General features: G+C 40.3%; 15 protein-coding genes and 4 long non-coding RNA genes across 40 annotated transcripts in view; 6 read left to right on the top strand and 13 right to left on the bottom strand.

The window, feature by feature from the left end:
- The window catches only part of LOC309688873 (exostosin-1), a 368,281-nt gene extending 281,281 nt beyond the window's left edge, over positions 1 to 87,000 (bottom strand). Inside the window, exons 1-4 of one of the 2 annotated variants that reach the window (XM_082504935.1) lie at positions 86,047 to 87,000; positions 84,801 to 85,403; positions 83,349 to 83,768; positions 83,017 to 83,261 (exon numbers count right to left, since the gene is read on the bottom strand). In XM_082504935.1, the coding sequence (XP_082361061.1) occupies positions 83,017 to 83,261; positions 83,349 to 83,768; positions 84,801 to 85,097 (962 nt within the window). In that variant the 5' untranslated portion in view covers positions 85,098 to 85,403; positions 86,047 to 87,000. Of the gene's footprint in view, positions 1 to 83,016; positions 83,769 to 84,800; positions 85,404 to 86,046 lie in introns of both variants that reach the window. The other variant, XM_082504934.1, reaches the window with a different exon arrangement.
- Positions 1,821 to 61,816, top strand: LOC309688890. Its single transcript, XR_014271185.1, has 4 exons — positions 1,821 to 2,008; positions 42,172 to 42,386; positions 42,685 to 42,835; positions 61,800 to 61,816. It is a non-coding gene; the product is annotated as an uncharacterized lncRNA (long non-coding RNA).
- Positions 12,922 to 16,232, bottom strand: LOC309689412. 4 transcript variants are annotated; one of them, XR_014271356.1, is made up of 5 exons: positions 16,194 to 16,232; positions 15,455 to 16,072; positions 14,934 to 15,086; positions 14,485 to 14,572; positions 12,922 to 13,902 (listed from the first exon to the last, which is right to left on the bottom strand). It is a non-coding gene; the product is annotated as an uncharacterized lncRNA (long non-coding RNA). The 4 variants fall into 4 exon arrangements; XR_014271357.1 differs by having other exon boundaries at positions 12,925 to 13,902; positions 15,455 to 15,518; positions 15,940 to 16,229; XR_014271358.1 differs by having other exon boundaries at positions 12,925 to 13,902; positions 15,455 to 15,490; positions 15,940 to 16,229.
- A 21,473-nt stretch (positions 87,001 to 108,473) lies between the features above and the next one.
- On the top strand, positions 108,474 to 109,583 carry LOC309688891. Its single transcript, XR_014271186.1, has 3 exons — positions 108,474 to 108,615; positions 109,294 to 109,385; positions 109,483 to 109,583. It is a non-coding gene; the product is annotated as an uncharacterized lncRNA (long non-coding RNA).
- A 9,772-nt stretch (positions 109,584 to 119,355) lies between these two features.
- On the bottom strand, positions 119,356 to 125,530 carry LOC309688728 (sterile alpha motif domain-containing protein 12-like). 2 transcript variants are annotated; one of them, XM_082504660.1, is made up of 5 exons: positions 125,434 to 125,530; positions 121,406 to 121,489; positions 120,819 to 120,945; positions 120,542 to 120,682; positions 119,356 to 120,278 (listed from the first exon to the last, which is right to left on the bottom strand). In XM_082504660.1, the coding sequence occupies exons 3-5, from the start codon at positions 120,937 to 120,939 to the stop codon at positions 120,262 to 120,264; spliced, it is 279 nt and encodes a 92-aa protein (XP_082360786.1). In that variant the 5' UTR covers positions 120,940 to 120,945; positions 121,406 to 121,489; positions 125,434 to 125,530; the 3' UTR covers positions 119,356 to 120,261. The 2 variants fall into 2 exon arrangements, with proteins under 2 accessions (XP_082360786.1, XP_082360785.1); XM_082504659.1 differs by lacking the exon at positions 121,406 to 121,489.
- Positions 125,531 to 136,461: 10,931 nt separating this feature from the next.
- On the top strand, positions 136,462 to 239,754 carry scara5 (scavenger receptor class A, member 5 (putative)). The gene is made up of 12 exons (XM_082504953.1): positions 136,462 to 136,698; positions 141,960 to 142,077; positions 151,955 to 152,083; positions 180,057 to 180,256; positions 180,961 to 181,139; positions 181,222 to 181,348; positions 181,436 to 181,604; positions 196,028 to 196,108; positions 201,853 to 201,960; positions 209,701 to 209,766; positions 219,420 to 219,608; positions 234,422 to 239,754. The coding sequence occupies exons 2-12, from the start codon at positions 141,966 to 141,968 to the stop codon at positions 234,553 to 234,555; spliced, it is 1,494 nt and encodes a 497-aa protein (XP_082361079.1). The 5' UTR covers positions 136,462 to 136,698; positions 141,960 to 141,965; the 3' UTR covers positions 234,556 to 239,754.
- Positions 239,755 to 253,765: 14,011 nt separating this feature from the next.
- On the top strand, positions 253,766 to 260,049 carry pbk (PDZ binding kinase). Its single transcript, XM_082504878.1, has 7 exons — positions 253,766 to 253,874; positions 254,437 to 254,604; positions 255,805 to 255,944; positions 256,312 to 256,481; positions 257,337 to 257,466; positions 258,579 to 258,755; positions 259,354 to 260,049. The coding sequence occupies exons 2-7, from the start codon at positions 254,438 to 254,440 to the stop codon at positions 259,590 to 259,592; spliced, it is 1,023 nt and encodes a 340-aa protein (XP_082361004.1). The 5' UTR covers positions 253,766 to 253,874; position 254,437; the 3' UTR covers positions 259,593 to 260,049.
- Positions 260,050 to 261,298: 1,249 nt separating this feature from the next.
- On the bottom strand, positions 261,299 to 395,843 carry esco2 (establishment of sister chromatid cohesion N-acetyltransferase 2; the record flags this gene model as incomplete). 7 transcript variants are annotated; one of them, XM_082504944.1, is made up of 15 exons in its annotated part: positions 261,299 to 262,108; positions 262,638 to 262,822; positions 263,025 to 263,168; positions 263,350 to 263,439; positions 265,072 to 265,203; positions 265,457 to 265,601; positions 265,742 to 265,784; positions 265,916 to 266,003; positions 266,742 to 266,856; positions 267,056 to 267,177; positions 267,647 to 267,935; positions 268,033 to 268,345; positions 268,519 to 268,661; positions 269,226 to 269,278; positions 395,836 to 395,843. In XM_082504944.1, the coding sequence occupies 14 exons, from the start codon at positions 269,276 to 269,278 to the stop codon at positions 261,976 to 261,978; spliced, it is 1,995 nt and encodes a 664-aa protein (XP_082361070.1). In that variant the 3' UTR covers positions 261,299 to 261,975. The 7 variants fall into 7 exon arrangements, with proteins under 7 accessions (XP_082361070.1, XP_082361072.1, XP_082361068.1 ...); XM_082504946.1 differs by lacking the exon at positions 395,836 to 395,843 and adding an exon at positions 270,306 to 270,400 and having other exon boundaries at positions 267,647 to 267,893; XM_082504942.1 differs by lacking the exon at positions 395,836 to 395,843 and adding an exon at positions 270,306 to 270,399.
- Positions 270,656 to 276,574, top strand: ccdc25 (coiled-coil domain containing 25). Its single transcript, XM_082504963.1, has 9 exons — positions 270,656 to 270,852; positions 270,989 to 271,036; positions 271,200 to 271,239; positions 273,756 to 273,807; positions 274,043 to 274,118; positions 274,244 to 274,347; positions 274,469 to 274,671; positions 275,093 to 275,138; positions 275,287 to 276,574. The coding sequence occupies exons 1-9, from the start codon at positions 270,828 to 270,830 to the stop codon at positions 275,314 to 275,316; spliced, it is 624 nt and encodes a 207-aa protein (XP_082361089.1). The 5' UTR covers positions 270,656 to 270,827; the 3' UTR covers positions 275,317 to 276,574.
- Positions 277,764 to 299,906, bottom strand: LOC309688861 (up-regulator of cell proliferation-like). Of its 2 annotated transcripts, XM_082504902.1 has the most exons (4): positions 299,830 to 299,906; positions 298,966 to 299,077; positions 284,883 to 284,952; positions 277,764 to 283,702 (listed from the first exon to the last, which is right to left on the bottom strand). In XM_082504902.1, the coding sequence occupies exons 3-4, from the start codon at positions 284,908 to 284,910 to the stop codon at positions 279,048 to 279,050; spliced, it is 4,683 nt and encodes a 1,560-aa protein (XP_082361028.1). In that variant the 5' UTR covers positions 284,911 to 284,952; positions 298,966 to 299,077; positions 299,830 to 299,906; the 3' UTR covers positions 277,764 to 279,047. The 2 variants fall into 2 exon arrangements, with proteins under 2 accessions (XP_082361028.1, XP_082361029.1); XM_082504903.1 differs by lacking the exons at positions 298,966 to 299,077; positions 299,830 to 299,906 and adding an exon at positions 290,932 to 290,950.
- LOC309688862 (up-regulator of cell proliferation-like) lies at positions 310,821 to 330,761 on the bottom strand. Its single transcript, XM_082504904.1, has 3 exons — positions 330,678 to 330,761; positions 319,479 to 319,548; positions 310,821 to 317,628 (listed from the first exon to the last, which is right to left on the bottom strand). The coding sequence occupies exons 2-3, from the start codon at positions 319,504 to 319,506 to the stop codon at positions 312,974 to 312,976; spliced, it is 4,683 nt and encodes a 1,560-aa protein (XP_082361030.1). The 5' UTR covers positions 319,507 to 319,548; positions 330,678 to 330,761; the 3' UTR covers positions 310,821 to 312,973.
- Positions 346,447 to 347,049, bottom strand: LOC309689800 (interferon-induced very large GTPase 1-like; the record flags this gene model as incomplete). Its single annotated transcript, XM_082506462.1, has 1 exon — positions 346,447 to 347,049. A coding segment is annotated over one exon (498 nt), but the record flags the coding sequence as incomplete, so codon positions are not given.
- Positions 348,569 to 356,044, bottom strand: LOC309688870 (up-regulator of cell proliferation-like). Its single transcript, XM_082504927.1, has 3 exons — positions 355,766 to 356,044; positions 355,172 to 355,239; positions 348,569 to 351,839 (listed from the first exon to the last, which is right to left on the bottom strand). The coding sequence occupies exons 2-3, from the start codon at positions 355,197 to 355,199 to the stop codon at positions 348,820 to 348,822; spliced, it is 3,048 nt and encodes a 1,015-aa protein (XP_082361053.1). The 5' UTR covers positions 355,200 to 355,239; positions 355,766 to 356,044; the 3' UTR covers positions 348,569 to 348,819.
- A 1,757-nt stretch (positions 395,844 to 397,600) lies between the features above and the next one.
- On the bottom strand, positions 397,601 to 413,129 carry tmem214 (transmembrane protein 214). Its single transcript, XM_082506324.1, has 17 exons — positions 412,850 to 413,129; positions 404,863 to 405,056; positions 404,503 to 404,653; positions 404,273 to 404,407; positions 403,335 to 403,417; positions 402,979 to 403,084; positions 402,464 to 402,545; positions 402,201 to 402,302; positions 401,919 to 402,060; positions 401,633 to 401,724; positions 401,463 to 401,511; positions 401,177 to 401,284; positions 400,547 to 400,664; positions 400,368 to 400,464; positions 399,887 to 400,055; positions 399,472 to 399,623; positions 397,601 to 398,629 (listed from the first exon to the last, which is right to left on the bottom strand). Exons 1-17 carry the CDS (start codon positions 413,001 to 413,003, stop codon positions 398,500 to 398,502), a joined length of 2,064 nt encoding a protein of 687 aa, XP_082362450.1. The 5' UTR covers positions 413,004 to 413,129; the 3' UTR covers positions 397,601 to 398,499.
- A 2,182-nt stretch (positions 413,130 to 415,311) lies between these two features.
- LOC309689475 (microtubule-associated protein RP/EB family member 3-like) lies at positions 415,312 to 428,002 on the bottom strand. Of its 4 annotated transcripts, none has more exons than XM_082505908.1 (8): positions 427,900 to 428,002; positions 423,465 to 423,531; positions 421,592 to 421,719; positions 421,364 to 421,509; positions 420,667 to 420,826; positions 418,926 to 419,056; positions 418,022 to 418,168; positions 415,312 to 416,825 (listed from the first exon to the last, which is right to left on the bottom strand). In XM_082505908.1, the coding sequence occupies exons 3-8, from the start codon at positions 421,710 to 421,712 to the stop codon at positions 416,757 to 416,759; spliced, it is 774 nt and encodes a 257-aa protein (XP_082362034.1). In that variant the 5' UTR covers positions 421,713 to 421,719; positions 423,465 to 423,531; positions 427,900 to 428,002; the 3' UTR covers positions 415,312 to 416,756. The 4 variants fall into 4 exon arrangements, with proteins under 4 accessions (XP_082362034.1, XP_082362037.1, XP_082362035.1 ...); XM_082505911.1 differs by having other exon boundaries at positions 421,592 to 421,716; XM_082505909.1 differs by having other exon boundaries at positions 427,774 to 427,985.
- A 4,256-nt stretch (positions 428,003 to 432,258) lies between these two features.
- On the bottom strand, positions 432,259 to 435,348 carry LOC309689653. Its single transcript, XR_014271486.1, has 3 exons — positions 435,291 to 435,348; positions 433,871 to 433,949; positions 432,259 to 433,435 (listed from the first exon to the last, which is right to left on the bottom strand). It is a non-coding gene; the product is annotated as an uncharacterized lncRNA (long non-coding RNA).
- A 1,210-nt stretch (positions 435,349 to 436,558) lies between these two features.
- On the bottom strand, positions 436,559 to 468,337 carry LOC309689942 (dihydropyrimidinase-related protein 5-like). Its single transcript, XM_082506678.1, has 14 exons — positions 468,260 to 468,337; positions 453,045 to 453,159; positions 450,828 to 450,977; positions 444,424 to 444,582; positions 442,635 to 442,814; positions 442,484 to 442,552; positions 441,966 to 442,010; positions 441,807 to 441,882; positions 441,559 to 441,715; positions 441,278 to 441,419; positions 440,456 to 440,598; positions 440,149 to 440,356; positions 439,236 to 439,413; positions 436,559 to 439,144 (listed from the first exon to the last, which is right to left on the bottom strand). The coding sequence occupies exons 2-14, from the start codon at positions 453,153 to 453,155 to the stop codon at positions 439,059 to 439,061; spliced, it is 1,704 nt and encodes a 567-aa protein (XP_082362804.1). The 5' UTR covers positions 453,156 to 453,159; positions 468,260 to 468,337; the 3' UTR covers positions 436,559 to 439,058.
- A 1,953-nt stretch (positions 468,338 to 470,290) lies between these two features.
- On the bottom strand, positions 470,291 to 574,985 carry LOC309689940 (DNA (cytosine-5)-methyltransferase 3A-like). 7 transcript variants are annotated; one of them, XM_082506669.1, is made up of 23 exons: positions 573,425 to 574,985; positions 564,724 to 564,946; positions 535,938 to 536,045; positions 525,154 to 525,277; positions 524,799 to 524,836; positions 524,577 to 524,693; positions 499,679 to 499,882; positions 492,897 to 493,055; positions 491,087 to 491,194; positions 490,457 to 490,604; positions 487,987 to 488,130; positions 487,730 to 487,774; positions 486,988 to 487,067; positions 485,794 to 485,906; positions 484,655 to 484,838; positions 482,303 to 482,387; positions 480,775 to 480,920; positions 480,578 to 480,668; positions 480,344 to 480,492; positions 480,060 to 480,145; positions 479,455 to 479,548; positions 479,160 to 479,230; positions 470,291 to 476,780 (listed from the first exon to the last, which is right to left on the bottom strand). In XM_082506669.1, the coding sequence occupies exons 2-23, from the start codon at positions 564,790 to 564,792 to the stop codon at positions 476,639 to 476,641; spliced, it is 2,505 nt and encodes an 834-aa protein (XP_082362795.1). In that variant the 5' UTR covers positions 564,793 to 564,946; positions 573,425 to 574,985; the 3' UTR covers positions 470,291 to 476,638. The 7 variants fall into 7 exon arrangements, with proteins under 7 accessions (XP_082362795.1, XP_082362793.1, XP_082362794.1 ...); XM_082506667.1 differs by having other exon boundaries at positions 479,160 to 479,278; positions 573,425 to 574,984; XM_082506668.1 differs by having other exon boundaries at positions 479,160 to 479,278; positions 479,455 to 479,524; positions 573,425 to 574,982.
- On the top strand, positions 556,807 to 562,003 carry LOC309689730 (uncharacterized protein; the record flags this gene model as incomplete). The annotated part of the gene is made up of 3 exons (XM_082506353.1): positions 556,807 to 558,058; positions 558,176 to 558,686; positions 561,914 to 562,003. The coding sequence occupies exons 1-3, from the start codon at positions 557,202 to 557,204 to the stop codon at positions 562,001 to 562,003; spliced, it is 1,458 nt and encodes a 485-aa protein (XP_082362479.1). The 5' UTR covers positions 556,807 to 557,201.
- Positions 574,986 to 576,716: the final 1,731 nt, after the last annotated feature.

Genomic DNA, 576,716 nt, shown 5'->3' with positions numbered 1-576,716 from the left:
TACAAAAAAGTTGCAAAAATAGTTTCCCACCACAGGAAATTTATTTTGAGTGTCTTCGTAGTTTTATTTTGGAGATACAGCAATTTTTATATACTCCAGGAAAAACGAAAAAACAATCCTATGATGCAAATTTGCAAAGAAAACAGCATGTGCATCAAAATAAAATATTTCCAGCAGCGCAATTTGAGTTCTAACACAGCAAATCCAGCATGTCCAAATTAACACTGTCGGATTTGATTTCAACACTATTAAAGTGTCTATATGGGTCCACACCAGAGAGTGTTAATTTAACTCTTTTTGGAGAGTTGGTACGTTAACTCTGATTTAGTGTTAAACACCAAATCTGTCTGGAGTTGATAATTTAACACTTGGTGTTAAGAATTTATATATTAACTCTCAAAGAGTATTTTAGTTTAACTACGTAAGAGTTATCTTCTAATTCATTCTAAAAAGCGGGAATTTTACTGTTCTGAACTTCTAGAAATTTCTTTTGGAAATAAACATTTACTAAAAAGATGCAATGGTTTTTGAAAAACATTTATTCTGAACTGTGCACCACAATTTCAAAACATTTTCTGAAAGATGTAACAGTATACATGTTCTCACTTTCATTAGAATTTTGTTTATCAAAAGGTCTGAAATGGTAAATGCAAATAACAGCATTCTCATCACTTATTTCTTCAATACAATATGCATGTCCTTCATTCATCCCTTTGTGGAACTTCAACGCACATCTGCTCTCCCCCATATTCCATCTGCACAAGCATATCCTGTGCGGAGATTGAATAAAAATTAGTTGACACTAATTAACGGCACAAATAATCCAGTAAACAATTGCAGCACAGTAAAAAAAAAAGGAATCCTCTTTGAGCCATTACTTGTGTAAAGTATTTTCCCAAAAGACAAAGACACAGGCAACAGGTAATACTGAACTAAATGTAAAACCTCAACCTTTTTAATTTTTACCTAAACCGTGTGCACAAAACTCTGGAGGGATCTATGCTAACGTAGAATCCAGTCAGGACGTCAGCTACTGCTGTTTGGTCGTGTTTTTTTTTTTGTTTTTTTTTATGGGCGATCGTTTTCAGGCTTCAAGTAGCACCATTATACCAACATTTCACATTCTAGACATTGTTTTAGGTGTATTTGACCAAAAGTTTGACTGAAAATTCACATGCAAGCTTTTTTTCAAGGCTGTAGTATTTGCCCGCAAACAATACCTTTCAGCTAGCTAAAACAGAATATTATGCTATCAGCGAGCAACATGGCTAATGCCTTTCACACAGCTTTGTCTCAACTCCAAAGAGCCACAGAAGTAAAAGCTCATAATAATAATTGAAACAATCTTTGAAAAAATGACTTACCAAGCATGGCAAACAATTCAAATATGTAGAGCAAAATGTTCTGAAACGGCTTCACTTCAGCTTCGATTGGAGCCGTGCTGGGGGCGGAGTCTGTGAATTCACTCTATTGGTGTCATAGCCCCTCTAGGAGTTAAGAGGTCAAGAGTTAATGTTTCCATTGTAACACCTCCAGATTTGACAGAGAAACACTCATTTTTAACACTCGATTTTAACTACTATCATTTTACACCTCAGAGTTACATTAAAAGAATGTGACTCTGCTTAGAGTAAAATTAACTCTACTTTTGCAAGAAGACTATTAACACCAAAACATTTAACACTTTTGAATTTGCTGTGAAGCATCCACAGAAATCTATTCAGAAAAGTCAAACATGACCAGTATAGGCTTTTAAGGCCAACAAGTAAAAAACTACATTTTCCGCTAAAATGACGTCACTTCCGGTTTTGGGCAGGAAATGGCGGACATGCGATAGTTCGCGCTGACGTCTGTTTCAATGTGGGAAGTGTTACGAACAGCTGATCAGATCGGCGAAACATGTTTCTGGAATATTATGTTTTTGTTCCTGCAAGCGCTTTTTATGCAATTTTTGCAAAGCTATATGTGGAAGGAAACCGTGACCGAGGACAAGCTGATGTCATAAGATGTAAGTACAACTCCTCCGGTTTCATATGCAAAACAAATTATTGCGCTAGCTTACGCGGTTCAGGTTCTACAGGGATTTAAAAATAGTTACACAAAACGGAGCGTGCTGCTCTGACCGGCTTTAAAGGGTTAACAATGACTTTAAAAAATAATATAAAATAGTGTGCAACACCACTGAAGTTTTTTTTTACCTCTCTTTTCAACCAACGGCAGTCACTCTCCTCTCCGAATAACTTCTGCTTAGCTTTCCGAGCTTCCCTCGGGTCCTCTTAATCAGCAGTCCTCAACCTTTTTTGCGCCACGGACCGGTTTATGCCCGACAATATTTTCACGGACTGGCCTTTAAGGTGTCGCGGATAAATGAGGGAGGGGCTAATAATCGGCTCAGTCATTTTTAATGATCGTTGAAAGCCCAGATCGTAATCGTGATTAAAATTCGATTAATTGAGCAGCCCTATTGTAGAGGTGTGATAGGTTTGTAACGTAAACCTATTCGCTGGAACGTTAAGGACAATTTGCTACGCAGCAAAAAGCAAGACACACGTCACCAAAGTTCTTTGGGTCACTCATGCATGAGGGAGACCTACCTGGAGCCAAGTGTCGTTCCACCCACTTAACCTCCGTCAGACTCTCAGCCAGGTTCCCCATAGCACTCCTTTTATTGTGGTTACATGAATATGCATAGGGTCTTACATAGGTATACATCTTACATAGGTATACACGTGAACAAAGAATACTGTGTGTGTGTGTGTGTGTGTGTGTGTGTGTGTGTGTGTGTGTGCGCGTGCGTGCGTGGTCAGAGTGTATGGAACGCCAGGACTGCCATAATGAATGAATTAAATACACCATTAAATAATTAATTAAATGTGGCAATAATTAATTAAAATTGGAATTAATTAATAAAATAAATAGTTATGACACATGTAATTAATTAATTATTGACACATTTAATTAATTATTTATGTATTTCACATTTTAATTAATTATTGACACATTTAATTAATTAATTATTGACACATTTAATTAATTATTTATGTATTTCACATTTTAATTAATTATTGACACATTTAATTAATTATTGACACATTTAATTAATTATTTAATGATATATTTATTTATTTCATTTTGGCAGTCCTGACGCCTGGCTCTCGTCATGAAATAATTTTATCTGTCAGCCTCACCCATCAAACTCAGGGGGCGGGGTTAACGCTGCCCATGCAGCTTCTCTAACATTTGATTGGTTGCCGTGCAAAGTAAGTCAAAACAGGTCGATCCTAGAAAATCGATTGCTTGTGTAGACTTGGGGCAGCCAGTTATCCCAGAATGCAGATCAAATCACAGGCAGCAATGGTGGTGGTGTAGTTTTAAAATACCCCGTTTTTCTGTCACCAGCTACACTTTTAACAGTGTTTTAGCCGCGAATGTCGCGACGTATGTCTGGTCAGGTTGTCAACATAGAACATGTTTGCAAAAGTGCTCAGATGTTTTCAGAGATTTCACTAGCTCTGCTAACAGTTAGCATGCAGAGTGCACCGAGGGGGTTACGTTAACCGGTTTGTTTACATATTCCACTCTCCGTGTTCCACATGTTGCATTCGCAGATTCTCATTTTCACCGAACGATCGTCTCTTTCCGCCTGGTCTTGTGTCTCTGTGCTTCTGTAACATAAAGAACGAGCTGACATTTTTCTCACGAAACCAGCGATCAGCTCAACAGACCCTCAGTTTACCTGCATGCATCCTCCTCCTCATCTGTCAGCTGTTTAACACCTGCTGCTAATTCAGTAAACACGCCTAGTTACCTGGTGATAGTCACAGTTTAACTGGGCAGCCGGTGCTCGATATAACGCAATGTCAGCGCATTTTTCTGCACAAGATAAGTAAATATAGTGTTTTCCCCGAGCGCAGAGCTGCTGGAGCTCGTTTCCTTACAGAGCACTTTATAGGCGAACAGCTTTATCAGCGGCTGATGTCCAATCACCGGCACACAGCTTTCAAACCTCAGCTGAGTTTTAGCTCTCAGTGGTTAAACGCTGGACTTCATTCACTCAGGTTCTGTCTGTCGGGTCACGTTTACTTCGCTGTTTTATTTACAACTGAGCAAATCGGTTTGGCTGAGGTTAAAGTTACGTTTCATAACTGCATAGTTTCACAGACGTTTAATGGTTCACTGGCACATGTGTTAGACTGAACTATCATCTAAATATCATCTGTTTTTTAATAGTTATTCAACTGTATTCTAAGCACCAGCTGTCTGTTAGAATGTGATTTTTTTTCTCTCTCTGTTGGCAGAGGTATAAAAATGCGCAGGAAAATCTGACGTGCATGGCGAACTTCACCGACGATATTTAGGGAGGAATAAACACACATCAAACATAAATGAACCATTTGTCTGTCTCCATAATTGAGAGAATTTTCTCTTCTTATGTCAACACTCTCTCTCTTTTTTTTTTTTTTTTTTTTGCTTTTTCGGTCATGTTATGTTTACCTGTCAAAGGCTTGTTACAAACTATGAAACACATTGTGCAGACTTCTGGATGTTAGAAGAAAACGAATACTGCTCATGAATGAGACTAAAGGCAGGAAGGTGTCCTTTAAAACTAAACATGTTAATAGGACCTCCCTGTTTATATCATAGTTTAAGATATAGCATGTGTATTTCAGTAATAGCCTGCTGAGGCCACTATACGTGCTGGCCTCATATCAAATGTGAAGGCAGACTGAGTCTATGTTTGACGTTTTTTATATCTAATCTTCCTTTTCAAACATTTAAACAGCAGCGAGTCTGCAGCTGAGGGAATACAAATTCAAATTGTCGGAACAGGTTTGCTCGTTTCTTGGATTCATTTGGTGATTTATTAAATGTATAACTGTTATTCTAATCTGCTGCTGAGTCTCTTACACTTTTCTTTATGCTGTATATTTTCACGTCTCTGGAATAGTTGGCAGTTAGATAGTCAGCTGGGAAACTTTGTGTTAACTCATGGAGCTGAGGATATCGTGGATATGTTGACCTCGCTGCGTGGTGTACAGAGCGAGGTCAGCATGATTAATATTCACAATAAAAATATTAGCCGAACATCATGAAGTCTGTATGTGTTTCATAGTGTCGAACAACCTTTGTACAGTTAAAGCCAGCAGTTACTACATGACGGAAACACCAACGTTATCTCTTTTATGTGTTTATACACAGGTCACGCTGATTACTGAACAAAAACCCAAAGATCAGATGTTAAACAGATTTATTTGCTCTCTCTCCTCCTTAAACATGTTTTTAATGTTAGTTATAATTCAGAATTGGCGACTGAAACACGTAGGACACATAAGAACATCAGGAAATAAAACATCGATAAATATAACCTCAGTAAAAGAAGTCAGCGGGGGTTACTACAGCTGTGTACCGGGGCCTGCGCTTTGTCGGTGGGATTGCTTGCGAGGCGAGCGGGTCTATCCCACGCTTTGCCGTGAGACTGGGCAGACATCTCCGAAATCATCGAAACACTTTTGCAAAGAGGCTGTATCTTGACAAACCGACCAGACACATGAAGATTAAACCACTACATTCTCGGCTAAAAAAATATTAAAACGGTATTTGGTGACACACAAACAGGGTTTTTCAAAGCTCAGTTCTGTTAGCTTCCACATGCCGGTTGTTGTGTGCTAGAAACAATGGCCACCAGGCCAAAATGAAATAAATAAATATATCATTAAATAATTAATTAAATGTGTCAATAATTAATGAAATGTGTCAATAATTAATTAAAATGTGAAATACATAAATAATTAATTAAATGTGTCAATAATTAATTAATTACATGTGTCATAACCATTTATTTAATTAATTAATTCCAATTTTAATTAATTATTGCCACATTTAATTAATTATTTAATGGTGTATTTAATTAATTCATTATGGCAGTCCTGGCGTTCCATAAGAGTGTGACCCTATAAAGACTTCCCTAAACCTGCTGGTCTGGAAGTCCAGCAGTTCATCTAAACAAAAGGCACTTAGACTAAAATAGATATAGCTACGTTTATCCTACCATAAAACAATAAGACAAGGTACGACCTCTTCCCATGCTCCCAGGATGTTCTGGAATGCACACCAAGCCTTTGCAGACTGCTAAAGATCACACATCCTATCACTACACAATTGATTATACACCTCTAAGCATATATGGTTAAATATTTCCTAATACAAATGACAATAATAAAATCTAAACCTATCAAGGTGTGTCAACCAATACAGCCCTACAACATCCAGAGCCTTCCACAACTCAGGGCAAATCTCATCCACGCCAGAGGGCCTGCCTCAGTGACCTCACCGCCAGAGATAGACAAGTCATCTACCTTGTACCAGAGTTGAAGTATTCCTTCCACCACCCGACAGTGTCCTCAGTTGAAGTCAGCAACATTCCTCCTGCACTATACACAGTACAGGTAGAGCATCGCTTTCTCCTTCTGAGTTGCCTGACAGTTTGCCAGAATCTGTTCAAGGCAGTGCAAAAGTATTTTTTAATGACCTCTCCTAACTCCTTCCACACCTGAGTTATTGCTTTAGCCACTGCCTGAGCCGTGTTCCCTTTGGCCTGTCGGTACCTATTGGCTGCCTGCAAAGTTCCACAGGGTAACCAAGCCCAATAGGATTCCTTCTTCAGCCCAATGGTTACCTTCACCTCTGGTGTCCACCATCTACTTCAGGGATTACCACCATGAGAGGCACCAACCACCTTGCAACTGCAGCTCAGTGCAGCAGCTTCAGCAATGGACATGGTCCATTCAGACTCAATAACCCCAAGTCATGTAGCATAATTTTGATACATTTTAGCATATTATATTGGACTTATGTAGATCAGGTTGTGGTATTCACAATCACTCTTAGCACTCTTGTTCTGAGACTGTGGTTTAAATTTGCTCAAATATTGCACTGATGATATGCACCTTTATTTAAGCTAAATTTGTCTAATTTCTTTTACTGATTGTTATCCCAATTAACTAAAATTTGACAATGTGTGACAACTTTAAGAGGGCTGCTGTTCAGGCAGTTGATTGGCACCTCCATGTCATTTTTACTGGCTGTCATCCGAGTCCTTGGCGACCCCATAAATGTCAGGTCAACTCAACGTCACTTCTCTAACATCCACTCTGGTGCGAGAGGACGTTTTCTCTGGTGAACTTGTCAGCTTTATAAGGCTGTTAAAATGATCAAAGTCCCTTTTAGAAACCCTGAGAGAGAAACGGAGATGGAAAGAGAGAGAGAGGAAGAGCTGAAAGAGTGCAGAGCGGGAAGCATGCAGACATACAGTCAGACAGGAGGTGATGGGGAATAAACACAGAAGCAGACTGAGTCGAAGCGTACAAAATGCAATAAGAACACATATTAGTCCTCTGAGAATGACATGACATGGTAATCAAGCCAGGCCCAAGTTGTTGCATTTCATACTAATTGCACTTTGTACCAAATCTTAAGTCACACGCTCGAAGTGATAATGAGCCCTGCTAAAACAAACATGATGTAATCTACAACCTCAAATTGGCAACAGCAAAGAGGATAGCAAGCAGGTGATGGAGTAACTCATTGAAGTCAGAGAGAAAGCTAGAAAGAACCACTAAAGAGCTATTGATGAAAAGCTTTTTGAAGAACACACAAGTTTAAACAGACTGCGCAACAAAATAAGGGCAATATGGTTCAAAGTACCGTATTTCCCGGACTACAAAGCGCACCTGAATATTAGCCGCACAAGCTAAAATCAGGGGAAAATTCTGTTTTGTACATACATTAGCCGCACCTGACTAAAAGCCGCAGGTGTTTCAATGTTGACTTATCATATGTAAGAGAATATGCACAAAGGGAATTGTCAGGAAAGACAAACAAAACCAAACAAATCCTCATTGTCAGTTTCAGAGTCGAACACCCTCTGAAGGGCAATGGCGGTGTCCTCCTCTCCATCATGCAGCAGTCCAGCCCTTCGAAATCCGTTGGTGATCATGGATGTTTTCACACTTTTCCACGCTGTCAGAATCCACTGGTGGAGTTGAGCATAACTTGTTTTTCGCAAGTTTATCGCCGCTTGTCATCCACGACTCCCGCTGAACGCGTAGCGCTACTTTGAAGTTTGTTTTTCGCGCTACTTGTACGGCACTATGTTGCCTGGCAGATGGACACGTGACCAACATACCACTCTTGAACCCCGATACTGTGTGTCTGATCACATGCCCTTCCGCCAGGCAACGTAGTGCCGTACAACAGTGGAACAAACAAAACAAATTGTCTTACGATATGACAAAAATCATGGACAATCCATAGAAAAGCCGCACCTGACTAAAAGCCGCAGGGTTCAAAGCTTGTGCAAAAAGTAGCGGCTTATAGCCCGACAATTACGGTATTAAGATAAATTTTACTGTCGAATAGCTACATTAGTTCTTTATACACATCTGCTAAAAACTACCAAAGAATTGTATCTTTTTTGTTATCCATTTATACTCAGTCTGTTTTTTTCTTATTAATCAAAGTGAAGGAAGCTTTAGGTAGTCATAATGAAAATAAATAATAACATTTTAAATTTTACTGGTCTAAAAACAATACTTTTGTATCAACTGGTAATTTCACATTGGCTCCATTTATAGTTTTAGTTTTTGATTTTTTTTACAGTGATTTAAGTTACACAATTTTAACTTGTATGTCAGTTTGTTGAGAAACACATCATTAACATTTTGAAATGTTTGAATAACAACTCAACACAATGTCTGGACTTTTAACTATTTCCCACCATAATTGTTTTACCATGTTTATCCTGAAAACAAACCAGGCGATACCAGACACATGTTAAAGTATAACTGTGTGAGTTTAGCTCAAAAGGAAACACAGTGACTGAGCTTAAAAATGTATGAGGTATTTGCTTTTCCATTTGTACTGCACGTCTGTCTCTTTATGTAGGAACTAACAGTGGTCAGTCATCATGCTTACATTGGATTTTCACTGATACTGGTTTTCCATCACTTTTATGTCCTGATGAAATCTTACCCCATGTTGAAATAGGTCGGATTTGGTGGAACAAAGTTAAGATGAGAATGAGTGAGGAAGTGCATCTTCAGTGACATTCTGGCGATCATTAGCTGATATGCTTTCAACATATAATCCACAAGCTCAGAATAATTATCTGCTTTGTTCTTGCCATGAAAATTCTGGACAACCTGCATGAATGCTTCCCATGCTGCTGATTCAGTTGGCTTCAATTTCCTTTTAAACTCATGGTCAAGCATCAGTTCACAGATGCCAGGTGAAACACATCAAACCTTCCTTTATTTTAGATTCAGTTTTCTTATCTTATTTCTTTAATGCTCAAACACATTTCAGTCCAGTTATTCAAGTTGGACCTGCACTTCAATCATAACTATAAAAACAGGGCATGTTAAAATGAAATCTATTAAAGTACATACAAAAGAATCACAGAAGCAAAATGCCTGTTGACCAGTGTTATCATTTGACATGAATCAAGTGTGTTGTTCTAATAAAGTAATATAAATAACATCCAGAGATGCATGAATCTTAGACTATTTTTTTTACAACTTTTTGTTATTTCAGTGACTACATCAAAATGTTTACAAAACTGCCATCATTTTTATTCTCCTGTTAGTTTTTAGAATGAGTTCTAAAAATTAAAAATAACCACTAAACACCTTTGTATATGTTTCAGTGGCATTACATGTTCAAAATGCACTATAGGAGTTTTAATTTGTAGAGATGGCATAATAGCAATAATATGTGATAACAAACTGAATTATATTTATCACTAATATTACACAATATATTTTCCTTGTTTGATTTGTAGTTTTAAAGTCTGTGTCAACAACAATAAACAATTTAAATTGTTGTGATAATCCAGTTTACCTGTAAAGTTAATGTAGTCTAATTTAATCTAATCAAGCCAAATTAGATTAGAGTATATCAATGTAAATTAGAGCAGTTTCAGTTTCAATTTTATTTTTATAGCACATTTAAAAGACCCAGGTACATCAAAGTGCTTCACAGATGAGCCGCATTTGCGGGGTTACAGCAGTAAAGGAGCAGGAAAATACTGTTATCAGCAAAAGAAAGTACATTTATAAATTGGTGAAGTGGCAACAAGCATGAACCGGGGAAAAGTTAAAAACTAAGTTGTTTGGAAGGCAAGCTTAAACAGGTGGGTTTTTAAACGTGATTTAAAGGATTGGATTAAGTAGCTGGGTGACAGGTTATTTAAAATTTTAAAAGTGTATAAAAGGATTTTAAAAACGATACGCTATTTGACGGGGAGCCAATGAAGGTTGGTGAGGGTGGTTGGGATATGGTCATGTCTTCTGGTGCCGCTTAAAAGGCGTGCTGTGGCATTCTGGACTAGTTGCAGGCATTGGATGAGGGAAAGTTGGAGGCCTAAATAAAGAGAATTACAGTAGTCCAATCTTGAAGTAACAAGAGCATGAATGAGCTTTTCAAGGTCATTATGTCGTAAGTAGGGCATTGCCTTGGAAATTTGACGTAGTTGGTAGAAGCTGGTTTTCATCACTGCAGCCACTTGCTTGTCTAATTTGAGGGAACTATCCAGCACTACTCCAAGGTTTCTGACAGTAAACGAAAGATCGCAGCAAAAGAATTTTCTGGCACAACTTCACCTGCTTCCAAGGTGCATGGAGAGGATAAAAGAATTCACAAAGCAGGAACTCCAGCAACACTTGAGGGAAGATGAACAACTTTAATAATAGACCAACGCGTTTCGGCTTGTGGCCTTCATCAGGGTCATCATCAGCAAGCAAAAGATGACTGGCATAGGATCCCAAGGTATCCGATAGCTGTTTCAAGGGCATGTGACTGTCAAAAATGATATTTTCTGTTTTCTTTTTCATTAAGGGTGAGAGAGTTGTGCAGTAGCCAGTCTCTAACATCACCCAGGCAGTTTAGCAATGGCAATAGCGGGGACTGGAGATCCAAATCCAGAGGAAAATAGATTTGGATATCATCCGCATAACAATGGAAAGAAATATTATCATTTCTGAAAATTTGTCCCAGGGGTAGCAGATACAAAGAGAACAGCGTAGGACTTAACACAGACCCCTGGGGCACACCACAACAGAAGGGTGCGGAGGAGGAAGAATGATTCCCCATAGAGACAGAGAAAGTCCTCTCAGCTAAGTATGATTTAAACCATGAAAGTACTTTAAGACCAACTACATGTTCAAGCCTTGAAAGGAGGATATCGTGGTCAACCGTATCGAAGGCAGAAGAGAAGTCTAAAAGAACTAAAACCACAGGACGCCCTGCCTCAACAGTTACAAGGAGGTCATTAAAAACTCTCAGTAGGGCTGTCTCGGTGCTGTGGTGAGGTTTAAAACCAGAGCAGATCAGAGGAAATTTGCTAGTGCTTTTCACATGTCAAAAGCAAGAGAAGAGATAAAGGGATAAAATTATCACAAAACAGGAAAAGGAAGGGACAAATAACAAAATGGAGAGATCTAAGCACTTTAATTATTTGTTCTCTCTGATGTTATCTGCTTTAAGTCTATGTGATTTATTCAAAGAGTTCAGAAAAATTAGTAAATAAATTACCAAGTCTTGACTTTTCCTCAGTGGGAGCATCACTCTCTCGCAGGGCATTTGCGGGACTCCATTTTTAATGAAGAATTTTTACTTTCTCTGTTTATTATGTGCAAAAAGGCCTGTCTGCAAACCAGTAGTGTGAAAAGCAGTAGTCTGATAGAGAGGCAAAACTGCTACATCACGAACTATAGGGCAGGTAGAATTATATGCATGATGGTACTTGCAAAAGTGGTGCTCTAGTATATTTCTCTACACAAGGATATGTTTGTACAGCAGATATATACCTTTTCATAGAAGAGAAAGAGAGAGAAATGTAATTTATTCAAAAGAATCAAAAGCCTGGTCCCTGTACTGGTCAATGTAAAATAACTATGCACAAACACATAAAAAAAAAAAAAACTTTTTCTTTTGTTCAAAATAATTCTCCATATAAAAACCATGTAAACATTAACAGTAACATCCAACCCATGAATCCATGAGATGAGTGCAATTACTTTACTTATTGATCAACCTTCCTTTTAAACTGCACAAGCAACCAGCTGTGCAGGTTTCTCAGCTATTGTCAGATTGTTTTCTCTCTATTACCAGATTTATAGGGTTTTAGATAGGTTAGCTTGGCATTATTGTCATAACAACAGAGCCAGTGTTGGGAAAAAGCAAAGCCCATGTTAAAGGTAAATCAAGCTACAGTATGAGCCAGGCTGTTCAAAGGTCACAACACAACACACATGGTTGTGTCGGGTCCTTTGGGTTACAGTGGTGGCGAAACCCAGGCTCCCACACTGAAAAAAATATGTTGTTGGATTTACTTAATTCAATGGTGGACATTTGTTGCACACAGATGTTTTGCTTTGGCAGCAACTTAAACAATTGAGTTAAATTAACACAATTTATTCATGTTCAATAAACCTGTGCAATTTGTGTTGATAAAATGTGACTTAAACATGTTTTGATGAAGTAATTTGAGCTCTTGAAATATTTTAATCCTTCACAATTTTCTCACTTTATCCCAACACCATTCAATAACTTTTACCCAATACTACTTGGTCACTTAAATACTACATGTTATCTTCAAATTACATTTTGCTATTATATTCTAGTATCAAATACACAATTTTCAAATGGAGGCCTTATAACAGATTATATTGTTCTCTTCCAAGATGGTTGCTGGCATCCACCAGTAACCTTTCAAAACAAAATGTCTAATTTCACTGCATTGACAGTAGGTAAAGAATTAAACTGACATTACTCCACTACTGAATCTATATAAACCAACAGTTAAATAATGTCAGTTCTTCCGTGTTCTCTGCAATCAATCACAGCAAAGAAATTAGACTCTTTCTTTTGAAAAATGTTGGGAAAGAACAATACAAAACATTCTATTTAAGGCCTCTGACGTCAAGATTCAGTTAAACAACAATTATAACTAAACAATTTGAGGTAATGTTAGTTTCCATTAACATTAAATTAGGTTACTGAATTGGCAAACACCTTCCTATTAACATTACCCATTTTACCCCAATAACTAAAGAAATTAGCACTTGCAGGTCAAAACCTTTATTCAAGAGATGCAAAAATAACATTGATACAGTGACTGTCAAAAATTACGGCACTGATCATACTGTGACATCTTGGTTCAAAACAGCAAGCTTAGAAATATTCAACGTTCTTTACTTCAACTGAATGAAACTGAAAATACCATTTCACACGGCCCATATGGGATATTTAGACTGCATAACTGTTCATGCTACATCTCTTCACTAGTAAAAGAAAGAAAAAATACAAAGAGAAATTTAAAAATGCTGCCAAACAGACAGAGAACTTGTACAGAGCAAAAGGAAAAACAAACAACAACAACAACAAAAAAACGGCTCGTCCTCATGGCAGTTGCAGTGTATATAAAAATGAACCCTGCGATCTGTTCCTGGAATTGAGCTTCAAAAATGCAGCAGAACAAGTGTGAGATTTAAATGTCTTCTCACCTAGAGCTGGTCACCTCACATGCATAACAGTGAGCTTCGTTGCAGGAGCAGTTTTGTCTTAGTTGTGAGCTTTTCTTGAGAGCTGAGTTGCTTCCAACTCCATTACCACCCTTTGAATCACCTCAAAAGTGTAGCAGAGTTGTGATGGGTAACTCATATTGAAGGAATAAAAAAGGTCCAAACAGCATGGCTACTGCAAAGGTCACGTTATCCAGATCTTGAAGAACTACTATACCCTCGATGATGATGCCAACGTCAGAAAAGTCATTGCCTGGTGCATCCTCTGGAGACAGATGTTCATTGTGGTTTTCTCAATCTGTGCAGTGGCCTCAGTCAAGTCCTGGTTAAAAACAAAACATTTCTTTAAGATTCCTTTTTAAACTCATCTCTTTTGAATCTACCAGTTCTAATGTTAGAGTAATTTAAACCAATGCAAGCAACATAGTAAATAGCTATAGCCAAAGAGTGGCCTGCCATGCTGCCATTCATGGTCTAACAGAGTTTCTAAGAGAGGGTGAAAAACATAATTTCAAATGCTTTACATTAGTTTTTCTTAGAAAGACACCGGCCCATCAGAAATCCAGGTTTTGTCACTCAGAAGATGTTAGAATTTAGACTTTCAGCCCCACAATTTGGTTAGCTGTTGGTCTTTTTTTTTTTTCAAACAAAAGCTAATGTAAATATTGGTGGGATTTTCCTTTGTTCACTAGAATGACAAATTTAAAGTTTTTTCACACTGATGTGACCCCTAATACAGGGGTGGGGCCTCAAGGGCCGGCGGCTGAGTTCACTACCAGGCCTCATGTGAACTTCAAATTATTAAAGAGGACTACTGGTCCTAACTGGTCCAATGAGGATCAAGTGGATAACTAAATGCATTTTTAAATGTTGCAAAGCCACAATCTACTCATAAAACACTCACCATGAACTCCTGCACCAAGATGTTGCAATTGTCTTTCACACAGATGCGGAGCACTTTGATGAGACTCCCTTTGAGCATTAATGTCATCCTAAAGTATTATAACAAAGAAAACAGAGATTTGTGAACTTTTCAGTAGCACAGAAGAAAATGATCCCAGACCAAAACTTAAACCAGTCAACATGCAACACCAGCATCTACAAAGCAATATCAAAAGTTCCTGTTTGACATCCACTTTATGGATATATAGTTTCCAGAACATTTATTTTTTTAAAAAGATCAATTTTTCTCAGTGGGCCAGTAAATGCATGACGAAAATTATGGCATCCTTTCGGTGGAATCAGTACTCACAGGTAATAGTTGACTGTTTCAATGGATGCAGCATAAAAATCTTTTACTGACCTAATGCAATACATATACACTTTGTAGTTAAAGAATTTTAAAGTTCTTACTGTCATCATGGCAGCTACATCCTTTAGCTTTGTGCCCTGTTCCCCCGATCACTTTGCAAACACTTTCAGCAGACTGTCAGAGAGAAACTCAGCTCCGTCAGAAACCTTGACTGTAAAGGCATGGTTGGGATGCACTGGAATGCTGCATTTCATCTGAAATGACATAAAATTATTTTGAAATAACAGCAGGCACTGTGCTTGGTTAATAATCAGTAATGTTTTGTTGAATAAAAACTGTGTTTCCAGATCTTATGGGATTAAAAAAATGTTTATTTCTGATTTGCAACCCAAGAACCCACAAGTTACAACCTCATTTTAGTTCAAGTGTGCATTAATGTGAGTCCAGTAATCACCTTTCTGACAATACATACAGGTATAAGTTAAACCTATGGCAGATTTTGGATTTCTCAGTTGTATTAATAGGGTGGTCTATTTGAGTATGCATGCACCTAATAATTATAAAAAACCTATTATAATTAAGTTACAGAAACCTTAAGCGAAAATAGAATATACTTTCTTACCATAACACCTTGAACCCACAATCCATCAGCTGACTCCTGGTGAAATGCAGAATAGATGTGGTCTCTCAATGTGCATCAACAAAAACAAAAACAAAAACAAAAGGACAGCAGGTGAGGGCAGGAGGGGTAGGGATGTAAGCTAGCATAATGCCGCTGATGATATTAGCTAAAGCTGTTCAATGTCCAAAATCTCACTAACACCACGGTGCAGTAAATACACAATGTAACTGAAGAGTCAGTTGACAAATCTATTCACACAGAAAACCAAATTATGTTATGAGTGCCTCGTAATTAGGTTTAATGTGATATTACGGCTCTTGTGCCAAAGACAAATTCAAATGAAAAAGCGCCAATTCTTTGACAACAGATAAAACAGCAAATAAGCTAACGGCTCTTTTTTTAGCATGTTACATGGCGGCACTTTAGACGTTTAACTACATTTGGCTGAAATATGGTAAATATTAATTCAAAAAATCAAGACATACCAAAAAACGTAGAGTTGGCTGCTCGACTTGACTGAGATGGATGCATTTTTTAAACCACGATCCAAAGCCCGCGAGATGAAATCACGCGTGGTTTCACGAGATTTAACGTTGCTATCTTATTGACTTACTTCACCTGAACATGATATAAACAATTTAATACACCCTTTCTGCATATCATGTAGTTTTTACACTATATAGTTACATTTATCTTTAAAACATGAGGCAATTGTGTTAAATACATGCAAGATGCTTACATAAATCCAAGAGATGGCCAGTCCCTTTTTTTCAGTGCAGTATGTCAGAGCCCCGACCCGCGCAGCCAGTAAAGGCACTGGCTCAGATGGTAGCTGAGCTGGCTGGGATGCATAAAGACCAGCCGGCCATGCATCGGAAGCAGCTTAAGGAGCTGCAGCCACTTACCGAGGGGCAAACAAAGGTCTTGGAAAACCTTGTCACTCGGTCTGGCTCATAGCCGGTGACGCTACATCACATGGCAGGGGCTTCATGGAGGTGTTCTAGGCTACCACAGAGGAGTGCCGGTGGCAGTCCAAGGAATGGGCTCTCCAGCTGCTGTCCGGGGAAGCCCAGGTAGCACTGCTGAACACTGTGGTGCTGGAGCAGTTTGTGGAGGGGCTCCCAGTCAGGATGGTGGAGTGGGTCCACTACGACCAGGCGGCGAGCCTTTAGGCTGCAGTGACACTGGCTGAGGACCACCTTGCAGCCCACATTGCACAGACCCTGGTCCACCAAACCCTGGTTCACCCAGGACAAATTGCTGGAGGCAGAGTGGTGGAGGTGTAGTCTGTGAATGGGAACATTCAGAAATATCCCTTGGTGCCGGTGGAAATTGGATAATGGGAAAAAACTCACTGAGTCACTCATTCAGACTGAAGGACGTGGTTAGTTTGCGCCTGACACACCCCTTAATTTTGGGGACAGATTAGTGTGATGGTGCGGTCACGGCCCTACAGGTTATCAGAGGACAAAAGACCAATTGTGCAAAAAGAAAATAATGGAAATTTTAAAGCTGGGAGTAATAGAAGAGTCACATAGTGATTTGTATAGCCCCACAGGACTACAGGATTTTTCCCTTGTCTGCATAGTCCAAAGGAAAAAAACGGTGTTCTGCACTCCATACAATTTGCACCAATTTGTCACACTTCCCCCTGCCACTTTCCAGTATCTGACTGAACGGGTGCTGCGTCCGCACGCTGCATACGCTGACACCTACCTGGATAATGTCATCAACCATAGTGACACCTGGGCGGAGCATGTGCAGCGGGTTGCCGTGGTCCTGGAGTCCCTGAGACGGACAGGGCTTAAGGCCAACCCGAAGTAGTGTTCGGTTGGCTACCTGGCCTAAGTTGGGTGGTGAGGGTGTGTGATGGGGTGTGGTTGGTGGCTCAGCTGCAGGGGAGGAGTGGAGCAGTGGGTTCAGGGTGTGGTGTCGTGAGGCTGGTCTGTCACAGCTGGCGAGCATCTTCTAATCATGCCTTTTCTATTTTCTAAACACAACACACAGAGTCGTGTGGGGTCTTTTGGGTTACACAGGCCATCTGCATACCATTCTCTCTCACGCTCACGCTTTTACTGTCAAATAAAGACTGTAAAAGCCAAAAATAAATCTTTAAAACAACAAAAATAAAAAAGCATTAAATTTGTGTTGACCCAAAGTGACACACAAAGGAGCCTAATAACCAATTTATTAATAATAATCTATATAAGTAATTACATAGGGTACATACACGAATCACAGCACTGAAAACATGTAGTAGATTATTTTGTCACACTGAGCTGTGGATAAACTGCAAATTTATTTGGTTTTCTTAAAATGTACCACTACACTACAGCTTTTAATTTGAAAGTGACCTGTCAATGCGTTTTTGTCACTTGATTCAGAGAGTTTAATTTTCATTGCATTGAGTCTCCCCTTAAGATTTTATCTTATCTTAATCTATAACCACCATAATTTAAAAAGATCTTAAACTAAAAAAAAAATAACACGAGGTTCAGACACCTCAATTTAATCAGTAGGCCAATACATACAACATGTAAGCGTTAGATCTGTTTTAATCATTCCGCACACGATACAAATGATCTCACCACCACATTGTTACACTGACTATATAAAGTCTACTGTATATTTACAGCAAGAGTATGGCCCAGGACCTGTATTGTTCTCAAATCAATGGCTGATTGATTTGTGAAACAAATAAATGATATTTGAATTCATTGCTATTACTAGCTCCGCACACTCTGTCCCTGAAAGTTTCCTTTCTTCCCATTTTTTTTTCCAGGCACTAAAGTATTTATTTCAATTTTAATTTATTTTCATAACAGTCATTGCCTTGTTTCCATTAGCTTAATTGGAGAGTCAAAACAAAAAAAGTTAATTATATTAGCAGGAAACTAATCCAATAGCTCACAAATTGCTTAGGAGGAAAAGTGTTGCTATTTCTGTTATTAATACAATAAATCATGTGTTTAACATTTTAAACTAATAGAAAATATAAAACTGTAGCTCAGCCATCCACTGGCGGCCCCCTTGTCCACATCTCTCTCAACATATCATCATATATTATGAAGGTGATACTGTCTGTCAGTATGATTTGGAGAATATAATATATTGTCATTTTAATATGTTTGTCTTGAACAGGTCTCTTGAACAGTTAAAGAGTCAAGAGGAATCAAAGAAAACTAAAACTGTATGTTAAAGGTTACCAGAAGCTATCATTCCACTGTTGTTTCATTGGCAGAGAATCTGAACAAGCGTGGTGTAACTGTATGCCTCTTCGACGTGGTAATAATTAAATGTAAGACTTGTTTGTGTTCTCCAGGAGAAAACCCTTGTGTATTAAATTGGTATCAATATTTTGTGTTAAAATTCTACAAACAGCATGGCAGAGCAGAAGTCACATGCCACTCTCAAACAAAGGCAATCCCCTCCTGGAAGAGTTTCCACTCTCTCTTTTCCTGGGTTAAAGTCCCAGCAGGACTCTCTGTGTGCTTCCTCTCATTTGTATCCCACCATAATCCTTCCCTCAGCTGTTGAAGCCAATAAATAGTGCTGTCAGGGAGAAAGCACAGGCAGGGGAGTGAAAATGTTCACTCTCAATGAGGAAAAACACTGCCCATGGTAGTTAAGCCAACAATGAATTGCTGGTTGAAGTTTTTGGTTGGCAACGCAAGCAGGATAAGGAGGAAGGGAGGGAGAAACACACACTCACACATACACATAGCATTTACGGCAAAACAATCAACCATGAACAGTAAACATCAGCAAAGAGCAAGCATCAGCCTAATATGCATAAACAAAGCCCCAACAAAAATCCCCTCAGTGAAATATGAATTATGAATTAATATGAATTATAGCCCTGCAGGACTGCAGTCTCTGCTCATTAATCAGTGTTTTCAGTGGAAAGGGAGAAATATACCCGATTCCTGAGTCAACTCAACTCAGAACAGGTATGCACACATACAAATTTGCAATCACGTGAATCTATGAGAGCAAGCAAATTAGATTTGAAATCACTTAACTGCTTTCAGTCAGTGTGGTCGTTTACCTGCAAACAATGCTAACAATGCTACCACTGAGGTTTGTTTTCTCTATTTATAATATTCTGAATCAAAGCTTTACATACCATCATAATAGTCATTCATACATTGCAAAGTACATGTTCCAATATGAAATGTATAAGTGCAATAACTGCTCTGTTGTATTGTATAAGGTTGTAATTATGTCTATAACATGTGCAGGCACCTCTAGGATTGTTGTGAATATTGTTATACTCAGTCAACAAATCTAAAGTAGGAATCTGCTCGGTGTGGTAAATTGATAAATTGCACATTGGTTGCATATTCTTATGATATGCAATAAATAGCAGGAGATTGTACTTCACATACTGTTTTCCTTTGAATATTACTGATAACTGATTTTGCATCATTTTGCTTCTTACACTTGATAATGTTAATGTTTGAGTGCTCGCAACAAAACTTTTGACATTAAAAGTTTTGATTGTATATATCATGGACAGAAGTTTGCCTTTAAAAATGATCTGTTATTGTCACAATAACTCGTGGATACGTTTATGTTTATGCTCTGCCCGACTCAGATCAACTGGTTGTCATGTCTGTGGCAATCTAAACATGTGTTGCCAACAAGTTATAGATTGTCATCTGGTGCACAAACTATGCAAAATCAACACTAATAACATGGTTAAACGGTGTTTCTTCCATCATTTCTTTACCAAATACTACTAATACTAAATACTATAATAATACTACTGATTGCTTTGGTTTGTTTCCCTCCCCTCAGCCACAACCGGTCATGGCAGATGGCTTCCCCTCTCTGAGTCTGGTTCTGCCAGAGCTTTCTTCCTGTTATAAGGGAGTTCTTCCTTCTCACTGTTGCCAAGCTTTTGCTAACAGTGGGTGGTCTGAATGTTAGGGTTTTCTCTGTATTTTTTGTAGGGTCTTAACCTTAAAATTAAAAGCCCATTGAGGCAACTGTTGTAGTGATTTGGAGCTATATAAAATAATTATAAATGCATTTTAATTGAATTGAAGTGAACTGAAATTCTCTTTTCATCTTTGGTTGCTTTGGTTGTCTTAATCATGCGTACCATGGAAGTTCAAAGCTCTCTCTTTTAAATTCTGTTACCTTCAGATCACGGGGCTATGATCTCATTAACTTGACTTATCAAATTGATCGTTTTGCCGAGGGCGTCTGTCAGTGCTCCCAGTGTGCAGAAAGACTTAAGTGCGATTGACAGTATGAGAAGCAACTGATCAACACGTCCAGAAATTGCTTGCACAGGCAAACAAAAATTTGTGACCTTAGTTGTTCTGTTGTATCTTTTGTTGGGAAAATCCATTCTGGACAAGAAAAGCGAGGAAAATGAACTGTTGCCCAGGGTTAAAATTAAATAAGCTTTAATTTTACTGCTCAGCTAAATATAACAATAGGTTCACAAAAATCATTCCCTGATTTAAACACTGGCCCCATTTTCTGAGTCATGAGCATACCACAAGCACTCACAGATTCCTCTTTAGCTCATGTCCTCCAGAAAGTCCCAGCTGGGGTCTTAAGTGCTCTTCCATTACTGTGATAACTCAGGTGAACGTCTTAAAATAGACCCAGCAAGCACCACAAGGAAGTCAACAATGATCTAAACTCCAAGAGCCCATTTTGCCCAGAATTCAGTGTGATCATTCATCATTACCTGAGCACAATAAACTGTTGTGTGGCATGCAGTGCATAAAGAACACTACAAGTTCTGCAAGCAAAGACTATCAGTCCCTTGGAATTCAAGCAAGTTGCAAGATGTGTGGCATTGTGATCATGCACTATGGGAGTAAAGAGGTCAAGAAGAACCTGTGGAGTCGCTCAAAAGAAAAAAAAAAAGCCAACTTTGCACTTGGATGGTTGATGAAACTAGAAAAACAGCTGGGGGGCTTGAGCAATGAAAGCCACAGTGACTGTCTGTAGTTTCATCAAGGACGCCATCTTTATCAGATAAATAAATAATCTCACCTTTTCTCACAACAGATATTTTAATGTGTCAGAACACACAGCCAGCACAAGGATTAGTTAAAGATTAACAAGGAATCTATTCTATTTAAATACATTGCTGTGCAAAAGTCTTCAGAAACCCCTCATTTCTCAATATTTTGCTTTCAAGCAGCCAGTCGTTGTAATTTTTTAATGAACCCTTGCCCAATAGTTCTCTTTAGGACTTTCACAGTTTTTCTTTGGGAATTGGCTGCTTTGTCGTTCATTTTCAGTCCAGTCTGCACTTGGCTCATGTCCTAAAAATGTGAGCAAACTGGACAAATGTCAGACAATAGTCATGCCCTGAGAAGAAGAGGGTAAGATATGCCAAATTAAAAAGGACTGGAATAAAAATCAATGGCAACAGGTCTAAAGAAGTGGTAAATCCAAATGTGAAATTCTTGGTCAAACTGTCTTCAATATGTGCGAAGTAAGTCAGGAGAGAAGGACAAAACATCTGTATACACAGTTGCATTTCACCCAGCTGTGCTGGAGACCTTGTCAAAACTGACTGAAGTAGTATTTTCATATTGACATTGACTTTCAAGCTTGTTTGAATTGTAAAAACTCAGTTTTTTAATCTCATATGATGTACTTTTATATATTTTTGTGTATTTCATTAAATGATGGGTGGCTCAAGACTTTTGCACAGTACTGTACCATACTCCACCCAGGCAAATACTGTGTCAACATATCTTGCTTGCTCTTATCTCAGTCCTCACTGTGTTCATCCTCTACATACAATCAACATGATGACTTGACTCAGATTTTTCATCTTGATGTAGGTTTTTAGCAGATGCACGGTAGAACATTTGTGTCTCTTACAGGGAAACGAGTTTGTCTTCTAGTTTCACCCTACTGTTGCTCCATCTAAAATTTCTGTTCTAACAGAAAAGCTGTTTTACTTCTCGCAAATGTAATTTGGACAGAAAACTAGGGCTTTGCAGTCTGTTCTGTGTTTTGTGGCATGTTTGTTAGTGTTTGCTTCTGCACTTACAAAAGCGCACAGAGGTGTTACTTGGCACTGAAATACATGAAATCACACCACAGAACATCTCAAACTGTTCGACATGCGACCAAACTTCCTTCCAGAAATCCAAAATAACACCATTCATGATTATTGTTTGCTTTAGGGATTAATCTGGCATTAACACCACCGCAACTACAGACGTGGCAAATATTCAACCCAAGCCTAATATCAGCCTGGAGCATTCAATTCTGGGCTAAAACTGGGCAAAATAGGTACAGTGTCTGCCCAGCTTTAGTCATGAGGTACAGTGAGCCAGCATGCACCATACTTGCACTCTGAAAATGAATCAGCTAAATTTTATTATATCTAATTTTCTGAAGTCTTTTGTAAAAATCGATAGTTGGCAAGAAACTCAGAAAAAGAGCCTGTTCTAAATGCTAGAAGTTGAATGGTAACAGGTGTGAAACGATGTGAAAATTAAGTGTTTACTGGGGGCAGGAAATGGCATGCAAAAGTGAGCATCTGGCAACAAATGACTGGGACAATGATGCAAGAGATGAAAAACTAGTTGTAGTCAGTATGTGTTGTTTTGGGGTAATTTTTGGTAATGAATGAATTTAATCTTCTTTTCCTTAGTAGGAACACAATTGTTAAACCCCTGGCCACAGCTTACTGCATTTCTGATGTTGTCACTGAAAAAGTAATTTTAAAAATACAATTTGTCCTCAGAAAAAAACATTAGCAGTGTATAAATATTTCAAAGTTCATAACACAACAATAAACGTCAAAGCTAATTAGCTTCAACTGTTCCAATTAATTTTAGATTTCATTTTTCTTTGCATTACTTAACACCCTGATTTTAGAACATACATCATAAAAGGTGTTAGGATTCCTATCATTAACCTATTTAGATCCATATTAATTAAATAGATGTGTTGCTAGAACCACAAAGATGTAATACGATGTGTACAGCATCTTCTTACCTGTTAATGCAAACCTGCAGCAGCTCTGTTGTGTGTTCCATATCGCCTGCTATGACTAATACAGATACAGAAACTGCCTGTAGACAACATCAACAGCCTGCATATAAGTATCCTGCTCCATGTGGCATATGGAAAAGGATGGCAGGAATGAGATTAAGGAATGAGAGGAGGAAGAGAGAGGTGAGAGGTGGACAGGGAGTGTTAGAGGTGGATGAAGGGAGGGCAGGAGAAGTTGCAGGAGGATGGTGGGCTGACAGCACAGGCTGTACTGCTGCTGCCGTTGCTGTAAGAGGCTCACATCACAGTTCTGCCATCTTCCCCACGTCTCCTCCTATCTATCTGGCCGTCTTCGTGCTTGTCGCTTCTCATCAGTTAGAGAGAGCGAACAACAAGAAGAGAGGCGGCGAGAATGGAGAGAGAGACCTGCTCGGTTTTGTTAAGGAAAAATAACAAAAAGTCTGGCTTGGATGGCAGGGTCAGCGTACTGAAATAAGGGTCCACCATTTAGATGGATCAAAGTGGTTAAAGTACCCTAATTTTATGGGGAGCAAATAAGACTGGCTTTGTCCTTGTAGGTTATGGTGTTAATAAAGACATAACAGGAAAAAACAATCAAATACACCCTCAAGGGAGGAGCCTTACCTAGAAATACACTCGTTTCATTTGGCAGCGTGCACTTTTGCACAGTACTGCAACTTCGTGCAAACTTTTGTTAGCTATTTGAAGTTGCACTGCTCATTATCTGCCAATTACATAAATTCATATTTAAAAAGGAATTGTGAGTCTACAATGCCTGCAATGATGAGCTTTAAGTTGTTCAAACTGTTTTTAGAAAAGTATACTACATTAATGAGGAATTGTTGTATTATGAAATAAATTCTTAACAGGATAAGTAGTAATCTGTGATCTAATACATTTAAAAAGAGACCCTCCCAGACACACACAAAGAGCCTAATCTTCTTATAATTTCAGCTTGAGTGTTTGTGGACGCTGATGACTCTCATGCTCATTTGCAGAAACCTAATTTCATAGTAGTCAGCATTTATCTTTGGGGTTTTTTTTAATATTTAAATCACTACTGTACATCTGTGTGTATATTTGTGACCTCATCATGCACTGCTGCAGTTTTCTTATACAGGCAAAGAAACACCGACATACAAATGTACTCAAAACTGTCTTTAGTATTTCCCCCACAGTAGGTGTCTCCAGAACCACACTTTGCTTTGATGAGACATGGGCAGACATGCAGACAAACTCACAAGTGTGTTCATCACATCATAAATATGGATATTGTTGACACTACTACTAAATATGCCGCACAACCCATTGCTTTTCTTCAGTATTGTCATAATTTTGTTATTTAAGCACAAGGAGTTGATACTGTTTTGACATATAAGGCCAATGAACAGTGCAGAGTGAGGAAGCAGAAAAAAAAAATCACTTTTGTGCCCTGATATGAAGTCATGAAATACAAAAAAAATCTGAGTTTACAGATGGATGCCGGGTGTGAATGAACTGGCAGCAGCAGCAGAGAAGGAGCAGTACGTCTGACAGCTTAAATAGACCACCCAATATAAGACGGCAATTACTCGAGGTCAGCTGACATACCAGCTAATCCAGTGCTACTCAAGCTGTCTGCCTGAAACAAGCATCACTTCATAAAGACACGGTAGTGACATAAAGCGGCTTCAAAAGTTTGTTTTTTTTCTTTTATTATCAATGCAGTTAAAAAGAAATCAGAATTGAGGAAAATAAAATGCCTCTGCTGCACTGTTGTCACTTCCTACAGATAAGCGCTTCTTTCTACTCTAAGCTGAGGGAAAGGGCCATTATTAATACGCATGGGGGAAATAGTTCATGTTAGGGCTGCTCGATTATGGCAAAAATGATAATCACGATTATTTTCACTGAAATTGAGATCACGATTATTTGACGATATTTATTTAACCCTTTAAGACCTACTATAGAACCAAGTCCGCCAAAGCTTATATTATTTTTTTTACATGCTGTAGTGCCATTTGTGGGAGCATTTCAAGTTGCTATACATCAATACAACTGTTATAGCCCATATTTTAATAATATGTATGCATTAAGTCCATAGTAACAACATTAATTGCAAACAAGTGCAATAAACTACAAAAAAATTGAAAATCGTTTTTGTTTTTTTACATATATTTCTACTTGGAGAAATTTAAGAGGCTTATCCCTCAAAACTTTAAATACAAAAAAAGTTGCAAAAAATAGTTTACAACAACAGGAAATTTATTTTGAGTGTCTTCATAGTTTTATTTTGGAGATACAGCAATTTTTATATACTGCAGGAAAAACAAAAAAACAATCCTATGATGCAAATTTGCAAAGAAAACAGCAGGTGCATCAAAATAAACTATTTCCAGCAGTGCAATATGAGTCCTAAGCATCCCGGCAACTATTCAGAAAAGTCAAACATGACTTATAAAAACACTAGTATAGGCTTTTAAGGCCTACAAGTAAAAAACTAGATTTTCTGCGAAAATGACGTCACTTCTGGTTTCGGGCAGGAAATGCGATAGTTCCCGTTGACGTCTTTTTCAAAGTGGGAAGTGTTAAGAACAGCTGATAGGAACGGCAAAGCGTGTTTCTGGAATATTATGTTTTTGTTGCTGCAAGTGCTTTTTATGCAATTTTTGCAAAGCTATATGTGGAAGGAAACCATGACCGAGGACAAGCTGATGGCATAAGATGCAAGTACAACTCCTCCGGTTTCATATGCAAAACAAATTATTGCGCTAGCTTACACGGTTCAGGTTCTACAGGGATTTAAAAATGGTTAGGCAAAACGGAGCGTGCTGCTCTGTCCGGATTTAAAGGGTTAACAATAACAATGTATTGAATAATGACTTTAAAAAATAATATAAAATAGTGTGCAAATACTGATAACAGTGCAAATGTTTGCAATATAAGAAATAAATGAAAAATGTAAACATCTATGTTTAGTGAACTTTGCAGTGTTGCTCTGTGGTGCAGCTACTACATCCTAGCAAAGTTTACACACTGTGTCTACTTGATCCACGTCTGACTCCGTGAACCCATAATGTTTCCACACCACTGAAGTTTTGGTTTTTTTTACCTCTCTTTTCAACCAACGGCAGTCACTCTCCTCTCCAAATAACTTCCGCTTAGCTTTCCGAGCTTCCCTCGGGTCCTCTTAATTGTTGTGACGCGTGTTCGAAATGGAGAGCGGTGCGCTCGATTTACCACACGGAGCAGCGCGAGAGTAAAGTACGAGGGAGGTGCTAATAATCGGCTCAGTCATTTTTAATGATCGTTGAAAGCCCAGATCGTAATCGTGATTAAAATTCGATTAATTGAGCAGCCCTAGTTCATGTTGTAATTCTTGTTGCGTTAGGTGCCAAAGACATCTTTACATAATGAAGCATGTAGCTGTTGACTGTGGGCTTTCACTCATTCAGACACCCTGGCTGTAAAGACACTGCTGACAAGCACAGTTCCAGATAAAATTTGTCTTGGCACCATCAACTTTATCTGGATGTTTTGCCCTTCGGATATACTCCATATGAAAACGCCTCAGTTACTGTCAACATCTGTCAGCCCTTCAACACAGAGATTTATCCTACTGACAGACCGTCAAACCCAACAAGGCCAAACCATGAATCCTCTCAGATGATGACAACCAAGGAGTGGAGTATGACAGTTTAATCGGCTGCACTAAAGATGTTGGTGAAGCGCTTTGTCTCCATCTTCAATCCAAGCTCTCACTCTCGTATGGTAATTCTCTCTAACATGTCACTCTCTGGTATCCTATATTGACATAGTTAAATTATACATTGCTTCTTCCTCTGTACCAGCAGCATTTGGAAGATGGTGGCATTAATTAATGAAAAAATTATGAATTCATTAATGACAAAACCTGTTCAAAACATGATATGTCCTTAGCATAAATGTGAAAGAGCAAGTGAGTTTTTTCTATCATTAATAACATTTGTGAAAACTACAACAGAAAATAAGAAAGCTCACAACAGATAATTTAATACAGTGGGAACAAACACAAGTTACTGACTAAGAAAGTGAAGGCTCAAACTAAAGATTAATACATGTTAGGGCTGTGCTATATGACCAAAATCTCATATCCTGATATAAGAATTCTATCGTCCGATAACGATATAAATCACAAAATGTAACATTTTTTGTAAATTCTGTGAATCTCGGGCAGCTCGTCTTGCGTGAAGTGTTTCCAGCTGTGCGTCATGTAGCTGGAGTCGAGTGTTTTAACCGATGCATGAAACGATACATTTTTAGACATAAGTTGTAACGGCCGCCGTTTTCTTCCGTTGTACATAGCTTGTACTCACTACAGGCTGTACATAGTTATAGAATATTCACAACATACTTCATACCGTGTACATTATAACATACCATAATAGACCCATTTCTGTAATATACTTACATATCTATATTATTGCTAATATATATTTGTAATATATCTATATCGCTAAAGCACTTCTGGATAGATGCAAACTGCATTTCGTTGCCCTGTATGTGCAATGACAATAAAGTTGAATTCTATTCTGAATTCTATTCTATTCTTTGTGAGTATTTATTACACGGCGTGCTGCGGGGAAAAAAAGCCTGTTCTAGCTTTTGAGTCTAAGGTTTATTTTTTAGCGCCTGGCGGCTCTTTTTTACTTCTCATCCATAAATAATCTGCTCTTTCATGTGATTCAGTTTATTTTGAAAAGTCTCAACAGGATCTTGAGCTTTATTGTGAAAGGTTTATGTGGAACATAAACAAGCGGACACGCGATGCTGTTACCGTGGTTGTTGCTAACCACAACGCATAAAAAAACAGGCGCTTAGTGTGTGTGCATCTGTAGTGTGGTTATATTAAATATAAGAGAAAGAGAGAACTTAAATTAATATAGCCACTACAGTGACCATCAAAACGATGAGAAAATATTGCCGTAAACAGTTTATTTTGCGACACCACGAAACAAACGATAGCATAAAATGAAACGATAGATGTTTTTATATCGTCATCCGATATATATCGTTATATCGAACAGCCCTACTACATGTAAACTTTTCTCATGCAGCATTTTCTAACTGGCAACAAATCCTGTTTAATTTGAACCAGAACCTGAAGTCACATTCACTTGTTCCACTGAGAACCATATTTTCAGATAAAAAATATTCCAAGATGTTAACATAATCAGCCAAGATGTTATAGCTCCTCATATACACTTATCAAAGTCTTTGAGTACTCTTATAATCAAGAGTTTAGCTTTATTGGGTTTTCCATTTAACTTTGTCATTGCTTTATAGCCACATGTTGATGTGTGCCTCTGTCCCTTTTAGGTTCTTCTTGGCTCAGTCTTGCTCTTTTTGTTAACAAATTTGAGTATTACTACAAGCTTTCCTTTTTTGCCCTTTCGGGGTAGAGCATGGCAGGTTGCTACATTGTGCAGTTAATTTTAATGTTCTTGCTTTCAAGAAACTTAATGGCTTGCTGTTCCAGGGTTTGTGGCTTCTCTTTCAAAGGGGTTCTTTCCATCTCTATCTCCAATCTTTGCACTTGCGTAAATACGATGTTTGGTGTCCAGGCCACTGATGATTACATCTTCCATTCTTGTATATTGTTCTAAGTCATCAGCTGTTTGCTCAGTAATTATCTTTTCTTTTTCCTTGACAAGGTTCTTCAGCTATTTGATTTCATCCATCAGTTCAAGTAGCACACTTTGTTGTTTACCCACTTTTCTAAGCTGGTCTGACATAAAGTTCGCAAATCTCCTCCAGCTTTTCTTAACTGAATTACTAACTTTCTTTGGTGATGATTTCATTTGTTTTCAACTTTTTTTAGTATTCTTTTCCATTTTCTTTAAATTTATGTATATAAACTATTAATGGATATTAAGATACCAACTGTGCATAAGAGGAAAAGAGAGATACTTTGCCCCATCATCCAGTAACAGGGGACTATGCCAGCTTAACCCATTGATGGTGTATAAGCACCACTGAGGATGTGGTAGCTGCTGGTAATTTTTTGAATAAGGTGACTAAGCTACAAATTACGGTGTCAAGGGAAAAGAACAGTGAAAAGAGCAACTAATAAGGGTAATAAGCTGTAGTAGTCTAGTAAAACATATTTTCCAATATGTAGAAAAAAAAAGCTGTTTCCATAAATCTGTTGTAGTGTCTACTAATCCAGATTTTTTTTAGTACCTGACAGATAGACCAAAGGAAAACTTTCCATTAGAGAATATAAAGTGAAAATACAAAGTTTTAAAAATCCTAGGAATGTACATAAGGCAACCCAGCACAGGCACAATGATTTGTCACTAATTCAACTTGAAGGCTGGTTAATATTATCGCATGATGACTGGCCACGTAAATAAAACAGTGACTGAGTGCTCTCATGTGTCCAGGGATTTCTACTTACAGTAGGGCTGCCCTGCTGTCAGGTACATCACCATAACCTTAGAAAGTATTCTCCACAATCCCTTTGAAGGATGTCCAATCTGATTGTGCACTAAAGCTCAGGAGGATGGGATGGGACAGCTGGTCCCTGTGTTAGGAGTCTACAGGCTATATGCCTTCAGTGGCAGTGATTTTAGCACTATGCTTTCTTAACAGACAGACCCAAGCCCAATGCGCTAAACTCTCACAGATAAGTCATTTAAATGCGAGAGGGTGCAAGGGTCTGACAATTAATTGTTTTTGGAATGTGACTGCTGGGGAGTCCAGCAAAACGCTGTTATTATTATGTTAACATCTTTGGACCCACTGCTGTTTCCATTCAGGCCAAATCTGGGAAAGCATGATGCAACCATCTACATGCTGCAAAGAGTTTACGCTTGCCTAGATAGCAACAGCTGCATAATGGGGATCACCTTTGATTTCTCAAGACTACTTAACACGATTCACCTGCTGCTACTGAGAGAGAAGCTACGGAAAAACATCAGTAAACAGGTTAACTACCACACGGTTTACTGACTAGCTGACACACAGGCTGCAGTATGTGAGACAGGGCAGTGTAATTTGGTGCAGTACAGGAGCTCCACGGGGGACTGTGCTGTCTCCATTCCTGCTCACCTTGCACTCCTCAGAATTTCAATAGTTCTGTGTCATTTGTCCACCAGCCTCAATTTTTTAGATTTTATTTTCAGTGGTGAATTGCTCCTCCACTGTGCACTTTTGCACTGCGCTGCAAACATTTAAAAAAATGTAAAAGCATTTGTAAAGAAAAATACTATAATTATGCAATCTGACTGCTTTGTGTAACATATTTTCTAATTGTTTTTGGCTGAAACAATGCAGGAGCAAAAGTCTGCTGAAAATCAGATCAGATTTGTGTTTCAACAAAACAAACATGAAAAATGAAAACATGCTTTGAATAAAAATGGAAAAAGAGGTTTAGTATAAGGCAAAAATCTTACATTCATTTCTTGCTCATCTGATAAACGAGTGCAGATTATTGAAGATAAAAATAAAACTAATTAGAAGATGATGAAAATTGCAGAAACACAATGAAAGCTTACTATCAGCTTTATCTATACTTTTTCTATCAATTGGATTTTGTTAAAACCCCATTAGATGTGCTGATAATCAGTTTAACACTGCTTCTGAAAAACTGTCACTGAGCATTTGCAACATAATACAGACTAACATTAGCTAACATGTTTGTTTGTTTGTTTGTTTGTTTGTTTGTTTGCTTTTTTCCCCCTGTTTGTATGTTTTTGTTTTTGTTTTTTACAGAACAAAAAATAAATATAACGAGTGCACACTTTACATTAGCTTAAACATTAGTGTCAGTTTCACTGGTGCACGTTTAAATAGACAGATGAAATATACACACTCTCAAAGCATCACACAAGTGCAAGTTAAAGTAGCAATGATAAAACACACACACGCAACTATAGCTGAAACTTGATCATGTTTTAGTAAATGTGAAACTTTTCCTTCATAAATGGCAGAGAAAGAAAAGAGCTGACTTTTCACCTGTGAGTGCCCTTTTTTCCTCCTTTTTTTGTTACAAGAAGTTGCATTGTTGCTGGGGAAAGCAAAGTTTTGACAGCAAAGGGAAAGAGAGATGCAACAAAAGTTTCTTTCCTGTCAAAGAGGATTTGGTTTGAAGTGTGCCATGCTATTTCTAAAATTTCAGCTTTTTCTCTCTATGTATCCAGACAACAATGTAAGCAAGGATATTTTCTACCAGGATTAATGGTATGTATTTAAAATGAGTAGTTATGGGGAAAAGCTATGAGGCTTGTGGACTGTATACATTTTCTCTTTGTGTTTATTCTCTATGAATCCATATACAGACCTGTATGTATAATGAAGTTAACTTGTTAACATAAGTTCATGTATCGAGCATCAACAAGCTTTATATAGTTCATAAGACACAATGATGTCATCTATCAAGTTTATATCATGTTTACATTATTTTATATTCATTATTTCTTGATCACCATGAGGTTTATATTTACTTGTGCACTGATAAAATCAAATGAACCTATTAGATATAGACACATTCAGATTAATTGATTATTTGACTGACATATTCACTTTATATTAGAGAAGTGACTCGCTTATAATTTTGACTTTGACCATTTTTCTTTGTGTTTTCTGTGCAGATGCTCATTGTTATTAAATGTCCCTACCTGCATGGTAGATTTTCATTTTTTTTTAATTATACACTTGGGATATTGTCCAGACCTTCAACTTCAGCAAAAATAGACTTCAAATAAGGTGAGAATTTTAGCTATTTATAAGTGGATTTTTCCCCACAGCAACTGTTCCTTCCTTACTGTACAAACAAACCACTGAAATGGTCTTTTTCTGTGTGCAAATCACAGAAAAACAGTATTTCATTCTATTCTATTCAGCCCTATTCGTTGAAGCTGTAGTTTGATATGTGCTCCTGTCAGACTCCACTTATCCAGTAACAAAGAGCCTGAAGCTTTGCCTCATTAGTAACCATGCAAACGAGATCGCTATTGATATCTTTTAACGAACTGCCACCTCGTCAGTTCGATTTCCTGTTAGCACACTCTGGACAACGTAAATCAACATCCAGCAATTAGTTTCAGGGCAAGGGGATCAGTCTGCAGGGGTTGGATACTGTTGGGTGTAGCTGTTCAATGCACTAAATGGGGTCTGCCTCACTGTTCTTTGGTGTCACTTGCCTGATTGAAATCTGATTAAAAGAAAAAAGTTTATTTTTAAAATTCGATCTATGTAATTGTACATACTGATTTGGGTTAAAGGGGTCACTTTTCTCATGAGTTTAGGTTTTAGTACTAATTAGGGTGTAATGTTTATGTTTAAAAGCTTTAATTGATAGCTAGAATCACAGTGAAACTTGCATATCTCTGAGAACGGTAGCTAGAGTAGGGATGCTGAGAGGAAATACAGCACTTATTTTCTCTAACCACAACTGTCTCTTTCAAACCGACACAATAATGTGTTTCTCGGTAGACTGGACTAACCAGCATACAGAATCTAAAGCGCTGTCATTCTTTTTCAGTAAATTAGATGTGTGTTTTGTAAGCTAATCAGTAAATTAACATCCTTAGCCAACGAAAATGAGCAGCAGTTAGCTATCAGAGGAAAAACTCAATGGATCCGCAGTGAGGCTATTTTCACTTTAGAAAATAAGTATTTAATTTACAGTGATTGGTGGAAGTGTAGGAGTGTAGGGTGGCACAGGGCGATGTTTAACACTGTCACCTCACAGGAAGAAGGTCAGAGTGTATGTTCTCCTCGTGTCTGCATGTATTTTCTTCAGGTAGTTTGTCTTCCTTACAATGTCTGGCAAGCATGGGGTTAGATTAATTGGTGATTTTTAAATGGCCAGGTGTGACTGTGAGTGTGAATGCTATCTGTGTGTGCTAGCCCAGTGACAGATTGGCAACCTATCTAAAGTGTACCTTGCTTCTTGCCCTATGACAGCTGGGATAGGCTTCTGAATTGGATAAGTGGAAGAAGATGGATGGAAGGGTGGTTGAATGGTCACTTATTCCATAATCCATGTGTATGATACAATAAATGCAAAGTACACTTTGTAAACTAGCCACACTGGCAGCTTTGACAAAGCAGTATTAATTGGCACCCGAGGGACAAGAATGGATGAGAAACACTCAAGCAGTAGCATTATGGCTAAGAAAACAGAGTTCTCTAAAATACTTCAAGGAACTTTTCCAATAAGGTCTAACTAGTCCTTTAAGCCACAGTATATAAGGAGAGTTCATGCTTCTGTCTGACATACTGTGAAATTTGATTTAGCCGGATTTCAAATGACCGCTCTCTACCTACCTAAGCCAAATCTCTACTCTCGCCCTCCAGTACTGGCCAGGAAGTGATTTTTCTGTGTAATAGTGTAATATTCATGACATGCCTCTACCTTTTAGTAGCACTGCCTCTCTCTGTCATGTTCTATCTCATAATGGTGCTGCAGTGGAAATGACAAGCTACAAGAGCCGAGACCTTTTTTCGTAGCTATGTATCTTTCTTTTCCTATTCAAGTGAAGGGAAAGGAGGATAAAATGCACACCAATGCTAAAGGAATATGAAGAGACGAACGACATACTGTAAGAAATAATGGAAGTTTTTACCAAGAATGACCTTCTTTTTCTCTTTCAAAAAGTGTTTTATTACTCTATGCATTAAACAGCTGTCATCCCGACACTATAATAACACCAATTTCACACTGAAAAACAGGCCATTTCACTTCAAGCTTCAGTCTGCATTTCTGCAACCAGCAGTTGAAAAAGAGGAAAAAAGAGGGGACCCAAAAGCTGTTTAGCCATTTTCCTTGCTGCTCGTTTCTTATTTTCTACCTTCACTCAATTTTTCTCCTGATCCTTTCTTAAACTAATGAAAATAATAACCTATTTCTGTCACAAATATACTGGCCTCAGCAGAGAGAGTAATGACAAGAGGGAGAGAAATCATTTGATATACTAAACAGGCTGTGAGCAGAAACTCAGACTACAGTCTCGGTGCATTAATTGGAGTGCCATTAGCTGGACAGCTTACTTTAAAAACAAAAAAACCACTCTCAGCAGTAACAAAGGTGACTAATTTTTGCCTCCGTCAAGCCACCGCCACCCTCTTCCCACAGGCATAAACTCACACCCTGACAAACTCTCACACACAGTCATTTCCATTACTGCGGCTTGGGTCGATTGCATGTGGTGGGTCGATGCTGGTCCACGGATATTCACCATCTCGGGTCTCAGATATGCTAAACAGGATCGTTTATCAGCTGGAGCAGGACCAGAGAATCAGTTTAGAACTTCTGAATAGAGGGCTGACTAAGACCATACATAAATACTGACCATACATAAAGCCTGTTCAAACTGTTGCATATTCTGAAGTGAAATTATGATAACATGTAGCTGAGATTTTTAATGGTGAAGACATACTATGAAAGGACAAGCCCCTGCGATTCTCTACATAAGAACAAGACACCCAGACTTGATGATAAAATTATTGCCAACAGAGGTTTTCCTCTTTATACCATCTTATTTTTCCACTGTGGTCTTTAAGCATCTTTATCTGGTGTTTTTTTCCTAATTAGTCTTTTTGTTTCTGTTCCCTTCTCTTTATTGTTATTTAGCATCTATATGTGGTAGTTTTGCCTAAATTATGTGGCCAAAAATTTGTCTTTTTTGCGGCTTACTTCTCTTCGTGGCTGGCTGATGTGTCATGTTTGGTCTGGTCTGTCAAGTAATTTGACTGACTTTCCAACAAGAAGCATTAATACTCACTTTTGACAGATGCTCTGCTGGAAGTCCTAAATAGACTACCCACTTTATCTGCCTCTCTAATAACCCCCCTTTTTTCCCCCTACCTTCTGTTTTGCCTTTCTTTCTAAGTCCAACAACTGCTAAAGGAAAACAGAGAGGCCGGAATATTGAAAGAATGAGGACAGTGTATTTGTCATGGTGGAATAAAAATTCAGTATAATACCATGACTGACTAAATCTTTTCACATGGCGATAAAAACCTCTCAGCGATATGAAACAATGCAGAGCCTCAGTGGCTTCAGCAATCCGCCAAAAAACTCAAAAACTGAACAAAAAACGTGAATATATGAACCACTTTCAAATTAGCTTTAAAAAGTGTTAATCTAGTTTCTTAAGTACTGTGCATCACATATTTCTAAAAGATGGGGGATAATGACAGTCCTTATATTGTTGGTAAGGAGCCAAATTACCATCAATCCAGTGTGTTTAAAAAAGAAAAACATGCCAAGAGGACATGTCTAGTTATATCTTTCTGGAGTTTTTCTCCAGAGTGTTGTGTTGTCTCCAGACTGTTGTGTTGTCTCCAGACTGTTGTGTTGTCTCCAGACTGTTGTGTTGTCCTTCTGCTTTTTAACCCTCAGCTGTAGAAGGCTGCTGGGCTTTGTCAGCACCCTGCCAGGCCGGCTGACAGGCAATGTGAACACCCAAGTTTTTGAAAGCGGTAAATCGCCCACAAAGTGTCGATGCAGGTAAAAATTGATAACATAGGTGTATCTACTAAAAATCTCAGATGAGTTGGAATCTCGGTGACCTCGACCTTAAGGTCAGAGGTCAAGTTTTCTAAAAATCTTGTGAATGTGATAACTTGAGTATAAAGTGAGGTAGGATTATCAAATTGATAACGTAGGTGTATTTTTCCTCTCTGTGCTCACCAGGATCCCCTTGATGTACAGTTGAGGTCATACATAGCCCAGAGCTACACACCGTGTGCCTATGTGGGAAGCCTTGTCTTTTACTGTTCTTTCCATCTCTTGAAAAAAAAAAAACTGTGTGTGGCTATTTGTAATTTCTCCACTTTTCCTTTCACTAACAGAGTCACAAGCCTCAAGGTTTAGTCCTTTGCCTTTACTATCTTCTATTTATATTACCACAAAGATCTTACAGAAGAAGCATAACAATTTTTATCCTTATGCTGATGACTCGAAATCTGTTCTCTTGCTCCTCAAAAAAAAAAAAAAAGGAAAAAAAAACATAATCGAGTCTTGCAGACATAAAACTCTTGTTCTTAAATCTCCTTTAACTAAAACTGTGCTCTCTATCCTTCTACAGTAAAACCACATACCTGACTCGGGGTGCCAGACTTAATTTTGCCTATAAGAGAAGTTCAGAGAAAAGATAAAAAACTAGTTATTTTTTTAAAACTACTTGGTATGTCGTGTTTTCATTGCATGGCAGACTACTTTATTAGCTATGTTCATGTCACATGATCCTAATTTTAGTCCATATAGGTCGTGTCCAAATTCATGGGCTGCATCCTCCTGAGGCCGCATTTGTAGACCGATGACGTCACAGCGACGCGCCGAAGGCTGTCTAAATTCGTAGACTCCTCCGAATGCAGCCGACAAATGGCGGCCGCTACTAAGTTTTAAAATTACTCTTACCAATCTTTCTGGGTCACAAAATTAACTTTTAACATATTTTCAGGCGAGAAAGTAGCTGTGTAAACATCAAATATCTGCTAGGTTTATCAAGATATCGCATATTTGCAAAAGTGCTTTGACGTTTTCGGAGACGTCTGCTACCCACCAGCTCGGTGGTCACTGATGCCACTGAGAACGGCACAACTCCCGGCACATCATTTTCACATCACCGTGGACTTTCGCTACTCGGATTTGTTACACCCCGGCCTAGGCAACCGGAGTGCAACACGAAAAAAAGTAAAAATAAAGAAAAAAAAAAACACACACAAAAAACCCCACTAAAGCTCACCACCAAAATCCCAAAACGAAAGTATCGACAACTGTTTCTTCAAAGCAAAATACGATATTTATTTACATCAAAATACAAAACGTCAAACTATTTACAACGGGGGGGAAGATCGCGACCATGACATACAGAAACACAGGGCTTAAATACATAGAAGGAGCAATTAGGGAATGGACCACAGGAGGGAAACACAGCTGGGGCAAATTAGACCTGACGAGACAAGGAAACGTAAACTGAACACTAAGATAACACAGACTTTCAAAGTAAAACAGGAAACACATGACAGTCACGCAAAAACAAAACACTGACAACACCGAAACGTAACATTTCCCCCCACCCAAAAATCAAACATGTAACCCCAAGTGAAATGTTTGATCAAAAGCGGATGAAGGCTGGTGGAGGCTGGAGCGGTCCCACGGACCCTCCAGCAGACGACGAAGGCTGGGGCGGTCCCACGGACCCTCCAGCGAAGGCGGATGAAGGCTGGAGCGGTCCCACGGACCCTCCAGCGAAGGCAGACGAGCAGCCCACCAGCTGCACACACGGACACGCAGCCCACCAGCTGCACACACGGACACGCAGCCCACCAGCTGCAGAAGGCTGGAGCGGTCCCTCGGATCCTCCAGCGAAGGCGGATGAAGGCTGGAGCGGTCCCACGGACCCTCCAGCAGACGACGAAGGCTGAGGCGGTCCCTCGGACCCCCCAGCGAAGGCAAATGAAGACTGAAGCGGTCCCACGGACCCTCCAGCGGAGGCAGATGAAACTGATGGAGGCCGGAGCGGTCCCCCTGACCCTCCAGCAGACGACGAAGGCTGGAGTGGTCCCACGGACCCTCCAGCGAAGACAGACGGCCGAAGCGGTCCCCGGGCCCTCCAGCGACGGCGAACGGCTGAAGCGGCCCCCGGGCCCTCCAGCGAAGACAGACGGCTGAAGCGGTCCCTCCCTCGGACCCTCCAGCGAGGACAGACGGAGGCCGAAGCGGTCCCTCCCTCGGACCCTCCAGCAACGGCGAACGGCTGAAGCGGCCCCCGGACCCGTCAGCGAAGGCGAATGAAGGCTGGAGCGGTCCCTCGGATCCTCCAGCGAAGGCGAATGAAGGCTGGAGCGGTCCCTCGGATCCCCCAGCGAAGACAGAAGGCCGAAGCTGTCCCCCCTTCGGACCCTCCAGCGATCCCGGACCCTCCAGCGATTGGACGAGCCCCCATATGTTACACCCCGGCCTAGGCAACCGGAGTGCAACACGAAAAAAAAGTAAAAATAAAGAAAAAAAAACACACACAAAAAAACCCCACTAAAGCTCACCACCAAAATCCCAAAACGAAAGTATCGACAACTGTTTCTTCAAAGCAAAATACGATATTTATTTACATCAAAATACAAAACGTCAAACTATTTACAACGGGGGGGAAGATCGCGACCATGACATACAGAAACACAGGGCTTAAATACATAGAAGGAGCAATTAGGGAATGGACCACAGGAGGGAAACACAGCTGGGGCAAATTAGACCTGACGAGACAAGGAAACGTAAACTGAACACTAAGATAACACAGACTTTCAAAGTAAAACAGGAAACACATGACAGTCACGCAAAAACAAAACACTGACAACACCGAAACGTAACAGATTAAACATAATATACAAGTCACTTAGACAACCTAAAAATTTTATTGTTGGGCTTTTTTCAGTGTTTTGTTTGTTCGTGAGTAAATCGGTTTGGCTGAGATTAAAGTTATTAGATTAGATAAAATAAAACTTTATTAATCCCCCGGGTGGGTTCCTCCTTGGTTTTCACACAGCTGACAAAACGTCAAACAGAAAACTGATTAAACAGAAGTATGAGACGGACGAGAATTTACGCCAGTGTCTGGTTATATTTTAGATAGCAAGGAGCAGACGGCTGAGTTTATTAAACTCCACCGAGACAGCGGTGACGCTAATCAGAAGGCTAGACCGTCCAATTTCACGGCCGTTTACTTCCGGCCTACTCGACCTTCTGAGGACCCGGCCCACGTAGACCGCGGAGGCCGGGTCCTCAGGAGGATGCAGCCCATGAATTTGGGCACGACCATACAGGGAGTGCAGAATTATTAGGCAAATGAGTATTTTGTCCACATCATCCTCTTCATGCATGTTGTCTTACTCCAAGCTGTATAGGTTTGAAAGCCTACTACCAATTAAGCATATTAGGTGATGTGCATCTCTGTAATGAGAAGGGGTGTGGTCTAATGACATCAACACCCTATATCAGGTGTGCATAATTATTTGGCAACTTCCTTTCCTTTGGCAAAATGGGTCAAAAGGACTTGACAGGCTCAGAAAAGTCAAAAATAGTGAGATATCTTGCAGAGGGATGCAGCAGCCTCAAAATTGCAAAGCTTCTGAAGCGTGATCATCGAACCATCAAGCGTTTCATTCAAAATAGTCAACAGGGTCGCAAGAAGCGTGTGGAAAAACCAAGGTGCAAAATAACTGCCCATGAACTGAGAAAAGTCAAGCGTGCAGCTGCCAAGATGCCACTTGCCACCAGTTTGGCCATATTTCAGAGCTGCAACATCACTGGAGTGCCCAAAAGCACAAGGTGTGCAATACTCAGAGACATGGCCAAGGTAAGAAAGGCTGAAAGACGACCACCACTGAACAAGACACACAAGCTGAAACGTCAATACTGGGCCAAGAAATATCTCAAGACTGGTTTTTCTAAGGTTTTATGGACTGATGAAATGAGAGTGAGTCTTGATGGGCCAGATGGATGGGCCCGTGGCTGGATTGGTAAAGGGCAGAGAGCTCCAGTCCGACTCAGACGCCAGCAAGGTGGAGGTGGAGTACTGGTTTGGGCTGGTATCATCAAAGATGAGCTTGTGGGGCCTTTTCGGGTTGAGGATGGAGTCAAGCTCAACTCCCAGTCCTACTGCCAGTTTCTGGAAGACACCTTCTTCAAGCAGTGGTACAGGAAGAAGTCTGCATCCTTCAAGAAAAACATGATTTTCATGCAGGACAATGCTCCATCACACGCGTCCAAGTACTCCACAGCGTGGCTGGCAAGAAAGGGTATAAAAGAAGAAAAACCAATGACATGGCCTCCTTGTTTACCTGATCTGAACCCCATTGAGAACCTGTGGTCCATCATCAAATGTGAGATTTACAAGGAGGGAAAACAGTACACCTCTCTGAACAGTGTCTGGGAGGCTGTGGTTGCTGCTGCACGCAATGTTGATGGTGAACAGATCAAAACACTGACAGAATCCATGGATGGCAGGCTTTTGAGTGTCCTTGCAAAGAAAGGTGGCTATATTGGTCGCTGATTTGTTTTTGTTTTGTTTTTGAATGTCAGAAATGTATATTTGTGAATGTGGAGATGTTATATTGGTTTCACTGGTAAAAATAAATAATTGAAATGGGTATATATTTGTTTTTTGTTAAGTTGCCTAATAATTATGCACAGTAATAGTCACCTGCACACACAGATATCCCCCTAAAATAGCTCAAACTAAAAACAAACTAAAAACTACTTCCAAAAACATTCAGCTTTGATATTAATGGGTTTTTGGGTTCATTGAGAACATGGTTGTTGTTCAATAATAAAATTATTCCTCAAAAATACAACTTGCCTAATAATTCTGCACTCCCTGTAGTGTCTAACTTTAGGAGTCAGGTACATTTTTATTCTTACTCGGGGCTTGTTGTAGCTAATATCACACAAGCCTGAATTTGTCTTGTGATCCTCACAGAACAGTTATTTTTGTAGAAGTGTTACTGTTATTTAAAGCATAAGATATTTGTCTTTGTTTTTCCTTGTAATGTTTATGACACACTTTGAACTTGTTTTTGAAATCTGCTACACAATTAAAGTTTTGATAATTGTGAAATTGTGAAACTATATGCTTTGCCTCAGTGCAGCAAAGCAAGAGGTAATAGCAAAGTTAGAAATAAACAGTTATGCTAGTATTAATGCAGCTAATTGTTAGGTACTTTATTTATCACTAATTAGCTATTTCTGAAGTCATTGCTACTGAAATAACACTTAATAATTTTAAGCACTGTTTTTATTATTATCAGTTAATCACATGCATGTTCAAGCACAAGTTTCTTTTTAAGAGAAAACACTAGATTTGTACATGTACAATAAGAAAACCACCATTTTTTATATTGATTGTACTGATTTATTTCTACAAAAGCTTTTTAAGGACATTTCCTCTGTTTTATATAACATGAGCCCAATGTGTAGGCTGTAAATTAAACCGCAACAAATGCATGAAGCATTCATCAAGCTGTAAGGACTGACTCATGTATGGAAGCATTACAGCCAGTAACAGCAGCAGTCTTTATCCATGAAAACAGGATTCGGCACTTCCATTTGCAACAATCATTATTTCAGCCATTAGCTACTGTATTAGCCACCAGAGGCATTTCTAAATCAGCAACATATAGATTTACAAACACACACACACACACACACACACACACACACACACACACACGCACGGCGCTGAGTCCATTAAGGCCTCTGCATCAAACAGGAAATACAAACCCTCACGCTCCATCACTGAAAATGAATATATGCAAAACAAATGAGCTGCTCTGGCTTTTAAAACATCAATCACACAATAATCCTGAATTAAGAAATGGGATACAAGAGGCAGGATGTTAACAAGTAAACAGAGACAGCAGTTAAAGACACACAAGGTCAAACATCCTGAAATAGATTGAATCCATTAGTCTATTTAAGCCTTTACTCCTACATTAAAGAGTGATCATGCAGAATGAAATGTCTTTAGTCCATACATAATTGAAATAGTTATGCTGTTCCAGAAACAGATGTGACAAACTTATTATATATGTCCTATACAGTAGAGCATTAAATACACACTTACCTATTTCCATTTCAGCTGTATTGTGCAACACACTACTCTCCACAGACATTCCTGACACATTGTTTCTGAGCGACTCGGAAACTCTGTCTTCTCATCTTTGTCTCTGTCTTTTGCTTCCAGGACATAAAAGTGGTGCTTTCACTTTCAGGCAGCTCTTAGAAAGCCTGTTAGGTATCTGACTAGAGACAAGCAAGTCAAACGGAGAGAGGAGAAAGAAGGATCCGAATAAATGAACTTCAGAGACTATTGGCATCACGGGGAAAGACAGTGGAAGCAAGCACAGAAGGCAGACATGGAGAGCCTGCAGGATGGAGGCAGGCTAAAATAAGACGAAGGTGGGTGTGAGACGGTGCAAGACAGACAGAGCTGTCTCACAGCCAAATGCTCACCTTTTAACCTTCTTATTGTTATGCTTTCTTCAATATGCATTTTATTTATACTGCTAACTACCTGGTCCAGCTTTTTTGTTTGTTTGTTTATTTTTTTAAGATGTTGCTGCAGAATGTCTGTTATTATTTCTATAGCTGAGTCAGACCTGCTGCAAGAACCTGATCAGTTCACTCACGCTCATGATGGACCTGATATCCTCGTGTTGGTTTTGTTCCCACATCATCATAATTACTGTTGCTCCAGGTTCAACATTGCAAGGGACCAATCACATTGTTGTGATGTCATAGCTTTGCAACTTCGAAAAAAAACCCGCCTTGACAAAAGAAGAACCTGTACTACATCCAGCAACTGGAATTATCTACCCTTAAGAAGGTCACACATTTCAGGATAAATGGTAAGCATTATACATTTTTTGTTTAATTTTTTGGGGGGGGGAACATTGGCATTTCATATATGAATTCATCGTTTGGCTTGCTATTTGTTTGCTAGTGATAGGCTACTTGATGACAGCATTACCTAGCCAATGTTCTCTATACAGAGCATTTTATAATATATCATAATACATTGACATTAAAGTACAGGTAACTATAGCTGTCATAAAAATGTGGTCAGGCAAAATTGCAGTAGCTTCCCTGATCATTTTACTAACATAAGTAAAGTGAAAAGGATCTAAATAGCCTAGCCTAATGGTTGTGTGCTGAATTAATGAATAAAAAGAATCAACTGTAAATATAATAAACTGGCCCATCGGTTTGGAAATTGACTTGAATTGTCTGTCGAGATTAACTTTAATTTAAAAAAGAGCAAAATTTGTCCTGGGCAGTCATAAGAAAGCTTGTCCTGGGCTGATGTGGAAACAACACCAACACGAAGATAACAGATCGTGTGTAAAATAATCACATATCGTGGGAGACATTTCCACTTTCATTGATAGGATTGACACCAAACATTCACTTATGGTCTAATTTGATAACTTTGCTGAACTTGGCTGCAACATCAGCACCACATCATAGTGACAATATTAGCACAAACCTTTGCTGTGGCCATGTAGGGTGATAATGAAATGCTGGCCAAATAAAAAAAAAAAGCACTTACTGTAGGAGATGTTTGCTTTCAGAGCTTTTAGTTTTCCTACACGCAGTTAAAACTGTCAAACCACTGCATGAAAATAATGCTTTTTTTAAAACAACAAACTTTGTCTTTTTTCTTAACATAGCCTAACTTAATTTGTCATGTTGGTTAAAGAGAAAGAATAAACATTTTCTGAATTGACCTGCCTGCTATTCAGACCTTTCACCAGCTAAAAACCTGGTTAGCTCACAGGTTGACCGAGCGACCACTTGCCACAAGGCCAAATACAGCAGCCCTTCGCCATTCTCTCTCTCTCCAGACTTTCCTGTCTAACCTTCAGTGCGCTAATGAGTAAACCAAGAAAACAACAAAAGAGTCTGCTTGTTCCCAGTTGATCATATTTGGATTTCCTGACTGTAATCATCCACAAATGTGTCAGAAAGCATGGAAAAAATAACTTTGTGAATTTGTGAAATAACAAAGTGCTACAATATTTGACACCTACTAGTAATACATAAAGGTTTTCTCAATTCATAAACAACATTAAAAGCCATTTTCACAGGTTATTTTGCATTTGATTTATTGCACTGAATATTTACTAGCAGAATTCAAAAAGTTATAATCCAGTTAAACTAAACAGCTGCACTATTGCAGTACTGGAAATACCAAAAGCCTACCTGGGTAGCCATTAAGAACCCATGTGTCATAAATTAATGGTCTCTACAGAGTCAAACAGATCAGATAGAGATGTGTAAAAATATAGATTTTAGGGCTTGGCATGCGTTAGCACACACAAACACACGCACACAGAGACACATTTAACCTCTCTGCTGTTTAAAATCATCAAATGAAAGTGATAGCTTCTATTAAAGGATAGTTCATATTTACAGTAAGCTTTTAGAGACTCAGTCTTCTTTTTTATGAGGTGATATCCTGCAACTAGGCAGATGCTGCAGATGTTTTACGTACAAAAAAAGTCTCCCGGCAGGATAGAAAGAAAATAACCTGTTGCCATCTTGAGGACCAAGTAATTTATGTAATTTATAAACAAGACAATGAAGAAAATTATTTGTTTGATTTCATTTGGCTGAAGGTGAACATGAAACACACAACAGCTAAAGAACATGTTTGCATTCTGTAAGAAGAGCTGTCTAAGATGGGATTCCCATGTGAACAAACCTGTGTAAGCAGAGTTTATGATGAGCTTGTTAGGTTAAAAAAAAAAGGCTGAGCTGGTCAGTGTAGCATCTCTTCTAAAAAGCCTAGGCTGACTGGTGTTTGTACGTATCATGTAGAAATCTTCTACCCTGGTGTCCATTCACAGCTGTAGGGTCCACTTACACAGGTTTTTATAAAACTAAATATTGTAACAAATTCATGTCACAGGATTCATTTGCAGGACTTCATTAGATCTTTTTTTTTTCAAATTCTTTTGCCTCAGGTTCAGAAACTATATCTATATTCATCTGTCTATTTTACAATTTTATTTTATTAGCACAACATCTAAAACTTCTTCCATAAGAAGGCAGCAGTTTAACCTTCTACCTGTAAAAGTACCACTTTTAATTTCACGCTATGATCTCACTCCACTAGAGACCAACTTTACTAACTGCAGAGAAAGTACAGAAGTGTCTCCAAAAGAAAAAACAAGCATGAATGTCTCATCACACTGCGGATGTGGATGATAAAGGCAGTATGGCACAATTTAATAGATACTGTATTAGGCTTGTGGGAAACATACTCAGATACTAAAATATACTTCTGGACTTGATACTCATATGGGTCCATCTCAAATCATAACATTTTTTTTCATTTCCAAGTCCAACCATTTCCAAGTTGTATAAAAATTGTATGGCCCAAAGCTTGGACATATATATATATAATGAATGCAATTAAACTTTTGTTTAATTTATCAAATAATCAAGATATTTTTGAAAAGTGTTCTGCCTCTCACGTTCAGCATGCTTTTAATGCCTCGTTGTAAATTTAGTATATTGTTCTGATTGATGTTACTGTTTGTGTTGTTTTAATCTTCGTCTTTTTACTCAGTGGAAAACACTGTTACATTTAAAGTATTTTTCTTTAAACCCTTTTGTGTTATTACACTGAAAGTGCTGCTGATTTGTGTGCAAGGTGCTGGGGCTTCACAACTGAATCAATTTAAAAATTGATCATGACTTTGGTGAATAAGCAAAATCGGGTGCTTCTAAGATCGCTACCTGGCGACATGCCTGACATGAAGAAATTACAAGGTAAGATTGTGGCAGAGTCATGTCTGCACCGCAAAGCTACACAAATTATTCAACTGCCTAAAAACATACCGCAAACTGCAGTATGATGAATGCATTGAGGACGGTAAAATAATGCATCCAACGTCAACGCAATGTATCTGCATTAACCATCCAGCTTACAAAGATGCAGCTGCATCCATTGCATCCAAAGAGAAATGTCCACTGAACGAAGGCATCAAGAAAATCAAAGTACCAGACAAAACAAGCCTGCTCTGTAATTTCCCAAAGTGAAGAACATCACAGGGGAATTAAAGAGGAATTGAATACGTTGCTACGGGATTTATTCACATCCATCGTTCAGGTACAATGAATAGAATGAAAGACAACTTATTTGTCTCCAAATAGGTTTTAATTAAAAGAAATGTAACCCAGCGTAAAGGTGAAAGCAGTGGTCTGTTGATTTATTGTGTGTTAAGTTTGGGTTTTTTAAATTACTATTTTTATTTTTCCTCCTAGATGAATTTAAGACCAGTTTTGTTTACACATGTGAAAATGTTAACGCAGTATTTTCTTTATATGACAATGCAACAACATTTTTAACACACAAATAAATAAATATTTGTGATAAATGATTGTTATCCTAATATTGATCAATTGTGCAGCACTATGTACTGAAATGTACATAGAAATCCATAAACATTAGATACTATTTTTGTTAATGTTTATTGATTAGGGCTGTGGGGCTCAAATATCAGCAGCACAGGAAGATAAACTACTGCAGACCTGATTGACATAAAAATGAATCTCTCACATTGTTGCATTCTTTTCTACACAACAAGTGCCAATTCTCACCTCTTTATTACTCTTGATAAATCACGTGCAAATCTCAGAACAAGAAGACATCTGAAAGAGACTGTTTGATTTAGAAAATACTTTAATGCTATTTAAAGAGAATTAAATCAAATCGATCAATAAAGCACTTCAATGATGCAGAAGAGTAAAACATTAGAAGAACAGCATTGTGCCGACATATTAAAGCCTTAAAACTTTGCAGCATTGCACAAAAATGTGTCCGTTTCACATGCTGCATTTATCAGTTTTTGTATTGCTATAAATGTAAGTCAGCATAGCCAGAAAAACAAGATCTTGTCATCTCTCGTGAGCACAAACCTTGACTAAGCCTTTCTATTTTCATCTCACATGCATCCACAAACAGAAGCTGTGCACACACTCGTGTCCCTGGTCGCCAGCATTAATCACTGAAATGTTCAAATTGCTGTTAAATTGTCCGTGGTGCAAAGTAAACCTTAAGCCTGAAATAGAGACGGGAATGACACTAGATTTAAGCTCTGCGCTCTTAGAGAGTGGCTCTATATGAATGCGTGTATGAATGTTTTATCATCTCTGAGATTCATACACAGCGTCTGCCTCTTCGCAGAGCTCTGATTAATTATACAATATCTGACCTCTTAATGTTCACTTTGTTAAACTCTCTCCAGCTCCCGTTCTGTTCCTCTTAATCTCTTTTGATCTCCTATTCCTCCTCTCAGCTCTGATCCTGCGTAGAAACGCAGAAAGAAAGTGCACGTTTGTTCCTTTCGTACTGTGCATACCATGACCTTTTAGTCTCGTTTCAATAAAGCGCAAACTGGCACTTTTAGTAGAAAATGTGGGACATAAATATTTTCTGCATGACAGAAGGAAGAATCCCAATAAGTGTTTTCTCTTTTATTGGTAACGATTTTCTAGGTGACCTCCAAGCTGAAATGATTGGTTGCCCCATGTTTTGGTGGATCAGTTTCATGAGAATTGACTGTATGGGGTTGTGACAGATGAATGGCCTGGTGACACCTTGTGCTGCGCAAATACTATTAAAGCATGATCAGGATTCAATTTAAATGGTTCCGAGCTATTATTTCCTAACATTTAGCAAATGTCTTTGGAGCCTTTACCAGATGCCGCTTGGTAAAGATTAGGAAATAACTGCAGGTAGTCATTTCTGGTTCCGTGTTTTTAGTTGGTGTTGGCTCTTCAGGATTTCAAAGGGCTCTGAGTTGGTTCAACCTTACCGTAAAGCCTTTAAACATGTTTTACTTGTCAGGAGTTGACCTTGCAGGGATAATAAAGTACTGATGACATGCATTTTACAGATTCATTCATTGCTTGAAGTTTTCTAATACATTTTGATTTTGGAGACAGTGCTCATTTTTCTCTTTGACACGTACAAGGAATAGATCCTCGAGATCAAACATTGCCTTTATTAAGAGAATGTTTCAAGAATAGTGTTTTTGAATTTTCTCCTTTTTGTGTTTGACACACATTTACTAATGCAATCCCACTGGCATGCTCAACTAAGCATTTGCCTTTCTGTTACTATTCAAACATATATAGATTCAGACAAAGATCTATAGGAGCTTCATGTTTTCATCTCCTTGACCAAGTTGCCAAATTGGTTATGAAATGCTATCCACACATTATGTGCAGTAGGTAAAGCTTATATTTATTATTCACTCACCAGCTGTGTACACCATCTGTCAGTTCTTACAGTTAAACAATAGAGACATCATAGCAGACAGGCAGCAGAATTACAACAATGTTTTGAGAATAGCTTAACCTTTAATGACTTGCCATATCTGTCCACATAAAGACAGTATAGCTGCAGTAGCTACAAGCTGACATATCGACAAATATATCATTTTCTTCTTGTTATTTTGCTTCATCTGGAACGTTTAATGATACTGTGCTATTATGAGCACACCCATGCTTTCCCTACTGTGTCTGCAGTGAAAATAGTTTGTTAGGATCTTCTAGAAAAATGTGCTTTTGGGTACAAAAGACTGCATACGAATATGAACCTTTTAAGAGACAATGCGATGGATATTGAACTATGGATAGAGTCATCAGGAATGGTCACCTTTGGACACATGTATTTTTCTTATGTATGTGTGTGTTTTATTTTTCTTGGGGGGGGGGGCTTGTCTGCTTGTTTTGTTGGATTTTCAAAGATAATAAACTGGACTAAATGAAAGAGAACTAAGTTTAGGATTCTGGGAACACAGACTAGTCTGGTGGCATACCATTTAATAGAAACATTCCCATTTCCATTCATGAATACATATACATTTAAAATTACCTAACAAAAACATAACTTATGATCACAGAGAAGCCCATTTTTATACAATGCATTTCAGCAACTCCAATCCCCCTTTTGCTCTCTACTGTACAGTATGTGCATTGTTTACTAACCTGTAATCCAAACCTGCTATAACATGATTGGCCTATAGAGCTCCTACTACAACAAACAGAAACCACAAGATTATATAGATTAAAAGGGTTTGTTCTTTGGAAGGTTAGAAATCAAAATCCCAGTATCAGGAGCTATATGGAGACAGTGGAAGGTGCATTTGTGCAGTAACACAAAAAAGTGTGCTTGCCGTCAGAGTGATCTCTTACGCTCGGTTAATGCTACTCTTGTCCTTGAGCTACAAATGCAAATGACAGCTAGCTCCATTTTCCCCAACACACAGCTGGAGAAGCATTTTAAAGCATCACTTTCCACCTCTTTTCACCTCCTCTGTTGTTCCCAAACATACTCAACATTTACACTGTAGGAGTGTTTCTGCTGTCTAGGGCAGTAATGACGCATAGCTCACACGCATTAAAACTTTCCACCTCTGCCCCTCACACTACAGAAGCATGTCATTTTCAGACAGGAAGGCCACAACCTTGACTTGATTTATTTACCTCTCTTCTCCACATTCTGCTCTCCTAGTGTCTGTTTTTAACCATTTTCTTCTGCATGTTTGTCTCAGTGCCACAACTTCTCTCTTTAAGGGTTAGGAAACACTCCTTGCTTCTACAGGCATTTAAAAAGTCAGGCTGGTGAGAGGTGAGAGGGACGATCTTGATGCAGAACCCTGATGGATGGTCCTGACCTTGTGCTGCCGGCGAGAATGTGAATGTGTGCGCGCTTGTGTACTCACATAAGCAACCTTTTGCAGAGACATGACAAGGCCATTGATTCTGGCCTATAATTGGATGGCATCACTGTAGACGCATCCAGAGCAGGCCTTGCATGCGTATGTGTCATCACTTTAACAGGAAGTATTTACTGAGCTCTGCTTCAGAAATCGATTCACATTCAAAATGCGGGACTTTGGATCTGTAAGTGTTTGAAAGTTATCTTGCATCTCAAACTATGAAATCCTAGGATATTTTAGCAGTATTCTTGGGTTGGGTTAGTTTATTTATATGACAATTTTTTGTATATGGTATTTGCTGAAATTTGCATAGTTGCATTCAAAAGTAAACCACTCAAATTTAAGTATGTCAGACACAACCATTCGGAGAGAAACCATTGGCATTACAGAAACACACATGACATGCCTTATTGTGCTAATACTGAACCCTATTACTTTCCCCAGGAAGTCTGGTGGAAAGGGGAAAGTAAAGAAAGGGGAAGAACTGTACAAAATAAAATGATTTTTATAAACAATTAAACTCAAAGAGACAGCAGAGCTGCTATTATTATTAAACACACACACACACACACACACACACACACACACACACACCAAAACTTAGAAGATAGTTAAAAATTAAAGTAAGCCAAACAGTCAAAACAGAATGATTAAAAGAGAAAGAGCAGTTGTTCACAAACACACAGGCCATATGCTGTAAGAACAAAAGCACTCTGACATCGGCTGTGTCCTCTCCTTCAGCTGAAGAACAAGAGCTGATTTCTGAATGGAGCCAGGTCAGTTTGTGTTTAAGCTTTGTTTTTTGTGCTATTTTACTTTGTTTTCAGTCTTTGATAAGTTAGTTTTGGACGTCAAAGCTACTCAAATAAACCACTTCATAAGATTACTACGTCATATAAATGGTAAATGGTAAATGGCCTGTATTTATATAGCGCTTTACTAGTCCCTAAGGACCCCAAAGCGCTTTACATATCCAGTCATCCACCCATTCACACATATGAAAAGATTCCTTTCTGACATGAAGATGTGGGAGTGAGGCTGGTCTCTCTACTGCCATAGGAGGTGTGTCATAGCATTGTTGCCAGAGAACACTTTATGTACTCACTGTGATGTCTGTGAGTGTTTCCACTTAAAAGGACCAACATATTCCAATGAACGCTGTCTTTCTCCACTTTTAAACTGAAGTTTAGTTAAGATTCAGAAGCAAAGTCAGTTACTTTCTAGCGTGTTTCACTTCCAAATATACATGTTAATATCTATCCATCTAGTGATCTTCTTAGCCACTTTTCCTATTCAGGTATCCCAGTGTTCATATGGTAAAAGCTAAGGTACAACCTGGACAGTTCACCAATCTATCACATAGAGACAGACTACCATTCAAGCTCATATTTACACCTATGGCCCATTGAGAATTGCCAATCAATTTTTGGATGGTGGAATAAAACTGGAGAACCCGAGGAGAATGCACAGGCAGAAAGTGCAAACTCCCCAGAGCTGGTTGCTAGCTAATGGATTTGAACCCAGGACTGTCATGCTGTGAAGCAACAGTGCTAACCACTACGCCAATGTGAAGGAGACCACATCATAGGCTTTTATGATGCTATATTCAGTTATATGAGAAAAATTCATTGGGCATATTCTGCAATCAATGTAGGGCATAAAATTACATCTTTGATTATGAAATTACAAAAAAAGAAAATATGGAGAAGACACTTGGCAGGTGAAGGTGAATGCAGTGAATGTAAGATTTGAATATTGAATTATTCAAATATTTGAAAAATTGACTACAGGACTGTACAAAGCATATCTTTATTACAATTACTGATTCATTTTCTAGCCATGTTATTTATGTATTTTACGCACTACTGCTGTTAGTGCTCATCAGTAAATCACCAAATAGTTTTGAATTTATTTACTTCTCACTCTGTGTAAATAGGTTTATAAACTTGTGTTCAGTATTTTGTCCAGTCTGGTTTACTGTACTAAAATGTGAATATGATGCTGTGATTCATGTAGGATGCACGTTATTTTCTTCTTTTTGGCTGAACAGCACTCAGTCAGAGACAATCTGCTGTGCAGTAACATATGAATGAACATCTGGAAAGATACAGCCCACTGAAACTAATTATTTTTCTAGCTGCCACACCAGTGCAACAGCATTTATTTAGTAAAGTATGACATAATCTTCTCTTAATAATGTCCTTCATGTTTATGTCTATGTTTGTGCAGTGTGTTATCTCAGTTAGATATATAAACAAGTGTTATTACCCAGAAACCAGTGCTGATTAGTATTTCGGTTGGTGGCTGCCAGGCAGCCAGTCAGTCTAGGGCAACCACCTCATTTTAGTGGATCTGTCCGTCCAAGACTGTGTTCAGCCATTCTGAACTTTGACCGAATGTTTAACAGCATTTTTCACAGAAAGCTTTTATAGCTTTCAGCTAAAAAGGACAATCAACTCTTAACCTCTCCCCTGTGCTTTTTTCACTGTCACTTTTTTTCTCTTTTGAGTCGCCAAATGCACATTTTGTGCTTTCATTGGGAAAGCTCCAACTTGGCAGTCTTTTCACATTGACTATATAGAAAATAGGCTTTCTGGATTCTCACAGTAACTGCTCCAACTTTACTCTGAATTAGAAGTTGCTCAGTAGAATGAGTAGAACCACAGTGCTCCACTGGTCGCAGCTTTTAGTTGATGCTATATTGTCCTCAGCATGAAAGTAACGACAGATGAAAAAAAAATCACATTCACACTGTTTGAGCTGTATGTGTGTATGCATGTAAATATAACACAAGTGCTGACCCTGATGCTTTATACTTTTCATGTCATGCCTCTGTACTCCTGTGCAGCACTTCTCACAACTTTAACCTGCTAAACTTTGATATCTGTGAAACCGCAGGGTCAGACTGTGTACTTACAGCACATACTGTATCAACAGAGGCGGAACAGCACAGAAATGTTTTAAAATGCATTCACAGGATTTAAAAGTCCATCTGCATCCCATCCGATTCCCATTAGGTGGTTTCATAACTAAAGTCTGGGACACACTGGTGGAGTAACGTGTAAACATAATTGTTTAAATGAAAAATTGTGAAGCTTTGTTGGCACCAAAGCTCATCCAGCTGATGAAAAGCCTTTTTCAACTCAGCATTAAAAAAAGAAGAAAAAGGAACATGAAATCACAAAACATGTTTCACATCCACCATTCACAACAATCTGTGCAGGTGTCGACTGCTGTGTGCGCGCGTGTGAGATCAACAAGACGAGGCTAAAGAAATGTTTCGGTGAAGAAACTGTTGCTGCCGTTTCCACACGTTACATATTAGATGCCTGCTGAGTTTACCAGCTTGTTTGGAGTCACGCTGTGTTTGCAGGATGTGTGCTATAGTTGCTACATGGCGTGAACTAACTTACATAATTTGTACATTCACCTCAAAGATAAACTGACGCAAAAAGCTTTGCATACAAAAATGTTCAAATGTGTAGATTCTTACCAGTATTTCATTTTACTTTTTATATGTGTACTAATTAAATGCATACTTTTTCATGTGTATGAAACCTTTTACTTTAGTTTTACATGAGCTTTCAGCTTGCATGACTCAGAGAAATAGCAGACCTCAACTGCATCTCCACAACTAGTAGTGGAAAGACTGCAGAGTCCCCATACATGCCATACATTAGTGCTATGATGCAAATAGGCTTTTAGCAGGTAAGCACTTAAAAAATCTGAAATCTCACACAGAGTAAAATGAATGCAGATATAACTTATATTAAAGTAATATAAAAGAAAAGCATGAACAATTTAACACTAAAAGCAATGAGCTAATCTGCTGTTAGAGATTAGCTTCTCCTTGAGGTGGTTCGACTTTACCGTTAGGAGTAGTGAGTCAAAATGTTTCCACTTGGTGCTGTGCCATTTCCAGTTATTCTAAGTACCCCAAAATAATTAATGCAAATAGTTGCTATAAATTTATGTAAAAGGATTTTCTAATTTAACCATATGGTGAAAGCATTTAGGTTTTATTGGGTTAGGTTTATTTCTATTTCATGTGCGTTACTGTGTGTTTTACATCCAACACACAGCCATAAGCAGTGTATTTGTCCACATGAACCCTGTTCTCTTCCCTTTGGCTCACAGACCTGAAATCCCCATCGATGAATCCTCCAGTCAGATTATTTTCCAGAAATACTGAACATTCTATTTAGTTCTCTACATAAAACACTGAGCTAAAGGCTCCCCGTGCACTATTTCCATTTGTGTAAAAAGGTTTCTGATCCAATAGAGACCCAACAGTCTGTGCAGCCTTCAGCTCACTGTTGGACCTAAGTGTCGCTCACTACTCGCCCCACGGGAAACTGTGGGCAAAGCTTTCAACACACAAACTCTACGCAGTGTATTTAGAGCCAAATGGCAGAGATGGGATAAACAAGTGTCTGTTAAAGAGATGCAAACATCTAACAAACTAAAGACAGCCAAGCACTTTCCCATGGATTTGAAAAAACTACATGCGAGCTGAGCAATATCTGTGCAATCAGAGCTGGATCACAGTTATTGTGGAATCTCACTGTTTTTCTCCACATTATATGAAACAACACTGAGAAAAACTGATGTGAACAGTATTCATGTCCAAGTTTATTTTATTTCAGCTTATACCTAAAACATATACGTTTCTGGACTTCTTCCAGAGGGGATGTTATTTTTAGATTACTCTTTAGATACCTGTATAACCACTTACATGTACGTATGAGCATGTAGCATGTCGCCACAGACCTCATGCTTATATGGAAGCAGGAATTAACGTCTGTGTCAAATTAACTTTGCATAAGGAGAAAGGAGTAAGGTGCTTGTCTTTTTTAACAGATGTGTGGAGCATGAAAAACTCTTCCAAAATCAAACTCTTAAAGAAAAGTTCTACGGTAACATTCAGAGACATCTAAGGATGAGAATTTGTCAGAAACAATCTATATTGTAGTATGTGCAATTGTGCCATTGTGTGCACAGTGCTTTAAAAACAACGTTTGTGGGCCTCACCAAGTTATCCTTCTCACCAGATTTAGCTGTCAACAATTTGTCCCCATCCGTAGAATAAAACCAGTAGTCACATGTAGACAGAATGCTGGAAGCTGCCCAGATTTGAACAAGAAACACACTGAAGTAGCCAAAATTAATTTAGGTAGGATTTTTATAAAGCAAAACTTTTGATCACACCTCTTACAGTTATGTGAAAAAGAAAATCTTCACAAGGCCTCTGAGCAGTCCTTTGAAAAATTAAGTTCTGCTTCCGCAAGAATTAGGAGAGCATGTAGCAGCTCAATGCTGCTAATCAAATGCACTTGATTAACCTATCATCAGTAAATGTGAGCACATCTATAAAAGCAGAACTTTTGGCAGTTTGCTGGTCTGGACCATTCAGGTGCGTGTTACCACAATGTCAAGGTTTTAAGGCCATTTCCAAACGATCTGAAGCATCGTTCTACAATTATAAAAATTACCGTAAGTTTCGGGCTATAAGCCGCTAGTTTTTGCACAAGCTTTGAACCCTGTGGCTTTTAGTCAGGTGCGGCTTTTCTATGGATTGTCCATGATTTTTGTGATATCGTAAGAGGATTTTTTTTGGTTGTTCTGCAGTTGTACTGCACTACGTTGCCTGGCGGAAGGGCATGTGATCAGACACACAAGAGTGCAAGGGTATAAGAGTGGTATGCTGGGCACATGTCCGTCCGCCAGGCAACGTAGTGCTGTACAAAGCAGCGTGAAAAACAAACTTGATAAGCAAGAGCAAGAGGAGTATTACAGGAGCAAAGGAAGCTTTCATTCACAAACCCTCAGTATGGCAAACAAAAGAAATGCATATGATGCAGCTTTCAAATTAAAGGCAGTAGATTTGGCTCTTAGCAAGGAAAATAGAGCTGCTGCACGTACCCTTGGTATAAACGAATCAATGGTGAGACGTTGGAGACACCAGCGTGATGAACTGGCTCAGTGCAAAAAGACGAAAAAAAGCTTTCAGAGGAAATAAGAGCAGATGGCCCAAACTTGAAGACTGTATTGAAGACTGGGTGAACACACAGAGAGCAAACGGGCGAGGTGTTTCAACTGTGCAGATCCGACTAAAAGCCAAGACAGTCGCCAACGAAATGAAGATAGAAAATTTCAGAGGTGGGCCATCCTGGTGTCACAGATTTATGAAATGAAAAGGACTGTCCATCAGGGCGCGGGCGACTGTGTGTCATCAACTCCCTCCCGACTATGCAGAGAAAATAAGAAAACTTCCGCAATTTCACACAAAGAAAGATAAACAAATATTCCGTCGGACTGGACGAGATCATAAATATGGATGAAGTGCCGTTGACGTTTGACCTGCCCCTCACTAGGACTGTTAACAAGCAAGGTGAATCAACAAGCAAGGTGAATCAACCATCACTGTGAGAACCACTGCCCATGACAGAACGAATTTCACTTGTGTGCTGGGCTGCACAGCATCAGGGTTTAAACTTCCACCAACGGTGATTTTTAAGTGGATGACTATGTCAAGAGAAGAGATCCCGAGCGACATCTCTGTTAAAGTCAACAAGAAAGGGTGAATGGTGGAAAGCGTAATGAAGGAATGGCTGCAAGAGTGCTATGGGAAGCGACCTGGAGGATTATTTTGCCAAAGAAAGCGTTGCTTTTTTTGGACAGCATGAGGGCCCATATCACAGATTCTGTGAAAGCAGCCATTAAGAGCACAAACTCGATTCCAGCTGTGATTCCTGGAGGCACAACGAAGCACCTGCAGCCACTCGACATCAGTGTGAATCGTGTGTTCAACGTAGCACTACCCGTGCAGTGGGAGGCGTGGATGACAGTCAGTGCGCCCCAGGGTGGCTGTGGCTACAATGTAGCTTGCCATCACCAGTGTGTGAATGTGAGTGTGAATGGGTGAATGACTGGATATGTAAAGCGCTTTGGGGTCCTTAGGGACTAGTAAAGCGCTATATAAATACAGGCCATTTACCATGACGAGCGGCGATAAATCATTCACCAAAACTGGTCGCATGTGAAGAGCAAGTTTTGCCCAAGTCTGCCAGATTCTGACAGCGTGGGGAAGTGTGAAAACATCCACAATCACCAACGGATTTCGAAGGGCTGGACTGCTGCGTGATGGAGAGGAGGACACCGCCACGGCCCTGCAGAGGGTGTTCGACTCCGACACTGACAGCGAGGATTTCTTTGGTTTTGAAAGCGACAACGAAGGAGAGAAGCGGAGAGTGGATGACGAAGCCATCCTGAGCCTGTTCGTTTCCGACACTGGAGAAGAGGACTTTGGTGGTTTTAGTGCACAGGAAGAAGAGAAAGATGGTGGTGAATGACTGGCTTTTCTTCTTGTTAAAGCCGTGTCACTGCACCTGAGCCTAAAAGGTAGTCTGAATCTATTTTTCTGGTGTGCTGTAGGTTATTGTTATACACTACATTTGTTACTCATTTATGAAGCACAGTACATGTTTCGTACTTATAATTACCGGTACTTATACATATACATAAAAAGTTATGCAAATATGTACCGGTAACTTGTTTTTCAAAATATTAATACAAGGGATGTGTTCCCAAATAGCCATCTCTTTCCTGACAATCCCCCTTGTGCATATTCTCGTACATATGGTAAGTAAACATTAAAACACCTTTAACAAGCAGGAAAAGCGAGATTAAACAAATAGGTTTTTAACCGTGATTTAAATGATTGGATAAGGTTAGACCGTGCAATGCTCAGAGAAACTACAGGACCTGCATCTCAGACACTATAGTCCTATTAAAACCTGTAAATATTAATATTAAGGTAATAACAGTACTTCTTCTTTGGAAGGGTTGACAGGTGAAAATACCCATAAATGACCACAGCTGCACAGCTTGGGTTTGCAAAATTGCATCTGATGGTTGCTCCAAAGCAGTGGTGTCCAACTCCAGTCCTCGAGAGCTACTATCCTGCAGCTTTTCAATGCATCCTTGTTCCGACACACCTGAATCAAATGAACAGCTTGTTACCGGGCCTTTGCCGAACTCGATGGCATGCTGAAGAGGTTTATCCAAACCTTTAATTCAGCTGTGTTGGAGTAGGAAAGTATCTCTCAAGTACTGGAGTAGAACACCTCAGACTAAAGTGGAAATGTTTGGCTATAATGCACAGCACCATGTTTGGTGAAAACAAAAGGCAACATATTAGCAAAACCATCAGTGTCAAATATCAGTGTTCTGTTCATCTGGAAGTAACGTTTTCAGTGAGAGAAACATTTCGTCAGTCATCTAAGTGACTTCTTCAGTCTAGCTGAGACTGAAGAAGTCATTTGGATGAGTGATGAAACATTTCTCCTAATCAATCTAAATGGTGGTGGTGGTGGTGAGGGGGGGGGTGACGATTTGGGCTTGTTTTGCAGTCATAGGTCCTGGGTACCTTGCAGTCAATGAGTCATCCATGAACTCCTTTTATATATCAAAGTATTCTAGATTTAGATGTGAGGCCTTCATCTCAGCAGCTAAAGCTAGGCCAAAATTGAGTCGTGCAACAGATCAGTAGTTCCAAGGACAGCAGCAAATCTACAACTGAAGACCGTCAAAACAAAATACTTTAGCATTAAAATGGTCAAAAAAAAAAAAAAAGTTCAGATCACAGCCTGATGGCGAGCTGTGCATAAAAAAAATGTACATAAACCTCAATAAACTGAAGCGTAAAGAGGAGTGGAACAACATCTACAACAATGTGAGAAACTGAAAGTCACACAAAAAACATTTACTTCAAGTTATTGCTGCACAGTTTTCTAAAGTCTTGTATCACACAATTCCACCTCCCATACAGCAAGTTATTAAAAAGGACTTCTTTGCAGACATCCAAAGACATCTACACCCTCCTTTTCTGACAGCCATCTAAATGCATTTAGTAACAGGTAGCCAACACCCTTTCATGCTGTTCCTTAAGTAAAAGATTATGGAAACAGATAAAAAGATGAGCTTGCCACTGAAAAATAAAATCAAACAAGTATTGTCAGACTACAGAGCATAGGTGGTGCAAAACAAAATGACATGTGCAGAAAAATATTTCAGGCTATAAGTAATGATAAAAACAATGATAATTATGACAATAACATATAGCATAAATTTAAAATAAATGAATAATTCATTTGGAAAAAGAGGAAGCCCAGTGACTGCACGAGTGTGAACACCCCTCTGAGCTGTGAGTATCTGTGACACACACACACACACACACACACACACACACACACACACACACACAGTCAGAAGGAGAAGTAGGAGGTAATAAGAATGGAGATTAGACTTTCGATTAAACTGCTTTCTTATTCCGCAGCCCTCCAACAGCTTTGACACGCAGCGTCTTAGAAGCAGCCGTGGCCAATTCGCCTTCAGCGTTTACAAACAGAAATGACTTTGAACGCTTACTTCTGAGAGTGTGTCTGAGTTTCCAATCGGCAGCCATAGCACTCAAAGGGGAATGTGTCATCGCTTGTGCAGGGGAGTTGCAGAAAATTGCATTTGTGTGTGTGCGCGCGTTTGCTCATGCATATGCATATGGAACAAATACATGGCGACGTGAAATAAACAAAACAACAAGGAAGCTGTCAGCAGATTGCAGACAGGGTCACATGAGAGGGTGGTGATGGTGCATGCTCATGCTTGTACACAAACAAATACTCATATTCTCACACAAAGCAGGTCACAGCTAGAAATGAAGTTGGATAAAAAGACCAACTGCTGTCACAAGATAGCAGACATATGAGCCTCTGTGAGATTCACAAGTTTCCTTTCAAAACAAATGATGGAAATTTACCGCTGCACATTTTAGCTGACGTGTAACACGTTTGATAAACTTTCCGTTTAGATACCAGGGTAGAAAGGGTTGTGTAGCCAGAAATCCTGTTACAGTATATACTGTGACAGTGGTGGATGATCACAGAGCCAATGTTTTAAATATTGAGGTCAATGTAGCAGGCTGATTTTTTTTCCACATTGTGCCTATGTATGATATTGGTGAGAACAGATTTTCCCAGAAAGATCATCTCAGGCGCTCTCCCCCACCCACATGTTGTTTAAAGCCATTTGCGAGAGACAGGAAGTCAGAAGAAAGCTGGTTTCAGTGGAAGGTTGGGCTTAAAACAGAGGGATTAAATGACTTGATTCAAACAGAGGTTGAACTCAAGGCCCCCCAAACTGTGTAAAACATAAATAGGGATTATTTTGAAGTATAAATTATTTTAAAGTAGAGCTGCATACTCTTCTAAGACTGCATTCAGGCTAGCCTGAGAGCAGTACAGGCAATTCATTCTGCCAGTCCTATTTAGCAGTGAGTGGATCATCATAAGCTGAATCTGTCTTAACTTGACTGAGACTGAGGAGGAGCTTCTTCCCGCAGGTAATACGGTCTCTGAATCACACCACCACACAGTACTGACCCACACATACAGTTCTTACACACACACTGGACATTCTGGACATTGTTTTCACTTCATCACTTAAATCACTTTAAGCATATTTGCACTGCAGAAGACATAATGTGGATTGCACAACACTGGACATTATATTCTTCATTTCCAGTTAATACTTGTACAGCTGCTGTTATTGTGTATATATATTTATTTATATTTCTTCATACATTCTTATATAGTTCTATATTGTGTATTTTGTTGTACAGTTATTTTATTTTCAACTTTAATTTATATATTTTATCTTATTCTTTCCCAGTTAAATTTACCCTTCATTCTAATTTGTGTTGTACAGTTATTTCCTACGGAGCCCCCCAGGGGACATGGGAGAAAAAAAAATTAGGGAGGAAAAAAAAAAAAAAAATTAGAGAGGAAAAAAAAAATTAGGGAGAAAAAAAAAAATTAAGACGGACTTTTGCGAGATCTCGCAAAAGTATTGCGAGCGCTCGCAAAAGTATTGCGAGCGCTCGCAAAACAAACTCGGGATCTCGCAAAAGTATTGCGAGATCTCGCAAAAGTTTTAGCCGCATTCTTCGGAGGCCGCCAGCTCGAAGCCGACCGGGAGGTCGAGGCACGATGTGCCGGGAAAGCGGTGTTCCTCCCGGCTGTAGTAGGTCTCGACCTCCCGTTAGCTTCGAGCCAGTGGGTGTCAGATCTCCAAAAACGTCGGAGCACTTTTGCAAATATGTGATGTCTTGTAAACCGAGCAGGTATCTGACGTTTACACAACTACATTCACGCCTCAAAATATCTTAAAAGTGTATTTTGTGACCCAGAAAGAGTAATATTACAACTAAGTAGCTGCCGCCATTGTTGGACTTTTGCGAGCGCTCGCAATACTTTTGCGAGATCTCGCAATACTTTTGCGAGATCTCGCAAAAGTCCGTCTTAATTTTTTTTTCCTCCCTAATTTTTTTTTTTCCTCCCTAATTTTTTTTTTTTCCTCCCTAATTTTTTTTTCTCCCATGTCCCCTGGGTGGCTCCATAATTTCCTTTTTAACCTTAATTTATATTTTATTCCTTCCTAGTAAAATTTACCCTTTTTAATTTTTCATATTTATTTCCCTTTTTAATTTTTCATATTTATTTCCTATCTTATTCATAGCCTTTTCCTTTTTTGTTTTCTTTAGGTCACGAGCAGTTGTCCAAGCATTTCACTGCATATCGTACTGTGTATGACTGTGTACGTGACAAATAAAATTTGAATTTGAATTTGAACTTTGGTTGTAATGCAACACGAGGTCAAATAATGCACTGTCCAATCAAACACAAAATACTAGATCTTTAGTATATGACACTTTATGGAGTCAGCTGGCATTTCTTCCATGTTTCAAAGTTCTGAACTTTTTATAACATTTTTTACAGTAAAATAGAGGGCAAAGGAGCTCTTTTTCATTGATTGCTTTTGATCCAGCCATGCACTTTTGTAATTGCGTATCCAATTCGGGTTGATGTGAGGGCTGGTGAGGTGGGACACACAATAGATAGGTTACCAGTCCATCACGGGGCTAACGCAGAGAGAGAAACACACCCTACAGTAGATCTGAAATGAACAGTTTACTTAACATTCATGTCTTTGAAATGTGGGATGAACCTGGATTTTCCAGATGGAGCTCACGCAGGGACAACATGCACACGCCCCAGAGGCCTCACTGATTTGAACCTGCAACTTTCTCCCACAGAAGCAACAGGCCTAAACTGCTCCTCCATCAGGTTGGATTTTATTATTCATTCTTCATATTTTATAACCACAGAAATTAAGCACAACACATCTGTTAAAAAAAAATAAAAAATAAATCTTCCTGTAAGTGTCTGAACCATCTTCAGATTGTCTCTCATTGAGTCAGATTAAATCAGTGTGAATTGACTATTAATGTTGCTTTAAAGTAATTTCAATTTCTTTTGCATAGACTACCAACAAGGTGTTTGACAAAAGAGTTTCCAATTCTGGATGTAAGTTTTAAAAATAACATTGTAATTTGAAAATTAATGATATACTGATTTCATTTATGATAATGATTTATGATATTATATACTCACATAGGTCCACCTGTTGTGGGTATTTATGCTTTTTCATAAATCTGCTGTCTCTTACTATTTAACCCTCCTGTTATGTTGCGGGTTAGATTGACCCAGAACAGAAGAGATGTCACATTTGTTTATTTGTTTATTTATAAGGAACCTCATTAGCTTCCACAACAGTGGATGCAGATGACATTACACATGTCATCTGCATCACTACAGAAAACGAAAAAATCAAAATCATAAAAGAAAATTGTAAAATAATTAATGCCAGTGTTTCTGGCGCTTTTGGATGAGTAAATTTGCCCCGGGTCAAATTAACCCAGGAGCATAATTGGTGTTCCTGGAAACCAACATAACAGGAGGGTTAATTTAGTTAGGACTTTTTTATAAGTATTAACTGAATTATATAAACTACATCACTTAAAGACTGAGTGACACACTAGCGCACTGATCCTAATAGCACTAAAATGGTTCATTTGTCAGGCCCCATCACAGAATATGAGGTCTTTTTTTCAGGTTTGTTCTTTTCTGAACAGCATTAAAAGTGGATATATAGAGAAACAAAAAGGTACCAACACCAACACGAAATATCCAGAGGAAATCTTGACAAGGTGTCAAACAGCAGCAGTGCAGTTTGTGTTTGATGTGTTCCTGTGTGCCACAGTCAGCAGGAACAACATATGGGCCCATTAAAAATAACACAAGTCAATTACTAGAACAGGTTAGATGTGCCAACACAGCGGCGCAACCACCGATAGTAATACCTTACTTTTATGAGTCAGCCCATGGAACAAAAGTGAACCAGATTATACAATAAATCCTGACGCAGATTAAAGCACACTGGGCTGTTTTTGTTTGAGTGAGAAAAAGCACATAAACTGCTCATATTCAAATGAATGTTTAGCTCTTTTGGACAACAAACATGAAAACTGCATACCATCTGCTTTGCAAAAATAAGAAATCGAATGATTCTGTACGTTGTACTCTTCTGTAGTCCTTTAAATTAGTATCACTTGGGATCGTAAAGGTTCTGAAGCTGATCCTAAAAATCAAAGCACAAACCTCCTGCTCTTATGTAGTAGTTCTGTCTTTCCATGTCACATTATCTGACTTTTACAAGTCAAGGACCACAACTCATTGTATAACTGTGGACACAGGATTGTGTTACACCCTTCCCCTGAAAGAATTTTGTCCATTTTAGCCTGCTACTGTTGCAACGTGTCTCTGCTTTGTGAGAGCTTAGCCACACGTGCATATTTTACTTTTGAGAAGGAAATACAGCATGCAAATGTAGAAAATGATCCAAATGCACAGTTTTAACACATAAAAAGACATTATTCACACAACATTTTGACGTGCAATTGACCCAGACAGTCAGACCATATGTATTCACTTCTTTTTATTCTCGCTATCAAGTGTTTAAAAGGCCCAAATGTCTTCTGTAGAAAACATTATTTCAGTAATTGGATTTCTTGTTTAACTAAACTGAATAATTCTGAATCAGAACCTTCTGTAGATTAAAATCACTCAGGTTGGTCACACAGATTGGCATCAGGACAGCCATCCGTCAGAATAAATCACTTAAATTTTTTGTAAATAAAATTGCATTGTTCCTTCATAATTTTGGCTAAAGCACACTGGAGCTCCATATTATTCTAGGGAAATTGCATCCATATTATAAAGGGCTACGCACGTGTTAAGTGTGCACACACGTGTTTTCCCAGTTTAAGACAAATTTATTAAAGAAGTGTTACAACTCAAATAAATAGATCAAATAAATAACCGTACAAATTGACTAAAATCAACAAAATATTTAGACATTTATTGCGATGACATAAAACAATCATTTAAAGGGGTCAGTGTGAATTATCTGAACACACACAGCACTTATATTACAGAGAAAACAGCAGACAGACTAGAAATGGTTTGTTACGATTCTGTTGTCAAGAGTCAAAGAGCCTCGCACCATTTTCACCTCACCAACCCTGAGGGTATCTCCCTCTGTATTTATGACCGACTCTGTTTGCGTGTGTGTCTGTATCTCGCCTCAGGCACATCAAACTCTCAGCATGTAAGGATGAACTAACAGGCATCAAGCCGACACACACATTATCATCACAACGCCTTATTTTTGGTCTGATCCCAACCTTGAAATGCTCTGATGTCAACCTGCTGTCACGCTACAAGATTGGCACCAGACCTCACACTGTGACAGAGACACGGAGACGTGAGGAGAAAAATATCAAATGAGCAGGTGAGTAAATGAGGAGGGGAATGGAAGAAAAGAGAAAAGCCAGGTAGAGTAGAGAAAGGATTAGGGGAACAATCAAGAGACGAAATTAAATTAAAGGGGAGTCTGGAAATACGAGAGGATGTCAAACGTAAACCTGGAGTAGGCTTGTGGGTAAAAGCAAAGGAGAGGAAAGGAAAAAAGCAAGTAATGACACAAGAAAGAAGTAAAGATGGGAGGAGAGGAGGAGCAGACTGCTGGGTTGTTGAGTGTGTAAGCATGTGATAAGCAGCAACTATCCAGCTGTATCTGCCTGAGGAGAGACACAGATAAGACTTAATCTGTTCTGATTATATTTAAACAAACACTTTGCTCTTTTTCAGTCTTAGTTTTACAGGGTCAGGGTCATTTTTGGCATAAACGATAATATATTCTATATTTGTAAGTTAGTAAGAAAAGGCAGCAAAATGAAGATGACAAATCTGAGCTTTGTAAAATGATGAATAGATGGTCTGGAAAAAAATAGAATTTAATTGAAGATAAATTACTGAACTAGTCATAAACCAAAAAAACTACATACACATATACACACACACACACACACACACAAATAAATATAAAAATATATATATATATATATATATATATATATATGTGTATAAATATATCAATGTGTTTTGCAGTTATCCACATCAATAAGTTTGGATCATTTAAAGGGGCATTACATCCAAACTCTGTCTTTTAAATGAGTGCAATTTAAATGTCTCGTTTTCTAATAAACGTGTCAGTTGCTGATAGGATGCATGCAGGAGCGTTTCCGCAGGTCCTTCCTCCCTGCAGCTGTCAGATTGTACAATCAAAACTGCTCCCAACAAACATAGATGTTTACATCAGCGCTGTAAGTTCCACTATTTTATCAACCGATTCACACTACAACCTGGGTTTGCCTCTTATCTGTATTTAATTTTAATAATGTTTCTCTTCTGTGTCCTGTTTGTTTGTATGTGTTTTTCCTGCTGCTGTTACAACCAAATTTCCCCTTGTGGGACAATTAAAGGATTACTCTATTCTAGTCAAGAGGTTAGGTTTAGGTTCACATTAACTGCAGACAATTTAATGCATCGCATATGCCCCCCCCCACACACACACACTCCACACTACACCACCCCACACACACACACACACACACACACACACACACACACACACACACACACACACACACACGTCAAAATGATCCTGTCTAATAAAGGGTAAATGCAAAAGATATCAAACTGGGAAAAGCTGGAGCCTGATGAAGATGACTCAGATACACAGTTATTAGTCTCATAATTAAAAATAGAAGCAACATAAATGCAGAAATGTTTGTAGTCCTGCTTCTTTCTTATAGATACACACACACATACTAAACATAGTAGATACATATTTGGGTCAAAAAGGAACTAAACTTCTTGCTGGTAACTGTCTTCATACAACTAAATGTTAATAGGAAGTAAATTGTATCATTTTTATTACTATTGATGATGTGATGTATGTTTTTTTAAAGAGGAAAATGCCAAATAAACCATATTGTAAAAACTGATGTCTTTTCACCTCTGTGCACCTGCAGGATGAGGATGAGGCTGCTGGCTGCTTCCCTCCGCCTGTAAACCATGACACTGCAGAAGTCTATAGGCCAAGAATAGCCGCAGGGCTTCAAAGTGCAATATCACATTTTCATAATGAGAACCAATGAGCTGTAAATCCCTGCTGACACGGTTATGGAGCGAGAAGAGCTTATGGCAGCGATACTGAAACTATTAAACAGTTGCCTTCCTCTGGTGCTAGGTATAGTGTGTGTCTCTGTGTGTGTGAGAATGTGAACATGTAAATGTATGTGTGTGTTTGTCAGCGGTAATAAGAAACAGTTGCATGTGCCTTTTCAGGAATAAATTCCCAGTGTGATACTTAGGAACATATTGTTTAAAGGCTGTACTTTTTTATTTATTATTAACCAAATCCCACATTGCCTTGGTCTAGGGGTGTGTGTGTGTGCATGTGTGTGTGTATAGGAGCTTATATGAGCTGGACAAGTTTGTTTTGTGAAACTGAATCTTTCATGGGTTTTCATTATTTCCCAGAATCAGTGCTGTAAAAGCTCTACACGTACAATAAATACATTACTAAAAGAAACACTGATAACTTTGTATTTCTTTATTATTGAATCTTTTCTGTCATTTCCCATATATTCATCCGTTTCCTTAACATCTATCCAGTTCAGGGTCATGGGAGGGCTGAAGCCTATCCCACCTCACACCCAGGCAGATAACCACTCACTCTCATATTCTAGCTTACAACCAATTTAGAATCCAATCTAATGTAAATCAAACATACTGTCTTTGGACTGAAGGAGAAAACCTGTTCACAAAGAATCCACAATAGCCCAGGGAGGAAACGCAAACTCAACACACAAAGGCCGGCAACAATCTGATCCAAGGCCTTCTCGCTGTGTGGCACTGAACCAGCATCCTTTCTGTAATCTTTAAAAACAATTAAAAATACGTAACATGTGTAAGAACGTAACAGATGAAAATATGAAACTGTGCAGGTACATTGTTTTGCCAAAAATACAGTACATTACTGTTATGGTTAGGTTATTATTCATTTAAATCTAAAAGACCTTCTTTATTGTCTGGCAATAGAATATTTTTTTTTCATGTATTGGATTTTTAAGAGCTCTTATTAAAGAAGAAAATAGAGAGACTGAAGGAGAATGAGGGGCATCTGCTTAAAGATGTTCCACAAAGCAGTAGTCGTTTTTGTTTGACCCCTTCCATGTATTTTCGATCATTTTTTCCTGCTACCTCATACTAGTTCATAAAATAAAAATTGACACTGAAAACAAAAGCTGTGGAAGTAAATTTGTGAGAAGTCAAAATAATGGTTATTAATCGATCCTTGAATTCACCATGGTGCTGTCAGAGATCAAAAGCTTTTTATTCAAGGACACTCCAGCTTTTGCTCTGGGAAAAATATTTTTCCTCTATGTTGTCTTGCCTGCAGAAAATTGTAATAAATGCAAATGCTTAAAACAAATTAATTGCAAAGTTTTTGCTGGTTACGCCTATAGTAGGATGTACTGTTGTGTCTGCTTATGAGAACTGGCAGAGTGTAGTGTATGAGCTGGAAGGCACTCGTGCTTGTTTTTACAAATAATCAATTTTTCTTTTTACATCTCTTTTTTCATATCTCAAACAAATAAGCAAACCCCCTGACACTGAATCAAGACAGCCTTTGCTGTGGCATGGGTCATTATCCTGTTGGTGGTAGCCATTAGAAGATTGGGGCATAAAGGGAGGCATATGGTCAGCAACAACATTCAGAACTGATTGGTACTGAGGGCCCAAAGTGTGCCAAGAAACCATTACACCACCACCAGCAGTCTGCACTACAAACCAGTATAAAGGGCATGCTGATAGCAACAAATTCTAGACATGTACAACTGAGAGACAACAAAAATCCAGATTCTATGTGCTGGGACAAATTTTTCCAGAGTTCAACCATGTCTGCTGCTACCAAACATGCTGATATCTGATACAAACTTAACTAAAACTCCAGGCCTTAATATGTAGGATGATTAGCTGATTATTGCAGAAATAATCAAGGTGCATCTATTCGATGTGTAGTAACAGCAAAATCAAACTCCAAAAGATACTCTGGAGCAAAAGCAAGGATGTGCATGTGCCCATGTTCCATGCAAGACAACTCATATTCCTGTTTAGTATCCACGTCTCACTTTGTAATAAATCATAAAGGCTGCTGATATGAATTGTTAATAAAGAGATTTTCATCCAGTTTGCCTGCAGAGTATCCAGTTGCAAAGTATCCAGTCCAATCTTCCCCTCATGTAAGAAATCGGAGCAGTTTTCACTGAGCTGGAGAATCAACAATACAGCAGAAAATGCTTTAGGGAGTCATAATACAAAAAATACTTGATACTAAATCAACAACAGCTAAAATTGTCCCACAGTATATGGATTTCGGGAAGTAGAAAAGAGAAAAAGATGGACACTTCTGCTGTAATATGTGTGTGTTCAGGGATCTGTGGCTGCAAATGTTTGTGAAACCAAGCAGTAGAGAAAACTGTTCGGCTTTTTGGACCATTTGTTTCCGCTCAGAAAAAACAAATACACAGGGTGACATGCAGCAAATGAAAAAATCATACAAGAGCAACACTTTCTTGTTTCCTCTCTGATAAAGTTTCCTCTCTTTCCTGTTGCTGTGCACGTGTGTGTGTTTGAAACGTGATGGATTCACACTGCAATCCATCCTGCCAGGCAGTGGTTCCACTATTTTACCACCTCTCTAATTCCGTCCTCCTGGTCTTTCTCGGTGAGGATGGATGGCAAACATCCTGTTAAGCTCCCACACACCTTTACTTCAACTCAACTGATTGTCACTGCTCACCACACTAATGCACAGAGAGAAAAAGAAGACGAAATAAAGACAGCAAACTTTGGCAAAGAAATCAGAGTTAGGAAGAAAGGTTGAATGGAGATGGCAAAAGAGAAGAGAAAAAAAAAAAAATACTGTGATTGAGTCGAATTGTGTTCCTGGCTCATTTTCTGGGTACATAAGGAAAGAAAGTGATGTGCAGTCGAGTGAGAGGGCTGGCAACATTTCATGCTGCTGCAGAAAATGACATCCTTTCTGCAGACAGACAGCATAGCATCACATATACCCAGACAAAGACATTTTTTCAGCATGTATTGTTACTGTCAAACTGATGTGACGAAGAGTGGGCACTCACCGTTTGTTCGAGAAAAGCGAGACATAAATTGAGTTTTATTCTGGTATAAAGTGTAAAGTTCAAGCATATTTACAGAAAACCCGCATTCAGAAGGTTTACCGTTTTCCAAGTTTACTTTTAAGGAAACTTAGGAGACGCCCTGACAATTCCGAGTGCAGCCATCAAACCGGTCTCCTTAAGAGTTTAAGGTAGAAATTTCGTTACCCAACTACATCCTAAAGAAGAACAAAACTGCCTTGCTCATGAGCAGCTGCAATGTTTATACCATAAAAGTTGTAGCAAGTTGATTCACATTGTGAGTCATAGTACATTAAGGCAAAAGCACAGTTGTTGCTACAGTTGGTTGGAGAATGTGATTTCATTTACGTTAATGGAGTGCATGCTGTCAAGTGTTTTCCAGGCACAAAGGGAAAAGTATGTTATTTTCCACAGTTGTTGTGTTTGAAAACAATAGATAAATAAATAAAATCAATTTTAAGAATTTATAATAAAAAGTTTAGTAGCATAACATTTTGTTATTTTAATATACAGTTATTATATTTTACCATTTTATTCATTTTAAACTATATTATATTAGGCAGTATTAAGGCACTTAGTTCTTCACGATTTCACACCTAACTCGTTTGGTCCAGTAAACAATGGGAAATGCAAATAGGTGAAGCAACAAAGCACATGTGAGTTATTTTATGTTCTTTCTTACAGTGAACACTAGTAAATTTGTAAGTTTACTCACTTCCAAAGAAATGAACAGCCTCTTATTTTCATGGTAGTTTCCTAGAAAGAATATTAACCAAAAAATCCAGAAAAACACACACACACACACACACACACACACACACACTATATAATTATTTGCATGTAGCATGTTTGTCAGTAGGTTAGGAAGTGCAGTCACAAGTTTGAGAATCGATGGGAGGGACCCGATTCGTCTTCTCTCAACTTTCTTACACTTTACACAATAATGTCTTTTTTACTTTGGAAGGAATTCCAGGAGGTGGAGACATTAATTCTCAAGTCATTCACTTTAGATTTTTTTTATCCAAGACGAGACATTGAAAAAACAGCTAACAGCCATTCAGCATGACAAAGTCTGCCAGGAAAGGTCAGGTGCAAATTTAATGCTGATTGCAGTTTACTTTAAACTTGCAAATTCAGTCAAGAGCTCAGACAAAAACTTAAGTCAATCAATCAGACAAATGTTTAAACTCACACAGTTTGCTGGCTTGTGTTCCTCACAGTGACCATTTGGCCTCTGATACTTTAACTTGTTCTTCCCAATAAGACTGACAGTGGGTCAAGTAAAATAAATGCCAAGGCCCCGTTGCACTAAATGCCAATCTATATTTGGATTTCACACAGCAAGAACTATTAACCTCTATTCATCTTCTGATTGGCTGCAGTAGTGAAGTCAAAGCTGATCAATAGAGTTTCCTTTTACCCTCCAACCAGCCTTGGCAGAAGCCTTCAATGCATTGACAAGTTCAGCTGTTCTTGTCTGCTGGCTGAGAAATCTGCAGCCATTTAATGGCCCCTAGAAACTCTCAAAGAGCCAGTAAAGAATCGTGTCTCCACAACTTTTATTAGTCTGAGTTAGGAGGAAATAAGAAGAGGATATTGTTTGTCAAAATGAATTATTTTTCATCTGTATTTACGGTTTGTTATGATTGTTTTTCAGAAGTTCTAATAAGATTTTATATTGATTTCTTATTACTGTATTCATCGGCCAGCTGTGGCCAAAGGAGGTCATTATTTACGCAGCACATTTGCAGCCAATTTCTTTCCCCTATCGGAAGAGAAGAAACGTACAGAAAGAAAAAACACCTGTTTAGAAATAATAAATAAACTACATAAGGTGTCACCAAAAAAGGAAACTGTCAGTTATCCATCAGACTCTGAATACACAAGATGAAATCATTTATTTCACTATATTCTTTCACACGCCTGTTGCCAAAAAGTTTCAAAAAGTCCGAATTTATATATTGAACATATCAAAATTCACACAATCCATCAGACAGGCTGGCTGACAGAGGCATTATCAAAAAGATTAGGGACCTTTTCAGTTTATATTTAGTGTGACTTGAAGGTTTTATTTTGACTCTTTGGACACATTTAAGAGAGAAAACAATTGTGGTTTGAGTTAAAATAGACCGTTTAAAGACACCAACCACATTAGACGGATGTTGATTACAAGCAATTTAACTGCAAATCAAAATGCAATTTAGTTGAACGGGGATGCGATTTTCAAGAGACAGGGCTCAGATTGTGTTGCTCGGGATCACCAGGTTTCTTTGACTTTATTCTAACAGTTTTAATCTTTTCTGTCATTCTTGTTGGGTAACTGAACCTCATTTTGATAGATATTAAAGATTTCATTAATTACTTAAACTGTTTATTTGGTTCATTTTCATGTACTTTACTGCAGCGACTGTTATTGAAAGAGTTTATTTTCTGAATGTTTGCAAGTGCATCGTTACAAACGGGCCGGTTTAGCCACCTTTTTGTTGCTTTAATTAGGTTTCTAATGTGGTCACACATGAAGTGTCTTAGAAGTCCTTAACTTGTCTCTCTCCTTCACTGAAACTGACAGAGTTTGTTGTTATTCTTCACGGAGCTCTTCATCATGACTTGCATCAAAGATGCACTAAGACAGCAGTAAACCCTTTTCCATGGGTTACTTTAGCTCAGCAGTCGAAGCAGGAAGATGTGAGGAAAAGAGCAAGAGGCAGAGGAGTGAGGAAGAGTACAGATAAGGGGAATAAAGGAGAGAACAGGAGAGGAATGGAAAATGGAGGAGAAGATGAGAAGAATGAGAGGTGAAGAGGATGGTGAGGAGTAAGGAAGATAAGCAGCAACAAGGGAAGAGGGCTTTAGCTTTTGATGTGTTTTAACAGAACAACTCACAACAAGCCCAGCAAGAAATAACTAAAAAGAAACGCAGTGACAGCAGGCCACCCACATGACCACCGCTGACATTTCAATTAATACAGTCAGACACTTTTCTCCCATCATACATATTGGATACTGCAGCTGCCAGAGATTCACAGATGTGACAGCAGCTGTGTTTCCATCTGAATATATTTATGCATACTTGGACGCATCAAATTAAAAACACTGAACAGTGAGAGCCCATTATAATTAATTCATTTAGAATCTTTACTTTCTTTTGAAGAAATAATTAGTGATGAAAGCACATTTGGTGAATGATGACAGAGTATCATGCGAATGCTTGGGGTCAAATATTTGTCCATTACGAGCTTTTAGAGATGCTGCTTGTGTGTCTTTATCAGCTTGTCAGGATATGTCATTTCACTTCTTTAGTACATGCAAATTCTGCAGAAAAGGGACATTTTCATGACATGTGATCTCTTCAGACCTTGACTACTACCTACTCTACAGTACTGTGAAAAAGTCTCGTTTCTCAATATTTTCCCAGCAAATTAGGAAGAACTTACAGCAATTTACTGAAATAAACATGCAAACATGAACGGAAATAAATGCATAGTTGTATACAAGTTTGTTTTTGACCTTAATAAATGCAGAGTTTGTACATTTAAGTTTTAAAGTCAGCAATTTCTATGACCGCCTTTGTTCTTCAACATAGCTCTCTTAGGCAAGGTTTATTGGGAATTCTTTAAGTACTTTTCAGGACTTGTCCTTCAGGCTTCTTGAAGGACATTTAAAGCTCTTCCTCTTCTTTTGCCCCCTTTTCTTCTGTTCTCTGTCGAGATGATCCTTCTCTGCTTCAAACATTATTGAAGTCCTGAAAAATAAAGCTATTGCCAGTCAGACTTTCCAAATGGCATTGCATTGTGGAAAAAATCTGATGGCTTTTCTTCGTTCATAAATTCATCAGTTTTGACAAGATCCCCAAGCTGAAAGCCCCAAACTGTGACAGAGGTTCCACTATGTCTTACAGATTCAATTCAAATCAACTCAATTTATATAGTGCCAAATCACAATGGCAGTTGCCTCAAGATACTACATATTGTAAGGTAAAGGTAAAAACTCCTGACCCCCTTGGTTTAAATTTGGATTCATCGCTTCATAAGACCTGCTCCCACTGATTTTCAGTCCAGTTATTGTGTAATTTGGCTTACCACGTAGATATACCTGACACTTCTTTTTTTTGTCGTCCTGCCAGTTTCCTGAAATATTTTCAGAACACTGCACACCATAAGAAGACAAGCCAGGTTTTTGTCTAATAGCTGTTTGAGAATCACCTCGTTGGTACAAAAATACTATTTCATGCCTGTCAAACTGTCTTAAAAAAATTAGAACAAACGGTGTTTTTGCAACAGGCTGCCAGTACCACAGTGCGTAAAGACACCATTTAAAAGTGTTCAATTAAATTAAATAAAATTGCTAAATTGTCTCATATGTGTAGAAACAAAACTGGTTTATCCCTCGAGTTAAGTGCCTTCTTTATGCTTGAATGATTTATAGATCTGTGTAAAGTAGATTAACAAACACCTTTCCTCTTAAAATGATTAGGTACATGGACTGGACTGAAAACGTGGAAAAAATTATGTGATGTATTAAAAATACAAGGGTGTTACACCAAACTTGGCCAATCAATTCACATCGGCGCATGCCTGGTTGGTGGTTTAACTTTGCTTTGCTGAATGTTTTGTGAGAGTTCATCCCAAAGCTCTTACATTCCTCCTCCATTCAGGCTACACATTATCAGCACAATAAAAGCTTGATTCAAACAACTTAAGGGGGCCAGAACTAAAAGTGATGCTGCACTTTGGACACTTTGTGACATCTAGACAATAGCCTGTCAGAGTGGCCTGCTCGGACAAATATGGAAATGTGTGGTATAAGCACTATGAGCTTAGAAAAGGAAAAGAGAGGCTAATGGATAGACAACACACTCTTTTCTTGTGAGACCAACAAATTAATCAGTTGTCAGGTTTTTTTTTTAATTTTCCATGTTTTTGTGAATACAAGACAGAGTCGCTCACAGCACTTTGGTCAGTACATCTGTTTGTACAACAACACAGGTCATGAAAAATGTCAAATTATGATTGGACCAACAGGTCTCTCAAGTCTGTTGGCTAAATTTCTTTAATAACACATGACTCTACATTCACTCATAATCTGGTGCAACCATAAAGAAATCCTTCAGTCTTAACATGGCATTACACATTTTATTCTAGATAGTGTAAATAAAATATTTAGTCTGTTAAGTTCAATTCAACAATGTTTTTATGTGTTTTCTACCCTCACTACAAGTGTAGGTGTACAGTTATAAAGCAAGCAGAGGATACCTCCAAAAAAGGTGAAGACCTGAGTTGGCCTATGAAATCTTTACTGAAAGATTTACTGAAGCTGTAAAATGATGCATTCGGTGAAACCTTCAGGAGGGTAATTACAGTTCAATTCCAAAGAGAGACCAAGCATGGTGACAAAAACCTGAATTCACAAGCGTGCAGGCTACTAGCTAAACCAATTACATTGTGCAAAAAGTGGAAAACTTGTATATCCAATTCATTTATGGCACATTTAGCTCAGAGTTGCGTGCCAGCTGCTGTTTCATGTTATTGCCAGTTTAGCACCATGAAACGGGTCTTAACTAGCTTCACACCTTTTCTGTTGTTGCCTCACTTATTATGACTTGATCAATCTTTGCTATTAGCTGAAAATGAAGGATACTGACAGCTTACAACATGCTGGTAAATTTACTGTCTTTATATCCAATTCAAATTCTAATTATACTGTTCTGACCAAATTTATTAGAACACCTGTCATTAAAACAAGAAGAAATATTTTAAAGATCTGTCAAAAAGTTATTTATAACTAGAATTTATATTGGTATTTAACAGAAAAAAAACCTAATTAGCATCAATTTTTATACACAAATTTAAGACAACAGTCTGGACGTCTATGAGATGTCAAATAATTAAGCATAATATTCAGGCAAATAACATTTTTCTGTTTAGGACTAGCAAATAATTCTAAATTGGCATCTTAATTTTAAAAAAAAAGAATTTTTTTAATAAAAACTGTAAATCTGTAAATTTGTGCATAACAACAATCAGATTTTTATTTTAGCAATAAAAACACAATTTTGATAAAAGAACTTATTGGTGGATTAAACATTATGGAAACATTAATCATTTAGGGCAGCTGTGGCATAAACCTTGACCTGAGTGGTTTATGAGTCTAATAAATTTGTTAAGCACTGTAAATACACTCTCCTATAAATAATCGCTTCATTTACAGCAAAGATGGAATATTTTTTGTGTGTGTGTGTGTGTGTATAAAAATGCATCCGTTGGCATTTAAAGGCCATCGATAACTGAACTGCCACAGAAAGCTGAGATGGGGCCAGAAAGAAAAACGGAGCTTATCCTTGTCAGTGTGTTGTCAGTCTAAAATGCATTGACAGCACATACTGTGATTTAAAACAGATCCTGGTTAGTTATACAAAAACACAATTGCTGGCAAGTTATGCAAATATTTAAAATTGCAGAAGTAAATGATAAAGAAAAAAACTATTCAGGTAGGGGGAAAAACAATTAACTTAATTTAGAAGAAAAAAGTTTTATTGGCCTCATTTTTTATATTTTCTTGTAAAAATAACTCTAATTCCTTTAGAGAAACATGGGATCCCACAGTTTCAGCACTTTTAATTAATGAGAAAATAAAACGTAACTGGCAGTTTAACACTTCAGCATATACTGTGTATTTTTTTGTGTGCTCCAGCCTGGCATTCCTCTCGGCCGGTGCAATCCTCATATTCAACAAATCATACAGAAATGCCAGCCCACAGTCCCTCCCCCGAACTCAACATTTTCCAATTCTCATCCATTCTTCACTGTGTTAATCTGCACAGATGATAAATTTGTGGTTGCAGTAGGCCAATTCTCACCAAACACACACACTTACACACACACACACAACCTGTTTAATGTGCAGCTTGGCCACTGATTTAGCTAGGTGTATTTAAGAGTTTAAAAATATGTTGTCACAATGTCAGATTTCTTCATTCAAAGATAAAAATGATGGAGTAGACAGAAGCAGAGGAAATGTGATAATTCTGTTCATAAACTGAAACTCAGACTTGAAGAAATTCAACAAACTGAATCTGTACGTGATATTTTTGACAGTAAGTTAACCATTTATGATTTTTTTTAAGCTTGTGTGAGATTACTAGACAGTTAAAACATGTGCACGTTGCATAGTTTGCAGTGTTGTGATAAAATTTTGAATAATGGACTAATGTAGCCTGATGGAGAGAGCCTATGCTGTCCTTGTTCACTGAAAGGTTAAAGTATCACTTATCAATTTGAATTAAAGATAAAATATTCCCAAGTGTCTCTTAGCAAGTTCCACTTTCATGCTATAGGTAGACATAGGGAAAAAAAACAAAAACAAAAAAACACCCATGCTAGCACGGTAGATTTAACAGTTAAATGTGCAAGAGCAGTAAACCAGCATTTGAACAGGTCATGTGATAACTTAGTCTGTCCTCAATGAAAACAAGCCCACTGGAGCTCACAATACAATCAATTTTGGAGTTACTTTTAAGGTGAGTCATTCTTTCTTTTTTCAGCACTACGCTGGATTTCAAGGTTTCCCAAACTGCCAATTTCAACTTTTACCACCGCCAATCGAGACAAAACAAGAGAGGAGGTTATGAGCAGGAAGAAAAAAAATGAAACAACATATTTATGGCTTGAACAGGACACCTCGCATCACATCTGGCTAGCCTCCACACTACTCTTTCTTTCCTTTCCTGTTTTGATCCTGTAAGCTATCATCAAAGATGTGACAGTGATCTGGATTAAACATTTAATCTGCTTTTCTGTAAATTAAGCCTGAGCCTATGATATCAAATTGTCTTTGGGGAGACTCTTCTGTATAGCAAAGCTCTAATTGGTTCAGCTGGCTGTTATCTATGTACAGTAAAACAGCGTGAGTTCAATTTGGTGCCTCTCAGAGGGAGGTGAGATTTCTATCTATCTATCCCCTTCATTCACAGCTTAATTCAATTGGAGGGCAATTATCGACCGCCCCAAGGCTTCAAGATCCTCATTGGTTTCTGTTCCCATCAGGGAGTCTCGCAGTGTAGGATCCCCCCTGACTGCACTGGGTGATGTCTGTATCGATGTGCTGTGTGTAAGACACCAGAGGAAGCAGCAGCAAACAGGCAGGAAGGCGCTCTCAGTCACAACCTCGAGAATCAAAAGATTCTTAAGCTGGATTCATCTGACTTGTTTAACAGCATGAAGCTTTAAACAGCAAACTTTTATCCTTTTGGAATAAGAATCATCAAACTTACCACATGACAGATTTTGCCACAGACACCCAGAAAATAAAAACAAGCTCAAAAATTCATTAAACAAAAATCTTAATATCAACAAAACCAACTAGCCTACAGTTAATTATTTCGTTCCCATTTTGTTTTCTTCAGTGAGCCAGAAATCGGAGCCATGTTTTTAGTTAACATGATCTGGAATGGCACCTGTAACAATGAAAAGTGATGAAATTTGGCCCATTTACCCTCTGACTTCATGTTTTTGTGCATCCCTGGACTAGTTTCAGCACTGCTGCTGTTGACTCATTGCTCAAGACCGCAAACAACCACAAACATAAACATCTGTGTCAAACTGACCTGCCTTATCAATTTAGTCCTCTGGGTCAGACTGTCGCTAAATGCAGAGTTCGACATCCTCTCAAAAATAAAACTGAGCAAAAACATTGAAGTGGCACTGGTGATTTACTTTTTGGACAAAATATTCTTAATGCAAACTTTGCACACCTTAGGTCTGACTCGCACAGGCACAGAGACCTGCTGCAAACCCCATGGAAACCTATGGTTCCAAGGGACAAATGTTGGCGGGTACTTTGAGAAGAATTTGGAAATAAAACCAAATTCTAAACCTGCATATCGATTGCAATAGAAGGTCCCAGCTTCTGTAAAAATCTGCTAGTTAACTATGAAAATTTAAAAAGTGTGATGCAAATTACAAACTAAGAGCTCTTTTTTTTTTTCCTTTACTTTTTTGGAGTTTCACAAGTGATTCGTAAGTAGTCCTGCAGTTTGTATTAATGAGACAGTACAGGACAGCAAGCCCTCACCAACGAGTCAGGCAATTCACATTTTTACCAAGGAACCAGTAGTTACCACCGGTCCAGAAGTCCAAAAGACGACCACATTGAAGGGTGGATTTGCCAAATTTTAGTCAGACATATTTATTCTTATGGGTGTAGTCCTAAACTCTTTGATCACACCTTGCATTTTTGAATATTTTGGCTAACTGGATCCATTTAAAAAGAGAACCGTGTGAATATGGTCATTTATACAAGAGAAATGGTGTTATTAACACAAAATCTAATGTTCACATTAGGGCTGTGCGATATGACCAAAATCTCATATCCCGATATCAAGACATCTATCGTCCGATAACGATATAAATCACAAAAATGTAACATTTTCTGTAAATTCTGTGAATCTCGGGCAGCTCGACTTGCGTGAAGTGTTTCCAGCTGCGCGTCGTGTACCTGGAGTCCAGTGTTTTAACCGATACATGAAACTATACATTTTTAGACGTAAGTCGTAACGGCCGCCGTTTTCTTTGTGAGTATTTATTACACAAAAAAAAACCTGTTCTAATGTTTGAGTCTAAGGTTTATTTTTTAGCACCTGACGGCTCTTTTTTGCTTCTCATCCGTAAATACTTTGCATTTTTCACGTGATTCTGTTTATTTTGAAAAGTCTCAACAGGATCTTGAGCTTTATTGTGAAAGGTTTATGTGGAAAATAAACGAGTGGACACGCGGTGGTTTTACCGTCGCTGTTGCTAACGACAACGCATAAAAACAAGCGCTTGTCTGTCTGTAGTGTGATTATATTAAATATAAGAGAAAGAGAGAACTTTAAGAAATTAATATAGCCACTACAGTGACCATCAAAATAATGAAAAAATATTGCTGTAAACAGTTTATTTTGCGACACCACGAAACAAACGATAGCGTAACATGAAACGATAGATGTTTTTATATCGTCATCCGATATATATCGTTATATCGAACAGCCCTAGTTCACAACCTTGCATTCAGATCTCAGTCTACAAAAAGTATGGACACATTTCTTTACTAAAGTTTGAGTTTCTCCAGCTTTAAATAAAAATGGAAGTATTTAGAATTTTTGCATGATCAAAATAATTATCAGTTCTGTAATATTTGCTGGATTAAGCCAATTTAGGTTACGTAACACACCTTTATTCAAACCCTTTGTTTGTTGTATTTAAGTCTGTGCTCCATATGTTTTTCACTAATGAGACAAAAGTCTCTAAATGCGTTGTTGTCAATTATTAGTCCAAGTGCTCAGTCTGGATAGTCTTAAATAATTTCTGCACAGAAAAAAAAAACAAAAAACAACAGTGGCTAAACAGACTGTACAAGCTGCATACTTGTAGTTTTCCCACAGCGTGCTAGAATTTACCATCAACCATCAATTTCTTAAACAGCAAAGCACACATGAAGCAGAGCTCTACATACCATCTCATGTGTCTCATCTGACAAAGTAAGTTCCCCTTCACACTTAATCACTTTTATTATTAGTAAGACAGACACCAAGCTTTAAAGTTCCTTAAAATGTCTTGTTAAGTCAAATTACGAGAAAGAAGAACAAAAGAGCACCTTAGAGCAGAACATTTGGTATTTAATAACAGCCTGATATCACACCGAGACTGAGAAAATGATTAATGTACTATTTAATTAGTGAGGCAGGCTTATAAGCACTTTCTGTTCAGGAGCATATGGATTATTGCCTTTTGTGCTTTATTCAGCATTGAGTACATGGTGGATTTCTTTTCGAGTACCTTTAACATACATTATGTTGGTTTTTTTTCTTCCCTAAAAGCTGCTCATAAAGCCACTAGTTTTACCAGCCAGCTTCATTAAATCAACACATTTTCATGAACAAGTTCAAGTTAAATAAAAGTCTTAATGTACTCTTGTATTGTATTGTCTAGATTCGTCTGAAGCAACAATCCTCCTACCACACAACACACCTACAGGAAAATGTTCCAATACATAATAAATGAAGTGACTATTAAAGACAAACGGGGCTTTCAGCGAACACAGTGGTCACGTATACCATTTCCAATTTGTTATTCTTATTTTCTGAGATAGTTTTATATTTTGTCTGCATTCTAGAGACATGAGCTCTCAGCATGCCGTCAGCTGCTGATAAAGTATTGGTACCGGCCTGTGAAGCAACAAGAAATGCGATCCTGTACCACTGATTACAGTCATTGCACCTTCAGAAACACACCGCAGTCCATTAGCAGTGGGACACTGACAGATTTTTCTTTTGCTGTGCTGGCTTTGTACTGCAGCACATTCGATTTGAAATGAAAGAGAAACCGAGGGGTTCATCTATTGACTTTTCATATACAACCTCCAACTTCAGATAGTGAAATGTTTCCAGTAAATAAAAATATACCAAGCGATGTCAACAGTGAATGTTTTAGAGGATTTTTATGCTGGATCAGAGGACCACACACACACTCCATGGAGAAAAGGACTGAGCCACCTAAACATTACATCTGCAGGAGCTGCTCAGCAATAGAAACTCATGACATGAAGGTCCCAGCTTTTTTATTATATGTTATATATGTTAATGGCAGTTAATCTGCAGCTTATTCTATTGCAGTACCTTGCTTGTATTCAGTGAGCTCTTTCGACTCACTCTTTCACAAATGTTTGTGAAAGCAGACTGCATGGAGAGATGCTTGATTTTATATATCTGTAGCAACGGGATTAAGAACACCTGAGTTCAGAGATTAAGAGGTGTGGCCTTATAATTTTGCCCAATATAATATATATAGGATCATTGGTGGTGACAAAGACGCATCAAATTATTGCCCTCTTTCTCCATTTGTGTTTTAGCATCTTTCACCGTGTTGTTTGGATTTTAAACAGCAAACAGCTTAACAGGTTTGCTACAGAAGATGTCCATTTTCCAGCAAAGTCAGTAGTCACCTTTGTAGCATTAAACTCCAATTAGATGTTTGAAAGTAGCTCCTGAACATAGGAGAGCATGTAGCTGCTAAAGACACTTATTATTTTGAGAGTCCCAGCAAATTTATACTTAAATGTATGCCGTTGATACGTTGTAACAGCAAACCCCTCTAAATTAACCCGTGTTACAACCTGTCTGGAAATGTAACTTGTGATTGGCCTGTTCAATACCTCTGATTGCTCCTGTGCATTTCCCGATAATGTTTTGGTGTCGTTTTGGAAGATCAGTGAGAAAACAACAATCATTGCTTCAATGTAAGGACTCACTGATGTCAGCATTTTATTCGTTTCCATCTTAGCTGGGACTGCATAAAAAGCACCAAGAGACAATCACAAGTTAATTAACACATAAAACACCATGCATGAATGCTGGCAAGCGTGTCAGCCACTTACATCGATTACAGAGTAGGCTCTGCGAACACTCACAACAGAAGTCGAAATCAGCCGTTAGGCCACAGTGAAACCACATCTAAAAACAATTCAGTTGTTAGACTTCTCGCTGTGACTGTGAAACTTGTTTCTGTTCTCACTAAGTGGCCAAAACATATCAGTAATGTATTGATGATCTTACAAGCGAAGTATTAGCAGATTTCCCAGAAGTGGATTCAAAGTAGTCCTAATGAAGGCCACTGAATAAAGTTTATAGTCTGCAAGAAACCCCGAATTCACTATGAGTGAAATCAGATTTTCAGACCAAGTTTCAACATTAAACCCATTACAACCTTAACTGTATGTGAGGGACCATTGGAACATTTTATTTAAGAAAAGAAAAAGTCCAAACTACTGTTCTTGATTGAACAATGTCTCAGATGCAATATTTGCTGACTCCTCTGTATGCAGATTCTTACTGTAAAATTTAAGCTGCTGTTTGACAGCACTGAGCTTTCCTTCGGACCTCGACAATTTCTAAACCTAAAATATGCAACAGATGACTCGGACTAACAAAGTGAGACGAGTCAAGAATGGTGCGTCTGTTTCACTCTAAGTGCAATGGAGTCTCTTCTTTCAGCTGTCAGCTCAAGCTAAAACTTTCAAAAGGTGAACTTCTCGGCTCAGATCGCTTTTCTCTCGACCAACTGCTGAGCTGACAAAAACTTTCCATCTTTCAGCCGATGCTTCTCTGCTCTCCTGCTCCTCTCTCTCTCCTTCACACACGCACATTACACAAACCTGCACAAATACCCTCACTTTTCTGTACCATTTTGTCTCATGAGCACAGCGACACTGAAGCTCAACTCCCATGGCAATTGTGAAGTATGTGCATGAAAGCATCCAACCTGTTTAATTCAAATAAAGAAGAAGTGCTTCAGGCACAGCAGCCCCCAATGCTCAACATTGTGAAGAAGGAGAGTTTGCAGCCAGTAAACCAAATTTGTAAAGATTGACAGTACTAACATGCAAACTCCAACACAACAAGCACTTGTGAGGAGTTGTAATGATCCACAAACTCGCTGCATTTGAAATAACCAGCAGCAAGAAGCAGCTGATAATGAGATCGCATCACAACTTACTTCTTCTAAAGTGTGTGCTAGCTGATCTGTTTCAAAACACAATAAGCACTGCATTAACAGATGAAAATATCCAAGTCTGCAAGGACATTACAGTTTAAAGGTGAGAACCTCTTTGCATGGAATGCTAATGCACGGAGCACGAAAAGCATTCAGACCAAGAAATCGACTTTTAAAGATTTCAAAGCCACTTAAAACTACAAAAAGGTGAAAGAAACATCACAAATCAATCTTACTTTGAGTAGTCTTCATTATCTCTGTCACAGCGTGAGTCCTTATGTTTCTCCCAGTCTTTGCCATGTTTACATGTCGTCAGCAGAATAATATCTTCCCCATTGTGGATGTGATACAAAGCATTCCTGGTCTCCGAACCTATACCAGTTAAGTACCTTTTCCCTTTGAAAACCAGCTGGTACTTCCTGGAAGGTGGTGCATCGTTAAGTGTCAGATAACCTATGCCCCCTCCTTTTAGCGGATGATCCTTTGAGAATAGAGGGATGGAAATATCATAGTTAGGTCGGAAGTTGACAACATCTGCACTGGCCTTGGCCAGCATGGCCTGTCCCACCTCAAAGCCCAAATCCTCAGTGTAGTCCGGCCAAGTCCCAGAGTAAAGGTTGAATATGAGGTGATTCCTGCCATCGTTCCACGTGGGTAGGTTCTGGATACGCGATCTAATGTTTTGGACGTACTGCACTGAGAGCTGGTCCCTGTCCAATGTGTCCACAGCTAAAATAAAGAGACAGGCCCTCAAAGGGTCTGTGGTGTGGAACCGGGACTCTTCAATGGAGGTCAAGATCTTCTTGTAGGTCTCTGAGATCTCGCTGCCTCTCTGTTGAGGGTAGATGTAAACCTTGAATCCCGACTGGCAGCGAGCAAAGTCAAAGCAGGTTTCCATGCGGCAGCGCTTGTTCTTGTAGATGTTGTCACGGATCGCCCGTCGTTCACGAGGGGAGGTGTGCTGATGATGGAGCTGAGGGGTGTCCTCCTGTATCCACAGAAACAAATGTATCTATTAACATCACACCAATGTTTGTGCAGTACAGTCAACTCTCCATTAAAACAAATTCCAAAAAAACCCCAGAAACGAATAAATAGTTTGCACTCAAAACTGCATCTCTGACCTAATGGGATTTCTAGATAGTGACGCTTTTAAAAGTTGTCTCCTGCTGAAAACTGCTTTTGAAAATTCATGGCTGGAAACTGCTCCCTCATCATTACTGACTGGCCTGTTGCATTACTTGCAATCCTGAATTCTTCAGCTGGTAATTTGTGCTTGATTTCCCCAAAGCAATGGTGCTTAGCCATCTATGCTTGTAATCCCTTAAAGCAAACTAATGTCTATGCACAAGAACTTGCATATCTGCTTAGACAGCAGTATGTGAAAAGAAACAAAGTAAAGCAGTGTAGTTGGATATGCAGAAAAGCCACAACGTGACACGCTGCATTGATGCCATGAATTGGTACTCACTTTGCAATATCCACAGCATTTTCCCCTTAATTCTGAATATCGCTGTAACTTCCTTGAATTTAAAATTCTTTTTAAAGTGTTTTTGCCTTCCTAAAAGTTTCCTCTCTCTTCACTTCTTTCTATAACACCTACCACCGCCAACGCTTAACACTAGGCTATTTTCAGCATGAATGCCTGGTAAGAGCTCAGCCAAACAGAGATGTTTCGTTTGCAGATATTTTGATTTGAATGAAAGAATCTTTTTTCACTGGTAGAGAAAATACTAAAAAAAAAAAACAACAACATCATAGTGTTATCATCATCATCATTACATAATTCCCCATAGAGATCAATAAAGTATTGTGATTCTGATCTTGTGACCCCCCCCCTTACAGCTTACAATCACAAAAGCTTTGAAACCATCCTCCTTAACTCAGTTTTACTGTTCTGTCCTGTTGTTGGACTTTCATTTTGATCACTAAACACTTATAAATTGGACTTTTTCACTTCTTTTTGTTTTTACTTAAAGAGCTTTCATTGTTTCTTTTCTTATAAATCATTCCAGTCTACCTCCTGCTCTCCTCCCTCCAAATACGGCTCCAGCAGCTTGGTCGACTCCGGCCAGTGTCTGGGTGGTCTGGATGGATTTCTCTGGGGCAATGGCTGGGGCTGGTAGTACACTTCCTTACTTTGGCGGTAGTACTGGTATTCTTGTTGGTGGTACTGATGATACAGGGGGTACTGGGGAAACTGATGATACTGGTATGGCTGCTGTTGGAACTCCCCAATTTGCAGACCCCACAGATATATGAGGAAGAGAAGACCGGCCCCCACAGACACAAGCAGGTACCTCTTCTTGGCCTGCATGTGTGCTGTAGGGGGAGGAAAAGGAGGAGGTGGTGGGTCTGGGGAGGGAAGAGAGGAGAATAGGGTGGAGGTTCACAATAAAACGAGGTGGGCAGCAGGTGTGAGAATAGTGATGGAGCTGAAAACGGATCAACTTAGAGATTAAAATAAAACAAGTATTAATAAAAGGGAGTAAAAGCGTTGACAAAAGGATGCCAAAAGAAAGCAGGGAAACGGGAACGAGGAAATGACGAGGAGAGGGGTTGCAGGGAGGTAGATGCAGGTCGGCTCTCTACCCACAACTCGGCATTTTGGGTTTTGGCGTCACTAAAAGAAAACATAAATAGAAAATTATCAATGAAATAAGATATCGGAGTTTCTGAGACAAACATTTTTTTAAATAAATAATTGATACAATATTGCACGGAAAAAAATCAGAATAACAGCGTAGAAGCTCTGTGAAAAATGTTAAACCATATCTGAGCACCTTTACTCAACACAATACATGTCATAAATACACAAAAATGTGCCTAAAGACACGGCATTAAAATAATAAAAGCCCAAGCTGATTTGTACACGTTAATTTTGTTTTGATATTTAACTTTTTCAAAAAGTTTTTGTTTTTTGCTAAATGTGACATGGACGGCTCAGTAGCGCTTCTGACTTTCTTAAATAGTATGCAGAGCCCGGTGTTCGCTTAAAAACTGAATTGCCTGATAACGGTGGCTGTTTCGACATCATCGTCACAGCGCAGGGTGTCTCGTTAGGGGCGAAAGAGTGTCGCTTGATGACAGGTTCGCCACTAAAATGCAGCATTTCTGAAGGGAGTTTGCAGCGAGCTACGCGTTCAACACATGGGCTGTTTTTGCCAGGAAAACCACCTCTATTATTAACTCTTTAGGAATTTCCACCTTACAAATTATATTTCATAACTCTTTAGTAAGCGTAATTCCTAATTGAATCCTCTCACCTGTTTGTATAGAACACCTGTGGTTCCAGGAAGTGTCCGCTGCTCTCCCCTCCAGCTCGTGGAGGAATATCCACTTCTCAAACACATTCTTCATGAACCCTCGAACTGTAAATCCATTAGCAAATGACACGCTATGTTGAAACCACGTGCGGAAGGAAATTCACAGAGCTCACAGAGATCCACTGTGCGCTGCCTTCATGTTCCGCCGCGTCCCAGTCACAAACTTTCCGCGAGACAGGACCACAGTCCCGGCGGAAAACACAACACAGCGAGCTGTGAACGCGATAGGTTCCCACAGTGAGAATTCAAATGCACACTCATCTGCCAGAAGAGCCGCGATCACAGCGACAGCATCCATCCAGAATTAAGTCGGTTAAACAAGGCGCGTGCATCTCCAATCAGCATAAGCCATGCCCCCCTCTCTCAGAAACCCACAGCAAGAGAAGACCCAAACTTTGAAATTGAAATCCACATCCCCCCCTCTGTGCGCTGCCGCTCACAGTCAGAAATGAGCAGAAATCATCATCATCCCAGGTAAGTTAAGGAGACGCCGGCGCACCTGATCTGGAGAGATGCGTATCAATAAAATCCTTTCAGGAGCGTCTTCGACCGGCGGGAGCGTTTCTCTATGGAGTAAAGCAAATGGATCAAATAAGCATCACAAGAGAACACTGATGTTCTTCTGGGCTATCAAAACGAGAATACGGGGTTCCAGTAGCATTTCCATCCTCACGTTTCCATCCTGAAATCCTCAACTGGATCCGAGCTGCTGCACCGTACAGCATCCAGCAGCAGCAGCAGCAGCGCTGATAAGCCAGACAGTAGCAGGCTGGCAGACTTGGGGGGGGGATCGGAGTATGCACGGGGAGTCTGTTTGCTCCGATAAGGTGCAGGAGCCCGCCATAATTCAGGATCTCCCAGTTTGCATTTGTAAATGTGTTTGTATCTGGTTAATGGAGCGTGCAACAAAAACACAAGACGTCCCAAGAAATTACTGAAATCACAGATCACGGGGAAGTCCCAGAGGTGCACTCACAGGTCCTCTGGGTCATTCCTGCTTTCATTTTACAAATCAAACTCCATTCAGAAAACTGCAAATGTTGGACTTTAAAAAGTTGTAAAACACGACTTGTTGCAATAGTACAGTTTAACCATGTGGGATGCATGTCTTTTACATCTTGTAGCTGTTTCAGCCAACGTCACTGAGTTCTGTTTAGCGCTCATTTATTATATTTTGACGACACGCTGAAATTGCAGGCAGTAATTTGAGGAGTCTGTGCGAGTTTACGCTATACCTGTGCATCTTAAGGTTAAGATGGCGTATAAAAATCGCGCAGGGATTAGTTACGTCTCGGTGTTTTGCAAACATGAGAACTTTTAATTAACTCGTGGAATCGCTCAGTGAGTCCAATATTGGGCCCAATTATTCAACTTTGACCATCTGGTCCACTAATCTATGTGTCTGGCGCTTAATTCATGTAGCTGCTTAAATTTGTATTGATGCAACTGATGGAATAAAATTAATTTGCAAAGGATCTAAATAGATGTCATTATCTCATAAATTAGGGTTATACAGATGTTGTGAAGCCGCAACGCCACAAATGGTTGGTGCAGCAAACAGCGCCATCTTGTGGCAATTTATTTCAGCCTACATTTTTAAAAGCAGCTCCAGGTCTGTGTTATTCATATAAATCTGGCAAAAATGTAGAACTTTGTAATGATAAAAACCAAATAACTGGATCTTCTCGGGACCAAACAGTACTGGAAGGCAAGTGAGCTTTTTACAGTGAGGCATGTCAAACAGGTTTTTCAAAATAACAGCTCAAACTATTGCCGTTTTGGAACATAAATGGACCGTGTTGAAAGGAGCATCCACGCTGCAGAGGCTCTGCATACCGATTTTCAAAGCTGTGCCAGACTCCTTCAGGCAGGAAGAGGCACATGTCTGACAAATAATTTAGCTATAACTGCATATGGCACTTTAATATTAATCCACACTCCCTCTGATGCTGAGCGGTGATAGAGACATTTATGTAGAAGTCGTGGAAGAACAGAGAGAGCATAATGCAGTAAACATCTCTCTCTTGCATCTTCTGCTGTGCATGCTGCAATATGCATCAGGTATTCAGACTTTTACTTTTCATTTCTTTGGTAAATTTATATTTCTTAGCTCTTACATTCTCTTAAAGTGCTCAAAGTTTAGTGGTCAGAGTGGTTTGCGGATTTTACTCTTCATGTACCGCATTAATTGAAGTGTATAGAAAAATTCAGATGAGCCCCTTTTTTCTCTCAACAGCCTCTAAAGCCGTCACTAAACACCTTGTCATTGATGCACCTTTATGGGATTTTCCTGCTCTGTGGACCCTTGCCATGACTTGTGAGCTGTATGAATCCTGGATCTCAAATGTGCAGAGAATGGGCAACCCTTTCAGGTGGTAACTTATTTGAGAACTTGAAAAATAATACGAAAGAATTTCTAACCTCTAATCTGCAAACTGTTAATCTTTGGATGTTCGTGTAAAACACCGCCAGATGCACCAGCCTCTTTCTGAATGACAGAGTTTGCCTCTAATTTATTGGAAATGCGATAACTCTGAAGCATTCGCTGGTGCTGATGGCTTCATGGTCCATTAGGGGATGATAAATTTGAAGAGGTCCTGCTGGTGTTCGCAGAGAGAGCCAACTTTGATTTCTTTCCAGTCTCAGTCCATCGCTTCACTTCCTTCACTTCTTCATTTTTAGTATTAATCCTGGGATGGTTCAGCTGTACTGAAGTCTCTTTACTCACCTGTGCCAACAGTTGGAGAAGAGACTGTGATCCAGCTTTTGAATAAATCTGTTTTGAAGCTTCTCTTTGGCTACCACGCACACAGCATGTCTTCTCTAAATATTCAGTTTTTGCACAGTTTTGATGAAGTAAATCTGACTTTTTCTGTCTGTATTTGTATTTTGGTTCATGTGTTTCATGTGGATTTTCTCACACATATACAGAGGCTTTGTTCTTATTGTATTGTATTATCATATATACACACTATATTGCCAGTAAGTATTCACTTGTCTGACTTCTCATGCGTATAAATTTGAGTGATGTCTCTCTCTTGATCCATAGGTTTTAAGATTGTTATTCCAACCTTTGCAACTATATTAGCTTCAACTCTTCTGCGAAGGCTTTCCACAAAGTTTAGGAGAATGTTTATGGGAATTTCTGAACATTGTTCCAGAAGTACTTTGGTGAGGTGAGACACTGATATTGGTTGAGGTCTGGTGTGCAGTCTCCATTCTAATTCATCCAAAAGTTCTTCTATCAGGTCAGGATTCTGCAGGCCAGTCAAGTTCTTCCACACCAAACTAACACATCCATGTCTCTGTTATTTACATTAAAAGATCTTCATTCTGTTCTTCTGTGTCTATGATATTAAATTGCAACACTTTTAAATAAGAGCTTGTTTCCATTTTATTCTTGAGTAGTATTGGCAGATATTCCTCTCAGGCTGTTTGCAAGTTTCACATCGTTGATCATACAGTAAGCCTGCATGTAGCCTGGCATGTGAAGCCCACAGCAGTAAAATAACTGCACCAGTAGAAGCTGATCTGCAGTTAGTAGTTACTCTAATGAGTGTATCAACATTTTTTACACTCAGTTTCTGTCATCGGCCCATGGAGAGAAAAGCGTTTAGCAAGAAAAGCTAAGACAGCAAAAAAAAAGGACAAAATGTACAAAAGTGTAATGTCTGGTTTTGTCCATCCACCAGTTTTACTAAACAAAAATACATGTATGTCCAACTTCTTCACTAAAAAGATCAAAAAATCTAATCTAAATGAAATTTGCAGCAGTAACATTTATATATATTTTTAATCTTGGCAAAATGGCAGCAGAAGGAAGATGTCGTTCCAGCTTTGTCTGATGTTTCTCACCGATATTCAGCTTTGAAAATGGTAGTAATAGGTTTACCCCAGAATATTTTTTAGATCCCTTTCTGATGAACTCGTATCTGCATGACAAAGAGGTCCAGCACTGTGGTCAATGTGTGTTTCTGCTTCATTTTACATTTCTGATGGGTGGAATCCTTTTTATTTCCTTTGACTGTGATAGTTTACTAAATATGTTTTTTAAGTGTTTTATTGTATTATTTACTTTTCGGTCTTTTTACATTGTCCTATAAATTACTTTCAATTGAAAGTTTGTAAAAAAAAGATGATGTACAAAAGTATTAATAAAATACGTTAATGATGACGGTTCAGCATGTTAAGCAGACGTCTTTCATTCGTTCTTAGGTGTTTTATGTTTGGTTCCATTGTCTTAATGGACTTTCTCTTTGTTACTGTTGTCCGTACTGCTTTTCTTTATCCTTTCTGTGCTCGTCTGTATTCCAGTAAAAAAACAATTTGTGTGGGGTTTTTTCTACTTTTAGTGAATATATTTAGCTTTGAGTTTCTGTTGCAGTATTTAGAATTTGAATTTCTGCTTTGTATTCCTGTTATTGTGACCTTGTTTTGTTATTGTTTATTTAATGTTTAGCTGGAGATTTGGTTAGTTCGTTGTGCTTTCCGGTGTTTAGTATTTGTAGCTTTGCTGTGAACCTCCTCCCACTGCCTCGCTTCTTTTGTGTTTCCTTGTTTGTCATGCATTTATATCGAGGCCCATCTTAAATCCTTTGCTTGTTTCCTGTTTTACTTTGTGTTTTGTTTTCTGCATGTCCTGTTTCAGGTTTACTTCCCATCTTCCCTTGATTCCCTGAGTGTGTTAACCTGCTCTTTACTGAGTTCAGTCGCGTCTACTTTCTGCATTCAGTCCCCTATCAGTATGTGTTTGTATAAACATTCCTGTCATCTCTTTTTTCAGTGGCTGTGTAGTCCCCGTGTTCCTGGTTTCATGCTTGGATTTTAAGATTTCCAGGCTTTTAAATACTCATCTTTGTGTGGATTCAAAGATTTTGGACTGAGTTTTTTTTTCTTTTTTTTCAGACAATGAGGAATAAACACTGACTTTATGATTATGTGTCTCTGTATCCTGCACTTGGCTCCTCAAAAACACAGAGGTTTGCAATAATACTGAATGTTATTGAATAAAAGCATAAAAATTGATTTCTTACTTTCTACTCACATTAATTCCAGGAAGATAAACTTAGCAGTTGTATGTATTTTCGGTACCTCATCAATGATCTGTCTAGGTTTTCAATCATCCAGCTCATGGAGGTCTTGCATACATAAAGAGAAGGCAACTGGACTTCTTTAGGTTCTAAGGAAGTCCAGTTGCCTTCTGATTAGGAAATCCAGAATTTGTGTGCAGATTAATATTGAGTTTAGATTAATTATTTTATGCAGCCTGCCTGCCACTGAGAGACAAGAAGCTGTTTAAAGTTTTAAATCTCACTGCGGTTTGTTCCTGAAGACCCAAGAGAAGTCATTCCTGAGTGTGTGCAAAAATGTTTTAAGAATGTGGACTGAGTCACACCATCGTCTGAGAGCACATCGACCATCCCCACGCACAAAATTGTAAAATCCAGTGGGTCTGTCCTGCCATGTGATTGTTTTTTTTTTAAATTTAATGGCTAAAGCTAACTCATAATGTAACAAACACACACACACACACACACACACACACACAAAGCCAGCTGTGCTGCTTCAACGTAGTCCCATTCTGTTCACTCGACACTCGAGCTCATGGTTTGAAGCTGCAACGCAATTTACAAACAATCCACATTTTCAGATCATCTGGTGCCACACAAAACACAAAGCGAGGCTGAGCTGCTGTAATTATTCTCCATATGAGAATCATAACAAACCAACAGAACAACTGGAGCTTTCTACACCCAGAGAAGCGGGTGAAAAAACACTACTGCCTTCCTGTCGTGAAACCAAACATAGTGCTTTCAACTGAATTACATTTTGATGGGGGTTATTTTGGAGGGACAGACTGCTTCATGTTTAAGAAGTTTTGATACTGAAATTAGAGTAAAAGATTTTTTATTTTAATTAATATCAATAACATGACGAGGGCAAGAACATAAAGCATATTAGTGTCTGAAATCAGAAGTTTATTTTAGTTGTTTTTCTTGGAGTAAATAGAAACAACAATGTTTTGTTTGTTTTTTTAACTGCAACTTGTATTATTTTTGTGACAGTAAATCAATGTTGCTTTTTGAGCTGGTCAAAGTGAGCGACTCCGGCCAACTTTGAATTGGAATTTGTGTGAAAGTTTCTGTTAACATTTGTTGGAGATTCCTGTGTTGAAAAAAAATCAATGAGTTGTTACTTTATTCTTTGTAGTGCAAAATGTCAGAATAACTTACATGCGGTCTGGAGTGTGGGGCCTCCCTGCTGCTGCGGAGTCGGGGCGGTCTGCCTCTCCCCACCGCAGGGAAAAGGGTAACACCACCTGGGTCTGGGTGCAGTTCCCCCCTCCAGGGGCAAGGGTACCTAGACCCGGTTCGTAGAGTACGCTTGGGGAGTGTGATTGTGTGTACAGCGTCTCTTTATGTCTGTCTCCACGTTGGTTGAGTGTGGAGTAAGTGCATATGAGAGCATGAGGGTGGGAATGGATGTTTGTATCTGTGTGTGCCTGTATTTCTGTGTCTATATGTCAGGTTGGGTATCAGACGCCACCTCTCTGGGGACACCTCAGGCCCTCCAAGGTTTGGAGGCCTATCTCCCCCCACCATCACTTCTCCTGCCAGTGGCGGACTCCCTCAGACATCGGTGCGTTGGTGGTTCTTTGTGTCTGGGGATGGGCGTCCGGGTACACACTGGCTCACTCCTTGGCGGCCGCTTATCGGGGCCTGGAGCCTGGGGCTCGCTCGGGCCACTTCGGAGGTGGGGTGCCCCCGGCCTCTCGGCCTGGGGCTCAGTCACCCAGGCACAGCTGGCTGCTGGTGGAGCTCACGGGCGCGTCACTGCAACTCCCCCTGGCTTCTGCTCGGTGGCTGCTGAGTGAACCCTCATCTGAGACTCTCCTCAGCTCTTTCTGGGACAGTGGCGCGGCTGCCCCTCTGTTGGTCTTCCTTGGTCTCTTGTGTTCTGGGGGCCTCTGGATGTCTGGAGTTTTGATCTCCTCCATACCTGCTTCATACCATGGAGGACGGGGCTGTGGCTCCCCCACACTCCCTAGCAGATCATTACATGGAGAAACCTTTGGAATGCAAGCATGCTGATCCACACAGGTGTACACACAGGTGTACACACGGGTATTCACAGACGCGGACTACAGCTTTCTTGGCTGCTGCCTCAAAGCACATTGTGCGCTGTCTATCTTGCGTGCTGCACAATATCGTTTATTATTTAGTATCTACTGATATCTACTGCTAGCTAGTTTATTGTGATGGTGCCGTTCTTTTTTTTATTATGTTGCTCTTTGTTGTTTGCTTTCTCTTCTGTTTTTTTTCTCCATACAGGTGACCCAGGTGTTTTGTTGTTGGTTTTTTTTTTTTCTTCCCCCCCTTCTCACCGTCTCTTCTCCCCTTTGGTTTTCTTTCTCTCCCTCTCTTTCTTTCATTCTTTCTCCCTGTCCTATCCCCCAGTCATGTCTGTCCCGTTTGTAGCAACTGAAAATAAAATAAATTCATAATTATAATAAAGGTCAATCAAATGGACCAATATGGCAAGGCCATGATGATCCACTTGGTAAAATAAATCCGCTTGGCATCTTTCTTGGCCTTAAGACAACAATTCTGATGGCTAAAGATCCAAACGGGACACAAAAAAAAAAAGAAAAAAAAAAAAAGAATAACTTACATGAAATAAACTTTTCTTTTATTATTAAATCAATTGAAATATATGGTGGTGGTTAGGGAAAGAGGGGCATTTGGGCATTTCTGCCTCAAATGCTGCCCTTGCAACATCAAACAAGTGGATGGACAGACAGATGGACACATGGATGGACGGATGGGATATCTTAATTTTAAATACATAAATGTCAAGCCATATTTTATATACATAGATGGCTGACTGGGAGTTGGCATTTGCTCACATTCAATGTCATTAATAACGGCCAGTTCATCGTGAAGCTGTTTTAGCCATGTAATGGAATTTGGGTGTAAACCTCTTGTCAGGTTCACGGCCCTCCATCTCTGTCTATCGCTCTCACACACATGGCTGAGACACATCCACACACAATAGCCTCTAATCCCATTAAAAGAGGAAATAAAGTCTTATTTTGTGGTGTAGATGATAAACTACCATACATCCATCTGTGTTTACTAAAAAACTGAAACAGTCAAATAGTCAAAAGAAAAATTCTATCCACTCAACAAAGAAAGACCAAATGACAGAAACAAAGTAAAAGACGTATAAAACGTAATGTGGAAGAAAAAAGCAGAGTTATATACACATGCAGCTCTGATACTCATTCCTGAAGAAATATCCGACAGCTATTCCTGCACATTTTTTTTCCTAGGGAAAGCAACAGACTTGCTGTTATCAGTGGTATGACATATATCCCATCTCCACAGTGCGCCGTCTAAAAAAGGAAAGACATAGAGCAGTGGGAGAGGGAATAAATCCCCACAGGGGCAACTCCTCAGTCTGTTACATGTCATATTATCCCAGTGGTCAAATAGGATTTCCGTTATGTGAAGGAACATATTAAGAACTTCAATTTGAGATAAGCTACAGAAGCTTTGTCGAAGGAGCAGTGCCATGAACATTTCCTAACAATGATACTTAATCATGTCAGTCAGGATTACAGCTCAAATCTCACACAATCAAAGCAAAGTTCTCGACAAGGTTTTTATTATTTATTTAACACGGAGGTTCCTAACCCTTTAAATTACAACTTTTTATAGGGTTTTCTTGTAACATAGACATCAATCAATTTATTTATAAGCACATTTTTAAAAAATGCAGGTTGACCAAAGTGCTGTACAAAGTAAAAAGTAAAACGTGTTTTTGCCATAACACAGCGACACATTATGCATTGTTTCTTGTTTTTCATTTAGACCAAAAGCTCTAGATATTGTGGAAGTGGTTAAAGTCTAAAAAACACTCTTTCCAGCACTCTCTTCGGTCACAAATGCAACTTGGGGAAGGTTAAATAAAATAAACTGTTGTAGCCCAGGAAATGTGTAGCCTCACAGGACACAAGTATTGGGGCTCTTAATCTGCAGTCTTTTATTGTCAGGAAGACAGAATAAACACAAATGTCTTTTTTCTCTTTACTTTTGTCCAACAACAGGAATATGGACTTGTACCTGACTTTGGCAACAAGAGACGACATGTGGCAAATGAACAGAATAAAAAATCAATTAAACAAAAAATGCAGCAGAGGAATACAAAAGATAAAAGAAATATGGCAATTTACTTTGGATTCCCCAACAATATCTTATCAACTTACAACTTATCCTCTACACGCAGGAAAGAACCACCATGTGCTGCACATGCAGGTCTTCAATTTCTTGCCAAAAATATCACCTCGTGATAACGTTTCACATCCGAGCATCCAAGCATAGACAACAGGAAGATGCATTTGTGCGAAGTGTCGTGAAACTGCAGTCAACTCCTGAGCAATGCCCTCTGGTGATCAAAATTTGCAACTACACCAAACAACGCAATGAACATATTGACGTGCACAAAACACGCAGATAACAAACAAAACAGCACAAACAATAAGATGAAAATTACTCAATAACTTGCAGTAACATACACAGTAATCAAAACTTTAAGAACTCTTTTTAGAAATTAAAGTGATATTTATTTCACTAAAGTGGAAAATGTCATTATAAATTTACCGCTCGGCTACACTATGATGGTCAGTGTTTCTCACTCAGCCAGAAAATTCTCACCAAACCTGTGAGCGTGATGCAGTCTCTATAACAACAGCCTGTTCTTTCCTGATGAGCTGACATTATTAGTATCCTCTGACATTTTGCTGTTCGGGCAAAAGGTCATGAGTCCCGGGCTAGAGAAGAAAACAAAGAAGTGCAGAAGGAGAAGAAACAGATGGACAAGGAGGTACAGTAAGAGAGTCTGGAAGTCTTGGAAGTCATTCTGAGTCCAGGTGACTCTGCGTTTTATTGATTGACCCTAATATGTTTGCTAGTTCTTCTACATACACTGTCACTGCACACACAAACCTACAGAGTAACACACACACACACACACACACTGACAGTGAGCAGCAGTGACATGAAAAATCAATTTGCACTGCAGATGCACAGAGGCAGAGCACAGAGTTCACCTCGCAGCTTTCTGTGACACTAAAACTGACTGATCCAAGAATACACCATGAAGACAGTAAAGACATCATAAGTCAAGACTCATTTGGGATAGCTAGTAAAACCTGTATTGACGGCTATATTATTAGGAAACATGCTGGGATTTAAAATAGCAGCCAAACCAAATTTATAATGAAATAATACTGAAACTCTTACATGAATAGGAAAAATGGCTAAAAAATGGACACCAACCACTTTCAACAAAAACAGAACTTTATACACTAGCCACTTCTTTAGGTACACCTGTTCAACTGCTCAAGCTAGTAAAATGGTCAAGATCACCTGAAGTTCAAACCAAACATTAGAATGGGAAATATGGTGATTTAACTGACGGAATATGGCATGGTTGCTCAATATTTCAGAAACTGCTGATCTACTGAGATTTACCCCACAACCATCGCTATGGTTTACAGAAAACAGTTTGAAAAACTATGACTATCAAAGAAATCTGCGAGCTAGAAACTGCCATATACTGATGCACTGACAACGAGCAGAAAAAATGATTTTGTTGTTGGTGAAGGGACTCTTTAATTCGCCATGGATGATAGTTTTGCATAATTCAGAAGAATGAAATTCTTCCCACAGCTGTGTTATTGTCTTTGCGAGAAGTACTGTTCACGTCATGTGACATTTTGTTCCTTTTTTGTTGTTTTTGTGACAAAGCTCAGTGCTAGAATGAAGTGCTGCTGTCTGCAGAGTGTTAGACTATTTGACAAGATGTAATTATTCTGTCTCTCTGCCAGTTTTCGTCTGATATGGCCATTGTAACCCAATGCAGCTTTAACCTTGTGCACATGTCACTATTGTCAGTGAAGATTTTGCATCTTAAACATGTTTTACTGCCACGCAGCAGCTTACAAAATTAATGTAACCACAGGCTCAGCAGAGCAGCTGACATCTGACATGGGTGACTCTGGTTCCAGACAAAGGATTTTCTAATTTGTGAAGAAACATTTCAGCAGAGTCCCACATAAAGCCTTTTCACCCTGAACTGCAGTAACTAGCATCAGATATATAATAATAGAAAAAAAATGCTAGGATAAAAATGTGAGAAATTAACCCATGACATCTGGAAAAGTTCATTCTGACTGAAACTTTTGGATCTTCATCATGATTTTTCTGTGCCTGCAGTGAACTGTGCTGTCTTTTTAAATGGACTCTTAAAACAGTGTTACTGGTATATTTTTGTTTCCATTATCCCTTAAATATCCACAAAAGTATTATCAGAGATATATCATTATCCAGATAGGCCAGGTAGGAAAAAAAACTTTAATACATGTGTCTTTATATTAACCTTGAACAGTATTTCCCGTGTGTATTGCAGTATAAAAACAGTACAAGAAACTATTAATTTTCTTGCTCTTAGTTCCTGTGAAAACTGAAGCTATAGGCGTACATCAATCTGACGGCAGCAGCAAAAAACAGTTTTTTTCTTACAGAGGTTGACGCAAACAGGGGACTGAAGAAGCTCACAAAATGCACCTAGCGGCACATCTATACCTACACTGATAGTATGCCCTATTTGTTGAAGTGTAGAACCTACACTGGTTTTTTGAGTCCAAGCTGACTGACCTCGGAAGATGACATTGATCTTCCTCGCTTGTTCTAGATCTTGCCAACTAGAGTGTCTTCAGCGACATTATAGTCAACATCAGCAGATACTTTTTAAAGACAAAATGTTTGTGACTATCGTGACTATCCAGAGTTGGGACAGGAAGCAGAGTTGTAATCTTACATGCCTTTCTGCAGCTTTTCTCCCCCTGTTATCCTCCCCAAACCCCATCCCCTTTAGAGACCGTGTCAGCTCCCAAACAGACAAAAACAAAGTGAAAATCGACAAAAAATGACTTTGACATAAAAAATAACAAAGAAGGAACAATACAGTATCCACATCTGCCCCAAAGAGTAAAAGAGTGAAATGCAGATTATTAAACTTTAGGTCTCTTTTCCAAGTCTCTATTAGCTCATTATTTAAAAATTGACTAACAAATCGATTTACTCTGCCTTACAGAAACCTGGTTACAGCAGGATGATTATGTTAGTTTGAATGAATCAACACCCCCGAGTCATACTATCAGAATCCTCGAAGCACAGGCCGAGGGGGCGCTGTTGCAGCAATTTTCCAAACCACCAGTTTTAATTCATTTGAAAGTCTGATGCTTAACCTTTAATGGATTACACAACAGTGGAGAGTATATTTCATCACAGTAGATGTTTTTCTGAAATTGCTGTAACTAAGTTTAAGAACATTATACACCTATTGTTATCATCTCTCATGTCTCATACATACACCACATACAGCAGGGAAGCTACCTGAACACTATTCCAACAGAGGTTGACTATCGCATTGTCTTACTGTAGCTCCTGTACAAAAGAGAGCCTCAAATCAGAGGTACTTGACTTCCTGGTATAACTTTGAAATGCACACCTTAAAGCAGATGACTCGTAAACTGGAAAGGAAATGGCATGTCAAAAATTTAGAAGATCATCATTTAAGAAGAAGAAGAAGAAGAAGAATCCTTTCATTGTCCCACAAGGGGAAATTTGGTTGTAACAGCAGCAAGAAAGACACATATACAAACAAACAGTACACAAGACACAGAACAGAAACATACACAATTTTTACATATTTACATCAAGGAAAATTTAGCCTAGAAAAATAGTTTGCTGCAGTGGTTTGTATAATATCTGTCTAATAGACTCCAAATTATTCATGTAAATGGACAGTCCTCTTCAAATACTAATGTTAATTATGGAGTTCCGCCTGGTTCAGTATTAGGGCCAATTCTGTTTACATTATACATGCTTCTCTTAGGCAATATCATCAATATATTGATGAGGGATTTTTTTTGAGACCTGTTAACACCATAATCTTATTTAGATTTTAGGATGTACTTAAACTGTCTAATTGTGGAAGTTTGGCTGCTTTAGTTACATTTCTTGCAGTCTTTTGTGTCTTGCCACACCTCTTACGCTTTGAATTCGGGTGGCTTTAGTCCCATTGCCACAGGCATGTTTGTGAAAGAAACTTTAGAATGACACATTCTTTAGAATCTAAAGCATTTAGGAACCACAGCAACTCAGCCATAAAGCTGAAAACCAGGTAAAGTTACACAGCAGTGTCGCAGAGGGCAATAGTGCGTAAACGTTGCCAACACACTGACTCAACTGAAGAGTTCCAACTCTGCCAATAAAATCAGCACAAACACTTCGCAACAGCAGCCCAAATGTTATGTAAAAGCTTATTTCAGCTTTATTTATGAACCACCAAAACACAAAAACATGGCAGATCAACAGGATCAACTACTCTCTTCAGCTCTTTTGAAAGTGAAAGCAGGGAACTAACATTAAGCCAGTAAATGTATAAACATGACCAGTGTCACTCTCATGCATATGAACTCCATTTTTTTTTATAATTATTCCTTCGTAAACAAATACTGTGATCTTTAAACTATTCAATTTAGTTCAAGGATCATAAGAATATATACATATCCAATTAACATTTTGAAGTATACATCATGCTGATGTCTGCTAAATAATGCTCCCACTGCTTTGCCTATGTCATATTTATGTGGTAACTGCAGGTGATGTTGTATCTCTATTGTATAGACTCATGGGAAATTAGGCAAGTTGCGCAAGAAGATACCATATTCTGAAATTTATCTTAGATCACTCTGTAACACAACATGGACACTGACACCAGACTTCAGGGATTTACTTCAGTTAATGCATGTGGTAAGATAGGAACTAGGGGGATGTGTCACACCTTTTTAGGCATGAAAAGGCAATTAAGCCCATACCCCATCCATATACTCTAGCTAGTCTTACGCTATAGGAGTTGTCAAGACCATGTTCTGCTTTTAGAGAAAATCTTTGTTTAAACAGAGCTACAGGTACAAGTGATGCAAATCCCCTGCCTTTTTCTGCCATGTCTGAGTGAATGCACTGAGACCTCGTTTCTTTCGACTTTGAGGTGACTGTTAAGTTGAATATTTTCTCAGATAAATGAATCCCCTCACTGCTTCCTCATAAAATATTTTCAACATTAATGGCTTGTGATGGAAGTTGTAAATTCAAGTTAAAATGAAGCAGCCATCTTGAGGTTTTGGCATTTCAATTATCCACAACACCCTGCGCAGTACACTCTGTCATTCTGTCAACTTTAATGTTTTAATATTCTGTTTTAAAGCCTGCTCACAAACACACACACAAGCACCAATGCAATGCATACATATAGTGCACGTACTGCACCAACACAAATATTGATTTATACTCACAGCTATGCCTCAGCGACTAACCAGACTAAAATATTTATGTGAAGTCAAATGAGTGACGGTCTCATACATTTTCAAGTGAGTCTGAGAAGAGGGATAATTTAGTAGGTAATCCATTTGAGGAGCAAGCAGGCATTTGGAGGCCATGCATCACAATACTGATGTTAACTATAATGTTGGATCAGCTTGATCAACACAAGAGCTACAATTACACTACTTTCATTTCACACTATTATTAGTTGTTCTTTTTACATTTTCTTTATCCAAACTATGACAAAAAAAAGAGTATTAACAGTAACCAGAGCATTTGGCTTCCACATATGATTAAAAGCATAAGCATAAAGTTTAGGCAGCTGGATAGTGTAGTGGTAACAGTAGCACCTTTAGGCTTAATAGGCTGGGGTTCAAATCCTAAACTTGAATTTACATAGCGGTTACTTATGCCTTCACTCATGATATTTGAACTACTTCAAGTATCATTGGTTAAGTGACCAAAATGATACAGTGAACACTCTTGAAGTTGTGGTTCAGAGTTCGGATTTTTAATTGTAGCACTGCTTGACACATAGCATTTCAGTACAGTACATATATGTTTTTACCTTTACATTTTTTAATATATTTTTTGAGCTGACTGAAATGAAATTAAAGTGTTTGGGGGCATATTTAGGGTTTAAACTATATAAATAGACATTTAAATACATTTTTTAACCACATTCGAAAATCAAGGTTTTTCACAATTCGCAGGCGCTCTAGGAAACTTTTGGGGTCGGCAGTACAGGGGGACCCTAGTCCTTTCTAATATAAATATAAACTACATAATAAAAAAACCTAACTGCTTCTGTGTTCGTCACATAGGAAGAAAATATGCATTTATGCGAGAGAATCCATCACATATGATGGCATTCATTCCTAGAAATCTAATTCAAATAAGAAAAGCAGAAAAAGTATCGACCAGTGAGCAGAACATAATAACTAAAGCCACAGGAGGTAACCAGAAATAAATGAGCATAAACACAATACATCTCCACTCTCAGCCCCCTCCAACCATAAATTAGTCTTAAAAACAAATGAGCATCGGTTCCAGCCAAGAAACACTTATTTAACTTCCACTCACCGTAATTAGCTTACTCCTCATGTTCTCTTTCATTTCCTTTCTCAATGTTTTCTCAGTTTTCTCACCAGCATCAAACTTTGCAGTATGTTGTTTGAAAGCTAAGGGCTGATTGATTGCTAGCCAAAGCTATAACTTTAGCTACTATACAGTCAGGCAACTTTAACAAAAACACTGATCACAAGTGAAAAGACTATAAGATACTGTTACCTGATAATAGGCAGGTAACAGTATCTGTGGTGGATGTGGAAACTTTTTTGTGTGGAGTCTGCATGCTCATCCTGTGCCCAGTCCACAGTATAAAACCATGCAGGGATTGATTTATGATTATAAATTGTAAATTTGAGCTTAACTTGTTGTAGGTATCTTTGAGATGTTCTTGTGATGGACTGATCACCTGATCATTCTCGCACTGTGACAGATGGGATAGACTTTCTCAACCCTTAATGAAGAAATTGGCTTGATGCTTTATATTCATTTCTGTTTTTGTTAGCCTTCTCTCCTTAATAACTGTCTTCACCGCTCTCATCACTATTACCTTCGGGGCGATCGTGGCTCAAGAGTTAGGTGTTTGTCTCATAATTGGAAGATTACCGGTTCGAGCCCCGGCTCCGACAGTCTCGGTCGTTGTGTCCTTGGGCAAGACACTTCACCCGTTGCCTACTGGTGGTGGTCAGAGGGCCAAGTTCAAAATGACAGAAACCACAGGCCAAGTCATTAAGTTTCTGGCTCAAACATTTGAGATAATAATCCCACATTTTGACTCATGGATAGCAAAAATGTTGTTTTTCTGGGGCAGAAACAAGCATCCCTACTGAACTTAATGTACTTGTTTTTAAATCAGAAATTATGCTGTTGGTAGCATAGCTGTTGGAATAATTTTGGTTGTAGATTCCTGTTAAAAAACACCCGGGACAGGTCCCTTCAGAGGATCAAAAGATAAATGTTTGTACTAAAATGCACCCCAGATGATGGAGAGCCACCATCTGTCATTCTGAGAACAGTTTTTTGCATTTACTGTTTGATTTTTTTTTGTTCTGATCAGAATCGCCCCTATGTAAGGTTCATTTAGTGAAACATTTATGCTCTTTCTGTGGTTATTCGCACAAAACGTAAAGGCAGCAGGAGTCCATCCTCCCCACTTTCATTGCCCTCCCTCCCTTTTTCACTCCATTGCTTCCAATACAGAGAAGATAAATCAAGTGCCACGAGTCCATTGATGTGAGGGGAAATAGATGGGCCATTTGTTGACAAAACTCATTTTCCCACTTCCAGGTAATAAAGTACACTGTGTTACTTTTTTCTGGCTCTAGCTGGAGGTTTGCCACCCCATCCGCCTTTCTTCCTGTGTCACTCGTTTGTCTTGACAAATGAGTGTGTTCGGTAGCAAGCGGTCATGCTGACTGAACTTGTGCACACACACAAACACACACACACACATCCAAACATTTATGTTCTGTCTGGCCATGTCTGAGGCACCTGGTGTAGCTGGTGAACAGGTGCGCTCTGCTAATAAACTCCAACACACCAGTGAATCTGCTTTTATTTTGCTGTCTCTATTATCCTACTACCTATTTCTCTCCCTCTTTGTTTATTCTTAACCAGAGGCATTCAAACTCTAAGCCAAAGATTTGATTCCCATTCCTCCATAATTAACTCCAGAGTTTCCAAAATCACATCTGAATCACAACATGATTTAGCTGTTACAAATACCAGTGTAATTAGAACAAACATTAGCATCCATCAGTGTCAGTACATTTCAACAGTGTATACGAGGCGTACATAGGAAATGTCATCCTGCTCCTCCTGCCTTAACACTATTCTTTGTTTTGTTTTGTTGTTGTTTGTTTGTTTTTTGTCCATGCATATCCATTGTCACCTGGAGGGGTGGTTTGAATGAATGTGTAGACAGTTTACTGGTTACAAGCCAATGATCACTGCTGAAATACAAAAAGTCTCAGGAGGGGGAAGCTTGGAGGGGGATGTCTCTCTTTCTGCTGTAATTCGATTGCTAAGAACACAAGTTTGAATCCAGAGGAAAACAAATCACTATGAGGGCCACAGCGGAATAAAATTAAAGTTGTTTATGTATGTGCATGCATATCAATAATAAACATCAAGCGCCACGAGAGTGCAAACCTCCACCAAGGCAGCTCTCTCTCTGGGCAGTAGTTCTATATTAATTCATATATTAATTATATATGTTAATCTTTAAAGTACTTTAAAAAATTTGCAGTAAAAATCAAACAAAGGTAGGATGACAGATGTTTACTCTAATTATATAAACATTATGTAGGAGTAGGAAATGGATAATAGGTACCGATTTGTAAATATCAACATGAATAACTTGAGCTTATTATATAAAATTATACTGTAGTATATTTCTAACTAGCTAGGAAGCTCATTCTGTTTAGCCTGACAATACTTTCTTTAACAGTGTAACACATTCTTGGGTCAACTTGTAAAATGTAAACATGAAGTCAGAGCTCAAATATTACATCATATTTGGATGCCACTGATAATGTGATATCCCCATATGAATGATTTCCTAAATGTTGTCAATACAAATAAAGACAGCAAAATTGTATGCATAGTTTAAAAAATAAAAGACATTTTATGAATGTTTGACCTCATTTGAACATGAACATGAGGTCAGAGATCCAAAGCAACGTGACATTTAACATTCCCATATATCATTCCCCACATGCCTGCATGTTGTCAGTGCAAACAATGGCAGTATGAAACATAGTTTTAAATAGCTCTGTATAGCCTAATTATAATTTGACCTTCAGATCAATATAATGGCCCGAAGAAGAAGAGGTCAGAGGTTAAATGTGACATGATCTTTTAAATCTTTATAATGATGCAATCATATCAATTTTGGACCAACAAATCATGAAGTTAAGACCTCAGTGGATGTAAGCCAGGTTTTAATAGACTATTAACATGACCCCACTCTACACCCCTACAAAGTTTTATCAGAATTAATTCAAAGTATTTTAGTTATTTTCTTTACTAACAGAATGATGACATACAAGCAACCACTACCAAAAACATAACTTCCTTGGTGGAGGTAAAAACTTTACAGGGTCAAATGTTTCTAATCCAATCTCTGATTAGAGTGTATACTTAATAGAAATGTTCTTTTGCTTTGATATCTGGGGAACCACACTGGGCTTTCAAGTCCACAGTTTGCTGAGAAGATTAATACTAGTCCCATGTCTGTGTGCTAAATATGAAGCTGGAGCCAGAAGGGGATTAACTGGAGACTGGAATCAAGGGGAAGGAGGTTAGCAGCCATAGTTTTGGCAGTGCAGCACCAACCAAGGGGATTGTCCAGATACGGTTTGCATTGAATAGCTCCAGTTTTTGTGCTATAGTTCAGTTTGAATAAACAATTAAGAAAGATGTAAAAATCTCGGCTTTTATAGTGCAACTTTAGTAATTGTAATATTACAATTCAGGCAGAAAATAGGCTAATAGGTTAATTCCTTGTTTTTTTAAGCAGATAGGCTGAGCTGACCTTCATATGGCTCTGGCTCCATTTCTCTACTAAAGGAAAATCAAATCAAATGCATAATCAAAATTCCCTAAATGTCAAACTGTTGCTGTAATAAAAATAACTTTTGGGTCTTCCTAATGTTATTGTCTTCTCCAGGGTAGGGTCAGCTCTGCTGCAGCCTCCCCCTTATAGCTGGTAGAAATAGTTGTGCTTAACAACTTCGTATCAGGATTTGACACCTCTGGGAGCTAAAGCCTCACTTTCCAAAGTTACTCCACCACCTACGCATTCTGCACTCTCACTGGAGAGAGGCAACAAATAAATGTATATTTGAAAGCAGATATTTGTCAGGCATCATGTTTCACTTTTTGTAGCTCTACGGTTGTTTTCCTGGAGGCTGTTGTGGCCAAGTAGTAACCTTATAGGCAAACACAAACTGAGGGAATATTTAACAAATGTGATGTGGTGTTTTGTTGCTGTCAAGTGATAGTTCCACTTTTATTGTAGAAAAAAGCTGCATGAGCACGAAGCAGTCCTACACACACCGGGCAAGATGTTTGGATATATGCACACTTACTGCTCAGATGCATATTTTCATTTACATATGCCAGAGTGTGTAAACAGAAAGCAAAAGGTGGTGTTTTTGTGCAAAATTTCAGAAGAGCAGCCGTTCTGGTTTTTACTCTCAGGTAACCATGCAGTCCTTTATGTTCTTGATAATTCAGAAAGGTTTTTTTTTTATATGAGAGTACAGTTTCTCCACAATATTTGTACAATATTATTCACAGTCAAGCATAACTAATAACACTAGCCAGATAGTATGGAAATGATGCCTTAATTTGCACAAGTTAAAAGCAAAAATCAGAAAAGCAAAGTCAGTATTTTACACAGGGAATATATAACGTATGTTCCCAATGTCCCGCACTGATCAAACCACCCATACATGTACCCTGCATATATACAATGAGACAGGGTTTGGTGGCTGCACTGACAGCTTGAGCGTTTGTCAAAGCCAGAGTTTTAACCCACAGTTGGTTTACCCTGGAAGGATACCAAACATCATTCTGCTTGGGTAGGCCAACACTGCCTATGCCACTGAGGGGTTGTAGCTTCATGAGTGGGCGTGGCAACATGTAGGTTGGCAACAATGTTGAGATGAGTCAAACATTTACATAAATATCAGAGAATTCCCATCAGAACTTTGCAACTGCATATAAAATAGTAAACTGACACAGTTACAGTGGGGCAAAAAAGTATTTAGTCAGCCACCGATTGTGCAAGTTCCCCCACTTAAAATGATGACAGAGGTCAGTAATTTGCACCAGAGGTACACTTCAACTGTGAGAGACAGAATGTGAAAAAAAAAAATCCATGAATCCACATGGTAGGATTTGTAAAGAATTTATTCGTAAATTAGGGTGGAAAATAAGTATTTGGTCACCTCAAACAAGGAAAATCTCTGGCTCTCACAGACCTGTAACGTCTTCTGTAAGACGCTTTTCTGTCCCCCACTCGTTACCTGTATGAATGGCACCTGTTTGAACTCATCATCTGTATAAAAGACACCTGTCCACAGCCTCAAACAGTCAGACTCCAAACTCCGGCATGGCCAAGACCAAAGAGCTTTCGAAGGACACCAGGAAAAGTATTGTAGACCTGCACCAGACTGGGAAGAGTGAATCTACAATAGGCAAGCAGCTTGGTGTGAAAAAATCAACTGTGGGAGCAATCATCAGAAAATGGAAGACATACAAGACCACTGATAATCTCCCTCGATCTGGGGCTCCACGCAAGATCTCATCCCGTGGGGTCAAAATGATCATGAGAACGGTGAGCAAAGATCCCAGAACCACACGGGGGGACCTGGTGAATGACCTGCAGAGAGCTGGGACCAAAGTAACAAAGGTCACCATCAGTAACACACTACAACGGCAGGGAATCAAATCCCGCAGTGCCAGACGTGTTCCGCTGCTGAAGCCAGTGCATGTCCAGGCCCGTCTGAAGTTTGCCAGAGAGCACATGGATGATACAGCAGAGGATTGGGAGAATGTCATGTGGTCAGATGAAACCAAAGTAGAACTTTTTGGTATAAACTCAACTCGTCGTGTTTGGAGGAAGAAGAATACTGAGTTGCATCCCAAGAACACCATACCTACTGTGAAGCATGGGGGTGGAAACATCATGCTATGGGGCTGTTTTTCTGCCAAGGGGACAGGACGACTGATCCGTGTTAAGGACAGAATGAATGGGGCCATGTATCGTGAGATTTTGAGCCAAAACCTCCTTCCATCAGTGAGAACTTTGAAGATGAAACGAGGCTGGGTCTTCCAACATGACAATGATCCAAAACACACCGCCCGGGCAACAAAGGAGTGGCTCCGTAAGAAGCATTTGAAAGTCCTGGAGTGGCCTAGCCAGTCTCCAGACCTCAACCCCATAGAAAATCTGTGGCGGGAGTTGAAAGTCCGTGTTGCTCGGCGACAGCCCCAAAACATCACTGCTCTCGAGAAGATCTGCATGGAGGAATGGGCCAAAATACCAGCTACTGTGTGTGCAAACCTGGTAAAGACCTATAGTAAACGTTTGACCTCTGTTATTGCCAACAAAGGTTATGTTACAAAGTATTGAGTTGTATTTTTGTTATTGACCAAATACTTATTTTCCACCCTGATTTACGAATAAATTCTTTACAAATCCTACCATGTGGATTCATGGATTTTTTTTTTTCACATTCTGTCTCTCACAGTTGAAGTGTACCTCTGGTGCAAATTACTGACCTCTGTCATCATTTTAAGTGGGGGAACTTGCACAATCGGTGGCTGACTAAATACTTTTTTGCCCCACTGTATAATCTGCATAGATTGCAGCGGGAGTTACCTCTAGGAATAAATTAGTTAAAGCTGATGATAACACCATTGTTTTATGACTTTTCTACTGAGCAAACATGTTGTATATTGTCTCTTTGAATTGTATGAGTTTAATGTCAATTAGGTTAGCTTTTGCTAGTAGCTAACAGCTCAATTCCACTACTGTTGACTGTTTTGGCTGATAGCTAAAACGAAAGAATAAATAACTCTCTTATCCATAAATTGTTCACAAAAAAGTAGGCTGATGTTTAAAGATATGTTGAATGCCAGTTTTCATAGCATAAGACAAACATAATATGACAAATCACTTGTCTCAGGGCGTCATACTTAGAGCTGGTAATGCTGGCTTCTGAATTATTGCTGTTTGTATCTCAGCACTGCTGTGAAGTGAGCAGCAGATTTCTGTCATGACCCTCTGAACTTACAGTGAACTTCTCTCTTTTTCTTCCTGTCCGAGTGGCCTGCTGCTAACTCATTTTTCTCTCACAAAGTATTGATCTTTCTCTACCCGCTGCAGCTATGAATAAATCACACAAACGTGACAAAGGGACTGCTGTGGCTGGCAGACGCTGAAGGACTGAAGAGTAGGAGGAGGCTCTCAGCTATAGTAAGTTTAAACTGGGCTGTTTGAAGCAAGAGACACCCGGTCGCCATAACAGCTGCAGTGTTGGCTTGGTTAGATGGAACAATGGGGGAAAACATTAGACATTTTTTAATATAACAGCTGTGCTTGAATGAGGGTTAATTTCTTGTGGTGCTTCTCTGTAAAAGAAACCATCACCAAGTGCTAGTAAATCAATTCAAGCAGGCGTTTTCACATTTTTACTTTTCTCAGCATGTTTCATGGGAATAAAATCCAACTGGATTTATCTATAGATGAGGTGGGATGACTTTGACATCAGTGACTTTATTCCTGCCTGAAACACATAGAAGGGTAATCTTTCGTGCATATTATTACAGCTGCAACTTCTCTACTTTTTCTCTATGATTATTTTATATTTTGACACCATAAGTCATTTTTAAAAGCAAATGTCTAAGTAATAAAATAGGAAAAAAAAGCCACCCAGACAGCAAGATCTCATAGTTTTTACGCCATAGGCCTGGGAGCTTGACAGCAGTATCTTTGCTGTTCCTAGAGCTTCTGGGCAGACATCTTGGATATCATTCCGGAATTCCTCTTCTTTTTTCTTGTGTTTCTGCTGTCTGAGATATTCACTAAGCGCATAATCAGTTGTGCCCATCTTCCTGATATACTAATGGATCTTTGCCATTTCATCCTGAATAGTGGTTCTGACACTCACTAGTCCTTGACCTCCTTCTTCCTGCCCAGCGTACAGTCTCAGGGTGCTGGACTTAGGGTGAAACCCTCTGTGTATGGTGAGGAGCTGTCTCATTTTGATGATGATTTCTTGATTGCCCAGATCTTGTTCTTCCCATTCAGCTGACTCCTCAGGACTTGTCTTATTCTCTGCAGGTATTTGATGGTTGCGGCTTTCCTAGCGTCCTCTTCATGGTTTCTATTTGCCTGTGGGATTCCCAGGTGCTTGGAGCTGTCTGCAATGTCTGCAATGTTGCGTTCTGGTAGTTCAATCCCCTCAGTTCTGACTACCTTCCTTCCACTTATCATCAATATCTGGAGCATCATCTGAAGCTTCAACAAGACTGGATATGGGTACTGATATATATCAGTATTACCCACAACAAAAAAACACGATGATAAATATGTGTAAACACGGAAATTGCGATTTAATTTGAAAAAGGTATACAAATCAGATTATTTTACCTGCTTTATCAAACATATATAAGAATATAAGTAGATTCTTTAAAAAAAAAAAGATTTTGCATTTTGATATTTTCCACCAGACTTCTCATTTTGGTGGCCCTGTCACCGGGGTCAGCTGTGTTGTTTATCATCTGCTTCAGTCTAGCAGAGAGGTGGATTTATGTTTGTGCTGAGTAAGCACTTCCACAGCCACGCCCTGCCAAATCAAATGTCACACCATCTCCTGGGGTATTAATCACACTCCGACACACAAACACACACTGTCGGGCCCAGTGTTAGGTATTTTAGTACCATGGTAGCATTTACTGGATATTGTTTTATAGTGACATTATGCAGGAAAACTCTGTCATTCAATAAGGCCCCTTTGTTTTAGTTATTTTTCTCTCTGACCCAAGAATTGATGTGTAAGACTCACAAGCTGGTACCCCAAGGTCGAAAATACCACAGAGATGAGACCACTTCCTTACTCCCATCCTCCCTTTTTCTTTATCTCCTGGAAAAGGCTCGTTAAAGGCTAGGTGGTTTGTTTCAGAATTCACTAATGAAAGAACTCTGTATTTTATGTCTAGGAGTGTATTTTGCTGGGATGATCATAAATTATAGCTGAACTGATAAACTGCACAAGGGATACTTTGCTCACAAGGCAGGAAGACGTTTCCTTATTTGGTCTGTACCGGTTTGAACTGGGAAAGCTGACACACGAACCTTTTTTTCTTTATATAAACTGCTGTGTATCAAATAAACCTTTGAGTTGATTCTGGGAAAGCAATCTGAACAGTTTCTGTATCACTTTGTTCTCCTAGCTGCTCCCGATATCGTAACTAACCCCGCTGAACGGCATACCTGAGTGTTACTTTGAATAATTAGGAGTCTTATAAGGAAAGGACAAACTCTGCTTATCGCTCACGCCACGGAGGAAACCCGGGAAGGCAATTTCCTTCAATTTTGGTGTCAGAAGTGGGATTCCTGACAGAAGGTAAATATGCGTCTTTCATATTTATATAAAGACCTATTATACCTCTCTCAGTGATTGATCCATAAAGAAACGGGATATGCTGACGAAGTTTCACTTAGTGATCCAGAGAGATACACTGACGACTTCCTCAGTCCCCGAATAAAGTAAATTAACCCTTGTGTGGTGTTGGAATATTTTAATTTTGTTTAAAAAATAATAATAATTAATTGTTTAATTAAACGTACGTTAAAAAGTGAGAAGTTGCTCACTTAGAAAAGTGACACAGAAAGTTGCCTGTTGTCTTAAATACTTCTCGTTAAGTGAGAAGTTGCTCACCAAAGAGTGACACAGGGAGTTGCCTGTTATCTTGAAACGTACGTTAAAAAGTGAGAAGTTGCTCACTCACAGAAAGCTAGTAAATAATTAAATTTAATTTTGTTAAAAAAAAAAAAAAACGAAAGAAAACTGAAAACGGGTCTCACAGACCCGATTACCATACAAGGGTTAAAAGCAGTAAATTAAAAGCAGAAAGACACAGGAAGTTGCCTGTTGTTTAAGCGAGAAGTTGCTCGCTAAGTGAGAGTTGCTCACACAAACAAAAAATTGCTAGCAATAAATTTAAAGTAACCTCAGCTGTGCCGCAGCGAAAATACTAACATAAATCCTTCAAGCGTGTAAACCCCTCTGGAAATCACTGAACATGGGTCAGAATAATTCAAAAACCACAGACAAGTCCGATAAAAAATCAAAATTACCTGTAAAACCAACAAAAATTAAATTTAAAGCCTCAAACAACAGATCAGTACGACTCCCATTTCCGGTTACGTGTAACCCACGTCCACGAATCGGCGAAGACTTCCATGATTACGTATCCAGAACATGCGGGAGTGCTTATGTGACTGACTTTGTTTACAACTTACGGACTATAAGTTCAATGCATTCTAATTTATTTCCGGAGCCTTATCCCGAACGATTATCGCCAGAAAACAGGTCAGTAGAAATGTTGAATATCATTTGTGATAAGAAAAGTAGTCTGCTTAAAAAGTCCTGTAGAAAATATATGATAGAATGCCGCGACGTGATGCATCAAATGTTACCGCTATGGACAAAAGGAGGGTAAATAATGACAAAGTCGCCGATTTCTTTAAGAATCTAAAGAAATTCCTGCTAACAATGTCCAGAGACAAAAGTGACTTAAATGCAGTAACTATGTGTAAACAGAAGCCTGATGAATCTATCCTAGTATTCATAAAACGCTTTATGCACTGTTGGACAAGCTAGAGGTGCAAATTTAGCTCAGTTTTCCAGCAGCCGCAGACACCCAAAGCAAAAATGAATTTGTGTATTTAATTTAACACAAAGGGTGAAATGTTTGCTGACACTGATAACAGCTTATGTTTTCTCTGCCCTATGTACCGACATGATGGAGAAGGAACATCCTCTGTGTCAGCTGGACCCTCAGCAGAGAATGAACTCAACATCCTTTTTGTCCGGTACTCTATGTCACACACTGTGCCAAAAAAAAAAAAAACGTGTACAGACGCCACTACCAGGTAATCCCATGACTGGGAGCCACACTTTTGTTTCTCTCACACTGTTCAACAACATGATAACTGCTCACACAAGTGAAGGTCAAACAGTGATTTTGTCACATAACTCAGACATAGGTTATGACATAACTACACCATGTCGTCACATAGATCTAACCTATCCTATCCACTGTACTATTTCTGCACTTACGTTGCCAGCTGAATACCAGAATATGACATTGTGGTCTAAAGGTGAGAATGATGTAGGATTTATTGACTGTATACCTTATCACGCACAGCTAAAAAACAACACGCCAGTATATGTCAAGCAGTATCCCATTTCTGTCGAAAAAGCCTCAGCCCTAGATGTCATCATAGGAGATTTATTGACTACAGGAGTGATAAAGCCTACAGTATCTCCATATAATACTCCTGTCAATCCTGTGCCAAAGCCTAACAAACCTGGCGTATGGCGTTTTACACAAGACTTAAGACAAATTAATGCAGTCATTATCCCTTTGCCACCTCTGGTTCCAGACGTCCCCAGCATATTGACATGTATTCCATCCACAGCCACACATTTTACCGTGGTGGATTTATGCTCTGCCTTTTTCTCAGTGCCTGTGCATGTAGATACACAGCCGTTATTTGCATTTACACATAGAAATAAGCAGTACACTTGGACTCGTCTGCCTCAAGGCATGATAGACAGCCCTGCTGCTTTCTCAATGGTGATCCGTGCTACCCTGGACAGCTTCGCTCCTCCTGAGGGCTGTACTCTGATCCAGTATGTGGACGATCTCCTCCTCTGTGCTCCGAGTGAGGAATTGTGTCAAACTGCTACACACATGCTTCTCCAGCACCTCCAAAAGACTGGCCACAAAGCATCTGCAAAGAAAATGCAGTACTGTCAGACTTCTGTTCAATATTTGGGATTCACACTGTCTCACGGAAAACGTTCCATGACTGCAGACAGGGTCAAAGCTGTGACCTCCGTCCCTCGGCCTACTACACAGAAGGAAATGCTGTCCTTCTTAGGCATGGTGAACTATTGCAGACAGTGGATACCAGACTGTTCTTTTCATGACCACATTCTGCGTGAATGCTGCAAAAAAGACAAGCTTCCTCGAATACTGTGGTCCACAGAAATGACTGCCTCTTTCAATGCATTGAAGGGAGCGCTGACCTCCGCCCCTTGTTTGGGTCTGCCTGACTACCACTTACCTTTCCATCTGTACGTTACAGAGAACGGCACGACCTGCACAGGTGTACTGGCCCAAGAGCATGGCAGTGGCTACCGTCCAGTAGCCTTCTATTCAAAGGTATTGCCAGCAGTAGTTCAGGGGATGCCGGCCTGCCTGAGAGCAGTAGCAGCTTGCTCTATCATGATAAGGGACTGCGAGAAGCTTACACTCTCACATGACACTATTCTACACACCAATCACCAGGTCACGACCATTCTAGCAAACATAACTACACAACACATGACCGCACAACGCCGCTCAGGTTATGAAGCTACACTGACCTCCACAGCAAACCTCACCATAAAAGCGAGCAGCACACCCAATTCGCCAGCACATTTATTGATCCATATGCTGTGTTCTTCTGACCGACAGGATGGCTCAGACATGCTTGATCATCATGACTGCATGACACGAATACAGGAATCCACAGCACCACGTCCAGATTTAGAGCAAACACCTATCCCAGACTCAGCCACGGTTTATGTGGACGGGTCCTGTTCAAGGCCGAATGACAACTCATTTCTTTGTGGCTATTCAGTGGTGACATTGCCTGACATCATACTAGAGGCTCACTCATTACCATTTCACTCAGCACAAAAAGCAGAGCTCATGGCTTTAATACGCGCCTGTGAGCTCCACTTGGATAAGCGTGTGACAATTTACACAGACAGCCGCTATGCGTTTGGCGTCGTACATGACTTTGACACATTGTGGAGACAAAGAGGATTTAGATCTGCTGATGGAAAACCGATTGCTAATTCTGATCTTGTGCAGAGACTTTTGCAGGCTATACAGCTGCCATCGGCCGTTGCAGTTGTAAAAACGAAAGGACACAGTACAGCTGACACAGACGAAGCAACAGGTAATGCCTTAGCAGACGTGACAGCCAAGGCTGCAGCTGCATCACAGCTCCCACCTCCGCAGGAAGTATTATCTGTGCCCCTACAGCTGCCACTTGTTACACTCCCAGACTATTTAGAAACAAATGTTGATTTAAAATTGATACAAGAGCAAGCCTCTGCATGTGATTACACCTATTGGGAGAATAATGACTGTACCTTAGATGACAGAGATGGCCTATACAAAATCTTAAGGGTTTGATTGCCCTCCCATATTCCCTGATGCCAGTCCTTGCCCGACATTTTCACTGTGTGAGTCATGTCGGACAAAGAGGGGTAATAGGGGCAATAAAATCAAGATTTGTAATTGAGAAAACATCACATGCAGTAAAAAGCATATTAGCAACCTGTCTAACATGTGCGCGAACTAATGTAGGTAGCTCAAAAGCAAAACATCAGCATTTACCACAACCAGATTTTCCATTTCATACATTACAAATTGATTTCACACATATGCCAGCACAAGGAAGCATCAAGTACTTACTGGTAATAGTGGATCAATTTAGTAAATGAGTAGAAGCTTATCCAACCTCAAAAGAAACTGCAGAAGTAGTCTATCAAAAGTTGTGCAATGAAATAATACCCAGATTTGGAATACCTCACCAAATTAACAGTGATAGAGGACCTTCATTTACATCAGAAGTAATTCAAAAGTGTACTAAAACTCTAGGAATAGACTGGAAATATCATGTGCCATACCATCCTCAGAGTTCAGGAGTTGTAGAAAGAATGAATAGGACCATAAAAAATCGCCTGACTAAAGCAATGATAGAAACAGGAATGACCTGGATCAAACTACTTCCTCAAATCCTCTGCGAGATTAGAATGACTCCATCCGCAGCAACCAAATTATCTCCATTTGAAATAATCATGGGAAGACCATTTCCAACACCATGGTCAGCTTCCAGAGGGGCACCGCTATTGGAAGGGGACATAGACACTGCATTGTCCGACTATGTCCACAATCTGGTAGAAACACTGAATAATAACTATCAGAAAGTTTGTCTCTCCCAGCCTCTCCCCTCCACAGATCCAACCCACAAGTGGAGACCAGGGGACGCGGTGTTAGTGAAGTCACTAAAACCAAGAACACTCGGGGAGGCCGCGTTTTCCAGCCCCCAGACTGTACTGGCAGTGACGAGAACCAGCATCCTTACGGACGGACAACCTCAGTGGATTCATGCCAGCAGGGTTAAGACCAGCCCAATCGGACCATCTCAGGCGTCGGATCAAGCAGACGACATCTCCGGCGAGCCAGCGCCCGGAACTAGAGCAAATAAACACACACGGGTAGATGACATCTCAGGCGAGCCAGCGCCCGGATCCAGTGCACACACGCAATCACTGATTAACACACAACGTCTGAAAGAGCCACAGCAAGGTACTCGAACATCCAGCAGGAATAGAAAGCCAAAAGTACCACATGATGTCTAACCTGATAAAGCTAGACTCATTTCATCCTGATAATGGAGAAAATGAAATGCCCATTGTCATCATACGACGCTTATTCTATGTCTCTCGAACCTGGGACCAGGCCAGAAGACGACTGAAGAACTGTTTTTCTTATATACTTTCTTATATATTTAGGTTATTTATCATATCTATCGCATTAACCTTAGGATTTCTCTTTGCTATTTTGTATTGTAAACTGCAACCATGTTCACATTTCTGCAGGTCATATTTTGCTGACTATACCTCATGCTCCATTTTGCAAGACACCTACTTAATGCACTCCTCACGCTCCCTAAAATCAGTAAATAGCAACATAGACGCCACTAATAAACCATTTTATGCACCCTCTAGAACAGGAGCTAACGCCTGGTATGAAAATGCCAGAACAGCCGCTCGTGATTTAGGAAACAGTAACTGTTATGTCTGTTCAAAGGCTAATCCAGAACAGGTAATAGTAGGATACCCCATATCCGGTTTCCCCCTCACTGAGGGACTAGAGAAAATCGGCAGAGATAATGCTCTCTTTAAAGACACTTTACAGTTGACTCTGAGCCCTCTCGACTGCCTACTTAGACACACACACACACACCAACTAACCCTGAGACTCCATTGGGCGAATTATTGAAGTTATCTAATGACACCGCAGGGACCTGCGCCCCAATGAAACGCCCCAAGAATAGGTTAAAGCCCTCACTACCCTTAGGACAGATCCCTCTCCATTTTAATACTAGTATGATATGCCTGCGCAGACTAAAGTTAACTGGCCCAGACACACACATAGATTATACAAAGGATAACTACACATTCTTCTCTGACTCCCCAGGTGCACGCTGTAATGAGACATGGCTAGCTGTCTCTATGGCTGAAGTTTTATCCTATCTGGAGGAACACACACACAGTTCAAGTTCGAGCGGAGACTCGATCATTGTTCCCCCAGACGGTGTATTAAATGACACTGACTGGGGGGAGTTAGTTAAATCACACATGGTCACGCGCCTGACCAGACCAATCCCACATGCTTATTGGTTGTGCAATAATACCCTTAGATTAGCTTTACCTGTTAATTGGACCGGTACCTGTGGTCTAGTAACCGTTGATGTATGCTGTACTTTCATTCCCAATAACACCGCCCCTAACGGTTCATTCACACAAGCTATGAATAAACTTGAAGCATTGCAGATAGAACTAAGAGCCAATGCAGGTCACGGTCAGTGGATAGACAAGTGGCTGCAGGACACGTTTGGAAAATGGAAGGAACTAATTGTAGCTTTTGTAACCATTGTAGCATGTATTATTTTGTTTTTGATGATTATTGCCTGTTGTGTGGTACCCTGTGTACGTTCAATGATAACCCGTATAGCTGCTAGTACAGCTACTTCAATGTATTTGCAATTGGCACAAATTGACCCAGATTATGTGTCAGATGTTACCAATGATGTTCCTGATGTGTATATTGAACATTAGGTTGTGAACTATTACATTTTATGATTTGCTTTTTATATTATGTTATTACATTTGTGATTTTTCCTTTCTATTTGAGTTATTATTTTTAAAAATAATAAAAGAGGGGAACTGTTAGGTATTTTAGTACCATGGTAGCATTTACTGGATATTGTTTTATAGTGACATTATGCAGGAAAACTCTGTCATTCAATAAGGCCCCTTTGTTTTAGTTATTTTTCTCTCTGACCCAAGAATTGATGTGTAAGACTCACAAGCTGGTACCCCAAGGTCGAAAATACCACAGAGATGAGACCACTTCCTTACTCCCATCCTCCCTTTTTCTTTATCTCCTGGAAAAGGCTCGTTAAAGGCTAGGTGGTTTGTTTCAGAATTCACTAATGAAAGAACTCTGTATTTTATGTCTAGGAGTGTATTTTGCTGGGATGATCATAAATTATAGCTGAACTGATAAACTGCACAAGGGATACTTTGCTCACAAGGCAGGAAGACGTTTCCTTATTTGGTCTGTACCGGTTTGAACTGGGAAAGCTGACACACGAACCTTTTTTTCTTTATATAAACTGCTGTGTATCAAATAAACCTTTGAGTTGATTCTGGGAAAGCAATCTGAACAGTTTCTGTATCACTTTGTTCTCCTAGCTGCTCCCGATATCGTAACTAACCCCGCTGAACGGCATACCTGAGTGTTACTTTGAATAATTAGGAGTCTTATAAGGAAAGGACAAACTCTGCTTATCGCTCACGCCACGGAGGAAACCCGGGAAGGCAATTTCCTTCACCCAGAAACATAAAGAAAGAGAGAGGAAAGGTCACACGAGCCCTCAAGTTTTCATAAGCATTTCATGCCTTTAAGAGTAGTATTCAGTCTTTGCATTCCAGTGTATGAGTGTATACGTGTAATTACATACATACTGTGATGCTGAAGTCTATACAATGCTATCATCTTTTTGACTTTTAACTGATTTTTTTTATTTTTACTTTTTTAAACTAAGATTTTTACTTTCAGTTAATTAAAAAATTATGCATAATTGTGTTTAAAACAAGGTTTCGTTGACAGTCTTACGTTAAGGGACTGTGTGCTTTGCCTTACTGCCCTTTCAAATCCAGCGTATACAATTTCAAAGCCTATATTATATCTTTCTTCAGGTGAGAAACAATCCTACCTCCCAAATGATGTTTTTATTCTGGAATTTTGATTGACATTTTTTTCTTTCCATTAAAAGTAAACTACCATAAAAATGTTAGACTGTTCATTTCTTTGTAGCTCCCCTTCCTGGCAGTGTGGTATCTGCTTTAATCAGCTCAGTAGGTTATAATATTAGATAATAATACTAATATAATACATAATATTAGCATCCTGGATTTGATCTTAGATCAGGTCACAGTTTCGTTAAATCACACAGCTGCTGAAGGAATCATAAGATATTAAACAGGACTGATTTAAAGTCTTGGCTGCCTTCATCCCCCCCATTTCTATGCGAAAAACTATATATAGCCTAGCTGCAAGCAGTAGCCTATTACTATCAATGCACTTTCAGATGCTCAAGGAAAATGCGCAACTGCCAAGCAGTGAGAGGTACAACCACACTGCTGCGATATGTAGAGAGGAGCCTGCTTGCAACAATTATTTTCAAATGTGTTAATGCGTGACTGCAATTACAGATCAATAGATTCCAGCTAATCATAATATATCCAGGTTATACCCATGAAGGTGACACACCTATGATTATAGCCTTTAGTTTTAACAGTCCTGGCTCTTTCACAGCGATCTGTCATAGAGGGATTTTCCACACAGTAAAAAGAAGATTTTTAGGAGGAACATGGATATTAACAGGCTGCAGCTGTAAAAACAGAAATTCCTTACTATGTTTACACCATAGTAGTCTTTACCAAAAAGAGAAATGATTAACAAAAACACTTTAAATTCAGTGCACCAAACAACAAAGAGATGGTCAGAAGTAGGAAACTTGTGCAGTCTTAGCGATGCCTACAATACACATTTAAAGGAGGCAATCTCAAAGTGGCAGTCGCTTGAAACAGATTTAATGAAACTGCATCATCACAATCAAATCCAGACAAACTGACAGTTCACTTCAAAAAACAATGAACTTGAAAGGAAACAGCAGCACACCAACATCTGGTTTGTGAAAAGCAATTTTAGTCAGAGAGAAAAGCAAACAACATGACAAAGTTTTACAGCTTTGACTCAGCTCTTCTGATCAGACGTGTGAAATGTTTAACCTTTCCACCCAGGAAATACTGAGGATAAGCAGTATCTGTTATTAAAATACAATCTGTTCCTATTTTGAGAGCAAGCTACCTATTACAATACTAGTAGGATGAAAATGTGTTTAGGATTTGATATTTGTCACGGGGTCAAGAAGGTAAGTAAAAAATCTCTCATAAATCCACTTAAATTTCCTGAAAAACTGCAGTCAAAAACACAAATTTAAACCAACAAACTCAGCAGAATGCATCCCCTGGGAAAATCGGTGAGCAGATTGTTTCATTTTGGCTTTAAATGATCTGCTGATTGGCTTATATCCTAAACCTCTACACATACTGCGACTGCATATTTGGTCCATAAAAACTTTTGTTCGTATGTTTTATAATGCCATGGTTGGCAAACCCAGTGCAGGGACAGAAAAAACACGGAGATTAATGGACAGTAGGATCAGAAAAAGCCACTCAGACAGAAACTAATCTCATCCATCTGCACAGGTCAGATTTCACACCGGAAATGGGTTTCCTTCTCTCTTCATTCCTCATCGATCCTTCTTTCTATTCACTTCTTGTTATTTCCATCAATTCCACCTTTCTGTCTCCTTCACGTGGATGAATGGATGGTTGGGAAATTCAAAAAAATAACAAAAAGTCAGCCATGGTTCTGTTTTTTTCTTTGGCTTTCTGAAGATTTTCACTGTGATTCATGGAGAAAGAAACTCTGGAGAGTATATAAGAAAGCAAATAAAACAAAAATTAGGAACTATTTTCAGGAATTAAAATGGTAATACTCTTAATTCTTTTTTTCTTTGAACAAACTTAAATTTATGACTTAGTTTTAATTAAAATGAATCCTGCACCATTGTTTCTATGCATAATTGTTGCATTCCAACAAATATGCCCTTATCAATGCAACTTTATGACTTTTTTATTACATATATAGTTCAGCCGTGAACTGAAGATGAAGTCATTTGGCAGGCTCACCAGAGCAGATGTCACTAAGTTCACTGATTTCTTCCTGAACTTTGAGAAGAAGGAGGTCCTGCAAAATTTCCTGCTGCTGCTTCTCATCTTCCACCCCAAGAAGCTTCAGCTGATAGTCCTTTAGTCTCAGCAACACACGGCCTGCAGATTTAAACAGGATCCCAGTGATTTGTTCAAGTATATAAAAAGAGATTCAAAATAATGCGAGGAAAGCTAATAATGACTTGGCCTGTTAAATTCCTGCCACTGAAGCAGGAATACCATGCATGTGTTGTACCTGTTATGTCATGTTTGATTACGGCTTTGTGGAGTAGGGTCATCTTAGTCGGATACTGTTCCTGAATCCACTCCAGCACTTCTTCCACTGACCATGATGATGGCCCCTTTGATAGTCCCATCGCCCTCTGATCAATAAAACATAAGAAGAGAAATTAAGAGAAGTGCAGAAAAAGTAAATGTTTAGCTTTTTGTCTTACAGTACAAAATAATTCACTGTACCAAATGCAGTTAAATTCAGTCTTCACACTGAAGAAAGAGACAAATGCATGCTTGATATTACAGCAACATCTCTGTCTGGCACTAACCTTTACCAATTTGTGAGGCAACATTTGGGCTCCATTACATTACAGATTGGATTTTATATTTGTATTTTATATTTATTTACGTTTATATACGGTACCCAGTTCTCAGGTTATCTTGTTCTTGTTCTTGTTGTTGTGGTATCAATTTGAAAATCTTACATCACCTCATTCTCGAGTTCACAAACTTGGGTGTCCACACCGCCCACCTGCTTGGCAGGGCAATGACAATACCCTATCAACCTTTTATGGCTGAGTGGTAAAAAATCTTAAAAACAGAGTTTACCTTAAAATATGATGTGGTGAGGGCTCGTGTACGTGGATTTGTTTGTCACAATAGGCTGCAAATGTTCACACACGCTCTGAATGACTGAGAATGAAAAGAAATGAGGGGATTTTCTTAAAATTGTGTGGGCCCCTAGACACACTGGTGACACATAATTACTCTAAAAAAATGAAAATGGATTTGACATGTCTCCTTTAAAAGCAGAAAATAAGCTCAGCAAGTCAGCTGCCATCACTGAGGACATGCAGACAACCCTTAACAACAGCTCAATGAAGTTTTGCTCCTGGCACATTAGCTGAGGACATTTTTGTCTGCAGTAGACCTTCAAATGTGAGAAAATGTTATTTTCTCTTGATATTTGACGCTCTGGATCACCTACTGGCTTCACATAAGCCTATTTTCCGGTGATTAATTCAACAACCCCCTGAACATGATGACAAATAGTTTTGAATGGCCGATGGATTCTTGTACTGCAAGGTGAAATCAACCGAGTATGACACTAAGAGGTCAAAAAGCTGCCTTCTGTTCATTTGGCTTTTTTCCTAGCCATATCCTCCTGGGCTGCAATGTAATAGGGCAAAAATTGCTAAACAGTTGATGTGACCTTTTCAGCAGGCCAGTCTAGTTATTAGGTTGTAAATATAGGAATGTAATTTCCTGAGTTAATTAAGAGGGATGCGTGATTGGCTGAGGCGGTAACGAGATCCCAGTGGAGTAATTGACATACAGAGAGTGACCGAGGTAAAAAGACAGCAAAGTTCCCTTCAGCGCCAGAGTGAGCTGAGAGTAAAGAAATCTAACTGAGGACAATAATGTGGGTTTTATGCCTGAAGACAGCAGCTCTTAAGCCACACAGCTCCTGAATTGGGCCCCAGTGGTTAGATTTTATAGTGGCATAAAATGACTGTATATACAGCTTGTCTTATTTGCTCTGAACCATTTCATTTAGTTTCATACTGCCAAGTTACAGCTAAACCAGGACCTGTAAACAAAAGCAATATGCAGTGACAAGCAAGGTGGAAAATTGGATTTTTGTAAATTACTGATTGTGTGCAAGACTTTTTTTCTCTCTCTCTAGCTGACCAGATATTTTTTATTATTCAGCTCCCGGCTTTTGCATCTAGTATCACCATTTCATTGAGCTTCAGTTTAACATTGTTAAACAATGTGGACCGTATGGCTCGATCCAAGGTCCAGATCAACATCTCATGCGCTGTGACAGGTGTCTGCTGTTTTAAGAATATAAGATTCATACACGGATTATCTACTATAAATACTTTTATAGACCTGTCATGTCTTTTTTTGTCCTGCACTTGTTCAGTTTTCACAAGGTTTTTGCAAGATTTTTTAAGGATTGCACACCATGCTGAGACATGCCAAGTTTTTGGAAATTACATAATGATGAAGGAGACTTTTTATACGGACTCACTGTTCATCCTTTGATTTAGGTGTCTGAATTATTCATAAGTCAGAGTTCAGCAGCTTAACAAAGAAAAAACATTCTTCTGAAATGAGGTACAAAAGCAGCCAATGTCCAAAGAAAACTTTGAAAGACTTGAGAACTGTATCCTGGAGAACTGCTGCACAATATTACAAGAATGTCTGGCTCCTTTAAAAGAAAACTGTAAAAAAATGAGAGACAAGTCAGGACTTTTGCACAGTCGTGTATAGCCAGAATTTAAAGGCACACAAACAACAGCCTCTATGCCATCTGACATATTATCAGTGTCACCTTATCAAACACTTTCACACAATCTAACATATACTCCTGCTGCCTCGGGTTCAGACTTTTTTAAAGTAGGTCAAGATTCTCTCCAAAGGATTTGTTTGATTTCCAAGTGCCTCTTTAGCTCACTATGCCCCATATTAGCAATACCCAACTTCTCCCAACAGACAGTTTACTCAGGCGCAGCGCTGATTGTAGATCATGTGCACTGGTAGTTAATTATAGTTTGCTCCAGACAAAAAAACTGAATCACTTTCACCCTTATTAACCTTTCATTTGAGGCCTTTGATGTGTCATGCTGTCATAATTCCCATTGTTGAGGAACTTCACAGATGGACTGAAGTTTCCTTTGACCATCTGAGGTTTTTTAGTATTTCTTAGGGGAAATGAGTGTGTATGAAATACAGAATGACTAAATATTAGATTAAAAATTACAAATTGCAATCATAATGTAACATCACTGGACTCACAGATTTAACTGTTTAAGTAACACCCATGAAAATCCTAAACTCTGTAAAACTCCCATTAGTACCCTGTTATGTGACAGCTTAGCTTTGAGCAGTGCAAGTGAGGTTTGCTCTCTAGCTGTATGCCCTCACTGATCTGCGAACACAAGCCCGTGTGCCGAACTCAGCTCAGGTGAAGCTAGTTCTCATGTAGCCTCAGTTTGTTAGCTTTTCAGACAGTACTGAATGGTCTTGTTACTCGGTAAGTTAGTCAGCACTTTGGTCAACCTGTGTTGTTTTTAAATGTCCTCATAAATAAATAGATTGAATTGATTGATAGATCATTGCCTATTTGATGTCCATAGTCCATATTAGTGTTAATAGTTGTTTTACGTTTTGTTATGGTGTAACATGTATGGGAGTCCTAGACGTTTTGTTTGTTTTATACTGTAATAGTCATACTGCAATAATTACACTGACATTATTAAAGCGAAACAATTTTAATTGCATGAGTTTACAGCTAATGTAGTCTACAGCATAACATGTGGGGAGAATAATCAAGCATATTGTTTTGTGTTGTACTATTTCACATGCATCATGTTAACTGAGTACTTGGCTCTTATTCCCAAATAGGTGTGCATCACACAAAACCTAACTCAGCATATACTCTATACATCCAGACTCACTCTACCAATCCTCCAAAGAAAATATTTTTCCAGCCTAATTCTATAGCTTTAACTCACTGCAATTAGTGCATGTTTAATTTCCTCACTCTGTCTTGAGTGTTGATATCTTCCCAACCCACAATGGCATGCAGGAGATCTTGAACTGTAAATTGATGGACGACTATTATCTATATCTTTAGTTATTTTTTGGTGTCTGGAAATTGGCTTAATATATAACAGGATTTCATAATATATCAGAGTTGATCTTAAATTTTAGACAGACAATCTTTACATTCAACATACTAATGGTCAGAAAACGATTGCCTATTAGTATCTATATGCATACATTATGTTTCTCTGTATTTCTTCTTGGAAAGAGAGCCTGCAGATTTATGCCAGACCTATGATATTATGATCAAATACAGCAAGGAATAAAGAAAACGTCAATGGTCAAACACACATACACAAGCTGCAGGCTGCAGCATCCTTCATACATTGTAAATATAATCCTACCACCTTGTGGTGTCTTGCAGAAGTACATCTTCTCCTGAACAAGCTTTAAAGTTTGTTTTAGGAAGAAATAAGTGGTCCAACTTTTCCATAACCTAGTTCACAGAGATTTCAGCTCTCTAATCCGCAGCTTTGCTCCATTTACATTATGCAATGCAGCCGTTTCGGTTCTTTATTCAAACAGTTGGCGCTTTATTGTGTGTTTTCTTTCAGCAAATGGTAAAGCATGCCCTAAAAACGCACTGAGAGTTTTGCACAGCATTGCACAGATTCATTATGCATCACCTTGCCAAAAAATATTTACCGCTGCAGTTTTTCTCAGCTGTGTTAAAGCTCAGCAGAATACGCAGACTGGTTACAGTGTTAAAATTTTTACTTGTTTTAGGCGCCTTTTCTTGTTGACAGGCTGATGCCGAATTAAAGCAGTGTACCTAAAGGTTATGTACTAATTTGTACCAGCTTGGTATGTATGTCTGAATTTAAGAGACCTCAATTAAGCGTATATGAATATTTTGAGTAGAATTTGGGCTGTTGTACAGGACTGAGCCCAACCCATCGACAACAACTGTCTTTCAACAACGTCAAATAGCTACAACAATACTGTAGGTAAGCCGCTTTAACACTTGGTTATCTACACAAACTTTATGTAGGTGTTTAGTTCAGTAGGAAGTTGATATTTACCTCCAGCCCGCTCCCGTTCGTAACGTTTAAATGGCGACCCTATTCGTACCTTTACTGAAGTGTTACAGTAGGTAAGTTCATTTCACAGGCCCCGCCCATTACCCCTGCCACGTGATGCATTCAGGTGCCGTGGTAACATGTGTTTGGTACATAATGCTGCATACTATTAATGAAGTCTGTAGTATTTCCAGGTACACTGGTATCTGTGCATTAAAAAGAAAACATGTATACCTAGCCCATTTATTTATATTATGTACCGGTATGGAGTTAATATGGTTCACAGACAATTAGCTGTGAGGCCACCTGTCCTGCAAATCCATATTTGTTAACTTAATCCACTGCACAGAAGTGTATTCATCTATTTGCAGAATATAATTTAATAGTGATAGTATAAAAACTACATTGCGGTGGAGAAAAGGACAAAAGAGGGCCTCATAAGCAGTCTGAGATCCAGGTCTTAGATTTTTGAGTGTACAAGTGCTCCAAATTTTCGCAAATTACCGCACAGTAACTGTCATTAAAATTCATCTTAATCTAGAAATAAAGATGTATACAGCTGCAGTTTGTGGCTGCACATTTTGGTATGTAAAATGTGCTTAACATGACATTCTTTACCTAACTGATAAGTTCCCCCGACCTTCCCCTATTTGTCCAAATACTCCTTTTTTATTTATAGAACTATTATTATTATTATTGTTATTTTATATACGTTACATAATTAAGCTTGTTATATTATACTCTAAGAAATTACAAAAAATAATTATGTTTTATTAACTGCTTCCAACAGATGGCGCTCGTCTACAGCAGGTGGGAGTCATCTTCAGCTCGGAGCTTCCCAACTTTAGGTGGAGCAGCCTTGTGGTCACGTGACGTTGTTACGGGTATATTACTAATTTGAGTGTAGGTTATTTTATTAGTTTGCTCTGCTCTACAGATCTGCTAACTCTTTTCATATCACTGGCAGAGGCTGGGCAATTTCGCCATTACTTTTTTGTAGTTTTAATGATACTCTAAATGAAGAAAATTTCACTTGAATCTGCATCTGGCTCATCTGTCATTCCCTTGAAAAGGGACGTTATGTAACATGTATATACAGAGGATCCCTAGTATGACGCACATGATTGTATAATTAGTGTGATAATAAGTTAATGCCATTTCTCCCTTACCTGTAGAACTAACTAACTATGACTTTTCGACGTTGCATGTGTTTAATTTTTATTGCTATTAGGTTGAATGACAGTTTAATTGCTGCATACAATTAATTAGAGTGCAGTGCCACAAACGGACAGGAAACCCACACATAAAGGAACTCATCCATCAGAAAATCGTTGCTTTGTGTTTCTGCTGTTATGGAAGTATCTCTGCTTTTAATTTGCCCACAAAAATGGGCTTATGTTTCACGCAGTTGGCTGAACAATGGCATGGGATGTTTGCCTACTATGATGCTTTCAAGGGCTCCAAGTTCAGACTTTATCAAATAAAATAAGCTGTGAGCTTTTATTTCCATTAATAAATACCATAGGGGATGTTTCTGTTCATAGTGTTTTGTGTTTAATTGTAAAATGAGTGGAAGGATGTGAAAAATAAATTATGTTTCAGTCAAAAACTTCGGGCGAGCTTTTGTATTTAAGTAACAAACAAAGTATTTCTTTGTTGCTCAGATGAGAACAAAGTAAAGATGTTTGGCCATAATCCACAGCACCATGTTTTGGTGAAAACCAAACACAGCATGTCAGCATAACTGTCAAGCACAGTGATGGAGGGACGATGTTTAGGCTTGTTTTGCAACAACAGGACCTTGGTACCTTTAAGACATTGAGTTAACCATGAACTCAAAGCTTGGCTTAAAATGGTTCATGCAAGAGGAAAATGACTTATTTTAACATCTTCTGATAACCCGTGGAATTCGGAATTCTATGTTAATGGGGAAAAAAATCCAAGAATTGCAGTCAAACATTTGGAGAGTAACCCCACCAAAACAGCTTTGGGAAATATATGACTAATCCTAAAACCAAAACTGTCATTCATTGAGCTTCTTTCTTTATTGAAAGCACCACTGAGTTGTTAGTAAAGTGCATTGTACCCCTTACAGGACTTCTGTATAACAATTTTCACAATATAATTTGTGCTGCATGTTATAGCACCATAGCCAGCCAGCCGAACATCTGAAAATACTGTTAAGCAAGCAACACGCATAACAGGAAATCTCCTATATCTCCTATATCCTATATATAGAGAGAAACTATGCCTCCCTATTTTTCCATACAAAAACATTCTGAACTCATTACTAATTGTGTCAAACTTTTTTTGCATGACAGCATTATCATTTTTTGTTTTTATAAAAGTCATGCTCACAAACAACCAAAGAAAATGTGAGTTACAAAGATGTTATTGCACTTGTGTAATATCCAACAACATCATTACTGAACATAAAAAAGTCCCATATTTGGATACACATGTTTGTACAGAGCAGAGTTTTGCAACTCAGTCAACATCAAAGGTTACAGTACCACAACACAACAGGTTGCACTCAACACACAACACGCCATGTTATTACTTCAGTAAATGAGACCTCCCATGATTATTCTGAAAATAAATAAATATGGATTTTAGTTTGCACTTAGTCTTGGGATATGGTATCAGAGTTTTTATTGAAGTCCCAAATCCCAATAAAATGTATTGACCTTTTTAATGCATTACGGGATTCCAGTATTGCAGTTTCCAACATGACTCAATTTTGGGAGGAGAATGCTGAAGAGGATGAGGAGGGGAGTATTATAATATTGTCCGGCTCCTAGTTGGCTCAGAAACTGCTCATAGGGTGGTTTGTAAATTATTTGTAGAGATACCTGGCTGTCTCAAGCAAACATCTCAGTCACTGTGTGGAAAGATTCTACAGGAAACCTGGTATCTGCAATTGTAAATGCATGTAATGCATCAGTAAATCTTGACATACATGGTGGAGACAACCCACATGAATTTTTCAGCTTTGCAAGTTTGAAGAGTAGGAACCAGCTGTCGGGTCCGTGGCTGTCTTTTCCCCCCCTTTTCTCTCCATGTCACTCTAATTAGTCAGAGGCATGCGAAATTTCAACAGAATTAGGATTGCTTCCTAAATGTATGCCTGTTTTTTACATTATGGATGAAGGTGAGAATTTGCTCTTCAGTACACATGCACATGTAATTAATCAATAATTGAATAATGTCGTAATGGTGGCAACAGTCTGTTGGAGCTCTTTACAAAAAATTTACAGGGAAGCTCATTAAATAATCTCACAACAGTAAAAAAAAAGGAAAAAAAAAAGATGCAAACATAACCTAGGTCAAATTCAAATTCAGATTTTATTTGTCACATACACCATCATACACAGTATGACATGCAGTGAAATGCTTGTTGCTGTGCAATGCCCAACCATAAAACTACAGTAAAAATTTACAAAAAAAACAGCAATAATAGTTACATAATAGATTTTAAAAAATGAACATCAAAGAAAGGTCTAAAAGATATAAGGAATAAATTAAGAATTTAGCCTAAGAAGTAAAGTCTGGACTAAGAATTAGAGTTAAATTTTAAAATAAAGTGTGCAAATAAACAGTGTGCAAAGGTCAAGACAGAAAGTTGTTTTCCCGTTTACTTCTATACTATAGGAATGAAGTCTTTTTTAGAACTACAGCTATCGCCATCTGGTGGCCTTCAGATAGAATAGAGATTTAAGGCACTTTCACATTGGCTAAATTTTTCCAACCTGACTGCTTTATCCATGTTTTGTGAGTGTTTTCTCATATAGCAAAATAAGTATATGTGCTTGCAGAGTAATGCTTGTTACATTGCAAGTAAATTGTATAAATTAGCATTAATAGCTTGACAGTGCAGTTGCAGTTTTCATCAGTTAACAAAAAAAGTATTGTTACCTCCAAATGTTTCCATTAGACAGACCATGTTTATTTTAGAAACAATGCTCAGATCAAGCAGACTCTTTCTTTATTAGGTGTTAATGGTGTAAGGGCTAAGTTCTATGCTTTTAATCATTTAGTCATCATTATTATCAGCTTCATTTAGCACTGTCTTGCTTTTTCCTTTTCCTCTTTTTTCACTCCCAGAAGGACAACTCCTCTTCATTTTTGCTGAGTGGTTTTTGGTTTTCTTGGTTTTCTTCTTGCTTGATGGGACCAAACCACTTCTGATATGTTCTACCTTAGTATTTAAAATTGAAAAAACACTGAATTACATTTTTATTTTATAGCAATCTTCCCTGGGTAATTTCCTGTTTACTTGCACTATTGTCATATAGAAGAGGAGGATTCAAAACCTGGACTGGATTTTCCAACAACTAATTTACCATGATTTCCAAAGAAGGAAGCAACACACAAATGATGTTGCTCCTCTCTGTGCTGAACTTAGTAACATTGTGTGTCTCTAATGAACTGGATCTATGAATTATGTGCAGTGATGTTTAATTCTATTGCATGCCATGGATCATGCACATCCAATGGGACTCATGGGATTAAGTCTTTAGCTGTGCCCATATTCTTCTACTTTGTGGATTTTTAGTTTTCCTTAAACAGACCCAGTGATTTTATCCTTATTGTTCATCCCAAATTTGAGTGATGGTGAAGGCTGTTGTGACTATATCATTAAATGGGCAACACTTCAACACTTCGTTCAGGAACACATGTATGCACTGAAATATTAAGTCCTAAATGTCATGTGACTGGTTGTTTTTCCTTTTCCTCAAGCGGACATACACTTTGACTGTAGAGGCCTGGGACTGGGACAACAACACACACAACAGTAAGTCAAAACTTCACATACATCCAATGCAGTTTCTCAATAAGATTTGCTTATGACCAACACTAAAACATTCATCTGAGCTTGTCAGCCATGTCCACTCACTTATCTACATTTTTGGTTTAAAATGTGAAACGACCTCCAAACTGATGACCCATTCCTATGGCACAAATAGACACAAAAACCTTCTGTGAGATTTAATTTATAGAAACAGTTTCTAGAACCCAAACATTTTATTTAGTACGTCTTGATGCATTCTCAATCATCCAAGTGACTTCTTCAGTCTCAGCTGACTGACCTGCAGTCAGCTGAGACGGAAGAAGTCACTTGGATGAGTGACGAAACGTTTCTCCCACAAAACACTACATCTAGATGAACAGAATCAACTTTTGGAGATTTTATTTAGTAAGACACATGGACAAAAAGAAAGGATCACAATGTTGATATTTATCTTTATTTTTTAATAACCTACAGATTTGTTTGAGATGTTCTGCTGTGAGCTTCTGAGAAGTCATTTAAAAGCTTTGTCAATCAAAAAAGAAACACTAAAGAGGGTTTATTTACCTCTGTTATCGGTTAGCTGCTATTCTGGATCACGATCATGTGGAAGTAAGTGAGGAAAAATAAACACCAGATACAGAGCATTAGAACAAAGAAGAGATTTTAAGGCGATGACAAAGGGAATGTATTCATAGTTACATATTTGTGTTCGGCAGATGCAATTATGGCTGGCAGGGAGAACTTTGTAACGAATGTTTGACTTACCCTGGATGTGTCCATGGAACTTGCAACATGCCCTGGCAGTGCAACTGTGAGATGAACTGGACAGGTCTGTTTTGCAACAGAGGTATGACTAAAAATTTCTTACATTTTAATCACTTCTCTGCCAAAACAGTATGGTCCCTGCTTATTCAGTACTCGTAGTAAAATAACAATGAAAAATAACCAGTAAGTCAGTTGATATCCACTAAAACAAAATGGAATGTCTTCAGAGGAGAAAAGGGTAGGATAACTCAGGGAATACTATTACAAAAGTACAAAAGAAAGTTACAAATAACAATTCAACACTGTGATTGGCAGGCATTGCATCTTTTTTAAAGAAAAAAAGATTTCTGTGGGTATATCATGCAATTTGACCAGATTAAAGACCCTTAGAGAAAAAGGTTCCAGTTCTCCAGTTCATGCAAATGCATAGAGGTGGCATGCTTTACATCACTCCATCCAAGGCTTTGCACTGCACTTGATAGTTTAAGGTTTGGATACAGCTGCTCGGACATTGAAACCCATTCCATGAAGCTCTCTACGTATTGTTTTTGAGCTAATTTGATGGTTACATGAAGTTTAAGGGGCTATAGCAATTGACTGCAGAAAGTTAATGACCTCTGTGCACTAAGCATCTGCTGAACCCACTCTGTGATTTTACATAGCCTACAATTTCACTGTTGAGTTGCTGTCATTTTCAGTTGCTTCCACTTTGTTATATTTAATCCCCTTTTGTATTTCCTATTCTGCCCTTCCATTCTTGTCTCTTTGTTATCTGATGTGTTTGTGTCAAGAGTTCAGTTTGACCCCCTTTGACAGATTTTGTTTACACAATAACAATCAGCTGTCTCAGGTCATTTAACATGGTTGCATTTCCTGAATCACGATCACGTCTACAAGGCTGACATCCAGTTATTTGAGCAGATCAGTTGCAGAACTATGTTACTGACACAAATGGGTGCCAATCCAGTCAGTGGGTTTCATTAAAGCTCTTTATTTTTGCTCAAAACATTGCATTTAGTATGGAATGGGGATTTTGTTTTCTCTCTCTGCTGCTCCATTTAAAGATGCTGATCAGCTCCAAGTGCTCTAAACACGTGTTAATTATTGAGATAATATTGGGATAAATAAGCATGTTTATACATGTTTTCGTGTTTTAGAGTTTGAATTCAATCTAGGAGAATAAGACTTGAGGAGGAGGAAAAGAGTGGCATTTTAAGACTGTCTCCTTCTTTCCTGTCTTAGACACATTTTAGAAATGCATTTAATATCAACTGTTTGGAAAGTATTTTCTATTGAAGAGTATTTTGTACTTACATGCTTTTTCCTTTCACTATTTCAGCAGCGGTTTCACCTGACTCAGCTTAAAATCTATAAATCAGCTCCAGACTGTGCAGCCAGCAGACCAAGTGACAAGTGAGCACATTGTGCTAGTTTAATCCTTTTTCCGTAGTCTCCCATGATTTCAAATCCTTTAAAATTTGTCTTTTAAATCCTTATAGCATCTCCATTAATTACACATATCTTATTCATGTATAAGCCAGATATTCACGTCTTTATTTCTCCTGGGAAGAAGCTAGTCTTATTGCTCATTCTTGAAGTGTACATAACTATTGCAGTGCACCTTTGCATGTGTTACCCCACACCTCTACACAGCAATTTAAATATAGCAATATGAGAGAACAATAAAGTGTATGAAGTGATTTATGATTGAGCAGAAGCTTTGTTTTCTTCAGGACTTTGATGGTTTTTTTGAGTGTACATATTTTTCTGAGGTTTCCATATATCATAATTTGAGTTTTTCTTAAAAAGTGATCATTTGTTTTTTTCAGACCATCTTTTTAGTTTTGTCATTTCTTGTGTCGTGACCTGCAAAAGCTGTTGCAAATTCTCTCCATGACAAAGAATATATGTATCATCCGCAAATAAAAATGAACTTCGACATATCTGCTGCTCTGCATGTATCATTTGCATATAAGATGAAGAGTCTGAATGTTGAAGAGTCCCTGCTCTCTAAATGCTTTTCACCCAGTCTAGCGCCACCCCTCTAATACGAGGTCTTTCCATTGTATCATTTAACATCTTGTCATCAAATGTGTCAGAGGTTGTTTTCAAGTTAAAAACTCCTGCCGCTTACTTTGTTTCATTGACACAATTTGTAACTTCTTTAAATAATTCAGTTAATGCCATGGATGCTGATCTGTTTGATCTAAATCCGAAAAATCCTGGTAATATTTTGTTTAGTTATAAATGTACACCGTCTATTAAGTATTTTTGAATAATTGTGGGAGTAGAGAAATGGGTCTGTAATTTGTGAACAACAACATATATGTGCTGTTACTGAATATTTACTTATTACCTATGACTTATCAAAGTTTTGACTCTCACAGGCTGCCAGAGATTCCTGCAGGCTTTCGTGCCCTCCACCAGTATGGCCTTGAGAGGTGCAGGTGCTATTAGTCTTCCACCATCCTCACGCCAAAAATAAGAAAAATCTCAGTCATTTCTCAGTGAACAGAACATACATAGACTGAAACATACACAGATTGAAAGCCAGAATGTGTGTCTCTGGCATTGGAGCTGAATGCTTTTTATGTCCAGCATCCACACCAACTAGCTGACTCTGATGCAGTTCATCAATACAGGATTTAATTCATTTTAAAAGTTTAATTAATATTGCAAAAACAATTTAGCTACACAGAAATGTAACTTATGTAAAAGAAAAGCAATATTATGGACAATGGAAAATCCTATAATCTATGATTATATACTTCACATATATTAGAAAACAAGAGGGAAAGAAAATACATTGTTTTAGCCCTCCGAGTGTTAGCAAGGGATACAAATTGTGTTTATTGGAGAATTGTTCAATATGAACATTTCTCAGCAAACTATGCATGTCTTTACAAAACTATTTAAACTAATTCAGCACTCGCAGACCCTCTAACTCTAAAACAGAAACTGAATTTGGTTTGGATTCCAAAATTGACCGACATAGATGGAAGTGAGGCAGAAAATAAAATACCAAACTGGAGAAACTTTAAAAAAGCTTGTTTGCAGCTAAAATTACACAGTTTTTTGTTTTGTCTATATCATGTTAGTATACATGCAGTCACTTTTTAATATCTATAACACTTTAAGACACAAACTCAAATGGTAATTGTGTGTATAACACTGTTGTTCATGTGTTAAAAACTGAGAAAGACCTAACAATGTAACAATGTAATGTATGAATATTATTCTTAAGTTCAGCTAAGGAAACCCTGTGTCGCAAAATGTTTGATGCATGTGAGTCAAACCCCAGAGACGAATCCAATATTACTCTGATTTTGAATGCTTGATGTAGCAGTTGAAGAAAAAGAAGCCAGTCCCTGACTGATTTTAGGATATAGTTCAGTCTTATCGGCATTTAAAACAAGGAGTCTCTTGAGCAAATGCAGTTTTCTCTGTCCTTTCTTAAAGTTCTCTTCCATTATATGACCAGTTCAGCTTATTATTAAAAGAACCCCCAGGCACTTCTCAGAATTCATCTCAGTGTCTCTTCACTGGATGTTCTCTGGTAAAGGAGAAGGTTTGTACCTGCAGCAGTCGTCCACCAACTTTTCCCAGCACTGATCTGGAGATGGTACTTCTGGCACCAGTTCACAAACTCAGTTTCAGTACTGAAAGCAAAGAGAATACAGGTAAACACAATGCAGTTTCTAAAAAAAGTGAGTGCCCCCTAAACTTAGTAACTGGTTGGACCACCTTTAGCAGTAACAACTGCAGTCAGGCATTTGTGATGACTGGCAATGAGTGTTTTACAGTGCTGTGGAAGAATTTTGGCCCACTCATGCAGCCATATTCAAGGGTTTTTGAGCATGAACCAGCTTTTTAAGGTCATGCCACAGCATCTCAATCTGATTCAGGTCAGGAGTTTTACTAGACTTGAAAATCTTCATTTTGCTTTTCTTAAGTCATTGAGAGGTGTATTTCTGGTGTATTTTGGATCATTTGGATCAGAGGCCAAGTACGCTTCAGCTTGAGGTCACAAGCAGATGGCTGGACATTCTCCTTCAGGATGTTTTGGTAGACAGCAGACTGCTGTTACCCTTATGCCAGATGTAATGACACACACGCCTTCCAAAAAGCTCAACTTTGTCTCGTCAGTCAGTTTTTTCCCAAAATCTTAAGGAACATCAAGATTTTTTTCAGCAAACCTAAGATTTACATTTCAGTTCCTTATACTCAGCAATGGTTTTTGTATTGCAACTCTGCCACGCAGGCCATTTTTTCCCAGTCTCTTTCTTATGGTGGAGTCATGAACAATAACCTTAACTGAGGCAAGTGAGGCCTGCAGTTCTTTGGATGTTATTCGGAGGTCTTTGTGACTTCTTTGGTTAATTTTGGTCAGCCAGCCAATCCTGGGAAGGTTCACCACTGTTCCATGTTTTTGCCATTTGTGAATAATGACTCTCGCTGTGGTTCGCTGGAGTCCTGCAACTTTAGAAATAGCTTTATAACCTTTTCCAGACTCAGAGATGTCACTTACTTTGGTTCTCATTTCTTCCTAAATTTCCTTGGATTGCAGCATGATGTCTGACTTGCAGGTTCTATTTAAGTTTAAGATTTATGATTGAGAGCAGGTGTGCCAGTAATCAGGCCTGGGTGTTGCTAGAGAAATTGAATTCAGATTTCCAAATATGGGATACGCCAGTTAATTTATGCTAAAATTATGGGTGTTGGGGTGGGGGGTCACTTTTCCACACAGGGCCATGTAGGTTTGGATTTTTTCCCCTACTACTACTTTTAGAAACTGCATTTTATGTTTACTTGTGTTATATTTCTCTAATATTTAAATTGTTTTGTTGATCTGAAACATTTAAGTGTGACAAACATACAAAAAATGTGAAATCAAGTGAGCAAACACTTTTATTATCACTGCATTTGTTCATTCAGACATAAAATGTTTTATGTATTTAGTGTTGAAACGAGGCAACTCATCCATGGTGCTAACTTCTGTCTCCAAACCACTCAACATGAGTGGCTTGAGTTGTTTACAAAGTTATAGGGGCATGACAGCAATGGTTTGGACATGTACAGAGGAGGTATTGTGAATAGCAGCTCCATATTCAGCATACAAAAGATGCTGAATATGGAGCTGCTAGTCAGGAGAAAAAGAGGTAGACTGCAGATATGAACGATGATGTAGTGAAGGGGGACATACAGAAGGCTGGTGTGCCAGATGAGGATGCAGGAGATGGAAGACAGAGGAGATGAAAGCAGGTGATTTGCTGTGGCGACCCCTAAAGGAAGCAACCAAAAGTGGAAGAAGATGGGACACAAACTCACTTTGTTTTATTACCTCCATCCCACAGAGGGCGCTCGTGTACAACAGGTGAGTGTCATCATCTTCACCTCGCAGCCTCTGTCCCAGCTGCTCGGCAACTTCAGCTGGAGTTTAGTGATGGTCACATGACGTTGTTATGGGTATATTACCCCAAAATGTCACAGTTTGCGCTCCACTACAGAGCTGCTGCCTGTCTCCGCAGCACTGACAGAGGCTGTGCATGTCCCTGTACTATTAGAAACTTTACCGATTACTTTTTGTTTTGTAGTTTTCATTATTTTTTTGAGAGCTGAGCCACTGAAAAAAGGAAGCGAGAGCAGAATTTTGAGGGCAATTATGAAAAACGCGGAGCAGTGAATTTTATTTCCCGTTGACAGCTGAAAAGGTGAGACAGGAGGACTCGTGCTGCTTCTCTCCTTCAGGATGTCGCACAGGCTTAGCATTATCTGAGAAAATATGTAACGAATTTTGACTTAAATATGCATCTGTCTGGTCTGTCATGCATTTGAAAAAGGGTATCATGCAATGTGTACACACAGAGGATCCCTAGTATAAATCACATAAGTAGGCTCTCGGGAAATCTGCGTAAGAGTAACAGATTTACCAAGGCTTGGTAATTTAATTAGTGCGTTCATAGGTTAATGACGTTTGTCCCTCACCTTTGTAGAGTTGCTGATTTATTGACATGTGTTCCACTTTTATTGCTATTAGACTATTAGGCTGAATTGCTGCATACAATTTATTGGAGCTCAGCGCTACACAAGGACAGGAAACCCACACTTAATGGAACTCATCCTCAGAAAATTGTTGCTTTGTGTTTCCGCGGTCATGGATGAAGTATCTCTGCTAATTAACCGAGAAAAATGGGTTAATGTTGCACACGGATGACTGAACAATGGCGTGGAGTGTTTGCCTTACTGTGACGCTTTCAAGGGATCCAAGCTCAGATTTTATGGAACAAACTGAGCTGTGAGCTTTTGTTTTGATCACAGGGATTGTTTTTGATTGTAGTGATTATTTATTGCGTATTGAAAAGCAGTTTGACATTGGGTGTTATGTAATGTTTTGAAAATATATATTTATTCCAATTACACATGCACTCATTCATCTCTGTCGATGTACTTAGACTGTCAGGAGAGACCACACGCGTCGTGTCCCTCTGACCTCGCAGATGATCAGATTCTCTGCTGAGGGCAAATCTCACAGAGCGACAGTGCATGACAAGATAATTGCTTCCTCTTATGCTACTAGAATTGAGAGTGGTCCGCCTGCTGTGCTGAGTGAATTCCCATTCACTCTTTGTGCATTCATCTTCAGTGAAGTTGACCAGAGCAGATATTATAAGAGACACACAGAGAATCCTGGATTGAAATCTATGGAAAATCAGCAAAAATAAGAAATATAAATTCCACAGGTTCAAGTCAGTAAATGCTTTAAGTGGTGCTTATCATGTTATTTGAATGGTGATTCAATACAAATCACAAAACACTTGAAAAAAGGTAATTAATTAAACAGTAAAGATAATTTATGTGTTGTTTCAAAATAAATGTCCAAATAAATCCCCTGGCTGTTGCGGAGACAGTCATGATGGCAAGGTAACTAGATTTGTTTCTATTACTTTTATCAGACCCAACAATTTGCTATTAACAGCAAAGCTTTTCATTTTCTTTTCATTCAAACTGTGGCCAGTAGGCATGTAATTAGTGGTCTCTTTACATTTTGTTGCCAGGTGCATTATAGACCAAGAGCCAAAATACAATATAGACATACTATAGTGATTATGACAAAACAAATGTGCTTTGGAATCTGCCCTGCAACCAATCACTTAAGCAGGTACTGGTCACTGTTATGACACTACGAAGACATTTTTTTTTTTGTATTGGTTGAAAGAACTTGCTGGATTTTAGATTTTTTTTTTTAATGCAAAAGTGCTTGTCTAAAGTGGATTTACAAGATCTTTGTAGTTCAAAATGAAAAGCAGTATGATTATCCTGTGGGAGCTAACATCTTTTCCCCCAATATATATCTACTTAAATGTAAGATGATTCCCAAAACAAGCCTTTTCACTCATAATTGTGGATGGTGTTAGGAGGATCAAGTATGTGTATTGAGTAGATGTGCCCCTGATCCCAATCTCATGGAGCAACAACATGGCATGACCTGGTTACTACTTGAATTTTCTCCTTTTGGGTTAGATCTGAGCCCTGCCTCAGCAGAATGTGCAACAGGAAGTAGACAGGATACCAATGTGCTTTGCTACTGTATTAATTCGCCAACAAGTACCCGCACTGTTCTCACATGGACATCAGACATCAAACAGACTGCAATTTGGAGCTAACAACAGGAGGGCCGCGACAACGGCCATTTTTGACGTTAGGAAATTCTCACATAAATCTCTATTTAGGATTCTTTGATTGCTGTTTCTCTGCTCTAATTTCTCTGTAATTACCTTGTATGTGTACCACAGAACTCTGAAAATTTGTCTTTTATATTACTATAATACACAAAATCTTTGTTGGTTTGCATATACAAGAATGTCAGGAATCAACCAATCAAAACTGGCAAACAGGCATGTTTTAGGCCACTGAAGGTTCTCATCTATATCAGATATGATGTCATCACACTTTCTAGCAACCACCTATAAATGAACACCTTATGAAAGCATTGTAGCCTTTGAATTTCACAACACTAACATCTTAATTTGTATCCACTGCAACGTGCATGTTTATATTATAGCATCATTTTGTTGCCTAGCAACCACATAATCAGCGATTAAAACACACACAGTAAACAAAACTGTAGTATGGGCATGTGTGTAGCTATCTCATTCATTTCATGCTTAAAATTCTCTAATATTCATGTGGTGTTTATTTTAATTAATTTTTTATGATCAAATCCAGAAAAAACAAAGGTCTGTAGTTGCAGAGCTGGAGAGGTAAAACACTAACTGCTTGGCTTTCCCACCATCCTCTGTTGGCACTGAGCGATTAAAAGTGTTATATCCCACCAGACGCAGTGTAATTAGAAGATAACTCTCCCCACACGCACAAACACATGTATGGGAGTGTGGAGTTTTTAGTGGAGTCACCTAGCAACCCTAATGGCTTCTGCCTAGTCTTAGTCTAAATGTCAACCTGACCCCCTATCCTATCTTTAATGAGAGACTTGACTGAACGCTTTTTAATGACTTTCTCAAATACTCACAGATCTGCCACTAGGGTTTGTGGAAGTTTAAAACCCACGACTCCGTACTACAGCAGATTTCATTTTATCCCTCCGAGGTGTCTGACATAACCTCTCTATCCCTGTCTTATTTGTCCTGTGTTTCCTTTTATATTATTCATATTTGGTTTGCCTTATGCATACTGTGGGAAACCCTGCCCAAGCTAGAAAAGTAAACATGCTCGACGTAAAGTAAACAGTCTGGTGAACGAGTTCATGCTATTAGAACCTAAACATGCATGCTAATAAGTTCCTCGTTTTATTTAAGTCCTTAAGACTTAAATAAAATGTAAACCTCTGTGTGCTTTTATTAAAACTGAGTTACACAAGAGGTCATGTAACTCAGCTGCTTGATGACACTGTCAACCTGGTGCTCAAGGTGGGATTACTGCTTCCAAGAGAAGGATCTACTGGAATCCATAAATAAATCTGTTAAAATGCTCTGCATTCCTCACCTTGGGTATTTGAGAGAAAATAGAAAGTCAAACAAAATGCAGTAATGAATTTTGCTAATATAATTTTTTACATTTCACAGTGTTAGAATTTTTTTCTTCGCATTTTCTTCTTTAGTTCCACCAATATATTTGGAAATATTGAGCAGTCTGCCGGATTCTAGTTGTTCAAGCTCAAAGATACACTTGAGCTAATGATTAATTAAATCATTTATTTTTAATGTTATCATAAGTTATTACTCTTCAAATTATTGCTGGAATCTCAAATTAGAAATGGTAGTGTTCATATGATGCTAAACTGGCTGTAATCCCCAGCTTAGTTACTGGTAATTAAGTCATGTTTTCAATCAAGGGTTAAATTGGAATTACAACATGGATCCTTCTCATTCCAAGTACTTGTGTTTACCTAGGTGTCTGGAAAAAATGCGTAATTAAACAGTGATTATTTACTGGTTACAGTATTAACATGTAAGTGAAAACTTAATTGTCTAATACAATCTAACACAGTACATTCCCATGTTTAAAACTTGCGTTGTCACATGTTTAAAGATATGAAAACAGCATATGTGTAAACTGGAAATCTCTCAACAGTAGTATCCCATCTAACCAAAAATCCAACATCCAGAAAGTACAGAGCAAAAACTGCTTTTTATTTTTGTGGGCAAAATTTCTTATTCTGCTGCCACTGCAGACTCAATATATTTCAGAAAGTGGTTGTTAATTAGATACACTGTTCATCAGATAATTTATAAAATTGAGTATGGCTACCAGCTCTATATTTACTCACTTACCATTTCCACTTGGGCTGACATTCAAATACTCCACCATGTTTTGGAAAACTGGCACAGAAGTTAAACCAAATTGCTTGAGAAGCAGAAGCCACTTCCACACACTGCTCACTGCCAGTTGGTATGAAAGGTGAATAACTCCTTTTCTCATGGCCTATGACTGACCTTTCATAATGTTTTATGTGTTTTCATTCATACCTTTTCTAAATGTTGCTTTCTTAAAGCAAAAAGACTAATGTAATTGGGCTGAAACATGACTTCTCTCCATCTCTGCTGGCTGAGGAAACAAATCGCATAACACTGGCTTAAAGACTGCCATATCATAAGCGTTTCCTTCTGTTTAGCTTGGAAATGTGTGTTTATTGTTGTTTAAAGCTGATCAGCGCTCCCACAGCTGCTCTACCTCATTCGCAGTAATAGAAGGCAGTAGCTCACACTTACTTTTTAAGGACCACCTGTACTTGTGAGATGCTGACAGTGTGGACTGTGTAGAAAGAAAGATGGAAGTTAAAGTCAGATTGTGGAAATCTATGGGGGGAAAAATGTCGACTCCTTTGATTCATGCCCTCAGTAGACAGTTTGCTGTTTACTTGTAGTCAAAAGGTATGATAAAGAATGGTCTGGTTTTGTGCATGCCTACCTTGTGATTGACAAATCAATCCTGTATGAGCATGGCTCTTTTAGTTTCCTACTAGCAGAAATGCACTCTGGTTTCAACACACAAAGGTGGCAACAGAAAAAGCTTCCCACTGGGACTTCAATAACCAAAAGGTGACTCTAAGGTGGCTGTGCCCATATTTTGCATATAGACAGTGGTTGACAGTCACTGAAAAAGTACATTCAATAACTGCAACCATTGCAGTCACAACGTAAGTAGTGAAAACTGTACATTTAATCTTCAGTTAACATCACATGCTGTTTTTAGGATGAAGAAGCTGTGTCTCTGCTTGAACATTGTATAACAGCATGGTTTCTGAGCAGATCATTTTAAATATTAGCATTTGAGGCTAACCAAAATAAAATACTGAAATGTAGCTAATATACAGGAAGCGGACTGATCCAGATTTTGGTTTCCATGTGCGTGTAAACTCACTCAACATTAGATTAAACTTTCAAATATTTATTTTGGTTTTAGACAGATTACAATCCTAAAATAAGCATATGTATTTTCTCTGTTCTCTCAGGAGGAGATGGAGAACAAGGCCATGTATCTGAGCACAAATGAAGAGAGAGAGAACGTCTCGCTTTATGAAGAGGCCTATGATGGACACAACTTGTCCAAACTCAACCTGTGTGATGAAGGTAGGAGGAATAACTGAGCTGTGAAAGTGCTGAGTTGAACCCAAGGCTTGCTGCTTTAGTTCTTTTAACTAAAATGCAGGCTTTTTCCAAAGGAACAACCTCGATTTAACCTCCCAGCGCACCCACTGCATGTCCTGCTGCAATAAGTAGGTGATCACAGATGTTTGTAGTGAAGGGTGTTCTCTAATGACAAGGGCAGCTCTGAAAACTTACCGGAAAAAGCAGGAAACAAAATGGAAAAATAACTGATTTTCAGGACCTTTTATTCATATATATACAAAAGCCACCCACACGCTGATAACAAAGACCGGATCTGTCAAGTGCGCTAACACACAGGCACAATGCTGTCACCCTTTGGCTCTCACGCTGCTCTCACTGTGGTCATCTATAGAAGCCAGAAATATCCAGGAGCAACATCTGTATATGTGTGTAAATGCAGGTGCAGCTGAATGAATCCGCAGTTGACCCTGTGGTGGTCTCAGGTTTCAGTGCAGGAACGGCCAGTTTGTTGGGAAAGACTTATTAAATGTCAACTTAAGAATTTGTTGACATTTTAATGGAAAGTGGACAATGGCCGTACAGATCAGAAACTGTCCTCGTCCACTTTTACTAATCCAAGAACACTTTCACACCTCATTCAATTAAAGAGAGCATTTCTACCAAACAGTTTTAAAGCACAAGACTGACAGAATTTTAAAAACAGAGGTTAAATTAACCAGGCAGATTGCCCAAAACTCTAGTTTCTCAAATGACAGCTTGAGTCTAACTGCTACACACTTACATGTTAAGATGCCAAACTTTTACTGAAACATGCTCTTTGGCTGCTACTCTTCATCTTTGGGACAACTGAACAGGGGGTGATTTGTTTATAACACGCCTATTTAAGTTTCAAGTTTGGCTTACAGTTAACATTAGTGAGGTGTTGTTACTTTAAGTAGTGAAAACCAAAACGGGCAGTTACAGTTGTTAGCTGTGTGGTAAGCTTCACCTCAGCTTATTTATTTAAGTCACACAGACCTAGAGATGGTTTGGTGGCTCCTGGCAACAACCTGTGACTAGGGAAAAAATGTGTATTTCCTAACTGGCTAGCGAGTGGTTGCTGCAGGTTGCTGGCTGACTCCAGATAAAATTAGTCACAAAAGCTATACAGTCTTTTGGCTTCTCTCTTTAGGGGTCACCACAGCAGATCTGCCTCCACCTCACATTATTTAAAATATCCTCCTCTGTCACAATAAACATTTTCCTTTTCCTTTACATTTCTGTTAAAACTACGTTCATGAACTCTGTGGTCTTCCTCTTTTTCTCCTCCCCTCCCATGACATATTTTGTTTGGGATACCCACCATCCCCGCTCTGTACATGTCCAAATCATCACAGCATTGTCTCTCTCTCTTGATCTGAGCTAATCTCGTCCCTCATGCTCACTCCCAACTAGCAGATTGCTGCAATCACCCGTAGTTAGACACTGACTGGTCTGCAAACACTTGCCAAGTGCTAACAAAACTGTGAAGAGTGTGAAGCCACTCAGAAACAGGGAATGTTCACTTGCATTTAACATATATCAAAAGTTACATCCTCTTTGTGACCAATTTCACCCACTGACAACAACCTCCAGCAGCCATGGAAAGGCAAGTGGTTGCTGGAGGTTGGTGATTGCCAGAGATACACTAACCGGTCTCTATCCCTGTGTGACTGAAGCCTTACAAAGCTGGATAGAATGTACTCATGTTTATTGTGACAGAGGAGGATATTTTAGATAATGTGAGGTGGAGGCAGATGATCTGTTGTGGTGACCCCTAAAAGAGAGAAGGCAAAAGAAGAAAACAAACGTGTAGCTTTTGTGACTGATTTTATCTGGATTCAGCCAGTAACCTACAGCAACCACTCGCCAACCACTCAGGAAATACACATTTTTCCCAATTTTTCTCTGTGGAAGGCATTTGAAACATTTGTTAATGTAGTTATGTGATAAATAATATATCTTGTTCTATCATTAATTCCACTAACAGCAGAGCTGATTCTATCCTGTCCTCCAACCCACGGGTCAAGGTGTTCCCGGGTTATCAATATCTGTGATAATTATCTGGGCACAGAATGCCAGAGCTTCCTCAAACATAACTTATTTATTTCCTATCAATTGTTTAATTTCTATTAATTACCTTGGTCATATCACACTGTGTTGGTTTTTTTAATAGTCACAAATAGTCACTTGTAGCACATAAACGATTGGTTTTAAAGGGACCATAATGATAACGCTGTGGAGATAACGCTGTAGGTTATCGCCACAGGCTAAAGATGGAAAAGTCATCAGCATCACTAATGGAGCAAATTTTGCTGACTGACTGGCCAGGTTACATCCACAGATGACTGGTGTACTGGACAAGAATTTGAGGCTAAATTATGCTCTGTTTATTTGCTGTTTATGTATCAGAATAACTATTTACTACATTTTTATACTTTTGAGAGATATTCCCAGATCACAAAGGTAAGATAACAGAGGCGGCAAGTATTGGAAAGTCTGAGTGCTCTTAATTATGTCATAGTTTGGCTGTTTTTGTGCACAGCTGGGATTCTTGGTTTGTGTCTTTGGCCGGCCTTATCTGTGGTTCGTCATATATAAGAGAAGCCAGTGTGTCACTGCTTCCCCAGTTAATCAACAAAATCATCGTCAGAAAGCTGAGATGCTGGGGTAAAGTGAAGATTACTAGGGCTTTAATCACTAAGAGCACCGTAAGCACAAGCTAGCAGGGCAGTGAGGAGGGGACACATCAGGCTCGAGACCAGAATAAAGCAACTGAGCCTAGCGCGAGCACACCCTAAAACTGGATTTTTTTTTTTTAAACAGCACAAGATCTAGCAGCAAATTCTCTACAAAAAATACATAATGCAAATATGATTTACAGAGAAGAGTCAAAGTTAACACAGTTTACCCAAGCAAATGGAACATGCTAATTTTAAATGATGTTGTCATTCATTGAGGGAAAAGGTTATCCAAAGCTACCTGGCTCTTTGTGAAAAAAGTGTTCGCCTAGAGGGAAATAGCAAAGACCCAGCAAGAACCACAGTCAAGCAGGAATAACTGGAAATGCATCTTTTCACATAGCCGTTTTGGCCCACTCTTTTACGCAGAATTGTTTTAATGAGTCCAGCGTTATTGGAAGGTTTTCAAGGATGAACGACCTGTTTAAGGTTATACCAAAAAGCATCTCAACCTGGACTTTGACTAAGCCACTCCAGAACTGTCGTTTTGTTTTTTAGAGCCATTTGTTTTATTATTGTTGAATCATGAACCTTAACTGAGGCAAGTGAGGCCTGCGATTCTTTAGATGTCGTTCTGCTTTTTTTGGGAAGTCCTAGATGGGTTGTCGATGTGGTCTTCGGGTAATTTTGGCAGGCCCGTCACTCCTTGGAAGGTTTGACACTGTTAGAAATTTTCTCCCTGTGTGTAATGGCTCTCACCAATGTTTCACTGAAGTCCCAAAGCCTTGGAAATGGCTTTGCAATCATTTCCAGACCGAAAAATGTCAGTGACTTTGTTTCTCAGCTGCTTCTTTCTATGTTTCTTTAGATGATGTGATGCTTTTTGAGGTCTTAGCCTGCCTCATTTCATCAGACAGGATCTATTTCACTGATGTTTTGATTCAACAGCTCTGCCAGTAATCAGGCCTGGGTGCAGCCAGTGAAATTGAGCTTAGCTTTCCAAAATTGTGGTTAATTGTTTAATTCATGATTTAACAATGAGGACAAACCCTTTTTCACAGCACTGTAGCTGCATTTCCTTTTCAACATTTGCTCATAATCTATAAGCACAACCTAATCTACTTTTATCCAGTCATAGAACGGTTATAACACCTCCACCAGCTCGACTCAGGAGACATTATGTATTTGTGTTGGAGAGTCTCTTTTATTTTGGAAGAAAAATCCTTGCTTGGTGGTCTTATAATTTAAAGTGTCATTAAGTCCCCCCCCCCCCACAGTCTCATGGATGATTAGGAATTATAATAGCACGCTATTATTAATTTGACGTTCACATGTTAATGGTTAAACGTGCAAGCTTAGAATGGGGTCTTTAAAAAAAATCACCTGTCAATTACAGAGACCTACAGAGTGCCAAGTGTTTATGGAATCTGTTATACTTGCCAGACAGCATGTGTATTTGATCTGGAAAGTTACATTTAAAAGAACAGCAAAATTCAGCCATTTTACCCAAGCGCGTGTACATACCCAGACTCACACTAACTCAGCTGGAAACAAACAGATTCTGTAGATTTGTCAAAATCAGTAGGATTTTTTTGTTGCTTCTCCAAGTTTACTAATAAAGGAAAGCTCAAAGTTTGCTAATTCCAGTCTAATCTGTTTATTAAACAGTGCTGTATGCTAACAACATATCGCCAAAGACACGTGAATCAAAAACATAAAACAGGACGATAATATAATTTCCAAATGAGTCGAGTTACTTACTGACTGGCTTCCTTTGCTCTCAGATGTCAGTTGAAAAAGAAACACTCTTAGTTAAAGTCACCAACTCAGGCTTAGATAGTATTCTTTTTTTATAAAACAGCCAGTGCAATGTAATCATGCTGAAGAAAATCATAAATGTAGGAGTTTTTAAAAGACAGTGTGGTAAATAAGATTAGCTGTCTTTTTTTGGTCTCCACCACCTGTGCTTACAGTAGCCTGTGAAGCTTGTGAAAGGGGGCAACTAGTCTAGCTTAGTATAAAGACTGAGGGGAAAAAAATCTGGCTGTCCAAAGTTTAATTATATGCCTCCTACTACCTCTAAACTGTTTAAGTCATACAAGCCCAGTTAAAGGAGTTACAACTCATTTCTTGTGGGGAAAAAACCGTCACATATTCAATTTCCAGTGTTTATGCTAAGTTAATCACCTCTCTTGCTCCATACTTGCATAATATACAAACATACACACATGTATGCCATGGAAACGATTTTCTCATCTCGTATACATCCCAAACTGTTAAAGGTCCAGTAACGCATGTCTCACAGTCACGCTGAAATGTTTGATAATGTTTCCCTCGTGATACATGTTGTTATGAAAATGTTTGCTGAGATTAAAGAGCGTTACGTGTCATTGTTTGCAGTTTAGTATTCCAACATCACTTAAAGAGGCAGACTGGCTTAGAAGACCATTTTGGTTTCTATACACTCCAACTATGTGACACGTACATACATCTAAGCCAGCTGTGTTTGTCTAATGCTGGAGGTGTGTGTGTGTGTGTGTGTGTGTGTGTGTGTGTGTGTGTGTGTGTGTGTGTGTGTGAGAGAGAGATGGATTGTCACGGTCCAAATGAAACCCTGCTGCAACATCATGACTGTTGACAGGAAGATGGACTCTCATTATAAACTCGTGTGAGATTTTTATCACAGCGTTCATGTTTTCCCTCGGATACCTACGGCCTTTTTCCCAAGACATTTCGGATCAAGCAAGATCGGTGGAAAGCATGCCTCTGTACCCTTTGGAGACTGACTGATCCATGTATTTGATACAGTTATGTCGTCAAATGTATTTAGGTAATCAGATTCTGAGAAATCATAGCAAATTAATCCCATTAAAGAGATCAAGATAATGTTAACATTTCACATTTTTCCATGTGGTTTATCTTAATAAGAATGTTTAATATTTAGCTGTAGTTTTCCGCTTTCCTCTTGATATGTAAAACAGCTGTCCACAAATAGCTTTTCCCTCTTGATAAGAGTTGGAAACTTAAGTGCATTTGTAAAACGAAATATATGCTTTATTATACTAGGCTTAACTATTTTTTTTTACTATAAATGGAAATTGCTTATATTTTAAATAAGGCAATGTAAGCATTGTATTGTTTATTTGTCCATACTAGTTGTATTTTAGAACCGTTCTAATTTACCAAACAACTTTGTGTAATATTAAAATTAATTATCCAGACAGTGAACAGAAATTAAGAGTAGCTAGCTAGTTTAATTTAATCAGTTCAGTGCTGGCCCTCAGTGGCTTTAATTCTGACTTCTTTATGAAATCAAGAACTTATTTTCCAACAAAAAACAAAAACCTTACATTTCAAATCAGAAATCTTGCTTCTGTATTCTGTTCAGAAAGCTACTTACAATCATAGCCACTTCACTGGTTGTCCAACCCAGTACTAGAAAGATGCAATCTATTGCATAAATGCGTGCTAACATTACACAGTAGCTGCAGATTTGTCAGATGCACATCATGATATGAATCAGCTGCTCCAAAACCTCCCGAAGGTTCTCTAATAGACTGAGAATTGTTGACTGTGAAGGACTGTGTATGATAGCCTCCTGGAAACTACTATTAGAAGTAGTGCTGCTCATAAGCATTAGCAACAAAAAGTCACGTATGCTGTGACATTTAAACAATGCTAAATTGGTACTAAGGGACCCAAAGTGTGCCAAGACAATATCACTAAATCACCATCAGCCTATAATGTCAGATGTTGCTATAAGGCAGGATGAATCAGTGTGTTTATACTTTTCTGACCCCACTATCTGAATGTTGCAGCACAAATTAAGATACACAAACCAGGGAAAGTTTTTTCCAATCTTCAGTTGTTCAACATTGGTGATTCTTAGCGAACTGTAGCCCCAGTTTCAAGTTAGTTAACAGGGGGTCATTTTAACCCTGTGTACATGCATAAATACAGTGAGTTACTGCCAAGCATTGGCTGAACAGATATTCACATTAACAAGCAGTTAAAATTAGTAGTGCAACGGATCACGGTTGATCCGAAATCCGAACCGATCCCACTCCACGGTTCGGTACGCACGTGATCCGAAGATTCGAAAAAGAAAAGAAAAGTATGTGTAAGGTGGCGTGGTGGGTCTGTCAAGCGATAGTTATGGCCAGCGCTAGCGGTCCAAGTGGCGGAGCAGAGGAGTTTGCGGCATTTAAGCAGCACTTTGCTGCCCAATCCGACCGGGCTAAAGCTATTACAAAAGCTACTGGTGTTTAGCTGCAGATGGGAGGCCATATTCCGTTGTGCAAAACAAGGGGTTTAAACTGTGATGAACGTGCTTGAGCCACGCTATGATATCTCGTTGTGCGTCCATTTCAGTGTGACAAGGTCGTTCCAAGCATGTATGAGCAGGAGAAGTATAGGCCCTGTCTCAATATGCGTACTTGTGCGTACTTGCGTACTCGTGATACGTCATCAGTCGGAGACCAAGTACTGTTCCAATTCTAAGTACTCATCAAGCCGAGAACGCGAAAAAGTCCTGGATGTGTTCTCGCTCCGCCTGTTTTATCGAGCATGCATCGGTGGTGACTTGTGTGGACTTGGTACAGCTAAATATCCCAGAATGCATTTCGTCCAAAACTCAAACGCGGCAATGGCGGACAAGCGGGGCTGAAAACTTTTAAATATTACTCTTTCTGGGTCACAAAATAAACTTTTAAGTTATTTTCAAGCGAGAATGTAGCTGTGTAAACTTCAAATATCTGCTCGATTTATCAAGATGTCATATATTTCCAAACGTGCTCCGATGTTTTCGGAGACGTCTGTGACCCACCAGCTCCATAGCAGACAGCGAGGTCGAGGATCACTAGAGCCGGCGAGAACAGCGGACTCCCGGCACATCGTTTTCAACCCCCCCACGGTCTTTTCGCTACTCAGGTTAAACAAACCCCAAACCCCAGCAGCTGTCTATTGTACTAAAATAAAAATAAAGGCGTTCTAACATCACATCTGCTTGTTTTTAAAAGTTATGGCTGAACTGTCCCAGGCATCTTCTGTTGCCCTAACTACAAATGGGTGGACCTCCAGGGCAACAGAAAGCCACGTGACCATGACCACTCGTTATATCACAGCGGAGTGGTAGATACAAAGCCCTGCACTGCCCTATAGATTACATTAGATTAGATGAAACTTTATTTAACCCTCGGGTGGGTTCCTCCGGGAAATTCAGTTTCCAGTAGCACAGCACCGACAGAAGTTTCAGAATGTGAGCAGAAATATACCATATATACACATATATAAATACAGAGTATACAAAAGAGATAAATAGAATAAATAGGAATAAGAATACAAGGGAACGGCACATTTCAAGTATTGTGAGTTTATTACACCGTTGGATATTAACAAAAACTATTGCACAGTGAAAAGGCACTACAGCTTACTTGTTCCCCCCTCCTTTGTCCCCGTTTCCCCTCCCTCTCCCCTCCAGCGAGGAGTTAAACAGTTTAATGGCGTGTGGGACAAAGGAGTTTTTAAGTCTGCTGGCCCTTGACTTTGGGAGAAGCAACCTCTCACTGAACAGACTCCTCTGGTTGTTTATGGCCTTGTGCAGAGGATGCAGAGGCTGCCCAGCATGGTCCATAATGTCCATATTGCACCTTAATTTGTTTTTATATAAGTGTGTGGAATGAGTCTTCAGTTGAATGTTTTTTAATAGGCAAAAAATACTTAAATAAGTAAACGGCGAGTCGAATTTTTGTCTTTTTTTTCTATTTTTGCTGATCCGGAAATTGATCCAATCCGTGACTTAAAACCGTGATCCAATCCGAACCGTGAGATTTTTGATCCGTTGCACCACTAGTTAAAATGGTGTACTTAATGAAGTGCCCAGTGAGTTTATAGTCATATCAGCTGCGCTTCAAATCTCATAATTACGTCTTGTTGTTTCCTTGAGACAAAAATGACTTTATCTGTGTGTAACACAATAATCTTTGAATTATACGTTTAATGTCTGAAGAAAACACATAATTCTCTTTTCTATTCCAATATCTGATGAAGAATGTGACTCCTTAGAAAATCTCTTCCCATCCTCTTGACCTAAAAGGAATGTTCTCATCAGCAACATCAACTGCCTCATTGCTGCTTCCTGCCAAGCTGTCTGACACACACACAGATGTAGAAGGGAAAAAAAAGTTCATTACTCATAAACGGTGCTGTGTCAGTTTTATTAAGACTAATTCTCAAACATCTGTTTGACCTTGAGAGCAGTGCTAAGTGCTGACATGCATTACAGCAAGAGCTCCTTAGTGAGACCATTTGTGCAGTTCATGCTGTGTAACGTAGTCCACTCAGATGAATTCCCTTATAGGAAACTTTGTGATGTATGTGTGTTATGATGTACTATAAGTTTAAATTTATTAACTGTTTCCGTTGTAATAACCCCAATGTTTCCAGATATGATATAAGGAATATACAAGTAATTTCCATCAGCGTAACTTTGTGCTGAACATTGGGGGGGGGCAAGATCTCTATTTTGCTGGTAATAACTGAAATGAGTAAAGAAAATCAACAGCCTATTTATACAAGATAATTCATAACTTTATTGGGGGGGGGGTATATTGGTTGGGTCTGATATTTGGGGGGGTCAAAACCCCCCTAACCCCCCTGAAAATTACACCCCTGGTAATTTCCAACCAAATGTAAACTTGTCATCATACAATTAAATGGTTTTGTAACCAACTTTTTTTAATTGTTACTTAATACTACTAAATATCACTATTTTCACAATTTTATTGGCAACTTCTTGCTTGGTTGGACCTTGAATGAAATAGAGAGCAGCTTTGTTTTTCTGTTTTTGCACAGGCAATATTATTATGGAGTATTATGCAAACGTGATCAAATACCTCTTGGGTTCAAAATGAACTTTCAGTTAGCGTGATTGCTGAGTTTTGGGCGTCATTCAGAAGTTCAAAGAGGGAAAATATGGATGTTGGGAATCTTGGATTTTCTTTTACAGTTATTATCAGCAATAAATCAGATTTCCATTATGTTCACTGACTTTTACCTCTGTTCTTTCACAACGTAAGAGACATTTAGCCAAATTGTTGTTCTTACTAGGAACAACCCATGGTTAATGATTTCGTTCAGAATGCCATTTGCTGGTATTTATAGTAAATCCTTCTTTTCAGTTTCTACAAAGCGTCGCAGGAAGCAGGACCAGTGTTGCAGCCATCTGAACTCCCTCTCATCTATCAAGTACGCCATTGTTTTCCTCTACATCCTGGTTCTTCTCACCATATTTGGACTTTGCCTTGCAGGTAAGGTGTGTGTGTCAGTGGATGACTTTGACAACAATTTATGATGTTTAAGAAGCTCTTAGGAGCCTCAAAACAGACACTGAACAGTGATCTAAGAGAAATCTTTAAGTCAAAGGTTCAACTTTATCTCTTATGAAATCAGTTGAAAGCTATTAACTTCAGTTCAAGCCACTAACACTACATATTTTGATAATCTCCTTATAAAAGATATAATAAAAAGAATGACATAACGTGAGAAGAAGAGCATCATAAAAAGGTCACATTTTTCTGCCTCCGTCTCACCCTACCCTTTATATCCTGTTCTTTCACAGCAATCCTCTGAATGTCCTCTCTAACAACATCCAAACATCTTCTCTGGTGTATATAGTCTTCCTCTTCTCCTCAACATTCATTATTCTTTGCCCAATTTTTCCAATATCCCTCCTCTGCATGTGGTGACCTATTGTACAGATACTCAAGATATTGTGTTTATTTGGAAACTCTGTTCTATTGGAAAAACTGAGAGTTTTTCCTGTGGAAGTTGAGCAAATCTGCACTCCTATAACTCCTGCTGTGCTTTTGTTCTGATGTTTTGCTTGTGTGCATGCAACGAGGTGTTTATTTAAAGTGAAAACCGTTTAAATAACACAGAGAAGGCAGTTTTGTTTGTTCAGCTCGCATGAATAAGGTTTGTGACTGACTGGATATCAAATGATCTTTCAGCTGTTCTGGATCAGTTTTTCCAAATGCTTTTGCCAGCTGAATTCAACTACACTTTTGCACCAACCATTATGTTTCAAATGCAATACATCCTCATAAATGGCAAAACAGTTTGTTTGTTTGTTTGATTGCCTTCACATTTGCAAAGACAGGATCTCTGCTCTGTATAAAAACCTGCAAAAGTCAGTTTTGATACGTTTTTACATGTAAAGAAAAAAAACTTGCTTTCTTTAGTCACGGAGTAATTTGTTAATTTGGGTAAAAATAGGCCATCTTATAAGTTTGATGACTTAAGAAGACCAACCTTTACTATGTTTAGCTGTTCTTCTGTTTTCTTTGTTGTGGAGTGGAGTACACATCTGCTTCAGACCTTTCTGTAAAGTCAGATTTTCTTTGCATATGTTCATTATCATTATCATTGGCATCAAAGTCATAGTAATACTGGGCTTTTAATCATTTCTTGAACAGTTATTTTTCCAAAAGACATAGAATGATTGTACACTGTACATCTTTAAATATTAAAAAAAAAAAAAAACACGGATTGGGTGCACAGGAATTTATTTTGGAAATCCGCAGAGGTTTAAAAGTAAACATACAGGGTCAAGCATATATTGCCTACTAACTTTTTGTTAAATTTGCCTTAGAGAACTGCTCAACCGGATGCTTTGCTAGTCATCAGTACACTTCTGGCATTATTTTTGGGGGATATTCTGACCTTGACAAAATTGTTAGTTAATTAAAATTAGTCTGTGTGCTAGCAGACCTGGCTTTTGCATAGTCTACAAAATCTTCAGCTGGGAGATCTAGGATTTGGGAAGCCCATTCCAGAAGCTTAATGGCTATTTATTAAAAGAAACAAAGGAAGGAAATTCAAGGATCATCACCACTTTGCCAGGGTCATAAAAAGACCCAATCGGTTACACTCAGATCAAAGGAAATTTCTTAGGATGCTCAGAAACGATGCAAGAACCATCAAGGCTAAACCTGCCATGAACTGTAAACTGCTGGAACACCAAACTAACTAGAATGAGTCTTTTATCACCGTAGCCGACCACGAAAGAAGCCCCTGCCGTAAAATCCACATCTTAAAGCTTGACTGAAACACAATTGGCTGCTCCAACAGGACAATGAACTGACAGGACACCTATTAACAATGGTTTTGGAAAAAAATAGCTTGTAAAAGTTGGGTCCATGCCAACAAAGATCAAGTATTCAGTCAGAATTATGCCAGAAGCTTGGTGATAGCTCACAAAAGCATTTGGTCAAGTTGTAACTGGTTAAATCACATTTAAATAAATATGAATATAGAAGTTTTTGTATTTAAAATGTTAGTACCAATGGCAAGGTTGCATTGGTGTTTACTTGGTGTGGCAGAGGTGGACATTTCAACAGATATGCTGTTTGCATTTAATTTGTTGCTTATAGATAATCATTTACCCATTAAATTTGATTAGTTTTCAAACACACTAAATTAGTATTACTTAGTGAGTCACTATTTTTATTGCTTTGTTTGCTTGTTTTGTTTTTTCATATTAGATGAGCAACTCCACAATCTTCCCTTTGTCACTGAAAAAGTTCTGCAGGTTGGTAACGGCTGCTGTAGATGAGACACATTTATCCTCAGTTTGTAGAAAATCTGACAGAGAGGAAGAGAAAAGTAGAGCGTAACAAAATGTGGCTGTAATGTCTTGGACACATGAAGGAAGTGATTTTATTGTCCGTCATTTACTCTCTGTCATGTAGATTTAAGGTTGAATTATAATGTAGGACACACACACACACACTTACACACTTACATCATAGAAACCCATTTAGTTAGCTTTAAGTAACACTTCGGGATGCAGTCTGAAACTACTCCCTCTTAAACTGTCTGATCTCGTTAAGAACTGAGAACATGCATGCACAATATGAATGAGCAGTCATTTGAAGTACAGCCAATGTCCAACAAAGTCATGATGCTGATTTTATTGCCTCAGTTCATTTGACAAAATTTGATTTTTAATTTGTACAAATGTTTTTGTGCCAAATATAGTATCAGTTTCTATAACATTAATGCAACTTTTTCTGTCATCTTCTAATCAGAGTTGTGAAGTCATTTTTTTCAAATGCAATATAAAGTTGACCTTTAGCCCTCTCCGGCGTCTCTGCTCCTACTGCAGAACTCGACACATGTGCGACAGGTTTAAACCTAATTCCCACATGTGACAGCTCTTCTAAAGAGATAAAGCAAGACAGTGATTTCCTTTGACCTGTATGGTTCCCATATTGCCATTAATCCACAGCTGTGCGTTTGCACAGAACTCCACTATATATATATTCTGGGTGATGATAAACAGCACCACCTTTGAACTGGAGTTTCAGCTTTTTTTATTTATGACATTGTATCCTGTTCTTAGCTGGCAACTGATGTGGTCTTCTGTGGTAAAATGTAATCTTACAGCAAACAAAGAAAGTTTAATTTTACCTCAGATGTTGCTGGATCCCATTTTCTTGAAACTGTAGGTTATTGTGCTTTTCTTGGAAGATAAACTCATGCACAAGCTCAGTGCTGTTCTGTAGCACACCGATTATCAAATTTACTTAAAACGAAGAAGTTGAAACTAGAATCCCAAACGTTTCTCTGGCAAAAGGCTCTTTCATGTTTCTTCTGATGAACAGCCAGTGACCATCATTGGTACAACATGTAGCGACGAGGAGAGATTAGTCATTCCCTTACTCACCAAAACATCCTCCAAGCTTACAAAGCTAGAATTGTCTTAAAAGCATAACATGTTTTCATGATCGGCACAACATAAGCGAAACAGAACAGTGGAAATTTGGACGTGTGAATTATGGGGGAAATTAGCATGAGCTGTTGTGACTTCATATCAGGCAGTCCTGTAATAAATTCCAGTATCTTCTGAGCTGTAGTTCCACCTCCTCCTGGTTAATTTGCCGGTGGAAAAAAAAACAACCCACTGGCATTGTGCCACAGCGGTCACATGGCCAATTCATTTGTATGTGTCCGTGAATGAGACAGCCTTTAGAGGTGTGTCTAACTTTATGACTGTTACCTTCTGTGAACCCTGCTGTGGCCTCCTTATAAATGTCAGCTCAGCCATAACAGGAGAGGAAGATACAGACAAACAGAGACTGAAAGAAGTTGTGAGTGCAGAGGAATAAGGGGAGATAAAGTAGATAAAGAAGAAGAAGCAACAGATCAAAAAGTTTGCTGTCTGGCTCCAAGTCAGCAGGATCCTGGCGGAATCGACTGCTCACACTAATCCTAATTTCATTTCAAGGCACTGCTCCCTCTGAGCCACCCACTCATGCCGTAACCACACAACTGATGCCATTTAATGGATGTGGCTCTGTGTGTATTCCCAGGCACAGAGATGTAGTTAAGAGTTTGGAACTGCTTTGCTGTTGTCACTGAGGTATTTAGTTATTTAAAGCTTTTAGATGAAGTTGTTTTAGAAAAGCAATCAAACCAGGCTTTTCAGACGACCTCTCCTAAATTAAATGCCGCCATCCAAAAGCTAAGTGGCTCCAGCTAAGTGTACGGGAGGCCCCTTTGCAGCACACATACACCAAGTGCACGTACAGACACATTCAAAAATGCTGCCAGTTTTCTGTGCAGTCCACATTCTCTTGTTGCTTGAATTCTCACTTGACTTTGGCTTCTCTTTTTTTTCCAGCACTTATGTTGCCTTCTTGGCCTTTTCCCTCTGAAACAAAAAGCCTCCACTGTCTCCTGTGCATTCAGACACATTTATATTTGATTTTCTTCCGGACTCATTATGCATTATGCCTTGTCATTGAAAACATCTGCATTATTGTCATAAGTATAATGTAGTGTCTTCTGTGTCAGCGCTTCTAATTCTAAATCTTACATTTGGACAAGTGAATGATGGAAGGGTCGTAAACAGAAACAGAGTCGAGTAAAAGCCAAATGAAAGAGGATAAAAGAGCCAGATGAATCCTGCTCCATTTATTATGTGGTGAAGAGCTGCCTCGTCAGTTTTTTACTCCTACAAGGTTCCATGCAGATAGCAGAGACCTCTGTCCCCGCAGCATGAGAGAGATGGGTCTGCCAAAATGTCCAGACTTTTAGCAGATCAGAGAAGTATGTTAGAGAAACCTTTGTCTCTGTGTAGTCACTTATTTTGACTGACATGCTTCAAGAGCAGGGTAGATTCTTGAAAGACATGCTTGCCTTTTGAGCTGAACTTGGCTAATGTGAATGTATGTCACTCTAAATGGTGCCAAGATGGGAATTGATTTTTAAGACTTTTGTTCCCAAAAGTCCAAAGAAGAGAGGGTTGTGGAGAAGTGGTTCTCAACTTGGGTGATGTGACCCTCGGCCAGATAAATTAGAGCGCTTTCCACATCATTAGCAGGATACTAAGGAGAAACTTTCTCTTTCATACATATTGCAACATTTAATTTATTTTGACTTATTTCCTGTCTTTCTTTTCAGGTTCTCGTCTGTAAAACAAAAAGTGTTAGAAAGTGTCCAGGTGAAAAGGTCCCACCTTAAATCCCACACATACAAGAAAGCTTAGTTAACATTTTAAGAATGGTTAGGAAACACAGTTATTCTTAAAAGACTTAGTCCTTGGTAGGAACTGAAGGACCCTAAAGCAAACAGTTCTGTGGTCATAGTATTTTAGAAATAGACCCATTAATGATCCTTACTTGACTTTGAGAAGCACTGATTGCATTTGTAAGTTTTCGAAAGATAAAAAGAATGAGAATGAACATAAAGCCATCTTGCATTCTTGCTAAATAGTGTTAAAAAAGTGGGGAAAAAATATTGATCTTTTCAGAAATCTTTTTGATTTTTACTGTTTTTAATTGTCTGACATGTAAGACATAGGCAGCATATATCCTCAGAAGAAACCCTCTTTCCTCTGTGTGAAGGACTGGGATGTTTTTGGTTGCATTTTGGCCAGACAGTGCAGCAAATACCTTGCTCTACATCTGGAGTCAGTTCTTGGCTGACTTCAGATGCACCTAACAAACACATTTAATAGCTAGAGATTGGCCCATATATGGACTTGCAAACAGACCCTAAGTTGATAACTGTCAGGGTGTTTGAGACAAGAGTGTTATGCTTGTTATGCATAATCTCTGTTTATGAGCTTGATAGGTATCCGACCATCACTGCTTACTATCATACGCACGACCATGAAAAAACATTGCAGAACTGCTGTATGGCATATTTCTGGGTCATTTGATTAAGGTCAGTTTATAATTTTATTGCATGCACTAGTTCACTATTGCAATATATACAACAGTTCCTACAGCTGTAGCATTTAGCATGTACTATATGATGGAGAATTGGCATAGATCATGAAAACTGAGTCATATTTTCCAGTTGGTAAAAAACATGGAGCTCACAGGTTTCCCTCCAGTGGTCCCGTTTTCCTTTGCTAGTTAACTGCTGGAAAACATGATGTTATGTTTGTTGTTTTTTCTTTTAAGCCATGAAATCTTGCAACAAGAGTTTGAGTTTTTTCGCTGATACTGTTGGTACTACACAAGCATGTTCTTGGCAAGTGGAAATGGGCAATAGGCCTCATGTCCTGAAACAGCTGTGGTTTCTTTTGGTTTTTCGCCTTTATATTAATTGGGTTTGGTCATGGTTATGTTATCATAATTTTGTGTTTTGCATCAGTTTTCCCTGATGCAGCTAAATTGTGCTTGGCCTTAAAGAAAGTAGATTATTGATGGAAAAATATCAACTGACAGCTATGACCTGCAAGCAGAGGTTTGCCTTGGAATGAACATTGGAAAACTGGACAGAATTTATCATGATCATAAATCAACAATGTTAAAATATTTTGTATTTTCATAAAGTTGCTTTTCACGACAGAGCGACTATCCTTTATAATCATAAATCATTTCATTTAAGTTTCATGTTAAAAGTAATGTTTTGTTTCTGTGTTATCCATGGCTGTGCAAGATCACAGATACAAACAGTGGAAATGAGCTTCCTTCAGAGAGTAGCGGGGCAGTCCCTTTAATGATAGGGTGAGGAGCTCAGTCATTTGAGAGGGACTTGGAGTAGAGCTGCCAATCATCTACATCAAAAGGAGCCAGTTGAGGTGGTTTGGGCATCTGGCTAGGATTCCACCTCAAGTCCTCCCAATGAACTAGTGGCGGTGGCCAGTGAGAGGGAGGTCTGGGCACCTCTGCTTAGACTGCTGCTCTCTGTAACCTAAACCCAGATAAATGGCAGAAAATAAATTGACTACTTTACTTGCCTACTTATTTTAGTGTGTAAGTAGCTGCCTGGGTTTGTGGAATACTCACAACCTCCAGTATGTTAATTCATGTTTACAGGCATTAATTTAAATTGTAAATTACATTTTTATTGATTTTTCATATTCATGAAAACTTTTTTAATCCACCCAGTGTTTTATGTAATAATTCACTTTAGTGTTCACAAAATTAATACTTTCTATGTTTGAAGTGCAAACACAGCTTTATGTTGAACTTAATTATTTTATCACCACACCTGAGACCACAGTTCAAGTTGCAGCAGTTAAGACTTCTTTTCAAACTCTGTTTTATTCGTTGGCCCATTAACCCATCCTGTCTGGGTAAAATATTTGCTACAGACAAGTCATATTGTCATGGACTTGCTGTGTGCTAGGCAGGATGTAGGACCCAAACGCAGGACTCATAAACAAAAGGGCGAACTAAAAGAGGCAGCTCTATTTTGTCCGTAAATAACACACTTCAAATACAAAATACTAAACTAGACACGACGACAAGGACTAAAATACGCAGGCAGGATAACGAGAGGATGGGGAACAGGTGGAAACACAGCTGGAACTAATCAGAAATAATGAGACAAGGGGAAAGCAAAACTAGACCCACTGCACACAGGACAGGGACTATCAAAATAAAACAGGAAACACACGGCAGGAACAGAGGCACGGACTTGACACTGAAACGTCAGGAACAGAGGGAACACGGAGCACAGGGACAGGAGTCACAAAGTGCGACATGAGACACGAGTGACTGAGGAACAAGAAAATAAACATGAAGACAGAACTAAACCTACACTAAACATGAGGGGCACACGAACAAAACTCAAGGGTCATCGACCCAGGACCATGACACATATACATCCTGTTAAAATACTTTATTTACAAAGTAGTGCTAACACAAAAAAATACATGGCAATTTCTATCCATGAACCACAAACGTATACAAATGTGCCTTCTCATGACTCTATTTGATGTTACAAATATTTTAATAACATTCAAGCTCCTGTGATAGTTGCTGAAAGTACTAGAATGAGTTTAACTGTGATTAAGGATTTCTTGTGTGCTTTATCCAACTCACATTTTTCTGTGTTGAAGGTCCCTTTCTATTCTGTTTATAGCCGCATGTTTTTAAGTCCTCCATATGAAGATATTTTTGCCCAAATTTTTCTCCTGCACTAACATAAATTGTGATCTGTGGGACACAACTGAGGCACAGGATGCCAAAAACCTGACCGTTAAAAAAAGAGAAAAAAAAAAACAGTGACCGGCTCTTTTTAGCCCAACCACAAGCTTTAGATTACTTTAGCTCTTCTGAGGATATTTAAAAGACACACTCGTAATCTTTATTATTCAAGATTTTAAAAAAAAACTGCCTTTAATCTAGACCATATGTGTCAGACTAAGTTGGTCAGTATAAAAACTCTCTGAGGGTAAATCTGACACCACAAACTGCCACTCCTAGCAACTTTAAAGACAAACTTTAAAGGTCTTAAATCCCTTTCTTGTGGAAACAATAAGCATTCTGGCTGTGGAAGATGAGGTGTTTCTGACCTCAGTCTGTTTATGTTTTACACGTGTAAGACATACTGTTCCCAAACACACATCGCATGCAGGAGAGTAAAACCTCCATCACATTGTACATAGTGTAGTTATGACCGCAAATAACTACATGAGTAGAAACATAGTACATTTAAATATGTAATAAACTTTATCATAGTCTTTATCATAGTCATAATATAAAACATGCATAGTCTTTCCAAATAATACCACAAACACATTGGGATATAGAGTACTATACACTTACAAAAATGTATGCAGTAACTAGTGTGTGTGTGGAAAAGTGTTTGCCCTCTTCCTGGTTTCCTAGGTTTTTGCATATTTGCCACAATTACATGTTTCAGATCATCAAACAAATGTTAATAACGGACAGAGATAACCTGAATAAATGCAAAATGCAGTTTTAGGAGGATGATTTCATTGTTTAGGGTGAATAGTTATCCAAACCTACCTGTTCCCGTGTGAAAAAGTAACTGCCCCTCTTGTTAAATCATGAATTAAATGTGATTAACCAGAGTTCAGTTTCACTAAACACACTCAGACCTGTTAAATCAAGAAACCACTTAAATAGAAGGAGATGAACCTCCCCAGGAGTGACCTCCAATTACTCCAGGAGCACACTGACGACTCATCTAGGAGGTTGCAAAAAACTCCAGAACAACATTAAAGAACATCAGGCTTCACAAGTCTCAGTTAAGGTCTGATTTCATGATTTAACAATAAGAAGGAGACTGAGCAAAATTGGCATCCATGGGAGAGTTCAAGGAGAAAACCACTGAAGAGCAAAAGGAACACAAAGGCTCAATTTACATTTACCAAAGAACATCGTTATGATCCCCAAGGGTTTTGGGAAAATACTCTGTGGATTGACGAGACAGAAGTTGAACTTTTTAGTAGGTTTTACATCTGGTGTAAAAGTAGTATTTCAGAAAAGGAACATCATACCAAGAGTATAATATGGTGATGGTAGTGTGATGTCTGGGGTTGTTTTGCTGCCTCAGGACGTGGAGGACTTGTTGTTGTAAATGGAACCATGAATTCTGCAGTCTACCAAAACATCCTGTAGGAGAATATCCGTCCATCTGTTGGTGACCTCAAGCTGAAGCACACTTGGGTTCTGCAGCAGGGCAATGATACAGAACACACCAGCAACTCCACCTCTAAATGACTTAAGAAAAACTGAAAAGTTGTGGCATGACCTTAAAAAAGCAGTTTGTGTCTGAAAATCCTTCAATGTATCCGAATTACAACAATTCTGCAAAGATGAATGGGCCAAATATCCTCAACAGCACTGTAAAAGACTCATTGCCAGTTACTGGAAACACTTGATTGCAGTTGATGCTGCTAAGGGTGACCCAACCAGTTATTAGGTTTAGGGGGCAATCACTTTTACACTTAAAAAATAAACACATTCATTTAGAAACTGCATTTTGTGTTTTCTTATGTTATCTTTGTATGATATTTAAATTTGTTTGATGATCTGAAACTTTAAGTGTGACAAACATACAAAAAAATAGGAAATCAGGGAGGGGGCAAACACTTTTTCACACCACCGTACGCATGTATCTGGGATTTACACACACTCTGGGTGCCCTTAAATTGACTCTAAGAACATAAAGCCTTGTTCTAATGAGTTGCTGTTCTCTGGCCATGGCCCTTTGTGAAGAAAAGAGTCTGGAAATGTTCCAGCATTCTCAGTAGGAGTCCATTATTGAAGGAGCACGCACACCCGCACTTGTTCAGACCAAAGAGGAAGAAAAGTCAGTCAAGACGAGGAGTCCAAAAAGTCAGCAGATGACCTTATTCAGAGAGTCAGACACAGGCCATTAACATGTCAGGGATAATTGGACCAGATGTCTTTCTATTCTGTGTCCTTTCTGAATACTGCAAAGAACTTTTTTTTTTTTTAGTTTATTTTGAGGCAAATACATCCAAGAAATCCAGCAGTAATGATTACTTGCATAGTTGCATCGATATTAATTGGTGGGGTGTAAAATTACTAAACAAATTATATTTATTGCACTTTAGCTCATTTGTTTGCAAGTTTTGATTTCATTTTTATCATGAAACATGGCAAACATTACTGACAACAAAGATAAATCTGCCAGCTGCAAGTGAGTGTCTGTGATATGCTCTTCTGCTCAAAAATTAAGGAAACATCATCACAGTATAACAAAAGGTCAGTAAAATCTGTTCAGTTAGGAAACATAAACCACTGTGATTCGATTTTGCCTGCTTTGGTGCAAATGAAAATGGCAGCACTGGAAGTGTACTTTTATACTGAATAGTTTTTCAGGCGATGATCACATCGAGATTTTCTTTTTGCCTAGTTTGGCTTTTGGCTAGTATCCTTGTCATCCTTGTTATCGTTGTCAAATGGTACCTGCAGCCTATTCAGGTTGCACAGGTAGTCCAGATCCTGCTCTGAGTGTCTCACATGTACTCACAAATAATTGTGCTGCACCAGTGAGCTCTAACAGAATAGCAGTAAATGACTGGGATAAGAATATATTAGCATTTCTGTGGCATCTTAGACTTACTATATAGACACACTTGTTATATAATATTTATATTGTGTAAACTTACCTTCTCACAGCATCAGTCTTGTTTCATTTTTTGGTTATTGTGTGAAGCTGCAACTCTGTTCATGTTCATTTTAAACAGATCTTCTATGAAGTATAAGGTTTTCATGGTGGCCCTGGAAATGCAAATGCACTGCAACTTCAGAAAACAAGAGTAAATACAGAAGTAATTCAAAAGCACAGAAAACAAAGTAGAAGGTGAATAAAATACAAAGGAAATAGAAAGAAACTGCCACAATCACAAAACAAAAAGGGAAGTGTTTTGGGGAAGGATAATGTGATCAAAATGAGCTATATTTTTCTTAAATTATACATTTATTTTTAAATTCCTTTTATTTATTTAACATTTGATTTATTTTCTATGTTCTCTTGTATGTAAAATATGGGTTTGATATTTGCAAATCATTGTATTCGGTTTCCATTAACATTTCCATTAACTACACAGAAAATCTTTAAAAATCATCTTTTTTAATGATTAGTTGTTCAGGCCTTACTGTTTTTATCTTTTAGAAATGTCCAGATGTCATGTCCAGATGACAATCTCTCCTTGTAAACATGTAGAACTTTACATGTTTACAGTTCAGATAAACAAGGTCGAGAGATGCAATAAAATGAAACACCGCAGTGTGTAAGTGACTCCAACACAAATAAAAACACCATGCCTCACTCCTGCTTGTCTCCATAAACAGCTATAGGGATTTTATAAATCTGCTGCAGTGGGAGGGGGGGATAAAGCTTCAGGGATTTCAGAGTACAATAGCAGGCGTCCAAATTAGTCTTCTACGTGTCTTTTTTCTGTTTTACTGGCAGACTAATTAAGCAGCAACAGATTCCAAATAGTTTTATGCTCATAAACAAACACACTGCATGGGTTTGATCTGTCTTAATGCGTGCTGGAGCTGATGTCCAAAGAGGCACACTTTGTACAGTTATGAGAGCTGGCACCCAAAAACTGAGTAGTTATTAGTTTCCACTGTGTTTGGTTGGGCGATAGCTTGGAACTAAAGTTTTAAACAAAGGATGGAAAAGTGAGCAAAAGCATGTAGATAGCAATGTCTTTAAAGTTGCAATCCACAAAATTTGATGTTAGTTTGTTATAACCAGAGACTGTATGGAAAAGGTGGATTTAGTCACCATGATGTAAACCAATGGGGCTTCACTGGAGCTGGAACTGACTATATTATGATTAGGGGGTTAAGTGCTAAGTTACAAGCTAATGCAAGAGGGAAAAAATAACTATACACTTGTTCCAAGTTGTTTGCCCAACACCCTGGTCTTCTATCAGTCACATGTCAAAGAGCAGAGGTCTATCACAATGTGCGTGAACAACCAGAAAACCAAAAAAGAATAGTAACCTCTCAGTTTCAACTCAAACTTGAGTTATTGTTAACTGGATATACATCCTCCTAAAACGTAGGCCCTGTACAGATTACAGTGAAGCAAAATTAATCCTGCTTCCTGAGGCAATAGTCAACTGGGGCCACAATATGGCAGTAAGCTATAAGCTTTATGACAATGCTGTGTGAGATCAAAAGAGAGAGATCACTTTCTTTGGCATGTTTTATGATTTCTTTTTTTAGATTTCACTAGGCAAGCACTGCCTGCCTTGCTTGCCCTGATTGGATGATATCTGTCTTACCTAGTTTGCATGCTGTTAGGACTTTTCTTCATTCATGTAACACCATGTTGATCAGAAAAATAACACTGATCTGTTGGCAAGAGTATGTTGATAAACTGCACTCAAACCACACTCAAACCTGTTTCTCTAACAAACAACTCTAATGTTGACCACAGAAATGCTTGAAATGTGTTGTTGTTTGGTTATCATACCTCCCACTTTGTGTTTCAGTGTGTCTTACGTTTCCTTTGTTCTAAACTGTTTACTGCCAAACATTTAGTATTTAGACATTAAATCTGTTTGTGCAGCTTTCTGGAAAAGAGCATTAAGCTTTTTTCACATTAGTATTTAGAATCAAAGCAATTGCCCATGAAATGAAGTATTTTTACTGCTTTGTTTGCATATATGCTTCAGTTACGTACATTTTTTGGCAGATGTAAACCAGAAGAACTGAGATGAGGAAACAGTTCTTGCAGCACAAACCACAGTCAACTTAGTGGTAAACTACTCAGAAAGGAAGAACACCAATAAAATATCAATAATCCCTGTCAGCTGTGCGACTAATGGGGAATATGATTAATCGCAAAGCAGATTTCAGAACTTGGTTTGTCATTTTTAAGAAATAGCACTTGAAATGTGTCAGACCTTCAAAGCATTGTGAAAATTTTTTGGGATACTAAACTGAGAAAAAGTTACTATAATTAATTAAGCCACCTAATATAGTTACAAATTCACAACAAATGCAGGGTGGGGCAGTAAACTCACAATGTCAGCATGGCATGTGGAGTTACTGGAAGATAACAGCACAATTTTAATAAACACTTTTTTGGATAAAAACGTGTATACAGTATGGTTTAGATGGCACCACGCTGATGAAGGCCTATCCACCAACAGCCCTGGATTTATCTGTACTGTTCATCATTGGACATTTTATGTAGACTCAAAAAAAGCGGTGTGGTTTTCAGCTTTCAATCCACTTTGTCAGGTAGGCCTGTTCAATTGCTCATCAATGTAACTATATAATTAGCCAATCATATGGCAGCAACCCAGTGCGATTAGGCTTGCAGAGTGGGGAAGACAGGTAATTTAAGTACATTTAAATACTGCGCCAGGCAGGCTGTTCTGAGTATTTCAGAATGCAATGATTTATTGGGATTTTCTGAAACAACTGTCTCTTAGGTTTACAGACAAGGATTGGAAAAAGGGAAGACATCCCATGATGCCTTGTTAATGGCAGAGGTCAGAAGAAAATCTCCAGACTTCTTTAAGCTGATAGGAAACCAATAGTAGCTCAAATAACCACTTTTAACCAATGTACACAGAAGAGCATTTCTGAGCATACAAAATGTTGAACTTTAAAGCAGTCTGGTTACAGCAGAAGAAGGCCACAGTGTTGCATTGTATTATTAATCAAAAGGTTTTTAAGATTTCTTTCTTTTTAAAAAAAAATAATAACTCATTTAATCCATTCAGGAGGCAAAAACAGGTACTTCCTTTGTACGCGCACTCACAGACACACATCCATTAAGTCATTTGGCCTTTCACAGCAAGAGCTTCACTTTGATGTTTGCCACATCAGACAGGGCCCACGCTTAGAAATCAAACAAACTCCACCGCTGTCACTTCATTTGGACATTCCTGCAGCTGAGTTACAGCTGGCTGATTTCCACACAAAATCTCCCCCAGAGAGACACTTCAACACAACTGCAGAGACCAGAGACATTGTTGGTGCATATCAAAATAAATAACAAAAATCCCACAAAATTAGACATTCATTGGTCGCATCTCCCACTTTTAAGCTCTTGTTTAAAGATTTGTCTGATTTAATAAACAAAGTTAAAAGGCATGTTTTAAGCATATATATTTTTATTCCATCTATTGTAAACCTGTGATTTTACAATATGGTTTACTTATCAGCAGTATGGCAGAACTGGGTCCTACCTATAAAAGCTGCAGGCATGAAAGGATCTATGGATCTAATATCATGTCTTTGCACCTAATTATATAATTTCAACCATAATATATATATTTGTAACTTTATCCATTTCAAAATTAAACGTGACACATGTTAATTGAAAATTAGATGACAAGAATTCACTGACAGCCTGTATGACATAAGTGGTTTTCTAAAATAAGCAAAACAGTTCCCATAGAACTTGCCTTCTTTGTCTGCCGTGTTTAATTCCTCTGCTGTTTCTGTCGAAGGAGATTACTTTGTTGATAGTTATTTTCTTTTTCATCAGTTTATGTTACCAGTAAATCAAACTTTTAAAGCTTTATTTCCATTTGCTCTCATAGACCAGTGTCCCTTGCAGCAGGTTTTCCACCAAACCGATCTTAGCAATTACACAGTGTTGAAATAATCAATAAATAAATGAGAGCAAAAGCTGTTTGTGTACCTTTAAAAGAAAAAGAACCACAATAACAAAAACTTGCAGTTATGTTAACGCTGTGGTCTGTTTTGTTTTTGTATTTTGACCAATGGTCAGAAAATCAGTTGCTCTTTGTTTTCTCCTTTAAGGAGCTTTTGAGCTAAAGAATTGTCTGCTGCTGAAAACAAGGTTAGTAATATACCATAAAGTGCGTTTGTGCATTTCCGGTCCTAAAACCAAAACAATGACCAAAGAGATGTTAAGTATGGCCTCATTTCTGCAGTTAATATATATATAAATAAATAAATAAATAAATAAATAAATAAATAAATAAATAAATATATATATATATATATATATATATATATATATATATATATATATATATATATATATATATATATATATATATATATTCATTTGATTTACGATAACATGGCTTTAAACTCTGTTTAAAGTTGGATATGCTGTATGCTGAAAAAGAACGACATAGTGCCCAGTAAACAATCAAAGGCCATTTCTTCCCTGCAGCTGAACTCTTTGGACCTGTTAGTGTTGTGTCTGGTGTGGGATGTGGTTTGTGTACTGTGTTGTCCAGTATGCGGTGGAATTATTTATTCGTGGCGACCGACCGTGGCTGACTGAAAATCTGATTCAGATTCAACCCCGTGATAAAGGTTTGAGCAAGAAACATAAACACAGTGAAACATGATGAATTTACTGTGACGTTCCCACATATTTTATATTTTAATGTGTCATTCCAACGTTTCAGTGTAATGTTTGGCTCTGTTGTATTTCTCCTCATTGGAACTCAAGCTGCTTTTACCTACATTTTTATTCAAATTAAAATGTTTTAATGCTTTTCTTTTACTTTTTGTTTGTTTCATCTGCACCATTTCCAGCAGCAGTAATTTTCTGTTTATTGTAGCTGATGTATTGATGAACATTTGAGGCTGAACTCATTTTAACTTCTTTAATAATTATTTACATAGTAAGAAATTGCCATTACAAGTACCCGGAGCCTAAAGAAACACCTTCAGTGTTTTGTTAAATCACCAGTCCAAACCTCAAAATTATGAACCATAAATTAAAACTTCATTTAAAAAAAATAAAGGCAGCAAATCTTCACATTGAGAAACATGAATAATGAAATCTGGGACATTTTACTGTATAATAAATTCTGTGAATAAATAAATCAATGTAGCAATGTTTCACTTCTATAGACATTTGGTTTATTTGTAAACTGATGTATTTTGTATGCTGTGACAGATGAAGCTTAATATCTCCTTCTGGGAATGATGGAAGGAAGAAAGGACAAAAAGCATTGTTCATGTGTTTTTGTCCCGTCTTCCACCCCTAACCGGTCACGACAGATCGCTGCCCCTCCCACAGCCTGGTTCTGGCTGAGTCTCTCCTTCCGAGTGTTGCCAAATGCTTACTCAAAGGGGTCAGTTGATAGTTGGGGTTTTGTCTGTATTATTTTAAGGTATTGTCCTGAATTCAAAAATGTGGCACAAAAACAAACCAATGGAGGCCCAGTAGAGTGCAATCAGATGAAGAGTTTATTAAGAACACACGCGTGGGAAGAAGCACACAGCATCACATCAGCGGACTTCTTTGCCCAAAATACACAGACAATGGCTTTTTATAATGTCAGGGTTAACACCCCTTCACGCGTTATAAGAACATTATTTGCATCTTGAGAACATTATTTGCGTCGTTTACAGACAATGATCAATTTTTAGAGCTAAAGGCAGACACAGAAGTTCCTCTTTCTAGCATCTTTTCCAAATATGGCGATGACTTCAGGCCCTGAAGGCCCCCGTGGACTTGTCCTCCTCTCTGACACATCTTCTGTCACCTGTTACTAAGCAAACTCAAATGCAACGGGTTGCTGAATACATTCAGGCCTTTGCTCAGGCCTGTTTCTAGATTGTATGTATTATATGTGTTTTGTAGGCGTGTATGCAGTTTTAACCTTCTGTAGCTCTAAGTCACTTACACAATAGATCGCCCGGACATCGCGCCGAATGATATGACCTTTCCTTAATTGACTGAACTTTAACTCTTTAATAAGCACAAAATGCAATGTGTGTGTACAATTATTATGGCTGCACCTGTAATAAAAGGTTAATGTGAGGCCAGTGGCCACTGTAGTGTGATGCTAAGGTAAAAAATTTATATGAAGTAATCTACTAGATGTATATGTAGGTTTGAGTTTCTTTACAGATTCTGTTCATCATTTTTATGGACAGAACTTTTACGAACAGCTAAGAGGCAGAGGGGGGGGGGGGGTTCTGTTGGCGACTTCCAGCTTGGCCTTGAGCAGTTTGCAGGAGAGTGACGTACCTAAGAAATCAATTAGCACTTACAAATCTGTGGCTTTGGTTCTCATATAGTTAAGGGTGGAGTAAGGACTCCACCCTTAACTATATGGAGTTCAAGTATCTCAGGTCATGAGTGAAGCAGGAGACTGGTAGATGAATACAGTTTTGCAGATTTTGTGGTCTTTTGTGGTGAAGAGAGCTGAGCGTGAAATTGACTTTATTTTTTGATCAATCTATGCTACCTTGATCTATGGCAATTATCTGTGAATAGTGACTATAAGAATGAAACTTAAGCAACAAAAAAGCTTCCTCCAAAGGGTGACTTTGACCACCTTCAAAGACAGGTTGAGGATCTCAGGCATTTGGGAGAGTCTGACTAAAACCTCTACTTTTTAAAATAAAAAAGAGCCAACTGAGCTTTTTTTGGGAAATTAACATGATGCCTCCTGGATGTCTGCTCGGTGAGATCTTTTGGGTATATAAGAAACTTCCAGGCAGACCTAAAACACACTGGGGAGATTATGTCTCTTAATCAGAGAGATGGCTGGGTAGAAAGAAGGCTTGAGATTTGCTACGTCCATGAACCAAACTCATGTATACTGTTAAAAAGGAATGGGTGGAGTTTCCTTCTGTCACTACTGCAGCACCAAACTACACACAGATATAGTTAGACCTACACTATTTGGACAAAAGTATTGACCACACCTTTTTGAAGCCGGGTGTTTTAAGTTTCATAGTAACAGAGTGTTTAAAATCTAGCCATGCAGTCTGCCTTTAAAAACATTTTTAAAAGAGTGGGTGGTTCTAAAGACCTCACTGAGTTTGAGCACAGTAAACGAGTCAGTTTGTGAAAAAGAAATGCCTGGAAAGAATTTCTTGAAGGGGTTTCTGGTTTAGCTGGGCTGTGAATTTAACAATCACGTTTTTGGTCATACATCAAGAATTTATACAAAACTATGTCACAAATTCAGGATAGTAATAACATTTTATATCCAAAGAGTCAAAGATCAACTGTTTTTACTCAAATTTGCCAGTAGATGTTATATGTAGTGATAGTAATTTTAGTTTCCTTGTTTCTTTCTGTTTATTTTATTCTGATTCTCTGCAATTGTTTAAAAAAAAAAAAGAGCTGTCTATTTTAATCTTTATCACACTCCAGTTTCATCAAAGCAGTAACTAAGCTTTACTCCGGATATTAATCCAACCTTTTGTTTTTCTTCCTCTTCAAATAAAGTAATGTCTGTCTTTTTGATGTGAGCTTAAAGAAGGCAGGTTGTTCACTTTCGGATTTTAAGATCCTGTAATTTCATTCTCATTCACTGCTGGAAGGCTTTCAGGTCTGCAGGTCAGTAAAAGACTCTTTCTTCTTTATTTCCTTCCCTCTTTCCTGCGTTGGCATCCCTTCAAAGTCAAGAAGGATGTTGGTCAGTTCTTGTCTGACTACTGGCCGGTCTTTTTTAGTTTTTAACACATGTGAAAAACAGTGTTATACAATAACGTCTGACTTTGTGTTTTAGACACACTGAAAATCGCCTATTTTTAGGTGAGAAACAGCTGTTTTAATGGTTCTCCAGTTTGCTATTTTTCATCTGTCTCACAGGTCAGATCACTTTCATTGCTGGTTGGTCAATTATGAAATCTGCACCAAATTCAATTTCTGTTTTAGAGCTACATTATATGGTCTGTGAATGTTGAATTAGTTTAAGTTGTCTACTGAAAAATTGTGTCAATATTTGATTAATCTTTTTTAAAGAAAATTTGCATCTCTGCCAGCTTAAATGTCTCAATAGCTAAACTGTTTTCTCAGTTCTGTTTTGATTTTTTGAATGAATAAACCAGTTCCAGCCTCAACCTGCTGGAACTGGTTGTTCTGGCCCTTCAGTGTTGCTGTATTTGGGTTGGATAACTGGTGAGCCCTGATATGATTCAAACACAGTGCTCTGGTTAATGTCAAGACAACACCACCTCCACATCGGTGACTGATCAGATGTCTGTATGGAGATGGAAAGGTCACCATCACAGAAGGAGCAGACAAGTGGAGGCTCAGAAGTTTTTGTCACAACTCTATCTGCCATGTCTGACTCCTTCATGGAGGTCCACTGATGAAAACCTTGTGAGCTTCAAACTTTTGCTTTGAGGGGTTATACCATAAATTGCAGTGTAGGAGTTTATTTATAGTGAAGCATAGGTCTGCATAATGAATAGGTGGACGGGTATCATCATAGAGATTATATTTACATTCCTACTTTTATTCTGTGGGCAACAAAAATCACACTTGTGATGAGAAGTTTGAACAGAAAACTCAGAACCTGCGTATTCAATGCCACACACATGATCCCAGACTGACCAATGTAGTGTATACAGAGACCACACTAACTAGGAACAGTAGAAGTTGGTGTGGTCTTTGTATACTTAGCTTCATATGCACTGCAACTACAACCATCTTTGTATATCAAACAGCCTCCAGAAAGCAACTCAAACTGATTCTGGGGCTATAAAATAATTGACATGACATATTGCAGCTGCAAAGAAAGATAAACAGTACAGAAAGAACAATGAACTCTGCTATAAGAAAAAAATTATTGCTTGTCTGACAACTTCATTTACCTTGTTTACTCGTGTGTGCGTGTGTGTGTTTGCATGTCTGTGTGCTGGCATTCATTACCAAACTGCATCCAAACATTGAGTATGTTTATTTTTATGGATGATTGTTGCTGGATTTTCCATGCCAGAAAGAAGCTGGAATATAGGATCAAAGGCAAAATAGTACACAATGTATACGCACTGGCTACTTCATTAGATATACCTGTTCAACTGCTCATTGATGTAAATATATAAATCAGCCTATCAGATGGCAGCAAGTAAATACATTTAGGCATGTATGGTCAAGAATACCTGCCGAAGTTCAAACGGGACCATCAGAATGTGGAAGAAGTGAGAGAAAGTAATAGTTTTACTAGAATATATATTATTTTGCTCAAAAAGTTAAGAACAAATATACAGATATAATATTTTGGAAAATTGTAATTTTTTTGGAAGCAAAAAAATTGTAAATAACATTTGTAGACAAACCTTTTAGACAATAAAGGCACAGTATTTTGAGAATAATGTGGTAAAAACCGTGCGCTGTGTACAACTGAAACAAAAAAAGCACTATTGAAACTCAGTTGTTTGACTATTTGGAAATAGGAATCATTGCTAATGTTGTTCTCCAAAGCACCCTGAAATATATCACCATGTTCTACAAATTTGTACAAAAAAATGGATAATTGAAGTCATTCACTGAATCTGTTTGTAATGGTCCTTAAAAGAAGCTGCTTTCATTTCTTTGACACACACACACACACACACACACACACACACTCTCACACACACACACACACACACACACACACACACACACACACACAGTGAGTGAGAGAGACTTCCTGTGTATTAAGCAACTTTATTAAAAAGCCTGTGAGAGAGCTAAACAGGGAGATTAGTAACCATGGGTGCAGGCCAGAAGACAGAGCACTGCAGGACATTTGACTTGTACACAACAGAGCAATGGATGATGAAAGACCTGCAGCTCAGAGGGGCTGTTTAATGAGAAACTGTTTGCCTTTCACATTAATGTGCAGGAACGGACATAAAATTAAACATGCAGACCTCCTGCAAGTTCATACCGATGTTGCGTAAAACTAATTCAATTACACTAAATTCAATTTAACTATCAGGAAATTAGATTTTAACTGAAGTGAATAACAAAATATATGATAATCAAAGAAAGGCGCTTATGAAACATGATGTGAACAAAATTATAACTTTCAAATTATAAACACCAAGTATTGTGACATGACAGAAAAACTTGTTTGACACAAACGTGAAATGGGGACTGTTAGCCTTCAGAGTAAAAGTTACAAAAGGATGGCTTGCTGTGATAACACACTTTTACTTCGGAGGTGAACAGTCTCCGTTTCCAGTTTGGGTTGTACTTTTTCTAGTTTCACTAGCTGGTGAACACTATAAACAACTTCTTTCGCCATGTAGCAACTGCCAACAATCACTCACCAGTCAGTGAGGTAATACACATTTTTCTCTAGTGACTGAAAGTTGTTGATGGGCCGCTGATTTGTCTCTAATCCTATGTGATGAGGCCTAAAATAGACCACCAAATTAGGAGGGCATGTAGTTACGTTAAGATAGTGATGCACGCCAACTTTAGTTGCCTGCTGGAAGTAGCTTGGAGGCTTCACTTCATTCACTGGCTCTGTTGTCAGTGGCGCACACCCATATGAAAGAAAAACACACCAAAAAAGCAGAAATTAACAGTTCAAATGCTTTATTAGATCCAAAGTAACTTTTGGTTCTTTTGTAGCAACACATTCTGTGGATGTAGTTTGACACCAGACATACTGAAGCATGTTTCACAAGATACAACTTCTGTAATTTTAGCACATTACACACAGAAAACCCTCAACTGTAACTTCAAAGATGGCTTTGCAGGTCTGTCTCAACATCCCAGAATATCTTCACTATCCAAATAATGCCTTCCCAGTTTGAAACCTCACTGTTCAGTTTAGATTTCAAAGCGGAATTGGAAATGATCAGAGATCAAAATACCTTTCGAGGCCACAGGACAGACCTATAAGCAATCAGAGCATTGAAACACTGATGAGGACTGAGAGATGGAAACTGTAAATGGAATACAGAGATGTCAGCCATCAAATCAAATACAAACCATATCAGATAAACAGTTGTGATTGGCTCGGCAAAAACGAGGCCAGGTCGAACTATGTTTCAACAGGAGAAGAGCCAGATGGATTCTGCCAGAGCAAAGGAAACATGAGCTCTCAGATTTGCCTGATTCTCAGGCTACCAAGGTCGAAAACTCAGATCGATCACTTCACAGGACATTGCACTGACTTAAATTCATTTCCTGCAGACTTATCTTGACCGTAATCACCACTGGCCAAAACCTAACTATTACGTTGATGTTGGATTTTGTATCCAAAAGGAGGGTGAGTAACCATATATATGTTATAAAAGTATGCACACACACACAAGAGATAAATGAAGGCAACATGTTGGCTTTGGCTTTGCTCACACAGGAGTGCAACTCTGATAGACCTCACTCTGTCTCCCCTCGCTGTCAAACAATGTCAAACGATTTTCTTTGTTCGTGTGTGTGTGTGTGTGTGTGTGTGTGTGTGTGTGTGTGTGTGTGTGCGCGCCTGTGTACATAGGGAAATACTTTAGGTTTTTCACGTACATGTACAAACATTTAGAACTTACCACTAGGTCTCCAAGGTATCTACGTGTAATATGACACATAAGTTACAGGCAATAACAAAGTTGCCAGATATTCCCAAAATCAACACAGCCTCTTATTTCTAAAAGTACAATACTTTTTTTTTTAGGACAAACACATCTTACACCCATCATCGTCCATACCATCACTGTAAGTGGTACGCAGCAAATGTTGTGATGCAGTATTGTCTTCGCCTTTAAGTTCCTAGTCCTCTCTGATCACCCTGCTTTTGTATTTATAGATATAACTAACACGAAAGTGCTACTGTAGACTTGCATGAATCATAACTGCATTGCACACAATCTTTCCACTTCAAGTGATTTTTTTATTTTTTTTATTTTCACTTCCATTTTTGACCAATTTGTTAAAATCCGAACGCCCCTAAATCTGTTTGGTTTTGATATTTTAGAGCCCATAAACGCTCAGTATAGTCTTATATCTTATCTTATGCCTATTTTCAAATCATCTGTTGCACCTATAAGCACATTAAATGGGATGTCATAGTGCACCTGTACATCACTGGATCAGGGCTAATAACATTTTTAGGGATTTTGAAACCTAGTTTATGGTTACCACATTGATTGTGTTGTGCACCAATGTTACCAAAATCCTGTCATCACTTATACTGGTGCTTGAGGTGTCCCAAACTCAAAGCCTCTGGTATAGTAAATTTATGTACAAGGCCTCCTTTAGCTATGGACCTGGATGCACCAGGTCATGGCATTAATAAGGCAGTTCTATAATTCCCAGTTTGTGACATTTTAATCCAGACCATGATCTTTTCCTAAAGTAAAAAGCCAGGAGGGGAATGTGTACACTGAACTAAATTCACATATGTATAACCCGTGACCCGTTTAAAACCAGTTCACCTGCACAGCCGTACTCTACTGGTAACAGTTACATCTGTAACCTCACGCTGGTTGTTTCTTTTTAACGAACCATCTAAACAGGTTTTGCTCAGAACAGGGTGGTTCGCTTCGCTGAATGCAGATGATACCTCAGATCATCTGCACATTCATATATACTGACAAAGTGGGACTCTTCCGCATTACACAGAGAAGCCCAGCTGTTGAGCTGGCCTGTGCTCCCAGCATTTGATACATGAATGGATCAAGTGTCTGCCTCCTCTGTGTCTCGACAGAAGAACTCAAAGACCATGAAGCTGTGAATATGGGGCTAATCTGTTTTGAATATTTCTGCCATGCCACTGTGTGTGTGTATGTGTGCTTGTGTTCTTGTGTGAAATACACAGCAAAGAATAGAAGGGGGTTGGAAAAGAGACAAGATGACTTTCCCATCCTACAGAGCTGAGCTTTAAGAGCTTTGAAATGGATTTGTCAGGCGTATGTCTCAACTTTCAAGCCATTTCTCATCAGCTTTGCCTGAATTCACAAATGCACACCTTAAAAACTGAGAGGACCTTAATGATTGGGGTTAATGACTGAAAGAGATGTACAAATACAAAAGTCTTGAAACATCCTTCATTTCTTTCTATTTTACTTCCAAGGAGCCAGACTTTATTGTAATTTTTCAAGCGGTATTGAGCAATAGTTCTCCAGGTTTTCTTAATGTCTTTCTTTTTTTCTTGTTTTTTTGGACATTTATGGCTTAATTTTGTGAGAATTTGTTTTAAGCAGAAGAACTTTGGCACTTTGTTTCTAGCACCCTGTAACAAAAACCCCTCATTTGTATCTATGAAAAATATCAATGATAACATAGTTTGACAGATAGAAACTTTTAGACCAACAAGTTAATTCCTAAAGAGCTATTAGCTGAGAACTTGGTATATCTCAGCATGGTGTGCAGTGTGTTCCAACAAAATTGAGAAAACTGGACAAGTGGAGGATAAAAAGGAAATATCAATCCTAGAAAACTGAGCAATATTTAAAAGTCACATGCTTAATAAGGGTAGACAGAAAACACCTGACAAAGGACCTGAGACATGCATCTGGACCTTTAGTTAATCCATTTACTGCTCACTGAAGCCTCATCAGCGATGGTCTCAGTGGAAGGATGGCTCTCTAAAAGCCATTCTTCATGAAGGGAAATGGGGAGAAAGCGCTGAGGTATACTAAATTACAAACTGGACTGAAAATCCATGACAACAGGTCTGAGGGACCAGTGAATCCAAATATCCGCAGCCATGTGTAATATCACTGTGAAAACTCTGTTTGGGTCTGCATCTCAACCAGTGGTGTTGATGAAATCTTCATGCCATATTTTTCATAGCTCATTAATGGAAGGATCCATTCCCTCAACACAGGGCCACAGGTCAGACAGATACCCATCCAACTGCCATAAAACACTGTGGCATTATCTGGACAGGTCACAAGTCTTGTATAGGGTCAGCACACAGAGACAGACACCCATTTGTGCTCATATCACAGACCACAGACCAAACCACCAGTTAACCTAACATGCATGCCTTTGGATCGTATGAGCACTGTAGAGAGAACCCACATACACACAGTGAGAACATGCAAGCTCAAACCCTGGACCTTCTTTGTGTGACATCATAATGCCTGAAACCATAAGACAACATCCAAGGTCCTGCAAAACATGTGTTGGCAGATCATGTTTAATTGCAATAATAATATTTATTTATAGAACACTTTCAAAACTCGGCATGTACACAAGCAGCATAGAATGAAGTAAACAGTGACTGACAGACTGTAGCGCCTCATTCTCTGAAAGCTGCCCAGTGGAGCAGAAACATTTGGTCTCAACATGCAACTGTTGCTATGTCAGAAGAAATATTTATGCACCCCACATTTAGTTAGCTGACAGCTAATGAAAACTATGTACAAGCTACCAAGGCCCTTGTCAATATGTTAAGTTTATGCCACATCCTTCTATAGGCTTCATACTGTTGAAATGATTTTGCATAATTTATAGAAACACAGCAGCCTGAAACTGGCATATATATATTTGTTTCATCAGTGTCAACGTACTTGTTGCAGATGTAGTTATGAGTTTCGCCCTTCTTCTTTCATCCTCACATCTTTTTTTTCTTTTGACTATATTCAAGTTTCTGTCTGTCCATTTAAATGCTCAGTTTTTCAGTTAGAAGTATGTAAAAAAAACTCCAGTTATCCTGTTGTGGTTAATCCCACTTTACTACAGCTTTTAAGCAATTTTAAGTTGTTTTACCAGTAGATGGAATTGGCAAGGAGACACCTTCATGCAAACCAAAGTCAGTGGAGAACCATAAATTGTTTCCTCCTTCCTTTTCCCTCTGGTCCTTTAAGCAAATATGACAAATAAAGCCAAACACAGTTTAAAGTAACATAACAAGAAATAAAAGTAAGTCAAAAATCCAGTAAAGTGATGCAAGGTTCTCAGATAGCTTGTAAAGAAAAGGTTTAAAAACACCAGCGACTCTGTTGACCTGACCTATTAACACGGGTTATTTCCCAGCTTCCCAGCTGTGACCGGAGAAGCTGTGTTACCTCAAGCTTTTAGCTTCACCTCAAGAGTAGATAACATATAAATATCAGGCTTTGTACAGACTTGTATAAGATTAAGATGTGTATATAACGTTAAGAGAGAAACTCTTCACAGTCTGAAACTGCTTTTTAGTTTAGGCAGGGGAAGAAGAGTGAAGATGACCGATGTCTAAAATAGTCTTTGAAAGATAATAACGATTACATTTTCAAAATAGTTTTAAGACGATACAAACAGTAACTTTGTGGTGTATACACCAACATTTTTTTTCTTCTAACATTCTCAGTGTTTTCAAATGGGGAACCATAACTGGCTGACTTCTACATCTGTCATCATTCAAGCGTTTTTCTGATCATGAGAACCAAACTGTGTAACTTGAGCTTTGCATTTCTACTCATGGTACCTGTCCCAAACAATAAGCACAACTGCAAACAAGATTAGCCTGTGCGATTATCCTTCTCCTTCTTCCTTTGCTCTATTTTTCATCACTTTTTTTCTTACCTCTTCTTTTTCTTATCCTACAGCTTCTTGTTCATGTTTTCCCTTCTTTGTTTTCATGTAGAAGTACTCCTGATACGCTCCATAGTGTCAGGTTCTGCTGCTGCTGACAGACCATCATTTAGCAATTAAGCACCCTGTGTAGTGGACAGATTGCAGCTTATTTAGTTTTTCAGGTCATTAGGAATAAACCTAACACACATAATGAGATGAAATTCAGATGGTTTGTTTGCAGTGCTGCGGCTTTGCAGCACTTTTCTTTCCCTGAAGTCATGCTGCTGATTCCTGGCCACAATGCAGGAACATGAAGCCACACATGCAGAAACACACTGCTGTCTTAAATTCGTGGTAACGGGAATATTCAGAGTGTGTGATATCGAGCTGTTTGGGGCATTAGCGTGTCGAGGAACATGTGTGAAGGGAATAATCTGCTTCCTCCCATTTCCTCAGTTCGTCCATTTTCTCCTTTTGAAGGTTTTTCACACACTGGTCCTGCAGAGAAGAGGTTGCCATCGTGGCACAGCGCTGAGGATCTGGTTTCAAAATATCTGCCAGGCTATCGAGCTGTTACTATGCAGCATGCTTTCAACATAACATAAAACCATGGTGGTTTTTCTCATTAGATACGGTACAGAAGAGAGCGAGGCTTGAGAAGTGACCTTTCTGCAACAAGAAAATGCAAGACGAGAAATTTTCCTCTGCGCTTTAACCATCATCAAATGCGATGTTACAGCTAAACAGCCACTGCTTAGATTTAACCATGTCTCCAGAATTGAAATTCATTAATAGAAAGGATTCACTTTGGTTTTATATTTAATGTAGAATGACAAAAAAAAAGTCCTCTCGTCCTCAATTTTGTACTATATAACCCTTGTAGGTGTTGATGTCAGAACACTAGGTAGACAGTTAAGAAGGAGGGAAGTATGTTTGAAATGGAATTTTTATCATAGGAAGTCAATGCATCATACCTGTGAAACAAAACTCCAAGCATTGGATAAATACCGGCATGCAGAAGCCAACTTCAGCATTACTCAAAATGAAGGCAGAATTTCCACAATGTCATGTTATATATGCACTCCAAGTAAAGAAACTCGTAAAACTATTTAGGTCTTGACTTAACCAAACAATACATTCAGCATAAATAGACAACCAGAATCACAGCAGGCGCCTGACTCAACATCTGCTCTACATTACAGTGCTGGCGAGCTCCGTGATTGATAGTAAATGAAACTCGATTTGGGGACTTTTGCTTTAGCTGAGGGATCGTTGCTTCAACACTTAGAACAAATCTCTGACTCTCTTCCACACTCTTTTCCTCCCCAGTCTCTCGCTCCCAGGTGTCTTCTCTGCGGCAGGAGGTGCTGACGGAGAATGCGACCCGGATGTCAGAGCGCTCCCAGCTGCTCCAGCAGACCCTGGGAGAGGAGTCCAAACAAGCTGACCTGCTGGAGAACATCTGGAAACTGGAAAACCTCTTCCAGAACCACAGCAACTGGCTGCAGAGGCTGGAGATCTTCATCAAGGTACAACACAAGATATCTGGATGCCCCATTTTATTGTATCTTAAATGTTTATAGAGGAAAGTGTGATTAATGAAGGTGGCCCAATTTAAACAGGAATACTCAGAAATGGTTCACCCCAGGCATCATTGAGTGTTTTGGTGCTTTGATCGTTAGAGACAAGCTTGTCTCCCGCATTTGACCAAAGAACAGATGCCCAGCCACCCTGTAGTGTTTTTAAGAATACTCTTTAGGGCTCTTCTATTCCACACCTCTGCTGTTAGCAGGAGCTTAACTGACTGGCCTGGGATCTGTAGCTCACTTGATTGGGTTCACTGTAGGCACAACAGTTGGTGGTACTTGACCTTTTTTTTGCTTATGGATCTCCTCTGTCTGATCTATCTAGACAGTGATTTAGCAAAAACATTTCTTTTTTGATGCCTCTGATGTTGACACCAGATGTGTTGCAGAGTTCTTTTAAGAATCTCTACTGCAACCCTTTCTCAACCCTCAGCTGCTAGTGGGGTTGCATTGGTACGGCCACTGTTCTGAGGCCATGGCTCAGTCAGGGGCTTCTGCAAACTGGCTAGTTGGTGAAAAGAGAAGTGCCAAAGGGGGAGCATTGAAGGGCAACAAACCAACAATGCTTAATTAATTTAAGTTTAAGGTTGAAAAATAAAGGCTGATGATAGAAATACTACCATTAGTCAGAGTCCTTTTCCTTGCAGGGCTTGGAGGTGGAGCTGAGGAGCATGCAGGCTCACTCTCTACAGTCAGAAGGCTACCTGGTGCAGTTGGATGACAGGTTGTCCTCGCTAAGCAGCTCCGCGGGTCGGAACCTGACGAGCTTGAGTTCGGAGGTGGCCCGAGCATCCACGTGGCTTCGTGATCATGATGTCCTACTGAGGTACACGTTTAATACAGTTTTTGTAGTCTACTGCCTTTAATAACATTCAAATGGACTTCTGTGGGATTCTGATTTACTTTAGGGAAACCTCGAGTCATGTGAGTGAACTGAGGGAAAAATTAGACGAGGTCAACTGGACAGTGGGAGCTGTCAACCACACCTTCAGCAACGATGTCAGTATTCACCATTTGAAGATACGTGACTTACAGGTTAGATGTTCATAATAGCTTGCACAAAAGTTACCTCTACATCAGATCTACTTTTCATAAACTGAGTCATAAACGTCCCACATTCAGATCCAGATCAGCAACATAACAGAGGACACCAGCAGTTTATGGGTGACCCACGTCCACACGGAGGCCCAGTTGAGGAATGAGATGGAGATCCTGAACACAATCACAGAGGACCTCCGTTTGAAGGACTGGGAGCACTCCACGGCTCTGAAGAACCTCACAATATTAGAAGGTGAGCAAAAAGATGTTGTTTGTTCTCATCAGCAAAATATGAATAGGAATGAAGAAGAACAGTTGGAGTATAGCATTAATAGAGAATAGAGAAAACATTAATACTTTATTAAAAACTTGAAAGAAGACTTCTAAACTGACACGCAACACTCAAACAGGTCATTTGGTTTAAATTCTTTGGAAATATGTGCTGATAGATTCAGTTAGTAAGTAACTAAGTAAGTAAAATGCATTTTATAGTACCTTTCACAGATAAAAATCACAAAGTGCTGAAATTAAAATATGACACATCATAATAATGTAAAAACATAGAACATAAAAGCATTAGCGAGAATGGCTTACATGGTACACTTACTGAATTTGCTGAACTTGCTAAACATCTTCCCAAAGCTCTTCTGTAGAGTTATTCTGCTACATTGTCTTCTGTGATCACGTAATACCCCATGGCTTCATTATATTGAGACTGTGGCTCTATAGAAGCTGCACCATCTGTTGCAAAACTCCTTGTTCTTCATGTAACTGCGGCTTGCTTTTCATTATTATCATTATGGCTGTATAGGTGAACAGTCAGATCCCTCTGAGAACCTAGAGCTTTTGCATTGTACTGTACAGCCAGTGTGACCTTTGCAAAAATAAAATGTACCATATATATCAAGAGAATACATTAAAAACATGCAAGAACATGAGAACTTTACATCATAGTATAATTAATCCCTTTGGGTGGACCTTAATGCCCCAAAAGATCTTTAACAACAGCACATCTGAGCCAGTGGATGCTTGTAGTGTGATTAAGCACAAGTGACCCTAGCATGCAAACATGATTTTACATTGTGGGAATATTGCCCAGGGCTTTTAAGCAGCTCTGAATGTTCTTCCTCCAATTTGTGCAGAACTGATTAGTCCCGACGTGGTATGACTCTCGCTGCCAGTGCACCAAATGACTTCTCTGGCTTGTTAAAATCAAAATAGGTATGCCATGATGTAATGCTGGCAGGGGACACAGCCCAAGCTGATTGATGACAACTGAAACTGAATGAGACCCATGATCTCGTGTCTGCTTCACATGTGGGTGGGATGCCATTTCTCCTGAGCCTGGAAACAATTGTGGGTTAAATTTAGACTCTACATACAGAATGAAAACTCAATCACTCTGCTCTGTCATTGGTTTTAGCTCTTTAGCCCCATTTGTTTGTTGTTAACTCTCAGTCACCTCGGCCAAAAAAGGTTTTACATCTCTATCCATGTTTACCCTCCTTTTTGCTCTCATCTCTTTCCTCTTCTCTTCTTATTCAGTTCATTTGTCTTTAATTTCTCTGACTTGCTGTGATCTTCGTGCCACACATGGTACTTGTTGCATTAATAACAGAAACATGAGAAGTTGTTTAAAATATCGCTCCAAGACTTTTTTTGATGACTGATGCAAAAACTGTATAACTTACGGTAACATCTGCCTGCTAAGGGTAAATACACTAGATTATTTTAATTATGGCTTCCATATGTTAGTTCAGCCAAACAAGTCACATCTGAAATGAGTCTTTCGTTACAGCAGAAGACTACGGCTAGAGTTCGGTGTCCAGGCACCAGAGCTCATCACTCCAATACGATATACAAATTGAGGAGTGACAAGTAAACATCCCATCAAAGCCAACAAATGGATGGTTTGGTTCATCAATCACGGTCAAAACAGCTAGCCAAACTGGGAGGTTGTGTTTGGTAAATGACGTGAGGCATGTTATTGTGTCTGATGCAATGCAGCTCGAGTTGCTTAGTGAACTGTTTTGCAATCTTCCATCCATCCATCCATACATACATACATTCATGCATACATACATACATAAATACATACATGCATAAATACATATATGCATACATGCATAAATACATTTTCTTAACCGCTTGTCCAGTTGAGGGCCATGGGGGTCCCATGAGTATCCCATGTACAGTGAATCATGGGATACACTAGACAGGTCATCTGCTACTGAATACAGGTAACCATTCACAACCACATTTCATATGATGTAATGTCCTACAACCCTAACCCAATCTTTGCTGCAGGGGTCTTGCTTCACAACATGTTCTCACTCCCAAAAACTAATATTTTATGCTAGGTGACAATTCGTCAACATATTCCGCTTCCAGGCACCTAACACGTCCCTAAATGATGAGATCGGAAAAACGAGGAAACATGAAAAACGTTTGGAATCAATCTACACGTGTTCGTTCATTTTACTTAAATCCTTTGGAAAACACTGTTTAACGTCATTATAGTGATGGTTAAGGCTAGGGATAAGGTTATGGTTAGCATTAGGGACAAGGTTGGGGTTAGGGCTAGAATACATGGCTGGAACGTGTATTACCTCAGGACCGTGATTGTACTGGATTTCACCCATAACTCGGCACGTAGCATAAGAACGCGGAAGGTCACCTTTCGCGTTCCTCAGGAACGCCGCAGGACTTGACCAATCGTCGGGATGTTACGCCTTGGGAGTGAGAACGGGCTGTGCTTCAGGGTATGGGTTGCCAGCCAAAGAGAAAGCTCAGGCCCCTCATTCCAAAGGTATCCCAATGGTAGAAATGTGGATTTTAATGTGATAATGGCAAAATTATTCAAACTAAATTCATGTCTTTACAGATAACTGCAAAATTCTGCTGTAAGAATGTCTGACCTAATGTAAGGAAGGTCTAGCTGTAGTCACACAGTCTCTAAGGCTGATTTGATAACCAACAAACCCCAGCAAACGTCACTACAATGAAGCGAATTCTACAGTTTGAATAATATAAGTTAAGAATTTTTGTTAGGCTGTCAGTGTGTGGTAAATCTACAGCTCATTCTTATTCAATAATCTGATCTAATGTGATCTTTAAGATTGATCTGAGCTAACCCAAGATTTGCCACACGATACAAAAGGAACTAAAGACGAAGATGCTTTTTTTGTTAAACGGTATTTTCAAGTTCAATAATGAACTTTCAGTATTTACTTCGTGGATTCAAGTACGAAGGATATGGAAATGTGGAATCTATATTCTCGTGTTAATTCTCTTTTGATTTCAATCATACGAAACAACAGAACATTTGTAACATTTCAAAACATTGACCAGTGGAGCTTCTGATTATTGTTCCTTCAAACTAGGTGTAATGTCTGGAGTTCAGTGAAGGTGAACCTGATGGAAGAGACATTTATGGGAAATATGATCAAAATTTCTGGTTTTATTTTTGCCATCTTAATTGATTTTGTAAGAAAAAGAGGTCAGTGGAACATCAGTACACACACATTTTCCAGTCATTAAATCCAACAGTTAGGTCAGAGATTTTTTTCTTTTGTTTTTGCCAAATAAAGTAGCAAAACTCAGGCTGGGAAGTTTTTTTTTCTTCTTCTCATATTCATTCGTTACGTTTAAAAAAATATTGAATCCTTCAGTTTGCATCATGTAACTTTTTCATTAGTAAAGTGTGTGTAATTGTGTTGAGTGCATAATTCTTTCATACTCCACAATCAGCTTAAAAAAAAACTATTTTCTGTGAACGCGTTTCAGTATTTAAACCTGATCTGATAAGAATAATTGTAAAAAATGTCACTGGGGCTTATCACCACATGACTCTCAATCAAACAACATACTGACATTTAAATGAGCTACATTTCTCTCACAGATAATTCATTTATGGTTATACAAATACACCTTGTTTGATCAGAGCTATCTGTGTTTAATTACAGTTTTAGGATTTAAAAAAGAAAAACTAAAATTTCTTAAAGTTCACATTAAAACCTGTCTGACTTTTTTTCACTCTTGTGTGTTAAATATCTTTTCATAATCTGTATGAGCTCATAGGTCTGTGGAGTCTCCACCTTAAGAGATCTAAACAACAAAAATGTAAACATATGTCTCAGGATTATAAAGAAAATATTCTAAGATTGGTGCAATGACATAACTTTATAACAGCCTGTCTGTGCCCTTCAACAGCGGCACTTTCCTCTCTTTTTTGTTTTTTCACGTTTTTTTTTCCATGTTTTTGTTCCTAATCCCTCCTCTCTTGCTGTGTCATTACAACTTTTCTCCACTCTCGGTTTCTGTGTATGTTACCATGTATTCCAGCCGTGCCAGTGTTTAATTGGCATGAAGCAAGCGTTGTCTACTTGGGTTTCATAACTATCTTTCACTGTGACAGCAGTGTGCATGTATCTTTGTGTGTTTTCACATGTTACCTATTTGACTTCACTCTGTTAATGTGTGTGTGTATCGTTGCTGCTATTCATGAGCAGCCCCACATTTCATTGCTTAAGGACACCACCAAATGAGAGGTCATTTGTAAAAGCCATAATAATGTGACTCAGTTTTCTGAGGTGCTGGAACTCTAGGCCACATAGTGTCTGTAGTTTTTTTTAAATTATTATTAATATTTACTTACATTTAGCTAACAATAGATCACCAAAAGACTGTTCTTGTCATAAAACGCTTTGTGGCAGGCAGGAGATGAGGACTCAAAATGCAGGACTCACAGACTCGAGGGTCAACTCAAAACCACAGCTTTATTTGCTGGTCACAGAAAAACAAGCATACAAAGTAAACTAAACTGGGGAATAACACACTAAACTCACAGGGAGATCCACACAGCATGAGGAACGACACGACACTGACTCAGAGAAACACAGGGAAGTACACACACTTGGAAGTAACGAGGGGAATGAGACACAGAAGGAGAGCACAGCTGGGGGAAATCAGAACTGACGAGACAAGGAAGCGTAAAGTGAACACATTCACATAAGACACTGACCTTCAAAGTAAAACAGGAAGTAAGACACAGAGACGCGAACTTGACACGGTGGAGACAGCAACTAAGAAACACAGAGATGTAAACCATAAGACAGAGGGCTCTAAGAACCGAAAGCCACAGAAGGAAACTCAAACATGCAGATACAGACTTACACAGAACAGAGGGGACCCAGAGAAACATGAAGGACAAGGGATCAAAACTAGAAACCATAGAATAACTCACACAAGTGCAATAATACAAAAAATCACAAAGAATTAACACGCTGGGTCAGGAGACCCAGTACCCTGACAGTTCTCCTCAGCATGCCAATAAATGTTGTCCAGCATTGGATAAACATACTCAGGATCTGAATGGTTAGTTGTTGTTGGGGGCCTTTTTGTTTGGGTTTTTTTAATCTATATAAATACATAAGCTTTGTGGCAAGGTGCCATAATAGCAGTCCAACAAAAAATGTCAGCCAAATCTGTTTGTTTTTTCCTGTGTTTTGGATTAAGATCTTGTTTCCTTTTCAAATTTTTTCACTCTCACTTTGTCCTTCAAGGCCAGTGTACTAAACATATGTTCCAGATAAAGTAGGAATGATACAAAAATTTATGAAGCTCCATATTCTTGATGAAAAGTGTGATGAAAGAAATTCCCAGATCAAATTCCTTGTTTACTTCAATTAATGTTCAACATAAAGCAAGCATGGGAACAAATAGAGAAGGCTCATTATTCATACTTGTATTAAATTCAGATATATTTTGTACTATATCAGTGTAGTATCACTGTGCAATAGTCTAGACACTGTGTAGAAACACTTTGGCTCTTAAGCCTCCATCATGACTCACTTCTTATAAAATAATCCCATCCACTTACATCCATACAGCCACTTTCTGCAAACAGATCTCTCTGTTCTTTGCTACAACATCCTGTAAGGCAAGGCAAGTTTATTTATATAGCACAATTCAACAACAAGGTGATTCAAAGTGCTTTACAGAGACATTAAAAAACAAAAACAAATAAAAAGCATGATTTAAAATTGATTACAAAAAACAGTAGGTAAAATCAGAACAGTAGATAAAATCAGTAGTTAAAATGTAAGTTTTGAAATTTAAGCTTAAAGTGTGGATTTGGTGCTTTATTCAAATGCAGCTGAGAACAGGTCAGTCTTCAACCTGGATTTAAATAAACTGAGTGTTTCAGCTGATCTAAGGCTTTCTGGGAGTTTGTTCCAGATATATGGAGCATAAAAGCTGAATGCAGCTTCTCCGTGTCTGGTTCTAACTCTGGGAACTGATAAAAAAAAATGGATCTAGATGACCTGAGGGATCTGGAAGGTTCATACTGGGTCAGGAGGTCACTGATGTATTTTGGTCCTAAACCATTCAGAGCTTTATAGACCAGCATCAGAACTTTAAAGTCTATCCTCTGACGGACAGGCAGCCAGTGTAAAGACCTCAGAGCTGGACTGATGTGGTCCACTTTTTTGGTCTTAGTGAGTACTCGAGCAGCAGAGTTCTGAATGAGCTGTAGTTGTCTGACTGATTTTTTAGGTAGACCTGTAAAGATGCTGTTACAGTAATCAAGCCAACTAAATATGACTGCATGGACTAGTTTTTCCAGGTCCTGTTGAGACATCAGATCTTTTATCCTTGAAATATTCTTGAGGTGATAGTAAGCTGATTTTGTTATTGTCTTAATGTGTTTATCTAAGTTTAGGTCTGCATCCATCACTACACCCAAATTTCTCGCCTGGTTTGTGGTTTTTAGATGTATAGATTGAAGTTCTCTGGTGACCTGTAATCGTTTTTCTTTGGCGCCAAAGACTATTACCTCAGTTTTGTTTTTGTTTAGCTGGAGAAAATTGTGGCACAACCAGTCATTAATTTCCTCAATGCATTTACCAAGAGCCTGTACAGGGCCTCGGTCTCCTGGTGACATTGTGATATATATTTGTGATTCATCTGCATAGCTGTGGTAGTTTATTTTGTTGTTCTTTATAATCTGTGCCAGTGGGAGCATGTAAATGTTAAACAGAAGGGGTCCCAAGATGGAACCTTGGGGAACTCCACATGTGATACTTGTCTGCTCAGATGTGAAGTTACCTATTGATACAAAGTATTTCCTGTTTTCTAAGTATGTTTTGAACCAGTTTAGTACAGTTCCTGAAAGACCTGCCCAGTTCTCCAGTCGTTTGAGTAATATGTTGTGGTCAACAGTATCAAATGCTGCACTGAGATCCAGTAAAACTAAGACTGACATTTTTCCACTATCTGTATTCAGACATATGTCATTAAACACTTTGGTCAGAGCGGTTTCAGTGCTCTGGTTCTGTCTAAAACCTGACTGGAAGGCATCATAGCAGTTATTCTGTTTTAAGAAGTAACTGAGCTGTTGAGAAACTGCTTTTTCAATGATCTTACTTAAAAATGGGAGATTTGAGATCGGCCTGTAGTTGTTCATTTGTGTCTTGTCAAGCTTGTCCTTTTTCAGTATAGGTTTAATTACAGCAGTTTTTAGTGGTTCTGGAAACACGCCTGATATTAAAGAAAAGTTGACGATCTGTAACAGGTCTGACTCTAAAGTCTTTGAGACCTTTTTGAAAAAACTTGTTGGCAGGACATCTAAACAGCAAGAGGAGGAGTTCAGTTGACCTAAGATGTCATCCAGGTCTTTGCTGTTAATAGGGTGAAACTGTTTGGTGGTGTTTGAACAGTTTTTCGGTGGACACAGTACATATCCTGGATCTGCTGTTGATGTACCAGTTGCTTGTCTAATCTTTTGGATTTTGTCTGTGAAGATTTGGCAAAGTCATTGCAGGCCACGGTCGAATGAAGTTCAGCTGCCACTGACACAGGAGGGTTTGTTAGCCTGTCAACTGTAGAAAATAAGACCCGAGCATTATGACTGTTTTTGGTGATGATGTCAGAGAAGTAGGACCTCCTTGCATTCCTCAGTTGTAAATTATAATTGTGAAGTTTCTCTTTATAGATGTCATAATGAACCTGGAGGTTTGTTTTTCTCCATCTGCGCTCAGCTTTCCTACACTCTCTTTTTTCATTTTTCACTAGTGTGGAGTTTCTCCATGGAGACTTCTTCCTTCCAGAGATAACCTTCACCTTAATGGGAGCAATAGTGTCCATTACATTTAACATTTTAGCACTGAAGCTATTGACGAGCTCATTGACTGAACCTCTGGACAGGCCAGGTGTTAATGGGAAGACCTGGTTAAAGATCTCACTACTGTTTTCAATTATACACCGTTTTGTGATCACTGCTGTTGATATATTTGTGTGGGCTGAGATTTTACTTTCAAAGAAAACACAGTAATGATCACACAGGCCCACATCAGACACAGTAACCTTTGAAATGCTCAGGCCTTTGGAGATCAGTAGGTCAAGAGTATGTCCTCTATTATGTGTGGCCTCTGTTACATGCTGAGTCAGCCCAAAGTTGCCCAGAGTGTTACTCAGGTCTTTAGTCCCTTTGTCCTGAGGGTTGTCCACATGGATGTTAAAATCCCCAACAATAATTACACAGTCGAAATCAACACAGATCACAGACAGCAGTTCACTGAGGTCATTAAAAAAGTCTGTGCAGTATTTGGGAGGCCTGTAAACATTAAGAAACACAGCTTTGGATGGGGCCTGTGTTTTGACCAGGCCACATGTCTCCTGTCACCTAAAAGTACAGAAATTTTAAAACCTTCTAGTAAACAGGGTCCCAGCTTCTCCTGGGAAAAGTCATCACTGCCATAATCCTCGCAGCCCGGACCCTCCACACATCACACATCAGACTGCGGAGACAGGCCATGAAGGTGGTAAGGAGGAACTAAGGGGGGCGAGGCTCTGCAATGTAACTTCGATTGCTCTGTTGAGGGCGGGGCTCGATGGCGAACCTTTGGCTGCTCCGGTGGGGGGTTTATGGGGGACAAAAAGGGATTGGGCCGGGGGGTAGATCTGAGCCTAGCATTGACCCGCTCCATCATCTCCTCAGTGAATTTCAGGTGTGGGGAGGAGGGAGAAAGGGAGGGGGAGGAGGGTGATGGCCTGTCAGGGGTTTGGGGGACTGGGGAAGGTCGTGGTCCCTGGTCCTGGTCGTTGGTGTTGTTGAGAGAGTTGGAGGCAAATAGGGACCCCTCTTCTTGCCTCTGATGTCTCTCCTTTCTGAAGCTCTTCTGGGGTGGGGGCAGATGAGGATCCTCCTCAAGGTTTCTGCTGGGCTTTGTCTGTTCTTGGAGTACTGTTTGTTCCTCTTTATGAGATAACTCCTCGTTCATCTCAGCCTTGGCACCAAGCACAGATGGATGACGTATGGAATAAAACAAGTTGGAGGTGAACAGTTTCACCCCTGACTTGTTAAAATTAAATCCATTTGCTTTAAACAGATGCCTGTGTTCCCAAAAATATTAAAATTCTTGATAAAATGCACTGAGTGGTCAGTACATGCTGATATAAGCCATTTATTCAGTGCAAACAACCTGCTGAATCTCTCGTCCCCTCCTGAATCTCTCGTCCCCTCCTCTGATGGGCGGTACAGGTCCACTGATGAATACAGCTGCATTCAGATAGTTTACAGTACTTAATAATCCAGTAAAGTCCCGTTTCAGAACCTCCGACTGTTGTTTGGACACATTGTTTGACCCTGTATGCAGAACAAGGTTTGTCACAGTTGGATATTCATCTGCAATTTGAAGAATTCTCTCCTTCAGGTTCTTGACCGTATCCTTAGGAAAGCAGAGGACTTGTGAGACAGAGTGTTCTTACCGCACATCCTTTACATCCTTTACGGCAGAGTCACCCACAATCAGAGTTTCAGGCCTAGCCTTTAGCTTTCCCTGTGGCCTTTCACTTTTCAACAGATTTTCAGACCTTACTTCGCTACTTTTAGATGGATGGTTGTCCGATATAGATCCAGGGTCCTTTGATAGTGGAGCAAATCTGTTCTGCAGTTTGACATTCAGTTGTTTTGGAGGTTTGTTGTTAACCTTCCTATTCACGGTTGTCCAGTCCTGTTTCCTCTCGTATACAGGGGTAGAAGAGCTTCTCTGTCTCGTAGGAAGTGAAAGCCAGTCAGTTTCAGAGATTTCAGCTCGCTGTGCCCTGCCTGTGATACGTCCTCCCCCTTCCAGGAGTCATGATTTATGTCTTGGTTTTGCACCAAGACAGTCCAAGGGGGGATCATCGCTTGAGGATTTATTATAATGCAAGTCTACTTTCTTGGTCATGTTATCTGTGCTCCTTAGCTGTGTACTAGCTTGCTCATCGCCATTGTTTTGAATCAAAGGCAAGGTTGTTTCATTTCCACACAGTCCATTTACCACCACGTTTACTTCTAAGCGATGACTTTTTGTCTCCAGTACTGCAATCTTCTGCAGGAGGCTGTGGTAGTCATCTGTGGAGAGGGAAGGCATCTTGTTGCTAGTTAGCCTAGCGGTTAGCACCTTTCCAGGCTATTGAGGCTGTTCGGTGCCCAGACGCTGTAATCAGGCTTCAGCTGTGTGTAGGCCACAGACACACGTTAAGAACTGTTAAGAACACTTTAGTCCTAATGATCTATAAGTGTCCAGTGTCCAGAAGCTATCGCAGGTAAGCTCATACGGAAGAAAGATAAAAAAATAAAAGGAAAAAAATAAAAATAAATATCAATAAAAGAAGGAAAGCAAATCAATAAAAGAAGCAAAGCATTCTCAACTAACATCAACACAGGTGATGCCTTGTGTCATTTGTTATTGTGGTAAATTAGATGATCTTTTTTCTGGACTGCACATGTGTAGACAAAACAGCTGTTGGGCCACACTTCAGATTTGTAACAAGACTGGATATTGGACGGAGGCGCCTGAACTCTTCACTGGAATTGCATTCTTGGACCGAGCTGTCAGATGTTTTCAGGCTGATCCAGGAGGGGCCACTGGGCTTGTTATTGTTGAAACCCTGTCAGCTGACTAGTGTCTTCGAGAGCCAGAAGATTATTAATGTGAAACTCTGCTTAAACAAACTTTTACAGACCACCAGAGTAAAATGTCTTCTCAAAAGATTAGGCTTAAAAGCCAAAAGCCTTTTGGCTGGTGTCAGTGCATTTTTGTTACTATGAGTGGATGTGATGGGGATTCAGACATGAGCAGCATGTCCTGCTCAGATGTACTTCCTTTCAAATGTATTGATTTATTGCTTACTAGCCGCAAATCTTTCTATCCCTATAAGGTCTGGGCCATCATATGTAATAAACCTAAACTTAACCCAACCTAGAAAGGCAAAACTGTCTCAGTCATGTGAAAAACAAAGTTTTCACAAGACTATACAGTGAAATAATCGTTTATAACATCTTTTTAAGATTGCTTTAGTTCATTGCCATTGCAGCATCAGTTTATGCAAAGCTCTCTGAAGGTCCTGCTATCCCTATTTTCAGAGTGGAGATCTGGACTGTGGGCCATTGCAACAACTTGATCCTTTTCCTCTTTCAGTCATTTTGTTGGCGATCATTGTCCTGTTGCTGGTGTCGGACAGTTGGACTCACATTTTACTCTGGAATTCTTTGGCATGTAGAGGAGTTCAAGATTGACTCAATGACTGTATCCAGGTCCTGGTCATGTGGTTGCACAACAAGCCCAAATCTTCCCCTCTCCACCACCATGCTGACATGAACTATGTGCTTATAGGCTGTGTGCTAGCCATAGTGGATCTTCACTTTGAGTTTGTTCTGGTAACACTTCCAAATCCGCCTTAATTTTACTTAATTTTACTGTCATGAACTTTAACATTTAACATGGTAACTGTGGCTTATAGTGTCTGAGACGTAGCTTCTGAGGTTTTAGCAGTTTCTCTGAACATTGCAAAGTCAGCATGCTGCTTCTTACCTTCAGTAACTCCAATGGAAGCAATAAGGTTGTAGTTTGTTTTTTTGGGTTTTTTTTTTTAAAAGGACTGTACTCTGGTTGCCTAAAGCTGAAGTAAGCGTTGGGTTGTCAGTATTTTGAAAAAAAAAATACATGTGTGTGTGGGTCCAAAGAAAAATTGTGGGATTAAAGAAAATTGCTAAGGAATTACTGACTGAGTGAACAGGGTATTATTTATGGCAAATCCAGCTCAGGACGTGTGCACAAAGGCTTTAATGGAAACCTTTTCTGACACATCACTTTCTAAAATATTTATGTACACTTGGTAGATTCAGTCCTTTGCCTAATTTAACAACTACTGCATTTAAATATAGTTTTTGTTACAGATCAGTTAGCCAATTTTTCATCATTCCAATTCATCATTTGGTCATCTGCCTGTCATGACTTTAAAATGCCTGATGTATTTTTATCAACTGTAATCAAGCCAATTTAATTTATGTCAGTTTTACAACTAATTTAATGGTGTCAAACTCATTTTGGTTCAGAGGCTGCACACAGTCCAGTTCAATCTAAAGTGCACCCGTCCAATTAAACTATTCCCTAATAACCTATTAAGAGGTTTAAGTACTTTTTAAAAACATTTACATTTCACATTCAGAAGGAAATTCAGACTCTCTTGAGATGGAAGTTCAAAATACATGTCCTTCTTGGCAATTTTCACAATTAAAAAGCCATAAAGTCGACTCTTTTGGCCACGTTTGACTTTGCTGCTTTTGGCACAGCTGATAATGATATTCTAATTAAGAGACTTAAGCTCTTAATATATTCGAGTATATCAAGAGCTTTTCAGTTGTTTCTTCTAATTTTGTTTCCACTCTTGTAACTTTACTTTGTGGTGTGCCCCAAGGTACGGTTCTGAGGTCTGTCTTGTTTGCTTTGTATATGCGTCCACTTGGACACATCCTGAATACCTCTGAAGGCATCTCATTGTTACACAGATAATAGTTGTACATTTAATTTAAACCCCAGAATGTAGCCAAATTTTCTGTCCTCAGGACTGCATCCATGTTATAAAGAACAGGATGGAAGCCAAACATCTGTCTTTAAATACTAACATAAGAACGAAGGTTCTTATCTGTGCCCCTGACAACTTCATTTCCACACTTATTGAGAATTTTGGACGCATTTCATGTTCAGTTCTCCTGACTGTGAGAAATTTGGGTGTTACTTTTGATCAGGCATTGAGTTTTGATAAGAATGTTGGCTGTATTATATAAATGTGTTTTTATCATCTGCAGAACATTGGCAGTATTAAGTATATTCTGATTACACATACTTTTATTTCATCATGCCCTTATTATTGTGATTCATTATTCCTATGCCTGCAAAAATCATCCCTGGATCACTTACAAATAGTACAGAATGCTGCTGCAAGTCTTCTCATCAGGTGCACCAAAAGCTTCCATGTGACACTGATTCTGACCTCTTTATGTTAAAGTTTAGGATTCAGTTTAAGATTTCGAGGATCACATTCAGATCTGTCCCTATATTAGTGATCTACTACATCTATAAGTAACTACTAGGTTATTCAGTGCTTGTTGCTTGTACAAAGGTCCAGGTTAAGGACAAAAAACAGAATGCAGGTTTGTGATTGTGACTCCCAGGTTGTGGAACTCTCTCTCATTGGACCTAAACTTCTTTTTAAAGGTATCGACGGTGTCCACAGATCGTAAGAGTAACTTGTGAAGGCTTGCTTTTATTTAGTTTTATCCATTTATACTGTTTTAATTGTTGTATTTTATTTTATATAGCAATTTGTCATAATTGGGAGACAAAAATACAAAATCCTCAACCCACTAGTTGAGGATTTTTTGACCGTGTTTTTGCAGCTTATACCTATTCTTTAAATCAGAAATCTGCAAATTAGAGTCATGAAGGATCAGAACCACAGGACACTAACAGGTCCTCAGATTTCTCAGCTTTCCCACAAGCCAAGTTCTGGTCCACATTGTTTAACATGTGGTTTTCATTGTAGCCATATCTCTCCTCTCGCTCTCCTTCTCTCTTTATTTGACTTTTCTCACTCAGTCTCTGGAGTCGTCCAAGTATAACAAATGCTTGGACCGAAGCCCTAGCCCAGTTGTAAGACCCACTTTGGCCTTCATTTGCCAGATATGTCACTTTTTGTGTGTGATAGGCTCTGTAATAAATATAAATATAGTTTTGTGACATGAATAAAGTTATTATCTGCCTGCATTAAAGGTCTGGTTCCATGTATTAACTTCTCAAGGGATAATCTACATGTTCCTCATCCAACATGCTAGATAATAATAATGAAGGCACCATAAAGCATACTTTTAATGTATAATTAACCCTAATGCACTTTCTATAAATCAAAAAGCTCTTATTTAATCTCCAAGAAAAGATATTTCCTCAGCAGGTCATCAATAAAAAAGTTATTTGTAGCCTTTTTCAGACCTCAAGATAACAGGTGACTTATTTTCATTCAAAGTTCTGTTATATCTTTTAGTAAAGCAACAGAAACATCACATGTAGACACAACATGAAAAGCATTATTTATATTACTTAAATCTATGTTTCTGACTCAACATCATTACAAAACAGTTCTGTTTTAAATGGGATTATCTTTGTTTGCATAATAACATAAACATAAAATCACTAACAAACTGATGATTTGTCTCTTTGTCAACATATTACTTAATTTTACATTTTAAAAAAGAGAGAAAAGCTTTAAAGAAGTATGCCTCCTATTGAAGACAAGTTGTCTTGCAGCATTCAAGTTATTTATTACAATTTTTTTTTCTTCTTTATACAGGACCTCCAGGGCCTAAGGGAGAGAAAGGGGACACTGGAGAATTGGGCCCCCCTGGGGTTCCTGGTTTGACTGGCTTGAGAGGTGAGTATGACCAGCCATTTATTGAGAAACATTTCATAGTGAAGTTTTCAATTACTGCTCCAATAGAAAATTAGCGGATTAGTTGGGCAGCACGGTGGCACGGTGGTTAGCACTGTTGCCGCACAGCAAGAAGGTCCTGAGTTCAATTCCACCATCAGGCCGGGGTCTTTCTGTGTAGAGTTTGCATGTTCTCCCCGTGTTTGTGTGGGTTCTCTCCGGGTACTCCGGCTTCCTCCCACCGTCCAAAGACATGCAGCTTGTGGGGATAGGTTAATTGGATAATCCAAATTGCCACTAGGTGTGAATGGTTGTCTGTCCCTGTGTGTTAGTCCTGCGACAGACTGGCGGCCTGTCCAGGGTGTACCCCGCCTTTCGCCCTATGACAGCTGGGATAGGCTCCAGCGCCCCCCGCGACCCTGAAAAGGATAAGCGGAAGCGAATGGATGGATGGATGAATAGAAAATTAGTCCGTAAAAGGTGTCACAAATCCCATGACGATTAAATAACTTGATTCCGTAATTCCAGAAAGTTGATTTTGTTTATTTGGATGTAGTGTTTTCAGTGGGAGAAAAGTTTGACTTCTTCAGGAGACTGAAGAAGTCAAACTGAAAAAGTCAATTGAAAACACATCCAGATGAACAGAATCCACTTTTTTGGGATTTCCTTACCTGGATGATTGAGCAGGCATCCAAACAACTTGATTCTAATGTTTTATTACTCTGGCCGTTTGGTGATTTTCCTACATTGTTTTTTATATCCTTTATATCCTTTTGTCTTGACCAGCTTTTCTCCACATAAGAAGTTTCTAACCTGAGTCAGATTGATAAACTCTCTCTAAAAGCACATATTGTATATTCATTTTGAACTGTTTAAGCATTTAAAATAGCAACTCAGAATGTGGTGATTTCAGGATGTTGAAAAACATTTAAACATGCCTGTGAACAAAAGCAGATAAAAAAAAAACTGTTCCCTCATGAAGATATGTTGAAGTTTATTTTTATCTAGTTAAAATAAACTTATCTAGTCCTTATCTGTATTTTATCTAGATTAATCTTCCTTCAAGTAGAAGGTATAGAAATGTAAAAAATAGATGGATTTAATACTTCAAACCTTCATCCTGATCTGCTTAACTTGTGGGAGTTGATGTAGTTTCCCAGCTTTGGAAGACGCGTGCAAATTATCTGAACACAAAAAAGAAAGGAGGGTAAGGAAGGGTCTTGGCGTGAAGGTTCCACAAAAAAAGTTCCATATGATCTATAAAATATTGCTAAACTATATATGTGAATATCTCAAATTTAAGAGATACAAGACTTTTTTGGAATACCAGGATTTATGTTTGAGTGACACGAAAGATGAAAAATTAGACACTTTCTGTTTTTAAGCTCCCTCTGGTTATGTTACATGCAGTTGCATTCATAACACTATGAGTGGAAAGAATTAAAGGTCATATAAAGCTGCTTAAGAAAACAAAGTGCAGACTTTGGGTGGGGATTTATTTTTACACAGGGCCAGTGAGACGTGTCATCTGTCTTAGTCTTGCAGGTAATTCCCCCAAAAATACAGCTTAAACCATCATGCATTCACAGTGAGCAGCTCCAAAACATGACATGGCTATTTTTCATTGATATGGTGTGATACAAACAATAACATCATGATTCCAGATGTTCTGGGTCCCCCTTTCAGCCTGGTACCTCTTGAATCATCACCCCTCAGGTTGTCTCCTGTCATCATCCATCCACATTCCCTGGCTGAAAATGAACATTTCCAAGAAGCATTATCTTCCTGTTGAAAGGGGACCCCCCCCCCCCCCCCCATCTCAGCCCATAGTTCCAGGAAAAAGTTAAAAAAAAAAAAAAAAAGAATTGCTAACGTGAGTGTTTACAAAGGCCTAACATTTGTAAGAATCTAGCAAAGTGAATGGAACCAAACCCTCTGCAAGACCAAAGCAAAGACAGAAAAATGAAACCCCCAATGTTAACTTCAGTGAAAAAGGGCTTTTTAGAGGGGAGATGGTTTTTAATCAAAACAGTTAGTAGCAGTAAGTCCGTTTGGGTTCAGCTGTTTTTGTTTGACTCAATTAAAGCTATTTTCCTTAAATTCTTAACATTTCTAACAACCAAGAATTCCTGCAGGTCATACCAGACCACACCAAATAAGTCTAAGCAATCATAATACGATGTACAGCATAAAATGGAAAAACATATTAATTCAGATTTAATAGTCCAAAGACACAAAGACAGGATGAGAGCTTAGCGATACAGTCTGCAGGTGGTTTTCACTGAATATGGAAACTGGTCAACTGAGAAAATATACTACGCTACTACTATCCTGCTACATACAATTTTACACAATTTAATCTGTTATAGGAGTATGTGTTTTTGTCTTTTATTTATGTTCACATGCTTCTCAATGTTTGGTTTTGTTGATTAATCTAATATTGTATCAGCCTGTCAGATTATAGAGGAAAATTAGCTTGTGTGGCTAAATCTGACATATGTGCATGATGACTTTAAGTGCTTGTTAACATGCATATCCTTTTTTTTTTTTAATAAATACAAACATAAAGAAACTTACAAAAGACTATGAAAATCCAACCTGAACAGACCAAAACAGTGTGGGAACATCTTCACCAATTAAAAGAGGACAGTTAACTTAACATGCAGTGTTTTTTACCGAAGCGGGCTCTTTGCATCCCTGAGGTCTAACAAATCTACTGAATACATTTTCTGCCTCCCGCTGTGTGAGTTTTGCTGACACGTTACTTCCTTCCTTCATGCGTTGCACCCACTGACTACTTGGACTACCAATTAGACAAGATGACTGTCAATCAGCCTTTGTTAATGTTAGCAGTAATAAAGCACAAAACAAAAACTACAGTTTAACTGTCATGAATGACAGTTTTGTATTTCAACAGATGGAGTGGTATATGGATTATTCTAGTTCCCAAAAAGAATGGTTTGCAAGTGACATAAACCTCTATGTTATTAACAACAGAAAACAAATCAAATGTTTAAGCTAAGAAAATGTGCTGGGTTTTTTTATACCACTTCCTTACATGTTACTGCCATCAAATGGAAAGTGACGTTTTTTTCTTAAAATTTTAGATTTACTCAAGCGAAACATTTAATATGTTATCCGTGTGAAATAAATACTTTCAGTATATCCTAAACCTGCCATTATCTCAAATTAGTTTTAAGAATAAAAATGAATAGCAGGAGTTTTATTCACAAACATTATTATCAAAAACAAAATATGTACAGTAAACTTAAGTCAACTTACAGCTTAAAATTTATTTTGAACAATTTCTGATTCATACTTTATGATTACTACTGTAGCACACACACAATCCTGAAAAACTAGAGATCATCTTGAGAAAATAGACAAACCAGTGGCCTATACATAAAATCATTGCTGTGTAGCACTTCTGGTGGTGAAAACGGGGAATTTTAATCATCTATTTCACCAAACACTCCTGAAACACACATTTTCTCCCTCCATACTATGAAAATAAATATTTTTTATGCATGTGACACAATCTGATGTCAAGTCTTTATGAATCCCATTACACACATTAGCTCTTTACAGGAACTTGGTGTCTTGTAAACTGAAGCTTCCCATAACCTTGAATCTTGGTTCAGTTCTGCTTTTCTTTTACTGTGTTTACCAAGAAGAAAGTCAACCACACAAGCTTACAGGTCCAATTCTGAGGCTGTTCTTCCACTAAGAGAATGTTAATTCTGATAAATACTTTCGCTTCTTCAGTCAGATGCAGTACTTTCTAACTGTAAATGTATTAAAAATACGTGAAAAAATATTTTTAAAAATTATTCACAAAGATTACTTAATATGAAGGCCATAGGCAGAGTGTTACAGGCATAGCCCTAAAGAATGTAGCCTCATGGGCAGTGTAGTCCGTGTTGCAGGGAGAATGGACTGCCATACCCGCTATGTGTCTGTGAGCGCGAGGAGGGAGAAAAGGGAGAGTCGAAAAGTACGAGCTGTCATCGAGCCGAAACGGGAGCTGGAAGCATGTAAATATAATAATAACCACTGCAGCCAAGAAGACTGCCTGACGAGCCCAGTTGTAAGTAAGCTATTAAGACTCGACTGTACACCGTGTTCGTGTTTTCCTCCGAAACAATAAGTTCCGTTGGAGCAGCCTTTCAATGCCTCTCTCTGTCTCTCGCTAGCAAAGTTGACCCAGACAACAAAGTAAAGCTAATTTTCGGCTACGAACCGACACAAACCCGACTTATTAGCCAGAGGTCCCTTTACTACGGTTCCGAGCCCCGGACCTGTTTTATATATGCGCAAAATAGTTTTCTATAGGAGATCGCTGCAAAACGTGCAGCCTTAACTAATGTCCACCCTACTGTTACTCATTTATATTAAGATTTAAAAATCTATTTGGTATTGGTATGGCGAATATCATTCAGTAATAGTAATAAATCACACAGCAATAGTACATTCATGTAGTTGTAAAAAGCTTGATAATATATTAAGTAATCCAAAGTATTCAGAATACGTTACTCTCATTGAGTAAAGTAACCTTCCCAACACTGCCTATTCTTCAAATTTTTTTTTTTTTTTTTTTGCCTATTGTTCAAACTAATGACCTTAGCAATGTTAGTTTATGTTATCTGTTTATTTTATGTTGACTGTTGTTTCCAGTTCTAAAAAGAATAATCAATTCTAATAACCTAGATCTACACATTGTGTTTATATTGTGCTACATGGAGTTCTGTTGCTCCACTTGCACCGAAGCCAAAGGAATGTGTCATCACATCCAGCAGGACGCTTGACATGTGGAGCAGTCCAGTTGGACTCGCCTGCAGAACAAAAAGAACATTTCTGCCCTGGATCCCAATTATGATAGATAGCATTTTCCCAGTGGGTTTTTGAGTTGAACTGAGTTATATGGCCTCATCCATCATCGGTTTATTTTGCGTTTCTGGCTCTAATGCCTAATTATTTTATTCTTATTTCTGAACAGTCACAACAGTGTAATCAGAGCGTGTCAGAACACAGCGACATTTTAAAAAGATTTCTCTCACCTCAGCGGCGTAATCAATAACTCATTACCACACTAATTTTGAGACATTTCACTGTGCTTACTCTAAACAAATGTTCTCATTGTATGCCACAGGGTATGGAGTGGATATGTTTTAGGAGCAAAACAAAAGATGTTTTTCGTGTATTCCAGATGGTGGAACATGAGCAGGACTAATATTAACAGGACTTCCAAAACCTTAATACACTTTAAAGAATAATATAGAGTTTGTTTGCTGTGTTGGAATGACATAGATAGGACTGGGAGACCTGATGACTGGACCCTAACAGAAATTCAGTAATTGTTTATTTACACCATGGATCCACATTACAGCTAATGAAAACCATGATTAGATCAAGTATGTTCCAGTCTGGTTCAGTTAGTGTTGACACTCAGGCGATAAAATCTTCACTCCCCTCTAGAGTTTACAATTCTTTTCATCCTCATCCATTCTTCCACATCTTTTCTTTTTCCACATGAATTGCAGTACAGATCTGCAAGCTGAAGAATCAGTGTGTCATCAAATTTGCCTGTCTGTTGACTCAGTAGCTCCATTCTGGCTGCCAGTAACAGAAGAAAGTGTACAAAATAGTCCATATGAGTGGGGTCTCTGGCCTTTTTAGAATGGCAGTTGCAAAATACAGGCAGGTTTTGTTTTTGTTTTTTTTTTCATGATTGTCTGTTTGTGTTTCAGGATTTACCGGAGAAAAAGGCAACCAGGGCCCTCGGGGAATGAAAGGGTCTGGTGGGGTTGATGGCATGCCGGGAGAAAGAGGAGACGTTGGACCTGCCGGGCCTAAAGGTACATTTGTGGTGCGAGTCGTGATACTAATAGTTTGGAGTTTAATACTAATTAACTTGGCCTGGTCTTATGAGCTCACTGATATTTATGCATGCAAATATGAGAAAGCCAAGTACTGGAAAAGCAAGAGCATACAATACAGAGCTGCTAGAAGGTTGCCATCCCTTCGCAGGTAACGGTGAGGGTCATATACCAGTCAGAAGGTCAATATATTGATATCACTGACTAATTCAATCTACGTATCAAAGTATCGAGTGGCACCTGATGCCCCCGTGTATGTGTTCAAGTACAGCAAAAAGGTGAATGTGTGGAAAAGGTCATTCCAAGCATGACACAGAAAGAAATCTAGGCAAGTATCAACAAATCAGAGAGAGAGATTCAAATCAAACAATTAGATGGTGACATTCAAATCCACCATACCTCATCACTTTTCATTGTTGTGTGTGAAGCAGCACTTACAAAAAGCACAAGTTACCACTTTCTACTTTCTTTGTCACTTACTTTGAAACTGGCTTGGCACTGCTCTCTCAAAACAGCTTTTAAAATCTGAATCATATCAACCGGGTTTAAAAACCCTGAGCATCCTGAAAATCTTCTCTGCAGATCTGTGTTTATTTTTGTTCCTTTTTTTTTTTTTAAAGCGAGTCAAAAGAAGTAGTTAATGCAAGAACAGCTAAATGGCACTCTTAGTCAAATGTGTACAGATCAACCAGCATAAGGTGTCTGCTTTTAAAAAGACATTGTTTGGAAGAAGATACATTTTCCTTCAATTTTATTGTAAAATTATTCCTATACAGTAAAAGTTGTGGGCTTAGCAGGTTATTTCTGCTTCTTGCTCTCTGGTTAATCTGTTCGCTCTTGTGCAGAGAGAAAGAATTTTTTTTCATTACAACAACATAGAGTGTAATCTTTGCTTTAAAACTATGTAGGCAGTTGTGTGTTTGTGGAGCAACAGCAGTAGCCACATTAAAATAAGTTAGTCATACTCTCACACAGCAGCTCATCAGTACGGATGTCCTTTTTCTCCCTGTAGTCTTGTATAAATCACAAATTAATCTTAACAACACTTGCCTACTGAAAGACTCAGTCCTCAGATGACTCCATGACTTGTTGACCTTTATGTCACTGAAAAAGTTCCGTACCAGGATTTATCAGGAACACAACACTTCTTACATCACCAACAGGTGCTACTGTTTGCTTTTTGTCTTTAGCCATGGGAGCTATATTCGCTTATACTCTCCCATTTATTCAAGCAAAACACCTGTCTCTACTTATCTAATAGGTTTTCCATTCAATGAAATGCAAGAAATTATTGGATGTTACCAGAAACCGTGATTATCAACTAAACAGCTGGAAAGCAACAATATTTCTATATTATTAGCTCCAATGGAACAACTGTCAGAAAAAGAGAGGAAAACTTGTTGATGCGTGTGTACGTACTCATTTTCCAGTATGCACTAATCCAGCCAGTTTTTCTTACTGCCCCCATCCATCATGTTGTCATGACACAACCCCTCCAAATCTACCATGGAAATTAAGATCCAAGAAGCATGCACTTAAACAAATTTCAACCACATTCTGACACAGAAACCTGAATAACATATTTAAAGGTACTTTTGAATAGAACCCACACACCTTTATCATTATAATAGGATCATATTTTATATGTGGCAAAATCCATAATGAAGAACTAATACTGTCTGACAACTCAGTATATCACTATATACAGTGTGGGGAATTTACCAGTAGTTTTCCATTCCACTCTGTAAATGTTTTTACATGTTTTCCACAATGTGAGAACAAGGATAAATGCCATCTTTAAACTTGGATAGTGTCCATTATGTTGTTATTTCTTATTTGCTGTCTTTATACTCTCTCATCATCTCTCTAAATCTACATAAACCCCATCGGGGGCTGGACAGCGCCAATGATAACAAACACACACTGAGATAAACACAGCTCTGAATTAATCATAGCCGTGACTAATATGATAAGGCACTGCAGTCTAAGAGTTTCTTGTGTGGACATGTCACTGTGTATGTATGCGTGTAATGTGTCTTTAGCCGACAGCTGTTGCCAATCAGATCGGGGTTTGGCTGAATTGTCCAGTGTTAAGTCCCACAGTCCAAATGTTGGCCGGTAGCTCTTGAAATCTTGGACCTGTTGTCTCCTGCACTTAGCTGTTATGACTCAACTCTCCCTTTTTTTAGACATTTTTACATAGTGTAAAATAATGTGCCTTTTCATGCTCATTTTATACAAATATAAAAGACTGTTTTTATTGTGTTTACTAGAAGAAAGATGCTAAAGCACCAGGAGAATAAGATAAAATGAGACAAAAACCAAATATCTGGTGGCAGAAGGGTCATAGTGTGGGGTCTCCTAATAGACCCCATTGTTAGGACTAATTCCTGGTAGAAAATTCGAGTTTGAAAGCACCGGACACTTCATCAGCTTGAATTATACCACAATGCAACACAATAGTAATACGGATAATGGATATGCTCGATGGCAATCGAGGAGATCTACCTTCAGTTCTTTAAATCAAATTTATAATGAAGTAGGCCATATGAAGAGGATGCTAGGGAAAGGGCACATAATGCTGTTGTTACTCCTTAAGGCAGGAGTGGGGGAACTCCAGGCCTCAAGGGCCAGTGTCCTGTGTTTAGATATCACCCTGGGTCATCACACCTGAATCAAATGATTAGTTCATTACCAGGCATCTGGAGAACTTCAACACATGTTGAGGAGGTAATTTAGCCATTTAAAACAGCTGTGTTGGATCAAGGACACATCTAAAACCTGCAGGACACCGGCCCTCGAGGCCTGGAGTTCCCCGACTCTTGCCTTAAGTGCACACCAAAAGTATTAAAATGTAATGTAAAGATGTAAATAATCTCACGGGCGATCGTGGCTGAAGAGTTCGGAGTTCGCCTTGTTTTCGGAAAGATTCCCGGTTCGAGCCCTGGCTTGGACACTCTCGGTCCTTCGGCAAGACACTTCACCCGTTGCCTACTGGTGGTGGTCAGAGGGCCCAGTGGCGCCAGTGTCTGACAGCCTTGCCTCTGTCAGTGCGCCCCAGGGTGGCTGTGGCTACAATGTAGCTTGCTATCACCACTGTGTGAATGGGTGGATGACTGGATATGTAAAGCGCTTTGGGGTCCTTAGGGACTAGTAAAGCACTATACAAATACAGGCCATTTACCATTTAATCTTTGGTCAGAGGATGAAATCAGCAGTCATATCAGATTAGAACAATTCTTCCATTATTTGTTTTTCCATAGATTTCAGGAGTGCCACATCTCCTCATTATGTGATGTCTCTTTAATATAATGTATCTGTAGTGATAGCAGACATGTTCCACTACTGTTTTACTGTAAAAAGTGACTCTATGAAGAGTCCTTAAACATGGGTTTCACAAAAGCTGTTCTTATACATATAGCGTGTCATATTCTACCACTGCCTGTCACTCATGTCTTGAAAGTAGAGGGAATTATAATTTATTGCTAAACATGTCCTGTATTTTAATAGTATGACATAAGCCTGATTGAAGCCATTAGAAAAAAACTCACTTTACATCCATTATGACCAAGCAGGCATGAAAAGATTGTCACCTACAAAAACTCTGGCATTGTCTGCATCATTTGATTGACAACTTAGTTATGTAGCGAGCAATACAAAACATCACACCAATAACCATTTTACACAGAAAAACAAAAATTAAGGTAAAGTGAAGGACACAGGAAACTTCACATCTAGATCCCGGTAGTTTGTAGTAGTGTGTATTTCTGCTTTACGCGTCTGTGGTGCAGTTTCAGGTTTAACAGACCAGTGAAGGAGGAAGGCTTTGGAGAGACTCGGCTATGAATGGGGCCTCAGTATAAGACAGTCATCCAGGAGGGAGGAGGGAAAACAAAAAACTTGTAAAAACAGCACTGGGAAGTCTCATGGTTTTATATAGATGAACGGTGGGAAGAATATATAGGGACTGCAGAAGGTGTTGGCTGTTCCTTTGGTTGTCAGATCAGTTGTGGTTGCTGACAGTGTTTTATGGTATTTCTGGGTGCGTAAAGCTGGACTTTTTTTAGCCACTGGGGGACAGTAAAAAACTGACAACTCTGAAGTGCTGTGACATTGTGAAGTGTTTACTGCTAACGTGTTAGCAAACTGTTTAACACACAAAGCAATTTTAGCAATTTGGCCCCTGGAGGGCAACTTCTTTCAACTCTACTTTGGTTCCTACCAACACTTACGGAAAACCGCTTGGGTCTTTAGTCTTGTGTTTTTTCATAAGCTAGACGTTATTTTTGTCTCTCTGTGGCTCTCATGCTGTCATACCTTTTCAGATTTACAGCTGGCCAAAATTAGTAAAGCGCTGTTGTTAGCTGATCATACAATTAAATAAATAGAAACCTTGCATTAAGAGCAGTTTGAAGCCTGACCTTTACAGATTTATCTCAGAACTTTAAAACTTTTGGCCTTGTTTCAGGCTTATATGTAAGTAACCTAATGATTCTTATTAGTCTATAGTTCCCAAAAATGTTTCACTGCCATATCAAAAGATGATTTAAAAAAAATTATATTAATGCATAACAATATTTTCCCTGTCTAGCTGATATTTGTCTTTGCTTTTTTTTTTTTGCTGATATACCATACGTTTCTTTCCTTTCATGCTGGTGGAAAGAGGAAAAAAAATGTATACCACAATGGGTCACATTGAACATAAACATTATTAAAAGTCTAGAGCCATTACTTACTGGAATGCAGTGATAATGAATATACTGATCTTTAGTAGGTGTTGTGTAGCTGTGACAGTGGACCATATTGGTTTAGCACACTGGAATGCTTGAATTTGCTCATTACCACAAAATAGTAAATACAGCTGACGCTCATTTGTTTTTTATTAAAGGTATTTGTTCATAAGCCAAAAATATAAATTAAGAATTTACTTGCTGTTGGCACTAGATGAAAAGTGTGATGCTAATCAAAGTTATGACAGTTTATCCTGAGGGTTACCATAAATATTTGTACTAAGGCTTCAAATTACCTTACAAAATTCCCCTCATCTTACCCTTTGCTGCCTTTCAGGACCACCAGTATGCAAAATTACTCAGTGAGGGTTTAAATCAGACGCATCTGTTGTCTCTTGTGGCTCAGCAGTAGCCCACCACTGTGTTTAGGTTTTCCCTGCAGTGTTATTTAGTTGTTAAGGATGTGGTCAGGATAGAAGTGACACTGAAGGCTGAGGACGTCACGTGGAGGGTGTGTATAAAGGGCTAGCTGCCCTGCTTAGACACACACACAGGCTGTAACACATGTGGCTGAGGACCACCACAGCTTGCACCTACACTGTGGTCAAATTAAAGGTGGGATAAGTGCCCATTCAAAGCTGATCCTCTCGTTGCTTCATGACAAAAACAGACTTGTGGTTTTTAAACCTCATGGCTGAGAGTTAGCAACTGGCACTGAAACTGAAATGCTCTCCAACTTTGGATGGCTAATTCATGGGAATTTGTAATAACATTATATTTTGAAATGAAAACAAATAAGACATAGTCGTATCCAAGCTTCTGATTGGGGAGAGGTGTCGTGCGTAAATGTACTGTAATTTTACACAAACCACAAATGCAAGGATTTTTACTTGCAGTAATGTCGCTGTTTTGTATCCCATTAACTTTTCCATCCATGTTGTAATAGCCTAAGCAATTACCTTAAAAAGATTTTTGTCAGTGCATTTTCATTTTGTTTTTCAGCTCTTCTCTGCATTAATATTCACATATACACCACAATGTTTAGAATTTATTTAAGAAGAGGATTCAGGGCGTAGCCACATGTATGAGAAGTCAATTACAGGCCTCATGATTTAAGAGACATTAGCTAAAAATATACAAATGAGAGGAAATGATTGAGAAGTGAAGAAAAGGTTCAGATGTTTTAAGACTTCTCAGTGGTTGAGCTGCTCTCATCTCTGAGGGTTATGGCTCTTGGTCCTGCTTGTTTTTTCACCTCATTTCTGCCCCATTTTGTGCTACATTGCGGTTGGCACTGTGTGTAATTCAGTCTTGGTTGTGTTCAGTTTATGCATAGCTTGCTTCCCTTTTAACTTTAACCAGGATTTTATTGGATATTATGATACAGACAACTCTCCTTCCCTTTTCACTAAACCAAATTTTGACAAAAAACACTGAAAACGATTTGATTTGTTGTTACAATTTTTACAAGTTTCAGTTATTCATGATTAATCCCTAAACTCATATCCCTGGTTTCTGTTATTTTGTGTAAAGTAGGATGAAAATATGACAAATATCACTCAGTCTAACTGAACAAACAAAACTTAAGTATTTACTATCATTTCTATTCGTAATGACAAATTTACTAACATATTGGTTCTCTAAGAGATCAGTATAATGACTGAATTTACACGCTCAGTACGAAAGGGTGTAAAATTTAAGAAAATACCCCATGTTAGAATTTGATAATAGTAACACATCCCCTCTGCATTTAACAACAGTCTGTAAACATCTGGGAACTGAGGAGAACAGCTGGTGAACTTTTGGGGGAGGAATGAGTTCTCATACTTGTCTGATATCCGTTTCTAGCTGCACAACAATCTTAGGCCTTCTTTGTCATGTTTTTAGTTTCATGATGTGCCAAATGTTTTTAGTTGTCCTGGACTGCAGGGAGGCCACTTTATCACCAGGATTCTTCTGCTATGAAGCCATGCTGTTGTAGCTGCAGTATGAAGTTTAGCACTGTCTTGTTTAAATACGCAAGGCCTGTTGTCTGAATTGGAGCACATATTGCCCTAACATCTGTATATACCTTTCAGCATTGCTGATGCCTTTCCAGGTGTTTAAGCTGCTAATTCCATAGACACTAATGCACAGCCATACTATCAAAGATGCAGGCTTTTGAACTGAGTGCACATAACAAGCCAGCTGGTCCCTTTCCTCTTTAGTCTGGAGGTTGCAGTCTCCATGTTTTCCCAAACAATTTCAGATCTTGATTCATTGACAGAAGAACAGTTTTCCACTTTGCCTCAGACCATTTTAAATGAGCTTTGGCCCCCAGAAGCCAGAGGCATCTGGATGATCTTCACATATGACTTCTTCGCATGAAGGAGCTTTAACCTGCATTTGTGGATGGCACAATGAGCTGTAATCAAAATGATTTCTGGAAGTGTTCCTGAGCCCACGCAGTGCTTTTCACTACAGATTCATGCCTGTTTTTAATGCAGTGCTGTTTGAGGGCTCAGAGGTCACAGGCATCCAATGATTGATTTTCAGCCTATTCCCTTATGTACAAAAATTTCTTCAGATTCTCAGAATCATTTGATGAATCATGTAAAGTAGATCCCGAGATAGTCAAAGTTGCAATTTTATATCATTCTTGTTCCACAATTTGTAGGTGCTAGGTTTTTTGTTTTTTCAGATTTTTGAACTTCTGCCCACTTTTACTTCTGAGAAACTCTGAGAACTCTACTCTGAGATGCAATTTTATACCCAATCATGGTGCTGACCTGTTACCAGTTAACCTTTTTTGTTGTAAAATGTTCCTCCAGCTGTTTCCTTTTAGTACCTCTTACTGTTCCAGCCTCCTTTTTTCCTTGATTTCATATTTTATCTAAATGTTCTATACTACATCGTGCTTAATCATCATGTACTGTGACATAAAACTCTTTAAAGTAATCATTATCGACATTGTCAGTAAATCAGTTGTCTCGTGCTGTTTTGTCCTCAGGTAACCGAGGAGAAAGGGGTTTCAAGGGAGAGAAGGGTGAACGGGGTGAGCGAGGAGACAGACCAGGTGAGAAAATGATGGCCAAGTCCAGTCCACAGTGTGCAAGGGACAATGTGTTATTTAGCTGTTTGTAGCTAATATTAAATAACCTAAAATGTTATATGTAATATCATTCTGCCTGTTTGTACCAACTCAAGTAGTATAGCTGCAAAGAACCAATCCATACAGGTTCATTTTATCCTGATTTGTATAGTTTTTAAATGCATTTATAATATTTTTTGCACACTATCATACCAGTTTTACAAAAACATTATACTCCTTCTGTTCTTCTACTCTCCTTCTTGATGAACAACTATGAGAATAACAAAAGTTGCAGACCTGCAACCGTTTTATTTGGCCCCAAAATAACAACATCCTTTAAGTGATTCCAAGTTCCTCTCTTTTTTTCAGTAAGTTTCATTAATGTCTTATTGGCAGCAGTAACTGCAGCTTCAAAGTTATTAGATGACCACACATGCATGCAGGCAAACTACTACAGAAACAGTAAAAAAGGGAACATGGTCTGCTAAAAGATTCAACAGGCAAATTAAGTGTTTTATAGACATCACTGTGGACAGAATATTAGATGTACAGTAATCTACCCACTAATTAGTAGCATAACAAACTGCAGATTATTCCAATGAGACTTTTTTTCCACCATCTAATCCAGCAAAGTGTTTTTGGTTGCTTTGTTTTTAAATTAAGCACTTTACTTACTTTGATTTATATTCCTGTTGTTATGTTGATTAGCACGGTGGTTAGCACTGTTGCCGCACAGCAAGAAGGTCCTGAGTTCAATTCCACCATCAGGCCGGGGTCTTTCTGTGTGGAGTTTGCATGTTCTCCCCGTGTTTGCGTGGGTTCCCTCCGGGTACTCCGGCTTCCTCCCACCGTCCAAAAGACATGCAGCTTGTGGGGATAGGTTAATTGGATAATCCAAATTGCCACTAGGTGTGAATGTGCGAGTGAATGTGAATGGTCGTCTGTCCTTGTGTGTTGGCCCTGCTACAGACTGGCAACCTGTCCAGGGTGTACCCTGCCTCTCGCCCTATGACAGCTGGGATAGCCTCCAGCGCCCCCCGCGACCCTGAAAAGGATAAGCGGAAGCGAATGGATGGATGTTGATTACTTGTAATTTAACCAAACTTTCAGACACAGAAATCAACAAGGTCAGTATGAAGCTCTAAGCCTTGACCAAGATCGATTCCCTCACCATGCATGCTGAAGGATATCTGGATGGTAGCAGTGCCCAACTGAGCTGATTCTATCCATATTTAACCTTTAAATGGTAAAATGGTAAATGGCCTGCATTTGTATAGCGCTTTACACTACATTCACCCATTCACACACTGGTGATGGCAAGCTACATTGTAGCCCACAGCTGCCCTGGGGTGCACTGACAGAGGCGAGGCTGCCGGACACTGGCGCCACCGGGCCCTCTGACCACCACCAGTAGGCAAACATGGGGTTAGTATCTTGCCCAAGGATATTTGGCTTGGAGCAGCCTGGGATTGAACCACCGACTTTCTGGTTAGTGGCTGACCTGAAGATAAACAGACAGAGTTGTTCTATAATAATAATAATATAATTTTATTACAAATAATATAGTTTTATTACAAATGACTTAAAGAGCCGGCAACGCCGTTTTACCAATAATGCCAAAGAAACAAAGGAAACACTGGCAGCAACAAAAGAAAAAGCTACCAAACAAATAAGGGAGACACTTCCAGGGCCCACAAGCCCATCTACTCACTAGGAGGCTGTCTGTCCAAAACCTAGCAGAAACTGCATCGCACCACAGAGGGGAAAAACCCATCTTTCTCACAGCTCATCCCCAGCTTAAATAGCCTCAGAGGTGATTGCTGACTGGATTCAGGTGGCAAACGAGGCTTATCAAAAACAGCTGTCCTGGGGAGAGAGAGGAGAGTGAGAGAGACAGAGAGGGTACGAGTGGCAAGAGAGGAGGAGGCGGAGAGAGTGGGCAAACACCCCACCCACACACACACTCCCACAGCCTCACAGGATGTAACAGCTACATATGGGGATCATTAGGTGATTCCAACCAGTATGTTGGTTCAAGAAGTGATCACAAATAGAAGGCCTAAGCAAGTTTTGCATTTACAGAAATGTTTAGCAAACTTCTGAATTATTTCATTTTTGTAAGAATGTACTTTGAATATTGTAATGTATCATTTCAAATGTTGTACGTGTTTCACAGTCACAGGAATGAAAGTCTTAGTTGAGTACCTCACATCTATCGGTGCGTGTGATCCAAAATCAACCATAAATTATGACGTGATAACTTTATGGCTTTCATTCATCTTTGGTTCATTTGATATCAATCACATAGAGCTGAACATGGTTTCAAAGGCTGGTAGGTGTGCATTTGTTTTTAATGTAATCTCACAGTGTACATCAAAAGGATTTCAAAATAAGTATAAGTCCTGTGGTGGTAACCTGAACTCGAATGCAAAACCACAAAGTAGAAAGAAAAAGGTCATTACATCTTTTTTCCATGCTTGTATTTTTCTTTCTTTTTTGCATCACCATGACTGTTCTGCATGTGCTGAGTGATGGGGTGGTGTTCATGTCAAATAATCCCGATCCCTTGACCACATGAATGCAGTTTCTGCCCATTACAGAGCCGTCAAAGATCAGTTCTTTCCTCACGTCATTTGCGCGACGCGGATGTTTGATGTTTCATAGAAGAAAAGACAGACTGAGCCCACATGCTGTTGGCTGTTAGAAATTTCAAATCATAACGTCGTTTGTATTTCTGTCACAACCGACTTATTGTTGGACGCGTGACTTCGATTGTTTTACACTTTAAAGCAAACAGTTCATACCTGTGTAATCACTTTCCAGAACAAGCAAAAGTTTGTGAGGAATTAGTGGGAAAACGGAGCGTTAGCCCACATGTGTTGGGTATTACCATAAAATGAACCTGCTGAAGAGTATGTTATGTCACTGACAGAATCAAATGCTTTCCTCGAAGCATGAGTGATTGTCTCTGAGTGAAAAAGAACAAATGGAGTCCAGATTGTATGTATTTCCAGCAAAATCTTATGTCCAAGAAGACAGATGAGATTTTTTTTTCTACTATCTGAACAAAACAAATAAAAAGAGTAATGAGGCATGCCAGAAAGAAAAAAGGTAAAGAAAAGAAACAACTACTAGAAAAATAATAAACACATTAATTTAGTCTTGTACTGATGTTATATGAACAACATTCTCGTGTATCTTGCTATTTATATAATGCACTGCGCCAGTCTTCCTGATTTTTGTAGTTAATTTTTTGTTTCTACTATATTTGTGAATGCAATGGTAATTTATCCAAATCCTGCATACTGCTGGGTGTTGACTGTATTGTTTACTCCTCATGCCAGCACCGTTGAACACATGCTGTGTTGTAATTGATGTTTTGCCCATTAGGCTTTAATTTTTTTTTTCTTTCTTGGTTGATTGACTACATTTAATTAGCATTGATCACATAAAGACATTGCATAAAGATCTCTTAGATTTACTGGGTTAATTAGGCTACATGCATAGATCCCAAACTTTGCCCAAAAAAATGCCAGTGGGTTCTTGCAAATTCACAAACATCTGGATTTAATAACCTCCTAATCAACAGGCTTTAAAAACAGTTTTTTTTATCTTGTATGTATTGCTAGTATTGCATCCTAGCACAAAGTATTTGATTTTTTACCTATGTTGTATATATTTTTGTGATCAGTTGATGGTAGTTGTGCTTATGTTTAAGACAATGTCCAGCTCAAATTGGTCTTACAACAGTTTGCTGTTGTCTACTTATTTCTGAACATGGAATTCCCTGTGTACCATCCATTTTTTGCAAGACGATTCATCTTTCCATCTCACATGTAGTGATTCGTGGCCATGTGCACAAAATTGTGGAGCAATTAATGTTGCTGCTGACACTAAATGTTTTTCATACTTGATTAATTTTTGTTTTGTTTTTTTTAATTTTGATCATTTTTAATTTAAAATTTTATTCATTAGAAATACATGGTTTCATTAGTTGGTAAATAGTAGATGGACTGATTGTTATACAGCACTTTTCTGTTGTACTGGAGTCCTCAAAGTGCTTTAGGATAGATACATTAGGTTTGAGCAATAAAAACAATTTGATTATGGTAAGGGTAGAAAGGTTTAGACATTAAATCTACTGTTATGTTTACAAAAAGATCTTTAGGTTAAAATATGTCAGCTTTTTTTCCCCCATAACTTTTAACCAACTTTTTCTTAGTTAGTTAGCTGCCTCTTAACTGGCAATGACAGTCGCTCTATGAGCTGGCTGAAAATACGCCCCCAATGTAACATGAAAGAAAATGACAATTTTAAAAGGTATAGCACATTTTAAAAGGAAGGATATAAAGGAGTTTGGTTGTTTTTGCATTTTAGTGTAAAGCTACTTATTTTTAGATGTACTAAAGAAAATGTAAAATCTTGGTCTCTGTTTGATTGCTTGGCTTACACACTGTAAACTAGTGTTGAAAACAAACGTTTTCAATACTGTGTTTTCTATGAATCTAAGTTCTACTGAAACCGATTATCATAAATAGAAATTTCTCACTTGTTTTGATTTTCAGTATTGAGGCAGTGAAAATGCCAAACATTTGCCTGTTACAAATCCTTTGAGATATTTTCCTATGGGCATGTAACATGTAACAAAATGTTCTTTTCATGTAGAGGTCATTGCCAACATTGATGTAATGTTTTTTTCTTGACCTCACATATTACAACAGCCATAAAATCTGGCAGTTTGACAGCTGACCTCAGGACTCCAGCATTAAGTGTAGTTGTTTTATTGTTTGTTTTTCCTGTGCACATCAGCAGGTACAGAGATCCAAACATTAACGAGTTCAGATTTCTGACTCAAAAACGAGAAATTTGTGTGTGTCCTGGGACTTGAGCTCATGAGAAACCATGTAGTTGAATGTGAAAATCAACATGAAGGAAAGTTTTCATTTCTCGTCAGTATGGCCTTCCAGTGTCAAGAAATGAGATAATCCAATATCAGAATGTACTTCTCCATCTAAAGCAATGGACAGTGCATAAGAGAGGCAAAGAAGAGAGTACAGGAAGGGTGGAGCGGGTGAGGAAACGATCAGCAAGAGTGAAAGGGATGTTTTACAAAAAAGATAAAGTTAGAGAGGCAAAGTTGAGAGGGTTTGAGTGATATTGGACATACTGGACAGAGGATGTTGAATATGGAGCTGGCAGGCAGATGGAAACCAGTAAGGCCACAAAGAAGCATCAAGGAAGTATTGAAGGAGGACGTGCAGAGGGTTGGTGTGACAGGATGCAAGTAACAGGGTGAGCTAGAGGCAAATGATTAGCTGTGGTGACCCCTGAAGGGAGCAGCTGAAAGAAGATGTTATGAACAGATGGATCTAGTTAGCTGCTGTCTTGGAGCCATGTAGTTCGATCCAGTACAGATTCTTCCTGCCTGCCAGAAAAACATTAGTAATACTCTATCACTCCATGTTCTGGCCTTCATGTTGTGGTTGCTGCAGCTTATCTGGCCTCAGAGGCTTGAACCACTTGGAAGGCCCCCAGCAGTTGAAGCTCATTTGACTAGTATTCACTGAACAGAAACAGTCATTATATCTCTCAAAGCTCATTTTAATTTCCTTACTTTTACAGAAGCAGTACATGATTTATGTCCAGATTAGATCGCCTCTGTTTTATGATGAATCACTTTGCTGGCTGTCAAAAGTGAATGTAAGACAGAAGCTGTTAGGCTGTACCAATGGCATAAGTTAGAAACCAGGATACTGACCTTTGGTTTAATTACTTTAAGGAATTTGAGAAGTGACTTTTGTCTCTGTGAGCATGTGTCAGTAGAAAAAGTCATTACTTATATAAAGTTGAGGGCTTAGTGGGAAACACATTTCAGAGGACTTTTGTCCACCAACCTGTTTCCACATATTCTGATCCAAAATGTAATTAGTGGTTATGCTGACATGTTATTATATCTAGACTACCCCACTTTTTATTTCACCAAATAATGTATTGCCCCTAGTTACTTTGGCTAAACCTGTCAACCTTTCTGTCCTTGTATTGCTCAAAATTCCTAATGACTTAACAACATGTCCTCAGTGTCAGGCAAATATTTGCTTCTTATTTCTAGTCTACAACCATTAACTTTATAATTTCAACAATTATCTGTGGCATATTTTTTGTATATTTTTTACAGCCAACTAGCTATTTGAGCTAACACTCAAAATGCTAGTATAGCATCTGGCTGACTCATTTTAAAACAAACTTGTGAAAGGTTGCAAAGCTGTCTACATGAGTCATAAAAACAAAATGATATAGACCAAAGCATACAAGTAACAGATGTTATCTGTTATCCTATTCAAAGTGTTTGAATATTTAACTTAGTACTGAGTTCCGTGAACAGGACACACACTAGGCTAAATTGTTAGCATGTTTGTTTGGATGATTCAAACAAACTAGTGAAAGTCAGATTAATCACGTTTCTCAAAGTTTAGTCTCAGAGCTGCCTTTTGACATTTGTGTATTCAATTTTGTTTTTGGGTTCAAAAAGACAACCCCTAACTCCTAGGCTCTTACATACTTCAAATCCTCTGAACACAGCTCTTATTATTGTACAAAATATGAGCACATCTTAATGACCAGTTTTAGCTGAAAGGGTACTATCACCAGTAGATAAACAATGAGTGTGATTACAAATGATTAGGTGAGCATTTTTGAGGGAAGTGGTTAATGTGCAGTCAGGTCTTGTTTTTGTTTGAAAGCATGTCCAACTCTTGCCGTTTCAGAGGCTGCAGTGTTATTCACTGAATGTTATTCATGCATTGCCTAAATTGTACCAATTTTTTTGTAACCCAAAGCACACACATGACGTTGTTCAACTGAGTTCAGCTGTCCAGCTCTCCATAGACTGAGATATAAATCCCTGTGAAGCTTTGTTGTATGGCTCAGATTAGTCTACATGTGGTACCTCTGGAGCGTTTCCTTTCCTTTATCTTCTCCCCAGTCTCTCATTTTCTCCATGGGGATTCTCAAGCTCTTCGAAAGAAACTAATAAAGAGCTGAAACAGATGAACATTAGTGATACTCTATCACCCCATAGAGTATAGTAAGAGAAGGATGTAAGAAGATCGTTTTCCATGTCTCGGGTTTTTTCATGCATGCATGCAAAGCTAAAAATGATGCAGCATTTAAGACTTGAGTTACTTAACCTGTCGGCCTTGCTTCATTAACATGCAGTTATTAAAGGAAATGACACATTCCACAAATGTCATTGGCTGTTCTTGGTATCAGGACACTCTCATACTGTCAAATGAGCTGGAAAAGTTCCTGTAAGTTGTGGATGATGTTGTATTATGTCATATAGTAAGAAAAGATATACTTTCCATTAGCATGTGATTTAAGTTTTCCTTTCCAAAATAGGCATAGAAATGTAATATTTAGCAGACTGCATGCTGGGTGTCATTGCTTCAGATTTTGGCTGAGAAGAGCTTTAGGATATATAGTAAACTGGCTGTTTAGAGAAGTACTAAACAGTCACAAGGGCTATTAATCAATGTGATCATTTTTATATGCATGGCAATAGCAAAAATGATATTGTGTTATTGTTTGATGAGTGAACATAACTGTTTCAAGTAATTCAAATGCTTGACCCTAGCTGAAAACGAAACATGTGGTGCTCTACTCTTAACAGTTTGTGGGGTAGAGTTGCCTGAAAAAACCTCCTGCAGTACAAAAGTACAACAGAAGGTTGAAATAATATTTAATTTCTGGTTTGAATTTGCTGGTTCTCAGGAGAGAATATCATACAGTGCAGCAGTTATGACAATATAATAATACAGCAGATATTAAATTATGATGGGCTAGTGAGTGCAAAATACTTGACTGTAATGAGAGTTAAATGGTACACAGTTAAAATGTATGATGGTCTGATGAGACTAATATCCTGTCTATATAATGTGTCTGGCTTTACTCTGCGGCACTTTGTCTTAACAGTGATGAGCAGTCCAGAAAAGTGTAGCTGCGAGTTTGTGTTTACCTTTTCTTCTTATTTCCTCTCTGCCCTCTGAAAGGTGATAAATCAAATCAATCACATGAGAACAGCTGCTGCATACTTTGAGGAATACCAGATGAACTGCAGAGCCATGAAGCTTCTGCTAAAACAAACACACTCATTTACACACACACTTGTTCTGTAAGCTCTTACATGCAAGTTTGTGGACATGGCACCCCTGAGCAAGGCTTTCCAACCCTAAATCCATGAAAATGGGGCATCTCTAGTACTTTTATTTACATGCATTCCTAGAGGTTTACAAATTTAAAAACTAACCAGCTTCCTTCAAAAAAGGATGATCCTAAAATTCCGCCCTGTGATAGCTTACACTCCAGGGCCCTGCGACCATATTTCAACCTTTAGATTTTTATTATATTACAGGAGCCAAAATACTCTGTCAAACCAGAACAACAACAATAATACAGAGATGGTTGTTTTGTTCACCTATGTGAGGAATCTTTTACAGAGACTGTGTATAAAAGAATGTCATAAAGTGTAGTCGCAGTGTTAGGTTACGTTTTGAAGCTTTAACATGAATGTTTTGCCTAATTCTCTGTTAGGTTTTTTTGGGGAGCCAGAAGTTACCATGTTTGAACCAGAGCATTGCTGTATCCATTGACCTTATGGGTGCAAGCATATCTGCTAAGTAGTGTAAAGTAAGGACTAATAAAATGCTAAAAGTTTTTGCATCAAAACCGAAGTACAAACATGATCGACATTTGACAGATAAACAAATTAAAATACTTCAAAAGCAACAAATAGCAGAAACAAAGTGGAGCCATCTCAGTCAGTAACTTAAAGCTCCCAGTGTTGCCTTAATCCTCAGTCAAATTTACCACACCCCTACCTTTACAGTTTTTTTTAACAATGTTATAAAAATGTTTTGACTATGCAAAACTCTTAGCCTGTTAGCAATCTACTTTAATTCATCCCTTTGTCTCCTTTTTTACTTCTCATCTTTGATGTCCACTTACAGTTTCTATCTCTCCTTTTATTTATTCACTCACTTTCCCTCCTTTCCTCAGTATTTTTAAGCAGCTGTTAGTCTTTAGTGCTCAAATGAGCTAAACTGGATAAATGCTTGCAGATGCATACTGTGAAGTTCCAAAGTAGGAAGTTATGAATTTCAAAACCCTTCAATGGATTCGCTTCACATCCGTGAGATTGTTGCCATATTATAGGCTTTACAATCACAGAAAACAGTATATTCAGAAAGAAACATACGTCAAAATTTTTAAAGAGGGTTCACAAAAGAACACAAAAAGTTTCCAGGGTATTTTTATTTATTGTTCTTCTTAAATCAGAGTGTTTTTCTGTGGTTTATGGAATTTTTATTTTTCAGCATGTCAAAAAAAAACCCATTCATCTCAGTTTGTTTTCATATTGATGTGATTCACAGAGCTTCATTAAACTTATAAACACAATGAATGAGTCCCTCCAAAAATGAGCGAGGGCCTTTATTGTTGTCTTTTTGGCATAAATAACAATGGAATGCTTATAAACACTCTGCAAACACACTAAATAGTTGCAGCAAAAATGTAGGAATCCCTCTGCCAATGCATTTGTGTATCTGGATACAAAGCTTCTGTTTTGTGTGTTTGGTTTTCAGTGGAGGAGACCTTGGTACGGTTGGTGAATGGGTCAGGTCTTCACGAAGGCCGTGTGGAAGTTTTCCATGAACATCGCTGGGGAACTGTGTGCGATGATGTCTGGGATAAAAAGGATGGAGATGTAGTCTGCAGGATGCTGGGATACCAAGGAGCAACTGAGGTTCATAAGACTGGACGCTTCGGGCAGGGTGCGTAACACTCTTATTTCATTGGTGTGTTTGGTGCAGACCTTGCTGTCATTCAGTTCATGTAACACTTACGTGCGTTTATTCAACCTCATATTGTGCCAAAGGATGTAATAGGTCGACTTGGTCCACCATGTCAGTGTTGACAGAAACACCAAATAGGTGGCCATATTTTTTGGCTGTGGCTTGTGTAGAAGGTTAGGCCATGCATTAATTAGTAAAACAGTATGCCAGTTGAAACTAAAATTTCCAATTTTACATCTTCCAGTTTTATATGTATTTATGACATTATGACACCAAAATGTCAAATCTGAATGGTGAAAGATATGTTCCAGAATAATCTGTAAAAGCAGGCTCAGACCACCCCTGGTAAAAACTTTGAATCTATTCATAAACTTCCAAGTGATCCTTTAAATGAAAAAAACAACAACAAGGATATAACCTCCTTCGCAGAGGTAACATAAACAAGATCCTCTTCCTTTTAGCCTTGAATTTCCCAGGAGATTTTGTATTCAGAATAGTATAGTAGGCCTTATAGAAAACCAAACAGAACTGCAAAGGATTTATTAATTTGTACTCACTACATTGTTCAATCAGCATTTACTGTATAATGATTTAAAAGGAGCAGTTTACTGTTGCATGTTGACCATCCTTTACATCAGTGGTGTGATGTGACAAGACGCACTGGTGGGCCTTGAGAAAAGCCAAGATTTGCTTTGGCCATATGCTATTATTGCAATCAATGAATTCATTCATTTAATGCAGCTACACTTGCAAGGTGGGAATTATGAGACTGCAACTCATCAAAGGCCCCTTTTGACAGAAATATGGTTAACAAAGGAGGAAACACATTACTTTCTTACATGTATGAGTCAAAGAGTCAGGAAAAGGTGGCTAATGCTATAATGGTGCCAAGCCAGCTGAGGAGGTCTTGAAAACCAAACATCCCTTTGGAGAGAAACTTGGTTCATTTCAATAGTGTTTGGATCTGAACCAGAGGCAGCAAAACTGCTGGACCGAGTTTAAGTCCTTTAAGAAGATGGGGGTGGGATATGTGTTAGTGCATTCACCGTCAAATACAAATAAAAAAAAAGAATTGAGAATGATTTGAATCCAGGTGGGGTTTTTATATCAGATTAAATCAAATCATAACGTTGACACAGTATCCTGCAGTGGACCAGCGAACACATTCAAAGTCTTAAGGCAACAGAATAAACTGGAAATGTAGCTTTATTTAAATAGATGGAAAATCAAAAATTAAATAAAATATAAGTCAATAGAGGAATCCAATAATTCAGGCAGAGAAGACACAAGAACCAAAAACAGACACTGTGACGATGACTCAGGGGAAGACACTGCTTATATACACACAAGAAAGCATTTAGGGGAAGTGAACACTGCTGCTGTGCTATTGCTGCAGCAATGAGGCTGAACAGCATTGCCAAAATCAACACTTCCTTTCAGAGGACTTAGACTTAGGGGTAGCAGGATCTGGCAAGCAGGTGGCTGTCATTGTAGTAGGTGGGTGACTAGCAGGTTGCACAAATGCACAGTCTTATTTTAAACTGGTGGAAAAACTCTATATAGAATGAGGAAGACATCGTATACACACAAGAGGGCAATTAAAAGAACTGAACACAAGGGGGCAAATGAGGCACATTTAAACAGAATCTAGGTAACTAGACAAGGTAAAAAAAAAAAAACTATATACAAACCACAAAAGACAAAGAAGTACCAAAATGAAGCAGGACATAACATAAATGAAGACTTAATGAGAAACAAAGAGACACTGAGGGTGGCCATACTAAACGGAGTCACAGAGAAGTACATACAAATCAATAATTAAGATGTAAAGAGAACCCACATTACACATGTAACCAGAACTTAAAAACTAAAGTCCTAAATGATAACCAAAAATACAAAACTCAATGAACCATAAACTTTGCAAAAGTCAAAACATTGGCTCAGAGACTCAGGACCATGACACTATTAACCACTGGAATTTTAGTATAAGGGCATCACATTGTTGTTGTTTTTTTCTTGTCTTTTCATCACAGCTTTATTGTTGTCATGTGGTAAAGCAGTGCTCATGTTTCAGGAAATGTTAGAATTTCCACAAAATGCATGTTTGGTTTCAGCTCTTCTGCCAAAGTGTCTTTAATGGGTTTTGGTTTGCCACCATCAGCATGTAAGTGTGAGTGAGTGCTGGGGTGAATTAGAAGCACATTATAAACCATTTTGTGTCAAAACACCCATATATCAATGGGTCAAAACCTTATGGCATTATGTTTGTTGGTTACTTGCATGCTACTGCCAAAACAGCTTAGATTTACCAAGGCATGGACTCAGCAAGACCTCTGAAGGCAAACTGTGGGATCTGGCACCAAGTCAGGCTGTTCCCATTTGAACCAGTTGACTAAGTGAATAAACCTTTCACTTGTTGAGTCTGATGTAATAGCAATGTAATCGTCTTTTCTGAGTTTTTAAGCTCATTCTTTATAGGTCAGCGCTCATGATCTGCAATGAGGAACATGGCAATCATTGTTTTTATCTACAATACATATCCATGGTGAAACTTAATGATGGAAGTCGCTCTGATTTTTACTAACTCTGCTTTTTGGATTTGAGTGGCACAACTGTACCCTAAAATGCTGCAGGGATTAATATTAAACTTTTATGGTGAAAGTCGTGCTAGCCAGATGTCGTCAAGAAAGACTCTCATGGGTCATATCCATCTGTTTCTTTCCCCATTTTATTTCATTCAGCAGTCAGCCTGACATCATTCAGAGCCTCTGTCCAGGCTGAGTTGTTACCAATAAGTCTGGAAAATTGAGGGAAATCATGCTTTTGTTCCAGGGGACAACCTCAAGAAAACAGCACAGGCTAACATCATGGCTGGATTCAATTTTAAACTATCTGGAATTCACATACATTTTCAGATGACTCACTAACCTTTCTGATTCCGTTTTAGCCTTTGTCTTACTCATAGCATCTGTGAAAGGACAGAACAAAATAAAATGACTTGATGAGAAAGCCACTCATTTGCCTCCTGACTACCAAAATGACGTACAGTATGTGAGTGTTTGCAGAAACGACAGGTGAGTTTTTCCAGAGCTACACAAAATCAGGCACAACTGTAAAAAATACATTCAATTAGCAGTCCAAAGACAAGTCAGGTTACCTTTCATGCTTCATCCCTGCTCCAATAAACAGACCAGTAGTTTTCAGTTACAATTTTCCATCTTTGATTTTAAATAAATTTGAACTGGAGACTTTCTGTGTAATCTCTAAATACCCTGCTTAAACTCTGTACACCCTTTTAACCTCCCAGCTTTCTGTTTTAACGTTTGTCCAAACTAAAAATAACCAAACTTTTTCCAAACTTTTATATTAATTTCGGACATTACAAACCCTGAATTTCTTTAGGAAATACAAAACTGCCCTGAGCCCGCTGTTTTTCAGTCTGCTCACACATGACTGTACCGCCAGACTCAGCACTAACCACATTGTGAAGTTCGCAGACGACACAACTGTGGTTGGTGTCATCACTGACAACGATGAGTCCACTTATAGATTGGACGTGGAGCAGCTTGAAGTTTGGTGTAGATCCCATAATTTCACTATCAATGTGGACAAAACAAAAGAGATGGTGGTCGATTTCAGGAAGTCTGGCAGAGATCACCACACAGACCTCACCACAGATGGATCTGCTGTGGAAAGGCTCAGCAGTGTTAAGTTCCTGGGTGTACACCTAGCTGATGACCTGTCCTTCTCCATTAATACCACAGCAGTTATCAAAAAAGCACAAAAGCGAAACTTGAAACACTATTTTTCAAACTTGTAAAACAAACTATGGACATTTCTCAACTCCTAAAATCCTTAGCTCATTCAGTACGTGCCCTAAACATATTCAAAGAAACATCATATTGATTGCTAATAATAACACACAGGAGTGTTTCTGCTTAGAAAACAGTAATAAAGTTTATATTAAAGTTTATATTATGTATGATGGCTCAGAGAAACCTGAACTCCAGCCAGGAAACTGGGGTTTGTGTCATCATAATTGCAGTAAAAATAAACCCGTCCACAGCAGTGTGAAAAAGTCTTGAGCAACTCCTCATTTCATTATGTTTTGTTTATAAGGAGGCAGACTACTTTTTCAGGCTATCTGGAGGTCTTTTAAAGTTTTTCTTTGGGCACTGGCTGCTTTTTCACTTATTTTTACTTCAATCCTTGTACCGGGCCATTTTCAGAAAAAAGGTTTTTTTTGTTTTGTTATCCATTGACCTTTGAGTCATTCAAAAAAAATAGGCATCTAACTCAAGGGATGAACCAGTGTTTTTTCTACACGTAACGGATACCTTTGAAAAGAACCAGTTTAATATTTTGTCTTTAGGCACTTATTACCAGCCTTATAAAAAAAGAAACATATAAATTTGTTCCAATTTCTTTCTTTCAATCAATGAAAAATACCAAAGATAACGCAGTTTGGTAGAGATATCAACACCAACATCATGAATCCCCTTTTAGCCAAAAAGCCAAAAAGATGCAAACCGCTGATGAGCAAGTCATGTTCTTAAGAAACAGGAGAAAATCCAGCAAAGGCCTGACAAATGAACTGAAAGATGTATCTGCACCTTCAGTTGATCCATCTACTGTTCACTGAAGCCTCATCAGAAATGGTCTTCATGAAAGGGTTGCTGTCATGAAGCCACTCTTTAGGAAGGGAAACAGGGAGAAAAGGTTGTGAAGAAGTCTTATGGTACAACAGAGAGTGCCTACACTAGGGCTGTTCGATATAACGATATATATCGGACGACGATATAAACGCGTCTATCGTTTCATTTTACGCTATCTTTTGTTTCATGATGTCGCAAAATAAACTGTTTACGGCAATATTTTTTCATCGTTTAATTTCTTAAAGTTCTCTCTTTCTCTTATATTTAATATAACCACACTACGAACAGACAAGTGACTGCTTTTATGCGTTGTCGTTAGCAACAACGACGGTAAAACCATGGCGTGGCTCCACCGTCCGCTTGTTTATTTTCCACATAAACCTTTCACAATAAAGCTCGAGATCCTGTTGAGACTTTTCAAAATAAACGGAATCACGTGAAAGAGTATGCAGAGTGTTTGTGGATGAGAAGTAAAAAAAAGCGCCATTAGGTGCTAACAAATAAACCTTAGACTCAAACGTTAGAACAGGCTTTTCCCCGGGGCACGCCGTGTAATAAATACTTACAAAGAAAAGGACTGCCGTTACAACTTATGTCTAAAAATGTATCGTTTCATGCATCAGTTGAAATACTTGACTCCAGGTACAAGACGCCCGGCTGGAAACACTTCACGCAAGTCGACCTGCCCGAGATTCATAGACTTTACAGAAAATGTTACATTTTTGTGATTTACATCGTTGCCGAGACGATAGATGTCTTATATCGGGATATGAATATCGGGATATACTTTGGTCATATCGCACAGCCCTAGCCTACACCCATCTGTAATATATTTTGGGGGCTCTGTCATGGTGTAAGGCTTCATCACAGCCAGTGGTGTCAATATTGATGGAATTATGAGTGCAGAAAAGTATTCTCAGATCCGGATCCACCATGCAATACCAACTGGGAAGCTTGAAAAGTGGACTGGAAGTGGATTAATTTTTCAGCATGACAGTCACCCTCAACACAATGCAGAAAGAGCACGCCTGGATTTAAATAAATAAAAGACAAAATGGAGCACTACTTGACAGAGAATTAAACAAAATGCAGCCAACATCTATAGAAGCTTTGAATGTCCTTCAAGAAGCCTGAAGAACTATTCCTGAGGACTACTTAAAGAAATTAGAGAGTGAAATAAGAGAGTTCAGGCTGTGTTGAAGAATAAAGGTGGCCATATTAAGTTTCAACTCTAAAACATGTTTAAACATAAACAATGTACCTTTGCTATTTACATAGCAAAATATAAAGAAATGAGAAGTGTGTAAAATGTTTGCAGAGTACTGTAGTAGATTATAAAAAGATTATAAAACTTTAAAAGAAAAAGATTTTAAAAAGATTAAGGGTGTTGACTTCAACTTTAACCAAAAGTAAGTCACCAGTTTTTACTTGCACTTCTTCATACAGCTGCATTATGCATTATGCAAACTTATGAAAACAGTTTGCACAAATGACCTATCAGGTCACGTTCTAGATATGTGAGAGGTGGGGTGCAGGGTTGTAAATAAGTACTGGCTTATATCTGGCTCCAGCTTTAACAAGTGGAGCCAGAGTACAGTACTCTGTACTCTGTCAGGTACACTAATGGGGAAATTAACCTGGCCTGTTTTTGATTAATTCAGATGAAACCCATGCAAGTAAAAGAGAGAAACTCCTAAATCTATGCAGAAGTGCTCTGATCCAGATTCAAACCTAGAAGCCACTGACTGTGATGCAACAGGGCTACATCACATATGAATCATAAGCTAAATAATTATTATGGTGTGATGAAAAACATCTGTACAAAAAAACACTGAACTTTCTATTAAACTCTGAAAACAGAATTGAAGGGGGCATAATTGTTTCATTTAAAGCCTTTTTTAATACTTATTTTTAATTTTGAATTAGCTACAAGAAAAAGTGTTTTGTTTTGTTTTTATTCATAGTTAATCTTTATTAATCTTAGACTGGTCCTGTGTACAGTCGCTAAGTTTGAGTCTGAAATGAGATGTTTTAGCTCTTCTCTTTTTAAGTTAACTTTCTTCTGGAAGAATACCCTTTGAAAACAGGAGTCCTGAACAGCAACTAAAAATAATATGTCAAAAAATGGCCATATTTTGAGTGTCTGCTCTTATTGACATCAGTGGCTTCACACTTGTTTACACATTTGCCTAGCAAGCAAAGATTCACAATTTGTTTCTGACAATTCAGTTTGTAAAAAGTCTGATAAATTAGACATCCAGAGCTACCTGCTGTGGTCATCTTTAGCTTTGCTTGTAGCTTTGCTCTTACTGACATCATGAAACATTTAGAGATGAAAAATAAATATGAAAACATTTAGAGCACTCTGAAGCCTGAGCTTTTGGGTCACAGAGATTACTTGTACATGTGCTGACCTTATTATAAAGGTCATAAGGTGCTATATTATTAAACTTTGGCCATATTTAATATCCACCACTGTGCGTATACATATATGGCAGAAAAATAACATATATTATTGTTATATAGGCTGTGTGGCTAGCAGAATTGGACCCAAAAACAGGACTTGGAAAAAGGGGGAAATAAACTAAGATGGTGGTTTAATTAAACACCAGGGAACACAGCTAAATGGAATCAGAGTAACAAGAAGAGGGGACGCAAAATTAAACATAGCACACAACAGACAAGGCACTATCAAAATAAAACAGGAAGTAGCAAACACTGAGACCGGGACTAACACATGTGGTCTAATTTACTAAAAAAGTGCTTGTTGAATAGAAACATCAGAAGTCTCTGTCTGAAACACAGCTATTATCAGTAATTTGGACAAACTACATTCCACAGAAATAAAATTTGGCTTGATTCATTTCTGCAGACAGCAGTGCTGTTTTTTGCCTGATTACACAAAACGTCTACTTTTCCGTCTTCTAAATCCCTCTCTTGGGTGTTTCCCTCAACTCTCACGCAGTGGTTTGGTGATTCAACTCTTGTTTGTGTGAAGTGTCACAAATTTGGCGTAAACGGACAAAACATGGGCGCGCACACAGTGCTGCAAATGTGTGTTGAGATCCAGAGTAAACGGCTCAAAGGCTCATGTCCGTTAAAGTAAACCCTCAGAAGGCTCAACCGCAGAACAGCTGGAGTATCATGTACAACCACAATGGACCAACTACCTCTGAAGCCTCATGTGTTCTTTCCCCTCTACATACCTTATTTCCATCTTGTGCAGGCCGCATGGAGACACATGTGGTTATGGGGTCCTCCTGCTTTCAGGATGTCAATGCTGCAGCAGTTTATCTTTAGAGCAAGAATGTAGGAGGCATGCAGATTGAATCAGATAGATGTTTGCCCTTATTATCCATTATTATTCAGTAATGAGCCTTTAAATTAAACATTTGACATAAAAGAAATCTTTATCATCCTGTGTGGATGTGCACATTAACCTCCTAAGACCTGAACTCTTCCACGGCATGGATTTTTAATTTCTCTTTGATATTTGGGCATATTGGGGCCCGATGAATGTAAAAACAAAGAATTACCAGATTATTTTTTTACCTTATTTTTGTTTTTAAGAAAAATAAGAGGCACATATGAGGATATTCGTTTAAAATTTTGATAGAACAGTGGCAGTATAATGTCCTCGTAAGTGGATATCAGGCCCTTGTAGAGCAAAATTGAGTATTTTGGTCTAAGTAACCCAAAATGTGATGTCCACATATGTGGACGCCAGGTCCTAGGAGTTTAAGGTGCAAAGTGTGAGTCGTGGAAGCCTGGCACACATAATACACTCATTTCCAAACAAATACATTTTACAGGCATTTCATTTTTAATTTTTGTGATTTATTTAAAAATTGTCAATGAAGATAGAAGATAGTGGGTTGAAATATCATATTTTATAAATGTGCAACACCAGTTAACCTTTGAGTCTAAGACGCAAGGCGAAAATCTTTCTCCTTGTGTTTTTTTGCCTGAATACAGTCACATTAGAGCACCACTGAAAAATTATGTTGAAGTTGAAATATTATAACTCAGTGATTAACTTTGATTTTAACTCTCTGTTTGGATCACCAGGTTCATCTCAGTTCACTTCATTGCAAAAGTTACAACATTGAGATGTTTTTATATATAATTAGTGCTGAGAGATGAGCCATACTAATCAGCAATTCTTTGATTAAAAAAATTAATAGTTTTTTGTACCCTGTATGTAAACTGACTGGCGCAGTGTGTAACAACATTCAGCACAAGCATTTGGATGTTAATCTGGCTGTTGGTGCCAGCAGTGCTATCATTATCCACACTGATCTGGCCCTGTGTGTTTGTTATCCACAGTTCAAAGAGCTACAAGATTTGAAATACGATTTAATTACTGAAGAATGTGATTAACTCTTCCAAATGGCTCTTACATACACACATAATATTTGTATAAACAATGTTTAGCCTTTTCCATTGAACTGTAAACAGTTTTGAATTTTATTGCTCATACATTAGTCAATTTTTTTCCCTCCTGTCTTATCCTCTGTTTATTGAACTAGTCATCAAGAACATAGCTTCAAGTGAATATTTAAATCTTTCAGAACTGGATAGAAACCAGTTCCCACAACCAGTCAGGGAACTGATTATATATAATACATCTTTCAGGCATAAAACATATACAGTTGTGATTAGACGTTTGAATACACTTATTATTGCCATAAATTTCATGGTAATTTGGGGGTTTTAATGATTTCTTTGACCTGTTCTGATGATTGACCACAACTGGCAGTTTCTCTTTTGCCAACATAAAAAGAATTTGTTTGACAGCACTCAATGGATTGATCAATACCCAGAACAACGGGAAGGTCTAGGGGACAAAGTGAAGATCTAAGAAGGAGAATTGTAGATGTACACAAGCTGGGAGGGTCTCTCGGAGCTATTTCTAAACAACTCCAAGACAATCAGTTCAAACAACTGTACAGCAGCAGAAATACAAGTTATTCAAATGAGTCACCACTTTTCCAAGAAGACTTCAACTCTTCTTTGTTAGGATGTTCAAAAACAACCCAGGACGCACCAAGGCAATGTCAAGCCAGGCATGACCTTAGAACTGCTGCATCACTGTCCACAGTGAAACAAGTTTGGACTGAGAGGGTGTCATTCAAGAAACAAGCCCCTGCTCTAAAATCAACACCTTTAAGCTTAACTGAAATTTGCAGCCGCCCACTTTGAGAAGCCAAATGCCTTCTGGAGAAAGATTTTATGGCCAGAAAAGAAAAAGATCGATGTCACTGCTGGAGCAGCAGTCGTGTGCTGTTGTGAAGGAAGACCCAAGTTGCAGACAATGGTGGTGATGCGAGTGAGTTTATTTACAGTGAGTGACAATAAACAGAAGTGAGGACAAAACTAAGTCAAACTGGGGAAAACTAGGGAACAAACCTGAAATCATACAAACACGGGAAAACGGCACAGAGAGACACTGAGATACACAGACGAAGCGACGATCAGCACAGGTATACACACACTATAAATACACATGGAAGGGAATGAGGAATGGCCAAAACAGGAGGAAGACACAGCTGATCCTAATTGACATCACGAGACACAGATTTTCAAAGTAAAACAGGAAAATTACACAGACCGCGAACAGAGGAAACACACGGGCAGGAATGACCCAACACTAAACAGGGGGGAGCGCAAAACCTAACTAGGAAAAGCTTAACAGAAAACAACCAGAACACAAGCTAATATTTATTAATACAAAAACCCTGAGTCACAGACTCAGGACCATGACAATCGAGGTGTTTGGCTAAATTGACAGGAAGTATGTTTGGATAAGTAAAGGTGAAGCTTTCAAATGTAAGAGCAATGTACCAGCTGTCAAGCATGGTGGTGGTAGCATCATGCTCTGGGGCTGTTTACAATGATACTGGTACATTGCCGAAAGTAGATAAAATAATTTAAAAAAGGGGATTACCTGCAAATTCTTCAAATTCACCTCAAATCAGCAGCTAAATGGTTGAAACTTGGACACAACTGGGTGTTCCAACAGGACAATGATTCCAGTCATACATGAAAATCAGGCTAACATTAAGTTTCTGGAATGGCCATCCCAAAACCCCAACCTCATGTTGAAGATGTGTGTGCTAGGCTTAAAACTCTGGTCATGCCATAAAACCAACCAATTTAAATTAACTCTACTAATCCTGTTAGGAAGAGTCGTCAACTTGTGGCTTGTTGATGGCTAACAAAAGCATCTGGTCGAGGTGCAGCTAGCAAAATCACATTTAACCAAATATTAGTGGGAGTCTATGTGTATATTTGAGCTTGTATGTATATATTTGACCCTGTGCAAACATCAAAATGAACCTATGTGAATTACAGAAAATCCTAAATAAACTGAAACTTACGCACTCTGTTCTTTTTAAAGCCATATAAGATACTGTTTTTGTTTCCATCCTGAAAAAAGCAATTGTTCAAAGAAATCAATAAAAATATTAAAAGTTAAAAAAGAAGTGCTGTGACCCCTATGACCATGATAAACACAACGGTATGCCCAGATCTCAGTGTCATTTCCATTAGCCTGATATTCCATTGATCCTGTAGTTTATCTTTCTCCTGAAGTCTGGATGTGTTTCTGTGAAAGCCTCCTGCTTCTCAGCACGACTTTAATCAGGCAGCAAAACATAAAAAATGTCAGAGGAAGAGGAAACTGGCAAACGCTTTCTCTGCATGGACCTGTTTCATTTATGCACGGTCCATCTGATAAATCTGTGTCCATGCATCGAAAGTGTTCCAGATGAAAAGTGGGAAACAGGCAGTTTGACAGTGTTGTGAAAACATCGGGTTTGCTGACTGAACTGTTATTTTCATTGATCATATTGAAGGTCATGTAAAACAATATAAAAGCAGAATGTGGTATTATGACAGCGCTTATAAATTCAATTTAAAAGCATAATTTAACAAATACACTGGTCCATAATGGAACACTTAAACCTCATGCTGTCATGTTAGTCCTACTGGCATGAAGATTTTTTAAAAGAAATCACGTACAGCATATAAAACGAATGCTTCAAAGGCTGTAATGTTTTAAAATGAATGAGCCCCTTTTGTTTTTGATCCTTAGTTTGCTCACTTTGAATATCCTATTCAGCTAAATCATCCTGAGACTTGGCATTATTATTTCAGTATATTTAGCATTATAGATAATTAATGTAGAGTGCAGCTCCCATACTGGTTTGAAGACTGTGACCCACATTTTCCTTTGAGTTGTAACTGAGAGATGACTTTATCACTTAAAATATAGGGCAGGAATCGTACATACATTGGGGTAACAGCAGATATCATCCTAACATCATAGTCCTATAAAATCTTCTTGATCTTAACAAGCCTTGAACTACTTGGCAGGTATGAAAAGTGGGATTATTAATGACCAAGTTATATATATATATGTTTTGAGCTTTTGTGATAGTTTTAATCATAAACAATAAATTTGTCGTGTAACTTCTCCAAAAACCTTTCACAGTTTTGGCCAGGTTAAACGTAAAGTTGCGTGGTCTAATTTATGAAATTATAGCCTTTGAGTTTATTGTAATTTTTCACTTTTAATCACTGCATTGTGATGTTTTCTGTGAAGACTCACAGATGTCCCGGAGTACATGCAGTTTAGCAGCCAAACAATCTAAACAGACAGGCAAACCATGGACCAATATGCTGCTTTCAGGGACATTTGGACAGTGTTTACAGCCCAGTTACCCAAATACTGGCTCCATTGTCATGATCTGTGTGGGGATGAACAGCTGGTAGATTTCAGATGCAGGGGCAGTTTGGGGCAACACATCTCCTTTTCTAAACAAGCAAATGTGGCATAAACACCTTTTTGCATGATGAACATCATAAATCCATTTGATCATTATAGAATATCTATCACAGATAAAGGAACCAATGGAGCCATTAAGAAAAAGAGCTTCAAAAACATAAAATGACTTTCAGGGTTTAATATGCTGTTCAGTTAAACTGCCCAGAGACTTGTCATTATTATTTCAGTATATTGAACATTATAGATTATTAATGCAGCTCCCATATTGGTGTGACAGGACTGACCCATATTTCTAATTATGTTATGACTTAGTGATGATGTTATCACATTCACTACAGGGCAGCAGTTTACAGTCAGCTTCATATAGTTTTCACACTTTGATTAGTCCATAAGGTCAGAAATAAATTAAGGTAATCACAGTTTTATTATCCTGTTCCCTTAATTTATTCATGCATATTTTAAAATTTAATCTCCAGCTGTCTTTGTCTTGTCACTGTCTTGACCTATTTTCCTGCTGTAAGAAAAAAAGGGAAAGTTGGAAGTGTGAAGGTTGCCTTAAACTTGTTTATTTATTTAACTTTGGCGTTGTGAGCGAGCCGTCCTGAACTTAATTATGTTTCTGTTTTATATGAATTCTGTGCTTGTTTCAGTGCACAGATGCAAAGTAGAGGTGCACATATTTATAACAGAAAATAATTTGAAGATTTATGCCTCTTGTTTTTGGTTCTTATGGTTAAATTGCATTGCATTAACAGTGATGATGAGTGAACCATTCAGATGCCTTAAACCTTTTGCCAAATCTTCTCTCAGAAACCTTGGGATGACTTTTGGTTCAATTCTGACCTTGGATGCTCACATTAAATCTCTGGTTCACTCTTGCTTTTATCAAATAGGACTTATTGCAAAGTCCAGGTCCACTGTGTCAATATCTGAATTGTAGATTGCTATTCATGTCTTTAGTTCATCACCTTTGGATTTTTAATTTTTTTTATAAATGTGCTTAAATCTCTTTCAACTTTTTAAAACATTTTATCTGTATGTTTTTAGCATTTTAGTTTTTAAATTTAGCTTGAAAGATGCCCTATAAGTAAAAATTTTAGTTACTTTTAAGTTTAATGCATAATCTGCATCATAGTGCAATCAAATGTTCACTAACCCACACTTGAAGCCGAGAACCTCCAATCATCTACAATTGTTGCAAAACTAAAGCATTTGGGACTTCCTGAAAGCTCCAGCGATTCCAGTTTTGCAAACAGGAACCAAAGATTATAATGTAAAACAATACTGCCAAATGGTCTGCTTACCAGCTGGAAATGTCTATTCTATTACCGGATACAAACGATCTCATCCACAGTTCTGCGAGGAAGCAGTGTCAGTACTTTGTGTTTCACAAGACACGAATACAAACTTCTTTGGATAGGATGATTTGAGTGATTCTTTGGAGATGAGAAGAATTTGATTAATCCCACTTGTCTCTGAAACTTTTGACTTTCTAAACTTTCTAGAATTTGAAGCACAAACAGATACACAAAGCTGATTTGCAGCACTCACAAACTTCAGCTGGTGATTTAAACTCAGAAGCACAATTTGTTCAGAATTTGTTTCTACTCTTTGGCTCCACTTCTAACATGTGCACATAGACAACAGGGAAAGTGGTGCATAAAAGAAACAATCGGAGGTGCTCTGTTGGTATTTGAGTCCAGATGTTATTTTTCCTTCTTCCAAATATATGATTACATTCAATCATAAAACCCATTAAATTCCAGGACATGTTTCATGTTTTGACCATTTTTTATCTTAAGTTTCTTCAAATCTATCATTTTAATTCTTCTTACAGCAGTATGAGGAAAACAGAACGGCTTTATAAAAGCAGGTCAGGAAAAAAAGACAACAGGAGAGAAGAAAACCACAGAGACACTAGGGTCTGTGTAGTTCAGAAATTATTAATCAAGCATAGCATTAGTTCAGGCAGTTCATGAAGTTAAGCTCAGCTGCAGTCCCAGGAGATCAGCTCATCTCAGTGCCAGCCTACATTAGGTGATGGTTTGGCTCATAAAATTCTACATATCCATTTGTGAAGTCTTATTTAGAGCACCGTATTTGAGTTGCTTTACATTGCCCATAGTTGCTTTGCTTTGCAAATCGCCTCTGCCACAGTTCCTCCTTTTCATGTAGCGACTGCATTAATTCATTTAATCTCTGATGTCACTGATGTTCTATTCCATGCTGGGGGTTTTGTTTCTGCTCTGCCCTTCAATTTCACCTCAGATAAAAACATCAGTCTCCTTTCTGGATAATTTTTGAAAACATGTCTTTTTTTGTAATGCTTCCTCTTCTTTTCTGTGCAGGTACTGGTCTGATCTGGATGGATGATGTTGCATGCGCAGGGACAGAAGACAGTATTCACCAGTGTAAGTTTTCCGGTTGGGGCAAAACCAACTGTGGCCACGTCGAGGACGCTGGTGTGACCTGCACCGTCTGAACTTTCAGGATCCCAACACTGCTGCAGCTGCCAAGTATCACCCAAACGCTGCCTTAAACTTCAAGTGCTGAAAGCCCTGCCGTGTGCAGCAAGAGTGTCATATTAGTAGTATGCTGCCTACTTACCTATAAAAAAAAGTGCCAACTCACCTGATGCATGAACTTAACCTGCAGCTTGGTTAGAAGTTCATGACTAAACATATCTATATGAGCCACGGGATTGAATCACAGTGCAGCTTTTGCCAACATAAAAGTTATGTTTTCATTAACTCTACAGTATGAGCTGAAGGATGATCACATGACAGGATGCTTCATGAGGCTGAACTAAAGGGCAAAGGTCAGCATTAACAGGAATGGAGGCTCACCACGGACCAGGTTTGCTGCTTTGACACCCACGAGAGGATTGCCGGATCTGACAACTTCATCTACATTTCCACTTACTAAAGCGCTGAAAAGGCATGCAATGGAACTGACAGGACAGTCTCTGGAGAACTGGTTTTCATATGCAGGCAGCTGCTCTTCACAGTATTATTTAGCAATGGCTTTTGCTCAGTATACCACAGTGTTGCCTTATTACACGTTACAGCAATGCCCAAGTAGGTAACTGTTTGGTGGTTTGCAAACCAGGCGATGCCACATAATCAAACTAATTGAACTTTTTCGTTATTTTTTTTTTTTTGTCTTTTATTTGAATGCAAACTAAAGTACTGTTTATATTCACCATTTCTCAACAAAGCATGCTTTTCTTTCAGATCTGTTTATGCTATTCCATTTGTAAAACAGCTGCAAAACGAAATTTTGAATTATTCTAAATGAAGTTTTGTTTACAGCATCCTGTAGATACCCCTCTTTCTGCACTTCGGGTCCAGTAAACGGTCAGAAGTGCTCGTCACATAGTCAAAAAGTCTCTCCACTTTCACGCTTTTCCAGTGTATAGTTATTGAGGTGGAGTTTAAGGCTTAAACTTTTTTATATTTCTGTCACTTTTTATAGTCCTTAGTGATTAAAGCTCTATCAGGTACTAATAGTGATTTTTTTTTTTTAAAGCTTGAGCAATCTATCAAATCTGCATTCTGGCAAAGATTTTTAGCTGATTCTTTGAGCTTAAGTATTCTTTTTAGCATCAGCATCATTTCCAGTTGCATGGTGGTAGCTATTTTTATCCAAAAAGCCCAGCAAATGTTAAACCTAACAACAAAGAGTAAAACATAAATCAAATAAAACATTTCACAGCTACAAAGTCCTAAAATATTTCCTTCAGGAGTTTGTGAATACCAAAAAAAACCAATCAACACACAATTTGGATGCTGGACGTTTACTCATCAGCTGAATGTTGCTCAGTAGTCGTTTATGTAGCAAACAAATACACAATTTTGAAAGCCAATAATATACAAGCAGGGTCTGTTTTTGAAATGCACAAAGTGCCAAAAAATGTGTTTGTTTTTTTCATGTGTGCATCCTTTAAACTGCAAATCACCAACCTGTGCTTACCGTGGGCTTCTATATTTATGCAAAAATTATAATAATGTCATTAAATAACAAGTTCTGGAAAGAGTTAACAGTCACCCCTGTTGACAGATGAAGTGATGATGAAGAAGAACAGATGAGTATAAACAGATGGATGCATGGAGGCCTGCCCTGTATGATTTATAACTGTGGGTCTGTCGGTGTTTACTGCCAAAAAAATTGGCTTGTTTCAGCAATAACATGCATACACACAATCTCACTCACATCAAAACATCAGACCAACTACAATGGACCTTTCTCCCACATTTTACCTCACTCTCAGTGGAATTTCAGCTTCACGGCTGCTTTCAAATCCAAAAACTTTGTACCTCCCAGGTTTCCTCGTCATTGCTTCGGAGCCAGCAGAAGACATGGAGCGGCAAGCTGGAAAAGAATACACGCAGAAACCTGAACACACCCATGTTTTATATTTGAAGTTTGGAAAGTTTTTTTATCCACCTTAAAAATCTGGCAATCTCACAAACCTCAAAAGACTGAAGTTAAATTCTCTCCAGCCTTAAAATCTGTGAGCTGTCTTAGATTTGTCCCACTTACTTTTTATGAAAATCAATCTGCAAACTTGGTGTCTGGATCCAAGAGAGCAGAGGAAAAAATATTTTGGAGATGAACTTGACTTTGTTCTGCTGCGGCCAAAAATGGTTTTCTCTGCCCCATGTCTAAGTGCCTTGGTGTTTGTCGAGGTTTTTGCTTTAAACCGCAATCCTGCCACAGCAAAACAGAAATGACGAACAAAAAGAGGGAGTCTCGGGAAAGAGAAAATGAGGTGATAAACCAGATTCAGCAAACTGATGTAAGTGAGAATGGTTGATGTGTTTTTCTTGTATTTTCTGCAAGTATTGACAGGGTGACTCAGGACTCGTGCATAATCAGGTTATATCAGTGTCCTTTGGCTAGCTGATCACATTAAATCATCACATGTGACATCTGCATTACATTACATACCTCCATCGTGTCTAGTGAAAGGCAATGAAAACTCTGGGCTGCTGGGCTTTTCTTTCATAATCACTTTAATAAATGCAACAACATCTGTATTGTTGCTCATTCTATTTAATGATATAAAACATATTAGAGGTCAAATAGTTTGTCAGCTAATCAGTACATTAACAAAAACTCTTCACATTATCTTCTTAAACTTTCTGTGTGACAGGATTTTGTATTTTTTTAATATTTTATAGAAGAAACAACAAAATAATCATTAGATAAATCACTAATGCCAATAAATGTTTCAACAATACAGTGTTCAGACCAAAGTTTTGCCACAAATACAGTTACAACCAATAACTGACATCTTCTTTTGTTGTTGTTGTTTTTCTACATTAAAGCAAAGGTAAATCTTTCAGCTGCAGGTGTGTACAAGCAGCAGTAAGTTTGTACCGCACACAGGCTTTTACTGCCAAGCATGATGGGTTTTTTTTTATTCTACCTGTTCTTAAAATATTTGAAATATTGTATTTGCATCACTTTGCATCTTTGACTTTCTATTTACTCTGCATAAAATCAAAATTTGCATAAGTTTAATCTGGAAAGTAGACCATTAGATTGTATATAAAAGTGAGCATTGTGGCCAGTGGCATTACTGTTTTGGTCTTTTTGAAACTAGCCATGAAAAGCATGGGAGGATCTGTCTGAGAAACTCAATGCTGAAGAAAGAAGCCAGCCAACCAAAGGCAGGCCCTGCTTTACTATTTTATTCTCAATGAAACTACAATTTAGAAATTAAAGATTGTGCTATATTTAAAAAATACCTGGTAAAAAGTGTTCACTGAGGTTAAAGATCTGCAAATAGGCTTGTAGGCTTATATTTCCACCCGCTGCTGGCCATTAAAAAGAATGCAGGTTTAAGACTTTCACTTTTTCAGGCTATGTCACTGAATCCAGTTTTTGATTGCAGCCCTAAGCCACACCCACACAAACACTGCCTGCATCGATATCATATAATGGAGTTTGTTTTTTTTTATTGTAGAAATCTCCATAAATAGTTGTGCGTTAAAGAGTAAACCCCTGGCTGGATTTTACAGCAGATTATTTCATTCTCATTCAAATTCTTCTTAGACAGGCAGAAGGATATGTGGAAATTCTTTTTGGAGCACAGAAAGCGATAAAGCAAAATGTGACTGTGTGGCGGCCAGGCCTCTGAGTTTCTCTCATTTATCTTCTAGAGGCGTCAGATTCAGCACTTTGGCTGCAGAGTTATTACTTCCTTTGTAAAACAACAGCCAGAAATAACACCCTCGACTCCTTCCATATTTTTTCTATCTGTTTGTTTGTCATCTCCTTTTAAAAAAAACGATACGTTAAGTTAACCATAAAAACAAGCAAAAGCAGGTTGAATTTTTTTTTTGTAAATCATTTTGTACTGGCATTAGTTTTTTAGAAAATAAAGGGCGGTTTGTAGCATACTACAGTATTTATACATGTTTTGTTATTTGTAATTTTAATATGTTTCTTTAATTAAAGTTACAGTATATCATAACATCCAAGTGGCAGTTTCTTCAGTTTTTGTTTCCAGCTCAAATTTTGTGCCATTTCATTTCCAACTTAACAAACAGGAAGTAAAGGGACAAAAAATTGCGATTTTTTTTTTTTTAAACTGGGTGAATGTAAGACTGAATTGGGAAAAAAAAGCATGTTGATTTGTTCAGATCATATTCTCTGTATTTTTCATCAGACTTAATTTCTTTGGACATTTCTAAATAAAAAGAGCTGCAGATTGGTGACAAAATAAATACAAAAAAACACTGAACCCCATATAGTGAAAGGATCTGATTGTTCTATTATGCATTAGGGGCCATTGTGCTGCTTTTTCTTTGGTTCAAAAAGCTTGAAAATCACAAATGTAGGTATGTTGTGAGAGGAAGGTAGGATGCCCAGACATGCCAGAGAAAACTTGGATGAGTGGCAAAGGTGAAAGGACACCCACGCTTTCTTTGTACCCGAAAAACTGAACATACTGGTGAACAACAGCATCATATACTTTAGTTCAAGGGAATCAAACCGTGGGTGTTTATATAAGTCCTACAAATGATGAGAGTATTTGAGAGCACTTTTTAAAAACAGGTTGAGGCCTTCCAAAAACAGCAACTGCAGAGAAAAGCTTAAATTTACCTCAGATGAATCTAATCTGCTGGTGAATACATTGCAGGCTAATCATATACTATTACCTTATGGGTACAATTTATCAGGCAGAAAATGTAAACCAGTGTCTTCTACTGTGGGCTTTCTTTTCTTGGTTCTGTTTATTTTGACTCAGTTCAAGGTAACTGGCTGAGCTCCAGTGTGTTAGACATCAGCAGAGCAAAACTGTTGTGCTGTGATTAACTGGCTAGTTAGCGACTCCAGATAATAGTTTGAGTACAAAAACACCCTCATGTCATTACTCAGAAATACCCTTGGAAGTGACCACATACTGCAACCATCTTGTAATGTTTTCTCATTTTCATTCAATTACATTTAACAGCAAAAAAAAACTGTCCTTGTGGATTGTAATGTCTTGGCTGTGTTCTGTGTATCTTTTATAACACTGTGCTGCTCGTAACAGATAGAAGAGCTTAGGAATTAAAAAAAGGATTTCACCTGAAAACTCACAGAGCTTTTTACTTTGTGTACTGTTTATATGTGCCACTAAAATGCTGCATATGTACTGCTGAAATAATAAAATGTAGATTTGTTTAAACAGGTGAACTTCATTATTTCTGCAGATTTGTGGAGGGGAATTGGAAGCAGGAAATCTCTGCACGTCAGCAGGTGAAAAGAAAAGAGAGGGAGGAAGTTAAGATGGACGTGTGTGTGTGTGTGTGTGTGTGTGTGTGTGTGTGTGTGTCACAGAAATCAGACAGCTGAGGCATGTGGAGGTGTACAGCACATGGGTGTTTTCACTGACAGCTTCTAGCAGTAATCACGTGTATGAAAAATCACCCCGTGGCCGGCAGTCGGAATAAAGGCTGTGAAGTCGTGTAAACATGGTTTCAGTTATCTTGCAGGAAAGTAAGACTTTAACTTTTTATTTGATACATCAAAGCATGAAGGTATGCAAGAGGGACTACTTTGACACACATGTAGACTATTGTACTGATGTTTCAAGTAGATTTTTTGTCTCTAACCACACGATCAGATGTTTTCTGATAGTGAGTGAGGGTTTTATTTTTTCCAGAGAGAGCAAATGTTTTTAATATATTGATCATTTTGAGCCATTTTAGTTCACAATGGAGAGATTTGATGAAACTAAAATAATAATTTTAGTCAATTTTAGTCCATAGAATAGGCTGGAAAATCATGGGAATGCCTTTGCCTGTTCACATCTCTGTCTGGTGTAATATCACACCCCGATTGTGCCAATGAGTGTAATCAAAGGATGAAAACTAAGATTTTGTACCCAAAAAACTATTGAGTATGGATGCAGTCATTTTGTAAATGATTTTGGGAAAAAAAAAAAAACTTTAAAAATACAAGATAAATTATTGGCTCTCTTATTATTTTTAGTTTTTACATACAGAATAATTACCTAGTTCAATTACAGAGCCAATGCGCAACACCACCCACTTCAAAGTGCTTTATATAATCAGCTAGGCCATACAATGCCAGAGAGAGAAGTCCAAAAATCACTCCTGTTCAATAGGAAGAAACATTCAGCAGAACCAAGCTCTTAGGTTAAAGAAAAAACATAAAAGAAGAAGAAGGATCAACAAAACACAGACCACAGGACAGAGAGGGCATTGTAACTGATGTGCAGCGGTGGCACACGTGGAGAGTGGAGCAGAAATGCTGTGCCTATCATGGAAAGGCCTCCAACAGTCTGATGTAAGATGCACAACTAAGTGATGCTTCAAAAAGGAAGACTTTAAGGCTAACTTTAAAAATACAGGGGTTGTCTGTCTCCTATATCCAAAGTGTAAGGAACCTGAGACTTAAAGGCTCTGCCTCTCATTCTACTTTTAGAGGCTCTAGGAACGACAAGCAAGCCTGCAGTCTTTGATCAAAGTGCTCTACTGGGATAATATGGCACAGTGAGATCTGTAAGTTATCATGGCACCTGATAATTCAAAACTTTGTATCTCAGGAGAAAGATTTTAACATTAGAACCACCTGTGTAATACTGTGAGGCTGAACTACCATAGATGGACACGAGACTTTGACAGTGAATTCTTTCAGGAGGTTGGAGCGTTCATGGATTGTTGTAAGCAGTTTGTGCCGTTAACACAAGGGACACTTCCTAGTCACAGTAACAATCCATGCCAGAACCATAGACTGTATATAAAACATGAATGTAGCTTTGGAGTTTGGAAAGTGAAGCCAATAATTCAGCTTTCATTATTCCTGATGGCCATGAGGAGGGGACTCGTTTGGTTTCGAAAATAATTCTTCTTCTATGGAAGTCTGGAAAACAAAGACTTTGATCCACAACCTCAGGAAACACTTTGCTGATGAATTTGTGGCCAGAGTCACTAGTTTCAAGTCTTGTTTAATACAATGTGACTTTCATTGTATAAATTATGTTCTCCTTTGTGTAACTGACAGCTTGCAAGCCTTTCAGTGTGTGCCTCAATTTAACAGTGAAATCCTCACTCACTTGTCACATGCCAGATTCAACATGTCAAGACTGTGACGGCAAAACTGCACAGCAATCTATGGCATAATGTTGCTTTCTAAAGATATGACCAGTGTTTTGTTTTGGGGTTTTTTATATATATATTTTTTTTTTTCTCATTGTTTTTTCTCAATTACAATACATGAGATTATTTTCTTGTTCATCCCATAAGAGCACTCAGTTTCATAACAAGAAACCGAGGGTTCTTCATGTCTGGTTCAGACATGAAATTAACCAAAACATTGGTCCAACTCATGCATTTGCCACAACAAAGAAGGCAGATGTTGTAAATTCTCCTCAGCATCAACTCCACATGCCATCCTCCCTATTCTTCATCTCATTACTTGGCATATATAATCTCTGGTTATACTGTGGCTTGTTTGGGCAGGAGACAGAGTGAACTATAAAGTGTTTTATACAAGCTGAGGAGTGGAGTTAAACTGGAAGGCAGTCTCTGCATGTTTGCAGTATGGAAACAATTCTTTCATGAGTTGCAATTCTGTTTGATTCCAGATGAAAAAAGCCACAGGGAGAGAAAGACGCATATGAGTCTTGACTCATAAATCCTGGATGATGCTGCACTTGAAGTGCCATCCTAACCCATCCAAAAACACTACATTTAGCAAAATATATTCTGTGCATTTCTTTTTCTAAGCAATAATGATTCTGAACAAGCAGGATAGAAATTCTTCTAGTTATATTCAAGGATCCACATACTTTTTTATGATCTTGTGCATGAAAGTCCTGAATCCTTTCAGACTTCATCTAATCACATGGCAGCCACTTGATGCATTTTAGACATTTGGTCAAGACGACCTGCTGAGGTTCAAATTTAGCATTGGAGTTGGGAAGAAAAGTGAGTTAAGTAACTTTAAACTTTGCATAGTTGTTGGTGTAAGACAGGCTGGTCTGAGTATTTCAGAAACTGTTGATCTGCTAGGATTTTCTCACACAACCATCTCTGGGGATTAAAAAGAGGAACATTTGCAGTGAGCAGCAGTCCTTTGAGTAAAAATACCTTGTTGACGTCAGAGGTCAGAGGAGAATGGCGAGACTGCTTCAAGATAATAGGAAGGTAGCAATAACTCAAATAACCACACATATCAACCAAGGTGTGTAGAAAGGCATCTCTGAATGAATAACACGTTGAATCCTGAAGCAGAGGGTCTACAACAGCAGAAGACTACATTCGGTCCCACTCCTGTCAACTAAGACAGCACAGGCTCACCAAAAATGGAAATTAGAAGACTGGAAAAACAATGTGAGCAAGATTCAGAAGGTAGGGTCAGAATTTTGCATAAAAAACACGAAAGTGTGTCTCCGTCATGCCTTCTTCAGACAGTTTTGTTATACTATTGGATGTAAATTACTTTAGGTGAATGGAATGTTTCTAAAGGACCCCTAAAGGACTCCCTAAGGACCCCAAAGCGCTTTACATATCCAGTCATCCACCCATTCACACACACATTCACACACATTCACACAATATTTTTTTTTTAAATCACAACTTATTATCATCCTGCTTTAAGTCTAATCTCTGTACTCAAATAATTACACTAAGTCATGCAACTGTTTTGTGTATGTTTTTGACCGTGAAGCACGTTTTCTTTCTGGCTGCTTCTCTGTGGTATGACCAGAAACTAACTCATCCTTATTCTAGAAAGTGAACCACAACATGTGGCAACAGAGCCCATGAACATGAACTCATTCCTCTTAAGGGGAATTAGCAAATGAAAAAAACAGAGATAAAAAGAGAGAAAGTCCCAGTGTTCCTCTCCACATCCATTTGTCTTTGGACTACATTCCTGCTCCTCTTCCTCATAATGAAATGGTTATCCCTGCAAACAATGGGAAGACTGAGCTGCAGGAGCATCTGCAGCATATGAAGTGGGAGATGAAACAAAAATTGGCTCACAAGGTCGAGGTCAACTTCAGCATCACCACTGAGGGCATTCTTTGAGCCAAGGCGTTGGAGAGAAAGCAGGCACGAACTGAAAATGGCCCTAGTCTCTTCCTAACATGCTTTTATGACCCACATACTTCGTGATCACCAGGCCTCAGTATGTTTTCGGGTAATACTGAGACAAACAGCTGCTTACGTGCTGAAATGTTGATGTATTATTTGAGTAAAGCATTAAAAATGAATCAGAAACACAATACATTTTGACCAATAGGCTAACAATTTAAGTAAACTCATCAGTATTTAAAATACAGCTGGAAAGGTGAACTGTTCCTACTTTAAGAGCAAGTGGAGACTTTCATAAATCAAGAGGATGAAAGGATCTGAGGGGAAACTAAAACCCTTCATTTTCATTAATCTTTGGATCGTTTGTACTTGTTTTTCCATCTCAACAGCAAAGCCTGAAGATGGCTCGTCGTTGACTCGACAGCCCCCTGGACTTCGCTGCAGGTACTTTTAACATTTCTCCACTTATTTCAAGTGTCACTAAATGGCTGTAATAATTTAATAAGTTCCAGTGTGAATATCACGCTTTAATGTTATCAAAATATGCGTATTCCAATATTTTTCCCCATAAATTGTTTGCCTGCTTTAAATTTTCTGGGAGAGGTGTAGAAATTATTAACGACTGGTGTATGAATTTGAAAAAAAGGTGTTACTTTGATTTGAAGGCTTCAAATTTGACACTTTTTTAATGAAATAGATAAAAATATCTTAATGGTCTAAAATTTGTAAAAGTCAGTCTCTGTGGTAACAGCATCTTCAGCATGTCATGACGTCAGAACACACAGGTGTAAACACACCAGATCCCGGTCCCCTCCTAACATCCTGTTCTTCTCCGGATCAAATGCTTAATTGAAATAAACTATATAACTTTTTCCCTGCTACAAAATGTGATGATAAAAAATAATAAAAATAAAATAATATAAAAAAGAATATGAAAACAGTAATCATAGTATAGTAGTAATAATGGTATTAAGACATACCGTATGTTATGGTAATACTTTATAATATATCTTATTATATAGCTGACAGATATATTGCATTACACAGGGATAGCATGTGGTAAAAAGATTTCATGTATCTGTCCTTATGGCAGATACAGTCCTTGTGCACATTCCTAATAATGCAGATTTTGAGTTAAGAATTTTTATTTGTTTGTTTGTTTGCTTTTTGCTTGACCATGGTTTTCAGACATACCTGCACAGCTTTGTGTGTTTGCAATTTTTACTTCTGCCAAGAAGGTTATGTTTTTGGTAACGTTTGCATGACTGTTATTTTTTTGTAAACATCATAGCTGAAAAGAAAATGAATTAATCCTGATCAAACTTTGTAGGGGTGTAGAGTGGGGTTATGTAAATTTAGCTTTGCTGTGGTAACAGCAATCTCCACACAAAGTTAACCTCAAGGTTAACTTTGTGATTGGTCAAAAATGAACAAAAATCTTTATAATTTAGAAGCTATGATTCTTAAAAGTGTGAAGTCTGTGGTCAATATATAATGGTACTTAAAATATCATGTTACATCTGTGCCTGTTCATCTGTGTCTATATGTCAGGTTGGGTCTTAGACTCAACCTCTCTGGGTACATCTCAGGCCCTCTAAAGTACGGAGGCCTGTCTCCCCTCACCACACTCCCTGCCGGTGGCTGATGCCCTCAGACATTGGTGTGTTGGTGGTCCTTGTCGTCTGGGGCTGGGCGCTCATGTATGTACCGGCTCACTCCTGGTGGCCGATTGGCGGGGCTGGGCGCCTGTGGCCCGGCTGGGCTCCTTCCGGGGGGTGGGATGCCCTCAGGCATCTGGGCCTGAAGCTCGGTCCTCTCTGGCAGAGCTGGCTGCCGGCAGAGCCCGCGGGCACGCCACTGCAACCCCCTCTGGCCTCTGCTCCGTAGCTGCGGGGTGACCTCTCGTTTGGGGCTCTACTCAGCTCTTCCCAGGAGGGTGGCACGGTTCCCCCCCTTTGGTGGTCCTCCTCGGGTCCTTGTACTCTGGGGCCTCTGGATATCTGGGGCCTGGATCTCCTCCATACCTGCTTCATACCCTGGGGGACGGGGCTATGGCTCCCCACACTCCCTAGCAGATCGTTACATGGAGAAACCTTTGGAATACAAGCATGCTGATCCACACAGGTATGCACACAGGTGTACACACGGGTGTTCACAGACGCGGACTACACCTTTCTTGGCTGCTGCCTCAAAGCACATTGTGTTCTGTCTATCTTGCGTGCTGCACAATATCGTTTATTATTTAGTATCTACTGATATCTAGTGCTAGCTAGTTTATTGTGATGGTGCTGGGTTTTTTTTTATTATGTTGCTCTTTGTTGTTTGCTTTCTCTTCTGTTTTTTTTCTCCATACAGGTGATCCAGGTGTTTTTGTTTTTTCTTTCTTCCCCCCCTTCTCACCGTCTCTTCTCCCCTTTGGTTTTCTTTCTCTCCCTCTCTTTCTTTTATTCTTTCTCCCTGTCCTATCCCCCAGTCATGTCTGTCCTGTTTGTAGCAACTGAAAATAAAATAAATTCATAATTATAATAAAGGTCAATCAAATGGACCAATATGGCAAGGCCATGATGATCCACTTGGTAAAATAAATCCGCTTGGCATCTTTCTTGGCCTTAAGACAACAATTCTGATGGCTAAAGATCCAAACGGGACACAAAAAAAATAAAATAATAAGTTGGCCTTTGTGTTTTGTGATGTTTGTAAGACAGCTAACTAACTAACACATGTGAAATGTATTGTTTTTTTCTTAATATGTGACATTGCCTGTGTGACTGAAAGGTAGTGTTTTAGGTATTGTTACTTCTATTTTTCTTAATATCAAAGGTAACTATTTAAATGACTAACATTTTTTTCTCAAGCTCTAGCTCACCATGCAGGACAAAGGTAAGTCCGTACTTAATATCAACACAAATAAGTAGAAAAGGTTTAAAAATGATGTCGTGAACTGACTGTAGTCTCTTGTTTTTACATAAGGTATAGCCTGTGGCTCAGGGATCAGAGGTAAGGTAAAAACACATAACAGAAGAAAAGTAAAGTGAACAACTCTGTGATCTGTGAATTCATCCTTTTTTCTTTGTCTTTTTGTCTTCAGGTGCTTTACACTTGTCCTCTCCCAGCATTCAGCACTTCAGACACTCAACGCCCAGGACGGAGCTAACAAGAAAGATACTCCACCCAGAAGACCGCCTTACCCCAACCTGATGAGAAGGATGGATGATCAAATGACAAACTGGAGAGTGGTGCTGTGTTCCAGCTATGTAAGTTATCACCTCACATTGGCTACAAACTGTCTTGAAGACTAAGTCATTCCAATAGCTGGTATAAATCATCGTACTACAGATCTGTAGGTTTAAGTTTATTTATATGTTGAGTTTAAAGTAGCATTTTAACAACATGCTGCAGCTATCTACAATGGAAATGCTGTTTTGTGTTAAAATGACGTCTTTCTTGTGTTGTTGCTTTGCAGGGCAGCTGAGAGTGGACAGAGCTGCACAGAGGACCAAAGATCCACTCTCAGCACTTCATACCTGACTGGCCACAGCACCACCCCTCTTCACCCAGGGTGAGGAGGGCCCTGACCCCACCTGCACAGAGGGAGTTGTGAACATACACTTCTGTGTCGGTGGGTTTAGGAGCCTCCTCACACTCACACGGATGAAGACTGTCACTGGAAGATGTCTCCATTGCATCAGCAGGACGTAAGCATTTGTATAATATTACAGTTTGTGATGTTTTATACACGTTTTTATTGCTTAATTTCAAACTAGGAGATATAAAATAAACCAGTTTTCATAATAGTTTCTGTCTATTTAGTTGTTTTCTTGATAAGTTATTTGGAACATCATTGCAACCTGTCAGCTTTTTATTGAGGATATAGAAAGTTGCTGTGGTACAGTGGGGTGTTATTTTTGTCACATGGTGAAAGTGACCTCATGGGGAGCAAAAAGAACAACTGAACAATTTAGGGATTCACAGACTTTGGTAATCGTTAAAAACAAGTAAGAAAATTTGTTCTGTGTGAACAAGAAGCTCAAATATAAACCATCCTAACACAGACACAAATGATCTGCTATCTGCTATCTAATTTGTATGAGTTTAACCTCCTGGTCAAAAACTTGTAGAAGATTAATACGTTCACCAGCTGATTCTTACTTGGCCTGAATGTTTGCAGTTTCAGGTCCTACTGATCAGTTTTAAGTACTGTAGAAAGTGAGCAGCCATTTAATCAAGCCCTGGGATGAAATGGGACATTAGTTCCCTTCCCTCGTTTAACAATGTGTAAGCAGACTGCTTTAAACTGCAATTTACTGCATGTTATTAACCACAGTCTGCTAACCACCCGTGGTGAGCGGTTTTGAGGTGTTGCTCGAGCTACTGATGAAGCTTTATCAATGCTTGTTAAGTTTCCCAACCACATTTCATCCCAATGGTCCAAGGCTTACATCTTTATGCTCATAAATTTACTTCTGTAATTAATCAGTAACCAATTTATTACTTTAAGTTACAGTGTGAGGGGCATCACTGCAGCAGAGAGGGTATAACACAAGGCCACAGTCATGTGGTATTCTGTCCTGCTATTAAGTGAATAAAATACTGAAAAAAACATCTAGACACTAAATACAGTCACTGGCCACTTCATTAGTTACACCTTGCCAGTACTGTTTTGGGCCTTCTTTCACCTTCAGAACTGCCTTAATTCTTTGTGGCGCAGATTCAACAAAGACCTGGAAACATTCCTCACAGATTTAGTTTCATATTGACATGATAGCATCACACAGTTGCTTCAGATTTGTCGGCTGTGCATCCATGTTGCAAATCTCCTGATCCGCCACATGCCAAAGATAATCTGCTGGATTGACATCCGTTATAAGATGAGTATACTGTGGTCATAAAACGATGGACATGGTCAGCAGCACAGCTCAGGGAGGTTGTACCTCTGGAGAGGCCTCTTCCTACACCTGAAGTTATTACCTGTGAAAAGAACGGAGGTTTCCTCACAGTGTTTCCTAGTGTTTCATCAACAAAGGAGAATTTATTCCTCAGACTGTGCAAAATTGCATTCATGGTTATCCTGCTGCGAGGGCGAGCTCTGAGATGGGCCCAAGCCATGCTTGCTCCTCAGCAGTCTTTATTTAACCTGATATGTGGAAGACTGCTCCGACTCTGGAGAAGGAGTTATGCTTTCTGCTTTTTTTTAGTAATGATACTTGTAATAAATGTAGCCTTTCGGCAGCTCTGGAGGCCTGGATCACTAAACTGGACACTCGAAATCCCACCCTTGAAAACCCCGTAGCTGGTCAGGCCCCTGTAGCCAGAGCAGTGGAAGGGTGGCGTAGGCCCTGCTAACTGTCTCCCAGCAGGTTATCCTGAGCAGACGGGAAAACATGATGGCTGGGTGACGGTGAGGAGGAAGCATAGTCTTAAACAGAAGCCCTGGTACATGACAAACCTGTTCATGTGTCTAACTGTTTTTCCCCCACTCTGTGACTGTCACGGCGAGTGAGAAGAGCCGTGTGGAAGAAATGAAGGAGGATCCAAGTGCAGGCAGTCGTGAGGGTGTGAAGGTGGTTTATTGAATAAATGGCAAAGGAAGAACATCAGCTCTTCTCTGACAGCATGGTGGGAGTTTCTAAAATTGACGGCGTCTTCATTAATCCCATGCAAACGTACACCTATCTGGAACAACCCTGACATATTACAAAACAATAATATGATAAACTTTTCAGATTGGAGTGGTAAAGGAATCAAATATTTAGAACATATACTAGAAGAAACAGAATTTATCTCATTTGACGGACTAGTTACACAATATGGGATCAACAAGAAAAGATTTTTAGAATATCAACAAATTAAATCCATAGTAAAAAAGAAATTTAAACCGGGTCAAGTTGAACTACAAACACCACCAAGTGTGGTTCAATTTCTTACTCTTAAAACCCCCAAATTACTATCCAAAATATACAGAATGCTTTCTAAAATAGATGAATCAATATCACTTCCTATTGCAAAATGGGAAGCGGATTTATCAGTTAACTTAGACCAAAACTTCTGGTCTCAGATTTGCTTAAAAACCTTTCATCTAATTAGAAATCCCAGTCTTCAATTAATTCAATACAAAATATTACATAGAGTGCACTATACAGGTCATCGGATGTTCAAGATGGGCTTTACGTCTACCAACAACTGCTCACACTGCCAAACCAATTCACCGGACAATTATATCCACGCTCTTTGGTTCTGTCCACCAGTTCAGAAGTTTTGGCGCGAGATATGTGAAGACTTATCGAAGTGTCTGAAATGTAACATTCCAACTTCCCCCTTAGTGTGTTTGTTGGGCAGCTTAGATAATGTCACTTCAGAAAAGAATATCGCCCATATGGTTTTCACTGCCCTATGCATAGCCAAGAAAACAGTCCTCATGAACTGGAAAAATAAAAATAATCTTAATTCTAACCAATATAGAAATTATCTATTAGATTACATTAGTCTTGACACAGCCTCTGCCACCACATCAGATCAATTGCTCTGGGCTCCTTTGATCAGCTCCATCACCTAGTGGGGGTGGGGGGTCATAGTTTGGTCCCGCCTTCACTGTTGTGATTGGTGTGGGGGTAGGGACAGGCTTAGGGCGTCGGGGGGGTCCCCGGAGGCATCTTCCTTGGGGGGCTCAACCCGGGGTAGCGGTCATGTCCGGTTAGGGGCTCTGTTGGCTCTCAGGTGACTGTTTCCTCGCGGCTGCGTGCAGCGGGGCTAGGGGAGGGTCTGTGCTGACGGACGTGGGTTACTGACCTGGTAGCCTGTCTGCCCCTGGGTGGGTCCGGGATGGGCGTGAGGTTCTGGGGGCGCTCCGTCTCTGGGCTGGGGCCCGGGCCGGGCCTCGGGGGCTTGGGTCCTGGTTGGTGTGTTGCCAGGGTTGTGGGCGGGTGGGTGCATGGGGGCCCACCCCTGGAGCAGGGTGCCGCCGGTGCATCGAGCCACCTGGGGGGCTCTTCAACTGGTGGGGGAGATTGTCACATCTTGCAGGAGCTTTCCTCTCCTCGGGAGCTCCCTCTGCAGGAGGGGGAGATACAGGAGAGGTGGAGGAAGATCTCAGCCTGGGTGTTTATTGTCTTATGTAGTCTGGAAGATGAGTGGATGGTGGGGTGGGTGCAGTTTTCTCTGTGGTGGGGTTGGGTGGACTGTCCCGGGCTCTGTGGGGCCGGGCGGCGCTGCTGCACTGGGCCCCGGTCTGGATGGGCCTGGGCCCCCTTTCCCTGGCGGGTCGCAGAGTATGGGGGTGCCTACTGGGGTCAGCGGGGGAGCTGGCCCCAGGGAGGGGTCACCTGGGCGTCCAGGTACACACCGGCTCACTCCTTGGCGGCCACTTATCGGGGCCTGGAGCCTGGGGCTCGCTCGGGCCACTTCGGAGGTGGGGTGCCCCCGGCCTCTCGGCCTGGGGCTCAGTCACTCAGGCACAGCTGGCTGCCGGCGGAGCTCACGGGCGCGTCACTGCAACTCCCCCTGGCTTCTGCTCCGCGGCTGCTGAGTGGCTCACTCATCTGGGACTCTCCTCAGCTCTTTCTGGGACAGTGGCGCGGCTGCCCCTCTGTTGGTCTTCCTTGGTCTCTTGTGTTCTGGGGGCCTCTGGATGTCTGGAGTTTTGATCTCCTCCATACCTGCTTCATGCCCTGGAGGACGGGGCTGTGGCCCCCCCACACCCTCTAGCAGATCATTACATGAAGGAACCTTTTAAAAAAACAAGCGCGTCCATGCTCACAGGTGTACACACGGGTGATCACACCCACAAACTACACCCTTTTTGGCTCCTACCTCAAAGCACACTGTTCTGTTGATCTTATGTGCTGCACAATAATGTTTAATATTTAGTATTTACTGTCATATTCCCATATATCATTGTGATGTTGTTTATTCTATTACTCTTGTTCTCTTCTGCTTGTTTTCTTTTTTCTTTCTCAGCAGGTGATCCAGGTGATTGATATATGCATTTTTTTTCTCTGCCCGTTCTGTTGGTTTTTGTTTTTTGCCCTTCTCCCCCGTCCCTCTTCTCAGCTGTTTCTCTTTCCCTCTTTCTTTCTCCCAGTCAAGTCTGTCCCGTATTCAGTAAGTGAAAATAAAATAAACAATAAAAGGTGAATCAAATGGACCATTACGGCAAGGCTGGGATGGTCAATTTGGTAAAGTAAATCCGTTGGGCATCTTTCTTTGCCTTTAGACAACAATTCTGATGGCAAAAGAGCCAAACGGGACAGGCAAAAAGAAAAAAAACCAAAAAAACCCCCAAACCTGTTCATGTGTCTAACTGTTTCCCCCACTCTGCGACACACCTGCCAGGGATCGAACTCTGGTAATTGGTGATTCTGTTCTGAGACATGTGAAGACAGCAGCAACCATAGTCAGTTGTCTTCCAGGGGCCAGAGCAGGCGACACTGAGTGAAATTTAAAACTGCTGGCTGAGGGTAAACCTGAATTCAGTAAAAGTATAATTCACATCAGCAATAATGACACCCGGTTACATCAATCAGAGGTCATTATCTTTATAGATAATTGGGAAACTTTCTGGAGGAAACCTGGTCTGGTTGTGAGACAATCCCACTTTGAATGAAGCAGCTCTTATTTCTAGAAATCTGGCAAATTTATGAAATTCCCTGAAACATGACTATCTAGTGTTGGGACCAGGAAGCAGAGTTGCAGTCTCACACACCTCCGCAGCTTCTCTCCTACTGTTATCCCTCTAAACCCCATCTCCATTGAGACTGTATCAGCTCCCAAACAGACAAAAACAAACTAAAAACCAGCAAAAAAAATGACAGCACCAAAGAGTTAGTACATGACTTAACAATTGATCAACAAATCGATTTACTCTGCCTTACTGAAACCTGGTTACAGCAGGATGATTATGTAAGTTTAAATGAATTAACACCCCTGAGTCATACTAACTATCAGAGCCTTTGAAGCACAGGCTGAGGAGGCGGTGTGGCAGCAATCTTCTACACCACATTAGCACTGTGATTAAAGAGGAAATCAACACAGACACAGAAATCCCTTATTCTTCATTAGGAGCAGCAGGAAATCAGAGTAAACAATCATTTATTGGCTATCATAAATATACTGATCAGTGTGATATTAGCGTTAGCTCAAATATTTGACACACACTCACTCCACATCCCAGCAGTGTCTTCTCACTCAGTTTGTCTCAGTGTTTGCAGTAAAAGAGAACTGTTAGTTCACCTCTAAGCTCTCTCTCTGAACCACATGAATGACACTCAAGGACATCACTACATCACACTGTATATGACACTAAACCAGTTTACAAGGAGTTGGTGTCATGCAGCAAATAGGTTTGATTGCTAATGGGCAATTGTATTAAAAATCCCCCAGAGTATGTTTATGTTAGGTAGCTAGTAAGTTGTAAGTTGTTGTTCACTCTGGTTTTAGCTGATGCTCTTAATGAAAGATGGGGGACTTCTGTAGCTGCCTTAATTTTCTCATTAAAATTATTGCTAATATTTTTTTTTAAAAAGCTTTAAAGGAAACTTAGTGGCTCCCTGTGCTCCGTGGTTGGGAACCCAGCATGGCAGAGAGAGAACAGCAGAGTAAGCCCGTTTGGTCTTCTGCTTTCTAATCGGCTGACTTCTACTCCCATTCCCTCTGCTGCTTGAATTTTTTCTACAAATTTTCACTTTTTATTCTACAAATTCTTATATATTGCAGCAAATTTATCTTTATAAGTAGCATGCTCTAAATTAAAGAACAGTGTCAGCTACTTGAAATGTGACCAATCATGATCTCACAGTCCCTGTTTCATTTTGGTACTAGGGTTTTCTAACTATTCATAAGTAAGTGATGACTACAATCTGTGGTGTAGCTCATAGTAAGTGGTGAAAATACATTTTGTAATCTAATTTGTAACCAACTCTCTGCTATTACATCATCATCTGTCATAAATAAACACACATACTGCTAGTATTTTGCAACGTGATTGGCCTCAGCTGGTGAAAAGCAGAATTACAATTCTTAATTATTGGAAAAATATAGAATATTGTAAAACGTGTAAAAAGTAAAAATTGTAATTCTGCTTTTCACCAGCTGAGGCCAGTCACGTTGAAAAGTAAATGAAATATGCACGTTTCACTCCCTTATTAAAAAGGGCTCGGTTTGTCCCTCTGCGGTCTCCGTCCTGTATGCCCAGCCTTCAGTTTGAATCTTCGGGCGGTTTTTAGCTACAGTAGCGAAGGGAAACTTTTAGGTAATTCTACTTTTCTTTAAAATAAGTTACAGATATTTGATTTTGTTCAAGTTAACAACATTTTTGATACATTAATTCAAATAACTTACCAAATGATTCGCAGTCACAGTTAAAGGATGCCAGTTGACGATAATTTAAACAGTTGGCGAATTTTGTTTTATATTGTCGATAACCGATATCTAAAAAACTACTCTAAAATAATCATCACTTATTTCGAAGCTAAGTCTTGTATTAATTACTCAGTTTAAAGTAAAATTTTGAATTGAGTCTTGAAGCTTCTCCCTGAACGCTATTGTCAATAGCAGTTGCGCCAGGCCCCGTTTAAAATATGTCTTTTTCTTTAAGTTTTATATAAGCGTAGACAAGGACAACCGCGTATATGGTTAAAAACATAGTAGGCACCTCAGATTTTAGTTCGGCTTATACATACATGAAATACCACCTATTAGTGCAGTACATTAAACTCAAATCCACATCACTGTTAATGCCCGTACGTCCACTTCTATCTTGTTGTGAGTTTGTTTTGCCACTTTGCTTTCACGTGTTTACTGAAACTTTACAGAATGGCCACCCCTGCCACCAGCCCCGACCACGGCGCATTTAGAACACCTAAAATTGTCCGAGTGAGGAGCACCGGAAGCACCAGCGGAACCCCCATCACCATCCCTGCCTCTCCTTTCATGAAGAAGTTGGGTTGTGGGACTGGAGTCAACGTCTATCTCATGAACAGGTGTTACTGTGCTCTGTGAATTGATGGATCACAATGTATCTTCTATCAAATGTAACCACCCTTTTGAAACTAAATCTGAAATTATTTAGTCAAGCTTGGTACATAATTTTGTTTAGGAAATCCCTAGAGAGAGCAAGGACTTTAACATCTGTGTCAAAACACAGAATCATTAAGCTGATTGTCATGTCTACCCCTCAAAGATCCAAGGAAGTACCTGAATCAGTCTGTTTACAGCTAAATTAACTCAAAGGCTAAACACAAAAAATTCTTCAAATAACCTGATTTCCTGATTTCCAAGTCATTGGAAGTTGGATAGTGTTCAGCCTCCGATTTAAAAAAAAAAAAAAAAAAAGCTTGGCTGTCACTTTGGGTTTCAATGAACTTTTTGTTTGTTTTTAGCCTGTTTTTGCTTTTCATTAACCTGCAAATAAAATAAAAAAAACTGTTTAAAAAATCTTAGCTGAAGATAATGTGACAAGATCCCAACAGACTGTGTGAACAATAGTGTTTTTTGTGCGACAGTGTGGCACACATTATGATGAGAGCTTGTTTAAAATTAAAAATTTAATATAGTTCACAGGTTTGGCATGAAGCATGTGAAGGAAAATTAAATATGATTTTTTTTTTTTTAATTCCGATGCAACTTTCATCTCTCCTAGTAACTAAAAACTGCTGTGATTTCAGCTCATGTTCTTTATTGTGTACTTTACTTTATTGTACTTTATTGAGCCCCGTGGGGAAATTGCTCTCTGCATTTAACCCATTCACTTAGTGAAGCAGTGGGCAGCCATTGGGCGCCCGGGGAGCAGTGTGTAGGGACGGTACCTTGCTCAGGGGTACCTCAGGGTAGCTGTTAAGGGGAATCAAACCCCCGACCTTCCAATCATGGGGCAACCACTCTACCTACTGAGCTATCCCTGCCTGTCTGCTAATCGTCTGTGGGTGTTAGTAGGGATGCATGCAGGTGGGACATCTAGCCAATCTAGTTGGAGCTGTATATTGCAAACTTAACATGAATGAGCAGTGTGTTTTTAAAGGCCATATTATATTGCCATTACCAGTATCGTGTCTCTTTCAGTATCTCATGACCAAGTAAACAAATACATCTACAAGATATTTTATCGCATTTGCAATTCCTGTCTGTGTACATAAACATAAAAAAACAAATGCGCTCTGTGTGTTTTTGATGATTAATCGTAGAGTGGGCAACCTAAATGCATCACCCTGGGCTGTGAAGAAGATCAACAGTAAATGTGCAGCCAAACAGGTGACTGTTTACCAGGAGCGCCTCAACGAGGAGGCAAAGGTCCTGAAAGGAATCAATCACCCAAACATCGTTGGTAAGAGCGGGCACTGTTGTGATGGCGATCTGTCTCAGTTAGCAGTGACACAAAAAAAACCAGATTCATTGTTCAGCTCCCTGAGGTCACATTATATGTCCCCTTACATGTGCAAGTCAGTAACTTATATTTTCCATTGACACTGTAAATTTTTGACATTGTTTCTAAGAAAAGATAAGAAAATAACAAAAAACACTGAATCCCACAGTTCAACATCATTTGATTTTTTTATTAATGTTTGTGTTGGTCACTTGGTAAAAATCATGTGCAAAATAGCTTTTTGGTTCTCTTATTTTCAGATCATGCCGTCTGTGATACTGTTATATTTGCTCTTTTAAACCTTGTGCGTCTTTGTGCAAACATCAAGGTTTCCGTGCCTTCACCACTGCCAAAGATGGTTCCAAGTGTCTGGCCATGGAGTACGGAGGAGAGCAGTCCCTCAATGACCTGATAGAGAAGCGGAGGGAGGGCGGCCTGAAAGCTTTTCCTGCCGCTATTATAGAGAAAGTGGCACTGCATGTGGCTCGTGGCCTGCAGGTAAATCGCTTACATGGTCCTCCTTTCTACCTGGCATAATCACCTGTGTCATAACTGGAAATACATACATACATACATACATACATATATAGTCACAGGTGGGATTAATTCCCACATCTGACCATGTGTAGCTATTACACATGATCTTTTACGACATGGTACAAATTATTTTATATGTCTGCTTGAGCTGCATGTTTTTAGATACGGATATTTGGTGATTTAAAAATCCAATATTGGCTGATACTTTTTTCTGTTGGAAACACTGCAAACAGTTTTCGCTAACATCTGCGATGTTGAGTTATTTGTGAGCCCTTGCTAAGCAAATATGTCAGTGCAGTTTAAATGTTTTATTTGTTATTGTTTGTGGCATAACAAACATGTTGCCAGCAGAGCATGTACAGAGTTCCCTCTGGAGGATAAACTATGCAACATAACATGGCTGAAGAGTCTTTCTCCCATCTGTCAAATATTCATCTGTCTGCCAATATATCAACTGACAGTATCTTTTAGGTTGTAATATATTTATTATTTAGGTGAAAACAAATTAGATACATTTTAAAAAATTACACATAACACACACCAAGACATAAAAATTTAAAAATACTAACCACTTAATAGATAAAAAGTGGTGTTTTTATCTGAAACGTATTGGTCACCTTTATTTTCTTCCAGGATGTGCTGATGCTAAATAATATCCCTGGTTAAAAGTAAAACATTTGTGAGGCAATGGTAAATTTTCATAGTATTTACTGTTTAATAATCCTCCAGCTTACTTTATTCAAAAGTTTCTTTCATTCCTAAATATTTGTCTGTTTAACATCAGCCATGAGCTTCAGGAATACTTTGTCTTTGCAGTATCTACACAATGAGAAGCTGCTACTGCACGGGGACATGAAATCATGTAACGTGGTCATCAAGGGTGACTTTGAAACAGTGAAAATCTGCGATGTTGGCGTGTCTCTGCAGCTGGATGAAAACATGAAAGGTAAATTCTGACAAGCTCAGAATAACACCCACACAGCTCAAGCACATGTGCTGATTTATTTTCTGTTGTTTCTGTTGAGCTTTGGATGGAAACTGTAGTTATAATTACTTTATTATATTTTTTAGGGTTTTATTAAATTAGCTGGAATTAAACAGACTTAACCCTGCCAGCTCTGCTCTAATGTCTCCTCAAATCAACGAGTCGGGTCAAATAATCTGGGGGGGAAATAATAATCACAATATTAAACTTCCTTTATTCTTCCTTGTCTTTGACCTCAGTGAAAAATGTCATGAATTTGGGGAAGGATGTAAAGGAGACTTCATGTAAAGAATTGTGTTTCTGCTCAATAATGTGTTGGCTGATGATGTTGGCATTAAAATAAATCTTCACAGAGAACAACACCAAAGGCCTTCCTACTTTAGCCCATATCTTAGGTGCCTTTTTCTCAATGGTCATGAAAACAGATGTCTGACCTGGTGAAAATTGTCATAAGCAGCATGTAATAAAAGGAATATGGCTTCGTGGTCACAAAAGTGAAAAAATATAGATTTTATTCAGAAATGTTCAGCCAGCTCTTACGTTTCTCTCCTTGCTGAACAGATGAGCCATGTTCATTTTCCCCCCTTACTAAAGCAACTCAGTGAGCTCCTTTTATGACTGCCATGCAGGTCATTTCATTCATAAAGCAGCAAAACTGAGTACTCACCCACAGCGCATTGTTAAATGGTGCAGTTAACTGAAGTGGTACAGAGCGTATGCAGGCACACAAATGGGATTAATCATGGATTAAAGCACAGAATTGGCAGACACATTTGTGTGGTAACCGCTGTTTACAGCAGTTGATTTACTTTGTTTTTCTGCCCGGATAGAAACATAAATTATCCTCATACATCATGTCATCAGTCTGCGGGGGTCTCCAACAATTTGGGTTCAATTTGAACTAATTAGAAACTTCTGGAGCCTCAAAGATGCGCTTTGTTTTTAAAAGTAATGTAATTTTGGGTGACGCCATTGTGGCAACCTGGACAAATTAAATTTGTTTGTTTTGCAGTTACCGTAAATTGTTTCTCAGTCCAAAAGGAGTTTCATGAAAAACAACTCTGTGTCTTCAGTGTCTGACCCAAAAGCGGAGTACATCGGCACAGAGCCGTGGAAGCCCAAGGAATGTTTGGATGAAGGAGGAGAGATCACAGACAAGGCAGACATCTACGCCTACGGTCTCACTCTGTGGGAGATGATGACGCTGGCCATGCCTCATCTGGAGATGCTGGAGGATGAGGAGGGTGAAGGTGAGATGTCACTTTGATTTACTCAGACATGTTAACTTTTCTTTCATGTGTCTTCATGACACTTTCACAGTTTTTCAGTTTGCATTATTTGGTTTCCAGTGCCTCTTAAGCTTGCTTGGTTCTAAGTTAGCAGTAGAAAGTAGCAAAATGTTATCCTCCTCAGTGTAAACTAGAGCCTTAGCTCGGTACTAAGAGGATACATTTAAATTTCATTTATTACTTTCTGTGCAGCTACAGTTATGTTTGGCTGACACAAAATCCTAATCCACATCAACTGACACTGATGCTTCCAGTTCTCCTTTATTTCTACAAACAGTGACTAAAATAAGAATGTATCTTCTTTCATTTTTAAATATTCATTCTTAATGTTCATTCCCTGCAAACGTGTAATTGTTCAGTTTGATTGTGCCCACATAGTTACATCTTGACTGTACTTTCTGATAGTAGTTTAAAAGGTTAGACTCTGACCACGAAGCATGTTGCTCCATCAGATTATCATTCCTGAAGTGTGTGTAGAAGAAGCATAACTCCATACAGTGAAGACTAAAAGAAAAACCTAATTGTGGAACAGTATACTGACTGTGTTTATGCGCTTTAGTTTTAGAGGACTCTGTGGAGCTGAGTTTTGATGAGGACGCCTACTATGAGCGGCTGGGGACGCGGCCGGCACTGGACACAGAGGCTCTGGGCAGCTCGTACCGGAGAATGGTGGAGCTCTTCTACCTCTGCACGGAGGAGGACCCCAAGAAAAGACCAACAGCCGCCCAGATCGTCCAGGCTTTAGAGAGCAACGCCTCCCTGGACAAAACGCCCTCTGAGGTGATCGTTATCGACTGAGTTATTCTGCTCACTGTGTCAGAGGTGCAGCTTAGAAATGTTTAATGAAACTTCATAAATGTCGGGCTAATAGATTTATTTTCTAAAGGGGTTAATGATTATAGAACAGATGGACATAACGAGTCTCCTGATACATACCTATTTTTTCTGCACGGGTTAATAAACAAACTTTCACTGAGCATAAACATAGTTAATGGTTAAAGTGGATTTAAATATGAATATACTACAGACTCACTTGCTCAAATGCCTTTCCAGTTTGTGCTGATCTCTTTATATCGCTATTTGTCTGTTATCTTTCCTATTGTGTTACAGTCGTTTCATATTGTAAATGTTTTTGCTTTCATCCACTGTTTATATGTATTTGTCATTTTAATCTCATTCAACTTGTAACCTGTAAAATGTTCGTTTATAGGTTGTTTTTTTTTTAAATATCAATAAATTGGACAATGATCTCAGACCACTTTCCCACATTCATGCACTTTCTCAAGTTAGAAATATTTTTGTTATGTATCAGTGGCAAAAGCCTATCAATAAAACACAGTAGGACTTAAATAATTCTCTTGTTTAACTTTAAAAATCTGATCAGCTACTTATGGCTGAAATTATTTGAGACTAAGCTGAAACTTACAGCTTTTAGCTACGTCATCTTTGCCAGCAGGTAAAGTTCACCTTCCTTGTACAATACTCACTGTACAAGCAACTTAAGGGACATTTAAGAAGAGATTCTTTTGACTGCTGCTTCCAATAGACAAATATAGATTTTAAAATATCTAAAAAAAAAAAAAAAATCTCAAAGGATGGTTTATTGTTATGAATACATGGTGCATTTATAAATTGTGCCAGTACTTGCAGTTCTGCTCTTACACTGATGTAGATCTCATGCTCCCTAAAAGCTTGAAGAGAAGACAGCACAGATTCAACAATAAATTCAACATCAATCACAGGTTATTTCCACAAATGACTCGCAAATAGGAAATTTATACTTGGGTCCATCATAATTGCAATTCACTAGTTTTTGAAACGGAACACGTGGCAGCAAACTCTTGAACTAACTAAATGGATGTGAGGGAACGTTCAAAGGACAAATGTTTCTTTTCCTCCAGAAAGAGGGGAAAAAACCCCAGAAAGCCACAGCATTTTATTCATTCCTGTAGCTTGACACAAACATGAAACAGCAGGGAATGACCACAGATTAATTAAATAATACCATTAACAAGCATGAATGCTGGCAATGGCATCGGGCGCATTCATGCTGATTTGATAAGTCCAAATCAGCTGTAAGAAGTTACTTTTTCTGAGTTTTGGGGGAAGAAAAATGTTTTACAGAAAAGCGATTGCTGGTTAGTTTGACTTCACATCAAAAACTGCTGAACTATTTTACTTGAGTTTGTGTCTGGGTTGCTTTGTCTTCATTTCCAGTCCCCAGTTTCAAATGTAAAGAAAAACCTGTCAAGTTTCAGCATCATATGGTTTGGAAAAACCAGACAATGGCAGACAAATGCTACTACAGTTATTTACCAAAAACAGTATTAAAATTGAAATTTGCTTTTAGAAAAGAAAGAAAAGGTAATTTTACATACAGCCTGCCGTGCTCCTTTACAGTTCAAGCTGCACTGGCACTGCTGCACTCTATTTCCTCTATTGCAGATGAACTGTTGGTATGCACACTTTGAGACATTTTGACAAAAAGACCAAGACTCAAAAAACAAACTTAACATGTTTATTAGATGCATTTACAAAGCCTCAAAACAACAAAAGGATCCACCTTTAAACAGGTTGGTTTCTATAAACATCTCCAGAAAATGTCGAGCCCGGAGCACAAAGACATTCTGCTCAGATGAGCATGTAGCAAAGAGGCTTCTAGTTTTCCGTCCTTAATTTGAACATGAAGACAAATACTGCAAACTGAAAGCAAACTGAGAAACGTCTTCAGTCAGGATTCAAGCTCCTTATAAAGAAAAGAAAAAAAAAAAAATAGGCACTGCCATTAAACAAAAACATTCAACAGTGAAGAGGCAGTCCTGAATATAAATACTGATTCATGAGCTTTTAAAACCATATTCGGGAACACAACAGGGAGCTTCAGCGTTCTGATTCGACCTCCAAACTCCTCAAACCGCAGTCTGAGCAACTGTGTGATAAAACAAGCCTGATCAACAAAGGCTTAACCCACAGGACCAAAAGGATCAATGCCGGCATCGTGGCTGGTTTTAATGCTGTGGCTGATCACTGTATACAGCCAAGATTTAAATGGAGACAAAACTCAGCCTGGCCTAATCAGCATGGAAAAACCTGAACACTTGTTGCTTTGCATATGAAGAGACAATTTTAAACCAACTGCCATTTCAGAGGAACAGGGACAAATTTTGAATTCCTTCCAAACTCATGCAACAAAGTTGTAAACAAGGAAGGTTGGTGTGTTGCAGTACTTGGTGGCAAACAGTTTGCCGTCAGGTGTCGGATCAGAGAAGGCGATTTCTTCCTTGGTTAGGGGACTGCCGTACATGAACGTACTCCTAAGACAAAAAGGGAAAAGAAACTGAAGCCATCAGCCATTTTAGATCCAGTCAAACACTTTATGTGAGCCTGTTTCCAGTTTTACCACCTGCTGTTGACCATAGTGTTTACCATTCAAATATTATTTAGGGGGTCCACAAGTTCATGTGTGTGAGGAGTTTACTCAGTAACCAGCTGACTGAGACATCATACATTGCAAGAAATATTAAAAAACACTTTGAAAACACATTAGATCTCAATGAGTGGAAAACAAATGTGCCGACACCTATACTGATAATGTGTTAGGAACGAAAAAGATGCCATATTGATACAGAGGGCTGAATTCAAAGACACCCTAAAGTAATAGTAATAAAATAAGTAATAAAAATGGTTTCGTAGTTCTTGCTTATACTGGGGTCATACTGACAGTCATCACAGCCGTGTTAATATAAACAACTTTTATATGGCTACAATGAAAACAAAATTCTTCATTTCTATGAGGAAACAAGTAAGGAGACCGCGAGATTCATGTTGTGTGCATCATCCTACCTCACTGTGTCCAGCATGCGGGTGGCAATGCCCTGTCGCCTGGCCAGGCTGAAGACCCAGATCCGACTGATTCCACACAGAGCTTGTTCTGGGACAGTGGAGCAACACCAGGCTCTGTGTCTCTCCATGAAGTCGTCCTTTGTCATGTCCTTGTGTCGATCTGGCTGTTCAAGGACTCTGTAAGCCTGAAGAGAATCTATGCATAAGTTACGGCACCTATAAGATCCATGTGGCATCAACTGAAACTTCAAAACGAAACCATCGTTTTGAAGACCAAGAGAATAATTAAAGGCTAATCTCCAAAGCAAATCTGATGTTTAAAAGCTTTACATGTTAGCTTTACATGTTATATTTTCAGATATGCTAGAGACACTAACACAGCCGTACCTGTCGTATGGGCTCAGCGACGAGACATCCTACCACCAGTCGCTCTGTGTTGATGAACAGGTAGGTTTTAGCCTGAGTTGGTCTGCTCAGAGCCACCTGCTGGAACCCCAGCTCATTGTCCGCTACACGCCGCACATCCTCAGCCTGAAAGCAAACACACAAAAATGATTAAAACTTAAATGCAACACTTTTAAGTAAACGCTAACTTGTGTACGAGGCTGTCTGTCTACACTTCTGTCTGTTTAAAAGTGAAAGCACTTAACAACAAATAAGCATGGAGAAAAATCAGAAATAAGCAGAAGTGCTTCAGTGTGCTGGCTCAAACCTTTTTGATGGCATACTTGGGATCATCTGGCATGACCAGGAGGATTTTTCCATCCCAGAACTCAGCCACCACCCGTTCCTTCTTCCAGCCCTGAGAAAACACAACAGAGGAAAGGAGCTGCAGTTACAAGCCAACAATTACAACAACAACCTCATCCCACGAAGTAAACTCCCGCCAGCAGCTTTAACAGCTTCCCTGATCCCCACCCCCCCACATGGACTATACTTGGGTGGGCTGCTCAGGTAAACTAAAGTCCACCCAACTATGTTTGGCAGCTAATGCTGCATAATTTTTTCAATATGTTTCTAAAGCACTAGTCACACTTTAGTACTTCATAAACTCACGTCTTCTGTCCAGAGAGACTGATTGGTAAATGGCCGGTATTTGTATAGCGCAGGGGTCGGCAACCTGCGGCTCTTTAGTCCTTATAGTGCGGCTCCGTGTGGTTTGGGGAAATAAATTAGAAGTATTTAGCTGAAGTGTATTTTATTTATGTTAGTTCTTTTTTTAACTTGGAAGATTTTTGTGATATTGAAATATAAAAATAAAATTATATTTTATTATTTTTTCATCGCGCAAAATAAGCATCACACTCGCGGAAGCCGGTGTACCCGCCGAAACGCCGTGCATTTATCGAGACTTTCAACCCCAGGTAGGCCAGTTATGGATGTTCGGATCCACATTATGTCAGCAGCTGTTCTCCACCGTGAACTATGTTAAAAACAAACACCGCTCACGCCTCACAGACGACAGCTTACAGTCCTGCGTAAAGATGAAAGTGACTTCGTACAGCCCCGATTTGCAGACGCTGTGTGCAGAGGTTCAGGAGCAGAAGTCCCATTGTAAACATATCACAGCAGACCCGACGATGTTTGCATGAACATGCTTTACAGCATCTCTTTATTGACCACTTTTCACACACGGTTGCTGTACGCATACAGCCGGCTGTAGCTTTTCAGTTCACAGCCTGACACATACCAACAACAGCATAGATAGCACAGACGTAAAGGCGGCGAGGCGTGATTGCACACATTAACCGGGTAAAATACATATTTAGGCAGAATTTTGCAAATATCTATTTTTCATCTTTTAGCAGCATAGTGCTTTTTTTCCAATTATTTTTTAAAAGCCAGGTCAAGGCTCCAAAAGCCCAAAGGTGATATAAGGGTGGCGGCTCACAACAGTTTTTGTTTGCTACATGGATCATTTTAGTTCAGCTGGGTGTCTTTCCTTTTGTTATGAGTTCAAAATGTGTTAATTAGATAAATAAAATGTAATTTTCTCTGTAGCACTTCATGGATTTCATAAGCAACACACCTTAGTTGTTCACACAAAGCATAAAGGTAAAAAAAAAAAAACAATATATACAGTGTTATCTTCATTTTAAATGTCAAAAAGTATTTGCGGCTCCCGGTGTTTTCTTTTGCGTGGAAACCAGGTCCAAATGGCTCTTTGGGTCTTAAAGGTTGCTGACCCCTGGTATAGCGCTTTACTTAGTCCCTAAGGACCCCAAAGCGCTTTACACTACATTCAGTCATTCACACATTCACACACTGGTGGTGGCAAGCTACATTGTAGCCACAGCTGCCCCCCTGGGGCGCACTGACAGAGACGAGGCTGCCAGACACTGGCGCCACCAGGCCCTCTGACCACCACCAGTAGGCAACGAGTGAAGTTTCTTGCCCAAGGACACAACGACTGAAGGGAGAGAAGGATGTTTACCACAAATTTGATGGAGTCGAGGAAGCGCTGGTGGAACTGGGTGTGCTGGAAATTGTCCTCTGGGTTGTCTGCGCTGTACACCATCCCACATGAGCTGCAGGTCGTTGCACCAAACTGTTTCTGACCAGCATCCTGAGAGAGCATGAGAGTAAAAAAATAAATAAATACAAAAATTCATTCAGTAAAGAAACAAAAGCAATGAAATCAAATAAAATGTATCGCAAAAAAACAAAACCCCAAAGCTCGTGATTTTTGTGGGTTGAATATTTGAACAAGTTTCAATCAAAGATATCTGCATCAGGCTGGGTGAGTATGGGGTGAGGATCATAATAGAAAATAAATAAATATATCAAAGCATACATGCAAACAGATCAATTTAACTTACAATGATGAGCTGGTCATCATCCTGCTTCTCTTTCTTCCTGCGAATGCTTCGCTCTTTAACGGCTGAAGCTGGAGTCTGCAGCGATGCTGTCGGACCAGAAGGGGTGCTACAGGACACAGGAGGTCGCAGAGCTGCGCTCTTTGACCTGCAGATGTTTCAAAAGAATGCTTCAGGGTTGTTTCAGTTACTGAAATTCAGTAATTGTTCCTCTAAAAACTAAACACACTGCATTTATTGTACAGAAATGCCATCTTTAAATGTTGAACTCTAAACAAACCATCTTACCTTTTAGAGGCAGAACCAAATATGGGATAGACTGCTGCGGGCTCTGGAGGAAAAAAAACAAAAAAACATCAACATTAACAAATGGAAGCACGACTGAGTAAAACTGAACATCTCCAGGATCTATTTATGCCACTCTATGCCTGAGTTGAGGGATCTAATAAAGTATTTGCTCACCTTTGGGAGAGCTGGAGTTAGTGCTGGTGGGGCTTATGTAACTCAGCTCAAAGGCTGGCTCAGAGCCACCTTCTGTTGTAGGAGTATCCTGAAAACACCAATTCAAGTTAACAGAGTCATTAAAAAATTTAAGTGATCATGAGTCAGCTACAAAAACAAAACAAAACAACAACAACATTTTGCCACGGTGAAGGTGCAGGATCATCTCTGGGGCGGAAATAATATCTACTCTGGGATAAGTACCTCTGAGCCACCCTGGGAAATTCCTAGTTGGTTAAACTCAGAAGACAAACCTGACAACCCAGCAGAAACCACATAAACAGTAGCAGAAAAAGGGAAAAAGAGCTAAAACATCAAAGGCGGAAATGTAACCATCACAAGCGGGGTTTTTTTTGGCATTATTACCCCATCGATTAAGTCCTGACAGATTTTGCATCACATAGAGAATGAGCAAGGAAGGGATCGGTGTTTGCATAAACAAAAGGGGGAAATCAGAGAAAATTTCTGATTGTTTTACAATTACATTATAAAAACGGCCAGAAACAGATGCCATTCATAACTAAAGAGGAGTTTCATCCTCTTAATTTCGGTAAAGGCATGTTACAGTTTCAGCGTCTGCTGGAGTCTTGACATTTTGAGTGACACTACACAGCAACACACCGGCCCTCAGGCAAGCCTCATAGAAGGATAATAGGAGCGACTACTCGTTTTAGTGTCTGCAAGCAGGTGTAATACTCTCACAGCACTTTTAATGCTCAGTAGTAGTAGAAAAACTATCAAAGTACCATTTACATTATAAACAACAGCCTTTTGGACACCCATGTACCTGACTGGTGGAGGAGGAGGCTGGTGATGTGGAGCTGTGTTGTGTTGGAGATCTCAACAACGTAACCATGAGCTCGTGAGTAATCCCGTGTTTATCCAGCACAATTTTAGAGGAGCTGAGGAAGGAAGACGATTAACAGTTTATCAATGAACATCAGTCTTGGGGCATTGATAAAGTGCAAATATTAGAGATCTGTGTTGGAAATTCAGATTGTTAAATATGCCATGAATTAAAAAATAAATAAATGAATAGTAAGGGAAGTTTCATTTCTAAAACGAAAAATGAAGTCAATGGTACGTTTAATACATCAGTACCTTGATGGCTGTGGAGTTGCAGGCTCTTCATTAACGGAGTCCATCCAGTCTGTTGGATCAAACTTCATTCTCTGTTTTGTGCTTGGTTTGTTCTCATACGTCCTCAGCGGCTTGACGGCAGTCTGCAGGAAACAACCAGGATTAAATATTACCATTAACATGACAATATTTGCCATGGAGGGGAAAAACATAATTAATTTATTTAACATATCAAATGGCAGACACCATTGCATGGAAAAACCTTTAAAATCATCATTAACTTATTATCAGATGTAAAAAAATGAACCCGTTTCCCATCACACTCCAACATCTACAAGATTTCTGTTTCATTTCACTGTACACCAAACTAGGCTGTAAGTACCTCTCTGAAACCTCAACATTCTCCATGACATCAAGCGACATTTTATTAATTGAAATTGTGCGCAAGAGCCTGAAGAACGTTACTCTTTTCTTTAAGAGTCAAGGTAAAAGGTAAAGGTAAAAATTACTCCAGTGTAGTTTGTTTCTGGGATATAGAAACCTTTTCATGATTTTAAGAAAAGAGAATCTCAAGAGATGAGCTATTCCAGTAATACGTAAATGTACACAAACCTTTTCAGGTTCTTTCTGCTGTTGGTTTTCTGCCAGAGCACCCTGCGGCTGCTTTGATTCTTTGCCCTTTGTCTGTGGTAGGACGGCTGCAGACGGCCTGGTTGAAGACTTTGGCGCAGTTTTCTTGTACATGGATGTAGGTTTCTTCCCTGTACCGAAGAAAGCAGCTCCAACAAATATCTTCGGCTTAGGCTTCAGGTTGCTGAATGTGATGGTGATTGCTTTCTTGGACTCTGTGGGATTGTTGCTAGGTGCAACGGTAGGAGGATGAGTCGGTTTAGCGACACTGCTGAATTAAACAGGGAGAATTAGAACAACCTTAAAAGACCAACTAAAACAACAGCTGTTTGAAGAAGGCTTCAGAAGTATCAACAGCTATGACAAACCTGCTGCTGGGTTTGGGTTGGGACAGCTTGATCCTCTTTATTGATGTTGAGTAGCTTTTGGTACCCATCTTCCCCCCTTTACTAGATCCTGCTACTTTTCTTGGCTTACTGCCTCCCTTAATGTTCTTTGTTGTCTTCTTTTCTGGCTTTTGGGTCACAGTAGGAGAGGGTGGAGCAGCTGGACAAGGCAGAGAGTCCTTCAGAGCTTTCCTCTCAAGTGGAGTGAGATAGACTGGATTCTTTTTGCCATAGAAGGAGCTCGTGACCAAGGAAGGTTTGAATGGAGATTTTTGGGGTGATCTAGCTGGAGAGCCTTTAAAAATAAATAAATTAAAAATAAAATATCATATAAATAGATAATAGATAAATAAATCCAAATTATTATAAATGTACGAGGAAAAACCATTGTTGTTTGCATTGTTGTTTGAACAATTAAAAATTACAAAAGCATTTCTATTGCAACAAAACATGTTTAGTCCATCCCACCTGCTGGTCTGCGATGAGATTTCTGTGGGGAGGTGTCCAGACGGCCAGCTGGCTTCTTCCTGGTAGGAGACTGCTGGGGCGTTCTTGGAGACCTCCTCTTCACAGGTGACAACTCCCGCCTCACCCCCTTCTTGGCTGGGTGCCTGATGTTTGAGAAACAAAACAGATGAGACAAGCGATGGGTGAATTGGCCAATAACTTGTAACTGGCACGTTTGAGCCCATAAACTTGTCAGGAAAGTGTTTACTGAGGTTACAGAGCAGATGATACTACTGCCTAAAAACAGACAGCTTTTAGGTTTGAACCTTTTGGTGAAATCAGGTTTTTCTGCATGTAGTTTTCATATTCTCCAGTTTCCTCCCACAATCCAAAGATATGCATGTTCGGCTAACTGGTCATTCTAAACTGGCTGTAAATGCAGGACTATGTGGGGTTGTTATGAATCACCGTTAGCCATATGGCAACCTGTTGCAAGGTTACCCCCACTTCTCACTCAAGCCTGAGTTGTAAAAGCAATTTTGCCCCATTAGTGTCAGTCTCATTATAGCAGGAACCCAATTCTAAATTTGTCGTATTAAACACGAGCTTCCATAATCTCTCGACTGTAGCACAACTGAGACTATTCTCTTACATCTGAGAGTATAAGTCCAACACAGAGTACATTTCAAGAGTAAATCAGCAAGCCAAACAGCATATACACAGCTTACCTATCAGAGTCCAGGGAGGACTGCTTTCTCTTTCTGGTTGTGGTGGGCATCATCTTCATACAAAGGTAATGAAATAAAATGAAAAAGAAAAGAAAAAGAAAGTTTAAGAATTTCAGCTTTGAAAAAAAGACCATCGATCTGAAAAGTCACTCCTAATACAAAAAAAATAAAATATTTTTTTTAAAAATTCATAATCAACCTGGATGTAAAAGAAAATAAAGAGATGCTTTAATCTACATTAATTACTCAAAAATGAAGATGAATCAAAAGTAACACTGCATCTTATTTCAAAAAGAACCAAACGAGATCTGTTGCCTAGTAGAACACCAGCTGCAAATCAGCTGTACCATATTATTCATGCAGACATCTTTTTGCAAATCGTAGGATATCTGGGTCACAAATCCGCCGTTGAAAGTAATACTCACTGCAGAAGGGTCACTGACACAAATGCAGCTTGAAGATATATTTCATGTCCATGGCGTTAAATCAGGAGATTTTCTACAAGGGTCAGGTGTGACTGTGGCAGGTAAACAACAGCCCACGACCTATGAGTTTAATGAACAATTAGGATGCTGATTATGAATCTCGATATGAGACAGAGCCTAAAGGTCCCCTTACTGTCATTTCGTCAGTGAGGAAAAACGAATAATCTCGAAAGCAGCTTTAGCTCGACGGTACATGTTAGCTAACGACGCGGTCATTTAAGGGCACCAGACGGAGGCGAAGAGATAATTGGCGGGACTATTGGCTTATGCAAAGGCAGCACGGTCTCCATTACAAAACAACGGGCATTTTTCATATCGATCACGAGTTGTGCACACTTCAACTGGATACGTGCATTTGTTTGTGATTTAGAAGGTGAATAAATTAAGCATTAAACATAAGCTAGTTCTGACTGCCTTGGAAACCTTTATTAGAGTCACGGTACTTAAAACTAATGTACCCCAATTATGAGATAAAACACAAAAATACAACTCTTCGTTTTCCTTACCAAGTATGTTTCTCTTGAGCTACATAAACCAATAAATGTTTGTATATCTGTATATATATATATATTTGAGTCGCTGGCGGGTCTCCTACCTCTACAGCTCGCGCGCGTTTCTTCTTTGTGTTTTGAACAGCGCGCGCCAGTGTCGGAAAAAAACCCCTACACCGTAACAGGAAACGGAAACAGCTACCACACGGGAAACGTAGTAAAAGCAGAGAGAAACTTCTAGTTTTAGCCTTCAAAATAAAACATCTTCATGTAAAAGAAAAGCCACTCATAAAAATTATGAGATAAAATTCAATTTACTAATGGAAAAAATTCGATGAGGATTATATAAAAACATAAATTAACTTAAAAGGAATCAGCATTTACTAATTTTATCTATCGATGTAAACCTTCGGCTTTTGTTTTGAAGGTAAATTTCGCTGTTTCCTTTGCGCTACACGCTACTTTCCCTCAGTTAGGTAACAGCTTCCCAGGTCATTTTGTACACGCGAACGGCAGCAGGTCTTACTGCAGATGAAATTTGTCTTTCTTCACAGTCAGCGGTTTAGAACCCAAAGTTAAAACACACATTGTTCATCTTTTTAGTGGCGATTTTTAATCCACGTAAAATGGTGTTTTACTTCACAAGCGCCGGTAAGTTGAGCTGCCATTAGCTGTTAGCCTGGTTAGCTTCGCACTCCTTACAGCTGTTTAGTGTCTTTCACGAGTTTCGTGCCAGGTGATTTTGCAGTTTCACTCAGTAACGGCCCACTTCCTGTCTAATTTTTAGTGGTGGGCCCTTCCTTCACGATCTACATGGGAAAAGACAAATATGAAAGTAAGAGAGCTGTCCTTTGATCGCGCACTCACGCCCTTCTCTACCTTCCTCCGATGTGTGCTATATCTGTTCATTCCTGTGTTACTTTGTTGCTTAAACACCGGTAATAAATCTCTTATTGAATCTTATCACCTTTTAACTCGAGGCTGTTTCATGCCTACAGATGAGGATCTTATCAAGTATGGATGGCCCGAAGATATCTGGTGAGATTCTTTATCTGAACTCTGAAATAACCTGAATTTTCTGCAGCTGGAATTTTTAAAGAAACTGAGATGAGCAATAAAAGTACGTGGTTCCTAGACTCATAGATAAATGTGTCTTAACACTAAGACACATTGATGATTATGGAATTAACTTTAAGCACCATTTGTAAGAATGTATTGAACGGTCGATGTAAACATTGAGTGAGTTTATAACAGTAGAAACATTAAAGTGCAGTCCGTTAATGTAGGCATGACAAATTCATGTTAGTTTACTTTTGTAATTTAGGGTTTAAATTAGAATAAAATGTTTTCCATGCCAAATATTCACATCCCAGAAAGTTGATTCTGGTCAGGTGGATGCAGCAATTTCAGTCAGTTTAGAGATGGTCCTTTTCACATAAATAGCAGATGAACAAGAACGAGATTTCCATACTGTTGACCCGTAGGATGCTGGTGAAAACAGTACTTCTGCCAAAAACAGAGAAAGAGAGGATGAAGGCCTGATTGGCGGTAGGGAGACAGAATGTAGGAGTTTAGAGAGTAGAGGCTTTAAATGGAGGGACTAGACCGCGAGTGCGAGAGCTTGATGGTTTGGACACGTACAGCAGGGGAAAGTGGAAATACTGAAATGCCAGAAGAGAGGAAGACCACACAGAAGGTTTATGGAGGCAGAGCATGCGATAGAGGCAGATGATCTGCTGTGATGACCCCTGAAGTGAGAGCCAAACGATGAAGGGTTGAATTAAATTTAAAAAAAAAATGCACCAAGAATTATTTGCAATTATTCAGCATTTATACAAGTGCTTTGGATTTTCTGTATTACCAATTTCCAGTGTTGGGCAAGCTACGTTGAAAAAGTAATTAATTATAGTTACTAGTTACTTCTTCAAGTAACCGAGTTAGTAACTGAGTTACAATATTCTAAAAGTGATTAATTACTTGAAAAGTAACTTTTGCGTTACTTTAAAAAAACGTTTAACCCTCTGGGGTCCAGGGTATAATTGGCCATTTTTAACTACTTTTGATTTTCCCTCCACATTTTCCCTTTACAAACTATTTACTTTGCCTTGTTTGGTATCATTCTTTTCAGCACAATCTCACGTGTCTGAATTTACAGTCATGTTTTCATTTTGACATACTGTATTAACACAATTGATCTAAAATCAGACAAAAAGCATAAAATCAGAGTAGAAAAAGTTATATTTTTACTGTAACAACCACAAACATGTTTAATGAATCATATTTCTTAACTTTAAATGCAAATATAAATTGTCAATTTTAAAATCCTATGCACAAGTTTTGCAAACAACAAAGTTATTTGCATCCATTTACCTTTTACCCCTTTTTTAAATAACCATTTCAAACTATTTACAGAACAATCAGCTGTTCTTCAATAAGATGCCACACAACTGATTTGTGCCACTCCAAAAAAATAATTTCTGTCCACTATAAAGGAGAACATCACGGCCTGATACCTGCAGGTCTGACAGCAGCAAGTGTATCACTCCTGTTTTTTACATGGAGACAGCAATCGCCTCATTGTTCTGACACACAACACAAAACTATCCACAACACTACACATTAACTACACAAGACAACACATTAACTACACACTCTAAACACGCTAAACGTCACAAATCTCTCACATCTCAAAACTCGCTCTCTCTTTTTCTGCTCTCTCACTCTCTCTCGCCGTCACTCCTAAAACTTCCCCTGTTTTTTGTTGTGGTTTTTGTTACTCTCTGCTTATGCTGATGTCTGCATAAGCAGAGAGTGCTTGCTGCGCTGTCCTTAGACAGTAAACGTGACAAAACTATTCAGGAAAAAACACGCCTATATATTGTTTATCATGACTCTGGTTTTACGTGGCCTATCAACACAGTTTAAAAACTTATATATATCACCTTGTTGCTTCGTCATCTTGAAGTGGTCATGTGATTGGCTTACCACGACTATTTTATTCTTCCTCAGTCAAACAGCAGCACTCATGCGATTGTTTTTACCCCTTAGCTCCAGGTGTTGTGCTAGACAGTGATCGTGATTACCGTCCGCGGGAGCGCGCAGCTGCTTAAAGCTGTAGCGTCCAGATTACTTACAGCTACTTCCGTGCAACTGATATAAGATGCGGTAAGCTGAATACAGCTTCAACCGTCTGTTTGTTGAAAATAGTAACGGACCGCATTTTCTTCTTAGTAACTGTAACGGCGTTGTAACGATAGGAATAGTAATTAGTTAGATTACTCGTTACTGAAAAAGTAACGCCGTTATTCCCATCACTGCTAATGTCTCTCTCTTTAAAACCGATTCGTAGTTAAAAATAGATGACTTTCATTTTTTTTATTAATATTTTTATTTCCATTTAACTATAATTGTAGATTCTTTTTAGAATTATTTGTTCCTTGCCTTTGAAATTAATAAATTTTTTCTTCTGTGTATAATTTGTTACAGTTTTTCTTGTTAAAATTATACTTTATGGCATCCTGTCATTTAAACCTTCTCCTTTTCCCTACATCCAGGTTTCACGTGGACAAACTGTCCTCAGCTCATGTATATCTGAGAATGCCAAAGGTAAGCATAAGCTCGCCCAATGAGAATGACCCTGAAAAACAGACTTTTAAATAAGAGTTCACACTCCTGAGTTTTTTCTCGGAACTGGCAATTTATTAAGGATCTAATTCTCAGAATAACTGTCACTAAATATAACAGTCGGTTCTCTGTTTTTGGTTGTGTCAGCAACACTCCACATACAAATTCTATGGAAAATATTTGACAGTGATGTAACTATTATGTGATTCATTTCTAGGGTCAAACCATTGATGATATCCCACCAGAGGTGCTGATAGACTGCGCACAACTGGTGAAAAACAACAGCATCCAAGGTAAAGAGAAAATACTCAGGCTGGCCTGAGAGATCCTCTTGTACAAGTTTCTGTCTGCTGTTATTTTTACTGGGAGGAATTTTGTGTGCAGATGTGGTTAAACTTGACGTGTTACATGTTTTCAGGCTGTAAGATGAACAACATCAATGTGGTTTACACAGCGTGGGCCAACCTGAAGAAAACAGGAGACATGGATGTTGGACAGATCGGCTTTTATCGACAGAAAGAGGTCAGCAGACCTGGCTTCATGTACGCTGATGGATTATTATGCAGCAATCGGTGTAATACTCTAACATTACATAGTATTTAGGCAATTTTATGTGTTCGCTAAACTGGCTTTGTGTTCACAGGTAAAGATCGTGGCAGTGGAGAAGAAGATCAACGAGATAATAAACCGTCTGGAGAAAACAAAAGTGGAACGGTTCCCTGATCTGGCAGCAGAGAAGGAATCGAGAGATCGGGAGGAGAGGAACGAGAAGAAAGCTCAGCTGCAGGAGCAGAAGAGGAGAGAGAAGGAGGAGCAGAAAAGGAAAAAAGAGCAGGAGGAGCTCAGGTAGAACAGTGTTTTAGAAATGTTTAATTATGGCTGCATGAATATTGCGAAAACGATCGCATTGATAAGTACGATGACATTTCAGTCTGCAGTAGCACTTATATTTCACGGGAGCCTCACAGCAGTTGATATAAGACACACCACTTTAAATCTACTGATTGGTTTTTGTCAAACTAAATTTCAGCTCTATAAGTTGTGTCCATTTACACAATATTAGTATTTTCCCCTTAAGAGTCAAAACTATGCTAACCAAGCCATAGCAGGTGATTCCTAAAGCACACACTTATTTACGCTTAACCTTATCTGTAACAGCAAAAACCCGACCACATGTACATTTTAGATATAAATAGTTATAAAATAAAAATATCTCAAATAAAGTTTGGCCACTATGTGTGACACTCTTGCGTTTTGGTCATTGCAGGAACTACTCGTCACTGATGAGGACTGAAAACATGAAGACTAATGAGGTGAACACCAAGAAGGATTCTATTATTTGATGTCATATATATATATATATATATATATATATATATTTGTTGTTTAAGGTGTTTTTTTTAGCGAAGCAGTAGATGATGAACAGTCTGTAACTTGTGCTTTACTGCCTGTACTCTGCAGGACGGCAATGATTCAGATGACTTCATGTGAGAGGAGAAAACGAGGCAGCATCAGACAGACAGCCTGCTGTCCGGCTGCTTTAGCTTCCTGTAACAGACACTGAAAAGATTAAAAACAACTCAGACAAACCTTTTTGGCTTTGGGACACTCGGAGCACAAAGTGAGCCAGCGAGGGATGGAGGCGCCAGGACTCGTGGTTCAGAAACTGCTTTCAGACCGAACCGAGCTGATTGACCTCCTTATCGCAGAGAGGACACGGAGGACGAGGAAGCATGGGGCACCAGGATCAATGAGGGTCATTTTAAGGGGGGAGACATGCTCAGATAGCAGAACATTATCTGATGGAATTTTCACTGCCTGATGATGTTCATGCTCATGATGATAAAACTGTCTGTGTCTGCGTGGGTGCGTTTGTTTCATGTTGTTGCTCCCAGTCACAATATTTTTATTTCCCCGCATGACAGATTTTATTGAATGCAGATCAGTGTATGAATTAAAAATCACGTTTATTATGAAATCTTCTCCTCGTGTATTCAAAATAGGATCAGTCATTTCATTTAGTTTGAGCTCTGATGAAGATACGAAGAAAAAACAATATTAAATTTATACAGTCTTCATTTACAAAAGTATAACATATGTTTTCTTATTTGCCATCATGACTCCTGATGTTTACAGACCAGTGTAAATATCTTTTAAAGTTAAAATGGAGTTTTTGCACAACAATAGCCAGTAAATCATAACGACATGCTGCTTATTGTAATATAGAGTTATTACCTTCGGAGGCTATGAACCCACAGCCTTTAACACTCAGCCTTAATAAACACAAACACTGATCTCAGGCAAGCTGGATGTCTCATTAAAGGTCACATTTTACGCTACACTGGGAATCTTTTTAAGGTGCTTTTAAGTCATTACGCATTGTGATAAAGTACATAAAGAGGTGTGTTTATTGTGCAGACTTACAAATTTCTCTGTTGCTGTTACGGAGAGCTTATGGTCATTTGGAAGATGATCCTCTGTGAGCAACCCTCCCCCACCTTTACAACAGCTGTTTAGGACATATCATTATTTTTAATTTTACAACCTGGTTTATGAGCTTTATTGGGCATTAAAAAGGTTCCTTATCACGCCAAAACACTGCCCAAACTAAAAGGAAGTAATGTATTAAAAGTAATATAAGTAATAACTAACCTGTTCATATATCTGTATAGACCGGAACTGTGCTGTGGCAGCAAGAAGCTCATAACAACCTGGTAATTAATAAATAAGAAAAACACCTCTCTCTCCACTGTTTTGCGAAGTTGTTTTTGTTGTGTTGTGGATATTTCTCACGGGAAGTTACGAAGATTCTCTGGACAGAGGGTTTTTTCATACGACAGGATTGGATTTCTCGCCCTGCAGTGATCTGTTGTAGTGTTTGTCTGCTTTTAGTTCACGGTTAAATAAATTTGGAGGATGCGGGCATCGATCCCGCTACCTCTCGCATGCTAAGCGAGCGCTCTACCATTTGAGCTAATCCCCCACTGGCGTCTACAGTTGATCACAGGAATCCAGCAAAAACATAAAAACTCCCTCTCAGCTTGTTCGTGGCCAAAAATGACCCATGCTTTTTTTCAGTAAATGGTAAAAGTTACTACACTCCTCCCTCTTGTCATTTGCTGTGGTTTATGCTGTGGGATGTGATTTATTTTTTGGTGCTGCGTCTCCAAGAAGAGAATAAAAAGTCCGAAAATATCTGTTCAATAACCAAAATTAATTTTACTTTCATCTCTGAAATACTCTTTCTTATACATTATGCATTTTAAGACTATTTATCAGTGTATGATGACGTCACTCGGGGTAGTCTCGTGTGGGGGATTAGCTCAAATGGTAGAGCGCTCGCTTAGCATGCGAGAGGTAGCGGGATCGATACCCGCATCCTCCAAAGAATATTGTTTTAGGCATCGTCACAAAAACATATGTTTGCACAGTGAAATCCCTCTCATCACTTACTCGGACGGTTCAGTTTAACCCTGGGTTTGTTCAGAATCACGACCCTTTCAGCTTGTTCGTGGCCAAAATTGTCCACCAACATATTAGGTCTGTAATTTTTATTATTTTTTATATTTTTATTATTTTTAAACCCCATGTTTACGTTTCCAAAATGCTATAAAATTAATATATCTTTAAAAAAAATCCACTTTCATTGACTTGATTTTAATTCAAATTCAGAACTTTAAGCCTTTAAATACAATTGACTTTCACAGTCCAACCTCTCTCACACATTTTAAAACTATTTATCGGTGTCTGGTGACGTCACTCACTGACTGATTCAAGCGGCTTGTGTTATTATTGGCCACCAGATGCCACCAAAGACGATGGTGTTAAAAAGTAATGAACCTTTGAGTAATGAACCCTTTTCTATACAAGCTTCAGTGTTTCAGAAAACTTAATTTGGCCAACACTAGTAACCTCGTGCACATAAAACTTAGAGTGTATTCAAAGTAAATAAAGTTTATTTGTTTATTATACAGACTTTAAAGATAAACATTTTCTGTTGATGTAAAACTCTAATGTTAGAGCACTTGCTTCACATGCACAGGCAGTTAAAAAGAAAAAAAAGTTGGGAGACAGTAAATCTAGTTTAGGGTAAGTCTTTCTTTAAAAGTGACTATTTTACTATTTAAACTATTTAAAGCCCAGTAACAGAAAGGTCTGGGCTTTCCTTGACATCAATGGAAGTGGAATGTGCTATGGCTATGTTTAAAAAAAGAGAATTTAAAGCAAGAATATTGACTTAAAAAATTCATTATGAAGACATATTTATTTTAAAACTTTTTCAAATGTTGTGTACATACAGTATATCATGATTACTAATTGTCGTGCAAATTGTTGTGCTATAGATCTGTGAACTTTAAAATGTTTAACAAAAAAGCCTATTTGAAATCATTACAAGTCTAACAGAAAAAATGGTTACCCTCAGATGCTAGGTTTTTTCTCCTCTTGGTTTGTTTATAGAAAAAGGAAAAATTAGTAAAAGGTCAGTTTCATTGACACATAAATTATTTATAAATGCACATAACATGAAAGTACCTATACCTATAGGTGTAAGTACTAAAATGTGTATATGAAAAATAAAAACGTAAAGATATTTAAAAGTCATAAGTAGCATTAGCATTGTTGTCTTTATTATCATGCATAGCTGTGTTGCAATATGAATCACTGATGAAATAAATTCTTTAAAAAGTAAAATATTTAGAAAAAGTCTGAAATTACATGATCAGCTGTCCACCCTCAAAAAACAGAAATTCATGATATAATTTTGAATCAAGTATTTTAAAGTTAAATTACTTTTTCATATTAAAATATTTCATTTTGGGAAAACAGAGGAAAAGAAAAATATAAATGATCATGTTGCAAAATAATGTTATTACATATTCTTTGTAGTGAATATAAAACATCTACAATAATGAATAAAAAACAGGAAAACTTCAGAAAATCGAAAAGTCTGAAAAGCAAATAAAATAAGATAAAAAGAAAAAGCTAACAATGTTCTCTAAAAAGAGGTAAAACTAACTATTTGTAGTTTATATCAAGGACACAATACAAAATAAAATATTAAAGCTTGACATCTTTCAGCCAAGTAAATCATTTACTATTTGTATTGATTCATTTTTATTTGGACTGATCTTTGTAATGATGATGTCCTGTATCCTAAGTGCGCCTCAGTGTTTATTTTAACATTGTTTTCTTCAATGATATTTGTTAGGATTGTACGTGATTCATTTCATGTTGAATGCTTCTGTTAAGCCTTTCAGTGCTTGTTCCTTTGTGATGCTTCTCCAGGCCTGTGGAACATCAGCTGGCTTGGCGTCATAATTTTCAGCAAACTGTTCATTGTATTTCACTAAAACATACTTCCAATAGTCCGATGCTTCTATGGAAGGATCTGCTGGAATGTGCCACTCTGGATAATACGCTTTGTAGTCTTTGTAAGGATGCCATTCCTGCTTAGTGAGTGCGTTACAAAATTTACTTCCACTGTACACATCAGTTGTACATAATGTTTCAACCAGCTTCTCTGTGTCAAGGTTTCTATATCTGCCAAGACCTTGTGGCCGATGCACAGCTGCATGATGCTCAGTGTGTTCTTTCCCTCCAGCCTCACAGGGCACTTTACAAAATGGACACTGTTGTCCACAACCAAACACCCGCTTGAAAAGCTCGTCATGTGGTCTGATTGGAAGCTTTTCCAAATCTGCAGCAATATCTTTGGATTTTGAGAATTCCAACTGAAGTTCTGCTTTTAAGTCTTCTATTGAGGTCTTGAGACTTTTGATAAATGGATAACATGTGCTTTGGATTTGAAACAGGATGGCTTTTTCATCCTCCTCTGATAATAAGATGTCCTTAATTAGATATTTGTGCATGCTGTTGATGAACTCTGTGATGCTTTCCTTGTTATCTTCAAGGTGAGTGCCATCCTTTGCTTTTGATGCCTTATTTAACGCTTCTGTGATTTTTGTAAATATGACCTGCAGGATCTTGTTTTTCAGTTTGCATAAAGTTTCATCCTCTGACATTTTTTGCTTGACGTGCTCATAAATCCAGTTCTTAACATACATTTCATAGTTACTGATGTACCTCACAAAACTATTAAAGTCTTCTTTTTGAAGTAATTCTCTCTGAATGTTGTACTGGAAATAAGAGCGGGAACTGTACTCTGTTGAATGACAGCTGGTCACAATCTCATCTACAATATCTACTCCCAGTGATCTGTTGACATAGTCTTCCACTGCAGGTTTGATGCAAACTCTGGCAAAATCATTTGCTTTTCGTTGACAGTGATCTCTGTCTTTGTACAAATCGAGAAAGTCTGACAAGTACTGATTCTTGAGCTTCTCCAGCTGATTTTGAGGATTGTTTTTGTACAAGAACTTTTTGTGCATTTCCAGGAACTGCCTTGTGGCAAAGCTACAAATGTGAAGTTTCAGGTCAATCTCAAACTGTATATTTGTTTTGTGGTGTTTGCAACTGTGTTCAAGGAAACTATCGATTTTCTCCAGAAGATCCCTTGTGAAAGACTCATGGTAATCTCCATTTGTCTTTACTGTATCAAGTACAAACTGTGTGCAAGATTCAATTGCACTGTCTGCAAAGCTCTGACAATCACGTATGAACCAGTTTTTTACCATTTTGAACCAGGAATCTAAATGGACATTTTTAACTTTAAATGGCTGTTTTCCATATTCTTTTAAGTCAACCTGTAAATCCTTGTTGACTTTCCGGTTTAAGAAATTTTTTTTCAGTTGCATCAGGACTGATCCTGCGATATCTCGGTGTTCCAGACCACACACATTTATTGTTGCGTCTGTCCACATCTTTTCAAACACATCTATCAGCTGTTCATCTGACAGAGATGATTTTTTGTAGTTGCCCAAGAGCTGCATGACCTGCTCTTCAATCACATCTCTGTATTTTCTCTGCATATCTTGAGCCTTCTTTTTGCCGATCTTTAGCTGAAGGGCACAATCAAGTTTAATGGAGACAGACTGTTGAATTTCTTTGGCAAGGCCAATAATACTGTTAGAGAAATCGTTCTTGTATTTCTCTATCAAATTTACATCTCTGTCTTTCCTTTTATAATAGTGAATTAGTTTCTCCATCATTAGCTGTTTTTGGTCTGTTATTTTGTCAGACAGTTGAGATTTTTTGGAATTAACCACTTTTTCCCAACTGTTAACTTCTGATTCGTTGTCAGTATTTAAGATTTCTAACTCTGCTTCTGTCTGCCAGCAGAAAATGTCTTTTCTGAACTCCCACTCCCATTGACTAAACTCTTTGCAAAGGTTGTCATAAGCATGAGCCACAAGAATGTTTCTGAAACTAAAGATAAAGTTTTCATATTTGACTGCTCTCCACAGACCTTTCATCCATTCGAGAAAATCTGGGATCTGTGTGGCTTTTCTATCTCTGTCATCTTTCATTATTTCCAAAAGAGTTTTCTTGAAATCTGCTACAGCTTCACTGTAACCTGTGTTCACTGGTGCCATTGGTGGGGTTCCAAGCCAGAGTCCAGGGATGTTCCAGTGGTTTTTGTCAATTTTGTAGTCCAGCACATCAGTGAATGCATTAATAGAAGGTTGCTTTTCCATTTCAGCTGCAATTTTGGTCATTTCATTTAGCTGGTCCAAGAGATGTTTCCTCTCTGTCATGCACTTGGAATGAGCTGAAACACCAGCAACATTTTGGTGTACAAAATGACAAACTGGCTTTTTACCAATTTGCCTCATCCTCAAAAATGCATGCACTGTGATTTGTAGGATATCTTTCATTTCATTTGCATTCTCCATTGCAATGTTGATAATGGTTACATCACTTAGACCAATGACAAAGGTTGCCAGCTGGTTGTCGTGCTCATAACTGTCTTCTAGTTGTGCCATGTCAGGAGATTTTAGACCTTCTGTATCAATGAGAACTATGAAGTCATATTTCAACTCAGTTTTTAAATCTTCACCAACTTTGAGGAAGACCATATAAGCCCCTCTTGTGCATCGGCCACTGCTGACAGGAAACTGCACACCAAACATGGTGTTGAGGAGTGTTGATTTCCCTGTACTTTGAACACCCAACACAGACACTACCAACAGTCTGCTCTTCTCTCCAACCTTCTTATGAAGCTCCATCAGCACATCTGTCACCCATCTCTCTGGAATATTGGAAGCATCTCCATCCAAGAGTTCTAAAGGATATCCATCAAGCAGCATTTTAGCTACAACACTTGGCAGAGCAACTATTTCATCAACAGTTTTTTGTGAGTGCAAAGAAAACTCATAGATCAGCCCCATCTCTCTCATGTAATGCTCTATTCCTAAAGAGCTCTCCAACAAGGTTTGATCCAGCTCTGCAATGAGTTTGGACTCTTTCTTCCTGCACTCTTCTTTAAATTTCTTTCTCAATGCGGAGAGTTTTTCCCGTGATTTTGTATCAAGCTTCAGTTTCATCCATTTTAGGAAATAGTTTTGTTTTTCCTTGTTGTTCGTAGATAAGTTAGCAATAAAAGTTCTCATTGCTTTGGACAATTTGTAGGTACTTTGCTTCTTCTTAATTTGCTTCACTTCTTCCTGGAGCTGACATTTGTAATATTCCAGTCCTGAGTCACCAACATCTTTTAATCTACACTGTTCCTTTTCCAACTGTGACAACCTCTTCCAGTTATCTCCCTGCAGAGGAAGTTGTTGCTTCTTGTAGTCGGATATATTGCGGACTCCAATGCCCCTCATAATCTCTTCAGCTGCCTTTTCTTGGTTTTCACTCCTGCATTCATCCACAGACAAACCTAGTTCGACAGCTTTGTCAAACATGTTGATTATTTTCATTGTGGTTACATTTGAGGTCTTAATAGCTGCACAAATATCTTTTGAAAACTCGACAACGTTCATGTTTGAGCGTTTAATTTTGATGCTGAGTTTCGGTAAATCCAATTTTTCTCGTGTTGCCTTCACAGACAATATGTCTCCCTTTGCATTCCTGTCTTTGACATCAACTACCAAGAACAGTTTTGTTTTCACATTTGGTAGAGAAAGCAAAATCTTCTGCTCATGTTCTTCAACTTTGTCGAGGAACACAAAGACAGCAGTTGATACTTGGTAAAGAAAATTGAATTGTGTGAGCGACTCACAAATGTCTCCTCGCAAATTAGCGAAAGCAGCTGGCTCTGGAAAAATGTCAAGATTTTCTCTTCCACTGGGCAGGTACCAACAAACCTCAACCAGTCCATTGGCAATTTTCTTTTCAATTGCTCCTCCTTCCATTTCTCTGTGAATGAAGTAATTGTGATTCTGTTGACCCCGGCTGAGAATCATATTCAAAAGCTGTGACTTGGATAGGCTGCAGTTTTTCAGCCTCACAAATGAATAGAGTGGTATATCTGCTTGAACAATGTTGTCTTCAACAAAGTGTTTTGATTGAGATAACTCATGTGGAAGCCACTCTTTGACAATGTCTCTCAGAGCCCAAAGCATCAGGTTACACTGACTATTATTGCTATGAGGCATCAACAGTGGGACAGAAAACTGGCACATTGACATCTTGAGGGTCATTTGCTGTTGCAAGAAGCTGTCAGCACATTTGAAAAGTGCTACTATGATGTCAACTGGGTTAAACCTATCGTCAGTGTCATCTGTAAGGCAAAAGTCAAGGTCATATTGATCATTAAACTGATCCTCTTCATGGTTATTATTCGGTACCTGTGTACAGTCCCTGCACTCTGCATTGATTTTAAACAATCTTCTAAAGAAGCACCATGGTATATCTTCCACTGTTTGAACAGGATGATCATATGTGTTGCTTTTGTTGATTTCTAATAGAAGTTGCAGAGTCAGCTTGTTGGGATAAAATTTTTCCAGTCCAAGTTTGGTGATAAAGTTTAACAGGCCTAAAGAAGACAAACAGAGAAGTTGAAATTAAAGACAACAATTGTTAAAAGAATTTCTTTATAATCTGTGACTTAATTGTTGACTATGTTTGTTATTTAACTATAGATATAATTCAGTTTTTTATTTTTTCTGGGTGAATGAAATATTTGAAACATAAATAGAATATACAGGAAAGACAGGATGCAATCGATGTACCATTTCAGTGGATACTTATATAACTAGATCACCTGTTATTTGTCTTTAAACACCTTGTAATGTGTTCTGTTGCATCAGAGTTTTTCTTCAAAAATAAAATGGGATATAAATCAACAATAAGAAACTTTTCTAAGCCTGTGTGGCCTTTTGGGCAAACACTGAAAAGCTGAAGACTGAGTGACAATTTAAATTTTTTTAATTGAAATGCCCCTGTAGCAATAAGAAAATACTAACAAGCATTTTTTATGTTGAAACAGCTGAAGCTACCGTTATCATTAGCTTCAACTGTTTGTGCACAGACTAGAATTATGCAGAAACTACATCAGTGAAACACAGTCAGAAATTATGAAATCTTTAGGACTTATAATTATTAATCCATAACTGGTGTTTGGTTACTGTTGCTTTATGTACTGTAGCACAACTTAAACTCATCTGGCTTTTTTTGTTAAAATTTCCCAGGTGACCCAACTTTGGAAACAGTGATAATACTGCATGACAGTTGTGTCGAGTAGAAACTAATTCAGACTGTGGTGTGTGGCTAAACTCTGGATTGAAGCTCTCTTATATTAGACAACCACTGTTTTGTTGCCACAGGCTTAGATGACCATAATGACCAACAACAATTACTAAATTTCTGAATTTACAATAATTCATTTAATAATTTAATATTTAATTTAATATTTTCTTTATTGTTGTTTACCTTTTCATTAATAGATTTTAAACAACTATTTTAGCAGGTTCCCTTTGACTTTAAAACATTAAACTGGCCCTGGGCCCTTTTCTTTTAAGAAAAGTAAATTGATTGTTGATGATACTAAGAAACTTATTACATTTAACTCTTTGAACTGTTGAAATTATTCTCATGGTGGCAAACACTAACTACTATGATGAAACAGAGGAAAATTACATGCATGTAAACATAACACCTAATACCTTTTAAATGAGAAATTTTGACTAACAGCATTAATGTGTATGGCTGTGTACCTGGAGTCTTGTCTTCTGTGTCCATCATTCATCAATCTGATTGTTCCTCCGTGTCCTCTTCTCTATAAACCTAAAGACAAAATATTATTTACTTAATACAGAGCTATGGAAAATAATACTTTGACATTAATCAGTCAAACAGATAGACAAACAATGAATACTTCACTGAGTTAATACAAAGATTACTAACCATGATTTTCACTTCTGAGCTATTTTTTAGATGTATATTTAAATATGTTCTAACATATGTGCCCTATAAAACCTGTACAAAGTACTAATTAAGATAAAAGATCATTTTTATTGCCACTGTTGCAGGAACACTGAAAAATAGTTTAGCCACTGTCTGGGTATGGCAGCATAGATCCAAAATATATATAACAATTGCAATATAAAATGTGGAAGAAATAAAACGTTATATACAATACAATGCAAACTGGGGTCAGGGAATTTTATAGTATTGTCACAGCTAGGGCAGCAGTCATGTGTTGTAGTGAGAAAAGGATCCAAAATGCAGGTACAGGCTGGGGTGCAACTGAGTGTTTATTTGTAATGAAAGTGAAGTACAAAACAGGAAATAAGGAACAGGGAGCAACTAAAGCCTAAACTGGGAAAACTAATACACAAACCTGAAAACATGAGGACATGCAGGGAAATTAGAGCAGAGAGACGCCAGGAATACCAAAATACACAGAGTAAAGCAGACGACGCGACGAAGGACACAGGCAGACACACACTATAAATACACACAAGGTAATGAGGGAATGACACACAGGAGGGGACCACAGCTGAACTAATTCACAAGACGAGACACGGCTCTACAAAATAAAACAGGAAACACACAGACTGTTTTACAACACCAACTCAGGAACACGAACAGAGCACAGAGGAAAGACGCAGGTAGTGCTGATAAAACACTAAAGCACTAAACACAAGAACCAAACCCTAAGAACTAATACAAAATAAGAATAAACACAAAACACAAGTTGATACCAAACATGAAACACAAAACCCTTGTGTTTGCGCTGAGCAGAGACGCCAAACAGAGCCTTGCGTTTGCGCCCCTCCCCCCTCTGCTCAGCGCTGAGCTGAGGGGACGGGGGCGGTAGTTACACTCACAACAGCAGTAGCACACAACACGAGCAGGAGGGAGAGGGAAAGAAAGAGACCTGGGAGCAACAACAAGAGACAACACCATCACATTGGAAAGGTACAGTAAAGAAAATGAGTGACACCAAGAAAAGAAGCAAAGTCTGGAACCATTTCAATCTTATTGACAAAACAAAGGCAGAGTGTAGAGTCTACAAGAAAAGGATATCATATAGAGCCGGCTCCACAAACAACATGCACAGGCACCTAAGAACTGTCCACCCATCAGTGCAATGGGAAGATAAAACGCAGTCAGTTGAGTGTGATATTAATATTTCTAAATGCCAACCTTTCCCTTAATTAAAGATCTGGGCGTTCTTTTCCCCCCCTTTTTTTCCATATTTTAATTTATATTTTATTGTGTTGTGGTTTGCAGTGTTTTGTGTTGTTTCACTTTAAATTTGTTTAAAAGGAAAAAGCTGAAAATTTAGGTAGTTAAAAGTTGAAATGCAGCATGTGAGTGCGAATGGTTGTCTGTCCCTGTGTGTTGGCCCTGCGACAGACTGGCGACCTGTCCAGGGTGTACCCCGCCTCTCGCCCTATGACAGCTGGGATAGGCTCCAGCGCCCCCCGCGACTCTGAAAAGGATAAGCGGAAGCGAATGGATGGATGGAAGTTGAAATGTATGAAATGTAAATAGTTGGTTTTTGTATTTTATAATTTATTTATTACATTTTATGTGGAGTGAATAAATAAAAGTATATTTACAGTGGCCCCTAGAGACAAAGCACATACAAACTCCAAAACACGTACAAACTGCAAAACACAATGGAAGTGCTCCAGGATGCTAGGGGCCGTGTGTCATGGTCCTGGGTCCCCTGACCCAGCGTTTTTAGTTCCTTGTGATGTTTGAAATATTGTATTTGTGTGAGTTATTTTATGGTTTCTAGTTTCAATCCCTTGCCCTTCATGTTTCTCTGTGTCCCCTCTGTTCTGTGTAAGTCTGTGTCTGCATGTTTGATTTCCCCTCTGTGTCTTTCGGTTCTTAGAGTCCTCTGCCTTATGGTTTATGTCTCTGTGTTTCTTAGTTGCTGTCTCCACTGTGTCAAGTTCGCGTCTCTGTGTGATCCTTCCTGTTTTACTTTGAAGTTCCGTGTCTTATGTGAATGTGTCCTGCTTTGCTTGTCTCGTCAGTCCTGATTTCTCCCAGCTGTGCCCTCCTTCTGTGTCTCATTCCCTCGTTATCCCTCTGTGTATTTAAGCCCTGTGTTTCTCTTTGTCAGTGTCGTAGTCTCCATCATAGCTGTGTGATTTTTCCCTGTGGCTCCTTGTGCGTTAGTTTTTCCAGTTGAGTTTATTTTGTATTGTTTTTCGTGTCCCACGCCAGCAATAAAGCTGTGTTTTTTGAGTTTACCTTTTGTCTCTGTGAGTTTGCGTTTGGGTCCTCTCCTGCCTGCCACACAGCCGTACTGTGACAGAAGACTACGACCATTACATGGACCCAGCAAACCGCTCTCAGCTGTATGAGCGCCAGGAGGCAGCCCTCGCCCAGCTGGAGGAGGAGCTCCGCTGGAAGCCATGGCGCGCTCCGGATTATGAGCACTTATTCCACGGAACTCGGCTGGCTTTTGGAGGTCCCCGAAGTTGCCAAAAGCCTCCGCCTGTTGCCCCGCTCGCACCCAAGCCTCGGCCGCTTCGGGTGGGAGTGCTCCGTTTTTCTTCGGATGCTCACGCTCCAGCCTCTGCATTGCCGTCCCGCACGTCAGAGGCTCAGCTGTATGCCCCGTCAGCTTCCTCTCCTCAGAGGAAGCGACGCTCACGCCGCCGTCACTTTTCATTTGCTGAGCAACTCCCGGTGGTGAGTTATAATGACTGCCTTTCACACATCCCACCTGAAGCCATAACTAAAAAGAGCAATAAGCTCACCTCTGATCCGTGGGGAACTTCCCTTATGGATGATGACGTAGACTGGGAAAAGTTATTCTGCTTTGCTCCCTCTACACAGGGAGAGATGAAAGACAATACCCGCTCGCCTAAGTCTGCACATGCGGTTAGAGGAAAAACTGTGAACACTTCTACCAGGTCTACAACACTCAGTTCAGGTTCTGTCAGTTCAGGTTTTGTTAAGTCTGGTTCAGTCATCCCCAAGTCAGCTCACTCTACAACTGTTAACCCAAGGATTTAGAAAACGATTAAAACAAGGTCTGCTAAGTCTGCAAGGTCTGATAAGACTGCAAAACATGAAGTGGACGGCGGGTTCATTTTTGATAGATCTATTTTTGTCGACCCTGAGCCTGCCGTTTCTCGGACTGTTTTTTCTGAGCCTGCTCCTTTTCCTGCTCGTGTTTCTCCTCCCGGGGCAGTTCGGGCCCAGCGTACCTCTGCACCCGTACCAGTTCCTCGGGTGGGGGAGGCTGAGGCCCAGTTGGTCCCCGCTCTGGTTTCCAGGCCGGCTGAGGCTCTGTCCGTTTCTGCACCCGTACCAGCTCCTCGGGTGGGAAGGGCAGTTGCCCAGCCGTTGCCAGTGCCTGTTCCGGTCCCCAGGGTGAGGTCAGCCAGGATACAGCCCGTCTCCGCACCCGTACCTACTCCTCGGGTGGGAGTGGCTAGTGTCCGGCATGTGCCTGCACCCGTCCCTGTTTCTACTAAGGGCTCAGGAGAATTCGGTCTACAATCCACACCGCCATCACTACTGCATGCCTTTCAGTCTTTAGCTCAGTCATTAGCGCTGTTAGCCACCCAGTCCATAGTACACTTTCCCGTGCTTCCGTTAGCTCAGCCCTTAGCCCACTGTGCAGCTCAGCCAGCTCCCCATTGTTTAGCTCAGTCATCTGTTCCGTCACCCACTCAGCCTTCTGTTCAGCCGGTGGTCTCTGCACCTACTGGTCATGCCACGTCAGCTGGAGGGCCCGAGGAGCCCGTCCAGCCTCATGCCACGTCAGCTGGAGGGCCCGAGGAGCCCGTCCAGCCTCATGCCACGTCAGCTGGAGGGCCCGAGGAGCCCGTCCAGCCTCATGCCACGTCAGCTGGAGGGCCCGAGGAGCCCATCCAGCAGCCTTCCTCGTCAGCTGGTGGTTCCGGAGAACCACACCAGCCTCATGTCTCGTCAGCTGGAGGGTCCGAGGGGCCCGTTCAGCCACCCGTCTCCGCTGGAGGGTCCGAGGGGCCCGTTCAGCCACCAGCTGCTCCACCGGAGGGTCCGAGGGGCCCGTTCAGCCACCAGCTGCTCCACCGGCAGCCTCGTTCACGTCTGCTGCAGCTCCAGCCTGTGCTTCGCCTGCTGCAGCTCCAGCCTGTGCTTCGCCTGCTGCAGCCTCCGAGTCTTCGTCCTCGTCTGGTCCGGCTTCCGAGTCTTCGTCTTCGTCCTCGTCTGGTCCGGCTTCCGAGTCTTTGTCTTCGTCCTCGTCTGGTCCGGCTTCCGAGTCTTTGTCTTCGTCCTCGTCTGGTCCGGCTTCCGAGTCTTTGTCTTCGTCCTCGTCTGGTCCGGCTTCCGAGTCTTCGTCTTCGTCCTCGTCTGGTCCGGCTTCCGAGTCTTCGTCTTCGTCCTCGTCTGGTCCGGCTTCCGAGTCTTCGTCTTCGTCCTCGTCTGGTCCGGCTTCCGAGTCTTCGTCTTCGTCCTCGTCTGGTCCGGCTTCCGAGTCTTCGTCTTCGTCCTCGTCTGGTCCGGCTTCCGAGTCTTCGTCTTCGTCCTCGTCTGGTCCGGCTTCCGAGTCTTCAGCCTCGTCTGGTCCGGCTTCTGCCTGTGCTTCTGCTACGCCTGGTCCGGCTTCTGCCTCTGCTTCAGCGTCGCCTGGGCCAGCCTCTGCTTCAGCGTCGCCTGATCCTGTGCCCTCCAAGCCTCGGCCGGTACGCCTGACACTTGGGAGCCGCCGCTGCCTTCCGCGCGGCCGGCCCCCTGAACTGCTCCGTCGTCTCCTTCGCCGCCGCCGCTGCCTTCCGCGCGGTCGGCCCCCGGATCGCCATCGCCTGAATTGCCAGCCGCTTTCTGGGCCACCAGCTGGACGTCACCGCCGTCGAGGTCGGCCCCCTGAACAGTTTCCACACCGTTGCCGTCCGCACGGTCGGCCCCCTGAACTGTTTCCATGTCGCCGCCGTTGCCGTCCGCACGGACGGCCCCCGGAACTATTTGACCATGAACTCCTGTGGCGTCGGCCTCCGGGCCGGCCCCCTGATCAAATGAACTATGGACTTCTGGACCGTCACCCTCCGGGTCGGCCCCCTGAGGAGTTGTGAACTGTTCCCTGCGCTCCTGTGTTTTTGATGGACATTGTGTTTTTGTGGCTTTGTTTCTGGCCCTCCGTCCTGGACCCCCGCCACCCACCCTGGGTTGTTTTCTGTTTGGTTTTGTTTTTCTGGGTTTGGGCTGTCTGGAGCCAGCCCTTGGGGGGGGGGGGGGGGGGTACTGTCATGGTCCTGGGTCCCCTGACCCAGCGTTTTTAGTTCCTTGTGATGTTTGAAATATTGTATTTGTGTGAGTTATTTTATGGTTTCTAGTTTCAATCCCTTGCCCTTCATGTTTCTCTGTGTCCCCTCTGTTCTGTGTAAGTCTGTGTCTGCATGTTTGATTTCCCCTCTGTGTCTTTCGGTTCTTAGAGTCCTCTGCCTTATGGTTTATGTCTCTGTGTTTCTTAGTTGCTGTCTCCACTGTGTCAAGTTCGCGTCTCTGTGTGATCCTTCCTGTTTTACTTTGAAGTTCCGTGTCTTATGTGAATGTGTCCTGCTTTGCTTGTCTCGTCAGTCCTGATTTCTCCCAGCTGTGCCCTCCTTCTGTGTCTCATTCCCTCGTTATCCCTCTGTGTATTTAAGCCCTGTGTTTCTCTTTGTCAGTGTCGTAGTCTCCATCATAGCTGTGTGATTTTTCCCTGTGGCTCCTTGTGCTTTAGTTTTTCCAGTTTAGTTTATTTTGTATTGTTTTTCGTGTCCCACTCCACGCCAGCAATAAAGCTGTGTTTTTTGAGTTTACCTTTTGTCTCTGAGTTTGCGTTTGGGTCCTCTCCTGCCTGCCACACAGCCGTACTGTGACACCGTGCTGAGCTTTTGTTACCTAGTGGCTACACAAGCCAGGAAGACAATCGGATTGGGTGTGTGGTAGTAACAGGTAAATGAAGTTTTTTTTTTTTTTTTAATTATTTGAATATATATATATATATATATATATATATATATATATATATATATATATATATATATATATATATATATATATATATATATATATATAAAAAATACAAAAACAATAGACATATACATTCGATTAGTGTAATTTAAGTGATCGAGGTAGCTCTGTTTTGGAAGTTCAGTTAACGCTAGAAATGTGTTTTGGAGTCTGTACGTGTTTCGTCTCTAGGGGTCCCCATAAATATTTATATATAAACATACATAAAGAAAACCACGTTTTTTAACATTACTAATTCCTTTTGTGCATAATTTTATATTGTTGGTGATAATTAATTAATTAAAGCAACAAAACAACCTGAAGAGCCGGTTAGGAACCGAAAGAGCCGGCTCTTTTTAGTGAGCCGAGCCGAAAGAGCCGATTCTCTAAAAAGCGGGGCCGGTGTTGCGGACGGCAATCACTTTCTGGCACAACACCTGTCAGAGTGTCAGGTGAACTGAACTTCAGGTAAGAAGTTATGACCTGCAGTCTATCTGGGTCAGATATAAACCAAGTTTAGGTGGAGTTTATTTTCATTGTGCTGACTTTTTACAGTCAGTTACAATAACTCGTACTGCGCACTAGCTAGCATGACAGAGTTTCTATACAGCTGGGTGGGTGCTATGATATTACTGATAGAGAACTTTATTTTATTCATAAGATTAGTTAGTAGAGTTGCCAACCTTCCCGTACAAACGGAATCGTTCCGCATTCATAGAAAATATTACGCATTTTGTATTGAGCTGAAAATGAACACAGTTTGTCCCGGACTTCTGCTAGAATGGAAAAAGACACAAAGCTGGAGTTATTCTGTGTCTTTTTGCTGTCAGCTGCCTCTACTTCTCTTAATCTCTCCCCCTCCCTCTCCTGTTGCTACTTCAATCATGAAATGATCAGCTGATCGGCTTTTCTCTCTTGTTTATTTATCTCCCACTTTGTGTCAGAAAGAGGAAACCACCGGATGTCGCGCTAAACAACAGCAGCACGTTTAAGCTTGATCAGCTGTTGTTAGAATTTATTTAATATTAATTTCTAGAATCGTCTGATGTTTGCTGGAGCCACAGCTGTAAAGCTGCTGGTCATGATATCGGTTATGACGATATGTGGTGAGAGGGAAACATGCAGATGAAACCAGGAGATGTCCTTACTGAATCATCAGAGCTGAACAGGTGATGGAGAAACAGGTTTACCTTTTAGGTGACATGAATGAGTTGAAGGGACGTTATGAAGTGTTTCTGAGAGACAAATAACACCAGGATCTTTTTCTAAGTAGCTGACAGCTGGTAACTGTGCAGGGGCAGGTCTAGCAAAGTTTTGCCAGGGGGCCAGGTAGGGCATTAACAGGGAAAGGGGGGCACAAAGAAATACTTTTCTTTCTTATTTTCATTTAAAATGTCTAGCTTTTAATAAAGCTAGACTAGAAGCTGGTTATAAGATCTGAATCTTATAACCAAAGTTTTTATCTGATGTAAAATGTATAGAAATCATACATATACCAACAAGCCAGTGTACATCACTGTCACAACAGTATTGTAGGAAACCATAAATAGCATTTGCATTTTCTGTTGTACAGTTCATTTGCTTTTATGGATAAAAAGTGTCTCTTTTTGTTTCAAAATAGCTGATAACTATTTGCTGATAGCTGCCAACATCTGCAAACAAATATAATTCTATAAAGTTGTTCTATATAGTGTGTATCAGAATCAGAATCAGAATACTTTATTGATCCCTGGGGGAAATTTTTTTTTGTTACAGTGCTCCATTATAAACCAACATTAAGACAAGACAGACAATATGCTAACTAAGAATAGTACAATATATACATATATATACATACATACATAAGTCACTCATAAATAAATAGCTGGAAAAGAAACATGTGTAGTTGTAGCAGTAACCAGTGTGTTAAGTGGATGCGTTGTACAGGGAGATGGCCACAGGCAGGAAAGATTTCCTGTGTCGTTCAGTGGTGCTTTTCATAACTGAAAATAACTGGTGGTAACTGTTCATATAGAGCGTTATTAAATTTATTGCTAATGCAATCATATGGCACATTGACTTCTGAGGAAATTTTAGATGGCACTCATCATCAAAAAGGTTGCCAACCCCTGGATTACAGCATGTTGTAGGTATTACAGGTACTGCACTGCAGTGGTTTGTATCATATCTACCTATCAGACTCCATTTTGTTCATGTAAATGGAGAGTCCTCTTCACACACTAAGGTCAATTATGGAGTTACACAGGGTTCAGTGCTAGAACCAATTCTGTTTACATTATACATGCCTTCCTTAGGCAGTATCATCAGAAGGCATAGCATACATTTTCACTGCTATGCAGATGACACCCAACTCTATCTACCCATAAAGCCAGATAACACACAATAATTAATTAAACTGCAGGGATGTCTTAAAGACATAAAGACCTTGATGACCTCTATTTTTCTGCTTCTTAATTTTGATAAAACTGAGGTTATTGTACTTGGCCCTGAAACTCTTAGAAATATGGTATCTAACCAGATGGCATTACCTTGGCCTCCAGTAACCCTGTGAGGAACCTCGGAGTCATTTTTGACCAGGACATGTCCTTCAACGCACATATTAAACAAATATGTAGAACGGCTTTCTTCCATTTTTACACAACATCTCTAAAATTAGAAATATCCTGTCTCAGAGTGACGCTGAAAAACTAGTTCATACATTTATTACTTCCAGGCTGGACAACTGTAATTCATTATTATCAGGATGTCCTAAAAACTCCCCGAAAAGCCTTCAGTTAATCCAAAATGCTGCAGCAAGAGTACTGACAGGGACTAGAAAGAGAGAGCATATTTCTCCTGTTTTGGCTTCTCTTCATTGGCTCCCTGTTAAATCCAGAATTGAAACCAAAATCCTGCTCCTCACATACAAGGTCTTAAATAATCAGGCCCCATCTTATCTTAATGACCTCATAGAACCACATCACCCCATTAGAGCACTTCGCTCTCGCACTGCAGGCTTACTTGTTGTTCCTAGAGTATTAGCTTCAACTCTTCTGAGAAGGCTTTCCATGAGGTTTGGGAGTATTTATGGGAATTTTGACCATTCTTCCAGAAGCACATTTGGGAGATCAAACACTGATGATGGACGAGAAGGCCTGGCTCACAGTCTCCACTCTAATTCATCAAAAAGGTGTTCTATCTTGTTGAGGTTGGAACTCTGTGCAGGCCTGTCAAGATCTTCCACACCAAATTAGCCTGCCACTTCATGGCTGATTTCTGTTGTTCCTAATCCCTTTCCAAAAAGCAGACTGTGGAATATTGAGGACTCAACTTGCACAGAAAGCATCCTATGACAGTACCATGCGGGAAATAACTAAGCTTCAAGAGAGTGGACTTAAAAGAAACTTTACTTGTATTATAGCAAAAGTGTACAAAAACATAAAAAATACAACTACAAAAACAGCCAAGGAGGCCCAGGATGAAACTTTTACCTCAGAGTACTTTGTCTAGTTTATAACAACCACTTATAGTGTTAATATTTGTCTGAGTCAAAAAGGTTATTACAAGATGATTATTTTATCTTATTTTCTCCTGCACATACAGGTATACATACATATATATGGAGAGAGAGAGAGAGAGAGAGAGAGAGAGAGAGAGAGAGAGCTCATGATAATGAAAACAAAACTCTAATTGTAATTTCAGATTTACACGCACCCACAACCAACTTTACCTTGGAATAAAAAGCATCTTGAAATAATTGGTGTTTTGATTTGGAATTGTTTAAGCCAAGCAGAAATTACTTAATTCGGTCATTAAGTCTGACGTCACTAGCCATGTCTGGGCCAGAACTCCGCTCCAGGTCCATATATCAAATGCTCACTATGGCATTACTGAGAGTTGAAAAACTGTCTAAAGTCTTTCATCTTTAATAAAATGATCAGCGTTCTGCTCTACCAGGTGTAACAATTGAGTTTAACATCCAGGCATCCATGAAAACGGAATTTATGACATTTAACGGAGTTAGAAGTTAGCAGGAAGTTAGCTTGCTAGCTTCTATCTAAATACAATATAGCATGTCCTGACTGCGGGGTTTAGGAAACAAATTAAAACGTACAGCTCTGTTATCACTTCCAACATAAATGAAGACAGAAAACTAAACAGCAGTGACGTTTGTAGGGTTACTGAAGTTTGGCTAGCTGGTATTTAATGATGTGCTACGTGACCTCTAGCGACACAGCTATGTTAGCATAATATAAACAAGCGAACTTTTTTTCCTTTTGATAAAAGTTAACGTGGGGGTTCTCGGTGGTCAGGAACAAATGCAATCGCATGGCAGGATGCTGTAAAAGGACCAAACTTCAGCCAGGAGAACAATTGAGATAATCCATCCACAATACGAGGTTAGTCATTCATATACTGCTGTAGTTACATCCTAAGGTTTTAAAAACTGAGCTTAAATAAATGATTAGCGGTAATAAAAGCCGAGGGAGGTCAACAGTGATCACTGACTGTTTTAGGAACTTTTTGAGATTAAATAGAAGAAAATACAAAACATTAAACATGTTAACAAAACATAAGCCGTATTAAACACTGACCACTTTAGGCCCGGAAGTAGGATTCGTCACGTCATCACTTAACGACCGGATTATCACAGAATTGACACTTCTCCTATCTTCCTACTTTTCATTTTTGTTGTGTTGTTGTTTTTTTAGAATAGAATAGAATAGAATTCAACTTTATTGTCATTGCACATGTCACAAGTACAAGGCAACGAAATGCAGTTTAGCCATAATATAGATATATTACAAAATATATATTATCAATAATATAGATATTTAGTAGGGGTGCAACAATACTCGTATCGATATTGAACCGTTCGATACAGTGCTTTCGGTACGCATATGTATGGATCAATACAAAATTTTTAATTTATTTTATCAACTTTTCTTCTGACGATGCTGTCTGTGTTGAGCGCTCAGTGGATCTGCGCTCGACAGTGCAGCCTAGGCGGAGTAGTTGAACGCAGATTCACTGAGCGCAGGGCAAGCTAGCAAGACAGAAGTTAAGCTCTCCTTGCAACATGGCAAATTGAACCTCCCCCACCCTCATTCAGATCTGGCGTTTGGAACGATTTTGGTCTTCATGTGACGTATGACCCTGATGGTAAGCTCGTCATGGACAAAAGTAAAACAGTATGTCGGATGTGCCACGCAATGCTCAATTACATTGGTGGGAACTAGTGCGTTAGCGCAGTTTGCTCGTTAACGTGTTGGCCATCCAGCCCCACACACAGGGCGATCCACCGTAGCTCGTTAACGGAGATTTGCCGTGTTATGGCGTTAACGTCATTTCAATGAGATTAACGCTGACAGCACTAGTGGGAACACAACGAATATGACTGCACATTTACGTCGACATCATCCTAGTGCAAAGACAAGTGGAAGCAGACAAAAACAACAAGCACGCATGCTACAAACTTTACCCGAGTCATTTAGACAGCCGTTAGCACATGATTCTCCTTATGGGGACCTGATATGTTTAATATGCTGCTGAGAATATAGCCCAGAAGAAGCGTATAGTATAGCTTTTATTTTGGAAAGAGCCATTTCTCTGTAATAAACTCTCTTTTCCAAAGATGAGTGATTTCTCGATCAGATGGATTTATTTTTTTATTACTTTGTTGTTTCAGCAACATTAAATTTAAAAACTGTACTTTTGAGTTAAAATATATTAGAGATGGCACGATACCACTTTTTTATGTCCGATACCGATATCATAAATTTGGATATCTGCCGATACCGATATGAATCCGATATAGTGTTTTTTAATCAACAAAACTGTTTTTTAAATATCTTGCTGCATTTGGTATAAGTTCATACTCAAGTTTAAAACAACAACTACACTAAAGCTATTCTGTTATACCTGTATGCAAAAAAAAATATTTCATAGTTCAGCAATACTGATCAATCTAATAAACTTAAACCTACACCATCCTCCCTATTCTGGTATTTTAAAGAGTACTTAGCATAAATATTAAGCAACCTAACTAATAGGGTTCCAACTCCCAGCAACAACAAAAATAAATAAATAAAAAATAGGGAACCACCCCTCACGCTCCACCTCATGATGCTTAATCGACGTAATCAACCTTAATTTGATGCAGTGTGAAAAAAAATGCACAGAAATCAATTATTTTTCAAGAAATATTAAATAGATTCAACATCTTTCTTCAACAAAATTGCAGACTGCACAGATGGTACCTTCCCAAAGGAAAAAGTACTATAGCTTACTAGGGTATATATATTAGACTTAATAGTTACTATATACAGTAATTGACTTCTATTCATTTTACATCAAATTAAAACTTTGGGTGTCAGATAATTATTTATTAAAAGCTAGACATTTTAAATGAGAATAAGAAAGAAAAGTATGTCTTTGTGCCCCCTTTTCCCTGTTAATGCCCTATCGGCCCCCCTGGCTAAACTTTGCTAGATCTGCCCCTGCACAGTTACCAGCGTCAGCTACGTAGAAAAAGATCCTCGAGTAGAAAGTAATATTAATAACAACAGCTGATCAAGCTTAAACGTGCTGCTGTTGTTCAGCCGCTGGTTTCCTCTTTCTGGTGCAAAGTGGGCCAAAAGCAAACTAGAGACACGGACTCGCGACAGAAAAGCCGATCAGCTGATCGTTAAGCAGTTTCATGATTGAAGTAGCAGCAGGAGAGGCAGTCGCTTGTTAAGCTTAACGCAGGAATGCTTTACAAACATTCAGAGATGGACTTACACACTTGCTTTACTTCTCTCGGGATAACTTTGTCGGAGATGAAATGCCGGGTTGCTAGCGAAGCTCCAAATGCTATCCAGACCACCGACAGGTCCCGCATGCCACAGCCGCTCTATCACGTGATGCATACTGCTCCGAAGTGCTAACGTTCTGAGGTGAGTTACGGCGTGTTGCAAGTTTTGTGAGGTGCTTTCGTGATATTTAATGGATCGGATTACATTTTTTATTTTTCTCCGATATCCGATCCAGTAATTTAGGTCAGTATCGGACCGATACCGATATGTAATATCGGATCGGTCCATCTCTAAAATATATATTTATAATTTTAATAAATGACAAATTAAAAAGGCATGAACATTTTTTTTTCTATCGGTAAAATATCGAACAGTGACACCAAAGTATCGAACCAAACTGAACCGTGAATTTTGTGTATCGTTGCACCCCTAATATTTAGATATATTACAGAAATGGGTCTGTTATAAGTATGAATCATAGTTTTTCATACTGTGAGCCTATACCCCCATACCCTCACCCTGCACAACTTTATATTACCTGCTTGTCTGTAAGGAGAACAAAAGTAAGGGATATTTTAATAAGACCACAACAGCTTGTAGATCAAATGCATTTGTAAAAAGTCAAAACTTTGACATTTAAACTGTTAGAACTTCATCTGGAAAAGAAAGATGTAATGAGTAGGAGTTTTCACTGTATATGCACCGTGATGTTAGCCACATTAAGTCTTGATATTCGGAAACATCCGGTCTGTTTGCAAACTGACTGGACAGTGCTTCATCTGCAGTAAGATCCCAAAGAAACTATCTTTCAAAAGTGAAAACTGGAAAACTGGTGACTTAATAATTATATGAGTTGCAGAGGAAACTATACACTGAAGTAAACTGTTTCAGACACACAACCAAAATTAGCAGGTAATTAATTTTTGTCTTTATGCCTCATTATACCTCAAGCATCTTAATATGACTGTTGTTGTGACTGGTATGTTATACATAAAGTTATTCTCTTTTTAATATACTATTATATTATTTCAATATTCTGACTCAGAACTTTGCGTATTGAGCTCACCTGATGGTTTTTTTGTGTTGTAAAAGGAAAATTGGCAATCTGCTGGAGTCGAAGCTTTCAGTTCACCTTCAAGGTTTATCTGCCTCAACATTTAAGACTGCATTCCAGTGTCCTGAAGAAAACAAATAGAAAAACAAAACCTGTTGTACTGGTTACACATACCCATGTTTCTGGCAGTTTCTCTGAAATGACATATATGTATGTTTTTTTCTATGCTTTCTATGCAGGTAAGTATTTATTTTTCTGACTTTTTACTTTTACTCCCTACATTTTGAAACAAGTATGTGTACTTTCTAGTTTCTGTTACTTTCTACTATTTTCTTCTTCTTACAATTTAAAAGCAAGCTCAGTACTTTTGGTTTAACAGATTAGTGGAAAGCTTTTATTTCACTGTGCACCTTCAAATGTCCAACTGATTTGAGGCTTGATCATGGGAACAGTAATACATAAAAGACAATCCTACTGGCGTATAAATCACATGTGCTTATCACGTACAAAACAAATTAAAGAGGTAAAAAAAATGAATGCTTAACCTATTCTGAAGGACTTGCTCAAATATCTAACCCTTACACCTGTAGAGACCTTTGAGCTTTATGTGTTATTGTAATCATAATGATGCCATGTTAGTGACTAGTTTGACTTAGACAGACATCATAACTAGAAGCAGTTTCCAGTGTATGTACCAGGTTTAAGCAAAATGAAATCTGAGCCATTCTTACACACCTGACGTGTTTCTGATTGGCTTGTATAGTTTGGTTAGGTTGAATTTTCACAGGGATTCTTTATGTTCATATTCTCTCTATGCATTAATATTAATCATTAATAAACATTAATAAGTTAACAATATTTGCTAAAGGACCTTACCTGGCTTTTCTTTTTGTCTGCACAAAAAAGACTTAACTTGCTGGTTTGCTGCTGAAGCTGTCAGTTTAAGTTTCCAGGCAACTCTGCGTGAATAAAGATTGGGATCTAAGACTTTAAACATTTATCCTCCCCTGTACAGAAAACAAAAATGTTGTCTTACCTGTTTCAGACCCAGGTGCTGTCTCAGTGACAAAAGAAAAGTAGCTTATCCACATAACAGGGTGAACACATCATGGAGAGATGTGCAAATTAGGGCGGAGGCCAGAAAATGACATTCAAGCTGAAACAGAGGGCGATAGCAAGATGGTAAGACTGATTCATGCATTCCAGTTGTCAGTTTGGCCAGGAGTCATTTCAAGCAAACAGGCTGGAATAAAACGAATCCATCGGCTTTTGGTCTTTATTACAAGAAGCAAGACTTTACAAACACCAACATGGGATGGGAAGCTCAAAACAGGCATTCCGATACTGTGTAGAGATTCCAAAGCACAGGTGTTTCGAAACACTGCTCGACTGTCCATGAGGGCAAGAGGGCATCTCGCCCCTGCGGGTGGTCTAGTCCTCCACCAGAGGCCTGGGAGCTTGAGGGTCCTGCGCAGTATGTTTGTTGTTCTTAGGACTGAACTCTTCTGAACAGAAATCTCAGATGTTTTTCCTGGGATCTGCTTGACCACTCGCCTAGCTTGGGTGGGTGTCACTGCACCAAGCACTCTGATTACCACTGGGACCACTGCTACCTTCACCCTCCACATCTTCTCAAGCTTTTCCCCTTGGTATTTCTCCAGCTTCCTTCTTCCTGATGTTGCTGTCATTCGGTACCGCTACATCTATCACAGGGGTCCCCAACTAAAATAGCAGGAGGTCCACTACCTCCATCATCCAATCAATCTGGGGTCCGAACATTTCAAATGAACCAACAAAAACATTTTCTTTCATCTGCATTTAACATTTAATTAACAATATAGATTTTTGCCTTGTAACTACTGATCAATTTTTCATATGCCCATTAAATAATCTGATGGACAGAAAAGTGCAATCCAGTTCAAATACTAATAATAAACAGAATGCCATTTAACAAAGAAATTATGACAGGAGGGAGACACAGCTCCCAGACGCGACATGGGGGAAGCAAAACACTAAACACAGGACGTGAGACTCTCTGCAATCCAGTACCGTGATAATGACTAAAAACGCAATGGGAATTGCATTTACCCATGTGTACCGCCCGGAGTCTTGAGAGTGTAACACCGGAAGGTGAGAAATAGAGACTCACAACTGTTTATTAAGAGTTTAATAAAAGTACCTCGGAGGAGGGAAAGTTCAACCGAGCATCTTGTGGAGTTTATAGCGAGAACAAGATGAAACATGATGGCAGCAGGGTCAAGTGTGATCCACACCGGGCTTTGATGACAACAGATTGAGCGGACGGTATCAACGCGTCCAGCTAGGCTAGTTAGCCTCGGAGGTGCTAACGGCTCAGGACAGCAGGTGAGACGCTGACGAGAAGAGCGCAGCAGCGTCTGCGATGGATGGATTGAAGCCACCCGCACAGTGGAGTATGGATTCAGTGAACCTGTCTAAAGCGTGGAAAACATGGAAAGAAGAGTTTACACTCTAGACGGAACTAGCTCTGCCGGATGCTGAGGAAAAGGCGAGAGTGAAGCTGTTTTACTATCTGATCAGGGAACGGGGCAGGGAGCTCTGTGGAACGCTGATTGAAGCGAAGTAAGTGAGCTGATGAGAAAAATAGATGAACACTGTAATCCCAAAGTTAATGAGACTGTCGAGAGATAAAGATTTTTTGCACGCAATCAGGCTCCTGGAGAAAATATTGATAAATATCTTACAGATCTTAGAATGCTGGCGAGCACCTGCAACTTTGGACAATTAAAAGACTCACTGATCAGAGACAGGATCGTCTGTGGCACGACTCCAGTTGGAGGGAAAGGTTGCTCAGAGAAGAGAACCTCACATTAGACAGATGTCTAGATATTTGTAGAGCAATGGAGATTTCAAGAGAATACAACAAAACAATAGCGGAACAGGCTGTAGAAGAACTGCATGCAGTAAAACAAAAAGAGAGAAAAAGACTGGATAAAGAGATATCATGCAGATTTTGGGGAAGAGCACATGAAAGACTCAAATCAAAATGCCCAGCATATGGAAGAAAAATGCAAAAAATGTGGCAAAGAAAATCATTTTGCTATAGCATGCAGGAGTAAAAGCAGACAGAGTGAAAACGGAAAAAAGGTCCACACAGTGACGGAGCAGGACTCGGATTCCTGTGAGGACATAATGACTGTCACAGCTATGACACAGACTGCAGTAGAAGTGAACCAGATCAAAGAATCAGACATGAAAAAACGAGAGCAGCTGTTTGCAGGCATGATGATTGGCAACAGCCTGGTCAAGTTTCAAGTTGACTGTGGTGCAACCTGCAGCGTTATTCTCATCAACCTGTTGAACCCGAACATCAAAATGGAGCACACAGACAAGGTGCTTGTGATGTACAATAAGTCAAGGCTGTGTCCATTAGGAAAGTGTAAGGTCAAGCTGACAAACCCAAGAAACAACAAAAAGTACAGAGTCGAGTTCCAAGTGGTAGAGGAGGATTGTAAAACACCTCTACTTGGGAGAACAGCTAGTGAAGCGATGAAGGTAATACAAGTTAAATATGATAACATCTGTGCTTTGGACAGCCCAGTGACAACAGCTCCATCAGAGAAAAACACATGGTTGTTGGAAGAGATAAAGACTGAGTTTCAGGATGTGTTTACAGGAGATGGATGTTTGCAAGGTGAATATGAGCTGGAAATCGACACAACAGTGCAGCCCGTCAAACTGCCAAAACGCAGAGTCCCGGTGTCAATGATGAAACCACTGAAAGAGAAACTGATGAGCCTTGCAGACAGACAAATAATAGCACCAGTGGAATGTAGTACTGATTGGATCAGTGGGATGGTGACAGTGCAGAAGCCAAATGGCAAACCCAGGATATGTATTGACCCGAGACCGCTCAACAAAGCTTTGAAGCGTAGTCATTTCCCGTTACCAACAATAGATGACATCTTGCCAGATGTGTCAAAAGCGAAAGTTTTCACAGTTTGTGATGTGAAACATGGCTTTTGGCATGTGAAGCTTACAGAAGAGTCAAGCCATCTCACGACATTCGCAACACCATTTGGTCGCTTTCGTTGGCTGAGAATGCCGATGGAGATCAGCCCAGCGCCAGAGGTCTTTCAGCGCAAACTGATGCAAGCGCTGGAGAACCTGCCAGGCACATACATCATTGCTGATGACATCCTGATCACTGGAAAAGGAGAGACAAGGAGAGTTAGCAGAAATGGATCATGACAGAAACCTGAGACTTTTCCTGGAACACTGCAGAGAGAGGAACATCAAATTGAATGTGGAAAACTCAAGCTTAGAAGACAGGAAGTACCATACATCAGACATCTACTCATGGCAGAGGGGCTGAGAGCTGACCCAGAGAAGGTACGGGCCATCACAGAGATGCCAGCACCAACTGACATAAAAGGGGTGCAGAGACTAGTTGGAATGGTCAACTATTTATCAAAGTTCTACAAGCATCTGTCAGATGACTGTGAGCCTCTCAGACAACTGACGCACAGAGACAGCCTATGGGAGTGGACAGACGTGCAGGAAGATGCATTTAAAAGACTGAAAGGAAAACTAACACAAGTCCCAGTTTTGAAATATTACAGCAATGAAGAAGAGCTGACACTGCAGTGTGATGCCAGCGAGACAGGACTGGGAGCAGCTCTGACTCCAAACCAGTGGCATTTGCAAGTCGTGCATTGACGCTCACTGAAAGAGGTTATGCACAAATTGAAAAGGAATGTTTAGCTATTGTGTTTGGGATGGAGAAATTCCACCAATACACATATGGTCGTCTTGTGAGAGTGCAATCAGACCACAAGCCACTCGAGACCATTATGAAAAAGCCGCTGTTACATGCACCTAAAAGACTACAAAGGATATTATTAAGGCTGCAAAAATATGATACAACCATAACATATGTTCCAGGCCGCGACATGCTACTCGCTGATACGCTGAGTAGGGCCTACCTGCAGGACAGCATCAAAAGCCAGACGGAGTTGGAGACAGAATGTGTCAACATGGTGGATTATGTACCTGTTTCAGCAGAAAGCATGGACAGAATACGGGCAGGGACAAGAACCGACCACACACTACAAACGCTGATAAAAACAATACAAAAGGGGTGGCCGGCCTGTAAGAAAGATGTACCTGTTGAAATAACCCAGTTCCAATCTTTGCAGGATGAACTGCAAAGACACAGGATGGATTGGTCTTCAAGGGAGAGAGAGTGGTGATTCCAGAAGCACTCCAGGCAGATATAACACAGCGAATTCACTCAACACACATCGGCACAGAAGGGTGCCTCAGGAGAGCTAGAGACTGAGTCTACTGGCATGGTATGAACGACCACATCAAAAAGTACATCGCTACATGTGACATATGTCGGTCTGTGGATGCAAAACAACAGAAAGAGACACTAAAACCACACGAGCCGACCACTAGACCATGGACCAAAGTTGGGACAGATTTATTCAACTTTGAGGGTAGGGACTACCTAATAACTGTTGATTATTACTCCAACTTTTGGGAGATAGATTATCTACCTGATACCAAGTCGAGTACTGTGATTAGGAAACTAAAGGCTCATTTCGCACGTCAGGGAATACCAAAGATTGTTTTTTCTGACAACGGGACCTAGTACAGCTCAACAGAGTTTGCCAACTTCAGCCGGAAATGGGAATTTCAACACCATACCTCATCGCCTGGCTATCCACAGAGCAACGGCAAAGCGGAGTCTGCTGTTAAAACTGCCAAACGACTCATGAAAAAGGCGAAATTGGCTGGACAGGATCCATATTTGGCCTTATTGGACCACAGAATGTCAATAGGAAAATTGTACTTAGTAGTCAGTATAATCTTTTAATGATATAAGTTTGCATATGGTAGAATACTGCATGTAATCATTTGTGTTTAGAAGTATATAGTTGGTGTCATATTGAAAGAATGTCTCATCCTAGGAGGTCTGTAACATTCCTGGGTGTTCTGGCGTTCACCCCCACATCCTAGGAGTATGGGAGAGGTTGTTTCTTGTCTTAAAATCAAATCAAATCACTTTTTTTATTGTCACATCACATGTGCAGGCACACTGGCACAGCACATGCGAGTGAAATTCTTGTGTGCGAGCCCCACAAGCAACAGAGATGTGCAAACACAACAACACAAACGAGCAAAATACAAGAATGGCCAACCTGAAACTAATAAATATATGTACAATATATAATAGTGTATGCATTTCTGGATGTGTATACTAAATATTTTCCTACGTGTGTGTGTGTGTGTGTGTGTGTGTGTGTGTGTGTGTGTGTGTGTGTGTGTATACACATTTTTACAAATTAAATAGTAAAAAAATAAAATAATAATAATAATAATAATAATAATAATAAAATATATAAAATATACAGAGTTGAATATGTGCAAAACAAGTGGCATTTATATACAGTGTGGAGTGCATAATGTTGAAGTTCCAGTAGTGAAGCTGAGGTGTCTATGACGTGTTCAGCAGTCTGATGGCCTGATGGAAAAAGCTGTCTCTCAGTCTGCTGGTACGGGACCGGATGCTGCAGAACCTCCTTCCTGATGGAAGCAGTCTGAACAGTTTATGGCTGGGGTGACTGGAGTCCTTGATGATCCTCCCCGCTTTCCTCAGGCACCGCTTCCTGTAGATGTCTTGGAGGGAGGGAAGCTCACCTCCAATTATCCGTTCAGAGCACCGCACTACTCGCTGGAGAGCTTTGCAGTTGTAGGCGGTGCTGTTGCCATACCAGGTGGTGATGCATCCAGTGAGGATGCTCTCAATGGCACAGTGATAGAAGGTCCTGAGGATGCGGGGGCTCATGCCGAATCTTTTCAGTCTCCTGAGAAAGAAGAGGCGCTGCTGCGCCTTCTTCACTGTTTTGTTTATGTGTACTGACCACGTAAGATCCTCAGCCAGGTGTACGCCAAGGAACCGGAAGCTGCTCACTCTCTCCACAGCAGCGCCGTTGATGGTGATGGGGGTGTGTACTTCTCTGCACCTCCGGAAGTCCACTATCAACTCCTTTGTCTTTGCGACGTTGAGGGTGAGATGGTTGTCTTGACACCAGTGGGTCAGGGCGCTGACCTCCTCCCTGTAAGCCGTCTCATCACCGTTGGTGATAAGACCCACCACTGTAGTGTCGTCCGCAAACTTCACAATGATGTTGGAGCTGTTAGTGGCTGTGCAGTCGTAGGTGTAGAGTGAGTACAGGAGAGGGCTCAGTACACACCCCTGTGGAGCACCAGTGTTCAGTGTGATGGGGGATGAGGTGATGCTGCCCAGTCTGACCACCTGGCGTCTGTCAGACAGGAAGCTAAGGATCCAGCTGCAGAGGGAGCTGCTCAGTCCTAGATCCTGCAGTTTCCTGTCCAGCTTCGAGGGAACGATGGTATTGAATGCTGAGCTGTAATCTACAAACAGCATCCTCACATACGTGTCTCTCTTCTCCAGGTGTGACAGGGCAGTGTGTAGTGTCAGGGCTATGGCATCATCAGTGGACCTGTTGTGGCGGTATGCAAACTGTAGAGGGTCCAGTGAGTCGGGTAGTGCAGAGCAGATGAAGTCCCTGACCAGCTTCTCGAAGCATTTGCTTACGATGGGGGTCAGGGCTACAGGTCGCCAGTCGTTCAATGAGGAGATGGTGGAGGATTTGGGTACAGGGACGATGGTGGCCATTTTGAAGCAGGCTGGGACTACAGACAGAGAGAGGGAAAGGTTGAAGATGTGCGTGAACACTCCAGCCAGCTGAGCCGCGCATGACCTGAGGACGCGGCCGGGAATCCCGTCCGGACCTGTAGCTTTGCGTGCGTTCACCTTCCTGAAGCACTTCCGCACATCCTCCTCAGACACAGTGTGCGCACTGACGTCATCCGCGGTGCGCACACTGTCCGGTCTCATGGTGTTCGCTGTGTCGAATCTAGCGTAGAATACGTTTTACGGTAGGATTAACGTAGCTATATCTGTCTTAGTCTAAGTGCCTTTTGGTTTGATGAACTGCTGGACTTCGAGACCAGCAGGTGTAGGGAAGTCATTTATGGGGTCACACTCTGACCCCACACACACACACACACACACACACACACACACACACACACCCGTACACCTCCACTTTCCAATGTAAGGAACAAACGCTCACTGAAGCATATAAATAAAGACCAGGGCAGTCCTCAGTGCGAGTCTCAGTTCTGGAGGCTGCCCTTGCTAGCAAGAAATTCTGTGAGTCTCTACTGAAGAAGTGTTTTAGAGTATATCTCTTAACACAGAAACACCCCAACACAAGGTTTGACCAGCCTGTTAAGCAGGAGGACGAGGACACTCCTCCCAATAGGAGACAGATTGTTGCAACCCAAAGTGACTGATAACAAGTTTGCACTGATGAAAAACAGAGAGAGACAAACAAAGTACTATAACAGGACGGTGAAGGACATGGACACATTAAACCCAGGGGACTTGGTGCGAGTCCAACCTTTTGAACCACACATCTTATGGACCAAGGCTAGAGTGTGTAACACTCTGGAAAACAGATCCTGTGATGTGGAGTTGGACAACGGCAGAGTCCTCAGAAGGAATCGTCGCCATCTGAGGCGAGCTGGGGAGGTCAAAAAAGACATGTCAGTACATCTCCAGCCTCAGGGACAGAACATTACTGTGCCGACACAGAACAAAGAGAACACACAAAACAGCACCACCAGGTCAGGACGGGTAGTACTACGACCTGGATATCTGCAGGACTATGTATGCAATTAAGGGGTAATCTGTGAGTTATATGTTGTGATTTGTTTACTGGTTAGAGAACAGAACAAAACATCTGTGATAATATTTTGAGTTATGGCTTTGTGATCTGTTTACTTGTTTGGAAGAAAAAAAAAGAGGAAAAGAGACAAAAATGAAAAAAAAAAGAATAAAAGTAATAATAAAGGAAAATGGAAAGAAAGCTAAAAAAGTAGATGAAAGGAAGAAATTTTTATTTTTGAAGAAAATGGTGTCCAACAAAGAAATGTCATATCCAAGTTTTGTTCCAGTTGCAAACTGAGTTCTCAACTTATGAATAGTTCATTGTCTTTGTAAAAGAAAAGGGATGTAGCAATGGGAATTGCATTTACCCATGTGTACCGCCGGGAGTCTTGAGAGTGTATCACCGGAAGGTGAGAAGTGAGACTCATGACTGTTTATTAAGAGTTTAATAAAAGTTTACCTCGGAGGAGGGAAAGTTCAACCGAGCATCTTGTGGAGTTTATAGAGACAACAAGATGAAACAATGTCCAGATGAACAGAACCAAATTTTTAGGACAACATCAAGGTGCAAACAATTCACCCAAAAAAACTCCTCATTTGAAGCTAGCATTTTCCGAGATAAATGGGGTCAATGCAGTTCTTAAGCATGCATGCAAATGTTCATTAGTCAGCTGTGAGCAAGTTTTGTCCATTCATCTTTCAAGAGAATCGCCCATTTGGAGGATGCAGGTGTCCGTGCTGCTACCTCTTGCATGATAAGGGAGCACTGTACCATTTGAGTTAATCCCCCTCTGTTTTTGGCTATAGTGATGTCACAATACAATGAATGTCTGCAAATGAAACAGCATTGAGACACACTAGTTATTATTTGACAGACTACTCCTTGTCTCTCCTTAGTGTTGAGAGACTAGGAGTAGTCTGACAAATAATGAAGTCCCCCTGCTTCAAGTAAAACATTTAATTGAGGCAGCAGCCTAAACAAGCTGCAGTTAATTAAGTGCTTGTTTTTCATGCCAGAGGAGCAAGCATAAACGGTCTAACACTTGCTGAACTGCAGCTACTTTTAAACACTGCACTGACAAAATTGTCTTCATGAAAAGCTTTTTAATGACATTTATTTTCTGGTAGGGGTAGTTGGTCACAATGGGAGCTGTTCAATGTGCAAAGAGAAAGGTTTTTGTGTTAGTACTTAAAGGCAGCTTTTTCCATAACCCATCATTTCAAACAAGCTTTGGAGGATGCGGGCATTGATCCCACTACCTGTCGCATGTGAAGTGAGTGCTCTACCATTTGAGCTAATCCCCCTCTGCTTGCAAGTGACACATGTCCCATGATCTGTGGTGTTTCAGAGCTGCACATATGCAGTCCAGAGTACAGACACACCAGGGCTTTGCTTATGAACCTAGAACTGGGAACTAGAATGCTACTCACGCTGACAACTGACTGTGACCGTGGAGTGCTAGAAGGAGGAACTATCCCAGTATAATTTCCAGAAGCAAAGCTCACATGTGTCCGTTCTCTGCACTGCGCATCTGCAGCTCTACAACGCCACAGCATGTGTGATCAGTAAAGGTCACTAAAGTAAACTTGTCTTAGAGTACTGCACCTCTAGTTATTAAGTTAAACATGTAAACAGGGTGACCCAAGGTCTCACACTGGTTTGATCCCAAACCTCTGCTGATAATGACCCATGCCTTTTTTCAGTAAATGGTAAAAGTTACTACACTCCTCCCTCTTCTCATTTGCTGTGGTTAATGCTGTGGGATATGATTTATTTTTGGTCCTGCGTCAATACACAGTCCGAAAATATCTGTTCGATTGACCAGATTAATTTTACTTTCATCTCTGAAATACGCTATATGTATTTGCTGGTGATTCGCTTCAAAGTCCAACCTTTCTTACACATTTTAAGACTATTTATCAGTGTGTGGTGACGTCACTCGGGGTAGTCTTGTGTGGGGGATTAGCTCAAATGGTAGAGCGCTCGCTTAGCATGCGAGAGGTAGCGGGATCGATGCCCGCATCCTCCAAAGAATTTTGTTTTAGGCATCGTCACAAAAACATATATGTTTGCACAGTGAAATCCCTCTCATCACTTACTCGGACAGTTCAGTTTAACCCTGGGTTTGTTCAGAATCACTACCCTTTCAGCTTGTTCGTGGCCAAAATTGTCCACCAACATATTAGGTCTGTAATTTTTATTATTTTTTACATTTTTATTATTTTTAAACCCCTTGTTTACGTTTACAAAATGCTATAAAATTAATATATCTTTAAAAAAAATCCACTTTCATTGACTTGATTTTAATTCAAATTCAGAACTTTAACCCTTAAATACCAGATAGATCACATAATCCTAGGAACTCATAAATGGAAAAAATCATAAAATCGTATTTGTATTTGCTGATGATTCAGTTTCACAGTCCAACCTCTCTCACACATTTTAAAACTATTTATCGGTGTCTGGTGACGTCACTCACTGACTGATTCAAGCGGCTTGTGTTATTATTGGCCACCAGATGCCACCAAAGACGATGGTGTTAAAAAGTAATGAACCTTTGAGTAATGAACCCTTTTCTATACAAGCTTCAGTGTTTCAGAAAACTTAATTTGGCCAACACTAGTAACCTCATATTATTCAAAGTAAATAAAGTTTATTTATTTATTATACAGACTTTAAAGATAAACATTTTCTGTTGATATAAAACTCTAATGTTAGAGCACTTGCTTCACATGCACAGGCAGTTAAAAAGAAAAAACGTTGGCAGACAGTAAATCTAGTTTAGGGTAAATCTTTCTTTAACAGTGACTATTTTACTCCTCCATTGTTTTAGGGTGATAAATGAAAAAATATAGAGAGCCCATCCTTTAGCTCTGTATAAGCACAGTGCTGAGTCTAGACACATGGGGGCATTGCATGTGGACCTTTAGAAAAAATGCATCTCAACTGTTCTGATACTCCTGACGCATTCGGGATCCCTACAGGTTTTCGAGAAGGCAGCTGTCCTTCTCTCCTGGATCGCCTGGAGCTTTCTTTAGGTGCCTTCCCAGCTTTGACAAAAGTCCAGCTGAGACAAACACATTTACTCAGGACCTTCTTCATGTGATGTTCTTCTGCTTCTCTGGGCGCTGTGTCTGTGGGGATGGTGTTTGCTCTCGGTTGTAGCGTCCTGATGAGAACCAGTTTATGCTCCACTGGATGATGAGAGTCAAACCTTAAATACTGATCCGTATGCGTAGATTTACGGTACACATCAGCTTTTAGATGTCCCCCATTACTGATGGAAATGTCACAATCTAAGAAGGCTAACCTGCCACTTCAGACAGTCTGTCACCCTCTTCCTGTAGCCACTTCCTGAGTCTCGTTTCAGGGGCTCATAAGTATTTTCGTCACTGAGCAGTGACAAAATGTTCTCATGATAGTCTTGCTGGTTTAGCGAAACTATGCACCTACCTTTGTCTGCCTGAATGATGATAATGTTGTTGTCATTACTAAGTGATGTGAGTGCCTTCCTGTCCTCCATGCTGATGTTGGATGCTGGGGGGTTTGCGTTGCTGAGACAGGCCGAAACTTTCGCCCGTAGTTGCTCTGCTTTCACATCTGCAATGTTGTTGTTTCAAATTGCTGTTTCTGTGACTGTAATGAGTTCCACTAGTGGGATTTGTTTTGGCGTCACATCAAAATTCAAACCTTTAGCAAGGATGTTTTTCTCTGTTTGGGTGAGCTGTCTGTCAGACAAATTCTTCACCTACTTGTCCACATACTCGGCATCCTTCTCTCTTCTGGCCGCTGAGGACACTCTTTGTATTTTGCTGTGGTTTCTGACGTACAATAAGTAATTCAAACTTCCTTTGTTGACGGTTTTTAGACTTCCCGTGCTGTGGTAGACAAACCTTCTCAGTAATTTCAAACACCTTTTTAAGAGTATTCTCATCTAGAAGCATTGAAAGTGTCTGTCAGATCCACTCCTCTTCAGATTTTAAACACGTCGAGGGTCAAATTTGTTTGCCTCACCCGTTCATTAAGCAACTTTTAGCAGACTTTTAGGAGTAATCCTGTTTTGTCGGCATCTGAGGCTGAATCTCAGGTGGTTCCTGTAATCAGCCCATTGATGATGGCTAAAGATTACGTTGATGTTTTCTGTGAAGGATATATTCCTGAGTGTCGTGACAGACTAATGAAAGCCCAGTAACAGAAAGGTCTGGGCTTTCCTTGACATCAATGGAAGTGGAATGTGCTATGGCTATGTTTTTAAAAAAGAGAATTTAAAGCAAGAATATTGACTTAAAAAAAATTCATTATGAAGACATATTTATTTTGAAACTTTTTCAAATGTTGTGTACATACAGTATATCATGATTACTAGTTGTCATGCAAATTGTTGTGCTATAGATCTGTGAACTTTAAAATGTTTAACAAAAAAGCCTATTTGAAATCATTACAAGTCTAACAGAAAAAAATGGTTACCCTCAGATGCTAGGTTTTTTTCTCCTCTTGGTTTGTTTATAGAAAAAGAAAAATTAGTAAAAGGTCAGTTTCATTGACACATAAATTATTTATAAATGCATATAACATGAAAGTACCTACACCTATAGGTGTAAGTACTAAAATGTGTATATGAAAAATAAAAATGTAAAGATATTTAAGTCATAAGTAGCATTAGCATTGTTGTCTTTATTATCATGCATAGCTGTGTTGCAATATGAATCACTGATGAAATAAATTCTTTAAAAAGTAAAATATTTAGAAAAAGTCTGAAATTATATGATCAGCTGTCCCCCCACCAAAAAAAACAGAAGTTCATGATATAATTTTGAAGCAAGTATTTTAAAGTTAAATTACTTTTTCATATTAAAATATTTCATTTTGGGAAAACAGAGGAAAAGAAAAATATAAATGATCATGTTGCAAAATAATGTTATTACATATTCTTTGTAGTGAATATAAAACATCTACAATAATGAATAAAAAACAGGAAAACTTCAGAAAATCGAAAAGTCTGAAAAGCAAATAAAATAAGATAAAAAGAAAAAGCTAACAATGTTCTCTAAAAAGAGGTAAAACTAACTATTTGTAGCTTATATCAAGGACACAATACAAAATAAAATATTAAAGCTTGACATCTTTCAGCCAAGTAAATCATTTACTATTTGTATTGATTCATTTTTATTTGGACTGATCTTCGTAATGATTATGTCCTGTATCCTAAGTGCGCCTCAGTGTTTATTTTAACATTGTTTTCTTCAATGATATTTGTTAGGATTGTACTTGATTCACTTCATGTTGAATGCTTCTGTTAAGCCTTTCAGTGCTTGTTCCTCTGTGATGCTTCTCCAGGCCTGTGGAACATCAGCTGGCTTGGCGTCATATTTTTCAGCAAACTGTTCATTGTATTTCACTAAAACATACTTCCAATAGTCCGATGCTTCTACAGAAGGATCTGCTGGAATGTGCCACTCTGGATAATACGCTTTGTAGTCTTTGTAAGGATGCCATTCCTGCTTAGTTAGTGTGTTACGAAATTTACGTCTACTGTACACATCAGTTGTACATAATGTTTCAGCCAGCTTCTCTGTGTCAGTGTATGATCTGCCAAGACCTTGTGGTCGATGCACAGCTGCATGATGCTCAGTGTGTTCTTTCCCTCCAGCCTCACAGGGCACTTTACAAAATGGACACTGTTGTCCACAACCAAACACCCGCTTGAAAAGCTCATCATGTGGTCTGATTGGAAGCTTTTCCAAATCTGCAGCAATATCTTTGGATTTTGAGAATTCCTGCTGAAGTTCTGCTTTTAAGTCTTCTATTGAGGTCTTGAGACTTTTGATAAATGGATAACATGTGCTTTGGATTTGAAACAGGATGGCTTTTTCATCCTCCTCTGATAATAAGATGTCCTTAATTAGATATTTGTGCATGCTGTTGATGAACTCTGTGATGCTTTCCTTGTTATCTTCAAGGTGAGTGCCATCCTTTGCTTTTGATGCCTTATTTAACGCTTCTGTGATTTTTGTAAATATGACCTGCAGGATCTTGTTTTTCAGTTTGCATAAAGTTTCATCCTCTGACATTTTTTGCTTGACGTGCTCATAAATCCAGTTCTTAACATACATTTCATAGTTACTGATGTACCTCACAAAACTATTAAAGTCTTCTTTTTGAAGTAATTCTCTCTGAATGTTGTACTGGAAATAAGAGCGGGAACTGTACTCTGTTGAATGACAGCTGGTCACAATCTCATCTGCAACATCTACTCCCAGTGATCTGTTGACATAGTCTTCCACTGCAGGTTTGATGCAAACTCTGGCAAAATCATTTGCTTTTCGTTGACAGTGATCTCTGTCTTTGTACAAATCGAGAAAGTCTGACAAGTACTGATTCTTGAGCTTCCCCAGCTGATTTTGAGGATTGTTTTTGTACAAGAACTTTTTGTGCATTTCCAGGAACTGCCTTGTGGCAAAGCTACAAATGTGAAGTTTCAGGTCAATCTCAAACTGTATATTTGTTTTGTGGTGTTTGCAACTGTGTTCAAGGAAACTATCAATTTTCTCCAAAAGATCCCTCGTGAAAGACTCATGGTAATCTCCATTTGTCTTTACTGTATCAAGTACAAACTGTGTGCAAGATTCAATTGCACTGTCTGCAAAGCTCTGACAATCATGTAGGAACCAGATTTTTACCTTTTCAAACCAGGAATCTAAATGGGCATTTTTAACTTTAAATGGCTGTTTTCCATATTCTTTTAAGTCAACCTGTAAATCCTTGTTGACTTTCCGGTTTAAGAATTTTTTTTTCAGTTGCATCAGGACTGATCCTGCGATATCTCGGTGTTCCAGACCACACACATTTATTGTTGCTTCTGTCCACATCTTTTCAAACACATCTATCAGCTGTTCATCTGACAGAGATGAATTTTTGTAGTTGCCCAAGAGCTGCATGACCTGCTCTTCAATCACATCTCTGTATTTTCTCTGTATATCTTGAGCCTTCTTTTTGCTGATCTTTAGCTGAAGGGCACAATCAAGTTTAATGCAGACAGACTGTTGAATTTCTTTGGCAAGGCCAATAATACTGTTAGAGAAATCGTTCTTGTATTTCTCTATCAAATTTACATCTCTGTCTTTCCTTTTATAATAGTGAATTAGTTTCTCCATCATTAGCTTTTGTTGGTGTGTTATTTTGTCAGACAGTTGAGATTTTTTGGAATTAACCACTTTTCCCCAAGTGTTAACTTCTGATTCATTGTCAGTATTTAAGATTTCTAACTCTGCTTCTGTCTGCCAGCAGAAAATGTCTTTTCTGAACTCCCACTCCCATTGACTAAACTCTTTGCAAAGGTTGTCATAAGCATGAGCCACAAGAGTGTTTCTGAAACTAAAGATAAAGTTTTCATATTTGACTGCTCTCCACAGACCTTTCATCCATTCGAGAAAATCTGGGATCTGTGTGGCTTTTCTATCTCTGTCATCTTTCATTATTTCCAAAAGAGTTTTCTTGAAATCTGCTACAGCTTCACTGTAACCTGTGTTCACTGGTGCCATTGGTGGGGTTCCAAGCCAGAGTCCAGGGATGTTCCAGTGTTTTTTTTCAATGTCGTAGTCCAGCACATCAGTGAATGCAATAATAGAAGGTTGCTTTTCCATTTTAGCTGCAATTTTGGTCATTTCGTTTAGCTGGTCCAAGAGATGTTTCCTCTCTGTCATGCACTTGGAATGAGCTGAAACACCAGCAACATTTTGGTGTACAAAATGACAAACTGGCTTTTTACCAATTTGCCTCATCCTCAAAAATGCATGCACTGTGATTTGTAGGATATCTTTCATTTCATTTGCATTCTCCATTGCAATGTTGATAATGGTTACATCACTTAGACCAATGACAAAGGTTGCCAGCTGGTTGTCGTGCTCATAACTGTCTTCTAGTTGTGCCATGTCAGGAGATTTTAGACCTTCTGTATCAATGAGAACTATGAAGTCATATTTCAACTCAGTTTTTAAATCTTCACCAACTTTGAGGAAGACCATATAAGCCCCTCTTGTGCATCGGCCACTGCTGACAGGAAACTGCACACCAAACATGGTGTTGAGGAGTGTTGATTTCCCTGTACTTTGAACACCCAACACAGACACTACCAACAGTCTGCTCTTCTCTCCAACCTTCCTATGAAGCTCCATCAGCACATCTGTCACCCATCTCTCTGGAATATTGGAAGCATCTCCATCCAAGAGTTCTAAAGGATATCCATCAAGCAGCATTTTAGCTACAACACTTGGCAGAGCAACTATTTCATCAACAGTTTTTTGTGAGTGCAAAGAAAACTCATAGATCAGCCCCATCTCTCTCATGTAATGCTCTATTCCTAAAGAGCTCTCCAACAAGGTTTGATCCAGCTCTGCAATGAGTTTGGACTCTTTCTTCTTACACTCTTCTTTAAATTTCTTTCTCAATGCGGAGAGTTTTTCCCGTGATTTTGTATCAAGCTTCAGTTTCATCCATTTTAGGAAATAATTTTGTTTTTCCTTGTTGTTCGTAGATAAGTTAGCAATAAAAGTTCTCATTGCTTTGGACAATTTGTAGGTACTTTGCTCCTTCTTAATTTGCTTCACTTCTTGCTGGAGCTGACATTTGTACTCTTCCAGTCCTGAGTCACCAAAATCATCTTTTAATCTACACTGTTCCTTTTCCAACTGTGACAACCTCTTCCAGTTATCTCCCTGCAGAGGAAGTTGTTGCTTCTTGTAGTCGGATATATTGCGGACTCCAATGCCCCTCATAATCTCTTCAGCTGCCTTTTCTTGGTTTTCACTCCTGCATTCATCCACAGACAAACCAAGTTCGACAGCTTTGTCAAACATGTTGATTATTTTCATTGTGGTTACATTTGAGGTCTTAATAGCTGCACAAATATTTTTTGAAAACTCAACAACGCTCATGTTTGAGCGTTTAATTTTGATGCTGAGTTTCGGTAAATCCAATTTTTCTCGTGTTGCCTTCACAGACAATATGTCTCCTTTTGCATTCCTGTCTTTGACATCAACTACCAAGAACAGTTTTGTTTTCACATCTGGTAGAGAAAGCAAAATCTTCTGCTCATGTTCTTCAACTTTGTCCAGGAACACAAAGACAGCAGTTGATACTTGGTAAAGAAAATTGAATTGTGTGAGCGACTCACAAATGTCTCCTCGCAAATTAGCGAAAGCAGCTGGCTCTGGAAAAATGTCAAGATTTTCTCTTCCACTGGGCAGGTACCAACAAACCTCAACCAGTCCATTGGCAATTTTCTTTTCAATTGCTCCTCCTTCCATTTCTCTGTGAATGAAGTAATTGTGATTCTGTTGACCCCGGCTGAGAATCATATTCAAAAGCTGTGACTTGGATAGGTTGCAGTTTTTCAGCCTCACAAATGAATAGAGTGGTATATCTGCTTGAACAATGTTGTCTTCAGTAAAGTGTTTTGATTGAGATGCATCATGTGGACTCCACTCTTTGACAATGTCTCTCAGAGCCCAAAGCATCAGGTTACACTGACTATTATTGCTATGAGGCATCAACAGTGGGACAGAAAACTGGCACATTGACATCTTGAGGGTCATTTGCTGTTGCAAGAAGCTGTCAGCACATTTGAAAAGTGCTACTATGATGTCAGCTGGGTTAAACCTATCATCAGTGTCATCTGTAAGGCAAAAGTCAAGGTCATATTGATCATTAAACTGATCCTCCTCATGGTTATTATTCGGTACCTGTGTACAGTCCCTGCACTCTGCATTGATTTGAAACAATCTTCTAAAGAAGCACCATGGTATATCTTCCACTGTTTGAACAGGATGATCATGTGTGTTGCTTTTGTTGATTTCTAATAGAAGTTGCAGAGTCAGCTTGTTGGGATAAAATTTTTCCAGTCCAAGTTTAGTGATAAAGTTTAACAGGCCTAAAGAAGACAAACAGAAGTTGAAATTAAAGACAACAATTGTTAAAAGAATTTCTTTATAATCTGTGACTGAATTGTTGACTATGTTTGTTATTAAACTATAGATATAATTCAGTTTTTTATTTTTTCTGGGTGAATGAAATATTTCAAACATAAATAGAATATACAGGAAAGACAGGATGCAATCGATGTACCATTTCAGTGGATACTTATTGTTAGGTATTTTAGTACCATGGGAGCATTTACTGGATATTGTTTTATAGTGACATTATGCAGGAAAACGCTGTCATTCAATAAGGCCCCCTTTGTTTTAGTTATTTTTCTCTTTGACCCAAGAATTGATGTGTGAGAATCACAGGCTGGTACAAGGTTGAAATACCACAGAGATCACTCCCTCAGCTACATTAGTTTCTTAATCTTTTAGACGCCTGTTGAAGGCCAAATGGTTTGTTTCAGATTTCACTAATGTAAGAACTCTTCGTTTTGTGCCTTGAAAATATGTCGCTGAGATAATCACAATTGTAGCTGAACTAATAAACTACACAAAGGATGCTTCTTCACCCAAGGGCAGGAAGACGCTGCCTTATCTTGGTCTGTACTGGTTTAAACTGATAATCTGCTGTCTCATGAATTTTACCCTCTATATAAACTGTTGTACTTGTGAATAAAGTTGAGTCACTTTGGGAAGACAATCTAAAGCAGTCTCTGTTTTCTTGTTCTCCCAAGCTGCTCCCGAGCTGCTCGTACTAACACGCTGAATGGCATGCTTGAATATTACTTGAGAATATATTTGACTGTGTTACAGACTAAGGGACATTCTCTGCTGATAGGTGAAGGTACATTCTCTGCTGATAGACGTCCACGCCTCGAAGGAAGCCGATCCACGGAGTAGGCCCTGGAAACAGTTTCCTTCACTTATGTAACTAGATCACCTGTTATTTGTCTTTAAACACCTTGTAATGTGTTCTGTTGCTTCAGAGTTTTTCTTCAAAAACAAAATGGGATATGTGGCCTGTGTGGCCTTTTGGGCAAACACTGAAAAGCTGAAGACTGAGTGACAATTTAATTTTTTTTTAATTGAAATGCCCCTGTAGCAATAAGAAAATACTAACAAGCATTTTTTATGTTGAAACAGCTGAAGCTACCATTATCATTAGCTTCAACTGTTTGTGCACAGACTAGAATTATGCAGAAACTACATCAGTGAAACACAGTCAGAAATTATTAAATCTTTAGGACTTATAATTATTAATCCATAACTGGTGTTTGGTTACTGTTGCTTTATGTACTGTAGCACAACTTAAACTCATCTGGCTTTTTTGTTAAAATTTCCCAGGTGACCCAACTTTGGAAACAGTGATAATACTGCATGACAGTTGTGTCGAGTAGAAACTAATTCAGACTGTGGTGTGTGGCTAAACTCTGGATTGAAGCTCTCTTATATTAGACAACCACTGTTTTGTTGCCACAGGCTTAGATGACCATAATGACCAACAACAATTACTAAATTTCTGAATTTACAATAATTCATTTATAGAATTTAATATTTTCTTTATTGTTGTTTGCCTTTTCACTAATAGATTTTAAACAACTATTTTAGCAGGTTCCCTTTGACTTTAAAAAATTAAACTGGCCCTGGGCCCTTTTCTTTTAAGAAAAGTAAATTGATTGTTGATGATACTAAGAAACTTATTACATTTAACTCTTTGAACTGTTGAAATTATTCTCATGGTGGCAAACACTAACTACTATGATGAAACAGAGGAAAATTACATGCATGTAAACATAATGCCTAATACCTTTTAAATGATAAATTTTGACTAACAGCATTAATGTGTATGGCTGTGTACCTGGAGTCTTGTCTTCTGTGTCCATCATTCGTGAATCTGATTGTTCCTCCGTGTCCTCTTCTCTATAAACCTAAAGACAAAATATTATTTACTTAATATAGAGTTATGAAAAATAATACTTTGACATTAATCAGTCAAACAGATAGACAAACAATGAATACTTCACTGAGTTAATACAAAGATTACTAACCATGATTTTCACTTCTGAGCTATTTTTTAGATGTATATTTAAATATGTTCTAACATATGTGCCCTATAAAACCTGTACAAAGTACTAAAATAAAAGATCATTTTTATTGCCACTGTTGCAGGAACACTGAAAAATAGTTTAGCAACTGCCTGGGTATGGCAGCATAGATCCAAAATATATGTAACAATTGCAATATAAAAAGTGGAAGAAATAAAACGTTATATACAATACAATGAGCAGAGAGACGCGAGGAATACCAAAATACACAGAGTAAAGCAGACGACACGACGAGGGACACAGGCAGACACACACTATAAATACACACAAGGTAATGAGGGAATGACACACAGGAAGGGACCACAGCTGAACTACACTCAACAAAAATATAAACGCAACACCTTTGTTACTGCTCCCATTCCCCATGGGATGGACGTAGAGACCTAAAATTCATTCCAGATACACAATATAACCATCCCTCCCAAACAGTGGTCACAAATCAGCCCAAATGTGTGGTAGTGGGCACATCTGCTATATTGAGATAATCCATCCCACCTCACAGGTGTGCCACATCAGGATGCTGATCTGACATCATGAGTAGTGCACAGGTGTACCTCAGACTGCCCACAACAAAAGGCCACCCTGGAATGTGCAGTTTTGTCTCACAGCAAAATGCCACAGATGCCACAAGCAATGAGGGAGCGTGCAATTGGCATGCTGACAGCAGGAATGTCAACCAGATCTGTCGCCCGTGCATTGAATGTTCATTTCTCAACCATAAGCCGTCTCCACAGGCGTTTCAGAGAATATGGCAGCACATCCAACCGGCCTCACAACCGCAGACCTCGTGTAACCACACCAGCCCAGGACCTCCACATCCAGCAGGTTCACCTCCAAGATCGTCTGAGACCAGCCACCCAGACAGCTGCTGCAACAATTGGTTTGCACAACCAAACAATTTCTGCACAAACTGTCAGAAACCGTCTCAGGGACGCTCAACTGCATGCCCGTCGTCCTCATCGGGGTCTTGACCTGACTCCAGCTCGTCGCCGTAACAGACTTGTGTGGGCAAATGCTCACATTCGATGGCGTCTGGCACGTTGGAGAGGTGTGCGCTTCACGGATGAATCATGGTTCACATTGTTCAGGGCAGATGGCAGCTGAGAATGTCCCAGTTCTTGCATGGCCAGCATACTCACCGGACATGTCACCCATTGAGCATGTTCGGGATGTGCTTGACCGGCGTATACGACAGCGTGTACCAGTTCCCACGAATATCCAACAACCTCGCACAGCCATTGAAGTGGAGTGGACCAACATTCCACAGGCCACAATTGACAATCTGATAGACTCCATGCAACAATGTGTTGCACTGCATGAGGCAAATGGTGGTCACACCAGATACTGACCGGTTCTGGGTCCCCAGACCCCCAATAGCGCAAAAAACTGCACATTCCAGGGTGGCCTTTTGTTGTGGGCAGTCTGAGGTACACCTGTGCACTACTCATGATGTCAGATCAGCATCCTGATGTGGCACACCTGTGAGGTGGGATGGATTATCTCAATATAGCAGATGTGCCCACTACCACACATTTGGACTGATTTGTGACCACTGTTTGGGAGGGATGGTTATATTGTGTATCTGGAATGAATTTTAGGTCTCTACGTCCATCCCATGGGGAATGGGAGCAGTAACAAAGGTGTTGCGTTTATATTTTTGTTGAGTGTAATTCACAAGACGAGACGCGGATCTACAAAGTAAAACAGGAAACACACAGACTGTTTTACAACATCAACTCAGGAACATGAACAGAGCACAGAGGAAAGACGCAGGTAGTGCTGATAAAACACTAAAGCACTAAACACAAGAACCAAACCCTAAGAACTAATACAAAATAAGAATAAACACAAAACACAAGTTGATACCAAACATGAAACACAAAACGCTGGGTCGGACGACCCAAGACCATGACAAAGTATAGTTAAAAGTGAGTGTTTGTTTTATGAATCTCTTTTTAATTATTTTATTAATCAATAAACAAACTTTGACCCCAAATCCTGCTGATTTCCTACCATCCATTAACACCTCCTCTACTCACCCTGGTCACTCCTCCCCACCCCCAACAACAGCATCCAATACACACTTAACACAAGGCTCCAGCCTGCCTCTCTCAACCACCCAGCTTAGGAGGGAAGTGAGGAGGATTAAAGCCAGGAAAGCTGCAGGTCTAGATGGCATCAGCTCAAGGGTTGTCATGTCCTGCGCAGACCAACTGTGTGGGGTGATGGAGCACCTCCTCAACCAGAGCCTGAGGCAGCTCTGGAAAACCTTCTGTGTTGTACCAGTGCCAAAGACCTCAACAGCTATGGGCCGGTGGCTCTGACATCCCACTTGATGAAGACCCTGGAGCGGCTGGTCCTGGCTCAGCTTTGGCACCTGGTGAGCTCATCACTTCAGTTTGCGTAGCAGCAAAAACTGGTTTGCAAAAAGGCTGCAACTTCAGTGGTGTGGCTTTGTTCCGTCAGATACACAACAAAGCACTATTTTTGGTAGCACATGCTAGCGGGCCGTCGTTATTACCGTGTTTTTTTGGAAAATACGGCACACTTAAAATCAATCCTTTGATTTTTCTGAAAATCAACAGTGCCACTTATAATCCTGTGTGTCTTATGTATGAATTCTGGTTGTGTTTACTGACCTGGAAACGATTTTATGTCGTACACGGCGCTCGAAAAGGTTTTAGTATGACTTTTCTAAGCTACGAATCCGCACCGCTTGATGGATTGTTGGAGCATTACGGCTATCGTAGGCAGGAGCCTCGCGGGGTGATAAAAACTGTGCTTCAACATAATATTACCGTATTGTGTGTGTATAACCTCCTTTTAAGTTTTGTGGATATTCTACATGGTTATGCTGAAGATATGTTGGCCATTTTCCACTGGAAATGCCTTTTGGTTAAACTGTCAGCAAGGAATTAGCATTTGCACTGTTAATTTTTATATAACTGTAATGCACATAAAAACAGCTGCTTGTTTATGTGAAAATACATTGATGGGGTTTTTTGCACTAATAAAGTTGTAAAGTATTTTGTCTCGTGTCAATGATATCGTCAGTCACCTGGATTTTAGACTACCTCACTGACCGACCACAGTATGTGAGAACTCAGGGCTGTGTGTCGGAGAGGGTCGTCTGCAGTACGGGGGCCCCACAGGGAACCGTTCTGGCTCCGTTCCTCTTCACCATCTACACTGCAGACTTCTCCCACAACTCCACCCAGTGCTTCCTGCAGAAGTTCTCTGACGACTCTGCAATAGTCGGCCTCATCACTGATGGGGACGACAAGGAGTACAGTACAAAAGTGCATCACCCCATCACTAGGTGTCCCAGGCTTCTACCTTTCTACCTTTAAAACCCGCCTTCCAGCCAAATGGCTGGTAAGCTTTTAGCTAAGCTTTAGCTTCAGCCAAGTGGAAGCTACATTGGCTAGTCATTCATATGTAAATTAGGTTGTTACCTGGGAATTCTGGAGGGAGGGGAGTGGGTGTGTGTGATTGAGGGGGTGGGGGAGCTGCTAAAAGCTGTGAACTTCCTTTTGTGTTCGCTTTGATGCATTCTCAATCATCCAGGGAAATAAATCTCCAAAAGTCACCAACTTGGAGTGTTTCAGTTTGCCATCTAGCTTCCACTTGGCTGAAGCTAAAGCCTAGCTAAAAGCCATTTGGCTGGTAGGAGGGTTTTAAAGGTAGAAAAGCCAACTGGCTGCTCTCCGGGGCCCTAAGTGTTAAAAAAACTAATGTAACAGGATGATTTTTGGTGAGCAGTTATCAAATAGCTGTTAACAAGTAGATAAAGTCCCTAGGTTGCATCACTTTGACCACAGTTAATAGCACAATAACAGGATAACAAAAAAATTATTTCCTCATATTTCAAAACTGTCTTCACTTCTGTGCGAATATTCACAGACTCGCCTTTTACTCTGAGAGTAATGTAAATTAACATGCATATGACCCTGAGTGGCATACCAGAATTAATCCATAGTGTTTTATATGACACTTTCACACCCTTTGCAGCTATCTAACATCTAACTCTTCTGGGAAGACTTTTCACAAGGACCAAATTTATCTTTCCACATATATATAACAAGGTACCGGCTGCATAACAATGGTAACATGAGCAGTTTTCTCATGATATAGCTGAATGAAGTCATGCATAATGTAAAAAATATCAGTCTTGACACGGAACCCTGTCAAAAAATGAACCTTTTTCATGTGGTTGCAGTGTGCATCAAGCTATTGAGGAAGTTTTCCAGGCTGTACCTATTTTGCAAGTGGAGAATTCAAAGAGTAGAGGAGCAGGAAAGAACATCTTCGTCCATGAGATCCAGAGAGGTGAGAAGACATAAAGATGGACATAAATAGGAAAGTTTGTTTTTGACCATTCTTCCAGAAGAGGATTTATGAGGTCAGACACTGATGTTGGACGAGAAGGACTGGCTCGCAGTCTCCTCTCTGAAAAAAACCACCAACATGGCGCCTGTGTTCGGCTTGGCCGGTGTTGCTGCTCCGTGTGTTTGTTGACTGTTCCTGTTTATTGTTTTTTTTTATTTTGTCATCTCAGCTCTGATATATCCAGATGGTCTATTTCAGGGGTTGGCAACCCTAGGCATGCGTGCCAGAGCTGGCACGCGAAGGGTTAACTGATGGCACAACCATAGCTGGACTATCGGGCATACCGGGCATTTGCTCGGTGGGACGATGGTAATTTTTCGTTTTTGTGGGCCGATGATTTGTAACGGTATAAACAATGAAAGGTGGTGGATTGGCCAGATGCTGTGTAAAAATAACTCAGTTGTTTGGTGGTGGCTGTGGTGTAGCTTCCACAGATTCAGTAACATTAGCAAGTGGTGGAGGCCAGAAGGTGGATGAAGGGAGGCAAGAGGAGAGACAATCACTTTTTGGCACAACACCTGTCTGAGTGTCAGGTGAACTGAACTTCAGGTAAGAAGTTATGACCTGCAGTCTATCTGGGTCAGCTATAAACCAAGTTTAGGTGGAGTTTATTTTCATTGTGCTAACTTTTTACAGTCAGTTACAATAACTCGTACTGCGCACTAGCTAGCATGACAGAGTTTCTATACAGCTGGGTGGGTGCTATGATATTACTGATAGAGAACTTTATTTTATTCATAAGATTAGTTAGTAGAGTTTCCGACCTTCCCGTACAAACGGAATCGTTCCATATTCAGAGAAAATATTACGCATTTCTTGTTGAGCTGAAAATGAACGCAGTTTGTCCCGGACTTCAGCTAGAATGGAAAAAGACACAAAGCTGGAGTTATTCTGTGTCTTTACGCTGTCAGCTGCCTCTTCTTCTCTTAATCTCTCCCCCTCCCTCTCCTGTTGCTACTTCAATCATGAAATGATCAATGATCAGCTGATCGGCTTTTCTCTCTTGTTTATTTATCTCCCACTTTGCGCCAGAAAGAGGAAACCAGCGAAGGTTGCGCTAAACAACAGCAGCACATTTAAGCTTGATCAGCTGTTGTTAGAATTTATTTAATATTAATTTCTAGAATCGTCTGATGTTTGCTGGAGCCACAGCTGTAAAGCTGCTGGTCATAATATCGGTTATGACGATATGTGGTGAGAGGGAAACATGCAGATGAAACCAGGAGATGTCCTTACTGAATCATCAGAGCTGAACAGGTGATGGAGAAACAGGTTTACCTTTTAGGTGACATGAATGAGTAGAAGTGTTTCTGAGAGACAAATAACACCAGGATCCTTTTATAAGTAGCTGACAGCTGGTTACTGTTCAGGGGCAGATCTAGCAAAGTTTTGCCAGGGGGCCAGGTAGGGCATTAGCAGGGAAAGGGGGGCACAAAGAAATACTTTTCTTTCTTAGTCTCATTTAAAATGTCTCGCTTTTAATAAATAATTATCTGAATCTTACAACCAAAGTTTTTATCTAATGTAAAATGTATAGAAATCATACATATACCAACAAGACTGTACATCACTATCACAACAGTGTTGTTGGAGACCATAAATAGCATTTGCATTTTCTGTTGTACAGTTCATTTGCTTTTATGGATAAAAAGTGTCTCTTTTTGTTTCAAAATAGCTGATAACTATTCGCTGATAGGTGCCAACATCTGCAAACAAATATAATTCTATAAAGTTGTTCTATATAGTGTGTAACTGTTCATATAGAGCGTTATTAAATTTATTGCTAATGCAATCATATGGCACATTGACTTCTGAGGAAATTTTAGACGGCACTCATCATCAAAAAGGTTGCCGACCCCCGGATTACAGCATGTTGTAGGTATTACAGGTACTGCACTGCAGTGGTTTGTATCATATCTATCTATCAGACTCCAATTTGTTCATGTAAATGGAGAGTCCTCTTCACACACTAAGGTCAATTATGGAGTTACACAGGGTTCAGTGCTAGGACCAATTCTATTTACATTATACATGCCTTCATTAGGCAGTATTATCAGAAGGCATAGCATACATTTTCACTGCTATGCAGATGACACCCAACTCTATCTACCCATAAAGCCAGATAACACACAATAATTAATTAAACTGCAGGAATATCTTAAAGACATAAAGACCTTGATGACCTCTAATTTTCTGCTTCTTAATTTTGATAAAACTGAGATTATTGTACTTGGCCCTGAAACTCTTAGAAATATGGTATCTAACCAGATTCTTACTCTGGATGGCATTACCTTGGCCTCCAGTAACCCTGTGAGGAACCTTGGAGTCATTTTTGACCAGGACATGTCCTTCAACGCACATATTAAACAAATATGTAAGACTGCGTTCTTCCATTTGCGCATCATCTCTAAAATTAGAAATATCCTGTCTCAGAGTGATGCTGAAAAACTAGTTCATACATTTATTACTTCCAGGCTGGACAACTGTAATTCATTATTATCAGGATGTCCTAAAAACTCCCCGAAAAGCCTCCAGTTAATCCAAAATGCTGCAGCAAGATTACAGACAGGGCCTAGAAAGAGAGAGCATATTTCTCCTGTTTTGGCTTTTCTTCATTGGCTCCCTGTTAAATCCAGAATTGAATCCAAAATCCTGCTCCTCACATACAAGGTCTTAAATAATCAGGCCCCATCTTATCTTAATGACCTTGTAGTACCATATCACCCTATTAGAGCACTTCACTCTCGCGCTGCAGGCTTACTTGTTGTTCCTAGAGTATTTAGAAACGTGGATTACTGCAGAAGTGCGTGCACTTCTGAGGACCCGAGACTCTGCCTTCAAAGCAGGAGATAAGGTGGCGCTTAGAAGAGCTAGGGCCGAACTTTCTCGGGCCATCAGAGAGGCAAAGCGCGCACATGCCCAGAGAATCCACAACCACTTCAAGGACAGCGGCGACACACTGCACATGTGGCAGGGCTTACAAGCCATCACTAACTACAGGACGACATCACCTGTCTGTGACGGTGACGGCTCCCTCCCAGATGCGCTGAACAGCTTCTACGCTCGGTTCGACAGGCAGAACGACGTGGCGGCGAGGAAGTCCACCTCTCCTCCGAACGACCAGGTGCTGTGTCTCACTACACCTGAGGTGAGGAAAACTCTACACAGAGTCAACCCACGTAAAGCTGCTGGACCAGACAACATCCCAGGCAGAGTGCTCAGAGAATGTGCTGAACAGCTGGCAGATGTTCTCACCGACATCTTCAACATCTCTCTGAGCAGTGCCGTCGTTCCCATGTGCTTCAAGGCCACCACCATCGTCCCCGTGCCCAAGAAGTCTTCTGTGTCCTGTCTCAATGACTACCGTCCTGTTGCACTTACACCCACCATCATGAAGTGCTTCGAGCGGCTCGTCATGAGACACATCAAGACCCTGCTGCCCCCCTCACTGGACCCACTGCAATTTGCGTACCGCCATAACCGCTCAACGGACGACGCCATCTCTACTGCACTCCATCTTGCCCTCACACACTTGGACAAGAAGGATACACATGTTCGAATGCTGTACATAGATTTCAGCTCAGCATTCAACACGATCATCCCCCAACAACTGATCGGAAAGCTGAGCCTGTTGGGCCTGAACACCTCCCTCTGCACCTGGATCCTGGACTTTCTGACCGGAAGGCCTCAGTCAGTACGGATCGGGAACTGCACCTCCAGCACCACCACACTGAGCACTGGGGCCCCACAAGGCTATGTGCTCAGTCCTCTGCTGTTCACACTGCTGACTCATGACTGTGTAGCAACACACAGTTCAAATTATGTCATTAAGTTCGCTGATGACACGACCGTGGTGGGTCTCAATAGCAAGAACGACGAGTCAGCGTACAGAGAGGAAGTGCAGAGGCTAACGGTCTGGTGTAAGGACAACAACCTGTCTCTGAATGTTGACAAGACAAAAGAGATGGTTGTTGACTTTAGGAGGACACGAGGCGACCATTCACCGCTGAGCATCAACGGCTCCTCTGTGGAGATCGTCGACAGCACCAAATTCCTGGGTGTCCACCTGGAGAAGGACCTCGGCTGGTCCCTCAACACCAGCTCCCTGCACAAGAAAGCCCAACAGCGTCTCTTCTTTCTGAGAAGACTGAGAAGGGCCCAGCTTCCACCACCGATCCTGACCACCTTCTATAGAGGAACTATCGAGAGTATCCTGAGTGGCTGTATCACTGTCTGGTTTGGGAACTGTGCCATATCGCACCACAAGACCCTACAGCGGATAGTGGGAACAGCAGAGAAGATCATCGGGGTCTCTCTCCCCTCTATTGAGGACATCTACACTACACGCTGTATTCGCAAAGCCACCAGCATTGTGGCTGATTGGACACACCCCTCTCACACACTCTTCACACTCCTACCATCTGGAAAAAGGTACCGAAGCATTCGGGCACACACATCCAGACTGTGCAACAGCTTTTTTCCACAAGCCATCCGTCTCCTCAACAAAAAGGGACTGGACTGATAAACGCGCGCACACACACACACACACACACACACACACACAACATTATCACTCAGCTTAACGTAACTACCTCAAGCATTGAGTCTAGACTGACTAATCAACACAAGCGCAAACACACTGACCTACACCACCAAACTATCGTATACACCAACCTGTAAATGCTCTTTTGCACAATATTATTACTGGATTTTTGCACTAACTTCTTTACTTCCTAGTCTTCCTTAGATAGTTAGTTTTTTGTTAATTTATGTTGTCATTTATGTTAGGTCAGTCTGTCTTGTCTCTGCTAGCCAGCTAACTCTTAGCCTCTTAGTTAGCTAGTTTGGTGTTAACTTATGTTGTAAATTTATGTTGCATGTAGCACCTTGGTCCTGGAGGAACGTTGTTTCGTTTCACTGTGAACTAAATGTATATGGTTGAAGTGACAATAAAGCCAACTTGAACTTGAACTTGAATTTAAAAGTAGAATGGGAGGGAGAGCCTTCAGTTTTCAGGCCCCTCTTCTGTGGAACCAGCTTCCAGTTTGGATTCGGGAGACAGACACTATCTCTACTTTTAAGATTAGGCTTAAAACTTTTTTGCTAAAGCATATAGTTAGGGCTGGATCAGGTGACCCTGAATCATCCCTGAGTTATGCTGCAATAGGTGTAGGCATTTCTTCTTCAGTCACCTTTCTTACTATGTGTTAATAGTCTCCACTGAATCATACTTGTTATTAATCTCTGGTTCTCTTCCACAGCATGTCTTTTATCCTGTCTTCCTTTGTTCTCCCTAACCGGTCGCTGCAGATAGCCGCCCACCCTGAGCCTGGTGCTCCCGGAGGTTTTGTCCTGTTAAAAGCCAAAGTGCTTGCTCATAGAGAGTCATATGATTGTTGGGTTTTTCTCTGTATGTATTATTGTAGGATCTACCTTACAATATAAAGCGCCTTAAGGCAGCAGTTGTTTTGATTTGGCGCTGTATAAAGAATTTTATTTTTATTTTATTTATTTATTTATTTTTTGTTTCACACATGGTACAGCAGTAATGCATTCCCATACACAACCTTCCTTTCAATTAAAGTAACACTGTTTCCGTGCATGAAAAGGAGCAGGAAGAAGAATAAATTCTTCTTTGAATTGAACTGAATTGAACTTTTTTCCACTATAACAGCTTCAACTCTTCTGAGAAGGCTTTCCATGAGGTTTGGGAGTATTTATGGGAATTTTGACCATTCTTCCAGAAGCACATTTGGGAGGTCAAACACTGATGATGGACGAGAAGGCCTGGCTCACAGTCTCCACTTCATCAAAAAGGTGTTCTATCTTGTTGAGGTTGGAACTCTGTGCAGGCCTGTCAAGATCTTCCACACCAAATTAGCCTGCCACTTCATGGCTGATTTCTGTCGTTCCTAATCCCTTTCCAAAAAGCAGACTGTAGAATATTGAGGACTGAACTTGCACAGAAAGCATCCTATGACAGTACCATGCGGGAAATCACTAAGCTTCGAGAGAGTGAACTTAAAAGACACTTTACTTGTATTATAGCAAAAGTGTTATAATACAAAAACAGCCAAGGAGGCCCAGGATGAAACTTTTACCTCAGAGAGAGAGAGAGAGATTGATTATTAATTGTTATTAATTATCACAGAATTGACACTTCTATCTTCCTACTTTTCACATGTGCTTATCACATACAAAACAAATTAAAGAGGTAAAAAAATGAATGCTTAACCTATTCTGAAGGACTTGCTCAAATATCTAACCCTTACACCTGTAGAGACCTTTGAGCTTTGTGTTATTGTAATCATAATGATGCCATGTTAGTGACTAGTTTGACTTAGACAGACATCCTAACTAGAAGCAGTTTCCAGTGTATGTACCAGGTTTAAGCAAAATTAAATCTGAGCCATTCTTACACACCTGACGTGTCTCTGATTGGCTTGTATAGTTTGGTTAGGTTGAATTTTCACAGGGATTCTTTATCTTCATATTCTCTCTATGCATTAATATTAATCATTAATAAACATAATAAGTTAACAATATTTGCTAAAGGACCTTACCTGGCTTTTCTTTTTGTCTGCACAAAAAAAGACTTAACCTGCTGGTTTGCTGCTGAAGCTGTCAGTTTAAGTTTCCAGGCAACTCTGCGTGAATAAAGATTGGGATCTAAGACTTTAAACATTTATCCTCCCCTGTACAGAAAACAAAAATGTTGTCTTACCTGTTTCAGACCCAGGTGCTGTCTCAGTGACAAAAGAAAACTAGCTTATCCACATAACAGGGTGAACACATAATGGAGAGATGTGCAAATTAGGGCAGAGGCTAGAATATGACATTCAAGCTGAAACAGAGGGCGATAGCAAGATGGTAAGATTGATTCATCATTCCAGTTGTCAGTTTGGCCAGGAGTCATTTCAAGCAAACAGGCTGGAATAAATCCATCAGCTTTTGGTCTTTATTACAAGAAGCAAGACTTTACAAACACCAACATGGGATGGGAAGCTCAAAACAGGCATTCCGATACTGTGTAGAGATTCCAAAGCACAGGTGTTTCAAAACACTGCTCGACTGTCCATGAGGGCAAGAGGGCATCTCGCCCCTGCGGGTGGTCTATTCTTCAAGTCCTCCACCAGAGGCCTGGGAGCTTGAGGGTCCTGCGCAGTATGTTTGTTGTTCTTAGGACTGAATTCTTCTGAACAGAAATCTCAGATGTTTTTCCTGGGATCTGCTTGACCACTTGCCTAGCTTGGGTGGGTGTCACTGCACCAAGCACTCTGATTACCACTGGGACCACTGCTACCTTCACCCTCCACATCTTCTCGAGCTCTTCCCCTTGGTACTTCTCCAGCATCCTGTGTTCCTTCTTCCTGATGTTGCTGTCATTCGGTACCGCTATATCTATCACAGGGGTCCCCAACTAAAATAGTGTTACAGGCCCCACTATGATGGGCGCGTAGCCAGATTACGATCCTGTAAAACAGGAGAGAAAGTGAGCACAGGAGACACGCTGCCGTTCGCCTGGTCAGTCTTGCCAGAATGGAAAACTTACGGCAGCTATGCACCCGACTCAGTTCCCAAAGCACGCTGCTGCCCCCTACTGTCCAAAGTGTTATACACTCTCCTGGCAACAGGGAACTTACATGACATTGTGGCTTTAAATTACACCAATAAACCAGCAAAATAAAACATGCAAAATAATCTCCATATATCACGACACTTAACTCACAATTGTGACCACATTTCTGTGTGGATCACATGCTCCCAAACAAAAAAAAGATGGCTCCAGACATTTCAAGAAAATACACAAAAAGTTCACACTTCTTAACACTTTAACTCGCTCACCTAGAAACAGTTCTTGATCTTCATATTTCAGAGCGAAGGTATTTCGTCAGTGTGTGTATCAATATGGGTTTGTGTATGGTACAACAGTGCAGGGGAATGGTTGGTATGGGATGTTGTGTGGCACAGTGAGGGGTGGCATTCCCCAGACTGGCAGAGCCTGTACTGTACAAAGTCCAGCGGGGTTAAGTGACCCGTGTGCTCGGTAAGATGGCTGGCCAAGGGACTCGTATGTGAGAACCCGAGGGGGTTTCCTGCCCCTGGCGGATCTCCTCACTGTGGCTTCCTGAGGAGTCAGCGGTCGAGCCTCATCACCCTCAGTCATTGTCTCTGGACACTCCTCCGCATCAAGGTGTTCTGGATCAGCAACAGAGCAGTCTGCAATTTGGTTTTCACCTTGTTCTTGTTCAACTTCTCTTTCAGGAGAAGTGCCTCTGGGTTGCTCTGCCATATGACCTCCTGACCGTGGCATGTATATTTGTTTTCCAGGGACATTCTGGGCTCCTTCAATATTTCTCTGGGACTGATGCATTGGTCTCAGATTCTTTGTTTGGCGTTGAGCCTGTGGTGATACTCTGAGCCAGTACTGCACTCTGGGTGCTTCACTGTCTGAGTTTTCAGAGTTGCTGCTTTCGGGCGTCTCCATCCCATCATGTCCCACAGCAGGGTCACTCCTTTTCCTTCGAGCCCCTCTGGATGGCAATGGCCCCCTCTGCAGGTCAGGTAAGTCCACAGGTAGATTATTTACAAGGTGTAGAAGGTTTCTGTGAAGTATGCGGGTTTTAGCACCACCTGCCTCAGAGCATACTTTGTAAATGGGACTGTCACCCACTTGTTCCTTGACGACATACACAGTTTGCTCCCAGTAGGGTCTCAATTTTCCAGGTCCTCCCCTCTCACTCATATTACGGACTAGGACCCTGTCACCAGACTGGAGAGTGACTGTGTTCTGTATGTGACGATCATAATACTTCTTACCCCTTGCACTGGAGTGCTGGATGTTCTCAGCTGCAATACGGTAAGCCTCCTTCATCCGTGATGCCCACTTTTTGGCATAACTCTGAGGTGTTTCAGATTGATCTCTGGTTAACAGGCCAAAAATTAGGTCTACTGGGAGGTGGGGGTGCCGACCAAACATGAGGTAGTGGGGTGAAAAGCCTGTGGCCTCATGCCTGGTACAGTTGTAGGCATGCACTATCTGGGGTAGGTGCTCCTTCCAGTTGCTCTTCGCCCTCTCCTCCAGCGTCCTTAGCATTTGGAGCAACGTCCTGTTAAATCGCTCGGCTGGGTTGCCCTGTGGATGATATGGTGTCGTCCTCGAGTGAGCAACCCCAGCCAGGCGTCGTAGGGCCATGAACAGGTCATTTTCAAATTCTCTGCCCTGGTCATGGTGTAGCCGCCTTGGAAATCCAAACCTGGGGATGAAGTCATTGAATATCTTCTCCGCCGCCGTCCTTCCCGACTTGTTTTTCGTGGGGTAGGCCTGAGCAAACCTGGTGAAGTGGTCAATGACTACTAAGATGTACTCGTAGCCCCCCCTACTGGCTTCTAGGTGCATATAGTCCACAGACACCAGTTCAAGCGGCGCAGAAGTGGAGATTGATCCCATTGGGGCTCTGATCTGTTTGACCGGCTTCTTTTTCTTAATGCAGGGGCATTTCCTGGTCACATACGCTTCAATGTCCCTCTTCATAAAAGGCCAGTAAAAACGGTCCCTTGCCAAGTGAATGACCCTCTCTGCCCCAATATGACCCAGGTCATCATGAAGATGTTTCAGCACTAGGGGGTGGTATTGTGTTGGAAGCACAAGCTGTCTCCGCTGTCCTGCCGTGCGATACAGTAGTTGGTTTTCGATATTGAGCTTTCCCCACTCGTGCATCAACTTCCTCACAGGGCCACTGGCTCTCCTTCTGTCGTCATTCGTTATTACTGTTTTTGTTTCTTTCAGTTTGATCAGTTCGCTGATAACAGGATCCCCCCTTTGTGATGTCACCAGATCACTGTGACAGACTGTAAATGGTGATCCGTTCACCGGTGGCTCCGGGCATGTTAAGCTCAGGGCAGCAACATATGCAACGCCCTCTGTCTTTGCTGACTCACAACCCTCCCAGGCAGCATGGACAGCGTCTCCCGTGAGCTCTTCCGTACACTTTGTGAGATAGGTGTCGATGTCAAGTGGGAACCGGGAGAATGTGTCCGCATCTATGTTCACCTTCCCCGGCCTGTACTTGACATCGAACCGGAAATCTGCCAGCTCACCCACCCAGCGGTGGCCCACCGCATTAAGCTTTGCAGTGCTCAGCACATAGGTGAGGGGATTATTGTCCGTATAGACTGTGAAATGGGGTGCATAAAACAGGTAATCCCTGAATTTCTCACATACCGCCCACTTAAGGGCGAGGAACTCCAGTTTCCCTGAGTGCAGGTTATAATTTTTCTCGGCAGGGGACAGAGTTCTCGAGCCATAAGCGATGACCCTCATTCTTCCACCCTGGCGCTGATACAACACAGCGCCTAGTCCCTCCTTAGAGGCATCTGTGTGGAGTACAAACGGGAGTTCAAAGTCTGGATACGCCAACACGGGTGGGTGCGACAGAGTGTCTATCAGCTGCTCTAGTATCCTCTGGTGCTCATCTGTCCACACGATAGGTGTCTTTGATGGCAGCTGGGCCCCCTTTCCCTTCGTGAGCTTTCCACTTGTTACTGCTGGGGCGGTTTTCACATTCAGCAGCTCGTAGATTGGCTTAGCGATGCTAGAGAAGTTTTGGATGTACATTCTGTAATAGCTCAGGAACCCAAGCAGCTTCCTCACCTCACCCACTGTATTGGGTGTTTTCTCTTGCAGCAGCCTGATCGCATCAGTGTCTTTTGGGTCAATCCTGACACCATCAGCTGAGACCAGCCTCCCCACATACCTGACCTCCTGCCGGAACAGCTCACATTTTGTGGGCCGAAGCTTGACACCATGGGCTTTTAGAGACCTCAGGACCTGACGTACTCCCTCGACATGCTCGTCAAAAGATTTTGCGTAGCAAAGGATGTCGTCGAGATAAGGGATGCAGCAGCTATCACGCAGGGAATCTAACATCTCCTCCATGCTGCGTTGAAAAGCGGCTGGGGCATTGGAGAGCCCAAATGGGATCCTCACCCATTCATAGAGACCCCAAGGAGTGATGAATGCTGTCATGTGTCTGGATCCCTCTGCCATGTAGCCCTGGTGATAGGCTTTGCCTTGATCCAGGATGGTGAACCAGCTGTGGCCTCCTAGTGTGTCTATGAGGTCCTGGATGCGAGGCAGTGGGTGGCGGTCTGGTACAGTCTTTTGATTTAAAAGCCTGTAATCGATACATAATCTCAATGTTCCATCTTTTTTTCTGACACACACGACAGGTGCTGCGTACGGTGACTTTGACTTAACTATCCACCCTTTGGCAAGCAGATCTTGGATGTATTCTTTAACCTCTTTGTAGAGGGGTTTGGGCACTGCAGCATAGGTTCGCTGTACTGGGATGTTGTCCTTTAAATTTATGGACATTTGCAGGCTTGGAATACACCCTATGTCTTCGTCATCACAAGCAAAAGCTCCTGACTCCTCGTATAGCATTTGTTTCACCTTTCTCTGTTGCTCATCACTTAGGTGACTAACATCCACTGGCGGGTGCCACAGTGTAGTAGGGGGCAGGTCACTCATGGAGCTTGGTGGCGGGTCAGTGTTGCCCCGGGCTTGACTGTGCTCGCCGCTTGGGCTGCCTGTTCCTATTACTCCATCAATAGCTTCAATGGTGCCTAGGACCGTGGAGCTGGGCAGGACCACCGTCTCGGTAGAGTGGTTGGAAACTGGTACCTTCACGAAGGGTCTCTCATCCTGCTGGATTGCCAATAGCCCTTCACCTATACTCAGTGGCAACAGTGGTGTGTCATCTAGGTTAGGTTCAAACAGCACGAGTGGGCTAGAGTCACTAATGTCTAAAGATACTCCACACCTAATATACGCTACTTGACCAGGATTAATAGTGGCACCTTTCCTGCCCACCTTTACAGTCGCATTCTGTTCTACTTTTGGTTTGGTCTGTATGAAGCTTACAATAGCCTCTGCCTTTGCACTGTTGATCTCTAGGGCACCAGTCAGCAGGTTGACGAGGATGGACATGATTTTGGGTCTGCTCTCGTTACTCTTGATGAGTTCTTGGATGACATTAAAACCAACCAATGGTCTTTCTAAATCTAGTCGACTAACTAGAAAAGGTACTCTAATGGATAGATCTGGATCGTTGTTGCCTTGCAGGTTTACCACCACTTCCATCCACCCATCATATGGCACTGCCTCCCCCGTGACAGCAGTTACACTGAGTTCCTCATCCATTAGTTCACTCAGTGGGCGGATCTCTTTTTCAGGTAGGTACTTGTTCTTCCAGGCGTGGTCTATGATGCTCACATTTGCCCCTGTGTCTAACATGGCAGTCACTGCATAGCCGTTCATGCTGCATTTCAATAGGGATTTTCGGCCAATCAGTGGGGCAACTTTCTCAGGTGGGGGTAGGTGGTTACCCATCTGTAAGCTCATAGACTGGTCCCTCTTTCCTAACTCTAGTACTGTGGCATCATGGGGCTGGGATTTGTCCCTTGGATTGGTCAGGGGTTGCCCCTCAGCCCTGACCGGCACTCGTTTCCCGACTGCATATTCCTTTTCAAGCAGCCAATAGCACGATGGCCTACTTCTCCACACGAAAAGCAGTGGTTACAGCTTGGCCTGCCTTGGGCTACACACTGTGGACACCCATATGATCTTTGTGTCTTTCTGTCCGATTTGGTCTTGTCAGAGGCACTCTGTTGGACAATTTGATGGGCAGCCCCGGGCACCAGGGCTGGAGCAGTGAGCTTTCTCAGTGTCTCCATGGCCTCCGTTAGAGCCTCGACCTGAGCACTCAGTCTCTGAATTACATTGTCTTTACCTTTGACTCTAGTCTCGCCCACAACGCCGGTCATTCCCTCTGGCTCTGCAACTGTGCTGTGGGCTTGTGTGAACTTCCGGCTGGCGCTACGCCCCAGTCGGCGTTTTCTCTCGTTGTACTCCATCGTGGTCTGGATAACCTGTCTTAAGAGAGCTTCATCAGAAACAGTGGGGTTAGCCAGGAGCGGCTTCAGGTCCCGCCTGAGGTCCTCGTGCCTTTCTCCCATGCCTTGATAAACTGCGTTCAGGAACACGCCCTGGAGTGTGGAGGCATCATACTTTATGACTGAACTTGCCTGCTTGGATGTGAACGTTATTCTCTGTTTCAGTCCAGTCATGCGATACAGGAATTGCTGTGGAGATTCGTTCTCGTGTTGTTTAGCACACATCAGTTCCTGAAAGAGCTCGGTGCTGGTTTTCTCTCTCAAATGGGACTGTAGGAAACTTTTCAGTTCTGTAACTGTCAGGTCTTCCTTGTTCACAAGCATGTCTTTAAAGTTTCCACCCTTGATTACGCGTAGGACTCCTCTAATTATGTTGTCATCTGTGTGTTGTTCCCTGCAACCGTCATCAATCTGTTTGCAGATACTGTTAAAACTAATGTCCGATGCAGTATCAGTTATTTGCCCACCATGTATTTTGAATTCCTTCCTCTGTAACAGGGGCAGGTCGCGAAGGGCAATCACACTCTCGTGGGCTGGGGCAGGCAGTGCTCCTGCAGCCATGTGGTGTTGCTGGGGAATCAGTGGATGTCTGATGTCAGTTGGTGGTGAGTTAGTGGCACGAGGCCCGCTGATGTGACCGCAGCTACCCGTCCTACACTGTGGTCCCTCTGGGTCAGGTGCGTTGATGCTGTGTCTGTGAGATTTGTTCTGCCCCTCCCCTGAATCTGTGAGCAGTTGGTGTATGTCAAAGTTGGGGGTTGCCACTTCGGGAGCGTAGCCACCCATGGGAGATATATGTTTGCCATTAATGTTATCACTGGCTGGTGGCATCACAGGCGTCCCTTCACCACTAGCCAGATCTTTGGGGGGGTGGTCTACCCTTATCCCGGTTAGTAATAACCAAGTCAATAGTGTCTTGTAAACATAACAACATGACCAAGCCCTCATCCTCTAGCTGTAGGAGTGTGGAGCTGTTCATATAAGCAGTGATGTACTCAATACAACCTTCCTCATCGTCCTTGTTTAGCCTTTCTGAGTCCAGTTCAGCCACCGGGTCAAGGTGAGTTGCAATGTCGTATGCTTCATCAGCCGTTAGCTGGTAGAGTTTCTTTTTGATGGACCAGCTGAGTCTTCTCCTCTCGTCGCCTGACATGACTTTTGTTGCAGCCTGGTGGCGTTACCGGTCCCACCCTCTTTAGCAACACTGTCACTTTGGGTCCAATGATCACTGGATCAGCCGGACGTGCTCCTCAGACGCCGCCGATCCTGGACGAGCCCCCAGAAATCTGTTACAGGCCCCACTATGATGGGCGCGTAGCCAGATTACGATCCTGTAAAACAGGAGAGAAAGTGAGCACAGGAGACACGCTGCCGTTCGCCTGGTCAGTCTTGCCAGAATGGAAAACTTACGGCAGCTATGCACCCGACTCAGTTCCCAAAGCACGCTGCTGCCCCCTACTGTCCAAAGTGTTATACACTCTCCTGGCAACAGGGAACTTACATGACATTGTGGCTTTAAATTACACCAATAAACCAGCAAAATAAAACATGCAAAATAATCTCCATATATCACGACACTTAACTCACAATTGTGACCACATTTCTGTGTGGATCACAATAGCAGGAGGTCCACTACCTCCATCATCCAATCAATCTGGGGTCCAAACATTTCAAATGAACCAACAAAAACATTTTCTTTCATCTGTATTTAACATTTAATTAACAATATAGATTTTTGCCTTGTAACTACTGATCAATTTTTCATATGCCCATTAAATCATCTGATGGACAGAAAAGTGCAATCAGGTTCAAATACTAATAATAAACAAAATGCCATTTAACAAAGAAATTATGACAGGAGGGAGACACAGCTCCCAGACGCGACATGGGGGAAGCAAAACACTAAACACCTGCAACTTTGGACAATTAAAAGACTCACTGATCAGAGACAGGATCGTCTGTGGCACGATTCCAGATGACAGATGTCTAGATATTTGTAGAGCAATGAAGATTTCAAGAGAATACAACAAAACAATAGCGGGACAGGCTGTAGAAGAACTGCATGCAGTAAAACAAAAAGAGAGAAAAAGACTGGATAAAGAGATATCATGCAGATTTAGGGGAAGAGCACATGAAAGACTCAAATCAAAATGCCCAGCATATGGAAGAAAAATGCAAAAAATGTGGCAAAGAAAATCCTTTTGCTATAGCATGCAGGAGTAAAAGCAGACAGAGTGAAAACGGAAAAAAGGTCCACACAGTGACGGAGCAGGACTCGGATTCCTGTGAGGACATAATGACTGTCACAGCTATGACACAGACTGCAGTAGAAGTGAACCAGATCAAAGAATCAGACATGAAAAAACGAAAGCAGCTGTTTGCAGGCATGATGATTGGCAACAGCCTGGTCAAGTTTCAAGTTGACTGTGGTGCAACCTGCAACGTTATTCCCATCAACCTGTTGAACCTGAACATCAAAATGGAGCACACAGACAAGGTTCTTGTGATGTACAATAAGTCAAGGCTGTGTCAATTAGGAAAGTGTAAGGTCAAGCTGACAAACCCAAGAAACAACAAAAAGTACAGAGTCGAGTTCCAAGTGGTAGAGGAGGATTGTAAAACACCTCTACTTGGGAGAACAGCTAGTGAAGCGATGAAGGTAATACAAGTTAATTATGATAACATCTGTGCTTTGGACAGCTCAGTGACAACTATAGTTGTAGCCACAGCTGCCCTGGGGCAGACTGACAGAAGCGAGGCTGCCATATCGTGCCATCAGCTGGCCAACTGGCCATCACCAGTAGGCGGCAGGTGAAGTGTCTTGCCCAAGGACACAACAACCGAGACTGTCCGAGCCGGGGGCTCGAACCGGCAACCTTCCGGTCATAAGACGAACTGCCAACTCTTTGAGCCACGATGGTTGTTGGAAGAGATAAAGACTGAGTTTCAGGATGTGTTTACAGGAGATGGATGTTTGCAAGGTGAATGAACTGGAAATCGACACAACAGTGCAGCCTGTCAAACTGCCAAAACGCAGAGTCCCGGTGTCGATGATGAAACCACTGAAAGAGGAACTGATGAGCCTTGCAGACAGACAAATAATAGCACCAGTGGAATGTAGTACTGATTGGATCAGTGGGATGGTGACAGTGCAGAAGCCAAATGGCAAACCCAGGACATGTATTGACCCGAGACCGCTCAACAAAGCTTTGAAGCGTAGTCATTTCCCATTACCAACAATAGATGACATCTTGCCAGATGTGTCAAAAGCGAAAGTTTTCACAGTTTGTGACGTGAAACATGGCTTTTGGCATGTGAAGCTTACAGAAGAGTCAAGCCATCTCACTTGGCTTTCGTTGGCTGAGAATGCCAATGGGGATCAGCCCAGCGCCAGAGGTCTTTCAGCGCAAACTGATGCAAGCGCTGGAGAACCTGCCAGGCACATACATCATTGCTGATGACATCCTGATCACTGGAAAAGGAGAGACAACTGAGTTAGCAGAAATGGATCATGACAGAAACCTGAGACTTTTCCTGGAACACTGCAGAGAGAGGAACATCAAATTTAATGTGGAAAAACTCAAGCTTAGAAGACAGGAAGTACCATACATCGGACATCTACTCACGGCAGAGGGGCTGAGAGCTGACCCAGAGAAGGTACGGGCCATCACAGAGATGCCAGCACCAACTGACATAAAAGGGGGGCAGAGACTAGTTGGAATGGTCAACTATTTATCAAAGTTCTACAGGCATCTGTCAGATGACTGTGAGCCTCTCAGACAACTGACGCACAGAGACAGCCTATGGGAGTGGACAGACGTGCAGGAAGATGCATTTAAAAGACTGAAAGGAAAACTAACACAAGTCCCAGTTTTGAAATATTACAGCAATGAAGCGCTGACACTGCAGTGTGATGCCAGCGAGACAGGACTGGGAGCAGCTCTGACTCCAAACCAGTGGCATTTGCAAGTCATGCACTGACGCTCACTGAAAGAGGTTATGCACAAATTGAAAAGGAATGTTTAGCTATTGTGTTTGGGATGGAGAAATTCCACCAATACACATATGGTCGTCTTGTGAGAGTGCAATCAGACCACAAGCCACTCGAGACCATTATGAAAAAGCCGCTGTTACATGCACCTAAAAGACTACAAAGGATGTTATTAAGGCTGCAAAAATATGATTCAACCATAACATATGTTCCAGGCCGCGACATGCTACTCGCTGATACGCTGAGTAGGGCCTACCTGCAAGACAGCATCAAAAGCCAGACGGAGTTGGAGACAGAATGTGTCAACATGGTGGATTATGTACCTGTTTCAACAGAAAGCATGGACAGAATACGAGCAGGGACAAGAACCGACCATACACTACAAACGCTGATAAAAACAATACAAAAGGGGTGGCCGGCCTGTAAGAAAGATGTACCTGTTGAAATAACCCAGTTCCAATCTTTGCAGGATGAACTGAGCACACAGGATGGATTGGTCTTCAAGGGAGAGAGAGTGGTGATTCCAGAAGCACTCCAGGCAGATATAACACAGCGAATTCACTCAACACACATCGGCACAGAAGGGTGCCTCAGGAGAGCTAGAGACTGAGTCTACTGGCATGGTATGAACGACCACATCAAAAAGTACATCGCTACATGTGACATATGTCGGTCTGTGGATGCAAAACAACAGAAAGAGACACTAAAACCACACGAGCCGACCACTAGACCATGGACCAAAGTTGGGACAGATTTACTCAACTTTGATGGCAGGGACTACCTAATAACTGTTGATTATTACTCCAACTTTTGGGAGATAGATTATCTACCTTATACCAAGTCGAGTACTGTGATTAGGATACTAAAGGCTCATTTCGCACGTCAGGGAATACCAAAGATTGTTTTTTCTGACAACGGGACCTAGTACAGCTCAACAGAGTTTGCCAACTTCAGCCGGAAATGGGAATTTCAACACCATACCTCATCGCCTGGCTATCCGCAGAGCAACGGCAAAGCGGAGTCTGCTGTTAAAACTGCCAAACGACTCATGAAAAAGGCGAAATTGGCTGGACAGGATCCATATTTGGCCTTATTGGACCACAGAATGTCAATAGGAAAATTGTACTTAGTAGTCAGTATAATCTTTTAATGATATAAGTTTGCATATGGTAGAATACTGCATGTAATCATTTGTGTTTAGAAGTATATAGTTGGTGGCATATTGAAAGAATGTCTCATCCTAGGAGGTCTGTAACATTCCAGGGTGTTCTGGCGTTCACCCCCACATCCTAGGAGTATGGGAGAGGTCGTTTCTTGTCTTATTGTTTTACGGTAGAATTAACGTAGCTATATCTGTCTTAGTCTAAGTGCCTTTTGGTTTGATGAAATGCTGGACTTCGAGACCAGCAGGTGTAGGGAAGTCATTTATGGGGTCACACTCTGACCCCACACATACACACACACACACACACACACACACACACACACACACCCCTCCACTTTCCAATGTATGGAACAAACGCTCACTGAAGCATATAAATAAAGACCAGGGCAGTCCTCAGTGCGAGTCTCAGTTCTGGAGGCTGCCCTTGCTAGCAATAAATTCTGTGTGTTTCTCTTCTCTGAGTCTCTACTGAAGAAGTGTTTTAGATTATATCTCTTAACACAGAAACACCCCAACACAAGGTTTGACTACCAGCCTGTTAAGCAGGAGGACGAAGACACTCCTCCCAATAGGAGACAGATTGTTGCAACCCAAAGTGACTGATAACAAGTTTGCACTGATGAAAAACAGAGAGAGACAAACAAAGTACTATAACAGGACGGTGAAGGACATGGACACATTAAACCCAGGGGACTTGGTGCGAGTCCAACCTTTTGAACCACACATCTTATGGACCAAGGCTAGAGTGTGTAACACTCTGGGAAACAGATGCTGTGATGTGGAGTTGGACAACGGCAGAGTCCTCAGAAGGAATCGTCGCCATCTGAGGCGAGCTGGGGAGGTCAAAAAAGACATGTCAGTACATCTCCAGCCTCAGGGACAGAACATTACTGTGCCGACACAGAACAAAGAGAACACACAAAACAGCACCACCAGGTCAGGACGGGTAGTACTACAACCTGGATATCTGCAGGATTATGTATGCAATTAAGGGGTAATCTGTGAGTTATATGTTGTGATTTGTTTACTGGTTAGAGAACAGAACAAAACATCTGTGATAATATTTTGAGTTATGGCTTTGTGATCTGTTTACTTGTTTGGAAGAAAAAAAAAGAGGAAAAGAGACAAAAATGAAAAAAAAAAAGAATAAAAGTAATAATAAAGGAAAATGGAAAGAAAGCTAAAAAAGTAGATGAAAGGAAGAAATTTTTATTTTTGAAGAAAATGGTGTTCAACAAAGAAATGTCATATCCAAGTTTTGTTCCAGTTGCAAACTGAGTTCTCAACTTATGAATAGTTCATTGTCTTTGTAAAAGAAAAGGGATGTAGCAATGGGAATTGCATTTACCCATGTGTACCGCCCGGAGTCTTGAGAGTGTATCACTGGAAGGTGAGAAGTGAGACTCATGACTGTTTATTAAGAGTTTAATAAAAGTTTACCTCGGAGGAGGGAAAGTTCAACCGAGCATCTTGTGGAGTTTATAGAGAGAACAAGATGAAACAATGTCCAGATGAACAGAACCAAATTTTTAGGACAACATCAAGGTGCAAACAATTCACCCAAAAAAACTCCTGATTTGAAGCTAGCATTTTCTGAGATAAATGGGGTCAATGCAGTTCTTAAGCATGCATGCAAATGTTCATTAGTCAGCTGTGAGCAAATTTTGTCCATTCATCTTTAAAGAGAATCGCCCATTTGGAGGATGCAGGTGTCCGTGCCGCTACCTCTTGCATGCTAAGGGAGCACTGTACCATTTGAGTTAATCCCCCTCTGTTTTTGGCTATAGTGATGTCACAATACAAGGAATGTCTGCAAATGAAATAGCATTGAGACACACTAGTTATTATTTGTCAGACTACTCCTTGTCTCTCCTTAGTGTTGAGAGACTAAGAGTAGTCTGACAAATAATGAAGTCCACTCCACTGTTTTAGGGTGATAAATGAAAAAATATAGAGAGCCCATCCTTTAGCTCTGTATAAGCACAGTGCTGAGTCTAGACACATGGAGGGATTGCATGTGGACCTTTAGAAAAAATGCACCTCAACTGTTCTGATACTCCTGACGCATTCGGGATCCCTACAGGTTTTCGAGAAGGCAACTGTCCTTCTCTCCCGGATCGCCTGGAGCTTTCTTTAGGTGCCTTCCCAGCTTTGACAAAAGTCCAGCTGAGACAACCACATTTACTCAGGGCCTTCTTCATGTGATGTTCTTCTGCTTCTCTGGGCGCTGTGTCTGTGGGGATGGTGTTTGCTCTCGGTTGTAGCGTCCTGATGACAACCAGTTTATGCTCCACTGGATGATGAGAGTCAAACCTTAAATACTGATCCGTATGCGTAGATTTACGGTACACATCAGCTTTTAGATGTCCCCCATTACTGATGGAAATGTCACAATCTAAGAAGGCTAACCTGCCACTTCAGACAGTCTGTCACCCTCTTCCTGTAGCCACTTCCTGAGTCTCGTTTCAGGGGCTCATAAGTATTTTCGTCACTGAGCAGTGACAAAATGTTCTCATGATAGTCTTGCTGGTTTAGCAAAACTGTGCACCTACCTTTGTCTGCCTGAATGATGATAATGTTGTTGTCATTACTAAGTGATGTGAGTGCCTTCCTGTCCTCCATGCTGATGTTGGATGCTGGGGGGGGTTGCGTTGCTGAGACAGGCCAAAACTTTCGCCCGTAGTTGCTCTGCTTCCACATCTGCAATGTTGTTGTTTCAAATTGCTGTTTCTGTGACTGTAATGAGTTCCACTAGTGGGATTTGTTTTGGCGTCACATCAAAATTCAAACCTTTAGCAAGGATGTTTTTCTCTGTTTGGGTGAGCTGTCTGTCAGACAAATTCTTCACCTACTTGTCCACATACTCGGTATCCTTCTCTCTTCCGGCCACTGAGGACACTCTTTGTATTTTGCTGTGGTTTCTGACGTACAATAAGTAATTCAAACTTCCTTTGTTGACGGTTTTTAGACTTCCCGTGCTGTGGTAGACAAGCCTTCTCGGTAATTTCAAACACCTTTTTAAGAGTATTCTCATGTAGAAGCATTGAAAGTGTCTGTCAGATCCACTCCACTTCAGATTTTAACATGTCGATGGTCAAATTTGTTTGCCTCATCCATTCATTAAGCAGTTTTTAGCAGATTTTTAGGAGTAATCCTGTTTTGTCGGCATCTGAGGCTGAATCTCAGGTGGTTCCTGTAATCAGCCCATTGATGATGGCTAAAGATTACGTTGATGTTTTCTGTGAAGGATATATTCCTGAGTGTCGTGACAGACTAATGAAAGCCCAGTAACAGAAAGGTCTGGGCTTTCCTTGACATCAATGAGAATATAAGAATATTGACTTAAAAAATTCATTATGAAGACATATTTATTTTAAAACTTTTTCAAATGTTGTGTACATACAGTATATCATCATTACTAGTTGTCATGCAAATTGTTGTGCTATAGATCTGTGAACTTTAAAATGTTTAACAAAAAAGCCTATTTGAAATCATTACAAGTCTAACAGAAAAAAATGGTTACCCTCAGATGCTAGGTTTTTTCTCCTCTTGGTTTGTTTATAGAAAAAGGAAAAATTAGTAAAAGGTCAGTTTCATTGACACATAAATTATTTATAAATGCACATAACATTAAAGTACCTATACCTATAGGTGTAAGTACTAAAATGTGTATATGAAAAATAAAAACGTAAAGATATTTAAAAGTCATAAGTAGCATTAGCATTGTTGTCTTTATTATCATGCATAGCTGTGTTGCAATAAGAATCACTGATGAAATAAATTCTTTAAAAAGTAAAATATTTAGAAAAAGTCTGAAATTACATGATCAGCTGTCCACCCTCAAAAAACAGAAATTCATGATATAATTTTGAAGCAAGTATTTTAAAGTTAAATTACTTTTTCATATTAAAATATTTCATTTTGGGAAAAGAGAAGAAAAGAAAAATATAAATGATCATGTTGCAAAATAATGTTATTACATATTCTTTGTAGTGAATATAAAACATCTACAATAATGAATAAAAAACAGGAAAACTTCAGAAAATCGAAAAGTCTGAAAAGCAAATAGATAAAAAAAAAAAAGCTAACAATGTTCTCTAAAAAGAGGTAAAACTAACTATTTGTAGTTTATGTCAAGGACACAATACAAAAGAAAATATTAAAGTTTGACATCTTTCAGCCAAGTAAATCATTTACTATTTGTATTAATTCATTTTTATTTGGACTGATCTTCGTAATGATGATGTCCTGTATCCTAAGTGCGCCTCAGTGTTTATTTTAACATTGTTTTCTTCAATGATAATTTGTTAGGATTGTACTTGATTCACTTCATGTTGAATGCTTCTGTTAAGCCTTTCAGTGCTTGTTCCTTTGTGATGCTTCTCCAGGCCTGTGGAACATCAGCTGGCTTGGCGTCATAATTTTCAGCAAACTGTTCATTGTATTTCACTAAAACATACTTCCAATAGTCCGATGCTTCTATGGAAGGATCTGCTGGAATGTGCCACTCTGGATAATACGCTTTGTAGTCTTTGTAAGGATGCCATTCCTGCTTAGTTAGTGTGTTACGAAATTTACGTCTACTGTACACATCAGTTGTACATAATGTTTCAACCAGCTTCTCTGTGTCAAGGTTTCTATATCTGCCAAGACCTTGTGGCCGATGTACAGCTGCATGATGCTCAGTGTGTTCTTTCCCTCCAGCCTCACAGGGCACTTTACAAAATGGACACTGTTGTCCACAACCAAACACCCGCTTGAAAAGCTCGTCATGTGGTCTGATTGGAAGCTTTTCCAAATCTGCAGCAATATCTTTGGATTTTGAGAATTTGTTGAGATTATTATGTTATCATATGTTACCTTATATATGTAATCAAAGTAGTTGAATTATGATACTGCTGTAGATCATATTATACCCTTTAATATAGAGTGTGTGATCAGTATGTAGTTTAGTCCTCATTATACTTTTGAGTTAAAAGAACATAATCATTTTGTAGTTCATTAGATAAGTGTGCATCATTCTGTATCCTTGATCGGCTGTGAATGTCTTATACTGTTTTCTTGACATGCTTTACTGCTGAATCATCAAAAGAAGGTTGTAAGCAGGAGACTTGGTGTCTAGGGAGATAGACAACATTCCATACCCCCACCTTTGCAGGGAGCAGAGAAGACAGGGAGCCGAGGTCATAATTTAGGCGCCGTAAGAGAGAAAGAATGTGAATGTTTAGGCTTTTACGACTAGGAGGGGGGCCACTAGAGACTATAAAAAGCTGAGCAACCCGTCACCATTTTAAGATTTGCTGTGACCCTCTGCATGCATGTCTCCCCATCATGATGGTTCTAATGCTCATAAGTGTTGAATTGTATGGAAATAAATTATTGTTGATTGAGCATATATACACCGAGTATTGTCCTTCCTTCAGCCCAAAGATTCAAAGAATTGGGAGATTTTAACAAATTCCAACTGAAGTTCTGCTTTTAAGTCTTCTATTGAGGTCTTGAGACTTTTGATAAATGGATTACATGTGCTTTGGATTTGAAACAGGATGGCTTTTTCATCCTCCTCTGATAATAAGATGTCCTTAATTAGATATTTGTGCATGCTGTTGATGAACTCTGTGATGCTTTCCTTGTTATCTTCAAGGTGAGTGCCATCCTTTGCTTTTGATGCCTTATTTAACGCTTCTGTGATTTTTGTAAATATGACCTGCAAGATCTTGTTTTTCAGTTTGCATAAAGTTTCATCCTCTGACATTTTTTGCTTGACGTGCTCATAAATCCAGTTCTTAACATACATTTCATAGTTACTGATGTACCTCACAAAACTATTAAAGTCTTCTTTTTGAAGTAATTCTCTCTGAATGTTGTACTGGAAATAAGAGCGGGAACTGTACTCTGTTGAATGACAGCTGGTCACAATCTCATCTACAATATCTACTCCCAGTGATCTGTTGACATAGTCTTCCACTGCAGGTTTGATGCAAACTCTGGCAAAATCATTTGCTTTTCGTTGACAGTGATCTCTGTCTTTGTACAAATCGAGAAAGTCTGACAAGTACTGATTCTTGAGCTTCTCCAGCTGATTTTGAGGATTGTTTTTGTACAAGAACTTTTTGTGCATTTCCAGGAACTGCCTTGTGTCAAAGCTACAAATGTGAAGTTTCAGGTCAATCTCAAACTGTATATTTGTTTTGTGGTGTTTGCAACTGTGTTCAAGGAAACTATCAATTTTCTCTAGAAGATCCCTTGTGAAAGACTCATGGTAATCTCCATTTGTCTTTACTGTATCAAGTACAAACTGTGTGCAAGATTCAATTGTACTGTCTGCAAACCCGTGACAATCATGTAGGAACCAGATTTTTACCTTTTCAAACCAGGAATCTAAATGGACATTTTTAACTTTAAATGGCTGTTTTCCATATTCTTTTAAGTCAACCTGTAAATCCTTGTTGACTTTCCGGTTTAAGAATTTTTTTTTCAGTTGCATCAGGACTGATCCTGCGATATCTCGGTGTTCCAGACCACACACATTTATTGTTGCGTCTGTCCACATCTTTTCAAACACATCTATCAGCTGTTCATCTGACAGAGATTATTTTTTGTAGTTGCCCAAGAGCTGCATGACCTGCTCTTCAATCACATCTCTGTATTTTCTCTGTATATCTTGAGCCTTCTTTTTGCTGATCTTTAGTTGAAGGGCACAATCAAGTTTAATGTAGACAGACTGTTGAATTTCTTTGGCAAGGTCAATAATACTTTTAGAGAAATCGTTCTTGTATTTCTCTATCAAATTTACATCTCTGTCTTTCCTTTTATAATAGTGAATTAGTTTCTCCATCATTAGCTGTTTTTGGTCTGTTATTTTGTCAGACAGTTGAGATATTTTGGAATTAACCACTTTTCCCCAAGTGTTAACTTCTGATTCGTTGTCAGTATTTAAGATTTCTAACTCTGCTTCTGTCTGCCAGCAGAAAATGTCTTTTCTGATCTCCCACTCCCATTGACTAAACTCTTTGCAAAGGTTGTCATAAGCATGAGCCACAAGAGTGTTTCTGAAACTAAAGATAAAGTTTTCATATTTGACTGCTCTCCACAGACTTTTCATCCATTTGAGAAAATCTGGGATCTGTGTGGCTTTTCTATCTCTGTCATCTTTCATTATTTCCAAAAGAGTTTTCTTGAAATCTGCTACAGCTTCACTGTAACCTGTGTTCACTGGTGCCATTGGTGGGGTTCCAAGCCAGAGTCCAGGGATGTTCCAGTGGTTTTTTTCAATGTCGTAGTCCAGCACATCAGTGAATGCATTAATAGAAGGTTGCTTTTCCATTTTAGCTGCAATTTTGGTCATTTCGTTTAGCTGGTCCAAGAGATGTTTCCTCTCTGTCATGCACTTGGAATGAGCTGAAACACCAGCAACATTTTGGTGTACAAAATGACAAACTGGCTTTTTACCAATTTGCCTCATCCTCAAAAATGCATGCACTGTGATTTGTAGGATATCTTTCATTTCATTTGCATTCTCCATTGCAATGTTGATAATGGTTACATCACTTAGACCAATGACAAAGGTTGCCAGCTGGTTGTCGTGCTCATAACTGTCTTCTAGTTGTGCCATGTCAGGAGATTTTAGATCTTCTGTATCAATGAGAACTATGAAGTCATATTTCAACTCAGTTTTTAAATCTTCACCAACTTTGAGGAAGACCATATAAGCCCCTCTTGTGCATCGGCCACTGCTGACAGGAAACTGCACACCAAACATGGTGTTGAGGAGTGTTGATTTCCCTGTACTTTGAACACCCAACACAGACACTACCAACAGTCTGCTCTTCTCTCCAACCTTCTTATGAAGCTCCATCAGCACATCTGCCACCCATCTCTCTGGAATATTGGAAGCATCTCCATCCAAGAGTTCTAAAGGATATCCATCAAGCAGCATTTTAGCTACAACACTTGGCAGAGCAACTATTTCATCAACAGTTTTTTGTGAGTGCAAAGAAAACTCATAGATCAGCCCCATCTCTCTCATGTAATGCTCTATTCCTAAAGAGCTCTCCAACAAGGTTTGATCCAGCTCTGCAATGAGTTTGGACTCTTTCTTCTTACACTCTTCTTTAAATTTCTTTCTCAATGCGGAGAGTTTTTCCCGTGATTTTGTATCAAGCTTCAGTTTCATCCATTTTAGGAAATAGTTTTGTTTTTCCTTGTTGTTCGTAGATAGGTTAACAATAAAAGTTCTCATTGCTTTGGACAATTTGTAGGTACTTTGCTCCTTCTTAATTTGCTTCACTTCTTGCTGGAGCTGACATTTGTACTCTTCCAGTCCTGAGTCACCAAAATCATCTTTTAATCTACACTGTTCCTTTTCCAACTGTGACAACCTCTTCCAGTTATCTCCCTGCAGAGGAAGTTGTTGCTTCTTGTAGTCGGATATATTGCGGACTCCAATGCCCCTCATAATCTCTTCAGCTGCCTTTTCTTGGTTTTCACTCCTGCATTCATCCACAGACAAACCAAGTTCAACAGCTTTGTCAAACATGTTGATTATTTTCATTGTGGTTACATTTGAGGTCTTAATAGCTGCACAAATATTTTTTGAAAACTCGACAACGTTCATGTTTGAGCGTTTAATTTGGATGCTGGATTTTGGTAAATCTAATTTTTCTTGTGTCACCTTCACAGACAATATGTCTTCTTTTGCATTCCTGTCTTTGACATCAACTACCAAGAACAGTTTTGTTTTCACATTTGGTAGAGAAAGCAAAATCTTCTGCTCATGTTCTTCAACTTTGTCCAGGAACACAAAGACAGCAGTTGATACTTGGTAAAGAAAATTGAATTGTGTGAGCGACTCACAAATGTCTCCTCGCAAATTAGCGAAGGCGGCTGGCTCTGGAAAAATGTCAAGATTTTCTCTTCCACTGGGCAGGTACCAACAAACCTCAACCAGTCCATTGGCAATTTTCTTTTCAATTGCTCCTCCTTCCATTTCTCTGTGAATGAAGTAATTGTGATTCTGTTGACCTCGGCTGAGAATGATATTTAAAAGCTGTGACTTGGATAGGTTGCAGTTTTTCAGCCTCACAAATGAATAGAGTGGTATATCTGCTTGAACAATGTTGTCTTCAACAAAGTGTTTTGATTGAGATAACTCATGTGGAAGCCATTCTTTGACAATGTCTCTCAGAGCCCAAAGCATCAGGTTACACTGACTATTTTTACTATGAGGCATCAACAGTGGGACAGAAAACTGGCACATTGACATCTTGAGGGTCATTTGCTGTTGCAAGAAGCTGTCAGCACATTTGAAAAGTGCTACTATGATGTCAACTGGGTTAAACCTATCGTCAGTGTCATCTGTAGGGCAAAAGTCAAGGTCATATTGATCATTAAACAGATCCTCCTCATGGTTATTATTCGGTACCTGTGTACAGTCCCTGCACTCTGCATTGATTTGAAACAATCTTCCAAAGAAACACCATGGTATATCTTCCACTGTTTGAACAGTGTGATTATATGTGTTGCTTTTGTTGATTTCTAATAGAAGTTGCAGAGTCAGCTTGTTGGGATAAAATTTTTCCAGTCCAAGTTTGGTGATAAAGTTTAACAGGCCTAAAGAAGACAAACAGAGAAGTTGAAATTAAAGACAATAATTGTTAAAAGAACTTCTTTATAATCTGTTACTTAATTGTTGACTATGTTTGTTATTTAACTATAGATATAATTTAGGTGAATGAAATATTCCAAACATAAATAGAATATAAAGGAAAGATAGGATGCAACTGATGTACCATTTTCCTGTTTCATAAGATACTTATATAACTAAATCACCTATTATCAGGGCGACCGTGGCTCAGGGGGTTGGGAAGGTAACCGGAAGGTCGCCGGTTCGATCCCCGGGCTCTCTGTCCTGGTCGTTGTGTCCTTGGGCAAGACACTTTACCCTACTGCCTACTGGTGATGGCCAGAGGGGCCGATGGCGCGATATGGCAGCCTCGCTTCTGTCAGCCTACCCCAGGGCAGCTGTGGCTACAACCGTAGCTTGTCTCCACCAGTGTGTGAGAGTGAATGAATAGTGGCATTATAAAGCGCTTTGGGTGCCTTGAAAAGTGCTATATCAATCCATTATTATTATTTGTTTGTAAACACCTTGTAATGTGTTCTATTGCGTCAGAGTTTTTCTTTTTTTAAAAAAGGGTTTTAAATCAATAATAAGAGACAGTTCTAAGTCTGTGTGGCCTCTTGTGGCAAACACTGAAGAGCTGGAGAATGAGTGACAATTTTCTTTTTTAAATTGAAATACCCCCGTAGATATGAGAAAATACTAACAAGCATTTTGTATCTTGAATGTAACGAACATTATCATTAGCTTTAGCTGTTTGCGCAGAGACTAGAATTATGTAGAAACTATGTCGGTGAAATGTCTGTGAAGGTTCTCAGTCATCCGGGTCATCGTAGTCAAAGGAGCTTGAAAAGAAAAGCGTCTGGACTTCTTTAAGTTGCTTGAAGACGTTTCACCTCTCATCTGAGAAGCTTCTTCAGTTCTAAGGTCAAATGGTGGTAGTCCCAGATTTAAACCTAGTGGGAGTTTCCCCCCACAGAGGGACAAAAGGACCTCCATGGGCTCCCCCGTGTCACCTATTGTAGCCAACCTTTACATGGAGGAAGTGGAAAGGAAGGCTCTTGGCTCTTTCAAAGGAAGAGTACCCAGCCACTGGTACAGATATGTGGACGACACCTGGGTCAAAATCAAGACACAAGAAGTGGAATCCTTCACTGCGCACATTAACGCTGTGGATAAAAACATCAAGTTCACCAGGGAAGACACAAAGGATGACTGTTTGCCTTTCCTGGACTGTGCCGTGCACATTGAAGAGAACGGCAAACTCAACGTCGAAGTTTACCGGAAGCCCACACACACGGACCAGTACCTCCTCTTTGACTCCCATCACCCTTTGGAACACAAACTTGGAGTAATTAGGACCCTACACCACCGGGCAGAACATGTTCCCTCTAAGCCTGAAGGGAAAAAGAAGGAACACACACATGTAAAGGAAGCACTCAAAACGTGCGGCTATCCTAAATGGGCATTCTTAAAGTCAGCAAAGAGGCACAGAAAAGAAGACCAGACACCAGCGAGGGAGGATAAGAAGGGCAGACGCAACAACATTGTCATCCCCTATGTAGCCGGTGTATCAGAGAAACTCAGGAGAGTTTTCTCCAAGCATGACATCCCGGTGCATTTCAGACCCAGCAACACGCTCAGACAAAAACTGGTTCACCCGAAAGACAAAACTCCAAAACACAGACTTAACAATGTGGTCTATGCTGTACAGTGCAGCGAGGAATGCCCAGACCTCTACATTGGAGAGACCAAACAGCCACTTCACAAGCGCATGGCACAACATAGAAGAGCCACCTCCACAGGACAAGACTCAGCAGTCCATCTGCATCCAGGACAAAGGACACTCTTTCGAGGATGCCAATGTTCACATTTTGGACAGAGAGGACAGATGGTTTGAAAGAGGAGTGAAAGAAGCCATCTATGTCCACTGTGAGCGACCATCTTTGAACAGAGGCGGTGGTTTACGACACCAACTCTCTGCCATCTATAATCCAGTTTTGAGATCCCTCCCCAGACGCCTTAACGCCCACTCACATCCTGGGCCATCTGATCTCAGGAAATCGCATGATAAGGTGGGGCCAGGTTTCACAATGAGCTCACCCGTAACCCTGGCTGATTGGGACCCACACCCAGTTTCACACCTTGGCTCATGTGATTAGAGGATCATCAGGGGGTCCTTTTATTAGGTATATATATATATATATATATATATATATATATATATATATATATATATATATATATATATATATTGTACTATTCTTAGTTAGAGTATTGTCTGTCTTGTTAATGTTGGTTTATGTTGGTTTACAATGGAGCACTGTAACAAAAAAATAATTTCCCCCAGGGATCAATAAAGTACTCTGATTCTGATTCTTTTGTCCCTCTGTGGGGGGAAACTCCCACTGGGTTTAAATCTGGCACTCCCCACCATTTGACCTTGGAACTGAAGAAGCTTCTCGGATGAGAGGTGAGACGTCTTCAAGCAATTTAAAGAAGTCCAGACGCTTTTCTTTGCAAGCTCCTTTGACTATATCGGTGAAACACTGTCAGAAATTATGAAATCTTTAGGACTAATAAATCGCCTCTGTCAGTGTGCCCCAGGCAGCTGTGGCTACAATATAGCTTGCCATCACCAGTGTGTGAATGTGTGCGTGAATGGGTGAATGACTGAATGTAGTGTGAAGCGCTTTGGGGTCCTTAGGGACTAAATAAAGCACTATATAAATGCAGGCCATTTACCATTTAATAATCAATAACTGGTGTTTGGTTACTGTTGCTTGTAGCACAACCTAAACTCAACTGGCTATTTTGTTAAAATTGCCCAGGTGACACAACTTTGGAAATAGTGATAATACTGCATGACAGTTGTGTCGAGTAGAAACTAATTCTGGGGCAGACTGTGGTGTGTAGCTCTTTTATATTAGACAACCACTGTTTTGTTGCCACCTTAGATGACCAAAATGACCAAAAACAATTACTAAATTTCTGAATTTACATTAATTAATTTATAGGATTTAATATTTTGTTTATTGTTGTTTTCCTTTTCCATTTAATCAACTTTTTTAGCAGGTCCCCTTTGACTTTAAAATATTAAACTGGCCCTGGAAGCTTTTCTTTTACCAAAAGTAAATTGATTGTTGATGATACTAAGAAAATTATTACATTTAATCCTTTGAACAGTTGAAATTATTCTCATGGTGGCAAACACTAACTACTATGATAAAACTTTAGATGAATAATAAATACATGCAAATACAAAATCTAATACCTTTTAAATCAGAAATGTTGACAATAACAGCATTAATGTGTATGGTACCTGGAGTCTTGTCTTCTGTGTCCATCATTCATGAATCTGGTTGTTCCTCTGTGCTCTTCTCTATAAACCTAAAGACAAAATAATATTTACTTAATATAGAGCTATGAAAAATAATACTTTGACATTAATGAGTCAAATAGACAAACAATGCATACTTCACTGAGTTAACCCATATGGAAAAGAAATAGAACAAACTTATAAAAGACTTGCATAAGATTTGGCCTACTTCATATAGTGAATCATATAAGGCTTATATGATTTACTCATGTAACAGGCCACTTTCTCATTACTTTCATATAATGTTTTAGTAAGTATCCAAAACATACAAGTTTCATTTATATGATTTTTCAAGGGATCTTATATCTGTTTTCACTCTTGTATGCTTTTCATACAAGTTTCACACAAGACAGAACTTTATAAGATTTTTATATATCTTTTCCATATGGGAATACAAAGAACCATGATTTTCCCTTCTGTATATTCTCTTTCATCCTGGTCATAGGGTATCTAGAGTTGTTAAGTCTTTTTGATGATGTTGATCAAGGACACATTTGTGCAAAAAGAAAATTGTTAGAAAATGAAGTTTAGACTTACCTCTCATAGGTTACATGAAACTGTGGTATCTTTTGTCACGGTGGATGATAAGCGTGAACCCAGGCGCCGAGCTCTTGAAGATAAAGAGTGTGTCTATTATAAGTGGTGTCCTCCTCCCAGTGCTCAAAAGGTGCGTGATAGTATTCTGTTCTCCTCCCAGACGCTTCTCCCGTGCTCGTAATCCCACTCCCGGAATTACCCCTCCATATCTGTTCCTTATAAGATAAGATAAGAGATAAGATAAAACTTCATTAATCCCTCGGGTGTGTTCCTCTGGGAAATTCGGTTTCCAAGTAGCACAGCACCGAAAGAATTTACAAATAATAATAAAAAGTGAGTGAGTACATTTCAACATTATACCAGTGGTCTGATTGATGCCACAATGGAGCAAATCGAGCAAAGACTGATAAGTTCGCTGCAATTTCCAGTGTGTGGGGATCATTGGTCACCAACTGCATCACGTGCTACAACCCTGGTCTACATATCACCGTTGATGAACAGCTTTTCCCATCAAAGACTCGGTGCTGTTTCCTGCAGTATATTGCAAGTAAACCTGACAAGTTTGGGATCAAGTTTTGGGTGGCTTGCGACCTAAAATCCAAGTACATTTGCAATGTCTTCCCATATCTTGGCAAGGACCCCAATCGTCCCACTGGGGAGAGACTTTCTGAAAATGTAGTAATGAGGCTGATGGAACCATTCCTAGACAAGGGCAGAAATGTTACCACGGACAATTTTTTCACATCGCTTTCACTTGCGCAAAAACTTCTTAGACTGAAAACCACCATCCTCGGTACAGTCAACAAGATTCGCAGGGAAATTCCTCAATCCACTAGTGGATTGGCTAGTCATTCATATGTAAATGTGGTGGAGCTTGCAAGAGAGTTGGCTCACTCTCATGTAGCTGAGAAGAAGGCAAGAAAAGAACAGTTGCTTCGGACACAACCCTCCACACCTAGTCCTGGAAAAAGAGCCATGTGTCAGGTCAAACACAAATGCAAGAACAATCATGCCACTGTGCGATGTGTTCACTGCTACAGATACACATGTGGTAAATGCAGACTACAGATACCATGGCAGTGCCAGGATTGTGAGTGATTACTGAAAATGTTGAAATGTACTCACTCACTTTTTATTATTATTTGTAAATATGTGTACAAATGGTTGGTTTTTTGTACTGTTTTTATCAATAAATCTCAGCAACAAAGGACCTACACCCATGTGTGTTGATTTCTCCCTAAGATGGCAAACTGAAACACTCCAAGTTGGTGACTTTTGGAGATTTATTTCCCTGGATGATTGAGAATGCATCAAGATGAAACACAAAAGGAAGTTCACAGCTTTTAGCAGCTCCCCCACCCCCTCATCCACACACCCCCACGCCCCTCCCTCCAGAATTCCCAGCTAACAACCTAATTTACATATGAATGACTAGCCAATTTAGCTTCCACTTGGCTACCAGCCATTTGGCTGGTGGTGGGTTTTAAAGGTAGAAAGGTAGAAGCCTGGGACTCCTAGTGTTAAGACAGCAAAGAAAGAGAAGAGTGGCAACGGACCGGTAACCCATAACAACGCATGTAAACGCATGGCAACGGACAGTTAACCCATAACAACGCATGTAAACGCATGGTAACGGACAGTTAACCCATAACAACGCATGTAAACGCATGGCAACGGACAGTTAACGCATGGCAACGGACAGTTAACCCATGGCAACGGACCGGTAACCCATGGCAACGGACAGTTAACCCATAACAACGCATGTTAGTGCATGGCAACGGACAGATAACCCATGGCAACGGACAGTTAACCCATAACAACGCATGTAAACGCATGGTAACGGACAGTTAACCCATAACAACGCATGTAAACGCATGGCAACGGACAGTTAACGCATGGCAACGGACAGTTAACCCATGGCAACGGACCGGTAACCCATGGCAACGGACAGTTAACCCATAACAACGCATGTTAGTGCATGGCAACGGACAGATAACCCATGGCAACGGACAGTTAACCCATAACAACGCATGTAAACGCATGGCAACGGACAGTTAACGCATGGCAACGGACAGTTAACTCATGGCAACGGTCATATAACCCATGGCAACGGACAGTTAACCCATAACAACGCATGTAAACGCATGGCAACGGACAGTTAACCCATAACAACACATGTAAACGCATGGCAACGGACAGTTAACGCATGGCAACGGACAGTTAACCCATGGCAACGGTCAGGTAACCATGGCAACGGACCGGTTACCATGGCAACGGACCGGTTACCATGGCAACGGACCGGTAACCCATGGCAACGGACAGTTAACCCATAACAACGCATGTAAACGCATGGCAACGGACAGTTAACCCATAACAACGCATGTAAACGCATGGCAACGGACAGATAACCCGTGGCAACGGACAGTTAACCCATAACAACGCATGTAAACGCATGGCAACGGACAGTTAACCCATAACAACGCATGTAAACGCATGGCAACGGACAGTTAACCCATAACAACACATGTAAACGCATGGCAACGGACAGTTAACGCATGGCAACGGACAGTTAACCCATGGCAACGGACCGGTTACCATGGCAACGGACCGGTTACCATGGCAACGGACCGGTAACCCATGGCAACGGACCGGTTACCATGGCAACGGACAGTTAACCCATAACAACGCATGTAAACGCATGGCAACGGACAGTTAACCCATAACAACGCATGTAAACGCATGGCAACGGACAGTTAACCCGTAACAACGCATGTAAACGCATGGCAACGGACAGATAACCCGTGGCAACGGACAGTTAACCCATAACAACGCATGTAAACGCATGGCAACGGACAGTTAACCCATAACAACGCATGTAAACGCATGGCAACGGACAGTTAACCCATAACAACACATGTAAACGCATGGCAACGGACAGTTAACGCATGGCAACGGACCGGTAACCCATGGCAACGGACCGGTTACCATGGCAACGGACCGGTAACCCATGGCAACGGACAGTTAACCCATAACAACGCATGTAAACGCATGGCAACGGACAGTTAACCCATAACAACGCATGTAAACGCATGGCAACGGACAGTTAACCCATAACAACGCATGTAAACGCATGGCAACGGACAGTTAACCCATGGCAACGGTCAGGTAACCCATGGCAACGGACCGGTTACCATGGCAACGGACCGGTAACCCATGGCAACGGACAGTTAACCCATAACAACGCATGTAAACGCATGGCAACGGACAGTTAACCCATAACAACGCATGTAAACGCATGGCAACGGACAGATAACCCGTGGCAACGGACAGTTAACCCATAACAACGCATGTAAACGCATGGCAACGGACAGTTAACCCATAACAACGCATGTAAACGCATGGCAACGGACAGTTAACCCATAACAACACATGTAAACGCATGGCAACGGACAGTTAACGCATGGCAACGGACAGTTAACCCATGGCAACGGTCAGGTAACCCATGGCAACGGACCGGTTACCATGGCAACGGACCGGTAACCCATGGCAACGGACCGGTAACCCATGGCAACGGACCGGTTACCATGGCAACGGACCGGTAACCCATGGCATCGGACAGTTAACCCATAACAACGCATGTAAACGCATGGCAACGGACAGTTAACCCATAACAACACATGTAAACGCATGGCAACGGACAGTTAACGCATGGCAACGGACAGTTAACCCATGGCAACGGTCAGGTAACCCATGGCAACGGACCGGTTACCATGGCAACGGACCGGTAACCCATGGCAACGGACCGGTTACCATGGCAACGGACCGGTAACCCATGGCAACGGACAGTTAACCCATAACAACGCATGTAAACGCATGGCAACGGACAGTTAACCCATAACAACGCATGTAAACGCATGGCAACGGACAGTTAAACCATAACAACACACAGTTAACGCATGGCAACGGACAGATAACCCATAACAACGCATGTAAACGCATGGCAACGGACAGTTAACCCATAACAACGCATGTAAACGCATGGCAACGGACAGTTAACCCATAACAACACATGTAAACGCATGGCAACGGACAGTTAACGCATGGCAACGGACAGTTAACCCATGGCAACGGTCAGGTAACCCATGGCAACGGACCGGTTACCATGGCAACGGACCGGTTACCATGGCAACGGACAGTTAACCCATAACAACGCATGTAAACGCATGGCAACGGACAGTTAACCCATAACAACGCACAGTTAACGCATGGCAACGGACAGTTAACCCATAACAACGCATGTAAACGCATGGCAACGGACAGATAACCCGTGGCAACGGACAGTTAACCCATAACAACGCATGTAAACGCATGGCAACGGACAGTTAACCCATAACAACGCACAGTTAACGCATGGCAACGGACAGTTAACCCATAACAACGCACAGTTAACGCATGGCAACGGACAGATAACCCGTGGCAACGGACAGTTAACCCATAACAACGCATGTAAACGCATGGCAACGGACAGTTAACCCATAACAACACATGTAAACGCATGGCAACGGACAGTTAACGCATGGCAACGGACAGTTAACCCATGGCAACGGTCAGGTAACCCATGGCAACGGACCGGTTACCATGGCAACGGACCGGTAACCCATGGCAACGGACCGGTTACCATGGCAACGGACCGGTAACCCATGGCATCGGACAGTTAACCCATAACAACGCATGTAAACGCATGGCAACGGACAGTTAACCCATAACAACACATGTAAACGCATGGCAACGGACAGTTAACGCATGGCAACGGACAGTTAACCCATGGCAACGGTCAGGTAACCCATGGCAACGGACCGGTTACCATGGCAACGGACCGGTAACCCATGGCAACGGACCGGTTACCATGGCAACGGACCGGTAACCCATGGCAACGGACAGTTAACCCATAACAACGCATGTAAACGCATGGCAACGGACAGTTAACCCATAACAACGCATGTAAACGCATGGCAACGGACAGTTAAACCATAACAACACACAGTTAACGCATGGCAACGGACAGATAACCCATAACAACGCATGTAAACGCATGGCAACGGACAGTTAACCCATAACAACGCATGTAAACGCATGGCAACGGACAGTTAACCCATAACAACACATGTAAACGCATGGCAACGGACAGTTAACGCATGGCAACGGACAGTTAACCCATGGCAACGGTCAGGTAACCCATGGCAACGGACCGGTTACCATGGCAACGGACCGGTTACCATGGCAACGGACAGTTAACCCATAACAACGCATGTAAACGCATGGCAACGGACAGTTAACCCATAACAACGCACAGTTAACGCATGGCAACGGACAGTTAACCCATAACAACGCATGTAAACGCATGGCAACGGACAGATAACCCGTGGCAACGGACAGTTAACCCATAACAACGCATGTAAACGCATGGCAACGGACAGTTAACCCATAACAACGCACAGTTAACGCATGGCAACGGACAGTTAACCCATAACAACGCACAGTTAACGCATGGCAACGGACAGATAACCCGTGGCAACGGACAGTTAACCCATAACAACGCATGTAAACGCATGGCAACGGACAGTTAACCCATAACAACGCATGTAAACGCATGGCAACGGACAGTTAACCCATAACAACGCATGTAAACGCATGGCAACGGACAGATAACCCATGGCAACGGACAGTTAACCCATAACAACGCATGTTAACGCATGGCAACGGACAGATAACCCATGGCAACGGACAGTTAACCCATAACAACGCATGTAAACGCATGGCAACGGACAGGTAACCCATGGCAACGGACCTGTTACCATGGCAACGGACCGGTTACCATGGCAACGGACCGGTAACGCATGGCAACGGACCGGTTACCATGGCAACGGACAGTTAACCCATAACAACGCATGTAAACGCATGGCAACGGACAGTTAACCCATAACAACGCATGTAAACGCATGGCAACGGACAGTTAACCCATAACAACGCACAGTTAACGCATGGCAACGGACAGATAACCCGTGGCAACGGACAGTTAACCCATAACAACGCATGTAAACGCATGGCAACGGACAGATAACCCATGGCAACGGACAGTTAACCCATAACAACGCATGTTAACGCATGGCAACGGACAGATAACCCATGGCAACGGACAGTTAACCCATAACAACGCATGTAAACGCATGGCAACGGACAGTTAACCCATAACAACGCACAGTTAACGCATGGCAACGGACAGATAACCCGTGGCAACGGACAGTTAACCCATAACAACGCATGTAAACGCATGGCAACGGACAGTTAACCCATAACAACGCATGTAAACGCATGGCAACGGACAGTTAACCCATAACAACACATGTAAACGCATGGCAACGGACAGTTAACGCATGGCAACGGACAGATAACCCATGGCAACGGACAGTTAACCCATGGCAACGGTCATATAACCCATGGCAACGGACAGTTAACCCATAACAACGCATGTAAACGCATGGCAACGGACAGTTAACCCATAACAACACATGTAAACGCATGGCAACGGACAGTTAACGCATGGCAACGCACAGTTAACCCATGGCAACGGTCAGGTAACCCATGGCAACGGACCGGTTACCATGGCAACGGACCGGTAACCCATGGCAACGGACCGGTTACCATGGCAACGGACAGATAACCCATGGCAACGGACAGTTAACCCATAACAACGCATGTTAACGCATGGCAACGGACAGATAACCCATGGCAACGGACAGTTAACCCATAACAACGCATGTAAACGCATGGCAACGGACAGTTAACGCATGGCAACGGACAGTTAACCCATGGCAACGGTCAGGTAACCCATGGCAACGGACCGGTTACCATGGCAACGGACCGGTAACCCATGGCAACGGACAGTTAACCCATAACAACGCATGTAAACGCATGGCAACGGACAGTTAACCCATAACAACGCATGGCAACGGACAGATAACCCATGGCAACGGACAGTTAACCCATCACAACGCATGTTAACGCATGGCAACGGACAGATAACCCATGGCAACGGACAGTTAACCCATAACAACGCATGTAAACGCATGGCAACGGACAGTTAACGCATGGCAACGGACAGTTAACCCATGGCAACGGTCAGGTAACCCATGGCAACGGACCGGTTACCATGGCAACGGACCGGTTACCATGGCAACGGACCGGTAACCCATGGCAACGGACCGGTTACCATGGCAATGGACCGGTAACCCATGGCAACGGACAGTTAACCCATAACAACGCATGTAAACGCATGGCAACGGACAGTTAACCCATAACAACGCATGTAAACGCATGGCAACGGACAGATAACCCATGGCAACGGACAGTTAACCCATAACAACGCATGTTAACGCATGGCAACGGACAGATAACCCATGGCAACGGACAGTTAACCCATAACAACGCATGTAAACGCATGGCAACGGACAGTTAACGCATGGCAACGGACAGTTAACCCATGGCAACGGTCAGGTAACCCATGGCAACGGACCAGTTACCATGGCAACGGACCGGTTACCATGGCAACGGACCGGTAACCCATGGCAACGGACCGGTTACCATGGCAACGGACAGTTAACCCATAACAACGCATGTAAACGCATGGCAACGGACAGTTAACCCATAACAACGCATGTAAACGCATGGCAACGGACAGTTAACCCATAACAACGCACAGTTAACACATGGCAACGGACAGATAACCCGTGGCAACGGACAGTTAACCCATAACAACGCATGTAAACGCATGGCAACGGACAGTTAACCCATAACAACGCATGTAAACGCATGGCAACGGACAGTTAACCCATAACAACACATGTAAACGCATGGCAACGGACAGTTAACGCATGGCAACGGACAGATAACCCATGGCAACGGACAGTTAACCCATGGCAACGGTCATATAACCCATGGCAACGGACAGTTAACCCATAACAACGCATGTAAACGCATGGCAACTGACAGTTAACCCATAACAACACATGTAAACGCATGGCAACGGACAGTTAACGCATGGCAACGGACAGTTAACCCATGGCAACGGTCAGGTAACCCATGGCAACGGACCGGTTACCATGGCAACGGACCGGTAACCCATGGCAACGGACCGGTTACCATGGCAACGGACCGGTAACCCATGGCAACGGACAGTTAACCCATAACAACGCATGTAAACGCATGGCAACGGACAGTTAACCCATAACAACGCATGTAAACGCATGGCAACGGACAGTTAACCCGTAACAACGCATGTAAACGCATGGCAACGGACAGATAACCCGTGGCAACGGACAGTTAACCCATAACAACGCACAGTTAACGCATGGCAACGGACAGATAACCCGTGGCAACGGACAGTTAACCCATAACAACGCATGTAAACGCATGGCAACGGACAGTTAACCCATAACAACACATGTAAACGCATGGCAACGGACAGTTAACCCATAACAACGCACAGTTAACGCATGGCAACGGACAGATAACCCGTGGCAACGGACAGTTAACCCATAACAACGCATGTAAACGCATGGCAACGGACAGTTAACCCATAACAACGCATGTAAACGCATGGCAACGGACAGTTAACCCATAACAACGCATGTAAACGCATGGCAACGGACAGTTAACCCATAACAACGCATGTAAACGCATGGCAACGGACAGTTAACCCATAACAACACATGTAAACGCATGGCAACGGACAGTTAACCCATAACAACGCATGTAAACGCATGGCAACGGACAGTTAACCCATAACAACGCACAGTTAACGCATGGCAACGGACAGATAACCCGTGGCAACGGACAGTTAACCCATAACAACGCATGTAAACGCATGGCAACGGACAGTTAACCCATAACAACGCATGTAAACGCATGGCAACGGACAGTTAACCCATAACAACGCATGTAAACGCATGGCAACGGACAGTTAACCCATAACAACGCATGTAAACGCATGGCAACGGACAGTTAACCCATAACAACGCACAGTTAACGCATGGCAACGGACAGATAACCCGTGGCAACGGACAGTTAACCCATAACAACGCATGTAAACGCATGGCAACGGACAGATAACCCATGGCAACGGACAGTTAACCCATAACAACGCATGTTAACGCATGGCAACGGACAGATAACCCATGGCAACGGACAGTTAACCCATAACAACGCATGTAAACGCATGGCAACGGACAGTTAACCCATAACAACGCACAGTTAACGCATGGCAACGGACAGATAACCCGTGGCAACGGACAGTTAACCCATAACAACGCATGTAAACGCATGGCAACGGACAGTTAACCCATAACAACGCATGTAAACGCATGGCAACGGACAGTTAACCCATAACAACACATGTAAACGCATGGCAACGGACAGTTAACGCATGGCAACGGACAGATAACCCATGGCAACGGACAGTTAACCCATGGCAACGGTCATATAACCCATGGCAACGGACAGTTAACCCATAACAACGCATGTAAACGCATGGCAACGGACAGTTAACCCATAACAACACATGTAAACGCATGGCAACGGACAGTTAACGCATGGCAACGCACAGTTAACCCATGGCAACGGTCAGGTAACCCATGGCAACGGACCGGTTACCATGGCAACGGACCGGTAACCCATGGCAACGGACCGGTTACCATGGCAACGGACAGATAACCCATGGCAACGGACAGTTAACCCATAACAACGCATGTTAACGCATGGCAACGGACAGATAACCCATGGCAACGGACAGTTAACCCATAACAACGCATGTAAACGCATGGCAACGGACAGTTAACGCATGGCAACGGACAGTTAACCCATGGCAACGGTCAGGTAACCCATGGCAACGGACCGGTTACCATGGCAACGGACCGGTAACCCATGGCAACGGACAGTTAACCCATAACAACGCATGTAAACGCATGGCAACGGACAGTTAACCCATAACAACGCATGGCAACGGACAGATAACCCATGGCAACGGACAGTTAACCCATAACAACGCATGTAAACGCATGGCAACGGACAGTTAACGCATGGCAACGGACAGTTAACCCATGGCAACGGTCAGGTAACCCATGGCAACGGACCGGTTACCATGGCAACGGACCGGTTACCATGGCAACGGACCGGTAACCCATGGCAACGGACCGGTTACCATGGCAACGGACCGGTAACCCATGGCAACGGACAGTTAACCCATAACAACGCATGTAAACGCATGGCAACGGACAGTTAACCCATAACAACGCATGTAAACGCATGGCAACGGACAGATAACCCATGGCAACGGACAGTTAACCCATAACAACGCATGTTAACGCATGGCAACGGACAGATAACCCATGGCAACGGACAGTTAACCCATAACAACGCATGTAAACGCATGGCAACGGACAGTTAACGCATGGCAACGGACAGTTAACCCATGGCAACGGTCAGGTAACCCATGGCAACGGACCGGTTACCATGGCAACGGACCGGTTACCATGGCAACGGACCGGTAACCCATGGCAACGGACCGGTTACCATGGCAACGGACAGATAACCCATAACAACGCATGTAAACGCATGGCAACGGACAGTTAACCCATAACAACGCATGTAAACGCATGGCAACGGACAGTTAACCCATAACAACGCACAGTTAACACATGGCAACGGACAGATAACCCGTGGCAACGGACAGTTAACCCATAACAACGCATGTAAACGCATGGCAACGGACAGTTAACCCATAACAACGCATGTAAACGCATGGCAACGGACAGTTAACCCATAACAACACATGTAAACGCATGGCAACGGACAGTTAACGCATGGCAACGGACAGATAACCCATGGCAACGGACAGTTAACCCATGGCAACGGTCATATAACCCATGGCAACGGACAGTTAACCCATAACAACGCATGTAAACGCATGGCAACTGACAGTTAACCCATAACAACACATGTAAACGCATGGCAACGGACAGTTAACCCATGGCAACGGTCAGGTAACCCATGGCAACGGACCGGTTACCATGGCAACGGACCGGTAACCCATGGCAACGGACCGGTTACCATGGCAACGGACCGGTAACCCATGGCAACGGACAGTTAACCCATAACAACGCATGTAAATGCATGGCAACGGACAGTTAACCCATAACAACGCATGTAAACGCATGGCAACGGACAGTTAACCCGTAACAACGCATGTAAACGCATGGCAACGGACAGATAACCCGTGGCAACGGACAGTTAACCCATAACAACGCACAGTTAACGCATGGCAACGGACAGATAACCCGTGGCAACGGACAGTTAACCCATAACAACGCATGTAAACGCATGGCAACGGACAGTTAACCCATAACAACACATGTAAACGCATGGCAACGGACAGTTAACCCATAACAACGCACAGTTAACGCATGGCAACGGACAGATAACCCGTGGCAACGGACAGTTAACCCATAACAACGCATGTAAACGCATGGCAACGGACAGTTAACCCATAACAACACATGTAAACGCATGGCAACGGACAGTTAACCCATAACAACACATGTAAACGCATGGCAACGGACAGTTAACCCATGGCAACGGTCAGGTAACCCATGGCAACGGACCGGTTACCATGGCAACGGACCGGTTACCATGGCAACGGACCGGTTACCATGGCAACGGACAGTTAACCCATAACAACGCATGTAAACGCATGGCAACGGACAGTTAACCCATAACAACGCATGTAAACGCATGGCAACGGACAGTTAACCCATAACAACGCATGTAAACGCATGGCAACGGACAGTTAACCCATAACAACGCATGTAAACGCATGGCAACGGACAGTTAACCCATAACAACACATGTAAACGCATGGCAACGGACAGGTAACGCATGGCAACGGACAGATAACCCATGGCAACGGACAGTTAACCCATGGCAACGGTCATATAACCCATGGCAACGGACAGTTAACCCATAACAACGCATGTAAACGCATGGCAACGGACAGTTAACCCGTAACAACGCATGTAAACGCATGGCAACGGACAGATAACCCGTGGCAACAGACAGTTAACCCATAACAACGCATGTAAACGCATGGCAACGGACAGTTAACCCATAACAACACATGTAAACGCATGGCAACGAACAGTTAACGCATGGCAACGGACAGTTAACCCATGGCAATGGACAGTTAACCCATAACAACGCATGTAAACGCATGGCAACGGACAGTTAACCCATGGCAACGGACAGTTAACCCATGGCAACGGACAGTTAATCCATAACAACGCATGTAAACGCATGGCAACGGACAGTTAGCACAGCACCGAAAGAAGATACAGAATGTGAGCAGAATACCATATATACACATATATAAATACAGAGACATATATAAATAAAGAGTATCCAAAAGGGGTAAATAGAATAAATAGGAATGAGAATACAAGGGAATTGCACATTTCAAGTATTGAAGTCTATTGCACCGTTGGTTATTAACAAAAAGTATTGCACAATGAAAAGGCACTACAGCTTAGTTGTTCCCCCCTCATTTGTCCCCGTTTCCCCTCCCTCTCCCCTCCAGAGAGGAGTTAAACAGTTTGATGGCGTGTGGGACAAAGGAGTTTTTAAGTCTGTTGGTTCTTGTCTTTGGGAGAAACAACCTGTCACTGAACAGACAGACACCCATGCTCGTAATCCTGCTCCCGGAATTGCCCCTCCATCTCCGTTCCTGGTATACACACACAACACAGTAAACGGTCAATGCTCTCTCTCGCTCTCTCTCATATAGGCAATATCTTTACCTCGTGCACAGTTCGAAAATACTACCAGGTTTAGTGGAATATTCCAGCTCTGACTGCCATTCGGCATCTTTCCTTTCATCTGAATGTCTTCTTAAGAGGTGGTGTTTGGCAATAACTTTATGAGCATTTATACTGGGATTATACCAGATTATACACCTCTGTGGTTCTTGACGTCATGTTGAAACCCTAACCTCATAAAAAACATTTACAGATTACAGCATATTTATCTTTTAATAACCTATTTATCCAGAACTCCCTAATAATCAGTAAAAAAAAAAAGCTCTTTTAGAAGCCAAGTGACAGTATAAAAAAATGTAAGTTTCTATTTGTCAGTAGAAAGTTGTACTTTTAATGATATAAGTTTACATGTGATAGAATACTGCATGATGACTCTGTCACAGGCTGGGTCTCTGACCCAGCGCTCTGAGTTCATTTTGTATTTGTCTCATTTTAGATTTGTGATTAGTTTGTGTCATTCCTATTTAGCTTTAGTTAAGGAAAGGCAGTTATTTATTGTTTCCTTGGTTTCTATGTTTGAGTTCTTGTATCGTTCATCACGTGTTAGGTCTGTTAAGCTTGTGTTGTCATGTCTAGTTTCAGTGTTTCCTGTTTTATTTTGAAGGAGTCGTGTGTTCTTTGTTCATTGTATTTAGTTTCACTTCCCCTGTCCTGTCATTAGGTTCATGTCAGTCAGCTGTTCCTCCATGTGTTCCCACTTCCCCTAATCACCTCCTGTGTATTTAAGTCCTCTGTTTTCAGTGTGTCATTGTCAGATCGTCTGCTTTGTTTGCAAGCCAAGTTTCCTCATGTCAAGTCCATGGTCCTGTTGTAGGTTTTTAGTTAATTTAGCTCACCCAGTTTAGTTTATTGTTAGCCTTGCCTTTTGCCTACAGTTATTTTGCCAGCCTCAATAAACGGCTCGTTTTCTGTTATTCAAGTCATGTTTCACATTTTGTTTTTGTCTGCATTTGGGTCCACCCTTCACTCTACACACAGTCAGCCCTGCTGATTGTGACAGAACGATCTGACCAGTCATGGACCCAGCAGACTCGGCTCTCACTGAGTGTCTGGAGGAGATGGCTTGGATCCAAGCGATCCTCAACCGCGTCCTCACGGCACCCGATTTGAAGAGCAAGCTTGTAATGGTGAACGTCACTGAGGCTATTATGAAGAGGGCCCAGGAACTGTCGAGTCATGTAATGGCTTCCAGCACCTCCCAGTCACAGCAACCCCACAACCAGTCATCTCCATCACTGCCTCTCGAGCCTGAGTGTGTCCGTGTCGGCTTGCTGAGATTTGCCACAGCGCCCCTCCCTTCAGTGCCGGCACTGCCCCCCAGCTCGCCAGTTTCCTCTTCGCCATCACGGATTAGTCACTCACCCTCACAGTCTCATTCAGATTTCACATCTCCAGCCTCATTTCTGGCGAGGTTGTGGTCAGAGGATGAGGAGCCAGACCCCACAATTAGCCCTGGTTCAGTCACAACTGCTTCTAGAAAAAAAGTGGCGTTCACGTCATCAACGTACCTCACAAAGGTTTGAAGTGAGTGACTATATTTTGGCTCCTCATGTTTTTTCCAAGGTGAATATTAAAACTAACACTGCCTTACCAGTTCATGGGCCCGGCTATAAAAAGACTGTTTATGATTTTGAAATGACTAAGACTGAGAATTTTTCGGCCAAGTCTTCCACGGACCATCTTATCCCTTTGCAAAATTGTCTAGCTTCTCTGTGCATTGATCATGCCACGAACTATGCTTCCAAGAAGCCAAATTATAAGACTGTTTGCACTGGAAATGCTAGCCATGAGGCTCAGCTAAGCCGCTGTGGGACTGTTATCCAGGCCAGGTTGGAGCCAGGGGCTTAGTTGGAGTTTGTGCAGCCTTTTCCAGTGTCAGCTGGAGAGCCCGAGGAGCCCGTCCAGCCTCATGCCTCGTCAGCTGGAGGGCCCGAGGAGCCCGTCCAGCCTCATGCCTCGTCAGCTGGAGGGCCCGAGGAGCCCGTCTAGCCTCATGCCACGCCAGCTGGAGGTTTAGCCGAGCCCATCCAGCATTCTGCAACATCTGCTGCAGCGCCACCACCTGGTCCACCACCTGCAGCCGCCATGCTGCCACCTGGTCTCGACGCGACCCAGCCAAAGGTCGTCGCCACGCCTGGTCTCGACGCGACCCAGCCAGAGGACAATGCCTCGCCTGGCCCTGCCACGCCTCAGCCTGGTCTCCTTCCACGTGCCAAGCCAAGTCCAGCACAGCTGTTTCCGGAGCCTGTCAAAACAGTCTGTCGACGGAAACCAACCAAACCATCCAAGGACTATCGTCCACGCCGTTGACCACCAGCCAGTTCTCGTCCACGTCGTCGACCACCTGCCAAGCCACCTGACGGCCAAGCTGCCCGATGGCCTTTGTATGTGCCCACACTGCCGTCGACCGCCAGCCAAGCCCCCTGACCATCTTCGTACGTGCCCAAGTTGCCGCCGGCAGCCAACCAAGCTCTCCAAGTGTGGTCAGCCACTCCCGTTTTCCACGTTGTCGGCCTCCTGACCTGCTCCGTTGCCACCGTTGGACTCGTGGCCGGCCCCCTGAACCCTTGAACTATGGACTACTGAACCGTTGGCCTCCTGGTCGGCCACCTGAACTGTGCAAACTCTTGTGCTGATGTCGTCCTTGTCGGCCCCCTGAACTAATGACCTATGGACTGTTGTGCCGCCGACGTCTGGGTCGGCCTCCTGAAACTTTGAGTATTTGACTTTTTGCCTTGTCTCCCAGGGTTGTGTTATTTGGTCTCATGTATTTGTGTTTTGGGTTCCACTTGAAATTTTTGTTTGTTTTGTTTGTTTGTTTGTGTAGAAAACCCCTGTGATTTGTGTATATAGACTGTTCCACGGACCCCCTCTAACCACTGCTAAGATGGTACATTCCTCCCATCCTTTGTTTGTGTTTGCGCTGGTTCACTGTGATAGCGCTGGTGGAGCTGGGCTGTTGTACTGAACATGTGTCGTGCGTGTGCGTGAATGATAAGTAAGTGCCTTGTATTTTTTTGTTCTATGGTTGTAACTTATCATACACTTGCCTATGTACATTGTGTGATGCCTTTATAGAGTTTTCCAGCGGTTTGTGTAGCCACGAGACACTGTATATTCACGCTGATTTGACCAAAATGGCGCTACCCTTGTGAAGTGAGCTGCCCAAAGTAAAGATGGAGTCTATCCCTGTGCAGCAGCCCATTTGTGTCCACCAGGGGGTGGTGTTTAGTCATTTCTGTTCAACCCTTTCTGTATTATTTAGACCAGTTTGGTTGACTTTAATTGTTTGCTAATTGTAATTTCTGTTATTTTACAGAACCACACACACATACATATACTAACACGAATTCACTTCTGGAGATGTTTGGATTAAAGGAACCCTAATTCTCATTGCTGTGGACCCTCTCTTTCATCATATAAGTCACCTGTGCCTTCTGACCGAGGATAGGAAAATCCTGCTGTAATTTGCCAGTTTATTAAGCACACACATGTCCAGTTCAGTTTGTTTTTAATTTTTTCCTGGTTTCATTTTGTATTTGTCTCATTTTAGATTTGTGATTAGTTTGTGTCATTCCTATTTAGCTTTAGTTAAGGAAAGGCAGTTATTATTTATTGTTTCCTTGGTTTCTATGTTTGAGTTCTTGTATCGTTCATCACGTATTAGGTCTGTTAAGCTTGTGTTGTCATGTCTAGTTTCAGTGTTTCCTGTTTTATTTTGAAGGAGTCGTGTGTTCTTTGTTCATTGTATTTAGTTTCACTTCCCCTGTCCTGTCATTAGGTTCATGTCAGTCAGCTGTTCCTCCATGTGTTCCCACTTCCCCTAATCACCTCCTGTGTATTTAAGTTCTCTGTTTTCAGTGTGTCATTGTCAGATCGTCTGCTTTGTTTGCAAGCCAAGTTTCCTCATGTCAAGTCCATGGTCTTGTTGTAGGTTTTTAGTTAATTTAGCTCACCCAGTTTAGTTTATTGTTAGCCTTGCCTTTTGCCTACAGTTATTTTGCCAGCCTCAATAAACGGCTCGTTTTCTGTTATTCAAGTCATGTTTCACATTTTGTTTTCGTCTGCATTTGGGTCCAACCTTCACTCTACACACAGTCAGCCCTGCTGATTGTGACAAACCTTTTGATGACTTAGACTGATTGTTCACTATGAGACTTGTTCTGTTCTTTTCTCATCAGTTTCTTCCCACAGCGATAGTAAGAGCTGAACAAACAGTTTCACTCCCTACCGGGAAAAGGAGCTGCCTCCCACAAACCGCACACGCACACACATACACAACCACATTTAAGATGGCGCCGGTGAGGTCGGCTGCCGTCACGACTGCTCCGACCACTTTTTCTTTGTCTTTGTTTTTTAAGTTAGTTTTCAGCGTTTCTAAATCGGCAAAATCATCACCATTGGGTACATTAGGTATGACAGTGACACTCTTGTTTCTATTGGTATACAATGTACTCACAATTCGAAGTTTTTAACTCCGGATCCGAGCTGGCCGAGTGAGATCTCGAGGGAGAACAAAGGGAAGCGGCGGCGGCCTAGAGGGAAGCGAGCCGGCGTCAGGAACAGGCTGAGAGCTCGTGCACACCGCACACCTCTGCCTAGCATCCTGCTCGCCAACGTCCAGTCACTGGAGAACAAGCTTGACGACCTCAGGGCCAGGATAAAGTTCCAGAGAGACATTCGGGACTGCAATCTCCTCTGCTTCACCGAAACATGGCTGAACCCAGCGGTGCCGGACCACGCCATCCAGCCGGCCGAGTTCTTCTCGGTTCACCGCATGGACAGGACACGGGACTCGGGGAAGTCAAGGGGAGGCGGCGTGTGTTTAATGGTGAACAACAACTGGTGCAACAGTGCGAACGTTGTTCCTCTCACACGCTCCTGCACACCAAATCTGGAACTACTGTCCATCATGTGTCGTCCTTTTTATCTACCTCGGGAATTTACATCGGTCATTGTAAGTGCCGTTTATATTCCACCACAAGCGGACACGGTCACCGCCTTATGCGAGCTGCATGAGGCACTCACACAGCACCAGACACAACACCGGGACGCTGCGCTTATTGTGACGGGGGACTTTAATAGCGCCAACCTCAAACGCGCAGCGCCGAACTTTTATCAACACATCACCTGCCCCACCAGGGGTGAAAGGACACTGGACCACTGCTACACTATGGTCAAGGACGGCTACAAGGCACAATCCCGCCCCCCGTTTGGCAAATCTGATCACGCCGCCATCTTCCTCATGCCAAAATACAAACAAAGGCTGAAACAGGAAGTTCCGGTTCAGAGGAAGGTCGCGCGCTGGACGGATCAATCGGTGGCCGCGTTACAGGACGCACTCGATGACGCAGACTGGGGCATGTTCAGAAACAGCTCCGACAATGACGTCAACGTGTTTACGGAAGCGGTTGTGGGATTCATCGGGAAACTAGCGGATGATACCGTGGAGACAAAGACTATCACAACGTTTCCCAACCAGAAGCCGTGGGTGGATAAAACCATCCGCGACGCTCTGAGATCCCGCACCGCTGCCTACAACACGGGACTCATGACGGGGGACATGGACCCGTACAAAGCCGCGTCATATAACGTGCGGAGGGCGGTGAAAGAGGCGAAGCAGCGCTACGGGAGGAAACTAGAGTCACAACTCCAACAGAGTGACTCTAGGAGCCTGTGGCGGGGACTAAGGACAATAACGGACTATAAAGCACCAACAACCGGTATGACGAACGCGGCCGTGACTCTGGCAGACGAGCTGAACACTTTCTATGCTCGCTTCAAGGCTGCAGCTAAGGTCTCCAACAATGCTAGTGTTAGCGGCGCTAACGGCTGCAGACAGGAAGATACTGCCAGCACCGGAAACGTGCTCGTCATCTCTGAGCATGAAGTAAGGAGAGCCTTCAAGAGAGTGAACACCAGGAAAGCAGCAGGACCAGACGGCATCCCAGGTCGTATCCTAAGAGACTGCGCATACCAGCTAGCTCCTGTGTTCACTGAGATATTCAACATCTCTTTATCTCAGTCGGTGATCCCCACATGCTTCAAAGAGTCCATCATTGTTCCTGTCCCGAAGAAACCCCACCCTGCTTCTCTCAATGACTATCGCCCTGTAGCCCTCACCTCAGTAGTGATGAAGTGCTTTGAACGCCTGGTCAGAGACTTCATCATTTCTTCACTACCAGACACACTGGACCCACTACAGTTCGCTTACCGTCCAAATCGTTCCACAGACGATGCCATCTCTCATCTCCTCCACACATCACTCACTCACTTGGACACTAGAAGGGGGAATTATGTTAAAATGCTCTTCATAGACTACAGCTCTGCATTTAACACCATAATTCCCTCCACACTCACCACCAAGCTGGAGCATCTGGGACTCAGCTCATCTATGTGTCAGTGGATCTCCAACTTCCTAACTGGCAGACCACAGGCAGTAAGGATGGGCGGACATGTCTCAGCCTCCACCACTCTCAGCACTGGAGCCCCCCAGGGGTGTGTTCTGAGCCCCCTGCTGTACTCTTTGTACACATATGACTGTGTGGCCACTACCAGCTCCACCACCATCATCAAGTTTGCTGACGACACCGTCGTGGTGGGCCTGATCTCTGATAACAACGAGACGGCCTACCTGAAGGAGATTAGGAATCTGGAGAACTGGTGCCAGAGGAACAACCTCCTTCTAAACGTCAGTAAGACAAAGGAGCTGATAGTGGACTTCAGCACTAAGCAGGAGAGGAACTACCAGACCCCCGTCATCAACGAGTGCCCAGTGGAGAGAGTGGACAGCTTCAAATACCTCGGAGTTCACATCACGCAGGACCTGTCATGGTCCTGTCACATCAACACCGTGGTGAAAAAGGCCCGACAGCGTCTCTACCACCTCAGACGCTTGAGAGACTTCCAACTGCCCTCCAAGGTGCTCAGGAACTTTTACTCGTGCACCATAGAGAGCATCCTGGCGGGAAACATCTTAACCTGGTTCGGGAACAGCACCATGCAGGACAGACGAGCTCTACAGAGGGTTGTGCGGTCAGCTGAGCGCACCATCCGCTCCGAGCTCCCTGACCTGCACTCAATCTACAGCAGGCGGTGCTGGACCAAGGCCAGGAAGATCGTGAAGGACCTCAGCCATCCCAACAACAGACTGTTCTCTCTGTTGAGGTCAGGAAAGCGATTCCGCTCCCTGAAGACCAACACAGAGAGACTGAGGAGGAGCTTCTTCCCGCAGGCGATACGGTCTCTCAATCACACCACCACACAGTACTGACCCACACATATGGTTCTTACACACACACTGGACTTTCTGGACTTTGGTTTTGCACAACACTGGTCACTATATTCTTCATTTCCGGTTAATACTTGTACAGCTGCTGTTATTGTGTATATATTTATTTACATTTAGATTTCTTCATACATTCTTATATAGTTCTATATTGTGTATTGTGTATTTTGTTGTACAGTTATTTTATTTTCAACTTTAATTTATATATTTATCTTTATCTTATTCTTCCCAGTTAAATTTACCCTTCATTCTAATTTGTGTTGTACAGTTATTTCATTTTTAACCTTAATTTATATTTTATTCCTTCCTAGTTAAATTTACCCTTTTTAATTTTTCATATTTATTTCCTATCTTATTCATAGCCTTTTCCTTTTTTGTTCTCTTTAGGTCACGAGCAGTTGTCCAAGCATTTCACTACATATCGTACTGTGTATGACTGTGTACGTGACAAATAAAATTTGAATTTGAATTTGAATTTGAATACGCACATGCTCACGTATCAACATTCCACTGAACAAATGTATTCACTGTTGTATTACTCTTTTTGTGTATAAATAAAGACAAGTGCAAGAACAGAGCTCGCACATCACAGGGCCCCCACTCTGGTGTGAGCGCTCTGTGACCGCCCTTGCAAGTAAAGACTGCAGCGTGTGTGTTTCTACTCTCTGACTCTCAGCTGAAGAAGTGTCTTTTAGAATAAATCTCTTGACACTATTCTTATGATTTATATGTCTGTGCTTCAATGTGACCTTATGAAGGATGAGAGACCAAACATACTGCTATGTGCTTATTGACAAATAAAATGTAGTTTCTGACTGAAGCTGTGTGGCAGAACACATTAAGTGGTTATCTTTAATTTTCATCTCCCTTTGAGTTTGATATGAATCTCTTTTTATTTATTTTGTTAATCAATAAACAAACGTTGACTCCAAATCCTGCTGATTTCCTGCCATCCATAAAAAAGCCATATAACAAGATGATTTTTGGTAAGAAGTTATAAAATAGCTGTTAACGAGAAGATAAAGTCCCTAGGTTTTATCACTTTGACCACATTTAATAGCCTAAATCACAAGATGATAAAAACAGTATTTCCTCATATTTCAAAACTGTCTTCACTTCTGTGCCAATACCCACAGACTCACCTTTTATTCTGAGAGTAATGTAAAGTAACATGCATATGAACTTGAGTGGCATCCCAGAGTTAATCCATAGGGTTTATATTATGTTGGCAAACTCTTTGCAGCTATGTAACATCTAACTCTTCTGGGAAGACTTTCCCCAGGGACCAAATTTATCTTTCTACATATATATAACAAGGTACCGTCTGCATAACAATGGTAACATAAGCAGTTTTCTCATAATATAGCTGAATGCAGGCATGTATAATGTAAAAAAAATATATCAGTCTTGACATGGCATAGAACCCTGTTGAAAATTAAACCTTTTTCATGTGGTTAGCCGTGTGCATAATGAGGAATTTTTCCAGGCTGTACCTATTTTGCACATGGAGAATTCAAAGAGTAGAGGAGCAGGAAAGAACATCTTTGTAGCAATGGGAATTGCATTTACCTGTGTGTTCCACCCGGGGTCTTGAGAGTGTAACACCGGAAGGTGAGAACCGGAGACTCATGGCTGTTTATTAAGAGTTTAATAAAAGTTTACCTCGGAGGAGGGAAAGTTCAACCGAGCATCTTGTGAAGTTTATAGAGAGAACAAGATGAAACATGGTGGCAGCGGGGTCTAGAGTGATCCACACCGCGCTTTGAAGACAACAGATTGAGCGGACGGTATCGACGCGTCCAGCTAGGCTAGTTAGCCTCGGAGGTGCTAACGGCTAAGGACAGCAAGTGAGACGCTGACGAGAAGAGCGCAGCGGCGTCTACGATGGATGGATTGAAGCCACCCGCACAGTGGAGTATGGATTCAGTGAACCTGTCTAAAGCGTGGAAAACATGGAAAGAAGAGTTTACACTCTACACGGAACTAGCTCTGCCGGATGCTGAGGAAAAGGCGAGAGTGAAGCTGTTTTACTATCTGATCGGGGAACGGGGCAGGGAGCTCTGTGGAACGCTGATCGGAGCTGAGGCAAGAGTAACAGTAAGTGAGCTGATGAGAAAAGTCGATGAACACTGTAATCCCAAAGTTAATGAGACTGTCGTGAGATACAGATTTTTTGCACGCAATCAGGCTCCTGGAGAAAATATTGATAAATATGTTACGGACCTGAGAATGCTGGCGAGCACCTGCAACTTTGGACAATTAAAAGACTCACTGATCAGAGACAGGATCGTCTGTGGCACGAACAGCTCCGGTTGGAGGGAAAGGTTGCTCAGAGAAGAGAACCTCACATTAGACAGATGTCTAGATATTTGTAGAGCAATGGAGATTTCAAGAGAATACAACAAAACAATAGCGGGACAGGCTATAGAGGAACTGCATGCAGTAAAACAAAAAGAGAGAAAAAGACTGGATAAAGAGATACCATGCAGATTTTGTGGAAGAGCACATGAAAGACTCAAATCAAAATGCCCAGCATATGGAAAAAAATGCAAAAAATGTGGCAAAGAAAATCATTTTGCTATAGCATGCAGGAGTAAAAGCAGACAGAGTGAAAACGGAAAAAAGATCCACACAGGACTCTGATTCCTGTGAGGACATAATGACTGTCACAGCTATGACACAGACTGCAGTAGAAGTGAACCAGATCAAAGAATCAGACATGAAAAAACGAGAACAGCTGTTTGCAGGCATGATGATTGGCAACAGCCTGGTCAAGTTTCAAGTTGACTGTGGTGCAACCTGCAACGTTATTCCCATCAACTTGTTGAACCCGAACATCAAAATGGAGCACACAGACAAGGTTCTTGTGATGTACAATAAGTCAAGGCTGTGTCCATTAGGAAAGTGTAAGGTCAAGCTGACAAACCCAAGAAACAACAAAAAGTACAGAGTCGAGTTCCAAGTGGTAGAGGAGGATTGTAAAACACCTCTACTTGGGAGAACAGCTAGTGAAGCGATGAAGGTAATACAAGTTAATTATGATAACATCTGTGCTTTGAACAGCTCAGTGACAACAGCTCCATCAGAGAAAAACGCATGGTTGTTGGAAGAGATAAAGACTGAGTTTCAGGATGTGTTTACAGGAGATGGATGTTTGCAAGGTGAATATGAGCTGGAAATCGACACAACAGTGCAGCCTGTCAAACTGCCAAAACGCAAAGTCCCGGTGTCGATGATGAAACCACTGAAAGAGGAACTGATGAGCCTTGCAGACAGACAAATAATAGCACCAGTGGAAGGTAGTACTGATTGGATCAGTGGGATGGTGACAGTGCAGAAGCCAAATGGCAAACCCAGGATATGTATTGACCCAAGACCGCTTAACAAAGCTTTGAAGCGTAGTCACTTCCCGTTACCGACAATAGATGACATATTGCCAGATGTGTCAAAAGCGAAAGTTTTCACAGTTTGTGATGTGAAACATGGCTTTTGGCATGTGAAGCTTACAGAAGAGTCAAGCCATCTCACGACATTCGCAACACCATTTGGTCGCTTTCGTTGGCTGAGAATGCCGATGGGGATCAGCCCAGCGCCAGAGGTCTTTCAGCGCAAACTGATGCAAGCGTTAGAGAACCTGCTAGGCACATACATCATTGCTGATGACATCCTGATCACTGGAAAAGGAGAGACGACTGAGTTGGCAGAAATGGATCATGACAGAAACCTGAGACTTTTCCTGGAACGCTGCAGAGAGAGAAACATCGAATTAAATATGGAAAAACTCAAGCTTAGAAGACAGGAAGTACCATACATCGGACATCTACTCACAGCAGAGGGGCTGAGCGCTGACCCAGAGAAGGTACGGGCCATCACAGAAATGCCAGCACCAACTGACATAAAAGGGGTGCAGAGACTAGTTGGAATGGTCAACTATTTATCAAAGTTTTACAAGCATCTGTCAGACGACTGTGAGCCTCTCAGACAACTGACGCACAGAGATAGCCTATGGGAGTGGACAGACGTGCAGGAAGATGCATTTAAAAGACTGAAAGGAAAACTAACACAAGTCCCAGTTTTGAAATATTACAGCCCTGAAGAAGAGCTGACGCTGCAGTGTGATGCCAGCGAGACAGGACTGGGAGCAGCTCTGACTCAACATGGAAAACCAGTGGCATTTGCAAGTCGTGCATTGACGCTCACTGAACGAGGTTATGCACAAATTGAAAAGGAATGCTTAGCTATTGTGTTTGGGATGGAGAAATTCCACCAATATACATATGGTCGTCTTGTGAGAGTGCAATCAGACCACAAGCCACTCGAGAACATTATTAAAAAGCCACTGTTACATGCACCTAAGAGACTGCAAAGGATGCTATTAAGGCTGCAAAAATATGATATAACCATAACATATGTTCCAGGCCGTTTCATGCTACTTGCTGATACGCTGAGTAGGGCCTACCTGCAGGATAGCATCAAAAGCCAGACGGAGTTGGAGACAGAATGTGTCAACATGGTGGACTATGTACCTGTTTCAACAGAAAGCATGGACAGAATACGGGCAGGGACGAGAACCGACCACACACTACAAACGCTGATAAAAGCAATACAAAAGGGGTGGCCGGCCTGTAAGAAAGATGTACCTGTTGAAATAACCCAGTTCCAATCTTTGCAGGATGAACTGAGCACACAGGATGGATTGGTCTTCAAGGGAGAGAGAGTGGTGATTCCAGAAGCACTACAGGCAGATATAACCCAGCGAATTCACTCAACACACATCGGCACAGAAGGGTGCCTCAGGAGAGCTAGAGACTGCGTCTACTGGCACGGTATGAACGACCACATCAAAAAGTACATCGCTACATGTGACATATGTCGGTCTGTGGATGCAAAACAACAGAAAGAGACACTAAAACCACACGAGCCGACCACTAGACCATGGACCAAAGTGGGGACAGATTTATTCAACTTTGAGGGTAGGGACTACCTAATAACTGTTGATTATTACTCCAACTTTTGGGAGATAGATTATCTACCTGATACCAAGTCGAGTACTGTGATTAGGAAACTAAAGGCTCATTTCGCACGTCAGGGAATCCCAAATATTGTTTTTTTCTGACAACGGGCCCCAGTACAGCTCAACAGAGTTTGCCAACTTCAGCCGGAAATGGGAATTTCGACACCATACCTCATCACCTGGCTATCCGCAGAGCAACGGCAAAGCTGAGTCTGCCGTTAAAACTGCCAAACGACTCATGAAAAAGGCGAAATTGGCTGGACAGGATCCATATTTGGCCTTATTGGACCACAGAAACACCCCAACACAAGGTTTAACTACCAGCCCTGCACAGAGACTGTTAAGCAGGAGGACGAGGACACTTCTCCCAATAGGAGACAGATTGTTGCAACCCAAAGTGACTGATAACAAGTTTGCACTGATGAAAAACAGAGAGAGACAAACAAAGTACTACAACAAGACAGCGAAGGACATGGACACATTAAACCCAGGGGACTTGGTGCGAGTCCAACCTTTTGAACCACACAACTTATGGACCAAGGCTAGAGTGTGTAACACTCTGGGAAACAGATCCTATGATGTGGAGTTGGACAACGGCAGAGTCCTCAGAAGGAATCGTCGCCATCTGAGGCGAGCTACGGAGGTCAAAAAAGACATGTCAGCACATCTCCAGCCTGAGGGGCAGAACATTACTGTGCCGACAAAGAGCAAAGAGAACACACAAAACAGCACTACCAGGTCAGGACGGGTAGTACAACAACCTGGATATTTGAAGGACTATGTATGCAATTAAGGGGTAATCTGTGAGTTATACGCTGTAATTTGTTTACTTGTCAGAGGAAAGACAAAAGAAAAAAAAATCTGTGACGACATTTGAGTTATATGTTGTGATTTGTTTACTGGTTAGAGAACAGAGCAGAACATCTGTGATAATATTTTGAGTTATGGCTTTGTGATCTGTTTACTTGTTTGGAAGAAAAAAAAATAATAAGGAAATGAGAAACAAAACGGAAAAAATGAATAAAAGTAATACTAAAGGAAAATAGAAAGAAAGCTAAAAAAGTAAGTGGAAGAAAGAATTTTTATTTTTGAAGAAAATTGTGTCTAACAAAGAAATGTCATGTCTAAGTTTTGTTCCAGTTGCAAATTGAGTTCTCAACTTATGAATAGTTCATTGTCTTTGTAAAAGAAAAGGGATGTAGCAATGGGAATTGCATTTACCTGTGTGTTCCACCCGGGGTCTTGAGAGTGTAACACCGGAAGGTGAGAACCGGAGACTCATGACTGTTTATTAAGAGTTTAATAAAAGTTTACCTCGGAGGAGGGAAAGTTCAACCGAGCATCTTGTGAAGTTTATAGAGAGAACAAGATGAAACAATCTTTGTCCATGAGATGCAGAGAAGTTAGAAGACAAAAAGAGGGACATAAATGGGAAAGTTTGTTTTTGACCGTTCTTCCAGAAGAATTTATGAGTTCAGACACTGACGTTGGACGAGAAGGCCCGGCTTGCAGTCTCCAATCTAGTTCATCCCAAAGGAGCTCTGTGTGGTTGAGGTCAGGACTCTTTGCAGGCTAGTCAAATTCTTTAACACCAATCTCACTTACGCCATGGCTTGGCTTTGTGTACTCATGTATAGTCTTGTTGGTACAGAAAGGGCAGTGTGCCCATTGGTGATGGGTTTTAGGTTTTTTTTTGTTGTTTCTTCTTCTATCTTCTATCTGACATAGCAATTTATACTGTATTGAAATTTTCCCAAATATAGTACTAAAACGTGGTACATTCATATGTATTATTGCTCTTTTGTTTCTCCAGGTTATGTGAGCCTGCAGGTACAGTGGGGCAAAAAAGTATTTAGTCAGCCACCGATTGTGCAAGTTCCCCCACTTAAAATGATGACAGAGGTCAGTAATTTGCACCAGAGGTACACTTCAACTGTGAGAGACAGAATGTGGAAAAAAAAAAATCCATGAATCCACATGGTAGGATTTGTAAAGAATTTATTCGTAAATCAGGGTGGAAAATAAGTATTTGGTCAATAACAAAAATACAACTCAATACTTTGTAACATAACCTTTGTTGGCAATAACAGAGGTCAAATGTTTACTATAGGTCTTTACCAGGTTTGCACACACAGTAGCTGGTATTTTGGCCCATTCCTCCATGCAGATCTTCTCGAGAGCAGTGATGTTTTGGGGCTGTCGCCGAGCAACACGGACTTTCAACTCCCGCCACAGATTTTCTATGGGGTTGAGGTCTGGAGACTGGCTAGGCCACTCCAGGACTTTCAAATGCTTCTTACGGAGCCACTCCTTTGTTGCCCGGGCGGTGTGTTTTGGATCATTGTCATGTTGGAAGACCCAGCCTCGTTTCATCTTCAAAGTTCTCACTGATGGAAGGAGGTTTTGGCTCAGAATCTCACGATACATGGCCCCATTCATTCTGTCCTTAACACGGATCAGTCGTCCTGTCCCCTTGGCAGAAAAACAGCCCCATAGCATGATGTTTCCACCCCCATGCTTCACAGCAGGTATGGTGTTCTTGGGATGCAACTCAGTATTCTTCTTCCTCCAAACACGACGAGTTGAGTTTATACCAAAAAGTTCTACTTTGGTTTCATCTGACCACATGACATTCTCCCAATCCTCTGCTGTATCATCCATGTGCTCTGTGGCAAACTTCAGACGGGCCTGGACATGCACTGGCTTCAGCAGCGGAACACGTCTGGCACTGCGGGATTTGATTCCCTGCCGTTGTAGTGTGTTACTGATGGTGACCTTTGTTACTTTGGTCCCAGCTCTCTGCAGGTCATTCACCAGGTCCCCCCGTGTGGTTCTGGGATCTTTGCTCACCGTTCTCATGATCATTTTGACCCCACGGGATGAGATCTTGCGTGGAGCCCCAGATGGAGGGAGATTATCAGTGGTCTTGTATGTCTTCCATTTTCTGATGATTGCTCCCACAGTTGATTTTTTCACACCAAGCTGCTTGCCTATTGTAGATTCACTCTTCCCAGTCTTGTGCAGGTCTACAATACTTTTCCTGGTGTCCTTCGAAAGCTCTTTGGTCTTGGCCATGCCGGAGTTTGGAGTCTGACTGTTTGAGTCTGTGGACAGGTGTCTTTTATACAGATGATGAGTTCAAACAGGTGCCATTCATACAGGTAACGAGTGGGGGACAGAAAAGCTTCTTACAGAAGACGTTACAGGTCTGTGAGAGCCAGAGATTTTCCTTGTTTGAGGTGACCAAATACTTATTTTCCACCCTAATTTATGAATAAATTCTTTACAAATCCTACCATGTGGATTCATGGATTTTTTTTTTCACATTCTGTCTCTCACAGTTGAAGTGTACCTCTGGTGCAAATTATTGACCTCTGTCATCATTTTAAGTGGGGGAACTTGCACAATCGGTGGCTGACTAAATACTTTTTTGCCCCACTGTAGGTATTAATGCCAACCACATTAACGGCTGTATTTTTACAGAAATTTGTACATGTTCTGGACACTTGGGTGAAGACAGACCCTGAGCTGTCAACTGAACACCACCTAGGCAAGGCAAGGCAAATTTATTTGTATAGCACAATTCAACAACAAGGTGATTCAAAGTGCTTTACAGAGACATTAGAAACAAAAACAAATAAAAAGCATGATTTAAAATTGATTAAAACAAGCAAACAAACTAACTAATTAACAAACAAACAAACAAACAAACAAAACAGTATATAAAATCAAAACAGATAAAATCAGAACAGTAGATAAAATTAGTAGTTAATGTAAGTTTTGAAATTTAAGCTTAAAAGTGTGGATTTGGTGTTTTATTCAAATGCAGCTGAGAACAGGTGAGTCTTCAACCTGGATTTAAATAAACTGAGTGTTTCAGCTGATCTGAGGCTTTCTGGGAGTTTGTTCCAGATATATGGAGCATAAAAGCTGAATGCAGCTTCTCCGTGTCTGGTTCTGACTCTGGGAACTGATAAAAGACCGGATCCAGATGACCTGAGGGATCTGGATGGTTCATACTGGGTCAGGAGGTCACTGATGTATTTTGGTCCTAAACCATTCAGAGCTTTATAGACCAGCATCAGGACTTTAAAGTCTATCCTCTGACGGACAGGCAGCCAGTGTAAAGACCTCAGAGCTGGACTGATGTGGTCCACTTTTTTGGTCTTAGTGAGGACTCGAGCAGCAGAGTTCTGAATGAGCTGTAGTTGTCTGACTTATTTTTTAGGTAGAACTGTAAAAGTTGTTGTTACAGTAATCAAGCCTACTAAAGATGAATGCATGGACTAGGTTTTCCAGGTCCTGTTGAGACATCAGATCTTTTATCCTTGATATATTCTTGAGGTGATAGTAAGCTGACTTTGTTATTGTCTTAATGTGTTTATCTAAGTTTAGGTCTGCATCCATCACTACACCCAAATTTCTCGCCTGGTCTGTGGTTTTTAGGTGTATAGATTGAAGTTCTCTGGTGACCTGTAATCGTTTTTCTTTGGCTCCAAAGACTATTGCTTCAGTTTTGGTTTTGTTTAGCTGGAGAAAATTGTGGCACAACCAGTCATTAATTTCCTTAATGCATTTACCAAGAGCCTGTACAGGGCCTCGGTCTCCTGGTGACATTGTGATATATATTTGTGTGTCATCTGCATAGCTATGATAGTTTATTTTGTTGTTCTTTATAATCTGTGCCAGTGGGAGCATGTAAATGTTAAACAGAGGGGGTCCCAAGATGGAACCTTGGGGAACTCCACATGTGATACTTGTCTGCTCAGATGTGAAGTTACCTATTGATACAAAGTATTTCCTGTTTTCTAAGTATGTTTTGAACCAGTTTAGTACAGTTCCTGAAAGACCTGCCCAGTTCTCCAGTCGTTTGAGTAATATGTTGTGGTCAACTGTATCAAATGCTGCACTGAGATCCAGTAAAACTAAGACTGACATTTTTCCACTATCTGTATTCAGACATATGTCATTAAACACTTTGGTGAGAGCGGTTTCAGTGCTGTGGTTCTGTCTAAAACCTGACTGGAAGGCATCATAGCAGTTATTCTGTTTTAAGAAGTAACTGAGCTGTTGAGAAACTGCTTTTTCAATGATCTTACTTAAAAACGGGAGATTTGAGATCGGCCTGTAGTTGTTCATTTGTGTCTTGTCAAGCTTGTCCTTTTTCAGTATAGGTTTAATTACAGCAGTTTTTAGTGATTCTGGAAACACACCTGATAATAAAGAAAAGTTGACGATCTGTAACAGGTCTGACTCTAAAGTCTTTGAGACCTTTTTGAAAAAACTTGTTGGCAGGACATCTAAACAGCAGGAGGAGGAGTTCAGTTGACCTAAGATGTCATCCAGGTCTTTGCTGTTAATCGGGTGAAACTGTTTCATGGTGTTTAAACAGTTTTTTGGTGGACACAGTACATATCCTGGATCTGCTGTTGATGTACCAATTGCTTGTCTAATTTTTTGGATTTTTTCTGTGAAGAATTTGGCAAAGTCATTGCAGGCCACGGTCGAATGAAGTTCAGCTGCCACTGACACAGGAGGGTTTGTTAGCCTGTCAACTGTAGAAAATAAGACCCGAGCATTATGACTGTTTTTGGTGATGATGTCAGAGAAGTAGGACCTCCTTGCACTCCTCAGTTGTAAATTTTAATTGTGAAGTTTCTCTTTATAGATGTCATAATGAACCTGGAGGTTTGTTTTTCTCCATCTGCGCTCAGCTTTCCTACACTCTCTTTTTTCATTTTTCACCAGTGTGGAGTTTCTCCATGGAGACTTCTTCTTCCAGAGATAACCTTCACCTTAATGGGAGCAATAGTGTCCATTACATTTAACATGTTAGCATTGAAGCTATTGACGAGCTCATTGACTGAACCCCTGGACAGGTCAGGTGTTAATGGGAAGACCTGGTTAAAGATCTCACTACTGTCTTCAGTTATACACCGTTTTGTGATCACTGCTGTTGATATATTTGTGTGGGCTGAGATTTTACTTTCAAAGAAAACACAGTAATGGTCAGACAGGCCCACATCAGACACAGTAACCTTTGAAATGCTTAGGCCTTTGGAGATCAGTAGGTCAAGAGTGTGTCCTCTATTATGCGTGGCCTCTGTTACATGCTGAGTCAGCCCAAAGTTGCCCAGAGTGTTACTCAGGTCTTTAGTCCCTTTGTCCTGAGGGTTGTCCACATGAATGTTAAAATCCCCAACAATAATTACACAGTCAAAATCAACACAGATCACAGACAGCAGTTCACTGAGGTCATTAAAAAAGTCTGTGCAGTATTTGGGAGGCCTGTAAACATTAAGAAACACAACTTTGGATGGGGCCTTCAGCTGTAAAGCCACATATTCAAAAGACTGAAAACTTCCAGGAGATAGCTGCTTACATTGAAATGATTCATTAAATAAGACAGCAACCCCTCCTCTCCTGCTCACCCTGGCCTCACTGATAAAACTGTAGTTAGGAGGGGTCGTCTCGATGAGAACAGCTCCACTGTTACTTACAATCATCCAGCTCACTCACCTAGTGGTGAGCAGGGCTGGACTGGAACAAATAATCGGCATTGCCATGTAGACTAGAGACCGGCCCACCAGGTATTATAGGAAAGGCCATAAAGCCTTTGAATGAAAACAAACGCTGTTGTGACAGTGATGTACACTGTCATGTTGGTATATATGTGATCTCTATACATTTTACATCAGATAAAAACTTTGGTTGTAAGATTCAGATAATTATTTATTAAAAACTAGATATTTTAAATGAGAATAAGAAAGAAAAGTATTTCTTTGTGCCCCCCTTTCCCTGTTAATTTGCTAAATCCACCCCTGCACAGTTACCAGCTGTCAGCTACCTAAAAAAGGATCCTGGTGTTATTTGTGTCTCAGAAACAGTTCTTAACTTCCCTTAAACTCATTCATGTCACCTAAAAGGTAAACCTGTTTCTCCATCACCTGTTCAGCTCTGATGATTCAGTAAAGACATCTCCTGGTTTCATCTTCATGTTTCCCTCTCACCACATATCCAAACCGATATCATGACCAGCAGCTTTATAGCTGTGGCTCCAGCAAACATCAGCTGATACTAGAAATTAATATTAAATACATTCTAACAACAGCTGATCAAGCTTAAACATGCTGCTGTTGTTTAGCACGACATCGGCTGGTTTCTTCTTTCTGGCGCAAAGTGGGCGATAAACAAGAGAGAAATGCCGATCAGCTGATCATGCTGATCATTGATCAGTTTCATGATCAAAGGAGCAACAGGAGAGGAAGGGGAGAGAATGAAAGAAGAAGAGGCAGCTGACAGCGTAAAGACGCAGAATAAATTCAGCTTTGTGTCTTTTTCCATTCTAGCTGAAGTCCGGGACAAACTGTGTTCCTTTTCAGCTCAATAAGAAACGCGTAATATTTTCTCCGAATGCGGGACGATTCCGTTTTTTACGGGACGGTTGGCAACTTTACTAACTAACCTTATGAATAAAATAAAGTTCACTATCAGTAACATCATAGCACCCACCCAGCTGTATAGAAACTCCGTCATGCTAGCTAGTACACAGTACGAGAGTTATTGTAAATGACTGTAAAAAGTCAGCATAAAGAAAATAAACTCCACCTAAACTTGTTTTATATGTGACCCAGATAGACTGCAGGTCATAACTTCTTACCTGAAGTTCAGTTCACCTGACACTCGGACATGCGGCCGCCTCGGGTCTCCCCTGCTGTCTCTATGTCCCTTCAATACCTCACAATAACTTGGTCATCCCTTCTGGCTGTTCAGTAGGTAGATTTACTTCCATAGACTCAACCCCAAAAAGATTTGTGTCTCCTACGGGATATCGATCAAAGGAATCTTTCGGTTGGTGTGTATTTTGTAGAGCTATACATTTTAACATATGGTATGATTCCTTTTTCAGAGTTGCTACAAAAGTGATACAATTTAAATTCTCCCAGGGATCGATACCCGCATCCTCCAAGTGGGATTGTAACGACACAGAAACATTTAACTTTGCATAGTTTTATCATCCAGCTCTGCTGAAGAGAAGCAGGCATAAACGTAGTAACACTTTCTAAACAGCAACTACTTTTAAATACTGCATTGACTGGATTGTCTGTACATTGTCTTCATGATAACTGAACCATTAATTAAGATGATGCTTCAAAATAACTGCCCTGAAGATACTCACGTTAATTTCAAGATGGGTGCAGAGTAGCTGAACTTCTAAAAACTTGACCCTCACAATGCTTGCAGGCCGGAAGTGGAAAGTTCAGCAGGTGATGTACTAACACTGTGCTAATTTCTGAAGAAAAACAAAAGAAGCAGGCAGTAAATCTAGTTTAGGGTAAGTCTTTGTTTAATAGTGACCATTTCACTCCTCCATTGTTTTATGGTGATAAATGTCAATATAGGGAGTACAAGCACAGTGCTGAGTCTAAACAAATTGCATGTGGACCTTGAACTGGGATAGCATTTCCTTCCAGTGTAACCTTACTTACCAGGGGTAACGGAACACAGTTGAACATTTCTTTATTGTGGAATGGAAATGTTCTTGTGTTGATGCTTAAAGCTACGGCCTTTTGGAGGATGCGGGCATCGATCCCGCTACCTCTCGCATGCTAAGCGAGCGCTCTACCATTTGAGCTAATCCCCCTGTGTCTTGTACTGTAGCAAGATCACAATGCAATGACGTGTGCCACTGAAACAATGTCAAGACGCATTTGTTATTATTTGTCAGACTATATCAATCGCCCATTGGTGATGGCTAAAGATTACGTTGCTTTTTTCTGTGAAGGATACATTCCTGAGTGTCGTGACAGACTAATGAAAGCCCAGTAACAGTAAGGTCTGGTAGGGGTAGCTAGTCACAGGGAATTAAGAGATTTGTTCACTCGGCAAATTAAATGTTTTCAGGATGAGGTTTAAAGTGAAACACCCATTTGGAGGATGCGGGCGTCGATCCCACTACCTCTCGCATGCGAAGCAAGCGCTCTACCATTTGAGCTAATCCCCCACTGGGTGCAGCTTAAACATGTCCCATGATCTGTGGTGTTTCAGAGCTGCACATATGCAGTCCTGAGTACAGACACACCAGGGCTTTGCTTATGAACCTAGAACTGGGATTGCTCCTCTTTCCAAAAGTAGTTTCATGACATTTAGGTTCTAGTAGGGGTACCTGGTCACATGAACTTTTCAAATATTGTAAAGGACATTGATTTGTGCAGTAAATCTAGTGTGGGATATCCTTAATCATCCAGGAAAGTAAATCTCCAAAGGTTGATTCTGTTCATCTGGATGTAGTGTTTTGTGGGAGAAATGTTTCGTCACTCATCCAAGTGACTTCTTCAGTCTCAGCTGACTGCAGGTTTCCCCAAATCTTATAAACAGTACATTTGCATAATGACTGAAACCAGCCCACTGAAGGAACAATGGGCTGGGAGGTCAGTTCCTTAATCATAATTATGCAAATTCTCATGACCATTGATCAACAACCACTGATCAAAGCCCACTGATCAACGTCCATGAGTACCATTCACAGAGAGTTGGGGAATGGCTACAATCACAGCATTGTAAGATGGCGAAAGATGTACCCTTAGGCCCCTTCCTCGATTCAGAGATGGTCTTTCCCTTTTCACGTAAATGGCCTCCTTGACTCATCATGTAGGATACATCCTAGTGTAGGATAAGTCTTTGTTTAATAGTGACTGTTTCACTCCTCCATTGTTTGGGACTAATCCCCCACGGATGCGGGTGTTTGATCACATGAATGCTACTCTCGTCTTAAAACGCCAAAGGAAACAACTGACTGTGGCGTACTGAAAGGAGGAACTATCCCAGTATAATTTCCATAAGGAAAGCCCACGTGTGTCCGTTCTCAGCTTTGCGCATCTGCAGCTCTACAACGCCACAGCATGTGTGATCAGTTAAAGGTCACTAAAGTAGACTTGTATTAGAGTACTGCACCTCTAGTTATTAAGTTAAGCATGTAAACAGGGTGACCCAAGGTCTCACAGTGATCACTAATCCATTTGAGCAAATCCCCCTCTGATTGCAAGTTACACATGTCACTGCTGAAGAAGAAGTTGCCATCTTTCTGATATTATTTTAGGATGATCAGGGATGTTTTTCAGTTTTTGTGAGACGTTAAAGGGAGAGGACCTGTTAGAAAGTCTTTTCAGAGTGATTGGATCAATCTTTTCAATCTGCAAAATCAAACTTTTCTGATTTGTTGTTTAGAGATTCTAATTCCCCACTTTTAGAAGCTCAGACTCCTCCTAACCAAGGTGTAACTCTTTTCATTTAGTCTTTATTGTGGCCCATAACACAGTAGGTACCAACAGCATTTAAGGGCTAATGCAAATTGACATCAATGGAAGTGGAAAGTTCAGCAGGTGATGTACTAACACTGTGCTAATTTCTGAAGAGACACAGGCAGTTAAAAAGAAAAACAAAAGAAGCAGGCAGTAAATCTAGTTTAGGGTAAGTCTTTGTTTACTAGTGACCATTTCACTCCTCCATTGTTTTATGGTGATAAATGTCAATATAGGGAGTACAAGCACAGTGCTGAGTCTAAACAAATTGCATGTGGACCTTGAACTGGGATAGCATTTCCTTCAGTTTTCAGTTTTATTTGTCATATGCAAGTTAGCACAGGGTCAACATTGCAATAAAATGTGTTTGACGAGCAGCAGTCACTCAGCAGCATGATACAGTAGAAGAAAATAAAATAAAGTAAAATAAAATAATAAAAAAAAAAGAATAGGAAAATAGTAAGGAGCAAAATATTAGAGAGACATGGTAAAAGAGAAAAGATGACTAAATATATATGTATCTATAAATATATGTACACTAGTGATTAAATAAGAAAATCTTGAAAAGAAATATGACGGGAGGAATGAGCAGCAGAAAATTACAGTGTTGCACTTTTAAATATAAATATCAATAACAATAAAGTGGAGTGACCAGTGCAGATTAACAGAGTACTTGTGAAGCTGCAGGGTAGCTTCTGAGTGCTGTGTTGTGTGTGTTTAAGTGTTGTGGTTGAGGTGTCGTATGGCTTGGTGGTAAAAACTGTTTTTAAGTCTTGTAGTCCGAGCAGACAGGCTCCTGTAACGTCTGCCAGATGGTAACAAGGAGAACAGCTGATGTGCTGGGTGGCTGTGGTCCTTGATGATGCTGTGTGCTTTACGGAGGCATCGCTGGAGATAAATGTCCTGAATGGCAGGAAGCCTCATGCCAGTGATCTGCTCTGCTGCCTTCACCACCCTCTGTAGTGATTTACGGCTGCTGGTAGAGCAGCTTCCGTACCAAACTGTAATGCAGCTCGTCAGCAAGCTCTCGATCGCACACCCAACATTTGAGGCGATGTTGGGTCCAGGAGAAGTACTCGGTGATGTTGACTCCAAGGAACTTGAAGCTGCTGACCCTTTCGACCTTGACACCGTTGATGTGGATGGGCTGGTGTTCTCTGACTGGTCGTTTTCGGTAGTCCACTATCATTTCTCTAGTTTTGCTGATGTTGAGAGTCAGGTTATTTTCCAGACACCACTCGTGCAGTGTCATCACCTCCTCTCTATAGGCCGTCTCGTCGTTGTCTGTGATGAGGCCTATGATGGTTGTGTCATCCGCAAACTTGATGATGATGTTGGACTCGTGTTTAGCAACACAGTCGTGTGTGAACAGGGAATATAGGAGGGGGCTAAGCACACAACCCTGTGGCGTACCTGTGTTTAGGATGAGTGGTGAGGAGGTGTGCTTACCAACTCTCACCACTTGGGGCTTGTTTGTGAGGAAGTTTAGAATCCATCTGCAGGTTGGTGTTTCCAGCCCAAGGTTGATGAGCTTCGTGGCAAGTTTTGAGGGGATGATGGTGTTAAATGCCGAGCTGTAGTCGATGAAGAGCATCCTTGCATATGTATTCCCTTTTTCCAGGTGAGTGAGGGTGGTGTGCGTTGCCAGGGCGATGGCATCCTCTGTGGCTCTGTTTGTCCGATAGGCAAACTGAAGAGGGTCCAGTGTTTCAGGGAGGGAGGAGCAGATGTGACCTTTGACCAGTCGCTCTAGGCACTTCATGATGACGGATGTCAGTGCAACAGGACGGTAGTCATTCAGACAGGAGACCACTGATTTTTTGGGAACGGGAATGATGGTGGATGCTTTGAGGGACGTGGGGACCACTGACTGCCTCAGGGAGAGGTTGAAGATGTTGGTGAACACCTCTGCCAGCTCGTCTGCACACACTCTGAGTAGCTGGCCTGGGATGCCGTCCGGTCCTGGAGCTTTGTGAGGATTGACCTTTTTAAAGATCCATCTCACAGCTTCTGTTTTGAGAGTTAAAGTTGCAGCCTCACTGTCCTCCTGAGGGTAGAGGATCTGCTCTCTGTTGTCTGCGTCAAAGTTGTTAAGCTCGTCTGCAAGAGATGCAGTGGGCTGACTGTGTTGTCTTTCTTGTAGTCAGTGATGCAGCACAGTCCATTCCACAGTCGCCTGGTGTCAACCTTCCAGTGTAACCTTACTTAACCAGGGGTAACGGAACACAGTTGAACATTTGTTTATTGTGGAAAGGAAATGTTTTTGTGTTGATGATAAAGCTACGGCCTTTTGGAGGATGCGGGCATCGATCCCGCTACCTCTCGCATGCTAAGCGAGCGCTCTACCATTTGAGCTAATCCCCCTGTGTCTCGTACTGTAGCACGATCACAATGCAATGACGTGTGCCACTCAAACAATATCAAGACACATTTGTTATTATTTGTCAGACTATATCAATCGCCCATTGGTGATGGCTAAAGATTACGTTGCTTTTTTCTGTGAAGGATACATTCCTGAGTGTTGTGACAGACTAATGAAAGCCCAGTAACAGTAAGGTCTGGTAGGGGTAGCTAGTCACAGGGATTTAAGAGATAGTAAAGAGCCAGGCAGTTAAAAAGAAAAACAAAAGAAGCAGGCAGTAAATCTAGTTTAGGATTAGTCTTTGTTTAATTGTGACTGGTTCACTCCTCCATTGTTTTAATAAATATCAAACTAGAGAGTCCATCCGTATAGTGCTGAGTCTAGACACATAGGGGACCTTGAACTGGGATTGCTCCTCCACACACGCACAGCTTCAGACACCAAGTGTCTTTTAGAATAGAATAGAATAGAATAGAATAGAATAGCCTTTATTGTCATTGTACAGAGTACAACGAAATTGGAGTGCCACTCCCTTGGTGCAAGTTTCAATAATAAATATAAATGTAAAATATAAAAAGTACAAAAAAACAATCGTAAGTACTCAAACAATAGTAAGTACAATATATACAGCATAGCAGCATTAATATAATGACAGTATGAATAGCAGCATAATATAATGACAGTGACGGTATGGAATAGGTTCAATTGTTTTTGTGCTTATTTACTACGGTGATAGCTCTGGGAAAGAAGCTATCCCTGAATCTGTTTGTCCTGGTTTTATGTGACCTGTACTGTCGGCCTGACCGTAATAGTTCAAACAGTTGGTTGCTGGGGTGAGAGTAGTCATTGATGATATTGCCAGCTCTGCTGAGGTACCGAGAGTTTGCAGTGACCTCCAGGCTGGGCAGAGAGCAGCCAGTGATCTTCTGGGCTGTGTTGATGACCCTCTGCAGTACTTTCCTGTCCGCAGCTGAGCACCCTGCATACCATGTTGTTATGCCGTACGTTAGGATGCTCTCTATGGTGGCTCTGTAAAATGTCACCAGCAGCCTCTCCTCCAGGTTGTTCCTCCTGAGCACTCTTAGAAAGTGGAGACGCTGCTGGGCCTTTTTTACCACCGCCGTGGTATTTGCGGTCCAGGAGAGGTCATCAGAGATCTGCACGCCCAGAAACCTCATGGAGTGTACCCTCTCCACACAGCTCCCGTGAATGTAAAGTGGGGCCGGGTCTGCTCTGCCCTTCCTGAAGTCCAAGATAAGTTCTTTAGTTTTCGTGGTGTTCAGTTGGAGGTTGTTAACTGAACACCACTCAGTCAGTCTGTTGACCTCATCTCTGTAGTCCGACTCATCCCCCCTTGAGATGAGTCCAACCACTGTGGTGTCATCCGCGAACTTTATGATGGTGTTTGAGAGATGGGTAGGGGAGCAGTCGGATGTGTAGAGCGTAAACAGGAGGGGACTCAAAACACATCCTTGTGGAGACCCGGTGCTGAGTGTGATGGTGCTGGACCGGTGGGGGCCGAGTCTGACAGACTGTGGTCTATTTGTCAGGAAGTCCTTGATCCAGAGGCAGATGGGGGTGGAGAGTCCCAGGTGAGACAGTTTCTGGACCAGGATCTCCGGGATGATATGATTGAATGCTGAGCTGAAGTCCAGAAAGAGCATTCTCACATAGCTTCCTCGGTGCACAATTTTTTAGTATTTAGTATTATTCTTAGTATTTTGCACATTTCCATTGCACTGTCTTGTCTCTGTATTGTCCTGTTCTGTCTAGTGTTGCACCGTCTTGTCTTGTTGTCTGTGAAGATTCTCAGTCATCCAGGTCATTGTAGTCTAAGGAGCTTGGAAAGAAAAAGCGTCTGGACTTCTTTGTCTTCTGTTTTGTCTCTCACATGAACTTTTTAATCATTGTAAACGCCATGCACAGAATATCAAGTCAATGCAAGTAAACTTTTTACACAGTTTAATACAAAAAGCTCTAAAACCTGTTAATTTTTCATGTGCGCTTGATTACATTTGCACTTTTTACCAATTGATAATAATCTACCTCACAGTTATCTCATAGTAATGCCTCTCTTTCCACCTTCTATACATTCAGTGCTCTGCCATAGTTATTAGTGTTAAAGAAAACGTTGAAGCTGCAGATGTATCTTCTCTCTTGTGCCTCCAGGCGGCAGCACAGACACATCTACGGCTATCGGGGAGTCATAAACATTCAAATAAGTTTATTCTCTATTTCAGGTCGTTTCTTCATTCTACTAATTAGGGTGATTTATTTAAAGTTCTGTTTATATCAACTTCATATTTCATTAATATACACTGCCATAAAGAAATAATCATTAATCAATCAGTTCCTGTTTGCTTTACAGATTTACCCGGTACTCTTAAAATGTATTACTCTCCATAAACAATAAACAGTTTTAAATCACATGGATATTTAAAGTGCTCTATTTAAAATATTTTAACTCATCAGAAAAAAGTTTGGAGGATGCGGGCATCGATCCCGCTACCTCTCGCATGCTAAGCGAGCGCTCTACCATTTGAGCTAATCCCCCCACGCTTCAGAAGGAGCCCGTTCGCAGTACCAACCCGTGATATGCTGACGATTTGTCAAGTCCTGCGATGTTCCGGAGGAGCGCGACAGGTGAGCTTCCGCGTTCTTATGCTACGCGCCGGGTTATCAATGAAATCCAGTACAATAACGCTCCCGAGGTAATACATGTTCCAGCCATGTACTCCAGTCCTAGCCGTATCCCAAACCCTAACCATAATCGTATCCCTAACATTAACCAGCATGTTATATAGTGTTTACCAAAGAGATGTAAGTAAAACGAGTGTACATGCGTATATTCATTCCAAACGGTTCTCTTGTTTGCTGATGTTGGGTCCCCGGAAGCGTAAGATATCGACGATTTGTCACCTAGCTTAAAATGTTAGGCTTTGAAGGTGATAACGTGTTGACAGCAGGGACCTATAATAGCTTATACAAAGACTGCCTAAGTTTGAAGTGTCGAACGAATTGATTTCAGTGAAATTCGTCGCAAAAACTTTCGTGAAAATGTAAATGTGACATTGGCATCTTCTTTATGTTTTGTGTCTCAGCTCCCCCCCAAAAATTACCAATTTTTAAAATAACCATATTTTCTAATTGGTCTGGTTGGTTGCATTTTGCAACTTGAGAGTTAAAACAAACTCACGCCAACCGACGAGACACAAAACTTTGGAGGATGCGGGCATCGATCCCGCTACCTCTCGCATGCTAAGCGAGCGCTCTACCATTTGAGCTAATCCCCCTTATGTGCGCTGCCTCGCAACCTGATAAAGTATATCTATGTAATCGAGTTGGGCTATAGCCAACAGAACCTGTTGGCTTGCTGGCAATGGTGCTGGTTCGGCTGATGAACCGTATCTACCATGTAATCTGTATTCGATCGTTGCGCTTGAACACCGTGAAAGAAGAAGAAAAAAAAAAGTGTCACCTCCTTCGAGCCGGATTTGAACCAGCGACCTAAGGATGTCTATCGCACTCCTCTACAGTCCTCCGCTCTACCAACTGAGCTATCGAAGGGGATGGTATCAGCTTCCCACAGTGTTTCTCTATAAGCGGCAGCGCTACTAAGCATGCGAGAGGAAAGCATTGATTTACTGGGGCAAGATACGTTTTTAAGAGGACTGCTGAGTCAGCGACACTTGACTAAAAATACATTCCCAGTGTACTCTTCTCATCTTGATCTATATTAATACGTGGTGAGACAAATTTGTTTCTTCTTACGATGACCCTGAATACACATATCTAATAATTATATTTTAATAAGAACATACACAAGCAAAATTGAAGTTTGAGGGCAAAGCCCCAAGTCATGACAAGACAACTGTTAACAAGGTGGTTTCTATTATTTGCTGTGTAGCTTGTGGCACACTCGGGTAAATCAGCTGATAAAAACACTGCAGTGGGGTTGGAGTCTTTATTACAAATCATTTACATTACAAAGTAATACATTGGTCTCTTCCATATCATCTTGTTTACAGGCTGGGGGGTTAGTTAAGTAAAATGTCATTTCTCAGATTACAGCATACAGGATGACAATGCTGGCATCACTGATCCACGCAGACACAAACACAGAAACGCATTGACCTTCAGGTACATGATGTCGGTGCTTCTCGCAGCTCGGGCGAGAAGCTTCTGCTGGTAGGTGAAGCATTAGAAAACGGGACAGAAACAAAACAGCAGAGACAAGACACACAGATTTTTTCTTCTGGACTGATGTGAAAAGACTGTGTTTACGACCGTGCTCTGGACGAGCAAATCCGCCCAGAGACACAACTCCCTAGTTAGGTTTGACAAGGGGTTTGCACACACAGGACCAGGTGTTAAAGATGACTTGACCCTCTGATGAGGTTTTCAGTGGCTTGGAGACGTTTCTGACATGTTCCCTGCCTTTACCAACTTTCACAACACTTTTTTTTAATTATATTTAAATAAAAACTTTTATAAATCATCTACAAACCTATATTTTCTATAAATTACAGAACCTGCCTAACCCAGAGGCTCAAGCAGTGGCTGAAATTTGCAGTATAAAACTCAGGGAGAGAGAAAGAAGGGTACAACCTCCGTATCCAGCAGTGACAAAAAGGCTGATAGAAAAAAAACAAACATCTAAACAACACCAAACTGATTTTAAAATTTAACCAAAACAAGAGACAAAAAGGGTCTTTTTTTGAGTGAGCTCGTTTCCCTCTGACCCTGCGGCATCCACTTGTGTCACAAAGGACATGACAGACTCACGCTGGGCCAGAGTGTGTGTGTTGGTGTGTTTAGCTTCCTGTGTGCATATTGTGTGTGTATTGCGTTATCCCGCTCGAGTGAGCAAATCCTGGGCCCATGTCTTGATTGCCGAGGTCGTGTGTTGGAGAAGCTGCCACGTCGAGTTGGTAAAGGACAAGGCGTGGCCCTGCAGACATGATACAGACACCTCCCCACTGCAACAGAGAAAGTAAAAAAAAAAAAAAAAAATCACTCACTGCAGCTTTAATGATGCTTTTAGTTCCTTTTAAACAATACAAACAAACACATTTGTCTACTACACTACTCATAACTGATTGACAGATCATTACAGAGTTCATCTGTCAATCACCTCAGAGGTTATCAACAGCCAAGGAAAAGGCCGCTGATGCATCTCTGCTTTAGACTGCTGCCCTCACAACCGAGACCTGGACAGTTGTCAGAGGATGAATGAATGGAGAAAATAGTCCAATTGTTTATCAGCTGGGTGCAACTACCTGGCTCCAGTAAACAGAAGAAGAACACACTGCTGAGAAGTGAAATGTGTGTGGTGCTGTGACGGTACTGTGCAAATAGGAGAAACGTACACAGACAAAGCCTACAAAGATCTGCCAAACTTCTGGTGAGCGACTCCCTTTAAAGAACAAATAGGAACGAGGTCCAAACTCCAGCAGGATAAACTGGCATGTCACTACATCTGTCAGTGCAACTGGTAACCTGCACGCATTTCTCAATGGCTTCAATAAAACACAGCAATAAGTAAAGGTGAATCACGTTTCATCCCAACAAGCACCATAACGAGGGCTTCATAGTTAAATCATTGTTGCAGCAGTGCCACAGATTCTTATAGTTAGTCAGCCCAGAGGTAAGGTGTCTTCGTTTTAGTCAGATTATTCTAATACAAGCTGTGCTGTTCTTCTTGTTTAACCCCACAGACCAAATACATCTTTGTGAAACCAGTCTCAGCCGGTTTAACTGCCCCACACTCGGGCATGTAGTAATAAAGATTAACTGTTAAAGAGCTGCTGTTAGTACTGACTTGCAAGAGTCCTCTAAGTTGGCCCATGCTCTCTGTAGCAGGTTAGATGTGTACGCCAGCGCTGGCAGGATGTAGTTTTGATGTAGGAAGATGAGGAGCTCCTTCAAATATGCCAGAGCCTGGAACACACTCTCTGGGGTGTTGGTGTTCACCTGGACAAAGACATGCAACACAATCAGAGTCAGACTGGTAGTTATCTGGTAGTTTCTTATGTAATGCTCAAAATTTTAATTAAGGGGGAAAAGTGACACAGTATAAACACAAATAAATCCACAAAAGGATGAAATGATAATCCAGCTGGACTGTTTAATATACACCCAGAAAGCTGTGCTTCAGCCCCCCCCCCCAAAAAAGAACAATTGTACTTCAACATTTAAATGTTTAAGGTCAGGTGGAGCTGTAGCCATGGCCTTACCCATTCTATGACAAGAGGTGTGGTTTCTTTAACCCAGACAATAAACCGTGAGGTGTTTTCAGAGATGAAGACAGCTGCTGACTTTGCCTTTTCCAAACCTTGTTCCATTACTGGACCCAAAACCCGGACACACTCAGAGTAATAATAAGGAGTGTTTGTCTCCAACCAGCTACAGAAAATACAAAACACACAATACAGACAATAATGATCATAACTGCAATCTTCATTAGAGGAAAAATGGAAGAAAAGAAAAAGTCATACATTTTTTTAAATTTTCTTTTTAAAAGCAAATAATTTTATGGCAGAACAGCAGGTTAATCTAATAAATCTATATTAATATAGAATTCTAAATAAATGCCAACAAACCACAGGGAATAAAACACTGTGTGCCTGAGCGTTATCAGGAAGTGAGTCAGAAGCTTGTTTTAGATTTTAGGGATCATTTTTAAGTGTCGGCTCTGTTGACTAGAAATGATCGTACCTGAAGCCCTGCTTTGAGTAGACTGTTATTTTGCTCCAGGCCTGCTGAGATACAGCTGTGATCCCTGAGGAGTGCAGATACCTGGCTGTGATGGAATCTGAAACGTAATATAAACACAATGAGTAGGCCACAGATACAAAGATAGGCGAATATGGTGAGTAAACGGCACTCTGACAGACCTGCGACAGAGCCGTTTGATCTGACGTCGTGGGCGATGAAGCCGGCAACGAACACGAGCAGAACCAGGAGCAGCTTGGACCAGGGGAACCCGTGACCACGCATCTTTACCTGCAGATTCTGGAGAAACACAAAGCACATGTCAAATAAGGTTCATAATCCAACTGTTAGCTTTATGATTCCATACATCTCTAGTTGTTGCCCAAGAAGCAGGGATAATGTCAGAAGAAGTTTTTAAAGAGGAGTTGCACATGCTCATTCATGCATTCATCTCTCCAGTACTCCCATCTGCAACTCACCAGGTTCTCCAGTTCAGTAACTCTGCCCTTGATGCTTGGAAACTACCCAGTAAGTCCCAAAACAGTCGTTCCAATAGCACAACACTACTGATCTCTTTAATAAGCTTTCAATTTAATATTCTTCTCTTCATTCCTTTAGTTTTAGTTCCTAAATTTATATCTTAATTTTTTAGGCTTTTTATGCCTTCTGTCAGCACTTTATAAATATTGCTCACTTTCATATTGTAGAGGTGCTTCATGAGTTAATATTTACACTATCTTCGTGTCTAACCCAGACTTTTTTGAAATCGCGAGTTTCCTTTTAAACAAACATGAACAGGCCGAGTTGCTCACCTGGCACAGGCTGTTGCACTCCTGAAGGTCATGAGATTCAATGGTGTCTCTCATTTCTTCGTTGGTCACTCTAAAAGACTGGATCGTTTCCTCGAGGTTCTTCCGAAGCTAAAAACAAAAAAAGTCCAAGTAAAACACAGTGATGGGATTAAAAGACAATAAAAATACAAGTTACATTAAAACTGCATTATTAATCAGATTACACAGGCTTTGATGTTTAAATAACAGTATCCCTGGGAGGTGCGTTTGGTTTATGAGCCAACAGACATTGTGACAGCACTTGTACCTTTGGTGGAAGGATGTTCCAGGACTTTAATAAGTGGTTCAAAAGCAAACTGAGGAAAGAAAGCAGTGAGTCTGAAATCAGTTTGAAATCATCTTCATTTGTACAGTTTACCTTATGTGGAGATGTGATCATAAATAAAAAGACAAAAAAATAAATGGTCCACAGGTTACCTGGACTGGGGTAGGTGTTTGGTGTAGAGCTGCCTCCACACTCCTAAACTCTGAACATCAACACACAGACACTCAGTCATACTGCTGAGCAGCTGCAAGAAGCAGAAGACAATGCGGTTAATTTTTATCATTTTACTCATAATGTATTCTTTGACATCGTTTAGTGAGAACACAATTTTATTGAGCAGTTCTGCTTTATTTAATCACTTTTGTCAAAGATCGTGTTGTGATGGCTGCTGTAACAGTACAGTAGCAGCAGTAATGTATACAGAATTGTGGGTCTCACCTCCCTCTTCATGTCGTCAGGACAGTGTGGCGTGGCTCTGGACAGAAATGACGGCAGGTACGTGTGCAACGTGTTCTCTGGCTTGGCACCAAATGCGAGGACCTTCAGTCGAGGATACAAACGCCTCAGCTGCTCCTGCAGACTGTAATAAAAAACAGAAAAAAATATATTAGGACTCAGAACGCAGATAACATTTTTGCAATGCTTTTATTTCTAAACAGAGATTATGAACAGTCTGATATGTCTTGCTGTTGGTCTGTGTTTGCACTGGTTTACATTTACCTTGGTGACAGGGCGTTCTTTGGCATGAAAGCAAAATCGAGCAAAGGAAAGAACTCTTTCGGACCCATAATACCAAATCCTTTTGTCAGGTTTGAATGAAGTCTGGGAAAAGAATTAAAGTATGTTGAAATATCCATGACATTCAAATTAAAGGTATCACTGTTAATGATCTTAATAGTTCAAGTACTACAAATGAATGGAAAGGAAGTGTCTGGAAGATGAAGAAATTTGAGAAATTTCATGGATTTCTGAGTCAGACTTACGAGAGAAGTCTCTCCAGATAGGCGATGGCATATGAGGACAGAGACTTCACTCCCAGCACAGGGAGCATGATGCCCAGCCACACTGAAACAAATAACATTTTCTTTAGTTTAGGAAGCTTTTCTTCTGTTAAAGTGAAAATAAATATATTTAATCACACTTTGGGTATGATTTTGTACCAAATCAGTAATTTTAGACACCATTTCCCCCTAACTTTCATTGCAATTTTGCACTGTAAACATTTAATATAGTCACACTAACTAATAACACTTGGAGCACCAGCAGCTATCAGGGGGGAATATTACTGCTCTAATGTGCTCTGTTGCTTCAGTGAACCCCAACCCAGAATGTCTGTCTTCACACATTGTTGGGAAAGTGGGAGAAAGGGGAAAACAGACAGATCTGGACTAATACTGGGCAAATGCCTACTTGTTCAGAGCAGTTTTGGGCTTTATGGATATGCGGTAATGTAAAATATTGAAATTATTGTGTGCCTCTGTGTAAAAGTGTTTATTACCTCTTAGACCCTGGCTGAGATCATAAAATCCTGCTTGGCCCAGAGCCCACATGATGGTCAAACACTTTACTGGACGATTCTGAACTGACCGCAACATTTCCAAATACTGCAGAAAAGGAACAAGAAGAAGGGAGAGTTTTACAATATAATAATGCAAAATTATTCAAACAGACAAATCCAGCAATACCCCCTCTGAAACTACCAGTTTGAAAATATAATACATAATTTGATAATATTACACATGTCCAGAAAAGTTAGGAAAAATATAGCTTGAGCTTTTAGTGTAATAACATGCAGAGCAGGACAAGAGTAGCAAAGCTGCTGATTATTTGCCGGAGTGACAGTCACACACTCACCTCTGGCAGATTTTGGGTGGCTATTTTGGGTTTGTCCTGCAGGACTGCCTGAATGCAAACTCTGTAGCCATGTAGAGGTTCTCCTGGAAATAAAAACAATAAGCTTTAGGTATTGGTACTTTCGGCTTCTTTTTCTGCTTTATGAATTTTAACTAAAAACTGAAACAATGCTTGGGTAAAATCTTTATTTCATGAGGCATCCTGGTGACCTTGCTGACTGCTCTTGGTTAAAGTTTGGTAAAAGGTAAACACTGGTAATTTGAGGTTTGAGTCATGATGGGTTTTGACCCCACCCTAGCGTTGAACCATAACAGTGATCTTTGCTGTTTTTTGTCCCCTGACTGCCAAGACAGTCACACCACAAGACACATCACTTTCTTTCACAGCAGTGCACTTTTGCTCCTCGCTAAAAGCTTGTTTAGTTTAGCTCGTGCAAAGATCAATCTAGATCAATAGATGAATCTAGACACAACAAAAGCTTTTTGAAAGTGAATACAAGGAAGGAACATAATGATTGCCTGCAGCTGCCTTTCTTTCAGGGTCTCTCATCTCATCTGCTTTCAGATGTTGGCTTCAGGCCTGTCGCTACCTTGTGGGCTTTGTCAAGTATGTCCACCACCTGGCCTTCTCTTCACTTCTATCTGTGCTGCCATTGAGGTGATATGGTTTTTATGGTCAAAGACAACCACTAACCTGGGCATAAACATCCCCCCCACCTATTTACCCCCTTGTTTATTTGCATGTATTTATTTGGTTCATATGTAATGTTTTATATGTTTTATATTCAATCAGAATATTATTTCAACTTACAGAACATTTAAGTTTATTATTGAGATTTCTGCAGCTTTGGTATCTTGGCGCATTTTTCCCTGTCTGTTAATGTTCTACTGAGTAAAGTCGCATCAATAAAAGGATGTAAGAGGTTCTCCTGGGTTTACCTGACTGCCTGTCCAACTCCCTGAGCATAGTGTAAACACAGTGGTCGAAGAAATCTGGCAGAGCGCTGCTGCAACGTCCGATGAGGCCTTTGATCACGCCCCTCAGCTCTTTTCCTGTAAGGCAGTATGGGTAGTCTGGGAAAGAAAAGACAAACAGGAAGACTTAAGTACTGAAATGCTTTAACCGCACGATAAATAAATGGGCATATCAAAACAAGAGTCTGCCTGACCATAAGGGTGGCTGCTGAGTGTGGGCTCCGTGTCCTGGGCAGTTAAATGGAGGTTGAGGTATCCAGCCAGATCTTTGATCCAAACCGAAGGGTTTTCTGGAAACAGGGTCTGACTGCGAGCCAACTGCTGCTTCAGGTCTGCAACATCCAGCTGAAGACAGGACAAGAGAAAAATATCAGCACTGGAGTCTCAAAAAGAACACACCCTCCAAGCAAAGGCTAGATCGGTTTCAGCATGTGACAGTTGGCTTTGAAGATGTAACAATGCTGCTTTGTTTAGAGATCATTTCGGGTCATTTCTTTCACTAAATTTCCATTGAGTTTAATATCAGTCAACTTAAGAAAATGTCTCTTACTGACCGCTTTGAACGCCTCCTCGAGGGTTTTGTAAGTTGTGGGAGAGGCTGTATTGCTCGAATACGACTTCTTGGGTGGTTTACTTGATGAGGGCTTCTTGTTTTGAGGCTCGGATGGTGGAGGAACCTGCTCCTTGTTCTGCTTCTTTCCCACCTTCTCCAAGCTGTCATACAGACTCTCTGACATCTTCACGGGCGCTGAAGGACAAAACAAAGCAGCTGCAGTGAAATGCAGTGACTCCTCTATCCTGAGTCCTAAAAATCAAGTTACTCTCCTCAGCGTCTTGCTTACCCCCTTCTGCCCTCCCTCCACGCCTTGTGTAATGGGCTGTTACCCAAAGGAATATTTGTGGCACACTCAATACAATTCACAAAGGACTGGAGTTAAGCACCAACAGCATTCCAGCTCTCCCCCTTGTGTGTTTCTGGTAAACAGTTTTGAGGACCTATACAAAGTTAAGAACGCCTTATTTATTTTTTTTAGAGCCTGTACTTTGATATTAAATCAATACTTATTTGCAATGTTTTATAAAGGCAATAACAAGTAATTGTATTTATAAGATGTCAAAGCTCTCTCACTGGCTGAAAGTGGCAATACATTGAAATTGACCCTGTTCTGCTTTTATTCATTTCCCATCAAATACCTGCAGCTTGGAATAAATCTGACACCTTTACACACTGTGGGGAAATCAGAGAGCAATTTAACTGCTTACCAGTTTTTACTCTGTTGGTGATCAATCATTTTGTCATTTTGTGTGCAAAACACACCAGGGGTGGATGGCAGGAACTAAGATCACTTTTCTTTAAATTTAAGGTGGTTAATGAGGTGATTTGACGAACGACTCAAATTGGCCTTTGACCTATGAAGCATTTATAGTGATCACAGTAATATGGGCTGCTTCTGTTGGCTCTAGAAAAATGTTTTCCTTCACTCCAACTCAGGCCATCGTGTCAGTCACAGTGCTATCTCTTTCCTGTACTCCGTTTCAGAATGGAGCTCCTTTTTAAACTCTATCTGTGATCATAACTGAGCGGCTGTGCTTTTTCATGAGAAAAATAGAAGTTGGACTGAACCAAATCAAGCTTTAGTCACACATGTGGATTTAGAGTCAGCATGTCTCTATTTTTAGTCTCAAACATGAGTGTGCCATGTTTTACAGAGAAGCTCAAAATATAACGAGAGAAACATATGAAGAGGTTTAACAGGCATGTGAGTGTGTGTGATAGTAGAAGAGCTGCATAGTATGCAATCAAATGCTGCATGAATGTGTGCTTGTGTGTGTTGATCACTGAAACTGTAAAGATTGTTATAGCATTTTTCAAGTCAGGGAGGAAAGTTACCACTATCAAAGCTTTAGGATCAAGGCATGGAAAGACCTGTCTATATTTACAGTCTTGTAATCTTTGGTATCTAGTGCTCAGCTGTTTTCTTGTGGCCTGCATGGCAGTTTCATCTGTATTTTTTCAGCTGGGAAATGAAAAACAAAAACAAATTTGTATGAGGCCTAAAAATACTGGAAAATAAATAAAACTAAATTAAAAAAAAATAAACACTGAATTTCAGCCCACCACAGACCTATAACTCTGAAAATACATTAATATAGAGGTGAAATTATGCAAGGCTTCAACAAATATACCAATGTTTTTGCACCCAATAAATAAATCAGCTGATTCTGAGAGGGTGATGGTGGGTGGGGGAGGTTGATGAAACTGATGTTTCATGGAATGATTCTGCTGAAACAGTAGACTCCCTGGTTAATTATCGAGGTTTTAACAAAATGTGGAGCTTGAAATGTCTTTTCTCATGGCATCATATGACTCAGAAATCCTTGCAACCTTATCTGGGACCTTGTGCACTATTGTCTGCAGTGGATAATCACTTAAAGTCTAAGTGAACAGGGAACTTTAAGCGAAGTGGTTGGTTTCCTTAAAACCAACCAATTAACATCCGTTTTAAAAAAAAGAAGCACATGACTGCAGACTTAGGGAAATACCAGCAGTCCTTGTAAATGACAAACAGTTCAAAACAAAGACAGAAGTGTCCTGATCAAAATCAAATCAAGTCACTTTTATTGTTACATCACATGTGCAGGTACACTGGTACAGAACATGCGAGTGAAATTCTTGTGTACAAGCTTTACAAGCATGGGTGACTGACTTCGCTCAGCAAAGAGGGAAGGCATTCTAAAGTTTTAGAGCAATAAGAAGCAAAAAGCTAATAAAATTTAACTTGAAGGTTGGATTACAGAAGGTTTAACATACTAAACATTTATTTTTCTGAATGAATCATGCCGTATCTTCAATTTTTATCTGTATGTTTCTGAGATTAGGGAGTTGGACGAACATTGAGCTCTGAAAATAATTAAATAACACAATTAATATAATCCAACTGAAGTGTAAAAATGTTTCCCATGTGGGACTCGAACTGGTCTCTGGTGTGAGCAGTAAAATTATTCAACCCCCGCTCTCTCTAAGGTGCAGGTGTTAATGCTCAATTCCGATTTTTTTTTGTCTGCTTGTTCACACTACAAAGAAAAATGTGACAGCAAACGCTCTCCAACGTTGTCTTCCCCACAGGTTCACTGACATCTACACTGGATGGCCAGGAAGTATTCGCGATGTCTTCTCGGGCGCTTCTCTGGCGCTGGTAATTGGCGTCTGTCTTGTGTCAGTGACGTAAAAGACGGATTTAATGCGACATGACCATTCAAACAGCAGTCGCTTTCTAAAACATCGGATATGTATCGGATTCAGTACCACATACGAAAGTGACCCAGATCGAATTTGAAAATATTGGATTTGTGCCGTTCACACTGTCATACCATGATCGGATATGGGTCGCATAGGGTTAAAAAAAAAAAATTTAAAAAAATAATCGGATTTGATGCGCTTTCGCCTGCAGTGTGAACGTAGCCTAAATGTCACCTTTTTCCCCTCTTTGAAACTGGGAATATTCTTTTCATTTTTTGTGTACATGAATACAAGTCAGTACGAGAGAGAGCCCAAAATATGAATCCACAGATTAAATGTTGTGACCATTTCATGAACTGTCACAAGACTGTGCTGCTGGCTCTCTAGTAACTTCCTCACACTGGACTGCTGCTGATGACAGCAGTCCTTTTTCCGCTCTCCAAACTCTGTCAGCTCAGCGTAGTGACCAGTTCTTCACCTGCTGCAGGTTCTAGTTCTGGATCTTATGTGGGTTCTCCACAGCAGAGAGAGGACTAATGTCTCCAGCTGAAGCCCAAGATGGTGGTGTTAAAATTAGCCTGACTGAGACGAAGGACTCCAGATAGCTGAAAGATTTCAAGGAGAGAACTGACAACAAAGCCAGCAAATCGCAAAACATGTGATGGATCAGAGCTAGCTAAACTTTCAAAATAAGAGCGAAGAATATATTTTCATGACTCAAATCTTTGAGTGTGTCGCTTGAGTAAATTCTATTAGTGGGAAACACTGCAATGTAATTAGTATTTCAAACATAAGCCTAAATGTAACATCTATGACTTCCAGCAGTCATTCACCCTATGCTTTACATTCGAGGCTGGTGCGGGGTAGGCAGCTATAAGCTGTAGTATTATGAGTGGGCTCAAAAGCTCCACTGTGAAACAACAACTAACAGGATCTCACATTTTACTGTCTACAGTCAGACTCCCTAGTCATTTTGATAGTAGATTTTTCATCTCAGTTTTATGAAACTATTTAAAACCATCTCAAAGAAACAACAGTTTTTGGGATCATTTTGGTGTAATTTACTACAAGAAGCATATTAGCAGAAATCATTAACGTGTGACAGCTTTCAGATTATAGTTTCTATCAAGACAAAATACCAAAAAGAACAAATTTTACTGCCCTAATCCACGGGCCACTAAAAGCCAATAATAGCTGAGATGATGTTTTTAAGCTTCCTTAAATTCAAGCTTTGTGGTTCTCACATGTTTAGACATGTGGGAACAAAAAGCCGAGCATGGTTATCATACAAGCAGTTCTTTATTTGTCAGGGACCAAAACACTGACCTCATAAGAGAAAAGATGTCTTGTACCAGATTTATCTACTAGCTAATTCCCATCTGCAGTCGCTGGCCAGGTACGCCCAATCATAAACATCACTGATTTAAAGGGCTTTTTAAATAATGCAAACAGCAAAGGCAGAGACATTTACCACTCTTCTCTGTGATCCAAGCTTCACGCTCTTATCTGTTGAACACTTACATAATGCCTGATTTTGCTGCAACACTTTTCTTGCTCAACCACATACGTAATCCCTCCAGGCTAAAGTTTAAAAAAAAAAAAAATCCTCCAGTTTTATGTGTCAAAACCACAGACCCAAAAGTAACAGCCTCATGATCAAGTCCTGATGAAAGCCTTTAAGAAACAAACTGAGATTTGGCAAAATATCTTTCTGAATGTGTGATTATGTTGTTTGTGTTAATAAAATGATTCACATAAAGTGTTGGAGAGTTCATTTACTAAACAGATCAGGTTTATTTCTTATAAGCTTTAGACTAAAGCTTTACACCACTTCCCCACTGAATCAGCCACAGTGATCAGACTTTGGACAGTAAGATTCAGTGATAAAAATGAAGCAGAAACAAACAGCTCCAGCAAAGTGAGATATAATCATTTTGTGATGATCATCCAAAAATCAAAAGACTCAGTGAAGCCTCTTCAAGCTGCTATTGCTAGATTTAGTGAACAGAAAGTATTTTGGTCAATTTAAGGGTAGAAATTGATCAGAGGTCAGTAAATAATATGTTGACCTTGTGAAGAGTAATTTCTAACACAGATAAAGATAACTATGGTGTTTGTCAGTCTTTGACATAGTAGGAGACACCGGGCGGGACTCTAAACAGAGGGAACAGCAGGGTTTGTTTGGTACGTAAGATTTGATAAAACACAAATTAATTCTGGTTCTTAAAACATGGCAGAAAAAAATGAATAAGTAGATTAGGAGCTCCAGCTTCAGTATGGGCTTCATACTCAGTAAAAACAAAACATCATTAGGTTGACATAATGTTTCAGCAATGTGGTAGATTGAAGCTGCTGGTAATTCAGTATTAATATCACCTAACTGCACGTCTAAACTTGTCATAGCAACGTTACCGAATTAGGTTTCATTTTCCAATTTTTAAAGGTGTAAATCAAACTACTGAGTTTAGCACCTTATTCCAACTAGGGCTGGGCCATATTATACCGTTCACGGTAATACCGGTATAATGTTAGGCAACGATAGGAAAATGAAATATCGCGATAGAATATGAGTAAAACGCGCATGCGCAGTGCCTTTGTTTTCATACGCACATGGCCGATTGTTGAGTGAAACAAATGAACCAGAATTGGTTTGTAAAAAATGGTGCAACTTCAGTGATGTGGAACTGGTTTGGTGTTTGTCCGTCAGATACACGACAAAGCACATTTTTTTGCAGAACATGCAAGCGGCTGTCGTTATTGTCGTATTTGTCGGACTAAGATGCTCTTAAATCTGGGAGTAATCTGTGTCCTAAACTCCGTATACTTCAGGTCAAACAACACTGCAGCATCACAGAGTTAAAAACTGTCTAAATTCTTACATCTTTAATAGAACGATCAGCATTGCTGCTTTACCAGGTGTAACTATGAAGTTTAACTTCCAGGCATCCATGAAAACAAAATTTATTACATTTAACGGAGTTAGAAGTTAGCAGGAAGCTAGCGGAAGTTAGCTCGCTAGTTTCGCTAGTTACCTAAGCATGATATAGCATGTTCTGACTGAGAGATTTCTGAAAAAATTCAAACGTACAGCTCTGCTATCACTGCCAACATAAATGAAGACAGGAAACTAAACAGCAGTGACGTTTGTAGGGTTACTGAAGTTGGGCTAGCTGGTATATAATGATGTGCTACGTGATCGCTAGCGACACAGCTATGTTAGCATAACATAAACAGTGAAGCTGGAGGACGAACACTAACACTTTTCCACTTATAAAAGTTAACGTTAAGGTTCCTGATAGTTAGAGACAAATTCAGTCGCATGGCAGGATGCTGTAAAAGGACCAAACTTCAGTCAGGAGAACAACTGAGATAATCCATCCACAATACAAGGTTAGTCATTAATATACTGCAACAACATGGGAATAGAGCAGCTGCCAGAGAATTCAACATTAATGAATCAATGGTACAAAAGTGGAGGAAGCAAGAATGAGTTTAATAAAGTTTGATTTATCTGACTGCTTTGTTTCGCTTAATGTGCCTTATAATCCCATGCACCTTATGGTCCGAAAAATACGTACTGCACACTGCAGTTTAATGTTGCAAAGCACCTCTTTTTAACTTCAGTGGATATTATACATGGTTATGCTCAGGATATGTCAGCCCATTTCTACTGGAAATGCCTTTTAGTTAAACTTTCAGCAAGGAATTTGCATTTGCACTGTTACATTTTTATAAAGCTTTAATGTACATAAAAACCAGCTTCTTGTTTAAGTGAAAATAAATGGAAGGTTGTCTTTTTGCGCTAGTAATGTTGTGGAGTTGTATTTTGTCTCGCATCAATTATATCGTCAGTTATATCGTTATCGCAAATTTTCAAATATATATCGTGATAAATATTTTTGGCCATATCGCCCTGCTCTAATTCCAACTTTGACATTTCTGGTTAACAATGAGAATTCTCCTGCTGCCACTGATAGTATTAAAAGGAGGACAAGTTTGAGATCCAACACTCCAGTGACTTTATTCATGTGAGGAATGTCAATAGAATCTTCACTCCATGTTTGATCAGAAGACATAAGTAAAAACCTGAGTAAACTTTACTCGATAAAAAGTTATTAGCAGAAAAACATTTTTAAAAATCAAAATTAGCTATTTATATTATTTATATTATTTGTTTTCACTGTGGTTATCATTTACTGTAGAAACAACGTATGCAGTTCAAAGTAAAGAAGAACAAGCATTTTCTCCAAGCATAGCATCCCAATGCACTTCAGATCCAGCATCACTTTCAAAGACCGGTTCATCCCAAGGACAGAACACCAAGACACAAGCTAAACAACAGTGTACCATATGTAGTGCACTTAGGGGTACTCAGACCCTTATTTCTGATTGAAACATATTAAAAGTGCAATTTAAATAGAGGAAAGAAAAGCGTAAGTGACAGCTGGAGTGTCAGTATTGTTGTATCCTTGCAATATTGTTTAGATGATAGAAGCAGGACTGGGTGGCCGGGTTTCTTAAAGGTGAAATTGGAATTGAAAAGCTCATCCAGGTTTCTGATTTTTCAAAGATCACTCATAAAAGTACCCTACATCTTCTGATTTATAAAAAACTTGCCCTTTACACCAGAAGGCTCAAACAAAAATATAACTCGGACACTGATCACCTCGAGGATTATAGGTAAACAGGAACAGTAAGTTGTATTGTTACTAATAGGAGTCCTTCTAAATAAGTAAGAAAATAAAGTCATAAGTAATAACAAAATAGAGTAACGAGTTTAATCTATTTATATAAACGATGATAATAGCAGTGATAACTGTTTATGAGGCATAAAGCTGAAGTAAAACCATGGCTAAACGTGTAGCATAAGATTTAAATGGCCACGTTGTTAAATATTTACCCCCAGAGAAATGACAGCCATCACTGTAGGCGAGGTAAAAACAAACTAATGCTGCTTAACGTCATACCGATCAGCTCCAAGATGACAAAAACACCTTCAGGCTCGTTCGAAAGAGCAGCTGAAGGGAGGTCAAAGGTCAAAAAGCGTCTCACACATGCTGACAGACTCTCTCAGTGCTGACGTTCACTTTGTTGACACTGCTAACGAGCTAACTAGCCGCACGAAGCACAAAGGCCGCTCAGCTAGTAGTTTAAAATTCACGCCGACACACGGACTTAAGGTAGAGCCACTCAGAGCTGAGCTGGTAAAACTGCAGACGGTGTGAGATAAAATTAATACCAGGAAGTAATGCTGCGTGAAGTTGAGCTTCAGCAGCTAGCAGTGGGCCGTGTTCACTTACGTCTGGACGGCTGGTTAGATTCGCCCAGGGCTTTCCTTTCTCCGCTGGCTTTCTTGTCGGCCGCTATCTTGCCTCCTCCGCCGGAGTTGTTGCTATTTTTCTTGCCTTTCTTCACCACCTCCCATTTTCCGACCGAGCCGTTATTTGAAGCCATGTCTCCGGGTCCAGATGGGCTGTTATTAGTTCGGGTACCGTGACTTCCTGCCTCCTTCCTCCCTTCTGCTGAATGAACGAGAGGACGTTGCGTAAACTGCTCTGAGCGTTTAACCGTCCGCGTGCCACGTCTCTATGTCGGCATGACGTCAGAGTGATGTGTTTGGACCGTTAACTTTCGTGTTCGTAGCCGAACGGAACAAGTTTAAACACGGAATTTATTAAACGCGTCTTCAAGACGGAATCATAGACGACCCCGATTCATTTTAAACACAACTAAATACAACAATAATACGAGTTCGGTTTTAAAAAAATAAAATACATTTTAAAAAATCTACAATTTATTGTAAAATAAACAGCAACTGCTTTTTGATAACTGTTTTTAAATTTTCAAAAAAATTAAAAAGAATTAGCGCAAAACTTACATTTCAATACTTTTTAACTTAATACCAAAATTAATATCCTTGGGGTTATCTCTTATCTATTTGGTTATGCCATACTATATTAATTATTATTGAGCCATTTTAGATTCTATAGAGTACAGTGGTCCTCTTTTAATCCTGCCCGAGAGCTCCAACTCCAACATCCTTTGTCCACAATTTCCACTCTCCCACCTATGTACCTTTTCTTTTTCCGGTCACAATCTCTACCACACCTCTTTCATACCTCTCACCCATACAACTTACCATTTTGTTATCTTACCTTATTTTAGTAGTCAGACAATATTAGGCATTTAATGTCATTTCATTAATCAATAATTACCTAATTGTGAAAATGATCTCTAAAGCATATTTAGAGCATCAGATATTCTAGATTTAGTCCAACTCACTGGTTCTACCTTCAAGTGTTACAATTATCTGTTTTGGATCATAATTGACAAAACAAATAATTTGTAAACAAATAATTTGTAGTCATCGCAGCCTCTAGAAAATTTGACGTTTCGCTTTGAAGATATATGGATTATAATAATATATGCCAATAGTTGAAATCCTAAATATGAGACATAACTAATTCTATCATGAAGCTGCATGCTTTAAAAAATCCCACTCAAACTGTGATGTTTGAATCACTGCCTCTGTCCATTATTATCCATTCCTGGCTCAGCAAACAGGTAAAATTCAAAGGCTTATTTTCTATTTTGTGAACAGGAAGCTGAACATCAGGTACTCTACTGCTCAGCTTTGAATAAAAACATTCAGCTCATTTCCATTTGCCTGTGAAAAGTTCATTATCTCATCCTCTATGCTATCATCACTGATAACTGCCAGGTCCAATTAAACCATCAGCATGCTGCAGTTTTCTGTCTGGCTGCCATCTCTGTGGAACAGACGGTCAAGTACATCCTGCAGCGTCGCTTAGTGTTTGGCACAAACCTCCCAAATCCCTCAGCAGACCTCCTCCACTCACTGTGAGTGGAAGCATAATCCTGAAACTGAGTGGACATCTCAGTGTGTCTTGCTCTTTTGTAGGTCGGAAAACATCTCACTACTGATTCATAAATATTTTTCCATGTGTGAAAGCTTTCTTGGCAACATAGTGGCAGACCTATGCATTGTTGTTGAACTATGTCCAGTATGTGAGCCTGTAAATATTTGAGCAGGCCGTTCCCTCATTATTTCATCTCAGATTAAGCCGATAAAAGATCTGGAGTTGATTCAAACTGTTGAACTTTTCACTGTAACTTTCAATATGAGGTCCAAAGAGATATCAATGCAACTGACTGCTTGACTTCTACGGAGGTGCATGGAGGCAACATTTAGCAAACGTGTGCTGGGCCTGACTGTTGTGTGTGTGATGTGATCAGTATGCTGCTGATTTGCATAAGCAAAAATGATGTAAATAGAAAACGCTGCTCCTAATGAATAGAAAACAGGAACTACATGAGACTGTGGGGTCTCTGAGTAGTATACTTAACAGCCACGGTGTAGGACTGATCCTGCACAGGTCCTTCATCACGACAGCAGTCAGGCTGTACCATACCCAGACAGGAGAAATACTGTTTAAAAATGCATGTATATTGTTATCATTCCCACTGCGCTTTATGCACATATAAAAAAGTAAAATCTTGGTGTATTTTACTGTATGTAGTAACCATGTGTGCACAGTACAGTATTGTGGCTATTTTGTTTACTATTTCTCTTATTTATTTTTTTCTATTTTTGTTTTTTTTCTATTATGTCTCTAATTTACCTTTCTTCCTGTCCCTTGTGCTGCTGTAACAAGGAAATTTCTCCAGTGTGGGATTAAATAAAGTCTATATCTCTGTAAAAACACGGAAGCAGACAGCACACAGTGATGAGGTCTGTTACTTTTCTTGAAACTCATAGCTTTATTTCATTCCAGCAGTAAATCCAAATGATGCAAGTTTATCACACAGCTGCCATGGCAAGGTGAGAGAGGGTCTGATGTTCTCTTCTCTCAGACTGATCCAACTAATGGCAATCACACTCAGCCTGGCTGTCAATCACAAAAAACAAACCTTTAGTTCTATGGCAGCCATTGTGGTGTGTTAACGCTATGCGACTTATGAAAATTCAATTAAATACAACAACAGAAGAGTAGTGATAGCAGCTAAAATGTTTAACTCAATTAAAACGGTCAAACATTAGTATTTAGTAGTGTCCTCTATAGTCTTCTTTTTTACATTTGTTCATTGATAGAATTCAAAGCCTGACATTTAAATAAGTTTAAACTTATGCCTCTGACTTGGCCACTGAAGAATTCAATGCAAAGGAAACAAAAAAAAAAAACAAGTCTTTTTCAACAAATCTACAAAATATAAAATTGCATCTTTCTGTGTCGTTCTGGCTGTAGCCAGTCACTGCATGTTGGCATTTTGGATCATTTCAGTCAGCTTTTTTTGCTACATTTAGTGCAAGACCTTCAGTTTCTACAAACCCCATCTTGTGTTTTTTCAGAAACTGTTTAGAGCAGATTAAAAAATATAAATAAATAAAAACATAAATACATCTAATGGCTCCTAAACAAGCTGTCTGGACAGTTTCATGAGCAAACCCTTTGTGCTGGGACGACTTAATGAATAAAAACATATCTGTGATGCTTCACCTCAGAATGATTGCTTTTTTACGACATACATGTGAGCATTTCAGAGTCTGTGATATGTCTGTGGGCTAAACGTTCACATGTGTCATCGTGTGCAGCGTGCATGCTGCTCTCTGGATAGGCTTAACGCCTTTTTATAATCTCACTTTGAGCCACTTCCAGTCAAAATCTTCTAAAGCTGATCACATTATGTGGAAAACATTGTGTGGTTTCATGTATAAACTTTGCAGAGAACCCTGATCAATATGTGTCTGTGTGTGGTCAATCAGAGTGCATGATGGGAGAAAGTGACCTGACTCATCAGACAGATTCATAGCACTCCAGAGCTGTTTGTCATCTCACTGCTGTTAACTATAAACCTGCGACACACCAGCAGGATGAGAAGCCCCGCAGTACAGTTGTCCCATCAGGTTAGAACAAGTCGAGTAAGCCAAGCCAGGCTGCTGGGGCCGAGTCCAGACCGGTTCGGGTTAAGCGTCCTTTACTAGTAAGAGTTTGGAAAGGAAGTGAGGCTGTACAACAAACATGTTGTGAGATGGACAGCCATGGACAAGACAGGCGAAGTAAGGGGAGTTTGTAAAATGTAAACTAATTAGAGGGAAAACAAAAAGGGGCAAAAATGGCAATTAAGGTCAGATTAAAGGAAGGGAGGTGGAGGAGTGGTGACGGTGATAAAGAGGAGAGGAAGATTTCAGTACTCCTCGTGTTCTCCTCGTGCTCCTTCATCAATTTCATCATCTTCTGGTGGTGCAAATCCCTCCTGGAAAAGATAAGATCAGTGTTTCAGGCTTTACCAGCTGCAGGTCATCTTTCATAAGTTTTTTGCTACATTTGTTCATAATCTCAGTATTTTTTTAAAGATTTCCTCCTTGCACCAATACGTTAAAGCACATAGCTGTTCACTCAGATGTCTCTGTACCTCACTGAGGTGCTTTATTGCTTTACTGACAGGCTGATTTCTAATTTTGTGGTAATCTAACCAGATTTAGGTAAAGGCTGCAAAATGCTGTGATGGATTACAGAAAGTAGTAAAATGCAGCCATATCAAATAATAATCACGAGATACGTACGGCAGGTTCTCAGTACCAGCTGGAATATGGGATTTTCCTCGTAATATTACAAACACACTTTAAATAAATGTATAATTCATTTTTGAATCTTTCTGACATGGGTCTTGTACCATGGAAAGTACAACCATCACCCACCTCCACTCCCTCGCTGGTCTCCACTCATAATGCACCTAACAAAGAGTACCAGAGTACTCTTGAGTTTGTCCCAGCACCTCACCCCTCCTGCCTCACACTTGCTAGCTTTGGGGAGTGCTTGAAAAGCACTCACAGAGAACACAGAAGGTCTGTGATTTTATGCATCTTGTGGTTTAATTAGAGTCATTTTTGGAAGCAGTGACAAGCTGTCCTCTCTTGTGTCTTACTATTATTATGTCATAGAAGCAGGTATAGTTTCAGATGTGTCAAAGGTCTATGCTCAGCCACTGTTAGCATCGTACCACATGCCTGAATCCAAATGAACCGTGTCACAGTGATCAAAGGTAAACAAACAGGACTTTGCTCATGGCTCAGATCAGCCTAAAATGTTTAAAATTCCATAATCAGGAATTCAAGGAATTATAACTGGCTCATTACCTGAAAACATGTGCATGACTGCAAGCAGTGTGGAGCATGTAACTCTGAATGCAGGCTGGTGAACATTTGACTAATCAAATGTTCACCAGCCTGCAGATGACATAAATATGTGATGCCTTCGGTAAAGTCAGGGGATAAGGAATTAATCTGAATACTGTGGGAAATAAATGTTCTAACAACCAACAAACATATCGTCTGATTTCTTGTAATATCTCAAGAAATTTTATGAAAGCCTGAGACCAGTCCACCCCCCCAAATTCCTGGTCTGTGCTGTAATTGCTGAATGTAAGTACACATTTTGGCCTGTATTTACCTCTGTAGCATACAGGACGTCCATGATTTTGCTCAAAACTGGGTTGTTTTCTTTCTCCTGGCAGATTAGTTCAATGTCTCTCAGCTTCCCAAAGTAGAAGTCCCTCTCCTTCTCCAGCCCGTCTACGGTCACCTTCAGATCGAGCAACTATGACCAGAAACAACCGTGGGAAAAAAACGATGAGGGAGGCAGCTGAAACAACAATGTTGTTCAACAATAAAAACAAAGAAATAGAAGACACAAAAGAGAAGAAATTATATCATAACATGCTCACAAAGCTGCAGCGTTTTAAGGAAAAAAGCTACATATAAATTTTGTGTACTAATGTCCACAGTCAACTAACAGGATGTGAAGATTTGTTGAGCTGGTCACATCAGAACCTTTTCAGTGTTTTCAGCCTGACTTGTGTGAGTCAGAAAAACATTCCAAAGTTAAATTGTTGTACCACTCTTGCATTTTTCCCACCGACACAGTCCTGGTACAGAAACAAGGAACCAGCTCCAAGACTGGTTCCACTGCCAAAAAGGTGGCAGCACAAAATTTCTATGTCCAAAGATGAAACTATTGACATGTGTAGCTATGAGAGGGACACTGCAGAGTGACTTAAGAGATTTCCATCCAAAAGTACTCCTGGGTCTGTTAGTGACTCTGTGTCACAGAGCAGATCAGCAGAAATGTGGGCTGGTTCTTAAGGAGTAGTAATCAGAATCCAGCACCAGGGATCAATAAAGTATTCTGATTCTGATTCTGATACTCACACTGAAAAAAGAAATCTGGGAAGCTTCCAAACCACTACCAACTTCATTAATGCTGAAGGGTTTTAGTAATTATGCAGTTTTGATGTGAGAGCTGCACAGGACCTCTGTTACAGGGTTTTCTTGAAAAGTTATCAGGGCAGCGGTACCTGCTGGTTGAGCTCTATGAGCTCAGCGTCTCCTCCATTACGTGTCACAGGAGGGTTCCTGCGGGCTGATGCTATCTGCCTCTGCGGGGTGGGGACACTCTTTGGTGCTGTGGGAGATGTTCTCATGGGGCCTATATGAAAGAAGCACATGTTTACATATCTATACATCTATTTAGTTCGTCAGCCCCTAAGTATGTCTGAGTATTTACAGCAAAATCCTTCTTGATGCAAGTTTACTAATCAAGAGCTATTTTGATAATAGCTTGTTTGCTAATTTTGCTAAAAAATACGATAAGATCCTTTTAATTCCCCAGAAAGTTCTATTTTTACAAAACATCACATCTCTTAATGGCTCAATCCAGAGTGGTGTTTGTTCAGTAAATCTCATGAGAGCACTGAACACATACCATGCTAATTCACAACATTGACTGAGTAAACCAAAGAAAAGGAAACAGTACACATTTTTATTTTAGCGTGTGGACACCACAAACTGCCATGAAACTATATTGTGCATGCATCAGTGAAACAGCATGACTAGCTAATGTGTTTCCTGTTTCACCTGGTAATTGGTTCTTTGTGGGCAGGGCTGGGACATAATCCTCCCATTTGTATTCAGGACTTTAAAGGCCACATGATGTTCCACTTTGAGGTATATTACTGTCAGTTAGTACGCCTCTGTTTTTAATGCTGTGACTCACTACAAAATACCAAACCTCAGAGAACACGGGCTGCGCAGCTCTGATGTTTAACAGCTTTGAATCAGAATTCAAGTCCATACACTCACCTGCCACTTCATTAGGTATACCAGTTCAACTGCTCATTAATGCTAAAAAATAATGAGCCAATCATATGGAAGCAACTCAGTGCATTTAGGCATGTAGACTTCATCTACTGAAGTTTAAATTGAGATCCAAAGTGATGAAGAAAGATGATCTAAGTGACTTTGAACGTGACATGTTTGTTGGTGGCCAATGGGCTGTTATACCATTTTAGAACTACACATTTCAGAAACTGATCTACTGGAATTTTCCCTCACAACAATCTCTAGAGTTTACAGGAACTGGCCTTAAAAAAGGGCAAATACCGAGTCAGTGGCACTTCTCTGGATGAAAAGGCAGTGTTGATGTCCGATGTCACAGTGGAGAGAATGCCTAGTCATAGAACCTCGAGTCTACAGCAGCAGCAGAAGACCGCACTGGGTACCACTGCTGTCAGCTAAGAATAGGAAACAGAGCCTATTCACAGGACAATAACTTTACGAAAGCAGCATTTTTCAAAGATTGGAAAAATACTGCATTCAAGAAGCTTGACCTACAGTCTTAAATATTTCCTTAAAGTTTTTCATATTATTAATGCTGTACATGCAGAAGAAATACTAAAATTGTAATATGAGAGTCGAACTTAACTCATTCACTGCCAGCCATTTTCAAACGTATGCTTTCAATTGACGTCTATAGACGTCAATGGCAGTGAATGAGTTAATAGGAAGGAGCTGGCAGACAGATAATTAGAGCCCCTAGTGCTGCCCACAACCAGCCAGGATCGAGCACTCCATAAACTGAGTAACACACTGCACACACACATGCTGCATGGAGGGGATGTTACCTGAGCGAGTGGGTCTTTTAGGTTTATGATGAATAGGTTTACCTGGGTTAGAGGTGGGGATGTGGTAGCATGAAGATGTGAGAGAAGTAAAATGAAGGGTTTAGGTTCACGCACAGCTGACTATGTCGTGTTGTACCTGGATTAGGTGGAGGCGGCGTTCCTTCCTGGCCCTGCCGTGTGAGCAGAGGGTCGTATTCTTTCCCGTCATAGTTGGCATCAAAAAACTTCTTAAACCACTGAAGGAACTCAAAATTGTCCTGGAACTTCCCCTTCACCAATTTCTCCACCGGGATGATCTGAAATGTTTTTAAATAGCAGGAGAAAAACATTCTTGAAATGTCATAAAAGGGAATCTTGGGATTAGATACTCCAATAACTGTCATTTTGGGGTAACAGCAGCCATCTTTAAGATGATCTGCATGTTATCACCTTGCTTCCTTCTGTCAAGGTAAATGATCCTTAAAAAAAAAAAATCACATTCGTAATAATAGAATGACAACTTTAAAGACAACTTTATCTACAGTACAGTTAAAAACAATTTAGACTGTGCCACAGTACTTTAACTGTACTGACTTAAATAGTAAACAGAGTGGTTCTTATATACAACGTCACTCAAGCTGTTTTAGCTATGGTTTTTCTACTTAAACATTCGTACTCTGATGGATGCCTCTAAGAGCTTAGGGTTAGTCCAAGTTTGTGCAAGGTTATTTGGCATGTAGGCTAGAGCAGCAAGGGATGAGCCACTAATATAAACTACTTATAACTAATATAAAAGTACAGATATGACACCTCGGATAATAAGAACAAACAGCAGTTGGTTTCCCTGTTCCCACCTTGTCAACGGTCATTCTCTTGAACGCAGCCTGTAAGACCTTGAAATTGTGGATGTATTCATGTTCCAGTTTTGCGTTGAACTTGACTTTCTTCAGTAATATGCAGCCTGGAAACAGCATGTCCATGAACTGGCAGTAAGCTGCGCCTGAAAAAACAGAACAGGAGCACAAAGTCAAGAAAAACATTTATTTTAATTTGAAGCTTTTTCTCAAGAAGTGTGTGTTTACCTGTACACAGCTGCTCAATCTTTGTGTAGGTGAGCTGCAGAGAGTCGTTCACCCACGCCAACATGTCATGGCGACTCAGGTTCTCTATGGTCATAGAGGTGGAGTAGACATTCACCGCCATCCTCCTGCTAGGCACCCACAAACACGCAAGCACATGTAAAGATATTAACATCAGTGTAACATCTGAAGGCTCCAGACAATCTTTTTTCACTGACACATAAGTCTGATTAATCTATGAAAATGTGTTTATATCTATATAAAGTAAAAGTAAGCGACTCCACATAATGAAGAATATGTGTATCCAGGAGCGTGGCAAAAAGGAGCGTATTAAATGACAGAGAATTCATGATCTTTTTTATTTTATTTACCATCCATCCATCCATCCATCTTCATCCGCTTTATCCGGAGCCGGGTCGCGGGGGCAGCAGCCTAAGCAAAGAGGCCCAGACCTCCCTCTCCCCAGCCACCTCCTCCAGCTTATCCGGGGGAATACCAAGGCGTTCCCAGGCCAGCCGAGAGATATAATCTCTCCAGCGTGTCCTGGGTCTGCCCCGGGGCCTCCTCCCGGTGGGACATGCCTGGAACACCTCACCCAGGAGGCGCCCAGGGTGCATCCTTGTCAGATGCCCGAACCACCTCAGCTGGCTCCTTTCGATGTGGAGCAGCAGCTGCTCTACTCTGAGCCCCTCCCGGATGGCCGAACTTCTCACCCTATCTCTAAGGGAGAGGCCAGCCACCCTTCGGAGGAAGCTCATTTCCGCCGCTTGTATCCGCGATCTCGTTCTTTCGGTCACTACCCACAGCTCGTGGCCATAGGTGAGGGTAGGGACGTAGATCGACCGGTAAATTGAGAGCTTCGCTTTTACACTCAGCTCCCTCTTCACCACGACGGACCGGTGCAGCGTCCGCATTACTGCAGCTGCAGCCCCAATCCGTCTGTCGATCTCCGGCTCCCTTCTCCCATCACTCGCGAACAAGACCCCGAGATACTTGAACTCCTCCACTTGGGGCAGGAACTCATCCCCGACCCAGAGTGGGCACTCCACCCTTTTCCGGCTGAGAACCATGGCCTCAGATTTGGAGGTGCTGATCCTCATTCCCGCTGCTTCACACTCGGCTGCGAACCGTTCCAGTGCGAGCTGGAGGCCCTCACCCGATGAAGCCAACAGAACCACATCATCTGCAAAAATCAGAGATGAGATTCTGAGGCCACCGAAGCGAAAGCCCTCCGCCACTTGGCTGCGCCTAGAAATCCTGTCCATAAAAATTATGAACAGAACCGGAGACAAAGGGCAGCCCTGGCGGAGCCCATCACCCACCAGGAACGAGTCCGACTTATTGCCGGCAATGCGAACCAAGCTCTTGCAACGGTTGTATAGGGATCGAATGGCCCGTAGCAATGGGCCAGACACCCCATACTCCCGCAACACCTCCCACAGGACACCCCGAGGGACACGGTCGAATGCCTTCTCCAAGTCCACAAAACACATGTAGACTGGTTGGGCAAACTCCCATGCACCCTCAAGTATCCTGGAGAGGATAAAGAGCTGGTCCAGTGTTCCGCGACCAGGACGAAAACCGCATTGTTCCTCCTGTATCCGAGGTTCGACTAGCGGACGAACTCTCCTTTCCAGCACCCTGGCATAGACTTTCCCAGGGAGGCTGAGGAGTGTGATCCCCCTGTAGTTGGAACACACCCTCCGGTCCCCCTTCTTAAAGATGGGGACCACCACCCCGGTTTATTTACCTTTTTTTTTAAATCACCATTTGGTAATTTTGAATAACATATTACATCTTTATCTTCATGTTTTATTACGTTTATTTAAGTTTGCATGCTTTGTAATAAAACATATGGGAACACACATTTACTCACCTGTGCTGGGTGTGTGTTGGAGCGTACTGCTGAGAACTGGGTTGTGCTTGACCACTTATACAAAGACCTAGAGACAGAAACCGGAATCATGTTCAGTATCAGCCCGGTTACAGTTTATACTTCACATAAGGTAATCATCTACTCAAAAGTGCTAATTTAACTGTCTGGGGACATGTTTACATAAGTAAGTTTTAGAATTATGTTGAAACACTGAAATTGACCAAGTCACAATGATTTAACCCTTTAAAGAAAATTCAAAACCAACAAAATATGGCAACATTAAGGTCTTTAGTTCAAGCTGACCAAATATGAAATACGTGATGTGATTAAATCTGTGTGCTGATTTCTACTAAAACACTGAGAAATTCAAACTGGCTGACTTCTTGCTGAGTTTAGGGCACAGCTCCTAGATCCGTTTTTTTACATCTTCGGATATTTGAGGTGTTTACATAATTTCATAAACATATGTGAAACACTGTGGTGTGGCTACTTTATTAAAATGCTGTAAGTGAAGCTACATTTTGCACCCCAAACATGGCAGACTCAGTACTGACGTAAATATGTGGAAATTTCTGAGGTCTCAAACAAATAATCAGTGAAATTTCAATAAGAACATCTTAAACAATAAAAACTAAACATAAAGTAGAGTAAACTCTTAATAGAAACTGACTGAAACCAAACTGAATGCAAAACAAGAAAATACATAAACTGCAAACCATAAAAATAGGTCATGGAGGTTTACCCCTCGCCAGGGTTACAGAGGGACATGCCACAGAAAACCTGAGGCCGGGCCTCTAATCTCTGCCCAGTTAATCCTGTTAGCCCAGGTTCAACATGCTGTGCCCATCGCAGTTCAGACCGCCTGTAGGTGCGTCAGACAAACATAAAAACCAACCCAGCAGGGACGCATCACACTGACAGGTGAGATAAGGAAAAATCCAACAATACCACAGCATTTCCTGTGAGCTGATGTCCTCCAAAATAAACACAATACAGGATGTTGTGCTGAACAATCACTTCCTGACTGCAGGAAATACTGCCAAATATTCCAGTATTTCAGTGTCTGAACACAGAGTCCTCACATAAAATACTACAGTTCAACTACTCTGTGAACTCCAAGCAGTTAAATAATGAAGTCTGCTCTATGACTTTTTCAACCACCCATGATGCAAAGCTGACAGTTATTCAAACAACTTTCAGGTCAATGCGACTGTTCAGGCAAATTATTCAAGAGTGACACGGTACTACAACAACTCACAACTGTATTTATTTCTTATCAGCACAGCAAAAATAACACCCAAGCTGGCCACAAGTTTCAGGTCATATAAGGACACGGATTGTCATGGATTTTCAACTTAGTAGGTTTTTAGAACCTTTTTTCTGGATCAGACTGGTAGGTGATGACAACGTGCAGTGATGTGAAAAAGAAAGTTTTCTCAGGAGTCTGTGCAGTCCTGTGAAAAACTAAATACACTCAGTGATTCAATAGTCTGTAGGACTACTTTGAGCACTTGAAGTAGCTGTTTTCTGTCTGACTTTATCAGTCTCTTACATTGCTGTAGAGGTATTCTGGCCAAGTCTTCTTTACAACATTGCTTTGGTACATTGAGGTTTGTAGGCATTCATCTATACGCAGTTCTCTTAGATCCAACCACAGCATTTCAATCAGGTTTGCGTGTGGACTTTGATCCACTGATTGATTCTTTTCAATCAGTGATTCTTTTCTTTTTAAGCCAAGCAAATTTATAATATATTTCTACCTAATCCATCCTTAATTCCAGGGAAGATACTAACTACGCTACTTTTGTTCTTACATTAAACTTATGCTGTGTCACTGCTAATACAGCAAAATGCTGCTGTTGTTGGCACCTTGTTTCAGTAGATTCACACTTCAGATTAGGTAATGTGTCATCAATGACAGTAGTTCATTGGAAAAGAAGTAAAGAAAATTATCTTCATTTACTAACACGTATAAATGCTGCTACTTGCAAGCTACAAGCATTAATAACACATTGTTTCGATTTATTTTATACCACCAGAAATATCAATATCACAAGTTTTTTTAAACTATGGTGACATAACCTTGAGCCGTTGTCACACATCCCTAATACACAGGTACTATATATTCAGGATATAAGGTGTGGAAATGAAGGCAACATAAAACAAATATCCAGAAATCTCCAGAGAAATGTCCAAGTCAAACCAAAAAAAAAATAATAATCTGACAACTCCCTTCTATTATAATTCTAATTTCAAACACCATCCACACATAACAGCCAACTGTTTCTGGAATTATTTCACTTGTTGAAGTCAAATATAAATTTGGGTCTTCTTTTAAATGTTATTAGCATTTTATGTTGATAGGAACACACTTTGATAACCTTCAGATTAAATGAAAAACCATCAAAATGTGAGTACAGACTGAATGATAAATAAAGTGATGTAACATTATTCAGCTCCTGATTGTGTTTTGCTTTGTGTAATGTTAGTTTTAGAGACTCTCTACAATATAGACAAAAGAAATATGTTCATAAAAAGTGTAACCGGACCAATGAATTTGACCCAGCAGCACTGAAACACTGTAATATAATAATAAATAATAATTTTAGAAGATAATTTTAATCAAAGCTCTGCAACTGAACAGTCTTCATTATTGAACATGATAGCTGCTCATGATCATGATGACAAACAAACCACATCAATAATTATAAAAGACACTTGTTTTTCAGAGTAAAAATAACATGGGAAATTCAGAAATTACTGTCAAAAAAGATAACAGATTGAACATGTTAGTATACTAATCAATGACCCTTTTTCATCCAGCAACAAGCCCTAATAATCAACAACAAATAAAATAAAAAACAACAACTATAATTTACAGATTTTTAAAAAGGCAATTTTTGAGTCTTAAAAAAAATTGGTTCTATAATACCTTTCATACATGTGACAAGATCTCCAACACTACTGACTGAAATGCAGCCCAAACGTGACAGAGCCTCCACCATGTTGTACAGATGGCTGTAGACACTCCTTGTTGTACCTCTCTCCTCATTCTCTTTTGTAAATATTGATGATGATTTGAAACACAAATTCCTAATTTGGACTCATCACTACATGCGACCTACTGACACTAATTTTCGGTCCTGTTCTTGTGTAAGTTGGGATATCTCAGCATTTTCTCTCAGGTCCTGTGTTAGGTCTTTACTGTATTTTTTCCTGTTTCTTAAAAATGCTGTTCATCTGCTGTAGATAATTTTATAGGCCTATCACTTCTACTTTATCTTCCACTAATCAACTGTACTCTGATTTTCCTTTTAAAAAGCACACTGTGCACACCATGGTGAGATATGTCAAGTTTTAAGCAAGGGAATCACCTTGCTGGTTCAAAAATACTATTTATGCATATGTTATATTTGGTACTTTACACAGCTCCAACTAAAGACATGATGTGTGCCAGTAAAAACTTGCTTGGTTTGTCCTGATACATTTTCAGATTTATTGTAAAAAATCGTTGGCTGACACAGCTGTCCTCTCTTTTTTTATTAATAGAACCCATACATTTAATGTAAAGCTTAAATTAGCAAATATTTTTCTATTATACATTTAAAGGGTTAATTATGAAGCTACTAATAAATCATGCTGATAGATTGACCTATAAAGTGATAGTATTTTTCTTTTTTTTGGTAAAGTCTGACGTACTGTCGGGAAATAAACAAGAGTAAATAAATAAATAACAGAGAATACAATTTACTAATTAAAAGAAGATGTACTAGTTAAAATTGACTGAAAAAACTTCAGACTTACAGGACACTTCTGCTTAGTTTGAAATAATATCATATTGGAGCGGTTATAAAGAGCTCTTTGTCAAAAGGTTTTTAATCAGATAAGGGGCTCAATCTGATAAAAACTGTATTTCTTTATCAGCAGAGGTAATTTTGCATTTTATAGTTTGATCTAAGCAGGCTATGAAAAGTTTGGTAATGCAATAGTTTATAAACCATGGTTTGTTGGACAGTTAAGGGCTGAACTTCGTTCACGGCTCGGTGTTTTGACAGTTGACGTTACAGTCGTTTCAGCGCTGCTCAGACCGATCAGCTAGCTCCCGGCTAACTACTCGCCCCCCGCAGGTTGTGGTGGGGTTCCGTGGGTGTTTGGCTACTGTTGTTTTAAATAAGCAGTTTTTCCAGCTTATTTTATTTCCCTACACTTGTATCCGCTAACTTTAACACACCCGAGCGTAACTGAAAACGCGACTTTTACAGGCTAACGTTACCCCCCTCTGGAGGCCTTTTCGATAATACATACGCACCTTACCAGCCAACGACTGGCTGTCACCTACGGGACGATTGGAGTCTTTTTCCCGTGATAAAGTGGTTTAGACAGCACGGACTGGGCCGTGCGGAGGGCCGTTTTTAATAAAGTTCTTGTTACTCACTGAAGCTACCGCCGTCTCTCTCTCCGCCGTCCCGCTACTTCTGCTGATGGGCTTTCCGTTGCTATAACCCCGACTGTCGCCCAAGCAAGTTGCGCGAGATTGCGACCCACTAAGCCACCGGCAATGCGCATGCGCGATCCAGTGTCTACATTTTTACAGGAGTTTCAGTGAAACTGTGTCCACTGAGCGGCCATGATGGAGACGGACTCTAGCAGCGTGACTGCGACAGTATTTTTTTCTGGAAGAAGCGCTCACTGTGGCATTTAAACATTGTATTCACCCTGTTGAACTACAGTCTAAGTGGGTCTGAACTATGTAAACACATAAGAATTTTAGTTCGAGGATAAGAGAGATCAATTTAAACCTTATGCCTATTAAACTGACTTCTTAGAAAGAGCTGGATAGGATAGAAACTATAAGATGTTAATTTCGTTCTGATTCATCCTGTACATGCCCAATTCAGTTACTCTATCACATGTGAAAAATTAGCACCTTTTGACAAACACAGACAATTTAAGAAAAAAAGTAACAGACCTCTCTGTGTTGAATCATATCTGTTATTAATCTCTGTCTCTCTTCCACAGCATGTCTTTATCCTGTTTTCCTTCAGATGGCCGCCTCTCCCTGAGCCTGGTTCGGCTGGAGGTTTCTTCCTGTTAAAAGGGAGTTTTTCCTTCCCACTGTCGCCAAAGTGCTTGGTCATAGGGGGTCATATGATTGTTGGGTTTTTCTCTGTATCTACTGTACAATATAAAGCGCCTTGAGGTGGCTTTTGTTGTGATTTGGAGCTATATAAATAAAATTGAATTGAATTGAAATTGAATTGAATAGTCGAAAGAAGGTCTTCACAAAGAATTAACAAAATACCTGATGAGTACGATGAGGGTTGCAGATGCATTTTATTGACTATGACCATGTGAGGTAAGCCAATAGGAATTGATAGAGGATAAGGTAGGGAAAAGTTAGAAATTTGTGATGGTGGCCATTTAAAATATAGTATAGCAGAAATACTAACATTTTTTGTGATTAAAATTACAGGTAAAAGAACTGGCATATCAGCTTGCAGTGAAACATGGATGTAAATATCCAAAGTCATTGGACAAATCCTTGAGGACTGGGCCAGAAAGTTTCTCAGTAGGAAGTATAGTGGAAATAAATCAGGATGGATGCAAGAAACAGAGTTCCTCATCTATAGTTGAAGCACTTTGCAAACCACACCAAAGTCAGCCGTAAAGAAAGTGATTCTTCCCATGGATAACCACAGTTCACACCTGCCAACTGCAGCCATTGACTTCTGCAAGAGCAATGGAATTGCAATGCTTACATTCCCCCAGAAGCTTGGGTTAAGTGCCTGACCTGTACTCTGTGGGCTCGTGAGGCCTGCACTCAAAGGGTGCCATACATCTGTCATCACTGTGATTCTGATAGTGATTAAAAACTTGACACAAACACATACAGTGCAGTTGATGAAGCTGGTGCACAACTACATTTTTTCAGCTTCATTATAATGTTCAGATATTAGCTGTAGCTACATCAGTTCTTATAAGTGCATTCAGGTGTAGAATAAAAAAGATTACATGATTACATAACCCAGACCATGGGGTTGATTGTCACATTTCTCTCTTTGTGTTTGAGACCATACCATGCAATTAGTAACTGCGTTGCAGAAAAAAATAGCTCTACTATTTCATAGAGACATGTAAAAACTTTGCATTGCATTTTGAATCCACTACCTTAAAAGAGCTCAAAGCTACAGCCAAAAATGTCAGGAATGTTACAACTATCCCCGGTCTCCCCTACTTCAAGGGTAGTTTTCCATCTAAAAATCTCTGTTTTCTGCATTATCCGCTTGCTTATTACCCACCAGTCTACTGTTATGTACAGCCCTGTCGGCCTCTGTTTTGTTGTTGTTATCTTTTTTTTAAATTTTAAATTTTTACTGACTTACAATAAGAAAGACTCATTTCTGCTGTTCAATACTGAAGAAATTTAAACTTTTTAAAATCATGTGAAATTGCAAAATGCTTAGCTGTGTCTCTAATTAAGATTCTGTAACTTTGATGCACTTCACTTCAGCAGCATCAGGTAATGTTCATATGTTGATTCATGGTTTTCTTCCGTATTTGTTCTATTGCAGAATATTTTTAAAGGTGATTATCTGCTATAAAAAGCCAGGCCAGGAAAATCTCCTTCGTGCTTTTTTGTGTTTTATGCTCAGTTAATTTGACAAAAAGGCATCTGCTGTGACGCTTACACCTCTGATAGTCTCACAAGTGTCAGCTTTCTTAGATATAACAATATGGATATGTACTGATAAATGATCAGAATTATAATATTTCTGACTGTCTGAGGGAAAAGTTCCCCGATTCAAATTGAATCGAACCGTGTGAATTGGAATTGAGCCGATTCTAGAAATCAGTGACAATACCCAGCCCTAGTTTTAAATCCTTTATTGCCAGTTTACAGACCATGAATGGAGTTCAGAGAAAACAAAAACAAAACAAAACTACAGAGAAAAAGAAACCACAGTTTAGCTGAAACCTAACAAAAATAACTTTTACAAACCCAAGTATGCCAACACCAGAAAAACAGAAAATAAAAATTCACTCATTTACAAACTATTTGTGTTAATGGGTTAAATAGTGAAAAAACAAAACAAAACAAAAAAACATGAGTCATAGCATGAACAAGGAGACACTCACAAAGTGAATGTCATAACCTAAGCTAACATCAAAATGCTCAGCAAACCATAACTCAAACATACATCCTAGCAAAAGCAACTTGAAAACCAAGGTGTGTGTGGTCAGCAATGGATGGTACATAGGCGTCAGTCCTATTATTGAGAGAGCACTAATGAAAGAACAAAATTACCCACCTCCCCTGAGACAGAACATTACCTGATCATATCAAAGCAGTTTTTTATTTTCTTGCAGATGTCTGACCAGGAAATATGCTCGTTCTGTATTACAACTTCTAAAAATTGGATGTGAAAAAATTGATTCACATTCAAGTGCAGTGTTGATCTGAGGAGTTGATGAATATCAATTACCTCCTGGATAAATTTGGCCACCTTGTTTTGTTTTATCCAGTGACTCAGGGCTTGTGATTCATTTCTCCACATATTCTGTAACTCCTCATGGGTATAAGCTGAATGATGTATTATGAAGTAACTGCCTTCCATAACAACTGAAGATATGATTAAAAAGGTGTTTCAGGTCATTTGTATAAACAGAGAACAGGAAGTAAGCCAGGCAACTTCCTTGTGGAAGCCCACAGTCTAACTTTCTCCAGTGAGAAGGGCAGCTGTTGTAGTACACTTTCTGTCTTCTGTCAGAGAGAAAGCTTTTCATCATAGTAACAGCCTCTTGTGAGAAGTTATTCGATTTTAAATTGTCAATCAGCATTTCAGGACTGATTGTGTCAAGGAAGGAATTTAATCCTTCTTTGATTTCTTGAATTCTTTGAGCTCCTTCTGCACCATTGTTAGGTTCTGTAGGCAAGTTTTGTGTCATTTCGTGAAGAGTTTTTTGATGCTGAGCAAACAGATTATTGTTAGTAAAGTGCTTCCTCATCTGCTCCACCAGAATTTTCTCCAGGATCTGACTTAAAACAGGAAGGACATTTTTTGGCCTGAAATCATCGTTTCTGCTCTGTGAAGCTAGTAATATTTTGGAATTCTTCCACTGAGATGGAAACACACCATGGATGATGCTCCTGTTCAGAATGTGGCGTATGGGAGCAGAGATGTACGGAGCAGCAATTTTTAGCAGTCTAGCATCTATTTCATCTGTACCAGGAGTCACAGACTGTGTGAGTGACTGTAACAAAACCATAACTTTGTTATCGTCTATTGGCACAAATTTAAGCCCAGATTCAGTCGACCCCGACAAAAGTGGGTCTTCATCACTAACATGCTGAGATTCATCCTTATAATACCGAAACTCATTAAATATGTTTGCTGGAACCTCTGGTACCTCAGATTCAGGGGGAAAATGATTGTTCTTCATGTGTTGGAACCTTTTAGAAATTTGTTTTCGTAAGGCTCTTATAACTCGTTGTAGTTGTTTTCTTTCTTTATTTTCTTGTACATCAGTTTTACTCCTCTTTACTTCATCTCTTTCCAGTATTAAATCTATTATGTCTTCATCCCACCACCACGGTTCAGGATGATCCTCAGTTGTAATCTTTGGAGCATGCCTGTTTGCTATTCGGATAAAGATTTCATTAAACATTAAACTCATCACATGTTAGATGAATGTGTTTTATTTTATTATAATTCTTTCTTGTTTGTCTGAACAAATACGTGTGTGTGAGTATATCTACACATATATTTGTATTCGTAAATGAAAATACATGTAGATGAGTATATATTGTTTTTTTTATTGTTTGTTTTATTATGTCTGAAATAAATAAAGAGAAAAGAAAAAAAAGAAAAGAAAAAAACTTGGATAAAGCATTCTCAGGGTCAAGGTCCTCTGTTACCTCATTCCATTATTCTGCATCAATATCCCTAATGAAACTGTGAATGGTTATTCTTTGGGGTACTTTTCTTTCATTTACAACAACCATAACAAGATTATGATCACTACAGCCTGTGACAATTGAGTATAGAGGGTAACAAAGCTCTGGAATATTTGTGTAGATGTGATCAATACAGTTCTCTTCTCTGGTAGCACAGTTTACAATCTGTTCTAGACCACATCTCTCACAAAACAACTCAATATTTTTTTTTTCACCTTTTGCTAACCAATTCTTGTTAAAGTCGCCCAGCAAGAAAATGTCTTTTTCTGTTCGGTCTCTCTCTGATATCTCCATGCCTTCAAGATACTTAAAATCAGATTTTTTTGATATATAACAACATCCTATTAAAACTGGTTTGGTATGTGGCAGGTAAATGTCAGCCCAGATAATTTCTATATTAGACAGATTTGAGAAAACGTGTCTCTTAACTGGAATGTGATCTTGAACATAGAGAGCTACACCACCTCGATACCAGTTACTATTATTATGTTTTCTATCGCATCTGTACAACTTGTAATTGTCTATTTTTAGTTCAGAGTCTTTAATTCTTGTGCCTAAATGAGTTTCAGTGAGAGCTAGCACGTGTATTTTATAAAGTGTTAAAAAGAGGTGAATGTCGGGAATCTTATTTCTAAGGCTGCATACATTCAGATGAGCTATACGCAAGTTTTTAGTTCGGGGATCTAAATCAGCCATGGCCGTGTTCCTCCGCTGTTGTCAGGCCTGATTATCAGTTGTCCACTTCTGGTCAACGCTCAGTGTGCAACACAAACACAGCACAGTTATTACAAAAATGCACTGAAACATTGTTAGATGAATGCTCAGATAAATCATCATGTAAGATCCGGAGAACCCAGATGATCAAATATATATTAACTCATTGTTGTCAAAAGTCAGAGGTTTATATACACTTATCATGAGCATGAATGTCATGATAATTTGGGCATTTTAATGACTTCTTTCATCTTTTTGTTTTGCAGGGTGGAATGATTGTACAGCATACATCTTTAATGACCTGGAAAAACAAGAATTGGGTGCACAAAGTTATTTTGGATGGGGATCTGGGAGGAGAGTTCCCTGGACACCAAAGTTAATATAGTTAACTAAAACTAAAGTAAAATCTAAAACTTGATGTGAAAATTATTATTATTAGTATTTGTTAGTCTGGTAAAAAAAACAAAATCCAATAATATAATATAATATAATATAATATAATATAATATAATATAATATAATATAATATAATATAATATAATTAATGAGGAATTGACGAACATGAAAAAATTGAAAATATAAAACTATCATAACGCTGCTGGACACCATCCTTTGTCTCATCAGGAGTGTGCCCTAATGTCTGCTACAGGTGTTCTTTTGATTTGTCACCCTGGTTTAAGTTTGTTCTGAGTCAAACTAGTGGCTCATTTTATAATCTGACTGACAGTAAACTCACCTGAAGGTTGTGTTGATGTTCAGAGACTCTAACTTGATGCTTGTCTTTTAGCTCTGGAGCTTCTGTGGGTTCGATTTACCTGGAGGGTAGAAAATATTCTGGTTATTTGGATTCACATGTGGTGTACTCATGTATACAAGTTAAAAGTCCTATATGATGAAAATATCCACTCTGCTGCTTTGTCACAGGGGAGAGTCATTCAGAGGTAGTGGTGATTCTTGTAAAGAGCCAAAAAACAAACAAACAAACAAACAAACAAAAAAAACCCCAACCCACTTATTTGCCATTTAACTGAGGTTTAAATAAAATATGGAATCATAGACTTCTGATGGTTTACTGTATATGTAAATATCATTTAGCAAGAGCTAAGCTGGAATGGAACAAAGAAAAGCTTATGGTCTCTTTTGGTGCTCCGAAAAACTTTGTTGTTAGCCCATAACAGTGCAATGAATGCTGTAGAAAAAGTTTAAAGTGCAATTTGCCATGTGTGTCTTTTTGATGAATTTGTTTTTAAAGCATACTTTTTAATTGTCACATCAAAAACTGAGCAGCTGGAATCAATGGCAAGACAACGAATCATTTAAATGTTTAAACAAGCTATTGAAGCACATGAACAGTTGATGGATGGGTGGTTGCTTGGTTGCCCTTCAGAGGCTGGAAAGCATGAAGGACTTGGATAAAAAGTCAATTTGTGAAAACAGAAGAGTGACACCAAATGTAAACAATGCCAGAAAGACTACAGCATACAATTAAAGTATCAAACTTTGAAATATACAAACTTATTATTTATTAAGAAGAGTGCAGTCAACAATAAGGAGTACTAAATTAACACTGTGCGAGTGATAAGGAGAATCATGTAACCTGAGAGTAGACATGAGCCTCAGTGAATCATATGATGTTCAATGCACTGTTTTACATTAAGAAATAAATTAAATTCTGTTTTAGAATAAATTGTTCCTTCGGTTTCTTGTTATAATGATGACAGAACGATCCAAAGAGGGTGTGTGTCTGACAAGCTTCGAGAACATGGAGTATGACACAGCATTACTCAGTGTTACGCGCAGATTCATGGCACAAAACTAAACTCTGAATTTATCCAAATAACTTTTTCTTCTTCATTCATCCAATCAGTGACCAAGCTACATAAAAAAATAAATGACATTTTATTAGACAGATTTAATGGCCCAAAAGCCCCAGAAGCTGTTCATAACAACATGTAGGGTATCAAGCTTTACAAAAGGGATACTGATGCCTTTGATACCTTCGATACTCTACTCACGATGAAGCTCTTACTCCAACAACAACATGATTCTCATTTCAGGACTTTTACTTCTATAAATGCTCTCACACTGACTTATTACAATCCTACACTTTCAAAAATTCTACTAATAAAACAAATGTTTTGATAGGTCTGACTCACCAGTTGAATGAACTTCACCTAAAAATGGCACAAAGGAGATCGGGCGTCCTGGCTCAGGTGCGTCTGTGTTGTATCTAACTGAACTACAGGGCATCTTTATATATCAGCTGATGATGTCAAGATGGCAGAATGTAGTTTATCAGGTTTACCTACACTGATATGAAAAAAACCTTCGAAATGGAAAAGTGTGTCTGACGTTTGAGCTTTAAAAGACACAAGAAGCTTGGAGAACATGGTGATGCAGCATTACTTCAACACTAAGAATCAGAGTACTTCCAAGTCAAAAACAGTAAATTTACCCAGAAATAAAAACAAATATTTTGCCTTTTCATGAGCCTTCACCAGTTGAACAAATGTTATCTAAAATGGGACGTTAATGTTCAGGTGAGTCTGTGTTGTATCTGACTCTAATGTCAGTGCTGTTACCATGGCAGTATACAATTCAGACAGACATACGGATAAAACAAACGAAAAAATAATAAAATGGTTTTGTTGTACCCGTCACAGTAGGCGTCTGTAGAAAACACCCACCAAGCAGACAGCCATGGACGTTTTCATGGATAAGTCTGGTTGGACAGCCATGGCCTTTATATTTCACAATGTTACAAACACTTAAATTTCAACAATTAAATAATTTTACCACTGAGCATGACACACAACCAACATGTATTCAGACATTAAGGCTAGAAGCGAAAAGTGAAAGTATACAAACTTGTCTTTTTGTTGACGTTTGGTTGTGAGATGAATGTGATCAGACAGCCACACAACGGGTAGATTAACTAGTATTACTGGATGCCATTTCTACGTATCTCCAGTGTTTCTGTTCCAGTGTGTTGCATGCTGACCCCATCAGTTATTGTTCACACATACTTGGATGGCACTGTGCTGCAGCAGTTAGTAAGAAGGGTGTAGATACAAATCTGCTGCTCACTGGAGGATTTTTCAGGAAGTTATGAGGAAAATTCTTCTTTTCTGGGTGAGGATTCCTGTCACATGTTATGTCACAGCAGGTAGAACTAAAAGACTAAATATAGACCCATACTTTGACTCTGTGTGCACTTGAAGACAATCTGCCTTGAGCTCTGTCCTCTGAAGCACATTTGTGGTTATTGAAGTAACTTCAGGTCCATTTATGGCAGTACATCACCGTGGTAATTTATACTGCACATCTGGAGGAGACAGTGCTCCAGTTAAGAGATCAATAAGTTGAGATCAACAACTCCTAAAACATTCACATAAAAAACAACACATGACCCAGATTTGTCCTTTTTTCTCACTTTATTCTTTTGCTGTTATTCTTGTGGTAAGAAACAAGCAGCCACTTACAGATTCAACACGTTCACTTCCCAACACAATGAAAATCTACAAACACGCACAGCCACTGAGCCGCCACAGCGCCTTCAGGACAACAAAACCATCCAACAGTAAAACAACGCCGTCGTCGTAGGTAATTGTAGAAAAACAGCACCAGTTTGTGTGAAGCTGCGGTGATCGGGGGGAGCTTCACTCCTCCTCCTCACCTGTTCATGTGGTGCTCTTCATGCATGGGTGTCGGTGTGGCACAGGTGATTCACGTTGGCACATTTGAACAGGAATAGAAAAACAAACATCCTAAATATATAGAGTGCACGGACAACAAGACGTGATCATGTATAAATATAATACTGGTAGGCAGGAATGAGAGGATCAGTAGTGGTTTATCGTCAGCCTGTGCAGCTCAATCGTCCTGCTCTGTGGAGACTCACTGCTCTGGAAACATCTCGCTGTATGTTCCTACAGCTGGTCCACGACGTGCCTCTCAGTCTCAGCAACACTCTTTGATTTCTGCTCACTCTGAGGTCTCAGTTATTTGGTGTGTGTTCAGACTGCAGTGTGAAAAGTGTGCAAAGGCTCGTTAGAATGCACAGAAAATATTCAGTGAGCTGACACACAACATAATCCAAAATGTGCCCTTTACTTGTTTGCCTCAAAGAGTCACAACGGTAGCTTTTCTTGTACCTGACGTTTCTCACTAAGAAGCTGCCCTTACTATCATTTTTCCTGCTATTAACGTATCCTTTATTATTACTGTGTATTACAGGTCGTCTGTGCTGGAGCTCACGGTCTAATAAAAAGAGAAAGTCAGAGTCAGAGCCACAGAGAGCATCCTGCTGCTCTAACAGAGCCTTAAATGCTTGAAAATAGACTCAAGTTTGAGTCATGTTCAGACGCTGGTTTAATCATTTATTTGAACCTGCGACCCAGAGAGCAATAAGAGTCGCAGAAAGGCTGTAGGATGTACTGACGGACTCATGTTTACAGGACATAAATAGAGAGTAACTGCAGCTTTGTAAGTCAAGAGTCACGTCCTGGAGTAAATGAGTATTTTTAAGTTTTCTCCACACCTTCATGTTCTGTGTTTAACCCTCAAGCGACTGAGACGTTTCAGTGACTGAATCACCGGACTGGACTCGGCCACTATTAAAAAAACCTTTGAATAACCTGTATGATCAAGTCATGATCATATATTTTATTAAAGAGAGCTTTTTGTTAATAGTGGATCTATTTGTGTTTATCATGCCTCTACTGTTTCTGCCATGTATGAGATATTACTTTACATCACAGGTTCACAGGGAGAAAAAAAGGGATGTTGGGTCAGATTCCCTGGGCAGCTGGAGCCTTTCTGTGTGGTTTGCATGTTCTCCCTGTGCCTGTGTGGGCTTCCTCCCACAGTCAAAGACATGGATGTTACATTAATTGATGATTTTTAAATCAAAGCCTTTAATGTTAAAAAATATCATTATCCTCAGCGCACCCATTTCTGTAAAATAAATAAATAAATAAAAAGTTGGAAGGAAACATTTTCATAATTAAAAAATACAACAAGGTCACACATAAATGACTCCACTCAGTCACTCGAAGGTTAAATAACATGTTTTTGTTCCCTTCATGCACTCTGTGAGCTCTACAGACACCCCTGAGACGAGGACAGTGGACCAGGTTTGGGGCCAAAGTTATAATCCCAGCTAAGCTCACAGGCTGAGTTCTTCAATAACTGCGGGTGAGGTGGGAATGTTTCTGGGACATGTGACCGAGTCAGAGGCAGTGAGAGCGCGGGGATGTTCAGAGAGTGTATCTTTACGAGGACACGGTGTTTGAAGCAGTTGGATTTCATCACCACATGGCGCATTTCATCAAAAACAAAAACACTGTTTGAGGAACCCACGATGCAGCGGAACGCCGAGTGGGCGGTGTAACCACAAACAGGACCCACACACATCTTCACATGAGTCTAAAGCTATGGTGTCTACAGTGTACGTCTGTGTGTGTGTGTGTGTGTGTGTGTGTGTGTGTGTGTGTGTGTGTGTGTGTGTGTGTGTGTGCATGTGTGTGAGAGACGGGGGTGTAATAGATACAGTTTTAAATAATTCGGTCGACATCACTTCAGTTCTAACCATCAAAAACTGTACTGGTTTTGACATTTCACAGTTTACGATACAGGCAGGGTGATAATGAGCGGACTTTATCAGAGTTAGTATGATCAGCTCGATTTTGGCAGAACAATTTAAATCCAGAGACAGCCCTTCGATCAGAGCAGTCGCTCCAATTAAGACACAGATTAGAATCTCTGATCATCGGCGTTTCGTCACCAATCACAGACGCGTGCTTGAAATTTTTTTGCCATCTTTACTTTTTATCCTGTGATTGAAAATCAGTGCAGTTTTTCTGGTTGTTCAGAAATGTACAAAAAAACGGCGGCTCGGACGGATGAAGCTCCAACACCAGCGGTTACCAGATACCACTGGAGCGGCCGCCGGGAGGGGCCAGGATCCGAGCCGAGGACCTCTTCGGGATGTGGTCGTCGACCTGAGACCCTGAAAGGAAAAACACGTACGGACTATTAAATTTGATCGAGGACTTCGGTGTAACGTCACCATAATCAAGGACGATTTTATTAGAGCTCACCTGAGAGGCTGAAAGAGGACTCGTGAAGGTCTCGGATTCCGGAGTGCACTCGACCGCAGGCTTTGTTGGGCGTCTCTCCATCTATGGGGCCCAAACCGAGTTCCTTCTTCATGGTGTTCGCAACCTTGGCCACATCACCAGAGTACGGATCCCTGTCCACCCCTTTGTAAGCCTGAGTCTGAAACACGATGAGGTGAGAGGTAAGATTAGGCTGTTTAGCCATTTTAAACCTAATAATAACAGCCAGTTGAGCTGCTGCTGTAAGATTGATACTGATTAATATTTGTTACATGTAAGTAACCAAGTTAAATTCCACTGAAGAAACACAAAATTAAAACAAGGTGTGAAAAAAAATGGAATTAAAATAAAAGCTAGACTAGAAAAAATAAAAAGATCTTGTGCACTCACAAAAATCATTAAAATGAAATAAAAACAAAAACTAAAAGGCACAAGTACTTTTATTTGTACTAAAACATGTGTCCTGAAACTATAAATGAACATACTCACTCTGTAAACTACCTGAAATTGAACTGAACTGTAAATATAAGTTCTTATAAAAACAGTTTCTGTACTTTTGTGACGAGTTTTTTAAATAAATTGAGATAAAAAGGTCTAAAAGCAAACAGAGTAGAGAGGCTGGGATGGGGGGCTTTCACAGACAGGGGCAGCAGCAGGAAAACACACTGCTGGCTTCCACAGGGAGCATTAAATCCTTTATATGGGCTGTCAGATCGGTGGAGTCAGTCACATCATGATGGGAGTGTTTGTGGCAGGTTTGCTGTCAGCTGACACAGCAGAGCTCAGCCTGGATCTTGCTGTCCTGCCCTGGAGTTTTAATTATCAGTGGAAACACTCACAACACAAAGAGGCAGGTTTGGAATCAGTGTTAATAACGTGATGACAGTGAACGCACCTTTTCCCTCTGCACCATCTTCTTGTAGAGGTAGTCGGGGAAAGTACGCTGCGGGTAGAACTTTCCGGACCCCTCGGCGCACATGAACACGCCGTTCTCACACACCAAACGCCCCCGGCTGATGGTGACCAGAGGGACGCCGTGGCAACGCATCCCTTCGTACAGGTTGAAGTCTCCGCCCTGCACCTGAGTGCTCACAGAGATTGTCCTGCACACACACACACACAGAAAGTGATGGATGTGTGTCCCTATGCTTCGGGCTGAGTCCAGTAATAAAGGTGATTTCTGTTTATTTACAGCTGTGTACCTTGTTGCATCTGGATCCCAGACCACCACGTCAGCGTCAGCCCCGGGGATGATGCGGCCTTTGCGCGGGTACAGGTTGTAGATCTTTGCAGCGTTGGAGCTCGTCACCGCCACAAAACGATTCTCATCCATTTTCCCTGTAACCTTAAAAATACAGAAAGCCCATCCGATCATACAAAACGTCTTTATTTCTGTCGCTACTGTGGTAGACCATGATGTCATTCAGCTGCTTCCCCAGAGAGAATCTCATCCTAGTATTGGACAAACTCCAACTCCAGGTCTTAGATGGTGCTCTGGAGATCAGCTGAGAGCTGCATGGCCACTCTAGTTAGAGCAGAAGATCTATTTCATGTGCTGGTAAAGTGGTCTTTCTCATAGAGGCTTCAGAGCAGAACATGGACATCCATCACCAGCTGCAGTTCAAGATGGCGTAGTATGAGTTCATTCACTGGAGAAATACTTAATTTTTATTGCAAATAGCTGGAAATAAAACTGAGCAATCTCTCAGACTGTTGAGTTTGTGGAGTAGAGGAAATATCTTGGCACAGTAACTGATACAAGCTTTGAGCCTCATGTGGATGCTAATGGTAGAAGATATCGCCAGTGCTTGTCATATTATGATAAGCTTCAAACTTTTCATTAAGTTTTATAAACAGAAACAAAACTTAATGAGTAAGTTTTATTTCTGTTTAACTGCAGAAAACTAAGACTTACCAACATGGTGTCAAAACAGAACTTCCACATCCACTGGTTGTGGATGATAAATTGTGTGGTTCATGGTTGATCTCAGGTTTTTATGTGTGCGTTTGACGTGTGTACGTACCACTCCTCTCTCCCAAATGACGCTCATCCTGTCCTGGACTCCAGGCACTCCATGAGGGATCTTGGTGAAGTCCTCTTTGCCCAAAGCTCTCTGCTTGGTGCTGAACGGACGGTGCTCTGATGCCACCACGCTCAGATTGTCACTGAAACAGGAAACAAGATATCAACGTTTAGTTTAGAGGAGCGTTTTTATCCACGGCACCTTTGCCGGTCACTGAGCTGCTGTTGCGATCAGTTTACTCGAAGCAGTACAGCATGCTGATGTGAGTGCAGCACACATACTTGCCCAGCAGGCCCATGAGGTAGCTGGGTGTGTTTGGGTCGAGGCGGAGCGGAGGGACGATGACATGGGCGGCGGCATGAGCCCAATCCTGGTGGTAATACTGCATCCCATTCAACACTGCGTGAGCAACTGTAGTCTCCCCGTGGACCACCTTACCTGAAATTATAAAAAGTGAAGAAAAGTCAGCTTTCATCCTCTCCATCGTCACGGTGAGTGTTAGTTTGTCTTCATCGGGCAGTAAGCTCACCCTGCATCTTAGCAGCAGCGATCATATCACCAGCAGACATACTGGACACATTTACCAGGTAGATTGGGCAGCGAGCCTGTGGTCACACAAAAGATTTTAATCAGTCCTTTAATTACTTATCAATAACTGCACACAGACTGGATATTAAAATGTTTTTACCCTGTTGGCGATGGTGATGGCTCTGTGAGTGGCCTCAGACTCCAGCTGCAGACAAGAAGACAGAGTAAAATCACAAAATAACAACTTTAATAAGTAAACATTTTAATATTTATTGCAAATATCTTACAAAAAAAAGTTCAAGGCCACATTGATTACTTGGTTTTGTTTTACATTTATAGGAAAGATCCCTAAATATTTCTACTGAATATTCAAAATTAGGTTTTATCAGCATTTTAAGGGAACATCAAGGAAAAAAGTTTTATTTTCCACTGTTATGTTTTAGATCAGTGCTTTTTCACACATCAGACTAGAAAGAGTTTTTACTACAAGCCACATTCACATAGTCCAACATTAGTCTAATATCACGCCCGCTCACACTCTAATGGATGTGTTGGGCGTAAGTCCAAGTGTTCAGTGCCACTGTAGACTGCAGGAGCAGATTGATCCTCTGACCTTTAGATTAGGATACGACCACTACCTCCTGAAACCCCCCACCCCTCTGTCCACTGCATATTTACCTCCTCTGGTCGACTGATCTCTATTCCCTCCGGCCCACTGATGCCCAAATCCAGAGCCTCTTTGGCACCCTAACAACACAAACACATTCATTTTAAAACGGGTTTGTGATTTCACTTCGACGTCAAAGGAAAAGAAAATTTGTCTTTGCACCTCGGCCACCAGCTCTCCGTTTTCAGCGTGGACTCGGGCAATGGCACCGATGTCCTTACAGGTCTGCAGAGTCTGGTAGAGCTCTGAATCCCGCAGCATCATCATGTCTTTGTAGGCCATGAACACCTGGAAGGAGTTCACTCCATGTTCCCTCACCAGGGTCTCCATCTCATTACGCACCTAAGGACGATTCAGAGGTCTCAGGGTCAGCAGTCATGTTTCTGGATTACAGTTCAGTGCTTGCAAAGCTTCAGCTTATATATGTAAAGGCAGTTAGTGCATCGGGCATTGGGACTGTGGGCATGGAGTGAAAGAGAAACTCTGTGTGTGTGTTTGTTTTGTGGGGCATGAAATGAGCTTGGAAACCTGCCACAATGAGATCACACTGCCTTTACACTGGTGACTATAACAGCCCCGCTGAGAAGAATCCATTTCATTCATTCAAACAGCAGTAAAAGGAAACTAGACAGTTCAGTGTTTAAAATGCTGAACTGTGCTGCGGTGAATGGGCCATAAAGGTCACGTCATAGTCATGATGGAGTATTGATGAAAGGAGCAAAACTACTTCCTTCCATAATGATTAATCTACTTTTACAGCTCATGACAGTTTGAGTATTATTTATCATTATCATTATTATTATTCTCTCCTGTTATTGTTTCTCTCTGCAGTGTTTCCTTGTCTGTGGACCCGGCCTCTGTGTCTTTGTTTCCTTTTCTCTGACACCTTGTTTAGTGTTAATCAGGATTTATACATTTGGGTTAATTTATGCTGTAGATCATCCACTGTATGGTAAAGCCCTCTGAAAAAGCTATGCTGTAACATCACTTCCACTAGAACTGCAACCACACATCGTGCTGATGCAGCGTTTTAGTGACTAGCTCAATTTCTCCTACATATTTTCAGCTACCTCTGTCATCATTGTCCAAATCAATTCAAAGAGAGAAACCTTCTGCCAACTATTCTTTGGGTGATGATGGTGTTGGACACTAGGATAGACTACCATGCAGACTCGACATAGATTCAAAATATAAATAAGTATAAATAAAAGTATAAATTAAGACTTCATGTCCTTGTTTTACTTTGATAGTCAGTTTTCTCTCTTGTGTTGTGTTAGTTTGATTTTCTTTTCTTTTACCCTCCTTTATTATTATCTGCCCCGCCCTGCTTGTTTTCACTGGTGTTCAGCTTTGTTTTTGTGTAATTAGTCCCCCGTCTTATCTGTCTTTAAGTTTGTCTTTGTTGGAAGGTCTGCCCAGGCTCACTTTCTCTGCCCAAGCTCTGTTGGGTTATTGTTTCGTGGGTATTTTTAGCCAGATACTGGCTCGCCCTTGTTTTTCTGCCTTTGTGTCCTCTCTCTTTACCACACACACCCTGAAATGTGTTAAGAAACATTGTGTTGACATTTTTTAAACAAGAATGACTACCAGTCAAAGCTTTCTGCTGGACAGGTGTTGTATTAAACCTCATTCTGGCATGAAACGTTTAACAATATGCAATGAGATTGGGCACATGCACAAAGTCAGCAGATGATGTAGGACAGACATTAAAGCCAAAGGCTGAATGAGGCACCTTGACTCATATAATCTGCCTAATGTGCCCACTGAGCACGTGTGTTAACCCAGTTCTTGTGCGGGTTTAATCTAGGTCATTACACATTTCACCCACAAACGGCTGGCTGCGTTATTATTCATTCAACGATGATAAACGCCAGAAGAGCACAAAAATAAATAATGATATATGCTACCAACGTAATTCCAAGCACTTTGGTGGTACGTTTTTTAAATTTACCTTTGGTCCCCACCAGGTCAGCCCGACGTGCAGAGCATAGTCGCAGCACGCCTTGGCATCGGCCAGAGCCCTGCACTTCTCGTAGGCGTCCAGCAGGGAGCAGTGTTGTTCAGGCAGAACCAGAGCCATCACCATGGTGGTACCACCCATCAGAGCCGCCTGGGTGAGGTAAGAGGGTGACCAGGGGTGACAGAGAGGGGGGCAGAATAAGAGAAAAGAAAGACTGATTAGAAAGAGGACAATAACACCAATGTCCAGCACAGACTCTGTTTGTCTGGTGACAATAGTCCTTCCTTATCAACTGTTCATCATATGCTCTGCTCTTTATTGATTGCACTGACTCTCTTGTAGCCACTGCTTCATTTTCCTTTCAGTGTTGTTCTCAGTCTAAATGCCCTTATTTAGTACTGTTATCACAGGTTTGTCCTCTCTATAGAAATATCTCAGCCTGACACAGAAAGAGAGATAAGGCTTTTTTCCTTCCAAGAGTGTGACAACATTGGTTTCATTAAGTTTTGACAAAAGGCTTCACATTAGTGTAGCTATACGTGTGAACGTCTTAATACTTCACAACCTCAAAAACTAAAAACGTAAGCTTTCTGAATATGGCTCCTGCTGCTAAATGTGGCTCCCTTACTTCTACTCCACAGGAAACAGAGAACTGGAGAAGATGAGAGATGAAATTACTAATGAAGGAGAGGAGTGGGCGAGAGGAAGCAAAGTTACAGAGGGGGAAAGAGAGGATGAGGAAACAACGATAGACTAGAAGAAGTGAAGGAAGCTGTGTGCAGTGACTCGTCTTCCTCGCTACAATGGTGAATGCACTTTTGTGTAACCATGACAACAGATACTGCTCAGCCATGCCTGTCGCACGTCCCCACCCTCTTCCTCCTCCTGTCCTCCTCTCTCCATCCAAAATTGCGCAAACATTCACCCATCCAATATCCTCTAACAGGAATATCACACCGAGGCATGATGGGAGAACGTCTGTAATCGCATATAAAAGAGGAAATGAAGAGGTGGGGTGTGAAACAGCTGTAATCTGCTCTTTAGTCATCATCGACAATCAAAGTGACGTTAAACCGCCATCATTTTTGCAGCCTAACCTCAATAAAATGTGACTACATGAGAACGTTTCTGTGACAGTGTGGAGCCGTTGCCTCGGGCTCCAGACGTGTCTCACAGACGGGGGGCGGGGTCACCTGCTTGTGAGCGTAAGCTCAGTCGGCCAGTAAGCTATCAGATTTCTCATTACCATAGAAACCAGTCCGAGTGATGTGCAATGTCAGCATCGAAGGTCTCAGCATATGTGTGCATGAAGAGTGTATGTCATTGATCACTGTCACTACATGTAACTGTGTGCATGTGTGCGTGTGAGAGAGAAAGCAGGGGGCACAGATGCACAGCTGGGGATTGTGGGATTTAGGCTGTCTGTCTGCTTGGCCTCAATTAAGATTTACTGCTGGCCCCCTTCTTTAAAAAATCCCAGAGGGCAGAGCGGAGAAAACAAGCGAGCAAACAGGAGGTAAAGGGAAAAAGAAATCCCTGATCACTGCATCTTTACCGATCCATGTTACGCACACGACAGTATGAGCTAACATTGCTATAATCAGTGTGAACTGATTCAGGGGCAGTTTGAGACTTTTCTGTCAAACTGGAATAAAGGAGCTGTCTGAGAGCTGAGATGTTTTTCACGCTGTTTTCAAGCAACATTTGCAACTACAAACACTTGAAACAACATCCAATTTTAGCTTGTTCTAAATTACAAACCTGCTGTGGAGACTCAAGAAGCACAGCATCACTCGCTCACTGCAGACAGCACAGAGCATATCTGCTGGCAACAGCAACAATACCAGCCAGGTGCATGTTTAAGCCCAGGATAGTTGTGCATCCTTTTGCAAGCTTTCAGATATTTCACAACAAAATGAGTCGTCCCTCCAGTGACATCATTACACAGGCTTTGTGAATGTGTCCACATAACTTTATGGCATTATGGACAATGCCAGGCATCCTCTGCACACGGCCATTAACAACCAGAAGAGTCTGTTCAGTGACAGGTTGCTTCTCCCCAAGACAAGAACTAACAGACTTAAAACCTCCTTTGTCCCACACGCCATCAGACTGTTTAACTCCTCTCTGGAGGGGAGAGGGAGGGGAAACAGGAGGACAAAGGAGGGGGAACAACTAAGCTGTAGTGCCTCTTCACCTCACTGTGCAATACCTTTTGTGCAATACTTTTGTAAATAGTCAACAGTGCAATAGACCTCAATACTTGAAATGTGCAATTCACTTGTATTTTTATTTTTTATTCCTATTTATTCTATTTATCCCCTTCGTATATTTTATTTATATTGTCTCTGTATTTATATATATATGTGTGTGTGTGTGTGTGTGTGTGTGTGTGTGTGTGTGTGTATATATATAATATTCTGTAACTCTGTAACTTCTGTCGGTGCTGTGCTTTTTTGGAAATTGAATTTCCCAGAGGAACCCACCCGAGGGATTAATAAAGTTCTATCTTATCTTATCTTATCTTAACTTAAGTAGAAGATTTGTAGATTATAAATTCCTAAAGATACCAGAATATCAGGTCAAATCAACACACAGTGCGCACTGATTATTTAACATCTGATTAAGAGCAGTGATATAAGCATGTGGATCGTTTTTCAACTCTTTAATTTAAACATACCAAAACATAAACAGTGATGGAGAAAGACAGCGTGTTCAGCCAACCAACATCGTTTAATCTTAGTGGATTTGACCTAAAAGCTCTTTTTGTCAACCCAACATACTGACACATAAACCACAAGCGGTGCGTAATATGAATCTCCTGCTCCATTAAAGACCCCAAACCCCTACTGTGAAGATAATCCCCTGCATAGAAAGTAAAAGAGATGGCGAGAGGGCGGCAGGCATGAAGGAAGGAGTAAAAGAAGTTGAAACCCAGTAGAAGAACATCTATAGACTAATAAAGATCAATAACAATACTTTTGGGATTTTAAACTGCAAAGCTGGATTATTTTAACAGATCACCAAGAGAAAGTTACATCTAATAATAACAGTTCAAATGTTTTTATTAACAGTTGATTCATTCTGAAACCACACCGAACACAATCATTTAAAAATAGCATTAGTTGTGAAGATTTTAATGTACAAAAGAAAGAGTTAACTTTTCCTCCAAGAAGAACCAACGAACACACAGAAATCCTGTCACATGAATGCCTGAAGCTTCCTTTACATATGAAAGCGACTGTGAGGGGGTGAGAGTGTGTCAGACTCTGGGAGAGGCTATCAGTGTGAGACAGATTACTGCTCCAGCCCTCTGATCAGCCTCTATCAGCTCCACTCGTACTTCTTATTACAGCCGAGCACCTCAGCTTCTTCCACTACCCTCCTCCTTCTCTTCATTGCTACAGTTCAGCCTGCTGAGACGTTTAAATGATCTCAGCCAGGCCTGCTGTGACAGATACAGCTCAGGCAACATTTCAGGCTTTATGTAAAAAAAAAAAAAAGCAGATCTGCTTAGCTGGATGTGATTGATCAGTGTTACACTGTAAAGACTGACTGTGGATAACAGTGAGAGCAGATCACACACTTTATTCTGTTAGTATTTAATAACAGAGACACAGCTGTGCTTTTCGATTGTAGTTTATATCGTCTGGAAGTCTTTTTTAACTGTTCAAACCCGTCACCTGTCAGGCAGTGTGATGCCCCTGAGGCCGAAACCTTTTTATTTTAACTTTAAAGAGTTCACGGTTTTTAATATTGCATCTACATATGTGGGGCAGTGGTCAGCATCGCCCCCTGCTGGTCATCATTGGCTTCCCTTTACAGACCTTACAGATCTTTTATATACAGTCCATGGCAGACACAGAAAGAAGGTTCTGATGATGGACTGGCTACATGTCTGGTGACCTTCACCTGGATAAGCAGCTAAGAATGGCTGAAAAGACTTCAGCATGATGTCAAAGAAGCTAAAACATCAGTTCCAGATCATTCCTATCCGGGCAGCACGTTCTTCCTCTTGACCTTCCACCATTACAGCGTGTTATATAAATCGGGGTGAAGCAGAGGAACAGGAGGAGGCACCAGAGGAGGAAGGAAGTAAAGCAGAAGAGGGAGCAGACAGTTACAAAACAGAGGGAGAGAGGGATGCAGAGGGGGGAAATAGTTTAGGGGTTCATCACAATTACACGAGCAGTTGCTGCGGTAACACAGTCACCATAGGAACCACACAATACTACCACGGTCATGTGTGCACATACTCTCTCACACACACAGAAATTTCCATGCTAAGAGTGCGGGTTAGTTGTCATGGCAGCGAGGGCAGCGGTGGGGGCTGGGGGAGAACTGGCACCAGTTTGTCACCAGTCTTCAGCCTCATTTCTCTCCTCTTACAGCACAGCAAAGTCACCGCCGCTATTTTATGATGTGCACCATAATTTCCAAACATGCCGGCAAGGCTGCGAGGAGAAAAGATACTAAAAGTGCTGCTGACGATCTCCCCCAGACAATCACTTGCTCGTCAGCAGCTACACTGAGCAGAAAGAGCAGCTGGGCGGGCAGCGTGGAGGGAATAGCATTAATATAAAACATTTTTAGGCCTCGTCCCCAAATACTGACACGGTGCCCCGCATTTTGATTGATTCTAATCGACACTGTGGGACAGACACTTTTCTGAAGTCTGTCTTTTATCTAATGGCAGTAAAAAAGGAAAAGAAAAGCTGTCATTGTGGGTCACCTGCAGGTTAACGTCACCACTTTTCCTGTACCTTTGCTACGCCTAACAGGGGAAATTTCAAAGCAACATGAAGAAAACTAGTTAAAATACCTGCTCCTTTAGCTCATTTAGCTTATTGTGTCCTTATTGTTCCTAAAGTCATAGAAGTGGTAATAATACATTAACAGCAATAATAGCAAATAACTAAACTGATATTTTTGGATGTATTTATTTGTTAGATTATATTTTAAGTTAGTGAAGGTGTCGATTCTCATGTTACATAAAAAAATAAATTGAGGAATAAACAGAAGTACCTGAAGTAGGGTGACTTGAACCTAAACTAAATATCACTAGAAGTTCATCTCTTCACATGTGAGACTCACAGTTGTGCAGCAATAACGTTAATAACTGATGCATAAAGCACGAGTGAGAAACAAAAAGACAAAGATAGAGCGCGACCTTTCCCGTCACTAGACCACAGTTTTTAGTTTTGTCAAAAATGATTGCACTAACACAAAGAAAAGCGGTTGGCCCCAGAGGCGTGAAAAACCTCCAAATTGCTGACCCTTTGCAACTTCCTCGGTGCTACGTTAGCTCTGCTGCTATCAGCTGGGTCACTGCTGCTGGCGTATGAACACGTGAGCACAGAACAACACAGATTTATTCAAATAGATCAGCCCACTGTCAGTGACACCTGGCGCAGTCCTAAATAATCCCAGTGAGCCGTAAGTTCAGATTTCAGATTTAAATTCTCTGTTTCAGACAGTTTTTTCTACTCTTCGCTCTGTATGATGTAAATGTATCCTTAATATGGTCTCAGCCACAGTTCTGGCCTACTGTTCCAAGCTTTTGTTTAAGGGAGAGCCAATCAGAAGCAGGGCAAAGGGGATTGTTTCAGGCAGAAGGGTTCAACAAAGGCCCAGTGAAAGACACATTTGTATTTATCCATTTGTACATACGATCATTTTGAACTGTGAATCATGCAAATGTACACTAGCAGAGCCAAATAACAAAAAATAAACTTACTCATCATCTTCTGGGGACTCCACGTTACATTTATCATGTAATATATTATTAGATGTGTCTGATGAAGCAATCACCTACAACAACACACACATATACTTTGACTTTTTGTCACATGACTATCTTTTGCTGATACTGTACTGTTGGCGTCCACAGCTGACGCCCTTGACTAAAACTGTCAGGCATGCCAGGCAGCATCTAAACAGACAAGCTGAGAACATCCTCCAACACATGCATACCACTGCAGGCAACAATAACACCTCTTAACCTCTTAATTATGAAATCATCCTCGCTGCTCGGGCTCTCAGTGGAAAACATGCAGGACATTCACAGGAAATTAACAAATACACCCAGAACAGATGAAAACTAAACAGCTGTGTGAATGTGTGTCTAAAAAAGATAAGTCTCTGCTTTCAACCAGAAACTACTGACAGGTGTTTGCTTCCTGAAAGACCAATGTGAGAAAACATGTGGTCATTAGTCCTGATGAAGCTAAAAGCAGGGCTCAGTATTTCACTGCAGACACGTCAGAGTCACAGAGAAAGCATGACAGCTGTCTGCAGACTTGAAATGTGTTTAATCACAGGCATGCTGACGAGCCTGCTCACAGCAAAGCCCTGTGTGTGAGTGTGTTTGAGCAGTGTGTTTACAGCGTGTGTACCTTGGTCCCACTGTAGAAGTCGTCCTGGATGGTGGCGTTCATGAAGGTCTCCTGCAGATGCACACTCGTGTCAATTCCGCCCGGTAACACCAGCTTTCCAGAGGCATCTATCACCTTAGCTCCGCCTGGTATCATCAGCTCCTTTCCAACCTGCCACAGAAAACACAAACACACGAATTACAGTACTTTATTTTCACATTATTATCACTTTATTTTATTAAAGTCCCAGCTACACAATAATAGTTTCTAGCTGAAACTGGTCACCAAGAGGTAAATCACTGTGCAAATTTCTTTTTATTTTGCTTCCAAAAAGGCCAGACTTTTTTAAGTAGGTTTTCTGAAGCACTGGTTCTTTTATAGTGCTTTTGAGCTACTATTACTCTATGTCTAAAAGCCTTTGATCATACACTCCGATGAACACATCAGAAGCAACTCGGGGTTTAGTTTCTTGCTTGCTTTAGCATGCAGACCGGAGCAGCCAATGATCAAAACACCAACCTTCCGATTAGCCGATGACCTGCTCGACCTCCTGAGCCACAGCCAACCTTTCTAAGTGTTTCTTTGGACATTATCTGCATTTTCACTGACTTTCAGGATCGTCTTGTGCCTAACCATTTTCAGAAGAATATTTTTGTTTTGTTTTTCTTGCTAAGGAGCGTAAGGACCCATTTATGCTTGCCATATTAGTCACTTCGCACACAAAGAGTCACTCAGACGGGACCACATCAGCGCTGGACAGGACGAGAAGAAGTGAAAACCAGGAAGCAAAGAAACCATGCAGCTTGTGCCAGGGAATGCGACTTCACTTTTGCTGTACAGTACAGTTCGTGCGAGAACGGCGACCATAAAAGGGCCATAAATGACGAGTGTTTGCAGAGAAAGTCTTCCATGCAGACTGCAGCTGTGGCAATCTACTAGTGAGGAAAGCAATCACAAGGAGGTTTTCTTTACATCACTCTTTATCTCTTTACAATTAGTTTCACCTAGCAACCTCAAGTAGCTATTTTCCATGCCCCCGGTAGGGGGATACATATTTTTTAATTGCAACCTGCGTTACCACCAAACTCTGGGCCTATATCAGGCCAAGATGTAAGGAAACAAACATTTACTTTTAATACAATCAATTAATTATCGTTTAATATATTAAATTTAAGGTTATTCAAGGTTCTTTATCTTAGGGATTTTGTTTGGTATATTAAACCAAACTAATTTCAGATTTTTATTTTTTAGGTAATCAGGTGCAGAATTAGATGTGCTGCTGAGGGTGTTTTCAATTACTGTGGTCCTGTTCTTTGGAACAAGCTGCCTGCTGAATTGAGGTCATTTATAACTGTGTGAAATGTGATATATAAATAAAATTGACATTGATTTTATAGCTCTAAGCATGAATGTGTCATCTATTGCTTGTTAGCCAATCTGACATTTTCATCCACACTGAAATACATACTTTCACAGTCCATAGAGAATGACTATTAATTACTTTGGTAACTGTTTTTGTGATAATGCTGACAATTAAACAGGCTGACATGAACATTAGTACACTTGGTAATCTTTTCTTCTTACCAGAGGAGCTGTGCATATTTGCAGTTTAACTCAACTTCTAGGTGGTTTTCTTCTGATTGGCACAAACTCACAAAAAGGTCTCACAGCCTGAGATGTTCCCCTTTTGTATGACAGCTTAGATCAGGCTGCATGCTTACACACGCTGACCTCACTATTGAGAACTTTGCCCATTTTTAATATTAGAACTGTTAGCGTAAAGTGTTACGCTTTGGGACTGAGAACGTGTTGGTTACAGTATGACTCGCTCAGCTTCGACACTTTAAATACTGCAAAAAAATAGCTGTTGTTGTCAGTGGTGATGGAAGTAAGCACTGACAGAGAGTGTGTAAATGCTCAACAGCTGCAGCAACACTGGAACGTTTCAGTACAGCTGATTCAAAGGCGTCCTCGCCACATAAACCGATGCTTATCTCCATGACAACACTGTGTGAGATAATTATAGTACCATGGTTTGGAGCCACAGAGTTGACCGAGTGGTTCTCTTCATGCTATTACTGTGAAATGAGTCATGCTAACAGCTGGAGATATACTGGACAGCGAAAGTGTGAAAGCGATGAAAAGTTTTTACTGTATGACACGTGGAAAAATGTGCTTGCAAGTAAAAATACATTTGCACACGTGCACATTTAACATGTGTACATAACAGTGATTTACCTGCTGTATGATGCCGTTCTCGATGTAGACATCTGCTTCCTGGGTGAAGTCATCATTGACCACCTTTCCCCCCTTGATGAGGATACGCATGGACCCCATGTTAGCAGCCATAGTCCTACAAGATAAAAGGGTATTCAAGTAAATTCAAGTACACGATATTTAGCATGTTAACAACGTTGCGCAATACCAGTCCTTACCATAAGGTGGTGCAGTGAGTAATGTTTGTTTTGTATTTAACTAAACTACTAAATACTCAAGGAAATATGAGTAGGACTAAAAATAAATATCAGAAGTGAAACAGAAGCTCAGATCTAAAATATCTTAACACACCCACCAGTCGAGTGCTACCTTTGGGTGGTAACAGTTTAAATTAAATTCTGCAGTGCGAAATTAATTGTTCTAAATAGAAAAAGTTGCTTGATTTGAACAAAACTAACTGAAATCTTGCAGCTCTCAGCTGGAACTACTGCTTTTATCCAGTGTTTAATTTGCTTTACACAGCAATACTTAAACCCTGGCATTGTACTGGTCTATTCAACTTCAGGAATCCAGTGTGGAGTCCTGCAACCAACCGCTACTCGTAAAACCAAAGTCAACAAGTGAAAGTTTGTGTTCTGTATTTTGTGCTACAGTTTCTGGGAAGCATTTCCTCCCGTCTTTAAAGTGTGTCAGCTCAGTCTATAAAATATTTAGGAGTGGATCTATAATTTATAAATCTATTACAGTATCTGCAGGAATAACAGATTATCAGCACTTTGCAAGGACAGATGGAAAGCAGATGTTTCTTCAAGGATCAGGAACTAACAACTAACAACCGGTAGAGAACAACAGGTCTGTTACTATTACAATTTATTATGATTTATAACAATTTATTCATAGTATGAGACCTTCATAGTACAGTAGTTAATAAAATAAAGGTACTAGTATTTCAGGAAAACTTAAACACATTTTTCACTATTTTCTGATGTTGCAATATAAAAGGAAATGAGTATATTAATCGGTAATTTTACAAGGGTTACAGTACGTTCCTGCGCTTCGTTCTTCAAATATTCCCTTTACAGCAAAGTGAATTTTAATGATCCAGCCTTGTGGTTAGCAGACATGTAACTCACCTAATTTCAGGCATTTGTGCTGTATGAGCAGTTTACAAAATGAATGCCCGGTGGTCCTTGTGTGCATAATGATTACTTGTGGCTATGATAATTTCTAGGTTGTGTTACATTACGCAGACCCAGTACACCCAGTTTGTGTTTTTCATCGAATCCTATTCATGGTAGGATCCTGGTGTTTCCTTTCCAAGTCTTTTCCAGTTACAGCAGTAAAGTTGATCCTCTGTGAGGTTTTAAAGTGTCTTTTTATTTACTTATCCTTTGATTGATTTATTTTATATTAGTTAAGTGAGGGAAATGGAAAGCAGTGTGGAGTTCTTTATCACCATAGAAAAATATATAATGCATGTTCTTTAAAATTAATGGCTTTGGCTTTAATGTAACTTTCCACTTGTAATCACCACATTGTAATTTTCTGCAATGAGCCATGGCTAACAAACCAAGGCTATGGCTGAACAGACCCAAAATTACCTCCTATACCTTTTCCAAACCACTTTTCCTTGATCTCAATGGAAAACGTCACAGGGAGGATGGGAAAGATATTAAGGAGGAAAAGACAAACACAGCGCTCAGAGGATCGAACTTCCACTTGGCTCAAATTACTGAGCCAAGTGGAAGCGCAGTTGTGGTGAAACTATGATGTGCTGAAGATGGACTACAAACAAATCTTAATGCTCATATGACCATGTGTACCCCTGGGTTTAAAAACTGTTGAAGCTTCAAAACATATCAGCAGGTTATACTGAATATTACATGTTCTGCACCTGCGGTCCCCAAACCTTTTTGCGCCACGGACTGGTTTATGCCCAACAATATTTTCACGGACCGGCCTTTAAGGTGTTGCGGATAAATACAACAAAATAAAACCAGTACTGGTACCAAAAAACAGAAGATATATTCATAACACACGGGAAAAGGGAAACCGGGTTATGATAAAAACTATTTAAAAAAAAATAAAGATAAAAACCAATAAAAACCCTGAAAACCATAAATTTCACACCTGAGCCTCAACCCTCGCGGCCTGGTAACAAACGACTCACAAACCGGTACCGGTCCGAGGCCCGGCGGTTGGGGACCGCTGTTCTACACTACCTGCCAGTCATTTTGATTGCTTGTCTTTTATTGCCGCAGAAGCCCTAAAGCAACACTTGATGCCCAATATTGATGAAGATTTCTCAGATGAACTCTTTTTTTTATATGGAAAATGAAGATATATAATAATATATTACACCACTCAATAATTCTAATCATTAAAATTGCCTCTCCTCCAAACTACACCAAATTTGACCTTTTCTGAATTAAATTAAACATATTTAAAGCATAGGGGAGATTGTTTCTTTGAGCCTAAAAAATTGAAACAGCTGGCTTCATCACCACCAACATTTTTAAAACCATGTTTTATTCTTTGGCTTTTAAACTTGACTTGGTTTTATATCCGCTTTCTACAAATCACAACTTATTTGTTTATTTTGTTTTAAATATATTTTTCCCCTTTGCAACACTCACTACATATTTAAAATTACACTGCACATCAAAACAGTGTGGTTAACTATTAGCTTTTGCAATCTGTGGTCCACTATGTTCTTCTTTTAGATGATCATTGAAATAAAAAGTAGATTGAGTAAACCTAATAGGATCAACAAACTGAGAGGTTCTCCAATAAGCATGTCTTTGTGTATATGTGTGTATTCTGCATGGGTGGCTGTATGCAATGTGTTTGATGGCCAGACACAATAGAGCCCCAGTCACACAGAATCAACTCAAAGAGATGGAGGAGAATAGAGAGAGGAAGGAGAGAGGGGAAGGAAGAGAACAGTGAACAGAATAATGAGGAGAGAAATTTGTACCCCCACTGGATGAGGAGAAATTTGGACCAATGGGAAAGAGAAATGCTTTGGTTTTGCCAGCTTGCTAATAATGAAGCCTGGGGGTAACAAGAAGCTTTAAACATAGATTTAAGGAAAGTTTCTGAAATATATTGTTGTTTCTATGAAAAATATTCATTCATACTGTCTGGCTTTACTGTAGGAGCGCTGAGCAGAAATCATCTGGGATCAGATCATAGTCCAGTTGAGTACAGAGAAGATGGAGTCCAAAACAAAAAAAAGAAACTAGAGATTTACAACAATGGCCAAAGAAAGAGAAGAAGAGTAGAAGTAGCTTATTGTGCTGAGATGAAAGATAAAGTGGTAAACACGATGGTGGAGCGCTGTGCGGTATGGAAAGCAGTGCCCTAAAGCCCTGGCAGCCTGATTAAAAGAGTGGTTTCCCGGGAGACGGGAACTGGAGATCCTTCAGCGGAAAAAAGGCGTCCACACACACACACACACACACACACACACACACACACGGTGAGGCATACTAAAGCATCAAGACTGATTTATCATTTGAATTCCACTTGGTATAAAGTCAACACTCACATACACACATACTTTGCAGTATTTCACACAGAAACTTTACGTCTGCCTCGTCTTTTATCATAGTTTTTTCGCTCAAGATTTTAGCTACTAAATGGTTCTTGGCCCCTTTTTTACTACAGAGCTGTCCTATTGTGTAATATGTATAGACTGGAGCTTGGCACTGGCTTGTTAAGTCTGGCATCATTAGCCATCCTTTAGTGAGGCAGCGCTGGTTCAAATAAAGTACTAATATGATCAATGTGGCTGTCAGAGTGTTACAAGGAAGCTGAACATTCAGGAATTAATGAAAAACTGAATTTAGAAATTCATTAGGCTAGATGACATCTACACCATTTATCCCTGACTGAAGTGTTTCTAAAAAACGAAAGTAAACCCCACTGCAGTAACTCTGGACATTAACAAAGACAGGAAACGACACATTTAGAAGGTTAATGAAGTTGGACTAGTCGAAATATGATTAGCTACCTGGTGCTAAAGGTGCGTTACGTCATCAAACAAATTCTTTGAATCTTCAATAATATTTCCAAGTATTATGTTACTTTTCACTGAGAAAAAATATTTGTAATTTTTAAAAAATGTTTCCCATACAGTAGTTCAAAGAGTTACTTCTAAAATACTAAAAATGCTCGTTTCATATGTGTCAGAACATATGAATTTAAAAAAGGAAATTATTGACAGTGTGGTGCCTCTAATTAAATACACGGGTTCAGATGATTCACAGATGCTTCAGTTCTTTTTTTTTTTTATTTAGATTTTAGACAATGTGTCCCATCTGTTTTGGAAAGGACAAACCATCAAAACACCAGTCCCCAAACTTCAGAAAATGACTTGGTGAGGAAAAGAAATAGTTAAGCTGACAGAGAAAAAGACAATGATGTCTACATGTCTTAACTTGGTGCTGCTGTTGTCACTATTTTCTAGTCAGCTCAGTCCAAACCCACACAGACTGCAGACTCGGACTGGGTGTGGGACTGGGAACGCTGACTTCTGCATTGGACACTGGAGGCTTTGTGTGGCTTTGTGTGTTTGTAGGAATATGAGGACAGAGGAAATTAAACTTCCAAAAATGAAAATAACGCCTTTAATTAACAGTAAGTTCACCAAAGGTTCAAGGAATGGAGTATATATAAAAAAAAATACTGGCTGGCTGCTTTATCTGACCTGTAACAGAGTTGATGGAGCCTACTTTAGCTGCAACCCTAACTGACAATAGCTTACTTTACTATATTAATACAGTTCTGCCATATTCCTGCCATATAGTTCAAACGGTGGTTCCAAAAAGTGTTACTTTGACTAAAAAGCTAAAAGCTCAGCTGAAATATAAACATTCAATTCTTAAAACTAAGAAAAAAATATTTATATATGTGTAATTTTGTTAATTGGTCCTGAGTGTCCATTTTACTTCATGGTTTTGTTATTTTTATGTTGTGGAGGTAAGCATCAACGACACAGCTCTCAGTTCTCACTCCTTCTTTATTCGTCTCCAACATCAACTGCGCATATCGCGCCACAAAACACAGGAACACACTTCCTCTACACTGGGTGTGAGTGGAGCCCTCTAGTGGTCCACCACACATGCCCCCCCCCCGAACACCCAGCAGAACTAGTCCAGGACCCGGGGCTTAAGCAAACGGCCGGAGCGGCTGAACTGGGGGGGTGGGGAACTGACAGAGGGCAACCCAGCCCGGGAGCGAGGCTGGCACTGGCGGTCAGAAAAAGCTGAAGACGACTCGGACTCCGTTGATTTCGGGTCGCTCCTGGGGGAAAAAACAGAATCCATCAGCCCGGTGGCAGGTGGGCGGCCGCGGCGAGGGGCCTGGGCCGGGACCACCTGATCCTCTTGCATAACATGTGCAGGCTTAAGTCTGCCAACAGAGACAACTTCCTGCCGACCGCCAAAGTCCAAAACGAAATGTTTGTTGCCTGGTTTAAGAACCCTGAATGGCCCGTCATATGGTGGACGCAGCGGAGTCCTATGGGCATCGTGCCTGACGAAAACGAAACGAGCAGAGTCCAATGAACTCGGAACAAAGGTGTCAGGCAGGCAGTGGTGCACAGGACCAGGAACAGGAAATGAGTTTCTTGGGGGGCGAAAAGGCAACAAAGAGGTATCGAAACATGGGGGAGGGCTCTCAGGTAAGAATTCCCCGGGGACCCGGAGAGGCTGGCCGAGGACCAGTTCAGCCGGGGAAACCCCGAGGTCTTCTTTAACCGCGCTACGCAAACCCAGCAAAACCCACGGAAGACGTTCGACCCAGTCGCCACTTGTCAAGGAAGCACGGAGCGCGGCCTTAAGTGACCGGTGAAACCGTTCGCACATCCCATTAGCTTGCGGGTGGTATGCTGTGGTGCGGTGGACCTTGACTCCCAGGCCGTCAGCCATAGCAGACCAAAGCTCGGAAACAAACTGGGGGCCCCTGTCCGAGGTAATGTCAGCAGGGGGGCCGAAACGTGAAACCCACGTTGACAAAAATGCCCTGGCCACCGTCGCCGCTGTCGTGGACGCCAGGGGTACCGCCTCCGGCCACCTGGTTGTGCGGTCCACCACAGTCAAAAGGTGCGTGAAACCCTGTGACTGCGGCAAGGGACCAACCAGGTCCACATGAACGTGATCGAAACGCCTACCCGGGACACAGAAAGGCTCGAGGGGTGCCTGTGTGTGCCGGTGGATTTTCGAGCGTTGGCATGGGATACAAACCGCCGCCCATTCTTTCACCGTCTTGCGAAGGCCCGGCCAAACAAACCTGGCGCTGACCAGCTTGACCGAGGCCCGGACGCCGGGATGAGAGAGGGCATGCACCGAGTCAAAAACACGACGACGCCACGAAAGGGGAACCACCGGGCGGGGGCGGCCGGTGGAAACGTCGCAAAGAAGGCGCGGACCGCCGTCCCACACCGGGGTGTCCTCCAGCACGAGGCCCGTTTTTGTTGACTGAAGGGCAAGGACGTCCGGGTCAGCACGTTGCTCGGCGGCCATGGCAGCGTAGTCGATGCCGACATACACCGGAGAAACCAACACACGTGAGAGACAGTCAGCGACGTGATTGGACTTACCAGCCACATGCTGAATGTCTGTGGTAAACTCAGAAATGGCCGCCAACTGGCGCTGCTGGCGTGCGCTCCATGGGTCAGAGACCTTGGACATTGCAAACGTCAAAGGTTTGTGGTCAACGTACGCAGCAAAGTTGTGACCCTCGAGGAAAAAACGAAAATGCCGTGTTGCGAGGTGCAGGGCCAGCAACTCCCTGTCAAAAACACTGTACTTGCGTTCAGCATCCCGGAGCGTACGACTGAAAAAGGCGAGCGGTTGCCAGAGACCTGAAACCCGCTGTTCCAACACTCCGCCCACTGCCACGTCCGAGGCGTCGGTGGTCAACGCGATCTCCGCCGACGGAAGCGGGTGGGCCAGCAGGGCGGCGTCAGCCAGCGCAGACTTGGCTGCGGAAAACGCACGGACGCGTTCAGGCAGCCAGTCAACCGGATCTTTGGCTGTTTTACCTTTTAAGGCAGCATAGAGTGGCTGTAGCAGGTGGGCAGCTCTGGGGAGAAAGCGGTTGTAAAAATTTATCATCCCCAAGAACTCCTGCAACGCTTTAACCAACGTGGGACGCGGGAAAGCCGAAACGGCCTGGACTCTGTCGGGCAACGGAACCACACCTTCAGCGGAAATGCGGTGCCCGAGGAAATCCAGAACAGGCAACCCAAACTGGCACTTGGAAGGGTTGATAATCAGGCCGTGCGCTTCCAAACGCTGGAAAACCTGGCGCAGATGGGACTCGTGCTGGCTCGCTGAGCAGCTGGCCACCAATATATCGTCCAGATAAACAAAAACGAACGGCAGCCCACGCAAAACTGAGTCCATCAGCCGCTGAAAGGTCTGGGCGGCACCTTTCAGGCCAAACGGCATGCGCAAAAACTCGAACAAGCCGAAGGGGGTAATGACAGCGGTTTTAGGAACGTCTTCGGGGCGCACGGGAACCTGGTGATACCACCGCACCAAGTCAATTTTAGAAAAAAATCGACGTTCCGGCGAGATTGGCAGAAAAATCCTGAATGTGGGGGATGGGGTAACGGTCATTCTCCGTGGCATTATTTAAACGGCGGAAATCTCCGCATGGCCGCCACCGACCGTCCGATTTGGGCACCATGTGAAGCGAAGAGGCCCATGCACTGTTCGAACGCTGTACAATGCCAAGGCGCTCCATGGCTCCAAACTCTTCCCGAGCGACGGACAATTTCGCGGGGTCGAGGCGGCGCGCGCGCGCGAACACCGGGGGCCCGACCGTGGGAATATAATGCTCAACCCCATGCTTCGTTACCGTGCTAGAGAAATTAGGGACAGACAGCGATGGAAACTCTAAAAGCAAACGCTGAAAAGCATCCCCGGAGGTCACTACATTAGCCCGAATCAGGGGCTCGGCGGCCCGAGTAAAACAGGGTAGCGAAGAAAACGAGAGAGCATCGATTAAACGTCTGTTAGCGACATCGACAAGTAGTCCATGAGCACACAGGAAATCAGCACCCAAAATAGGTACAGAGCTAGCAGCAACAACAAAGTTCCACTGGAAATCCCGGCCATGAAAACAAACAGTCACCAACCTTTCCCCAAACGTTTTGATGGGAGAGCCGTTAGCTGCAATGAGCTGCGGCCCACAGTTCGCTGCTAGTCCGTCGGCAGCGGTAGGGGGAAGGAGGCTCTTCTGGGAGCCGGAGTCCACGAGAAAACGTCTCCCGGAGCGCGAGTCCTCTATGAAGAGCAGCCTTTCTGTATTGCCAGCGGTCGCGGCTGCTACGGCGCGCTGGCGGGTCCGTTTCCCTGGGCCGTGAAAGCGCAAGGCGGCAGGCAGCGATGCGCTCTGTCGCCAAAACGCTGATGGTAGAAACAGATGCTCTTTCCGCGGTGCCGGCGTGTAGCAATCCCTGCCGTCAGCAAGGGGGCGGATGCTCCGGGGGAGGCAGGTGGAGGCGTGGAAGGTGCCGCCGGCGTGTCCGTAGCCAGGGCGTGAACGTCGAAAGTGCGGCTAGCCAGGAGAATGCGATCCGCTTCTTCAGCCAGGGAGCGATAATCCTTCGCAGGCAGAAGCGGAGAGTTCGCGAGGACAGCTCTCACGGCGGCCGGTAGTTAGCGAAGGAAGAGGTGCACGAAGAGGAAACCACCGTCATCCGGCCCGAGCAACGATAGCATGTTCTCCATGAGCTCAAGCGCGGTACCGCCACCCAAGCCTGACAGGTTGAGGAGCTTTTCGGCTCGTTCGGCGTCGGAGAGGGCATAGCGCCGAAGAAGCAGCTCTTTGAGGGCGGCGTATTTCCCTTGGGCGGGTGGGTCCCGGAGGAGCGCCATCGCGCGACGGGTGGCCAGCGGGTCGAGCGAGGCCACCACATGGTGATACTTCGTGTCGTCAGCCGAGATGCCGCGAAGGGCGAACTGAGCCTCCACGTGTACGAACCATGACGGGGGGTCATGGAGCCAAAAGTCCGGCAGTTTCAGCGCCACAGCGAACGTAGCTGCAACAGGAGGCGGAGGTCCGGCGGCCGCTGATGCATCCATAGCGGAGTGTGCGTTATCTACGGCCCGTTGCATGCTCGAGTCAGGGGTCACCAATGTGGAGGTAAGCATCAACGACACAGCTCTCAGTTCTCACTCCTTCTTTATTCGTCTCCAACATCAACTGCGCATATCGCGCCACAAAACACAGGAACACACTTCCTCTACACTGGGTGTGAGTGGAGCCCTCTAGTGGTCCACCACAATGTTACATATGGGAATAACAACTTTTTTACTCTTTAAATATTTGGCCTGATTTATAATAATAATAATAATACTAATAGTAATAATAATAATACTGATAGATTTTGTGAAAGGTTTAGTTTCAGGTTTAGTCAGGATGCAACACCTGAGAAATTCTGGGCCGATGTTTAAAGTACACTGTGTAGAGAAAAAAGCCTTTTTTTGCTGCCACAAAGGATGTTTTTCTATGTATGAAACAGACTTTTATGGAGAACATGAAGCAGCTTGAAGAGATGTGATGCAACATGAGGTGATCGAGGAGATGAGACTTAAAGCACAGTCAGGAGCTGCGATGTGACATGATGCAATGTGAGGGGTAATGACGGGAAGCAGCCACTGGCCCATTTTAACACTATCTGCTCTCAAAAGCTGATTTCCATTTCACACAGAAACACGAGACTTGTGCTTTTACATCAGTACGGGAGATCTGAAATTCAGGCCTTGTGTGCACAGAAAGTCAAAATCGTCAGTAGGGCTGCTCGATTATGGCAAAAATGATAATCACGATTATTTTCACTGAAATTGAGATCGCGATTATTTGACTATATTTATTTAACCCTTTAAGACCTACTATAGAACCAAGTCCGCCAGAGCTTTTTTAATTTTTTACATGTTGTAGTGCCATTTATGGGAGCATTTCAAGTTGCTATACAACTGTTATAGCCCATATTTTAATAATATGTATGCATTAAGTCCATAGTAACTACATTAATTGCAAAAAAGTGCAATAAACTACAAAAAAAAATTGAAAATCGTTTTTGTTTTGTTTTTTTACATATATTTCTACTTGGAGAAATTTAAGAGGTTTATCCCTCAAAACTTTAAATACAAAAAAGTTGCAAAAAATAGTTTACAACAACAGGAAACTTATTTTGAGTGTGTTCATAGTTTTATTTTGGAGATACACCAATTTTTATATACTGCAGGAAAAACAAAAAAACAATCCTATGATGCAAATTTTCAAAGAAAACAGCAGGTGCATCAAAATAAACTATTTCCAGCAGTGCAATTCGAGTTCTAAGCATCCCAGAAACTATTCAGAAAAGTCTAACATGACCAGTATAGGCCTTTAAGGCCTACAAGTAAAAAAAAACTACATTTCCGCGAAAATGACGTCACTTCCGGTTTCGGCCAGGAAATGGCGGACATGTGATAGTTCGCGCTGACGCCTGTTTCACTGTGGGAAGTGTTACGAACAGCTGATCGGATCGGCGAAGCGTGTTTCTGGAATATTATGTTTTTGTTCCTGCAAGAGCTTTTTATGCAATTTTTGCAAAGCTATATGTGGAAGGAAACCGTGACCGAAGACAAGCTGATGGTATGAGATGTAAGTACAACTCCTCTGGTTTCATATGCAAAACAAATTATTGCGCTAGCTTACACGTTCAGGTTCTACAGGGATTTAAAAATAGTTACACAAAACGGAGCGTGCTGCTCTGACCGGCTTTAAAGGGTTAACAATGACTTTAAAAAATAATATAAAATAGTGTGCAACACCACTGAAGTTTTTTTTACCTCTCTTTTCAACCAACGGCAGTCACTCTCCTCTCCAAATAACTTCTGCTTAGCTTTCCGAGCTTCCCTCGGGTCCTCTTAATCAGCGGTCTCCAACCTTTTTTGCACCACGGACCAGTTTATGCCCGACAATATTTTCACGGACCGGCCTTTAAGGTGTCGCGGATAAACGAGGGAGGGGCTAATAATCGGCTCAGTCATTTTTAATGATCGTTGAAAGCCCAGATCGTAATCGTGATTAAAATTCGATTAATTGAGCAGCCCTAATCGTCAGGAGAAACTGAGGTCGTCTCTAATGCTCCTCGCTAACTGCATTCAAAGGAAAAAAAGCATCTATTTTAGACATCTTCAATGTGTGTGTGTGTGTTCACTTTCTGCTGTGTCACAGCAGGTATAACAGACACACACACACCAGGCAGCATTTCTCACGCACCCTGGGACCAGCTGCTTCTGCACACACACGCACACACACACACACACACACACACACACACACACACACACACACACACACACACACACAGATAAACACTAACATCAGCTGCACACAGTCTAACACAGCGAGACACACCCTAGTTTCCTCCCCTCTCCATCCAAACTTTTTTTAATGGGGGACTTAATTAATAATAAATGAGGAGCAGCAGGCTGAGTGAGTTGGGACTGTGCGTGGCACACAGATTCACGAGGCGATGGTAATACAAAGACACAACTACCTCAAAGCATGAATAAAACCTGAACTCTTATACTGGAGGCACCATTTAGAAAGCAAATTATTTATTGGATAAAAATGTACAAAAGCTAAACCAGTGTTTCTACTGCAGTTGTATGAGCAGGAGGGATGAAAATGAGGAGAGATGCTATGATGATTTACTTTCTTTTGTACGGAAATGTACTGTTTTTTAATGGAAAATATGTAAACAGGGAGTTTGTCTTGATTTTAAATTCCATAAAATGTCGTCTGGATTCTTTTAATTTTTTTCTTATCGACTGATAAAAATGGTGTGGTGAGAGCTTTAAAATAATTAATAACCAATAAAAAAATTTAAACTTAGCATTTTCCTAAATAAGTTCAAACTTGGCTTAAACGGCTGAAAGGATGAAAAAAGTTGTTTAAAAATGTTTATAAATTGTTACATTTCACATGGTAGCTGCTGACATGCTCACATGTCTGTTTGTGGGCGTGTGTGTGTGTGTGTGTGTGTGTGTGTGTGTGTGTGTGTGTGTGTGTGTGTGTGTGTGTGTGTGTGTGCGCTGTAAGTGAGAAGAAAGGACCAGACAGCTGATGACTCTTGCTTGATATTTGCCACAGGGAGGAGTATCTCTCTCTGTCTCTCTCTCTGTGTGTGTGTGTGTGTGTGTGTCTGGATTACCTTGCATATGTGCATGTGTGAAAACTAGAGTTATTTAAAAAGCCAACCAACATGCAGCAAATTTACAGCCACTTGAAGATAGGAATAGATACTAAACACACACACACACACACACACACACACACACACACACACACACACACACACACACACACACACACAAGAATTGTGTGTACTGCTGCAGGTTCATGCATGAATAAGCATTACTGAATCACACACAGATAAACAGACAATAAGGTAACTGGGGCATCACTCTGAGGATTAGGGGCATCTCTGTCTCTACACGCCCCCTAATCACACTATACATTTAGAAAAAACTCAACGCCAAGAGCTGTACATAAAATTTATTTTGCCAGTATTTTTTCTGTCTGACCTTTGACCTTCGGTCTGACCTACTCTTCAAGTTTTTCCTCTTCTCATTTGAAGGTGAAATTGTTTACATTTTCCGTGGTCTTCCTCTCCACCTTCCTGGCAACTCACTTTTCAGCATCTGTTGCCAAGTATATCCACTACCCTGCCTCTGCACATGCCCAAACCATCTCAGCCTCACTCTCTGACTTTGTCTCCACAACACTTAACCTGAGCTGTCGCTCTGATGTCTTCATCTCTAATCCTTTCCATCGTGTTCCCGCCCAATAAAAAGCTTATCATCTTCCATTGTCCCACCTCAAACCATACATCATCTGCAGTTGATCTTAGATTATCAAGACCTTCTGCATAATATGGAGTACACCTGTGTGCACCTTCCTCCACTCCTATGCACCAACCTATGCTCTTTATGTCCTCTTATTAAAATGTTTGTTCATAAAATATAAGTTCTTATACCGGGAGTCAATCCAGGCCACCTGGGTGAAAACCAGGAATCCTATCCACTAGAACATATGGGACTGCTTGTGTTGGCCACTTACTTGGACATTCAGCTGTTGCTAGAGCCACCAGTTTGGTCACTGCATTGGTTGTCACAGTGACATCAACACTGCCCAGTCGCGGGTACTTTTTGCACAATTCTGACCAACATCCTGAATATTGCTGTCACTACTTAGACAAAGCAGAGAGCAGAAGGTGTTTAGTTATGCAGTTTTTCAAGCTTCTTCCTCTGTATAACCTGAGAATCTCTGAGTGACCTCTGCACAGGTACTAGCTGCAGTATTCTCCTGAATCGTGCAGCGACTCAGACAATACCTCACATCAGAGCTGGTATAGCAGGAGAAGAAGTCAAAACTGGAGGTAAAAGTAATGGCTTAGTCTTTTGAAAACTGTTGCAACAGTATAAACTGTGAATCTCTGAGCTTTGGTATTGTCTTTAAAGTGGCAGTAAACACATTTTCAAACTTGCAACAGAAGGTTATGAAAGTGCATAATTAGCAGTGGCAACACCATCATTCATCAGGTGGGAGGTGCAACAGGGCCATTATTAGATAAAGCTGCTCCTTACTTCCTCTTCCTGAAATGTCTGTCCTTATATGCAAGTTGCTATACGTGGAGTCAAACCCTGGGTGAAAACCGGGAAACCTGACCACTAGACAATGAAGTGATCAGGTTCAGTTGCTGCGAAAGGACATCATCACCTCCTTATCACCAGTTACACCAAAGGAGAGGGTGGGGTGCTTGCTGCACTCTACTGATCAGCATCCTGAACAATAGGTGTCGCCACTCAGACAAAGCAGAGAGAAGAAGCTGTTTAGTTTTGCAGCTTTGCAAGCATCTAAAGCATCGTCCTCTCTAACGTGGGAAACTTTGAGCTCCTGCACATTGAAATGGTGGTAAAAACTGACAGAATTGCACATTTGTGCCTCAATCAAGGATACAAAAATTAGAAAATGCATGACCAGCCGAAACCCAAAGACTACACCAACAGCTCTGACTGTAAGGGCCTATAAGAGCCAAGCAGCAACCTCCAAGGAAATCCCTTACATGTTAGGAATACCCAAAATTAGAGCATTAAAAGGGATGTTTACCATCTGGTACATAAATCACTGTTGGCATCTTCATATCAGCCCTGTAGGCGTGACGTTTGTATAAGTCTGCCTGCATACACAATAAGAGAAAAGTAAACCACTACATGAAAACAGGGCTGTTATATACACCGGGAGAACATGCAAACTCAGAAACCTAGCTGAGGCAAGGCTACACCACCACCCTAATTAACACGTTACACACTAGAAGACAACCATTGCATTCCTAATGGAAACAGACCATGTGTAGGGCAGCAGTTACATCATCTAATCAGGACGCCCTCTGATTTATTCAGATCAATGTGGTGTACCTGAAGGATTTGCAGCACCCAGGAATACCCTCCAACCAAATAATGTGCACAACCTGGATTTTAAATCACCTGTTCGCGTTTTGTACCCAGCCACACACACACCAAGGACTCCAAGCACACGCACATGCACGCTCACACATCGTGCATACAAGCGAGTGTCCACGGCTACAGACAGACCCCTTCATTATCATCATCATCATCATCATCATCATTACCGTGACTCAATAAATTTGGGAAAAGGGAGAATAACCTAAAAGGGACTTACATAACAAACACACAGCCTTGCAGCACTGATGGCACGCCACACACACACACACACACACACACACACACACACACAGACTCACATCTCACCCATATTTCATCGCCCCAAACCACACGATGCCATTTTCACGACATCACCGCCAATTTTCCATTTTTTCACCGCATTTAAGCGAAACTAATGTTTTTTCATTCATTTACTGGAAGGAAAAACGTTGAGTTAATTCATTCACATTTTAATTTAGACGCAGAAACACGTCACTGATTTGCAAAAATGTAACAAAATATAGAAAATCTGCCAAATTTGCCTAATTTTCGTTTACAGAGACTGATTCATGTTCGTTATAACCATGCCGTTACCAATGTAAATGGCATAAAGAGGGATTTTAACGCCTCTAATTATGATATAGGTGATAAAATCTACCGATTGGTCAACAGCTCTACAGCCTGACGTCCTCTCATTTGTGGGATTTTCTGTCTTCTTACCCGGTTCGCAGATTCCGTGATCCTACTCAGCAGGAGCCTGTCTCCGATGCCCAGCACTGGCCGAGTGCGCGAGGACAGCTGGCACAACGCGAGCAGCAGACGCTTCTTCGGCGACCGTCCGGCAGCAGCCAATCAGGGGCCGTTCGAATGAGAGAAACCGGAAAACCGACCAATGGGAGGGGAGTTTAGTCTGTGGAAGGCGTTTCCTCTTCCTCTTGGGAAAGGGGCGTGCCTTCTGCTGCTGTAGTCGTGATACCTTCACTTGCGGTCAGAAATGTAACGATTAGCATCCGATTTTATTTTATCTTTTTTTTTTGTGGGGGGGGGGGGGGGGGATTTGAGCGAAGCATTGACTATTATTACTATCTTAGGCCACTTTAGTTGCAACATGAGTTTAAATTTGCTTTCGTTGATTATATTTCTGAAATGTTGACTATATATTAACAAAATAATAGCAGAAATACATTTTACCTTTGATTTATTTATCTTCTGCTGCTTAATCTTTAGACATGATCTCTGAAAAGATAAACGCTGGCCCACACGGGCTTTTTGTGTGATTGTTGCTTTTGACCCAGTGCACTCGAACGGGGCAGTTACAGCGTTGAGAGGTTACTTTGAGCACTTGAATGCAACAATATGGAGCTGAAGTGCCACAGTGTGGAGACAGGGATGCCCTCTTTGGCAGCTTGGCTGGCTGCAGCCGCTGTGGTGGGAATTCAGAAGAATTAATTAACAGCAGTCGAACCACAAGCCTGTGACCTGCACATATATACTGAATACACCTGCAATATCAACCTGCAGGAAAAAAAAACAGCTGATTCACAGGTCAGGCATTCAGAAGTCTTTCCAAAGCACAAAATTATGTCCAAATTGGCTCATGTGATAATTAATAGTGAACTTTAATACCTCATAGTATTCATGTAAGTGATATCTGTACTTTAATGATTATTGGGGCTCTAGTTTGGGAGAAACAACCCCCCCCCCCCCCCCCCCCCCCCAAAAAAAAAAAAAAACCAAAAAACCCCCCCCAAAAAAACCCCCAACACAGAACAAAAATACTTGTGGTTCACGAGACCTTTCCAGTCAAGAATGTGTGTTCTTTATATTTCATTAAGCTCTTTGCTGTTATTTATTTATGGGAATTTTTTGGTTGTTGTCATTATAACAAAACTGTAAATAATAGCCAGCGTTAGTTGTGCAGATAGATGTGAAGAAAAATAGTAAATGGATCCAGATCAACAGATTTCCCACTAATCTGTTCATAACATTTGAAGTAATCGTTCACTTTATTGAAACTAGAGAGCCATTTCTATTTTTACATAGATTTTTATATGCTTTACATATAGTATTCTATCAGATTTTATTTTACCTCACTTTTTAGATTCAACTGAGTTACTTTCCCTTTTATCTTTTGTTGGTCTAATTTGTTTTGAGCTTTTCTCTTTAAGCTACTTATGTTTATCATTCTGGAGGAGTACTTGCAGATTCTTCACTTTCAGACCCAAAACTGGGAAAATATTTTATAATTTCACAAACCTTTTGGCTGTGGACCAGTGTGATTAATTTGCAGACTCATTCTTGAGGGTTTCCTCTCCAACATGTGATGAGAAAAATGTGGTCAGCAGTTTTGGTTTGATTCGATGTGGAAAACTGACATCAGAGAAGTAAAATAAGCTGCTAGACCAGGGATGTCAAACGTAGGCCCCGGTGACCAGAATCGGCCGAGCAATCGAGCCCACTGGACAGCTTTGGAAAATGTAATTGTCATTTATGCTACACCAAAGTAAACAAGATAAACAACAGAAAGTTCCTGTTTTTTCATTATCTGCTAAAGAAATGTATGTTTGTTTGTTTGTTGTGTGGTTTCACAGAACAAAGCACATTTTCTGTGAATTAATGAAAACTTTATATTTTATAATTACAGGGCAGTTTTGGCCATGAAAATCCAGAACATATTCTGTAGTTTTACATCTAGATTTTTAAGACATAGCACCCCCAAATGCCACATAGGTAGACACACTAAGCAGATAGTCACAATAAACAGTTCTTGTTTATTCACGGTTCATTTCTTACACTGTTCAAGTACAAAGTTAAAATGCCTTTTTAATTAGTTCATATTCATACAAGAGTAAAATAATAATAGTGCCTTTCTTCACTACCGCAAACATAAATACAGTAAATGTAAAGACAAACTTGATTTATACTCCTAACAATAAATTTTTCTTGTTTTCAGATAAAATTTTAGCACCTTTTGAAACACCAACAGGTCCTCCTTTTCCTAAAAGCTCATCTTACATTTAGTCCATGAGATGAGTGTCTGCATGCGCCACAGCATTGTATTTGTAGGTGTTGTGCATGTATCTCTGCGTGTGAGCGTCGGTTGCTCTGTGTCATAGCAGTGTGTGTTTGTCTGTGTATGTATGTGTGTGTTTGAAAGTGTATCAGTGTTTAAAACAGCGCATCACTCAGCCTAAAAGCTGTCGATAGGCGAACAGAAACATCATCACCGTATCACCCATCACTTAAAAACGTCAGCTCCTTTCCTCACACTTTTCCCCCCCATGGAGCTCTCACACAGAGACGTGTTGGAGAAAAGGAAAATAAACAGCTGGAAACTGTAAACAGGCTGAAAATCGTCATGCCTGTGCTGAACCAGCAGCCTCCAGAGCAAATATAACAAACGCCGGTGAGCCCCAAGACTTAAACCACTGGCAGCTGCAGTGAGTGATCACGCTTTTAATGCGATGCTCTGCTGAGAAATTTGGATCCTGGCGTACAGTCAGGTGTCACTTTGTCACAAAACGCCCACCAAGCAATGGCTTACATGTCAAGCTCACACATTTTATGGCAAGGGCACTCCCCAATGGCAGTGGTCTCCCTCAGCACACCACAAATATGGCTCGAGGAACGCAACAACAAGCCTGATGTTTGGATGTGGCCTCTAAACTTCCCAGATTGAGGGGGGGCCTATACAATATTAGGCAGGTACTTTAATATTATGGCTACTTTGGCGTGTATATACATCTAGATATAAATATCCCCATCTAAAAGTTGTGAAGTTATTTAACTGTTTAACAGCTTCTGAAGAAGCTCAGATTTCCGGTTGACCAAAACTTTAGGAACTAAGTTATTAAATTTGATTTAAATGTTTTGGCATGGATCAGATCTGCACACGGCCTTAAATAAATCTGAAATGATAAAATTCTGTGAAGCTCATGTATTTTATTAATACGTTTCTTAAGTCTCAGGACCTCCAGACTGGGAACTGCCTTGTGCCAGTGGAAATTCAGCTTTTACAGACAGCTTTAACTCAACCCGTCTCTGTTTGAGAGCATCGCGCGGCTCATAGCTTCAACGATTTAAAATAGAACAAGTCACTATACTAACTGTAATATATGCTTTCTCTAGCCTCTCTCTCTCCACTCTAGGCTGAGACTGAACTGAACTGAGCACCAACCTGGAACAGTACACACACACAATAACAGATTATTACTGTAATTATTATTACCATATTATTATTATCGTTACTCCCTAATCTAACATGGAATCGGAGATTACACTGACTGACTGACATGCAGCACCTGGGGAGGGGCAGGGCAGGGCGAGGTGGGGTTATTGGAGTGAGGGAGAGATTAGGGTAAGGGTGGGCAGGATTTGGGAGCACCAAGCGTCGTGGGCCATGATGATGTCACAGCCAGCAGCGCTGCGGAAAGCCTGATGGCGGACAGGCGGCCGGCAAGAACACAGTGTGTATGCATGTGTGAGTGTAGCGGTGTTGGGTGTTCTGTAGCGAAAGGAGAAGCGTGAAGGTTGTTTCCAGCAAATGAGAGTGTGAGTGTGTGTGAGACCTGCAGGAAGAGCACTGTAAAAAAGAGCAGAGTTTAAAAAGCACCTGAAGGTTGGTTGTAGAAACGGAGAGTAAACACGATGGAACAAAATCTTTGAACCTGCTGGCTTACTGTGGCTATGAGAGGTTGTGCATGTTTGTGTGAAGGTCTGTGTGTGTGTTTGTGTGTGTGAGACGGCATAGACTGCATGTGTCCAGTTGTTAGCTGGTATCTGAGGAAGGTCTGAGGATCGGAAGGCTTCCTGGAAAAGATGGTCGTCCGAGGACCAAAAGCACCAGACTGAAGTGTTTTCTCTAAAGGCAGCCCTGTCTAAATAAAACATACATATGAACTTGTTTCTCATGTGTGTGTGTGTGTGTGTGTGTGTAATAAATACAGCCACCACATTGGATGACATTTCCTCTTCACAGAGCAGCTGAGTTCATCCCAGCATGCATTGGGTGAAAGGCAGATGAAACACCCAAGAAGGCTCACACAGCTGAACCTGTGTTACATAAGGAAGCTTCTTTTTATTTATACAGGGCTATCTGTTTCAGTCACAGGAAGTAGAAAGCCAGCATATTGTCCACAGAGTAAAGTCGGCCTCTGCTTTCAGCCGACGCAGAACGGTGACTGTAGGACGTTTTGGATCCCTGTGAAGCACAGGGGGAGAACGAGTGCCAGGGGGATGGCAGACTAGTCACTTAACTGACAGTGGAGCTGAGGCACAGAAAGAAGCTGCATTGTAAGAGGAGGGAGCGTAAAATGCTGCTGAGAAGAGGATGCTGAATGTCTTCTACTTCTAACCACCAATGTTTTAGGTTAATGCTTCTCGGAGGCGATGGTGCTCTGCAGGCAGAAATAATCCTGCAGAATGAGTTTAACCTCATTCTGTAAAAGACAGAAGTGCCTTAAACCTGGATTTTTTTTTGAATGACCAGCAGGGGGCAATGCAAGAAAAGACTACTGGTTATTTTAAGTTGATGGATAAAATCCTGTCCTTTATATTCCCTATGGTTGGAGTTGGAGATTGAAAGCACATAAACAGAGACACAGACATCCTGAACTGAGATCCTGGGAATTTTGCTATGTTGATAGAAGTTTAACTTCCAGGGGAAAAATACCTTCTTTCTTTTTCTTATTTCTGTTTCTTATGTCCCAGTGACCTTTGAAATTAAAGCTAATTTAGATAGTATTTCAAAACTGTCCAAATAAATGCCTCGAGGGGCTTTCTCTTTAAAGGAGCTTTTTGCAGCTGTTTGCAGCTTTTAACTAAATCCTTCACCATCAGGGGGCAGTGTTTTCCATGTGGCTCTGTTGATATGGTTTTACCCTCTGATATTTGCTTTTATTCCTCAAGAGGCCTTTCATTCATTTACTCCTTTCATTTGCCAGACTGCCAGCCTAAGTAATAATACATAAACCTGATGTGCTATCTTGTGGTACAAAGTGGTATTACACGGTCCTACTTCACCAACGGCTGATTTCTCTCTAACACATTTAAGGAATTGTCAAAAGACCTTCTTCTGCTAAGTTGATGTGAATTTAAAGGGAAAAAAAAAAGTTTGATTAAAACTGTTCACTTCTATTTTGAGGTGAGATTTTCATATGAAACTCGGAATACTGTTAGTATACATTTGAGTTCACTGTACATATAAAAAATAAAATATGAATAGAATGAAACAAAAGCTAAATCCAGTTTCTACTTTGGTATCTTGGCAGTATTTGGATCTTATGTTCAAATGCCAGTTCAAAAACAGACAACAAAAGCATTGGAGTTAGTGCAGTTAGTACACATTTGGAGGACACTGTGCCACGTCCTAAACAATAAATATATTTGCATTTCATGATCTCAAATCCACTCAAACACTAAATTATTTTGCACATTACTTAATGTTTGGAATTTATGATGCTGGAGAGTTGTTAGCATAACATTTTACAGAAATTTCCCATTAGCCCTAAACAATACCTTGAAGAAATAGAGGAAGTCAAAAGATAAGTTAAATTTGAGATTACTTGAATTTAACTTCAAATCTATCAACCTAACATCCAATGAACGTCGTCTTCTGCCTTCAATAATGTTAACGAGGCAAACTTTGGTATAATATGATGACATCTACTTGTTCCTGATGATCATCAGCTGAGTGACATCAGAGTAATATTACATTGAAAATGAGCACCAAAGTCATTTAACAGTTGTCATCCCAGCGTAAGTGAAACACGAGGAAATATTTTCATTATTAAAAGCATTCGTGAACCTAGTGTCTGAAAACCACCAGGAAGTAATCAGTACAGTACAGAGATGGTTTGCTTGTTGTGAGGAAAGTAGAAGTAGCTTGTGTTTTATATACGGTGTATAGAGTACATTTGCAGTATGAAGTATGGTTGTCTCCCACTAGAGGGCACTCTAAATACTGAGGATGCAGACAGCAGCAAGGATGTTTCTACTGTACTAGTTTTAAATTTCATAACTGTTGTTTACATTCAGAAGGTTTTTTGCTTTTATATATGTCAGCATTTTGATCTTATAATAAGGCTGTTAAAGTTAACTGAAACTAAACCACAAATTAGTTCACTGAAATAAAACGAAAACTAACCAAAACACTTACAAAACTATATAAAATATTAAACTATACAGCAACTGTCTTCGGGTTTAGTCAATTTGTCAACCAGGTTGAGGACACCAGGATGTCTTCATCTCTGTGTTTGTTTTGTTGTATTGTATTATTCCATCGTGATAAAAACTACCATACATTTCATAATAAGGAGAAGTAAAACTAACACTGAAACTAAAGTGATAATAGTAAGTCCACCCTGGAGACACAAGAAACTACTGAAAAATACAAAAATCAAACATTAACAAGTAAAATAAACTCCTCAAACCACAGCTGCATCCCAATAAAATTCTGTTTTATTTTATTATTTCATTTTGCTTTAGATAAAAGTGGATCTCTTTTTCTTTCTTTTCTTTGCACTGAGGTATAAATTCATCTGCAAGGATTATTTGTAGCACAAGAGCATCCTCCTCCTTTAAGAAACATTTAAAGGTTATAGTCTTATTAAGCTGTAGTCACACTAAGAAAAACGATCTATATATTAATCTGAGCTGGTCCCAAAAAGTTGATTCTGTTCATCTGGACGTAGCATTTTCAGTGACTTCCTCAGTCTCACCTGACTGCAGGTTTCCCCAACCTTATAAACAGTACCTTTGTATAATGACTAAAACTAGCACCAGTGAGTAACAATGGACTGTGAGGTCAGTTTCATGATCATAAACATGCAAATTGCCATACCATTCACAGAGAGTTGGGGAATGACTGCAATCACAGCATGAAAGTGAAAAGATGAACTCTTAGGCGTCCTCCTCAATTCAGAGATGCCATCCACTTAGCCAGAGGTTGTTTGATTTCCCCAATGTATGAATCGTGGCAATCCTTCTGGCACTTAACAGCGTGAACTATATTACTCTGTTTGTGCTGGGGGACCTGATCCTTTGGGGGGAGCAATTTTTGGCGCTGGGTGTTTTAGGGTTTGAAAGCTACCGAGACGTGGTGTTTACAGAAAATACGTCTCAGCTGTTCTATTACTCCTGAAAAAAAAAAAGATCAATAAACATTTTTGCTTAGGTAGCAGTTGTCCTTCTTTCCAGGATTGCCTGGAGCTTCCTTTAGGTGTCTTCCCAGCTTTACTGAAGCCTTTTTGGTACAATGTTCTTCCACTTCCGCTGTTCACTCGAGCGAAACGTTCCTCCCATTGAAAGTGCTATGTCCAGAATCAACTTTTTGGGATTTCCTTACCTGGAGCATGCATCAAGAAATCTAAGCTGCGTTATCTTCCTTTTGGACACTCTCCTGCACCCTCATTCAATCCTTAAACCTCACAGCTACCTGTTTTGCCTGCTGTTGCCTCCACCTGCTCGTCTATTTGAACTCAAAACTGCAGCGACTGAAACAAGCAGAGACCATTCAGTCTCCAAGAGCACCAAAATCTGTAAAAGTGTTGTATTAAAGTGGCACCATTTCGATTGTATCACTGCCTGACCAGCACCACGAATGTTACGTGTGTTTGTGTGTCTTTCTGTTTTCACAACACATGAATACAGTAAAGTGTTGCGGGACTCATTGGTCTGTTTGTACGTATTCATAGAGATCTTAAAGACAGAAAAAAGGCAGGGCATCTGTGTTAGTTTGGCGCCCCCTGGAGGTTTGAACTCCAGCTGATACGACACAGTAAAGCCAGAAGACATCAGTTTCAAGGTTGGACAGGAAGTTTGTGTATGACAGAAAACTGTACCTGTGTGTGTGTGTGTGTATGTGTGTGTGGTAGCACGGTAGCACCAGGGGACTAAGGTCAGCCAGTGGTCTACAAGGGATCTCAGGAAGCAGTCCTTTACAGAGTGTGTATGTGAGTGTTTATGTGTCTATGTCCGGTCATCTGTTTCATTTTGCGTCAGCCAACCTTCATGTACTGACTGTACACTGTGTATGGTTATCAGTGTCTGTTTCTGTTTATATGTGTGTGTCTGTACGTGGGAGGGAGTTGGTGTGTGTGACTAGTTGCAGGCAAAATACTCCTTCAGAGGAGCAAAAAGGTGCCTGATGACAGGGACGCTCCACGAACGCCCCAGAAGCCTTTGTCTGGCCAGACGACTCATGTTGGACACGTCGGTGTAGTGGACGGGGAAACCAAACACCCTGAAACAGACCACACAGATCATTACTTCAGACTTTAAATAGAAAAAGGTCTGTGAAGCAAAGCCAAGAAATATTTCAAATCACTTAGGATCCTAAACTTAAAAGAAGATTCTTTTTTTCATTTGAATTTGTTATATTTGTTAGTTTTTGTCTTTCAAAGATTCAAAAAGTTTATTGTCATGAGGACAAAGAAAAGCATTTCTCTGTGCAATGAAATTCTTTCTCTGCTGTCCACACACAGATGCTGGTTAATATGTGCAAATAAAATTGGAACAGATAAAATGCAAATAGTATAAATAAATAAATGGAGACAAAAACTGAAGTGTTAAATAGATTGGTGTGCAAAAGAGCTTTGAGCTTAATGCTGGTTTAATATGTAAGATGACCTGATGTGCAAAATTATTACTGTTAAAATAGTTCAGCTGTTCAAGAGTCTGACAGCAGTGGGGAAGAAGGAGTTGTTGAGTCGGGATGTTCTGGATTTCACACTTCTAAACCTTTGTCCCGACGGCAGAAGTGTGAACAGTCCATGTTGGGGGTGTGTGGGGTCTTTGAGGATGGAGGCAGCTCTCCTCTGGACTCTGTGATGGTAGATGCTCTGCAGAGAGGGCAGCAGAGTCCTGATGATCTTCTCAGCAGCTGTTATTACTCTCTGCAGGCGTTTGCTGCAGTGATGCAGCTGGTCAGTGTGCTCTCCACAATGCAGCTGTAGAACTTGCTGAGGATCTTGGCCGACATACCAAATTTCCTCAGCCTCCTCAGGAAATACAGCTGCTGCTGAGCCTTCTTGACCACCTGTGTGGTGTTCAGTGTCCAGGTGAGGTCCTCAGAGATGTAGACGCCCAGGTATCTAAAGCTGCTCACCCTCTCCACTTCAAGGCCCCGGATAAACTGCGGCTGGTGAGGCCTCCTCTTCTTCCTCGTGTCCACTATCATCTATTTTGTCTTTTCAGTGTTGAGGGTGAGGTTGTTGTCCTCACACCATGACACCAGACCGGCCACCTCTCTCCTGTAAGCCGCTTCATCCCCTCCAGTGATGCAACCGATCACTGCAGTGTCGTCGGACTGGGCCCTACCAGTCAAAACGTCCAGTAGCTAGTCATATAGGGTGGGGCGCAGGCCGAGTGTTGCCAGCTTGTGAGTGAGTTTGTGTGGGACTGTATTGAAGGAGGAGCTGTAATCAACAAAAAGTACCCTGATGTATGAGTATTTGTTTCCCAGATGGGAGAGGAAATAGTGAATGGCAGCAGCGATGGCGTCTGATGTGGACCTATTGGGCCAGTAGGCATACTGCAGGGGATCCAGAGTGTCTGTGATGTTGCTCTGAATGTAGGCCAGCACCACTCTCTTGAAGCACTTTGCAATGATTGGATTGCAACTGGTCTATAGTCATTTTGGCAGGTGGTTTGGCTTTTCTTGGGAAGAGGGATGATGGTTGTGGTCTTGACTAAGGTCAGCCAGTGGTCTAAAAGGGATCTCAGGAAGTAGTCCTTTACAGTGTGTGCATGTGAGTGTTTATGTGTCTTAAATGTTTGCTTTTCATTTGCTTTGATTATTTTTTGTTTTAATGTTTTACTCCCTGCTTTTGTTTCTTTCCCTCCATTGAAACACGGTCAAATTATTCATTTACCTTGAATTTGACTGCTTCCACCTGTGTCTCATTTAGTAATCACCCCTCTTTTTATATGAACCCCACTTCTCATTTTACAATTTACATATATTGAAATTCTCCCTCATTACCAAATAGTAAAGCAGAGACACAATTTCATTTCATGAAATGGGAAATCTTGTTAGTTAAACACGTGGCACAACTACATCATAAGTTTTTAGCCCAATTAATCTCATATTGAGCTTTGTATTGTAAGACAAAGATGCTACAATAAGAGAAAGAAAACCCCACCAATCAAATGACTTCCTATAAGCAAGCACTTGGCAACAGTGGGAAGGAAAAACTCCCTTTTAACAGGAAGAAACCTCCAGCAGAACTAAGCTCAGGGAGGGCCGGCCATTTGATGCGACCGTTTGAGGGTGAGGCGAGACACGTACATGATCTCAGGTCTAACATGCTTGAATTACAATCTCAACCCTACTATGTCACCATGTGACCATTTGACAGGATATAGCTTCTTTTAATAATTCAAACAAGTTCACTTTCATGCAAGAACATGCTTAAAACAATTAACCTCTTAACATCCACCTGTACAGGTATGTATATATGGATTTTTCATTTTTTAACGTAAGCCTAAATGTAAATACAGAAGACCCATATGGTCAAAATGAAATCTAACCGTTACCCTTAGAGGTCTGCAGTCACCTGCTGGATGTTAAGAGGTAATAAAAAACCACACACACACACACACAAACACGCGGCTCCTGTACCTTTCCATCTCGGTGCACCACAGTATGTCCTCCTTGTTGTCCATGTAGACGGGGAAATGCTCGTCTTTCCCCTGCTTCACAGAGTTGGAGCGTGTCGTTATCGTACGCAACTTCTCAAACTGGAATTAGCATCCAGAACCAAACACGCACAGACAGACACAAACAAACAAACCAACACACGCATCCCTTTTAATCCTACAGCCTACTCTCATTTTCAACAGCAGCTTTCTGTGATTCAGACACACAAATACACACTCTCTCACACAAACACACACACATACACACAAGTGGATACCTTGGCTGTGCGGCCATGCTCCAGGCACTCCTGTAGGTCCAGCTTGTCGTTTGCCATCGGTGTCAGTGGCCTGCAGTATTTAGAAAAGCACAACCTAAAGAAGAGTTGCATTTTCAATTCAGTAAGGAAAACTCGTAATCACCCTGCAGCTGACTTTCCCAGGTGTCCAGCTGCTGTCTGTTCTTTAATTGCTTTCGTTTTCTTATGCTTTCAAACTCAATACTGACATCATTGCTCTAATCCAATCATCTTCTTGTACACCTTCTCCAAGTCAATCACCCTTCACACTACACTTCTGTCTTTTTGCCTCTCAGATGCACATTAGTGCAACCCACCTCCTCCCCATCTCCGCCTCATCCTGGTGACTCAGAGCTCCGTGCAAGCCTCCATCTTCACCACCACCAGTGTCTAGACTCTGGGGGGTCCTGTCCTCTAATTCCTGCTACTACTGAGATTTTGTTCTGCTACGATGGGTCATCGGAGACTAATCGCCAGACAACTGTATTGAATTCTGTATCTCAATAAATCATGTTCAGTTCTTCCAAATGATCTCTCCTTACTGAAATAAAGTGAACAAACCTGTGGTGTTTGTGTGTTTGTATCACCTGGACATGCCGGGCAGGTTTCCCCAGAAATAGCGAGCGCGGTGGGCAGCAGAAACCTCCTTGGCGTCGATCATCACTGGGTTGCACTGAAGAGGAATATGAATGTTATGTCATACTGCACCACGGCCCTGAAGACTTACTTTTGACCTAACTAATGGATGGATGGATAAATGGATCCTAACAACCTTCTGTACCACAACTGAGAATGTCCTGTGGGGATGTAGTTGGGGGGCTTTTTTTAAATTTCACTTACAGAATAACTGCTGTGGGTTTGTTTGCTGTACCTCTAGAAAGCGGGAGATGTCCCGTTTGTCACTGACTCCCATAGCGACCACGTTCTCAAACAGCCAGAAGAACGGCCTCTCGTCGCCGGGTTTTGGCCGCGCCTCATGCAGCAGACGGTAAAACTCAAAAAACAACCGGCCGGTCCCCTCTGAAGGAAGACAGGGAAAGTTCAGCCTCCTTATTTCATTTAGCACAACGAGCAACAAGTAAATGATTATACGAGTGCTTCCTACCATAAAGTCCTTTCCTTGCAGGGTTGACTATGGAAAGGTCGTTGCAGGGGCTTCCTCCTATCACCAGGTCAAATGGTCCCCATTTATCGATCTGTCGGTGGAAACACAGCACGTTAAAGATTACTGCCTTTAACATAATGTGAGGAAATTTTTCTGGTTACGTTGTGGTTTTGAGGAGCAATAATGATTTCTCTTACATGTTTGCGAGTTACGGTGCGTACGTCTCCCACGTACATGATGCGTCCCTCGTGTCGAACCATGCCGACAGTGATGGAGTCTTCACACACTTCTGATGCAACATACTTTTCGACCTGGATGCCCAAATCTTTCAGCACCAGAAGACCTGACAGACACACAAACATCATGCTAAAAACTCTTTAAGGGTTTAGGTTTTAAGATGGCGCGGCCACGTCCAGGCGCCTTCCTGACTGCTCCGCGCAGACTATGCACCTTTTTAGTTGTTTATTTATTTATTGCTTTGTTACCTAATGCATAACTACTGCCTTACAACTGAGGACTTTCAAGTCAGGACTTTCCATATAGGTGCTGTGGAGAGCATCCTCACACAGAACATTGCATCCTGGTATGGGAAGAGCTTTGTTAAGGACCAAAAAGGTCTTCAGAGAGTGATCCGTACAGCAGAACGCTGCTGCAGCGCTGCTCTCGCCTCCCTTCAGGACATTTACAACAGGAGATGCTGGTCCAGAGCAGCTCAGATATTGAAGGACCCGTCCCATCCCAGCAACAAACTGTTCCGACTTCTGCAATCAGGCAGAAGGCTCTGCGCCATCCGAGCAAAAACAGAGAGGCTCAAGAGAAGCAAGTGACACAGGAGTCATTGTTACCACATTCGCATATCATTCCTGATCCTTCTGGCTTCACTACGGCACAAGACACTTTAACACCCCACTCACACAATGTACGTTCTCAGATTTATTTATTTAATTTATTTATATAATGTATATAACTCACTCACTTACTGCATGCACATAATGTCCTCTTTGTATATATTCACTCACTGTATATAATGTTCTCTCTCTTTGCACAGTCATGGAGCGCATCAGGTCACATTTCACTGCGTCTTGTACTTGTATAACTATGCATGTGAAAAATAAACAATCTTGAATCTTATTATAAATGTTTATCTTTTAAAATAGATATAAATCCTTCCAAAATACTCAAAGCTTCTAACAGAATGTGGTGAAACAACATTTATAACATACAGCATTTATAACAAATACTTAAACCCGCACAGTCAGAACGCCAGGCTGAGCCAATACCAGCTGTTCATGTTTGTCGTGTTCATTTTTAACTGCTTTGACAACTTTGGGATGGATGAAGTAAATCTTACTTTGTCTTCACATTTCTGTTTTATACTTCCACTTAACCACTTTTCTCATTTACCATTAAATTCACTTGCTTTATTTTTGTTTTATGTGTATCTGTATTATTTTTTATTTCATTTTCAATGGCAAGCTCTTCAATGAAGAAGAGATTTTAATCTGAGAATATCGTGAGCTGCACCAAACTTTTTTTCTGCGACTTAAACTGCGTGGAATAAGGATGTGACAGGATATCTTTATATTTCTTTTTGTTTCTTATTTAAAGCAACACACCCCGATTATGATGGCACAAGTCGTAAGGATAAAGGATCATATTAACCTGTTAATCAATAATTTATTGATGATGAGAATAGTGGTTAATTGCCGCTCAGCACTTACACACCTGTGGCAATGCCATCGAATAAAGAGAGGACTCTGATTGGTTGCCTCTTCTCTGCTGCAACTGGGGGATACAACTTGGCCGGCTCCTGAGAGAGGGTTAAGAGGAAGAGGAGATCAAATGAGATATCAAACTCTACAGTACGCAAAGGCAGAGAGCTTCTCCTGATAATGATCTGCTCTTTACTAAAGAAAAAAGTCAAGAAGAAGAAGAAGGAGAGAATATCAATAGTAAAGGTGAACATGATCTGTTTTGATGTGCATTAACCTTCGTGGATAATTGAGAGCTGACGAGCCCTGGAGCGTAACCCACACTGATCTCCAGATAATTATGTTTCCAGCTAACTGTAATGATTCACACTTCAAAGTTCTATAAAGGTTATGACAAGAGATAAGATGTAAAGTGGCAGATACATTAAATTTAGCACAATCCATTGACTTACAGCATGCAATGTGAGCTTAAATAAGATGTCTGATATTCACAGGCTGCTGTAAGAAGTAATACAGTACCGAAGAGCAGGATGTTTATTAATACAATATAAAAGCAGCTTAATGAGCCATCTGAATTTGATGTTACCACTTACACAGTGACACTTCGGTGTCATAGCCCCCCCATGCTTCATAACAGCTATTCTCAAACTGCATTTTTAAAAATGGGCTATGGTAGGGACTGAAAGAATGAAACTTGAGCTACAAACATTTGAAAACGAGTATTATTCTCCAGACTCTGTATTTATGCAGCCTTAATTAGTTTTTCATTAGTATTGTGGTTATGATGGCTAGCGTTGATCCATAAATTGCTGTTGAACTGCAGGTTAATGAATCCTGACAGGAATTCTGAGGCACCCCCTCTACCCCTTAGCCTGGAGGAGGCTTTAATGTGCTTTACCTGGTAATGATCTGGGCGGATGGTAATGAGGTGAGACACCTGTAAATGTTTAAACATCTGTTAACTGGCGGGAATCACAGACGCCCTCTTCGTGTTGTTGTTTGGATATGGGAACAGATTTATTGCTCGTCTATAAATGAGGGGTCGAGCTCGCAGCCTCTCTCTTCCACCGGGTCATTCGGTTCGCTGGAACTTTGGTTGCTTTATTTATTGTTTTACTTGCTCGTGGCTTATAACTGATGAACTCGCTGCATTAGTTATGTGTGGTAATTCTTTCCTACCTGTTGATCCTCGGTCGTGATGTGGCTAATTATTAAACTTGCAAATTGTAATCACAGCACATAAGAAGGTATATCTACAGTCATATTATCTACAAGTAAAGTAAAGTGAAAGTAAGAAAATATGTCTGCTTTTGGTTTCTCACACTGGCATGTGTAAATATCTGGGAATCCCCTTACTTCTGAAACAACCAGGACTTCATTAACGTGTTAGATGTTATGATGGAGGTCTTTAATCTTCATTAAGACTTTCACAGTTGATAAATTCTCTGGTCCTTCAGCCTTCATGGTAACGCAGAACAAAAGCAAGATATCAAAGTGCTTCCTGCCTGGTGTTTCCACCTTGTGACAGATGGCAGTTAAAGGGAACTTTGACACTCGAGATCTGGAAGAAACTATAGGCATCGCATATGAATGGCGTATCATGTGATATGATATGACATCATATGAAGAGCAGCATCTGGACAGGACAGAGCTGATTTGGAGGAAAATTTTTGGACTTGAAGCTGTGTAGCACCAAGTGTCAGGAATTCTCGAAACAGATGTCTGGCAGCCGGTCAGTAAAGTGAAACAGAAATAAATCTGGCTTCTACAACAGGTCTGTGATCCAAAGCAGATTTGAGAATCTGCAGCGAGCTACAAGAAGCACGAGCATCTCCTAACTGTTCCACACTTTTATTTTAAAAAAAGAGGCAATCATGCTTTTGAGGTTGTAGCTACCAAATGTTAGAACAGCCTTCCTCGGCCTATCAGGTCAGCCAAATCACTGGTTTGTTTTAAACAATCACTAAAAGCTAAGTTCTCTAGGTTAGCTTTTGCTTAATCTTTCACCCATTATTTTTGGCCTTTTGTTCTTCTGATATGTCTGTATAGGAGTGTGTATGCAGGAGTGAAAGACCCATGTGTTTGACTGTCTGTATGCATGTATTATATCTATATGGATCTCTCTTCATTCATCAAATATGGCGCCACTTTTTTCTAGAAGGACTCTCCTACATTATGAAAACAGTGTTAAAAACAGATCTGGACAAAATGTTTTGCTCTTTAACAATCCACACAAATCAATTACAACATGTGATAATAAAAGATTACTAATTTATCACCTCTGACACTCTTAACAACCAACAAGGCAATTCAAGCCCAACGAGTAAGGGAAATTGTTTTGTAGGAAGAGAGCATTCAAACTTACAAATTCCTGCTCGTGGTTGTTGGCAAAGAAATGCTGTAGTCTGCAGGGCCAGTCATCCCGCCGTCGCAGTAGGCCGTAGGTGTTGCGGGGTCCACACATGTAGCAGTTCCAGGGGTCTTCTTTGATGGCTGCCGCTGCCGAGCCAGCCCCGACCAGGAGATCCACGCACTCCACACAAAAACACCTAAACGCACACACAGCAATTCATCATGTCTCATGTCTATTTATCCACTCACTAACATGTCTTTGTCAAGTAACAAATAAAGTTCAGCCTTTGAACAGTGCAAGTCTCAGAGAAATTCCAAAAATAAAAAAGACTCGTAGGCTTCGTCTCGAACTCTACTGACAGTGCAATTAGAAGAAGACTGAAAAAGTATGACCTGTTTGTAAGGGTTGCTGGGAAAAAGCCTCTTTTCTCTAAAAAGAACATGGCAGCATGGCTTAGGTTTACAAATTAAATCTGAAGAAACAACAGACTTCTGGAACAAAGTCCTTTGGACATTCAAGACCAAAGTGGAGATAACTGGCCATAATGCACAACACTCAATTTAGCATATCAGCATAAACACCCCAAACCTGCTGCAATTATAGCTGCCAGTCTTTTAGGGTATGTCTCTACCAGCTTTGCACATCTAGAGACTGAAATCCTTGCCCATTCTTGCAGCTCTACAACAGAATGGCTGAAACTTCAGTGAACGTGAATAACATTGTAAGGAACAGTGAACCAAAATTCCTTTACTAGGATATGAGGATCTCATTAAGTCATACAGAAAACAAATACTTCAAGTTGTTGCTACTTAAGGTGAACCTACAAACTACTGAAGGTGTTGAGGTGTACCTGGCTTTTTACAGGACTGCAGAGAGTTCTTTGAAAAAACCACTTTGGACTGAAGCTCATTATTTTCATGTCTGATCTCTGCTCTGTTTGCAGTGAAAGGATTAGAGCCGAGATGCCAAAATCAACTGTGTACTCTCTTTTGAAATAAACAAATCCACATGAGCTTTGTGCCAATAAAGAAAGTGATTTATCACGTTTGGACATTTAGGTGTAAACTGTTCCTGTACATGTGAAATTGAAAACCTTAGCAGGACCTGAATGTGTTGAAAGAAGCTGCTGTTTGCAAACCCCTGATACTGACCTACAGCAGTTGTTGTTGCCACACATGAGCACTTCCCTGCCTCCACAGCAGATGGTGCAGTAGGACTGGTAGCCATCATCGTCATACTGGTAGGCGCACTCCAGGAACGAGTTCTGCCGAGGAGCAAAACACAAGTTTTTTTTTGTTTCTCCTTCTGTTCATTGAGTTTATTTTTACATGCCTGTGAACTACAACAGATTACCAATATGTAACCGATGTTCCAATAATATTGTCACTGCTTCCAAAACAGCTAGCTGCTTGGATTTTTCCCCTGGGGAAATGCAGCTTCCACACATACTGGGTGAGATATTTGTTGCTGGAAGAAATTTATCATGGAAAAACATTTTCTGGTTCCAGCTTCCCAAATGTGAGAATTTGAGACTCTTTGTATTATTTAGTATTGTTCTTAATATCTTTGTGGTCTGGATTGTTTTTTCATTCACTTTTGCATGTTGACAGGCAAAAATACTCAGTTAATAATAATAAGAGTGATTAGTTGCAGCCTTGGAGAACTGTACACACAGGAACCTTCATGTTGAACATGCAGAATCTGAGCATAACAGCTGAGATTTGGGGTATTCTGGGGCTGTCTGGGGTCTGTTTATGCTCACATCGTGTGAGTTCTTTTGACCAATCACATGCTACCTGATTACTTGAACTCAGTAGTAAGTTCAGTTTAAAATCACATGGAAGTGCCAAATATTCATAGTTTGTTTGTTTTATAAGTGTTATATAGAGTTAAAGCATTATGTTTTATATATGAGACCTTTAAAGCTGTAGCTCAACACCACTGAATAAAGCTCTGCAGTAAAAGCTACAGCAGTGCAATTGTACGTAGCATTATTGGGAAAACTTGTGATGCTGAAAAATGTATGAATATAGTCAAACTAATTTCACAAACTAACTCCTTCATCCACCTATGGGACAGTCAGATTTGACCACACTGAGAAACCTTTCATGTTTAACCTTTCATGACCAACCTGTGCTTTGGCCTCCGCTCACAGTCCAGAGACATGCTTGTTAGGTTAATTGGTGATTCTAAATTGGCTGTACATGTGGGTGCGAACGGTTGTCTGAGTGCACGGCGCCTGTACAGTTTGGATAGACTACAGCCCCTCTGTGACCTTAGGCTGGATAAGCAATTAAGAAAATAATATATAATAAATAATAAATAATAAAAAGAGGGATTCTCACCTTGCAGCCCTGGCACATTGCTCCTACAAACAGAGGATGCTCCAGGGAGACATTGAGGCTTCCACAGGAGATGCAGATATCTGAACAAAAACAGAGAGAAAATACAGACAAACTAAATCTACAGCATTTGTTAGTTTGTTTAAGTGTCTGTTTATATGTACTTTGACATTTTGTAGACAGTAAACACATCAGCTATTTGTCTAAAATGTAGGGACAGTTAAAAGGCCTGAATCAGATAACGAGACAGACTGCTGGAATAAGGTCTCAGTACATCTGCTATGCTAAGACAATCTGGGGCCGTATAGGGTTTGTGTGATTAAAATTAATAAATAAAATGAACTCTAAATTTTACAGGAAAGAGCAGAAAAAGTAGGAGTGATATGCAGTCGTTGGCTGGTCCAATTGAAGGCAGGTTATACAGATCTAGTAAAACTGATTTATTTTACAGCTTATGCTTAACAAGCGAAAGCTTAATAATAGTCCTTTATTCTTTTTTATTAGATGAATTTGAGAGACAACTACGAACCAAATGCCGGTTTAAGGAGATAAAGCATTTTTAAAGGATTGTGTCAATCTTTGTTAATCCTTTATTAATATTTTGTGTCATGTTATTACTCAACTTTGAATCTTCTGGATCCAAGGTTAACCAAAGCTAAGACAAAAGAAATACTAGAAAGAAAATAAAGTATCCCTTCTTTGGTTTAAATATGAATGACGGTTAAACAACTGGAGATGCTTTTACCTTCTATATTCCTGGTCTTCTTTTTGATCTCAAATATAAGTCTCTCTGGAAAACAAAACACAAGTTAGTTCAAATACATATAAACGATAACAACAATACAAGTTTAATAGAAGGTATGATATTATCAGCCTAGTGTGGGTTTAAAAGAAAGCGGAATATTAAACAACAATCTGTGTTTTCGTTTTACATGCTAAATGGACAAAATAAAAAGAAAGGTTTTTTTTTATTTATTTCAATTTTTTTTTTTGCATTTTTACCTCTGGTCCCTTCGTCGATCACCTCTCTGATCTTTGCTTTTTCTTGCGTGTTTTTGCGTGGTTTCTTTGCAGGTGGAGGTGTGTACGCAGCCTCAGGCTCCCCCCACATCTCTGGGTACACTTCCTTATATGGATTTTGTTCCTCTGTAGCGATAGGGGCATGAAGTTAACACATGGACACATTAAATGAACTAAAGCAGGGCAATGTTTGTACTGAGAGAGATCCATACAGCTTTATGGAGCGTACTTTTGATAACTGATAAATGTTTTTGCTTTCAGCCCCACTTTTCCTGTCAGTAATGACAATTTCTATGGTTTAGATAGAAATTGTTGCAGTAAATATTCTTTTTAGGATACGGGTCTTTTCTACATACAAATAATTTGTAACTTTTCCCAAAGGAAAATCACAAAGGCTGTAAAACAAAAACAGAAGTTTAACAGTTTCACCTGATTCTTTAAGTAAGACTTCATTTACTAAAGCAAAAACACATTTGGTTACCCAAATGCCCCCCCCCCCCCCCCACAAAGAAAAAAAAAAACAGCAGAAAAAGATATAAACATCTGTGGAATCAGATAAGACAGACACCCTGCCAAACCAATATGCCTTACGTGGATAGGAAACCCCATAAGAGCTGGAAAAAACCCTCCTTAACAGAATAATTAATACATTAATAATGAGCTCATTTGTCTTGTTTTTCTGCCAGTGGTGCAGCGACTGAAATGTAACAAGTGGAAGAGAGCTGGAGAGATCCATATAACATATAAAAGATGACTTTCACTTTGGTTGTTAAACAGACAGAAGGGACTGAATGAATATGTCATAATTGGAGTAAACTGATGATAATGATATCTTTATCATACACATAAACTAAAGAGACAGAATCAGCCAGGCAGGTAAATTAAAACTGCAAAGATTCCAATTTCAGACACTTTTATTACAGTGAACCTCAAGTTATCAGCAGCTGCATATAAGCAGAGTAGCATGTAAATAAACCACATTTTTGGTTAGATAGTTTCTCTATCACACAGATGGAAAAAAATGGTTGCCTGTAGCATCCTACGAAAGAAAAAAAACGACTGTGCGGCATTATGCTGACCAATATCAAGGTTAATCACTGCACTAGGTCTTTACTGCTATTGAACTCCAGTGTGTTGTATTACTAATCAATGCAGCGGTGCGTATCACACAACTGTGGTGCAAGATGAACGCTAATTTAAATGTTTATATAGAATTAAAGTGGACTTTCTTTAGAACTTTTAACCTTATTTTGATTCAGTTATCCAGTGTGTGACCCTCTGGAAAACTGCTGATTTTTATTTTACACTGTGGCTGAACACAAACTCAGCTTTGGACTATAGTCAGAGGCATACATGGATCCAGACACTTTTTTCACTAATTGTTTTCTTATCCAAGGCTAAATCCGTGTGTGGAAGCTCCAGCAGTGTACAGTTGCTTATCACAGCCAACAACTTATACAGCTGTCTTTGATATCCTTGTAGCTAAATGCTTTACATGTGCAGTGCTGTGAATGTCATGGTCAAGACTGCAAAATAAAAAACGTTATACCAAAGATGTGAAACATGAGTAAAAATGGCCCTGAAATCTGTCATTTCTCCACTTTTTTCAATAAAATATCTTGCTATTTCCTTTATTTTGATGCCAGCTTTACAGCCTTACAAAATGGGCACAGAGCTAAAATAATACTATTAATATTACAATACTATTATTATTATTTTGCTTACAATAACTCTACATCGCAAGGTTTTGTGCTTTTCTCCACCCTCACGATTAAACTGTAATGTTCACTGAATGACAGCAGACCCCGAATGTGAACGTTTTCAGAGTACACTCATTTACATTTATTAAAGCAAGAAGATCAAATTAAGCTCAAACTGAGTTAACTGAATTAAAATGAGTTTAATGTCTCTGGTATAGATACTGGGATCTATAAACATGACCTGGTTCAACTGGCCACCCATACTGTAACACTGCCTCTACCATGTTTGACAGGTGATATGTTATGCTTCGGCTCATGAGCCGTTTCTGTCCTTCTCCATACTTTTCTCTTCCCAGTCATTCTGGTGCAATTTAACCTTGGTTTCATTTGTCGAGATACTTGTATTTTAATGTTTCTACAAAGTCTAATCTATTCTTCTTGTTCCTGGGTGTAACCAGTGGCCTGTGCTTTTTTGTAAATCCCATGTATCTCCATTCATCAAGGTGTCGCTTTACTGTAGACTGACAATGATACGCCTACCTCTCTCAGAGTGTTCTTATTCAGTTAGATGTTTAGTTGTCTTCTGGGGATTTTCAGGCAAGAGTAATTTCTAAATTGCATTTACATGTGCTGTGTACTGTGCATTTACAGTACACAGCACATAGTGTGGCTCCTACAGTTGTAAACAGGTAATTTGATGTGCCCAGTTAACAATGATGGAGGTGGTGTTTGTGTGAGAGAAGATGACATACCCTCTGGAGGGTCCAATGATTGTGGACCAGCGGGCAGGAAGCCGGTCATGGCCCACTCTATCATCTCTCTGGTCTGAAGATCCACCCCCTCTGCATCATCACTGCCATCACAGGAAGGAACTGGCCTCCCCGCCCGGACGCTGGCCACCTAAACATAACATACACAAGCAGTCGAACTTATGTATATACCAAAGTTTCCGTATCATTAATTGGAAATAGAAGTGATGGCAGTGATGGAAAACAGTTTTTCATGTGGCTCCTATGGCAAGTTAAAACACTAATGTGGTTGTAGCATACGAGACACAGTGGGTGCCACTGAAGCTTCTCTCTCTCTCACTTTTTCACCAAAAACGAACCCCACACAAAATTATAGATTGGACTGCTGTTACCCACATGTTACCACTTTTAAATTGTGGGCAGATCAAGATGAGAACACCACCTCCACAAATGCAAAATAGCCAACCAGGCTGAGCGCACAAGAGAGGAATGACTCTTAGACCAGCACATTCATATTTTTTGGCTTTTTTGGTGTTTGATTTCATCCTGAGAGATTTATAGTTTCCAAGCCTATTAACATCAACATCAACCATCTACACACTCAGAGCAGAGATTAAATAGTGGGTTTGTTACCCGCAGAGCCTCGAAGATGGCTTTCCGGTACATGGACTGTTTGTTGTAGGTTGGCTGGTGGAAGGCAGATGAGAAAGCGCTCAGGGGCATCAACTTCTCCACACAGACCTACACAGTGAAGGAGGAGAGCCACAAATCATCATCAGAAAAGAAGATACCTTGAAATCTCTATTCTTTTAGAGAAGATTTTAGACTTTTAGACATAAAAACTTGGTCTTAGCTTACTAAATTCTCAATGTTCAAAATTCACAAAAAAATAAATTATTATATTTTCCCAAATGTCAAATTTTATCAAATAATTGTGAAAAAATTCATAAAGATTTCAGCCAAGGAACTGTAGCTTCAACGCAGTCTACCACAGACGATAGCTGAGTATCATATTTCAAAAGTTTTAATTGACTGACAATATCTCCATATGTTATCATCTGTAATTTTATTTGTTTACATTTGCTGCACATCTCTTTCTCCCCCCTTCAGAGGCCGATAAGGTGAACCAGGACTTGAGGCTCAATGCAGTAACTTCAGGTTTAACCCTGGATTCTTCAGGAATTACTTTATTTCTGCTGTTTGCCTGGGCTTGTCTGGGCTTCTCTGCTTGGGCCCAGACCTCCCTCTCCCCAGCCACCTCCTCCAGCTTGTCTGGGGGAACACCAAGGCATTCCCAGGCCAGCCGAGAGATATAATCTCTCCAGTGTGTCCTGGGTCTGCCCCAGGCAGGAGGCACCCAGGAGGCATCCTTGTCAGATGCCCGAACCACCTCAACTGGCTCCTTTCGATGTGAAGGAGCAGCGGCTCTACTCTGAGCACTTCCCGAATGGCCAAACTTCTCACCCTATCTCTAAGGTAGAGGCCAGCCACCCTTTGGAGGAAGCCCATTTCTACTGCTTGTATCTGCGATCTCGTTCTTTGGGTCACTACCCACAGCTCGTGGCCATAGGTGAGGGTAGGGACGTAGATCAACCAGTAAATTGAGAGCTTCGCTTTTACACTCAGCTCTCTCTTCACCACGGCGGAACACCAATCCGTCTGTCGATCTCCCGCTCCCAACTTCTCCCGTCACTCGCGAGCAAGACCCCGAGATACTTAAACTCCTCCACTTGGGGCAGGAACTCGTCCCTGAACCGGAGTGGGCACTCTACCCTTTTCCGGCTGAGGACCATGGCCTCAGATTTGGAGGTGCTAATTCTCATTCCCACCGTTTCACACTCAGCTGCGAACCGTTCCAAGGCGAGCTGGAGGCAATAACCCGATGAAGCCAACAGACCCACATCATCTGTGAAAAGCAGAGATGAGATCCTGAGACCTCCGAATTGAAAGCCTTCCGCCACTTGGCTGCGCCTAGAAATCCTGTCCATAAAATTATGAACAGAACCGGGGACAAAGGGCAGCCCTGGAACGAGTCCGACTTATTGCCGGCTATGCAGACCAAGCTCTTGCAACGGTCGTATAAGGACTGAATGGCCCGTAGCGATGGGCCAGACACCCCATACTCCCGGAGCACCTCCCACAGGACACCCCAAGGGAAACGGTCGAATGCCTTCTCCAAGCCCAGAAAACACATGTAGACTGGTTGGGCAAACTCCCATGCACCTTCAAGTATCCTTGAGAGGATGAAGAGCTGATCCAGTTAATATATAGATATTTCCCTTAAAACTGTTGCTCTTAAATAATATTATATTTAACCAACAGTTTAATTTAATTGTAATTCTAGTACATTTTCTCTTGAGTGCATTTTATTTTTAGCCACCACTACATCAGCATCAGCACTACATCATCAGATCTGTCTAGCCGTAGCACTAATGATACTCACCACAGAGAATTTGCCATCACCAAACCACATTACCCAGCGAGTGCCGTCTGCAGCTCGACTCCGGCCGCTCATCAACCAGGAAACAATCCGGCCGGGCCACCAGGAGAAACCTCGCAGCTTTCCAAACACCAGAGTCCCGATGCCAAAGCCCCGACCATCCTGTTGGCACACACAGAGAAAACAACTGATTTCTAACTGATTAAATAGCTGCTAAACTGAATATTTGAGTCTGAAAAATAGATATAATGGAGGAAAATTGCACTTAATCGTGTTTCCTTTCTATGAGGCATCTACAAGGGGCTCTTTTAGAGAGCATTTTGCTTTAGGGACTAAAAATGTAAACTTTCCTCTAGTTTTAAAAGAATGATGAGTATCTTAGCAACAGACTCATCAAATTAAAGGCTTTTTAAAACCCTTTTAATATCAAACAGAATATAATTTTTTTTGGGGGTGGGGGGGGGGGGGGGGTGCGGAAAGAATTACAACATACAAACAATTTTATCAGTGTTTCACAGAACATGAGCTGCAGCCATATATAGATTACTAAACAGGGCTTCCTGACTCCTTGGGCCCCTGGGTAAGAGCTTCTGTGTGATGTTGTGTTAATATTAATGGAAAGATATACTGTATTGATCCCACGAGGGAAATTGTTTTCTGTTCCTTTTTCAAAGTCTTAGAGTTCAACTAACTAACTACAAAAAAGGGCAAAAATATCCTACAGAGATGGAAAACAACCTCAAAAAACAACCCCCCCCCCCCCCCCCCCCCCCATCCTCCCACCCACAAAAACATCTAATCACAAGTCCTCTGGAAAATGGGGGGCGGGGGGTGTCTTTTACTTGTCCACGCTCAGAGATGGAGTCTCTCGCAAGTCTGCAAGTGACCAACTCATCTTGGCCTCACCAAATGTGAAAACAAAGAGAATACCTGCACTCTGTGAAAAGTGTGCTTCTTAATATTGATCACAGGGCCAGATGAAGATGTGTCATCACTGTAATCCTTTAGTGCTTCAAACATTACCTGCAGCTGTCACTGAGCTTCCATTTGTTCTGAGCTTACGGTAGTTGTCATGTTCTAAACTTTCTTTATATACTACACTTTCAAGTATATTTAAGTTGCTGTGATTTTATCTAAGGAATCAAGAGTCTAGGGGTTAGTGCATTAATCTAACAACTGAGCGGTCCCTGGTTTGCGACTGGGAGGGATCATAACCCTAACCTCATTCAGCAGTGTTACAATCTAGTGTGCAATTAATGCTGGTCGCAGGCCTGAGAAATGGTAGGTTTCTTCTGGTGTAAAAATCTCAGTCAAATGAAATATGTGGATCAATCTCCGGCAGGAAATAAAAGAGCAGCTGAATGTTGTATAGGCAAAGTTTTATGTCGCTGGCACTAAAATTTATTTCATTTCTCAACAAGAATTTCTGTGTTTTTTTAAAATATAGAAACACATTCCACTGAAGCAATTTTACAGTAATATTGTAATTAGGTGAACAAGAACCTTCAAGCTGTTGAACTCTTATCTCTGAGTAAAGTCAGCAAAAACAATCACAAGCTGAGAAAACTTGAAGCACTGAATCATGCTTCTTCTGTAGTCTTTTTTTCAGTGTAGCAATGACTGATAAAATAGCCACAAAATGACTACAACTTGGCCTCTGTGTATAAAGTGTGGCCCGATTTTGCATTCATTGGATCCATATAAGACCAACAAGATTGGCTGTTGGATTATAACCTATTAAAAAATGACTAGCTAGTTCTTGCTAAAACTGTCTACAGAAGTAAATAGAATTTATTCAAGATGTTTAAAAAAATCAGTATTCATTGTTTTAACATAAATGGGATCATTTCATGTACAACAGTATATAAATAACAAGAGACAGTTATCAAGTACATTGAAACTAAACAGGTCAAGGACATCAACATCAACTCAAAGAAAACAATGCTCAACCCACACTTGTCTCTGTCAGTCAAAACGGATTTGAATTGATTAAAAGGAATTAGCTTAGTATCTAATTTTTCAAGCTTCTGCAGATTGTTCCACTTCTGTAGAGCACAGTACATAAAAGCCAGTTTCCAGATTGCAGTATTAGCAGAATATTATCTTCAAGGACCAAATAGAGCCTAGTGTAAAATTGATCTACAGTTAAACAAAGAAATGTAAGATTCCCAGGAAGCTTGCCAAGAACTACTTAAATAAAACACTTTTCTCTTCTCACTGTCACCAAACTTCCTCATATTGATCTTGAAGTTGTGTTTTAAAGCCATGCCCAGTTAGGAACCTGAAATTAAAATATTATACTGCATCAATAGAGTTTAAAAATAGAAGCAGAAGAATGTGTCTAAATTAGTAACAGCTAAAATACTCACTGGACAGTTTTCTTGACTGGGATTCTTTCTATAAAATAAGACTTAGTTCATGACATTGGTTTTTGAACCATAGTCTTACATCAAGCCAGAAATGTGTGTGCACATATGTATTTAGTTGTCACTCTTTAAATTGGTGTGCAAATAGAAATATTCAGTTGGTCATCACTATATATATTAGGGGTGCAACGATATTCGTATCGATATTGAACCGTTCGATACAGTGCTTTCGGTTCGGTACGCATATGTATCGAACAATACAAAATTGGTAATTTATTTTATCAACTTTCCTTCTGACGATGCTGTCTGTGTTGAGCGCTCAGTGAATCTGCGTTCGACTACTCCGCCTAGGCTGCACTGTCGAGCGCAGATCCACTGAGCGCTCAACACAGACAGCATCATCAGAAGGAAGAGCGCAGGGCAAGCTAGCGAGACAGAAGTTAAGCTCTCCTTGCAACATGGCAAATTGAACCTCCCCCACCCTCATTCAGATCTGGCGTTTGGAATTATTTTGGTTTTCATGTGACGTATGACCCTGAAGGTAAGCGAGTCATGGACTAAAGTAAAACAGTATGTTGGATGTGCCATGCAATGCTCAATTACATGGGTGGGAACTAGTGTGTTAGCGCAGTTAGCTCGTTAACGCGTTGGCCGTCCAGCCCCATGCACGGGGCGATCAGGGGTAACTCGTTAACGGAGATTTGCCGTGTTGTGGCGTTAACGTCATTTCAACGAGATTAACGCTAACAGCACTAGTGGGAACACAACGAATATGACTGCACATTTACGCCGACATCATCCTAGTGCAAAGACAAAAACAACAAGCACGCGTGCTACAAACTTTACCCGAGTCATTTAGACAGCCGTTAGCACATGATTCTCCTTATGGGGACCTGATATGTTTAATATGCTGCTGAGAATATAGCCCAGAAGAAGCGTATAGTATAGCTTTTATTTTGGAAAGAGCCATTTCTCTGTAATAAACTCTCTTTTCCAAAGATGAGTGATTCCTCAATCAGATACAGGGCTCGCAATATCGCTAGCCCGACGTCCCGGGGCTAGCGATTTTTCCAGTCGGGCTACCAAAATCTATTTCTTCCCTGCCCGTCGGGCTATCGTAGGAAGGAAAAATATATGTCAATGCTTTTGCATTCTTTCGGAAATGTAGCTGGGTAATTATGTCATTGGCATCGGTGAGCCACTGTCAATATGTGACATATTGAAATCGCGTTTGAATTTGCGCTTGTTTTTTGCTTTCACTTTGCAATCGCGCGAACTGTGTATAGAGAGCGACAGCACTGATTGGTGAGTGATGATAATTTGCGCACCAATTCCTCTGCGTGTGTAAAAGCAGCAGGATATATATTTCAGTTCTGCTGAGCCAAATAAGACAGGTCAGGGTGAAGAAGTGACAGCCAAAGAAAAGCTTAACACAAAACGGAAAAGTTATGACAACTCAGACTATAAGGCAAAAAGAAAGTGCAGCTTTATGGTTTCATGGACAAAAGAATTTCTGTGGCTGCAATATGATGAGCTATATAACCAGGGGTGCACATAAGTGGTCCGCAGGCGCGCATTCGCTGTCAAAATAAAAAACACACACAAGGGTTAGGGTTAAATTTAAAAACTGTACTTTTGAGTTAAAATATATATTTATAATTTTAATAAATGACAAATTAAAAAGGCATGAACATTTTTTTGTATCGAAAAAATATTGAACCGTGACACCAAAGTATCGAACCGAACCGAACCGTGAATTTTGTGTATTGTTGCACCCCTAATAAAAAAAAAAAACACCCAGCACGCCCCTGCGGGCGGTTTATCCTTCAAGCTCGGGTCCTCTACCAGAGGCCTGGGAGCTTGAGGGTCCTGCGCAGTATCTTAGCTGTTCCCAGGACTGCGCTCTTCTGGACAGAGATCTCCGATGTTGTTCCCGGGATCTGCTGGAGCCACTCGCCTATCTTGGGAGTCACCGCACCTAGTGCTCCGATTACCACGGGGACCACCGTTACCTTCACCCTCCACATCCTCTCGAGCTCTTCTCTGAGCCCTTGGTATTTCTCCAGCTTCTCGTGTTCCTTCTTCCTGATATTGCTGTCATTCGGAACCGCTACATCGATCACTACGGCCGTCTTCTTCTGTTTGTCTACCACCACTATGTCCGGTTGGTTAGCCACCACCATTTTGTCCGTCTGTATCTGGAAGTCCCACAGGATCTTAGCTCGGTCATTCTCCACCACCCTTGGGGGCATCTCCCATTTTGACCTCGGGACTTCCAGGTTATACTCCGCACAGATGTTCCTGTACACTATGCCGGCCACTTGGTTATGGCGTTCCATGTATGCCTTGCCTGCTAGCATCTTGCACCCTGCTGTTATGTGCTGGATTGTCTCTGGGGCATCTTTACACAGCCTGCACCTGGGGTCTTGCCTGGTGTGATAGACCCCAGCCTCTATGGATCTTGTGCTCAGAGCTTGTTCTTGTGCTGCCATGATTAGTGCCTCTGTGCTGTCTTTCAGTCCAGCTTTGTCCAGCCACTGGTAGGATTTCTGGATATCAGCCACCTCCTCTATCTGCCGGTGTGTACATGTATAAACGCAATAGTGCAATAGACCTCAATACTTGAAATGTGCAATTCACTTGTATTTTTATTTTTATTCCTATTTATTCTATTTATCCCCTTCGTATATTTTATTTATATTTGTCTCTGTATTTATATATGTGTGTGTATGTGTGTGTGTGTGTATATATATATATATATATATAATATTCTGTAACTGTAACTTCTGTCGGTGCTGTGCTTTTTGGAAATCGAATTTCCCAGAGGAACCCACCTGAGGGATTAATAAAGTTCTATCTTATCTTATCTTATCTTATCTTATATAGATATAGATATACATATGCATATACATGTACACATTTAAACTAACATGCATGTTATGGCGTGCCTGTCATCAGAGGGCGCTGTTGTGTGTAAAATAGCATTGACCGTGTACAGGTGAATTTTACTGTTTCTGACCTTTACTCCTAAGCTAATTGTTAAATGTGAATAAAAGTGGTCCTAGAATAAAACCCTGTGGCACACCTTTGTTAACACCACCAGATATCATCCATAAGCCACACTTTGTTTTCAACAACTGAGAAAACCAGTTCTCAGCTTGACTTTTCATCCAATCGAAAGAACCTGATGATTGACAACATTTAATATAAAATATATGTGCTTTGATATAATTAACACTGTTTAAATTGTGGCTTTCAGAGAATGGATACTCTGAAGCAGAGCCATTCAAAATAAACACTATTATTTCACATCACCAGTAAACTGATGACAGAAAATGACAGAGAGGGAGGAGGAGAAGCAACAAATGTTCCCAGCCAGACCGGAGATGAGTCACAGTGACACTCCCGGAGCTTTCAACTATATCAACATCACATATTGTACATGGTCGTCCTAAATGAATTTAGCATCCCAAGTTTTCATGAAAATGGAGATGTTCAATACTGTTTTATCATTTTAAGTAATTCCGATCATGCTGGTTTAAAAGGTGAGAGAATAAAATTAAAGTTTGAAATTAAAGTTTTGGTGAGATTTATTCTGTGAGCTCCGGCTCTTAAATTGAAGAACAAACTCAGATGTTTTAAACTGACCACTCAATCACTTACTACCCACTGTAAATTATTCACTACACAGTGAACTAATCAGTGAACAGATGCAGACAGCTGTTGATACATGCATGTGTCACTGCCACAGAATTATACCCCTAATTATCTCTGCCTCTAAAACAAAGGAAGAACACTGACACTTTAGTGTTACTATGCTCTGTAATTGAAAAAAATCTCACTACAGCATTTAAATATACATTTGTAACACATATCATATGTGATTTTCAGACCTACTGTCTGAAGTTTAACTCAATTTTAAAGCCCTCCAAAAAAAGGCGTCAGAAATTCACAGAGTGTGAAGGTGGGGCCAGGCTTGTTGTATGGAGGGAAAAAGAGGTTTAAGTCATAGAAAAAAAGCTGTAGGAATGAGTGTGACTGGGTGAAAGCATCTTTAGTACATGGTTGAATGTAGTAAAGGTTCTTTAAGTGCTCAGTAATAAGCATGTTATAGTTTTATGCCCAAAAGGCTGCTAGTGTTCATCAAACAAGCACAAGGCTTTTTATTACAATGGACCAACTCTGCATGCACCCTTCATCTGGACCTCAAAGAAGCATAAAAGGAGTGACACACTAGTGGTGTCTGGTCTGCAACAGAGTATTATTAGATCCACCTTTTGGGCTTTTCTAAAATACACTGCAGTGCATCTGGTGAAGTCTGAAGTAAGAAATACAAGTTGGTTCAGCGAGCGTGAATCTGAGCCTCGAGCCCGGAGGATGTATGGGGTTGGACCAAAAATGACAGCCAGAATCTCTCACCTGGTATTCAATCTCACTGGGCGTGGCCTGTTCTCCCCTGGCAACCGGCTCGGGTGTCACAGCGACCGTCGGAGAGGCAGGGTCTGTGTGTTGTTGTGAAGGGGGAGGGGCAGGGCTGGCGGGCTCCTCCTCTTTCTGAAAGTCAGCTTCTGAGAGGTCATCCATCATGTTTATCTCTGCCTCTCGGTAGGCCCGTCGCTCTGCCTGCGAGAGAGGAAGGATACTTTTATTCCATCAACGTTGTTTGATGCACAGGTGTTGAGTTCACAGGATGACACAGGGGAAAAGTCCTTCCCACAAGAATTAAACACAAATGCCTTTAATGCTTTAATAAAAACACAAAAGAAGCATGTTCCCAAAATATCAATTATGAGATAATAAAAACACAGATTTCTCCTCTGGTAGATGCGAATACATGCTGGCAGGTTGATAAACATGATTGAAACAAGAGAAGGTGGTCAGATAATATGTTTTTTTCTCCAACTGTTGCAAAAACAAGCAATTTATTTTAGTTTTGAAATGCTAATTTTCTAGATACTCTTCAGAAAAGTTGCCTAGTCACTTATATGCATGGTTCCTAAACATCACGAAAAGATGAATATATGAGGGTTTTTTTTATAATTGTGTGGAAAGTTTTAAACAAAGCAGCCTGATATCAGTCAGAGGGAACTGAACTGACTTGTCCCACTCTGACTCACACGGAGGAGAACAGTAGATTAAATCATATCTATACTTGTCTTGAAAATCTGAGGTTAATTAACATTTGGAAGTGATACAGACTGACTGAAGGCTTTAGTGTGTTATATTCCAGTACACGTCAAACTGTGGAGCCTGCTTTTGACTTTTCTACTAAAAACTAATGCAGAAACTGGTGCGCTAAAAGTCATTAAAGTCTCTGATGCTCAAAATTTCCTGGCTAGGAGATCCGGTCTGGTGTTAAAGGTGTCACCTCATATTCAAACTAAATCTATGCCCAAAATCTTTTAATTTTCTACCTCACCAAGGCTCTTTGTCAAAGGATGGTTTGGCAAAGCTATGAGGTAATGTCAGCATTATCTTACAAGAAGGAAAATGTATAAAATGTTGTATTTGAAGTAATTGGAAGTTTTAATCAAGTTAAAAACATTAGAAATTAACAAGTGGACACATTGACAACAAATTGTTTTTCAGCTCAAGTTAATATTTATTAGGCCCTGGAAAAATAACTGTAAAAATGTTCCAATTTTTGACCTTATGTGAGTGTAAGAACAAATTAAAATTCCTATTACTAATTTCTGCTCCATGTCAAAATTTCCAACACCAGACTCACGATTTATGTCCGACTTTTTATCAGATTTTCCTTTGGGCAAACCTCCCACATGTACGCATATCCTCCTCCACCAGTACTGATATCATTAGATAATAGATTACTCATTCAAATGTTTCATCAAATAAGACTTCACGTTTACAATAGGTTGTGTGGGTTTGCCATTTTGCTCTTGCTATTTTACTGCGAGTAGAAATATGAGAAGAATGAGAAAAAAATGCAAACAAAAGGTCCCTGGCTCAATGGTTTCTTTGGCAAGTGAACAAGCAAAAAATGTACTACTGAATACTGAAGCAGCATTTAAACAAATGTTTTGCTATTTCAACTTTCTACCACAAATCAAGAAGTCAGCAGATCTCAGAGCTGGGCCAAATCAGCCAGGGGCTCAGCAAATGTCCCTCCACATACTGGTGTGGTAAATTTAACTTTTTAAGTTGCTTTAACCTGCCTACAATTTTCGCACAGCTGCAAGCCACATTGGAACCCACCTGGGTCTCACAAGAGGGCCATAAATTAGGCAGGTGGAAGCATCAGTCTTCTTTTTTACTCTATTTGTCCTGAGTGAAAAATGAATATGAATGATGTGAATAATGTCAGGTTATTTGAAATTTTAAACATTGTAAAAGTAGGTAAATAATAAACACACATAAATAGATATAGACCTATGTAGCTTTGAGTTCTGATATAGTGAATAAGAGATTCCAATCAAGATAACTATAGATAACTAATACGAGCTAAACTCAAAATATTATTTAATTATTGTACACATACAATTCAGAATAAAAGAAATGACTGACTATTATTACCTGTATTTATTTTTTACTTTTTTTTTTTTAAATTTGGACAACAACAACAGTGTTGCTCTGATTGTCATCATCCCAGGGTTGGGATTTTCATTGACTATATTTAAGTTTGTATTTTATGGTTCTTGTATTTGCTTGTTGTCCACCTTTTCCTCTGTCTCTGTCTTCATGTTTAGCATGTGTCATTTGGTCATGTCATGTTTTACTGTGAAGGCTAGTCTTCTGCAGTGTCTTACTCTAACTTTTCTTCCTGCTTTTCTCTCGCCTTTGTCAATTACATCCAGCAGTGTCAGGATTCAGTTCCCTATCAGTCCTCAGTGTGTATATATAGTGCTTACTCTGTTCTGTCTTCTGTCATGTTGTCTGCTTAGAGTATATGAAACTATCAGTTTACTTCCTCCTTGTGTCCTGGTGCCCTTTTCCTCGTATCCTGTGTTCATTCAGTTTGGTTAACTGTTGATTGGTGAGGGGTTTTTTTTGTTCCTATTCAACTCTCCACACAGCTACACTGTGACATGAATAGCACAGGTTTAAGAATTTAAACAATAACACCCAAACTCAAAAGAAAAAAGTGACTCTAGAAACTTTTGAAGATAGTTAAAAAGATGACAGCTGACTGGCAACTTCATCAGCTATTATGTATGTTAAAATCTTCCCTGCATATTACTGTCATTGATCATGTCTGGCATGCCCGCGCCTGTCGAGGACATCGTCTCCTCCTCATGTGTGTTTCCCCATCTATGATAAACTTTGTTTTATTTCTGCTGGTCCGTAGCCAAACACTGTCCTTCGAGGAGGTCTCATAACTGATGCTTTTTGTGGTTCTTTCTAGCTAAAGTGGCGGCTGCTCTAGATCAGGGCCCTGCTGCCTCGAGCTGCAGGAACAATCCTTTAATTGTTCCTCTAAACAGGAAGTGAGTGGGGAAAGAGGGTGCGGTGGGGAGGGAGTTCAGTGGGTTCAACTTAGGAAGGAGAGAGAGAAAGAGAGGAAGAGAAAACAAAGAGCGAGAGAGTAAATAGGATTATATCATAAAACTGGAGAATACAGCACAGACAGAATGCGCAGCTCTTTGAGTGGAAGTCAGGAAGACACAGAGCTCAGATTTTCAACTTAGAGTTGACTTCATTGTACAGCAGTTGTGACCAATTACAACATCATACTATAAAAATACACGATTAAAATTACAAGTCTTGTATTCATACTTTCCCTAAAGTACAAAAGTACACCAACCCCCCCAAATGTGAATGAGTTTCATTATTAGTTTAATAGAGAGTGGGTTAAGGAGTTTGAGCTGTACTTTAATATTTTAGAAGTCAATGATCAGCTTTGTGTATAAAATCCTTGGAAAAAACAAACATTTGAATTCACTCAGACTGGCCTTTAGGCTCCGATCAATGCCTGTGGTTGCAAAAAGACTTGAGGTCTATGTCAAATCAGCCCTCAGCTCCCTTTATTTATGACCTTAATAAAACCTTTCCTGATGACTTTATGGTCTCAGTCACTAGTTTCCTGTGTTACTGAATAAAACCTGATTTTAATTTTGTAAACAGCACCCATTAGAGTTTAAAAGAAAGATAAATCAGGGTCTGGTTTACCCTTTGATTGACAATTTGCTACTGTATGAGAGTGGAGCGTTGCTCGATTTCTAGTTCAATCCATCCCTTCCTTTTTCAAAGCATTTTGTGGTGGCTGACATACTCATCTCTGGACTTAACAGGAAAAGTTTGACGTCACAGTGGCTACAATCATCTTTATAATTTCTAAACACTCCACGCTTTGACTGGACTAGCTTTGCATCATCAAGTTCTTTATTCATCGTCTACTGGGCCTTGATGTTGCCCGTCATGTCATCCTCCAATGCAAGATGTTTTTATCTCCACTCCCCTTAGAGATTAAAGGGTTAGATATTAGAAAATGGAGACCCCAGAGGACAAACATGTGAAATAAAAGCAAAGAGATGGAAAGAGATACAGCAAGGAGACACTTTAAAGTGGACATAGCTACATATTTTTATTCTTGTACTCCACTTAAGTAGCTTTGCATGATTCATAAAACAACGTAATCCAGTTTTATTTTTCCAACTGAACCTTAAGGAAGCCCCTCAGTTCATTATTGTCTATTTCTGATGTCATATATAGCCAAGAACTAAAAAAAAAAGTACAAACTCAATGTTTATAGCAGTCTGATGCCTGAACTTTTGGATTACATGAACAGATACTGACATTGTTATTTAAAAGTTTGAACAGGAGCACACTGGCCTCCAAATTTTAGTGAAAAGTAAGAATAAGTAAATATCAGAAGGGCACTTAGAAAGCGCAGACCTCCACCAAGGCCATTTTTAAATAAAGTAATCCAGGTCGGCACCAAAATAGTAAAGGTTCTTTTTTTATACCTCTCCTCAAATTTCATGGAAACTGGTAATTTTGCACATTTCATAACATTACAACCTAAAACTCATAATTGTACATAAGGATGGGATTTGAGTAAGCATAGTGCCCACCTGTGATTATCAGTAATAGCTACCTGCAGAAAATCAAACTTCGGTGCTGAAAGATGACACAGTAATGTGGCCCTGAGTTGAGCTCTCATCTTAAAAAACAAAAAAAAACAAAAAAAACTAACCATGTGCTCACTCCTACAGGTGAGGTCCTATTGACCTAAAATCTTTCTAACACTAAAGAGAACCATTTGTTTGTTACTGGAGCTGATGTAGAAACCTGCTGCATTCTGCTAAATAGAAAAAAGAAAAGGAGAAAAATGGTGAGGGCTACTGATGGCATAAATTCACGTGGAGGAGACAGTTTGTGACGGTGTTCTCCCGAGTATGACCCCGAGGTGAGAAGGTCACTTTTTCTCACTCCTGTTGGCCTCTGACCTCATAAAATCCTAATCAGCCTGTTACATGGATCATAGACAAACCACACACACACTCGCTCACTCACATACACAAAGAAAGTGAGGAAATCTCCATATGTCTTCACTGGTCCCTAAAACATCTGGGAGACTTAAATAAAAAAAACTGTTTTTTTCCTTCCTGCAGCTAAATGGCAGCTATTTTTATTTTTTTATTAGTGCAAATGTTTTGTGCACTAAAAGTAAAGCAAGCACACACAAAAAATACACTTATTTTGCAGTTGACCTCTCTTGAAAATACTAAATCAAGTGGATATTTGGTGTGAACACAGCTGGCTTTGTTATGAGTTTAGAAGCTATAACTAACTAAATACTTTGTGGTTTACATTAAACAGCTGTTCATACTGACCCTCCTATAATAATCCAAATTCTTTACAATCTCAGAAAAAGGCTTCCCAGGCCCTTTCATCAATATATATAAATTTTTGTCTAAGGAAATAATCTAGGCTGTAGTATCCAGTGCAGACTGACTGATTTCATATGAATTGAGCCCTTTGGCATTTAAAAGCCTGATGTTCTTTGTGTTTTGTCATTTTTACGAGAATTATAGAACCAAGAAGAAACAGGTTTCAGCCTTGTGATAATTTTCTCACATCACTCTGATCTTTTCTTGAAAGTGTTCTAATCTTTCTGTCGAACACAGAACAAACTGAGAAAATCCTCTGGATAAACTGCACAAATGTCTGGTGTATTTTTATTTAACAGTGTAATGGTGCACAGATTACATATGTACACATTAACCAGTTATTACTGTGTTAGTCTGGACAAGCTGACAGTCCTTTGCTTAGATTTCAGATTCCAAATCTTTACTCCAAGGATTTTGCTTATATATGGGAACTTTCTGATGGGCAGATGTTGTTTCATGGATTTGTTCTCTTAATGTCTTCAGACAGGCCACACTTCAGAAGCCAAGTTCACACAATTTTCATCAATTAATTCTTGTTTGGTTATTTTCCCTAACAAAAATATTAGATCTAGTTTCTTGCCATAATTTTCACCTGGTTTTCTGCCCCACAGTTTGAGATCCACTGATGTAATCCCAGACCAGAGTGGCTGGACTGTGGCGGCCACACCATCTGTTGCAGGATGAGTTGTTCTTCGTGTGGCTGAAGATAGATCTTTATGACTCTGGCTGTGAGTTTGGTGTCGTTGTCAGGCTGCAGAACGAATCTGGAGCCGATCAGATGCCTCCCTGCTGGTATTTTGTGACCATAAAATAAGTTCCTATACCTTCTGCAGTCTGTATGTGTGCATGCTGGATGAACCGTAGTTTGACATTTTTAACATACACACATGTCGCCCTTATTTACATTCCTTCCATCTTTGTTTAGGCATTCTTGTCATTTTACCCTAGCAATGTAATTCACCACAATATTTTGCCACAGTAACAATGAGCTTCAGGGTCAGACCTTAAAATGTTATGCAGATACAGCAGGAATTAGTCCAATTACGGGTTTGGAATTCAAAAGTTTTTAGGCTTGATGCCTGAAAAAAGGTCAGCTGTTAACACCAGCTGTAGAAATGTTGTTTTGTTCTACAACATTAAATATGCAAATATACCAATCTTGAATTTTGGCCCTTTTATGTGTCCCGCAGAAAGTGATTGTGAATAAGTGGCTAAATGAGCTGGTTTTAAAGTAGTGAAGTAGGCCACGAAGTGCTGTACAGAAGAACCAAAGTGTTAAAAAGAAAAGCAGCAAGTCTAGAGGGCAGGAAAAACAAAGCTGGGCTCCAGTCTAATATCTTAGTTTAGAAAGATTCCCAAGTCATTGAAGAGACCCTGAAGTATCTGCTTGTCAGGCATAATAAGAGCTCTAAATACTTTTAAAAAAGCTGCTTCAGGTCGTCATTTATAACCTCATTTGGCAGAGGATACACTGGACCATCATTCACGGAAGTATAGAAGAAAACAATATGCTGTAATCCACAGCCACGCTCTATCAGACTGTTCATGAAAACAACCGACATAACTGACAAGCGCCACAGATAATGTGTTAAATAATTAGTTCTTCACTTCATGTCATGACCTGCTGTCATGTTTTTAACCTCAAATGAGAGTTTGTTAAACCCACAGCTGAAGATTAAGCTGCTGAGATAAAATCTACTCTAAGTTATTGCTTTGCGTGAAGAACGTAGGTTTATATATAAAAATATCTGAGGTATAAGTGAACTGAACATGAAATATTTAGACAATAAGATTGGTGGGCTGATTAAGGTCCAGAGGGAACACTGGGACTGTAGTTTGATGTGCTTCATAGAGACGTTGCCACACTCACGTGAATACACACACTCTGACTGTACTTGTCTTCAGGACTTTTCGGTTAATCTGAGCGATAAGAAGAAATGTGTGAGGACTGTGTGTGGATAGCTGTGATTTAAATATGGTGTAGAATAGGGCTGTGTCATATTGTACTGTCTGTGATAACAAGGGTATAATGTTTTACATGATAGAACAGTGCCATGTCGAGATATAAATTATACAATAATGCTTAAGTTGCCTAGCAACAACGACACAAGCCCAAACATGTCTAAGAGCAGGAGCAGCGTGCTGATGACCACTGAGTACCTAAAAAAGGACAACCACCTCTATCCTCTAAGCAAAATTATTGGAAAAACATGCTTAAAAGCTGTTACCATTAAAGGTGGAAACAACAAACTTGTTTCACCAAGTCTACAAAAGAGGCGATACTAACAGCTGGTGACGTGTAACACAAAAGTAAATAAATGACTCAATCAAACATCGCTGGAGTATTTGTTAGTTGCACTCTATGTGGTAGGAAGAGCAAATGCTGGATGGTTATTACTCATGCGGTTATGTGGTGGTACAGGAGGGCTTTAAGCGACTGGCTAAAAAGCTCGACATCCCAGGTGGAAAATATTGCTTTAATTTCTGTTTTATTATGCGACAATATTTGTGCAGGCTCCTAAAGAATTACAAGGTTAAGTTACTTTAGTTAAATGTTAAACCGAAGTGTCATGATTATGTTATAGTTAAAATTCTCAGGACATCATTGTAAGCTCCATATTGTTATATTTTGCTTTCTAGTCATTGAGCTTATTTACTTTTTCCTATTTTCTGATTAAGTGAGCTCCTTCTGTTCTGTAGTTTTTACCACACTGTACCATTTTAATTGAGCTATTCTACTTATTTTATGCTTTGTTGTTATATGTTGTGTTTAAAGGTTTGGTATAAATGAAGTTTATCTTAAAACGCAAAGAAGAAAAGACTGTAAGGGGGTAGGACTGATCATGTATCAATTCCACACTTTTTTAGAAACAAAGGTAAGACACTGAAAATCTGAACTGTTCACATCATCCTAGACTCCAAGATAAAGAACAACCAAGACTGGATCCCAACGATCCTTCATTCTAATCACACACATGACAGGGGCAGAAAATTAAGCTCAGTGCTGCCTCTAAGAGGGGCAACTCTTATAGTGAGGGTGGAGATGCTCTGCAGAACCAGAAGGACACCTGGTGAACCTCACCATGGAGATGCCCATTGTGAAGCAGTAATAGTCCAGAGTTTGAGGATTGTACGGAAGACATCCACCCAAAGTTCAGGAAAAGAGGTCCTGAAACTCTGGGTTTTGCTGCAGTTCATTCTCATGGAATTTATACCTTAAAGCTAAGAATAAATATTCAGCGAAATCATCACAAACATTTCATCATCACTAACGACACAGCACAGCAAAACATTACAATCCAATGCAATCTCCAGCTTCTACATCATGCGTATCAGAATCTCAATGGAGGTTTTCTGTGTTGTTTACAGGAGAAGTTTTGACTATGAGGTGATAACCTCTTAATATTACCACCTTACGATTGTGACAGCCATGCGCACTGTAACTGTGATATAAAATGTTCATCCTGTTTCTTCTCTAAATTGTAAATTGTAATTTGATCTCAACCTGGGCTCATCTAAACTTTTTGCTGTTGCTGTGAAAGAAACTCAATCATTACGTGTAGCATCTGGACCGGATCATCTCATTAGAGGACTTGGAGCTGGCTCGTGCTGCTGAGTGAACTCGGCCAAAGCCAGTCCTGCTTACTGGATGAAACTGTGTTTGTTGCCTGGCAACCTTAGCTGATTGAACACTCCACCAGGAAGTTTTTTTCATGGATGAGGATGACTCACTGGTGACAGGCAGATATGCATTCATCACCTGCTTGGGTTTCTGTGAGCGCAGGGCTCTGGGCTGAAATAACCTGCAGGGTCAGCTTCATGCAACCAGCACTACATAAAAAAACACAAAGGGATTTGTCACCTTTATTCAAACTGTGGATGCAGTGAAGGCAAAAAATTATTATTAATCTGATAATATTACTGGTAGCTTTACAGGGAATTTATAGCACAAAAAGGTTTTACATGCAGTTATTTCAGCACAAACTACTATTTGGACCGTTATTTGGTGTACTCCATATGGCCAACACTAAGTTTCGCAATAAGCAATACATTGAAATATATTCCAATATAGTGCACATATACTTGTATACTTAGATATTTATTTTTTACTATATTACCTTATTTATATTATATGTATATATATGTTTATATTTTACTTTGTCTTACAGCTAGGACTGCTACAAATAAAGAAACATACGTAGACAGATGTTAACTAAGCAATGAATTATGAGTAAGCACAGCTGTTTGTGGGCTTTATAGGACAGAATACACTTGCAGTATAGGGCATGCACTAAAAACTGAATTAAGATCATTAGAGCAACAGCATTTTTCACAGTTTAAACATATGTATATGACACAATTTATCACATTCTTTAGTGTTAGCTAGCAAGACTTTGAAGTAAATGTATTTTAAAGAACACATGCTTTGTCTCTTCAAATCATGATGGCAACGAAGAAAACAGAGCTTTAAAACAAATGGTAACCGTTGTATTTTAACCCAAACCATCATCTGTTTCTAAAATATGTAAACCAAATCATCTTTAACAATAATCAACGATAACCAGTAGGCCTTACTTCCTACAAGCCAACAAACAGTTGTGCTTAGTGTGGCCACAAAAGTTTATATGTTAGTTTACTCTGTCAACAAGTACTATACAATGGTGCTGGTTAACATGCCTGTTATCTGCTTTCTTGCACAGATCCCTTATTTTTTGTAAAAATCTAAAAGAAGAAACTTAAATCAAGGAGGAGTATTGAATAGAAATATTAATATTAGGAATACAAATATAATAAATAAATGCAGATATTGTGTTATGAGGTAAGAATTTCTGTATCTGGTGTTGGAGAAAGTGCTGCTGCCAGTCTGGTAAGAAAATTTCCCCCCTTTAAAAATTTAAAACATTATGTAAATGGACACAAATTGGGTGCAGGAAAAATTTAAAATGTGTGTCTAGAGACATGGATCAATAGAACGGAGGTTATGATTATTTCAGGAACTCCTTTGAGACTTTGTTGGATATAAACATGTTTTGAAGGACACGTTCCACCTACGGACTCAAATTATATGCAGTCCAATTCTTTTCATTTATGTTGTTTTTACTGCATTGCTGCATTTCTTTTGCTGTTATATAGATTGTTTTTATGCATTGTAGTATGACTATTTTTTTTTCTATATTATGCAGGAGAGGAACCTGGTTTGTGAACCAGTTTAAATGGAGTAAGGCCAGTTAAATGAAACGTATGCACTGAAATCTTTGAAAATACATGAAACAACAGACTCTGTCTATGGAGCTTCCCATCGGCCTTTAAATACTTCACATCACCTGGAGCAATTACAATCAGGTGCCACATAAGGACAGGTCTTTTGTTTTCTGCCCACACAGCTGCCAGCTCACTCAAAGGCAGCAAACGCTCTTTTAATAATCTGACTCAACATTACGACTGAGGGCAAGTTTAAGTTCTCACATATTGTTTTACTACATATAACATCAAGTAATTTATGCTGCAATCAATAAAAGTGTGATGACTGTGAGGTTTGAAATGACCTTCCAACCTATAAAACACACAGTAATTAGGCCAGTTGGCAACATTTAAGCTGGAAGACTTTCACTTTGCTGGGGCTCATTCAAGCCTCTACTCTATGTTAGGCTGCAGAAGATTTTCTGGGTTCACCCGCATGTTTGGTCACAAATCTGTGTACTTTTTTTTTTTTACATCAACAACTCCTGTGAATCTTTCTGTCAAAGAGGAACTTCTCAGATTCAACCAGAAGGTATCATGATAACAAGTTAAAATTTGTTTTAAAACAAAGAAACGTTTCTTTGTTTCTTTGTTTCATTGTTAAAGAAGGAAAATAACCTGAAATGACTGAATCTACTTGAAACTAAAGAAAATTCTGTAATACCTTTGGTTTGAAACGCTATAAATATATATATATTTGTATATATCTGTCTGCTAGACATCTTCACGAGAAAATGATATGTGTGTATTGTCATGTGAAGGACAAATAACAGCAGGAGATGGCAGAAAGACACAAGGACAGCGGTTTTAATGTCGTAAGTTACGACTTTGAACTTTCACAAACCCCTTGGCCTGGTCAACGTTTTCACTCTCAGTGCCACCCCCTCAACCTCTGACCTCTCACCCTATGACCTAACCAATGAGCCGTTACTTAAACCACACCCACTTTAAGAGCGTGACTGACCCTGACCTGCAGACGAACCTTACATTGCTCAACACTGCATGCACACACAGTGCAATTAAAAGAGCAGTTAAGACCCCTCCTCCCACGTTGTCAATAGGCAGCACTGCTCTTTCATTAGCATTGATCGCGGCCGAGGGACATGTTAAAGAAAGGCAATCAGTGTTTTTTCCAGGAAGCTCTCCTGAGAAATCCTAATGACATGGACTAAACAACATGTGTCTGATTGCTGTTTAAGGACAATAACAAAGTGTTCGGACTGACTGTAGTATAATAATTTGGTGATCTGGTATAGTTTTCCAATATTAAGTAGACATTTGGCCACTGGAAAATGACCGAGCAACAAAAGGTAACTGTTTAAAAATACACCCAAGCCTGATGGTAATCCTGGTAACTTGCTGACATTTTCCATTTGTTTACATATTTGGTAATATGTGAACTAATGGACAAATGACCTTGTGACTGGGAATGTTAATCTTCTACCAAAAAAACCCCCTCTGGATTGGGTAGCCTTTAGTGTGCTGTGAATGAAGAGCTTCATATTTCAACCTAATTTGAGTGTCGTTCCAGCAACAAGAAAAGCAGGAAAGGCTTACAGCCATACAATCCTCTCCATTGATGAGATACTGTTACCTGGCAGATTTCACCTGACTATGAAACTGCTTTTCTGTCAGTTTGAGCCTGTGAAAATGGGGGAGTATATAATTTCTAAACAGGAAATAATTGAGGCAAAATTTTATTATTGTTCAAAAACATAAGAATTTGAGTGTAACACCTAAATCCAGTTCTTTCTTCTTAGAAACATTCACATAGTCTTCTTAATGTCATTGAGTGAATACGATCAAACTCCAACCTAAATTATGTTAATTATATCATACAATACTTTGATGATTTGGTGGTGTTCCCAATAGAGTACTGGATTCAACTTTTCAAACTTTTCAAAATACAAGGACACAAATAAACAGAAAACAAAATTAGTATCTGGCTGTTTTTTGGACACAACCTAAATACACCAAACTTTACAGCGTCATATTTTGGTGTTCGTTTCCAAAGTATCACACACTGTTCCACCCTCAGGGAACTACAGTTGTACAAGACCTCTACAAAGAGCTAGCATTATGAAAAGGAGTCCAAGCTTTGTGGTCGTTTTCAAAATCTCTGAAGCAGAAATGAAGTTTTCTGCGATGACAGTTGATGTCCAAACAATAACCAAGAAAGGTTGGCATAGGAGGTTGTCAAGCAGAGGCAAGATTGTCAAAGAAGATTTTTCTAAAAAAAAAAAAGAAAAATAATTGTTTGAATTTAACTTGTGTACCTTAGTTCTCTTTGCATTAATGGCTTCCAAACTTTAGATAATTACATAGGTGGCACACGAGAAAATTGGAAAGGTCTCAAGAGGGAAAAAGCAAAGTATTTTTGTTTTTCCTCTTGCATGGAAAGGAAAGGCTGTTTTATCACAAGCCAAATGAAAGCAGTATATGTATGACTCAATGATAAGTCTTAAAATATTATGTGCATGTTGCTTTAAGCAGACCAAACAAGAAGTGGGAACTGAAGGGTTAATTCAGTAGAAGGGACTGAGAAGCTCTAAAGCTCTTTCCCTCCAAAACCAACAAGTAAACAAAAATGACCCCCACTAAGTCAGTTCAAACAGTCTGTGAGATGTTCTACTCCCTCCACTTGGTCTAAATCCAGCAGAAAGCATGAAAAAAGCTAAGTTAAACATCATTTTACTTTAGCCTGCCAAGCAAAGTCGTGTTGAAATAACTTGGCGATAGTTTGTCTCACATTTTGTTTTAAAAGAAAGAAAAGCTTGAACTTAGGGTCACATATCTTCACACACTTGCAACACGTGCACACAAGAAAGAGAAAAAAATTAAATCACTTACAGGCCAGGTATGGTAGCTCTGCAACTGCAACCCTTCCTCCCTGGCTCTCTTCCTCTCTGTCATTTTCTTCGTCTGTCTCTCCTTCTCTCTAACCTTCTCTACCTCCTCCTCTTTCTCTTCTGTGTGTCTCCTGGGCTACACTCACCCTCAAGCCTTCTTTACCATCTCCCTCTGATTGGCTGCCAGTGAAGTGTGTGATTTACTGGCTCCTTCACCTAACAGATGTTTAGGTGAACAACACACACACACAGATTGGTGGTGTGGAGTTATGTCTGGCGGCCCCAGGGCTATAAGTGAGATAATGACACACAGACACACACACACACACTCAGCTTAGTGTGTGTGTGTGTGTGTGTGTGTGTGTGTGTGTGTGCATGTGTACGCAGGCTAAGGTCAAAGGTTAGGTAAGCCGCAGAGCTGACAAGGCTGTGGGATGTGTTAGGGTCAGCACCTCACATATGCACACACAAATGTACACATTAATGCAGCCATACATTGACACAGAGGGAGTTAGACGAAGGTAAATAAAGCAAAGCTAACATAACTTCTATAAAATGAATTCTGGGAATTCGTGGGACCTCATATGTTTGCATACACTACTCTACAGAGCTAAGGCCAAAGACATAAAAGATGGACATAGCCACCGCGATGTCACTGTGATGGTTGGTGATGTCACAAAATGATGCCTTGAGCTAAACATTTGCATCATTGTCATCTTGGTGTTTTGAAACCTAAAGTGGCAAGAGAGGTGTGGATGCAACTGTAAAGCCTACAATCTTTTATCCCCCTTCTGGAGATGGACAACAGCCATAATTTACAGTTGCCTCAAGGCACTTTATATTTTAAGGTAAAAAACTTGAGAAAATGGCAATAATCAGATGACCCTCTATAAGCAGACACTTTGGCGACAGTGGGAAGGAAAAACTCCCCTTTAACAGGAAGAAACCTAAAATAGAACCAGGCTCAGGAAGAGGCAGTTATCTGGCATGACCGGATGGGGGTGCGGGGAGGAAGACAGGACAAAAAACATTAATGTCACATTATATTGTCTAACCATCAAAACTACTAACTGTAACCACAAACTCATCAGGTATATGTTTTCTCATAACCTAGACCCAGGATGTCAAACATAAGGCCTGGGGACCAGAATCGGCACAGCAGAGACTCCAATCTGGCCCGCTAGATGGCTTTGGAAAATGTAAAGAAGGCCATATATTTTTGGACTTTTAACCTTGTTTTAATAAGTTATAGAGCTTTTCCTATTGATAAAGACTCCATGGTTATTTATACTACACCAAATTACTTAACAGATCTGTGCGGTATGTGGCCCTTGATGTAAAATCAATTTAACATCTCTGACCTAGACAATTTGTGTTTTTTGGCAACCACAGGAGTCTCCCCCTACAGGCCATTAGAAAGACTACAAGTTTAAGGTAGCAATGATATGTGAAATAATAGTTAGCAACACAAAGTCAGTGAACTGACTGCCATTGACAGCAAAGATTGCTTTTTAGCTGACATACAGGGGTGGTAAATTCAGGGGTAACTTGCCTGGAATGTCCATGAGTTAGTTACCAATGGTTAAGCGATAAAGTGAGAAGTGACAGACAAATCTTGGACGAGGATTAAGTGATTAATTGATTCACTTCTTGTTGTTTTTATCAATCCTCCACACTACTGTATATGTGTACTGTTTATCATGTAAGTTGTGGAATCTGACCTTGCCCCCCCATGTCACGGAAAATTTACACAGCTGTGAATATACTCAAAAAGCGTTTACACATAGGGAGTCTAAAATATGCTGAATGCAAGCTGTAATGCAAACATCTGGTGCAGCAATTGAGGGGTATATTGATAGAAAAAGAAATTTAAACTAATATTTTTTGTTTTATTACTTTTTCTAGCAAAATTGAAGGAAATGCCATCAGCCACAATGTTAGATTTTATGCTTCTGTTAAGTTTCTGTTGTTCAAACAAATTGAGCATTTAGATGAGTCCGTGTTGGGCACTGGGAAATAATAAAGTCACAGACTAAATAGGTATTGATTTAGCATTGGCATATGAATCAGTAAGGCCAAAAAAAATCACTGCAAGCTGTATAAATCTTGATGGTGGAGGTCAAGTAACTGCTAGCTGAAGAAAATGATGTTTTTAAAATGCTGTGGATTGTAGTGTGTGACTTGTTTGTGACGATTGATCATATCTTGTTCAGGAAAGTGCTGCACACTACAAATAAAGGTGGGAGGCTAAAACAAGGCTGCGATTGAAGGTGTAGATTGTTAAAGATGGGAAAACGATGCATAATAAATGAAAAGATGCCACTGTAATTTTATTGGTCCAAGAAAAGAAAGCGACTCTGCAGAGTTAAAGGCTTTCCTCCAGACAACAGCGAAATGGGATATTGATGAGGGTGTTAACAGCTGGCTGCAGTTCAAATGACTGACAGAGCAAATTCACACACACGTGCATACAGGAACCTGGAACTGGTTAACCTCTGTCTCCAGCACTGATTTCACCCCCTCTCCCCTTCTGTCAAATATACACACACACGTACACTTTCACTGCTTTTCTTTCCCTTCTTTCACTCCATATCCATCTTTCTCTGCTTTACATCTCAGTTAAAACTCTTTACAGGATTCATTTTCCTGCCAATTCTCTTTTTTTTCCTTCGACAACTTGTTTTTTCATTCTGTAGCATTCCCGTTTTACCTTTTCAGGCATTTTCGTATTCTGTTTATCATTATTACACTTTGACTCACACGTTTCCAGTCTACATTATAAACATTGCGCACTAAAGTTGGAACTAAATATTGTTGCAGATTCATGTGAGCTGTAGCTTAGAATTGCTTCTCATATTTCCTTATCTGATAATAATTACTTGACTCAATAATTAGAGAAATGTGTGGAGCATTACCATCATGTCGTGATGTTTTCAACAGCCCCATCAGTTGAGAACCGCTGGACTAAACTGCCAGTGGTGTATGAAGTGCTAATTGCACATCAGCAGGTACAACAATAAACTGCTGCTGACATATCAGTCTATCACTATTGTCAATTTAATATTTGACTTAATAGCCTCTTTTAGAACACTTTGGTACTTTCCCTGAAGTATTCTTTTAAGACAAATTTTGTCCATTTTCTTTAAAGGAAAAAAGGGATCTGACCTTTGCCCTTCTTCCTTCATTTCTGTTTTCCCTCTGCTTTTTTCTTTCCATTTACTTTTAACTTTGCCTCCTTTCTTTCATTTGTCTTTTTTGTTTTAATGTAGACACTTGCATATTTTTTTGTAACATATATATTTGTACTGTTACCATGGTGGATGGTCACATAAAACATGACATGAAAGGTTAATATAATGAGGTCAGTATATATACCAGTAATCCATGTGAGCTAAAAACTCAGCTTCAGATGCTCTAAATCAGGGGTGTCAAACTCAAATACACAGTGGGCCAAAATTCAAAACTGGAACAAAGTCGCGGGCTAACGTTAATATTTATTGAAAAAACAAATCTTCCTTTAAATATAAGAATGAATCTTTTCTTATGGACTCAAACAAGTTTTGCTGAAAAACTGAATATGGAACAAGCAAAGCTTAATACTAAACAATATATATATTAGCTGTATAATACCAGTAGGCCTGCTCCGATAGTAATTTGGTATGGCTTCGCGGGCCAAATGTAATTAGGCTGCAGGCCAAATTTGGCCCGCGGGCCAGAGTTTGACACCTATGCTCTAAATGATCAGTTTTAGGCATTTTGTTTTTAAGTCAATCCCCATAGACTCCAATGTTAAAATGCATAAATTTAAAGCACTAAGAAGTATGTTTACAGACTGATACAAAGAAGTTTTTGTCTCTGTGAATAGTTAATTTTTAATTATTCACTGATTAGGAGACTACTAAGGCTTACAGTTAGTGGCATGTGTGCTTTGATTGACAGGTGTCAGTCAGTCAGCTTCAGCTCCACTAGTTAAGAGTCTTTCAGCATTTCTGTCACTTTTTAATGAAAAAAAATTATGTCAATAATAATTTTTTGGTGTCGTAAAGACTGTCCAGGTTTCTGCTTTTAGCATTTACGCTTTTATTTTTCTTAGTCTGGATTAATTAGCAGTTATTTGTACCTGTGCATTGTGTTTATACAGTTTATCGATGTATCTTGTTAATCATACAGTATTTGGACCCTCTGGTCCAAGTATTCTGGCTCCAAAACAAAAGCACTATAGCAATAGCCAAAATGCCAATGTTGAGACTTTAAAATGAGCCTGTGCTGGAAATGAGTATTTTTATGCTATCGTCTAATTATCCATGTCTCATTAAAATTAAAAATCACCTCTTTAGAAGTGACCTGTACAACAGTTCAGCAGATATTGATAACATGATAGGCCACCTTTGGATAAATTAAAGTTTAAAGAGCTTTCCTATTAGTCCCACTAGACTCATGTAATACAAACATAGCTTTGGAGAGCTGCTAATGACTCAGTAAGTGAGAGGATAGTGTTGACAGGAAGCCAGGCATACTCTACCTCTCTTTCTCTCTCTCCATCTGTCACATGCACATGCAACAGTTTGCAGATTGAAGATAAGCTGGCATCAGTTAGACCAACTAGACTCTGTATGTGTTTACATATGCTCCAGTTAAGCAGAAAGGGTTTTTTTGAAATCATAATCGTCATTTTCACCAGTGCAGAGCTGATTTATAGTTTATGAAGTAATTTAAAGCTCTTTTTGCTCTTTTCAAGCGATCTCATGTCACGTCTCACAGGCTTCAAAGTTTGTGTCCATCAAAAACTGACTGCACAGCAGAACAAGTTCAAACACGAGGGAAATGCAACCACGTGTGGTTTCTGCTCACTCTCGCTTTCTTCCTTCCAAACGCTGTTGCTTTTTTCTCACGCGCTCGCTCATGTCCTTGTGTGTGTCAATAAGCCTTAATGACTTTCTCTCTCTCCTTTTCACGACCACACACATACACACTTCCTGTCTCTTTCACTCATTCTCTTTTTTCACTTTAAGGTCATCTTCACACACTATATGCCTTGCTCGTGGTTACAGCACAGTTAACCAGCCAAGCATTTTCCTTGAATTACTATGTGCTTACTACTATAACTATGACCTCAGTCAACTACTCTCAAAGCATTTCACAAATGCTGGGTCAAACCTGCAGGTTAAACTACCAACTGGTCACTTATGTCTCAGTTATGAAGGTACTTGGTGGGTAAGTCTAAAATTCCCTCTTTAAGCTCTATTTTGATCACAAGTTCCAAAGGGGATCATTTGTTTCTCTCTTTACTACATATTTCTCCAAATTCACCTCCTAGTGACTCACTTTGTCCACCTGCTTACTGTCTGCCTTGCAAGCACCAAGCTGCACCTGTTTTCAGCAGGTTTCTGTGCTCCAAGCAGCTGTAGCTGCAGCTGGAAGACGAACGAGTAGAAGAGAGCTGCAACACTGAACCAAAATGATGATTTTAGAAGGAAACAGATTAAATAATGAGTGCAAGGACACATCAAAGAATAAGAACAATCTAAGAACAACTTATTGTTATGTTGTTGAGAACATCTTCCTAAAATTAAAGTTTTCTAAAGTGTTTTTGAATACCGTTGTTTTGTTTCCATAATAAGCAGGAAATCTGGATGCTGATGCACCATCTGTCGCAGCAAGCCTACTTTGGCAGTTGACTATACAGTGCTAATTATAAATAGAAATGACGACTTGGATATAAAAATATATTTGACACCACATAAAAATGTACCAAATAAATTTAGTAAGATATTTAAAGTCATACACACACCAGGCTGAGTTTTTAAAATAAACTCCTGTTTTAAATGTCCCAAGATTTCAGGGAAAGTTATAGAGGATGTGATAATGTTGTAAAAAGAGGAGAAAAATCGAGACGTATATTTAAAAGTAAAGGACAAATGGGTGGGACATCAAGAGTACAGCTGTTTACAAGTACTCAGGATCTTTAAAGAAAACACTTCTCTCTTATAATATAATATAATATAATATAATATAATATAATATAATATAATATAATGTCTACGTGGATTGTATGGAAAGCTTAAACTTCAACAGATCACAAATATCCATGGACTCACCAGTCACTTTCAACTTTTTAAGCCTACAGGAAGGGTTCATTGAAAGAAAATGTGATGGGGCTGCAAGGCTACACAGGAGGAAAAAAAAGACACTGTTTCACACAAATGTTTATTACATCTAAATTGCACTACTGGTACACTTCAGACCAATGTCAACCAACTATCTTTGGTGGACAAACAGTGCATGTGAGTCTACGGGAAAGGAAAAGATGCTATTTTCACTTTCACTGTGTCAACTGTTGGGTAAATGCTGCTGCAAAAAGCTTGTAATACTGAAAGGAAACAGGTCATCTTCCACAAGCCAAGTCGTGGAGGGGAAGTCCACTCCCCTCCAGTGTAAACAAACAAACTCTGCAGAGCAGAGCAGGGTGACTGCAAACACAGTAAAGTGATGAAGGCCGAACAGAAAGCCCAAAGAGGTCAAGTTAAATAACATAATGACACACTGAATGCTGACAAGAAAAAAATCTTTCCAGATGTCAGTGTTTTGACCCAAAACAGACAAATGTCCACCCCACACTTACGACAAGTTCCAACAAGTATAAGAAATTGCTAACACTGGACAAACGAGGCAGAATAAAAGCAAATCACAGTAAAGAGCTCTCAGACAACACTTGTTCCAATCAAAGCTCAGTTGAATGTAATAAGCTAATTATTGTTATTCTTACAGTATTATTTAAATACTGTGCAGGGTTTGTGTAACATTATGATTTTAAAGACATTTTTATACAATTTTAAGTGTCAAACTGGCTGAAAGGTTTTGGCTGAAAAAAAAACTAAACAATTATTTGGAGGTAAGTGAATTTACAAAGATCCATTTCTCATACTTGCTAGCAGTTGCAGGTGTAATCTCAGTTAATGTAGCTGGACAAGAACCTCTACAAAGAACACAAACAAAACTAAACTAACCTAAAAGAACACAAAACTTCAATATAAATACACACACACACACCTTGGCCAATCAGATCATGAGAGGACAGCTGAGGGCCACTGGTATTGATACCAGTGTCTACCATGTGCATCCAAGGTGTTCAGAAATCATTACTGTCTACCTCACCTCCTCTAGAAAGGCAGAAAGCCTCACACAGCCATCTGTTGCCAATAAAGCACCAGATTTGTTCCGGAAGCGTTGGCACAAAAAAACCCTAAAACGTTTCAAGAAGGCTTTTCCAACTGTTTAGACTGGAATGACACACACTTGCAATTTGCAAAAAGGACCAAATAAAGTCCTGTTATGTTTTTGCTGGGGACACATTGGAAAACTTTTGCTTTTACACAGTAAAATGTGTGAGGCCAAATGTATCCCAGACCACCAGTGACTGAATCGCAACATTTACACTTATGGCACTAATCTGACTGATCAAGGTGCATTTTAAAGCCAAGTGTAGCCAATTTAATTGAACAGTTAGCTACTATTTGAACTTGTATGCTGCACACAACCTTTTGTTCAATATGTAACACTTAACCAGTCCATGAATTAGGCTTTAAAACATTTAGTCAGGAGAAGTAGAAGATCTCAAACCATTTGATCCCTATCAGGCTGAGCCTTTTGTTAGTTTTACTTGCAGGTGTGTACTTCTCTGTTTAGTTTGGATGGGGCGCATGCTGCTGTGCAGACTGCAACTACAACTAGAAAGGCTGAAATTGATCAAGAACCTAGAGTGATATGTGGGCTGGATTAAAATTCCAGAAGGCCAGATTTGGCCTGTGTGGCTTGATTTGGACACAGGAGGTTTTGTCTTACAATTTTACTAATTTGAACAAAATGATAGAAACAAAACACTTTTGCTTGAGAGATGAAAATGACATTTGTGAAAAAATAACCAGCCACAAGGAAGAGTCAGACTCATGACTTCTGATTCTGGAGATAATTTCTTACCCCACTGAATTCTGATGTGTCTGCACCACAGGTTTTTAATGGTGACACTGGGTGTCTGAGAAGTGATAGGTTTGGCGGTACTAACAAGCAGGCCCCCCAGTATAAACGGAAATGGCATAAAAGCATTGTTTTTACTGAAATAATGGAAGTCAGGTAATTGCAGTCTGTGTCTTTGGAGTGTCTGTTGTGTGCTGTCCAATCACAAGGATTGTATAATGAAGTAAACCGTCAGTCACATGGTGTTGATCATGAAAGGCCACAAAGAAACCCCAAACACGCCCCAAAACATGTGGATTTGCTTTTATCACAATAATAATAAATAGTTCCCATTTCTGTATAACTGTATATCTCAGATTTCTGTAAAGTTATTTATTTCATATTCTGTATAGTTTTTCATATTTATATCCTGTTCATATCCTGTACATAGCTTGTACTCACTACAGCCTGTACATACCTATAGTTATAGAATATTCACAACATACTTCATACCGTGTACATTATAACATACCATAATAGACCCATTTCTGTAATATACTTACATATCTATATTATTGCTATATTGTAATATATCTATATCACTAAAGCACTTCTGGATGGATGCAAACTGCATTTCGTTGCCCTGCACCTGTGCATGTGCAATGACAATAAAGTTGAATTCTATTCTATTCTATTCTATTCTATTCTATTCTAATATAATCAATATTTCTGGCTTTGTGAGTGAATGTCGGACTAGACCACTAACATCTGGCTGTCTATGACTATTAGGTGCAGTTTTTGCCCTCAGGTCCAAAGAAAGGTTTGGCTGAAATCAAAAAACCAAAAAACAGGGAGCTGCAGAAAATTTAAGACTTTCTAGAAACTTGTAGTGTTTGAAGATTGACATTTTTAAGACCTTTCAGACCTGCAGATACCCTGAATTCTTGTTTTATATCTCAGGTTACCCAAATAATTCAATTCAATTCAATTTCTTTATTGTCCCACAAGGGGAAATTAGTTTAGCAGCAGGAGGATAAGAACAAACAGAACAATACTATAAAACAATAATAACAATAATAATGATAGAAAATTCAAGGACAATTATTTGCCATTAAGGAGACAAGACGCAGTAGGGATAAAAGAGACCTGGAGTCTTTTAGTCCTCCTCGGAGGTACTCTAAAATGGCGGCCGGAAGGCAACAACTCAAACTCACTGTGAAGTGGATGGTTCACAAAATTAATAATAGAATGAGCCTTTCTAAGCACATTTCTATTGTAAATGGCCAAAAGTCCATCTTGCCAGCGCCCTGAAATTTTGCTAGCAGTTTTTACCAGAAGTCCCAACCGATTCTTATTCTTCACCGTCTGGTGCATAACACATGTACATTTATGATTTGAATCTAACCTCTGACCTTGATGCTCCCCTCAAGGAAGCATTAATAACGTCCCCCTCAATGAAACATATGGCAGTGAAAGAGCCTACAGGTGGATGCCAGGTGTAGGCAGCATCAGTAACAGCAAAAGATGTGTAAGAGAAGGTAAAGGATGTCAGAGTGTGCCATGTGGGTGAAGTCAGCTAAAGGAATCCTTGCCGTAATGAAAAAAAAAACAGTCACAGGAAATCTTTGGACTTTTCTCTCATTTTTATTTGAGTAAAATAAAGCCCCAATTCCAAAATCAATTGGAACGCTGTGCAAAATGTAAATAAAGGCAGAATTCATACGATCTGCAATTCTCATAAACCCATATTTTATTCATAGTAGAACATAGAAAACATACCAAATATTAAACACTTTATAACACTCTACTATCTTTTGAAAAGAATTTAGCTCATTTTGAATTAGATGGCTGCAACATATCTCAAAAGCTGAAACAGAGCAAAAAAAAAGGATGAAAAGTCAGAGGTACTAAAAAGAAACAGCTACAGGAACATGTTGAATTAAATAGGCTAATTATCAGTAATATGATTGTATATAAAAAAGAGCATCTTATCATCAAATCATCAAAAGATCATCAAAAGATTCAGCAACTTGGAGCGATCTATGTGCACGAGGTACAAAGCTGAGCCCTGAGGCCACATTGCATTAAAACGGGTTTGATTGTATCATGGAAATCACTGCATGAGCTCAGGAACCGTGCCATCCAGAAATTCATATTACATCTCTATCACATGAAGAAGATGCTATGTGTGAACATGATTCAGAAACAATGGCATCTTCTCTGAGCCAAAGTTCATCTAGAATATACTGAGATGAAGTGGGAAACTGTTCTGTGGTCAAATTTGAAATTCTTATTGGTAATTATGGACACTGGAACCGCCAGACTAAAAAGGAGAGGAAGCATCCAGCTTATTTTTAGCAATCAGTTCAAAATTCTGCATTTCTGATGATACGATACGATGCGATACGATACAATACGATACGGTACGATGCGATACGGTACGATGCGATACGGTACGGTACGATACGATACGATGGGAGAAGAACATCCAGAAAGGCAGCATCAGTGCAGAAAAACATATACAGGTTTTAGAGCAACAAATGCTCCCATCCAAAGACTTTTTTCAGAAAGGCTTTGGATGCTTCAGCAAGACAATGCTATACCACATATTGCAGCTACAACAGCATGGCTTAGTTTCTCAAAGAGTGCTGAACTGTCTGCCTGTAGTCCAGACCTTTAACCAGCTGGAGACATCTGGCATATCATGAAATGAAAAAATACAATAAAGAAGCCAGAGGACTGTTGAGCAGCTAGAATCCTATATGAGACAAGTATGAGACAACATTCCTTTCAAATAGTCTAGCAGCTGGTCTCTTCAGTCCCAGATGTTTATGGACTGCTGTTAAAAGAAGAGGGGATGCTACACGGGCCTTGGCTTAATTTTTTTGAGACGTGTTACTGCAATCAAATTCAAAATGACTTTGATATGTTTTCTATGTTCTACTGTAAATACAATATAGGTTTATGAGATTTGAAAATCATAATATTTACATTTTACCCAGCATCCCAACTTTTTGGGAATTGGGGTTGTAAAAGTTAAACAGACACAGAACACATGGAGTTCATATCCCCAACATATAAAGTGAGACTGTAAATCGTGACAACACTCAGAGCAATATTACTCAGCACGCAGTTCTGTCAAGGTTGATTTAATATCTAAAGGGGATTTCCCTCTTTCTCTGGATTACTCAGCATCGCACAAAGCGAACCACAGCTAATTTCCACTGTAGTTTGGTTGCTTTAAAAGGGCATCCCACATCTATAAAACCAGTTCAAAAGTTTATAAATCTTCTTGGTCCACCTGTAAAACTTTTACAATATATAGGACAAGAAGTTCCATCAAAAATATTTAAGGAGCATATTTGCTCTAACTGGGCTCCTAAATAAACGTATATCAGTGTAAATACGAGCTTTTCCGTTGCTCACCTCCATCTTCCAGCGGCTGAGCCATTCTTCTCTCTGTCTCCTGCTGATATAGTATGGATCTCCAGCCTGAAAAGTTACTCTGGGGACTGGCCTTCTCCGCAGCCTTCCAGTCTCTCCCTGCATGTACACAAAAAGCTTGTTATATATTGCGTATACCATGAGAGTGATTGATTTAACCATGTAGAAAACATGCAAAATTGCTGCAGACACTTGTTTTCTCACCTCTCTGGGGGAGTCGCAGTTTCTGTCATCTGGCTCGTCTGCAGGGGAAAAAAAGTTACAGGAAATGGCTCATTTGTACAGGTTTAACGAGAGATTTAATGAGGATGTAAAGACGTGGTTTTCATCACTTTGCCCCAGTGTACTTATGTACAATTACCATTCCCTTAAAAGCTGCAACATGGAAGTTCTTTGAAAGGTAAAGTTTTAGATAAATGAATTACACAAAAGATAACATTTGTTGTTGTAAATAAACTGTTTAAAGTTTTTATACTGAAAGAAAATTAGCAGAACTTTTCCGAATGCTGTTCAATCTAAGGTAATAATCATATATGGGCAAAGAGCATTAAAGCTGTACCCTTATTCCTCTCCGCTGGCTCTTGTTTCCGACGCCCGCGCTTCTTGCGAGGGGAGGGTGAAGGCGCCGGCTCCTCAGGCGGAGTTGGGGGGGCGTTTGCACAGGGGTCAGAGGTTGCCATCTCCTGGGAAACACACAGTGCACAGTCTAGGTATGAGAAAACTGTTGAACGCCCTCGTCTACACCCATCAAAGGGTTCCACAGACATAATAATCATACACACACACACACACACACACACACACACGTGCAAGCTCTATACCCACACATAAAACAAATGCCTAAAAACACACAGTCAAAGAGCTACTTCAAAACTGCACACACATATTAGTCTACAGAGGGCATCTGCACAGGATCACTGTAATAAACACCCCCAGGTACCATTAAAACACACACAAACACACACACACCTTTGAGGTGACGATGGGGGGGGGGGGGGCTGTACTGATGTGAATAACAGTGCTAAATGATCCTAACTGCTCCTACAAGTTTAAATGTATATATATTTACAGATGCATGCCTAATATTAAGCACAAATTTAAAATGAATTTACACTGCAAAATATCAATATGGCAATACTCGTGAATTATGAACTCAAACAATCTTCTGCCTCTAGTTCAGGGGCTAATCCATTAGCTGACCAGCTTTAATAATGCTAAACCAGGGGACACAGCAGGGTTTTTTTTTTAATATGTGTGTGTTTGTGTGCTGCTAAAAGATTTTATAGATCGTTGGTTAAAAAGTGCAGAGCCAGAGGTGAATATCAAACTCAAATGCTACGCTAACTCTAGCTTACGCTAACAGGCATGCAAAAGCTGTAATGAGCGGCTGAGGCGGCCTGTAAAAGTCAGATAACGCAAAAAGGTGACTAAAAGGGCCTTGGGACACATTAAAATACTCCAGCACACACTTTTAACACTTGCAGTCAAACAGAAACAAGGTTGTAATCCAAAGTTACATTTCTGATGGCCTTACAGCATACATAATAGCTAAAATGTACTATTTTGCTTTAAATGTATGCTGTTGCCCTTTTGTAAAATAACAGTAAAGAGTTATCTACATTTATAGACCACCAGGTTCTTAGACTTAATGTGGGATCAAGCAGGGTCTCCAGACTCCATATAGTGACAGGGTAGCACTTTATATTTGTTTACAGAGTTAGAATCAAAACTAGAGTTATAAAAGTAAAAAAAAATGCTTTAAAGATTACTCATAATACTTCGTCAGCACTTATTAAAATTAAATCAAATGCTAAAGGGAGAACTATTCATAAATATAGTGTTTAATAGACTTAATTAATTACAACAAACACATCAAACTCACACTACATAAATCAAGCCAATCCACTAAAGTCAACCACTTTGGTCCAAGTGGTTGACTTTAGTGTGAAACTTGCTATTTGAAATAATACATTTGTGTATTACTATAAAAAGCATATTAAAAATTGTGGATATCTACTGATAATAATACATTAGCTAAAATGAATTAAAAAGATGTGAACAAAACACGTGGTATGAATTAAACAAGCTGAAAATGATAAAAAATTAAATTAAATTAAAAAAAAGTTAGCACACCATTGTCTATCCTGTGAACCATGACGTGCCCTTGATGTGAGCACGTGGCCTTTAACATTTATCATTTTAACCCAAATATGAAATTAAAGCTGCATTAAACAATAAAGAAAACACTAAACCAGCTCCTAACTTTTAAGCAAACAACTGACTACTTACACATTCAGCAGAAACAGAGGAATCTGGGTTTGCAGTCATCTTTTTGGCCACATGTTGAATGCAAATTCATTTCAGCCCTGGTTTGGTCCACAGACTCTTGAGAAAAGTATCTGGATGTCTTTGGGTTGCTATAAGTGCTCGCCGTTCTTCAGCTACTTCGCCTCTCCGTCATTTAGCGCTACACAGAAAGTGTAAAGCCGGCTTGAGTCAGCTGGTTATACACTTCCTTTTGCAAGAGCAGGTGCACTGGTTAAGCTTCACTGAACCAATCCTACGACCTGATTGAAAAGCAATAGGTGGATATTGCTTAATGCAGCTTTAAAGATGTGCTGATATTTATATGATAGTTTATAGTGAAGAAAAAGGCCACAAATGCGCTGCAAGCAGGCATAAATGCATCGAAAAGCAAGCTATTTTTAGCACAGTGGAACTTTCACCTTTTCAAACAACTTCTCTTTGCACTTCCTCTTCTCTCCGAATCTATCGTCGCCTTGATCTTGACTGACAGACAGCCTGGAAAGTACCTGACTTTACTCTACAGCTGACAAACTTTAAACTGACTGTGTATACATTGCAGCAATCCAGCTAAGGGCAGCTTTTAGTTGGATGAAACGTTTGATTACACCCAAGAATAGGCTGAGCAGAGAACAGGATGTAACAAACAATAAAACAATGGTGCACCAAAATAATAGAATAAGCAATCACACTACAGCAAATTAATACATGCCAGCTGTGTTTATGTTTTACAGATGTACAGCCGAAGTAGCTGCATGTATTGTTGAAGTGTAAGATGTGAAAATAGGCAAATACCTTTTGTAGAAATCTGTGTTTTTCCTGTATATAAAAATTATAGAATCTACCAAAGAAACAGTAGGATTTTTCATTATGATTTGAAAGTACAATTTTGCTTATCAAATGGCCAGAAATAAAAAAAAATGTACAGACTTCTGATAAGACTAATTAAACTTAGTTATATGCAGACCAGTTGCGCTTATGTGCATCCCCCAACCCTACAAAAAGGCCCAATCCGAGCCAGTAAAAACCCTGGAAATGTGTACTGCAGGTATTTTTGCTTAAATTGAGCAATTAAGAGGAGAAATGTCAAAACTATGCACAAGTCACATCAAAGCACACCACCCAGATTTCCCCAATATTTTTATGTTTTTAAGTCCCGCACCCTCCTGTTGTGAAAAATTGCAATACATACATCCATAGTTTGTGTTATCCTAGCTGCCAGATCATAAGATACAGTCAATATACACATTTAATACCAACACAGCTTGGCAACCAGATTGAAAGGGAGTCCTCACACACTGGGAATATACAACCTGAGGGCTATAACTACCCCACGACCTTCTCCATCTGACCCTGAGTGTGCAAAAAGCAAAACAAAATAACCTCCCAGAAATCAGTGCTCAGGAATCCCAAGGCAAGCCTGTACTGCTTTACATAACTAAAGACAAATTTCAGTGTTTTAAGTGTATGTCTATCATTTTTCATGTTAGCAGTGTTTTCATTGCAACCTATAAGTGGAGATGAGTGCAGCTATCGATTGTATGGCTTTTTTTTTTTCAGTACGATGCTCTAGAAACAAATTCTGTCCAGCCTTAAGTTTGATGCGTAATGAATTAGCTGCAAAATAGGCATTGAAATGAAAAGGAATCAGTAAATGTGGGTTGAACCATATATATAATTATTCTAGTATGGATCACAGAATTGCAATTTCAGTAAAGTTGGAAAGATTCAAAAACTCTATTAACGCTATTTGAATCTTCATACAGGTGCATGTTCATTATTTGAAAATTAAAATATACATTAATAAATGAAGACATTAAAAAAAGGCTTATCTCCTAAGAAGTCATCTGTAGCAGTCAATATACTCTGTTTTCATTGACAACAAATTAATTAAGTGTCCAATTACTAATCAGAAGCCGCATATACACAGAGCTTTTGCATGGAAAGAATGTAATACTGCTTAAAAGCCTAGCTACAATTTCTTAAATCACATTTTATACAGTAACTTTAAACAAATTAATGTGACCATATTTACTGAGTTTGCAATTGGGTGATACAACAGAACAAAGTAGCAAATCTACACAGAATGGCTGAATCTTATGGCAGGATCTTAAGAGAGCTGTGCATAGGCGAATGCCTGCAAACCTCAATAAAATAAAGCAACATAGCAAAGACACGCGGGCCAAAATTCCTCCACAGCAGATAAAGTAGACTGATAAAGTCATACTGAAAATAATGACTTAATTTGTTGCTGCTAAAGGTGGTTCTATAATCATGGGGGCGTACATAGTTTTTTTAATCAAGTATAAGTCAAGAATCCTCTGAAAACATTGTTTTACACAACTGTGCATGTTCTTGGGTTGTTGTTTTTTTTTTTAAGTGTAGGCTTTGTTTTTCAATAATTTAAGCTCATACCCCTGTACTGTAACACACTCTCACAAGTTACATTCACGTCTTAAATGCTGTTGACCGTCTTTGGCACTTTACTGCAACCATTTGCATTACTGTCATACCTGCTACCGTTGGTTATTTCCACTACTGTCCATGTACAACTCACAAGCTGGTCTATCTACTTATTTATTTATCTATTTATTATCTTTCACATCTGCACTGCTGTATATAGGTTTCACTTTTAATATATATTTCCCCAAAATGTGTCCTTTATCTCTTTTAATTCTTAATTCTTCCTCACAGTCAGGTGACACAAAAATGCATTAGTGCCATTAATTTATGGCACTTTTTAGGATATCTGTGATAGATGTAGAGGTATAATGAACACAAACAAAATGACCACACTTTGTACCTGACATTGTTTCCCTTACTCATTATAATCAGTTAAAGTATTAGTGTTTTCTGGCAGATTTTTTTACTTTTATATGAGTTGATCATATTTATATGACTGCACATAGGAACTCAACACCACACGATCTTTTGCTTGCTATTTTAAATGTTGTGACCAAAATTGTCATTTTTATCCACCAACCACGTGTCATGATACTTTTTTGTCAGACATGCCAACCACAATCTGTTCGCAATCCATCTGTGACCTTTTTGTGGTCTGGATGCAAAACGGAAACACCAAAAGAAACCAAACGAAACTCCACATGCACCAAAAGTGAATCGAAAGGTCTGGTTGACATGCATAGTCTGACTGAGCTAAGAGCCAAGCAGTTTAAATAATTATAGTTTAGCATAACCTAAGATTGAATCTAGTTATTATAGTGCAAGGAGAGTTTCATTTTTTATAAAAAACTGAGGGGGATTTTCACGTTGAAGCACGTTAAATGTTGGGAAGTGTTCCAATATAACTCTGTAGTCCTACTGTCCTTCAAACTACTTTAATCTACAGTAACACACAGACATGCATAATAACCCACCAGCTGCTCCACACATGGTTGAAGCAGAGAGGAAGAAATGGGATCAAAATGAGGGAGGAAATAGGAGGAGGAGGGGGAATACTATCTTAACTTAGAAAAAAATACTGACCAGCGGGAAAACAAAGCAATGAAATGATGAAGGAAACAAAGACAAAGGCTAATTTAATCATCCATTAAACCATCATCATTACTCTAATATTATGTGTGTACAGGCGAGAGTGTGGTTACTTTTGATGGAAGAGAACAAGTGGAGAGAGAGAGAGAAGAAATTGAGGCTTTCTTGACCCATCTCTGCTCTATATAGTTACTGACAGCTCCACCCTGGAGATCCACACAATTCCTGGTCAGACTCCACGGTGTGATTGTGTATTTGTGCTTTTCATATTTGTATGTCCTGGTGGGGACTTTAACCTGAGTGCACACCAACCTTGGAGGACTTGTCTCACTACAGGGAGCATAAAGTAAAAAAGCATGAAGTAAGGAGAGCCTTCAAGAGAGTGAACACCAGGAAAGCAGCAGGACCAGACGGCATCCCAGGTCGTATCCTAAGAGACTGCGCATACCAGCTAGCTCCTGTGTTCACTGAGATATTCAACATCTCTTTACCTCAGTCGGTGATCCCCACATGCTTCAAAGAGTCCATCATTGTTCCTGTCCCGAAGAAACCCCACCCTGCTTCTCTCAATGACTATCGCCCTGTAGCCCTCACCTCAGTAGTGATGAAGTGCTTTGAACGCCTGGTCAGAGACTTCATCATTTCTTCACTACCAGACACACTGGACCCACTACAGTTCGCTTACCGTCCAAATCGTTCCACAGACGATGCCATCTCTCATCTCCTCCACACATCACTCACTCACTTGGACACTAGAAGGGGGAATTATGTTAAAATGCTCTTCATAGACTACAGCTCTGCATTTAACACCATAATTCCCTCCACACTCACCACCAAGCTGGAGCATCTGGGACTCAGCTCATCTATGTGTCAGTGGATCTCCAACTTCCTAACTGGCAGACCACAGGCAGTAAGGATGGGCGGACATGTCTCAGCCTCCACCACTCTCAGCACTGGAGCCCCCCAGGGGTGTGTTCTGAGCCCCCTGCTGTACTCTTTGTACACATATGACTGTGTGGCCACTACCAGCTCCACCACCATCATCAAGTTTGCTGACGACACCGTCGTGGTGGGCCTGATCTCTGATAACAACGAGACGGCCTACCTGAAGGAGATTAGGAATCTGGAGAACTGGTGCCAGAGGAACAACCTCCTTCTAAACGTCAGTAAGACAAAGGAGCTGATAGTGGACTTCAGCACTAAGCAGGAGAGGAACTACCAGACCCCCGTCATCAACAAGTGCCCAGTGGAGAGAGTGGACAGCTTCAAATACCTCGGAGTTCACATCACGCAGGACCTGTCATGGTCCTGTCACATCAACACCGTGGTGAAAAAGGCCCGACAGCGTCTCTACCACCTCAGACGCTTGAGAGACTTCCAACTGCCCTCCAAGGTGCTCAGGAACTTTTACTCGTGCACCATAGAGAGCATCCTGGCGGGAAACATCTTAACCTGGTTCGGGAACAGCACCATGCAGGACAGACGAGCTCTACAGAGGGTTGTGCGGTCAGCTGAGCGCACCATCCGCTCCGAGCTCCCTGACCTGCACTCAATCTACAGCAGGCGGTGCTGGACCAAGGCCAGGAAGATCGTGAAGGACCTCAGCCATCCCAACAACAGACTGTTCTCTCTGTTGAGGTCAGGAAAGCGATTCCGCTCCCTGAAGACCAACACAGAGAGACTGAGGAGGAGCTTCTTCCCGCAATCACACCACCACACAGTACTGACCCACACATATGGTTCTTACACACACACTGGACTTTCTGGACTTTGGTTTTGCACAACACTGGTCACTATATTCTTCATTTCCGGTTAATACTTGTACAGCTGCTGTTATTGTGTATATATTTATTTATATTTAGATTTCTTCATACATTCTTATATAGTTCTATATTGTGTATTGTGTATTTTGTTGTACAGTTATTTTATTTTCAACTTTAATTTATATATTTATCTTTATCTTATTCTTCCCAGTTAAATTTACCCTTCATTCTAATTTGTGTTGTACAGTTATTTCATTTTTAACCTTAATTTATATTTTATTCCTTCCTAGTTAAATTTACCCTTTTTAATTTTTCATATTTATTTCCTATCTTATTCATAGCCTTTTCCTTTTTTGTTTTCTTTAGGTCACGAGCAGTTGTCCAAGCACTTCACTACATATCGTACTGTGTATGACTGTGTACGTGACAAATAAAATTTTAATTTTAATTTAAAACTTCAGGGATGTGTGTAAATAGTCAATTTGATGATGATGCATTGTTTATCCATTGCAAGTCGGCCAAATAAATGCTAGCCTATACATCAGGGGTGGCCAACTCCAGGCCTTGAGAGCCGGTGTCCTGCAGGTTTTAGATGTATCCTTGATCCATCACAGCTGATTTAAATGGCTAAATTACCTCCTCAACATTTCTTGAAGTTCTCCAGAGGCCTGGTAATGAACTAATCATTTGATTCAGGTGTGTTGACCCAGGGTGATATTTAAACCTGCAGGACACCGGCTCTTGAGGCCTGGAGTTGCCCACCCCTTCTATACATAAAAGCTCTCCTATGTCTGCTTACGTTTCACATTACTAACAGAAAAAAGTAAAGCCCAGAGGATGAGTTGGCTCCAATAGATAACTTCAAGTTTAATCACGAGTTTTTAGATGAATTCTTATAGGGGCTACATTCCCATGCCAACTTATGCTGCACACCTACAGTAGGTTATGCACGAGATAAGACAGCAGCAAGTACAAAACCAGCTTAATGACCAGTCAGTTCTGTGGAAAAAGGCGTTACCATTGGTGGAAAAGCCTGTGGTCCTAAGTGCACAGTTAGAAGAGGGGTCTTTTTGAGGTAGTTTACAGTTTTGACTTTCTCTGACAAAAATTAATACGAGACAGCAATTCTTATAAGCAACTTTATTCCTTGCTATATTTTCCTGTTGGCTGCAAAGAAGGTTAAACTTGTTTTATAAGTGAAAACAGGGCACTTAAGCCTTTTACTTGCCGTCTTATATAAAATGTAGGTAAGTGGTTTGATGTTTGTATTTGTATTTGTTATTCTTTCAGCTTCTTTCACTTGTTCTTAGACCACTGCAACTGAAAGAACAACGCTAAAACTGCCTCACAAACAACCACACACACACACACACACACACACACACACACACACACACACACACACACACACACACACACACACACACACTCTCTTTCCTTCTGAGTAGTTCACTCAGTATTCCTCTTGTCTGGGGCTGTTTGATCAGCTATATTAACTTGCTGATTCTGCCACAGAGTTCAGTCGGTACAAAGACACACACACACACACAATAGACACAAAGTAAGCGGTTAGAGAATGAATGCTGAGAGAAATATGACAGAGGGGAACTGCCAAAGACCTGAAGTCAGTGCTAGTGATGAAATATACCACACAGTGTAATTATTACAGTGCTAATGCAGCTCTGTAACACGAGTCACAGGTTATTTACTGCTGCACTAAGAGAGATTGGATGGATGCCAGCTCAAACTCAGAGTAAAGCTTGAAAAGGAGTAGTAAGGAACATAGTCACAATGGGTAAAAGTAAACGACAAATACAGCAGCAACATTCTCATAATAAATGTGGGTCCTGCTTTCCACCAGGCACTGTAAAATTAGCAGATTGTTTGACATATTTAAAGAAGTCATAGAAAATGTTTCCTTCTAAGTATCACTATTTTTCCTGATTGACAGACCCTTGAAATACACAGGGGTGGGTTGAAACCTCTTGTTTTGTTAAGTCACCTTTTTTCTAGTATTTGTGAACCCTCATAACTTCATAAGACATTAAATGTTCAGTCCTGAAAAACACATTTAAGTTCTGTTTAAAAACTGGGACTAAATAAATTTTACACCCACTCCAGGTGTCACAGTCTTAAACCAAAATGTTTTATACAATAGTTTCTGAAACAAGTACTAGAAACAAGCACTGGTTCCCTGAAAATTTTAACCTGTTTTTTTATATATATATTTTGCTGGAGAAAAGTTCAAAAATTGCATTTTGAATAAAGGGTCACATTATTATATGAGGCTGGGTGGCTGTTAGTGCCTGACTTACCAAATGTACCATCATTTCATTCATGATTAAAAATTTTAAAATCCTGCCCTACTGGTGAACAGATAAAGTGCATGCTGAGGCTTTCCAAGTGGTTTAAATGTATTATAAGTTTATTACTGTAAGACAAAAATCACTGCCCCAACACTAACTCTGGTAAGTGTTATTAGGAAAAATCACTAATAACACATTTGCAAAATGACATCACCAAAAGGCATGCTGGGTAATGCTAACTAGCCAGGTAACTGTTGGGAAGAGGTTGGTGAAGCATTCAAGAACAGTGAAGACAGATGGAGGATGTAGAAGTGCAGAGAGTTAAATCTGCTGTTATATCTGCTCACAAGCACAGGTTACCAGGTAATGCAAAGTTAGCACAAGGTTTGGAAGAAATTGGAGTTGGTTTCATACCCACATCGAAGCGCTAACAAACTAGATATTTGTTGAAAAACAGCAAAGTGTCATTATATCTAAGCTAGAAGTACATCAGACAGGCTGTTAAGTTGCGACTCTATGTTACTGTCCAGGGTGCACCCACCTTGGACAGGTCACCCTGGACTTGCCCTGTCAAAGCTGGGACAGGCTCCAGCCCTGAATTGGATAAACACAGGAAAATGAATAGATGGATGAAAAAAACCCAGTGCTAATCATTTAAATGCCAAACATAATGTCTTTTTCTTGCAAAATGTGAGCACTCATCTTACAATGATCCAATAAAATATGATTTGGGACATTAAACTAACCTTAGTGATAACTGTTGGCTTGCATTTGGCAGAGGCTGGGAAAGATATCATAGGTGGAGGAGTGCGTTTGGATTTTAGGTGGCAAAAACTTTGCTCACAACTGTTGAGTCCTTTATCCTCCTCCTACTTCTTTTTTCTACAGCTCAGTATCAGTCAGTTTGTGCTTCTTACATTCAAGTCATGCCCACTTCTGAGCAATCCACCAACCTAAAGTCATATTTTTATGACTTCAACTGATGCTAGAGATTATCTAACTCCTGTTCCAGCCAGACTTTAAGTGGTATATGGAAAATGTGGGGGCTGGAGCCATGCTGACCAGAAATTGATGAGTGTATTAAACTGCCATTACATGTGGAGGACTGCGATGACTACATTTGCAAACAGTCAATGTGTAGGGGACTCCCCCTTTCAAAGATGCTGATTAAGAAAGAAGTCTTTCTCTGTAACACACTGAAGCAGAAAAAAGCAACCCACACAAGCTACTATGTCAGACACACTCAAATGTGACACTTAATGCAGTAAATCAGTGTGTTTCTGTATGATATGATTTGACTACAGCTGATGCACGGAAGCTCGCAGGTATGAATGAATAAGAAGGAAAGTAGTGCATGCATGTTTAACAAACCTCTGCAGATTAGAGAGGGGAGTTTTTTTAATAGGTGAACAGATAATCAATCATTCTTCTGCAGTTTAAAGCACAAAACACCATCAGGCTTTAAGTACAGTACTCACAGGAAGCAGCTGTTTGCGTTTCCTGCTGGGACGACCCACTCTGCGCTTGTTGCGGGGGCTCGCCGGTGTCCCCTCCTCTGGACTGTCCTGGTCTGCACCATCTTCACTCTGTGAAATTACAGAGAACCCACATCAAACACTCAACGAAGGCTGTATGAAGTTATAATTGATGTCAGCAGTAAGACCGCATTAAAGCAACACTGACTAAGGGCAATGTGGCTAAGAAGCTCTTCAGGGCAGAAGTTGAAAAACAGGATGTAATGAGCACAGGGCACCATAGCAGTATTAATAACTAAGTTGTTTCCTGGTTTTAAAAAAGCCACTATTCACAGATTCTATGTTTTTTTTCCCTTTAAAGAAAAAGGAAAAGAGATAAACACGCTACTGAAACAAGGAATTTAAAGTTTGACCATGTCCTGATTGAACAAAGCAGTTCTATATCTATAAATGAGCCCAATGTGAAAGCGAAAACCAGTAAATTACATGGTTGCAGACATGAACTCCAGCTGTGACGCAGACAGGATGTTGTACTACCAGACCTGCTCATGATTGATCTAAGCATGGACACAGAGCTCCAGAAGGCTGTTATACTAAGCCACTTTATTGCCATCTAACATTCACTGTGCTTGTTGTTTTTTAACTACATTTAGTAAGTAATTTTATTTATTCTGCTTTTTGAATTTATTAAACAACTTTTCTTTATAGTGCCACTTTATTGTTATATATTTAGCTTTTTTTTACATTGCATTTTGATGTGTTTTGTTCCAGAATTTACCCTTTGAGAGCCTTTATTTTAGTTACATTACTATTTAATCAATCTTTTGAGAAATTCTTACCATATGTAACTGTGTGTTGAGTCGTATTTTTTGTCATTCTGTTAACTTTTTCCAAATATTTAAGATATTCTGTCAGAGGTGTAGTTCTTTTAAGAGCTGCTCACCGAGATACTGCCATGAAGAGGTAGAAAAAACAAACAAATAACCACAAAGGGAGAATGTAGAAATAAAACTTCTATACATTCACTTTCCGCTTTTTATCAAGCTCACAAGAGGCACCAGTCTAACCAGAGATGCCGAGACCTCCCTCTCCCCAGGCATATCCTCGAGCTCTTTCAGGAGGAAACCAAACTAGGCAAGAGACATAATCTCTCTAGCGTGCCCTGAATCTGCACTGGGCTCTCCACCCAGATGAATATCTTAGAAACACCTAGGAGGCATGTAGTAAGTGTCGTGTTCACACGTCTGAATCATCTCAACTGGCTCCCTTTGATGTGAAGGAGCACCCTGAATATGAAAATGACCAAGCCCTAAAACCTCTAAAACTGAGCCCAGGCATCTGTTAAAGGAAGCTCTTTTCTGCTGTACCTCAAATTTTTGATTACTACCCACAAGTTCATTGAGACCTTTGCTTTAACACGCTGCTGCCTCTTTTGACCACAACAGACCAGTACAGCATCTACATGACAACAGGCCTGTCAGTCTCTCTATCTGCCCAGAAACTCAATACAAACCTCGAAACTAGGGCTGGGCGATATATCGAGTTTTTTAAAAATATCGATATATTTTTATACGAGATATAAGATGTGACCATATCCTTCATATCGATATATACGTTATAATTAGTTGTGGAGCCATAAGTTTGCCTCTCTTTCGTCCACTTTTGTCTCTACGCAACATTACTCGGCCTCGCCTCTCTTTCACTGAACACAACTCCCCCTCCTCCCCCATAGCTTCACCTGCAGGCAGCGACAATATGAACACAGCAAATCTCCGTTAACGAGTTACTGCACATCGCTCCGTGCGTGGGGCTGGACAGCGTCAACGTGTTAACGAGCTAACCATGCTAACGAGCTAACCACGCTAACGCCATGCAGCCCACAGGGGATGCACAGCCTAAAATCCTTTCATTTTCTCAAAAGTTGACAGCGCACCTTATGTATGAATTCTGGTTTTGCTTGATGATCGCGAACCGATTTTATGTGGAACACGGCGCTCATCAATCTGTCAAAAAAATGTTTTAGTACGACTTTGGTAAGCTACGGAGCTGCACCGCTTGATGGATTGTCCGAGGAGCCTCGCGTAGTAATACGCACTGTGCTTCAACGTAATATTACCATATTGTGTGTGTATAAGGACCATAAATGGCACCTGAAGCGGATTTCAAACTCCAGGCTGTCAGTCACGCAGTAGAAGTTGGGAACAGAGCAGCTGTGAAATCGGTCTATGTTATTATGCTCAGCGTCTTTTAGTTTACATTTTGACTGCACAATTGTGAGCTTTTTGTTATGGACAACAACAACATATTTTTCGTTTATTTATGGAGCATTATTATTTAATAAATACTCATAATTTTTTTTTGAGTAGTTTTTTTCATGCACATCTATGCTGTATGTTAATAAAAGTGCCTGTGTGACATCTGGGACACAGCTTTGACTAAGAACTCTCTTTTTGTTCTTACTTTATGGCTTTAAAAAATATCGAGATATATATCTTATATCGCCATCCAGCTAAAAAATATCGAGATATGAATTTTGGGTCATATCGCCCAGCCCTACTCGAAACCTTCCCGATGTAAGCTGAAGGTCTTTACTCAATGAAGTTAGGCGGACTACAACATCTGCAAGATACAGAGACATGACTATGACCCCATCAAACCTGACACACCCCACTACTTGGCTGCACCTAAAATATCTGTCCATAAAAATTATGAACAGAAACAGTGACAAAAGGCAGCTCTAGAGGAGTCCAAAGCCCAACAGGAAAGAGTCTGACTTATTCCCAGCAATTCAAACAGAGCTCTAACTACAGTTATACTGAGATTTATTCCCTCGTAACAATGGGACTGATATTCCACTCCCAAACAGGACACCCCAAGAGATGTGGTCAAAGTCCACAAAACACATGTAGACTGGTTGGGAAAAATCCCATGCACTTTCAAATATCCTCAAGGGTGGAAATACAAAATATTTGTGATTTCAACAATAAAGAGGTTTCAACAGCTGAAGCCTTGTTTGTATGTGTCCCCCAACTGTTATTATGACCCAGCTCGGAGGTCGTAGCATTGAACAGTGATGTACCTTTGCCCCAGTTCAGCACATACTGTCACTGTATAGTCTACAGGCATCGAAATTGATGTCCTACACAAGTTCATTAGATCAATTTCACACTGTGTTTCTTGCAGAAAACAATGCAAAAATCCCAAAGCGTGTAGGCGCCTTTATCTGAACCAAAATCAATTAATTTAGGCTGTTGGTAGACTAGCAATGGTGTAATTTACAAAAATATAGGGAATAAAAATAGCTTGCTGCACCTGTGTGTGCTGGGTGTTAAAGGACACCACAGTGCTCTGTGTGACGATGAGCTGAAATGAAATTTGTCCACATTAATTTCTCTTTTTTTATATTACACCAAACAACACTTCTACAATGTCCTTATGGTGAAAATGTTGGCAGCTCAGTGGTGTGACAACAGTGGCTTTCCTCGGACTTAGGTATGCAATTTAACTTGGTATGAATTGCAACTTCAAAAAATCCCAATGATTCAAAATTGTGATACACGAAAGTGTGAAACAGTCATGCAGCGTGCTCCGAGAGGACAAAAAGACACCTCAGGCTATGGACAGCGAAACTCTGCTGTGATAAATGAAAAACAGATGGAGACATGCAACACATTCAGCGCTGAAATTACAAAATAATTATGTCACAATAAAGCGCACATTAACTTCTAAATGTCGTGAAGTTTCTTTAAAATAGGAAACCACAAATGTAATGTTTCTGTTAATCGAGATAAATGAGACAACATCGGGGACTGCTGAGGCACTTAAACTTTATGAGGCTATTTGCCACGACTAAATCAGTAAAACAAGTGAAAGAAGCCAATTTTATGATGAGATACATGGTGAAACTGTTATGTGGATTGTCACATCTGGATTCTTTTAGACTGGATATAGGTCCAGTGAACTGCGTTTGCTTGGAGTCTGTTGTTTGACAGTATTACTATAACAGGTATTTACAGATTCTATAAATTAAACATGCTGAATGTGATGGGGAAATAACAGCTTTGTTTATCTCATTAGTGTTACCTGTGTTTAGTCTGCCACACCTGTCTCCCATTAGTCTCCTAAGTGAATATACCTCCTTTTTTAACCGCTTTTTTACTCCTCAATGGCCAGAGGAGTTGTCTTGTGCTTTTCCCAGTCAAACTTTCAAGGCATGTTCCTCATTTTTCTAGTATAACTCACTGTTTTCCAGCTTTTGTTGCCTACTGATCCTTTTGTGTATAATGCTTTGAACTGCTTCACAGTCTTTGTCTGTCTTTGCCTGCTGCTACTGGACGGTTTGCCTCACTGCCTGTTTCTGGATTAAAGATTCAGACTGTGTGTCTTTATCTCTACTCTGCATTTTTCCTGAATTTGGGTCTTTCCCTGTGTAAAATATCATTATGGGAAACTGCCCAGGAAGAGATGTTCGAGAGGTCCAACTAAATGGTTTTGGTTTGGTTAGGCTTTAATCACACAGGCCAAAAGACCCTTGCAACCTCTGGCCACTACACTCAGAAAAATAAAGGTGCCAACTGGAACCAAAAGAAGTTCTTTAGACTGATGCCATAGAAGAACCTTATTTGGTGCCACAAAGAACCTTTCAAACAATGGTTCTTTAAAGAACCAGACATCTGAAGAACCATTTCAGAACCATAATTTTTCTGAGAGTAGGGAAAAATGTGTATTACAGGACTGATTGCTGGCGGCTGCTTGCCATGGCTAAGGGAAATCAGTCACAAAGAGGGCACTGCATCAAAAACCTTGTGATTGCTTTGGTTACTAGCAGATTGCTATGGAAGATGCAGACTTGTCTGCAAACATTAGCTAACTACTAAATTGGAAAAGTGCAACTCAAATCCGAGATGGAGAATGTTTGCTTTCAAAGGGAAATTTCTACCTCACCACTCTAGCAAACATTTCAAACATATCACCCATGTTTCTATCTCGTATGTATCTGGGAGTGTTCAAAAGGCAACAATTTTACTTTGAAGGCAGTTGGTTCTTTTACAGTTGCACTACTGCTTGGTGAGAAGTTTGCAGACAAGTCAACATCACCCATGCAAACTGCGGGCAAGCAAGAAAAGCAATCACAAGAAAGTTTTTGGTGGAGCACCTTACAGTGGGGGTAAATAATTATTTTATTCCCTGCTGAATTTGTAAATGTGCTTACTCACAAAGAAATGAACCCATTCATGACCTATCTTTAGCGTTCTGGTTGAGAGAAGGAGCTTCTCACTGGTCCCTCACTTTGATTAAGTTATCCTATGCCTTTAGCAGAAAAAACAGCCACATCCATGCTTGATTCTGGGGATGGTGTTCTTTAGGTCATTTTTCTTCCTCCCAACACAGTGGGTCGAGTAGAGAATGGACGAGTGGAAGAATCTGATTCTGTAAGCATGTGGACTTTATAAACATAACAATTTCAGATTAGGACTATCTGTAATTGACTGTAATTTACGTGCCAGAATTCTGGCTGGGTTGTAGAGTATCAAATACAGGGAGTGCAGAATTATTAGGCAAATGAGTATTTTGTCCACATCATCCTCTTCATGCATGCTGTCTTACTCCAAGCTGTGTAGGCTCGAAAGCCTACTACCAATTAAGCATATTAGGTGATGTGCATCTCTGTAATGAGAAGGGGTGTGGTCTAGTGACATCAACACCCTATATCAGGTGTGCATAATTATTAGGCAACGTCCTTTCCTTTGGCAAAATGGGTCAAAAGAAGGACTTGACAGGCTCAGAAAAGTCAAAAATAGTGAGATATCTTGCAGAGGGATGCAGCAGTCTCAAAATTGCAAAGCTTCTGAAGCGTGATCATCGAACAATCAAGCGTTTCATTCAAAATAGTCAACAGGGTCGCAAGAAGCGTGTGGAAAAACCAAGGCGCAAAATAACTGCCCATGAACTGAGAAAAGTCAAGCGTGCAGCTGCCAAGATGCCACTTGCCACCAGTTTGGCCATATTTCAGAGCTGCAACATCACTGGAGTGCCCAAAAGCACAAGGTGTGCAATACTCAGAGACATGGCCAAGGTAAGAAAGGCTGAAAGACGACCACCACTGAACAAGACACACAAGCTGAAACGTCAAGACTGGGCCAAGAAATATCTCAAGACTGGTTTTTCTAAGGTTTTATGGACTGATGAAATGAGAGGGAGTCTTGATGGGCCAGATGGATGGGCCCGTGGCTGGATTGGTAAAGGGCAGAGAGCTCCAGTCCGACTCAGACGCCAGCAAGGTGGAGGTGGAGTACTGGTTTGGGCTGGTATCATCAAAGATGAGCTTGTGGGGCCTTTTCGGGTTGAGGATGGAGTCAAGCTCAACTCCCAGTCCTACTGCCAGTTTCTGGAAGACACCTTCTTCAAGCAGTGGTACAGGAAGAAGTCTGCATCCTTCAAGAAAAACATGATTTTCATGCAGGACAATGCTCCATCACACGCGTCCAAGTACTCCACAGCGTGGCTGGCAAGAAAGGGTATAAAAGAAGAAAAACTAATGACATGGCCACCTTGTTCACCTGATCTGAACCCCATTGAGAACCTGTGGTCCATCATCAAATGTGAGATTTACAAGGAGGGAAAACAGTACACCTCTCTGAACAGTGTCTGGGAGGCTGTGGTTGCTGCTGCACGCAATGTTGATGGTGAACAGATCAAAACACTGACAGAATCCATGGATGGCAGGCTTTTGAGTGTCCTTGCAAAGAAAGGTGGCTATATTGGTCGCTGATTTGTTTTTGTTTTGTTTTTGAATGTCAGAAATGTATATTTGTGAATGTGGAGATGTTATATTGGTTTCACTGGTAAAAATAAATAATTGAAATGGGTATATATTTGTTTTTTGTTAAGTTGCCTAATAATTATGCACAGTAATAGTCACCTGCACACACAGATATCCCCCTAAAATAGCTAAAACTAAAAACAAACTAAAAACTACTTCCAAAAACATTCAGCTTTGATATTAATGAGTTTTTTGGGTTCATTGAGAACATGGTTGTTGTTCAATAATAAAATTATTCCTCAAAAATGCAACTTGCCTAATAATTCTGCACTCCCTGTACTCACTCAGTGTAAATCAATGTATAACTTTTATGAAATGTGTTTTTTCTGGATTTTTTTGTTGATATTATATCCCTTTCCATTAAAATGAACCTACCAGGTAAACTAGATACTGTTCATATGTTTGTAAGTGAGCGAACTTTCAAATTCAGTTTGAATTATTATTATTATTATTATTTTAAAAACCAGTTTGTTTCTAAATATAGCTCTGTTAGGAGTTTCTTTTAGTTTTATTTTAAGTTAAACTTTATTTATATAGTGCCAATTGATAACAATGGTCTCATAAAGGTGCTTTATATAGTAAGGTAAAGACTCTATAATAGTTAGAGAGAAATCCCCCAAATCAGACATTTGGCTGTGACCATAGTTCTCCTGTTTGTTCTTATTTTCTTACATTGATTATACAAACTCGTATCACCCATTAAAAGATTATAATTGGACCCTCACCTGTTTCTATCTCTCCTGGGCAGCTGGGAGTGTTGTGTTTGGATTCCCTTCCTTCCCTGCCTCCCTGCATTTTTGGAGGTATTTGATAACCTTTTGGACAATAATGGAGTCGTTCTCTTTTCTTACATGATCCCAATGCAAAGTGTGACTTGCTCAGAAGCAGAGGTTGCACCAAAGTTTTCAATGAACCCAAGAAGACATATGAGAGAGCCAAACAAAATAAGATGCACCTGCTCCAACTTTAATGTGGTTTCATCCAAATTATGCTTTTAGGTTTAAGGGTGTTTTACTTTAGCTAGAAGGCTGCGATCTCCCTGCTGAAGAGATTCTCATTACAGGTTTTTTTTTTATTTATATCCAAGCACTCTTTATACACATCGCTGCCTCGGGCGGAAATTAAATAAATGTCACTGATACCACAGAGAAACATTAGTCTCTTGTGCTGCTGAAGCAGAGCAAGGAGCTTTAAATGTATCAGTTAGGGGCAAATTCGTTTTTAATCAGAGGTTTGCCCAACTTGTTCAAAGCTTGTTTAAGATAAGACAGAAAAAACTAAGATTATAACAAATGTGTTCACTGCTTTCTCAGTAGGTTAAGATAATAGTTCCTTAGGGTTTAAATGTTCTTTTTTTCCCTCACTAAATAAATAGCTCTTTATTCAGTTCAGGGCTGAGTAATTTTCCTTCGAAAATTTAAAATATTTTCCTGGAAAACAGATACAATATCATATATACAATAATCAATCACATTTAAAAACAAACTTTAATAACAGAGTTTCTTAATTTCAGTTTTACTCCAAAATTGTAAACTCCAAAATTATGATGTAGAAGTCAATTTTAAAAAAATTACATTACTAACTAACCCCACTTTAGACTTTATGGAATCTTGAAATTCCATGAGTTTAAATATTTTGGTCCAACTGTGTTAAAGTTACTACAAACTTAAATTAGATGTAAAAATAACTTTTCCAAAACGGATTTTAAAACTGAACGTGAAACAATTTTTTAAACTGCATTAAAATAAAAACAAAATTCACAAAGAAATATTGATCATCATCAACATCAATAAGCCCCACAAAGTTCGTGCAAAGTTAATTGTTTACATTTTGTAATGAAATATACTATGGGTTCCACATTTACCACTCAGAAAACGTTATATGACTATGAAAAGAGACAGTATTACTAGATGTCAAATTTGGATAATAAAGAAGAAAAATACTTGTAATATGTCAATCCTTCTTATACCTCAAAGTGTTCACATTTGTTTAATGGTATTGTGACTTTTTTAATGTTTCATGGCAGTAGATTGTCTCAATGAGGAAAAAATAGACATCCTGTTGCAATAATGTATATCATCTTTACTGCTGCACCGTGTACTTCCTGCTGTCATGCTTGTTTTTTTACCCCTCGCTCTTCTCTGCAGGACGTAGTGTTACAGGGACACTGGAGTGGTTGCTAAGGTGCAGAAACTGCTCAGCAACTGCCTCCAGTGCTGACTAAACATTCTGATGTCACTTCCCTGACAATCGGCTTAGCAACCAGTTAGAGCACTGGGTAATGGCTTTGCACCAGCGTGCCTGATGTGTTGTCCATATGCCTTTGTCGTGACATACGGTCGGAGAAACACACACTCAAAAATGGACTCAAGTATGTGGTGTGCTTTAAAAAAATGTTTAACCAGTGAGATTGTTAGGCAGCTACATAGCTGATGATATGTGTTATTTCCCTAAGGTTCCTAACAGTAATGGCTCCTCTAAGAAAACATTAATTCTCTTGCCATGAAAAGGTGGTCCTGAAACCTGAAATCTTAAGCAAAGGCAAAGGTTAAACTGGATCATTTCTTCAGCAGGGAGAGAAAATATGAGTTTGCAGAAGGGTGAGCAAATATTCTCATTGTAAAAGGCATTCCATTTCAATTTGTGACTGGTACATACATCCCTTTGTTAACCTTTAAGCAACAAAGACATTGTCCCTATACAGCAACCTTTATCTCTGACAGATATTTTAAAAATATTTATATATAATGAATTGTGTTTTAAGTAATTTTATGTAAAAAGGAGATAAAGTGATTTCCTTCAACTGAACTGTTTTATGACAATTTAGAATGAAGTATCTGTTTCAAGGCTTCTGCAGCATGCTTACTACTTTAAGGCTGTTAACCATAACTTGACTGCAAAACATCAGATGCAGTGATTAAAAGTTGAAAATTGCAATAAAAATCTGAGACAAACAACCAATAGATTTTTCAGTTATCTGTGCCACAACAAAGGGCCAATTACTGTACAAAACTATAAAAAGCTGAAATAAAAATATGAAATAATAATATTTTTACAATTTTTACCTTTTTAGTTTCAAATAGTTGTACAGCACTTTGTTTGAAAGCGCTTTATAAATAAAGTTATTATTATTATTATTATTATTAATTTAAAACATCACTACAGCAGATATAAATATACAGCCGGAGTATAGTCCATCTTCAAACCACTGTAGTTTAACCATAACAAACCCAAAGCTGCTCAATTGATTCAAGTCATATATGAATCAAATGAGCTAAAAAAAACCACTTCACGACACACACACACATGCACACAGAGTAGACTATCTGTCCAAATATCTTTGGTCTATTTCTGTCCCCTGGCAGGTTATTTTAGGCCACTGCAGTTGCTAAGCAACCAGACTGCAAAACAGGCGGCAGAGGAGGATCCCATCAGCAGCAGACAGCTTGTCCTCTTTCTTTCGTCCCCATCTCCACATCCTCCTCTCTGTCTCGCTGTCCTTTTATTCCTGTGCTCGATTCCTAGATCTCCCTCTACATCTGCCTACTTCCTCTCTTTTACTCTGAATCTGCTCCTCACCCATTCATTGGATGATTAAGCCGTCAAAAGAAAGAGATCCACTTACGCTCAAACAGTGTTTCTGCAGATTACATTCTTACACATTCAGTTCATTCATATCAATATTTACACTTGCCTGCTGGCACACACTGATGTTCACAAATTCACACCACAATGGACTGAAATTTACAACAAAAAAGGTGGCCAATATAAAATAATACATTACCAAGATTATTATTAAACTAAACCAGATGTGGTTAAACCCAAAGTTTTTAAATCACCACCAGCTGCTTTGCTGATCCTTCAGAGAGGAATAGGACCAACTGCAGAGCAAGACAGTGAAGCAGCCCACAGCATGAATGACTAACTGAGAGATACGGAGCTAGCCCCCTTAAAATGAAACTGAAAAAAAAAATATGGTAACTGAAATAAATGTACTGAAAAATCTTGTGCTGGAAGTGGGGGAAAAAATGATAGTGAAAAACAATTACAACTGTAACTGACATATAAGCTGTACATTGTATTTTTTGTTTTTGCTTATAGTTTATTTATTTTTTTTAGTTTCAATCCATTTTTTTCAGTTTCAATTTGCTGGCACTGTTTTGGTGTCTGGGTGCGCGCTTGAGGGGCAGGGATTCTGACCAGCATGCATTGTATACATCATAGAGACCACTAGTACTTGTTTCTTTCAATGGCTGCTTCAATTTCAGGTGGAGCCTCTAAACCGCAGGTAAGTCATCATTTTCCTTCATCTTTCCTTGCTATTCCACTGGACTGGACATAAGTTTAGTTTTCTTAGCTACATCTGGTGAAGTTGTGGTAAAATGCTAACATTAGCCTATTTGTTGTAGCAAGCTAGCCTGCAGTTAATATCTGCTAAATTTAGGGATACCGGTGTCTCTTTAGGAGTTGGAGGCCAGTGATGTAGTAGCGGCACAAGATCCCATCAACAGGTTAGCACAAAGTGTTCTGCACACCTCATACCGCAGTGCAGCAAAAGCAGCCTCATGAGCGCTGGGAAGGACAAGCCCAGACCCCAGGAGATGGCTAAGTTAGTAATTGCATGGGAAAATTATACTTTTAATCATTTTGATTTGTAAAAATTTTAAAAATTAAAAAAAAAATCTGCATTTCTGTTATCTATGTTTCTCACATATAGGTCATTTCCACAATTTTTTTAAACCAAAAAGTGTGTGTGTGTGTGTGTTTGTGTGTAATGTAGACACTAAAGTTGTCGTGCCAGAATTGGTTCTTTAGATACAAGGGGGGAGCGAGCGAGTCAGACACCAAGGGCACAAAGATGAAGCAGGTCTGATCAACAACAGTTTATTCCCCGAGGCGGACAGTAGAAATAAAACAACCAAAATACTAAGAAAAAAGTATACAATAAAATGTTCTCCATATGCTAAAATTCCCACGGAGACTAGATAAAACAATTCTAAAACCCATAAAAATATTTTTTTTTACATGCACTAAAATCCCCTGATGTAATTGTCCCGCAACCCCAGATGAATGTTCATTATGGGTCCACCAGCAGGCCAGAAATTTTTTCTCCAGAGCGGGGTCCACGCCAGCCTCGTCCCAGACAGACGAGAAGGAGTCTCCTGTCCCCCACCTGAGCCCATCACATCCCAGCCCAGCTCGCATTCTGCACTGGAGTCCGTCATGGCCTTCTTGTGTTCCTCTGCATGTCTGGAGCCTCTCTCTTGTGCTCAGCTAGCCTGCTTTTAATAGGTCTTTAAACAGCTGAAAGGCCACCTCTGGATACACCCATACCTCAGCAGGTGATCCCTATCAGCTAATTGTTCCATGTCAGCCAATCCACAGTGGATTAAAAAAAAAAAAAGTCAAATAAAACACTAAAAACCATGCAATACAAACATTAGAATAAAATCATGAAATTAAAACTACACTCGCAAATAAACACTAAATTCAAAATTAAACCAATATAAAAGATAAATACAAAGTTCTACTGTGTGACATCTGTGTGTGCTTCAAAGCAATTACTATAGAAAAGATGTGTAATTTTTTCTTTTCATTTTTCAGAACTCCGTCTTGGGCCCGCCTCAGAAGACGGATAAACCAAGCATTTCATGAACACTGTGATGGAGACCTTTGCTTTGTGTATTGTTAGAAGTACTCAGATAATCCCAGAAGGCTCTAGACTTTTACCTAAAGATATTATATTCAGTCCTGAAGAAAGTTAAATATTTAAATATATATTATGCTCTCTCTGGTATTAATGACTCCGGATTACTTTATGATAAATAACACACTATTGGCAAAAACAGTAAAAGAATTCCAGATCAGAAGCTTTTAGTTCAAAATACATGATATATGGTGACACAGTTACATGGGTGATTAATCCTTTTGACTTTTTGTCTTTAACTTTATCTACAAACAGCTGCAGCTTTTACTGACAGCACATCATGTGGTACTATAACCGTTGTACTCTTTTGATCAGTTTTGGAGTTGCTACAAAGAATGAAGATATAGGATGATTTGTCTGTTGCCACTGGGTGATGCTGAGGTCTCAATCTAAGGGCAGCTTCTGTAATCACAAAGAGAACAGAATCATCACAAACTGAAAAAGTTTATCTCTAAAATCTGAAATAAAGCTGATCCTTCTCTGTTCTCACACACTCAGGATCCCAAGTTCTTCTCTTACATTTGTTTTTAAACATTTTTTTTTTTACATTTTCTAAAAACAAATCCTAGGTTGCATCAGTGTGACCAGCCATTCGAGTAAAAAAAAAAAAAGTCTTAGCAACTCTGAAAGTCTCTGTGTGGCCAACAGCAGACAACATTATACCCATATCATGGCCTAAACCAATCATGAAGGTACTGCTTAAGCTGGGCATACTGTGTGCGATTTTTTCTGTTGTTTTATTCAGCTCCTGCTCAAACTGTGCGATTGAATCGCAGGAGTTAGAAGTTCATAGGTCATGATGCATGGTCTCACACTATACGGCCCAATGCTCTGATGCGACCTGCATCCATAACATAAACCTGATAACACAAAATCTGTCTCTCGCTCTCCCTCTCTCTCCCTCTCAGTCTTTCACTTGCACAGACACACACACCACCATCAACTTTGCTAAATTGCTAATGTAAAAACATTGACCAGGCAGCTGCAATTGAGCAGCAATGTCCATCCAACTGTTTTCATGGTTGTTGTGGTCGTGATAATTTTATGAGGTCACATCGAAAAGCCTCGGATGAGCTTGCCAAAGTTATACAAGCTGGGCATCCATCACTTGTGCCCAGATCACACCCTGCACTGCGGCGCTATTCTGACTTTTTCACTTCCATTTCTGTGTTTGCGCGTGCACAGTGTGAGAGGTTGTGTTGATACTCTCACAAGGGGTGACAGGATTTCAAACAGGTTTGATTTTCTTGCAACCATAAGATTGATGATCGGGAGCTGGTCGTGCAAAAAGGGGAATAATAATCCAATAGCGCACAGCGACATCTGCACATTCCGCCAATGTGCTAATGTTCTGCCAAATCCTAGGTCGCACCGGTCGAACTCTGAAAGTCTCTGTGTGGTCAACAACAGACACACATTATGCCCAGACACACATTATGGTCTAAACCAATCAGAGATAGTCAAGGGCGTAGCCTCTCAGATGCCCATGCCCAAGGTAAGATGTTCAGATACTAAGATGTTAAGTTCGAAGCCTTTGAGGCACTTGTAATTTTGACTTTCTTTTTATTTTATATATCTTGAGATATTTTAATTTTAAATTTCAGCTCAGTGAAGCACTTTAAGCACAAGAACTTTTTTAGAAATGTATTTTTCGGACTATAAGGTGCACTTAAAATCCTTTAATTTTCTCAAAAGTGTGCTCTATGTATGAATTCTGGTTGTGCTTACTGACCGCGAATTGATTTTATGTGGTACATGGCTCTCAAAAATCTGCCAAAATGTTTTGATGGATTGTTGGAGCATTACGGCTACCATAGTCAGGAGCTTCGCAGAGTAATACGTTCCATGCTTCAACATAATATTACCGTATTGTGTGTCTATATGGGTTCACGAGTGACGGGAGAAGGGACCCGAAGATCGACAGACGGATTGGTGCTGGGGCTGCAGTGATGTGGACGCTGTACCAGCCCGTTGTGGTGAAGAGAGAGCTGAGTGTAAAAACAACGCTCAATTTACTGGTTAATCTCCCTCACCTATAGTCATGAGCTGTGGGTGGTGACCGAAAGAACGAGATCATGGATACAAGCGGCGGAAATGAGCTTCCTCTGAAGGGTGGCTGGACTCTCCCTGAGAGACAGGGTGAGAAGTTCAGCCATCCGGGAGGGGCTCAGAGTAGAGCCACTGCTCTTCCACATCGAAAGGAGCCAGTTGAGGTTGTTGAGGCATCTGACAAGGATGCCTCATGGCCGCCTCCTGGGTGAGGTGTTCCAGGCATTTTTCACTGGGAGGAGGCCCCAGGGCAGACCCAGGACACGCTGGAGAGATATCTCTTGGCTGGCCTGGGAACGCCTTGGTGTTCCCCTGGACAAGCTGGAGGAGGTGGCTGGGGAGAGGGAGGTCTGAGCTTCTGTGCTTAGGCTGCTGCCCCCACAACCTGGCCCTGGATAAGCGGACAAAGATCGATGGATGGATAGATGGATGGACGGATATTTAATCCGTAGTTACTGAGGGGTTGCTGAAGTGCCAGCTTTTTTAAAGTTGGTGTTACTGTCCTTACAGATGTGGCAAGAAAACAGAAAACATGCTGCTGTTTGCACATATTTAATAATCAGCTCTGCACAGGAGCTGAAGCAGAGTCCAGCCTGATCCTCTTACAGTATAATACTCGTAATAATAATACAGTAACGGCAGTTAGTGACTGAGCAGCCGGGTGCTTTAATCTTGATTTCTTTAGTCAAATCACCTGCACAGATCAGCTAAATGAACTTTACAAAACAAGTTTTCCCAACAGCCAAGTGCTCATCTTAGCTAGCTAGCTAGCTAAGGACATTAGTTATAGATTAGCTTACAAACACATTTAACTTACCGAAAATCTGGTCCTTCTGTTGGGTAGTCCAGTTTACTGAAGAACACATCAGGCTGTCAGTTTGAAACAGTCGGTAACGTAAACGTTGAACCTCTCAGCATCTGCCATTCCAGAACAGCCACACATACAAGTTTGTCCGTGACTGCAGCCGCTAAGTCGTTATTATTTTCTACAGTCATTGGTCAGCACTATAATGTATACAAATACATTTGGGTCAGAATCGCCGCCCCTCAAGCATGCCCCTGGACGCCAAAACAGTGCCAGCAAATTGAAACTGAAATAAAAGGATTGAGACTGACAAAAATGGATTGAAACTAAAAAAAAAAATGTAAGCGAAAACAAAAAATGTAAAGTTTCAATTAATCATTTTTTACTATCAATTTTTTTTACTTTCAATACAAGATTTTTCAGTATATTTATTGCAGTTACAATATTTCTTTTTAGTTTCATTTTAAGGTGGCATCGTTCTAACCCCGTAGTGAGACAGCTGATTACTGCCCATTATTTATTATCACAAAAAAAGAAAACTTAAGTGCCCATTGACCTCACTAGTGTTGGCTGAACAAACACAATTTTTTTTAGGTAACGCAGTTCTTTATTCAGTAATCACATTACAGTTCGCAATCAGTTATGTTGTTAACTTGTGTTACTCTGCGCTTGAGTCTCCGCTACTGCTTCTGACAGAATCATCCAGCCACAAAATGGACTCAGCAGATTCAGCGGCCTCGACCCCCACTCTCGCCACATTGGTGGCAATGCTGGAGCGTAATGAGCAGATGTTTACCAATATTCGAGGTGAGCTTGCAAACCTCACACAGGCTGTAGCCCAGCGAATACCTCTGGCGGTAAATCCACCCGCCACTGCACCCCCGCAGGAGACAGCAGCTCCAACCGTAAGTGCCACAGCACCAGCTCCTACACCTGTTCTATTAGACAGATTCCTACCTACACCTAGAGCTTTTTCTGGAGAACTTGGCAAATGTGCTGGCTTCCTCACTCAATGTTCTTTCCAGTTTCGTCAGCAGCCACAAGTTTTTTCTAATGATGGTGCTAAAATTACTCCAGGATCGCGCGCTGACTCAAAAATGAACTGATGCTTCGTGATCGAGTGCATGATCGAGTACGTGCGCACCGGAGTTCACATGCACGCTTGGGTTGAATCCATATCAGAAGACCACAAATCAAAACAAACACACTGTGTTGGAAGCAGGACTGCCAGAACTATGCTTAAAATCAGCGCAAAAGACAAAGGGCTGTATCGCGATCGATTGCGCCCAGACGCCAAGAGACGGTACTTGGAAAAAATAGTGTGCATCGGTAATGTGGACCCGTATGAAAAAAGGCAGTGGAGTGGAAAACCAGACAGCCTACCGCCGTTGTCCTATCCCGATATCTTCGTGTACCTTGTCTGTGGAGTCAGCGCATACACGGCGAATCATTTTCGGAATTATAAATTCCTGGAGGCGCACATCTAATTCACAAACGGTTGGGTACAAGATTTGGCCGTTTTTAAACCTCCACGTTGTGAGTACGTTGACCATATGACCAAGATACAGCCAGAGGCTGCCAGCTGTGTGTTGCCATGTAAATAGTTTGCATTTCATGTGTATGTACTTGCTAAGTACATGTGAACAGATCTTGAATAAAAAAAATAAACATACTTTTCTTTTCTGTTTCATATTTCATATGCTGGTTTGCCTGCAATAATGCCAAATAATAAGCTACTCCGTCAACATGACGTGGTTCTGCAGCATCACACATTAGGATGTTTTATCTAATTATCTATGACCTCAGCGCATTCAAAATAACACTAAAAGCCTATTAAGCGAGATATGAATTTATTTAGAACTCACCGGAAAGAAAATGCCGCAAGCAAACCAACAAAAAATTGGGGATGGCAGAGAACTCGATATCCGCTCGTCTGACCGCTGCAATCCAAGCCTGACGTCTTCGTTTAGTAATATCGGATACATGAGATCCCTCCCGTTGCCTCCAGGAGGGGAAACGATGAAAAGAGAGCCCATTTTCCAGCTTCTTGCCTTCCCTATCGTGTGATCTAATGTTGCAACTGACAACACAGCACGTACGAACCATAGCTGACGCTTCCGTGTGCTTTGTTTGGCCTACTGTCATGGCGGGAGGGGGCGTGGCATCACGCTCCAAAGCCCTATTCTCTCTCTGTTCTCATCGACTCTGGAGTGGAGTCGAATTTCACTGACAGCTCGCTCGCCGCTAGAAACACTGCCAAACCCTCTCCGTGTTCATGCACTGTCAGGTCAGCGTCTACCCGGCATTACCCATGTTTCAGAGCCTCTCTCTCTCTCTCTCTTTTGGGTAATCACACAGAGAGAATTTGTTTTTTGCATTCAAGGCACCGCTCACCCTGCTAGTATTAGGCCACTCCTGGCTTGTGCTCCACAACCCGCACATTGACAAAAAGGATAAGAATTCGTTCGGCCAGACGTCTCAACTCCCGGCAGGCTAGGTGGGCTTTGTTCTTTACCTGCTTTGATTTTACTATCACCTACAGGCCAGGATCACGGAATGTGAAGCCGGACCACCTTTCCCGGCAGTTCTCCACCACAGAAGAGGAATCGGACCCCGAGCCCATTCTCCCGCCTGCGTAATTGGGGCCGTGTCATGGGAGATCGAGCCACTCATCCAGGAGGCACAAGAATCTGAGCCAGATCCAGGAACCTGCCCACCCGGCCGCCTCTTCGTTCCTACATCTGTCCGCCCCCAGGTTCTCCAGTGGGCTCACACCGCCTGTTTCTAGTGCCACCCGGGGGTCCTCCACACCATATCCTTCCTCTGACGCTACTTTTGGTGGCCCACTATAACTAAAGATGCCAGGGAATTTTTGTCAGCCTGTTCTACATGGGCTCAGAATAAACTTTCCAACCGTCCTCCGTCGGGCCTTCTTCAGCCTCTCCCCACGTCAGCTCACTCATGGTTGCATATCTCCTTGGATTTCATCACTGGATTACCGCCCTCTACGGGTAATACTACAATTCTAACCATTGTCGACCGTTCCTCCAAAGCAGCTTATTTCGTCACCCTTCCGAAACTTTCCACTGCCTTGGAGACGGCCCGGCACCTCACCACCCACGTGTTCAGGCTCCTTGAACAAGTGGGTGTTCCCTGAGGACATCATTTCGGACAGAGGGCTGCAGTTTACATCACGTGTGTGGAAGGAGTTCTGCTCTGCTCTGGGCGCAAAGGTCAGTCTCTCTTCATCATCTTTCACCCACAGAGCAATGGATAATCTGAGCAAGCTACCCGGGAGCTTGAGCCTCCGCTGCGTCTCTTCCCATAACCAGTCGACCTGGAGTGAACAGCTTCCATGGATTGAGTATGCGCATAACAGCCACACCTCCGCCGCCACTGGAAAGTCTCCTTTTAAAGCATCCCTGAGATACCAACCACCTTTGGTTCCTGCCATCGAAGGTGAGCACTCCGTTCCATCTGTGCAAGCTCACCTCCGCAGGTGCTGCCGTGCCTGGCGTGCGACTCGGGCCACCCTACTCCGGACTAAAGAACGAACAAGGCGCTTGCTGACTGCCATCGGACACCTGGCCCCGGAGTATGCTGTGGGACCACAGGTATGGCTGTCTACTCACTTTGTGGGTTGAATCAAAAAAAACTGTCACACCAGTTCATCGGCCCTTTTGCCATACATGGCATTGTCAACCCCGTGTCTGTTCGCCTCAAGTTACCGCACAACATGCACATTCATAACGTGTCCCAGATCAAGCTCGTGCTCTCCAGCTGTTGTGCCGCTCTGCTTTTCAGTTCTCCACTACCCCTTGTGACAGTTATAGAGTTTTTTTTTAATATGTGTAAAATGGCAGATAGAAGTAAAAAATCACCAAGCAGGCCTTTTCTCTTTTGGTTACTTGACCTATTTAAGATAACCCTTCAGGGAGGAGGAAAATATTTTGGGGGTCTACAGCTTTTGAGGAATGGAGAGGTGAAGATTATTTTTATTTTTAATGCATGAAATAAAAAGAGTGAAATACAAATTGAATCCAGGACAGTAACAACAATACAGTGCTGCTAACAGACAACAATAAGGAAGCATCTGCACAGACAGCAGGCTAACACAAATGTCACAAAGAACTCAGAGTGATGGTGAAGCTGAGTGTATGCCAAGCAGCCAGAGCCTGATAATCAACAGGTGACTACAGCAGTAATGAGCTGTCAGGCTTGTAGCATTTTAGCCTCTACACAGAGTCGTGTGGTAATCACTGTGAAGTACTCTTTCAAGTGGTTGTCAACTTTGTGTTTATAAGTAAACACTAAAAGAGTGTGTGTGTGTCCAAAACACATTGGCAAAACAATTTGTGTCAGTGAATGGGCCTGTCGCCTAAGATTTGCACTGTTAACTGATAACTATCCGACTTTGTATTTCAGGCCATGCTATGGAGTAATTTAATCTACTTACATTTATACAGTGCTTGTCCAGTCTTGCTGCATACTATAAACACTTTAGACTACAAGCCACATTTTAACCACACAGTCAAACAGCACTTTACTCTATACAGTTCAAGCACATTATTTACCTCATATCAATGGCTTTGGACTGCAGGAAGAAGCGGAAGTACCCAAAGGACACTTCAGTGAATAAAACTCCCACCAGGATTCAAGCTATGGCCCTTCTTATTCTTAGACAATACTGCTAACTATCTGCTACTGTGCTGCCACATGCAGTGAGCAGTGCAAAAAAATTTAATCAAATCAAATCACTTTTTTTGTCACATCACATGTGCTGGTACACTGGTACAGCACATGTGGGTGAAATTCTTGTGTGCAAAACACAAGAAACATAAGATACAAACCAAATATAAGAACAGGAATGTGAGAATTATAATAAATATATTTACAAATATAAGAATGTATGCATATTACTAAATATATATACCAAACACACACACACACACATATGTGTGTGTGTGTGTGTGTGTGTGTATATATATATATGTGTGTGTGTGTGAGTGTGTGTGTATATATATACATATGTGTGTGTGTGAGTGTGTGTGTATATATATACATATATGTGTGAGTGTGTGTGTATATATATACATATATACAAAGTAAAATAGACAGAGGTCAGCAGCATGACTATTGAGCAAAAGAAATGGCATATATGTGAAGTGAACTTTTTTGTTCGTGTGAACAGACCATGTGAGATCCTCTGCCAGATGTACAACTAGGAAACGGAAGCTGCTCACTCGCTTCACTGCAGCGCCGTTGATGGTAATGTTGTTGTCATGGTCCTGGGCCGTGTTGGCCCAGTATTCTTAGTTTCCATGTATTTTTGTATTTCGTTCCTTATTTAGACCATGTTTTCTGAGTTGCCCTGTTGTGGTGTTCCTTATGTGCGTTCCCTTTGTGACTCTCACCCCCTGTGTGCCCCTCTGTGTATCTGTGAGCCTTCGTCTCTCCTTATGTTTTATTCCATGTTTCCCCTGCCCGTTATGTCTGTGTTTTTCCCCGTGCTCTCTCTCCTCCTGTCTGAACCTCTGTACTTCCTGTTTGACTCTGCCCGTCTCCCGTCAGTGTCTCGTTATGGTTATCTGTGTCACCTGTGTTCCCCGTGTGTTCCCACTTTCCTCGTTAACCCTCTGTGTATTTCTGTCTGCGTCTTCCTCTGTTCGGCGTCGCGTTCTCCCTCATGCCGTGTGTGGTTCTCCCCGTGTCTTCCAGTATATGTTACTTTAGCTTTTCCCAGTTTAGTGTAGTTTTGTATTGCTTTTTGTATCATCGTTATTGTTTATCACTTATCAGCATTAAAGCTGCATTTTGAGTTTATCCCCCGTGTGTGTGAGTTTGCAATTTGGGTCCTCATCCTGCCTGCCACACGGCCGAAACATGACAGAAGAACGCGACCACGATATGGACCCAGCAATTCACAACCCCTCCGCTGACCTCCGGGAGGATCTGATTTATACAGTGGAGTATCACTGTCAGGAGTGGGTGGTGCTGCCCGAGGGTGAGTACCGGGAGACCGTAGCCGTCCGCCTACAGCGGATGGTGTCCGGACTCCCGTGGCTATTCGGCGCGCTCCACCCCCACATCCAGGACTTCCTCGTCTCCACTGTAGGCGTCCTCCCGGAGCGGTCGCTCCTGTACGAAGAGCCGGAGGATGTTCAGCCCGGCCCGCTGACGGATTCGCGGCCCGGCTCGTCTCCTCCCCCTTCCCGGAGAAAACGGCGTTCACGTCATCGCCGTTCCCGAGCAGCGGAGCAGTTTTCACCCCTGGGAGAGAGTGACCGTGTGTCACACTCTCAGCCCGAGCCTTCGGATCCCGGACTTCTTAACCCGTGCACAACTGTGAGTGGCTCTGTTTTTTTAACACCGGGCTCGGATAATTCTGTCCCCTTTTGTTTGGACTCCGGAGACACTGTACAACGACGCACCACCCCACAGCCGGACACTCGGACTTCCAATTCACCTGCTGTGGTGAGTGAGGACTCTGTGTCTTTTCCAGACATAGTGACTGTTCGCTCAGGGGCTGTGTTTTGTGTGGCAGATGTCGACGCGAGCTGCTTATCGCCGGTGCAGCCGCCAGCAGTTCAGTTAGCTCCCTCGCAGCCACCCTCAGTTCAGTTAGCTCCCTCGCAGCCACCCTCAGTTCAGTTAGCTCCCTCGCAGCCACCCTCAGTTCAGTTAGCTCCCTCGCAGCCACCCTCAGTTCAGTTAGCTCCCTCGCAGCCACCCTCAGTTCAGTTAGCCCCCGCTGCCTGGTATTTTCAGCATCGGCATCTTTTCCCGTCTAGGTTTATCGCTAAATCATTCGATCCTCCCTTAAGAAAGAGACTGCATCCTCGCTGCCTTCACCCCAGTACACCAGTGTCACCCCCGGTTCAGGCCCCAGTAGCTCCAGTGCCGCCTGTTTCAGTTCAGGCCCCAGTAGCTCCAGTGCCGCCTGTTTCAGTTCAGGCCCCAGTAGCTCCAGTGCCGCCTGTTTCAGTTCAGGCCCCAGTAGCTCCAGTGCCGCCTGTAGCGCAGGCTCCAGTAGCTCCTGTAGCCCAGTCCCCGATAGCAGTACGGTCCGCTGGTCAGCTCAACATTCAGCCAGGGGTCTCAGGTCTCTCTGGCTCTGCATCGGCTCCTGCTGGGAGCTCGGACGAGCTCATCCAGGACTCCGCGGCTCCCACGCCGCCATCTACCTCGTCAGCTGGAGGGTCCGAGGGGCCCGTTCAGCCTCCTGTCTCCGCTGGAGGGTCCGAGGGGCCCGTTCAGCCTCCTGTCTCCGCTGGAGGGTCCGAGGGGCCCGTTCAGCCTCCTGTCTCCGCTGGAGGGTCCGAGGGGCCCGTTCAGCCTCCTGTCTCCGCTGGAGGGCCCGAGGGGCCCGTTCAGCCTCCTGTCTCCGCTGGAGGGCCCGAGGGGCCCGTTCAGCCTCCTGTCTCCGCTGGAGGGTCCGAGGGGCCCGTTCAGCCTCCTGTCTCCGCTGGAGGGTCCGAGGGGCCCGTTCAGCCTCCTGTCTCCGCTGGAGGGCCCGAGGGGCCCGTTCAGCCTCCTGTCTCCGCTGGAGGGCCCGAGGGGCCCGTTCAGCCTCCTGTCTCCGCTGGAGGGCCCGAGGAGCCCGTTCAGCCTCCTGTCTCCGCTGGAGGGCCCGAGGAGCCCATCCAGCCACCTTCTGCTACGCCTGGTCCAGCCTGTGCTTCGTCAGCTGCAGCAGCAGCCTCAGAGTCTTCGTCCTCGTCTGGCCCAGCCTCAGAGTCTTCGTCCTCGTCTGGCCCAGCCTCAGAGTCTTCGTCCTCGTCTGGCCCAGCCTCAGAGGACGACTGGCCCAGCCTCAGAGTCTTCGTCGTCAGCTGCAGCAGCCTCAGAGCCTTCGTCAGCTGCAGCAGCCTCAGAGCCTTCGTCAGCTGCAGCAGCCTCAGAGCCTTCGTCAGCTGCAGCAGCCTCAGAGCCTTCGTCAGCTGCAGCAGCCTCAGAGCCTTCGTCAGCTGCAGCAGCCTCAGAGCCTTCGTCAGCTGCAGCAGCCTCAGAGCCTTCAGCCTGTGCTTCGTCTGGTCCTGTGCCCACCGGGCCATGGCCAGCACGCCTGACACTGGAGAGCCGCCGCCGCTGCCTTCCGCGCGGCCGGCCCCCTGAACTGCTCCGTCGTCTCCTCCGCCGCTGCCTTCCGCGCGGCCGGTCCCCTGAACTGCTCCGTCGTCTCCTCCGCCGCTGCCTTCCGCGCGGCCGGCCCCCTGAACTGCTCCGTCGTCTCCTTCGCCGCCGCCGCTGCCTTCCGCACGGCCGGCCTCCGGACCAGCTCTGCCACCTGTGCTACCCGCCTGGTCGGCCCCCCGACCGTGTGACCCGTGAACTCTTGTGCCTGTGGGCTCTGGGTCGGCCCCCTGAACTTTATTTTGACTATGGTCATGTGCTCCTGTGTTTTCTGTTGTTTGTTTTGTTTCCCGTTCTGGTCCCTCCGTCCTGGTCCCCCGCCTCCCGCCCTGGGTGGGTTGTTTTCTGTTTTTGTTTTTGTTTCTCGGGTTTGGGCTGTCGGGAGCCAGCCCTTAAGGGGGGGGTGATGTCATGGTCCTGGGCCGTGTTGGCCCAGTATTCTTAGTTTCCATGTATTTTTGTATTTCGTTCCTTATTTAGACCATGTTTTCTGAGTTGCCCTGTTGTGGTGTTCCTTATGTGCGTTCCCTTTGTGACTCTCACCCCCTGTGTGCCCCTCTGTGTATCTGTGAGCCTTCGTCTCTCCTTATGTTTTATTCCATGTTTCCCCTGCCCGTTATGTCTGTGTTTTTCCCCGTGCTCTCTCTCCTCCTGTCTGAACCTCTGTACTTCCTGTTTGACTCTGCCCGTCTCCCGTCAGTGTCTCGTTATGGTTATCTGTGTCACCTGTGTTCCCCGTGTGTTCCCACTTTCCTCGTTAACCCTCTGTGTATTTCTGTCTGCGTCTTCCTCTGTTCGGCGTCGCGTTCTCCCTCATGCCGTGTGTGGTTCTCCCCGTGTCTTCCAGTATATGTTACTTTAGCTTTTCCCAGTTTAGTGTAGTTTTGTATTGCTTTTTGTATCATCGTTATTGTTTATCACTTATCAGCATTAAAGCTGCATTTTGAGTTTATCCCCCGTGTGTGTGAGTTTGCAATTTGGGTCCTCATCCTGCCTGCCACACGGCCGAAACATGACAGTTGTTGTGTGCTTCTCTACTTCTCCAGAAGTGTACTATCAACTTGTTTGTTTTTGTGATGTTGAGAGTGAGACGGTTCTCTCGCCAACAGTGTGTCAGGGCGCTGACCTCCTCCCTGTAAGCCATTTCATCACCTTTGGTGATAAGACCCACCACTGTTGTGTTGTCTGCAAACTTCACAATGATGTTGGAGTTGCTAGTGGCCGTGCAGTCGTAGGTGTAGAGTGAGTACAGGAGAGGGCTCAGTACACACCCCTGTTGTGCACCAGTATTCAATATGACGGGGGATGAGGTGATGCTGCCCAGTCTGACCACTTTGCGTCTGTCAGACTAAAAGTTAAGAATCCAGCTGCAGAGAGAGGTACTCAATCCTAGGTCCTGCAGTTTCCTGTCCAGCTTCAAGGGAACGATGGTACTGAATGCTGAGCTGTAATGTACAAAAAACATTCTCACATACATGTCACTTTTCTCCACCTGCGAGAGAGCAGTATGTAGTGTCAGGGCTATATCGTCATCAGTGGACCTGTTGTGGCGGTTTGCAAATTGTAGAGGGTCCAATGAGTTGGGTAGTGCAGAGCAGATGAAGTCCCCAACCAGCCTCTCAAAGCATTTGCTCACGATGGGGGTCAGCGCTTCGTACCTGCCACATTCTCCGAGGATTGTCAAATTGTTGTTCCGCTCTGTTCCTGAACTCACATTTGGCTGCTTTAATTGTCTTCCGGAGTTGGTAATTTGCGTGTTTGTAGTCACGGAGGCAAAAGCAGTGTTCTGTGCCGCCAGTGTGGTGCAAACAACACAGTTAATCCACGGTTTTTACCTTTTCCATGGAGTAAATAGGTAAAATACCGCATTCCTTTTTTTAAAGTGGTGCACAATGCGCAATGCATTACTTTTTTAAGTAACAACGCCACCACTGGCCCCAAACTCAAAAGAATCTGTGGGGAACCCTGTACTCCAGCCCAGCTTGTGAGACTTGGCTTCATCCTCTTTCTGAAATCGAAGACTTAGCTTTCTGAAGGACAATGGAGTGGTGCAGCTCCACATGGAGATAACCTTGAAGCTAAAAGGTTTTTGCTTTTTATAGCTTTTGCTTTTTATAGGTATGGTTGAGGAGCTTTTTGATTGCACCTCGTATATACCGTCAAAGAGAAACTGTCTGAATTTGTGTACTGTTATTACTAGTTCTGCATTCACAGCATACACCAGGAGAGATCAGGTAGGTGGCTAAAGGGATGTTTAAACCCACATCTAGAAGGTAATAAACACTCCACACTTGGTCAGAAACACAAATAACTTATTTTTAAACAAAATGCTGTGGAAATGAAATAAAACATTTTTTTCCCACATGATTAGGATGTTACATATCGCTGTTACGCCCGGGGCACACCTTTTAACAGTCATCAAACTGTCTTTGTAAGCATATGCGTATTGTAAATGCTGACAGGCACAGGCATTAGAGAAGAAAGATGATCTACTTTGTCAGAGCTCATCCTTAGCTCTGATTGGTGATTTCGGGAAAAGGAGCAGCACCTAAGAAATCTGTGGGCTCACAGGTTTGCTGGTGAAGTATTGAAAGCCTGTGATTGTATATTACCATGCAGAAAATTGTGGATGGCATGCAACCTATAAACATATGTTCAGCTTGCAAGAATGAATTTGCACAGCCGACTTTACATAAACTCCCAACTAGCACGATTTGTATGTGCATTTAATTGAATCATCCATTTCTTACTTTATCTTGCTGTTCTATCCTCTGCATGTTAGTAGCTCTTGTCAGTGGCGCCCTTCAGATGTGATTTTTTTACTATCTTAACTGTTTAATATACTTTGATATGCATTTTGGCTGCATCGTCTTACTAATGTGATGCAAATATATTTGAAGGGCAATAGCTGCTGTTAATAACAACAATGGATTTAAAGGTATTTAGCTGCGCTGCGCTTCATCTTCAACTTCAACTCTGTCAGCTAGACTAGTTAAATCATAGCCCGAAACATTGCCTGTTCACATCAGTATATCAACTTTAACTATCAAGTTTTTAAATTTTATATGTTTTGCACTCATATCATTCTAGGATTTTAATCTCTCTTAATGTTGTTCTAGTTGTAAATTTCATGATGTAAGTTGACGTTGTTTTCTGTGTTTTGAAAAGAGAAATCAAATAAAATGTATTATCATTACTATGAAAGCTACAATATAATTTTGTGTTAGGGGACACATAAAAGACAAACAGTCAACACTTTGGGAATCTCTGCATTTCAGGTTTTGCAGTGACCACCAATTACATGAAATTAACCTTTCAACATTTTTCGGACATGTGACTCTTAAGGGTCAAATGGATAAGGCCCCAGTAGTACAAGACAGGAGACTGGTGACCAACCATTTGGCAACCACTTAGCAGTTGCTAAGTGAAACTGATTGCAAACTTATATACAGCGCCACACCAAAAACCTCCTTGTGAATGCTTTGCTCACTAGCAGACTGCCATCTGTTTGCATAAAGGGCAAATTTTCTGAAAACACTTGCTAGCTACTCTCTGAGCGATTCTGCCGGCACCTCTGGCTCCTGTCTTGTTCAATAGATTACAGTTGGCATGAGTCAGGTTCCCACACCTCTTTTATGTGTCTCCTTGCCATCACTTCCCCTCTGTCTTCAAACTGAGACTTCCTCCGATTTCTCTCTTGGCTTTGCTCGACTCTTTATGAGAGAGTTAGACCTCAGGAAGTTAGAAAGAACAGCTCTATAAGGGAAACTTTGTTTTGGTCTGATGCCATCATGTGAATGGGGAAGCTGGCAACTGAGGTGGGCCTTTTTATAACAACACGACTATAGAATAAACTACAAATTTCTCACAGATTGACGAGGGCCACCCTGGGCTGCAGTAAAACAAATGAATGGAGCCATTTTTCACCTGTCTCCTTACTTGTGTCCAAAATTTTAAAAAAAAAATTAAAGACCATTTGAAAGTCTAAACCCTGCACTCGTCTCGTTTACTGTACATGTGGTCAAACAACAGTGTGGAAAGTAGAAAGGCCTGTAGTGAATGTAAATAAAAAAACACTACAAGTTTAGTTATTACAAACACACAGTCAGACTTGCCAGCTTCTCTGTGAGCGCTGGCTAAAAAAAGCTCTCAACCATGAGCTAAGAAGCCAAAATAGTGGTGGTAATGACAGCTGTAGTAAAAGAGGTGGTGGCTGTAATAATATCTGTGGCAGCAAAAATAACAGTAGTAGTACTCCTTCAATATGTATAATAATAGAAGCAGTGATGATAAAAGTGACAGAAGCAGCAGGAGCTGAACTGTACAAGGGTTACAGCTGAGTTTGGGTACTTTACTTAAGTGTTTCCAATACATAATCATTTAGTTTTACAAAACTGTTTAAAGAGGTAAATATTGTACATTATACAGTAACACATAATTACTGTTGTCACTCCATACAAGACAATTAGTATAAAACTGATGTAATGTTTCATAATTTAAATAACTCAAGCCTTTATTAACGGGTTATTCATCAATATACTGCCTAATGGATTTATCACAGTACTTTGGACACTGTCGCAGTTTTTATGGCTTTTGGAGAGTGTTTCATAATTCATGTTTTAATGTGAAGGTACTTTCATTGTTTTGGCACACTCATGTCTCTTCTAAATGCAATATTTTTATTTTTACGTTTGTTGTACTTCTAGGACTCTTCCAGAAGTGTTAGGATATGCCGGCATTGTATTTGTACTTTTTGTAAATTTCTCTATAGTCAACAAGTGAGACAACTGCTTTTAAAAATATGTCAGATTTTCAAAATAAAACCCAGACTTAGCTATGTTTACCAGTTTGTAGTGAGTTTTTCGTCATGATGCTTTTTCTCTGAGGTTTTCAACTTTAAAGACCTTAGATAGTTGTTAAAAGTTATCAGGTTCATCCCAAACATGTCAGATGATCTCAATACAAGCTCTAGTTATTCCAGGAAGCTTTAAGGTATCAGATTTTAAAAATAAAAGCTTCTACACATGCATATATGTACAAATTTGAGTTAGCAATCAGGCTTAGATCTTTTCAGTTAATCTATTTAGCTACAATTTTTAACATTCTAGCTTTTGTAGCTCTTATTGTGATAACATTTTTATTGTGAATTCTTCTGACTACAATAATCTCGTAGTGAAAATTTCACACGGTGACAGACATAACTGCTACTCTGATTCAGTTAGACTGTTTCCGTAAATACAGTATTATTATTTATATTGAAGCTCCTGCTCACCACATCGTTAGAAGCGTCGTTCTCTGGCGTCTGGGGTGGTTCACCAGTAGCAGGACTGTTGGACGGCATGGCAGGGAACAGCTCGGTGAAACCAAGTTTAGAAAGTTAAAAAAACAGAGCAAATCAAAACATGGGAAATGCCCTCAGAAGCACCAGGTGCAGCTTCATTCAACCTGTCTCGGTCTGTCAGACAATAACGCGCTCCCTCAGACCTCCCCCTCTCCTGCGGGAAGAAAGACAAAACACACACAAACACACACAAACACACACACACACATAAGTACACGTACAGCTGGAGCATATTTGTCAGGTCTGAGTAAGGAATCATGCTCAGCATGTGACTGACATCTTTCTTTTTCTTACTTTCTCAGCTGCACACACATTACAGGTAAACTACAGGTATGGCTCTGTGAACTGTGCTTGGCAGGTGGAAGCATAAAAGCAGCTTCTAAGCCCTGACATATTAACAGACATGCAGGTGTCTTCAGAGTAGTCTGCTGGAATCAGGGTAGCTGTCATCACTGCTGTCACAGAGTGATTGATGCAACCTGATGAAACTGTCCCATTTTATTAGACAAAGTGGCTGCATTCAGACTGCAGATAAGGCCAAATCAAAATCCTGACCACAAGCATGACAAAGATCTGTGTACTTGTGGTACCAATCACACTGTATCCAACAACTATCAATACAGAAGTATTTTTCAGTGATGTATCATGTTTTATTTAGTTTTGGTTCTTTTTCCTATATGTCCTACATTTTCTGCATTTTTGAGGCATGTTTGACAATAATTGTTTATATAATATTTTGGGGGGGTTATAATTGAAGAAAATATAAAACAACAAACAAGTAAGAAAAATTTCCATAAATATCCATAACAAGTTTTATTTGATCTTACATTTTTTTGCTTTGTCTAACAGTTTAAAACCCACAGATACTCATATTACAATGACATAAAGCAGACTCTATCATATATGGGAAGCATTCAATTTTGGCTTTTATTTGATAAACAATTAACCTTTTTCTAGGACATTGTGTCTCATTATTGAGCTCGAATGGTTGAGTGGAAGGCAGCAGTGAGAAAGGTGTTCAGTGGAGAGGCAACCATGTGTGACCTTGTAAGTACTCGAACTCATATTGGCTCTCATTTCATCACCCTCTCATCTCATCGTTGTCATTAACATTTTTTGTTATATGGAAGGTAATTAATGACGAAACCAAGTAGCAGGAACAAAGCAAAGTGAGCACAGGGACAGTTTTATAACCGCAGAAGATGTTTTTAAGATAAAATCCTGTTTTTTTTAATAAACATATGGCTTGAAATGTGAGCCCTAAAGGTTTTTTTACCAGCTGTTTTGGCAGATTGTAGGCACTTAGGTGTATTACAGGGGTATTTACGAACAATTATTGGAAAACACGCTGTAGCAGAATAACAAGCTATTGCGCGCATGTCTGTTCACAGTTTAAAATTGCATGTAAGGGATACAAACAGGAAAAAAAACAGATTTTAAGATAGCAAACAAAGAAAGCATTACAGCTCTATTGACGCAGCTCTTGTTGGGAGATTAAAACACTGATTGCGATCACATTTCAGTCCCTCTATGTTTCAGCAAAGGCATTATAAGAGAGAGTCCTGGCATTCAAAGAATACCTAACTGATATCTATGGGAGGAAGATGGAGGGAGAAGTATAACTAGGGGCAAAGTCAGCAAACTTTGTGTTTGTTTTTTTGTTTGCTTGATTTCTTTTTATCAGATTTGACTGGTGAGTATAGTTTCTGTGCCCCAGTGATTGTTGAAAATAAAGTTTATTATACCTCTTTTTAGTTTATGCGCCACATGCAGCACAATTTGATCTTAACTGACCTGGACTAATAAAACCGCTGCATAATTTAAGTATAAAGCAGTATTTTGAAAACATTCACCTAGGTCACTGCCAAGATTTTAAAAAGCTGAAACCTTACGCCGAGCTGAAAGAAACCCTTCACCCCAATCCCTTAAATTTTAGCAGAAAACTCAAATTAATTGATTGATTTGCAAAATAGATGACACAAAACTTGAGATACCTTGAAATAAACAAATTATATCTCAGCTTTTCCACATTCATTGAGTTTATGGTCATTCCATTTGCAAACAGATCATAGTGGAAAAACACAGAAACCTTCAAATGCATAGTCCTGCATGCTTGTATTCCTCTAAGTAAGCTTATTGCAATTGTTCAAAGTGCAGCAGAAACGAGTGAACATCCTACACCAGTTCAAATTACTCTGCCCTGGCAGCTTGTTTGTTTTAGGTGTGATTTATTTCCTTTAAAGCCTTTCATCACTCCATCACGTCCCATAACTGTTGTCCTTAGTGCACAGCCTTTGATCTTTAGGAAAAAATGCGCTGACGGTTTGCACCTTTCACTAAAAGAGGGGTCCTGCTTGTTACGTCTACTTTTAAATTGCTGTCTATTTTATCACTTATTTAGAAATAATCTTACAGATTTTCTTTTAACTCTGACAGTTTTAGGTATCCCCCATTTTATTCTCATAACTTTCAAATGTTTAGGTTATTTTTAATTTATTCTGATTTTTTTCCTATTATATCTTGAGGTTGCACTCAAGTCTTACATGGCCAATTTTAATTTAAAATGCAGGCTGTCTGAATTATTATAAGGGTTAGAGTTTGTGTGTGTGTAAACCTGGTTTAGATAAGAACTGTGCAAAAATATCTTTATTATTGAAACTTACTTAAAACCTCTAGATCGAGAAATGGCATTCATTTCTATCTATTTTCACCCTTTTCTAATAAACCCAACATCGGGAATGGAAATGCATGTTATCACAAAAATGAAGAACTATTGACTTGGATGCATCTTTGTCAGTCCTGGTTTAAATAACTAATCTAGTATTTGGAGGCACTTCATGGCTGCTGAGTGGCAAGATTTGCTTGTGGAAAGACGCTGGTTTTACCCTGCCCTAACATGAAATGCCTTAAAACCAAGCCAGACATGCCTGTGACAGACACTTAGACACTGAAAGAGAGCCTTATTAGGACTGACTCTTCCCATCAGATGTCAGAATATGTCCTAGCATCTGCTTGCTAATCTTGTTTTTATGGCAATATTGTTAAGTATACTAAGACTAACACAAGTTATGTAAGAAATGCAAAAATCTATGCTCAAACGGTGACCATTATTCAGTGTTATGACCTCTTAATGCAAAAGTACTCTAACAATGCTTTTTTTAATAGCTTTAGGGCTATGTCAGGTGTTTCCAAAGCAGATGAAATTTTCATCATTCTATTAACTACTAATGGTTCTATTAACCATTTTTAGGATCTTTTTTATATCTTAACTTTCTCCTTACAAGAGGAACTTTAACTGGGTGTACAGATATTGGTCAAACCAGACTATATTTTAAAAGAGTCATATGCTCGTGAGGCAGATGCTTGTCAGATCATAGAAAAAATAACTCTGCTTCATTCTCCTTCAGTGCACTCAGCTATAACTTACAAAATCAACAATTGTTTTCATTTAATATGAAATAAAAACAGCAACGGAGACCATAAACTCATGGGGAAAGTGTTTAGTGGTGTTAATTTTCCCATAGACTTCAATACATCTGGGTGGCTTTTTGCTCCAAGTCATTAAAAGAATGCAAATTTAAAACACTTCCACACTGGTATGGGCTCAAAATGTGGTCATAAATATTTTGTACTTGTAAAAAAGATTTGTATGTGTAAAAAAGATTTGTGTGTGCGTAAAAAAGATTTGTATGTGTAAAAAGAATTTGCGTGTGCGTAAAAAAGATTTGTATGTGTAAAAAAGATTTGTATGTGTAAAAAAGATTTGTGTGTGTAAAAAGAATTTGCGTGTGCGTAAAAAAGATTTGTATGTGTAAAAAAGATTTGTGTGTGCGTAAAAAAGATTTGTGTGTGGACTTAGAAAAAAAAACCCTGCAAGTTACAAGTATGGATTTTTGACCCTATTTTTCTTCCCTTCATCTGATTGGTCAATGTCATGTCAATCACAAATGTAACAATCCAATCAGAGAACAGATGGGTTTGGCTGTCGAGGGGCGCTTTTTTTGAACTGCAGGTCTTTGAAGGGAATAAATGCCCTTTTACATGCCAACCCAGCGTTTTCCTTCATCACCACGAAGGAAAACAGTCTGTGGTTGTCCGAGTTTGGTGATTTTTATGTCACAGGTCTACGTGTTTAATACAGGGACTTCCACAGCCTTTTCAACAGCGCTGCGGACCGCGGGGTGGGGGCGGGCAGTGTTTTGGAAATGACAGTCTTCATTACAAAGCTTTCTTCGTTATGAATTAGCATACATGTTTTTATTGAACATTTGAAGAACTAGCAAAAAAAACAAACTCTTGTAGAGGACATAAAGTCAGAGATAGAAAAGACAAGGAGCAGGTGCATCTAGTACAGGTAGAGCAGCTGCAAAAACCCATAGAGCCCAGCAGCCAGCGTAACAAATTCTGGATCCTTTGCTTTTAGTTAGCATTAGCAGTTAGCATTAGCAGCGTATCCTGCATCCGATGTGAAAGGACTTTTATGCTGCGCACTGTGACTCACAGTAATGGTCCTGGGTCAGCCCTGACTTTGTGTTAAACTAATCCTAAAGTAATAATGTTATTTCTAACCACTGATATACCACAACTTTTTCCTTTCAACAGCTACTGAAAGTTAGGGGACCTAGCTGCTATCGGATATTTATATAGCGATCCTCCAGCTTCAAACGGTATCACCCTTCAAGGACCTGCAGTTCAAAAAAGCGCCCCTCTGACAGCCTAACCCATCTGTTCTCTGATTGGATTGTTACATGTGTGATTGACATGACATTGACCAATCAGATGAAGGGTAGAAAAATAGGGTCAAAAATCCGTACTTGTAACTTGCAGGGGTTTTTTTTCTAAGTCCACACACAAATCTTTTTTACACATACAAATCTTTTTTACGCACACACAAATCTTTTTTACGCACACACAAATCTTTTTTACGCACACACAAATCTTTTTTACACATACAAATCTTTTTTACGCACACACAAATCTTTTTTACACATACAAATCTTTTTTACGCACACACAAATTCTTTTTACACATACAAATCTTTTTTACGCACACACAAATCTTTTTTACACATACAAATCTTTTTTACGCACACACAAATTCTTTTTACACATACAAATCTTTTTTACACATACAAATCTTTTTTACGCACACACAAATCTTTTTTACACATACAAATCTTTTTTACAAGTACAAAATATTTATGACCACATTTTGAGCCCATACACTGGCTTCACTTTTGAAACCGGGGATAAACCAGTCTTGAGATCTGTCCTCAGACAGACCAGTTCTTGGGGAGTTGCAAGCTTAAATAAGTGACTTCAGTTTAGTTTTATTCTCTATTTTTCAGGAACTGTTCACAAGAGAAAAGCTTTCCTGTTACAGATTTAGCTACCCGCGGGCAGGTACACACAAGATTAAATAAGCTATAAAATACAAATATATGGCGAGTAATAAAATCAGATATGCATGCAAAGCCTAAACTTCCTACATCTCTACTCTGACCCACAAAGCACAAAGGTACGGCTTGACTAATATAAACACATGAGCACAGGGAAACTGTTCATGTTGAGGGTCTCCGATGGGCAGAGGAATGCCATCATGTTGCAGGAAGAAGAGACCGAAAACAGATCAAACTTCATCAAAGCGAAAGCGTCCACATCACGAGGTTGGTTGCTAATATGTCAGTCTATGATTTGGACTACTTGTTATGAAAGCATCCTGATCCTAAGGGTTAATCTCCACAATGAAATCCAAGTCACATTAGTTTGGTAGAAGCTTTAATTTCTAAAAATTGTTCAGGTAACAAGTGACATGGAAATCATAATAAAGTGGCCAGGTTTCTTTTGTTTGTTTTTCAGCTCCTCTGAAGAAAAAAGGAGGGAAGGACTGAAACTGCGGTTTTGGAGTGTCCACATATAACACTAATTAAATCAGTACTGACTCTTGGTTTAATAAACCTCAATCACAGATTAAATCAGTGGCTAAAGGGATAAGCTGATCTTTGGGGATTACACCATACAGGATGGCCTCTGTTTCAGATAAACACCCCTGGATTAGTGTGCTAGGTGCGAAGTCTGTTGTTTCTGTGCTTTTGTGAGTGTGATTTGTTCAGACAGGTGTCAGAAACTCATCCCAAAAAGGAGCTTCAAAATGTGGTGTTGTAGACTTCAGCAGTGATCTGGATTCGAGCGCAGTGTGAGCGCAGCCAGTGTGTCTGGCTTTACTCAGGATGCATTGTACAGTATGTCACTCCTCATGCTCAGGCCTTACATCACCTACTGTAAAGACAACAGGCGGTGGGCCAGGGTTACCAGCAGAAACACAGAGTGGAAACTTTGCAGAAATGGTTGTACAGTATCCACCCCGCCATTCCCGGGGGCACCCTGCACAAACTCCAGGCTGCAAGCCAACTAACTCTTCCAAGTCCTAAGTATTTAGGTCACACACACACCTCACCCTCCTATAGCAAGTCAATATACACTGATTTAAATTGTTCCAGTCTTCATGTCAGCAGTGGTTTAAATTAGCCCCTAGTCAAAGGCCCAAGCAGAAGCCTGCATTGGTGGGAGGAGAAATGGTTGCGCAGAGAAAAAGCTTCAGAGGAAGGTTAAGGTAATGAGAATAAGGCAGCGACAAGACAGGAACATAAGTGACAAGTGATTAGTTTTCACAATAAAAGCATTACATCCTATTAAAAAGATAAATTGCCTTGTTTGTTTGCAAATGTTTTTATCCTGTTATTATTGTTGTTTTACAAATCAAGGCAAAACGATACTTTTCTTTTAAGTGATGAAAACACTGACCAATTCTTTTTTTCTAAATTGGGTTTACAATTATGCACATTTCCCAAACTGTAGCACTTAGTTATCTGTACTCACAGAACTTTTTCACAGATTTTGCAAATACACAGGTCATCTGAGGACAAAATACTCACAACACACCTCACCCTCTGGTGTAACATTTGACCATATGCAAAAACTAAGGTACTACAACCATGTTTATAGTTAAAAGAACACAAGGTGGGAAACATATTATTAATATCTTGTGTGTTCTTAAAGTTGTCAGATTGAGATATTTACATTATCAAACGTATATGTTGTTGGAGAAAGATGTCCAGTTAGATCGTGCATAGAATTTTGTAAAAGAAATTGCATTTAAACGTATTATTAATATCCATATCATTCCCCAATCTCTATTTCTCAACTAATAAATTATATATAATTAACTAGTTGAGTGTTTTAGCCAAATTTTGCAAAGATATGAAATGAAATTTCTAAAATAATTACCATCACATTCAACATATAAACAAACAGATCTTAAATTCTTTCAGCAGTATTGGGATAAGAGGCCTTTCTGGATTCAAGCAGTAAGGGATATGTTATTTAAAACACACCCATGAAATGCTTTGATGTTAATGAAAACAGAGATCGACAGACAAAGATAACAGAAGTAGATTTTCAGATTTATAACAAATTAATTTATATTTATTTATATTTACTTTCTCATTTATGTATTATTTTTCTTTTCAAAGGGAATTGTATTTCTAAACATTGCCCACTTGTAAAATTATCTAATGTGGAACTTTATTTAGAAAAATGGCCACTTAAATCACCTCTTTCTTGTTCCTTTAGTTTTCTTTTATGTCAAAATTGTGTAAAATTCAGTTATTCAAACTATTAAAATAAAAGATTTTATGTTTTTCAATCTTTTGTGACATTTTTTAAGATGGTATAATTTGGGGGTTTCATGGACAACGTGTTTTTCTTAGTTTCCTGACATTTTACAAGCCCAAATATAACCAGCATATTCAAAATATAATAAAATACTGCAGATATCTTTGTAGCAAAATAAATTCCGTCAGATAAATTTTAAAGATTATAATAATGTCATATTGTGATTAAGTACCGTTAAGTAGTCAAACAAACGCCTTTGTGTCGACTTTTATTTTAAACGCCCCATCCGGAAGTGTGGTTATTGCTCCTGCTACCTTGACAACGTGCAGTATATAACAATTAATATTGTGAGCGACCTCACGTGGCCTTTACCGGACGGCCTCTTATAACCGGTGTATAATCCCGGCTGGGGTGTTTGCGGGGCGGGCAGCTGGTGAGAGGCACGTGTCTGAGTGTGTAGCGACGATAAGCTTTACTGGGTCAGGTAAAAAACACACACGGGGGCGCGTCTCAGACCGAATGCACCCGTTAACCCCGACATGCGCGCCCCCGCCTGCTTGTTCACGCGCCTAGACTCCGGCTCCGCGCGCTGATGTGTCTGTCTGCATCTGGTGAACGAAGAGGACGGTGCGCTCCGGTTTAACGTTACCTGCTGGTGGCTGCGGGGGGCAGAAGCCTGGCGGAGGGAGCAGGGCTTGTACCCTCCGCCGGACATCGGTTAATAAGCATCCGTTATATAACGGCTGTCCGGTGGCGGTGATTTTCCTCCCACTGTACAAAAGAAGTCCCCAAGTTCACTCGCCCCGTGTACCGCTCCGTCTTCACGCGCACATCATCTGCTAAAACGGAACCGACGATTTGGCTCCGGAGCGCGCGACGACTTTAGGAGGTGAATATTAGCTAACTTAACGGCTGTAACGGGCGCCGCTGTGCGTTCAAAATGTAACGTTTATATTTACCGTGTCGTCCGTCCCTCAGGCACCCGGACCCTCACGGTCGTCGCTCTCTCTCCTCTCGTTCACTCTCGATCTCTCTCTCTCACACCCACTCGCACTCAAACTCTCTCTCTCTCTCTCTCTCCTCGCGTTCAAACGGGTCTTCTCTCTCCGTTGCTGCGCGCTCCCGTCGGCGTTCTCTCACACACACAACTCAATCTCTCTCTCTCTCCCCCCTCCCGCTGACTTTCTCGAACTGCAGAGGCTGCGGAAGCAAGCCATTTCAGCCAAATATCGCGAGTTTTCTAACACGTCTGGTTAAGAAATGGCGTAAAAAAACGCCGTTTGATTATTCAAAACGCCGAAATGGCTTGCCATAAAAACATATAGGAGACAGGTGTGTAGAAAATGAGCTTCAGTTGGTGTGTAGAAAATGAGCTTCAGTTCAGAGCTGCCTCGGGAGCCCGCTTTAACCCGTGCAGTTATTTACAGTGTTTTAAGATTCAGCTGGCTGGATGAATTTAAAATAAAATCTTCTTTATTTAACTCAGAAGTGGGTAAATTCCTGTATTACAGAGGGGGGAAATTAAAGAAAATAGTTTAATTATTTCCAGTAGACAAGCTAAAAAAAAAAATTATGACTAAAGTTAAATATTATCCAACAGACTGGAGCTCAACTAAAGAGGAAAAAGTCCAATAAAAAATCAATAAAGTGCAATATAATAGCCTAATATAAAACAGTGAGCTGAAATAAATTGAACAATTTATATTAATAATTAAAGGTCAAAATAAAATGCAGTTAAATACTGTAAAAAGGTGATACAATACAGGAGGAAACTTAATAAGTATGAATTTTAATAAAATGCATATTTCTATATACACAGGAGGAAACATGGGATAAAATTTCTGTTATAAAAGTGTTTTAACACAGAAGGAATCACATGTAGAAGATGAGCCTGGTTTCAAAGTGCGAGTAAAAAGAATCAACATAAGGCAAAGATGGTTCTTTCTGTAGCTCTACATCATAGACATCAAAATTGGTGCATTTTTGCTACGATGTTTATAGAAGCAGTCTTGGCTTTAAAATGCAATTTGTGCCTGTCCGTGAAAAATACTCACAACAATAAAGGCATCACAATTACAGAAACTAATAACAAGAATGTGTAGTCACACTATCTGCTGTGTGCAAGTGACACTACTGTATCATACTACATCGTATCACCTGGGTTTGTTTAACAGATTTATAATACCTGGTATAAAAGGTTAAGGTTAATGTTACTTTATTTATACCCATAGGTAAATTTGCTATATTTTTATAATGCTTTGTCCTGCATCTTTAAACTAGAAACCTCCGTCCTAAGGAAAGAAGCTGAAATTCACCCCGTAGAGGATGGGAACCATTTTTAAGCATTGATAAAGCCATCTGTTGTACCTATTTAGAGTACAGGGAGGCTAAACGGGACTGTGACTCACCTGTCATACGACTGGACCATCTCACTATCTGATTCAGTGAGTTTTTTTCTGTGACAAAGGTCTGACCGAACCATGCCACCAAACAAAAAGATAAAACAGACTCAATAAAAGAACGTTAAAACAAAGTTACAAATTTCTGGTCAATCAGGAAATGAGCAAGTTTCCTGAGGCAGAAAAGATGCTGATGACCCTGTTTACAGACCGATTTGCAATTCTCATCCAAGTTCAGTTTTTCATTGATTATGGTCCCAAGATATTTATATGATTGCTCTATTTTCTGACCTTTAATAAAAGTGACTCCGTGCCCGTTTTGTTGTTTACTACAATCACTAACCAAATATTTTGTTTTAGATATGTTCAATTGGAGATAAGACTCCTCACACCACTGAACAAAGTCATCAATCAGTGGACCGTGGCTAGTTTCACCCTCTTTCAGTAAGCTGACAATAGCATAGTCATCTGCATATTTAATAATGACCCTGTTTTCATATCTGCTCTGACACGTGCTTGTGTAGAGAATGAGTAATAAGGGCAATAAGACACACCCTTGAGGAGAACACTGGGTCAGACAGAATCCCATTTACAGTGGGGCAAAAAAGTATTTAGTCAGCCACTGATTGTGCAAGTTCCCCCACCTAAAATGATGACAGAGGTCAGTAATTTGCACCAGAGGTACACTTCAACTGTGAGAGACAGAATGTGAAAAAAAAATCCATGAATCCACATGGTAGGATTTGTAAAGAATTTATTGGTAAATCAGGGTGGAAAATAAGTATTTGGTCAATAACAAAAATACAACTCAATACTTTGTAACATAACCTTTGTTGGCAATAACAGAGGTCAAACGTTTACTATAGGTCTTTACCAGGTTTGCACACACAGTAGCTGGTATTTTGGCCCATTCCTCCATGCAGATCTTCTCGAGAGCAGTGATGTTTTGGGGCTGTCGCCGAGCAACACGGACTTTCAACTCCCGCCACAGATTTTCTATGGGGTTGAGGTCTGGAGACTGGCTAGGCCACTCCAGGACTTTCAAATGCTTCTTACGGAGCCACTCCTTTGTTGCCCGGGCGGTGTGTTTTGGATCATTGTCATGTTGGAAGACCCAGCCTCGTTTCATCTTCAAAGTTCTCACTGATGGAAGGAGGTTTTGGCTCAAAATCTCACGATACATGGCCCCAATCATTCTGTCCTTAACACAGATCAGTCGTCCTGTCCCCTTGGCAGAAAAACAGCCCCATAGCATGATGTTTCCACCCCCATGCTTCACAGTAGGTATGGTGTTCTTGGGATGCAACACAGTATTCTTCTTCCTCCAAACACGACGAGTTGAGTTTATACCAAAAAGTTCTACTTTGGTTTCATCTGACCACATGACATTCTCCCAATCCTCTGCTGTATCATCCATGTGCTCTCTGGCAAACTTCAGACGGGCCTGGACATGCACTGGCTTCAGCAGCGGAACACGTCTGGCACTGCGGGATTTGATTCCCTGCCGTTGTAGTGTGTTACTGATGGTGACCTTTGTTACTTTGGTCCCAGCTCTCTGCAGGTCATTCACCAGGTCCCCCCGTGTGGTTCTGGGATCTTTGCTCACCGTTCTCATGATCATTTTGACCCCACGGGATGAGATCTTGCGTGGAGCCCCAGATCGAGGGAGATTATCAGTGGTCTTGTATGTCTTCCATTTTCTGATGATTGCTCCCACAGTTGATTTTTTCACACCAAGCTGCTTGCCTATTGTAGATTCACTCTTCCCAGTCTGGTGCAGGTCTACAATACTTTTCCTGGTGTCCTTCGAAAGCTCTTTGGTCTTGGCCATGGCGGAGTTTGGGGTCTGACT

This window comes from Aulonocara stuartgranti (genome assembly GCF_965226115.1).
Source record: "Aulonocara stuartgranti genome assembly, chromosome: 15".
Taxonomy (NCBI): Eukaryota; Metazoa; Chordata; class Actinopteri; order Cichliformes; family Cichlidae; genus Aulonocara; species Aulonocara stuartgranti.
Note: the sequence above shows the minus strand (reverse complement) of the source record. Positions and strands in the feature narration are given on the sequence as shown.

Excerpts from the sequence above, each read along its gene's own strand:
- LOC309689475 (XM_082505908.1), bottom strand. The coding sequence starts at position 421,712 with ATGGCGGTGAATGTCTACTCCACCTCTATGACCATAGAGAACCTGAGT. Across the intron at positions 421,510-421,591 it reads GATTGAGCAGCTGTGTACAG|GCGCAGCTTACTGCCAGTTC; the intron begins GTAAACACACAC and ends CTGTTTTTTCAG. Across the intron at positions 419,057-420,666 it reads GCCGCCTCCACCTAATCCAG|GCCCCATGAGAACATCTCCC; the intron begins GTACAACACGAC and ends TCTTTCATATAG.
- LOC309689942 (XM_082506678.1), bottom strand. The coding sequence starts at position 453,155 with ATGGCTGCTAACATGGGGTCCATGCGTATCCTCATCAAGGGGGGAAAG. Across the intron at positions 440,599-441,277 it reads TCATTTGGGAGAGAGGAGTG|GTTACAGGGAAAATGGATGA; the intron begins GTACGTACACAC and ends TGTATTTTTAAG. Across the intron at positions 440,357-440,455 it reads TGGGATCCAGATGCAACAAG|GACAATCTCTGTGAGCACTC; the intron begins GTACACAGCTGT and ends GTGTGTGTGCAG.
- LOC309688861 (XM_082504902.1), bottom strand. The coding sequence starts at position 284,910 with ATGATGGACACAGAAGACAAGACTCCAG. Across the intron at positions 283,703-284,882 it reads CACAGAAGACAAGACTCCAG|GCCTGTTAAACTTTATCACC; the intron begins GTACACAGCCAT and ends TGTCTTCTTTAG.
- ccdc25 (XM_082504963.1), top strand. The coding sequence starts at position 270,828 with ATGGTGTTTTACTTCACAAGCGCCG. Across the intron at positions 274,119-274,243 it reads GAAAAACAACAGCATCCAAG|GCTGTAAGATGAACAACATC; the intron begins GTAAAGAGAAAA and ends ACATGTTTTCAG. Across the intron at positions 275,139-275,286 it reads AAAACATGAAGACTAATGAG|GACGGCAATGATTCAGATGA; the intron begins GTGAACACCAAG and ends TGTACTCTGCAG.
- pbk (XM_082504878.1), top strand. The coding sequence starts at position 254,438 with ATGGCCACCCCTGCCACCAGCCCCGACCACGGCGCATTTAGAACACCT. Across the intron at positions 257,467-258,578 it reads GCTGGATGAAAACATGAAAG|TGTCTGACCCAAAAGCGGAG; the intron begins GTAAATTCTGAC and ends CTGTGTCTTCAG. Across the intron at positions 258,756-259,353 it reads GGAGGATGAGGAGGGTGAAG|TTTTAGAGGACTCTGTGGAG; the intron begins GTGAGATGTCAC and ends TATGCGCTTTAG.
- tmem214 (XM_082506324.1), bottom strand. The coding sequence starts at position 413,003 with ATGGCTTCAAATAACGGCTCGGTCGGAAAATGGGAGGTGGTGAAGAAA. Across the intron at positions 402,303-402,463 it reads TATCTGGAGAGACTTCTCTC|ACTTCATTCAAACCTGACAA; the intron begins GTAAGTCTGACT and ends TTCTTTTCCCAG. Across the intron at positions 400,465-400,546 it reads ATCAAACGGCTCTGTCGCAG|ATTCCATCACAGCCAGGTAT; the intron begins GTCTGTCAGAGT and ends ATTACGTTTCAG.
- LOC309688728 (XM_082504660.1), bottom strand. The coding sequence starts at position 120,939 with ATGGGACTATCAAAGGGGCCATCATCATGGTCAGTGGAAGAAGTGCTG. Across the intron at positions 120,683-120,818 it reads AATCAAACATGACATAACAG|GCCGTGTGTTGCTGAGACTA; the intron begins GTACAACACATG and ends TTAAATCTGCAG.
- LOC309689940 (XM_082506667.1), bottom strand. The coding sequence starts at position 564,792 with ATGCCGTCCAACAGTCCTGCTACTGGTGAACCACCCCAGACGCCAGAG. Across the intron at positions 524,837-525,153 it reads GCCAGCGGAGAGGAATAAGG|ACGAGCCAGATGACAGAAAC; the intron begins GTACAGCTTTAA and ends TTTCCCCTGCAG. Across the intron at positions 476,781-479,159 it reads TGGTGCACCGAGATGGAAAG|GGTGTTTGGTTTCCCCGTCC; the intron begins GTACAGGAGCCG and ends GGTCTGTTTCAG.
- LOC309688870 (XM_082504927.1), bottom strand. The coding sequence starts at position 355,199 with ATGATGGACACAGAAGACAAGACTCCAG. Across the intron at positions 351,840-355,171 it reads CACAGAAGACAAGACTCCAG|GCCTGTTAAACTTTATCACC; the intron begins GTACCATACACA and ends TGTCTTCTTTAG.
- LOC309688862 (XM_082504904.1), bottom strand. The coding sequence starts at position 319,506 with ATGATGGACACAGAAGACAAGACTCCAG. Across the intron at positions 317,629-319,478 it reads CACAGAAGACAAGACTCCAG|GCCTGTTAAACTTTATCACT; the intron begins GTACACAGCCAT and ends TGTCTTCTTTAG.
- scara5 (XM_082504953.1), top strand. The coding sequence starts at position 141,966 with ATGGAGAACAAGGCCATGTATCTGAGCACAAATGAAGAGAGAGAGAAC. Across the intron at positions 152,084-180,056 it reads ATTTGGACTTTGCCTTGCAG|TCTCTCGCTCCCAGGTGTCT; the intron begins GTAAGGTGTGTG and ends TTTCCTCCCCAG. Across the intron at positions 196,109-201,852 it reads TGGTTTGACTGGCTTGAGAG|GATTTACCGGAGAAAAAGGC; the intron begins GTGAGTATGACC and ends TTTGTGTTTCAG.